We start from the raw sequence: 549512 nt of genomic DNA on the forward strand, positions 1-549512 counted from the left end.
GTGTCAGTTTATGTACTTTTAGAAACATAGGTAAGTGTTTTGTTACCCCAGATGAGGTTATTTGGTGACTTGAGTAATCATCATTGTTGTAAACAACTAATCAAGCTTTTCTCCAATGTGGTTGTGTTTAATAGTTTAGGAGTGACACCCCCCCTTTTTTTGTGGGGCAGGATTCTTCGTGGATTTATATGCTGTCAGTGCGTGGGACCAAAGCATAGGATTTGTTAGATATTTTAGAATTTAGCTTCATCTCTTTCTCTATATCTGCTGCCGGCGTCAACTTCCCTCCGCCCTGTGCGTTCCCACAGAGAGGGCCTCCTCAGGGTGCCTCCGATCAGAGAATGTCGGCTGGTGGCCCCCAGGGGGAGGGCCTTCTCTGTGGGCGCCCTGGCCTTATGGAATCAGCTGCCGGTTGAGCTCCGGACGGCGCCTGACCTTCGCTCCTTCCGACGCGGTCTGAAGACCTATCTATTTGAACAAGCCGGCCTGGCCTGATGGGGAATGTGTTGGGGTTTTTATTGCGGATTTTTTATATTATTATCTATTGTTTTAGCTCGGGCTCCTATTTAATTCTCTTTTAATTTTTGTACTCTGTATTTTTATATGTGCCCTGTTCACCGCCCTGAGTCCTTCGGGAGAAGGGCGGTATACAAATATAATAAACTTAAACTTAAACTTATATCATTTCCTCCTTTCTGTACTGCTGGCCCTTCAATCTTTTTTAACTTTTGTATTTACATTTTGATATTTATTGCCCTGTACACCGCCCTGAGTCCTTCGGGAGAAGGGCGGTATAAAAATTTAATAAATAATAATAATTATTTCTTGCCAACTGGTGGCCAAAAAGAGTTAGATAGTTCCTGTCCAAAAAGAAAAAAGAAAAAGAAAAAGAAAAACCACACCACTTTTAACCAGTTGGTTATAGAGAGTTTTTGAAATTAGGCAGAGGTTTGAGCATTATACTAACTTTGGGTTAAGATTAAGAGAGTTTGAAATATCATTGGCAAATAAGACTTGGAAAGATGGTAGATGAGATATTTTTTGTGGCTTCAAGAATGCAGAAGTAGACACTCAAGACCTTATTTCCTCCTCTTGACTCACTTATCATTAACAGTTAACAGTTCTTCAAATCCAGCTGTGTGACCTTGGGCTAGCTAGTCATTTTCTCTCATCACTAGGAAGGAGGCCATGGCAAGCTCTTCTGGGGAAAAAAACCCCAACCCTGCTTGTCCACGTGGTCTCTGAGAATTGGACATGACTGACCGGAAGATGGATGGATGGACGGATGGACGGACAGACAGACAGACAGACAGATAGATAGATAGATGGCAGGCAGGCAGGCAGACATCCGCCCTCTCAACTATGTGACTCAGGGTAGCTAACAAAAATTGAAAACAGGAAATAGACCACAAATTTAAAACACATTGCACTGAAGACAGTGCATAAGTTGGATCTTCAGAGTGTAATACATACTAGCTTGTTGTGGGAGATTTTAAACTGAAACCCTCCGTATTATCCTAGAAGGCAGATTTGTTATTACCCAGAATACTTTGGGGGGATTTTTAAAGTCTGTAAAATAACATTACAGCAGCTGTTGTGACTTCAACAAATGTTGAAAGTTCTGAGCCAATTCTGCAGTTGCACCACAAAGGCACAAGTTGTTGTTTTTCAGTCCCTAAGTTATGTCCAGCTCTTAGCGACCCCATGGACCATATTACGCCAGGCCCCTGTATCCTCCACTGTCTCCCAGAGTTTGCCCAAATTCATGATCATTGCATTGATGACACTATCAGAAGCACAAGATTTGGTATTAAATTAGATTCAACTTTTTTAAAAAAAGTATATTTAAAATTTAAAATATTTAAAAAATTTAAAATATTTCTTGCATCTGGGTAAATGCTCATATTTTCCAACTATTCTTACCAGGGACAGTCCCTAATTTGAAGAAATCATTACTAGTAAATCACTGTTCTTATTTTGGCTTTCCCAGAGACTGGGGGCTGCCTTCTTAAAATAAGCCCAGGATGTAACCCCCAATGGGCATAATAAAAATAACTTGCCTGAGCGGAAGTTATTACAGCACAAAAAGTGTACAGCAATGGTACATAAAAGGTAGACTGCACTCCATCTCATTATGCTTGCTAGTCTTTATGATTGTTGTAAGGAGTGCCAGATGAAATAAGCTATTGTTTCATCCTTTTAAATTCTTAAGATCAATATTTAGATAGATTATACCTTTAGTGGTAAAAGATTCAATGTTGCTATTGTTGCTTTGTAAACTGAAGTATCTAAATTCACCTTGCAGATTCAACGACTGGATTCACACATTGTGCCAAGCCATTTTTAAACCATGGTTTGCTGAGTAAACAATAATTGGTTGGATTCACATAACAGACTAAGCTATAGTTTTAAATCTAGGGGATAAGTCCACATAGTGCACCAAGTTGAAATAAAACAAACAGCATCCTGGTTGGTCTCTAATGCCTACTAATAAGTTCACCTTGAACGGAAATAATCATTTCTAGGATCATCATCATCTCCATGTTTGCAAATTTGCCTTAAACTTATATTCTTATCCTGTATTTATTACCCAATTATATCCTTTGTGTTGGAAGAGATGGGCAATCTTTGGCAATTAACACATCACCTTTTTTGGATAGCATAACTCCATTTGATTGGACCATGTTATCTGCAAGGGCAGAGCCAATAGATGTAAATTTTCTGGCTTGTGGGGGTGGATATCTTTTTATTTCTTTGCTTTGCTTTTCAGTGTGATTAATGTGGCCTCTCTCTTTGAACCATCTTTAGCCAAGACGTTTGCAGGTTTAGTGAAGACGTGGTGCAGCACAGTAACTAAGAAAATGGACAGCCATAGTCTAATCTAGAAAAAAAAAAGGAATGAGTGCCTGCCTGATTAAAATGGTCTTCCAAAATTATTTCGCAGCAGATGAAGAAAGTACGATTAGAACCTCTGTGTAAAACAGATCCACAGTTTTGATATCCGACCTTGAAGAATGCCTTGTCTGTCCCAGCACTACTGTAATGCCATCAAAGGAATAAAATGCTGAGCACTATAACACTTTTATAGTATAGTTTTCAGATGGTTGTTTCCTTAATAGAAACTAAGGTCAGTAATCTGGCATAGGCTAAAGGCAGACTTTATGCATCAGATTTACCACCAGAGGTTGGGGGCTCTTATTTGTAAACTGAAAAATATGCAAATGAAGAAACAAGTAAGTTTCTTGATACGGAAATGTAGTCAGCAGGAAGCAGTGAAGTTTCGGTGGCTGTGGGCTCAGAAACTCTGCAAAGTATGCAGTGTCCATGGGGCTGCCTACCAGTGTTAGTGGCTCCTGAAGTATCCAGGGATTTGTGCTGGGGTCCAAAGCTGGGGGTCCAGCTGAGGATTTCATCATGGCAGAGCCTAAAACTTCTGGTAGGTAAAGCATCCTTCTTATATTTTTATGCAGGGACTTTGAAGCCTTTTTTTCAGCATGCAGCAAGTCATTGCAGATGGTTAAACCTTGAAGTTTTTAGGTTGGGGCAAGAAATGATTGCTTTGAAGTGTCTGATCCCTGAAAATAAAACTTGGTTCAGTGCAACTACCTCAATAAACAAGGCTTAGAGAGGGAGATATAAATATATATATATATATTTCAGACAAGAGAACTTTCTATTGTATACGGTATATGGATATTCTCAGGATGAATAGACTTTTTCCTATTTTGTGTATTGAAATCTGTAAAATGTGTTTTGAATAAAGGTAGATGTGGGCTAAAATTTATCACTTTGTGACAACAACTAAATCATATCGAGGAGAACCTAATTCAAATCAGTATATGTTCCTTAATTAAATGATGAAATCTATCTTGGTATCTATCTCTGAGTTCTTTTCAGTTGAACTTAGAAGTGCATATGAATCACTTCAGGAATCGTTGTTGTATTTTAATTATGTGTTCTAAGTTAAGATGATGGTTAAAATGTACTTAAGATTAAAAAGGGAGCATATTTTCTTTAGCATCAATAACTATTTTTAAAAAGTACTCTCTCACACATTTGATTGTCTGATAGATATGTACACTAGTTGGAATCTATTTTAACCTTTGCAGTTATATTTTTATATATTTTCTGTTACAAATCCAGCAGTGTGACATGGAGATTTTTAAACACTTGTTTAAAAATCTCTATAAATTTGATTCAGCTATGGCCCTAGATGTTTTAAGAGAAAGCATTTAACAACCTGTGAAGTGTTATAGGGTGATCATTCTCTGTCAGCCATGTTCAAAATTGTAATTTGTGGAAGTAGTCATTTCCTGGCCTTTTTTAATTTTTTATTTACCTAACTGCATGATACAGCGCAGGGGTTCCCAACCCATGGGCTGCAGCCCACTACCAGGACGTGGCCTACTGGCCACCAGGCCTCAGAACAGGCTGGCTAGTGTGTGCACATGCACACACTTATCCCCACTCGTGCTAGCACCGCTACGCAAACAGGGCACTGCATGGTGAAAATGGGGCACCACATGGGGAAAAAGGGGTGAAAATGGGGCATGGCGTGAGGAAAATGGGGTGTTGGATGGGAAAAAGGGCCAGTATTAGCGAGTGTCATGTGGGCACTAGCACCACCCATTTGTGTCGCCCGTGCTCGTGGCCCCATTTGTGTGTACGGGTGCACGTAAAATGCTTCCCCCTCCCTTTCCCTCTGGTCTGCCAATGAAGAAAGGTTGGAGACCTCTGATATAGTGCACATGCCTCCATACTGGATGGGATGCTTGCTTTACAAATGTTGTTCCACATGCTAATCCTTCCACTGTGTTTTGTGCCACCAACAAATGTGTCTTCTGAAGAGGAGGTTGTAAGAAGCAAGAAATAATTTAGGAGGGGGGTGAGAAAGTCACACTCAGTTCTTTGCCAAGGATTGCTACCCTCCATCTGATTTGGGGAAAATTTAAATTCTTCTTTTGAAATCCTGAGAGGTTTCCCTTTGCCATGTGCACGTGAAAATAAGGTATCTACGAAAAGACTAGAAGCAAAAGAAAATGATATCATTTCAACTGGTCTATTTGTTGTAAGTATTTGTAGTATTTAAACTCTTAATTAACAAATGACAAATAGATCACTGTGATGACAATGTTTTCTGTGAAGGCCCTTTCACAGCAATTCTCAAAGACTAATGAAAAAGAATGACTGTTGGATGGAGCACAACATTTTTACAAATAAAATGGATTGTGAGAATGGAGATGCTGTATGTACACAAGAAGAAATCAAGAGATACTTCCACATAAGTCACCATTACCACTCTTTAAACTTATTAACTATTTTTCCAACAGGCTATGATTGTCTTCATCACAGCCACTGAGAAAATAAGCCAATCAGCACTTCCCAACTAATCAGTGGGAGAATGAAAAAACAGATATCACCTAGCAGCATATCTTTTTCTTTGGGAGAAGTAGAAAACATGCTCTTTTGCTTTATTTAGGAAGCTCAATCTGAGAATATTATGTCAATATAGCAACTTACCAGTTATGGCTGGGTGGGGTGGATAATTGAGGATTAGGAAGTGGGCTGAAGCAAGAGTTTCCCCAGTGAGAAACCACATATTGCTAAGCTTCAGAAGCAGTGTTTCTCAAACTTGGCAACTTTAAGATGTGTGGACTTCAATTCCCAGAATACCCCAGCCAACCATGAGCTATACCTGAGTCAGAAAGAAATATATTGTGCGATCATGGCAGAAAATGACACAGTGTGGTTCTAAGCTATGACAGACCAAAGACTCAAAGGATTTTCTTTTAAAATGGGTGGTTATCTCACATTCACTATGAATATGATATTGGTACACTATTTTTTCTATATATTTTTTTGTTTGGTAGAGATTGTTTCAATTTCAAAATCTTTCAGATAAATACAGTAATCTTTCAAATAGGTATCTTACTGTAGATTAGATTAGATATATGATTAGATATGATATATGAGCAAGTGCCCCTTCATGGATTACTGCCTTGTCGTGGCGAAGGGGCTTGCGTAATTCAATGAAGCTATGAGCTATGCCGTGCAGGGCCACCCAAGACGGACAGGTCATAGCAGAGAGTTCTGACAAAACGTGATCCACTGGAGAAGGAAATGGCAACCCACTCCAGTATCTTTGCCATGAAAACCCTATGGACAGTACCAAAAGGCAAAACAATATGACGCTGGAAGATGAGCCCCTCAGGTCGGAAGGCGTCCAATATGCTACTGGGGAAGAGCAGAGGGCTAGTACTAGTAGCGCCAGAAAGAATGAAGCGACTGGGCCAAAGCCGAAAGTACGCTCAGCTGTGGATATGTCTGGTGGTGAAAGGAAAGTCCGATGCTGTAAAGATTTTTTCTCCATAGGAACCTGGAATGTAAGATCCATGAATCAAGGCAAGCTGGACGTGGTCAAACAAGAGATGACAAGACTGAACATCAACATCTTAGGTATCAGCGAACTAAAATGGACAGGAATGGGTGAATTTAATTCAGATGACCATCAGGTATACTACTGCGGGCAAGAATCCCTCAGAAGAAATGGAGTAGCCTTCATAGTCAATAAAAGAGTAGGAAAAGCAATACTGGGATACAATCCTCAAAATGACAGAATGATCTCAGTTCGAATCCAAGGCAAACCATTCAATATCACAGTAGTCCAAGTCTATGCCCCAACCACCGGTGCTGAAGAGGATGAAATTGACCGGTTCTATGAAGCCCTACAGCACCTTATAGAACTAACACCAAAAAATGATGTCCTTATCATCATGGGGGATTGGAATGCTAAAGTAGGAAGCCAAAAGATAACCGGAATAACAGGCAAGTTTGGCCTTGGAGTACAAAATGAAGCAGGGCACAGGCTGATAGAATTTTGTCAAGAGAATATGATGGTCATAGCAAACACTCTTTTCCAACAACCCAAGAGACGGCTCTACACATGGACATCACCAGACGGTCAACACAGAAATCAGATTGACTATATGCTCTGCAGCCAAAGATGGAGAAGCTCTATACAGTCAGTAAAAACAAGACCAGGAGCTGACTGTGGCTCAGACCATGAGCTTCTTGTTGCAAAGTTTAGGCTTAAACTGAAGAAAGTAGGGAAAAGCACCAGGCCAGTCAGGTATGAATTAAATCATATCCCCGTTGAATATACAGTAGAGGTGACAAATAGATTTAAGGAATTAGATCTGATAGACAGGGTGCCTGAAGAACTATGGACAGAGGTTCGCAACATTGTACAAGAGGTAGCAACCAAAACCATCCCAAAGAAAAAGAAATGCAAGAAAGCAAAATGGCTGTCTGAGGAAGCTTTGCAAATAGCTGAGGAAAGGAGGGAAGCAAAAGGCAAGGGAGAAAAAGAAAGATACGCCCAATTGAATGCAGAATTCCAGAGAATAGCTAGAAGAGATAAGAATGCCTTCTTAAATGAACAGTGCAAAGAAATAGAAGAAAACAATAGAATAGGGAGGACCAGAGATCTTTTCAAGAAAATTGGAGAGATGAAGGGAACGTTTAATGCAAAAATGGGCATGATAAAGGACCAAAATGGCAGGGACCTAACAGAGGCAGAAGAGATTAAGAAGAGATGGCAAAATTACACAGAAGAACTATACAAGAATGAGCTTAACGTCCCTGATAATCACAATGAGGTGGTCACTGACCTCGAGCCAGACATCCTAGAATGTGAAGTGAAGTGGGCCTTAGAAAAGCTGAGCAACAACAAAGCTAGTGGAGGTGACAGTATTCCAGCTGAGCTATTCAAAATCTTAAAAGACGATGCAGTAAAAGTGCTACACTCAATTTGCCAGCAAATTTGGAAAACTCAACAGTGGCCACAGGATTGGAAAAGATCAGTTTACATTCCAATTCCAAAGAAAGGCAGTGCCAAAGAATGTTCAAACTATCGCACCATTGCACTCATTTCTCATGCTAGTAAAGTTATGCTTAAAATCCTACAAGCTAGACTCCAGCAGTATGTGGATCGAGAACTACCAGAAGTACAGGCAGGATTTCGAAGAGGCAGAGGAACTAGAGATCAAATAGCCAACATACGCTGGATCATGGAGAAAGCTAGAGAGTTCCAGAAAAACATCTACTTCTGCTTCATTGACTATGCTAAAGCCTTTGATTGTGTGGATCATAACAAACTGTGGCAAGTTCTTAAAGAGATGGGAGTACCAGAACATCTTATTTGTCTCTTGAGAAACCTATATGCGGGCCAAGAAGCAACAGTGAGAACTGGACACGGAACCACTGATTGGTTCCAAATTGGGAAAGGTGTCCGGCAAGGCTGTATACTGTCGCCTTGCCTATTTAACTTATATGCAGAGCACATCATGAGAAAGGCAGGGCTAGAGGAGTCAAAAGTTGGAATTAAGATTGCTGGAAGAAATATCAACAACCTAAGATATGCAGATGATACCACTCTAATGGCAGAAAGTGAAGAGGAACTGAAGAGTCTCTTGTTGCGAGTGAAGAAGGAGAGTGCAAAAGTTGGGTTGAAACTAAACATTAAGAAAACCAAGATCATGGCATCCGGCCCTCTCAATTCCTGGCAAATAGATGGGGAAGAAATGGAGGTAGTGACAGATTTTATTTTCCTGGGCTCCAAGATCACTGCAGATGGGGACTGTAGTCAAGAAATTAAAAGACGCTTGCTCCTCGGGAGGAAAGCCATGGCAAATCTAGACAGCACACTAAAAAGCAGAGACATCACCCTGTCAACAAAAGTGCGTATAGTCAAGGCTATGGTCTTCCCAGTTGCAATGTATGGCAGTGAAAGTTGGACCATAAGAAAGGCTGAGCGCAAAAGAATTGAGGCCTTTGAACTCTGGTGCTGGAGAAGACTCCTGCGAGTCCCTTGGACTGCAAGGCGATCAAACCGGTCAGTCCTAGAGGAGATCAACCCTGACTGCTTTTTAGAAGGCCAGATCCTGAAGCTAAAACTCAAATACTTTGGCCACCAATGAGGAGGAAGGACTCACTGGAGAAGAGCCTAATGCTGGGAAAGATTGAGGGCAATAGAAGAATGGGACGACAGAGAATGAGGTGGCTGGATGGAGTCACTGAAGCAGTAGGCGTGAGCTTAAATGGACTCCAGAAGATGGTAGAGGACAGGAAAGCCTGGAGGAACATTGTCCATAGGGTCGCGATGGGTCGGACACGACTTCGCAACTAACAACAACAACATGAGCAAGTGCAGAAAAGTAGCTTGTGGATGTAAGCCAGTATATTTTGCTTCTGTTTGGGTATTTTTGTTTTATACTTTGTTAAATTCAAGATAGATAGATAGATAACCTTTATTGTCATTTTTTGCTGTGGGCACAGTGGCACACATTAAAAATGAAATTTAGTTTTTTGCTCTCAAACATAACACACATTTAAACATACTATTTATAACATGTCTATAGACCTACACCCTTACATATAAGTAACATATAAATATAAATATATAACATATAAACACTGTCCACCTTGAATACATAATGGAAGGAGAAAGCTTTAGAGTTCACAAGGTTAATACTGTATGGAACAAAACTGTGTCTGAATCTGGATGTTCTGCTTTGGATACCACAAAGCCTCCTCCCAGAAGCTAACAAAGAACACAGGTCATGAAGAGGATGTGTAGTGTTCCAGACAATCTTGTGGACCCTGCTCGTTGTTGTTGTTAGCTGCGAAGTCGTGTCCGACCCATCGCGACCCAATGGACAACGTTCCTCCAGGCCTTCCTGTCCTCTACCATCTTCTGGAGTCCATTTAAGCTCACGCCTACTGCTTCAGTGACTCCATCCAGCCACCTCATTCTCTGTCGTTCCCTTCTTCTCTTGCCCTCAATCTTTCCCAGCATTAGGCTCTTCTCCAGTGAGTCCTTCCTTCTCATTAGGTGGCCAAATTATTTGAGTTTTAGCTTCAGGATCTGGCCTTCTAAAGAGCAGTCAGGGTTGATCTCCTCTAGGACTGACTGGTTTGATCGCCTTGCAGTCCAAGGGACTCGCAGGAGTCTTCTCCAGCACCATAGGACCCTGCTCAAGCAACACTTATATGCTATGTCCTGGATTGAAGGGAGGGAACTGCCAATGATCTTTTCTGCCAACCTCACCACTCTCTGCACTGCCTTCCTGTCTGAAGCAGTGATGCTTACAAACCAGACAATATGACAGGATGCTCTCGATTGTCCCTCTGTAGAAAGTGGTAAGGACAGGGGAAAGAATGTAATGCAGAAAATGCAGGCACTGCTATATCCACTTCACCAGTGTCTTGCTGTTGAGCGACCAAGCCAGCCTACTTGTTAACTGCACACCCAGGAATTTGATGCTGATAACCATCTCCAGAGGTGAATCATTGATGCACAGAGGACTGTGGCTATGCCTGCCTTTTCTGAAATTGACAATGACCTCTTTGGTTTTCCCAATGTTTAATACTAGGCTGTTTTCCTTACACCAGTCCACCAAGCCCTCAACCTCTTTGCAATAAGCACCCTCATTGTCATCTTGAATAAGGCCCACTACTGTTGTATCATCTGCAAACTTGACAATATGGTTGTGGCAAACATAGCACAACAGTCAGATCATCAAGGTGAACAGCAGTGGACTTAGGATGCAGCCCTGAGAAGAACCTGTGGTCAAGAAAATGGTGTTAGAAATATTTGTTCCAGCTTGCACATACTGGTGCCTGTTAGAAAATAAAGAATCCAGTTGCATAAAGAAGTATTTAAGCCTAAAGGGCCCAGTTTGTCTACTAGATGCTGTGGAATGATTGTGTTAAATCCTGAACTGAAGTCAACAAACAACAAACACACATGAGTATTTCTGCTCCAAGCTCAGATGGAGAAAAGAGGAAATAGCATCCTCTGTAAGCAAACTGAAGCGGGTCAAATGCTGGCAGAAGGCTAGATACAATAATGTCCTTTATCACCTTCTCAAAACATTTTGTAATGATGGATGTCAGTACAATCAGATGGTAATCATTGAGGCCTGTAAAAGACATTTCATATTTAGCATATCAAGTATTTGATGGATCAACGTGCCCAAATACTATATGAGGAACAATTGGTGTTTGTTTTCTAATTAGTAGTACAAATCAAGACTCATCTGAAGCATCTGGCCCATCTTTACAATATTTATTTATTTATTTATTTATTTATTTATTTATTTATTTATTTATTTATTTATTTATTTATTTAAAACATATAGTTTTGATGACCTATCCTCCCCCTATTTGAGGGGTCTCCAAACTTGGCAACTTTAAAACTTGTGGACTGCAATTCCCAGAATTGGGAGTTGAAGTCCACAAGTTTTAAAGTTTATTTATTTATTTATTTATTTTAATTCCATTTATATCCCGCCCTTCTCCGAAGACTCAGGGCGGCTTACAAACTTAGCAGTAGCCTTCATTCTATGTATATGCCAAGTTTGGAGACCCCTGCCCTATTCCAACAAACAGATGGGGGAACTGAGCTTCAGATTCAATTTCAGTTATATATTTGTTAAGTATACAAGGTATGTTGAAACAAACATGGTGTGGGAATGAATGGAAAAATAAGAAAAAGGTCATACATTGCTTTCTATGTTAGATGGGTTGGATCTTCAGATCATTCTAACATAAGCATATTTATAACTCCCACTGGCTTGATTTCATGAATACTGTTATTCAAGACCAAAGATGCCATATTATGGCTTTAGCAGTGGATCAGTGTAATTGGTAAATTACAGATTATAGTTTGATTGTATAATTCAAGTCAACTAATTTAACCATGTATATCTTGGTTATGCAAGCCATATTTTAGCACATTATGTGAACCAGATTGTAGATTCGCTCATACAGTGTTCAACTAACGTGTTATAGAATTCTTGATCTTAGTTCAGACCAGCATTGGACTAAATAAAGATAAATGCCTAAGTAAAACAGACCACAGCCTTTTCTGAATGTATGTTTTTGCATTTAATTTGTGCTTAGCAAGAAGGCAGAAGTTCTACTTCCTCTTCTTCTCCCTCTTACCTCATTTCACAGGAAATATCAGAGAGTTCTAAAAAAAATCAGCATATTTCCTTCATTAGAACATTACTTCCAGTTCAGTTCTGACACATTCAGAATCATGTTGACACTGGCAAACAAATGAATGCTCAGAGAATAGTACAGGTTCCATCCCTATTTATATCATTCTTATATGAGTGAAAATGACTGTAGATTTCTTGTATAGATCATGTTATACAAAACAGAATAACCATCAGACTAAGATGTTTAGGTATTAATTTCTATGCAGCAGTTAGAAGTATTTTTTAAAAATAAGACAATTCTTGATGATTCACTAATAGAAATTTGTCTAAGCATGGGATGGAAAGCAATAACAAATAACAGCTGAATTACTCTATTTCATGATACTCTATCAAGATTCTTTGTGATCCTAACTTCAAAAATGATGCTTAATATGGGGGTTTGGCAAAATTGAATCTTGGAATTCAGAGGATACACAATCAAGTTTAAAGAAGAATAACATGTAAATATGAATGCTGAGCTGGGTTAAATATGTACTAGTAGTATTGGCAGAGTGAAAGGAATGAGAGACTGGATATACTATGATTTGAGTTGCTTGAAAATGCATATAGGTAATCCTTGATTTATGACCAGTTGCTTCATGACTGTTCGCAGTTACCCTAAAGGTTTTTACAACTCAGTTCCAAAGTTTCAATGGACAGTCACTTGACCACATTTCAGGAATTCAGAACCTGGCCTGCATTTAGAGCTGTTTGACCATCCTGCGGTCATAATGAACACAATTTATGATCTTTTTGATCAAAAACTTTGTTTTTGACAAAGATGCCCCATAACAAACAAAGGGTTTGCTTAATGACCAGTGCAAATGGTCATTAATGACTTGCAACCATAACGGACAGGTTCTGTTATGATTATAAGTCAAGGATTACCTGTATAGCAGGGACAGATGAGAGTAAATCCTGTGTGTATGTGTTAACAGAAATTTACAAGAGATAAGGATGAGATTACAAGAGATTAAGACTAAGGAATAATTTCAGAATGCAGGCCCTTCCTCTCAAAGTATATACAAGGGGTATATAGAATTACATAAAGGAAACACTGAATTAAACATTAAGGACTCAACTTTTCTTGGTAAGAGAACCTGTCTTTCTTTGGAAATAAAATGCTGCCTGTGCTGTAAACTAACCTGACTGCTCATGTAATTTATATTTCTGCAACAATACTGTTCAAGTACAAAACTTGATAGAAAAAAACCACAGTATTTTGTATCATAGCATTTCAGCTTCCTTATTTTCCATTTAATATATCCTCATACTTTACAAGTAACAAGCCTGAGGATGTAATTTAGGAAAATCTTAAATAAATAAATGTCTATGCTGCCCAACTGTCAATGAGTCTGGGTGGCTCACCACAATCGAATAACAAATAGGATTTATAGTAATTTCATTATTTGCAAAGCTATTCATTTCCAGAAAAAAAGAAAAGAAAGCTGGTTGGAATCAATTTGGTCAAGCATTCCTGGTCACAAGAAAAGGCAAGCAAGCTTTCAGAGCTGTCCAAGATTTGGCAAGAAGAAACAGGTGGAAGATCATTAAAGAGAGAAGCAACCTAGAACTAAGGAGAAATTTCCTAATAGTGAGAACAATTCATCAGTGGAATGACAATGGGGAAAAAGTTGCGATACGTCGTGTGACGTCACGTGACGTCACGAGTTGAACATGCCTGGTTTAAAGTCTCCTGCTCAAGCAGGGGGTTGGACTAGAAGACCTCCAAGTTCTCTTCCAGCCCTGTGATTCTATGTTCTATTTTAAGAACCAATTATGTGGTGATATTAAATAGAAGCCTCTTTTTCTTCCAATTAACATTTATTCTGACAGTCCACACAGCTCTGTAAGAAGGCAAGGAAAGATAACATTTAGTTGGGTCAGAAGGTCTCAGAGAAGTGCTGCCTTTTCTTCTGTCCAATGAATAAGCTTCCCATTGCTGCTTGATGAAGCAACCCTTTTAAGACAACCACATCCTGTTTCTGGGGCAGAGGAAAGGAAAACATGAAGATTTTGCTCTGTTAATATCACAAGTGCATGACTGGTAACATTTTCTAAATTCTACAACTTTAAGCTTCCACTTTTGTTTGCTGCATAAATATAAATCAGAGCTCAGCTAGAGTCACACATCAAGATAGTTTGTTTGATATGGGGTTTATGGTTTAGTGTGAACTGTGTGATGATAGGTTGATCCACAAGCTACAGTTAAAACATGGCTATGTATACTTTAGAAGGGACACGGTGGCTCAGTGGGTTAGGATGCTGAGCTTGTCGATCAGAAGGTCGGCAGTTTGGCGGGTCGAATCCCAAGTGCCGTGTAACAGAGTGAGCGCCTGTTACTCGTCCCAGCTTCTGCCAACCTAGCAGTTCGAAAGCACGTAAAAATGCAAGTAGAAAAATAGGGACCACTCCGGTGGGAAGGTAACAGCGTTCCATGTGCCTTTGGCGTCTAGTCATGCCGGCCACATGACCACGGAGACATCCTCGAACAAGCGCTGGCTCTTCGGCTTTGAAACGGAGATGAACACCGGCCCCTAGAGTCGGAAACGACTAGCACGCATGTGCGGGGGAACCTTTACCTTTACCTTTTATATATACTTTAGAATAAGAATCTAAGGTATAAAAGCAAATAATAAATTATGAAGGATTATAGCCATACAACTTAATAACACTAACCATAGGAATTCTACCTATTGTTGATTTAAAACTATGAAGACTAAGATAAGGAGAATAAAACAGAGCAGCATAAATAAATGGAGTAAAATAAAGATAGACCAAGACATTTGACAGATCAAACAATCTAGGTAGGGTATGTTGTCATCTTCACGTTGATTGCATGATATTGATATCATAAGTGAGCCCATGAAATATTATGTCTGAACCATTGAGTGGCAGCTCAAGCTGCATTCTAAAAAGCAAATAAATTTGCTATGCTCCGTTGACAAACAATCCCAAGATATTTTAAAGGTGCCAGATTGAGAAAGACATTAGCCTTATGCTCCCCTTGGCCTTGCTTTTTAGTCCCTCCCGTCCTCCATTCAGCACACCCTTTAATCTTTCTCTCACTCATTTATTTTCTCATTCCTAATTGTCCTTCTCAGTAATTTCAGTCTCCACTGGGAATAATATATCCAATTTTCCCACCCTTTCCACGCCCATCTCTTCAGTGTCCCCCTAATCCTCCTCTCTGCTGATTAGCTTTTTATCCCTTGTTGGTACTCCAGCTCCAGTATCTGCATCTGTTTTGCTTGGAACTGTAGTTTTTCCATTCCTTTGGATGTAAGATAGGCTGCGTTCTAGAGAAGCAGGCCAGGGCTCTATTCTAAGCTTTGGACCTACTGATCGAAAGAGGAAAATGTGGGGTTTTGGCAGAGTGAAAGAACATTTTTTATCATCAAGGAAGGCCAACATAGGGTTTGCGTACGTAGACTTATTTTGGTCCTATATTTTCTGAATTAACACTACAGCTTGTTTGGGACATGTGCAACTGAATGTCACTACAGTACTTTGGCAGAATCAATACATTATGTTCTAGAACTTATTAGGGGAGGAAGAATTATTTCCTTCGAAAATAACTATCCTGGAGGAGGAGGGGTATAAGACATTTTCTGACATTACTATAAGTGTATTTATTGTTTGATCTTCTCTTGGTCCTCCTTCAGCTTTTGCTTTCATTCAGTTAGTATTTATTACTCCCTTTCTGTGTTGCTTATCCCAAAAGGGAGTAGCATGATAGTTATCTATATATAATTGTACACAAATTCTTTGTGAGTGTAGAGTTAACTTCAAGCTTTGGATGAATTGGGAGCTGGAAATGGTGCCATGTAGAAAAATTCTGATATGAAAAAGATCATTCATCATCATCATAAGAAGAAATGAATAGAAACAAAAGAAGCATGGCCCAAGCATCATTAAGGAGGCTTGGTAACGTGGATCTTTTCTCATTTATCCAATCTATTAAATCATTTATTTTTATTTATTTTTTATTTTATTAAATTTATATACCACCCTTTCCTGAAGGACTCAGGGCGGTTTACAGGGCATTAAAGCAACCAATACAAAAGTTAAAAACAAATTTAAAAAGATTAAATCATCCCTAGAATTAAAAACCCGTTAAAAATTCTCAGCCTGGGCCGGAGAGCTCAAAGAGCCAGGTTTTCAGGTCCCGGCGGAATGAACGAAGGTCAGGGGCAGTCCTAAGCTCCACGGGCAGCTGGTTCCAGAGGGCAGGCGCACCCACAGAGAAGGCCCTTCCCCTGGGTGTTATCCGCCGACAGTCTTTTATCGGCGGATAACACTATCATAAAACTATCATAAAACATAGTTCTGAAACCATGCTTTCTGTGTTTTTCACTCAGCCTGCCCCTCTTTTTATTTAATGGAATAGCCAGCTGGAAAAGCATTAGTGTTGCAAAATTGCATTTTTAGAAAATTTTACTAGGTCCCAGTAGTGGTATTACTACGTTAAAGTTTCTTTCTTTTTTTACTGTAATCATAGAGTAAGACAATAAGACCGAAAAGCTGCTAAAAATATAACAGTCTGTTTTAATTGTTGGCTACTTAGCTTGCTTGTGCTGCCATTTCATTGCAAAATATTTCATAGTCAAAATAGCCAGGTGGCTCAATCATTCTTGCCACACAGAATGTTTGCGATATAACGAGTGCTGGCTTGTGGAAACTTATTTCACTTTCTGCTATTTTCATTAGTGATACACAAAATTAGCTCTATGGACTCATAGCTGAAAATGAATAAACACATGAGATATTTACTCCTTAACAAATACAATAAATTACATCAGCAGCCCTAGTTCCCTGATTATGGTGCTTTGTTCCTCTCCAGCTAGCTTTTATGGAAGTCCTAGGGTCTTACCTCATTTGCATCTAACCTTAAAGTACTGCTGTAGAAACACACCCTGACTATTTATTTACTTTGTGTGTCCCAACAACAACAACACAGCCGAATCTTGTTTTTGGCTTTGATGGGAGCCTGGCTTAAGTTGTCCTCAGCCATTTACTGTGGGTTATAGTGTCCCCCACCCCCACCCCACCCCGAAGCTTGCAGTAAAGCTGTAGCAGTATCAAGGTGGGTAAAACTTGACACATTTTACCAACTATTCTGGCAGGGTTAAAGTCAGGTGATCTATAGGAAGCAGTGACAACTAAATGCCTATTGGCAACTTAAGCTAATGTAGCTACACCATCTCCCCTGGGTCCTTGGAAGTCTCTTCTGCACCATTCTTTCATTTTTTTTTCCTCCAGGGAAAAGAGCAGGACACACTAGTTCCTTGAAGTCTGCTGAAACAGACTGTTGGCAGCTGCTAAGGGAAAAAACTCAGCATTCTCAGAGCAGGAGATTTGAACTCTCCTACTACCATACTGAAAAACCTCTAGCCAGCTGATCAGGTATTTGGCAGACTTGCTTTGACTAGAGATTTAGGGTTTTGCAGTTGTGAAAGAGCACTAAATCTGCTGTCAAAATAAGCACCTTCTTTTCAGCTTCTCCCGCTTTATCAGGCAGTTTATTCACCCTGTGATCAAAGGCGACAGAGGTAGGCTAGAGATAAGGTCTAGGGATGATAAATGCACAGGTACAAGTGTATCTTACTTCCATTGAGCTCTTAATCTGGTCGTTCTGGAAAATGTCTGGTCCTGCAACCTCATCACTACTTCCACTTCCACTTCAACCCCTGAAGCAGTTCAAAACCCACCTGCTACCAACAGAGAAGAAATAGGGAGAGACTCAACAGATTCGGAATGGATATGAGAGCTACTTAAAAGTACTTCTGTAGAGACAAACATTAGATCTGGTTGAATATCAATATCTGTACGGTACTGCTCGATTCTGCCTACTCACATCCTGGCATTTGAGCCCTATTCTCCAAAGCACCTGAAGGCAGGACAACAAGCAATGTCTGGAAATTAATCAAAGAGAGAAGCAACCTATAACCTTAGAAATTTCCTGACAGAACAATTAATTCAGTGGAACAACCTGCCTCCAGAAGTTGTGAATGCCCCAACACTGGAAGTTTTTAAGAAGAGACTGGACAGCCATGTGTCTGAAATGGTATAGGATTTCCTGCCTGAGCAGGGGGTTGGACTAGAAGACCTCGAAGGTCCCTTCCAACTCTATTATTGTTGTTGTTATGTAAACTTGAATTAAAGCCCTAATATAATCTGTAAGGTTCTGACACATGGTATTTTTATACAGGGATTCTATGACAGTTTTAAAACAGTTCCAAGTCTTTGTGATGTCACAATATTATTTATGTTACAAAGCCAGGATGATTTAGATTTGTTTCAACTCTAGTAGAAACTCTAGTAGAAGTGTGTCTGCGCATACTCTCTCTCCACCCTCCTCTTGGCTTTGTGGAGTCTGTTTTCCCATTTGCAGAAACTCTTAACTCACCAGTCCTCCTGAGCGTCAAAGAAATAGACAACTTGACACATTTTCAACTCCACCTTATAGAAATCACAAATATCCTTTGGTGGGCAACCGCACAAATGCATGCAATGTGAAGTAAGGATGTGAATGATGTGTGTATGGAGAGGGGGTCCTCGGTGCTCTCTGTCAGGTTGCTTACCACTCAGGGAAGAATAAGCCTATCCCTTATTCATCTATAGCAGGGGTGTCAAACTCAATTTCATTGAGGGCCGCATCAGCATTGCAGTTGCCCTCAAGGGGCCGGGTGGGTATGGCCAGGGTGGGCGTGGCCTACTGGGTGGGCGTGGCTAGAGTGTGTATGGCCTACTGGCTGGGCGTGGCCAGCTCTACATCGTTTGCATCAAGGGTGCCTATGGGGGCCTGGGCAGGAGTGGGACAGATCTGAGGGTCTCTGGCAGAAGGAGGGTCTCTGGGCCAGGGCCAAGGCAGTGGGGGCCGTTCCCTCACTGTTTCCAGGATGGCTTCACGGGCCGCATGAAACCACTTTGCGGGCCGGATCCGGCCCCCGGGCCTTGTGTTTGACATGTCTGGTCTATAGAATAGATAGTGGAGGATGATATGTTTCTGAGTTTATACTTCTTCCACAGCAGAAGGGCAAAGCCTTGTGCTATTACTGGGCAAGGTTGCCCTCCAGTACAGAAGATGATAGTATGTGCCACCTTGTCAGTGTAAAAGCTTTTCTCTAGTTCAATGTTTCTGATTGGGAGAGGTATCCCATAAGGAGCCACTAAGTAATTGAGCCACTTTAGCCAAGGTTAAAACAACCAATACCTTCCCAGTAACTTTGTTTAATGGTTAGCTTAGCTCTGTCATGATCCACCTCAAGGACTTCCAGAGGGGAGAAGTCCAGGAGGCTTAATTTCAGTCTGACTGCTTCGATGCATAAAAAATTGATGGGGCTCCTGGAGGATAGAGGTGGGGGCAGTCATCGAGAGTTATGTGCTAATTTCAGCCACAAGCATACAGCTGATCTTCATTTTAGTCATGCCCACCTTCAGCCAAAAGATGGCATTTGGGGTGCATTCAGAGTTCATTGGAGTCAGGCGGCCAATAAATTTAAATACATAAATAAAATAGCAAGAAACGTAGACTGCAGCTTGTTCTAGAGGGGCAAAATAAACTAGGCCTTTATATTTTCTACTTAACTAGTTAGATTAGAAGGTCCTTTTGCTATGCATAATATGGTATCTCCTTCCCTCTAAAATCTGCTCCATGTGGGAAAATATGTTATTAGTGACAATATTTGTCTTCTGCTGTACCAACGTTTAAGAAAAATATCTATTTATAGTCTCCAGGGGAAGTTCCACTGTAATGATCGACATTATTTAAAGAGAAGCAACTATGGGCTTTTGACCTCTCGGTTTCTTTTTAACACCCAGGATATTTTCAGAGCAGTTGTTGAACCCCACCAGGCTATCCTGTCTGCCTTTGCCTTCTCACAAGTTATAAATGTATGGTTACTCTCTTAAATTTTATATTTCTAAAGTTCAGCATTCATGTTTACTCATTTGTAGTCCCTTCTTCATCTTGGCGTTGGACTTCAGCTTCCAGAATTCCTAGACATACAAGTATGTCCACTTCTTGCAAGTGAATTAGGTAGTTTATTAATATTATTAAGTGATGAAGTCTATTTCATAGGTTCATATTCAGGTTATTTTTCTTTTACGAAAACTTATTTTAGAGTTGCATAAGCATTCAGTTCAGAGAACTAAATTTGGTGACATTACAGGTTGTTCCTCGTGATTGAATTAAAAATTGGACAACCAGTCCTTCAGCAAACAGAATGCTATACAGCACTAATACAAAATATCCTGTCCTCAGTGGTGAGGTAGACACAATTACAGCAAATATTTCTGTTCTTATTTTATAAGGCTCATTAACGACAGAGACTGATGGATTTCTCCCAATTTTGTGCCTCTTTCCTTCCACCAAATGTCATTAAGATGTGGAAAACATCAACTGATCATTCTCCTTAAAGTGGGAGAGGCTGGGAGGCAAGCTTAGTTTTGATAGCTAGTTAAATTGGCAGGTTTAGTCATCTGTCAAAGCTTACTCTGGTCTGGTACAAATGTTGTGCACAAATGAATTCAAAAGCAGAGCTGATATTTTTGGATGATTATGATTGGTAATAATAATAATAATAATAATAATAATAATAATAATAATAATAATAATAATAATAATAATAATAATAATAATAATAATAATAATGACAGCCAGATGTTTAGCCTGGATTTGGCTTTTTTGTCACCTACTGAGTCCTTTACAATGCCTTGGGATAGGCAGATGTTGTAACAATAACATTAAAGGTAACACTGCAGGATATAAGCTGTTCCAATCAATGCTGCCTTTTGAGGGTGAAGGTTCGTTCTCCAAGCTTGAGGGTTGGTTTTTGAATGTTCTGTTACCAGTCTAGGTAACATCTTCAGCAGTGTTTAGTGGATGTGTGTATCCAGTGGTGGGATTCAGCCAGTTTGCATCAGTTCGGCAGAACTGGTAGCTAATTTTTTGTTGCCCAGACCCAGAATGGACTTCTGGAAGCGGCATTCACACAGAGAACCAGCTGTTCACATATTTGAATCTCACCACTGTCTGTATCAGTATTCTACTTATACAAGAGCTTCAGGTGTGGGAGTGTGAAGTGAGGGTCTTGTGATGGTCCAAGTGTGAGTAATCAGAGAGAGGCTTGTGATGGGTAGGTACTTCAGATAAGAGTCATTGGAGGATGTGATTTAGTGGGTCAGGAGTGAGTTATCAGTGGGAGGCTGATAATGGGTCTTGAAATACCTCCCCATCACAAGCCTTTCACTGATGACTCACACCTGGCCCATCACAAGACTCTAAGGCAGAAGCTTGTCTACCCTAAGGATAAAACACCCAGGCACAAACTGAAATCTTTCCATTCCCCACCATCCAGTCAGAGCTGAAGAAGTTTCTTGGATGAGAAGCGAAACATCTTCAAAGAAAAACAAGGAAGTCCAGTTGCCTCGTAAAAAAAACCACAACATCTTTGGGATAACAGTTCCATGATGTTTTATGTATGGTTAAGCCATCTTCTTGCATCCATCCACCTTAAGAATCTTTTTGCTTCCATCCCCTAGTGCAGGGGTAGGCAACCTCGGCTCTTTCATGACTCATGGACTTCAACTCCCAGAATTCCTGAGTCAGCATAGCTGACTCAGGAATTCTGGGAGTTGAAGTCCATGAGTCATAAAAGAGCCGAGGTTGCCTACCCCTGCCCTAGTGGAATAATGTTTGCCAGTAAATTGAATTTCCTCTCCTTCTTAACTGCATGCCTCATGCTCCACAGATCTGTTCTGGAGCTCCTGGGTGACATTTTGAAATTGGTTTAGGGTGTATGAAGGAATGCAGCAGGAAGGAGAGCTGAGCAACAGGAAGCTCCATTGCATCAGTGGAAATCCATATAACACCCTAAGTAACCTATTGCTTGAACTTGCTGAAATTTCTTTTTAATTTCTTATTTCTTTTTCAGATCTCAACAGCCAAGTGAAAGGAACTGAAAACAAAAAACGCTACAGTGAGATTTTCCGAAGCTTAGATGCCCTTGAAATTTCAATTGGAAATGCGTGCGTATTTTGTGTCATTGTTGCCCTCAGCAGGCACTAAAGACATTTCTTAATGCTGTTGTGAATGTGGTATGTGATTGTGGAGAGATAGGTTCTTGTAACCTGAAAGGTCCAGACCATGAGTCAATACTCACCTCTGTGGGTAATGGTTACTAGAAAACCAAGCAGTACAGATTGGGATTATGCTGTAGAATTGACACCACCATAATTTTACTGAAGCTATATACACAGAATACTATATTTTTTTTCAAGGATACAGGGCCAGAAGATGTTGGAATTGGAGGTGATGATAGAGGTAGTTGGTGTTATAGTGCATGTACAATGTTTAAGGAACAAAACATTTTATACTATTTAACTATTCTGCTGCCATTCTTCTGAAGTAAATCAAGTAAAATGTATATAACGAGCAAACTGTTAAGCATAATTTAAATGTCCTGCAATTCATGATTTAGTAGAGATAGGCTGAAGCAGTTTACTATAGTGATTTACTATCCGGACTGGCTTCTGCAAGGAAATGATACTTCTTTCCTTGACCTCAAGAAGTGTTTCAGTCTGAAGGCTGCATCAAGACTCACACACACTCTGAGTGTTAGCACATAACTCTTGGCAGAGGATAAGTCTGTAGCCTTCAGTTGAAAAAAGTCTGCTATTGGATCCTGAACATGACTCCCACTATACTTATAAATTAAAGTCATTTGAGTTGGTGGCATACTTTTTCTTGTTGTTACTATTATTATATTCTTCTTTGGGGCATGCATACACTTGCCTAGCATTTTCAATTCCTGTAGTTTTTGTTTTGGACAGAGGAACTAAAACTACTATTGTGGCACTTTAAGTACTACTGTAGTTTTCATAGGAATGAAAAGATGTACAATATGCTAAATCATAGTCCTTTTCAGCCCGATCTGCTCTCCGCTGGGACAGAGTTTGTGGTGGCTCACAAATATAAGAGTTACTTATAGTCTTTGTTTATTGGGGCACGTTGCCTACTATTCTACAGATGTCGCCCAAATCTGATGCATCCTTCCTTAAGCTATGATGTATAGATATTAGATTACAATTGCCATTATCATTATGCAGCCTGGATCAAGAGCCAGTTGGAAAAGACAGGTTTTATTTTGTAGACACCAATGAGTGGCGATTTCTTATTGAAAGGCCATGTATTTGTATGTAAGTTTATAGTTAGAACAAATGTTGTAAACCACTGTCATACAATTTCATTTGGAAAACTGGATGGCGATATAAGACATTTTCAATTTTATTAGTTTTAAAATAAACGAATGCATATTTGCCCATTCTGCAGGTTTGAAATAAATTGTATGTTTATTTAAAGCTGTGCAGGTGCACATTAGGCGCACACTAAAAATAAAAATGCATACATTAGGTGCACAGTAAAAAAAAATCCACTCCCCTCCAGAAATGTTGATCCACTACTTTTGTCATTAAAGGAATGATATATGATATAATCATGTAATTTCCCAACTTCAGATGCCTTTGCTTGCTCCAATCAAAGGGAGGGCAGTGAGAAAGTGCTGTAAACCTGTGTGTTCAGCTTTGAGCATATTGCATTCTTAAGATTTGTTATATTTTTTTCTACCGTTGAATTGTGTCCGATTCTTGGAGATTGCCTGGATAAGTCTCTGTAGTTTTCTTGGCAAGGTTTTTTCAGAAGTGATTCGCTATTGCCTCCTTCCTTGGCTTGAGACAAAGTGGCTGGCCCAAAGTCATCCAACTGGCTTTGTGCCTAAAGTGGGACTTGAACGCATAATCTTCCAGCTTCTAGCCTGATGTCTTAACCACTATACCAAACTATAGTGCCCAAAAGGTTGGGGACCTCTGTGTTAGATGATTATAGTTTTCCAATTGAAACTATGATTACGTGTGTCCATATGTTGTGAAATTAAGAAGTTTTCATTGGGTCTTCTGGCTGCTAGTTGGTGTTCATGGGTGCACTCTGCTAGTCTTCAGCCTGTCTGTCCTATGTGGTGACTGTTTCATTTCATTTCATTTCATTTCATTTATTATATTTGTATACCGCCCTTCTCCCGAAGGACTCAGGACGGTGAACAGGGCACATAAAAATACAGAATACAAAAATTAAAAAAGAATTAAATAAGAGCCCGAGCTAAAAACAGTAGAGTAATAAAAATCCCCAATAAAAACCCCAGCACATCCCCCATCAGGCCAGGCCAGCTTGCTCAAATAAGTAGGTCTTCAGGCCGCGTTGGAAGGAGCGAAGGTCGGGCGCCATCCGGAGCTCAACTGGCAGCTGATTCCATAAAGCCGGAGCGCCCACAGAGAAGGCCCTCCCCCTGGGGGCCACCAGCCGACATTCTCTGACCGGTGGCACCCTGAGGAGGCCCTCTCTGTGGGAACGCACAGGGCGGAGGGAAGTTGACGCCGGCAGCAGGTGATCCCCGAGGTACTCCGGACCCATGCCATGTAGGGCCTTGAAAACCATTACCAAAACCTTATACTTACAGCCCTTATACTGCATGTCGTAGATGCCTCCTGTTTTTCTTCTTCAGCTACTGGTCTTTTGTTTACTTAAGATGTTTTGGAGGCTTTTAGTTCCTTTGTATGCTGTGGGGATGCCATGTGGTTGTAATATTCTATTAATTGTTTCTGAGATCTTTTTGATGTATGGGCAGTGTTGTCTTTTTCATAGCTTGTGTTGATTGTACTGTAGGGGGTTGAGTAGTCAAGCACTTTTGATCAAGTTGTGTGGGTATCCATTTTGTTGGAAGATGGTGTATAAACAGTCGGTTTCCTTTTTCTAGTGTTTTGGGTTGTTGCGGTGGCTCAGTGGGTTAGGACGCTGAGCTTGTCGATCAGAAGGTCGGCAGTTTGGCGGGTCGAATCCCGAGTGCCGCGTAACAGAGTGAGCGCCTGTTACTCATCCCAGCTTCTGCCAACCTAGCAGTTCGAAAGCACCTAAAAATGCAAGTAGAAAAATAGGGACCACTACGGTGGGAAGGTAACAGCGTTCCATGCGCCTTTGGCCTCCAGTCATGCCGGCCACATGACCACGGAGATGTCCTCAGACAAGCGCTGGCTCTTCGGCTTTGAAACGGAGATGAGTCGGAAACGACTAGCACTCATGTGCGGGGGAACCTTTACCTTTTTTTAATGTGTTTGTGCTCATCTGAATAATGTTCTTACACAGATCCTCATGTGGGAGGTTGGGTTGTTATTTTTGTAATGTAGCACTTGGTTGGCGTGGGTAATTGTACAATAGACTTTTTTGCCGCCCTTTCCTCGGCTGATGAGAATACTTGGGAAGGGTACTATGTTGTTTTCTTCTTCCATTATGAATTTTATTCCTTTGAAGATGTTGATTTTTTTAATGTGTCTTCCCTAGTCATTCATGTATTTTTATTATAGCAAAGGTGTCATCCATATATCAAATTCATACTTTTGGTTGTATAATGTGTGAGAATTCTATAGTTTCTGGACACTTCATTACAGTTACTGTTGTATATCCTAAGACTAGTAATCACATTGATGTTCACTTGTTGGTATATTTGTCCATGAAACTGAAAATAGACAGTGAGTCAGAGGTGAACCAGGTCCATCATTTTGAGTAGTTGGATCTTAGTGTATTTGGTTAGGTTGTGTGTGTATAGGTGTGTAGTGCTGCTGCCATGATTTTTTCACTGGTTCTAGGTTTATGGATGTAACAAGTGCTCTGACGTTGAATAAAACCATGATCTCCTCTCTCTCCTCCTCTATTATTAGGTCTTTGATTTTCTGTTGGCAGAGTTGTGGAGACTTGATAGAATATTCACTCCCCTCTGTGAGATGTGCAAGCTTTTTTGTCAATTCTTTAGTGATGTTGTATCTTGGGGTCCCTGATAACGATACGATTGCATGAAGAGATATGTCGGGCTTGTTTTTGGCATCCATGAAAGCAGGGTGGAGGAGTCCACTGCTTTTCACCTGCCACTGTTCTTTTTTTGTGATTTGACCTTTCATGATTAGGTCATTAAGGGTTATCTTGGTCAAGTTGTCTAGTTTCTGTATTGGGTTGGTCCTTACTGGAATGTAAGTTTCTTTGTCCTCCAGTAATTCTTTGAGGGGTTTTTTTTGTATACATTGTGTTTTGTCCAGGATAACCGTAGTAAGGACTTTGTCTGTTGGGAATGATGGCTTGGTCTTTCTTTAGGTTATGTCCTCTGCTTTGAGTTGGTTCTGATTTTATGTTCTTGTGGTCTGTGGTATAATTGTATGCCTTATATTTTCTCGAGTCTCTATGGAAAGCTCTTAAAAATGCTGCTTCTAAGGCTGCAAAGAATTATAACTTATTAGAATCATCTATGTTACAACTGAGGCTTTTGATGATGAGGAGGAGGAGGAGGAGGAGGATAATGATCATGGATGCTCACCTCAGATTAAATAAATACCAGCACTGCCTAGATAACCTTAAGGAACAACTGGAACAAACTGTGTTCTGAAAACACACAAAAATTCTGACAACCACCATGAACACCACATCCCTAAGACAAGCTGGAAAAAGAAAATGAAGGTCCAAGTCAAACTGCTCAAGCTAAATTCCACAAAGAGGTACCTGAACTAGAATGAGTTGTCAATATGTCCAGTGGTTCACTATCCATTGCAAAACACAATACCCTACAGAAAAGCCTCAACTATAAAATGATGCTGTGGTTGAGGTGGATTGAAATGAAAAGAATCCTAGATGATAATAAATATACAGTAATAATAATTAGAGAAGGATTCACTTTCCTACATTAGGGCTCAATTCTGTCTCCCAGCTTTGCACAATGGTATGGGTACTGTTCAGTACTGTTTTGTACTAATGAAGAATAGTGCATTTTGCCTTTTAAGTAATTTCTCCTGTTGATTTTTTTCCAATTTCAGGGCAATTGAAATGTTTAATGATGATGCCGATGACAACAGGAATGAATCTTCAGACCCGCAGTCTGAAAAAGTACAGGTAGAAATAAGTTATCTTAATTCTGACTAAGAATAATAACAATGTGTGCTGTTTAAGTTTGTGCCATCTGAGAAAGAATAAATATATATTTTTCCTTTGCAAGATAAATTACAAGATCTGACCCAGTTATGGATCTGGCATGGATATATACAATTTTTTTTAGGAAAATATGCTTGCCACATCTAGTTGATGACATAACTTTTTGAAAAAGATATTTTTTCAGTTATACCTACTATTGCACAAGTATCTACTAATAGGACTGTGTCACATGTATTTATATACTGAGGTGATGAAATCTCTGGAAGTATTCAGCTGCTCTTGGGAGTCCTTAGTTGATAGAAGATTGAAAAGTTGGGCACTGGATAGTATTTTATCATCTTCCTTCCTTCCTTCCTTCCTTCCTTCCTTCCTTCCTTCCTTCCTTCCTTCCTTCCTTCCTTCCTTCCTTCCTTCCTTTTCTGCCAGTACCTAACAGGATGGAACAAATATGCAATCTTAGTAGCTTTCTTATTTACAAAATTAGAAATGGTCGGATACATCTATATCTTAAATATCCCCCACTAATCTGATATCACAGTACAAACTAGTGATTAATGCAGTGATTCTCAGCCATATTTAAAAGCTGTAGCCTGCACTGGATAAAGTTTTCTGCCAGGTATCCAAGAGAATACATCTGGAAATGCACACTATGCCTGCCTAAAAAAAATTATAATAAGTTTGCCAATAAGGAGTAAAACTAAGATGATAATAGTGATGAGGATATAGTGTCAAATAAGAGTGGAAATCTGAGTGAAAAAGAAAAAAAATACAAAATGTAAAACAAAGTTGGCTACAAAAACTGAGAAATATTGTTCCTTTTTAGATAGTAATGAGACTTACTTGTGTAATGATGAATTTAATCCTACTCCAGAATATGTCTTTTGCGCTGAAGAGACATTTCTTGATCAAACATAGTCCTCTTACTGGCACACCTCAATTTTACTTAGAGAGACTTTTACATTCTAGAAAACATCAGTTTGAAAATTGCTAAAACTCAGTGTCAAATAAACCAGCTTTTTAGTAGCTGACTTGATAGCTACGATTTTGAAACCTCATCCAAGCCCAGAGATGCTCATATTCCCAGTTCACCATGCTGAATTAAAGACAGGATATGATGTTAAAACAGTAGAATACAGATAGTCCTTATTTAGAGACTGTCTCATACAGCAACCAGAAAAATAGCTTTACAACCAGTCCTCAGAGTTATGACCTTTGTAGGTAAAAGAAAGCTGGAATAAGATCATAAGCATGGGTGGTTTCATTTAATGACTGCTTTGCTTAACAATCAAGTTGTGGTTCCAATTGTGGGTACTAAATGAGCACTACTTATTTCTGGGGTAGCGCTTATATTAGGCCCATCCCAAAAAACAAACTAGGGCTTATTTTCAGGTAGGCCTTACTTTCGGGGAAACACGGGTATGCTGAACTTTCCTTGGTTGGGACAATAAAATGATTTATGTGGTTGGGGAAAATGCATTATAATTACATGTTGGTTTCGGCTTTGTAAAGTAAGTCGAGGACTACCTATATCAGTTTTTCTATTAGAACCACTACCTGCTCTGTCCCAGATTCTAGATAGCATTTTAGTTTTTGAGGCTTATGCCCCCCAAAACTATGCATATACATATGAACAAATACATAGATGATGGACATGTATCTTACTCCAATATTTCTTTGCTTTGTCACATGTCCACCATAAGTGATAAAAAGTCCCTACTTTACATTTACATTTCCAACATTCATTTGAGATACCTTTATACATTCTAGATAACTTATCTGCTGTTAAATACCAATGATATATCATCTTATAAAAATTTTCTTTTAAATTATAATTTAGTGTGAATTTTAAGCCTTTCATACACATATTCTCCCATTGTTCAAGTAACACGTTATATCCAAAATTCCTTGCCCACTGAATCATACAGTGTTTTACATGTTCACTTTCCAAATTCAATTTCAATAACGTTTTATAAATCTTACCAATAGTATGTTCATCACTACTACATAGTAAAATTTCCAATTCATTTTTAACAAAATCAAACACATAAGTCTTTTTATCTAGTTTAAATCTTTCTTTCAGTTGTAAGTATGTAAACAGTGGCAGACATGACCTTCTGATTCTAACTCTTCTTTAGACTTGAGAGTGTGGTCACCAAATTTAAAATTATTTTACCATAGGTCTACCAGTCTGGCTTCACCACCATTTCTTTTCTAAAAAAAAAGGTTCTTGGGGGGGAACACCCAAAGAGGCAACTTTGTAAAGAACCTTGTTTTGTATTTATTACAAACTCTTATTATGGCACATCTAACAAAATGATTGTTGAAATCAACATTTACTTTAACTTTATCATACCCTAAATAACCGTGCCATCCAAACCGTGCCATCAAGTAACCTCTTTTTCTGGAGATTCACCCACTCTTTTAGCCAGACCAAACAACAAGCATCAAAATACAATTTCAAATCTGGTAAACCCAACCCCCCTCTTTCCTTAACATCTTGCAATAACATATCTAATTCTTGGTTTCTTCCCTTGCCATGTAAACTTGGAAATATTCCTCTGCCATTGTTTCATGGAATATTAATTCCACTGTTTCATGGAATATCAATTGCAAGTATTGGTAATATCTGAAACAGAAAGAACATTTCTGGTAAAACATTCATCTTAATTACAGAAATTCTATCCAGTAGTGATAAATGTAATGTGTCCCATCTTTGCAAATCTTTTTAAATACCATTCCAGAGGGGCACATAACTATTTTGAAAGAGTTTTGTATTTTTGTTTGTCAGCATGAACCCCAAATATTTCACTTTTTTCTTGACCTTAAAACCAGACTTTTTAGCCAATATATCACAATCCTGAGAAGACATATTCTTAATCAGCACTATTGTTTTCTGTTTGTTTATTTAAAAACCTGCTAAAGCCCCCAAATTTATTTAATTTCCTCATCAAATATTCTATATAATATTTTGGGCCTTGCAGGAATATAACCAAATCATCAGCAAATGCCCTCAATTTATAAACTTCTCCCATTTTACAACCTTTCTTGGCACAGTTAAGTGAATCTCTGCAGTTGTGACTTGTTAATTAACTGAATCTGGCTTCCCCATTAACTTTGCTTGTCAGAAGATTGCAAAAGGTGATCATATGGCCCTGGAACACTGCAACTGTCTTAAATATGAGTCAGTTGCCAAGCATCTGAATTTTGATCATGTGACCATGGGGATGTTGCAATGGTCGTGTGAAAAACGGTCATAAGTCACTTTTTTCAATGCTGTTGTAACTTTGAACTGTCACTAAATGAACTTTTGTAACTCAAGGACTACCTGCATTAAATCACTAAAGTCAAGTATGTCTCATCCTCCACCTAAGATATAACCATCTTCTCCCTGGAATTCTATCAGTGACTGATCGATTGGGTCAGATATTTTAAAAAATATCACCCAAGTTGCAGGGAAGGGGTAGCGGAATAGTTTATAAATTGCAGATTTGGAATTTTTGTTATTTCATTTTAGTGCATTTTATTTTAATGTTTTCATATTGATTGATATACTGAGTAGGCATTCGACGTGTAATAACGTGATTCATTCATATGTCAAACTTTGGGAATATGATTAATTAAGCAGGAAAATCTAGTTATTATCCAAATTCCATAAAATGCCTAAAATATAAAATGGGAGATTAATGTGACCAAACTGATTTGGTGTTGAATGGGAAGTATATCATTTCATTTATTTATGTAATTCTCATTCTCAGTCATTTCAGCTTTGATGTCTACTTTGTAATCCAGTACCAGTTTGGGGAAATATGTTTCATTTGGGATCTTTCTCACTAAAATAATATTTTTTTTAAAAAATAATCCACATATTTTTATTTTGCAGCCATGTGAACTTTTCTGTAAACATGAAAGAAATTTGGAAGCAGCAGATCCAGCGAATATGTCAGGTATCTACAGAAGAATTTAATTGAAATATTTGGCATGAATTTTGATTTCCATGATTATTTCATTTCAAAAATCATGTATTGGTTTTTGCTATTATTTTGCAATGAAGATGGTGGGATAGAAGAGTGACAGACCGTTGCCCCCAAATCCTACAGTATGTTTGGATTCCAGGTCACATATTGACTAACTATTTTGGAAAGCTGGAGAATGGAGTAGTTGAAGCTTTAGCCTGATAAACAGCAAGTTATGTTCTTAGTTTGATGACTGAAGATGTTGCCAAAGAAATTATAAAGTATCTTGATTACCATTTTAAAAAATCTGTATCATATTTTTACCAATAGCCTACTACTACCTGAACAAAATGGCAACCTGCTTGTACAGGGTACCCAATGTCCAGAGTTGTTATGAGACGGGCAGCTTTTGTGAATGTGATTTGTAAATAAACAATTTAAAAAGGTAAAGGTAAAGGTTCCCCCGCACATGCGTGCTAGTCGTTTCCAACTCTAGGGGCCGGTGCTCATCTCCGTTTCAAAGCCGAAGAGCCAGCGCTTGTCCGAGGACGTCTCCGTGGTCATGTGGCCGGCATGACTAGATGCCAAAGGCGCACGGAACGCTGTTACCTTCCCACCGGAGCGGTCCCTATTTTTCTACTTGCATTTTTACGTGCTTTCGAACTGCTAGGTTGGCAGAAGCTGGGACGAGTAACAGGCGCTCACTCTGCTACGCGGCACTCGGGATTCGACCCGCCAAACTGCCAACCTTCCGATCGACAAGCTCAGCGTCCTAACCCACTGAGCCACCGCATCCTTAAAAAAATAAACAATTTACATGATGATAATTCTGTTTTATCTATGATTACTAAAAGTGTAGTCTAATTAATTTATCTCTGGAAAGCACCAAATTGGGGACCAAATTAGAACTTCTGATCAGGGCCAAGAAGAGTTAGAGTGTTTGCAAAGGAGGCTTTTATTACGAACTATCTCTTTTTCAGTCACATATAAAGTTCAGACAAGATTTTTCAGCTAGAAAGCCAGACTGAAAGGCAGGAAGAAATTGTATTTCGGAGCTGTGAATTGAGGGCGGTTTCAAATAATTTATACAGATCAGGAGGCCTGTGCAGAAGATAGTAGGACTTCTAGAAATAAAAGGATTGATGGGGAGGAAAGCAAGATCAAGCAGTGGAAAAGCATGGAGGTGTATTGTCAAACTGACTGTTTAAAATAGAAGAAAGTACAAAGAGTGAAAGGGGAAGTAATGAGTCTCCAAGGAAAATGAGGACAGAGAAAGGTTGCTATCGAAAGCTTACAGTTAGCCCCAGAAGGCTTACAGTTTTCCATAAAAGCATTGCCTGGGTTTACACAGGGTATTAAGACATAAACCAGTTTACAAACCATAATGAATGTGTTGTTCACAGATGCTAAATCATGTAAACCATATGAAAGCTTGCTTCAGTGTGTGAATCTAGCAGTTCTGTGTTCAGGTCTAGGCTTTAAATACTGTATGTTTGTCCTGAATATCCCTGACACAAGAAACTTACTCAGATTGTGGGATCAGGTATTGCTGAACTGCAGTAAGTAGCTTCAGTCAATACAGGCATATGGTGAGAGATTTACATGTTATATTCAGTAACAGCTAGAGGGGAGCAGGTTTCCTGTTTGGCCAATAAGAAATTCCTGTACTGTTAACAGATGAGTCCTTTGTTAATGAAAATACTGATTTTGTTGGCTGTGTTCTAAAATCAACCTGTTAATTTTCTCAGTTGAAGAAGCTGATGAGATGCTGGTCAAATGTGAAGGTGGTGTAGAAGCAGCCTTAAGATATGCCAAAATGTGGTGCAAATACATCAAGGAGCTGTTGAATTGGATTGACAAACGTATTACTTATGGTAAGTATATATATATTTATTTTATTTATTTATTTTAATTCCATTTATATCCCGCCCTTCTCCGAAGACTCAGGGCGGCTTACAAGCTTAGCAGTAGCCTTCATTCTATGTATATGCCTGCTTATTAGGGCTTTCATACACCCCCCCAAGCGGCATTATTACAAAGTCAGCTTAATTGCCCCCAACAATCTGGGTCCTCATTTTACCTACCTCGGAAGGATGGAAGGCTGAGTCAACCTTGAGCCTGGTGGGATGCGAACCTGCACTAATTGCAGGCAGCTGGTGTTACTTAAGGAGGCATTAGCCCACTGCTCCACCAATATATATATATTGTCAACATCTATGCTTTATGGAAACTTGGTAGATGACTCTGACCCAGTCATTCTTTCCCTCATAGATTACCTATTCAGATAATATACTTCTAGATTTTCTCAGTAGTGGGACTATTCCTCCAGGCCATCTTGAGTTTAAGGAAACAGAATTTTGCATTAGAGTGGGTACACAACACTTCTTACAAACTTTGCCACAAAGACAGATTTCCAAAATGTTGAGGTTTTAATCCTGCTTAGCAGAAATAAACTTCCTGCTCTTATCATGGATTTCTGATGGGGATTCAATCCCTTCATGTGTTGGTTATTTGCAGAAATTGAATTTGCAAAGAACATTCTGAAGATAGCCGAAGCTGGAAGAAATATCATTTTTTCTCAGGTAATGGTTCCAGGTTTTGTCCTTTTTGTGTTCATTTTGCAATCCATATCAAATCGCTTTGGTGCAAGTGTTATAGAGAGTTTGTACACAAATGTAAGCATTTTCTTTTTAAATCATCCTTTATATCTGTGGGTAGGAATGCTGACATCTCATTTTTCAGGCCCCATTTTAATAACGATAAAAACATTTTAATAACAATCCTAATAATGAATTCATCCCTAACCACAGAAGCACGGGCAACAATTATTTATATAGAAATAGCACATGTTAAAAATGTCCCATTGTAGTTGTTGAGGTAAAATGGACTTTACCCTCATAAAAAGACAACATATGACCAAAACATTGGATTAAACATTTTAAATAAATGTTTGTGCTCCTGATAAATCAAAAGCCTGACACCAAGGATGTTTTAAGTATTATTTACATTTAACAATAAGAGCTGAACTTATGTAACTAAGAAAGCTAAGTAACATTCAGCCGAGTTCTATGGCAGAGTTTCCCAAAGAGATCAATAATCCTGGCCTTACAACTGTTTGATTAGTCAGCAGATTGGAAGTGGTCTAGGTTTCATAAAACTTCATACTGTCAGGTTTACTTCGTATTATGGCAGTTGCTGTCAACCATTTTTGTGTGGTTGGCAGTCTTAACAAAAGAAATTCTATCTCTTGGAAGCACCTGTGCTAGTGATGCACAGAAAGTTGTTGTATTACTTGGATAATTTACTCAAGATATCCCTGTGCCACATAGTAAGATGTCAGCATAATCTATGTCTTATGCATCAGGACTGAGCCTAGTGCAGGTATCCCCAACCCCTGGGCCACAGTTCTCTACCGGGCCATGAGCTGTTCAAAACCGGGCTGCCCGAAGCAGCAGGCAAGCATGTGCATGCACAGTCCATTTGCATGAGCAGTGGGTATGCCACTTATGCAGATGGAGCTGCACGCATGCATGTATTTGCCTGCCACTTGCGCGAAGCCATCCCCTCTACACCCCCCACTCCCAGTCAACAAAGCCAGAAAGGTTGGGGAACTCTAGCCTAGTGAGTTCCCCAGGCTAGAGATGACTACTATGGAAACATGCCTCAACTAACTAAAACTCATGCCAAGGATCAAAAGCCTGAAGTTTAAACCATTGAGAATATGTACATGTTCCTTTCATCTTTGCAAGGCAGTGAGAAGGAGCTGTTGTGTGTGTGGTTTTGTTCTTGTCTCCTATATGGATTCTAATCTATACTAATCCCAGGTGGGAATCCTGGCATTGTGGCAATGGCAGAGAGTGCAGAAGGAAAGCACGATGCTATTAAACTGAAAAGGGAGGTGTGCTATTACTTTTAATGCTGGATCTGACAGAGAGCCTGGGAATGGCTATCTCCTATTAGCTAGAACGTGACTATTCCACACCGAGCAATCTAACGGCTTGAGCATGTTGGTCAATATTTTTGTCTCCCCAGAGTGGTATGCCTCTCCAGACCCTCTACACCATGGTTATGGAGCATGATATAAAGGCAGGGAATGTAGCCATCGAAACAGCTGGAACTTTGCATCTGAGAGAATTTTATGAGGTACATCATTTTTCTGATTTAGATAAAGCATCCCTATGCCAGAGCAACAATTTAAAATGCCCCGTGAGTCTATGATGCTAGAATCTTTTTAACTTTTGTATCTTTGTATTTTTATATGTTTGCCCTGTTCACCGCCCTGAGTCCTTCGGGAGAAGGGCGGTATATAAATAAAATTATTATTATTATTATTATTATTATTATTATTATTATTATTATTATTATTATTATTATTATTATTATTATTATTATCATCATCATCATCATTATTATTATCATTATTATTATTATCTTGGCCCTAAAGAGATTGTGGCTGGAACAACTGCATTTGAAGAAGATGGGACTGGGAAATAGAAATCAAATATTAAAACGGGGGGAATTGGTTTGATCAATTTTCATCAAGCACCCATGTTAATTCAGCATTTGGGTTTTGTTTTGGTTTTTTCCTGAATGTCTACTTAATATTACTGTACATTCTCTCCTGCTATATACACCTAACAATCCTCTTTCTGTTTTAGCCTCTTTGGGCCAAAAGGAATGAAATTGAGAAATGGCGGAAGGAATTCAAAGATCAGTGGCAGAAAGAACAGAAAAGGATGGTAAGAACAGAGTAAGGGGTGAAGTTGCAATCAGGCTTGGTCTTTTGGCAGATATGTATGGGCCAAAGGGGTTAAGGTACTATAAATGCAGCTATACATTCAGGATTTTAAATAAATTTCTCGACAATTGAAGTTTAGGTTGGGAGATAGATTAGGAAAACCTTCTTTAGGGAGACTGGGAGTATTTATCCCATGCTTAGAAAATACCAGGACAGAGAGAGATGGGCAAAGGGTCACATCAATGGCTTCCATGCAAAATCATGTTTCTTATAACCCAAATAGTCCAGATCTTCACACTGAAAGAAAGCGCCCTATTATTTTTCCAGGGAGTCTGTTCTCAGGAACATTATTTCATAACTAAAATTTACCTTTCCTCCTACTTAAAGGTAAAGGTAAAGGTTCCCCCCACACATGCGTGCTAGTCGTTTCCAACTCTAGGGGCCGGTGCTCATCTCCGTTTCAAAGCCAAAGAGCCAGCATTTGTCCGAGGACGTCTCCGTGATCATGTGGCCGGCATGACTAGATGCCAAAGGCGCACGGAACGCTGTTACCTTCCCACCATAGTGGTCCCTATTTTTCTACTTGCATTTTTACGTGCTTTCGAACTGCTAGGTTGGCAGAAGCTGGGACGAGTAACAGGCGCTCATTCTGTTATGCAGCACTCGGGATTTGACCCGCCAAACTGCCGACCTTCAGATCGACAAGCTCAGCGTCCTAACCCACTGAGCCACCGCATTCCTCCTACTTATGAAGGTATAAATCAGGGGTAGGCAACCTCGGCTCTTTTATGACTCATGGACTTCAACTCCCAGAATTTCTGAGTCAGCTGACTCAGGAATTCTGGGAGTTGAAGTCCATGAGTCATAAAAGAGCCGAGGTTGCCTACCCCTGGTATAGATGAAAACATGTAGATGGCAAACTACCAAATTCTACTTAATCATCCATGGCAAGTGTTTGAGTATAATGGCCAATGCCAAAATGAACCTTTCAAATCTAGATTAGATAGAATATGGCTTTACATTAATGTTCATATCCAGGTTATGATAGTTAATGTAAAGAAACTTAGATGATTGACCCAAGTTGATTTAGGCACTTGCATTTAGGGTTTTTTTAAAAAAAAAATCATTGCTAAACTGCAATTCTCTTGCATGGATTAGTCAAGATCTGCAAATCTATCATTTCTAAAAAATATTAAACATGATTTTGAAAGTGAAAACGAATCAAGCATAGATTGACACTCTGAGGCTGAATCAGATATGACACCCCAAATGAGGAAACTGTGCTCTTTTTTCAACACACCCATTTGTATTTTGAAGTCCATTTAGAATACAGGTAGTCCTTGACTTACGACCACTATTGAGCCCCATATTTCTGTTGCTAAGTGAGACATTTGTTAAGTGAGTTTTGCCTCATTTTACGACCTTTCTTGCCACTGTTGTTAAGTGAATCACTGCAGTGGTTAAGTTAGCAACACTATTGTTAAGTCAATCTGACTTCTGACTTTGCTTATCAGAAGGTCTCAAAAGGGGATCATGTGACTCTGGGACACTGCAACCGTCATAAATATGAGTCAGTTGCCAAGCATCCGAATTTTGATCATGTGACCATGGGGAATTCAGCTATGGTCGTAAGTGTGAAAAACGGTCATAAGTAATTTTTTTCAGTGACATAACTTTGAACGGTCGCTAAGTGAACTGTTGTAACTACCTGTATTAATAATAATACAAATACCTTCAAAAAGGCATTCAGAAACAAAGCCTATGGTAGAGCTACTGCACAATAACAGTTTGCCTCCTCTAATTGCAGAATTATTCCTTGTCTTCAATGTGCAAAGCTCATCGGTCATGATTGTGAAAAATAATCATAAGTCACTTTTTTTCAGTGCCATTGTAACTTTGAACAATCACTAAATGAACAGTTGTTAAGTCAAGGATTATCTGCACTTTGCAAAGAAGTCGCTTCTGATTTCTAGGTGTCAAAATATTTCTAGGTGTCAAAATATTTCTAGGTGTCCTACCGTGCAAGCACATGTATTGTAGCCGGTTAAGATTTTGTAATGCTTTGAAAGTAAGCACAGAGATAAATAAACAACCTCCAACTCTGATAACTTAGCAAACTCTTTGCTCCACCATCATCTAAGAGCAATTCAGAGTTGTGATTATTTTTAAGCTGCATTTGGAAGGTTGGGCTATGTTCTGTACCAGCCTACTACCGGCCCTGCAGATAAGGCAGGGACAACCCCTTTACAAGAAGGCAAGAGGCTGGAACTAAGCCTGCCAAATTTATGGACACAAAAGCAAACAGAGCAAAAACAAGACACGAACCATGAAACAGGAGCTATTCAAACGGTTGCCTTCAGCAAACCAGCCCTCCCACGCATTCCCCTTTTAAACAGTTCAGGGCGTGGCTTCTCTCTGCCTCCTTCCGAGGTGCCCCATTGCCTTCCTCTGTTTACTCCTGATTGACTGCCTCCTGCATCGGGTGTCCTTGAACAGGGCCAGTTGTGGGTCATCTTCATCCACGCTGTCAGGCTCACACAGCTGGGTCTGCGTCATAACCAGGTGGGAGGGGCCTGGCTGAGGGCTCTCATCAGCAAGCTCTCCAACACCCTCAGCAACCTCTCCAACACCCCCCTCCTCCTCCTCTGAATCGTCCGACTCAACTGCCGAACCCACAGGCTGACCCTGAATCACAACAGGCTACAAGAATTACTCATGAAGGAAGGAAGGCATATGTGCCCCAGGATAATGTTGCGGGGTCCAATCTGGATCGGTCACCAGGATCACATTGGATCCTGCTACAAGAATCACTCTTTAACCCTTAAAAAAACACAATAACTTAGAGAGGGCATTTATTATTAACATTATTACTGACTACCCTTTGTTTGTTTTTTCTGAGAAATTCATGCCAGCTGCAGATGACCATGTGAAATAAAACTAGGTAGGACCCTGATGAAAGTTCTAGCTGGACAGGAAATATTAAAATCAGAACTAAGTAATATAAATAGATAAATGAACAAATAATGTTAAAAATAGTCAATTTTGAAAAAAAACCAACACTAGCATCTACTGAAAGTTGTTTATAAAAAACAAAAGAAGTTGTTGTTTAGGGACATTCTAAATATTTTTGTTCCCCTTGGCTTGTGAGAATCTCTAATGGTAAAGTCAAATTAATTATCATATTTAGTACTATATTAGGTATTTTCGTATTATGTTTTACATGGTTTTACCTGACGATATTCAATTGATAAAAATCTGCACAGTCTGTGCAGATGTACTCATGAAAAGGGATAGATAATTATTTGCATTGAATTGAATTGACTATTTGGCCAAGTGTGATTAGACGCACAAGGAATTTGTCTCCAATACAGAAACACTCAGTGTACATGCAAAGCAGCAGAATAATAATATTAATAAAAGAGGGGAGTAAAGAAGATAATAAGGATAAATAATACTATATAATAGGGACGCGGTGGCTCAGTGGGAGGCGGTGGCTCAGTGGGTTAGGACGCTGAGCTTGTCGATCAGAAGGTCGGCAGTTTAGCGGGTCGAATCCCGAGTGCCGCGTAACAGAGTGAGCGCCTGTTACTCGTCCCAGCTTCTGCCCACCTAGCAGTTCAAAAGCACATTAAAAAATGCAAGTAGAAAAATAGGGACCACTCCGGTGGGAAGGTAACGGCGTTCCGTGCGCCTTTGGCGTCTAGTCATGCCGGCCACATGACCACGGAGACGTCCTCGGACAAGCGCTGGCTCTTCGGCTTTGAAACGGAGATGAGCACCAGCCCCTAGAGTTGGAAACGACTAGCAAGCATGTGCGGGGGGAACCTTTACCTTTACCTTTACTAATACTATATAATATGTGGCTAAGTATACATAGACATTAGGCAGCACTTGAGAATTAGGTTTTCAGCAGAGTGATGGCACAAGGGGGGAAAACTGTTCCTGTGTCTAGTTGTTTCGGCATATAATGCCCTGTAGTGCCGTCCCTAGGGAAGGAGTGGAAACACTTTGTGTCCAGGATGTGAATGATTTGCAGATGTCTTCTCAGCCCTCCTTCTGACCCACACAATACACAAGTCTCCTACGGATGGCAGGCTGGTTGCAATTGTTTTTTTTCTGCAGTCCTATCGGTTGAAGTCTGTGTCTGTCCTATTTGGTTGCTGTACCAAACCAGACGGTTACCAGAAGTACGAATGACAGACTCAATATTTCCTCTGTAGAACTGTATCAACAGCTCCTGGGGCGATCTGAACTTCCTGAATTGATGCAGGAAGAACATTCTTTGTTATACCTTTTTAACAATGATTCTATTGCTATGTGTCCATTTCAAGTCCTTATATATTAAAATGTTATAAATTATATTTTATATAGACTATACTTTATAATCAGCATAGTAAGTACCAAAGCCACTTTGGAGTAGCGGTGAGGGCACCAAACTAAAAACCTGCAGACCATGAGCTACAGTCCCACCTTAGGCACAAAGACAGCCGGGTGCCCTTGAGCCAGTCACGTGCTGTCAGCCCTGCAAAGCAAGCAATGGGAAAATCACTTCTCAAATCTTGCCAGGAAAATTGTAGGGACTTCTCCAGGCAGTCGCCAGGAATCCATACTGACTTGAAGGCAGTAAAAAAGACAAGAGTAATTATAGTCAGTTTGATTTAGTAACTAAATGGTTGGCCACTACACTTTGCATAATTATTGTTGGCAAACATTAGAAGAGGAAGTGTTATATACTTCTGGGGTAAGGTAGCATATAATACAGGTAGTCCTCAACTTACAATCACAACTGAGCCCAAAATGTCTTATCATCATCATCATCATCATCATTGGTAGTACCAATAGTAATAGACACCTTGGGTGCAATCCCAAAACAACTGGAGCACCACTTGAACACCATTGGCATTGACAAATTTGCCATTAGTCAATTGCAAAAGGCAAGGAACTAGGAACTGCTTCCATCCTGCGACGATATCTGTAATACCATCAAACATCCACATCTGCCTATCCCAGGTCCCTGGTAAGGACTCGATAGGTAGACAAAAATGCCAAATCTAGTCTGAATATCTGGCTGACTGTGCGATGATCAATAATAATAATAATAAAGTTGGAAAGGACCTTGGAAGTCATCTAGTCCAACCCCCTGCTCAGGCAGGGAAACCCTATACCATTTCAGACAAATGGCTGTCCAGTCTCTTCTTAAAAACCTCCAGTGTTGGAGCATTCACCACCTCTGGAGGCAGGTTGTTCCACTGGTTAATTGTTCTCACTGTCAGGAAGTTTCTCCTTAGTTCTAGGTTGCTTCTCTCCTTGATCAGTTTCCATCCGTTGCTTATTGTCCTGCCTTCAGGTGCTTTGCTAAGTGAAATAGTTGTTAAGTGAATTTTGCCCCATTTTTGCCACAGTTGTTAAGTGAATCACTGCAGTTGTTAAATTAGTAACAGGGTTGTTAAGTGCACCTGGCTTCCCCACTGACTTTGCTTGTCAGAAGGTCACAAAAGGTGATCACAATGACCCTGGGACACTGCAACCATCATAAATATGAACTAGTTGCCCAGCATCCAAATTTTGAACACGTGACTGTGGGGAATTCTGCAATGGTCGTAAGTGTGAGAAATGGTCATAAGTAATTTTTTTCAGTGACGTAACTTTGAACGGTCGCTAAGTGAACTGTCGTAAGTCGAGGACTACCCGTATTAATAATAATAATACAAATACCTTCAAAAAGGCATTCATAAACAAAGCCTACGGTAGAGCTACTGCACAACAAAAGTTTGCCTCCTCTAATTGCAGAATGATTCCTTGTCTTCGATGCGCAAAGCTCGCCTCCATTACCTCCAGCGCTGCGAGGATTTGGAAAAAGCCAAAGTGCAAAGCGCCAAAGCAGAAGAAGAGTTCCAGGCTATCACAAGTAGTGGAAACAAGCAATTGGAAAAACGGCGACGTTATCGAGATGAGGTTCAGTTAAAGGTAATTGGTCTTGGGACTTAAAAGTTAAACGTTCTGCCTCTTCACTCTGGTTCCTGAAGCAGATGTTAAGTTTGAGGATTCAGGTCCTCATGGCAGCAGGGAAATAAGGTAGAAATGTATGGGGAAGACGCAGAAATGAATTGCAGCTTTTTGTAAGCTTGCTTATAAACTATTGTTTTTGCGCACCACATATTTATCTGGATGCCACTGATACAGCAATGGGAAGGTGATATGTAGTAAGAGTTATTATATCGTCAGCAGTGATTTTTGAGATGAAATAAAACAATGACAGCTCCTGAACATGAAGAGTCATACCATTAATTGTTCTGGTTCCTGACTTCTGCAGATTCTGCTCAAGTCATTTGACCTGCCATAATTCTGTCAGACCAGGAGTCTCAATGGTGCTTTTTTTCAAAAGGCAACTGGAGCATGTTTTTGCAATGTCGCGTGGTTGAACGGAGAGACGGACACTTGAGCTGGGTAGAATTCCTTTATTGAGTCAGGAATGAAGCTGGAGCAAAGGGGTTACCTGGCGTCTCTTTATACCTGCCCAGGTGAATCGTGACCAATAGATTCAACCCTGGGCTTCCCGCCAGTGCAGGTGGCCAATGGATTTAAACCCTGGCTTCCCGCCAGAGCTGACCATGCCCTGGGGCTGTCAACGACAAGCTCTATTCAGGCTTTCCCACCAAAAGTGGTTATAGCCTGGAGCTGTCCAGCCCCCTGCTGTGCTGACAATTCCGTGTATGCTTTTGTGAGCATACACTACAGTTTTTTCCTTGAGGAAGATGTTTTGCTTCTCCTCCAAGAAGCTTCGTCAGTTCTGAACTGATGAAGCTTCTTGGATGAGAAGCAAAACATCTTTGAGGAAAAAACATAGTCTAGTTTAATAATAATAATAATAATAATAATAATAATAATAATAATAATAATAATAATAATAATAATAATAATAATAATAATAATAATAATAATAATAATAAAGTTGGAAGGTACCTTGGAAGTCATCTAGTCCAACCCCCTGCTCAGGCAGGGAAACCCTATACCATTTCGGGCAAATGGCTGTCCAGTCTCTTCTTAAAAACTTCCAGTGTTGGAGCATTCACCGCTTCTAGAGGCAGGTTGTTCCACTGGTTAATTGTTCTCACTGTCAGGAAGTTTTTCCTTAGTTCTAGGTTGCTTCTCTCCTTGACTAGTTTCCATCCGTTGCTTCTTGTCCTGCTTTCAGGCACTTTGGATAATAGCTTGACTCCCTCTTCCTTGTGGCAGCCCCTGAGATATTGGAACACTGCTATCATGTCACCCCTAGTCCTTCTCTTCATTAAACATGACATACCCAATTCCAGCAACCTTTCCCTATATGTTTTAGCCTCCAGTCCTCTAATCATCTTTGTTGCTCTTCTCTGTACACTTTCTAGAGTCTCAACATCTTTTTTACATCGTGGTGACCAAAACTGGATGCAGTATTCCAAGTGTGGCCTTACCAAAGGATTGTAAAGTGGTATTAACACTTCACATGATCTTGATTCTATCCCTCTGTTGATACAGCCTAGCACTGTGTTCGCTTTTTTGGCAGCTGCAGCACACTGCTGGCTCATATCTAAGTGATTGTCCACTAGGACTCCAAGATCCCTCTCACAGTTGCTACTATTGAGCAAGGTACCACTATACTTTTGAAAAAGCATCTTTGAGACAACCATGACCGGGATGACTAAGAATCTGCATAGACACTGTCAGACCAGAACTTTGCCTCTTTTACTGAAGTCCCCTCCTCCCCACTTATGAACCTGTTAAAATTGATGTGAAAGAACTGGCTACTTAATCTGTACTAGCTGATTGAAAAACCAATGAAAAACCAATGACCCCCCAAGTGGATTTGGGGCCTCTGTAGAGCCCATTCTAATCCTTTGCTGGCAAGCATAGGTCAGTAAAGCTCCTTTTTAAGTCAGTTTTTATTAGTACTGGGTCTTCAAACCCTAGCTCAAGTTTTATTGACATACATTTTAGGATTGCTTTCCGATTACAGTTGTTCTTTGCAATGTCGCGTGGTCGCACAGAGAGACGGACACTTGAGCTGGGTATTACTTCTTTATTTGGATCGTGAATGAAGCTGGGGCAAAGGGGTTTACCTGGCGTCTCTTATACCTGCCCAGGTGAATGGTGACCAATAGATTTGAACCTGAGCTTCCCGCCAGTGCAGGTGGCCCATGGATTTAAACCCTGGCTTCCCGCCAGAGCTGACCATGCCCTGGGGCTGTCAACGACTCGCTCTATTCAGGCTTTCCCGCCAAAAGCGGTTATAGCCTGGAGCTGTCCAGCCCCCTGCTGTGCTGGCATTTCCGTGTGTGCTTAACAGCATACACTACACTCTTTTTAGCAACATTGATTTACTTTTTATTGTTGTTTTTGTAACGTGAATGTGTTGTAACTTGCTCAGAGTCTTTTTGAGTTGGGTGAGCTATTATAAGAGTTAAATCAATCAATCAATAAATGGTAGACAAAGCATTGAATTGCTCACAAGGTATACTTTCAAGAAAGGGAACATGCTGCTTGAAATCCAGTAGAAAAGAATGAACTCCACATTATGTGAGATCAAGCTGTTTGCTTGCAACATGCATTTACATTGGGTGAACATTTTCCTTGTTGATTTTTTTTTTGGTGGGGGGGGGATGCTGGGGAAATGTATGTGATCAAAGGGAAATAAATGGGAAGGAACCAAACTCTAGATTCTAGACTTTTCTATTGCTGGCTTAGAAACCAGCAATAGTTCCCTGAATGAGGTATAACGTGAAACAAATGAAGTTGTCATGGCCACCAAGAAAGCCGCTCTTGGCAAAATCATGAATGGTGATAAAGGAAGTGACTTGTTGTGATTCAGGGTCAGCCTGTGGGTTCGGCAGTTGGGTCGGATGACTCAGATGAGGGGGAGGAGGGGGGTGTTGAAGAACTTGCTGATGATGGCTTTGAGGCTCCACAGAGCCCCCAGCCAGGCCCTTCCCACCTGGTGGAGACCCAGCTGTGTGAGCCTGACAGCGTGGATGAAGATGACCCACAGCTGGCCCTGTTCAAGGACGCCCGACGCAGGAGGCAGTCAATTAGGAGTAAAGAGAGGAAGGCAATGGGGCTCCTCGGAAGGAGGCACAGAGAAGCCACGCCCTGAACTCTATATAAGGGGAATGTGTGGGAGGGCTGGTTTGCTGAAGGCAACCGCTTGGATAGTTCATGTTTCTTAAAGCTTCTGTTTCTTGGTTTGTCTTGTTCCGTTTGTTTTTGTAGTAATAAATTTGGCAGGCGTAATTCCAGCCTCTTGCCTTCTTGTAAAAGGGGTTGTCCCTGCTTTTGATGCAGGGCCGGTAGCAGGCTGGTACAGAACATGACTTAGGAGAAGAGAGAAAAACAAAGGAACTCTTGATTATGACATGATATAAGGAGATTAATCACGGAATTTTCCCCAAAGCATCTGAGAAGATTACTAACTCATAGAGAATACTTCCCTGTATTAGTAATGGAGCTGGCTCATTACATCACACCAAATGTTTTCTTCCCCTACTGTGCAAGTCTTGTATAGCACAGAATGAAAGTTGAGCAGATTTCATGCAAGTGAAAAAAAGTGTTGCTCTTGGGGGACGGGACGGACGGACGGGGGACTTACTAGAGCAGCTTACTAGACCTTCCTTCCCATCTACTCCATTGATTTGGCCTGGGAGAAGCTGGCAAAGAAGATTGCAAATGGTGATCATACGACCATGGAATGCCACAAGCACAAGTGTTGTAAATGTGATCTGGCTGCAAAGCACCCAAATTGCATTCTGTGATGGCTGGGCAACTGGATCTTCAAGGACCAGTTGTAAGTATGACTTGTTCAATGCTATTGCAACTTTGAATAGTTGCTAAACAAGTGGTCAATAAGAGGAGATTATCTGTAGTATTTGTGAGAAGGATCTGAGTGTTCTGGTAGATCACGGATTAAGCATCAATCAGCAGTGTTCTGCAGCTGCCAGGAGAGCCAACGTAACCTTGGACCGCACAGAGGTATGCTGTCACAATCATAAGAAGTGATATTTTCATTCTGTGCTGCACTGGTCAAACCCTCCTGGGAATACTGGGTCCAGTTCTAGTTGTTTTAAAATACAAGAAAGTATTGTAGGAGAGAAACTAGAAAGAATGTGGAAGAGAACAATGACAATGGTAAGGGGCTTGGAGGTTAAATCCAATGAAGAGTGGTTGAAGAAACAGGGTATGTTTTTTTAAAAGAAGAGAAGACATGGTTGCAGTTTCCAAAAACCTAAAGGTCTGTCTCAGGAAGTGGATGTGAATTTATTCTCCATAGCACCCATGGGTAGCAAAATTAGCAATGGGCGGAAGCTTTGTAGAGGCAGATCCACACTTGAAATGAAGAGGAATTTCTTGACTGAGAAAGCTATTAGTGGAACAGTCTGCTTCCTTGGAGTCATGAGTCCTTCATGATTGGAAGTTTTTAAAAAAAATGCTACATAGCCAGTTTTCTGTGAGGATTCCTGTCCCTGGCAAGTGGGTTGGACTAGACCTCCCAAGTTTCTTCCAGCCTTATAATTCTATAAGTGCCCTGTGAAGACTCAATTATAGTTGAATTGGAGGTGGATGTAGGAACATGTAAGTGTCTCTGTTGTCACCAATAAAGCTTTTGAAGCAGAATTTTCAGTATCTTGCATCTTGTCTTGGCCTGTTCACTCCAAAGCATATGGGACAGATTTATATTTATAACAGAAGGAGATGATGATTTGGCAACAATTGCAGACATTGGGGTTAATTGCACAAAGGACCACTGCCCAGCTGCCCCCAGTGTGAAGATTTGGACTCTGGCTCAATAGATGATGGTTTTGCTGCAGTGCCATAGTCCCAAGCTGGAGCAAAATGGTGAGGAATTGAACAGACTGAAAAGAGAAATATGATGGTTATGGAAATGACTTCATTGCAAGTGATTCCTAAACCCAAATTGGTTCCTGGAAGCTAAAGCTGTAGCCCATCAAGTAAGGAGCATAATGCTTGCATGCATTACTGAAGAATATGATTCTGCTGATCCTGGTCCTGTAATTTAGACTGAAGAAAAAAACACTATCATGATCATGAATAAGAACTATCAGAATATAACGATAATGGAGACTAGTAATCAGTCCTGGAAACAACAGAGGTGAATCATTAAGTCTTTGAAGAAAAGGAAGAAGGAGATGCTTAGTTCCAGAGTGGATTAGTCCTGCTGTAGTATTTTCTGTTCAGAAATAAAGCACAAAATGCCCAAAGGCAGGACAACTGCCACAGATCCAGCACATTTTATCTGATGTCAGAATGAACTGAACTGCACAAATCATTTCAGTTTATTCCTAAAATAAATTGTACAATGTGGATGCTTACTTATTTTGGGCGCAGAACTGGCATTCACATCAGTTCTTACTGGCACCCCCACAGTGAAATACTTCATCCACTGGCATATCCAAGTCAGCTTTCCCATTCCTTTCATCAGTTTTTATTTCATGCACATAGGTTCAGGAATCAGAAGTCGCATATAGAAGTTGTGTTTCCGAAGCCAACAATCGTCGTTTGGAGTTGAAAAAAGTCCGGGAGAGAATTATCTCTCACATTCGCAAGCTAATGTATCAAGGAGATGAAATGCTGATGAGGGTAAGTTGTGATTTATGGCTAGATGTTTCTCTTGACTTCCTCCTTCACTTCCCAACTGCGTTTTCCAAGGACAGGGTGAGACGTGGGTGCGTGTGTGGGGTGTATGTGCTCACTTCTCTCACTTAAGCAGTTATTAAATAGGGGTGAACAGAATAGTTTATTTAAGTCAATTTAATGCACGTAACTGAGTGAATTTCCAAACTTTTACTATTGAAAGATAAGTGGGGAGATACTGTGGTAGATTCTCCAAATTTCAAAATTAATTCTAAGTTCTAAAAGTCAAGGAAATATATTCATTTTCTTTGTGTATATCTTCAGGTCTCCTTGAGGATGTTCAAGCTACAGCATGCTCAAGCAGAACGAATCCCTGTAGGATACCAGAACTTGACTGAATTCTGCAAGCCCTACAAGATTGGTGAAAAATATCTGGAATTTATTCAAAAACTGCCAAAAAAAGAGCTTCCCATTGAGGTGTACAGATTTGAAGAATTTGCAAATTCTTCAATGCAGAGGTAAGGAAGCATAACCCTTTTTCTTCTGTCCTCTGACTATCCGTCCATGTCGGGGGTAGGCAACCTTGGCTCTTTTATGACTCGTGGACTTCAACTCCCAGGAATTTTGGGAGTTGAAGCCCACGAATCATAAAAGAGCCAAGGTTGCCTACCTGTCTTATACCCATCAGTCCTGATTAAAAAAAAATTACATGGCCCTGAAGATTTATGGCAATGGGGAAACATGTGCCCTTCCAGATGTTGACAAATTATACTGTAGCTCTCAGCAGTTCTAACCACCATAGCCAGTTGTGAAGAATGCTAGAAATTACAGGTTCCGCAACAGCCTGAGAGCTACAGGCTTCCCATCCCAAACGCCAACAGTTTTTAACATGTGAAGCATGCATATTGCAGGATTCCCTTGATGGTAAATGTCTATCAGTGATTGGCATACTGAAAACTCAGATTAAGTGTTTTCAGCAGACAAGAGACAAGACTTCCAAGATCTTTTAGTAATAGCGCCAATTATTTCTTGTACTTAACTTTTTTAGACCCAGTCCATTGATCAACTTAAGCATTTCAGAAGAAGCTTCTTATAATCTTTTAACATATTTTCACATTCATGGGGTGCTAATGTCTAAATAAATAAATAAATAAATAAATAAATAAATAAATAAATAAATAATGGCATGCCACTCCCTCACACCCTTACACTATGCTGGATCCTACTGATGAGCTCAACTGTCCAACTGAAAACTGAGGCACTAAAGCTTCCGTATAAATAAGAACTACACCAGACATGTCAAACACAAGGCCCAGGGGCCAGGTCCGGCCCGCAAAGTGGTTTCATGCGGCCCGCGAAGCCATCCTGGAAACAGTGAGGGAATGGCCCCCATTGCCTTGGCCCTGGCCCAGAGACCCTCCTTCTGCCAGAGACCCCCAGATCTGTCCCACTCCTGCCCAGGCCCCCATAGGCACCCTTGATGCGAACAATGTAGACCTGGCCACGCCCACCCAGTAGGCCATACGCACTCTAGCCACACCCACCCAGTAGGCCACGCCCACCCTGGCCATACCCACCCGGCTCCCTGAGGGCAACCGCAATGCTGATGCGGCCCTCAGTGAAATTGAGTTTGACACCCCTGAACTACACTCTTAAAAATAGCTAGACCATCAAGATGTGTCACTATTTCCAGCAGGGGGCAGTAAAGACTTTTTAAATAATACCTAGAGACAGGAATTGTGAACAGGATGTCGTGGAAGGAGGGAGAAAGAAAGAGAGAAGGTCCTGAAGTCTCCTCCAACCATCGCAAAACGGGAAGTAAGGGAGTAGCTAGCATTGAAGACAGAACAAGAAGGGATGGATAACGAATCAAGGAGAGAGAACCAACTTAGAATTAAGGAGAACTTTCCTGACAGTGAGAACAATTAATCAGTGGAAGACTAGCCTCTGGAAGTTGTGGGTGCTCCAATACTAGAGTTTTTAAAGAAGAGATTGAACAACCATTTGTCTGAAGTGGTATAAGGTTTCCTTGCTTGGACAGGGGGTTGGACTAGATAGAAGACCTCCAAAGTCCCTCCCAACTCTGTTATTATTTTTTTTCTTCACAAGGAAGTCTCCAAAAAGATCTATTGTAAGTCAGAAGAGTCCAAATCTGTCCCATTTGTTTCTGATGAGTGCTGGCTGGGACCAGGAAAGTTCTCCTTATTTCTAAGTTGGTTCTCTCCTTGATTCGTTATCCATTCCTTCTTGTCCATTGTGCCAGATTTTTTTTCCCTTAACTGTGATTTTTTTGAAAGAACCACAGCACTATGGAGTACATGTTTGATTTTTTTTTTCTGAGCAAGTGTCCTATTTGAAGGACTAAACATCTCTCTGTAGCATTATCACAGGGTTATTCTAAAGTTAAACCTGAATGATAGGTGTTTGATTTAAGCTCTCTGCGCTGCATTGTACAATTTCAACTTCAGATATTTTTCTAGAGAGAAAATTACATTTATAGTAAAACAAATTATCTGGGCAAAGGAAGTAAATTGCTCCAATATGAAGTAGCTATTGTCCTTTCAAAGAATCTGTGGGCAGAAGTGGGTGTTTGAAGGAAAGTTTGGTAGATGGAAATGCCACGGTTTTGTGTGTGTGTGTGTGTGTGTGTGTGTGTGTGTGTGTGTGTGTGTGTTAGAGAGAGAGATTGTATAGTTGGGCTCTGAAAAATGAGGTAAAGAGGCTCAGTAGATGAAATTCAAACCATTCAATATCACAGTAGTCCAAGTCTATGCCCCAACCACCAGTGCTGAAGAGGATGAAATTGACCGGTTCTATGAAGCCCTACAGCACCTTATAGAACTAACACCAAAAAATGATGTCCTTATCATCATGGGGGATTGGAATGCTAAAGTAGGAAGCCAAAAGATAACCGGAATAACAGGCAAGTTTGGCCTTGGAGTACAAAATGAAGCAGGGCACAGGCTGATAGAATTTTGTCAAGAGAATACGATGGTCATAGCAAACACTCTTTTCCAACAACCCAAGAGACGGCTCTACACATGGACATCACCAGACGGTCATCACAGAAATCAGATTGACTATTTGCTCTGCAGCCAAAGATGGAGAAGCTCTATACAGTCAGTAAAAACAAGACCAGGAGCTGACTGTGGCTCAGACCATGAGCTTCTCCTTGCAAAGTTTAAGCTTAAACTGAAGAAAGTAGGGAAAAGCACTAGGCCACTCAGGTATGAATTAAATCATATCCCTGTTGAATATACAGTAGAGGTGACAAATAGATTTAAGGAATTAGATCTGATAGACAGAGTGCCTGAAGAACTATGGACAGAGGTTCGCGACATTGTACAACAGGTAGCAACCAAAACCATCCCAAAGAAAAAGTAATGCAAGAAAGCAAAATGGCTGTCTGAGGAAGCTTTGCAAATAGCTAAGGAAAGGAGGGAAGCGAAAGGCAAGGGAGAAAAACATAGATATGCCCAATTGAATGCAGAATTCCAGAGAATAGCTAGAAGAGATAAGAATGCCTTCTTAAATGAACAGTGCAAAGAAATAGAAGAAAACAATAGAATAGGGAGGACCAGAGATCTTTTCAAGAAAATTGGAGAGATGAAGGGAACGTTTAATGCAAAAATGGGCATGATAAAGGACCAAAATGGCAGGGACCTAACAGAGGCAGAAGAGATTAAGAAGAGGTGGCAAAATTACACAGAAGAACTATACAAGAATGAGCTTAATGTCCCTGATAATCACAATGAGGTGGTCACTGACCTCGAGCCAGACATCCTAGAATGTGAAGTGAAGTGGGCCTTAGAAAAGCTGAGCAACAACAAAGCTAGTGGAGGTGACAGTATTCCAGCTGAGCTATTCAAAATCTTAAAAGACAGTGCAGTAAAAGTGCTACACTCAATTTGCCAGCAAATTTGGAAAACTCAACAGTGGCCACAGGATTGGAAAAGATCAGTTTACATTCCAATTCCAAAGAAAGGCAGTGCCAAAGAATGTTCAAACTATCGCACCATTGCACTCATTTCTCATGCTAGTAAAGTCATGCTTAAAATCCTACAAGCTAGACTTCAGCAGTATGTGGATCGAGAACTACCAGAAGTACAGGCAGGATTTCGAAGAGGCAGAGGAACTAGAGATCAAATTGCCAACATACGCTGGATCATGGAGAAAGCTAGGGAGTTCCAGAAAAACATCTACTTCTGCTTCATTGACTATGCTAAAGCCTTTGATTGTGTGGATCATAACAAACTGTGGCAAGTTCTTAAAGAGATGGGAGTACCAGACCATCTTATTTGTCTCTTGAGAAACCTATATGCGGGTCAAGAAGCAACAGTGAGAACTGGACATGGAACCACAAATTGGTTCAAAATTGGGAAAGGTGTCCGGCAAGGCTGTATACTGTCGCCCTGCCTATTTAACTTATATGCAGAGCACATCATGAGAAAGGCAGGGCTAGATGAATCAAAAGTTGGAATTAAGATTGCCAGAAGAAATATCAACAACCTAAGATACGCAGATGATACCACTCTAATGGCAGAAAGTGAAGAAGAACTAAAGAGCCTCTTGTTGCGGGTGAAGAAGGAGAGTGCAAAACTTGGGTTGAAACTTAACATTAAGAAAACCAAGATCATGGCATCTGGCCCTCTCAATTCCTGGCAAATAGATGGGGAAGAAATGGAGGTAGTGACAGATTTTATTTTCCTGGGCTCCAAGATCACTGCAGATGGGGACTGTAGCCAAGAAATTAAAAGACGCTTGCTCCTGGGGAGGAAAGCCATGACAAATCTAGACAGCACACTAAAAAGCAGAGACATCACCCTGTCAACAAAAGTGTGTATAGTCAAGGCTATGGTCTTCCCAGTTGCAATGTATGGCAGTGAAAATTGGACCATAAGAAAGGCTGAGCGCCAAAGAATTGAGGCCTTTGAACTATGGTGCTGGAGAAGACTCCTGCGAGTCCCTTGGACTGCAAGGCGATCAAACCGGTCAGTCCTAGAGGACATCAATCCTGACTGCTCTTTAGAAGGCCAGATCCTGAAGCTAAAACTCAAATACTTTGGCCACCTAATGAGAAGGAAGGACTCACTGGAGAAAAGCCTAATGCTGGGAAAGATCGAGGGCAATAGAAGAAGGGGACGACAGAGAATGAGGTGGCTGGATGGAGTCACTGAAGCAGTAGGCGTGAGCTTAAATGGACTCCAGAAGATGGTAGACGACAGAAAGGCCTGGAGGAATGTTGTCCATAGGGTCGCGATGGGTCGGACACGACTTCGCAGCTAACAACAAGATGAAATTATGGAAAAAGGGTGCAACTGCAGAGGAAAAAGCAATTGGGAAGAAATATCCACCTGTCTTGTTTCTACCGTCCACCGCAAATGGCAGTGGAAGAACTGCACTTGAGCATTTCCTCACCAGCATCCCTGGCTTTGACAAGGGAAAATACTGCTGGAATAATGATGAATTGTTCTGACTTTCTTCACTGTCCTCTGTGTTTTACAGTAGCAGAATCAGCAGGATAAAGTTCCATAAATCACCCTTGGGATGAGAGAAGGCCAGCCAGCATTGTGGGAAAAGGGGATGACACTGGAGCTGCCAGGTTATTCAAGGGGCTTCGTAAATAACTTACAAGGAAAGTTCTTAATTAGTGCCAGCCTCAGTAAGAGGAAGGCTCTCCCAGTAATAAATGCTGTCCCAGGAATAAAACCTAGAAGGAAAAAAAAGCCAGCATTCTTCCCAGATTACCTGTCTCTGAAGCAAATATGATTTCATATTTGAAGGATCAAAACCATGTAATACTGAAAATGGCTATAAATTCTTGATATAACCATATACACTATATATTACTGATTCTCAAGTTTTCGGGAAGCTATAACACCTTCAAATGATGCAGTGAATTTGTATAACACCTGTAGATAAAAGAATTTATTTATGTGAGGCAAAAATAGATTTGCCACTTAATTTGAAGCATCGCATTTTAATTTACATATCAAATGAAATAATGGCAGACATTTAAACTATTTTATATGGAAATAAACAAACCAACAACTCCTCACACACACATCCCAATAAAATTTACAACCATCCTTTTAATAAAAAGGTTGAGCTTATTTACTTTTACATAATTCCTGACATCTGGGTTAATTTAAAGATAGGCACATTCGTTCTGTCAGAAACGAAAGAAGGAAAGGAATCTTTTTGCCTTAAATTAACTTCTCTTGAAATGCTGCAGTATGCAAATCTCTGGCAGGCTGTAAGTTACTTTCAGGGCTCTCTTCCAGTACAGCCCCATTGAGATAACTATCATAGGACCATCTTCTTTCTCAACCCACTACTCCTTTCCCCTCCATATAATTTCCCCTGCAGAGTGAGCATTAAATTACATAGTCAAAGCTGTGCATAGAAGCTTCTTGTGCTCTGGGCATGATTATTCCTCCTTTATAAATATATTCCATTAAAAAAAGGCACAAATAACATTCAGGCCTCATCTGGGGCTCTGAATGCCATTTTGTATCAAACTAGTAAGGCTGCTGAGGGAGGAGGCTTCCTTCCTCTCAAGAAAGTTGCACTATACTCACAATTGATTATTGATTTATTATGAGCCATCAAGACAATGTTGACTACTAGCAACCACATAGATTTTCTCCAGGGTACCAATAGAAAGAAACAAAGCAACGTGATGAAAAAAATTCACTTTTTACTCTGCATCTGCATTCTGTGTTATATAAAATTCCAATTTTGTTGAATTGTTGTAAACAAAATGATTATGTAACACCATATACTGAAGTATAGAAAAGAAAAATATATATTAAGTTTTAATATTCAGTGTTAAAGCAAAGATTGGTGTTCTTAAAGAAGGTGTGAGGTAAATACTGGGTCCAAACTAGGAATTCAACATAGAATTTCTGTATCTTGTTCATTGCACTTAGAATGTTCAGTTACCTCTTGAAATATGCACTTAGAATATTTCCAGCTTTTTGTAGAGTTCTTAATCTTGTCACATAAGATTAATTCAGGTAGCATTAACTATTACTATTAACACAAGTGTATACTAGGGTGTGGGAATGTTCTTTAAGACAACAATCATTTGTGAAACTTTTTTGGAACCAAATGTCTGGTAATAAGCAATTACCTGTAACTGGGAATATTTTCTGGGAAAACTATAGTAGTTGATGGGCCTTTGCTTTTTCAGGTCACCCTCTTCTGGTAGAAGAAAAAATATTACACCTTGTACTCGAATGTATTCATCAGCTGCTGACCTCAGCAGTTCATCAGAAGAAACTCATGGAAAGCCATCTTCCTCAAGCAGTGAGCAAAGTACAGTCAATTCCATTACAATATACTTCTACCTTCTTCTTTGGGATTTTATAATCCTTGCCACAGCCTGGCTAGATCAGGATATGGCATCCAGATCTGGTTACCAAAAATTTCATTACTACAGGTAGTGCTCGACTTACGATAGTTCATTCAGTGACCATTCAGAGTTGCAAAGGCACTCAAAAAAGTGACATCATTACGACCATTGTGGCATTCCCATGGTCACGTGATCAACGTTCAGATGCTTGGCAACTGGTTCATATTTAAGACAGTTGCAGGGTCCCAGGGTCACGTCGTCGCCTTTTGCAACCTTCTGACAAGCAAAGTCAATGGGGAAACTCAATTCACTTAACAACCGTGTTACTAACTTAACAACTGCAGTGATTCACTTAACAACTGTGACAAGAAAGGTTGTAAAATGGGGCTAAACTCACTTAACAAATGTCTCACTTCGCAACAGAACTTTTGGGCTTAATTGTGGTCGTAAGTCAAAGACTACCTGTATTGAATGTTGTGCCATCAAGTCATTGTCGACTCCTGACGACCACATATATTGGTCTGTCCCTAACTTGCTTTATCTGGTCTTCTAATGGTGCACCCATCACCACTGCAACCTATTCTATCCACCTTGTTGGTGGACATTCTCTTCTTCACTTTTCTTCCATCATTGCCAGCACTGAGCCTGTTCTAGAGAACTTGGCCTTTGCATAATCTCTCCAAAGTAGATTAATTTGAGCCTGGCTATTTGAGCCTGGAGTGAGAACTCTAGTGATCACTACTTGATGGCAAGATTAAATAATTTTTAAAAATGGGGAGTATCTTCGCTGCCGTTTTGCAGTTTAGGACTGTGAGTTTAATGCAGAATTCTTGAGTGAAGAGGAAAAAAGCAAGCATAGCTACAGTAAGGCATCTGAACAAAAGAAAACCCCACACAACTCCTTCAGTGACTGAGGCAAAAGTTAATTTCTGCATTATCAAAGGCCTCTCCGTTTTCCATTTTGCCTCTCAACTCACATCTCATATTTTACAAGAAAGCTTTAGTTATATACAAGACTATCTTTCTTCCATTGCCAGGCACCAACCAATCTTTCTACAGTGACACAGAGAGCTTGGGAGGGAGCACTGAATGCCAATGCTTGGATTCCCCCACATCTAGCCCAGGTAAGAAGAAATTCCCTTTTTGCCTGAAAATGAAGAAAGTTCATAAGGAGGAGATGGGAGATGGAAGCTTTATTAAAGCATTAGCTGAAATCTTTATGAGAAAAATTAGTTACGTTGCAAACAGACTGTGGCATTCTTTCCTAACCTATAGCCTTATTCTCCCCAGATACTGCTTTTTAATAGATTTTTTTTTAATAAAAAAATCCCTTCTCCATAATATCAGGGCACTTTGACCTTTTGAAGACAGAAACTGTTTGTCTTTTAAATGAATCCTGTATATATATATATATATATATATATATATATATATATATATATATATATATATATATATATATATATATATATATACGTTTTAAATTGCAACTTGCTTTCTGTATTAAAGCTGACAAAAATCTCTTTAGGCATCTTGATTCCTACAAAAGATTTTTTTAAAAATTAAAGTGGCAGTATCATTTTAAATGTCCTGAGATCATGAAATGTATCAGAGAAAATATATCAGTTCTGTATTGGAAGCCCTGTGAATGATCTGGGAACACATGACACATTTCTTGTTGCAGTTAGACCAGGGGTGTCAAACTCAATTTCACTGAGGGCCGCATCAGCATTGCGGTTGCCCTCAGGGGGCTGGGTGGGTATGGCCTGGGTGGGCGTGGCCTACTGGGTGGGCATGGCCTACTGGGTGGGCGTGGCCTACTGGGTGGGCGTGGCTAGAGTGCGTATGGCCTACTGGGTGGGCATGGCCAGCTCTACATCGTTTGCATCAAGGGTGCCTATAGGGGCCTGGGCAGCAGTGGGATAGATCTGAGGGTCTCTGGCAGAAGGATGGTCTCTGGGCCAGGGCCAAGGCAGTGGGGGCCGTTCCTTCACTGTTTGCAGGATGGCTTCGTGGGCCGCATGAAACCACTTCGCGGGCTGGATCTGGCCCCCGGGCCTTGTGTTTGACATGTCTGAGTTAGACGAATGCTTACCTAATCAGAAAACTAGATTGGGGGGGGGGAGATTTCCTAAAGTGAAAGAGAGAAGAAAAAAACAGAAACTATACCTAAACTCTGATTTCACTTCTGCAATACTAATGGCTGAATTCATGCATTATACTAAGTCAGAGATCAGAATTATGAACTTTAGCGGGAAGGTTGCTGCACCAATGGCTGGATGGCGTCCTACAAAGTCACAAGAAGAGTTTATGATGTCACAGAAAGTGGCAAAGCTGAATCTTTTTTTCCAATCTGCTTGTGAGGATTTTAAACCACTGGAATTGAAACCCTGCTCCACTTTAGTGGGTCCCAGTAGTGGGATTCAGATAGGTGAACAACTGGTTTTCTGTGTGGATGCTGCTTCCAGAAGTCCATTCTGGGCCTGGGCAACCAAAAATTAGCTACCGGTTCTGCCAAAGTGGTGCGAATGGGTTGAATCCCACTACTGGTGAGTCCTCTTATCTTCCCAGATGGTCTGAGATGCTGCTACCGAATTTTGGAACTGTACTGGCAAGAGTCCTGGAGAAGGGCTGCAAATGAGTTATTAGGTAGCTGTGTTCATGCAGCCTTAATGTGGTTTGTTTAACTTGAACTTTATGAAATTGTGTGTTAGGTATCATTATATATCATGATTATTATAATGGTAATCATAATTATTATGATTATGCTTGTCTGATGTGTGAACCCAGCCATAGCCTATATCTAATCAAATCACAGGTGTAAGTCTTGTTATCAGGTGCTAAAACAAAATATGTAGATTGCAGCAAATTAAATTACAATAAATGTGGCATTCCTGATGTGGGCATTAGGGTGCCTATGGAAAAGTGCTGACTTTTTATGTTTATGTTTTATTTAAAAAAAGAAAAATTATAAACTGACCAACTGCAAAACAAAGGGGCAGCCTTTGCATCATCTTTATTATCAGAGTTTTATTGAGGTTCCTCATAGACCCTGTAAACACTTGCAAAAAATTAAAATGGTCAGGTGACTACCTCTCGTAGTTGCTTGAAAATGTGCCTATCTTTCTATATAAAACAAGTATAGCTTCAGGGGTATAGAAAATTGGGGTGGGGCAGGAAGCTTCCAACTCCCTTTGCTCTTAAGTGATATTTTTTTTAAAATGGCTGCTCCTAGCCCAGGGGTAGGCAACCTCGGCTCTTTTATGACTCGTGGACTTCAACTCCCAGAATTCCTGAGTCAACAATTTTGGGAGTTGAAGTCCACGAGTCATAAAAGAACTGAGGTTGCCTACCCCTGTGTACCTAGCCACTGTGATAGCCACTGTGGTGCTGCAGAATCCCCACTCCCATGAGAAGCCATCTACAATAAGTGTCTTAAAATTTCAGACCCGCCTATCAATCCCGGAAGGCTGTGGCTCAGAGAATAGCTGGTCCTTATTCTTTTCAAACTTATGTTTTAAAATGGCAGTCAGTTTAAACAGTTGAACATGTCTGCACAGATTGATAGTTAAAATAGCATGTCTCCCCAGTGTGGAAATTGTCGAGTTGTGTTATATGGATAATGCAAACAAGTCTTTCATGAATGCTAGCTCTAGAAAAGTACATTTTTTTTCACACAACAAATTAATTTTGCAGAATTCAGTGTGCGGTAAAATGTAACTGTTTGAGGTTATTTTAAGCAGCTTCCCTGGTTGTTTAAAAGGTTATTTATTTCATATTCAGGCCACAAGAAGTTGCTGAAAGCTTCATCCACTGGAACTGTATCCTCTTCAGAAGACTGTGAAGACAAAGATTTGATACAAGCCTATGACAATGGTGAGAAGCAAAAGAATCCTATGGTTTAACAGAATAAGAAGGAAATCAGAACTCTTCGTAGCCTGGGAAAGGAAACAGAGAAGAGAACAGGGCTATAGTTAGAGAGCTCCACAACTTATAAAAGCCTACTCTGTATTTTCCTGGTTTTGAATGAAAACATGCCAAGGATTCTTCATATTGGGGTTCCCACTTTTACACAACTCTACCACATGTAAATGTTTTTAATTACCCGTAACACTACTTTGAGTTTTCCATTGTCCCTCCTTTTAAAGACTTACAGGTTTTTGAAATCAACTGCCTCAAACTTTCCTGTGAAATTACCTCAGGAATTTTATTCCCCTAGAAGACCTTCGCTTTTTTATCACCCTTCTGGCCTGTGACCAGGCTATGCTAGATGCCATTCTGTTGTCCACTCTGACCTTTCAACTTTTAGATCATCTTCTTTTCCTTTTTCCTCTCGGCACTAGCTATTATTGACTTCATACTCTGATATCAAATTCACAGTGTAGTGTGCTTGACCTTTCATTTCCTCCAGCCAGAATTCCTAATCAATCATAATATATCATTAACTCAGAATCAGTGAGGAAAGATTTCCTCTTGCATCTATCACTGCCTATCCTTTTTTTTTCCTGGGGTTCCCCAATCCACTATGAAAGTAATTGACATAATTGTAAATCTTTCACTAAACAAATTAATTAATACTGTTGCTTGACAGGTTTTCAATTGTGGGATTTTTCACACTGCATTTGGTGATTACCCTTGTGAACACTGTAGGATGTAACACTTCACTGCCATATATGGTATTTTATTTTATCCACTGGGAGATTCAGCCATCCTCTTTGGGGAATGCTGCATTATTGAAGAGAAGAAAAAAATAACCTTTGTGTAATTTTTTACTGTGAGCACATTGGCACGCATTAAAAATGAAATTCTGTTGCTTGCTCTCAAAAGTGTACACATACATAACTCATTTAAAACATACTATATACAACATATGTGTAGACCTACACCCTTACATATAAGTAACATATAAATATTACTCACTGTCCATCTTGAATACATAATGGAAGGAGGAAGCTTTAAAGTTCACAAGGTTAATACTGTATGGAACAAAGCTGTGACTGAATCTGGATGTTCTGCTTCGGATACCACGGAGCCTCCTCCCAGAAGGTAACAAGTAAAACAGGTTGTGAAGACGATGTATAGTGTGCCAGACAATCAAGAAGGAGGAATATCTTTCTTTGGAGTATGCTACGCTTTTAGATTACAAAACAGGAAATTTGTAATGATCAGGGTTTGCACTTTAACATTTCACCTAGTAAGTACAAAATGGGAGGAATCACATCACATACTTGAGCATGGGCAGGATTTCTCCTATTTAGTAGTGGGGGTGAGTTAATTTATTTTAATTTAATCTGTGTTAATGTTACGTTGAACCTATTTGCAATTTACCTTACTCTTTGGTGTGCTACCTCATTCAAAATTAGTCTCGTGTTTTTGGAACTCCTCCGACTTTGAATTTAGGGCATACCTTAAATATCTCCATATTCATTTTTCACCAGGGTTGTTGTGTTGTTGTTGTTTTTTTGTATCTGTATTCAGCAAATATTCATTGTTCTTTAGAGAAAGAAATGATCACATCTAATAGCGAGTAATGGGCCTCATCCTCTTTTCAGATCTAAATGATGTTGCATCTGAAAATGGTTTGTCCAATTACCAGTTTAAAAAAATTATCCTGTCAAGTGCTGCTCAGACTCATCGGCTGAGAAAACTGAGGGGCCCTTCAAAATGCAGAGAGTGTGAGAACTTCATGGTCAATGGTATCGAATGTGAAGAAGTAAGTGAACATAAAGGAGCCACTTTGCTGCAAAATGGCCAGACAGCCTCCCACTGTCAGTGCAACGTGAGACAAAAACATTGGTAGTCAAAAAAAGATGTGAAAGTAATTATTATTTAGGCTTCCATGGCATACTTACTTATATGGAGCTAAGCACAAGAAAGGTAACTTTTAAATAAATAGGTATACATCTAAATCTATTAAATCAATTCAATACCCTATCGTAAGATGAGATCCACTGAGCATTAAATCATATCCTCAACCCATACTAACCCTCTAGTCTAGTGGTTAAGTATCTTTCAGTGGGACTTGACTGCTGATTTGGAAATGTAAGAATAACAGGAATAGGAAAGATTTAGTATGTCTTCTGACTTGTAATGTGCCAAGTGGGTGCAGGAATAAAGGATGCCAATCCCATTCCAATTGGGATCAGGTCTGGATCATGGTTTGTTGTTTGTACGTTTCAGGCTTTATGACAAGCATTTCTACAGATCCAGTGTTTAATCTGTGGTCATTCAAAACGATTGCAGAGAGAGAGTGTGTGTACTCGTCAAGAGTAGAAAGTAATCTGGGAGAATTTTCATTCCTGTAAGATACAATACATTTTTGAAACAGTATATTTATATTATTGAAGAATAGTAAGAGCTGAAAGAACTTGAAGCTTTAGTTTCAGTCAGTATGTTCCTGAATGACATAATCTGAGTTAGCTAACATATCTTTGGTCCATTATGAAAACTACTCCACTAAGCCAGAATTTTGAAAAGGTCCAACTTTTGTTCTTTCCTTCTGTGTTCATTGAATCTAATAAAAACTCAGCAGACATTAAGCATCGATTTGAATTTTTGATCCACCCCTTCAGATATCTAAGATCAGTACAGGCAGGAATAGACTTCATGTTTGTATATAGTAAAGCAAGAAAATGTTTTATATAAGTGCACAAAATGGCCTGTTACAAAAGCTTTGTAACAAAAATACTGTGGTTTAAAAAACAGCTATTTGTTAAGACTGATCCAATACTTTGCATTTTTTTCACAGTGCCTGTTGGCCTGCCATAAAAAGTGTCTGGAGACCCTTCTCATCAATTGTGGTCATCAAAAACTGCCAGCCCGGGCATCGCTATTTGGAATTGACTTCAGCGATGTGCCAAGGGATTTCCCAGAGGAGGTGCCATTTATTGTGATGAAATGTACATCGGAGATAGAAACTCGTGCCTTGGGAGTGCAGGTAACTCATTCTTCTATGCATTCAACAGTTGCATCCCAAGCTTTATTCCTGTTTCAAGGTAAGAGCAGGAACAAATTTTTGATTCCCACTCCTAATACAAAAACTGAATTAACAGTCACCCTTGCATGCTTTATATTTGTCCATTTCTGCGGAAACTTAAAATTCTCCAAAAATGAGAATTTAACAGTTGGAGCAAACTGTTAATTTAACAGCTGGAGCAAACAAGTCTGCCTGCACTTTTGTCTGCATATAGATCAGAATCTTACATATATTGTAAAATTGCAATGTATTGTTATTGTCACATGCTGGTTTTTCATTAGGCTGTTAGCTCTGAATTTCAGATTGAACAAAATATATCTCCAGGTTTCTGGGGTGGCAGAAATATATTTTCTATACTAAATTAACCAGAGTTTGGTGTTCTAGCATTTCAGACTCTCCTCCACTTGCACCTCTGTATTTCTGTATCAGATCGATATTCCGGTTGTCATTTGGGCACCTATGTATATGTGTTGTTCATCAAACTGGCTTCCCCTGATTTGGTCTCCCTTTGCCTCTCCTCTATGCAGGGAATATACCGCATTAGTGGGGCCAAAGCACGCATGGAGAGATTGTGCCAAGCCTTTGAGAATGGCCGAAGGTTGGTGGAGCTGTCAGAACACTCACCCCATGACATCACTGGAGTCCTTAAACATTTCCTTAAGGAGGTAAGAAATAAAAATGGAGAGTACCCCTAGCATCACATTTCCCCACAGCTGAAAGTGATTTTCTGAGATGTGCATCTTTAGCTGTGGGAGTTCACAAAGATACATTTTTTCAGAACTTTCTAAAGCAGAAGCAGACTGATATTAACAGACAGCTCACAGTTAGTCTTTCCCTTATAATGAACTTATAATGCCCCCAACTTTCACAATCTGAGTGACTCGTACGCTGTTCTATGACTCATAGATACCATACAAATTGCAGTTTGCCTACTATTTTTCAGATGTACTCTTATAGTTTTGCATCTACTCTTCATTGCCCTCAGTTTTTTAAAATCACAATCTCTTCTGTGGTATGCCTCAGAGAAGGACCTTGGCAACTATTTGCTTCTTTTTGCTTCCATTCCCACTTTACAGAATGGAATGGAATGGAATGGAATGGAATGGAATGGAATGGAATGGAATGGAATGGAATGGAATAGAATAGAATAGAATAGAATAGAATAGAATAGAATAGAATAGAATAGAATAGAATAGAATAGAATAGAATAGAATAGAATAGAATAGAATAGAATAGAATAGAATAGAATAGAATAGAATATTGTGCTCCAACACTGAAAGTTTTTAAAAAGAGATTGGAATAGACCTTGGAGGTCATCTAGTCCAATGCCCTGCTCAGGCAGGAAACCCTATACCATTTCAAATAAATGGTTGTCCAATCTCTTTTTAAAAACTTCCAGTGTTGGAGAATTCACAACTTTGGGAGACATGTTGTTCCACTGATTAATTGTTCTAACTGTCAGGAAATTTCTCCTTAGCTCTAGACTGCTTCTCTCTTTGGTTAGTTTTCATCCATTGCTTCTTGTCCTGCCTCCAGATGCTTTGGAGAATAGCTTGACTCCCTCCTTTTTGTGGCAGCCCCTGAGATATTGGAACACTGCTATCATGTCACCGCTCACCCTTCTCTTCGTTAAACTACACATACCCAATTCCAGGAACCGTTTCTTATATGTTTTAGCCTCCAGACCCCTAAGCATCTTTGTTGCTCTTCTCTGTACTCTTTCTAGAGTCTCAACATCTTTTTTATGTTTTTTATGTTTTTTATTTTTTTTATTTCATTTCATTTATTTTATTTTATTATTATTTTATTTTTTTTATTCAGAAATAAGGTTCTGATCTTCACCTCCCAGAGAACAAAGTCCATTCACTGCTCTTTGCTGCAGACTTAACATACTCTGTTCCTTTAACCATTTTGGGTAGGACTTCGTTTCTTACAGTTTTGGCAGCCATTCTCTGAACTCATTCCATGTGGACCTGGCTAAAGCTGAGTAAAGAGGAACTATAACGTCTTGTGATCTGGACTTGTTAGCATATTTATCTATATAACTGTCTATCTCAGGGCACAAATCTGGGCAGCTCACAAAAATATATCCTCAAACTGGATTCAGCTGTTTAGCAGCTGCATCTTATTGTTGTTTCCTGTTCTACTGGTGAATTACTAGAACATTCAATTTCTTTTGAAATGTGGATAGTCCTTGACTTACAACAGTTTATTTAGTGACCATTCAAAGTTACAACGGCACTGGAAAATGTGACTTATGACCGTTTTTCACAGTTACAACCTTTGCAGCATCCCCAAGGTCACATGATCAAAATTCAGATGTTTGGCAACTGATTCATATTTATGACAGTTGCAGTGTCCTGGGATCATGTGATCCCCTTTTGTGACCTTCTGACAAGCAAAGTCAATGGGGAAGCCAGATTCATTTAACAACCAGGTTACTAACTTATCAACTGCAATGATTCACTTAACAACTGTGTCAAGAAAAGACGTAAAATGGGGCAAACCTCAATTAACAAATTTCTCACTTAGCAACGTAAATTTTGGGCTCAACTGTGGTCTTAAGTCAAGGACTACTTGCAATACTGTCAAATTAGGTCTCCCCTTTTTATTCTTGTATGTTTTACTTCATCTGCCCACATGCAGACTTTACATTTCTCCCTCTTAATTTTCATTATATTTATTGCAGCCCACCGTTAAATTTCATCCTGTTCATTTCAGCTTAGTTATGCTGTAACCTGTCTAGGTTTTTTTATTATTATTATTTTCTTTCTAAAAGTTAGCTGTTCCTTCTCATTTTGAACGTGTGCATAAAAGGGGCTCTGAGTTCATAAAAGAAAGGTGTAAAATTCTAATTTTTTTGAAATGCACATAATCCTATTGCTGCATAGAAGGTAGCTCATGGTATGGGCACATCTTCCTTAAGGGGGATCCTTAAAGTTCAACAGCTCATATTTTCTGATATTCTCAAAATGTGAACTCTTGTTTTGAAATATATGAGAACATGTGAGAACACTGAGAATTAGAGAAATGCAAGACAGTAAACTAACATGGAAATCTTCGATAGAACTAGTCCATGAAACTTGGTTAACATGGCAGGATCCAGTAATATTTGTGATCAAATTTAAACCCAAGGAGTCTGTACCGGTAAAGTATTATGAGGCATATTTTGCATTTTTGCTACAGCTTTCCAGCCCTGTGCTTCCATATAAACTTTATGAAGATTTCATGACTTTCTCAAGAAATTTGCAGAAAACTGAAAACAGAACTGGGGATAATTCTGAGACAGATCCCATCAAGACAACCAAGGATTTGATGAGCAAATTACCACCATCAAATTATAATACTATAAGGCACCTTATTGCTCATCTGTACAGGTAATGAAAGAAATAGCATTGAATATCCAGCTTTTGTCTTGTAGGACAAATTAGCTCTATTAAATTTATCTCATCTGGATATCATTTTTATTGCCAACAAATCGACGGTAACTATTACCAGTGAATTCTGATCGTATCCTTTTTAAAGTAGATGTCAGTTAAGAGAATATGACAATGACTTGGAACAGAGGAAAAAAAACCTTATTTTAAGTGGCGCAGAAGTGTATGGAATTACACTAATGGAAAGTATGAAAAAGGACATTCGGTGGAATACTGAGGTGAAAGAGATTATGGGTGAAAAAAAATGCATATATGAGCAAAATTGCTGCAGAACATAAGAATAAGAGGAAGACATCCTCTAGAAAGCATTTAAACTCTTTCGCTAGTATTGGAATGCATGATCTCACTCTCAACCTGTATTTGGCCCAGTACAAAGGCAATTTCCACCTCATCGTTTATTGTTAGTGGTATTGCCACCTCCTCTTTAGTCAGTCCTTGCACCCAGCCCTTTGTTCTCGGCTCCTGGGCCGTCTGCCTCCTTTTGAAGGGACCTTGCTATCAATAATTGGGTGAAACACTGCTTTTTCGTCCTGCCAGTTTCCCTTTTAGTTGGAGTCATAGGAAGAATGATAAAAATATGATATTTTCCTTTTTCTTCCCCCCCCCCCCCACACTGGATGTGCTAAATGAGAAGATTCTGACTACAAAGGGTCATCAACTAAGGGGCTGGTACAAATGTCTATCAGTGAAAATCCATATCCTCAGACCCACTGAAAGAGAGAAAATGACTGGTGCTTGCTTTCCTAGCATGGGTGAGAAGAGTAAAGAACTAGGGAAGTCTACCAATCAGGGCTATGGTATACACCAGGGCTTTTCAACCTTTTCACCCATTGTACCACTTTTGGGATATGGCAACATCCGAGTACCACCAGTCACCTAGCAAGGTGTCAAAAACTTGGATGACACCCCCTCCCAAAAAGGAAAAAAGTGATGACTTACAACAGTTCGCTTAGTGACTGTTCAGAGGTACAGTGGCACTGGAAAAAGTGGCCCCCAAGCCACAGCTGAGCAAGACACCTGCCTGCCTGCCTGGTGGCGCTCTTCCTCCTGTCCGAGGTTTTCATTGTTGTGAGCATTTCTGTTGAGGATTGGCAGCGGGGGTGGGGTGGAGTGTGTTTGGTTTTTATTCCCCCCCATCTGCTGGGTGGTTGCAGAGGGTTTTGGTCACTTCACATGACCTTGGGACACTCTGACCATCATAAATATGAATCAGTTGCCAAGCATCTGAATGTAAATCACAAGACCCTGGAGATGCTGCAACATTCCAGCTGATCGGCGCTTCTTCTGGGCTCAGCAGAAGCACCGGGATCAGCACCGAGATCCAGCTGGAGCCTGGTGCTGATCCTGGCGCTTCCTCTGATCCCTGACAGCCCTGCAGCTCCAGCCATCTCTCACTCAGGCTTGTGCGGTGTTGCCACCGGTTCAGCTCATTCCCCTCCCCTGCTACCACTTTTCTAGGATGGTCATGTACCACCTGCCAGGTGCCAGTGTACCACAGGTGGTACCCGTACCACTGGTTGAAAAGCCATGGTATACACCATTTGGACAGGACACCTGGCAGGATCGTCTCCAAAACTGAAGAAATGGAAAAAATAATTTCTTAAGCCAGTTTCATGTTTAGCTGGTTTCTGCACAGAAGACAAGTAGCTTAAAACAAACAGAGCAAGGAATGGTTAAAATTAAAAGAGGAACACAAAATGCAATGCAAGTTTGATGGAAACATAAAGTTGTTTTGGAAGTGGATAAAAACAGCTTAAGAAGAAACCTCTAGCATGGCAAATGGCATTAAGAATAAAAACAATGGAAATTATTTTTAATGAAACTGAAACCAGAATCTTTTAGAGATTTAATAATACATTGATGCAAAGAATTATAATGATACATTATAGGGTCCGACTTCAATAAATATTATGTTAAGTGTCCAGGGGGGAAAATTAGAAAGGGAAGTCGGAAAAATATTTATATTTTGAGAATAATGAAAATAGTAAAGCAGCAGGTATTTTTTTCTTTAGATATTTTTATCCCACATTTTATAAGTAACTCAAGGGAATGGACATAACTAATAGTCCTTCCTCCTCCTATTTTCCACAGCAACCCAGTGAGGTGAGGTAACTGAGAGACAGGGATTGGTCCAGGCCTAAGGTGGAACTAGAACTCACAGTCTCCTGGTTTCTAGCCTGGTACCTTAACTACTAGACTAAACTGGTTATCTAGGTTTAGATAGTATATTTGAGAAATATTAAAATATTAATATAATTTGTTTACACTGTGCAACTTCTATGAAGGCTGTATCTGTGCTTAACAACTGAGAGAATACTACAGTAATTCCCTTGTAAAAAAAGGTAAAGGTAGCAAATGAGCATTTACTTGCATAAATGGAATGCTTTCTTTGAGGAGAAAGCCTTCGGAAATAGGATTGCAGATGTTAAGGAAGAGAGTCTCCATGGAGGTTGATATTTCCCTGTGTATGAGTTTCCAACTCAGGCTGGCAATAGATTTGCAATTCACAAAGAAAGAAAAAAATGCTGATTACTTGGGTATAGTATTTTTATCTATGTATCCCTCCCTCTTTTTGTGAGGAGAATGTCCTGAACTTCTCTCTGAGATTTTCCACCTCCTGGGCCAATTTGGCTGCCAGTGGGGCCAATGCAGAAGAGAATGTATGAAGTGTCATTGGTGATGTTATGTATCCAGGTGAAGAGAACACATACACGCTTACATAGCAGTCACCACCAGGGGGCGTTGAACTGTAACTGTTTTGGCGGGAACCCAGTTTCGGCGGGAAACAGAGGTTCAAACCGATTGGCTGGCTGCTCACCTGGCCAAGTATAAAAGGAGGGCAGGTAACCCCTATTCCCCAGTACAGTCACTTCCACCTAATAAAGATCTGCCATGCTGTACTCATCGTCTCGGCGTCCTTCCTGCTCTCCAGAACCCACTACACAATAGGTGACAACAGAGATGGCAGCAGGCTCGTCTTTGGGAAAGAAGGCTTTGAAACTGGGAAGCCCCAACCCATGGTGGGTCCCTGGCAGCCTTTTGTAAGGCAATTTTTGTGGAAGGAGCAGAAGTGAGAAAGCAGAGGGAAAAGTTAGGAGGCATTTTCCTTTCCTGCTGCACATGCTGTTTCTATCCAGCCCAAAACAACCAATAGCTCCAAGAAGATAATGTGCATTATATTTTGTGCAGCCAGCAATTTGCCAATCTCGCTGCAGAGGTGCAATCAGTTTTCAGGGTTGGGCAGAAATCTCAGGAGTGAGAGGAAAACACAGTGATGTTTCTGTGCAGGTTAGAGCTTTGAATTACAGGGCCATTCACACATCTTGTGAGTCTTCAGAAAACTAAATTAGCATGAATTTTGCTGTCCCTTTTGCCAGCCCATATCCTGCCTCTCTCAGCTCTGCTCCCAGTTACTGTCAGCCGCCTAATTTTCCTCCAAAGTGACAAAAACCTAACAGATTTTTGACATCTTGAGACATCCCTTGCACAGAGTTGGAATACGGGGGAAGGTGTTCCAGGACAGCTAAAAATGACATGATCATTCATGAGCTTGGGACAAGATGAAGGCCACATCAAAACATGAGCTTTTCTGAGGATGAGTTTCTGGCATGGTTAGGTGCAAGAGAGGACCCAGTCATAACTGAAAACACACACACAAAAATATTTTTTTCTTATTCTGTATATATTACAGCAGAGGTAAAAATTAATGGATTTAATTGCCCAATGCAGATAATAACATGGGAGCACAGAATTGATTCTGAAGCCGCACAAAAGTCATGGGGAAAGTTCTCATAGTTTGGTATGAAGAAGAAGTTGGTAGAGGAGGGGATTACTGAAATACGTAGCAAGAACCGGTAGGAAAGAAGAGATTCACAAACTGCATGTTAGCGCAATTGTTTTCGCACTGATAGGATGAAGTGAGTTGTTCCTTATTTATTATATGAGGGAAACATTCTTCCTTCAAGATGACAATTTGCACAGATACTGCATTGGTTGATGTTTATGTTGCTACAGTTTCTTTCTGATCATTTCTGCCCCTGCACAATTATTGATGTAAGGTTGAAAAATGGGGTATTAGTTAATGTGTATCTAAGGGTGGGTGTGTGTGTGTGTGTGTGTGTGTGTGTGTGTGTGTGTAAATGTGTGTAGTATACATACAGACACACACTTTGGTGTAGGATCTCTGATAATTGACTAGCGTAGCAACTGCAATACCAGCTGGAAACACAGTTTGGAATCTACACACCATTCTTTTCTCTATTCATGAAAAACGATTGTGCCCAAACTTTCTAACCCTGTATTTTTCTTTTCAAGGGTGGCTGAAAGATATCAGGAGAACAAAATGTCCCCCAATAACCTGGGCATCATCTTTGGCCCTACTCTAATCCGCCCTCCCTGTAACAATGATGTGTCCTTGTCATGCCTGGTGGATTCAGGATACCAGTCCCAGCTGGTTGAATTTCTTATCCTGAACTATGAAAAGATATTTGGGATGGATGACCTGCCTTCAGCTGGACTTTTTGACTGTGAAAACTCTTTGAAACGGGCAAATACTAATGACGTTCTTTCAAGCAACCAAAGACATTCCAGTGCATCTTTTGAGGTAACCATGACACCAAATACCCCATAACTGTGACACCTAATACAGATTCTCAATGTTAGCAAAACTAAAGTGTTGAGTGGGTATTCTGCCATTTTTGTTTTCTCAAAATAAATCTTTATTTTGATATTTCAAAGTACCGTAAAAATTATTATCAAAAATGGAAAGAAAAATTAGAAATACAATGGACGTTTTTCTTCAGGAACCTGTAACACTAAAAATTGTGAAAATATTTTACTTTAGAAAATTACAGTGTCTAATATCACCCTACCAATCTCTCACACAGCTTTCTTGCTGCAATTAGATAAAATTGGTGGAGGAACGCAAGTCAACAGATTCATAGCAATATTTTTTTTTCCCCAAACAGAGCCCTGCTTCCAAGCTATGTTTGGGTGAAGATGACTGTAGAAGTGAGGACAGCTCCTTCACTGAGGTCAAATGGAAAGACAGCATGGAGCAAACCGTCAACCCCGTAGGTAATTTTTCTTCTATAGCAAACCATTTCTTTAAAGAATATAAAGTCTATGCTGTTGAGAAATCTGCATTCTATCCCAAATGATTAATTATCTACCATAACATCTTCTTCAGAATGAGAAACGGCAGCATAAGGCAGGCTCTGAAATTCCAAGTAATTATGCTGTCTAAACTGAGTTAATTAGGATGACTTTTGTCTTCCCCAGTGCAAGAGAGTTTTGAAAAATGACAGCATTCTCCTAAAGGAGGCACAGCACGAAATATCTTAATGCTGGAATGTATAAAGGTTTAAACTATGTTATATGAAAATCATGCATAGGTATAAAATTAAAAATGATCATATTTGCACACCTGACTGCAAAGCTGACTTAGTTTAATTTAAAACAATTCTGCTTAGGTAAGGATAAGGATCTTCATGTTTCCACCAACTGCAGCTCCCCAAATTCTTTGTAGGAGAAGAGCAGATGGAGCTATGGGGGCAGAGTTAAATGCATCATCAGTTTAGAGTCCTTGTGTTCCCCACAGGAGATTGAAGTCCAATCTCTCCTGAATTTTGTTGATCTTTATCTGGCGACAATTTAGTGTTGAACTTTAGTTGACCAGATTCTTGTGTATCAGCTTGAATAAATTCTCTATGCTGCAACTTTACTAATAGTCCTGATTCTTTGCATCTGATATTCCTTGAAGTAAAACCATGGCGTGTTTCCCAGAATTATCTGGTTAGCTATTATGCAAAAGAGGATGTTGAGGATGAAACTTTTGGGCAGGTTCAGCTGGTCTAGCCTGGCTTAGGATAGTAAGCGGCATTAAATGATATGAGTCTGAAATGCAGATACACCAATAAAATAAAAAGGCTGTCAAACGTAGACGGTTGATGGATTTGGTGCTTTTATGAAATATCTATAACAGAGTTTGTGGCATATGCAAAAAAAAAAACCCCAAACCCCCTAATGCCGCCCTGCTTGTAAGAGATCTGTGTTATCTCTTATCAGTCAAAATATGTGGTGAGTGGACAACAAACTGCTTCCTCAAGGAATCCAGCTAATCTTTCATTGCTTTTAGAACAGCGTCATGTGCCTCTGAACACATGGGTCTGCTGGGTGATACATGGAACAGATTGCCTTTCCTCATTCTTTATCAGATTCTTTTCTCTTCTCACTCAGAGCTGAACAGCACAAATGACCCAGAACTGCAAGACTTTATACTTGATCCAGAAGTTGCTCTCAATCCACAATCCAGGGGACGCTTCAGCCGGATGCCAGTGAAACATCCTCGTACCATCATCCCCAAAGTTTCCAGCCTGCCCCTGCTGGCTGCTGTTCTGTCTAATTCAGAGGCAGCCAGTAGCTGGCTGGAGACACGCCCCAGTAGTCGCAGTGCCTCACCTGACACCTCTGGAAAGCGTAAACATTTTGAAATCACGCCAGAAACTGCTAGGATAGTCTCCAAGCTGCAGCCTGCACATGGAACACAAGATTATTATCAAGCTCAGCTCGGGGCAGCTCTCCAGGAAAAGCCTCCGGACGCACTGGTGGAAAATAAGTCTGAATCCCAAGCTAAAATATTGCTTGGGGAAATGAACTGGACAAAGGACTAGAATCCCAGTTCTTGGAGATATTCTGAAATGCACACATCACAAAACACCGGGGCTCTCAAGTGTATTTGGAGAACAAACCAACCAGCCCTGGCTAAGTCTAGGAGGAATGAGGTATTTATATAACTGTTTCTGAAGAAAGGGGTGAACTAGAACTGACCTGCTGAGATACTAGAAACTGTAAACCCTGTGAAGCCGGCTTTCAGACAGGAACTATTACCACCAAGGCACAGTGGAGAAGCAAAACATTTCTAGGGAAAGTGGTAAGAATTTTGCAGAAATGGACGGAGCCTTGGAAATAATTGGTACACCTGCTCCCAGGGGCCTTATTTGTGCAGTATGTTAATATAGGATGTGAGCATTCAAGATGGTTCAGGGTTATGTTTGACAAGAATAATGTGTGTTGAAACCACGTGATGGAAGATTCGATCAGATTGCTACCAGAAAAATGGCATACCGGTATTTCTTGAAAGTTTGAAAGTATCAAAATGATCACTAAAGAAAGATTAAATTCTATGTAAAATTGTGCAACCCCCCCCCTTGAAATCTTTTAATGCCATTTTTCTAGGTTCAGAACATGTTTAGACATACAGTATGAACCCTGGAAATGTACTACTTTTAAAAATGAAATTTATTTTTGGGAAACTGAGTTCTGTATTAATTGTATATATCTGTGCTTTTTATTATCAGTTTGTACAGAATAGTCTAAAAAGAGTATTGGCTAAACAGTGTAGTGGTTCTATTCTGAGAGCTGCTAGTATGATATAGTGTTTATAAGAAGGCAATGTATGTTTCTTGTAGAGAATGCCTGGATAAGGAGATGGGGCAGGGCAGGTAGATGGATGAGAGGGTGTTGCTGGAATACTTTCTTATAAACATGTTAACACATACAGTATGTGGTTCTCTTTGTGCAGAGTTGCCAGCTGGACATTAGGCAGGAATTTTTACAGGCATCTTCCATATATATATACTGCTTAAAAAAAATAAAGGGAACACAAGATAAGACATCCTACTATTAAATACAGTACATTGTGTTGTTTAAGTGTACCCTTTATTTTTTTGAGCAGTATATATATATATATATATATAGGGCCTAGCAAGGTAATCTAAATAGTTAACAAGCATTTAACACACACACACACACACACACAGATATATATATATATATATATATATATATATATATATATATATATATATATATATATATATATACATGTATACATGTATACATGTATACATATATACATATATACATATATACATATATACATATATATATATATATATATATATATATATATATATATATATATATATATATATACACACAGTATACAGTTGCAAGAAAACGTATGTGAACCCTTTGGGATTACGTGGAGTTTTGTATGAATTGGCCATAAAATGCGCTCTAAGCGTCATGTAAGTCACAACAATTCACACTGTGAATGTTTCCATCTTATGTTCAATTAAAACATGACAACAGCTAATGTTTGTGTAGTATTATTTTATGCAGCCTGTGTTTTTCTATTGTTGTGACTTACATGACGTTTAGAGTGCATTTTATGGCCAATTCATGCAAAACTCCACGTAATCCCAAAGGGTTCACATACTTTTTCTTGCAACTGTGTGTGTATGTGTATGTGTGTGTATATATCAACCATCTCTCCTTCTCTCCTCCCTTTTTGAATAGCGTAATTGGTTGAGTGTAATTGGTTGAGTTCACACAGTGCATTAAAGCATGGTGCGTTATAATCTTGATTTGATTAAGAAGCTGTAATGCTTGGTTTACATATAATGTTAAGCCCTAAATCATAGTTTACAAACCACAAAGTGTGTTTATAGTTAAACATAATGTGTTTACAAGACTGTATGAAAATTGTAAAAGACTTGGGAAGAGGACAGATTGGAGAAGCCATGGCTGCCTCAGCTGCCATATCAATAACAGATGTGTGCCTGACCATTATGTGGAATCTGCCACTAGTTGAAACTTTTGATTCTATGTGTATGCACTGAAATATGTGTGTGCCTATGTAGTTTTGCTGGCAAACATCTCTCATAGAGATGCTCAAATGCTGCATTCATAGAATTTGCCTTGCAGCAGTGATGTCTGATGAACTGGTGGGTTTTGAAGCTTCTCAACAAGCCACATAATAGTTCCAAGAATCAATTTTCTCTTGTGATTACCCTGTAACAACCTATTCTAAATTACCTTTTGCAAATCGCTCGACAAATGTATATAAATACATGCCAATTAACACATGTTCAGAATGTGTGTGAGTTGTTGGGAAACCATCACAAATGTATTTGTTACTCTGTTTGCAAATGAAGGGGAACCACCTTATTATCAATTCAGAGAGGACTGGAAACTCTGCAAGCAGAACAGGTAATCCTCAGCTTACACCATAATGGAGGCTCTCCATTACAGTTGCAAGTGCTGATAGTCATTAAGCAAGATGGCCTTGCTTAACAACCCCCGCCCACTGCTCTCCCTGATGCGGTTGTTTTTAATATGTGCGTCATTAAGCGGAGCATAGGGTGCCTCGGGTGGGGGACGCCCTGGAGCACAAACCCAGGCCCAATTGTCCTGGATTCCCAAGCCCCCCCACCTGCAAAGATATCCTGGTCTCCACCTCCTGCCCCTTGGGGTCCCCACAGCCCTTGGGCCTGCTTTCCCCCCACCAAGTCCCCTCAGGCCTCTCCACCCTCCTATTGGGCCCCCACAGGGCTTGGGCCTCGTCCACCCTGTCCTCGGTTATGCATGTACCTATTGAAGATCTCTGCAGCTCTGCTGGTTCCTCAGTGGTGCGCAGACTGCATTGGGGAAGGAGAGCAGAGCAGTCCGTCCCTTCTTCCATAAGCAGATGCCATTTTGGGGGTAAGGGCAAGGAATAGTGGCCATTCTGAAAATAGCCGTCACTTTTGCTGCCTTAAACTGGTTTACACAGCACTGAAGAAAGCTCTGGAGCTTTCCAGTCCTGTGGAGATTGTGTTAGGGAAGCAGAATGCAGCAGTTCATTCTGGGGCCGCCTGGCTGTCTCCTGGAAGTGGCTGCTATTTCAGGATGACCACAAGGATTTGGGGGGGTGTTGTGTGCTGAAAATGGCAGCCACTTTCAGGAGGCAGCCACATAACCCAGGGATGTATGGCTTGCCCTCCTTGCCCAACATGAGGTTCAGAGATCTTTAAAAGGCAAATGGGTGATGGGTGACAGGTGAGTAGGACACAGGCCTATGGGCCACCAGTAGGGAGGGATGGGGGGGATGGAGGTGGAGAGGCTGCTACAACATCCCTGCAGTCAATTGTAAGGGCCAATGCCTGCAGGGCTGCTGTAGCAGCCATAATTTCAAAAAGGGGTCATAAGTACCTGGGAGGCAGGTCTGTCATGACTTTCAAAAATCGCTAAGTGACCGGTCATTAAGTAAGGATGATCAAGAGTCATTGTAAAGTTTGTTTACCTGGTGTGAAGACCAATCAATCACACAGTAAATTCAGAATACCAATACAAGGTTTGTTTACAAATTTCGTATCATCATTAAAGTAGCACGCGTACAAGTAATTGCTGTTCAGGTTGGAATAGCACATGTACAGGTGCTGCTGTTCAGCTATTTTTAGCATGACCTATACTACCAGACCCCTGCCTGCTTCCCAGCTTAAGCTAAATATCGCATTGCCTTACTTTTCCCTCAAAGGGTCTTCTTGCAACAAGCTTCTAGCTACTGAACTAACCACATCCTGCAAAGCAAAATATAATTTCGTGCTTTGGTTTAGCAAAGCGTTTTGCAGTTTTCTGTTTTATGCTTCTGTGCAGACAGGGTAAAGTGAAGTGAGAGCATTGTGGAAAGAAAATCAGAGGCTTCTGTAAAATGGGTACTTTTAAAGCTGAAGTTTGAAAAGATGAGGTTTGGGGTCCCAAAGGTGAAATTTGGGGTCCCAGGCCTACACTCCCCCCTTTTTGACACCTTTAAGATACTTCAATAAATATCAAACCTCATTAATGTGTCACTTGGGAAATTTCATCCTCTCAGTCTTGTAACCTACATCTCTGCAGGAGAAAGGACAGAAGATTGCCTTCTTTATTCTGATTTTTCACTCCACTTCCACTTTGTCTTGGCCCCAAATGGGGCACCTCTCGGCAAAGCTGTGGCACTGCAGGAGCTTACCATGGGTTGGCATAACAGACATAAATGTCATGCTTATGAAGAAGAAAATAAAACTTAACATTTTCAAGTATTCAGGATTGGAAGCCAAGAGTAAGATTTTCTCATAAGCAATGGAAGGGGTATGGAATAGAAAGACTTGGACCAGTTCAATGTTTGAGGCTTGATCATTAGCTGGACATTCCAATTAATCCTAGGTTATGGTTGATCTGAGTCAAGCTTTGGTTGGTTATAGCAGGAAAAACAGGTACCACAATTTTGGTTTGAGATGGACCTGAGTAGCCTGCTCCAGGTAATTGTGTCATTTTGGGGGGGGGCACTTGGATAACTTCTTAGGAGAAAAGTTCCTGTTTAACAAGCAATTGTTTATGAATGTGACTGTGGAGAAAACTTCCTAGGTGATGGTGGTGGCTTGCTTTCTGGACTCATGAGTACCAAGAATTTTTCTTCTTCTAAAAAGTAGTCTTTCAAGTGGTTCTGCCTTTCATGTGGATGACTAGAATTTCTCTGGGGGTGGAAATCTTTTTTTTTTTTCCATAAGTGTGATGCACTTAGGACTTGACTCTAAAGAACTTGAGAGAGATAAAGGTCAGCAAAAGCTGGGAGGGTCTTTTCTACCTTAGTTGAAGGGATTCATCATTCCAGGATTTTAGCAGAACTCAGTTCTGTATGGATGAACAGGCTGGTTCAATCCTACTAGTTGGTGTTATTGGATATCTCTGGAAAGAGAAAGTAAAGCAGCAGACAAAGGCAGCAGGTATTGCTCCTTCTAGTTGAGGACAATAGGCATTTGCACTATAAGGTATGGTTTTTTCACATAGAATCTCAAAGGACTCACTCCCAATCTTTTGCCTGAAGTGGCTTTGCATGCAGCTGAGCAATTGGCTGTGTCTGCTAGTAAGTTAAGTAGGGTTCTTGAGCTATTTTAGTTAAGTGATGTTTTTAATGGGATCTTTAGCCCTTTCTGCTTGACTACAAAAAAAAGGTAAAGAGAAATTCAATTTTGACTTGGTTCTTAAAACTTACACAATTTTGTCTACAGAATGTGGGTTGTTATTGGATCTGATTTTAGTTTACAAAATTCCGTATTTCCTTAAGTAGGACTTTTATTACTTATTTCGTTGTGTCTCTTAGGATACCTTACTTTTAAACGAACAAAACTGCTTCTTTGTTCATTCTTACTCGAACATGTTCATTCCACCGTCATTCAGTTGCTTTTCTTTTTTTTTTTTATTGAAAAGTTTTAACATACAATTTTTCTTTAAAAAACCCCCTCCCCCTCCCTTCACCCTCCCCCCCTACCTCTCCCCCCTCCCCCCCTCCCCCCCCCCGACTTCCCAGAGCTAAATACAAGGTATATATAAAAAAACCAATCATAAACAATCATATACTAACAACTATAAGCTCTAAGATCCATCACTCTCTAGCTTATATAGGATAAAACAAACCTTAGTAATATTAAATATATATATAAAAAAAAACTAAAAGAAAAAAAAAGAAGAAAAAAGAAAGAAGACTTATTCAAATGCTACATAAAACTTCTTAACCCTATACTTATTCTGGATAAACTCAATCCATTTTCTCCATTCCATAATATAGCGTTCTTGCGAGTGATCTTTCAGTTGCTTTTCTATTCAACACATTCAACATATCACTGGCCGAGCTGGGGAGAGATCGTAAAAGGACTGGGCAGAAGCAACTCAATTTACAGGCATCCTGTCCGCTCACAGACTAGGGTTGGTTCTGACAGGAAAAGCTTTTACTTATCTTTTTTTTATTGAAAAGTTTTACAATACATTTTTAAAACATAAACTCCCTCCCTCCCCCTCCCCTCCCCCTTACCCTCCCTTACCCTCCCCCCTCCCCCCCCCCCGACTTCCCAGAGCTGAATACAGGGTATAAACTTTACAAACTTAAAGTAAAATATGCTAACTAACTAAAAAGACACATTAAATTCTATCACACTTTAACTCCCCTTAAACATGACTAAATTGCTAACAAGTAATGAATAACTAATAATACATCATATAAAACTAATACTTATTCAAATGCTAAATGAAACTTTTTAGTCCCATATTTATTCTGAATATACTCGATCCATCTTCTCCATTCCACAATATATCTCACAGACTAGGGTTGGTTCTGACAGGAAAAGCTTTTACTTATCTTGAACAGGTATTAAGTAGAAGCAACAAATATTTAACTTTTTGTTATCTATTTGTTTTCTTGACAGTTTCATAAAGTCATTTTGTCAAAAATCTTTAGATTCCTTCTCCCCCACCCCGTTGGCTGGGCTTTGAGTAGAGACTTTTTATTGACTTTAGGGTTCTGCCAGGCAACATGGTGTTTTTCTCTCATAATTCTCACTGACTATCTTATGACTTGGTGCCTTCCTATTATTCAGTTCCCTTTTTACTTCTTTTTGCCGTTGATAAATCTTCTTGTGGGATGTTTTACAATAACTCACAGCAACTGGCTGGTTTATGCGGCCCGGGAGGAGAGGCTGGTTCCAGGCAGTAATAACTGCTTCTTTGAAGGAGGGTGTCTTCCCCGCCGCCTTGAAGGAGGCGGTGGTGAGACCCCTCCTCAAAAAGCCTGTCCTGGACCCGGCTGTTTTAAATAACTATCGTCCAGTCTCCAACCTTCGCTTTTTGTCGAAGGTTGTTGAGAGTGTGGTGGCGCATCAGCTTCCTCTGTTCCTGGATGAAACTGATTATCTGGACCCGTACCAATCGGGTTTCAGGCCCGGACACAGCACGGAGACGGCATTGGTTGCGCTGGTGAATGATCTCTGGCGGGCTCGGGACAGGGGTTGTTCCTCTGTCCTAGTCCTCTTAGATCTCTCAGCGGCTTTTGATACCATCGACCATGGTATCCTACTGCAGCGTCTCAGGGGGTTGGGAGTGGGAGGCACCGTTTTACGGTGGTTCTCCTCCTATCTCCTGGGCCGCTCGCAGTCGGTGTTGACGGGAGGGCAGAGATCCACTCTGAGGCCTCTCGTTTGTGGAGTTCCTCAGGGTTCAGTTCTCTCGCCCCTCCTGTTCAACATCTATATGAAGCCGTTGGGTGAGATCATTCGTGGTTTCGGGGTGGGGTATCATCAGTACGCTGATGATACCCAACCTTTTCTCTCCACCCCGAACCAACCCAGCGATGCCCTCGCCATGATGTCCCGCTGCCTGGAGGTGGTCCAGGTCTGGATGGGGAGAAACAGGCTTCATCTCAATCCTGCCAAGACTGAGTGGCTGTGCATATCGGCATCTCAGGTTAACCAGACTATTCCACCTTTAACAAGGGGGGGTGAGGTGTTACCCCCCGTTGATAGGGCTCGCAACTTGGGCATCCTCCTGGATTCACAGCTCAATTTTGAAGACCATATAGGAGCCGTGACCAGGGGGGCTTTTGCCCAGGTTCGCCTGGTGCGCCAGTTGCGACCCTACCTGGACCGAGATGCCCTACGCACAGTCACTCATGCGCTCGTGACCTCCCATTTAGACTACTGCAACGCTCTCTACATGGGGCTGCCCTTGAGGACCACTCGGAGGCTTCAGCTGGTGCAAAATGCGGCCGCGCGAGTTGTGATGGGGTTTCCCGATACTCCCATGTAACACCTCTGCTCCGCAAGCTGCATTGGCTCCCAGTTGCCCTCCGGGTGAGATTCAAGGTGCTGGTGATGACCTATAAAGCCCTAAATGGCTTGGGTCCGGGATATCTGAGGGAACACCTGCTGCCAGCATCAAGTTCCCTTCGTCCAGTGCGCTCCCACAGGGAGGGTCTTCTCAGGGTGCTGCCGGTAAAAGATTGCCGGCGGATAACACCCAGGGGAAGGGCCTTCTCAGTGGGTGCACCTGCCCTCTGGAACCAGCTGCCTGTGCAACTTAGGACTGCCCCCGATCTCCGTTCATTTCGCCGGGACCTGAAGACCTGGCTCTTCGAGCTCTCTGGCCCAGGCTGAGAATTTTAATTTTAATTTGGGTTTTTTATTTTTTCAGGGATTGATTTAATCTTTTAAAATTGTTTTTAACTTTTGTATTGATCTTTGTTTTAATACCCTGTAAACCGCCCTGAGTCCTTCGGGAAAGGGCGGTATATAAATCCAATAAAATAAATAAATAAACTTCTTTAGGAAGGAGTACAACTTTAAAAAGACTAGAAATTTATTGTATGTGTTCTATCTCTGTGGGTTTGAGCTATAATCAGTTTTTATTTGATGTCTGTGTAAATGTCAGGGTTTTTTTTTCTGCTGTCAATTTAAGAGCACTTTGGTCTTTTACAGTCACCACATTGATTTTCTCTTGGATTTTTTCATTCTTGTTGTAAATTTTAATTTTATTTTCTTAAAACTACATCTAAAAACTCTTCCCCATTTCTTCAGTGACACTCTCTTACTCCCTCTGTACTTTTTTTTTTGCATAATTTACATTGGAAACACTTTTTTTGGTATTTATTTATACATCTTTCATAAACTATTCTTATTAGCTGTGAGCTGGTATCCCAGCTGCTTCTACATTTTCTTTTAATCTCATTGTTATTTGGACCTATAAACAGTGGACTCAATGTGTGCGTGTTCGCTGATTTCTCTAGATCTAGATCTGTATATATTCTAAAAAACTATTTAACAAGGTTTGTGTATTCACCCAAGTTGGATTATGGCTATGGAAAATAAATACAAGCCACTTGATGGACAATGAGATATAAACAAAATACCATTTTTATCTAGTTTACATTTTTTAACCCTAGCCTTCTAGATAAGTGATTTTTTCCTCTCTTTTTAAATCTACATATGGATTAAGATTTTATAGAATTATTTTATTAGGATCTCCTCAATATGAGGGGGCACTGTTCTTCCATTATACAATCTGAAGTAGAGAAAGCAGTATATACCAGAATTATTTGAGGTTGTTCCCCTTGGGAATTTGCTACCAGAGTATGTCTCAGAAACAAGAGTTTGGCTGGTTTCTTGGATCTTAACTCATAGGGTTTCTGAGTAGCCTCACCCACAGGGTCACTGTATGTAAGAGGATTTGGACTATTCAGTAAGTCATCAAATTCAGCCAGTTGAATCAAATTCTCTCCTCCAGAGATGCTCCCCTTTCCAGGATACTATAATACAGGCAGAAACACCCTAACCCACCTTTAAGGGCCACCATTGAAGGGTGATAGGCAGGGGACCAATCCTCTCCATCAGCCTCAAGAACAGCCTGACTTCCTTTTGGGTCTGCATGATCAAAATCTTAAAGCATTTTTACAAATCTGGAAAACTAGACAAAACCATGAATAACTCAACAGACATATGTTCTAATTACGGTACTTCTTAGTTCTTTTACAAAACAACAATTGCAACATTACCTTATAATTTAAACTGTCTTCTGGTGACCACCTTACTTGAATGTCTATGGGTGTCAAACTTGTTTGCGTCACGTGATTTATCGTGACGTATCGCAATGTTTTTTCCCTTTGCTGAGCTGGGGTGGGCATGGCCTGCACGTGATGCATCCAGCCCGTGGGCCACCAGTTTGACACCTCTGCTCTAGGGGATATTGAGGCCAATCATCCTGGTAAAAGCAAATCAATTTCCTGTGCCTAATTCCCTGAAATGCTGCAAAACACAGTTCAAAGAGATTATTCTCCAAGGTTTTGTTTGGCCAGAACCCATGGCCACCATCTACAGTCATGACCTATCCCCACTGGAGCCAGGCCTGTTTACCGGCAAAGCCTCAGGGGTGGGGAGCAGAAGGCTTTCCAAAGAATCAGAAGATTGATTGCCCTCCCCCGGGGCCATTAGGGCTTTGTGTAACCCCCTCATGAGACTCCAAAATCAATAGGTGAAGCTGGCTTTGTTTAACAATCACATGATATGGTTAACAACTGTGACAAAAAAAGGCCATAAATCCGGTGTGACTGACTTAACCACTGCTTTGCTTGGCAACAGAAATTGTGGTAGTAAGTTGAGAACTACCTTCATATTTAAACCCTTCCATGCCAAATGGAAGAATAGCATGGGAATATCTTGCACCAAAGTCATAAAGATTCCAAAACGTATCTACCTTATCCTCCCAGGGTGTCTTCAGTCTCTGTCAACGTATGCCCGCAAAACTAAATGTGCATAAATGCACCTCTGAATGAGCACATATTCTTTTGTCTGTTGGTAGATACAGCAGTGAAATATATAAATTAAGAAATACCAGAACTTCGAGGAATCTGTTAACATTTGGTTGACCATAAGTTTGAACATAACACATTCATTTGGTTCAAGACTGGTTGAAAAAAAACCGCAGCATCCTAGGACTAAAATCACTATGGCCAGGTTCACATAGCACATTAACACAAAAGGCACAACTGGAGGCCAGTAAATCAGTTAATATCTGGAAGTGATCCACCAATACTCTAAAACCTTTAAAGCAGGGGTGCCAAATTTGCAATGTCACGTGACGTGTCACAACTTTTTTGCCATTGCTGGCAATGGGGTGGGCGCGATTTCACTATGATGCATCCAGCCCGCGGGCCAGCAGTTTGACACCCCTGCTCTACAGCCAGAGGATAGGATTAAAATGGAGATTTCTGTAATTTGTACATGGCTATCTGGAAAGAAACAAGAGATGAAAGGTCATGTGATTGCTCCTTTTTCCCCCCCATTTCCTACCACTCCAATAAATTAATATTCAGGGCTGCTCATTTGCCATCACCCCACACTTCTGATTTCCTGTTGTGCAATTTTGAATATGTCATCACCTTCCTTGTGCACAGAACCAGTTCTCCATTCCTGGCATACGAGCCCCCAAGTAATATTTACCCCAAATAGCATATGCTTTTCCTTCCTCTGCCGAAAGAGAAGTGTATGACTATGAAGCTTAGGCAAATTGTGTTGTCATTAGCATTATGTATATTTAAACAATACTAAGATTCCCCTTTGGTATGTGTGCATGTTATACAGAAATAATTCTGATTCAGTCTTCTCAGCTAACCTCCCAGCAGGGGGAGTTTTGCTGCTGGGAATTTCAAACACCACTGGTGTTAGGTTTCTTAAGCTCCATCCTGTTTTGGTTTGTTGTTGTTGTTGTTGTTTGAAGAAATAGCAGAATCTCAGATAAGTAAACTAACATATTTATTATGTTAGGGCCATGAACTGCAACCCAGCTTTTCTAACTTGTATAGGATGGGGAAGAATAGACTCGTATTTGCTTCCTCCCACTGACTATTAGGCAAAACAAAGACCATCAGCCCTTAGCTTGCAGCCTGGGGTCTAGTGTTGGAAAGAAACAGGCATGGACCAGAACCCATGCAGTTCTACAGATATGTGTTTTATTTCAAGCATTTAAATGGAAGATATTTAGACTACTTCCAGCTGGGGCTGCAGATCCAGATCCAGAGTAAGTGTATGCTCTTTTCCCCCAGATGATCATAGATTACTACTGCTGGGCCCTTATTGCACATGGTCTTAGCTTTCTCCTGCTACAGTTTTGTTTGCAGAAGTAGCATTCAGGCATCTCATGCTTAATGGTGTGGTCTAAGCTAAGCTTTGTGGAACCCCACTGGAAGCTGTTCTCCAAGATGATGTGGAGACACATTCTTGGTATGCAATTGTACGCGATCAACACATTCTTTGTATGGAATTACTGCGATTAACCAGCCAGTTTGTGGACCTACCTTATTGTATGCCTACTGTATTTTTGAAGTTTGACAGGGAGAATAGTGACATGTGGAACCTTGTCAAAAGCTTTGCTGAAATCAAAGTAGATTGTTTCCACAGCATTCCCCTTGTACATCATAGTAGTTACCTGTCAAAGAAGGAGATAAAATTTGCCTTACATGATTTATTTTTTGACAGACTGCCTCTTAGCAATCTTAGAATTGTCTTCCAAAGTTCTAACATGTAGCCAACTTTATTACATGTTCTAACATCTTTCCAGGATGCTGTGTTCAACTCAGTGGTTGATAATTACTGGGCCCTCTTTTTTTTCTTTCCTGAAGAATTACATTTGCTCTTTTCTACTCATCTGATATCTCTCAGTTTTCCCTGAGTCTTCAAAGATAATTGACAGGGGTCCTGACAGTTTTCTGAAAATTCTATCAGAATTCTAGGATGTATTTCATCAGGACTTGTAGGCTTGAAATCATTTAAAATAGCTAAAGGTTCCTTTATTACATCTTTACTGACCTGCACCCTCTTCCATTGTATTCATTTCTAGTTTCAAATCACCCTGCAAAGATAGAGAGGCAAATAATTCTTCTGCTTTTTCTTGTTGTTGTTGTTAGTTGCGAAGTCGTGTCCGACCCATCGTGACCCCATGGACAACGTTCCTCCAGGCCTTCCTGTCCACTACCATCTTCTGGAGTCCATTTAAACTCACGCCTACTGCTTCAGTGACTCCATCCAGCCACCTCATTCTCTGTTGTCCCCTTCTTCTCCTGCCCTCAATCTTTCCCAGCATTAGGCTCTTCTCCAGTGAGTCCTTCCTTCTCATTAGGTGGCCAAAGTATTTGAGTTTCAACTTCAGGATCTGGCCTTCTAAAGAGCAGTCAGGGTTGATCTCCTCTAGGACTGACCGGTTTGATCTCCTTGCAGTCCAAGGGACTCACAGGAGTCTTCTCCAGCACCATAGTTCAAAGGCCTCAATTCTTTGGCGCTCAGCCTTTCTTATGGTCCAACTTTCACAGCCATACATTGCAACTGGGAAGACCATAGCCTTGACTATACGCACTTTTGTTGGCAGGGTGACGTCTCTCCTTTTTAGTATGCTGTCTAGATTTGTCATAGCTTTCCTCCCCAGGAGCAAGCATCTTTTAATTTCTTGGCTGCAGTCCCCATCTGTGGTGATCTTAGAGCCCAGGAAAATAAAATCTGTCACTACCTCTATTTCTTCCCCATCTATTTGCCAGGAATTGAGAGGGCTGGATGCCATGATCTTGGTTTTCTTAATGTTAAGTTTCAGGCCAACTTTTGCACTCTCCTTCTTCACCCACAACAAGAGGCTCTTTAGTTCTTCTTCACTTTCTGCCATTACAGTGGTATCATCTGCATATCTTAGGTTGTTGATATTTCTCCCGGCAATCTTAATTCCAATTTTTGATTCATCTAGCCCTGCTTTTTCTTAGCCACTTGTTAATTTTTCTTCATTCATTGTTATCTTCTTGCTAATGGCAACTTCCTTACTATTTCTATTAGTTTATTAAAATTGGCCTAACTCTTCCCTGGTTTTACTTGAAACATTTTTCTTTCTCTAACTAGAGTTTTGTCTTCAATCAAAAGTAGTAATGAAATCACTACCTGTGCCTCAAGATCCTTTACCCTCCCTACCTAGGCCATTAAGTCATTTGTGCTACACTGGAGACTATGCCTTAAACTACAGTATCATTTGTGCCCACCTGGATGAGTAAGAATGGTTTATTATTAGCAGGTCCAATGACTAGCAGATACATGGCAAGTTCTGATTGGCTGTTGGTCCCTCTATTACTCACAAAGAATTAGTGCCTGTTTCCATAGCATCCGGTCCTGCTAAAATAACCTGAATAGCCTTTCACCTGGATCCATTTCACCTTTGAACCGAGGAGTTGTGTGGTGGAATGGCTGATGCTACTGTAAATGAGAACCAAAATGCTCTTTGGGCTCTTACATTAGCCACTCCCATTGCCAGTTGAAGAAGTGAGTACTTTGTATATTTTCCTCTGGTCAGTCTCTCCAAGTTGTGTTGTGTGAATTGCAGGGAAGACTGGAAGAGTTAAACCAGGCCCTCACAAAGCTGGGCAGCTTGTTGCTTGCTGATTTGTTTTGAAAGAAGAAAGTGAAGTTAACAGATCCAGTCTTATACATCAAGCTTAAATTGGCCTAGGGCAGGGGTAGGCAACCTCGGCTCTTTTATGACTCATGGACTTCAACTCCCAGAATTCCTGAGTCAGCTGACTCAGGAATTCTGGGAGTTGAAGTCCATGAGTCATAAAAGAGCCGAGGTTGCCTACACCTGGCCTAGGGGTTTAGTCCCCAAATGGAAGGCTAAAGGTTCTGTTTCCATTCTTTTCCCCCTAGAAGTGACCTTCTTTGGTTTTCTTTGATTTTGTTTAATAACATATATATTTAAACTGTTGTTTTATGGGTATGCACCTTTCTATGTGCTACAGGCGACTTTGCTTTAAATTTCAAAATATGTTCTTCTGAGCACTAAAGCAAAATTAGAACTTTCCCAGTTGTTCATTTGAATGAGACACATCTTTGGGCAGTAATAGAGATGAGAAAGTGGATGTCTATCTGTGTAACACTATCTACCAGAAGACCTTATTTGCGAAGGATTGATGCTCTACGAGAATAGTCTGGTGGCACTTTTAAAATCTGCTTCTATTGCCTTCCCCAGTTCCTCTGGTTAAGAGAACAAGTTTTGACTACTCATCTCCCTGTTTCAAGGACAAACGTGGATTATACAGCCCCAGCTCCAGCACTGTTGGTCTCATAGATACGAAAGGAGATTCAGTATTTGGATTCAGAGTTTGAGCAGTCTGCCTCCTTTACAGCTTTGCTGTCTACTTTAATTTCCAATAAATATCCACTCCTGAGTTCTTTCTCATTCAAACTTAGCTGGAAGGGAAGAATGACATCTATAGTACTGTAGTTTGTTCGCTTACTGCAGTGTACAATCTGCCAATTTCATCTATCTTTTAAAAAGATTAGACTCACCGTATACTTTAAAGAAACTTACAGAAGCCGTTGTATAGCCCTGGAAAGCTTTCCTTTCCTAATCAGTGTAATTGGAGCCTGCATAATATGCAGTATGTTGGAAAGCATCTAAAAAAAATGGAGCAGAAGACATGTTAGTGTATTCTTAAAGTATAATCAGCACTTGGCTTTTCTCTCAAGGTAAGAAGCACTTTGTTGCTTTTAGAAGTAATTCCTCCATTTTGGTTTATATTTCTCCATCTCTCTAGTGCTTAATTTCTGAAAGGCTTAAGCTCCCTTTGTAGTCATTTTCTCTGCCCTGGTAGGTCTCCCTATTATACAGAGATTGGATACACACTGGAAAAAGTATGTTAAAGATACTCCAGGGACCTCTTCTGTTTGTGATTATTCATTCTTTCTGGCAGTGAAGCAGCCTTTCTGCAATGAGCAAAACATTAGTATTTAGCTTTGCGAAAATAATACAACTTAGGGGGAAATATGTATTTTGTAGTTTTCCAACTTTCTATCACATGTTTTAACAATAGCGTTTGAACACATTTGTTGAAGAACTGGGCATCATCAGATTTGATTTCAGATACTTAGGGGAAACAAACTGAATTCTTCCCTACCCCCAAGGTGATTCCTGCCAACCAGTTGGCAGCATCCTTGCCATCACAACAGAAGGAAGCTGGGAACCAGTACAATTAAAAGACTCAGCAGCACCATCAAGTGATTGGAAGTGGAAGCACCATTCAGTTACTTGTGGATTGGAAGTCATATCTGGTGCAGCCCACTGTGTCTTTATGTCAATGTTTAAAGCAACAGATGGAATTTCTTTCATTAATAAAGACGTTGTACACAACAGCACAGTCATCTTTCTGTTTAAGGCTAACCATCATTGCAGCCATTGGTTGTTATAGAATAACTGAGGCAAAGCTTTTAATAAACATGCAGAAGACAAGATGTTAGCAGGTAAACAATCTTTGTCCTGTTTCGTAAGAAAAGGTCACCAAGCTCATTTGTATATCTGGCTGGACAGAAGATACAGCATTCATTTATTATATTCCAAGAATTAGTTTTGCCAGTAGCTACAGCTGCCATCATATCTAATCTGAAATAACTTGTAGTCTCTGAATACTTAAAACCTCAAATTTAGCTATATAGGAATCCTCCCAATGTGGTTATATCCAAAACTTTAATGTACCTGCTCAGTCATGAGCAGATGGGTTTTCCAAAAATCTGAAGTTGGTGCCGTATTACCACCCATTTCTAGCTTTCCAGGGTACTTTAGAAACAGAAGATGTACAAAGCAAATTGGACAATACCTTTGCTAAACCCGATCAAAATACCAGGAAAGTGTGTGTGTATTTTTCAAGATGAAGTGAAACAAACAAAAATGCAGCAGGCTAAGAATCAGGAGACTGAGCTCTAGTCTCGCCTTAGGCACAAAAGACAGCTGGATGTGTTTGGGCCGGCCCCTCTCTCTCAGCCCATCTCACAAAGTGGTTGTTGCGGGGAAAATAGGAAGCGGAAGGAGTATTCGGTGTTTTCTGCTTTGAGTTATTTATAAAAATAATAAAAGTGGAATAAAAATAAACTCATTGCCTAAGCCAGGGGTGTCAAACTCAATTTCATTGAGGGCCGCATCAGCATTGCGGTTGCCCTCAGGGGGCCGGGGTGGGTGTGGCCGCTAAAGTGCGTATGGCCTACTGGGTGGGCATGGCCAGCTCTACATTGTTTGCATCAAGGGTGCCTATGGGACCCTGGGCAGGAGTGGGACAGATCTGAGGGTCTCTGGCAGAAGGAGGGTCTCTGGGCCAGGGCCAAGGCAGTGGGGGCCGTTCCCTCACTGTTTCCAGGATGGCTTCGCGGGCCACATGAAACCACTTCGCGGGCCGGATCCGGCCCCCGGGCCTTGTGTTTGACATGTCTGGCCTAAGCAAAGAGAGGCAGAGTCTGAATAAAATTGATAGGTGTATCTGTCAAAAAACCTGCTGTTTAGATGTGACCTGGCAATGGAAATGGGGGGGGCGCCTTTCAGAAAAGATCACTCCATCCTAAGAAAGAGGACAGCATTAGAAACTCGAAATAATCTCACCTTGGCTTTCAAGGTTTTATTATTCTATTCAGTAACAATGAAGAGCATTTCTGGAACCTCTTCTGCCAAGCTTTTTTTTTTGGTATCAGGTTTTTTTTATTCATTTTTTCCATACATACAATAATTTTTCAACCAGTGTGCTGTCTGAGTTTACAGGCTAATATAATTTATTTATTTATTTAATTAGTTCTCTATACCGCCCTATTCCCGAAGGACTCAGGGCGGTTTACAGGGCAGCATATAAAAGACAATATAAAAAGATAATATAAAGTTAAAATGAATTAAATTAATTAAAGCCCAACAATTAAAACAATATTAAAAAGCTAAAACCCCTTCAGTCCAGGCCTGATAGATCGAAAAGCCAGGTTTTCAGGTCCTGGCGAAATGAACGCAGATCGGGGGCGGTCCGGAGTTCCACAGGTAAATCTTTCCAAAGGGCAGGCGCGCCCACAGAAAATGCCCTCCTTTCTTCTTTCCTCCAGCCAATGGTAAAATAAATCCCAAGTTTGATAATAGTGCAACTCTTCTCTTTCTTTCAGTCTCATAGTCAATCTGTCCATCTCTGCACATTCTAGTATTTTTTTTAATTATTTCTTCATCTGATGGAATTCCTTTGTTTTTTCAGTGTTGCACAAATATAATTCTTGCCGCTGTTGTGACATGCAAAGTCAAGTATAAGCTTTGTTTATTAGTCTTTTTTGGCATTATACCTAATAAAAAAGTTCAGTTTTAAAATCAACATTTTTCTCCTAACATCTTTTCTAGCCAAGTATGCATCTTTTTCCAATAATACTTTACATTATCACATGTCCATCAAACATGATAATACGTGCCTGACTTGTGTTTACATTTCCAACATCTATCTGACATATTTTTAAACATTTTTGCTAATCTTGCTGGTGGCAGGTGCCATCTATAAAACATTTTATGTAAGTTTTCTTTATAGGAGGTTGACATTGTCAATTTATAGTTTCTTTCCCATAAATTTTTCTAATTCTATATTATAACCAAAAATTTTAGCCTGTCTTATCATTGTTTCTTTGACTTGTTCACTTTCCATTTCTAAAGTTAATAAAAAATATACATTTTCTTAATTAATTTTTCATCTGAAGTCAACAATATCAAACAAAGTTTGTTCCTTATAAAATCCATACATTTTAACATCTCTATCATATTTAGTTTGCACTTGTAAATGAGTCCACCATGTTAGTTTGATATCCTGATTTTCCATTTCTTGTTTAGATTTTAAATTTCCTTCAGAGTTTAGACTATATGCCCAGATTTTTTCAAAGTCCACTAAATTTGGGTGTACAACTGCTTCCATTGTTGACAACCACCCTGGAATTTTTATATATATTTTACTTTTTATTTTTCCCCATGTTGTTCACAATGCATTTCTTATATAATGATTTTGGAAATATTTATGAACTCTACTTTTCCCATACCATAAGAAAGCATGCCACCCCAATTGTAAGTCATGCCCCTCCAGATATAACAACCTTTTGTTTTTAAGAATTATTTATTATTATTTATTTATTTTATCCTTTACCCATGTTAACACAGATGCTTCATAATATAGAACCCACTCCGGTAGCCCAAATCCTCCATTTTCCTTGGCATCTTGTAGCAATTTCTGCTTAATTCTAGCTTTCTTCCCTTGCCAAATAAATTTCAAAATTAATGAGTTCAAATCTTCAAAAAAAATTTCTCCAATTTTATAGGTATTGTTTGAAATAGAAATAAAATTTTCTGTAGTAAATTCATTTTCACTGTGGCAATTCTTCCTAATATTGACAATTGCAAATTTTTTCATTTTTCCAAATCCAGTTTTATTTGAGTCAATAATTTTATGTAGTTATCTTCTTTTATCGTTGAACATCTTGCCGTTAACTGTATCCCCAGATATTTAACCTTTTTAACTATCTGTAATTCTATCTTTTCCAATATTTGGGGTTTTTTTTTGCTTATCTGTAAGGTTTTTAACTATTACTTTAGTTTTTTCTCTATTTATTTTCAGTCCTGCCATCTCTCCATACTGTTCTATCTTTCCCAACAGTTGAAGAATCACCTCCAAGGGTTCTTCTAAAATAAATACCAAATCATCCGCAAATGCTTGTAATTTGTATGTTTCACCTTTTATTTCTAGTCCTTTAATTTCTATATCTTGTCTAATATTTCTATTTAAAACTTCCAAAGTAAAAATAAACAACAGTGGAGATAATGGGCATCCTTGCCTTGTGCCTTTCCTTATCTCAAAATTCTCTGTATAGTCTCCATTCACAATCACTTTCGTAGTTTGTTTATTGTATATTGTTTTTATCATATTTATAAAATTCTGTCCAAAGTCCATTATTTATAATTGTTGAATTATAAATTGCCAGGAAACATTATCAAATGCCTTTTGGGATCCAGAAATACTAGCGCCGTTTGTTTTCCTGGATGCAATTCATAGTATTCTAATACATCCATTATCACTCTTAAATGGTTTTTAATTTGTCTCTTTGGTAAAAAAAAAACACCCATTTTGATCTGAATGTATAAATTCAGTTAAGTATTGTTTCAGTCTCTCGGCTATTATTGAAGTAAAGATTTTATAATCCACATTCAGTAACGATAGTCTATAATTTTTTATTTGTGTCAAATCTGCATCTTCTTTTGGTATTAAGGTGATATTTGCTTCTGTCCACATTTGGAGATTTAGCTTCCAACAAGAGTTCATTACAAACGTTTTTCAAGGGTTCACTTAGTGTATCTTGTAGGGTTTTATATAACTCCGCTGGTAGTCCATCTGGCCCCGGTATTTTTTCATTTTTTTGTCTTCTTATGGCCTCTGTTATTTCCATCATTGTTATTTTTCCTCTAACATACTCTTATAAGTTTCTGGAATTTTTGGAGGGTTATTTCCTTCCAAATATTGAATCATTCTCTCTTTTGAGATTTCTTCTATGTCATAAAGTTTCTTGTAGTATTCTTTAATTATCTTTTTTATTTCTTCGTTTTTAAATTGTAGACTACCTTTTTCGTCTACTAATTTGTTTATCATTTTCTTCTTCTGTTTTTTAAGCTTATAAGCTAACCATCTTCCTGGTTTATTTGTATTTTCAAAAAGATTTGTTTTGCTTTTTTTATTTGCTGTGCTAGTTTTTCTGAGTCCAACAAGTTTAGTTTATGTTTTATTATTTCCATTTCTCTTTTCAAGGTCTTCTTTTGCGGATTCATTTGCAGTTCTGATTCTAATTTTCCAAATTTCTCTCTTACCAGTACATACTGCTGTCTTTTCTGTTTATTTTTCTTTGCCAAGCTTTCTTCATCTCTTTGCCTACCTTGAAGGGTTGATAACAGAGAATGTTAAAGCATTACATAATCAATAGAGGTACCAAAGGTTCACAGATTTTATGCAATATCCTCAGAGAACTGACGTGAAATTTTCTAAGGCTTGTTAAAACCCTGTGATTTGTAGATGCAAACTTAGCTACCTTCCTTCCTTCTTATATTTCAAGGAGTGCTCTCTTCTGGCCTTGATATATTCTACAAAATGGCTTCTGGTTTGTACACACGGTGCTAGCGAACGTGTGGGAAGAGCCCTCTCCCCGCTGTCTGATCTTTCTTCCTTGGAGGACCCTGAAAAGGGTCAAAAGTCACCCTCAAGGGGTGATCACCGTGAGGAGGCCCTTCTTGTGATCACAGAAGGGCAGCAGCCTTCCGTTTGATCCGGAGCAGCTCCTCTGGCCCACAGAAGAAGAGATCGGCCATTAAGATGGCTGATCATTAAGCCATTCCCTGCCAAAAGCCAAAAGCACCATCAAGCACAACAAAGCAACCTGGAGGATTTGGATGAGACCTTACCTTTCTTATGCCCCTAACTACTTTCCTGTGGGACCTTTTTGAAAATTTCCTCTCCCTCTTTTGAAAGATTGGCGACTGCTTACAAAAATTTTAAAGCCTTAAAAGAAACCAAATGACTAAGCTAAAAAATTAAGCAACCTTATTTGTACTTTTGGAATTCCTGGGCTATTAAAAAGCTTTTATTTCTGCGGGGACCTACTACCCTATTTTTTGCTTAAGCTGTGAAAGAAGAGGAAAAGAAAAAAATCGATTAATTGGATAAAAGCCTCATATCAGTCTGGAAAAAGATTTTACATCTTATATTATATGCTATTGATGACATCTTATGGCGAAACCTGGCATAGCAAGTAAACCTTTTCTATAGTGTGAGAGCTGGCTGAAACAGATTTGTCCTTGACACTATCTTTAAAGATAAGAATTGGGAACACCTGGCACTGAAAACAGTCTCTAGGAATAGTGGAGGTGGACACTCACTGACTCTTATTAAAATAGCCTCCACGAAAGACCTACCTGTAAACATCAAAGAAATGGAGGATTATATTCCACCACTTAACTATAAACTGATACTTGAAACAGTTCTGGCACTGACTGAGCAGATATATTCTACAAAATAATACTTCCCTTATGACCACATGCAAACAAATATTTCTGACAATAAGGGTTCTGTTACTTTTCAAGGTCCAGATCTTGTCGTTACACACTATAAGTATCTGTCCTGATTTAGTTCTCAGCTTTTGTTTCTTTCATTTGCATTTCTTCCATCTGAATTTGGAGCCACTCAAAAACATCTGATAAAAACCTTCCTTATCCCATGCTCAAAAGAATTGTCACTGAATGTAGGGCATTGGTTGATTAATGAGGGTGTGGATTTTTTTGTAGGGATAACTAGCAGATCAAACAGAAAATTCAGAATAGACTTCTCTAATTTATTTTATTTGGCAAGAAAGTTTTGTTTTGCTTTCAAAACACAATCACCATCACCCCTATCATTTTTGGAAATAGCATCCTCAAACCCTATCATGTTTGATAATAGAGGGATGCTGGGAATTGTATTTCAACAGATCTTTTGGCTTCATTCAAACCAATTTAGAGAATGTTGATCTAGGCAGTTTCTCACTTCAAATAGAACAAACATGGATCTGTCTCCCTAAATCATCATATCACCTTGCATCACTGCTGAGATGGATTGTCAGAAAACTATACAAGCATGATATTTGCTGTCCCTATTACAGATCTGTACTTGCTTCCATTGTCTCCATTTATCCATTTTAAAATCACCACAGGCAATGGCTTTTCTCCAAGATAATGTGCAATGAAAACTAATAGCTTTTAAATACTTCGAAGTGGCTTTGAGACACCATTGGAAAAAAAGAAAATACAACTTTAACACTGGTATACCACAATTTAAGCCTCTCATTGGTTGAGGATGAGGTAAGCATTAGATCATTAGGACACCAAAGAACAATGCTGCCAAAAGATGTTTGTGCTGTGGTTAGAAGATGCCAAAGCCCAGAGATCTTTGAAGTAATATTTCTTTTTCCCTGGCCAATCCCTCTTTTTGGATACGTTGATTTTGTTGTTGGGGACACAGCAGGGGAGGAAGGAGTTAAAGCCAATGCATCAGAGTGCCAAGTCCCAATCTGTTATCCTTGACAGATTTGCAGTTCAGAGATTTTTGTTTTAATTCACAAAATCTGAAGCAACATTTTTAGCATTCCGTTACTAATACTCTTTTTATCCTTAAGAAGTTGCATCTGAGTTAGACCAAAATTGCTTCAACAGTTTGTTAGCCACCCAGTTGTGTATATGACATGGGGCAGCCATATACATGTGTTAAATATATCAGTTTCAGAATGAATAGATGAGAGGGAACAGAATCAGTACTGGAGTGTACAGTTTCATAGAAAGACTGCTAGTATTCTGCTAGTATCTTTGTAAATATTGCCTCCTCTCTGCTGCTTCCTCGTTGAAGGTTAGCAAGTGTAGCTGGAGACTGCTATGATAAGAGCCAATAATATCTTCTAAGACAGAGGTTTCTACTCCCTGTGTATATGCTGAAGTATGATTTAACATATTCATTGCATTTTTGTTAATCTAGAGGTGGGCAAATTGAGAGAAGATCTGATTCTGGATAATACATCAGAGATAGAAGTCATCTTGAGGTAAAGTTTGCAAAAGCCTAGATCTTTTCTACCAATATGTCTGGCACCATTTCCTATAGTCAGTAAAAAAAAAAAAGACAGAAATTGCCTTCCCCAAATTTATGCAGACCCAAAATGTTCCAAATCACTTAGGATTTGGCTGAGGCCCAGTGAGTTGGAGAGTTCTTATTTCATGAGGCAAGAAAAGAAACAATTGGAGGAACAAGACTCCACATGCTTCCCCCCCCCCCACTTTTGGCAAGAATTCTGGCTTGAAAAGGCAGCTTTCCCTCCACTTCTCCATCAGGTTTAATGTCAGATGCCTGCAGTGTCCGAAAAAGTCATTTAAGAGGCCTTTCTGCTTAATGTCTGGAAAGAAAAAAGCGTGCAGGGACCTTCTGCTGAACAGCAAAAGCAAAATACTGTTCTACTCCTGACAAAACACACAAGGATGTCCAGGTGTTCCTGGTTCCACTCAACTAGGACACCCACTCTAGCTTCAAAGTTATCTTCTAAAGAACCAGTTTTTAGAAGCAATGGCCCATGTGATAGAGATCCCCCGGGCTCTTTTTAGCATAGGCCTGTAGCCAGAAATAGTGGGAAGCCTAAGGGCTGTGTGGAACAGAGGTAGGGATGGACAAAAATGTTGGTGGAATATATCTGGCTTTAAAAAGTAAGTTGGCAAGCAGTAGTTCTCAATTCACAATCATGGACATTTTTTTTTCCCTAAGACTGGAAAGTTCTGCAGTTGAGGCAACTGGTACGGCTGAGAATTCTCACCAGACAAAAAAGTTATTGCTGCTGGATAAATAATGCATAATGAAAGATTGCTGCTTCCATGGCCTTCCCTTTATTCTAATGACCCACAGTGCCTCCAATACAATTTTAATTTTCTATCCTGTCTTGGGAGAAGTTATTTTATGGATAATGCAGATGATGGGGGAATCATAATCACCCAACAACATGCAGTGCAGCTACAAGAAAATGTGGAGGAAATGTTGAGGCAACCACCTCTTTTCCACCCTCTGCTTTGCACCATTTTGGAAGAAATCATTTAGGAATGAACCATTTGAAGATCCGATGATGTTACAAGCCACTATCATCAATATGTAGTGCATGTTTGTTGAATGCATTCTGTAATATGAATAACTAGTCAAACACTTTTCAGTTACCCAGTATTGGTCAATTAGATGTGGCATGCGTATAGTTTGTGGAGTGAAAAGAAACAGACTAGCTTTGATGGTCTTCTGCTAGCCAGATGTGTGAATGTAAGATTAATATTTAGCAGTCCAGCCTTCACTTCATATTTCATCCAGAATACTAGCAACCACTTCTGATTTGGAAGGTTAATATGCAGGAAATTGCTGGATCCCACAAAAACAGAACACTTTGGCATTCTGAGTAGTAGTTATTTTTGTAGAGATCTATTTGTTTGGCTTTTCAAATTAAAAATAAAATTCTCTAGGTGTCAGGCTTAATTGTCATAACCAAGCCTGAAATATTCCTTGGGAAATGAAATATACAGGTGAAACTTGAAAAATTAGAATATCGTGCAAAAGTTCATTTATTTCAGTAATGCAACTTAAAAGGGGAAACTAATATATTAGATAGACTCATTACATACAAAGCAAGATAGTTCAAGACGTGAATGATACCTATATTGAAAAAGGATGCCAACCTTGATCAATGGCAGAAGGGTATTAATAAATTTATTTGGACGGGGAAAAAACCAAGAGTTAAATTTAAGATTTTACAAGATACTAGGGAAAGAGGGGGACTTAAGGCGCCGAATTTGAAATTGTATTATGATGCGGTTGCCTTGACGTGGGTTAGTGATTGGCTTAATTTAACTAATGAGAGAATACTTCATCTTGAGGGTTGGGATTTGGTATATGGATGGCATGCATATTTGCTTTACGATAAGAAGGTGGACAGGGCTTTTAAATCCCATATTCTTAGAAGTGCTTTATTGCGTGTCTGGAAAAAGTATTATTATAAGTTAAATTATAAAATACCGATTTGGGGAATTCCTGGACACGTGATAGAGGGCGTATCTATGGGAGTGAGTTTGGATATGGTTTCTTATAAGGAATTACTTAGATTGGAAGGGAATGATTGGCAATGATTAGATGAGTTAAGACAAGAAAACATAAGTCACTCTTGGTTTCAATATACCCAATTGAAAGCTAGGTGGAAGTTAGATCAAAAGGTTGGCATCACAATTATAGATCAAAATTTAGTAAAACAAATTAGAGACTTAAATTGTGCACATATAAAGAGGATATATAATGCTTTAATCGAATTGGATTCGAAAACGGAATTAGTTAAAGATTGTATGATAAAGTGGGCACAAAGTATTCAGGAACCAATTTCGCTGGACACTTGGGAGATAATTTGGGTCAGAAATGTTAAATTTACTCAGGCTCAAAACTTAAGAGAAATTTTTTATAAAATGTTTTATAGATGGCATCTGGATCCCAAGAAGTTGTCTAACATGTATCCTAACTTACAGTCTAGATGTTGGAGATGTGGTAGTTTAGAAGCCACCTATTTTCATATGTGGTGGACTTGTAGAAATATAAAAGCTTTTTGGATTAAAATTTGGTGGAACATTCAAAAGATTTTTAAGAGAAAGATAAAGTTTTCTCCGCAATTGTTTTTATTGGGTATTGTTGTAGATTGTGATGTTAAAGAAACCAATTTGATGTTGAATATGATAACAGCAGCACGGTTACTGGTGGGACAATATTGGAAGAAGGATACTTTGCCTACTATAGAAGAATGGGTGTTTAAAGTTTCGAATCTTGCAGAAATGTCTAAGATTTCTGCTTACTTGAAAGATCATTCACAGGAAAGATATATTTCAGTTTGAAGGAAATGGATAGATTATATTCAGAATAAATATGGGACTAAAAAGATCCATTTAGCTTATGAGTAGATTTTAGAGGGATATTGTTATTGATCTTAGTGTTGGTACTTTGTATGTATTTATGTTAAAGGGGAGTTAAAGCACATTATGAATTTGGTTAATTGTATAATGCATAATTTTTATTTAGAATATGATTATTATAACTATAATCCTGTATTTAGCTCTGGGAAGTGGGGGGGAAGTGGGCGGGTTTGGGGTGGGGGGATTTGGGGATATATTGTATAATCTTGTTTTTGTAAAAAACTTTAATAAAAAAAGACGTGATTTGTCATAATTGTGATGATTATGGCGTACAGCTCATGAAAACCCCAAATCCACAATCTCAGAAAATTAGAATATTACATGCAATCAATAAAACAAGGAGTGTACATAGAACAATATCGGACCTCTGAAAAGTATAAGCATGCATATGTACTCAGTACTTGGTTTGGGCCCCTTTTGCAGCAATTACTGCCTCAATGCGGCGTGGCATGGAAGCTATCAGCCTGTGGCACTGCTGAGGTGTTATGGAAGACCCAGATGCTTCAATAGCGGCCTTCAGCTCTTCTGCATTGTTCGGTGTCATGTCTCTCATCTTTCTCTTGGCAATGCCCCATAGATTCTCTATGGGGTTTAGGTCAGGCGAGTTTGCTGGCCAATCAAGCACAGTAATCCCACGGTCATTGAACCAGGTTTTGGTGCTTTTGGCAGTGTGAGCAGGTGCCAAGTCCTGCTGGAAAATGAAGTCAGCATCCCCATAAAGCTCGTCTGCGGAAGGAAACATGAAGTGCTCCAAAATCTCCTGGTAGACAGCTGCGTTGACCCTGGACTTAATGAAGCACAGTGGACCAACACCAGCAGATGACATGGCTCCCCAAATCAACACAGACTATGGAAACTTCACAGTGGACTTCAAGCATCTTGCAGTGTGTGCCTCTCCATTCTTCCTCCAGACTCTGGGTCCTTGGTTTCCAAATGAGATGCAAAAGTTGCTCTCATCAGAAAAGAGGACTTTGGACCACTGAGCAACAGACCAGGTCTGTTTTTCTTTAGCCCAGGTAAGACGCTTCTGATGTTGTTTGTTGTTCAGGAGCAGCTTGACAAGAGGAATACGATATTTGAAGCCCATGTCCAGGATCCATCTGTGTGTGGTGGCTCTTGATGCACTGACTCCAGCCTCAGTCCATTCCTTGTGAAAGTCTCCAACACTTTTGAACGGCCTTTTCCTGACAATCCTCTCCAGGCTGCGGTCATCCCTGCTGCTTGTGCACCTTTTTCTTCCACACTTTTCCCTTCCACATAACTTTCTATTAATGTGCTTTGATACAGCACTTTGGGAACATCCACCGTCTTTTGCAATTACCTTTTGAGGCTTTCCCTCCTTATGGAGGGTGTCAATGATGGTTTTCTGCACAACTGTCAGGTCAGCAGTCTTCCCCATGATTGTGATTCCTACTGAACCAGACTGAGACACCATTTAAAGGCTCAGGAACCCTTTGCAGGTGTTATGGCTTAATTAGCTGATTAGAATGGGACACTTTGAACCTAGAATATTGCACCTTTCCACAATATTCTAATTTACTTACATATTGGACTTGGGGTTTTCATGAGCTGTAAGCCATAATCATCACAATTATGACAAATCACATCTTGAACTATCTTGCTTTGCGTGTAATGAGTCTATCTCATATATTAGTTTCCCCTTTTAAGTTGCATTACTGAAATAAATGAACTTTTGCACGATATTCTAATTTTTCGAGTCTCACCTGTATATCCAGAAAGATTTTGGATTTTCCTAAGCACAGCACTGCCTGAAAATCTTGTAGAAGAGTTTGCACACTAGACCATGATTTTGTTCACAGAATTACTTCAAAATAATCACTTAACAGTTGTAGTAATAGTTTAATGCTGACTGTGCTGCCACGCATAGAATGAAACATGCTGGTTTTAGGAGTTTGCACTGAACTTGTGTTGTCTCAAATTAAAATGTGAAGTTTTGAACCTGAAAAAGAGAAATGATGTTTTGATAAACCTTATTAAAGCTACCAGAGAATGGAGTGGAGTGGAGTGGAGTGGAGTGGAGTGGAGTGGAGTGGAGTGGAGTGGAGTGGAGTGGAGTGGAGTACAGCAGACTAGAGTAGAGTAGAGTAGTTCTTTATTTGGCCAAGTGTGATCAGTCACACAGGGAATTTGCTCTGGTGCAAAAGCTCTCAGTGTACATGCAAAATAACAGAGTAATAATAATATAATAATGATACCAATAAGGGGGAAGTAAAGAAGATGAGAAGGATAATAATAATAATAATAATAATAATAATAATAATAATAATAATAATAATAATAATAATAATAATAATAATAATAATACAGCCATACAACATGGTAAATATACTTAGACATAAGACTGCACTGTGAGAATTGCTGTCATCTCCACTGAGGTGGTTTTTTCCCCCCTTGTTTTATTGTGTACCAGTTCTCATCTCCTCCTACAAATGTGTAAGACTATAATTACAGTTGTTAGATGCCACCCTTCAATTAAATACAAACTCTCCAAGGGTGAATTACATAATAAGATATTAAACAATTACAGTGAAGCTCAATTTGGAAAAAAGGAACTCTGTGGTACACAGGGCTGTAACATGCAGAAGGAGTCCTGTACAGGTAATCCTTGATTTAATGACCATTTCTTTAAAAATGGTTTATGATCCAATCTTAAAGTAACGATCATTATACCACTCCTCTGATCACATAATCACAATTCAGGTGTATAATAACTGGCTCACATTTACAATTATAGCATCTTGCAGTCACATGATCACAATTTGTGACCTTGCCAATCAGCTTTCCACAAGAAAAGTAAATTGGGGAAGTGGATTTCTTAATGACCACATAATTCATTTATTCATTCATTTATTTAATAGCCACAATGATTTGCTTAATGACTGTAATAAAAATGGTCGTAAAATTACTTCACCCAAATTGTGGTCCCAACTGTGGTTGTAAGTCAAGGATAACCTGTATATAGATTATTTATTCGTTACATTTATCACAGGTAATAAGTAACAGGAGCTCAAAACAATGCTTCTGCTTCTTCATTTTCCCCATAACAGTTCCATGAGATAGATTGGCCAAAGAGAATCACTGGCCCAAAGGATGGACTACATATCATCCAAAACTTGATCCACTATAGCAGGCTGGTTCTCAATCGGTGTCTTTAAAAACCATTAGCTTCTTATTGTTCTCAGAGAAGCAGTAACAGCAAATATGCATGTTTGCCTTCTAGCCTGGCTCCTGATATCAGCTTGTTCTTTTTTTATCTCCCTTTATAACTGTTCTGTTCCCATTCTTTCTCTTCCATCCTTCAAACTGTTTATTTCATTTCATTTTAGTCTTTATTCAATGAAATGGACATGGAAAGGAAAAAAAACCAATAGAAAAAGCAAAGCATAAACACACACACACATAAACACACATGCAGGCTTCTCATTCATGTATATATGCATCTAAAGTTTCAGTCAACAGTTTGTTTCAATAAAGAATTACCATACTTCATCATAAACTTCAATATAAAAAGTAAGTCTGTAAGCAATTTGCTCATATGTCTTAAGTAACATCAGGTCTTTAATCCACTGAGTAACTGGGGTCGTAAATTTATTTTTCCAATGTGAAAGGATAAATCTTTTAAAAATAAGAATGGCATAGAGAATCTACTTCTATTCACCAGTCATCAATTTCCATGAATAGGTGCGTAGTTTTTCTTCAATGGATGTCAGGCATATTACACCGTTTCAAAGCCAGATTAATATATCTAATGATTTCTTCTTTGAGTATAACATTTAACATTGCAAAAAGTAGTTTTAATGAAGTGCTGTTTCATTGCTGCTTTAAGACTATGATGATTTACTTGTTGCTTTCCCTAATTCAATTGCCCAATAAGTGTGATGTTTTCTTGTTACATAAGGTAAGGTAAAGGTTCCCCCGCACATGCGTGCTAGTCGTTTCCGACTCTAGGGGGCGGTGCTCATCTCCGTTTCAAAGCCGAAGAGCCAGCGCTTGTCCGAGGACGTCTCCGTGGTCATGTGGCCGGCATGACTAGATGCCAAAGGCACACGGAACGCTGTTACCTTCCCACCGTAGTGGTCCCTATTTTTCTACTTGCATTTTTACGTGCTTTCGAACTGCTAGGTTGGCAGAAGCTGGGACGAGTAACAGGCGCTCACTCTGCTACGCGGCGGCACTCGGGATTCGACCCGCCAAACTGCCGACCTTCCGTTCGACAAGTTCAGCGTCCTAACCCACTGAGCCACCGCGTCCCTTTGAGCCACCGCGTCCCTTTGTTACATAAGCATGGTCTAAATTGAATGTTTTGAAAGATATTGATGGCTTCCCACTTTTTGAGGCAAAATGGTGATTTCCAATTCCTTATTCCATTCAGTGTTTAAAATTTACATATGAAACTGAATTGTCACTAACAAGATTAATTGTGGGCTTTTTTGTTTTCAAAAGTATTTGTAATCATTTCCAATAATTTTAAGTATATCTGAAGCTGAAAATGTTGATCTAAATCAAGATATCAGTAGATGTTGTACATACTACAAATTTGTGGCAACTGACAAATGATATTTATCCAACATAGGAAATAATAAAAATTCATTATTATCACCCAACAATTGATCCATAAAAATTACAGCTTTTGTATAACTGTGGTTTTTAAAATTAATTTCAATGTGTGGAACAGTGCCCCAAATTGTAAATCCAGTAATTCTGCATTGTTGTTATAGTTCGTATCTGGAAGAAATTCTGAACACACTCAAAGGCCTACAAATGACTTGATTCACCAGTCAACCTACTCAAAACTTTTCATTCAATGCTGGCCCTACAATCTGTGATTTACGCCTACGGAGATCATGCTTTTTAGCTATCTATAACCAAATTCAGAAACCTCTTTAGTGACATTTATTGGATTCTTACAATCCCAACCCACACATAATGAATTTGCAAAATGTCCCATCCATCAAACTGAATTTGTCGCCTCTTTGTAGATAGCCTTTCCCCCCCCCCTCCATCTCCCCTTTGGAGGGAACACTGAAATTAATGTTAAAAAAGAATAGATTGGCTCTTTTGAGAAAACTTTAATTCTAACTTGCGAATCATCTGCTCTATTTTTCTTTTCTCTTTTTCTGAACAGCTCTACCTTTCTCTGTGACAAACAACATTCTCTATTGCTTGGTAGTAAGAAACAAATGAACAACAACCTGCATTCATTAATCAGCCTTGCACAGAGAAAGGTACATTCATCTGAATGTGTAGTCAATGAAACTAGCCCATCTCCAGGGCTCTTGTTGCTAACAATCTAAAACCTGCTGCCTAAGCAAAGCCAGAATTGCAGCTTTGCAAGTTCTTTTTTTAAAATAAATGATAGAGCAAGGGGTGACCACAAACAGCTGGTTGAAAATGATGTTGAGTTTGATCTGTTCCAAATCTGCTCCTTGGCATGTTCTCTGCTTGTTTTCACTAAAGCAAGAGTCATCCCAGGGCGTTTTCTGAATCTGGGGCAGAAATGACAGAAAAATTGCCAACAATGCCTTTCAGGTAGTTTGTTCTGTGTTTGATTTGTTGATCTGGTTTAACATTGGATGTCATTTGTCTGGTTTGTCACGTAAATTTGCCCTGAGAAAAAAGTGGCCTGCTTTGCAAGAGACATTGTTGCCATCTTTTCAGAAACGTTTGATAAATGTTGGCATCATCCACAAGAATGCCACAGATTTTCCTACTCAATACCAGAGCATCGCATAAGTTGTGCCTCCTATTTTCTGGGATCAATGACTTCTGTGTTGTTGTGGTGGTGGTGGTTGTTACTTTAGGAGGAGTTGTAGTTGTTAGCTGAATTCTTCCAGTAATTTGGGTCACCTGAAGAATAAGCATTTTGTTTAATATAATCCTTTTCTGTTTTCTATAAACTTACACTGAATTAAAACTTCATTCCTAAGAATACTTCTAACCGGCTCCTGCTGTTATCAAAGCTTCAGCTGTCTTAGTAAGACACACATCTGAGCTAATTCACAATTTTCATTACTGTTTGAGCATTCAGTACGTTCAGCCAGCCACTTCTCTGATGTGGAATTAATACTGATTACCCAACTAACCAATGATGGGAGTCTCCCGATACTCCCATGTTACACCTCTGCTCCGTGAGCTGCATTGGCTCCCAGTTGTCTTCCGGGTAAGATTCAAGGTTCTGGTAATGGTTTTCAAGGCCCTACATGGCATGGGTCCGGAGTACCTCAGGGATCACCTGCTGCCGGCGTCAACTTCCCTCCGCCCTGTGCGCTCCCACAGAGAGGGCCTCCTCAGGGTGCCACCGGTCAGAGAATGTCGTCTGGTGGCCCCCAGGGGGAGGTCCTTCTCTGTGGGCGCCCCGGATTTATGGAATCGTTTGCCAGTTGAGCTCCGGATGGCGCCCGACCTTCGCTCCTTCCGATGCGATCTGAAGACTTATTTGTTCGAACAAGCCGGCCTGGCCTGATGGGGGATGGGTTTGGATTTTATTGTTGTTTTAAATGTATTTTAACCTATTGTTATAACTTGGGCATCTCGTTTAATTCTTTCTTAACTTTTGTATTTTTGTACTTTTATATGTTTGCCCTGTTCACCGCCCTGAGTCCTTCGGGAGAAGGGCGGTATACAAATAAAATTATTATTATTATTATTATTATTATTATTATTATTATTATTATTATTATTATTATTATTATTATTATTATTATTATTATTATTATTATTATTATTATTATTATGCTCCTTGCTAAACTCCAGCTTTCCTAGAGCTGGTCTGAAGGGCGACGTTCTGGTTAGAAGAACTAGGAACTCCCCTGCTGAGTAGCCAAGGAGGGGGGAGGTCTCAGACACTGTGGTCAAACTGATGGTAAGATATGATTATTATCTTTTGCTAGATAACCCGTGCCCCATTGGGTCATTGTTTCAAAAATATTCCCTTACTTAAACAGAGAAACAGAATTAACATGGGTGGGCAAAAAAAGCAGTGGGGGTAGGAGTGACTTCTGACTTCCTACCAACTTCCCTGTTGAGTTTTCTTATGGGAAAGCTGGCAAGCATCACCAGAAAACCTTCCCTTCCTCCCTGACTCCCTCCCTCTCTGATCTCCTGACTAGCCTCTTGTCAGCCTTACAAGACAGCCCAGACAGGAAGCAGACCAAGATGAACTAATTCTAATTTATTGTAAGGTTACATTAACAAAATCTTGCAAGTCTGAAGGAACATTTCTACTCCATTGCCTTTACAGTCCAAAGAAATAGGGAGGGTTCCCTTCTGATATGTTTGCTATGCCCCGTTCCCTTTGTGGGTTAAGCTGTCTTCATCCCACCATGCCCCTGGCTGTGGTTCTTCCCTTTCTCTTCCAAGATCATTCCTACATAACATGACACTTCCAGCCTATCAAACTTGTCAGAGGTTTGGACAGAGGTTAACCCATTTTCCAGAAGACTGGTAGGGAGTTTCCGTTGCCACTTGAGTTGGAAAGGGGATCTGACAGAACTCTGGTTAATTTCAACACAATTCCCAAATGTCCCACATAAATAAGTGCTGTCGTGGGACAGCAATGTTGGAGTGGCCACAGTTGCCCACACCTAGAAGTATACCACAGGGTATACACAATTGTGTTAGAATAGTCAAAATGGAACTGTCTCCTTTAACAGCTCAACCAACTATGAGGAACTCAGCCAATGCCAGTCTATCACCAAGACCTTGAACGGGTATTCATAATAGCAATAGCAATAGCACTTAGATTTATGTATCACCTCACAGTGTTTTACAGCATTCTCTGGGCAGTTTGCAACATCAGCATATTGCCCCCAACAATCTGAGTCCTCATTTTTACTGACTTCGGAAAGATGAAAGGCTGAGTCAACCTTGAACCAGTCAGAATTGAACTTCTGGCTGCAATAGAGCATTCTGATCACTGGGCGACCACAGCTCCATTCCTATGTTCCAATAAATTGTTTCTATACTAAGATTTATATTGGAAGAAGGAAAATGCAACCTTAAAACTGGAACACATAGGGGTGGATTTAAGTTGCCTCCATGGGCTGGGTATGAAGGAAAGGTTGCGAGATGAGGACATGTTCTGTAAAAATGGTAAAAGGAGCATCTTTGTACCCCAGTTATTAGGGATATACAGATGAACTTTGACTTCAAGCTCATTTGCATATCCCACTATTGTATGGCAATGTCCTACTAACCAACTGGTAGGATACAAGACAGAAACAAAACAATCCAGCAACTGCTAGCAGCAAGTCAATCACTTTTAAATCCCACATATCAACCACAAATGTTCTTCAAAAATATTTACAGACAGTCTTCTCTGTTTATTCCAAAATCATCCCTCCCCTGAGTATGAAACGCACACATATATTCACATATAGAGAACAATTAACAATTCAGTAAAAGTTGACTGAACCCAAGGGAAGACATCACAGAGAGAATTTCAGTTTAAATCAGTAGAGTCAGCTTTGCTAACTAGCTATATATTAGGTTTTTGAATACAGGTTTTATAACATGATCATTGCAGAGAATATGTTCTGGAGAGAGATCCAGAGTTCTTATTTGGCTGTCTAAAGACAGTTCTTTCTTTCCCCCTTTTCGCTTCATTTCCTCTTCTGAACATTGGACCTTGGCTTTATAAAATGCAGCTGATACCATGTTTCCCCGAAAGTAAGACTACTCCAAAAATAAGCCCTAGCTTGATTTTTAGGAGTGGGCTTAATATAAGCCCTACCCCAAAAATAAGCCCTAGTTTTGGGGTGAGGCACACACCTAAAAATTAAGCTAGGGCGGGGGTGGGGGTGGGGTGGAGCTGCCCCACATGCCCCGCACCCAGTTACCTTGCAGCCAGGCCTTTTCTCACTGGCCCACTTCTTCTCCGGCATCCACAGGTCTGCATTTCAGTCAGGCCTTTCCAGAAGCCCTCTGCAGCCGAGAACCGAGCTATGGATTGAATCCATTGCTCGGTTATTGGCTGCAGAGGCCTTCGGGAAAGGCCTGACTGCAAAATGCAGGCCCAAGCTCTTTTCTGAGCTGCAGAATGAAGCTGCTCCTTCAGCCACAGAAGAAGTGGACCGGCAGAGCAGGGCTGTTGGTGCCGGAGGTGAGTAGAAAAGACACACATGCACACCCAAAAAAATAAGACCTGGTGTCTCTTTTGGAGGCAAAATAATAATAATAATAATAATATAAGAGCGGGTCTTATTTTCGGGGAAACACGGTAAGTGAAAGCAAGCCTCTTTCAAGAGACTGGTTGGTTGTTTCCCAATCGAGGGCAATCCTCCACCTTGAGTGTCTTGGCTTGAGCCAGAAAACCAAATTCTCCAAAGCTGAACCCAACATCCTCCGATTATAGCATGAAATTGTAAAGGTACAGTCTGGTATCTGCCAGATCTATCTACGTAAATGGCCTTACAAGGGAGAGCCTTGGGGAGGGAAACAAAAGCCATGCATTCAATTTACCAGATTACTAGAAACTAGGGAAGTGTCACAATGGATTTGCCCTCTCCCTGAAGAAAGATGTATGTAGACCGCAGGTTTTCCTGGATCCAACCATATCACTGATGGAAAAGCCTACTTTCAAGCTTGTCCACCTGCCCCATCCTGCACAGCTTTCCAAGTACAGTATTCCCCAGCCTGAGCATTAAGATAATTGAAAAACTCCTTGCTCATGGCCTATTATTCTATAAGGAAGAAATTTTGTATGTTCTTGTTGTTTTCCTTGGTTGCTGAATGTAAAACATCCAGGGTATTTCTTTTCTGGTTTCAGGCAGCAATTCAGGATTTTGGCTTTTCACTTTTTTGATTCCTTGTTATCCAATGCATTATAAATTAGATGAGATTTGCTTTCATCTTGATCCTGCAGAATCCAGTGTGATTGTCCAAAAAACATGCGCTAAGCTCCATGCTTTTTGTACATGTGTGCAATGTCTGGTTGCATGTACAAAAATGGCAGTTGCTTTGACTTGTTTCTTGTTTGCATTTCTGTATAGCTGGTGATGACATACAAAGCCCTACATGGCATGGGTCCGGATTACCTACGGGAGCACCTACTGCCGGCGTCAACTTCCCTCCGTCCTGTACGCTCCCACAGAGAGGGCCTCCTCAGGGTACCACCGGTCAGAGAATGTCACCTGGTGACCCCCAGGGGGAGAGCATTCTCGGTGGGTGCACCAATCCTTTGGAACCGCTTACCGGCTGAACTCCAGATGGCCCCCGACCTTCGCTCCTTCCGGCGTGATCTAAAAACTTATCTATTCGAACAAGCCGGCCTGGCCTGATGGGTTTGGGGTTTTAACATTATTTTAACTAACTTACTACATTGGGCACAATCATTTAACTTTAAATCTTGTATCCTGTATTCTTATTTTTATTGCCCTGTACACCGCCCTGAGTCCTTCGGGAGAAGGGCGGTATATAAATCAAATAAATAAATAAATAAATAAAGGTTTCCTTCTCTGTCATGGCTTGAACGTTTTCAGTACTACTAACATACTGGAGATGCTTCCTCCTCTTTTGTGCCTCTGCAATCAATTTATAAGCATAACAAGAGTAACTGGAACTGAGCGTGTCGGCTGTAACTTTCTCTGAAGCAGGATACCTGTGGGGGTATGTGTGGGGAGGATGCTGTCTGGAAGCCTAGATTAAAAAAAAAAGAATTTAGACGACATATCAAACCACCTGATTATCAGAAGCCAAGCCAGAAAAATAGTCTCCGCTTGAATTTTCAGCCTTGTAAACTGAGGCAATTTGCATTTTTAAAATCAACATTAAATATTAAAAACGCACCCTGCAAAAACATCACACGCAGTTTGTCCCTAACGTGATACATTCAAGAAATCGGTGGGTCATGTTGTTTCCTACTGTTTGTAAGAATTATGCCAGTTGCTATTTGGTGAAGAGCAGGTCAAAATAGGACAAAGGGCACACAACCACAGACGTGAGGCCATATTTCCCCTGCCTCCCTGCAGATCGGAGGCGCCTGCTTTTGTGTTACACATTTACTGATAAGCTCAGCTGGTCACTAAAGCAGCACTGGACTCAGTGGGGCTGAACTGAGTTCTAATTCCACCAGAGGTCAGCACATTTAAACCCAGTTGGAGCTTCAATCAAGATCTCTCCAGCTGCAAGGCCTTCAGGAGGCTTTTTATTGTCTTGATGATAAGACAAGTTCCTGATTATTTCTCAACCTCTTTTATTGAGGTTGATTATGGACGTTTTGTGTCAGGAATTACTATTGACTCCTACAAACTATACAACGTTTAACTAATTCCAAACAAATTTTTGCAAATGATTGCTCCCTGTGCCAGATACCCACAAGGCAGAGATGATGGAGGTAATTTGGAATTGAAAAACAATCTATTATAGGGAAACAGTTGAAAACCTCTACATTTCTACTATTCAGCCATTCAAAATTAATTTCCCTGGACTGTTGTTCATTTTTAAAGAAGTCAGTTTTATTTGCCACTTTTGCACATGATGTGCAATGTACTTCTAAGAGCATAATGCACCTCGGAATTCTTAGCCCAATGACTAGTTCACAAAAATATCCTAAATCAAAATCTGACTAATATCACCTATATACACCAAGGAATAATTTAGTTCTTTTCCAGTACAGTATACCACAATGGAGAAATCCCTACAAGTTAGGTGCAACTAACAAAAGAAGTTTTCCCCCCCACAAAAAAAGTTGACAAAACAGAACCATATAATTTTCCCAGATAATTGATATCAGATTTGGCTCACTGAAGAAAGGTGATGTTGCCATGCCTGTAATAACTTGGGGCCAAAACACAATAATCTTCTTTGAAATGGAAAGTGTTTTAACAGCTGACAAAAAGATAAAACATTCCATTCAGAATGTCAAAAAGCCTCTAGAAATATAGATAACAAAAAGAGAAAAAAGAGCCTCTGGAGATGTAAATCTTAGTGCAAAGAATTTATATGTTCTCAATGGATTGAGATGGTGTGGCTCATGCCACCCCAGAATAGACATAAACGTAGACATTTCACAAATGCACTCTCAATGCCAATCAATGCTCATTATATGGAGTTCCATAGATATGGTCAAGTTCCACGTCTCATCTCCAATAGGATGTTCAAAAATTTATAAAATAAAGAATAGGTAAAGGTAAAGGTTCCCCCGCACATGTGTGCTAGTCGTTTCCGACTCTAGGGGCCGGTGCTCATCTCCGTTTCAAAGCCAAAGAGCCAGCGCTTGTCCGAGGACGTCTCCGTGGTCATGTGGCCGGCATGACTAGACGCCAAAGGCGCACGGAACGCTGTTACCTTCCCACCGTAGTGGTCCCTATTTTTCTACTTGCATTTTTACATGCTTTCGAACTGCTAGGTTGGCAGAAGCTGGGACGAGTAACAGGCGCTCACTCTGTTACGTGGCACTCGGGATTCGACCCGCCAAACTGCCGACCTTCTGATCGACAAGCTCAGCGTCCTAACCCACTGAGCCACCACGTCCCATAAAATAAAGAATAGTACTACCTAATAGAAGACTTTATGAATAAGGATTAGTTCACTATAACTGGACAGTGACTGGCCAAAAGGTGGTTTTGGTTGAAAATATCTGATTTTAGCTAGAGACAACAGATCTGGATAGCCAGAGTTATAATGAGAATAATTCTGAAACATTTTTAACAGTTGATTGAAAAACTGTGTTGCCAAAATCTATGTAACAAAATATTTTGGTGTGTTTAAATTTTTTTCAGAAAAGGCTCTTGCCAGATAATTATACAAAGCAATGAATTAATACGTATTCTGTATTCCAGAAAGGGTTGCTAGAACCTTGGCAGAATGGCTTCTATGATGTATCTGGGCATTGACAGTTGGATAATATCACGCATGGCTAGGTTAAAATGTGATTAATAAATAAGACATCCGAAAAGTGAGAAAATTGCTAAAGGAAATATTGAATGATGGAAACACCATCAAAGCCATCAATACCTGGGACATATCTGCTATACGATGCATTGCTGGAATTATTAATCTGGATGTAAGATGAACTGGACTAAAAAAAAAGAAAAAAGAAAATTGATAACTATTCATTATGCACTACATCCTTATAGTGCTATTGATAGATTATACCTGCCCTGCAGAACTGGAGACAGAGGTGTACTTCAAGTCAAACAATCTGTCAAAGAAATAAAACATGGATTGGCCAATTGTGTAAAAGTCAAGAACAAGTACCGATGCACTTTAAAAATTGGAACTTACTCAATGTACAAGAAACAAAACATGAATATCAAAAAAATGCAATAAAAAAATGAAAAGAATATTAGCAAGAAAAAAAACAGATGGTCAGTTTCTACAAAAGATTGAGAGAAAAAGTGGAGAAAAACAAAACTTGGCAATGACTTATCAGTGAAACATTGAAAGAAAAAGAATCTGAAAGATTGATTTTGGCTGCCCAACAGTAGTTTACATGAACTAATGCAATCAAGATCAAAACTGAAAAATCATCAAATGATTCAAAATGCATATTGTGCAAAGAAGAGAAAAAATGGCAGCCCATAAACTAAGTTTGTGCAAGGAGACTGCACCAACTGATTACAAACAAAACAATTCACTGGAGTATCAGCTAAAAATTATCATGTGTCTATAATGAAAAACTGGCAGGAACATATAGTTGAAAAAGTAGTCCAAAATGAGCAGGTTAAAATATTGTAGTATTTACGAATACCACACATCATGAGAGCACATCATGAGAAAAGCAGGGCTAGATGAATCAAAAGTTGGAATTAAGATTGCCGGAAGAAATATGAACAACCTAAGATATGCAGATGATATCACTTTAATGGCAGAAAGTGAAGAGGAACTAAAGAGCCTCTTGTTGCGGGTGAAGAAGGAGAGTGCAAAGGTTGGGTTGAAACTAAACATTAAGAAAACCAAGATCATGGCATCTGGCCCTCTCAATTCCTGGCAAATAGATGGGGAAGAAATGGAGGTAGGGACAGATTTTAATTTCCTGGGCTCCAAGATCACCGCAGATGGGGACTGCAGCCAAGAAATTAAAAGCCACTTGCTCCTGGGGAGGAAAGCCATGGCAAAACTAGACAGCACACTAAAAAGCAGATACATCACCCTGCCAACAAAAGTGTGTATAGTCAAGGCTATGGTCTTCCCAGTTGCAATGTATGGCTGTGAAAGTTGGACCATAAGAAAGGCTGAGCGCCAAAGAATTGAAGCCTTTGAACTATGGTGCTGGAGAAGACTCCTGCGAGTCCCTTGGACTGCAAGGCGATCAAACCGGTCAGTCCTAGAGATCAACCCTGACTGCTCTTTAGAAGGCCAGATCCTGAAGTTGAAACTCAAATACTTTGGCCACCTAATGAGAAGGAAGGACTCACTGGAGAAGAGCCTAATGCTGGGAAAGGTTGAGGGCAAGAGAAGAAGGGGATGACAGAGAATGAGGTGGCTGGATGGAGCCACTGAAGCAGTAGGGGTGAGCCTAAATGGACTCCAGAAGATGGTAGAGGACAGGAAGGCCTGGAGGAACGTCCATGGGGTCGCGATGAGTCGGACATGACTTCGCAACTAACAACAACATTTCCAAGTACAAACTGATAAAAGTCTTGATGCATAACACATCAGATTTAACTGTGATTGAAAAAAACAAAGTGTGGATAGGTGATCTGGCAATACTACAGGATAGTAGAATAGAAGATGAAGAATTGCAGAAGATCACAAAGTATCAAGCTGTGAAAATCTGGGTTCCATACCAAAAAGACTTGGACAGTGCTTAGAAAATCTCTGTCATGGTTCCGACAGATGGAACTCTTTAAAGAACTTTGAGGCATTGTTTACCTTAAAGAATCTTTATTCGAGTAGCATAACATTGGCACTAACATAATCGAAGCCAAAAACTGAATTCCCCTCCCCTGAGCATATAGTATCAGAGCACAATTCCCTCCTCCAATTAATGGTCATAAATCACATTCCCCAATTAGCTTGAATACGGGCTTCCCCTCCAGCTCTTCAGCCCACCAATTCTTTATCATCTCTTATTTCAACAACCTTGGTACTCATGCTAGGTTCAGTGTTATTATGTTTAGCTGGACTCTCATGCACATTCCCCCCCTCCCCAGCATCATCTAACTCTAAAAGAAAAAAGAAAAAAAGGCTACATCTCCATCTGTTGTCAATGCAAAAACATCCAATGTTAGCAGCATTGACATCCTCATTGACAAAAATTTCATATCAATTGCAAAAAGCCATATCACAATGCTTGGATCTGCACATATACACCCCAATACTTTATGACACCCTAGGTTCTTGGGAAAAACTTGATATGAATGAATGCCAACACTAGCTAAAGAACTGGAAGCTGTGATTTCACAGTGTTGTGTATATAATAATTTAAAGAACTGGAGAAAATCACAAAATACAAAAATCTGCAAATAGAAGTGGAACAACTGTGGCAAAAGAAAACGAAGATAGTATCGATAGTAAAAGACATGTTGGGTGCAATCTCAAAATATTTGGAGCACCACTTGAATACCACTGGCATTGACAAAATCAAATTGCAAAAGGCAGTTTTATTGGAACAACTTGCATCCTGCGACAATGTCTTTAACACCATTAAACAACAACCTCTTCCTATCCCAGACCCTTGGAAAGGACTCATTAGGTAGATAAAAAAGCCAGTTCCAATACAACCCTCTGACTGATTGTGAGACATCACAATAACCCACTGCAGCTTACAAAACCTTTTTTCACTGAACTTGTGACTTGCCTATATGATAAACTGTGACCCTTGTCATTATTCTCTGACTGGCAGTTATAGTCCAACATATTGGACGTGCACAAAGCTTGGGAAGGCAACTTGAAAGTATATTAGCTCTGTCTGCATCTGCTTATCATTGCTTATACTGAAGTTATTCATGTTAAACCATATTATACCATGGCTTACAAACTGCAGAGTTCACACAACATATTAAAGCTAAAACTGAACAAACCATCTTCTTAAATGCCCAAAGGCAGTAGGAAATCGACTTGACCCAACAGGGCAATTTTTCATGTTCTTATAAACCTGTCACAAAAACTTCAAGAGTGTATCCTGTAGACTGAGAACTACAGGAATTATTCAAGAGATGAAAGCAAGCTGTGCAGTATGAATTTGAATGAGTTCTGGAGAAGGAGGTAAACATGGCCCTTAAGCAGAAGGAAAACAAAACAGCTTTTCAAAATGCACTTCAAGTTCCACTGCAACAAAGATTAACTTGTAGAAAGATGTGCATACATTCAGCAACCCAGACTGGAGAACAGGGTCTATTCAAACAAATCCCAATTACTATAGCAAGAATTCGTGGTTGCTTTTTAAAGTTTACAGTATGCTTACAGTATTGCATTTTGATGCAATCTAACCTTACTTTTTAACTGCAAGTTGGGTTTACATACATGATCGCCCAGAATGACAATCTTCAAACTAAATCAGTGTGGAGTGCAATGTGTTTACTCCAATCAATTATTTGCAGAATGTCCCAAAATCTTCATAGTTAATTGCAAGTAGTAGTAAAACTCTGAAAAGTCCAAGACCATCAAGTGCTGTTTTTCGGCAGAGAGAAAGCTAAAATTACAAGGGGCAAAGTTTCCATTTTTTTATTTTATTCTATGAGCCATTGTGGCGCAGTGGTTAGAATGCAGTATTGCAGGCTGACTCTGCCCACTGCCAGGAGTTTAATCCTGACAGGGCTCAAGGTTGACTCAACCTTTCATTCTTCCAAGGTCAGTAAAATGAGGGCCCAGCTTGTTGGGGGCAATAGGCTGTGTGAACTACTTAGAGAGGGCTGCAAAGCACTACGAAACACTATATAAGTCTAAGTGCTATTGCTATTTTCATTTTTCAGAAAATGTAAATATTGTGTAGTGGGTCCGACGCAAGGAAGAGACGCCAGCCGGAGTACGTGTTCAGCTCTTTATTGGAAGGGGGTAGCGTACTGAGGAGTGAGGGTTACCTGGCCTCCTTAAATACCTAGCCAGGTAAGCGGACAACCAATGGGGTTGGCCCTAGGTTTCCCGCCAAAACCGTTCAGGCCAACGCCCCCTGGTGGCTGTTGCTATGCAGGTGCCTGCATACATAACAGTAAACTCTCCCCTAAGTCTCCCAATTTTAGTTAAATACGGGTATAGCTATCCAAATACTGTATGTAGCTAGTTAAGATCATAACTATCTCCTCCTCGGCAATGTAAACACTGAAGGGGAGGGGGAATCTGTTAAATAGTTTGATAATAGAATACAGTGCTTCTGAATAAAATTTATCAGTTGGGAAAGCTGCTACCAGGACCTTGAGGTTTTTGCAGAGCTCTCCTCTTACAAAGTTTACAGCCTTCAAGAGAGAACCTATCAGTGGCGTCATATTCTGCAAATTGTCAATGCTGAAACATGAAAACAAACATGATGGATGATCAATGTGCAATTGATCCAATTGGAAAGCCAGTTGGGCCAATCTGACCTCCCTAGGACAACATTTTTAAGTAGTCAAGCAACCTTTATCAGACTGCCCAAAACATTTAAATCAAATGACTGTTCTCAAACGCAGCAATAAAGTCACATGAGCAGGTTTTAATGCCCCGTAACAGCTGTTCTGGAGAGCAGTTTTTTTAAAAAATAAAATAAAATAAAATCATACAAGCTAAGATCTTGTCATTGTGATGATTGAGTCAACAGCCTGTGTTTGTTATGTTGTACTTTCCACATGGCCAAAAGTGCCTATTTGATACCTTCACATCTGTTGAAGTACCCAGATAATTCTGACTTATTTTATATACTCTGGTCAAATCAATACTGTACAGTTTAGTTTCATTCAATACGGCAAAAAATAGTTGCATCATCTGTAAAACTCCACATGCTTTGTTTGCTCAACGATTGCCTGTTTTATCAAAGTAGGTGAGGTCAAGAAACAGAATCAGCAGACACTTTTGGGTGTTCTTTGTTGTTGTAGTGTATTCTAGCAGAATAAAGTTTGTCAAGAGTTTTTTTTCTACTATCTTATGCCAAACAAAATTAAGGTGGGGTTATTTTGAAATTCTTTCCCCTTCTTTTTTTTCTTTCCCAGTACTAAGAAATCTTTGCTCAGACTCCACCTTAAGAATTCATTCATCCCATCTCCATTTTTAAGGTCAGATCTACATTGCATTACAAGGTAGTCATAATTTATGTTTGTGAAACATACTCACTTGAAATAGAAATCATTTGTTAATCTGCAGAGTCCTCATCTATAGAACTATACCATACAAAACGAAACAAAGCAAAAACCAAGCTCTTCTAGTATTGTCCTATCCTGTCAGGAACACCCTGCCCTGCCTTTTGCCAAATGAAAATCTCTGCACCACATCTTCTTATAGTGGTGGTTGAAAAACATCTTTGTGCTTATGCCGTCCAATAAAATGGGTGAGTCTGTTTGTCAATATATACTGTATGGATGACGTTGTTGTGATAGTTATTCATCCTAATGGCTTTATTATGTGTTACTACAGTATGTTATTTTTAGAAGGGACGCGGTGGCTCAGTGGGTTAGGACGCTGAACTTGTCGATCGGAAGGTCGGCAGTTTGGCGGGTCGAATCCCGAGTGCCGCGTAGCAGAGTGAGCGCCTGTTACTCGTCCCAGCTTCTGCCCACCTAGCAGTTCGAAAGAACGTAAAAATGCAAGTAGAAAAATAGGGACCACTATGGTGGGAAGGTAACAGCGTTCCGTGCTAGTCATGCCGGCCACATGACCACGGAGACGTCCTCGGACAAGCGCTGGCTCTTCGGCTATGAAACGGAGATGAGCACCGGTCCCTAGAGTCGGAAACGACTAGCACGCATGTGCGGGGGAACCTTTACCTTTACCTTTTTTTATGTTATTTTTGCTGAAGATTTAGCTCTTCGTTCATGCTTTCCCTTTGTTATATGATTTTGTAGGCAGTTATTGGTATAGTTTACAGCTTGCTTTTTCCCCCCCCATTACTAAACTAGTAAGATAGGTTGCTCAATATATAATACATAAATAAACAAAAATAAATAAATAAGGAGGGTCATGATCTATGCTGTTTTAAAATAGTAGCAAGTATGGGCAAAATAATAGCCTGCTAAGCTCTGGAGACTGAATATTGTTATGGAGGTTTGCCTTTCCCCTTGGTCGCAGCAGGAAGGCACCGAGGTCAACACTTGTTGAGGTAAACTAACCAAGATCTTAGGTGCCAAATAAGTCAAAGATAAAAAGAAATAAGGGGAATGAAAAGGAACATCAACACGGTACCTGTGACCTAAATTACATAAGTCTTACTAGGTGACAGGCAGATCTTTTTTCATTTCACCCAGCCCTTAACTCATAACCCCTTGCTTCAATGAATGCATAAATATAAGATGCCCAGGTGACACAAATCTCCCCAGACTAGTCTAGTTTCTCCTGGAAGCTCTGGTGCCTATTTATTACAATCAAATCCTTCATGTTTTCTAGGAGCTTAAGACAATGTCCATCGGTCTCTCTGTTCCATCTATTATCCTCAGAACCAGCTTGTGAGATAGATAAGGGCTAAAGGCCGTTACAGAGGGATCAAAAATTTGAACTTAAATTTCCTATATCTCTGTAAAAAGTACAGGTAATCCTCAACCTACAACTGTTTGTTTAGTGACTGTTTAAAGTTACGACACTGAAAAAAGCAACTTCACACACAAAACCATTGCAGTATCCTTGTGATCACATGATCAAAATTCAAACGCTTAGTAACTGACTCATATTTAGGATGGTTGCAGTATCCTGGGGTGATATGATCACCTGCCACTTTCTGACAAGCAAAGTCAACGGGGAAGCCAGATCCACTTAACAGCTGTGTTATCAATTTAACAACTGCAGTGATTTATTTAACAATTGTGGCAAGAAAGATAGTAAAATGGGGCAAAAACTCACTTAATAATTGTCTTGCTTAGCAAGAGAAATTTGGGGTCCAATTGTGGTCACAAGTCAAAAATTACCTATGCAGTAAAACTATCCTTAAACCTTTTGGCTAGGCAGGAATTTGGGGACCATGTTAGGCCATTTACAAAAGGGCTACCGGGGACTTGCCCATTTACCAAAGGTGTCATATATAAGGTTACCAGACATCCCGCAAAAGGAGGACATGTCCTCTGTCCTGCAAACATAGAATTAAAATCAAATATTGTCCAGCTTTTTTGAATGTCATTTTAAATTTTATTTTATTTTGGACTGTTTTCACAACTGGCCATTCATATTTTCCTGTACTGTGACCCTGTAAATTGTCTGCTTCACCAACTGACAGATTCAGCAAACTAGATTTACCTTATTTCCTGATTCCATCGATCAGCTTCGATCACACGCCTCATCGTAGGTTTCTATGGTGAAATTTGAAAATTATGTCATTGTTGACTCTCTATTATTGCTAGCATAGGCTCTCGAAAATAAAGATTAGGTGTAAAAATACCACCATTGAAAAATTAATCTTACCGATGCTGGAAAAAGTAACTTCATATAAATGTAAGCCTATGTACGTGGTTTTGGCTGTAATTTTTTTTCCAGATATACTAAGAAAGTTAAGCAATTAGTGTGTCGTCCTCCCCTCTCCTCCTTTCCAATAGTCAACATCTTGTTTTGCTTATTCAAATGTCTGGTCACTCTAGTTTTGAGAGACCTAGCCAACTACAAGGCACACAATTTACTGAAAGATTATGCACCGACTCCTTATTCATCCTTCCCACCAGGAGACATTCTGATGCCTGCTTATTGTTTTTCCTTCCCTAGGCAGAGCACTGGGATTCTTGGAAACAGAAATAATGTTGTAGACTACAAACTTGCTTTGCAAAATATCAGTGTTTTTTTTACTTTTGAAAAAATTGGCAGTTGGGGTAGGAAGCCTGGTAGATATTTTAAGGAGGCATTGTGGGGGGAGGGGAATCCTGGTACCAGTATTTTGCATTAGCTATTAAAGGGAGTGAGTCAAAAGCAGAACAGACAATGGGTGGCATGGAAGGGATTCACATGTGGATGGTACTAAAGGAAGACAATGTTATAGCTTAACCCTCCTCCTCTTCCTCCATGCACTTCTCGTAAGCCTTGATGAATGGTGCATGCAGTGGAAAAAAATGCTGGGTAAAAATGCAAATGGCATCCCCAATTTATAGATTAGGTATAGTCTATTATAATTGATGAGACATGGTGGCTCAGTGGGTTAGGACGCTGAGCTTGTCGATAAGATGGTCGGCAGTTTGGCGGGTCAAATCCCGAGTGCCGCATAACAGACTGAGCGCCTGTTACTTGTCCCAGCTTCTGCCAACCTAGCAGTTCGGAAACACGTAAAAATGCAAGTAGAAAAATAGGGACCACTACGGTGGTAAGGTAACAGCGTTCTGTGCGCCTTTGGTGTCTAGTCATGCCGGCCACGTGACCACGGAGACGTTCTTGGACAAGCGCTGGCTCTTCGGCTTTGAAACAAAGATGAGCACCGGCCCCTAGAGTTGGAAACGACTAGCACGCATGTGCAGGGGAACCTTTACCTTTACATTATAATTGAATTTATAAATTGGAGATCCTGTTTGTACTGTTTTTGATACATTTTCCACTGATTAGGAATAAGGACCATGTGTAGCAACCTTCCCATATGTATTATTCTCTGGATGGATTAGATTATATTTATTTCGAAGAGATCTGATTAGGAAAGGCGGTGGCTTTTGTTGTTGATGCTTTTAGTAGTTTTCCCCCCCAGATGCTCTTATGGATTTTTAATTGTAAGCCATGCTGAGCGCCATCTGGTGGAGAAGTAGTCACAGACTGTCTATCTATCAATTAATCAGTCGAACACTACTGACTGGAGGGCCTTCTATGGAATTAGTCATAGCAGGCTAAATATTTGTACCATAAAGTACAGTAGAGGATATGTATGACCAAGGAAGCTAGAAAATTCTCTTGCAGAAATATCACAATGAATTGCAGTGATTTTGGACTGCAGTTTTAACTTTGCTTCTTCTATAAGACAATTATTAAGTGAGCAACTGTATGTCATACTGCTAACTGCAAAATTTACATGTAACACAAACTGATCTAACTTGCTGGGTTTGGGCTTAGCTCCAAAACCCAAGGAAAAAGACTTGATTTTTTTTTTTAAAAAAATCACAACTTCTTATACTGACCATGTCTGAACCTAGAATACTGGCTTATTCCTGCTCTAAGAAACACCAAAGGACTAAAGAAAGCACAAATTAAGAGCTAGCTATTGATTCTCCCAACATTTAGCTACGAACCGCTGTTTTCTAAATCTTCAAGTCTGACGCTGACATGCCTAGGAATTTGATTTCCCCCCCCCCTAATCCATCGAGATAATGTTCCACCCTCCTTCAGTCAGGTTACATTTGCCATCCTTCTTAAGAGAAAATCCTGGCTATTTACTATTATTTTCAGAAAATCTTTATTTTTGTGTCATCTTTAGCCTGGAATTGGATGACTCACACCCTGAGAAAGGGGAGATGAATGGAGAAACCTCAGGCATATGGCAGCTATTATAGCAAGTTGGTTTTAAATTACTCTACGCTACGGCTGGCTGTAAGGGGGAGGGGGTGGGGGCGGATGAGGCTGAGGGTGAGTTCTAACATCCCTATGGCCCCCTTCCAAAGAAAAAGGGAAAGGGGAAAAAAAACTATTCTACTTCCTGCATGCCCTGCAGAAATATTTGGACAGGAGTGCTATAATTCACTAACTTGTTCAAGAATGGGGGATGGGGCCCCAGCAGGAACTCCAGAAGAGGAGAAGAAAATTAATGGCAGAGCTTCTACCAAAAGCAAAACAGCAGCACTGGAAGGATGCTGGGAGTGGGGGGGGGGGCTTGAGGGGAACATGGCTGATTTAGTGTCCTTTGCAAATAAGGGGCTGCTAAAGAAAAGCAGAATTGAAACCAATTCTGAGGGCAAAATCAGTGATCATAATTTTAAAGGCAGTAATGAGACACATAAGGAGAGAGCCCTCGGGGCTTTTAATCAGCACAACAACTTTGTCTGTTGAAAACTCCCAAGATTCCCCCAAATCTCTCTAATTAGAGCCTTCTTGATAGATTGGGATGATAATTCCCAGAAATTCCAGTCAGACTTTAACATACTGGGAGGGCGCTCTCTCTCTCTCTCTCTCTCTCTCTCTCTCTCTCTCTCTCTCTCTCTCTCTCTCTCTCTCTCTCTCTCTCTCTCTCAAATATGGGAGATGCTATCAGATGGAATAATACACAAAGGATGAAAAATCCTCAGATCTGCTAAAATGAGTCATTCTCAGTATCTGCTTCAAGTGTCAGCATTCCCTAAGCCTCGTTTCTGCATCACCTCATCGCATCATGGTGTATTCTTTATTAAATATACCGTAAGAGGTTGATGACTGCACAACATGCTAAGCCAAAAACCAACAAAAACCATATAATGGTTTAGTGCAATGTGTGATCTATGTCACAATCACCTTATTACTTGGAAACCAGGTTCAGTAACTGAGTCAGGGCAGGAGGTCCCACCATGATTCTAGGAGAGGGGGAGGAGGAGGAGGAAGAGGATAATTTATTTTTTTTCTTTCTATCCAGTCTTTTCTCTTGAGAAATTGAGATTACAAAATGTAGGAATTTCCCTCCATTTTATCCTGGCCACAAACCTATAGTAGCATATTGGGCTTCAAGGGATTGATGGAACCAAACTCAAACAGCCCTGTTGTATATGCCTGTACTGAATTTCTGCGTTATTGTTGCTTTTAATTAGGTGCCATAAAGCTGATGCTGACTCTTAGCAATGACAAGGATTCATATTCTCCAGGACGCTCTGTCCCTAACCTGGTCCTTCAGGTCTTGCAACAGTGTTGTAATGTTACCAGAATAAACTCTGTCATCTCTCTGGTTTGTATTTATATAACCATATGGGACAGAAATAACAAAATTTTGACATGATGAACTTGTGTTTTTTTTTTAAAATCTAACTTTCATTATTAAAGAAAAATATTTGAAATGTGCAGAGACTGTTTTAAGTGTAGTCTATTCACTCTGCCAATGCTTTCTAACTAAAATCCCTGTGTATAAAGGACCATCATTTCCCCTTCCTCAGCCTACTATACTCATGTATGATTAACAGGTAAGGGAATCAACCCATAAATATAACTGCTTCTTTTATTCTCCTTGCTTCGAAAGTCTGGACTTAAATTGCAATTGCATCAGATCAGGCTGCCTTGCTTCAAACTAGCAACCCATTATCCACCATTAGACTGCAGCCTTAATTTTGCTAGTTTGGCTACTTCAACCCAATGACCTTATCTATTTATCCGGAAGCAAGGCTCACTTACTTCGGAGCTTGCTTTTCTTCAAGTTAGTGTGCTTAGACATTAGTTCCACTGAGAACAGCAGGATAGCTTTCTGAATAAATACACACGGGCTTTGCTTGCCCATTCCACCGAAACTTCAAACAAACATGGAAAAGAGCTGGGGTTCCTAGCTGATCTTAAAAACTGTACCTCGCATTAACTTTCCCCCCACAGAAATTCAGTGGGGCTTATTCCCAAATAAGGGTCAAAGCATTGCATAAGGCTTAAGATGTGGGATTTCCCACAATCACATGACTGATCTTCTCAGAAATCTTCTTTGCAGCAGCCACACCAATTTCTAATCACAGATATCACCATTTTAATCCCTTCCTTCCTTCCACTTCTCTCTCCAGCATAGCCTTCCTACAATAGCCTTCCTAGCAGCTGAACTATAACCTAGAAATTGCTCATCCGCAGAAGCACCCTAGAGTAGCAAAGCCAGTTTATTTATTTATTTATTTTTTATTATTTAAATTTATATACCGCCCTATTCCCGTAGGACTCAGGGCGGTTTACAGGGAAGAATTAAAATACATAACATACAAAATTAAAATCGATTAAAACTAAGATTAAATTAAGTCCCTGAATTTAAACTAAAACCCCATTAATTAAATAATTAAAGTTTGATGTAGTGTGTTAAGGCATCAGGGATATGTTCTAGTCCCACCTTGAACATGAAGCCAGTGGGGCACTTGGCACTCTCTAAGGAAGGAGGAAAAGCCACTTTTAAAAACATTTTCCCTAGAAAACTGCAGACTAATACAGTTGCCAGGGATCAAAAACTAACTTGAAGGCATACACACACAAAAAAAAATTGGGAAGAGGTCACATATTACTTATGTATGTATTAATATTTTGTGCCATCCCAATCAAGCAATTCTGGTCAGTGGGCACACTAATATTAAAGTAAAAAGTGATGATCTACTCCAGTACAAAAACAATCAGACCAGCATAAAATATAATAGTCACCTAACTTTGATCAGATTAGGCATCCAGTATGTTGAAGGCCTACTTAAAAAGTACTAATATTAAAAAAATATTCAGGTTTTTCCCTGAATATTACGTTATGTGACAATCTACAATGTTGGCGTTACCACACAGGTGGCCAGTTTTCTGTCCCACATTCTTTTGGGGACAAAATCTTGAGCAGGCTGTCTAGATAACCTCACAGAAGGAACATAATCATTTGGGACAAGCTCGTCCCTAGATCATTCTAGATAATCTAGATCACAGTATTTTTACATACAATATAACTTGTTCAATCAGCCACCATGCCTCGTGCTAAGTTACAAACTATAGTTTGGAGCCTAAGGGCAAAGTCCATACAATCACTCTACACAAAACCAGATTGCATCATGGTTTTGCTTTATGTGCTACCCCAGATACGTATCAACTTAACTATAATCTTTTTAAAAATAAATTTAAGAAGATATAAAGGGACGCGGTGGCTCAGTGGGTTAGGACGCTGAGCTTGTCGATCAGAAGGTCAGCAGTTTAGCGGGTCGAATCCCAAGTGCCGCGTAACAGAGTGAGCGCCTGTTACTCGTCCCAGCTTCTGCCAACCTAGCAGTTCGAAAGGACGTAAAAATGCAAGTAGAAAAATAGGGACCACTACGGTGGGAAGGTAACGGCGTTCCATGCGCCTTTGGCGTCCAGTCATGCCGGCCACATGACCACGGAAGACGTCCTCGGACAAGCGCTGGCTCTTCGGCTTTGAAACGGAGATGAGCACCGGCCCCTAGAGTTGGAAACGACTAGCACGCAGGTGCAGGGGAACCTTTACCTTAAGAAGATATAAACCTAACAAGAAGAATAAACTACTTTGCAGGCTGATACATAGTACTAATTTTGTTTTAATGATGATTTGTTGAATAAGCTACAATGACTGATTCATATATTACAATGAACTAATATGGCTTGCTTGAATCTGGCTTATTTGAATTCAGCCACAGGTTTAATAGCCCTATGGTTTGTTCTGTGTTAACATAAACATTGTGTTTACCCAACACACTGAACCACAACTAGGCAATGATATTTTAGCACAGTGTGCAGTGCAAAACAAATCTTTATGATTAGTTTATGTCTTAGACTTAAGAGACTCTGAATACTGATGAATTAAACTAAGTTAATCAGGGGAAAATGTGTCATGCAGTCACATAAGAGTTTAGAACATCCTTTTCCAACAGGGCACATACAGATGTGTTGGGAGTGAACCCCATCATTCCCAGCCAACATGGTCATAGGCCCTACTGGCTGGAGATGATGAGCTCTGTAGTCCATCACATCTTAAAGGACCAGTTACAAATCTCAGGTGAGATCTTTCGCTTTCGAAACCTGGGAGCAGAATCAAAATCCCTGCCTCGCGTGTAGGTCTCCACTCCTTCTCTGCCCACCAAAACCTCCCTGCTGAGTACAAAGAGGAATAATAAGAATAAGAATAAGAATAAGAATAAGAATAAGAAGAAGAAGAAGGAGAAGGAGGAGGAGGAGGAGGAGGAGGAGGAGGAAGGGACCTTGGAGGTCATCTAGTCCAACCCCCTGCTAAGGCAGGAAACCCTATACCATTTCAGACAAATGGCTGTCCAGTCTCTTCTTAAAAACTTCCAGTGTTGGAGCATTCACCACTTCTGGAGGCAGGTTGTTCCACTGGTTAGTTGTTCTAACTGTCAGGAAGTTTCTCCTTAGTTCTAGGTTGCTTCTCTCCTTGACTAGTTTCCATCCGTTGCTTCTTGTCCTGCCTTCAGGCGCTTTGGAAAATAGCTTGACTCCCTCTTCTTTGTGGTAGCCCCTGAGATATTGGAAGACTGCTATCATGTCACCCCTCACCCTTCTCTTCGTTAAACTACCCATACCCAATTCCAGCAACCGTTCCCTATATGTTTTAGCCTCCAGTCCCCCAATCATCTTTGTTGCTCTTCTCTGTACCCTTTCTAGACCCCCTTCCTACACCCCCCTCCTCCATCTCCCTCCACACACTCATTTCGTCGAAGCCCTGTTTCTCTCTTCCTCCGGGCTTGTTAGGGTTTCCCCACTGAGCCCCCTTCCCTCTTCTTCCCGAGCCAGCCAGGCTACCGAACCCTCCGTGTTCCTTTGCAGAGCCCTTTCCCGCTCTCCAGGCAGAACTGGACGATCTTCGAGACCACAGAGGGCTCAGCTACCTCGGAACCACAGGAAGGCCGTTCACTAGACTCAGGTTACAATTCCTGGGTGGCTCAGGTCTCCTGCTAGGGCGAAGAGAGGAAGGCGGGCCTCGGGGAGGCCACCGAGAGGGATGGGCCGAGGGAAGGAGGCAAAGCTTGCAACATTGCCTCCCAAGGATCACTCTTCCCAAAAGGCTTCCGCGGTGGCAAGAGGCTACTCGGCGTGGTCGCGGGGTTTTTCCCCTTCCAGTTTTCTGGACAAGCCAGGAAAGGAGAATAAAGGAGAGGCCGAAGCTGCCCCACCCCTACGGCTCGGGGCTGCCGCCCCAGCAAGCCCCCTCGCTGCCAGGGGTGGGGAGATCAGCGGTAAAAACCGAAACAAAAAGGCCGAATCGGCGTGTGGGAGGTGTGCTCCTGTGCTCAGGTAAGGAAGGGCTTTCCGCCTCGGTGCAAAGGAAAAGGGAGGGTTTGCACTGGGCGCGGAAAGTTTGCAACGGCAAGAGCCCGCCCGCCCGCCCGCCCGCCGCTTGCTTTGAAAACAAATGCAAAAGTAAGGTCGGTCCGCTGGAATTCGTTTTAGCCTCTCTGCCTGTTGCGGGGCGAAGGAAGGCTTTTCTTCGTTTCTCTCGGGGAAAGGACTCCTCCTCCCCAACGACTCCTTGTAAGTCTGGAGGGATGCTGGCTGGGTCTTCCTCCGCAGAACCTGCTCTCTCGGCTCCAGGTCGGGAAGGAGGAAGGGCAGGGAAATTCATGTTCGTTTTGAAAGGTTAGCCTTGAAATACGAGTCTTAACTTGCTTAGGGAAAATACAGGGTTTTTTTTTTAAAAAAAAGGGTCCAGGAAGAAGGAAGGCGCATTGGTCTCATCAGGCATGGGGCAAGAAATGGCTTCTTCTTCCCAGCTGGTTGGAATTTTAAGAATCTCAGGGTTGATTTTTAAAAAAAAATGTTTCTGGTCCTCATGGTTAGTAGAGATGGGCTAAGATTTTCGTTGCTCCGGTGAGGAGGGTACCGTTCTGATGAAAAAGATCATATCAGCATCCATGGTTCCCTCAAACACTGAAGTTCCATGCTAACAATCCTAGTTAATCATCATTCCCACACAGTACATAAGGGTTAGTTTGCCTGTTGTTGTTTTTTTTTTCCAACAAGAATTGCAGAACTATGTACGGTAATAAGATGACATGAAAGACAATAATGGATTCCATACTTAGAGCAGAATGTGATTTGTTTGTTCATTGAAGAAAGTTGCCAGCTAGGCAGGATTTTTAGGTTTCGCTGGAGATTAAAATGGTGCCAGGAATCACAGGTGCTAATTCAAAGGATTAGGGGTGTGTTCACACAAAGTTTAAAGGTAATATGCTACTAACCGTGGGGAAGGTATTTATGTGGTATATTTAGGCTGCCTGAGTGGTAGCACTTAAGATCTTGGGCTGTTATGAGGGAGTCCCTCAGCCATGGAATCCCACACAGTGACTTTGAGCAAGTTGCTGTCTCTGAGCCCAGCTTGTGTCACAAGATTGTTGTTGTGGGATAAAGTAGAGGTCCTGTTCTTAGAGAAGTGGGATGTAAATGAAATCTATCAATAAAAAATATGCCCACTGGTCTGGCACCAAAGGATCAGTGTCTTGTGTAATCAGGAGCACAACAATATTTGCATTGGCTAATTACTGCCAAATCTTGGGTTAATTCTTTTTCAGAGTAAAAAAAAATTACTGTTTGGGGGGGGTGTCTCTAGTCACCATGCCCGTAAAAGAAAGGTCTCAATGAACAAAGGGAAGGGAAGCAGAAGAGATGCTGTACCTAAAGTAAACCTATTTAAGAGTTGTAGTTTCTTGCTTCTACTATCCAAGAATTAGTCTTGGATAAAACCCTCCTCCTGGATCTGAAGGACATAAAAGGAAGGCAGGCCAAAAGAAAGACTGGTAAAAGCAATTGTGACTTTATGCCTTACTCTTAGTTTTACCTCTACCAGATTTACAGTTTTACAGCTGAGTTTTATTGTCTGAACATAGGTTTTCTCTTATTTCCTACTGCTCTTCCTTCTTCCACACAACCAATCTGTCCTTTCACATAGCTGAATACGCTCAATATGAAGAAGACCTTAGCTGGATAATGGAGTAGAATACTCAAACACTTGATACCAATTAGGATAGTTGTTGCTGTGGAGTGATTAAATCAATTTTATTTTTATTTTTTTTACAAACTATTTGCTCATTCTAATGAGAGGTGAAATGGTGTGAGGTAAAATAAGATAGTCGTGGATTGTGCTTGGGATTTTCTCCAGAAAGAGCAAAATATCGTGAGCTGGCCTTTATATTTCTATTCATATATGCTGCATGTTTTTATTTGGCATCAGTCTTCTTCAGCCAGCACTCCCCAGATGTGTTGGAGAACTCCCATCATCCCCCTATGTCAGGGGTAGGCAACCTCGGCTCTTTTATGACTCATGGACTTCAACTCCCAGAATTCCTGAGCCAGCTTGGCTGGCTCAGGAATTCTGGGAGTTGAAGTCCATGAGTCATAAAAGAGCCGAGGTTGCCTACCCCTGCCCTATGTCATATGGTCAGAATTCTAGTCCAACACATTTGAAAGATGGTAGGTTGGAAAAGGCCTATGTCCTTTTCCAGAAAATCATCAGAGGCCATTATTTCTCTTGAGAGCCAACTAATGCATTCCTGACCCCATGCAATGAACATTCTGTTCTCATTTGGCAGTAGTGAATGTTATCTGGATCATAGCACATACTCCATGGTCCTTCATCATCTGTCAGGTTCAGACTGAGGCCTTGAAGGAATTTACTCCATTTAGTAATGCTTCTGCTGCAACTCCTCAAACAACCATAAATTAATTATTTAATCATTAATTGATTAAAGACAGAGATATGTCATCCTCGGAGCTAGATTGGAAGGAGAGGAATTCCAAGATATTGGAAACATTTTTAGTTCAGGGTTTCTTGAAGGACTGTCAATAACTGGAAAAACTCATGCACACACACTACCTAAATTCTTATTTTTAAGATAAACTAGCAGTTTTGTCATCAGCTTTGTTTTTGGTTAACTTATAAGCATCTGTCATGAAATAATGCATGCAGTAAGGAGATCGGGAAAAACGTCAGTGGCATCATCTCAGTTCACCACCAGTGCTGGCCAGGTATTTTAAACCTCAGGTAAACTGGATTGATTTTTTAACATGTTACAGGGATTGGTTGGTGGAAAACCTTATGCATTAATGTCCATCTTCTTAAGAAAACCCTCATAAGTTCATAAGACAGGGCTTTTCAACCAGTGGTACGGGTACCACCTGTGGTACATTGGCACCTGGCAGGTGGTACGCGACCATGCTAGGAAAGTGGTAGCAGTGGAGGGGAATGAGCTGAACCGGTGGCAGCACCGCACAAGCCTGGGTGAGAGATGGCTGGAGCTGCAGGGCTGCCAGGGCTCAGTGGAAGCGCCAGGATCAGCGCCAGGTTCCAGCTGGAGCTCAGCGCTGATCCTGGCATTTCTGCTGAGCCCAGAAGAAGCGCCGATCAGGTGGAATGTTGCAGCATCTCCAGGGTCTTGTGATTTACATTCAGATGCTTGGCAACTGATTCATATTTATGACGGTCACAGTGTCCCAGGATCATGTGACCAAAAGCTGCTGCAACCATCCAGCAGACGGGGGGGGGAATAAAAACCAAACACCCCACCCCACCCCTCCCCCACTGCCAATCCTCAACAGAAATGCTCACAACAATGAAAACCTCAGACAGGAGGAAGAGCGCTGCCGGGTGGGCAGGCAGGTGTCTTGCTCGGATGTGGCTTGGGGGACACTTTTTTCAGTGCCATTGTAACTTTGAACGTCACTAAGTGAACTGTTGTAAGTTGAGGACTACCTGTACTTCATCATTTTTTTCCTTTTTTTTTGTCATCAAGTTTTTGACACCTTGCTAGGTGACTGGTGGTACTTGGATGTTGCCATATCCTAAAAGTGGTACAATGGGTGAAAAGGTTGAAAAGCCCTGGTATAAGAAACCTCCAATATACATTATTAAACGTTTCTGTAAGAAAATTCCTCTTCATTTACGTTTTTCAGTGTAAATTAACAACCATAAAATTACATGCAGTTCACAGTCCTCCAGATCTTGCTTTCCTTTCTTTCTTTTTGACATTTTCTTTTTTTATGTTTTATTTTAATCAACTGTACATTTTGATTGGCATTTTACCAGTTTAGCATCAACATTTTCTAATTTCCTTACAAATCATACTATAATTTCCACATATCCGGCTGACAGAAGATTTATTATCAATTATTCTCCCACTAGAGACAAATGACAAATGAGTGTTTGTCATCCAGGTTTTTTTCAAGTTAGGAATTTTCTGATATTTTTTCAAGTAGAACTATTGACCAAATTTTATTTTCAATTTTTTAAATTGATAAATTATCCAACTATTTTCAATGTTGAACAATTAATAATTTAGCTAGCAAAGCTCCTGGTGACTGCCTGGACAGGTCCCTGCAGTTTTTTTGGAAAGATTTCAGAAGTGGTTTGGCCCAAGGTCACATGGGACTAGAACTCACAGTCTCCTGGTTTCTAGCCTGCTACCTTAACCACAAATATATTTTACCCCATATCCTTTCCATCAAATATATGTAAATATATTGGTGTGAATATTTTTTTTTTGTTTCATTATAACATTCAGTTTATCAAAAACTTTTTTCCAAAAATTGGACATTTGTTTTGGGGTAGTTTTGGGATATATGGGGAATTCTTTATGAAGGTTAAATGCCACTGATGCAAACTCTTCAAATACTGTATAGTCCCTGAGAAAAACCAACAAATCCCCCAGTCACTGTAATGCTTGCCATATATCAAACTGTTTTCCAGATCAATCTCCCTTGCATTTTTCAGACCTAGAGAAGAGTTTTCTTACAGTTATCTATTTCCAACAATAACACATATTTTGGAGATAGTGTTTTACATTGAGAAAGGTAATTTAATATTAATTTCTCAACAATTGTTGATGGGTGATTTGTAAATTATTTTAACTTTCTTACACAAAAATAGTTTATATGAATCCACAAAGCCACAATATTTTATATTCTAATTGCTGCTCTGTCTCTTCTTTACTATGAGTTTATGAATTCTTATAACAATCTAATTCTACATACAAGTAGTCCTTGACTTGTGACCACAGTTGAGCCCAAAATTTCTGTTGCTAAGCAACCAAGTTGTTAAGTGAGTTTTGCTCCTTTTTGCAACCTTTTTTGCCCCAGTTGTTAAGTGAATCATGCAGTCATTTAGTGAATTCAGTTTCCCCCCATTGACTTTGTGTTGGAAGCTGGCTTCCAAATCATGTTGCAAATAGTGATGACATCACCCTAAGATATTGAAACTATCCTAAATACATGCAAATTGCCAAGTGCCTGAATTTTGATCATGTGACCATGGGGATGCAGCAATGGTCGTAAGTGTAAAAACAGTCGTAAGTCACTTTTTCAGCGCATTGTAACTTTGAACAGTTGGTAAATGAATGGTAATAAGTTGAAGACTTATCTGAATTGATTTTCATTTGGCCAGTTCTGTATCGATTATAAAATTCACATAGATCATTTGGGATGTTAAAGTAGAAATATGCTATAGAATTGCTAGGTCCCTATCCTTCTTTGTAATATTGTTATTTTAGATGTTTTTTTTAAAGAATAAATAGCTTAAGTATTTACTCAAATCATATTTTCAACATCTGTCACTCTTCTCACTGATCTTATTGTGGATCTTATATTTTGGCATATAAATAAATAAACCTTTCAAAATGGATGGGCTGGGATGACCTAGTCCTAGCTTGAGAATATAATTTAGAGGTAGATTCCCCTGTCTTTTTTTGAGAACTACAGATTATCTTTCTATTGATCGTTGGATTGTTTTGAATTGAAATAGAATGCTTCATCCTTCTTTTACCATTCCGTGAAAAACTTTTTCTAGGATCTTCATAGACGTTTAATTTTGAAAAGGCCATTGTTTTACTTACAGCAATTCTGTAGTTAAATATTGACACAGATCTTTCTTTCGGTGCTTAGGGTTTAAATCTTATATTAATCAAGCAGCAGAACAAAGAAAATTATGCAAAGCTAACAACTTTAAAAATATGAAAGGCTATGAAAGAACTACTACTACAAGGAGGATACATAAACCAGAGAATAATAATTAAAAAGAAACCCTCACAATTAGCAGTCAATGAAATATTGATTGGAAAACAGCACTTTATTGACAAAATAAATGACAGGCTTCCAAAACATACATGAACAGTTAAAAAAAGGAGAAAGATTGGATATTTTAGAAATTAATATCTCCCCAAAACGTTTATTTCTAAAACATTTTTAAAGTAAAAGGATGCTCGTTGACCCCATTTTTTACTATTTGCAGAAGTACTGTATATAGTTTAAAAACAGTGTAAAATTATAGAAACTTTATACATGAATAATAAAATCAGACAATTATATATAGGGAGACGTTATTAACTTATAACGTCTGTAGATGCATTTAATATTAACTTTCTCTTTTTTATTGAAAAAGTTTTACAATACATTTTTTTAAAAAAAAAGACAAAACCCCTCCCAACCCCCTCCCCTCTCCCCAACCCTCCCCAACACCTCCCTCCCTTCCCCCCCCTCCCCGACTTCCCAGAGCTCAATACAGGGTATAAAAATACAAGCAATCATAGTCTACCTTATGCAAACAACAATAAAATATTAAATCTATCGCACTTTAACTCTTATAAAATAACTACAAGCAATTTAAATATCACATCAATACTTATTCAAATTCTAGATGAAACTTTTTAGTCCCATATTTATTCTGGATATAATCAATCCATCTTCTCCACTCCACAATATATCTCTGTTGCGACTGGTCTTTCAATATTAACTTTCTCAAACATGGCACACTCACGAAAAAAGAAGTTGCAATATTTTGCAGAAGTATCAGGTTTAACAATTAATCTAAAAAAAAAAAAGGCCCAAACCGTCAATTACTGTGCATTTGTACCCTCCAGGAATACAAAAAAGTATCCAGTATCTTAGAAATACCTTAAATACATAAGCCTTTGAAATACTTCAGTACAGAGTTAACAACAACAAAAAAAGAATGTTAAACCATCATTTAATAACTGTGCCTCCAGCATGACAAAAAATAAACTCCAGAATTTTCTTTTCTTTTTTCTTTACTCCTCTCTGCCACATTGGGATTCAAGACCTGCTGTAAATCCATAAACTGCTTCTTCTTTTCAACTTCATCTTAGAAGCTAGAACAGAGCTGTCTCTTTTTGAATAGCAGCTCCGGCTTCTTTGTTTGTCATATCATCCCAGTTAGATCCTTTTATTGTTGAGTCTTGGCTTGTTTGCGGCCACCCCCACCCTATGTTCTGTCCCAAGGTCAGCTTCTGCTAATGGCAAAGCAAGGACAGGCACCCCTGCAAATCAGGGAAGGATTTACCTGGTCAACAAACCCCGGCTCCACTCCAACTTTTATCTCTCCTTCCCTGCATTTCAAAGGGACTTCTGAACTGCTTCTCCCTTTATTCTGCCTCTTTTGCAGCTGAGGTTTTGGGTCCCTCAAGCAGACAACTTGGCTTTCCAGCCATTGGTTACAAACTAGTAATGTCCTTTTTTAGTATGGAAGGCGGAGTAGCGCCATTATCTTGTACAATACATCTTGTTCTGTGGCTACCTCTGCTTAAACGTGTTAGGCAGGTTTGGGGAAAATGATGTCAATATTAACAACCGCCACCATCACCCCAGTAAAACCTGTTCAGAGGAAAATGTGGGATGTGTAGGAATATGGCAGGGAAACCTCTTTGAAAATACCTTCAGTGCTTCTCCATAAATCACAACAGAAACAAACCCATTCACCAGCCACAAGCTTCTTGAGGATTCGTAACATACAGCCAGTCAAAAAAAGGGGGGGGGATGGGTGGGTGCTCCAATATTCATATAAATTAATTATATATTAATTGTCTCATGCCTTTCTGGAAATGACTCGCTGCTGGAAAAGTTGTTAAGTTGAGAAATACAGGTTTGTGTTTCCAGCTTCTGACCTCACCTTTACTATTACACATGATTTTGGACTTACTGCATATTTGTTTTAGCCTACACGATCTAACCTTCTGTGAAATGAAAGCTCATCGCCCTTCTTGGTCTTAGATTTAAATTCTTCAGCAAATTCTTCACATTTTAGTATTTTTGCTTTGTTTCTCTATGACAGGGACGCATGGGCCGGATGCGAAACCGCGCCTACCTCATTGCCGGCAATGGCAAAAAAGTCGTGATACATTGCGACACGTCACGTGACGTTGCAAGTTTGACACCCCTGCTCTATGACGTACATTGGTTGGGGTTCGTTGTGTTCACTGGGATTGGCATTTTGCTTTCCCATCCTAAAAGGATGGCTAGAGACCCCCTACAAAGCAAAAGACATGAGTAGGATAAAAAAAGATTTTGATTTTTATCCTGGAGGTTTGTCATTTCTTCACCACTACATTAATGGAAAAGGTAGTAAGGAAGGAAAGAAAATTTCTGGGAAGAATCTTAGTCACTCATCTCTCCTTTCTTTCACTTTGAATTGGTGGCATTGGCCCATCAGAAGGACCCTTTGGATTAAAAAGAAAGTCATTAGATGACTGGTTTAAGAAAAAAAAATCCCTTGTCCGTTCAATATTAAGTTAAAAGTAAATCTGTCTACCTCACCAAACCCAAGCTTTACTTGCATCCCTTTGACAACTGCAGTCATTATGACATCACTGAAAAACTAACCAATTATAATTTCTCTTTTGCCAAGAAAAGCCAGTTTTATGATTTGCGTCTAGCATTGCCATTGGGAAGATCTACCTTTCCTCCATTGGTATCTTCCAGAAGTGCTGGGACTGCTGGAGGGTGCCAATAATAACCCATCTGGTCGTTTCTAGTTATTTTCATCATAACTCACTCAGCACTTTAAAAACAAAACAATCAGTTGCTGTAAAGCAGGGGTGTCAAACTGCTGGCCCACGAGCCGGTTGCATCATGCAGAGGCCGCACCCAACCCAGCTCTGGCAATGCAAAAAAAGTCGTGACACGTCACGTGATGCAGCGAGTTTGACACACGTGCTGTAAAGTAATCGTTGCTGCTCTTCTGAAAGGGTGTTGTAGTACATTGCAGAGCCTGCCAAAGAAAAAGCCCAAATAAAGAAGATGTCTAAAGAAAATTCAGTGCTATCTAGCCAGTGGCCATTAGGTAATTTCAGATTCCAGACTTAATTATGTTTCAGTGCATCTTTAGAGGGCAATGAGCATTGCTTCAAAGGTGTGTAATGTCCTAATGCTTGGCACATGCCGCACACCTCTATACAAGAAGTGAATAAGATGCATTATAGGAGCTTTTTTTCCCTTTAATTAGAGTGAGATGCCTGCTGAGATGTTGACTCTTAAGGGACACGAAAAGGCAGCAGATTTTAGTTAAGCGCCCTGATCTGGATTGTCAGGGAGCTTGTTCTCCAGGTTATGGCAAGCATGCTTTTATAATAGGCCTTCCTTTGTGTTTTGGGTGAGATGGCATGCATCATTGAGATCTGGGTGGGTGTGGTGTACCATTTTGGAAACATGCCTACTTGGGTTTCAGGTTTGGCATCAGCTGAAACTCCAGGACACGGCTGGGGAGAAAGAGCAGCTAATGCCATTTGGCCAGCAGTGAGGGCTTCTACAGGCACTGCGCTGCATTATTACGTGAAATTATTATCTCTGAATTAAAGTTAAATTTGGGGGACATATACAAATGACACCACCCGTGGCATACCGATTTTGTGCACTGGTGGGGTGGAATTGTCAACTTAAGAGTATGTCCTTGTAAATTTTAACAGCTTTATTCACCAGAATTTAACTCTGAAAATGTTCTTTTGTATAGAGATAAAGTGAGGAAAAAAGGTTTCCTGGGGAAAATTGTGGCAGTGATCCAAAAAATTAGGAATCATCTGATCAATACAATTTGTAAATGGCTATGGAAACACTCTGAGCAGTTTGATGTCACCGATACCATTTAGATCAGACATGTCAAACACAAGGCCCGGGGGCCGGATTCGGCCCGCGAAGTGGTTTCATGTGGCCCGCGAAGCCATCCTGGAAACAGTGAGGGAATGGCCCCCACTGCCTTGGCCCTGGCCCAGAGACCCTCCTCCTGCCAGAGACCCTCAGATCTGTCCCACTCCTGCCCAGGCCCCCATAGGCACCCTTGATGCGAATGATGTAGAGCTGGCCATGCCCACCCAGTAGGCCATACGCACTCTAGCCATGCCCACCCAGTAGGCCACGCCCACCCAGTAGGCCACGCCCACCCTGGCCATACCCACCCGGCCCCCTGAGGGCAACCGCAATGTTGATGCGGCCCTCAATGAAATTGATTTTGACACCCCTGATTTAGATGCAATCATTGTGAGAATCCTGTTGCACTTTTCACATTATAGCATATTCTCTTCACTTTCTGTAGGGCAGTGGTTCTCAGCCTGTGGCCCATGGACCCCTGGGGGTTCCGCGTTGTCATCATAGGGGATCCACGAAGGCTTGAAGAAATGCTATGATTTAAATCTTGAGTTAAGTCTTGGTGGCCCGTGGCCAATGGTCCGTGGCCACAAAAGGTATTTAAAAGGGGTCTGTGGTGAAGAAAAGCTTGAAAACCATTGCTCTGGGGCAGGGGTGTCAAACTCAATTTCATTGAGGGCCGCATCAGCATTGCGGTTGCCCTCAGGGGGCCGGGTGGGTGTGGCCAGGGTGGGCATGGCCTACTGGGTGGGCGTGGCTAAAGTGTGTATGGCCTACTGGGTGGGCGTGGCCAGCTCTACATCGTTCACATCAAGGGTGCCTATGGGGGCCTGGGCAGGAGTGGGACAGATCTGAGGGACTCTGGCAGAAGGAGGGTCTCTGGGCCAGGGCCAAGGCAGCAGGGGCCGTTCCCTCACTGTTTCCAGGATGGCTTCGCGGGCCACATGAAAGCACTTCGCGGGCCGGATCCGGCCCCCGGGCCTTGTGTTTGACATGTCTGCTCTAGGGGAAACTGTGAACTTGCTTGAGCCCTGCCCTTTCAGTCTTGCATTTATAATAATCTGTATATTTCTGGACAGTCAAAACAGTTATGCAATGTTCTCCAACGATACCTTTGCAAAAAAATAAAAAATAAAAGATCTAATCTAGTTGCACAGAAGAATTCCTGAGGTTAAGCATCTTGTTTTCGTCTTCCATTTGTTTATGTGCTATGTTATTTCACAATTACCAAATATACTTTCATAGCCTAATTAGTTCATCCAGAGCTCAGGCAACTCAGCAGGGCCAACCAGATGCCAAGGGAGAATTTGAATAAACAGATTCCGGGATGACTTTGGGGATGACTCCTATTACCCAATACGAATGTATCATCCTCCTGGGCAAAGGAAAGAAATTGCAATTACAGGTAGTCCTCAACTTATAACCATTCATTTAGTGACCGTTCAAAGTTACAACACCACTGGAAAAAGTGACTCCTGATCATTTTTCATACTTCCTACCATTGCAGCATCCTCATGGTCACAAGATCAAAATTTGGACGCTTGACAACTGGCATGTATCTATGATGGTTGCAATGTCTCGAGGTCACGTGATCATCTTTTGCGATCTTTTGACAAGCAAAGTCAATGGGGAAGCCAGATTCCCTTTACATCCGTGTTACTAACATAACAACTGCACTGATTCACTTAACAACTGTGGTAAGACAGATTGTAAAATGGGGCAAAACTCACTTAACCGTCTTGCTTAGCAATGGAAATTTTGGAGTTAATGGTCGTAAGTCGAGGACAAGCTGTATAGCAGGGATAATGGAAAATACATATGTATCTTTCAAATATTCTCTTAAAGATGTCATGTTCGAACTGGAACCATCCAGATGTTCTGGATTTGAAATGCAATGTATCCTGAAACATATCGATTAGGAAGAACTGCTTTAAAGAAGATGGGAAAAGGTGCCTCTTTTGATTGCCCTCCATTTTATAATCACAACAAACTTGCGTGGTAGGACACACTGAAAAACAATAGCCTCAGGTTGTTTGGGATGAATTTAGTGCAGAGTTACTGAACTCCTATTGACGCCAGAAGTTGGGTTCTCGCATTCTGCTAAGCCAAAATTATGCTTTTCAAGCTACATTTGCTAAGTTCATGCAACATCAGATCCAAAGAAACGCATTGTGGTTTAATGTAATGTGTGAACCAAGCAAGTGGGTGTTTCAGTTAAATCACAGTTTAAACCCAGGAATCTGAAACTTCAATCAATACAGTACACCATTTAGCCTTGGAAGCATTTAAAATATATATCAGTATCCCGGAACTCCCAAGATTTTTTTAATAAAAATTTTTGTTGTTAGCTTTTGGCTTCCTACTTTAGCATTCCAATCCCCCATGATGATAAGGACATCATTTTTTGGTGTTAGTTCTATAAGGTGCTGTAGGGCTTCATAGAACCGGTCAATTTCATCCTCTTCAGCATTGGTGGTTGGGGCATAGACTTGGACTACTGTGATATTGAATGGTTTCCCTTGGATTCGAACTGAGATCATTCTGTCATTTTGAGGATTGTATCCCACTATTGCTTTTCCTACTCTTTTATTGACTACGAAGGCTACTCCATTTCTTCTGAGGGATTCTTGCCCGCAGTAGTATACCTGATGGTCATCTGAATTAAATTCACCCATTCCTGTCCATTTTAGTTCACTGATACCTAAGATGTCGATGTTCAGTCTTGTCATCTCTTTTTTGACCACGTCCAGCTTTCCTTGATTCATGGATCTTACATTCCAGGTTCCTATGGAGAAAAAATCTTTACAGCATCGGACTTTCCTTTCACCACCAGACACATCCACAGCTGAGCGTCCTTTCGGCTTTGGCCCAGTCGCTTCATTCTTTCTGGCGCTACTAGTACTAGCCCTCTGCTCTTCCCCAGTAGCATATTGGACGCCTTCCGACCTGAGGGGCTCATCTTCCAGCGTCATACCGTTTTGCCTTTTGGTACTGTCCATAGGGTTTTCATGGCAAAGATACTGGAGTGGGTTGCCATTTCCTTCTCCAGTGGATCATGTTTTGTCAGAACTGTCTGCTATGACTTTTCTGTCTTGGGTGGCCCTGCACGGCATAGCTTCATTGAATTATGCAAGCCCCTTCGCCACAAAAAGGCAGTAATCCATGAAGGGGAATGAAAAATACCTCCCCCATATTAACATTTTAAACTCTTCTACCAGTATCTGCTTATTATCACTTTGAAATTATTTTTAGTTTGCCTTTGTCTTATCTGTACTTGATAGCAAATACTCAGCAAATTTTTGAATCTCTATTATAAAGCAAACAATAAATTTTACCTGAGTTTCTGGTGATGTGTCACTCTTTATATTTCTTGCAACTAGGCTATACACATGGAGTCAGGACTGATGGATGCCTAAAAGGATTAAATGGAGAGCTATGACTAAGTATGGGAGAAGGACGCCATCTGAATTTCTTTTGTGTTACAGAGGAACCTCTGAGGACCTCTGAGTTTTCAGAAATGGGTTTGGGTTATAATGATTTGTAGAACCATTTGTTATGGGTAGAGGTGATATTCAGTCTATAGATGGGGTACAATCCAGGGGTGTTTCATTCTGTGTTTCAGAACATTTAATTTGTAAATGATATAAATTATTTCTCCAGAGAAAAAAGAGCTGGTAGAGGTTTTGCTCTCAGACATTTGGGGGATTCTCGAGTGTCATCCTTGTTCTGAGCAATTGTGCAGAGTACAAATAGTCCTCGATTTACAACAGTTCATTTAGTGACCAGAGTTCAAACATCCCTGAAAAAAGTGACTTACGACCCATTTTTCCCATGGTCACGTGATCAAAATCCAGAGGCTTGCAACTGGTTCATATTTATGCCTCTTGCAGTGTCCTGGGATCATGTGATCGTGTTTAGTGATCTTCTGACAAGCAAAGTCAATGGGTAAACCAGACTCACTTAACAAATGTCTTATTGACAATTGCAGTGATTCACTTAACAACTGTGGCAAGAAAGGTCGTAAAATGGGCCCAAACCTCACTTAACAAATATCTTGGCAACATAAATTTTGGGCTCAATTGTGGTCATAAGTTGAGGACTACCGGTAGTTGCTTTTACTTGGTTCCTCCAGCTAACTAGTGTGACTAAATTATGGACTTTACATCCTGAGATCCTTGACTTTCCTAGTCATCTAGACTGATACAAGATTATCAAATTCGATGCTAATAATTCAGTACTTCGACAAAGTCTGGAACTGGAATATTCAGGGTCATAGATCTGGATCATAATCATGGGCTTTGTCTGGTCCTACTTTAGTTCCAGAAAACTAATTTATTCAATAAATCATGGTTACAAAAATGTTGGCTTAGCAAGGAGCATGAATTCAGTTGTAGATTTCTCATATCCATATAGAAATCACACTTAGCTAAGTGTTCTCCAGTCTGAAATTAGACTACAGTTGTCGACATTCTTAGCCAAGGAGAACTCTGGCCAAAACCTTATACCTAGTTTTTGCAATAGCAGCATTCCATTTGCATGTTTTGCACCCTTTGAGACTTTTAACAGGCATCTGTCTTAGAGTTACTAACTTGTAGTGAGTGCCAGTAAAAGGGTAGGGGGGGTTGCAGCTGGAAATACATGAAAATGAATTGGAATCGCCGTTTCGTTACAGTGTGATAAACAAAACTTGCAGCATTATTGTTTTTTTTAAATATATTTTCTGAGTAAGAGCAGCTGTGGTTACAGAAAATCTTTTAACATCTCCATCTCCTACATATCCAGTTTAGGGAGGAAATATTTCTGAGAAAGGGTTTCTTATCAGATATGGGCAATTTTCCCCCAGCTTGGCTTCTGTCTTATCCCAAGGGTTCTGCATCTTCAGCAAAACTTAGTGGGTGAAGTGAAGGATATTGTGATACTCCCGGTTATTCCTCATCTCCTATCAGCTTCTCATTTCTGCAAACCATATCCTTCTGTTCATGTGCTTCCCTAGTATTACTTCAAATCTGAAGATTTTGGCCTAAAGTGGAAAACATTTTGTCTAGTTGATTCCTTCTCAACACAGATTAGATATTTATGCAAATTTGCAGATTGGTTTACAGTTTTGATTATGAGACAGAATATTGTAGAAAGAAAAGAGTTATGTTGCAACCATTGAGTAAGACATAAATTTATAATTTGGACTTATAATTGCTGTACAGAAGATAGAAGCTCTATCTTCCCCCCCCCCCTTTCTTGCACTTTTAGCTTTCTCTTTGGGTTTTTTTTTCTTTTCTTACTTTATGTTAGTTTGTATTAGTTTTTCTCTTTTTAAAAGAAATAGCTATGGGTTTTGAGTTGTTTGTATGTCTATCATGTACTAGGAAATAAAGCTGTACAGCACTTTGCATTATGCTAAAAACTGCTTTGGAGAATATGGGTGAGTGCATATATAGGACTTCACTGCAACAGTTTAAATGTGTTTTTTTCCCCAGGATCTTGCTGTAGCTGCAGAGAACAACCATGCATCTCATAAAAGTTGTAGCTGTTTTAAGGAAATTTAAATAATACTATGAGTACTTTCGTGCGTTTCAAAATACCTTTTGATCTTCAAGTCTGAAATGCTGCATACTCGGAATATTTAAAGCATGGTTCTAATGGATTTAATTTCTGCATTAAAATATGAGTTTTATAATTATATCAGTAAGGTCCTTCCTTCCTTCCTTCCTTCCTTCCTTCCTTCCTTCCTTCCTTCCTTCCTTCCTCCATAATTTTACAGGACCTGCTAAATCACAGGCAGAAGGGTGTTGAGAGAGGCCATCTGGTCTGTTTACAGTTCAAATGTTTCTCTGGTCTCTACCCTTTTAGCCCATGTACTTTTAGATATTCCTTTTTAGGTGTAAATGGATATATTTTGGGCATTTACATCCTGCAATTTTATTATATTCCCGAAGTAGAAACCGCTCGTTGTTTTTTCTTTTTCTTCGTAATGAAAGCTGAGATTCTTAGAAGCTGACATTATAAGAGGACCACGTTAGAAGGAGTCTGGTAGCGCCTTTTGGGACTGACCAACCCCCCCCCCAAACAAACAACCCTTTACCTGACTTTAAAACACCATAAAGCTTATTTTTGCTTTAATTGCTTAATTCCCCCCAAAATCAAAGGGTTTCAGGCAATCTCAGAAGGCCTTAACAAATACAGTGGGCTTTTAACCCATTGTAATTGCTAATTGATCAGATGCTGGCAATCCTTCTTGGAAAAATGCATGTAAACTGCATCTACATAACCAAACTACTTCCATCCCTGTTCCCATCTCAATTCTAATTTAAATCTTACCTTAGTCTAGCCCAGACATGTCAAACACAAGGCCCGGGGGCCAGATCCGGCCCGCGAAGCCACCCTGGAAACAGTGAGGGAACGGCCCCCACTGCCTTGGCCCTGGCCCAGAGACCCTCCTTCTGCCAGAGACCCCCAGATCTGTCCCACTCCTGCCCAGGCCCCCATAGGCACCCTTCATGCGGACGATGTAGAGCTGGCCACGCCCACCCAGTAGGCCATACGCACTCTAGCCATGCCCACCCAGTAGGCCACGCCCACCCTGGCCACACCCACCCGGCCCCCTGAGGGCAACTGCAATGCTGATGCGGCCCTCAATGAAATTGAGTTTGACACCCCTGGTCTAGCCACTCTATGCATTTGATGATGAGCTATAGCTCTTGGCAGTTTATAACCTTTAATAAAAACAGTTAACTGAAAAAGGTGCCAACTGACTCCTTATCATATTTCAGATAAGTAGTTTTCTACTACTTTCCTGGTTCAAGCGGCTTTCTTTATAGCCTACAGTAGTCAATTTTTAAATTTGCAGGTATAGTGCAAATGTATGCAGTGGAGTTTGCTCACATCAATGCCTATCCACAATAGCCTACACCACGGGTTACCAACCAGGGGTGCTCGCACCCCCTGGGGGTGCAAGACAATATTCCAGGGGTTACGAAAACCTGGGTTTTCAAAGTTATAGTGTATGTGCATAATTCGTTGCCATTATTTGGAACTTTTGTAAGGGGTGCAAGAATATATCAGAAGCATTCTAGGGGTGCAGGATTGGGAACCTCTGGGTTACACTATGTTGTTGACATAAATGCTGTTATTTCTCCAGTCTTTTAATGTGCGCAAAGTATTGTTGAGGATCTAGCATCAGACTTGGAAAAAATTGAGAAAGAAAGAGAAATCTTACTCAGAGCTGTTGCAAAATGCTTGATAGCTAAGAAAGCATAGAAAACAAATTGGTGTTAAAATGTGTGTGTGCAAAGAAGGCAGCACTATGCCTAGCTTTGCTCCTCTTAGCTTTACTGTGCATCTCTGCCAAAGCATAGTAACATACCCAATTTCTAACTGCAATTAACTAAATCTGCATTACTTATTCTGAACAAAAATGTGTGTGTGTGTGTTTACATATTATATTCCATTGCATTCCTGCTTGTAACTCCTTGAGCTAATACTAAATGGAATGTAATAAGCATGATATGCATATACCCCATACTCCATTAGGCATTTGTCCATAAAAACTAATTCTATTACTTTCATTATTAAATAAGTAACAGAATAAGATATAGTACATCATTCAAACATTACTAGGAGAGACAGGATAGAACCAAATCCAACTACAAAATGAAGTAGGAAATGTACTGGCTAATTTATGCATGGTTGTAATAATTAATCATCGTAGTATCTTTCTCAGGGTCTAATTTGTTTTTCCTAAATTCCTCTCCTAACAAGATTACTTTTTCTTAGGAAACAACATGAAACCCACTACCATCCTCTTTTTCTTTTTACCTAATTTACTCCATTGCCTCTTCCAAAGATCAAATTGTTTCCAGGCCTTAAAAATAACTGAATTTTGGTGCAAGACGTGTGTAGACTTAATAACCTGGTTATATCCGTGGAGAAGATTTAAATGGGAAGATGGAAAGCAAAGACATGAAACTATATTTAACGATTCTTCTACACAACTATGGTAAAACCATGACTAGTAAACTTCTTGAGCTAATGATACATTTCTGTATAAACAGATTTTTAAAACTTGGTCTTGTACAATGTATTAGAATATAGAAGAGACTGAATTTTAACTGTCACATTTCCTTGTACCATTTTATAGGAGGGGTTGAGTTTTACACCTCTGGCAAAAAGCTGTGCAAGTTAATTCAGGTTTTATGACTGATCACTGAGCACTTATGCTGGGTCAGAACAATGTTACTACCACCATCTTAATTTCATTTTAGTTGCTTTTCTGAAAACCAGAAAGTAAGAGGAAGAGAAAACAGTGGGTTCTAGGTTTTCTAGAACATGTGTCCCAGATCTAAGAAGGTGGAAGACCTCTAACCGATTAGATTTGTGGGTTTCTACCAATATTGTTAACATCAACCTAATGAGAGAAATTTCTTGTTTATTTTCTCTTTTGCTCTCTGTAGGTCACCGGCAATGTTGCTGTTTTTATCCTGACAAATAAGAAGCTTTTGTAAACAACAACAACAAGCCTTGGACAGAGCAGAGGTATGTAACTTGGCACTTTCCAGAATCTTTAGGCTACAGCACCCACCATTCCTTACTACTAGCCTTGCTAATTGGAGATACATAATAGGAGAGTATTGGATTTCCTTTCTCTAATTACATACAAGGAAGATGTCTACTATTTGTGAAGTGGGTGTTCTTTAAGATCATTCTCAACTGTTGGTAGAAGAGAATGTCTTTAGTTGTTTATCTTCAGTGAATTGGGACACGTGGTAATAATTGTATCAGAGGAATGCTTAATGGTTGGGACTTTCTTAAGTTGAAGTTTGGCGAGTGAATTAAGTCCAAGGTGGGCAGAGAGCTTGACATTAGCTAGACATGTCTCTTATTCTCTCTTTAAAGGTTGTGTAAACAAAAGACTTCATTTCTTTCTTTTCTCCCTATCTTCTGTTCTCTCTTTAAAGGCTCAGATTGTGTCATTTGGTTTCTCCCTCTCTCCCAATCAGGACTTGACTGCTTGAAAAGATGACTGTGTGCTATTATAATATGACAGTAGAGTTCTTCTATAACAACAGTGGAAAAGAGCTATTCCATGAATGGAGGCCCAAGGATATCTTGGTGGTTGCCCTTGGCTTGACAGTCAGCATCATTGTACTGCTGACCAATTTGTTGGTCATCACAGCCATTGTTATCAACAAGCGATTCCACTATCCTATCTATTACCTCTTGGGGAATCTGGCTGCAGCTGATCTTTTTGCTGGGATTGCATACATGTTCCTGATGTTCCACACTGGGCCAAGGACAGCTAAACTCTCTCTAAAGACTTGGTTTATCAGGCAGAGCCTCTTGGACACCAGCCTGACTGCCTCGGTTGTCAACCTTTTGGCCATTGCAGTGGAGCGTCACCAGACAATTTTCACCATGCAGCTCCATAGCAAGATGTCCAACCAGAGGGTAATTATTCTCATTGGCTGCATCTGGATAACAGCCCTGCTACTGGGTCTTATCCCTTCATACGGCTGGCATTGCTTGTGTCAGCTGAATGATTGCTCTACGATGGCTCCTCTCTACAGTCGCAGATATTTGACCTTCTGGGCACTTTCCAATCTCTTTATTTTCCTCATTATGGTGGTTGTCTATACTCACATTTTCATCTACGTCAAGCGGAAGATGGCTCAGATGTCTAAGCATACTACATTTCACCCACGCTACAAGGAAACTATGATCAACCTCATCAAGACGGTCATCATTATCCTCAGTAAGTAAAAGTACCAAGTCCCTACCCTACTTTATATATCGCCTCACTTCTCACCTCTTAGGAATTTCATCAACATCATCTAACTGTGATTTTTTTCAGTTGTCTCCTTCCTCCCAATTTGTTCCTTTATGTATTAGTTTTGCAATTCAGTCCTCATTCATTCTCTCTAAATCAGGGGTGTCAAACTCAATTTCATTGAGGGCCGCATCAGCATTGCAGTTGCCCTTAGGGGGCCAGGTGGGTATGGCCTGGGTGGGCGTGGCCTACTGGGTGGGCGTGGCTAGAGTGTGTATGGCCTACTGGGTGGGCATGGCCAGCTCTACATTGTTTGCATCAAGGGTGCCTATGGGGGCCTGGGCAGGAGTGGGACAGGTCTGAGGGTCTCTGGCAGAAGGAGGGTCTCTGGGCCAGGGCCAAGGCAGTGGGGGCCGTTCCCTCACTGTTTCCAGGATGGCTTTGCGGGCCGTATGAAACCACTTCACGGGCCGGATCTGGCCCCCGGGCCTTGTGTTTGACATGTCTGCTCTAAATGATCACTCACTCTTGTATTCAATTCCATAGATGTCATTCTTGACCTTGTATGTTCTTGTTTACCACACTGTTCTTAAATAACTCCTTCCAAACCCAGGCCTTCCATATAACACAGTGTTCTTATATTCAGCCAGTTAGCTTCTTTTGTTTTAGAAGGCACATACCAGTAGATAAAGGAGTATTCCTCCTTCAGGGTTGGTTTTTACGAGAACAGGATGTTTGGAACAACATCAATAGGAGCAGAGCTAGCATTTTCTCTTCACATGTCATCCTAGACGTGATGATGGTTTTGAGAATGCCAGAAGACAGCTACATAAGAACATAACTGTCTTGTTTTGTGTGTTTTTTTAATGGAAATACTGGGGACTGAAACAAGAACTTCCATATTTAAAAGATGTAATCCCATCAAGGCATTTTGAAAAAATGGTTGATGTTTGGAATCTTTTGAACAAATAACTTGAGATTCAAAGCCAAGCTAGAAGTAATCAGAACAACCGGCTTTTATAGTTCAGTAAATCTGCTTTATTTTTTCCCCCCTTTCATTTTGTTATTTGAATGGATTGTTCTGCTGTGCACAAGAAAAGCAGCAGGAGGCTGTTTTGCCTTAGCTGAAGTTATAGGGAACTGAGCCATATTCTAGCTGATAATTGCTCAAGCTGTATCATTCCCTGAGGACTAAGAGACAGCCAGAAGAATGCAGGGGGTTGTTCCCTCTGTTTTGATGAGCTGTCTTGGCTTTGTGTAGACGTATGTGAAGGTGTGACAAGGTTCCTGCTGGGAGAGAGGATGAAGGAGGAATGCATAACTAGACCAGAGGGCAAATTAACATCGTTTCTCAAATGGAAACCTGAACTGTTCTTTCTTTTGCTGTGGATGGATGGATGGATGAATGAAGGAATGTGCTTTTCTTAGCGATCTGCATGTGAACAAGAAAAAAAAAAGGTCTGTATTGTTTTTTGAGTATGGCAGCTTTGGGGCTTGCTTGGGCTGATTAGTCTTTTTAACATTGGAGAGTTTCAGTCCTAGCTCCAGTTTCATTTTAGGGTTATTAAGTAAACTGTTCCTCAATGGCAAACTCTCCAGCTATGACAGTTTGTGTGGCAGTCTGACCGCCACATTACTGCTGCCAGCTTCAAAGACATTCAAATAGGTATTTCAAAGAGGAACTGGTATTTTTAAGGTGAGGCCAGCCAGTATGTGCTAGTTGTGTGGCTCCAGATTGTCCCTTGACATCAAGCCCATTTATCCAAGTAGCAGTAGCTGTGATAGCTACTACAGTTGTAGGGTCTATTATCTGCCCCATCATGCAAGACGTTGCTTTCAGATCTAAAGGTCTGTGGTTTTGCTTTATTGCTGTTCTTACTTAGTGCTGTCTACAGTGTGTTTAGGCCCTGATAGTGTTGCCTTATTAGGCCATACTATCTCCAGTAAGTAAAATCAAGAAGTAAAAGCAAATTTCCCCTAGAATTTATGATTCACAGTGTTTACTGTTGTTCAAAAAAATACCTGAATAATAAACTAGACAATTAAGGAAGAATTGACATTTAGTAGAATACAAGAAGCTGGGTTTACATGTACAGATGCTGGGAAGTGATATGATTTTTTTTTGGGGGGGGTTATATAAGCTCAGCCGTTTTTATTTAACCGTGGCTTCTGAATTGGTGTGCTGTGTGAACTGAGCTACCCTGGTTCAGTGCGATACATGAATTCAGTCAGGGTATGGTGCTGTTCAAAAAGTACTGCGCTTTGTTTAAGAACAGGCAGAATTATGTGGCTTCTTCATCCATTCATAGAAATTAATAGCAGTTGTGGTAGATGGAAGCCTCCACTCTGCGTGATATACAGCAGAATGGACCATAGATGCCGCACGGCAGAATTTATGTTATTTTGAAAGTACTCTTTCCATAAACTTTTACAATAATTGCATGTCTTTTGATCCCTAAATGGTGACCACTTAACTATGGTTTATTGTTAAATTCATTTTATAAACTGTAATTTCAGGTTGGATTTCTATAAACCATCATTAAAATTAACCATATTTTTTTCATTTTGTACACAATACTAAATTGTGGCTGGTTAAAAGCAGGAGCATTTCTGAAGTCATTGCAGCTGCATCAGCAGAGTAGAGAGTTGATGAACAACAGAAGATCAGCAGAGTAGAGATCTGATGAACTTTTAGAAGAGGGGACTCTTCTAAAACACGAACACCAAAATATAGTTTAGCGTTGCATGAAAATAGAGGGTGCCTTGAAATAAAGACAAAAGTCAGCAGCATGAAATATCTAGAAAGGTTACTGAGATGTCAGCAAGAGGTGGTCATTTTTGTGTATGCTTGGATTCCTTTGTGTAAATGCACATACTGTATATTGATACTGCAGCTTTTACCAGATGCAGTGTTTTATATCTTCAATAAAAGCTTGATCTACCGTATTTTCCGGCGTATAAGATGACTTTTTAACCCATGAAAATCACCTCAAAAGTTGGGGGGTCATCTTATACGCCCAGTCGTCTTATACGCCGGAAAATCAGCGTCTGGCGGGAGCCGGCAGGGCAGTCCTGCACATGCGCGCACTCCCCGGCTGCTAAGGAGCAGCCGGGGAGTGCGTGCGTGCGCAGGACTGCTCTGCGGGCTCCCGCCAGACGTCAGCCTGCCCTGCTTCCTCCACAGTGAGAGGGGAAGGCGTGCCTTCCCAGGCTCGCTGATTTTCCGGCGTATAAGACGAAAAATCTTGAAAATCATCTCAAAAGTTGGGGGGTCGTCTTATACGCCCAGTCGTCTTCTACGCCGGAAAATACGGTACTTTTTATACAGGGAAGGGTATCCCAATATGAACAGGCAGAATCACTGTATGACACGAGCAACTATGCAGAGGTGTTTAAATAAACAAACGGGTCCTCTTCATAATAAGCATTTTTTTTCTTTTGAAAATGCCCATCCTGCTCACAAATATACTTTGGTTTATTTATTTTGCAATAGATAAGATTAAGAGTGCATCGTAGTTTCATGGGCCATTACATTTATGAAGCATTTTTGCAAGTGTGTTGTTTAGCCTTGATGCGGTGGCGATTAAATACCAAATTGAATTTTGTTTCTTCCAAAGTTAACACCTGTAAAGAGGTAGATAGAAACGGTGAGAAAAGGAGTTGATAGTCTGGGTTTTCCTTTTGTTTTTGTTTTGTTTTTTTCAGTTTTGGAGCAGCTTGTACAGAAATTGGCAGGTGAAACGTTCCACTGTTTGGAAAATTTTAACTCTTTATGAGGTTACTGTGTAAAAGTCTTGGACTAAAAGTAGATCATAGGCTCTGACTCTGACAGGGGGGGGGGGTTCAGCAGTGACTTCCTCTGATCTTCCAGAGCAAGTCCCTTCCTGGTGCCTACAGTGCTACAGAATGGATTGATAGATGTCCATCTAACCTTCTAAAGCAGACATGTCAAACACAAGGCCCGGGGGCCAGATCAGGCCTGCGAAGTGGTTTCATGTGGCCCGCGAAGCCATCCTGGAAACAGTGAGAGAACGGCCCCCACTGCCTTGGCCCTGGCCCAGAGACCCTCCTTCTGCCAGAGACCCTCAGATCTGTCCCACTCCTGCCCAGGCCCCCATAGGCACTCTTGATGCAAATGATGTAGAGCTGGCCATGCCCACCCAGTAGGCCATACGCACTCTAGCCACGCCCACCCAGTAGGCCACGCCCACCCGGCCCCTTGAGGGCAACCGCAATGCTGATGCGGCCCTCAATAAAATTGAGTTTGACACCCCTGTTCTAAAGGTTGCATGGCTATCAGTATGATTTGTTCCACAAGTGTTTGATCAAGGCTATAGTATTTCATAAACGACAAGGATGTATGAGGGGAAAGAAAAACCTTTATCTTGATGGGAATGGGGGGGGGGGTGGGAGGACTACTAGCACTGCAAAAGTCCCGGCACTTTTCTTGGCAAAGTATTTTTCAGAAGTGGTTTGTCATTGCTTCCTTCCTAGGGCTGAGAGAAAGTGAGTGGCCCAGCTGACTTTCTGCCCAAGGCACGACTAGAACATGTGGTCTCCCAGTTTCCAGCCTGGTGCCTTAACCAGTACACCAGACTTAACTTATTCCATATATATATCAGATCCTTTTTTATTATTATTTCTGCAAATGTAGGTTCTATTCAGACTTCCTGACACTTTTGTTTGGAACGTGGCTCAAGATCCCAAAGCAAACAAACTCACTTGGCATTCCAGTAACAAAGTTTTATTTATTTATTTATTTTTAAAAAAAAGCATTTGGGAAGGCTTGGTGAGCTGAAACACATGTAGGAGTCCAGCCACACCTTAAACAGCTGTTTGACACATTTTTATATCCTACCCCCGACACAGATTCCCCCCTCCCCTATCGCACTCAACACCCCTTCCCCAGTCATCCAATAACTACTCCGGACCGCCTAAAACCACTATGTTCCAGGAAGCCCCTTCATGCACATCCTATCTATCACCATCTAATTTTCTATTAACAAAGCTCAATTCTTATAATTATCACTACATTTGTTTGCGGTTATACCTTTGCTACCTTAAGCTCTAAACTTTATCCTTAGTTTTTGTGTTTCCTCTACTTGCGGTCTCGGTTAGCTAGCAACTTCTGCTTTTCTTACTTGTATGTAATTTACTTGTCTGAATTTATGACTTTCAGGTGGCTTCTTCTATCGACCTTTAGACTCATTAAAAATTTCTGATTAATAATATAGTCCTTTCACTTTCTTTTTGGACGTAGAATCTTTATAATAGGAAATACTCAAAAATAAACTCCTCCCAAAAAGGGTTAACTCTACCTTATTGTAACAAGGGCAATTTTACTTAAAAAAATAGTATACAGCATTTTTAAAGAGTAAAGAACAGTGAAAGAACCACATAGTTCATAGTAAGACTAGTTGAGATAAGCTCATTGGATCTAATTCCTGCAGGCTGTAATGCTATTTGGGGGGGGGGGGCGATACAGCAGGGGTGTCAAACTCTCCACGTCTGGTGACATATCACGACTTTTTCCCCAATTGCTAGAGCTGGGGTGGTCACGGTTTCGGCATGACGCATCCAGCTCGCGGGCCGGCAGTTTGACACCCCTGCTATACAGGGATCATTCAGTTTCTCGGTTTTTCATATTTTCCCCTGCAAGGCTGGAAAAAGAATACTCCTACTTGGAGAGAAGAGTGCATCCCACCTTGGACTCAGGAGCCTTCAAGACCTGACCAACGATGGAAAATCATTGACCCCATTGGCTAAGAACTCTAGTATATTTGTCTTCATCCTAATTTCTTGAGAAATTTATGGCGGCCTTGAATCTGGCTTAAAAGGTTTCTCAACCTTCAATAAACTAGTATAGGGGGGGGGAAATCCTTTTCTTGCTTTGCTAGGATCGAGTTGCATGGCTACGGAAGGTTTAAAATATCCAGCACTGGAGTTCTCCATGATTATTTTTTGCCTAAGTGAATTGGCAGTTCATATCTGCCAGTAATCTTCCTGAACTCAATAAGATTGCTTTCAGCTGTACTATCTTATTAATAAAGTAGTAAATGAATTGTATATGGATTTTAATAATTAAAAACGTGAACAGGATATAATGCTATAACACATTGAATGATAGGTACTGAAGTGTTTCCAGAACAAACTGAATCTTAAGAGTTTTTCAGCAAGAGAGTCTCTCTTCTCCACTAATGAGCTTCCTTTGGGACTTCCCGGTCTTCTTGAAGGTTCTCGAGTCCCAGGTCTTCCACGAACTTCTGGTAGATAAAAACTTTCTAGGGCGCATCCCATAATTCAGTCAGAGCATCTCTTTTACAGATTGTCACCGACTTGCAACCAGAATATCTGTTGCTAGGCAAAGGGGTTGTGTAAAGTGAGTCACATCCAATTTTGCAAACTTTCTTGCCAGGATTGTTAAGTGAATCGCTGCAGTTGTTAAGTGAATCGCATAGTCGTTAAATGAATCCGGCTGCTCGGTTGATTTTGCTTGGTGAAAGCCACCTGGGAAGGTCGCGAATAGCAGTCACGTGACCCTGGAACCCTGCCACCATCATAAATATATACTGGTTGCCAAATTTCCAAATGTTGATCATGTGATTGTGGGGATGCTGCACTGGTTATAAGTCACTTTTTAAATTCCCACTGTAACTTCAAACGGTCACCGATTGTAAGTCAAGGACAACCTGTAATCGTTTAAAGCCCTCCATAAGTTTTTATGATGCTGGTACCAATAAAGAGTTTATAGGAATTTGTTCAGTGGAAGGAAATCCCCTCCAGTCTGTGGGTGCTGATTAATGTTTGGGGTCTTGCTCCTTTAGGGGGAGCTTAAAAGCATTTTCCATTGATGGAGCAGAGCCTCTGGAATATCTTCTCGTTAGAGGTCAGCCTATAGATATTGTCTGCCTTCCGGGGGAAAAATTGAAAGCTTTTCTAGAGGGCTTTTGGGGTCTCGCTTACATTTTTGCTGGATTATTCTGTTTTATTCTTGTAAGCTGTCTTGTGATTGGGCCTGGATATAAATCTAACTAATAAAGTAAATATGTTTCCACAACCGCTTTAGGAAAACCAGAATTCCTCAAAAGCCAAAGGCCAGATCACTCCAATCTGTGTCTTATAGAGATACGCCCAACTGTCTTTTAGAACTGCTTGATAGCTCTGGAAAGGTGACTCCTGAGTGGTCTCCCTTTGGGAAGCAGATGAAATAGAAGCAGCCCAGGGTGGCTTTGTGAAATGAGCGATTGTAGCTTATACTAGCATTAGGGGCAAGGCCACTGTAGGTGTGTAGGGTTGAATCGCATAATGAATTTGAAGCTTAAGCACAACGGGGACAGTAAGAATAGAGGAATGAACAGCCACGTGTAGCTGTATTACTCAACTTCGTATGGTGTTTGGTTCAATATGCTTTTCTAAAAGAAGGAGTTAAGAGCAAGTGAAGATAAAAGATGGAAAATTGAATGCTTTCTTTAAAAAAAAAGAAAGAAACCTCTACAGGTAGTCCTTGGCATACAACTGTAATGGAGCCTGTCCGTGTGACTGACCCAATTTTGCAACCTTTTTTGTTGTTGTTGAGAAAATGTGCATTTTAGCAATCAGCACTGAAATAATATACCAGCAGTAAAACATCTTGCGCCTGCCATTTCTAATATTTCATATAAATCTAGTATTTTTCTTCTGCTAAAATTCTTATTGCTGCATATCCATTATTGTGTCTAAATTGTGCGTGATATGGCCTGTTTCTGAGTCATAGCTCACCAAAAGATTATAAAGAAAGCCCAGCAAAGACTCTGAACTAGCTGCTCAAATCCTTATTGCTCATCCTATCCAAGGTCCAGGAGGAAGAAGCTAAAGGGTCCACGGTCACGTTTGGCCCATAAAATTCTGGTTCTCCTCTCATAGCTCAGAAGAACGTTTAAAGCTGGAGCCAATTGGCTTTTGTGGTAGCTAGAGTGCTGCCAAGTGTTCAACTGTTCCTCTAGATACAACTCTATTTTTAAAATATATCTCTTCATAGATTTTGTTAGCGTTCAGGAATCAAAACGTGCACATGGAAAGGAACGGGGAATGCACACTGACACACTCATGAAATGTGTCCTTGTGTGCCACCCAGAGAGACTGAGAGTGAGTTTGGTGGCCATATAAATTTTCTTAATAAAATAGGTTTCTCTCCTTATAGGAAAATAAGGAGAAGATGTGATTAATGAAAATAGTTTTGATTTGCATTATGGGAACATACCAAGAGCCCTGATGGATCATGCTACATGCCTGTGTAATCCAGCATCCTCTCTTATACTTTTTTATACATTGTGGAAAAATAATACTCAATTTTAGCTATTGCTCCCTAGAGGTGGATATTTAAGGCTGTCCTGCCTTAATTTTGGAAATAGCATATGATAGCTACTAGCTCTCGATAGTCTAACATAAATTTTGACTGATTCATTCATTAGGTAAAGGTAAAGGTAAAGGTTCCCCCGCACATGTGTGCTAGTCGTTTCCGACTCTAGGGGCCGGTGCTCATCTCCGTTTCATAGCCGAAGAGCCAGCGTTTGTCCGAGGACGTCTCCGTGGTCATGTGGCCGGCATGACTAGACACCAAAGGTGCACGGAACGCTGTTACCTTCCCACCATAGTGGTCCCTATTTTTCTACTTGCATTTTTACGTGCTTTCGAACTGCTAGGTGGGCAGAAGCTGGGACGAGTAACAGGCGCTCACTCTGTTATGCGGCACTCGGGATTCGACCCGCCAAACTGCCGACCTTCTGATCGACAAGCTCAGCGTCCTAACCCACTGAGCCACCGCGTCCCTTGCGATTCATTCATTATGTGCCATCAATTCATTGGTGACACTAAGCAACCACATAGTTTTCTCCATACAGATCTATCCCTAACCTGTTTTTTTTTTCAGGTTTTCAACGGTGCATTTATCATCACTGCAGTCCCCTTTTAGAACTTTCTAAATTGATGGCTATAGCGCTGAATTTCATGGTTTCATCAGAAGCTGGGGGAACAAGAGCTTTTTTGTATTGATTCTGAATTTTCTCAAGAAGGAAGTGGTTTCACATTCTACTAGTATCAGCAAAAAAGTTTCTCGCCCACGTTTTCCCTGGAACTCATATTGCATCACTTTCTTACATTGTCCACCTCCATGTTAGTAACACGGTTGTTAAATGTATCTGGCTTTCCCAATGACTTTGCTTGTCAGAAGGTCACAGATGGTAATCAAATATGACTCCAGGATATTGCAACCGTCACTAGTATGAGTCAGTTGCCAAAAACCTCTGAATTTTGAGCATGTGACGGTGGGAATGCTGCAACCGTCATAAGTGTGCAAAATGGTCATAAATCACTTTTTTCAATCCTGTTGTAACTTTGAATGGTTACTAAATGAACTGTTGTAAGTCGAGGACTATCTGTATTGTTGTGGGGCAAATAGGAGGAGAAAGGAGTATTAATTAGGTAGGTTTGTTGCCTTAAGCTAATTATATATTTTTAAAAAATCCAGAAATAATTAAAAAACCATGTGTGATAGTCTTTTAAACTGTTTTGGTTGTCTGTTTTGGAAGAATAATAGGTGGAAGTGCCAGAATATATATTCTTCCTTCCTTTGAAGAGGGACTCTGCCTCCTTGGATCCAGGCCTAAATCTTTGCCTCCAGTTAATCTCTCCTCCTTTTTTGGAAACAAAGTCTAACCTAGTACTGTATTTCCTAATAGGCTGTGACTAGAGCTTCCAGAATCCCCATCCAGCACTGAAGCTGTAATATCTATATTATCTGAAGGGGTTAGGCTGTGGAAGCCATGAATCAGGTAATGTAGTTAGCAATGAATCTTCAGCATTCAGAACAGGTTGGCAGCAGCTGCGTCTTCCACTTCACATCCCTCTCCTTGGTGAATGTGCAGCTGCTTAAAGCCTTGAATTGCCGTGGATTTATTTTATTTTTTTCATAGGTTCCTCTCTCTTGTCTTAGGTGCCTTCGTGATTTGCTGGACGCCAGGGCAGGTGGTTCTTCTGCTGGACGGCCTTGGCTGCAAGAGCTGCAACGTGTTGGCAGTGGAGAAATACTTCCTGTTGCTGGCAGAGATCAATTCACTCATCAATGCCATCATCTACTCCTATCGGGACAATGAGATGCGAAGCACCTTCCGGAAGATCCTTTGCTTTGCTTGCTACAGGATGCCGAAGTACTCCCCTGCTTCAATGAAATCTAGCACCATGGAGCATCGGATCCTGTCTCAGAACGGGCATCCAGTGATGGACTCCACGCTTTAACCTTGCAGTTTCAGGTTCCTCTCTGCCGATTGTCTGAAGCTGCTGGTTTGGATCTGCAGGTGACCCTTTTGTACGAAACTAGTAACCAAGGCCTACAGTGGCTACAGCAGGACTGGACAGTTTTATTATCTGTGGACTGCTTGGGGATAGAGGGCTGCATTCTTGATCTATAGCTCCATGCTGCAACGGTGTGGGTGAGACCTAGCAGAAGCTGTTGTACTGAAATTCTTGTTGACTGATATCTGGAATACAGTGACTGTCGGTCAGCTGAACTATGGAATTAGTGCATTTGGCCTGCTACAGGCTTGAGAAACACTTTAAACACTCTGCTGCGTTGAGAACCAGTTCAGAATTGGTTTCCATCACAGCTTCTTAAAGGCTTTCTTTTTCTCCTTCCGCAGGCTAACAAGTAGAGCTTGCTCTTATCTGCCACAAAACCGTGGGGTGGCCCCTTAAGATAATCTTTATTTGCTTCTTAAACACAAATATTTGGCCAAACTTTACAAACTGGTGGGACAAAAATACTGAGGCCCGTGTGTGTATGCATTCTCGTGAACTGCGTTTTTTTTTAACCGCTGTGCTGTTTTAGTTGAGGGATTTATCTTCCGCCGTATTAAAGCACATCCCTGAAACACTTCTGTGAAGGATGAAGAATCTTTCTCCTGGCTTTTTCAGTTGCTACTTGCTTTTATGTTAGCATGGCTTCTCTTTGAAAATGCAAAACCTATACTGTGTTTTCTGTACTGAACCCTTAAGAATTTGTTGCAAACTGAATGAGCTATTCTGCTAAACTTTTATTTCCCCCCCCCATCTGTATAACTCAGGGAGATTTGAAATCAAGATTAACAAAGTACCAGATTTACCGAACTCCAAGGTAAATTTTAGGCAGTGAGAAGAATTATACTAACTCGGATCTGATAGCACAACAGATGTATGAAATAATTCAATGCATAAAGACCACTTTTTAACTTACCGTTTGATGCTCAAAGGTGTTGTGATACAGTTTAGAGGTAACCACTAAAGCACAATTTAATCTTTCAGGTAACCTTTCCAGCCATGGTTGATTATGTTCACATTTCCTTCTCTGTGGAAAAAAAATTATGTCTGTATTTTTGATATTCGGGTGCAGTGTCCATACGGATTGTATCTGCTCACTGGGTTGTCATTTCACAGAGATTAGCTGTGGCAGCATGTGCTGTTTAGGAAATCGTTAAACAACATCTTCTGGGGCCTTGAAATGTTCCATGGCAGATGTTCCATATTATATTCCTCTATGGTCACAGGATGGGGGCTTCTTCTCTCAGGCATTGATTGAGCTCTAGGGCTTAATGTTAGGGGTCCCAAATCTGGGCTAAAAAAATCCAGTTAATCATTAAGATGACAGCGAAGAATTTTTTGTATGTCTTTGTTGCCATCTAGCGATGGTCTAGATTTTTGCCATCTAAATTGGCTATTTGAGGTAGGTCTCCCAAACTGACATTCCTGAAAGAAAGTACCTCAGAGATTCTGACAAGACCCAGACATCTGAAACAAGAAATCTGTATATCTCAGTGACCGAAATATTAACATCTCTGTATTTATAACCATGTACTGACTCTCAAAAAGCACCCAGTGCCACCATACAGTGGCTGACTTTAGACTATGCTATGTTATACTTTTACCATGGTTTAATGAATAAACAGTTAGCTGGGCTTTCAGCCTTAAACCTTGTTTTAGAAATAAGACTGGCTTAACGAGTTTTTTTTGGGGGGGGACTGGTTTGGGCTTAGAAAAAAACCGCTCTTACAGTGGCAAACATGGCCTTAGTCCCAGCTACTGATGTCATTCGTTGGACCTCCGTGACTGGGATAGGGGTAAATAACGGCGCTTAACTATGTTCCTGTTCCGAATTCTGACAGAACAATGGGAGAGTTTTCCTGACCTTCCATGTTCATTCCTTTCCTTTAAGTGCAAGTTGAAGCTCACTCCTCTTCAGCATTTTGCTGTTTGGTCATTGTTGTTTATCTTTTTCTATACTGCTTAATGTGATAATCTGACTCAAAACCCAGCTATCTTCCCCCGCTCTATTTGTCCATAGAATTATTCAAACTCTTAAAATAACCAAGAAGAATTTCATCCCTCCATTGATAACAGTTAGCCTATATTTGTGCATAATGTGGTCTTTTGTTAAGTACAGGCAGAAGCTTATTTTTGTTAAAAATCTCTTCCCCCCCCCCCCCAGTGTGGCTTTTGAGTGACTAGTGAAGAAGGTTATCAGCTAACCAGGAAAAAAAAAACCCTGAGCTGTTCATGTATCTTTGTGTGCCAGCAATTGCAAGATGTTTCATGGCCTTAAACAGTTTTTCCCAGTGCTTTTTTTGTAAAAGAAAAAGGTGCCGGAACTCACACATGTCATACAACCCGCCTTGCCTACCCTACAAGGTTCCATCCAAAAAAGGTGCCGGAACTCCATTCTGAGCGTTCTATGAGAAAAAAAGCCCTGGTTTTTCCTAACCCGGTTCTTTCTGGATATAGTCAGACTACACCAGTGTTGCTGGCTGGAGATGTTGGGAATGACAACTGTTACACACTTGGACAACACACCTTAAGGAAAGCTAGCCGAGAACCAGTTATGCTCATCTGCCTTGTTCCTTTCTTTCCTCTGTTGCCTCTTCCTTCATATCTCTTGCATTTCCCCATAGTATGAGGTCCCTTGTTGTTGGACTGCTTGGAGACAGAAAGTTATATGCAATATATCACGTGTGAAAAAAAGGCAGCTGGGCAGTTTTAACATGCTGCATCTGAACTCTCAAGACAGGGCTTTTCAACCTTTTCACCCATTGTGCCACTTTTAGGATATGGCAACATCCGAGTACCACCAGTCGCCTAGCAAGGTGTCAAAAACTTGATGATAAAAAAAAGGAGAAAAGTGATGAAGTACAGGTAATCCTCGACTTACAACAGTTCGCTTAGTGACTGTTCAAAGTTACAGTGGCACTGAAAAAAGTGCCCCCCATGCCACAGCTGAGCAGGACACCTGCCTGCCTGCCTGGTGGCATTCTTCCTCCTGTCCGAGGTTTTCATTGTGGTGAGCATTTCTGTTGAGGATTGGCAGCGGGGGTGGGGTGGGGGGGTGTTTGGTTTTTATTCCCCCCGTCTGCTGGGTGGTTGCAGCAGGTTTTGGTCACTTCACATGATCCTGGGACACTGTGACCGTCATAAATATGAATCAGTTGCCAAGCATCTGAATGTAAATCACAAGACCCTGGAGATGCTGCAACATTCCAGATGATCTGCGCTTCTTCTGGGCTCAGCAGAAGCGCCAGGATCAGTGCTGCTTTCCAGCTGATTGGTGCTTCTTCTGGGCTCAGCAGAAGCACCAGGATCAGTGCTGAGCTTCAGCTGGAACCTGGTGCTGATCCTGGCATTTCCACTGAGCCCTGACAGCCCTGAAGAAGCGCTGATCCTGGCGCTTCCACTGAGCCCTGACAGCCCTGCAGCTCCAGCCGTCTCTCGCTCAGGCTTGTGCGGTGCTGCCACCAGTTCAGTTCATTCCCCTCCCCCAGTACCACTTTTCTAGGATGGTCGCATACCACCTGCCAGGTGCCAATGTACCACAGGTGGTACCCGTACCACTGGTTGAAAAGCCCTGCTCTAAGACTCCGTCTATGCTCTCAGCTCTGCTTAGTGCAAAAAAAAAACATTTGTAGATAAAAAGGAAGTGGAGGGGTAAGATCCCATCCCCAAATAATAAATTTTCTGGCACTCAGTCAAAAGGCATTGCACACCCATGCTATTGTTCCTATTTTAGGGAATATGGGAGGATTACTCATAGAGGACTACCTTGTTCAGAAATTCTGTGAGGGAGGCATTTGTACAATTAAAGGTATTTGTGCAATGAAAGTCACTTCAGGAAGCATCCTAGAAATGAACAAAGTTGGAACAGAGATAGAGCAAGAAGTAGTTGGTGATCTATAAGGTGAGACCTCTTTTTTGGCCTTGAGGTAGGAGCATTCATTCATATATTCTCTGACATGGCTCACAAGATTTGCCTTATACCCCAAGCAGCTTTTTTTAACTACCTTACATTTAGTCTTCTATAATACTTTATTAGTGTAATAAGTTTTACTAGCTCTTCATAAAAATAAATCATGCTTCCTTCAAGTAATTTCCTTTTGCTTGTAAACAGTCCTTGGGGAGATGGCTTTCTGCCAGATTCCAAAACCATTGCCCTGGTTCTCTTTATGTATGAATCTGGAAAGCTGCCAAAAAGTTCAGGATTAATGCTATAGGGGTTTGGAGAGGCAGACATCTTTCGCATTGCCCTGCTTTGTGATGCCTTTAATGGGAAAAGCTGGAGAGAGAACTTAAAAGTCTTCTGGCCACACAGTATATGTCATCTGTTGTTGCGCTAGGGTCCTGCTTCAAGTTTGAAGCATTATGTCTCACGCATTAGGCTTTCCCATGCAAGTCCTACTGAAATGAGTGGGAGTTATATATGAACATAGGTACAGCTCTCAGGGTGGCTCAGCGGTTAAGACGCTGGGCTTGTTGGTTGGAAAGCTGACAGCTAAGGTTTGAGGCCTGAGCGCCATGCAGCGGAGTGGATCCCCATCCTTGCCCCAACTCCTGTGAACCTAGCAGTTTGAAAGTATGCAAATGGGAGTAGATAAATAGGTACCCCTACGGTGGGAAGGTAACATCATGCTGGCCAGATGGCCATGGAAATGTCTTTGGACAGAGTTGCCCCAATGGCCTTGAAATAGAAATGAACACACACACCCCATATTGCTAAGCACATTGGTTTGTGCTTAAATTGTAAAGCCGCCCTGAGTCTTCGGAGAAGGGCAGGATATAAATGGGATTAAAATAAATAAATAAATAGTCTGCAATGACTAGCAGACTAAAAACTTTACCTTACAGCTCTCATACACTTTAGCAGGGATTGCAAAGACATAGTCTCAGATACATTGCTGACAACTGTGTCAACATCTTCCTCTGCATTTAATAGCTTATATTTAGGAGAAAGACATGGTGTAGGGGTTAAGATTCTGGGCTAGGAGAGGGAGACCCAGGTTCTAATCTTCCCTTAGACATTGAAGTCAGCTTGGTTTCTTTGGGCCAGCCACACACACACAGCCCTAAAGTGCAAAGTTGGGAAAAAAAAGTCTCCTGTACTTTCCAATCCATGTTGCACTAGTGCGGTAAATTATGGTCCATAACTTTCAGTCAAGAGACCTTAATCTTGCCCTGAACTGATATTGGCTAAGGTTTTAGCATCACACACGTAGAGGAAACTGACCTCCTTGGCCCTGTTGCCAATTACTGGTTCTCCCAAGATATATTGTTGCCTACGATATTACATTAAACAGTTCTAGGAGATCTGAAGAAGCCTAAGTGCATATATAGCCACAACTATACAGTAATGGTGCTTATATTGGAGACTAGAGGATCTTTATGCCTCCCTGGGGATGGAAAGGAAGAGTCTTTTTCATAACCGCCATCTTCATAACTGCAGTAATATGCTTTCTTCCCATAATTGAGGTAGGAAGAAAGTATGTCAGTATGAAAAGCATTGCGCCCAGCCTACCTCCCCAATAATGGAGCCAGTTATTGTTGTGGCCCACATGCACTGTTAATGCAGCAGAGTTTCAGAGCGTGGATTGGTGAAATACCAAGATCAACTTTTTAAAACTTTCAGCTTCTAAAAAAAATAATACGAGATTTCCAACCTCCAGAAGAGGAGAGATGTCTCAAGTCCTTGGGTATGGTGGGAAAAGGGTACTGCCACGTGGGTCCTGTGGAGCCTTTAATTTTGTAGCCCAATGTAACATTGACCCCCTGGAAAATTTACAATCAATCCCCCACAAAATTAATATTCTTCTGTCCAAGCAGCCACACACACAAAAAGGGAAGAATCAGGCTATGCCAGTGAAGTAAAGTATCTGCCCCCACATACAAAAAGGCCACGAGGATGCAAAGCTGTCCAGTCAGAAGGAAGGGGGTCGGTCCTGCAGCACTTGGAGCCCAGCAGATTCATGATTTCCAAAAATGGTTCTTCCAAGTGATCTAGATTGTCCACACAGGAGACCTGCTAGCATATGACTGACCACAGCAAAGGGAATTAAATGAATGTAGACTTGCTAGTTGGCTGCTTGTCTTCACGGCTATACAGAAGCTCCAGGTTCAAAAGGAATTTTCTCTGGTATCCACTGGCTGGACCACAAGAACGAGATTTGCGGTTCTTTTATGTGTTCCTTTTGAAATGTTGATAGGCTTCCGATTGGCTGCTGCAGGATACAAGATGTTAAAAGTGAATAATTTTTTTTCAGACTGCTGCTGTTAACATTTTTATCCACACAGATTCACAGATTAAAAATGAAGAATATGTGTAGAAAGTTATTTTTGTTCAGTCCCTCATTATTTCAATACATGTGCATACCACAGAAACACCACACACATATATACTTATACCACTTCTATACAGTGTTGGGATTCAGCCAGTTCGCACCAGTTTGGCAGAACCGGTAGCTTATTTTTTGTTGCCTAGGCCCAGAACAGATTTCTGGAAGCAGCATCCACAAAGAGAACCAGTTGCTCAGAGATTTGAATCCCACCACTGCCTGTATATTTACAGACACATTATCCTCAAATGGAGAACTGATTCCATTCGCCACAAGTTCTTCTAGAACAGACATGTCAAACTCGCAACGTCACGTGATGTCACAGGTTTCCTTGTGACCTGTCTGACCCACGGGCTGGCAGTTTGACACCCCTGGAACCTAGATGTAAAAATTGCATCATAGAGCTGCAAAACCTCATATGCCCACCAGATGGTGGTAAAGGGAATACTATCCCCTCATAAGTGCTCTATATTTCATAGCTGCCAGAGATTTTTGCAACCCAGATTTGATAGCCTTATTAAACCTTACAAACTGATATTTTTCTGACATTTTCTTACATTTTGTAATTTTCCTCGATTGGATCAATGACTCTCTAAAAGAATGCAAATGACCAACTGTTTGCAAGGAGGATAAATCCATTCCCCACCATCCAGTCAGAGCTGAAGAAGCTTCTTGGATGAGAAGCAAAACGTCTTCAAAAAAAAAACAAAACCAAGAAAGTCCAGTTGCCTCCTGAAAAAGCATCTTTGGGAGGGATAACTATGACTTGGATGACTGAGAATCTCTGTAGACAGATTAATGCACTTGCACTTATTTTAAGCCACTGAATCCAGAACTTATCTAACCAATCACTTACGAAATATCAAAAACTGCAATTCACATTAGATTGGGTACTTTAAATTGTTATAGCTATTGGATTTTTATTTTCCCCCAATCTATATTTTCCAGTGCTTCATTTTTTTAAAAAGTAAAGTTTGTGATACAATGCATTATCCCAAACTAGATTCCACTGCTCAGAATTTTCCACTTTGGTGGATAATAATTCAAGAATTCAAGAAATTCTGAACCCAAGACATTGTTTTGGATTCAAAAATTTAACACGAGTTCTCAATCCTTTCAGAAACATATCCATTTTTTAAGGTTTCTCCATTTCAGCAGCATTGTTTCAAGCAGTGGCAGGGATATACTTTGTTGCTTTTGTTTTTAAATACTAAGAGCTTGAAATCCTTCTGGACCTACTACAAATCACCAGAGACCCACCACTAGATCTTAATTTATCATTTGCATACAGAAGTATACTGGGAAATGAGGACATTTATCTATATGCAATTAGTGTTTTTTTTAATTTCTCTGTCAGCATTTCTTCATTTTTAATGCTTCAAATTGCACTTCAAGATATGATGAGTCATTGGCTGTGTTCACGTGACACATTCTGCATCAACTATTTTTTATTTAAATTTCTACAGTAGTTGCTATGTACACAATTCTGGGTAGCTGTAGAAACAGTTAGCAGCAAGAGTGTAAACAAGCACATTAAAACAGAAAATAGAAATGGTTATGCTTTGGGATGGGGAATCCTGCAACAATAATAGACAACTTAAACTCAGGGGTGGACTTGTATACAATAATATCATATAATTATAGTCTCATGTATTGTGCACACCAATTCAGTGTTGTGCAAATACAGAAAATTAAGTTGTGTAAATCATGGTTGAGTTAATTTTGAATAAGTTCGTTCCATCACAGCACTGGCACTTTGAAATGTAGATATTTTCACTGTATAGTTTACTGTAAAGTCAAGCAAACTAGGAGAATCTGTATGCCACCTCTCTTGTTGTGTAGCTAATTCCTGCTAGAAAGCACCTGCTAAACACTTCATTATCTCTGCAGTCTGGTTTTTACTCTGGTTTGATGCTCCAGCTGTTGTGACTTGCATCCATTTTGATCAGCTCTACAGTTGCTTCTTTGTAAGTGAGAGAAATATACTGTATTTAGCTTGGTGTATTCCAGGATTAAGCAGTCGCAGTGAAAGTAAGGCTGGTGGTTGTTGGAGAAATGCTCCAAGTAAAAGAAAAATGTGCTCCATGGCACCCTTAGCACAAATCAGAGAGGAAGTTATTATTTCTGCTTCTTCAATCAGTTTTCTCTCATTTTCTCTTTCCTCTTTTTCTTCCTCCTAATCCTAAAAGGATGCTGTGATTAGACAATTTATCTGGGCTAGGTGGGCACTCTAAAGCCAGGAATTCTTTTAGACGAACATGAAAACACTTTTACCATCTTGATACGTTTTATGGCATCCTGAATGACAATTCTGCTGGTGGCAAATGAAGAGATTTGTCGCTCAACCCATTTGGAGGTCACTGAGTTGGATGAGGCTGCTTTAAGGGAGCCATTTCTGCAGTGGCAACTTTGTCCACCTGAAGATGGTTGGGAGTACAACAATTATCGAATGAACCTATAAGACATATACGCAAGTAACATTTATCTACAAGGATTAATCTGTATAGGAAGACTACAGATCAGGAATAGAAGCTGGATAAGAATAATCCATTAATAATTATATTTTACAACACTTGAGATATGATTAAAATAAGGTAAGTCAAAGAAAATACTGCTTGTTTTGCTATTTGACACCTATAGATGCATTTAATTGGAGTTAGCAATGTTTCCTGAGCTGCAAATATTGCTTCCCCTGGAACCCAAAATCCTTTTCTTGAACACTATGAAAGGAAATTCCAAAGCTTTAAAAGTATGTTGTTCAATGAGCAAACTAATAACAGAATTAGAAATTTTCCCTTAACATTTTATCTGAAATAAGTAGTTAGAATTAACACTGTTAAGGCTGCCTTGTTTTAAATAGCATTTTGCTGATATTATTATTGTTGTTGCTGTTATCATTATTTTCATTATCATCATCATCTTTGGTGGTGCAGTGGTTAGAATGAAATACTGCAGGCTAATTCTGCCCACTGCCGGGAGTTTGATCCTGACAGGCTGAAAGTTGACTCAACCCTCCATCTTTCCAAGGTCTGTAAAATGAGGACCCAGATTGTTGGGGGAAATATACCGACTCCATAAACCTCTTAGAGAGGGCTGTAAAGCACTATGGAGTGGTATATAAATGCTATTGCCATTATTATTACTTACTAGTATCCCAATAAATGATTGTTAGGATGCTGTAATATAACTGAGTTTGTGATTTTGAGAAAGGGTCTTAGAAATTAATTCCATTTTCAAATGTTGCTGTGTTTGTCTTATATATTAGGGCTACTAGATATAGCCTACAAAAATCCCAATGGCCATTATATGGCAGCGAAGAGATACAGAAAACTCTGATTCTCCACTGCCATCAAGACTGGCATGACAAGCTCCTATACATAAACAGCCAGCAAATCCTATTCTCCCTTAGACTGATGATGTTACCTAGCCTAATAATGAAATAGTTGCAAGAAAGCAATTCAGCCCCAAGAACACAATTGTTCACTTCTTCAATTAAGTCCTGAAGTCATGAACAGTATTACAGTAGATCCATTTGTAATATCTGTCAAATCATGCAGAAAACCTGAGTGTTGAACATTAGCCTGAAGTGGCCATAATGCTTTTTCTTGGTGTGGAATAAATATAAGACTCAAAAACCAATAATCAAGGCTTACTGCAGTAATTATTTATTTAACAGTATGCACTGGAGGAATTTCCTCCAGAAAATAATGGGACAGACTCCTACAGAGAAGAAGATGCACTCATATTTATATATTTCAGGAAAGGAGGAGAAAATGATACAGTCATACATATAGATAGGTAATTGATGAAGTAAGCATAGATATTCATAATTAGCAAAACCTCAAGTTACTTCCCTGCCTTTCTACTGTTACTATCTATCCTCAAGGTCACATGTGTCAAAGTCGCTGCATCACGTGATGTGTCATGACGTATCATGACTTTTTTTGCATTGCCGGAACTGGGGTGGGCGCAGCCTCCATATGATGCAACCGGCCCATGGGCCAGCAATTTGACACCCCTGCTCAAGAAAGAATTATGAGAACTGAGCACTTCAAGGTTGCCTCTTTCTTTGTTTCTATCTTGGTAACACTCTCCTCTCTCGAAAGAACTTCTTTTCCGCACATTGTTTTTTGCTGCTGATTCCCAACTTGGTGGAGCAGTGGGCTAATGCCTCCTTAAGTAACACCAGCTGCCTGCAATTAGTGCAGGTTCGAGTCCCACCAGGCTCAAAGTTGACTCAGCCTTCCATCCTTCCGAGGTTGGTAAAATGAGGACCCAGATTGTTGGGGGCAATTAAGCTGACTTTGTAATAATGCCGCTTGGGGTGTGTGTGAAAGCCCTAATAAGCAGGCATATACATAGAATGAAGGCTACTGCTAAGCTTGTAAGCCGCCCTGAGTCTTCGGAGAAGGGCGGGATATAAATGGAATTAAAATAAAAAATAAATAAATAAACTTCAACTGATATATCCACCAGGACTCTGTCTGGAGTAGGATAATACAGTGTTAGTATTCTGCTCAGCCCTCTACTCACAAGTTGCCTGCAGGTTCACGCAGCTTCATGCCTGATTGCAAGGAACTGCCGCTTCCTAGATTACATGTAGTTGATCTCATGGCTTCTCCTTGTCCAGAGAGGTTTCATTAATGGGAGAAGCTTGCATCATCCCTACTGCTTCCCGGAAGTGTGTTAATCTGACAGGTTTCTACCTGGAAGTCAATAATCAGGGAGACTCACTATATATAATCTTGATGATAACTCTGGCTTGCAGAAGAGTAGCTACAGTTTCTCAGTAACACCTTAATTGGAATCTTTCATGCCTGGGGAAATATGATGAATACCAACTGTCATGTATTGCAGTATTATAATTGATCCTGGAATGTTTTGGGCTAATGTACTTTTAACTATACACTATTTTAAGTTGATGTTCTTTCATTGTTTTATATTTTGTGTTATTTGGGTGTTCATTTTTGTGGAAAATGGCTTTATCCTTTTTTGTACATTTTTCGAGAGTGCTTGGGAGGAAGATTATGGCCATCATGTCGCTGTTGTGGATTATAAACCACGATTTGTAGTCTAGTCGTTTGAAGCAGTTAACTGTGGTTTATTCAATAAACCATGGCAGCCCATGGTACGAATCAGGTCATTGAAGCTTAGCATGGGCAGCTTTCCTTATCTTTTTTTCCATTTATTCCCATGAAGGACAATGCTACTTGAGTTGTTTCTATCTGTCAGACACAACTAGCTTGGGTTTTGATACATTAATTTTCTGACCCTTGTTGCAGCACACAACCTATATAATATTTGCTGCTGGGTTCTCATCATCCATATCCAGATACATAGGTAAAAGGTAAAGGTTCCCCCGCACATGTGTGCTAGTCGTTTCCGACTCTAGGGGCCGGTGCTCATCTCCGTTTCATAGCCGAAGAGCTATGAATACATATATCCATATCCACATACACACACACACGCACATATATTCATGATGCAACATGCAGTATCTTTTGAGACTAAGTATCCATAAAGATATTAACCAAGGGGCTATTACATATCCAGGTTTTACTCTCTGCCTATTCACTTTATCATATGCTTTCTCTAAATCCACTGATATCTACATTTTCTTACGTTGTCTGTGCCCTGCCCCTTTTCCAAAATGCTGATGTACACAACTCCATGTTATTATGACAAGGATTTTTTTTTACTCCCTTCTCTTCTTCCCATCCATGCATTTGTTTTGACCTGCTGGAAGAAAATCTGGAGTGCCCAGCATAAAGTTAAACTATGTTATCATAATTTGCTCCTGTAGCTTTTTTATTACCATGCCAGCAAATGTTTTCAGCAGCACAAAGTGGACGTTAGAAAAAACAAATTCAACTAAAACTTTCTGTTAAACAAGCTGTTAGATTGTTACTTGTCACTCATTATAATTGGAAGAAAGTGGAAGAAAGTATATAGGTAGTCCTTGACTTACAATCATTTGTTCAATGACCGGTCAAAGTTAAGGCACTGAAAAAAGTAATTTCCAACCAGTCCTACACGGATGACCATTGCAGCATCCCCACAGTCACATGATCAAAATTTGTGCGCTTGGCCACTGACATGTATATACAACAGCTGCAGCCTCTTGGGGTCATGTGATTACCATTTGTGACATTCTCAGTTGTTTTTTGGCAAGCAAAAGCAATAGGGAAGCCAGATTCACTGAACAACTATGTAATTCACTGAACGGCTGCAATAATTTGCTTAACAACCTTGGCAAAAATTTTCAAAAACATTGGGCGCAATCCATTTAGCAACCATTTTGCTTAACAACAAATATTCTGGTCCCAATTGGGGTTGTAAGTCGAGGATGAAAGTGGCCACCAAAGGCATCCTCCAACCCACTGAGATATCTCATGCTTCCCCCTCCCCCCCTCCTGCCTGACTGGGTCACCTACCATACCTAGGTCTCAACGATCAAAGGATCTATCTCCTCTCCAGCCTCTCTGCCACGGTTTCGCCTTGAGCAAAGGCTTGCTGAGGCCTGCAGAGGCAAGAGATTGTGTTCCTATAAGCTCCGGTCACGTTTGCAAAAAGCCTTTGCTGCCAAGAATGGAGGCCGGGAGTGATGTGCACGTCCCTCCAAGCCTCCATTTAGGGCAGCAAAGGCCTTTATTCAATAAAATATTTCCTCAAAGTGAAGAGTTTTGCCACCCTAAACGGAGGCCTGGAGGGATACATGAGCCCCTCCCAGCTTCCATTCTCGGTGGTGTAGGCTTTTTGCAAAGATGGCAAAAGGCTTTTCAAACAGAAGGTAGGTTTTGGTGCTTCAGGCCTTTCCTCCATTTGCAAAGCCTTTTTACCATAGATCTCATCCAGGCCTCTGTTTCCAGAGAACAGAAGCCTAAAGTTCTGGGAGATCACACAAGATCAGTAGCACAAGATCTTGAGGTACTTTAGGCCTCCATTCTCTGTGACCGCACCGAAGGGCTGAAGCACCGAACCAGGCCAAGAAACCGAAGGCTTGCTAGAACTTTGCAAGGGGAGTATGCACAGGTCCAGTGCCTGTGGAGACCTGGCGGGGAGGGAGGGAAATGGCAGAGCGAATGTTGCAACATTCATAACTTTGGGACTGGTCGTAAGTACTGGGGGGGGGAGGTTTATGTCGTAACTTTGAACGGTCGCTTAGTGAACTGTTGTAACTGAAGGATTACCCGTATTGAAAGATCCTTATGAAAGTTCTACTGTTGGCGCATTAATTTTTAAAATTTTAATTATATACCACAGATGACCAAATAGAAAGAGGATTGTGCAACAAAAGACATTTTGTCTTTTTTACAGTCTGTTTCTATCAACTCCTTATACTTCCTTGAATGATTCATCCAAAATCATCTACTGTATATATACTGAAACCATTTTCCACTTTACTAGTTCAAGAAGCACCAAAGGCCCAAATCAAATGCATTGGAATCTAATGTCATCTGTTTCTGGAAGGCACAACTTATTCTTGTGGCCTATGAATTGAACTTACTGACATTTATTCATAGGAAGAAGAGCCCTGCTAGATCATACAAAAAGCCAGTTGAATTTTATTTGATTCTGATGTTAGGCGGTCATAAGCCTCTCTAGAAAGGCTACTAACAGTACACAAAGATAATAGCGCTCTCCTGCTCCTAAGTTAGAACAACGTATATTTAGCACTTTTGATCCTAGAAGTAATATACAGTCACTATGTCTGCTAGATCCTGGTAGCCTTAGTGTGTGAGTGTTATGCCTTTGAGTCAGTCTTGACTCCTGTGACTACCTGGACAAGTCCCTGCAGTTTTCCTTGTAAGATTTTTTTTTAATTTTTTAATCCCATTTATATCCCGCCTGTAGTGTATGCAGCTAAAGCATACACAGGCTGTCAGCACAGCAGGGGGCTGGACAGCTCCAGGCGATAACCGTATTTGGTGGGAAAGCCTGGTTTGAACGAGTTTGACAGCCCCGGGCTATGGCCAGCTCTGGCGGGAAGCCAGGGTTTAAATCTATTGGCCACCTGCACTGGCGGGAAGCCCAGGTTTGAATCCATTGGTTGGTATTCACCTGGGCAGGTATAAAGGTACGCCAGGTAACCCCCTTTTCTCAGCTTCGTTCCTGACCTCAATAAAGAAGTTACTACCCAGCTGCGTGTCTGTCTCTGTGTGTGCCCACGCTACTTTACACTGGCGACGAAGGTGGGATCCTGCCCTGGACATCGCTAACCACGGAAGAACCCCCATCGGCAGCACCGGATCTGGACGCAGGACGACCCGAGACAGCAAAATGGCACAGCTGGGTCAGTATCCTCTTTTTAACAGTAACCGTCCCAAAGAATGGGAAGCCTTCGTGGGACAGCTCGAGTGCTATCTCTGGGCGAACGGGGTTAAGGATGACCGCCAGAGAGCGGCGGCGCTGCTGTGCAGCTGCGGGATGGAGACCTACCAGCTGCCGGTCGGTCTCTGCTCACCGGACGACATCAACACCATCGGCTACAATGAACTGCTGGCCAAGCTGACTGAACATTTCCGACCAGACACGTCCGAGATCGCTTGGCGGTATTGTTTTGAGAAGCGGGACCAGCGTCCGGGTGAGTCCGCCAAACAGTACATGGCCGCCCTAAGGCAGGTAGCCCGTCTCTGTAATTTTGAAAACCTAGAAATTAGGCTGCGGGATCACATCGTTTGCGGCCTGAGGGATCGGAAACTGCGGCAGAAGATATTCGCCAAACAAAAGCTAACTCTGAGAGATGTCCAGGAGGAGTTCCTAGCCTGGGACGTGGCAGAGGAGTCCGACACGAGAGCAAGTGGAACCATCCAGCAGGGAAGAAGGGTCAGCATCCGAAGTGGACGCCATATACCGAACCCTTCAGCCCTTCGCCACTAACCGTGACAACCCGAGGGAAGCAAGGCCAGCCGCGATGGACCAGAAGTACCAGGAGTGCAGGTGCGGAGCGAACAACCCCCGGTCTACCCAGCTCCCTGGTTGCAGTGCGAACTGGCCCCGGTCTACCCAGCACTGTGGCTGTGGGTCCCGGTCTACCCAGAACGGCGGCTGCGGACATACCCGGGCTACCCAGTGTTCCGGCTGCAGTGCGAACGGCTCCCGGTCTACCCGCTGTGCAAGCTGCGGAGGACCGCATCCCCGGTCTACCTGCCGTTTCAAATCGGCAAAGTGTCGAGCGTGTGGGAAGACTGGGCACATCGCGTCGGTCTGCAGGAGCAAGCAACGGGACAGTCTGCACGAAGTGGAAGCGGAGTTCCAGTCTGCCACAGGTACCGGGGAGCGGTTGCAGAGACTGACGGTCAGCCACACGAAGGGACGGGCGGCTGTTTGCACAACAGGGGGTCCACAGACACTCACCCCGAAAATAAAATTAAGGGTGAAGCTGCAAGGGGTCCCCTGCACGATGGAACTGGACTCGGGGTTGGCCGTGTCAATCGTCTCCGCCAGAACTTTTATAGCAATTTGCGAGCGGAGCGGCCAGCGGGTCCCCTTGAGGTCATCCAGACTGACCCTCTCTGACTTCCAAAATTCACCGATAAACATTCGGGGGGGAGGCATCAGTGATGGTGCAGTACAAGAGGTTCTCGGGCAAATTGAACATGTTGGTTGTTGAAGAGCAGCGAACCAGTCTCGTGGGGTTGGGGTGGTTCAAAGCGCTGGGCATTGGAATCACCGGGATTCACCAGACGCGGAGCTGCCGTTCACTTGAAACTGTCTGCAAAGAGTTTGCAGATGTCTTTGATAAACAGTTAGGGAAATACACAGGTTCCCCAATTTCCTTTAAGTTAAACCCCCAGGTCCAGCCCATCAGAATGAAGGCTAGGAGAGTTCCGTTTGCTTTAAAGCACAAAATAGAGCGGGAGCTAGACAAGCTGGTAGACCAGGGGGTGTTAACTCCTGTCAATGGAGCAGAATGGGAAACTCCCATCGTGACACCCCTCAAAGCAAATGGCGAGGTCTGTATCTGCGCAGACTATAAGGGGACAATCAACCGAGCCCTGAGCGCCCACTCCTACCCGGTCCCCGCAGTCAGCAGCATCCTCGCGTCCCTGCAAGGCGGGTCAGTGTTTGCAAAGCTGGATCTTGCCCAAGCTTATCAACAGCTACCGGTCGACCCGGAGGCTGCTAAAGCACAAACTATAGTCACACACAAGGGGGCGTTCCGGGTAGACCGGCTGCAGTTCGGAGTAAGTGTGGCTACTGGAATTTTCCAGGAGGTCATGGAAAAAACTCTCAAGGGGATACCAGGAGTTTGCCCATACTTTGATGACATCCTAATTGCAGGTAGCTCTGAGGATGTTTTGGCAGACTGCCTGAAAGCTGTGTTGGAAAGGTTTAGGGCTGCAGGATTAAAACTCAAGAGGGACAAGTGCAGGATTGGGGTAACAGAAACAGAATTCCTAGGGTTCAGGATAGATGCTCAAGGCATCCATCCCTCAGCATCCAAGGTTAGGGCAACCAAAGAAGCCCCAATTCCACAAAATAAGGCAGAGCTACAGGCATTCCTGGGCCTGCTCAACTTCTATCACACTTTCCTGCCACACAAAGCAACGATAGCAGAGCCCTTACACAGGCTGCTAGACAAGCAATCACCCTGGAACTGGTCTGTCACACACACGGATGCATTCAATGCACTAAAAAAGCTGTTAGCAGGAAATGCCACAGTTACACACTTCAGGGAAAACAAGCCAATCTGCATTGCTTGCGATGCATCCCCTTATGGGATTGGGGCCGTGCTCAGCCATGTAGAGGAGGATGGAACTCAAGCCCCCATTGCATACTACTCCAGGACCCTGTCAGCTGCAGAGAGGAATTATGCCCAGATAGATAAGGAGGCACTGGCAGTGGTCGCAGGAGTAAAGAAGTTCCATGATTACCTGTATGGTAGGGACTTCCTAATATACACAGACCATAAACCACTATTAGGCTTGTTCACCACAGATAAACAGACACCACAAATTCTGTCACCTAGGATGCTACACTGGTCCATTTTTCTGTCAGCATACGCCTGCAAATTGGTACACAGGCCAGGCAAAGAGATGGGGCACGCAGATGGCCTCAGCAGACTCCCCTTAAGGGATGCTGAGCCAGACCCAGCACCCGCTGCCCAAATACTGGCTATCCGAGAACTGCCAGAATGCCCCCTCAATGCCAAAGACATGGCAACAGAGACCCCCAAGGACAAAATCCTGAGCCGGGTGCAATCATGGGTAAGCAGTGGGTGGCAGGACAAATCACCAGGGCAAGAGTTCATTGCTTATTTCACCAGGAGACATGAGCTTTCAACCCACAAGGGGTGCCTGTTATGGGGAAGTAGAGTCATAATCCCACAAGGCCTGAGAAGTAGAGTCCTTCAGTCACTGCACGAGGGCCACCCAGGGGTGGTAAGGATGAAGGCACTGGCAAGGAGCTACCTCTGATGTCCGGGGCTAGACAAGGAAATAGAGGGTTAGTAGCAGGGTGCTACACGTGCCAGAGGTCACGCCCCGAACAACCACATGCACCAGTACACAAATGGGAGGAAACACACACCCCATGGTCCAGAGTGCACATAGACTATGCGGGTCCATTCCAGGGCCACATATTCCTAGTAGTGGTAGAGAGCCATTCTAAATGGTTGGAGGTGGTGCCTGTGGGCAACATGACCTCAGCAGGAACCATTCAGGCACTAAGGGGGCTGTTCGCAACCCATGGACCTTCGGATGTAATTGTGTCAGATAATGGAACGCAATTTACCTCACGGATTTTCAGGTGTTCCTGAGGACCTTGGGGATTAGACACACCACCTCAGCCCCCTTCCACCCGGCCAGTAATGGGTTGGCAGAAAGATTTGTACGCACCACTAAAGATGCCCTCAAGCGCATAGTCCAAGGGGAATGGAAGCAACGACTGGCCACCTTCCTTCTTCACCAACACTCAACGCCCTGCTCCGCAACAGGCAAAAGCCCAGCAGAACTCAGATGGGGTAGATGCCTGATAACAACACTGGACAGGCTCCACCCAGACAGAGTAACAGCAGACGTCAGGACCCCAAATATCAAAAACGTTTTCAACACAGGCGATACCATCTGGGCAAGGAACTATAGCTCAGGTCACCCATGGGTGCCAGGGGAAATACTGGACCAAACAGGCCCCCTGTCATACAATGTAAGGGTGGAGGGGGGACTACTGTGGAAAAGGCATCTGGACCAGTTAAGGAAAAGGGCTCCTGAAAGGGTCTTGGGGGACACTTGTTTATTATTAATATTGGGTCTGATGAGGAAGATGAGGAGTCATTCACACAATCACCCAGGAGGGCTACCAGAGGGTCACAAGGACAGATCTGCTCCAGGCAGGAGACCGGCAGTGGGGACAGGCCAACATCTGACCCAGACGGAAGAAGGTCACTGCAATACCAACAAAACAGCCCCTCAAACCCCAGCCACACACAATCCCCTGGAACCACAGCACCCACACCTACGCACCACGGACCACCACCCCAACAACCAGGAAGGGCAGGAAACAACGAAAATGCAAACAGCAACACACCTCTGGGCGAACCAGTCCTAAGGAGATCAAGCAGGGCCCACAAGGCTCCAAGCTACCTCTCTGATTATGTATGGTCCTAAGGGGGGAGGAAGGTGGAAGTGTCAATAATATAATAAGATGTAAATAGTGTATATAGTTATGAGGGTAGGAATGGTAGGGGGGATAAAACCTCACCATGGGGGAAGGGGTGTAGTGTATGCAGCTAAAGCATACACAGGCTGTCAGCACAGCAGGGGGCTAGACAGCTCCAGGCGATAACCGCATTTGGCGGGAAAGCCTGGTTTGAATGAGTTTGACAGCCCCGGGCTATGGCCAGCTCTGGCGGGAAGCCAGGGTTTAAATCTATTAGCCACCTGCACTGGCGGGAAGCCCAGGTTTGAATCCATTGGTTGGTATTCACCTGGGCAGGTATAAAGGTACGCCAGGTAACCCCCTTTTCCCAGCTTCGTTCCTGACCTCAATAAAGAAGTTACTACCCAGCTGGATGTCCGTCTCTGTGTGCGCCCATGCTACTTTACACCGCCCTTCTCCGAAGACTCAGGGCGGCTTACAATCTAAGAAGCACAAATCAATGTGCTTAGCAATAGCCTTCATTCTATGTATATGCCTGCTTATTAGGGCTTTCAGCCCCCCCCCCCAAGTGGCATTTTTACAAAGTCAACTTATTGCCCCCAACAATCTGGGTCCTCATTTTACCTACCTCAGAAGGATGGAAGGCTGAGTCAACCTTGAGCCTGGTGGGACTCGAACCTGCACTAATTGCAGGCAGCTGGTGTTACTTAAGGAGGCATTAGCCCACTGCTCCACCAAGGCTCATTTTGGAAGTGGTCTCCCTTTGCCTGCTTCCTAGGATTGAGAAAGAGTTACCAGTTCAAGGTTACCCATCGCCTGCTAGCTTCTATCGCTAATCAACTTGCCATAGATAAGCGGGAAGGGGTAGAAAGCTAAGGGCGGGAATGGAATGCCAAGAAGCTGTTCATGGACCGTGAGAACCTGCAACACACCAAAGTCACTACTGCAGGTGCTCAATGGAGAAGTGAACTGTTCCCATAAAAAAAGAAATATTATGATTGAACAATGTGAACACTTGGTGGGTGGGGCCACAAGAATCTGTTTAACTAAGTGAGCTTTCACGTGGGAAAACTCAGAGCCAGTTTGGCTTCTTCAGTTCCAAGATAGTGTATCCAATAAAGTTTTACATTATGGGACTCAATTGCCTTGAGGAATTCTTTTGTTGGGTTCACTAGTCGGATTGTTGACGGTGGGACTATAATTCCCAGTCTCCCAGTCTCTAGCATGGTGCCTTAACTATTATATCAAATTGGTTGTCTATGGTAGCCTTAGATTTTATAAATTCAAACCAACAAAATTAATGACCATCATCCCATCTTCCCAGACAGCCAAGTAGTTTTATGATGTGTAAACAGTGCAGCCAAATATGCTGTATACTTTAAAAAATTGTGTAAGTAAACAGTAAGCATCTTTCAGTTGACCCAGTATGCTTGCATAGGACATTTGGGCCTAGAGAATGTATGCCAGAAGGCTTGTATTTCTCATAGCCAGTTCCTCGGCAAAGATCTCAGAGTACTTACTGTTTAAAATATTCTATATGTTTATTTGGGGAAGGGAACTTTGCAGAGATAAAGTTGATATGCTGATATGCTGGATCTGTATGTACATCATGCTAAGCTGTAATGAAGTTTATTTGGCTTGGTTTAGGATATGAAGTGAATCCAGCCTTTCTAGTTTGGAATCCATTGTTTGTGGCTGGGATGAGCAATATGTGGGCCACCAGCATTGAACCAACTTCAGTTATGAACTTTCTTCAGCTAGAACTTGAAGTTGGGAACTGGGGTATGAGATAATGTACTCTTTGATTCAAGTGCCCTTGAAAACTGATGTAGAAGGGAAAGAAAAGAATGCATCATGCTAAAGCATGGCTTATTTTAAACACTGTTTACTGAATTAGTCATAATAATTTCATTGACAAGATTAGGCCATAATGCTAGGACATCTTTTTTGGAACTGAAGACTCAACTAATAGATTTTTAAAATAGCAAATACATTTCAGCTCTTAATACTTTAGAAAAATATTTTAGCCAGCAACTGAGCTTTGAAAAGGTTTGTGATAATAAAATCCTATTGTCATTATAGACAAAGATTAACTTCATCATCCTAAAACTCTCCAGATGATGAAAATGGCATTACATCTGATTTCATAAAAGAAATGAAAAGAAATTAGTGAGAAATAATTCCAAGGAGAACCGTAAAGCTGATTAAAAGTTTTTTACATGTTTATATATGTTTTATGAATCCTGATTCTAGCAAGGTTTATTCTAAACTATGTCTAATTTTGTTCAATTCATTATATCACCTAGAAACCCTATTCCTAGGCTGCATACACAGGGTTTTTCATATGAGGAAAATCTAAACAATTGTGTATTTTAACAGAGAATCAAGAACATTAAAAAGAACATGGTGATGGTCCAAGAGTAAGATAAAGAGAGAAGGATTGTTCCCAATAGTCAGCTAGTACACAATATGAGGCATTAAGATTGAAGATGCAGGAAAGAAGATTTCAGTTACCGGTATGTATTAGAGGAAACTTCCCATGAGTGAGTATTGAATTACTTCATATTCTCACTTCCACAATTCCAGAGGCAGGTTTATGGTCCTTGTAGGCAAAGAATGGGTGTGAATTGAGGTACCTTTGGCAGTAAATTGTGTATAGAATTTACAATGTAGAAGTTGAAGGAATGGGAAACAGGGATAGGAGTGCTCAGCTCTAGGGCTGTATAAGGAATGCTCCATCTAACAAAAATCTTTCCCAGGCCCTTTTTTTCTGATTACTTATTGCAGTTTTCCCACTCTTGGGCCACCCAGTGTGTTGGAACACTAAATCCTCAAACTCTTAATACATTTAGAGATACCAGGTTTTGCTGTATTGCCTCCTGTTACAGGTAGTCCTTGACTTACAACCACTTGTTCAGTGACCGTTGAAATTACAATAGCACTGAAAAAAGTGACTTATAACCAATTTCACATTTACAACTGTTGCAGCTTCCCCTGTGGTCACCCGATCAAAACTGGGACGCTTGGCAACTGTAAGGTCACGTCATCATGTTTTGTGCCCGTCTAACAAGCAAAGTCAATGTGGAAGTCAGATTCATTTAACAACTGTGTTACTAACTTAACAACTGCAGTGATTCACTTAACAACTGTGGCAAGAAAGGACGTAACATGGGGCAAGACTCACTTAACAACTGTCTTGCTTAGCAATGGAAATTTTGGACACAGCTGTGGATTGTAAGTCGAGGTATTGTGTTTCTCAAATGCACTAAATATGTATGTGCCTGGCTAAGTAGCTGCAATTGGTTCCTAGCATTAGTTGTGTGTGTTGCAAAAGCATTGTGGATAATTGTGTTGATAGCTGTAGTGGATTCATCTAGCATTTTTCCTGTCATTAATTTATTAGACAAGATGCTCTTCTTCCATCTTCCATTAAGGTTCCATCCTGAACACGATTATATTTACCTGTCTTCTATTGTTGCAACGATAACAATAAAGCTTTATCTACTGTTGCCCCAAACACTCAGATACAATTCCTACAGTTTAGCTGTAAGAGTGTAACGACTTGCCTCCAGAGGTTGTGGGTGCTCCAACACTGGAGGTTTTTAAGAAGAGATTGAATAACCATTTGTCTGACATGGTATAGGGTTTTCCTGCCTGAGCAGGGGGTTGAACTAGAAGTCCCTTCCAACTCTGTTATTTTGTTATTATCCCCCTGAAAATGGCTGCTTTTAAAGTCAATAAAAATTAAATTTCACAATGAGCCAGTATCACCATCCCACCAACTCTATTTTCTGTTTACTGTTTAAAGTAAATTCCAAATAAATAATAAGCTTTTTCAAATTTCCCAAGGAGTTTTTTTTAATGTTAATATATATTCAGATATGTTGCAGTATTGTTATTTCATTTCATTTCATTTATTATATTTGTATACCGCCCTTCTCCCGAAGGACTCAGGGCGGTGAACAGGGCACATAAAAAATACAGAATACAAAAATTAAAAAAAGAATTAAATAAGAGCCCGAGCTAAAAACAGTAGAATAATAAAAATCCCCAATAAAAACCCCAGCACATCCCCCATCAGGCCAGGCCAGCTTGCTCAAATAAATGGGTCTTCAGACCGCGTCGGAAGGAGCGGAGGTCAGGTGCCATCCGGAGCTCGACCGGCAAACGATTCCATAAACCCGGGGCGCCCACAGAGAAGGCCCTGCCCCTGGGGGCCACCAGCCGACATTCTCTGACCAGTGGCATCCTGAGGAGGCCCTCTCTGTGGGAACGCACAGGGCGGAGGGAAGTTGACGCCGGCAGCAGGTGATCCCCGAGGTACTCCGGACCCATGCCATGTATTGTTCCCACTCAGAGGAGATTAGTTTTAACTGGATAAAAAGTGCATTTACTCTGTAACTGGGGTCATAGCTAAACAAATTAGATCTATTCACTGTACAGTACAGGCAGTGGGTTTCCTGCGTGAACAAGACTAGAAGATCTCCAAGGTCCCTTCCAACTCTGTTATTCTGGTATAATCCTTCGGCAAGCCTAGTCTTGAATTTTGTGCCATTGATCTTAAAAGTATGTGAATTTGGTTTTAGTTGGGACAATGCATACAAAATTTTAAAATGCTGTGTCTTTAGCTAGCATCTTTGGAAATGAATCCAAGTTTTTTTACTTTGATTAAAATTAGGAAGAGCTACCAGGGGCGGGATAATGTTGCTTTTTCTGGGCTGGCTCTAATCTGCAGCCAGCCAGTTTGCCATCCCCATGCTAGGGAAAGCATCTAAGCATGCATAGTAAACAGCTACTATAACATCAGTTGGGGGAACAATTACTTTTGGCAGCTGTTATCTTTCTATACTTTATGAGGAAGTAATGATACCCTGTTGGTAGATAAGATAGTCAAGTACTGTTGAACTATAAACCAGAGGCAGCTGCCTCTATTCTCTCAGGGTGGATAGATTAGAAACAATCGTTTAGGATTTGTTCTCCATGATTTTCTCCTATAATCATCTTTTCTTGCTCCATTGTCAGGTGGATAATGGTAGTGCCAAAAGGAAAACTCAGATACTGGAAATCTTTCAAATTTTTCATATTTGAATGGTTTGAACAACTATTTAAAGTTTCCATATGATTCTCAAGAAATACTCCTTTTATTTCCTTGTATTTGTTGGGATAAAGAATGCATACTGTTCAATAATCTTTCATTGCTTTAAGCCTTTCGTATTAACCCACTCATTGTAATAACCAACTCTGAAAAACACTAATGTTATATGTCTTACTATAATATACTGTAGTACAGGTAGTCTCGATTTACAACGATTCGTTTAGTGACTGTTTGAAGTTACAACAGCATGGAAAAAGTGACTTATGAACATTTTTCACACTTGTAACTATTGCAGCATCCCTATGGTCATATGATCAAAATTTGGGCCCTCGACAACTGGCATGTATTTAGAACAGTTGAACTGTCCTGTGATCACCATTTGTAACCTTACCAGCCAGCTTCTGACAAGCAAAGTCAGTGGGGGAAGCCAGGATGCTTAACTGCATGATTCATTTTACAACTGCAGCCATTTGCTTAACAGCTATGGCAAAAAGTCATACAGTGAGATACAACTCACTTCGCAATTGCCTCGCTTAACAACAGACATTTTGGGCTCAATTGTGATTGCAAGTACAGGACCATCTGTAATTATAAGTACAAATTTCTCTATCATGGATTTGGGGATAATCTGCTTCAACAGAACCATGCCATAAAAACCATGCTGTGGGAGCAAAGCGATGGCAAAGAACATTGTGAAGCAAGGATACTATATGAGAAATGACTTTGATATACAGTGACTAATGATGACAAGCAGATGAGAAAGTGGGTAATGCTTGGAAGGGACCATGGTATCCTGTGCTGTCCTGTTCTGTGTTATTATTTGTCTAAGGTTGTTTTTATCAGCTATTTGGAAGCTCTAAAATCCAAGCTATAAACCTGAGGTCAAAGAGGCCATCTAAAGAAGACGGAGTCAGGCTATTCTCCAAAGCACCTGAAGGCAGGACAAGAAGCAAAGGATGGAAATTAATCAAAGAGAGAAGCAACCTAGAACTAAAGAGAAATTTCTTGACAGTTATAATCAGGGCTTTTTTCCCCATAGAATGTTCAGAACGGCATTCCGGCACCTTTTTTTGCATGCGTGCACACACACACACACACACACACACACACACAAAGCTGAAGGAAACTGTTCCAGAGAGCCAAATTCTCCTCAGGCAGCCAGGTTGCAGAGCAGCAGAATGCATCGCAGTGACAGGCCTTCAGATGGCTCAAATCGAAGGAAATGCGATCTGTACAGGCTAATTTAACAGTGGGAGGGTAAGAAGGGCCGAGTGTGAACAGGTTGCTTAGCAACCTGCTTAAACAGTCGCTGTAACTTTCAGCTCCCAGTGCCTTGCCTTTTTTAAGCTGGGAAGTTGAAAAAGAGGCTAAAAAGAAGGCATCAAGGAAAATATATAGATATAGCCAGCAGACGTTTAGGGAACCTTTATTTTTCATACACTGTTCAAATTTTGTTTTAATGCCATGGTGATACACAATCAAATGTAGTCAGTCTTTTTTTTTTAATCCCAAAGCATCTGTTCGTTAAATACAGTATAACAAAGTTTTGGATGATGGAATTATTTTTTATCTAAGGATAACTAATAATAACAGCTCTTAAATCTGTTATTTTGTTTTATTTTTGCACAACAAAATTGTATAATTTGCATTTGCATTCATTTACAAATAGAATATGTTGTTAAAATGTATTGGTGTTGAAATAATGAGTGCACACATATACCTAAAACCAGTTTATTGCATTTGGCAATTGTACTAAAAAAAATCTCATTGTCAACCAATATAATTCATTTAATTTGAAATCAAGTGAAAAATTGATTTAAATTATTTTATTAAAACAAATTAATGGCAATTCTTTTATAAGAAGTTGCCTCAAACAAAATGAGTTTGACATGCCTGCTCTAGATAGTTGAATGCTCCAAAATAAATTCTAGACCAGGCCTGTACATGCAGCCTACCAAGCACCCTTGGACAGAGCACAGACTTTTTTTAAACAAAAAAGTAATAAAATCACCACCACTGCCCTGAAAGCCATGTTGCTTAGTGCCTCCATGGCTTACCATGACCACGAACTCCAACACTGTAGATGCTCCTCTAGTCACCAAATCATTGATTAGCCCACCAGCATTCCTTTGCAGACCACAAAGATTTTTAATTTATCAGTGTGGGCCTTTCCCTTCTACAAGTTGCACAGACCTCTTCTAGATTTTCCTCTTGCCTTTCCGAGTTAACTCCTTGGTCTGTCATTGAGCAAGAATTGGCTTTGTAGGGAAGCATATTATCATTTGATGTATATTTAACATATGTTCTACCTTTATTTAAAGGTAAAGGTAAAGGCTGCCCCGCACAGGCGTGCTAGTCGTTTCCGACTCTAGGGGCCGGTGCTCATCTCCGTTTCAAAGCCGAAGAGCCAGCGTTTGTCCGAGGACGTCTCCGTGGTCATGTGGCCGGCATGACTAGACGCCAAAGGCGCACGGAACGCTGTTACCTTCCCACCGTAGTGGTCCCTATTTTTCTACTCGCATTTTTTGCGTGCTTTCGAACTGCTAGGTTGGCAGAAGCTGGGACCAGTAACAGGCGCTCACTCTGCTACTCGGCACTCGGGATTCGACCCGCCAAACTGCCGACCTTCTGATCGACAAGCTCAGCGTCCTAACCCACTGCGCCACCGCGTCCCTCTACCTTTATTTACCGATTATATAATATTTGTATGCAATCCACATGGCGAGGTTTGGGGCAACTTACAATAGGAAAAAAAAATATTTTTAAAATCATAAGATTAAAACATAAAAGCAGGGCTTTTTGTCTCATAGAACGCTCAGAATGGCGTTCCGGCACCTTTTTTTTTGCACACACACACAAAAAAAGCTTTTGCACAAGCTATGCTACTCCCTCTATTGGCTTTCAAAAGCCAATAGGAATTGCTGCTGAGCGTGCCAAAAGACCTGGCTGGCAAACGTTGCACCAGCAAGTTGTCTGCAGCAAAGGTGAGTTGGCAGGAACTTTGCATCCTTCCCTGCTGCCCAACTACACCATCTTAACTAGGTAAGTAAGAGAGGACAAGGAGTGGGAGGTGGGTTCTGCGGAGTCCATGTGCACTCCTTCCTTGTGCTCACCCGTGTCAGCCAGGCTGGTGGCCTACCCAGTGCTGGACCTGCGCCACCGTTGCCTCGCCCTGCGTGCCTAAGTGGCCACCCTGCATTGCCTGGCCTGCACCACCTCTGCCACCCGCCCCGCCGTATAGAGCGGGCCCCACTGCTCCCACAGCACCAGCCGCGCCGGCTCCGGCCCCGGGGGGCAGCCCGCCACCAACACCCCTCGCGCCCGTGACCACAGCAGCGCCGCCCCCACACCTCCTGCGCCCGCCAAGAAGAGAGTTCCAGCACCTTTTTTTTAGGAAAAAAGCCCAGGTAATAATAATAATAATAATAATAATAATAATAATAATAATAATAATAATAATAATAATAATAAATAATAATAATAAATAATAATAATAATAATAATAATAATAATAATAATAATAATAATAATAATAATAATAATAATAATAATAATAATAATATATTTCCAAATTGAACAGCCTTCTCTCAACAGAGGGGGAGGGATACGACATCATCTATCTCCAGTCTACAACACAGTTCTTTCAGCAGTTCCAAGAAGACTCCACACCCATTTATACTACTCAGGTGACCCTGATGACACAAATAAACCTCCAGGTGGCCTCAACCACTCTCTAAAACAGGGGTGTCAAACTGCCAGCCTGTGGGCCGGATGCATCACATGGAAGCCGCACCCACCCCATTGCCAGCAATGGCAAAACTGTCCCGAGACGTTGCGGAACGTCGCAAGTTTGACATGTCTGCTCTAAAATAATGCAAATAACCAGCTGTCTGCAAGGAGTATAAATCCTTCCATTCCCACCATCCAGTCAGACCTGAAAAAGCTTCTTGGATTAGAAGCAAAATGTCTTCAAAGAAAAACAAGAAAGTCTAGTTGCCTTGTGAAAAAGCACCTTTGGGATTGATTTGCAGATGGAAACTTTTTTTTCTCCGTCAAGGATTGCAGTTGCAAAACATTAAACATAAAATATGTGAAAAAAAGGTGGGAAGGGGGATGTAAAAACCTGTAGAAAACAGAAAGCCTTCGGTGGAAAAGAGTATCTCTTATTTCAGCAGAAAGTTTGGAAGGAGTCCTTAGAACTTGCAAAATAGTTTGGGGAATGCTGTATGCTATCTGAAAGCCAGCAGTTCCACATCCTTAGACTTGAACATTCATGGTAAGGTAAGGGCTCACTCTTTCATGAACATCCTTCTTGGCTATTCTCCTTCTTCTGACAGAGTTCCTATCCTCACACAAAAGCAAGGGAAATGGTTTCAGAGGTTGCTGTTGAGGCGGCAAGGAGCAAGGAACAGGAAGCTTAGATGTGAATCCCTTGTCACCACTTCTCCCTGTGATGACCTTTACCATTATGGTGGTGATTACTGGTAGGGATACCAACCTGGTGGAATATTCCACTGGACCCAAAATAAGAAGGCTTTGGCTGCTGGTCATGGTTCTGTTCTCTCTGGCAGAGAAAGCAGAAATGACAATGAAGTCACAGGACCCTGTCTCTTTTGTCTCTGCCTCAACAAGATTCAAACTAGGTGAGAACAAGGCCCCTATGGTCCTGCCATGGACAAATGGAGCTCCCCAACTCACCAAACCTCCTCACTCTCTTCCTTCATGTCACGTGGTGTATTTATATAGAGGAGGGCTTGCTCTGTTTTAAACTGGAAATTATTATGTTCCTGCTGGATTCTTTGATGTAGCCTCAGCCTGTCTCAGTGGCTGGCTGTCCTCAAGATGGAGGCTCTGATGTGAGGACAGAACTAGGGCAAGAGAGCCGTAGGGATAACTCTGACCATGTCTAATTCAGTTCAACTTGTCTTTTGTTTTATGCAGATGTGGCCTTGAATGAGGAATTAAAACTCACATCAAATTTTAATTTCACATTCATTTAATTAAAGTTATATACTTCGCATGTCTGCATTAGAAGTTTCTGAGTCTTTTTCTAGGGCAGGAAAAAAATAATAATCCAAACACATTCCCAAACTGTACAAGCATGGAGTAAGATGTGTTTGTTGAAATAGTGTATCGCAGCATTTCTCATGATAGCAGTAATTATCCATAATGGAAATTCTAACAAATTGCATGGGTCAAATGCATCAAAATAATATACAATCATTTTGATGTCAGTGTCAAAGCCCCTAATCCTGTTATTCCAAAACTTATTCAAATGATAGAGACTCCTGGAGATAAGACCATAAGGAAAATATTGAATCTACAAGATAAAAATAGGGGTCTTTGTCCTTTGGTCAGTTGCAGGCTTCCAGCTTCCACCTGAAAATAAAATACCTCCCTTTATGCTGACCTGCAAGAATTCTCTTGTTAATTATGCCCTTGTCCATTTGCTATGAGCGCTGGTAATTTATCACAAGCTAGAAGATGATTCCCCTCTGCTCTCTCAGCACTATCAGTGTGAACTATTGCCCTACAAATTTAACTCTTCTTCATTTCATTATCCAGCTAATACATGCTTATCTATTAGGAAGGAAAAAGATGGTTTACGTATAGCCATTTCAATCCACTCTGTGGAAAGGGAATATAGTGTTCTAAAACACCTAGAGAATTACCTGAAAGGGGGAAAGTATATGAAAGCTATTCTTTAATTAAAAATCAGATTAGGTTTGGCAGCTATAATAGATGATAGATACTATGTCCCTTTGAAGACTGGGGTTTTTTTTGCCTACTTCTGGGTTCCACTGCACTTATTTCTTGGTTCTGTTCAAACTTGTCTTACTGTAACCTCCAAAGAGAGTGTGTGGGGGGGGGGAAATAGAAAAAAACTTCAAGTGCAGAAAGCCAGGGTTATGATTTCTAATAAAGAACAATGACTATATATCTTATTTCTAGTCTCATAAAGAAGTGAGAATTGCTACTTTAAAATAAACTTGTGAGGCAGCAATAAAAAAGATGGACAAATGTTTTTGGTTTTTTTTGCAGTTTCTGCTCACGTTTATTTTAAGCCCAGAAGTTTGGTCAGTAATCTTTAATATACATCCCATGTTTTTAGTTCCTCTGATCTCTAATTTATAGATGGCAAATTTAATGAAATATACCATAAGTATAGATTGCAGTCCCACAACATGTGTGGTATTCTGGCTTCTATTTCACAGCTGGAATGAAAAAGATGCTCTGAATTCAGCACAGACTTTGTATTTCAGTTCAGTTTATAAATCCTGTTTCTAACCCAACATCAGTTGCCTCATAATATTTAAAAACAGCAATAATCCAGCCAAGATTAATAGACAAAAACTCTCATTTTGGGAGAGGCAGTTGGTTGAGTAAACCCATATGGGCTCCGACTGCATCATTTCTATCAGTTAAAAAAATATATAAATAGATAGAAACAAACTTTTAACAGCATTTATCAATAGATTTTTTTGCTTTTAAAAAGGAAATAATTGTGCTAAGCAGAAGAAACTGGCAAATTATCTAAAACTGCAATACTTTCATATTATAAATAAACAAAAGGGGGAAAATAATTTAAAACATCTCTTGTTTATACTACAAGAATAATATTGACAAAATGTCTGTGAAAAATAAATGGAAAAGTCAGTTATCAAAGAATTTAATGATCAACATGTCAATGCTGCAAACATTGACATGTTTTTGCACTGACAAAATAAGAGGCAGCCTTTTGCTTTAACTGTTTGGCTTTGAATCACTAAAGTGCGGGAGGAATTAAACCTGGATGTTTTGAGAAGATAAGGGATAGCTGCTTCAGAAGGGAAGTGAAACTTCGTGTGTTAAACTAATTGGTGAATGTGATTCATGATGTGTAATTAAGCGAGGGAATTTCTGTATGATGTGTCAAGGGGAGGAGAATTCAGATTCTGGCATCCATCCATGAGTGCCGATGCTTCGTTCTCATTATTATAGACTTTTTTTAGAATAAACAATCATGCAGTGTTCTTTGATCTGTCTCATTAATCGGAACCACGACATAATGTAAGTGTTCTTACTCCCTTTGAATGCCAGATCAGCAAACATGACTGCAAGATTTAATTATTTAGGAGAGAGATGGTTCAACACATATTATCAAAACACACATGAACATGATTATTTTTTCCCTGCACTATTAACTAGAATTCTCTCCAAATGCATGAATAAAGATAAGGAAGGATGATGGAACACTGAAATAGAGTTGCTAATGTGTATTGTACTTCTATCATCCTATCAAGAAATTCTGTTTAGCAATCTGCTAGTTTGGGGTGCGAGTAGCTAGCTGGGACAGAATGGGGATTCTATTGTATAGTATCCATGCTGTTGGCTAAGTGTGGGCTAAGGAAGTAAAAAAAATGGGTTCCATGTTTTAAAAAATATTAATTCTCACTATTACTTGGAAATAACTTTATCCTTTTAATCTATAAAGGTAGTCCTCAATTGAGCCCAGAATTTATGTTGCTAAGTGAGAACTTGTTAAGTGAATTTTGTCCCATCTTACGACTTTTCTTGCCACATTTCTTAAGTGAATCACTGCAGCTGTTATATTAGTAACACGGTTGCTAAGTGAATCTGATCTTCCCACTGATTTTGCTTGTCAGAATGTCACAAGAGATGGTCACGATCATGGGGCACTGCAACCATTCATAAATATGAACCAGTTGTCAAGCATCCAAACGTAAATCACGTGACCGTGGGAATACTGCAATGGTCACAAGAGTGAAAAATGATCATAAGTTAATTTTTTCAGTGCTGTTGTAACGGTCACTAAACGAACTGTTGTAAGTCGAGGACTACCTTATTTAATTTTTATGGAAACTGCTTTGCTAGGTTTGCTAAAGATTTCTAGATCACTTTTCTTTTTACAAAATGTGACTGTCCTTTGTATATTAGATGGTACCTGGCTCAATAGTACGGTAATAACTGCGAGAGGGAGTCCTAGTGGACAATCACTTAAATAATATGACCCGGTAATGTGCAGCAGCAGCCAAAAAAGCCAATGCAGTCCTAGCTTACATTAACGAGGGGTAGAATCAAGATCATGTGTAGCATTAATACTTTATAATGCCTTAGTAAGACCACACTTGGCATACTGCATCCAGTTTTGGTCACCACAATATAAAAAAGATGTTGAGACCCTAGAAAGAGTACAGAGGAGAGCAACAAAGACGATTAGGGGGACTGGAGGCTAAAACATACGAAGAACAGTTGCAGGAATTGGTATGTCTAGTTCAGGGGTGTCAAACTCAATTTCATTGAAGGCCACATCAGCATTGTGGTTGCCCTCAGGGGGCTGGGTGGGTGTGGCCAGGGTGGGCGTGGCCTACTGGGTGGGCGTGGCTAGAGTGTGTATGGCCTACTGGGTGGGCATGGCCAGCTCTACATCGTTCGCATCAAGGGTGCCTTTGGGGGCCTGGGCAGGAGTGGGACAGATCTGAGGGTCTCTGGCAGAAGGAGGGTCTCTGGGCCAGGGCCAAGGCAGTGGGGGCCGTTCCCTCACTGTTTCCAGGATGGCTTCGCGGGCCACATGAAACCACTTCACGGGCCGGATCTGGCCCCCGGGCCTCGTGTTTGACATGTCTGGTCTAGTTTAATAAAAAGAAGGATTAGGAGTGACATGATAGCAGTGTTCCAATATCTCAGGGGCTGCTGCAAAAAAGAGGGAGTCAACCTATTCTCCAAAGCACCTGAACACTGGACAAGAAGCAATGGATGGAAACTAAACAAGGGGATAAGCAACCTAGAACTAAGGAGAAAGTTTCTGACAAAACAATTAATCAGTGGAACAATTTGCCTGCAGCTCCACACTGGAGGTTTTTAAGAAGACATTGGACAACTATTTGTCTGAAATGGTGTAGGGTTTCTTCCCTGAGCAGGGGGTTGAACTAGAAGACCTCCAAAGTCCCTTCCAACTCTGTTATGTTGTTATTATCCCCCTGCAAATGGCTGCTTTTAAAAAGTCAATAAAAATAAAATAAGACCTTCACAATGAGCCAGTATCACCCTCCCACCAAGTCTATTTTCTATTTATTATTTAAAGTAAATTCCATACAAATAATAAACTTTTTCAAATTTCCCTGTGAGTTTTTTAAAATAATAATATATATTCAGAGATGTTGCAGTATTGTTATTGTTCCCACGGAGAGGAGATTAGGTTTAACTAGATAAAAAGTGTGTTTGCTTTGTGATTGGGGTCATATCTAAACATATTAGATCTATTCACTGTACAGTATGTGCAAAGTAAAGTACAGTAAAGTAGATATAATTCCTTCACTCTGCAAAATGAATGATATCATTTACAAAAAATACATGCAATTCCATGGAACATAAACCAATGTTATTAGTTGCTGCTTAAAAATGCTATTAGCTGCTGGAGAGCAGCCCATATTGCCCTATTTTGATCCTTGTGCAGAACACAGTGAGGCCATAGGGCTTTGGCAGTGCTCCCAAATTGCTACCAAGTCCCTATGAGCTCATATCATCATTAAACTGGTTAGCTCAGTTGCTTTACTTGTAGCTCAATTATGTCTCAACACAACTTGATATTGCATCTCTGTGAATTTTCTCCACTGGTAGGAACTCCTGTCGATCTTGGCTTCTCAGCATTTTGCCTTTCTTATTAATTTAATTTAATTTAATTTAATTTAATTTAATTTAATTTAATTTAATTTAATTTAATTTAGTTTAGTTTAGTTTAGTTTAGTTTAGTTTAATTTAATTTAATTTAATTTAATTTAATTTAATTTATTTTTTAATTTAATTTAATTTCTATAGCAATAGTAATAGCACTTATATACCGCTTCACAATGATTTACAGCAGGCATGTCAAACTGCCGGCCCGTGGGCCAGATGTGTCACGACAAAACTGTACCCACCCCATTGCTGGCAATTGGGAAAAAGTCGTGATACATTGTGCAATGTCATGTGATGTCGCGAGTTTGACATGCCTGCTTTACAGCCCTTTCTAAGCGATTTACCCATGACTGTTGTGCTAGGTTTGGCACCAACTATATTGTGAAGTTTGCAGAAGATACAACAGTAGTGGGCCTTCTTCATTATGACAATCAGGGTGCTTACCGCAAGGAGGTTGAGGGGTTGGTGAACTGGTGTAAATACCAGAAAAACCAAAGAGATCATTGTCGATTTCAAAAAAGGCAGGTATAGCCACACTTCTCTGTGCATCAATGATTCACCTGTGGAAATGGTTACCAGAATCAAATTCCTGTTAACAAGTAGCTAGCTTGGTCGCTCAACAGCAAGACACTGGTGAAGCGGGCACAGCAGTGCATGCATTTTCTGCGTCGTACCACTTTATACAGGACAACGATCGAGAGCATCCTGTCATACAGCATCACAGTCTGGTTTGGAAGCATCACTGCTTCAGACAGGAAAGCAATGCAAAGAGTGGTAAGGATGGCTGAAAAGATCATTGGCAGTTCCTTCCCTCCCATCCAGGACATAGCACAGAAGCGTTGCTTGAGCAGAGTCCATAAAATTGTCTGGGACACTACACATCCTCTTCACAACCTGTTTTCCTTGTTACCTTCTGGGAGGAGACGCCATGGTATCCAAAGCAGAACATCCAGATTCAGCCATAAACCAGTTCACCAACTCTCAAGCTTCCTCCTTCTGTTATATATTCAAGATGGACAGTGTTTAATATTCATAGGTTATGTATATGTAGGGGTGTAGGTCTATACATATGTAGTATATAGTATGTATATGTTGTATACAGTATGATTAGGTGTGTGTCATGTATGTGTCCACTTTGAGAGCGGGCAACTAAATTTCATTTTTGATGTGTGTCATTGTGCCCACAGTAAAAAATGTCAATAAAGGTTATCTTATCTTATCTTGTCTTGCCCTGCCTTATCTTATCTTATTTCCTAAAACTGCTATTGAAATCTTTGTCTCACCATTAATCAATGAAATAGGATAATAATTAGTACACTGAGTATGATCTTTATTTGTTTTTGGTATAACTATAATATAAGCCTAATTAAATGCAGGTGATAACATCCATTTAAAGACTAGGCATGTGTATATAAGAAAGAACTCAGTTAGTAGCATGTTATAAAATATAGGGAAGTTTTTTCAGATATCGAATGATGGAGATCATCAAACAGCCTTTGAGGAAAAATGAACACTCTAAAAATGAATATTATTACCAGATTAATTTATAAATACAGTTTATATTTCTGGAAAATATTTTCAAAATATCAACAATTGGTGTTAATTTTCCAATTTGGGAATTTTTGAACAAACATATATAGCACCTTTGATTGGATGGACACTATTAGGATCCAAACATATAGTACTAAAACTCTAATATCTCTGGAAATAGTTATGAGTTAGAAAATTATGGAATTTAGTATCTAATAAAACACTTATTAAGTGAATTACTGCAGTTGTCAAGTTAGCAACACGGTTGTTAAGCAAATCTTGCTTCTCCATTGACTTTGTTTGTTCAAAGGACACAAAAGGTCATCACATGATGCAGGGATACTGCAACCATCATAAATATGAGTCAGTTGCCAAGTGTCTGAATTTTAATCACATGACCCTGGGGATGCTGCAATGGTGGTAAATGTAAAAAATGGTCATAAGCAGTGCTTTTTTTGTAAAAGAAAAAGGTGCCGGAACTCACACATGTCATACAACCCGCCTTGCCCTACCCTACAAGGTTCCATCCAAAAAAAGGTGCCAGAACTCCGTTCTGAGAGTTCTATGAGAAAAAAAGCCCTGGTCATAAGTCACATTATTCAGTGCTGTTGTAATTTTGAATGGTCACTAAACAAACTATTGCAAATGGAGGTCTACTTGTATAAAAAATCATGGGGAAAAAGTGATCTTCATCTGCTGTAAAATTAATTGTAACCATTCTACCTTTTAAGAAACATAACAGCTTGGGATAAAAAAGGACACAATACATAATCCTAGTCTAATGAAACACCATTGCATACACCCAAAAACAGCTTCTACCCACTTCTTGGCAACAAACCTGGCAGTTTAAAACATGCACATATGCTGGGAAGACAGAGTTTACATTCTGGCATGTCATCTATATTCCTGATTTTAAGATAGAAATTGGTGACTACTGCAGATGAACTGTTCTGAGTGTTAAGAAGCCCTCAGTATTACAAAATGAAATAAAAGGAGTGATAAAATTATTTTACATAAATAATGTATCCCACCTACCCAAAACTCTGGAAACAAAGTCCTATTTCTGTTGCACCATAAAGGAATGCTTTAATGGTAACTTCCTGACAGTGTGGACAATTAACTAATGGAACAGCTTGCCTCCAGAAATTGTGGGCGCTCCATCACTGGAGATTTTAAAGAGGCTAGACAGTCACTTGTCTGAGATGGTATTCAGGGGTGTCAAACTCACAATGTCACGTGACATGTTGTGACATATCGTGACTTTTTTTCCATTGCCGGCAATGGGGTGGGTGCAGTTTTGCCATGACCCTGGTATAGGTCCTCTTGCTTGAGCAGGGAGCTGGACTAGAAGACCTCCAAGGTCTATTCTATTCTATTCTATTCTATTCTATTCTATTCTATTCTATTCTATTCTATTCTATTCTATTCTATTCTATTCTATTCTATTCTATTCTATTCTATTCTATTCCTCTACGCTACTCTACTCTACTCTACTCTACTCTACTCTACTCTATTCTATTCTATTCTATTCTATTCTATTCTATTCTATTCTATTCTATTCTATTCTATTCTATTCTATTCCTCTACTCTACTCTACTCTACTCTACTCTACTCTACTCCTATTCTATTCTATTCTATTCTATTCTATTCTATTCTATTCTATTCTATTCTATTCTATTCTATTCCTCTACTCTGCTTCTATTCTATTCTATTCTATTCTATTCTATTCTATTCTATTCTATTCTATTCTATTCTATTCTATTCTATTCCTCTACACTACTCTACACTACTCTACTCTATTCTATTCCTATTCTATTCTATTCTATTCTATTCTATTCTATTCTATTCTATTCTATTCTATTCTATTCTATTCTATTCTATTCTATTCTATTCTATTCCTCTACACTATTCTATTCTATTCTATTCTATTCTATTCTATTCTATTCTATTCTATTCTATTCTATTATTCTATTCTATTCTATTCTATTCTATTCTATTCTATTCTATTCTATTCTATTCTATTCTATTCTATTCTATTCTATTCTATTCTATTCTATTCTATTCTACAGTCCCTGACTCATGATCAGATCTGCCTGTGCTGTAGAGCACTTTGGGCAATGATTGCTCTCCAACCATTTTGATCACCTGTACCAGTTTCCATATCTTCCCAGACAATTCTTGTGTTTTGCATTCTATAGTATTTTTTGCTGCTTTTTGGAAGGCCTGCCTCTCTTTCTTTTCCCTCTAGGTGGTACCCAGTACATAGGTGTCTTGGGACAGTAATTTGTCTGGCTAGTGCAGAATGTGGCCATTAAAGTATATCCTGCTGCCTATTAAAATATCCTGTAGCATGATTGTTTTTTTGCACAATCTCATTATTAAATTAAAGTAGCCCCAAGGACCTTTCATAAGCAGGGACAGAGGAAAACATTGAATTTTTTTTTGTGCTCTCCATGTTATTAGCTTCCAAATTTCACTGGGGTATATTGGTGTTGTTAGAACAATAGCACTGTAGTTTGATTTTTATTGCAGTCTCAATGAAATTGATGAAATTTGGCACATTTATTGGGATTTCTTATTAATAATATATTTTATTAATATTTTTGGATGCTTTTTCAATCCTATAGTTAGGAACTGCTGCATCTCCATCATTAGAAATTATAGGTAGGTTAACTGACAACCATCAATACATTTCCCTGAGCATTTTCAACTTGAATGGTTCAATTTTTCTGGCTACCAGTTTTGGATTAGCAGTCATGTTCTGTAGCTTGCCATAGTAGTTTGTCCACTGCACCCATCAATCACTCAGGTAGATGCAAAACACCTTATTAGGGACAGCTTCAACCAGTGCTATTGCTCTTCTTTGGTAATTGACAATCATTCCTTTTCTCCACTCACTTGAGGTGTGTTGTACTCACCATCATTCATCCATCAGTCGTGTTAGTTCTTCCCCTCTTCATTATACTTTGTTGTTTAGCCCTGTTCTTGCACTACACTGTTCTCATCTACCTTTAACAGTTCAACTGAACTGTACTAATATAACTTTATTCCATCAGAATTCTTTTGACAGCCTTATACTCACTTGTTTTTCAGCATGTTATCAAGCTAACTAAATGACTTTAACCATATGATCGAAAAGGTTTTGTAACCTCAGATTTCACAGAAAATCCACTCCACCTACTTTCATCCCAGTTAATCATTCTCATTCCTAAACCATGTGCCAAAGTCTAATCTAATTCACAGCTGCTTCATAAATATTATTGCTGTTGCTACTACCGTTGATTTAATATAAAGTGATGTACACGCAGAGAGTTGACAGTTCTGTTTAAAAGTGAATTCAACAACTGAACCTGTTTTAAGCCTGAAACCATAGTTGCTGTTCTCTCCTACCTTCATTTAAATGGTAACAATTCAAATGCTTTGTTTTTTTAAAGATACCCATACATTTTCCATATCTACATCTGGACTTGACAGACCTTGCAGCATATATTTTCCAATGTAATCTGCACCTACTTTAATTAATAATTGATGTTTTAATTTTAATTTATTTTAACAGAACTTTGGTAGCCTATGTGGAAAATTGCAGTTCCTGTTACCTTTTTGAGCTAAAGGTCTGTTAATATTCATTTGTAGAAAATTTCATGGAATCAGCAGAAGTAGTTGCTGAGTGAGTTCCCAGCACACTCCAGGCTTCCCTGCAGAGGATAATGTTTGGTTTCCAGGCAGAGTGCTGTACCTTCCTATTAATATTGGTGCATTTATTGATTGAACTGACTCAAGCTTCAAATCTATAGGGAAAACAATAACCACGAGTAATGTTCTCAATCAATCAAGCCTTCATGTTTATAGCAGTTAGCTTTCTCTGTTCTCACTGTAATAACTGGACCTGAGCTAATGTGAATGAATAGAACTGTGTTTCCTTATAATTCAGAAATATTGTTTATGTTAAAAATATGAATTTAGTGAACCTATTAGAAATATGCAACATTTAATTCTTATATATCTGTGCCAAGCAAATGGAAGTAATAGGTAAAATTTGAGACATAAGAAAAATGTGGATTAAATGAGAGATCTCCTAAATTTGGGGGGAATGTGGAAATGTAAGAAGCATGAGTTCTACCCTGAAATGGCCATTATGAGATTATGATCTGTTATAACATATGTACTGAATATACTGTAAGTGACAAAGGAGCAACGAAAGAGACTAAGCAAGAAAATACATTTTAATGGACTCAGTAAGTACTGGCACTTTCCTGTTAAAGAATGGAGAACACGAATAAATCATCTTTAACAATGTAATGGTTGTATTTGATAATCTTTGTGAATATCTTACTGCAGATTATTTGAGGATATGGTTTCTACCTTTTTTCTCCAAATATTTTATTGCATGTATATTATAATAGTATATGATAAGGAAATAAAGTAATAAAGGTAAAGGTAAAGGTTCCCCCGCACATGCGTGCTAGTCGTTTCCGACTCTAGGGGCCGGTGCTCATCTCCGTTTCATAGCCGAAGAGCCAGCGTTTGTCCGAGGACGTCTCCGTGGTCATGTGGCTGGCATGACTAGACGCCAAAGGCGCACGGAACGCTGTTACCTTCCCACCATAGTGGTCCCTATTTTTCTACTTGCATTTTTTACGTGCTTTCGAACTGCTAGGTGGGCAGAAGCTGGGACGAGTAACAGGCGCTCACTCTGTTACGCGGCACTCGGGATTCGACCCGCCAAACTGCCGACCTTCTGATCGACAAGCTCAGCGTCCTAACCCACTGAGCCACCGCGTCCCTGAAGTAATAAAGCATAATATTAAAATATTAGCATGCTCAAAGCATTATAGTACAAGCAATAAGATTTGTCCTCTATAATGGAATTATACTTTAATGTCATCCTCTTCAATTTTTAATGATTATATGTTGGTAAAATTATGTTTTTATTCTATTTGTAAGACAAACATATTTTCCAGTTTTATCTGAAACTTGCTATCCATTAATGGAAATAAAAGTAGACTGCAAAATATTTTTATCAAGTACCTTAAATTCTACCTCAACATAACATCAGCAGTTTGAAATTTTATTAATGTATGTAACAAATTTCACATTTTCCCAACAGTTTTTTCTGTTGGATTGGATTAATGTTTTCAGTCTTGTCTTGAAATATTAGTTACTAAAAATTAAATTATTTTTCTTTTTTGCATTGTAAAGTTTTTAAAAGTCTGGTTGCAATGAGAACCAAGAGAACTTGGAAAGTCACAATTAACATTGTATTTTCACCCTGGGTTTGAGTAGATTTGGACAAATGAACCTGTAGAAGCATTTAGAAAATGTGACATATAATTCAAAAAACAAAATAGGCCAGAAATACATTGTATTTTGTAAAAATAAAGTTTAAAGTAAACAAATTATAATGGGAAAAAGTGAATATTGTACAGAACAGGCAAAATCAGGAAACTTCAGTGAGTCTTTAAAAAGTTTCATTTCTTTATGAATACATATTTATATTTTTATATGTCACATCTGGAAACAGTTGCTACTAGAATGGAACAGAACAGAATAGAATCTGGAAGGGACTTTAGAGGTCTTCTAGTCCAGCCCCCCGCTCAAGCAGGACAACCATACCATTTCAGACAAATGACTGTCTAGCCTCTTCTTAGAAACTTCCCATGATGGAGCGCCCATGTGAGACTGCATAATACTGTAGAATGGAAGGCTGCCCTTCAGCGGCCCAAACTCATGTCATTTTCTAAAATAACTATTCAATTACCATATTAGGTCTCTTCTTTTACATTTGTAATCCCTGGGATTACTTCAAGTATGCTGATATCTCTTTCTTGGTCCCCAGGGGCCCTATATGGTTTACATAGATTTCTTAATACTTTATGCAGTAGTTTATAAAGAAACTTTGTATGCTTTTATTGTCTTCCTTCCAAACTGTTCTGTCAAGGCAGGACATATATTTAGTCTAATAAAATGATATCTTAACAAAGTACAAAGGAAAGTAGAGCAATTCCATGACTTTGCTGAAATATCAGCTATCTTTTACCATCTCTCAACTAGTGGCAATAATTCCATTAGATTCTTTGAACTGTTTCTCTCATCTGAATGAGCTATTTGTTAGCAATTTTTGTCTATGTTCATAAGCACATAATAGATTCTTGGTGCTAACCTCATGAGCCATAACAATATCACAATTAACATTAACATAAATCTAATATTAATCTAACAAACTACAATAAAAAGGCATCCACTCCATCATTGTCAAAAAGTTCTAACGAAACACTTTAATCTTAAAACAACTGTTAGTTTACCATCAGAATGTGCCAGCCTGGCTTTGGGACAAGCCTGTTCTATAGGACAGAGGCAATCACTTCACTGGACCAATAGCTTCTCCAATAAAAAACATATCAGGCAGATCAGGTTCACTTGACTTTATAACAGATTAAAACAAGTTTTTAACTGCATCCAGAAATTAATTGTGAGTCAGTATAAAGTGCATAGAACAGGTGCTATGTGCTTGTGATAACTTTAATCTGCTACATTTCGTACCATCTGAAGTTTCATATGATTTTCAAAGATAACTCACTGACTTGTGATTAATTTATGTAATTTTTTTAACATTCTCATACCACACTGAACCATAAACTAGTCACATGGGGTGGATTCATACAATCTGCTAAATATGGTTGACTACAGGTAGTCCTCAACTTACGACCACGAGTCCAAAATTTCAGTTAAGCAAGACAGTTGTTGAATTTTGCCCCATTTTACAACCTGTCTTGCAGCAGTTGTTAAGTGAGTCACTGCAGTTTAGTAACACTTTTAAGTGAATCTGGCTTCCCCATTGACTTTGCTTGTCAGAAGATCGCAAAAGGTGATCACATGATCCCATGACACTGCAAGCATCATAAATACATGCCAGTTGCCAAGCATCCAAATTTTGATCACATGACCATGGGGATGCTGCAATGGTTATAAGTGTGAAAAACAGTCATAAGTCATTTTTTTAAATGCTGTTGTAACTTTGACCGGTCACTAAAACAAATGATTGTAAGTTGAAGACTACTTGTAGTATGTAATCTAGTTTGTCATCTGTCTGTAATCTAAAATGGAGTGTCTTGGAATTTTCCCCCCTCCTGGATCCTTTCTTGTGTGTTATGTGTTTTTTTGTTTGTTAGCCTGACAGTATGCTCATAATGATAATACTATGGTATATAAGTAATTTTGGGAATCTTTTTTACTAAAAAGCTAGGTAAAAGAGCTTTAAGAAAACAACTATGGAACTTAGTATATAATTTGAATTTTATTGAATTTATATACCGCCCTTTCCCATAGGACTCAGGGCGGTTTACAGGATATATAAAACATCAATACAAAAATTAAGAACAATTTAAAAAGATTAAATTAAATCCCTGAAAAAATATAAAACCCCAATTAAAACCCCAATTAAAACTCAGCCTGGGCCGGAAAGCTCAAAGAACCAGGTCTTCAGGTCTCGGAGAAATGATCGAAGGTCAGGGGCAGTCCTAAGCTCCATGGGCAGCTGGTTCCAAAGGGCAGGCGCCCCCACAGAGAAGGCCCTCCCCCTGGGGGTTATCCGCCGGCATTCTTTTACCGCCGGCACCCTGAGAAGGCCCTCCCTGTGGGAGCGCACAGGACGAAGGGAACTTGATGCCGGCAGCAGGTGTTCCCTCAGATATCCTGGACCCAAGCCATTTAGGGCTTTATAGGTCATCACCAGCACCTTGAATCTCACCTGGAGGGCAACCGGAAGCCAATGCAGCTCGCGGAGCAGAGGTGTTACATGGGAGTAACGGGAAACCCCCATCACAACTCTCGCGGCTGCATTTTGCACCAGCTGAAGCCTCCGAGTGGTCCTCAAGGGCAGCCCCATGTAGAGAGCGTTGCAGTAGTCTAAACGGGAGGTCACGAGCGCATGAGTGACTGTGCGTAGGGAATCTCGGTCCATAATGTATTAATACTCACTATATTAATGGCTTTAAAAGAGGATTTTAGAAATTAAATAAATATCAAAATTAAGTACATAGTTTGATTATTCATGATTTATTGAATAAACCATTTTCCTGGATTTACAGTTTTCCAAGCTATGGACCAGATTTAATGATGATAACTTTATTGTCACTTTGAATGTACACCAATCGGCATACATCAAAATGAAATTTCGTTGCATACAGCTCTCAAAGGGTCACCACCTCCGATATATACTCCTTGTGGCCCGCTCAAATTTCACATTGTCCATTTTAGTCTCTAGGGAGTGAACAATGGCAAACAGGACAGATGGAAATGGGGCTCCATGTGGATTAGCCCTCAAATTTGCTTGTATTCTGACAACCTCGCTTTCTTTCCTTTTTCTGTTCCTGACTCTTCCACCTTTTCTTTAAAGAGGCCTTGCTTCTTTTCGCCCCTGGAACACGCTGCCACCAACTCCTCCAAAAGCCTCTCTCTCTTCCTCTGGGCCTGCCGACAGCCTCATCCAGTTCCTTCGCTCCATAAGCTCCAGGTTCTCTCCTCCTCTGCCTCCTCTGGAAACAGCCCTGATTTGCAATAGAATCCATCACTGGGCCAGCAGTCAGATCTTGCTGCTGGTAGAACAAATTCAAACAGCACCAACGACTTTTAACGGTCTCACCAACAGTTCTAAAACAACTAGAAACTCGCCAGGCCAGCAAAGATTGTCGGTCGTATGTCATATGTTACCTTAGTTCCACCATGTTGCTCAAACACATTAAAATCTTCTTGATCATGTGGCCTATAGCCCTTACTATCCCACCCAAAACTATTTGCCTTCAAGAGCCAATGCAGCCACAGCCATTCCAGGCGCCGCCATATTATAAGAACTAATAATAGCTGGATAACACACTGAAAAAGAATTACATAATGATTACTAACATGAACTCACCCAGCATTTGCTTGATCTGGTGGTTGTTTATTACTTCTAGAACTACAGATGAAAAATTAGAACACTAGTTATTGGTGATAATAATAGTAGTAACCAGCTCTCGCCTTCTTACTTTGCTTGGAGGCTTTAGAAACAAAATGCCTTTTGTTCAGAGTGCAGGACCCTTACCATTTTTTATTTATTCTGAGGCTCAGGCATAAATGCTAGTATGACTAGACAACAATGTAAAGGACGTATTAGCAAGCTGGTCTTAATTCAGTACAAAAATATGGTAGAAAAAAAAGAGGGAAGGATCCCAAAGTGGAATGTTGATTGTTGCAAGAAAAATCTAAAGTTAAATGAAGACAAATGGAATGAGGATATAATATTTTGACTGGATCACTAAGAAGATATCACATTTTATTTTACTAGTTCCACTTTGTAGGTAAACTATAAAACAAGTCAAATATTCAAATAAAACAAGAAATATAAACCTGGTAGTTAAAATGAATACATTGAGTGGTCTTTTCATGCATCAATTATGAAAAGATCAAGACACTAAGGGTCATCCATTCCTGTTTGTTTCCTGTATCTAATAAATAACTATTGGAAACCTGGAGATCCTAGTTATAATTGTTAGATTTAGATCATTTTATTTTCAGGAGTTTACTGACATGTATAATAATTTTTTCCTATGATAAAATAAAAAAATATATCTTGTGATATCCTCCAAGTACTCTGTGAGCGCACCTAAGGCCCTACTCTCTCCAATTTTCTTGTTCCTTTAAATGTGGTGCTGTCCAGAAGGATTCCTTTTCTTTAGCATGTCCTTCCTATTGTATTGACTACTATACCACATTAATAACTGTCATTAGCAGTAGTATAATATATAATAGAAGTACAATTAGAGAAGGAAGCAGCACAAGGCTGGCCTTAGCTAATCTTGAAAAAGTTAAGCAAAAGTTAGTACTTTGATGAAAGACCAGCAGGAAACCCAAGGATTTGGGCTACTGAGAAGCTGAACTTCATTCAACTTTAAATAAAAAAGCTAATTAGTTTTCTTACAATTTTAATGCTTGAAATATTGATATCCTAAATTGGAAATACTTTTGATAGAAATTTATTTATTTATTTATTTTAACAAAAAAAATCATATTAAAAGAATTTTAAAAATCCTGAAAGAAAATAACAACTCAATTCCACATAGATGTCAAGGAAAAAAACACTACATAGGCTCAAATGAATCTTTTCCACAAGAAACTTAAGATATTACTATATATAAATAAATAGTATATAAATAAATAAATATATATATAAATAATATAAATAAATAAATAAATAAATAAATATATAAATATATATACTATAAATAAATAAATATGCAAATAGCTACTATGGTGATGTGCCAGGTCTATTTTCTTTCTGTACATACGGTTTTTTTCTAATATTTGTTTAGGTGTGTAGGATGATAATAGTTAGGAAAGTGATGTCTATACAAATGTATCTAGTAACAGATTTTTCATGGACACATCGTTATGAACTGGCTAGTACAGTGTATCATTTACATACTGTACTCATAAAAGGTCTGTATTCATAATTACAAGAACATTTAGTTCGAAGCTTAAGCATAACATAACACAATGTCTCCACATTGTTTAGCTTAATTGGCACCATTTATTAACTTGTCCAATGCACCAAAACCTATTTTAGGGTAAAGCTGCTAGTTGGTTATGAACAATAACTCCATATTAAACTTTCTAAAACATTGCTTTCCCTGATGCCACTGTTTTTCAAGCTTGATCTTAATGGTAGCGTAGATTTATATGTTTAAAATACGTCTAGTTTGGGTGTTTGTTTATTTATTTATTTATTTATTTATTTATTTGTTTATTTGTTATATTAGCAAAACGCATGATGTCTGGTTTTGGAGTTCGTTCAGTTCTTTTTTGTCCCCTTTTTTTTGCCCTTCACCTCTCTCTCCAGATTTTAGTTACGTTAAGTTCATCCGTCGTTATTTTAACAAGGGGGAATGGCTGAACTGCCCGGGAAAAGCCTCCTTGTTTTCCGATGAAATCGGGTTGGAGGGAAAAGTCGAGTCGGCGGCTTGAGTGGAGTGTTATTAGGAGCAAGCTCCTTCGATTTGCCAAGCCGGAAAGCGACTCTTTCCTTGAGGCTTGAAGCCGTGTAAGTGAAGGGTCATCAGCCCTTGGGGTGTGTGTGTGTGTGTGTGTGTGTGTGTGTGTGTGTGTGTGTGTTTGTGTAACAATGGTGCTGACGCGAGAAACAACGGTTTGGAAAACCGCTTCATTTTCTCATAGGTGCTGAGGCACCAGGCTTTTGGTGTCCGGTAAAAGTCGTTAGGCTGGCCCTGGCAGAGAAGAAACTCTTCAAGCCAGACGTTGATTTTGAACGCGCGGGGGTGGACACGCTCAACTTTGGATCCCGGGGGGGGGAAAAAAGGATTGTGACGGTTGAGGCTGAGAGCGCGACACAACGGCGACTGCTCCCCCCCCTCCCCTCCCCCCACTTCTCGCTTTCAAAGCGGGACGCAAGCCTAGGAAAGCAGGCAGGCGGGACGGCGGGTGGGCACCCGCGCTGAGGAGGAGGAGGGGGGAGCGGTGTGGGGAGGCCGAACTCGGCTCGAGCAGGGAGTTAACCGCTCTTAAGCCCCGCCCCCTTTCCCCCGGAGGCGGCAATTGTGTCGAAGCCGCCGAGAGACTGGCTTTGTCCCGGAAGGGGGCGGGCAGCTCCAGGAGCTGGGCCGCTGCGCCAGGCGACAGTTGAGAAGGCGGAGCCCCGTCGCGCGGCGGGGGCCAGGGGCGGAGCGGGCGCGAGTGAGGAGCCGTGGGGCCTGTTCTGTGTCAGTCGTGTGTGTTTGTGTGTGTGTGTGTGTGTGTGTGTGTGTGTGTGTGTGTATACGTTGAGGGGGAAAAAGAAAAAGAGACGGAGGGGCTCGAGCGGCTCCCGGAATCCCCCTCCCGCCGCGCCCGAGGCGGCTCCCTCCCTTTACTGCCCTTTCCCCCCCCGCCCCCGCCGCCGCCGCCGCCTCTGACATGGAAGAGGCATCCCGGCTGCTGGCGGGTCTCCCTCCTCCTCCTCCTCCTCCTCCCGGGGCCGCCGGAGATCCCTCGCCCCACAGACTTCAAGCGCCTCCAGGCCCACCCCAGCCCCAGGCAGCCCCCGGACTTCAGGACACGGGGGACATCTTGCAGCAGATTATGGCCATCACCGATCAGAGCTTGGATGAAGCGCAGGCCAGGTGAGAAATACCTGGAGACGTTCTGGCGGCCCGCGGGCACGGGAGTGGGCGGGGTAGGGCGGGGGAAGAGAGAGATCCTGAAACGAGATTGCCTACGTGTGGGCGAGCGGTTTTCCCCCCCCCCCCGTGCCTTTTAGTTTGAAGTAACACGCTTTTGGCCTGTTCTCAAAAGCAGGGAATGTTGGATCTTGGAAGATCACGGTTGCTGTGATTTTATATATATATATATATATATATATATATATATATTTTATATATATATATGTATTAGAATATAGAGATTCGAGGCAGGAGGTTTATTTAGTAGGCCAGGGTGGGAGCAAATAGGAACTGGGCACATCTGAAACTTTAGGTTGGGTGAAAGGTACGGGGATGTAAAGCAAAGACAAAAGGCTTGAGAAGCATTGGAAATGTTAAACCAAAAGTACCTGGCTCTGAATATAGTCTTCTTGGGATGACACTGGCTAGGTTTGAGTCCTCACCGAGTCGGTTTTAGGCATCTTTGGACAAGTGGATCGTGTGCAGCACTCAAATTGTGTAATGTAAAAAGAGGCTCAGAGGGATTCAGTCCTGAGTCTTGGAATATTGCTTAGTCTGATTTGGTGACAGTCTTGATTTGGTGACTTCCTTGGTAAAAAGGCTCCTGTAATCGTTAATGGACTTCCATAATGTGAGACTCTTGTTTGTGAAATAAGTCTGCTAAAATCAAACTGCGTTGTGGCTTATTGTGGGAACTCTTTATTACAGTTTTGAACAGGATTTATGGCTTAGCGTAAGAAACCAATCAACTTCAGCCAACTGTGGTCATGCAAATTGTGAATTAGTATGGAGTTTGATCTCCGAACTCAAGAGAAAAAATAATCAGGGATGTAGACTATTTAGAAAGGAATTATGACCAAAATGAAAAGAGTATCTGTCTAATGTGCTTTTATGCAGAAACAATGTTAGGATAATGTGACCTTTGATGGTGAGAGAAAAAACTGAGGGGGGGGGATAACTTTGCTTTCTTGGCAGTATGTGGTCAATAGTGTCGAGGCAGTCACAATTATGCACTAAAACTGCAGTATAATGCATGAAATTCACAGAAACATATAAAATTTGTATCAAAATATGCAACACCAGAGCACTGCCGCATTTTGCTACACCATATGAAATAATAAGAACTACTAATAAATTAATGTAATAACCAAGAATAGATCTGCAAGAACTAGAGTACTAATGGAAATGCAAGTTAATCTGAAGACTGAGTTGAACATTTGGAGTACAATAGAAACAGCTTCTTATAAGATCACTTCTTATAAGGATAGTAAAGATTATTATTACACCTGTTTGCAGATTTGCCTCATTACTTTCTGCTATAGAACACAGCTTGAAGGGGAAATTCAGATTGGTTTTTGATGCCTTCAGGGAAATTGTGAGAGTAGGATGGCTCCACAATTACATATACTGTGACCAAACTGAAGACATGAGGAACATTGGTCAACTTGTTGAATGGTCATTTCTTGAAGAGACTGATTTTTTAGTTAGTGCTATGCATCATTAACAGTACAAAACAATTAAAATAGATTGTTATCTTTTTTATTTAAATATATTTAATTTGGTTTGACCTTAGAAGAATTTAGTCCAAATATTATTAGCTGCATCTACTTACTTTGGTAGAATTTATTTCCATGTATAGTGAGTTTAAATTAAATATATGATTTTATTCTTCAGTTAAGGTTACAAACATTTTCAGAGGTGAAAGGAAAGAATGAGCATCTAAGGCTTTTGCTTTGTTTTTTTTTAAATTTAAGTAACTGGCATTCTGCCTGAACTGCCTGACTGACCCAGAAAAGAGTGGCAGTGTGTTGTGATTAAAAAGCTATGTCATATATCGAAATGGATTCACTAATATTTTGTGGAACTAAATAGATTATAAAATTACTATCCCCAAATATTTTAATTATCTACATGTGCTAATTTTGGGGTTAAAAGCAAGATATTCTCTATCTGGTTGCTTGGCATTATTCTTAATTGTTATGTATGCAGAATTTCTTTAGTTCACCTAACATCTCCAAACACCTACATAGAATACCCTTGTGCAAATATTGCCTTTGACTATCAATAGTTTTAGGCTAGATAGATTAATGAACTGCTCTGTATTTCAGTGACTGGTAAAGTGGTTGTTTAGGACAGCTAGAAACTCAGCTACAGAGTTGCCTAAAGCACTTTGAATGATAGGATTGTAAATATGAGTTGTTTCAAGATGAGGGAACCATGTAATAAATGATTTAACATGTGCAGACTTTGGCAGTTTCCTTTAGCTGTGAAAATGGCTCACAGTTACTCAGGCCATCCTGTCCTCTCATCTGGATTACTGCAATATGTTCTCCATGGGGCTGCCATTGAAAAACATTTGGAAGCTTCAACTGATGCAAAATGCAGCTGCACAGGTAGTACAGTAAATGATTTCAGATATTCAACACATGTAACACCATTGCTGCAGGAGCTGCACTGGTTGCCAGTGTGTTTCTGGGTGCAATTCAAGATGCTGGTTGTCACCTTTAAAGCCCTTTATAGCTTGGGGCTGAGGGTACATTATCTACCAGTTGTTTCTATCCACCCAAATTTGTTTGGCAGGTTGAACATGTTATGGGTCTGGTCAGCCAAGGAATATCAGCTGGCAGAGACCAGAAAACATGCATCTTCTGTGGTAACCTTTGCTGTCGGCAAAATTCTCTCTCAGAGATTAGGATAACCCTGATCCTATTGGTCTTTCCTAAGCCCTTGAGACCTGGTTATGTGCACGGGCCTGGTGTCTTGAGTATTTGAAGTATTCTGTTTCCTAGCTATGTTGGCATCTAGGATGATAATTTTTCTTGGTTGCTATATATATTTATTTTTGTACTATACTATGATTGTTTTTATAATTGTTTATCGCCCACAGTCATTTGTCTGAGATGGACAGCCATACAAATTGAATAAATGAATGAATGAATGAATGAATAAATAAATAAATCATATTGGTGGTTTTTTCCTTCTCCCCCCAAAAAAAAAACAAGTCAAGAGTCAAGTAATTCTTTTTGCTACATCATTTGTCTACTTGCAGTTTGACAGAAGTATCAAGCTCATGCTTATTTCCCACAATAATTGGTGTTACTTGTTGAAAGCTAAAATGAGCATATTGTTAAACCATAGCAATGTTTTTTTATCTTGTAATGGCTCCTTTTAGTGGAATGTTTTCAGTGGACAGTTTTACCTTTTACAGTCCACTGTATAACTGTCTATATCTTGAATCCATCTTGCTGGCTGAGGATTTAATATATATAGTATAGAATGCAGGATCTACTCTGTTTTTGCCGCTAAATTTCTGACTGTTGTAGAGTGAAACAATTTAGATTGGATCAGATGTGTGAAATGCTTGCCTAGTAGCTTGCAGTAAACAATATTAATTTTTAAGATAACTAGGCAGGAGAATTTTTTATAGATAGGAAGAGAGGTGATTATTATTTCTTTGAAACTGTGCACTGCAGTTGACAAATGGCACTTTGAAATCTTAAAGATAGACTAAAGAAGAAAATAGGCTAATGCCATTCGATGTTTCTTAGGTTTCTATAGAGTCTGCGATTTTTTCTTCTTCATTGTATCTGCTTCTCCTTAGGGATGGGGGAGTGGTAAATACATAGAGGGTGGATATACAAAGAAAAGTAAAAGACTTGCTTCTCTATCATTCTTGCAGAATTACTTACATTTGTATGTTAAATTGGGAGATCTTTTTTTTTTAAAAAAAATAATTGGCTACAAATTACCTGTAAATCTGGATCAAATTAGTTAAATTCAATCCTGCTGAAACCCTCTTTGGAAGCCTGTTCCATGGACCACAGTGGGATATTCTTTTGACTAAAACTACACAAGATAGAGCTTTATGAATGCTTACATTTGCATTAGGTTGAGATGTAAGTAGCACATTGGTTCTAGTATTATGCTAGGGTAATATTACTCTGTTTTCAGTGTGATACATTCTTAGTTCTAGTAAAAAACTGTATACTTCACCCTAAATTAATCAAAATATTGAAAATATTAATAGGGAATGGTAAAAATTGCAGGAATTATCTATGTCAAATCTCTCTAGACATTAGTTTTATCTATGCCTCTCCCTCCCTCTGATATTTGTGCAGATGTATAATAAAAAAGCATGAACTAAATAGAATCTGGTTCTCAATTAAACTATTGTTGAAAACTCTAGGAAGAGTAAGGTGCTTTTTTAAAATTCCAGTTTGAGAAATACATTCTCTTTTAAGGGGACATGGTTATCTGTTTTGTATTTTTCATTTGATTGAAATTATGGGATGTAACATGCATGATGTAGAAACACCACAGCAATGTGAATTAGCACTCTTTTCTGTTGTTTGCCAGTGGTGAAGGATGTGATTTCATTTTTAATAAAGAGTAATATTTTATGAATATTAAACATTTTATTATTTTGTAGAATGGTTGACAATATTCTGAGATTAATATTCTGAATTGTAGCTTTGATACGGGTGTTATATCGGTACACAGACTGAAAGAATACTCCTGAAGTGTATACTACTAGCCTGTAATGATTATTTTGATAACAAAATTATTTAAAAAAAGGTTTCCATACTATTTCAGTGACTAAATTATCTTAAATTAGGTTTAGATTAAGCAAGGGAACACTAAGTAGATCCAGGTTTAGTTATGATTCTTGGGAATATATATTTCTTATATCAATTTCCAGCTCAAAGGTTTGCTATTTTTGCTGGGGGGAAAAAGCCCTACTAAACTCAGCACAGTGATCTGATAGTATCTATTAGTTGGATGGGATTTTCCCCCAGCATTCATATATTTAAAGTCTGTAGAAAGTTCAGGTAACATGGAGTTTGCAGCCCTTTCTACTTGCACAAATTGCTTCTGCTAAAAGGAACTTTTACTTTTTTTGCAAGTAATTAAAGATTACTGCCTTTATATAGATGCTTGCAAAAATACTGTTTTTTAATTATATATTATAATTTAATGTACCACTTCTATGGTACATTAAATTATAATATATTTGGTATTAATCTGTGACTGTGGCATCAAAAAGTAAAATAATACTCTGTCCTTTGCTCTACTGCAAATATGCAAATTACACTTTTAGTATACCTCCAGAAAGCTACCTTTCTTGTTCCTGAATTTAGTGCTTTCCCTTCTTTTCCTCTCTGTTCATTCATATGTCAGTTCCCACATTCCTGTGGTTTGCTGTGTGTGACATAATGCTGAAAGAATTGGCTGAAGGTGCAGCGTGAGTCAGGGTGGTATTTGTGCAGCAGAATATCAAGACATATTCCTTGAGTCCTGGAACTTGAGCTGTTACTTCACTTAGGAGAGAAGGCTCTTGTCCCCAAGAAAATCATCATGGGAATGTCATGAAATCTATTCTTAGTCACTTAATATTTTCATTTGATTTGTCCAAACATGCTCCTATTCGCCTTGAAATCCGCAGTACTGTATATAACTATATGAAACACCATACACACAATGTATGCAATATGGTCTGGCAACTTGCTACAACTCTCAATATTCTACTTTAGAATCTAGAGCAGTGTAGAATGATTCTGTATTATAATATTTCACAATATCTGTTGCTAATTTCTGAGGACTATTTAGTCCTAAAACCAGAAATCTGCTTGTTACTCTCCTCAATCAGAAATTTGATTTTTAACGCTATCCTGTAATACACACTTGCACAAGGTAGTTGGCAGCCCTGTTCTTCCGTTAATATGGCTGTTTTTGTCTGCTGACAATATGAGCCTTGGTGGATGTGTTGTTTAGCAGCTGCTGTTGTGCAAACTTATTATATTCCTTGTGGAAGTGATTCCCTTTTGAAATTGCACTTGGTTGGAATTAAACTTCTGTAGTCATGCCAAAGTTTTGCATCTGACTTTCTTTGAAATTAAGCAGTCACAAACTACTATCTTCCATATGCATTAGGATGCTATTCTGATGAACTGGGGCATTAATGTGAGCAGAGGTTTGCACATATTTTGTTGGTTTATTAAATATTTGAATCTAATGTTTTCTTAAAATGTTTCTGGTTAATCTTAAAAAGATAAGCAGCATCAGGCTGGATTAATACTTGAATAGGAGGAGATCATTAGGAAATCTCAGAACTGTAGGCTAGACTGCTGTAATTGAAAAAATATCCTAGAAGGTATGGACAAAACCACTTCTATTTTGTTTCCAAAAACCTTAATGATTGTGTCCATGTACTCCATAGGAAGTGAGCTTGCCTTGAAAAAAAAGCTTAATAAATACATATTTAAAAGCAGCATATGGAAATGGAATATTACAGACCTGTGTAAAACCACCTTTTTGGTGGTTTTCATAAAAATACTGTAGAGTCAAGCTATGGTATAATTCCCTTTAAAGAGTGAAGGCAAAGAATTTCAGTGAACATTGATTCTGGAAATGGAAGGATTTTGAATATGAAATTTTGTAATAGAGTCAATTGTATATAATGGCGTGACTCTGTATTTTTGATTATGAGTGTTCTGTCCAGTGAGGTGAGCTATTGAAACAATTAAGAAAAGGGAAAACTTGCAGGCTATGAAAAATCCAAATCTGGGAATGTTTTAATGGTTTATTTTTGTCACTGTGAACCAATACATGTGAAAAATGCACAGATCTTTCTAAAAATTAAACTTCATATTGTATATTTTTGAAAACTAACTAGTAAGGCTGTGAAGCAGTGTGGATTTAAAGGCAAAAGGGTTCTTCAGAATAACAACCTCATAGATCTTTTGTCAGGATCATTCAGCAGCTCTAAAGGAAGGTCATGTGAACTTAGAAAAAAAAAGAAATGCTTTAAGGCTGTGGTGGCGAACCTATGGCACGCGTGCCACAGGTGGCACGCAGAGCCCTCTCTGTGGGCACACGAGCCATTGTCCCAGTCCTAGCCCTTCAGCTGGGTTTTATAAAACCTTTTTGCTTTAGGCAAAAGGCTGCTGTGCGGGGAAAAAAAGGTTAATCAATCAATTTCAACTTCTCGCTGGAAAAAAAAATCGCGCAAAGTTGGAATTCATTGATTGAACATTTTAGTTCCACTCAGTCTGCCATTACCACCGCAGTCACGCCCACCCAATGGGCCACACCCACCCAATGGGCCATGCCCACCCAGCACCCGACGATACATAAGTGGGTTTTGAGTTGCAGTTTGGGCACTCGGTCTCTAAAAGGTTCGCCATCACTGCTTTAAGGAATTGCTGCAAACAGGTATTATATGAAAGCTTCTGTGCGCACCAGGACACCTTTTTCCTTTCAGATTCAAAATATGATTTCCCTTAGCATTCTGTTGGACTTTCAGAAAAGAGTTAAAGATGGCTCAATTGAAAGCAGAGGACCAGAATGAAGCTCTAACAAAGGCATTGGCTTTTTGGGATTCTTCCCTGGATAAGGAGTGGATTTGGACTCACCCACATGTGCTCCAGACAGTTGCTTCTCATGAGACTGCCAAACAGCAGTTTCCAGTGGGTTTAGACCTCAGGGAGACGAGATCATCACCATCTTTGCCCAAACAGTGGTCTCTGCCTTTTCAAATGACTTTGGGTTTGCATATTTCCTTTCTTAATCACTTTTGGAAATTGCTTGTTATCTGTTAACCAGAAGTGCAACTTTTACTAAGGTTTAATCACAAATTAAGACTGAGTTTCCTTCAATCCGTAGAGAAAATAGGTTTTAAAAAATGTATAAGAAATTAAATTTTTTTTGAATAAACAGCAAAAAGAACATTGATTTTAGGAAGTTACAAATGGACTAATGGCCCAGATGGGTTAGAAATAAGATTTTGAAACTAATTATAAGAATCCTTCCCATGGGAAAAAATGCTGCTGTTTTGAATACTTGAATATACAATAAAATTGGGGTTTTGAAGATTGGACACTTAAAAGAACCAAAGGAACTAAATGTTATAGTTAAAGGAGAAGAATGCTTAAATTTGTCCTATTAATGTAGAAGAATATTTGATTTGAAAGTGGATTTAAAAATGCTGGGCTATGGGGATGATGTAGAAGGAGATATACAAACAAAACTGTGAATGTCTTAACAAACCAAAAGAGTTACCTGGATAACTTTCTTATATTGGATTTACAAATGAGATTTATTAAATTGTTGAAGAATTTTGTGAAAAGGGACAAAGATAACATGAGAAGAAATCAAATAATCCAGGAGATTATTTGAGGGAATTAAGGATCAAGATTGTTAAAAGTAAAGGGAAGAAATGTAAAAAAGATCAAGATTGTTAAAAGTAAGAGGAAGGAATATAACCTTGGTTTATTTGATAAAGGTTAAAATAGATATGTTGTTAACTCTGGCAATTCTTAATGGACTTTTGCTGACCAGGATTGAATTATGTGGCTTTAAAAATTTGTACAGCTTTAAAAGCTGCAAAGATCAGAGACGAGATATGAGAAGAAGAGATCATTTGTTGTATTTTAAGAGAAGATGATAACTTATTAGCAACAGCACGTAGATTTATATACCGCTTCTCAGTGCTTTACAACCCCCTCTAAGTGGTTTACAGATTATATTGCCCCCAACAATTGGGTCCTCTTTTTACTGACCTCGGAAAGATGGAAGGCAAACTGCTGGAAGTCGGGAGTCAGCATAATTACCCTGCAGTACTGCATTCTAACCATTATGCCACCACCAATTAAAATTGTTTCTACAGGTTGTTCTTGAAGCACAACCTTTTGTTTAATGCAGGGGTGTCAAACTCAGTGTCATTGAGGGCCACATTAGCATTGTGGTGCCCTCACGGGGGCCAGGTGGGTGTGGCCCACTTGTTGGGCGTGGTTGCAGTGGTCACAGCTGACTGGGCAGGCGTGGCCAGGGTGGACGTGGCCACACCTCGCTGTTGCCCGATCGGGGGATGCCTGTGGGGGCCGGGCAGGGTTGGAGGAGATCCAGGAGGTCTCGGGTGGGGGGGTGGGCAGGAGGCTCGTCCTGCGGGGTGAGGCGAGACAGGGGGCAGGTGAGGGTACCATTGCCGCGGGGTAGGGCAAGGTGAGGCAGGGGCCGGGGCGGCTGCTGCCTGCCACCATCAGCCCCTGCACGAAGGGGCCAGCGAGTGCATGGGGGCCGATGGTGTCTATCAGCAGCCACAGTCTGCTGGCTCATCGACCAGCACACTGCAAATACTGGGCCAGTCCTCCAGCAGCAGGCGGAATAGGGGAGGTGGGAGGCGTGTGATGCAGACCGGCTGTCATGCCTCCATCTGAGCCTGAATCTGAGGAAGAAATGGAGCCAGAACAGGACCCTATTGAGGCCCAGGGAGAGGTGTTTGTGGCTTCAGAGGACGTGGGGAAGAGCAGACTGAGACAGGCCAGGGCCCTTCAGGTCTGGAACAGGGGAGACAGAGTTCAGGCGATGAGCAAGGCCCACCCCCACCTGATCCTAGAGCATGGAGAGTGGAGAGTAGGAGGGAACAACGCAGGCAGGCTCACTTACTCGGGAGGAGAGCGTCCCACCGCACTCCACAAGGCACACCTGGGGATTGAGATTTAAGGAGACGCTGTGGGGTGGGGACTTTGTCGGGAACAAACGTGGAATCTTGGGACAGTTGTGTATTGTTGCTCTTGTCTTTTGTTGGAAAACCTGGACACCTTGATTACCGGACCGACTGACCACGTGGATTTCCTGATTTATGATCTCAGACTGCATTTCAGAGTGTCTCCTTGCAGACTGCTCAGGCAAGCTGAGATTCAAATGGACTCATTAAGTTTATGTTTTGTTTTGTTTGTTATATGTCTGGCCTTGAGGACATTCGTATATTTCTCCAGCTGTATTGAAACTGCCTTCAGCCAGATGCAGCTGAAAGGAATGTATATGTGCTTTGGTTGAAGGCTTGCCAGCAAACGTGGGAGCTTTTGGGGGGGAATTTGCAGCTATTAAAGGACTGTTTACATTGCCAGCTGACTGCATTGCCTCTGTGTGGGGCCCTGGGTCATCACACCGCCGGATGCGCCTACTCTGTCCCATCTATTTTTGCTTGCGGTTGGAGGGCAGGTCGCTGCTGGTCATCTCGGCCCCCTTGCAGATCTTGCAATTGGCCAGTGCGTGTAGCCTGTTCCCCTCACACACCCGATGCACCTTGGCCCCACCTTGGGCCGGCGCCGCCAGTAGCTTGCGCAGGTCCATTAGGCCACCACTGCCTGGAGTGGCAGGCCTGCCCAGCACAAAGGAGGCGAAGCAGCCAGCTAGGAAGCTCAAGTAGAGGTGGTACAGCACACCCACACCCAGCAAGCAAAAGGCCATGCTGAGCAGGGAAAGCCAGATCCCCATCGGTACCATGGCCACCCAGTCCCAGGCAGGATTGTATGCCTCTCCCCACCTGTGCTGGGGCTGGGCGTCCATGGCACAATGGGGATCCGGCTTTCCCTGCTAGGGGTGGCCTTTTGCCTGCTAGTCCTGGGCATGCTCTACCACCTCCACTCGGGGCTTCCTAGCCGACCGCTTCTCCTCCTTTGTGGTGGGCGGGCCTGCAGCTCTGGGCAGTGGCCTAATGGACCTGCGCCAGTGGCTGGCAGCTGTGTCTGCGGTGGGTACCGAGATGCTTGAGGGGAGTGCGCTCCACCTGCGGGCCAAGGGCAAGACTCACGAAGGGGCTGAGGAGATGACCAGTGACGACCTGCTCTCCAACCAAAAAGAGATGGGACACAGTAGGTATGCTTGGTCCGCATCACATGCCCTGACTCCACGTGCTGCCAGTGCCACTGCAGCGCTGCTGCTGGAGGGCTGGCCCAGTATTCACAGTGGGCTACACATAGCCTGCTGTCAGACAACGTTGACCCCTTGCGCCCACCGCCTCCTGTGCGCGTGCCTTGGGGGGCGCTGGCCTGGGCGATGCCGGAGCCAGAGCGGCGGAGGGCAGTCCCTCACCGTCTCCGGGACATCTCCAGGGATCAAATATTGGCCAATCACGGGCCGGATGTGGCCCGCGGCCTTGTGTTTGACATGTCTGGTTTAATGATTGTTTAGTTACAATGACAAGAAGTAACTTACAACTGGACCATTGCAGCATACCCACAATCTTCTAATCAAAATTTGGGTACTTGGCAACTGGTATGTATTTATGAGAGTTGCCGCATCCCAGGGTGATGTGATCCTAATTTGTGACCACCTCAGCATCAATGGGGAGAGCAGGATTTGCTTAACAATCACATGATTCACTTAAAAACTGCAGTGATTTGCTTAACTATGGCAAAAAAGGTCATAGAATTGGGCACAACTCACTTAACAACTGTCTTGCTTAGGAATGGAAATTCTGGTACCAATTGTGGTCATAAGTTGAGGACTACCGATCATTATATAAAGTTACTGTTTATCAGGGGTGTCAAACTCAATTTCATTGAGGGCCGCATCAGCATTGCAGTTGCCCTCAAGGGGCCGGGTGGGTGTGGCCTGGGTGGGCGTGGCCTACTGGGTGGGTGTGGCTAGAGTCCATATGGCCTGCTGGGTGGGTGTGGCCAGCTCTACATCATTCGCATCAAGGGTGCCTATGGGGGCCTGGGCAGGAGTGGGACAGATCTGAGGGTCTCTGGCAGAAGGAGGGTCTCTGGGCCAGGGCCAAGTCAGTGGGGGCCGTTCCACACTGTTTCCAGGATGGCTTCGCGGGCCGCATGAAACCACTTCGTGGGCCGCATCCGGCCCCCGGGCCTTGTGTTTGACATGTCTGCTGTATATATTTCTTTTCTTAAAAGTATATTCTTATTTTTTTTCCTTTTTCTATTTTTCTTTAAGCTTTTTCTCTTTTCTGCACTTTCTACTTTTTTATTTTTTAGTTAGTATTCTTATCTTGCTAAGTATAATGTTCAATAAATTACCATAAAAAAGTTCCAAAGTAGCACAGCCTAAAATATCTGTAGTAAGATTACATCAAACACCATTAATTTAACTCTACTATAAAATGGCAAAAGAAAAGTCTGCACCATAAAACATTACAAAAACCTAAAACATTTGCATGTATACATAACAAAACATTTGCATGTATACGTACAAAACCAGTATAAATTGACACTTGAGTTAAAGCTGTTTTAAAAGCATTTGTAATTGTGATCTCATGGTTAAGAAACTCTGTTTATTTTCATATCCCACTGTTCAAATAAGCTTATAGACTAAAAAAAAACCACACTGTTAGAACTAGCAGGAAGAACTATTCATACCAGAAGCACTTAGGGAAAATGAAAAAGTTCTTTGGTCCATGCTAAATAAAATCAAGGCAGATACAATGCCAATCTCCCTGAAAACCTCTTAAGACTGAGCAGCATTACCAAGGCCGGAATCAAAATCTTGCTATAATGCTGAGGAACTACAGGCAACCCTCGACTTATGACCACAATTGAGCCCAAAATTTCTGCTGCTAAGTGAGATGTTTGTTACCTGTGTTTTGCCGCATTTTCAATCTTTTTTGCTATGGTTGTTAAGTGAATCCCTGCAATTGTTCGATTAGTAACTCGGTTATTAAGTGAGTCTGGCTTCTCCATTGGCTTTGCTGTCTCCAGGACACTGTAACCATCATAAATATGAGTCAGTTGCAAAGTATCTAAATTTTGATCACATGACCGTGGGAACGCCGCAAATGTAAAAAATGTTCATAAGTCACTTTTTTCAGTCACTTCGAATGAAAGTTTGTAAATCGAGGATTATCTGTTTAGGAACTGAAACAATGAGCACTAACTAAGGAGAAGAGTGCCACTAACCAATCACAGATGTGTGTCTATTTTTGGGGAGTATAATATAATAAGATATCTTTGGACTCAGGTACAATGGTGGTGTTCAAGGTTACGCATTATATTTTAGGAAAAAATAGACGAGGGTTTATTCATTTATTTATTTATTCGGTTTATATACCGCCCTACTCCCAAAGGACTCAGGGCGGTTTACAAGGCAAAATTTAAAAACAATGCAATATAAAATTAAAATTAAATTAAATTAAGTCTAGCCGCAAAAATTAAAATCACAATTTAAAAACATTAAACCCCTCAGTCCAGACCAGATAGCTCAAAAAGCCAGGTTTTTAGGTCCCGGCGAAACGAACGAAGGTCGGGGGCAGTCCGGAGTTCCGTTGGCAGTTGATTCCATAGGGCAGGCGCGCCCACAGAGAACACCCTCCCCCTGTGGATCGCCCGTTGGCAATCCTTGACCGGTGGTACCCTGAGGAGGCCCTCCCTGTGGGAGCGCACAGGATGATGGGAAATTGACGCTGGCAGCAGGTGCTCCCTTAGATAACCCGGACCCATGCCATTTAGGGCTTTATAGGTCATCACCAGCACCTTGAATCTCACCCGGAGGGCAACTGGAAGCCAATGCAGCTCGCGGAGAAGAGGTGTTACATGGGAGTATCGGGAGACTCCCATCACAACTCGCGCGGCCGCATTCTGCACCAGCTGAAGTCTCCGAGTGGTCCTCAGGGGCAGCCCCATATAGAGAGCATTGCATTAGTCTAGCCGGGAGGTCACGAGCGCATGGGTGACTGTGCGTAGGGCATCTCGGTCCAGATAGGGTTGCTGTCATATGTTTGCAAGAAAAAAAGTCACATTCACATGAAGCTTGACTCCCTGTAGAAAAGGTCTAGTGAGAGGTTGAGCCCAATAGAGGAACATTCTCAGATTCTTTTGAGTTTGTGAATACCTAGAACAGTGGTCCCCTTCATGGATTACTGCCTTGTCGTGGCGAAGGGGCTTGCGTAATTCAATGAAGCTATGAGCTATGCCGTGCAGGGCCACCCAAGACGGACAGGTCATAGCAGAGAGTTCTGACAAAACGTGATCCACTGGAGAAGGAAATGGCAACCCACTCCAGTATCTTTGCCATGAAAACCCTATGGACAGTACCAAAAGGCAAAACGATATGACGCTGGAAGATGAGCCCCTCAGGTCGGAAGGCGTCCAATATGCTACTGGGGAAGAGCAGAGGGCTAGTACTAGTAGCGCCAGAAAGAATGAAGCGACTGGGCCAAAGCCGAAAGGACGCTCAGCTGTGGATGTGTCTGGTGGTGAAAGGAAAGTCCGATGCTGTAAAGATTTTTTCTCCATAGGAACCTGGAATGTAAGATCCATGAATCAAGGAAAACTGGACGTGGTCAAACAAGAGATGAAAAGGCTGAACATCAACATCTTAGGTATCAGCGAACTAAAATGGACAGGAATGGGTGAATTTAATTCAGATGACCATCAGGTATACTACTGCGGGCAAGAATCCTTCAGAAGAAATGGAGTAGCCTTCATAGTCAATAAAAGAGTAGGAAAAGCAATACTGGGATACAATCCTCAAAATGACAGAATGATCTCAGTTCGAATCCAAGGGAAACCATTCAATATCACAGTAGTCCAAGTCTATGCCCCAACCACCAGTGCTGAAGAGGATGAAATTGACCAGTTCTATGAAGCACTACAGCACCTTATAGAACCTTGGTGGCGAACCTTTTAGAGACCGAGTGCCCAAACTGCAACCCAAAACCCACTTATTTATCGCTGGGTGCCAGGTGGGCGTGGCCCACTGGGTGGGTGTGGCTGTGGTGGTCATGGAAGATTGGGTGGGTGTGGCCAAGGTGGGTGTGGTCACATCAATGTTGCTCATGGGGAGGGACACCTGTGGGGGGTGGGCAGGGTTGGGGGTGCTCCAGGAGGTCTCTGGCAGGTGGGGCGGTAGGCAGGAGACTCATCCTGTGGGGTGAGGCGAGGCAAGGTGGGGGTGCTATTGCCATGGGGCAAGGCAAGGGCTAGGGCAGCTGCTGCCTGACACCATCGGCCCCCGCACACAGAGGCCAGCGAGCGCATGGGGGCCGACGGTGTCCGTCAGTAGCCACAGCCTTCTGGCCCCTCGACAGGCGCACTCTGGGGCTCCGCAGCCCATCGCCAGCAGTTCAAAGAAGCAGCCTCCAAGATGGATGGTTGGCCAACAGCTGAGGAGGTGATGCAGTGGGTTGTGCCTGGGAAAAGGAGAGCATGCGAGGCCAGGAGGGACAGGATGGGGGGGAGGGAAACCAGACATGCCAGGATGCATTCAGCCACGTGGGACCTCGGCAAATTAGCAGGCGGCTGGTTGAAGAGGGACAGTTGCCATTTCCAGGGCGTAGTGTGTGTGCCCACAGAGAGGGCTCTGAGTGCCGCCTCTGGCACCCGTGCCATAGGCTCGCCACCACTGACCTAGAATTTGAACAAGGGGCTTGTGTTATCTATAAACTTGATCCATGCTAAATGAAGCTTGTTTGTGCAGCTAGGAAAGTTGAACTGTATGTTGCTAGAACTGGGAGTGATTAATGCATCATTGAAAAAGGGAGTAGTACCTAAAAAGTGTAGTATTTGAAGATCCCATCTCTCAATCCAGCTACTCCGGGCATATGATGATCAAATAGTTGTTAGGGAATGTATTGGAGAAAGTAGTGGGGATTCAGCTACAGCAGAGGTGTCAAACTCAATTTCATTGAGGGACGCATCAGCATTGTGGTGTCCTCGGGGGGATGTGGGGGCGTGGCCCACTGGGTGGGCATGGCTGTGGTGGTCACGGCTCACTGGGTGGGGGTGGCTGGGGGCATGGCCACCTCGACGTTGCTTGTGGGGGGAATGCCTGTGGGAGCTGGGCAGGGTTGGGGGAAATCCAGGGGGTCTCTGGTGGGTGGGGTGGTGGGCAGGAGGCTCATCCTGTGGGGTGAGGCGAGGTGAGGCAGGGAGCAGGGCAGGGGTGCCGTTGCCTCAGGACAAGGCAAGGTGAGGCAGGGGCCAGGGCGGCTACTGCCTGACACCATCAGCCCCTGCACACAGAGGCCAGCGAGCGCATGGGGCCTGACGGTGTCCGTCAGCAGCCCCAGCCTACCGGCCCCTCGACCAGCACGTTCTGGGGCTCCACAGTCTGCTGCAAATACCGGGCCAGCCCTCCAACAGCAGGCAGAGTAGGGGAGGGAAGGGGGAGGCATGTGATGCAGACTGCCGGACATGCCTATTCCATCCCATCTGTTTTTACTTGCAGTTGGAGAGCCGCAGCTGGTCATCTCGGTCCCCTCGCAGATCTTGCCCTTGGTCCGCATGTGGAGCCTGTTCCTTTCATGCACCCGATGCACCTTGGCCTGCCTTGGACTAATGCTGCCAGCAGCTTGTGCAGGTCCATTAGGCTCCCACCACCACCTGGAGTGGCAGCCCCGCCCAGCACAAAGGAGGCAAAGTGGCCAGTTAGGAAGCTCCAGAAGATATGGTAGAGCACGTCCATGCCCAGCAAGCAAAAGGCCACCCCAAGCGGGGAAAGCCAGATCCCCATCTCTCTTGATTTTTTAATGCCACTGAATATTCCTCTGGATTGTCTGCAGGAATTGGGATAACTCCCTGTTACTCAGAGGTTCTTCTTCTTCCTAAGTGGGTGATTTGAGTTGATGTGTCGGGCCGAAAAGTAGTCAAACCTGTGAATGCTTCACTTGGAATAGTGCTTGTTTTTCACAGTTATATAGCTGCCTATTTCACAATAAAGTGACTCTTGGCGGCTTACAATAAAAACAATCATAAAATCCAAATGCAGTTAACTGCAATTAAAAACATCACCTATAATAATATTATTGACAATGGAGAGAATTGATGTTAAACAATGCAGCCGTCTCATCAATGCGCCATTGCCTTGAGGTCTCCGGGTCTGCTGACACAGCTGTTTTTTAAGGGACCTCTGGCAGGATGTCAAGGAGGGTCAGTCTCATTTTGGAAGTGGGGGTGTGTGTGGTGGATGTTCCACTAGACCAGGGGTAGGCAACCTCGGCTCTTTTATGACTCATGGACTTCAACTCCCAGAATTCCTGAGCCAGCCTGGCTGGCTCAGGAATTCTGGGAGTTGAAGTCCATGAGTCATAAAAGAGCCGAGGTTGCCTACCCCTGCACTAGACAGATGCCATAGCAGAAAAAGCTTAGCTCCCAGTTACCTGCAGGACTATCTATCCCAGGGCTTTTCAACCTTTTCACCCATTGTACCACTTTTAGGATATGGCAACATCCGAGTACCACCAGTCGCCTAGCAAGGTGTCAAAAACTTGGATGACCCCTCCCAAAAAGGAAAAAAGTGATGAAGTACATGTAGTCCTCGACTTACAACATTTCGCTTAGTGACTGTTCAGAGTTACAATGGCACTGAAAAAAGTGCCCCCCATGCCACAGCCGAGCAAGACACCTGCCTGCTTGCTTGGTGGCCCTCTTCCTCCTGTCCGAGGTTTTCATTGTGGTGAGCATTTCTGTTGAGGATTGGCAGCGGGGGTGGGGTGGGGGGTGTTTGGTTTTTATTCCCCTCCGTCTGCTGGGTGGTTGCAGCAGGTTTTGATCACTTCACATGACCCTGGGACACTGTGACCATCATAAATATGAATCAGTTGCCAAGCATCTGAATGTAAATCACAAGACCCTGGGGATGCTGCAACATTCCAGCTGATCGGCGCTTCTGGGCTCAGCAGAAGCACCGGGATCAGCGCCGAGGTCCAGCTGGAGCCTGGCGCTGATCCTGGCGCTTCCTCTGATCCCTGACAGCCCTGCAGCTCCAGCCGTCTCTCGCTCAGGCTTGTGCGGTGCTGCCACCGGTTCAGCTCATTCCCCTCCCCCGCTACCACTTTTCTAGGATGGTCGCGTACCACCTCCCAGGTGCCATTGTACCACAGGTGGTACCCGTACCACTGGTTGAAAAGCCCTGATCTATCCTACTCAACTAGGTCTGCTATATGGAATTTTTAAGGAGAACAACGCTCAAGATACTAAACTGCCCTAGCGAATTCGTCTGTCAGTGGTTATAATTCCTGCATTTTTATTGTATGGTACTGTAAACTACATTGAACCCTTTGGGAAATTGTGGGTCATAAATCATTGTTTAAATAAATGAACAAAAACCTTTATAAGTGTTCAGGTGCCCGTGTGTCCATCTCACTGAATAACTGCAATCTCAGCTACCCCGTTGCAGTTGTGCCTTGGGGTGAGGAAGGCCCTGGGAGGCTCTGTGCCTACTGGCATGCAGAAAACTGCCATGGGCCAGGAACCCCACTGGTGCATAGGTCTTTCCCCTGCCCTATCACTTTCCTGGAAGACTTGAGCCTTCTCCTTGCCCCGCCATTTTTCCAGAAGGTTTAGGTCTTCCTCCCTCCATATCACCCCCAGAATGCTTTGCCCTTCTCTCCACCCCCTCACTCTTGAAGCTCTGGGAGGCTGCAGAGTACAGGAGGGGAAAAGGCCATAGACTGGGGAGAGACAAGGAGGTGGGAGTAAGTGAAGCGCCACTGTGGTCGTAAATGCAAGCGGGCTGCCAAGAACCTGAATTTTGATGTGACTTCAGGAGCCCTGCAGTGGCTATAACTTCAAAAATTGGTCATAGGTTCCTGTGTTCAGCACCTCCGTGACCTTAATAGTCACTGAACGAATGATTTTTAAGTCGAGGACTTCCTGCAGTCTGTTTGATTATGTGTAAATAAAGTCTCAGTTCATGTGGGAGGTTGCTGTTCTGGGAAGATGCCCCTTCATACTGTTGTGATTCAGGGTCAGCCTGTGGGTTCGGCAGTTGGGTCGGACGACTCAGAGGAGGAGGGGGGTGTTGAAGACCTTGTTGATGATAGCCCTCAGCCAGGCCCCTCCCACTTGGTCACCACGGAGACCCAGCTGTGTGAGCCTGACAGTGTGGATGAAGATGACCCACAGCTGGCCCTGTTCAAGGACGCCCGATGCAGGAGGCAGTCAATTAGGAGTAAACAGAGGAAGGCAATGGGGCTTCTCGGAAGGAGGCAGAGAGAAGCCACGCCCTGAACTCTATATAAGGGGAATGTCTGGGAGGGCTGGTTTGCTGAAGGCAACCGCTTGGATGGTTCATGTCTTTAAGCTTCTGTTTCTTGGTTGTGTCTTGTTTGTTTTTGTTGCAATAAATTTGGCAAGCATATTCCAGCCTCTTGCCGTTTGTGGAGGGGTTGTCCCTGCCTTTTCTGCAGGGCCGGTAGCAGGCTGGTACAGAACACATACAAAGCTGAGAATTCTACCCTGGAGATAGAAATTTATAAAACCAGAAGCCTAGCTACAGTTATGACAAAAAGCTTTGACTTCTTTGTTTAGGAAAGATTAAAAAAATGTAAACAAACTGGTTACTTTAGAACAAAACCTCCTTGATTCGGCCAGAAATGTGTAAGAGAAAAATTGTCTGTTGTACAAGTGATTTATCAATTCTGATTTGGAGTCTGTGTTTGTGTCATGAGTCACCATGTAATTATATAAGTTTAACTTTTTGTGGTGTTTAGTTAATATATATATTACGGGCCTTGAATGAACTAGTAGTGAATATGGTTTTGAATGAAATGCATTGCCTCTTCTTTGTTTTCATTTTTTATTCTTTTTGTCATTCATTCTGTTTTTCCTTTCTCTCTTTCTTTAGGAAACATGCCTTGAATTGCCACCGAATGAAACCTGCTCTTTTCAGTGTGTTATGTGATATTAAAGAAAAAACAGGTTTGTTGGCATTTCCATTTTTTTTATCTGAAAACTAACAGTACCAGCTAATAAAATGGATGTACAACAATATCCTAGTTCTTAAACTGACTGCTGATATTTGAACCAATAATTAATTAGAAATTATTTAGGACTTTGGCGACCTAAAACTTTTAATAGGACTCTGTTCCTAAATTATTTGTAAACTGATTATTTTCAGGCTACAAAGTATTTTGTTCTGAACAAAATACTAACAGTTCAGAAGAGGTCTTTTGTTTCTCTTGCCTTTTTAAATAAAACAGGGACCAAGTATATTTTCATCATTCAAGAAATCAAACTGATATCAAGCTGCATTTACTGGCCCTCTCTCCATACTTATTGTGTTAATGACATTTATTTAATATCACCCACTGCTATCAGCTGTGCATTGACAAGTGATGTTCAATCACTTTTCTCAATGTTTTATTCTGCTATGTTAAACGTTTTGTGTTTTTTCTTTTGATTGAATTTGAATTCAGTATGATGATTATCATCTGTAAAATTAACCTTTTTACAGACAAACTTAATTTTATGGCGTAAACAACTTGTTGAACACCAAAGGCCACAATGGAAATGTCTTGCTCTAGAGAGCTGTATAACTAATTTGTATAATTTAATTTCTGTATAATGAATATAATTTGCATATCATTCATATTAACACAGTCACCATGATAATAGCAGGTGATGCCTTTTATGCTGTGTCTGGCATAAAATCATTTAGCAGTCTCAGGTGACACGACATAAAGATCTGCAAATAGCAGATAATGTTGGCTGTCATTTGGACTGAAGGGCTTCTAAAATTCGTATGAATGGCATATCTCACATGCTGCTTTTTCCCTTTTTAGTGAATAATTCATGTGCGCTTGCAAGTTACTTGAAGGGGTTTAGCCTGTCCTTCATACCAGAGAATGTTTTAAGTAAGGAATAGCTGCTTACCTGGAATGAATGCTTAGTTCACTGGAAGTTATTGTGGGTGGTTGGATTGTCTTCTGGCCATTTGAGATTAACATATGAATTTCTGATATTTGTGGACCAAATGTACAAGAGAACAGAGCTCCTCTATTTCTAATAATTACTCCGAAGAAGGAAAATTATCATGCAGAAATGAAAAAAGTTGTCTGTTCTTCAGGCCCCTTCTGAACGGTTGCTCCTATAAATCTTCTCTTCCTTTGTTTATTCTAGAATTAGCACTTGGGCATCTCTGCCATTTCTGAATCAATCCCATACCTTTATGATCTCACTGTCTCACTTTGACATCCGAACTAATTTATTTCTGGCTAAGTGGTAGTTCCACAGGAAACTATAGTTAATCCAAATTTCCAATAGATGTTCAAGATCTCATTGGAACTTGAAAGTAGGCCATTCTCCCATGAGTTGAAACGCTTGCCTAATTCTGTTTTCTGGATTTTGCTCCTTTCTCACAGAAATTAAGTTGCAGTAATTAGGAAGTTGTAGTGCCTTGTTTTGTAGGTCCCACTCCCAGTTTTGAATACAGATGTTTTGAATGTTAAACTGAAAACACCAGAAATAGAGAGAGGGCTTTGATTAAATGCCTTTTGTTTCCACCTGTTAATGGATGGAATTATTGGAAGGGCATTGATTGCTTTATGTACCATTCTCTGTTTCAGAATTACCACAGTTAATTTAAACCATTTCTAAGGGTTTGGTGAGCAAAAATAGTGTGAGGAGGATATTACTGTTAACAATAGATGAGCAAGAGTATTATTCCCTTTTCAGTAGAATTTGCACAGAACATTTTTTTTGTGATGGATTGTAACTTTTACACCACATTCATTTATCTCTCTAATGGTACTGCTCAGAATAAGTGGTCTGTAATTAATTGCCTTTTTGTCTTACATCCATAAACATTTCTTTTCATTATATTATTCTAAGCATCTTCTTAAAATGTCTTCTGTTACATTCCACATAAAATGCATATGACCTTTAATTATTCAAGGTGATACGGAAATTGCAGTAATCCTAATACTGAGTGTGTAAAATAATTACTGTTATATAAACTCTTGCCTGATAGCTGAGATAAGATTTTACATCAGATTTCTTCTTCTTCTTCTTCTTCTTCTTCTTCTTCTTCTTCTTCTTCTTCTTCTTCTTCTTCTTCTTCTTCTTCTTCTTCTTCTTCTTCTTCTTCTTCTTCTTCTTCTTCTTCTTCTTCTTCTTCTTCTTCTTCTTCTTCTTCTGTTTTATTGGTTTTTATAAGGGTGGGAAGGAAAAAGTGGGTGGGTAGGGATTGGGGTTAGTATACAGGGAAGGTTGGGATAGGGATTGGGGTTTCCCCCGATAACATTCAATATTTGACAAACAGCATATTGTCTGGGTACATATATATAAATGAGAATATTAGATGATTGATAACAATAATAAATATAGTAAATTATAATAAAAATATTAAGTTTTCAATCCATAATATTTTTCTTACTAAAATACATTCAAAAATACATATCACCTTCCTTTCTCTCTAATTCGGTTATCTAGCCATTGATAAAATTTAGTCCAAGTTCTATAGTAAACTGAATCCTCTTTCTCATTAATCTCTAGAGTTAATCTATCCATTTCTGCACAATCTATTATTTTCTTTATTAATACTTATTCAGTCGGTAAATTTTCATTTTTTCAGTATTGGGCATAGATAATTCTTGCTGCTGTTAATACATGTAATATTAAATAACTTATTCTTCTAAAGGAGAGAGAAAAGAACCAGGAACTGAGGGGTGATATAACAGTGGCTTTCTTTTAGTCATCTTTCAATCTGCTATTTCCTTTTTCAGATATTTAAAAAAAGATTTGCAAAACTTGGTAAACCAGGGATTGCCAGATTATCCTGCTGGACCATGTGCAACCCTATCAAAACTTGCTTTGGGTTTTGCTCCTTATTTAATCTGGGCTAAATTGCAATAGGCAGTTGTAGTGTTATTCATATAAAGAGAATTACACAAATTGTTATATCTTTGTAGGGGGTTCATATATTTTAAAGTTTCAGAACCCTGGTATTTTACCACTAAAATAAAGAAGAAACAAGAAATGGAGGAATACATAATGAAAAATAGCATGCCTCTTCCATTCTCTTCCATTTTGTCAATATTTATATCTAGTCTTAGATTTGTCATTTTAAATTTGTCTATTCATTCAGATCAGGTACATTTTACTGATTTCCCGAGACCAGAGTTCATGTAAGATGTTAGTGGCCAAATTTCAAATGATTTGCAAATTCTAATTTTGTGATAATATATTTTATAAATTATATATAATAATATATATTATGCATTATTATGTATACGTATCACTATTATGCATTGATATGTAGTACAGGCAGGTAGCTTTGCTTTTTCCAGATAACTTAGGTGAATACTAAGATGGGCCAGTGAAAGACAATTTTCTTGGTGGCATTTCCCTTTTGAAATGTCATGTGTTCCTTAGAAGAAAAGAGTCAGCATTGGCTATATTGATTTTCCTGAGTCTTTTTTAGACCATAGAAACACTGAACAAAAAGGAACCAGCATGTTGGTATTAAATGAGAACTTTACCAATAGCTTTCTTATAAAAGCAATTGCCTTTTTATGGCAGGATAGCTCTGCAAAATTAGGTATGTACATGTTTAAATTTCTCTCTTTTTCCACAGCTGAAAAGGCACCGATTTCAAACTTCTACTTTAATGAAATCTGTTTCCTGCTAGAACTTAAACTCTCTGGTTGGGCAATTTGTATTTTTTTAAAACCCTCAAGTTGCAATTCATTTTAATGTGAGCATATTTGGACTAAAGGATTGCAGCCCCATAGTTACAGAGGATTTGTTTAGGTCTCATAGGTTTTTGAATGTCTGATGGCCTGTCTGTTCCTTATTTAAATTATGGAGAGCAGATGTTATGGCTTTGAGCAAACAAAGGCCTGATCATACTGTAGTAATAGGGCTGATGCTCAGTTTTAACTATTTAGGTGCCCATGCTTGCTTTTAACTCGGAATCAATGTTAAGTATGTGGCTTTTTGTTTGTGTTCTTTTTGTCTTTCCCTTTGCTATCTTCTAGCTTCTGCATTCTTACCATTGACATTGTAAGAACAAAACAATGTGGTGGTTCTGTCAGAAAATACATTCTGTTATTTCTATTTATATATTCTGATTGTTTCTTTGCGTTTTGGCTTTGATGTTTAAATGTGTGAATTAATACAAGGTTGTTATATTAATTTTAATAATACATGTCCCTATTGTATTTTTGGGTGGGATGTCATCAGAATGCACTGTTCCCTGATTATCCGGGTCTACAGTATTCTCTATTTTCTTTCTTTGGTGAAGAAATAAAGCAAGTGAAATGTGTTAAAACAATTGCAGAAGGTTTTGCTAAGAAAAAAAAAGCTACTTCTTTGGCCTAGATATGTCTGTGAAGCAATTCCATGTGGACTGCTGTAACCATATCACAGTTTCAGCAAGCATGGTAAAATGTTGTGGCTATGTTTATTTTAAGAAGAATAGAAAAGTAAGAAAGAATTAATTTACATTTTAATGCTTGAATAAGCTGCCTGAGGATAAGAGAAAATAGTATTCAACAAAATATAATTTTTGGCTGCAACATGTCTAAAAAACAGAATCTCTGGAAATACAGATGTTATTTCTTTCTTTTTAATAAGCACTAATATAAATTAATACAGTATATGTGCTAGAGGAAGGGGTTCAAAATAAGGTAGTCTATTGTGGAATTATCCTCCCTTTTAGCTAGATTTTCAGATTTTGGCCAGGTAAATACAGTATTGAAATCTTATCTGATCCAACTGTAGGTACAACTAATAGTTCAGATTTTGTCAGAATTATCTGGGTCTGAAGTAATTTTAGCTATCTTTAATAAAGTTGGATGAAGAAAATTACTTGAAATTAAAAATCTTATTTCATTATTTGTTGAAACGGGATATAAAGAATTTTTTAAAATAAAATGATCCTTGACAGAAATCAGGGCACAGCAATAGAAGCATCTTTACCAGTACCATTGAAAGGTGTGAATAGTTATAGGAATATGATAAAAAGAGTATATGTTAAAATCGTTTTGGGATCTCTTCACAGTTGTCTCTTCACAGTTGTCACCATAATACATTAATTTAGAGTTGCTTATGGCCAATTAAATTATCTATTTTAATCACATAAAGAGATGCTTTGTTTTGGGGTGAGCTAGACATCTATGAAGGAGTAGAGATTGCATTGTGGTGAGATCAGTTACTGCAGGGGTGTCAAACTGCCGGCCTGTGGGCCGGACGCATCACGACAAAACCGTGCCTACCCCATTGCCGGCAATGGGGAAAAAGCTCCGATATGTTGCGGGTTGTCGCGAGTTTGACACCCCTGAGTTACTGGATGGGGTTTTTCTGGCCAGCCAACTCTCTCCAGATAAAGGGAACATCCTGAGATTGCCCATGTGCGCTCTGGACAGCTAAAATTGCAGGAACTGGTCCTTATTTCGTTATCATAATTTCAGTTTGCTTACTTGCTTTTCATCTGTTAAGAATCTTGCAATCCACAAGTCTTACAACACACCAGGTGAGTTTGTTTTAATCCTTAGCAAAATAATTTTTAAAGATTTGTTTTAAGGACAGCCCCCCCTTTTAATAAATAGCAAAAAGATGATTAGAATGTTGATTTTCAAACTTATGAGTGGAATAAAGGTCTAGATAGATTTGACATAAAAATTTAAAATTAATCTTGGGAGTCCTTCTGTGGAAGAATGCTATTGTTTTGAATTCCTAAGATGGAAATTCGATCACTGAATCCTAGAAGAAATCAGAGAGGACGTTTTCTTTTTTGTAGTTTATTTATTTGCATAATTGTAATTTTAATAAAAATTATAAAAGGATGCTTTGGACAGCATTAATGGAAGGTGGATACTGAATCCTTCCCTTTATTTTACCATCTGTAGGTTTATTGTTCCAACCACTTTGGGTCTTATTCAAGTAGTGAATAATTAAGAAAAGTGACTAGAATAATAGGCTTGGGGATAATGAACTGATGGGAACTAGAAAGGCTCTTTGCTTTTTACCAGGCTTCAGTTTACTGTCAAAAGATGATGAACTGTGTTTTATAATTTGCAGGTAAATAGGATAGAAATATGAAAATATTTATCTGTCACCTTTATCTCAGCATTTATCCCATTTATTGTTGTAACCTGTTCACTAGACTTGAGGAGAACTGCTTGATATGTATGAACTGAACCAATGGTAGTTTTGGTAATAAAACTCTTCCCCACGTTTTGTGATTGCCATTTAGATGCCTTTGTTTTCAATAGTTGGGGAAAAAAGCCCAGTTATAAAAGTCAAAGATGTAACTTTATATTCAATTGGATGCTAAAATTATCTTCCATCTTTATGAATGTATACCCCATTCATTTTGATAGTGGTAATACCATCTTAGGTATTAGGCTGATAGAATTTTGTCAAGAGAATACGATGGTCATAGCAAATACTCTTTTCCAACAACCCAAGAGATGGCTCTACACATGGACATCACCAGACGGTCAACACAGAAATCAGATTGACTATATGCTCTGGAGCCAAAGATGGAGAAACACTATACAGTCAGTAAAAACAAGACCAGGAGCTGACTGTGGCTCAGATCATGAGCTTCTCATTGCAAAGTTTAGGCTTAAACTGAAGAAAGTAGGGAAAAGCACTAGGCCACTCAGGTATGAATTAAATCATATCCCTGTTGAATATACAGTAGAGGTGACAAATAGATTTAAGGAATTAGATCTGATAGACAGAGTGCCTGAAGAACTATGGACAGAGGTTCGCAACATTGTACAAGAGGTAGCAACCAAAACCATCCCAAAGAAAAAGAAATGCAAGAAAGCAAAATGGCTGTCTGAGGAAGCTTTGCAAATAGCTGAGGAAAGGAGCGAAGCGAAAGGCAAGGGAGAAAAAGAAAGATATGCCCAATTGAATGCAGAATTCCAGAGAATAGCTAGAAGAGATAAGAATGCCTTCTTAAATGAACAGTGCAAACAAATAGAAGAAAACAATAGAATAGGGAGGACCAGAGATCTCTTCAAGAAAATTGGAGAGATGAAGGGAACGTTTAATGCAAAAATGGGCACGATAAAGGACCAAAATGGCAGGGACATAACAGAGGCAGAAAAGATTAAGAAGAGGTGGCAAAATTACACAGAAGAACTATACAAGAATGAGCTTAATGTCCCTGATAATCACAATGAGGTGGTCACTGACCTCGAGCCAGACATCCTAGAATGTGAAATGAAGTGGGCCTTAGAAAAGCTGAGCAACAACAAAGCTAGTGGAGGTGACAGTATTCCAGCTGAGCTATTCAAAATCTTAAAAGACGATGCAGTAAAAGTGCTACACTCAATTTGCCAGCAAATTTGGAAAACTCAACAGTGGCCACAGGATTGGAAAAGATCAGTTTACATTCCAATTCCAAAGAAAGGCAGTGCCAAAGAATGTTCAAACTATTGCACCATTGCACTCATTTCACATGCTAGTAAAGTTATGTTTAAAATCCTACAAGCTAGACTCCAGCAGTATGTGGATCAAGAACTACCAGAAGTACAGGCAGGATTTCGAAGAGGCAGAGGAACTAGAGATCAAATTGCCAACATACGCTGGATCATGGAGAAAGCTAGAGAGTTCCAGAAAAACATCTACTTCTGCTTCATTGACACTGGTAAAGCCTTTGATTGTGTGGATCATAACAAACTGTGGCAAGTTCTTAAAGAGATGGGCATACCAGACCATCTTATTTGTCTCTTGAGAAACCTATATGTGGGCCAAGAAGCAACAGTGAGAACTGTACATGGAACCACTGATTGGTTCAAAATTGGGAAAGGAGTCCGGCAAGGCTGTATACTGTCGCCCTGCCTATTTAGCTTATATGCAGAGCACATCATGAGAAAGGCAGGGCTAGAGGAATCAAAAGTTGGAATTAAGATTGCCAGAAGATATCAACAACCTATGCAAATGATACCATTCTAATGGCAGAAAGTGAAGAAGAACTAAAGAGCCGCTTGTTGCGGGTAAAAAAGTATAGTGCAAAACCTGGGTTGAAACTTAACATTAAGAAAACCAAGATCATGGCATCCGGCCCTCTCAATTTTTTTTTTAATTCCATTTATATCCCGCCCTTCTCCGAAGACTCAGGGCGGCTTACAAGCTTAGCAGTAGCCTTCATTCTATGTATTGCCTGCTTATTAGGGCTTTCCTGGCAAATAGATGGGGAAGAAATGGAGGTAGTTTAGAAGGCCAGATCCTGAAGCTAAAACTCAAATACTTTGGCCACCTAATGAGAAGGAAGGACTCACTGGAGAAGAGTCTAATGCTGGGAAAGATTGAGGGCAATAGAAGAAAGGGACGACAAAGAATGAGGTGGCTGGATGGAGTCACTGAAGCAGTAGGCGTGAGCTTAAATGGACTCCAGAAGATGGTAGAGGAGAGGAAGGCCTGGAAGAACGTTGTCCATAGGGTCGCGATGGGTCGGACACGACTTCGCAGCTAACAACAACAACAACAACACCATCTTAACAACATTAAATATGTAATGTATCTTGATCTTGTGTGCATTCACTCAGAAAGAAACAATTTTGCATCTCTTATTTTAACCTTTGAAACACAAATTAGAAATATTTATAAAATAAATAGGCTCCACTGAATCTTAAAGTGACATCCTCCAAAGTAAGAGTAACGTAAGACTTCATATTAGCTGTATGAAATTAGAACGTTCAGTGTTTTAGAAGGCAGCCCATTTTAACTGCAACTAAATATAATAATAATAATAATAATAATAATAATAATAATTATTATTATTATTATTATTATTATTATTATTATTATTATTATTATTATTATTATTATTATTATTATTTGGAAGGGACTTTGGACGTCATCTAGTACAACCCCCTGCTTGGGCAGGAAAACCCTATATCATTTCAAACATGGTTGTCCAATCTCTTCCAGTGTTGGAGCATTCACAGCTTCTGGGGGCAGGTTGTTCCACTGGTTAATTTTTCTAACTGTCAGGAAGTTTCTCCTTAGTTCTAGGTTGCTTCTCTCCTTGATTAGTTTCCATCCGTTGCTTCTTTTGTCCTGCCTTCGGGCGCTTTGGAGAATATCTTGACTCCCTCTTCTTTGTGGCAACCCCTGAGATATTGGAACACTGCTATCATGTCACCCCTCGTCCTTCTCTTTATTAAACTAGATATATCCAATTCCAGCAACCGTTCCTTATATGTTTTAGCCTCCAGTCCCCTAATCATCTTTCTTGCTCTTCTCTGTACTCTTTTTGAACTGAGCAAGGACAACATGCTCAGTGGCTAAGTCAGGTCATTCTACACAATGATTTATAGTATGGGTCATCCGGCCATTGTTTGTGCCAAAATAAGGAGTAATGCAGATTATTTGAACAATGGCTGATAATGATATGAAGATGCTGTACTTGAGGTTCACATGTTTATAGAATGTACAAGTTGCTGAAATCTATGCAAATTATTTAATTAAAGCTTTTTTACTTTACATGTATAGTAATAGCTGAGACATTACATTAATGGGAGACTCCAATCCGCACCTCTCTTGCTGTTCACAGAAGAGAAGGTGCTGGAGAGATTCTTCCTTCTTCCTTTTCATGGAAATACAGCTGAGGGTGGATAATAACAGTGAAGGCTCTTGGGGGAAGGGTTAAGATGAGAGGATCTTCAAGGCACCAAGTGGAAAGTTCTCCAATTTCTTATACCTCTTCTTCTACACTAAGATTTATAAAACATATTTTAGGCAGGTTTTGTAGTAGGATAATTCTTTATATACCCCTCAAACCTAAGCTAAAACCTTACCAATTCTTTGAGTGACATGTCCTTCATAGAACTTTATAATTTACCAGTACTTGGTTGAAGTGCGAACTACTACAGTATATCAGTTTTATTGGCATGAACATCCTGTATTTGCTGCTTGCATATTTCAGTTAATATATTTTTTTCTCTCTGTGAACAAAAAATGTTCTGTCATAAGCCAGGAATATGAGCCCTGCTGCTTTTATTGCCGTATGGAAGAGAAAAATCTGGATTGGAAAATGAGCCTCAACAAATTGCATATCATTCTTGTTTTGGCACCAGTGCTCTCATACAGTTCATTACAGCACTGCAGCATGTTAATTAATGATATGTAAATATATTGCAATGATTGCATTTGCATATTGATTGAGGTCTCAGTACCTTAGGTTGTGATGTGTTTTAATTAAGAGCTAATTAGAAATGATGGGAATTTCACTTGGCTCAGCCTAATTATTTTCCATTTTAATGAATATGTAGAGAGTGTTATGATTAGGAATCAGAACAATCCATGGCATATTAGTATATACGACTGCACAGGTTCTTAGGGTTTTATGGTGTTCACAATCGTCCATTAAAAACATCCATAAAAATTAAGGCTGCCAACCAATGGAAAGATTTCTTGAACTATTACTAATTTAATGGATTAATTAGATGATTGGGATAAATATTAAAGTAATTGGTTCAAGTAATATTTTGAGGTTATTTAATGAAGATAGCCGTTTCTCTCCACTAATTAACAGAGACAAATCTACTCTTTTGTTTGGAAAAAATGTTATCTAGTTCACTTACTAACTTGAGTTAACATGCAATAAAAAACCCACATTGTTGGCTGTAATGAACAATTTAATGCTTTAGGCCTTAATAAAAATTATTCATGAATTAGATGCCGTGGCTTTTTTTTTAAAAGGCTGACTAGAGGTTTGATGATCTGAATAGTCATAGGAACCCAAGTACAGATTCTCTCAATGCTCTGTCTGATACAACTGATGGTGTTGCAATGATGAATATAGCAGAAAACTCCAGTGGTGTTGCTATACTGGTAAGAGTATTTAGAACAGAACAGAACAGAACAGAATAGATGGAAGGGACCTTGGAGGTCTTCTAGTCCAGGGCTTTTAAACCTTTTCACCCATTGTACCACTTTTAGGATATGGCAACATCTGAGTACCACCAGCTGAATAGCAAGGTGTCAAAAACTTGATGACAAAAAAGAGGAAAAAGTACAGGTAGTCCTCGACTTACAACAGTTCGCTTAGTGACTGTTCAAAGTTACCATGGCACTGAAAAAAGTGCTCCCCAAGCCACAGCTGAGCAAGACACCTGCCTGCCTGCCCGGCGGCACTCTTCTTCCTGTCCGAGGTTTTCATTGTTGTGAGCATTTCTGTTGAGGATTGGAAGCGAGGGTGGGGTGGGTGTTTGGTTTTTATTTCCCCCGTCTGCTGGGTGGTTGCAGCAGGTTTTGATCACTTCACATGACCCTGGGACACTGACCGTCATAAATATGAATCAGTTGCCAAGCATCTGAATGTAAATCACAAGACCCTGGAGATGCTGCAACATTCCAGCTGATCGGCACTTCTTCTGGGCTCTGCCTGGTGCTGATCCTGGTGCTTCCTCTGAGCCCTGACAGCCCCGAAGAAGCGCTGATCCTGGCGCTTCCACTGATCCTGGCAGCCCTGCAGCTCCATCCATCTCTCGCTCAGGCTTGTGTGGTGCTGCCACCGGTTCAGCTCATTCCCCTCCCCCGTTACCACTTTTCCAGGATGGTCGTGTACCACCTGCCAGGTGCCAATGTACCACAGGTGGTACCCGTACCACTGGTTGAAAAGCCCTGTTCTAGTCCAACCCACTGCTTAGGCAGGAAACCCTATACCATTTCAGACAAATGATTGTCCAATCTCTTCTTAAAATTTATGTATTGGAGCATTTACAGCTTCTGGAGGCAAGTTGTTCCACTGATTAATTGTTCTAACTGTCAAGAAATTTCTTCTTAGTTTATTGGAAACAGTATCTTTAGCCTGGGAGTGCTTCTTCCAAACATGTAATTGGATTCTTTCTTTTAATATTAAATTTGTAAACCTGAAAAAGGGCCAGATTATGTTTAATAAATTCACCAAAGAAATGGTTTTTTTAATATCTGGAGAAAAAGTAGCCATAGTAGACCACTACATATACCTTGGCCAACGGATCTCAATGGAAGGTGATAAAAGAAATTGAACAGCGTGTTATATGTGATTGGCAGGCATTCGGCAAGCTAAGCATAATTTTCAAGAACAACCTCCCTCTGTGCCTGAAGAGAAAAGATTTTGATCAGTGTTTGTGCTAACTGCTCTAACATATTCTGGTGACACTAACCTCACAATGGATACAAAGAGCCACGGGAAGAAACATGCTCGGCATTACAAGACAAGATAGAAAGACTTGCACATGGATTAGAAAAGAAAAGTATATCACCAAGAGAGTAAAAGAATCAAAATGGAAACGGGCTGGTCACCTAGCAAGAAGAACTGATGGCAGATGGACCAAGGCATCATAGAATGGATCCCACTTGATAAAAAGCATCCACAAGAGACCTAAAACAAGATGGATCGACAACATCAGCAAGTATTGCGGGCCCAATTAGCAAAAGAAAACTCAGGACCATATTGGTTGGAAACGTGCAGAAGAGGCATTCATCCTGCAGTGGATAGACAATGGCTAAAACGATGGTGAATATTAATTTGGTACTTTCAAGTCGCTTTTGACTCTTAGCAAATGGCTGTATAGATCCCTGGATTTTTTGGAAGTGATTTGCCATTCCCTCCTTCCTTGGGGGACGAGGGAGTGACTGACCCAAAGCCATCCAAGTAGGTTTGAGAAAAGCATGCTTTTATACTATTAGTGCTGCTATGTATGTTCCATGTTCAGAGCTGTCATTGACCAGTCTATTGGTCTTCAGCTACCCCATTTCTGAATCTCAATTGGATATTGTCATTGCACAGCTGTTTCTATTTCTTGAACCCAGTTGGCTGGGAAAGAATAAACAGGAGGTTGAGATCCTAATCACTGTTGCTAGCCTACTTTATAATCCACATGCTAATCAGTTATGGAAAGTCTGCACTTTTCTTGCTTTTGCAAAGTCATTAATATCATACAGATCCAACAGGCTTATGGCATGGATGATGGACCTGAATTGCTTTTGTAATGTGTATATGTTCTATGTGGTTTTTTTTTGTTTCTTTGTAAAATGTTTTGAGCTGCTTAAAGTAGGGTGGTATTGAAATGTCTGTATAAACAAATTATGCTTGTTGAATTCTTGGTGTTTTTGAGCGTGGTTTTCTTCTTGCAGATGTTTGATTCCAGGTTAAGTAACATCCATCAGTGCTCAACTTTACGTGCCATTTTGAACTTCTTTGAAAATAATAGATAAGCAATACTTGCAATGGATATCCATTTGAACAATGACAGATGGGTATTTCTAAGTTTATATGGCAAAGGGGAAGAAACCAAGAATTAGATATAAACTTTTGCAAGATGCTAAGGAAAGAGGAGGTTTGGATTTACCAGATTTAAAATTGTATTTCGATGCTTGCTGTTTGGTCTAGCTCAGGGGTCGGCAACTTTGAACATTCAAAGAACCACTTGGACCCGTTCCCCAGGGAAAAAAAACCACTGGGAGCCACAAAACTCGCACACGAGGCAGGGAGCTTGATTGAAGAGTTTAATTAAAAAGAAATAGAGGTTGCTGTGTATGAGTTCCCCCCCCCTCTCTGTCTCTCTGTCCCTCCCTCCCTCCGATCTTCTGCTCACCTGGCAAGCTGTCTTCAAGCTGACACATTCTTATTAGGCTGGCTCTCCTGCCCTTGAGAGCTGCTGCTTTCTGCTGCTTCCTGCTTCCTGTGGAGACGCAGCAAAGGCAGGAGCCCTGCCCAATAAGCTTGTTAGCTTCTCTCTTTTTTACACACACACACACACGGAGAGAAAAAGAGAGAGAGGGGGGGAGGTGTGCAGGTGCCTTTTTCTGTCTGCAAATGGTGGAGGATGGGAGCCGCAGAAGACTGAAAGAGCCACATGCGGCTCCAGAGCCATGGTTTGCCAACCCGTGGTCTAGCTAAAAGAATGGATGAACCTCCAAAATAAGAGGCTATTTGATTTAGAGGGTCATGAATTAAGATTTGGTTAATTATAGTATGACAAGGTCAAAGTAAATGATGACTTTAATAACTATTTTGTTAAAATTGTCATCCTAAGAGTTTGGAATAAATATAAAACAAGGTTTCCTGTAAAGATGCCTCTCTGGGTGTTGCCCCAGGAAGCTTTTTTTAGAAAACAAATGGTGGTGAAGCCAGACTGGTGGACCTATGGTCAAATAATATCTTAATTTTGGTGATCCTATCCTTAAGTCTAAGGAGGAGTTAGAATCAGAAGGATGTGTCTGCCATTGGTTTACATATTTACAATTGAAAGAAAGATTTAAATCACACAAAAAGAGTTATGGATTTGATTTTGTGAAAAATGAATTAGAAATCCTACTGTGTGGTAATGTTGAACATATTATTAAGGTCTACAAATTGTTATCGAATTTCAGTTTGGAAAATGAATATGTAAAGCGCTGCATGATTAAGTGGGCAAGGAACTTTGCATATAATGTAATGCTTGGAACAGTGAGAATATGTAGACGAAAGGTTTAAAATTTATACTAAATTGTAATTTAAAAGAAAACTTCTACAAGACGATGTATCATTGGTATTTGGGGTGCTGGGGTTTTTATTGTGGATTTTTATATTATTCTACTGTTTTAGCTTGGGCTCTTATTTAATTCTTTTTTAATTTTTGTATTCTGTATTTTTATATGTGCCCTGTTCACCACCCTGAGTCCTTCGGGAGAAGGGCGGTATATAAATATAATAAATGAAATGAAATGAAATGAAATTTAACATCAGAGAAGTTGTCAAGAATGTATAAAATATTTAAAAAAAAATGTTTGAAATGCAAATGTAAAGAAGGGACCTTTTTCACTTACGGTGGACATGTGATAAAGCAAAGATATATTGGAATAGGATTCACATCCTAATACAGAAGATTCTCAGAGTGAACATAACTTTTCTTTTGGGTTTAATGGAAAAAACGTGGGGGAAAAATTTGAAACTTTGATGCCATATATTTTGACAACAGCAAGTCTTTATGCACAAAAATGGAAGGACACTGATTCCCACAGTCGATGAATGGCTGTAAAAGTTGATGGAATTAACAGAGATGGTTAAATTGACTGTTTAATTAAAGAAAAAAAAATACTTTTGTTTCTACTTGGAAAATGCTTTTGCACTTTGTGTTTGAGATACAAAAAAAATGAAACTGATTTTGGGTTTTACTGATTAGATAGATTTGTTGTTATAGAAACAGTTAGTTTATACTATTATGTAAAAGTAAAAAGCTGAGGTATAATGTTATCTTATTCTACTGCACCAAAGGGAGTTGGAAGTCAAGAACTTTTCTTTCTTTCTCCCCCTTTTCCTACACTTTCCCCTTTCCTTTTCCCTCCCCTATCTTTACTATTATTTTCTTTTGCATTTTGTTTTTATATTATAAATTAAGAAAATTGATATGAAAGAGAGATTTAGGAAAAAAAATGGTTTGCCAAGCCCATTTATTTAGGTGTTTTTGCTTTTTTGGTACTATTTGTACTACATAAATAATTCGTTTTGGATATCATACCTATAAAAAAATTCAGGTACCCAGTATATAGTTGGCAACAGAATACAGTATTAACTTTCACAGGAGTTAGTTTTCTGTTGACCCAACAGCTGGCTAATCATCTATTCTGTTCCATTCTGTTCCGTTCCATTCCAATTCTAATTCTAATTCTAATCCAAATCCATTCCATTGCATTCTATTCTGTTCTGGGCCTTTCCAGGTTCTATTCCATTCCAATATTCTGTTCAATTTCAATATTCTATTTTTATCCGTTTCCCATTCCATTTCATTTCATTCCACTCCACTCCATTCCATTCCATTCCATTCCAATATTCTATTCCTATTCTTATTCTGTTCTATTCCATTCCATTCCATTCCAATCATACATTCGAAACTTCCATTCCATTCCTATTCTACTTGCATCCTATTTCTCTTCTGTTCTGTTGCGTTCCATTCAGTTTCATTCCATTTCATTCCTTCTGTCCCGTCCTGTCTCACCCACTCCACCCAACTCCACTCCAATGTTCCAGTCCAGTCCAATATTCAATACCATTCCAATATTCTATTTTTATCCTTTTCACATTCGATTCTGTTCCCTTCCCTTCCATGCTATTCCAATTTTCTATTCCATTCCAATATTATATTCTTATCATATTCCCATTCTATTCCATTCCATTTCACTACACTACACTCTATTCCCTTCCAGTGTTCTATTCCATTCCAATATCCTATTCCTATTCTTATTCTATTCTATTCCATTCCATTCTATTCATACATTTGAATCTTCCATTCCATTCCAATAATCTATTTGTATCCTATTTCTCTTCTGTTCTGTTCTCTTCTGTTGTGTTCCATTCAATTTGATTCCATTCCTTCTGTCCTGTCCAATCCCACCCACCCCACTCAACTCCACTCCAGTGTTCCATTACAATGTTCCAGTCCAATATTCTATACCATTCTATTCCCTTCCCTTCAATTCCATGCCATTCCAATATTCTATTCCGTTCCAATATTCTATTCTTATCCTTTTCCCATTCTATTCTATTCTATTCCATTCCATTCCATTATGCCATTTTGATCCGTTCCAATATTCTATTCTTATTCTATTCACGTTCCATTCCATTCCATTCCATTCCAATCCTATCCAATCCAATATAATATTCTACTCCTATTCTTATTCTATTCTATTCCATTCCAAAATATTCCATTTCATTCCATTCTATTCTTATCATATAAACTATCCCATTCCAATCTGATCCATTCCATTCCAATCCAATCCAATATTCTACTATTCTTATTCCATTCCATTCCAATATTCCATTCTATTATTCCATTCCATTCCAATATTCCATCCCAGTCCAAAATATTCTATTCCAGTATTCTATTCTGTTTCATTCCATTTCATTCCATTCCATTTTTCTGTCCCACCCCACTCTGCTCCACTACACTACAGTCCAGTGTTCCATTCCAATGTTCCATTCCAATATCTGTTCTATTCCATTCCATTCCTTTCCTTTCCAGTACTTTATTCTTATCATATTAAAGTTCAATTCCATTCCAATCTGATCCGTTCCAATCCAATCTTCTACTCCTATTCTTATTCCATTCTTTTCCTTTCCATTCCATTCCATATTCCATTCCATACCAGTATTCTATTCCTATTCTATTCCTTTCCATTCCATTACAATTCCTTTCCAATATTGCATTCCATTCCAATATTCTACTCCTTTTCTATTTCTGTTTCTACTCTACTCCACTCCATTCCATTCCATTATTCCATTCCTTTCCAGCCCAATATTCTGTTCTATTCTATTCTATTCTATTCCATTCCGTTCTATTCTATTCTATTCTATTCTATTCTATTCTATTCTATTCTATTCTATTCTATTCTATTCTATTCTATTCTATTCTATTCTATTCTATTCTATTCCATTCCATTCCATTCCATTCCATTCCATTACATCCCATCCCATTATTCTATTCCATTCCAATGCATTCCATTCCATTAGATTCTGTTCCATTCTATCCCATCCCAGTATTCTATTCTGTTCCACTCAGTTCCGTTCCATTCCATCCCATTCCAGTATTACATTCCATTCCACTTGGTCCTGTTCCCTTCCATCCCATCCCAATATTCTATTTATTCCAATGCATTCCATTTCATTCTATTCCATTCCACTCCGTTCCATTCTATTCCATTCCAATATTCCATTCCATTCCAGTATTCTATTCCTATTCTTATTCTATTCCTTTCCATTCCATTACAATATTCCATTCCAATATTGCATTCCATTCTAATATTCTATTCTATTTCTATTTTACACTACTCTGCTCCACTCCACTCCATATTCCATTCCATTATTCCATTCCATTCCATCCCGTCCCGATATTCTATTCCATTCCATTTCATTAGATTCCATTCTACTCTGTTCCGTTCCCTTCCATCCCATCCCAATATTCTATCGATTCCTATGGATTCCATTTCATTCTATTCCATTTCGTTCCGTTCTATTCCATCCCCAATATTCTATTCCATTCCAATGCATTCCATTTCATTTCATTTGACTCCATTTCATTCCATTCCAATATCCATCTCAATATTCCATTCCATTCCAATATTCCATTCCATTATTCCAGTCCATTCCAATATTCTATTCTTTTCTATTCTATTAAATTCCGTTCCATTGTGTTCCATTCCAAATTCTATTCTTATCCTGTTTTACTTCTGTTCTGTTCTGTTGTGTTCCATTCCATTCCCTTCCATTCCTTCTGTCCCACCCCACTCCAGTGTTCCATTCCAATGTTCTGTTCTGTTCCAGTCCAGTCCATTATTCCATTCCATTCCAATATCCTATCCTATCCTATCCTATCCTATCCTATCCTATCCTATCCTATCCTATCCTATCCTATCCTATCCTATCCTATCCTATTTCTAATTCTAATTCACTCCAGTATTTCATCCCATCCCACTGGGTTCCATTCCCTTCCATCCCATCCCAATATTCTATCTAGTGCGATGCATTCCATTTTCATTCTATTCCATTCCGTTCCATTCCATTCCAATATTCCATTCCATTCGGTTCTGTTTGCTTCATCCCATACCAATATTCCATTCCATTCCATTCCTTTTGACTCAGTTCCGTTCCATTCCATTCCATCTCATACCAATATTCTATTCCATTCCAATGCATTTCATTTTTTTCCATTCCAATATTCCATCCCAATGTTCTATTCCACTCCAATGCATTCCATTCCATTCCAAAATTCTATTCCATTCCATTATTCCAGTCCATTACAATATTGTATTCTTTTCTGTTCAATTCCATTCCAAATTCTATTCTTATCCTGTTTTCCTTCTGTTCTGTTGTGTTCCATTCCCTTCCCTTCCCTTCCATTTCTTCTGTCCCACCCCACTCCAGTGTTCCATTCCAGTGTTCTGTTCCATAGTCTAGTCTAGTCCAGTCCAGTCCGGTCCAGTCCATTATTCCAGTCCATTCCAATATTCTGTTCTGTTCTGTTCTGTTCCGTTCCATTCCATTATTCTATTCCACTCCATTCTATTATTCCACTCCGTTCCGTTCCCTTCCATTCCATCATATCCCAATATTTTATTCCATTCCAATGTATTCCATTCCATTCCATTTCTTTCCATTCCATTCCAATATTCCCCTCCAATATTCCATTCCATTCCATTCCATTCCATTCCATTCCATTCCATTCCATTCCATTCCATTATTCTCTTCTCTTCCATTCCATTGTGTTCCATTCCAAATTCTATTCTTATCCTGCTTTCCTTCTGTTCTGTTCCATTCCCTTCCATTCCTTCTGTCCCACCCACTCCAGTGTTCCATTCCAATGTTCTGTTCTGTTCTGTTCCAGTCCATTCCATTATTCCAGTCCATTCCAATATTCTATTCTGTTCCATTCCATTCTATTCCATAGTGTTCCATTTCAAATTCTATTCTTATCCTGTTTTCCTTCTTCTGTTGTGTTCCATTCCCTTCCCTTCCCTTCCTTCTGTCTCACCCACTCCACTCCAGTCCACTCCAGTGTTCCATCGCAATGTTCCATTCCAATATCTATTCCATTCTATTCCATCCCATCCCATCATTCTATTCCATTCCATTCCAATGCATTCCATTCCATTTCATTCTATTCCATCCCGTCCCATTGCATTCCATTCTATTCTATTCCGTTCCGTTCCATCCCGTCCCGTCCCGTTCCAATATTCTTATCCTATTCACATTCCATTCCATTCCATTATTTTATCTATTCTATTTTATCTAGTCTATTCCATTACAATATTCCATTCCAAGAATGCATTCCAATATTCTATTCCTATTCTTCCATTCCATTCCATTCCAATAATCCATTTGAAATTGCCATTCCGTTCAATTCCATTCCATTGTAATATTCAGTTCCATTCCAGTATTCTATTCTTATTCTTTTCCCATTCTATTCCATTCAATTTTCTATTCTTGTCCTATTCCCATTCCATTTCATTCTAATATTCTATTCTATTCTATTCTATTCTATTCTATTCTATTCTATTCTATTCTATTCTATTCTATTCTATTCTATTCTATTCTATTCTATTCTTTCCATTCCAATATTCTCCTCTCCTCTCCTCTCCAGTCTTCTATTCTTATCCCATCCTCATCCTCTTCTCTTCTCTTCTCTTCTCTTCTCTTCTCTTCTCTTCTCTTCTCTTCTCTTCTCTTTTCTCTTCTCTTCTCTTCTCTTCTCTTCTCTTCTCTTCTCTTCTCTTCTCTTCTCTTCTCTTCTCTTCTCCTCTTCCCCTCCCCTCCCCTCTACTAGATTTGTTTTTTGCTAGATATGTTTGTAATGTATATCGCTGCATGAAAAATGGTATGACTTTAAAATACTTTGAAGAGGTTTTTGGTTATTATATGTAATTTTTCCAAGATGGCATTTACTGTAATTTTTCTAATGCTACTTTGTAGCTTCAACTTTTCATTTGGTTCTAAATTCTAGTTATGTATGTAACAAAATTAAAATTTCAATCTTTGGTCTTCTCTTCATGTGCTATGCGTCTGCCTCAGAAATCATGTTTTCTAATTTCTATGGAAAGAGAAAATGACTGAAATAATGCCTGATTAATTAATTGTCTGCTCCTTATTTATATTTATCCAGTGTTAAGTATACGTGGTATTCAGGAAGAAGATCCCCCTGATGCTCAGCTAATGAGACTAGATAACATGTTGCTGGCTGAGGGTGTCTCCGGGCCTGAGAAGCGGGGAAGAGGAGGACCAGCGGCAATAGCAGCAACATCAGGTGGCTGTCCAAATGACAATAGCATTGAACACTCTGACTACAGGGCCAAGCTGTCACAGATCCGACAGATATACCACTCTGAGCTAGAGAAATATGAACAGGTGATCTTTCTGCATGGAAGAGTTATCCTCTCTGTTTTATCCTCTCAGTTTAAAACAATTAATTGCTTTTCCTTTGTGATCACAGATCAGGGAGTATTCAGTTTTATGAAAATTATAATAACCCAACTATTGTGTGAAATAAACATAAGTTGTATAATTTAGGATTGTCTTTTTTTTTTAAAAAAAAAGTCCAAGACAGTGACCTTTGTTGGTTCTCAGTTACATTAAATGCACCTGCATCGATAGTTTTATGACTTTCGCTTCAGAAGTGCTCCAGTTTACCAGATTTTGCATGAATAGTAGCTTTTCTTATCCAGGAGCTCTGTGTTTCATAGGGAGATTTTATTTAAGTTGACTGTTAATATTTTCCCTTTCATTATATTGTACTACTACTACTATCACTACTGTTATACAGGCATTGTTTCATTACCATATATAGTATCTTGTTATAAATAAAAAAATATAGAAGTAAATATGTTTGACAACTTGAAAGTAGTGGGATATATGTGTGTTATTAAAAAAAAGTAATCCTAGGCAATTTTTAGTGAGACCTGTCTAATACACTCTGCAGCATATTATACAGTAATTATTAAAGTATCAAACCCAAAATCATAATATCAAATCCATGTTTACTGTTGAAACTTTAGTCTAGTTTTAAAAATTCTGGTTTAAATGGTACAGGTAGTCCTCTACTTACAACCCTTCTTTTAGTGGCCTTTTGAAGTTAAAATGGCTCTGAAAAAAGTGACATAACCAGTTTCCACATTTATGATGTTGCACCATCCCGATGGTCACGTGATCAAAATTTGGACACTTGGCAACTGGCATGTATTTATGACAGTTACACTCTCAGATCATGCGATCACCATTTGTAACTTTCCCACCCAGCTCCCAACATCCAAAGTCAGTGGGGGAAGTGATACTCGCTTAACAACTGTGACAAAAAAAGGTTGTAAAATGGGCAAAACTCACTGAACAACTGTCTTGCTTAGCAACAGAAATTTGGGGATCAATTGTGGTCAATGATAGAGGACTACCTATAGTCATGCAGTCAGATCTGACTCAAGGGACCTTTTGCTTCAGTTAAATGTGCTTATTTTATACTTGTTTTCAGGCCTGCAGTGAGTTCACCACTCATGTTATGAACCTCCTTCGGGAACAGAGTAGAACAAGGCCAATCTCGCCCAAAGAAATAGAGCGTATGGTGAATATAATTCATGGAAAATTCAGCACCATACAGATGCAGCTGAAACAAAGTACGTGCGAGGCAGTGATGATTTTGCGTTCAAGATTTCTTGATGCAAGGTAATACATGATCAAGATTATTTCCTGTGTCCAAGATACTGATAATATAAAACATTATAAGTGTTTTTACAGTAGGCACATAAGGTGAGTTAACACCAGGCCATATTGGTAATACAGAAAATAAACTATGTTCCTAATCATTGTTTAAGCTTATTTATGCTCTAAATTTCAGGTTCAACAGTAATGATACTCGAAGCTTGGGGGTGTGTGCAATTAACAGATTTCATGATTAAGCACACTAATGGTGAATACCTGAGATTATATGAACATTGGCAGTTGAATTATATTTGCCATGTTTGCACACAGCATTGAGTTAGAACAATGCTGTCAACTTTGAACTTTTCATAGTTTTCATAAGGTTTTTGAGAATCCTTTTTATCAGTTGCTACCAGTTGCTAATTACATGAGCACATTAAGATTTTATTTATTTTTATTTATTTAAAACAACAACAACAATAGAGTTGGAAGGGACCTTGAAGGTCTTCTAGTCCAACCCCCTGCTCAGGCAGGAAACCATATATCATTTCAGACAAATGGTTGTCCAGTCTCTTCTTAAAAGCTTCCAATGTTGGAGCATTCACAAGTTCTGGAGGCAGGTTGTTCCACTGGTTAATTGTTCTAACTATCAGGAAGTTTCTCCTTAGTTCTAGGTTGCTTCTCTCCTTCACTAGTTCCATCCGTTGCTTCTTGTCCTGCCTTCAGGTGTTTTGGAGAATAGCTTGACTCCCTCTTCATTGTGGCAACGCCTGAGATATTGGTACACGGCTATCTTGTCACCCCTTGTCCTTCTCTTCATTAAACTAGACAAACCCAATTCCAGCAATCGTTCCTTATGTTTTAGCTTCCAGTCCCCTAACCATCTTTGTTGCTCTTCTCTGTACTCTTTCTAGAGTCTCAACATCTTTTTTACATCATGGTGATCAAAACTGGATGCAGTTTCCAACTGTGGACTTACCAAGGCGTTATAAAGTGGTATTGACATTTCACGTGATTTTGAATCTATCCTTGGTTAATGCAGCCCAGCACTGTGTTGGCTTTTTTGGCAGCTGCAGCACACTGCTGGCTCATATTTAAATGATTGTCCACTGGGACTCTGATACCACCTATATTGTACCTGTGCATTTGATTTTTCTTGCCTAAATGTAGAACCTTACTTTTTTCACCATTGAATTTCATTTTGTTAGATAGTGTCCATTGTTCAAGTCTGTCAAGATCCTTCTGTATCTTAAACCTATCTTCTGGAGTGTTGGCTATTCCTGCCAGCTTGGTGTTGTCTGCAAATTTAATGAGTTCCCCATCTATCTCCTCATCCAAATCATTGACAAAGATATTGAAGAGCAGTGGGCCCAGGACTGAGCCCCTGGGGCACTCCACTACACACTTCCCTCCATGTAGATGCAGTTACATTGAGGACCGCATGCTGAGTATGGCCGGTCAGCCAGCTACAAATCCATCTGGTGCTAATGCTTTCTAACCCACATTCTTCTATCTTATGCCTTACTAAAGTCCAAGTAAATTATATCCACAACATTCTTCTGGTGCACTAATTTTGTCACCTGGTCAAAGAATGCAAAAATGCAAATGGTGTGATCTGTTTTTGACAAACCCATGTTGGCTTTTGGTACTGACTTTGTATGCCTCTAGGTGTTCATTGATTCGTTGCTTGATTATCTTTTCCAGAATCTTCTCAGGTATTGAGGTCAGGCTGATAGGTCTGTAGTTTCCTGAATCCATTGTTTTTCCTTTTTTAAAGAACGTTTCCCTAGTACTTCAGGATAGTTCAGTGGTTCTGAGATCACATCTGCCAGTTCTTTCAGAACCTTGGGATGTAATCCATCTGGTCCTGTTGATTTGAACTTGTCTAGGGTGGACAGGTGCTCACTTACCAGTTTCTAATCTGTTTTTTATGGTACTATTTTGATAGGTTAGAGTCAGACTGTTTTTTCCCTTTGTGTAAAGACGGATGCAAAAAACAAGTTAAATAGTTCTGCTTTCTCCCTGTTGCTTGTCACCTTCTTGCCACTTTCTTCCACTAATGGACCAATCATTTCCTTAACTTTTTTCTTGTTTTTTACATGTTGAAAGAAGCTTTTTTTGTTGTTATTTTTTACTTTCGTTGCAAGCCTTAGTTCATTTTGAGCCTTTGCTTTCCTTATTTCATCTTTGCAGGCTCGGGCTATTTGCTCATATTCTGCCTTAGTTATGTGCCCCTCTTTCCATTTTTTTATACTTAAACTTTTTGTTTTTCAATTGATCAGAGAGTTCTTTATGCAACAATATTGCATGATCACTCCCCCCACAAGGTTCCTGTAGCTTCAACACTTTCTATCATTTCAACTCTGGTAGTGAGAATTAAGTCCAGTATGGCTGATCTCCTAGTTCCCTTCTCTACTTTTTGGGAGAGAAAGTTGTCTGCTAGGTTTGTCAGGAGTCTGATCTTCCACTTGGTGCAGAGTTTGTCTCCCAGTTGATGTCAGGATAATTAAAGGTAAAGGTAAAGGTTCCCCCGCACAATGTGTGGTAGTCGTTTCCGAATCTAGGGGCCGGTGCTCATCTCTTGTTTCAAAGCCGAAGAGCTAGGGCTTGTCCGAGGACGTCTCCGTGGTCATGTGGCTGGCATGACTAGACGCCAAAGGCGCATGGAACGCTGTTACCTTCCCACCGTAGTGGTCCCTATTTTTCTACTTGCATTTTTACATGCTTTCAAACTGCTAGGTTGGCAGGAGCTGGGACGAGTAACAGGCGCTTACTCTGTTACGCAGCACTCGGGATTCGACCCGCCAAACTTGCCGACCTTCTGACCGACAAGCTCAGCGTCCTAACCCACTGAGCCACCGCGTCCCTTAATTAAAGTCCCCCATTACTATTGTGATGTGCTTCCTACCTACCTTAGTTAACTGACTAGCAAAAAGTTCATCTATATCATCTGTTTGCTTGGGTTGCTTATAGTATACAACTATGGCAATGTCATTTCCCCCCCTTTTATATTGACCCAAATGCATTCAAGACAGTTTTCATCATTGTTGTGCTCTATTTCTGTAGAGATGTAGTTATTTCTTACCTAGAGAGCAACTCTACCTCCTCTGTTATTTGCTCTGTTTCTTTTAAATAATTTAAATTCCTCTAGCTGTGTGTTCCATTTGTGGGTTTCATCTCACCAGGCAGGCAACAATATCACATCTGCCCTCATTTACCTGAATTTCTAATTCACCCTATTTATTGTTCATACTCTTTGTGTTGGTGTATAGACATTTGAGTCCTTTATGACCGGCCCTGTGTTTACTTTGTACATAACCCATCTTATAATCAACTATGGGCATCTCCCAGGCAAGTTAACTAAATTTAACAAAGGTAAAATAACATAAAAATCTTAAAAGATAACTGTAAACACATTAAAAACAACAAAAACCTAGTGCTAATCATATAGTCTCTTGTTCCAGGGCTTGGTCGAAAAGGCAGGTCTTCAAAGTTTTATGGAAGGTTAGAAGGGTGAAAGCTGCTGAACCTCAGGGGTAGAGTGTTTCGTATAGCAGAGGTATGCTTCTTAGCTCCCATCAGATGGCAGTATTTAGGATCAAGGAGCGTGCACACCCTATCTGACCTGGTATGATGGGAAGATGCCCTTAGGACACGGCAGTCCCACATGTAACCTGGCCCCGTGCCATATAGGGCTTTGAAGGTGATGACTAGCACCTTGAATTGCACATGGAAAGGTACTGGACACCTTTCACATGTTCCACATTGCATATGCAATGCCTCATGCAACAGAGGCATTATATATGCAAACTTAGGGGCACCCATTACCATGTGTGCTGCTGCATTCTGGACCAGTTGGAAGTTCCAGGTGATTGTTAGTGTAGAATGTATTGCAATAATCCAAATGGGAGATGATCAACGTATGGATGAGCCCGCTTGGTCCAGGAAAAGGTGCAATAGGCGAATCTGTGCAAAGCCTCCCCCCCAAAAGCCATGGCTGCAACTTGCTGCCAATTTGTTCTTTAGGATCCTGTTAAGGGTAGAACAGAGTTATAATGGATGGGATGGGAACTAGATATGAAACTCATGAACACTAGGTAGTCTGTGTGGCAGTTGTGGTATGAATCTTATTAATGTTTTTAATCTTGAATTATATATCTTAAAATTTGGAGAATTCTTAGGATTTAGTGATACTGTGTTTATACTCATAGATCATTTTGGGAGTACTGTTTAATGTGTGTATAACAGTAATTTTGACTGTACTTTTACTTTCAGCTTTTAATTATAGCATGCTCCCTTTTTATATTTCTATTCAGCTAAAGCCATGAAAGTTATATTGCTTATATTTTTGCATTTATATTTTAATTTTTGCTATAGTATAAATGATATTTTGGAAAGCTTAAGCAAGAGCAGTTACCCCGTGGTTTGATCAGGATGCTCAAGTTTTTCATAATTCTCCTATAATCTTGACTGACATTTCCTCCAGCTCCTGGGATAGCTTATATTTTATTTTAATTATAAGCCTCCTATCCTTCCACAAGAGCTTAAAGATCCGGCTGTGCCGAGTGGTTTGGGCTCCAAATGAGGGAGTTCCATGCTGGAGATGGCTGCTGGATTGACGGCAGATTCCATCTCCCACCCCCCACCTCCCATTCTCTGCTCTCTACTTATTCATCTTTCTTTTTTTGGTAATCATATAGTTGTATTTCTTGTGTTATTTTTCATTGTTTATTTTATTTCTCTCTTCTGTTCACACTCTTTTCACTTCTTCCTTTTTATCATTGTAAGCTGTGTAGAGTAGCCCATGGCAAGTTAACTAAATTTAACAAACAAATAAATATTTAGCTTAACTGACAGTAGCCCACTAGGCTTTATGAATAATTCCAATGTATTCTCAGGCGAAAGCGACGTAACTTCAGCAAGCAGGCAACAGAAGTATTGAATGAATATTTTTATTCTCATCTGAGTAATCCTTACCCCAGTGAAGAAGCCAAAGAAGAACTAGCAAAGAAAGGAGGCATTACGGTCTCACAGGTAGGCTGTGTAGATGAAAACAGATGGATTTCTGATTTCCAAAAATAAGGGACCAATAAGGTTTCCTCATCCCAGCAACCTTGGGGAAGCCCTGATACAATCTGATACCGTCTCTTCACCTGATAGTATGTAATTGGCATGTCATATTTTCATGCTACTCGCACATTTCTTTATAAGATATATATGACAGACAGTTCCTGAAAACTCACATGTTTTTTGTAATTTTGAATCAAACTAATAAAGGTCCTTTTTAATAGGGAGTTTCAAATTCCTTTTTTTTCCTTGGCCAGCATGGCTACTTCTACTTTTGTTGAATTGTATATTAATGGGTAAACTATTAGTATGGCTTTTGTTTGAATTTAAAAAATTATCTAAATTCCCTACTTGGATCTTTAATTCAGTATTTTTCTTGGTCATGATTTTATAACTTAATAATTTTAAATCAAATTTCACAGAATTAGAATTATGACGACAAAGGCAATAGAATTCTGTCCTAGATATTGTTATATTATTGCCAGACACAGGTCTCTGTTCGGTTCCTTCTTTTTAATCGTTCTACCTTGCCACATGATTGTGCATTCAGAATGGCTCTGTATGCCTTTTGAGCTCAATTCCAAAGGAAATTCATCTAGTTCCCTTGTTAATAACTTAAATGCACATGAAGTCATTTCTACTTAATCAAATATTTTAATGTACTTGAGATATCAGAGTATATTAATCAGATGTATTTTCTGTGTTTTTTTATCAGCTTTTTATATTCAGCTGGGTTTTTTTAAATTGTCATTTAATAAGTTTTCAATTGCTCTTACCTAATTGGATACCATTTTATTGTGTTACTTTTTTATATCATGGGAGATAATATATTTCTCATATGGATTTTATTGGTATACAGCACAGGCATTTTTTCTGAGCAGGTGGTATATAGCACAATAACAAAAATAAAAATTAAGCTCAAGATTTGTCATAGGAGTTTTTAATATCTTGTTTTAGAAAGATTTTATAAAACACAAATTCATGTTTCTGCTAAAGGATTTCTGATCCTTTAAATAAATGTGGAGGGGGGGTATTTATTTTTATCCTCTGTGTGTGTGTGTGTGTGTGTGTGTGAGAGAGAGAGAGAGAGAGAGAGAGAGAGAGAGAGAGAGAGAGAGAGAGAGAGAGAGAGAGAGAGAGAGAGAGAGAGAGACATATACACACACATACACAACTCAAAGCGGCCTCCCTACCAAATACTCCTTCCTCCTGTTTTTCTCATAACAATAATTCTGTGAGATGAATTGACTGAGAGTGACTGGCCCAAACCCACCAAACTAGTTTTTCCTGCCTAAGGTGGGACTATAATTCAGTTTTCCGGTTTGTAGGGCAGCACTTTAACCACTAAACCAAACTTCACCTGGCTTGATGCCGTAGAAATTTAAGGATTACTGTATTTTGTTCACCTTCATAGTAGCCTTCTTCCTACCCTTTAAAGATAATACTAGCTGATGAGATAGGGTGATTTGTTTACATTCTAATAGAGTTACTATTGTATTACAGGTCTCCAACTGGTTTGGTAACAAGAGAATCCGCTACAAGAAAAATATGGGAAAATTCCAGGAAGAGGCCAATATTTATGCAGCCAAAACAGCAGTGGATGCTACCAATGTGGTGGCTCAAGGGAACCAAACAAGCTCTCCCCCAACCCCAAATTCTGGTGAGTATAGAAAGGCTGCAGTTAAAGAAGGACATCTGCTGGGGAAACCAGCAATAAAAAACTTAACACTACTTCAGACACTGAAAACAAATGAGTGAATCAACCTGGTGTTTTTGCAAGTGGCCTAGAAACACACTATATGGTTACGTTCTTTTGTTGTTGTTTTCAGCCTTTCTAGTTGCTTTACGTTAGGATATAATAATGGAAAAAAAAATCAAGATCTCTAGTATAAGCACTCTTCTGAGTGAATTAAAATTGATTGAAGCAATTTCAGCTCCTAACATCTTTGAGTCAGTTGGTATTCAAGGTAAACACTAATAACAAGAACTAAACAAAAAACTAAATTAAAACTATATTAACTATATACCATTTCAGGCAAGTGACTGTCTAGTCTCTTCTTAAAAACCTCCAGTGATGGAGCGCCCACGATTTCTGAAGGTAAACTGTTCCACTGGTTAATTGTCCTCACTCTTAGGGAGTTTCTCCTTAATTCCAGGTTGCTTCTCTCTTTGGTCAGTTTCCAACCATTGTTTCTTGTCCTGCACTCTGGTTTTTTGGAGAATAGTTTGACGCCCTCTTCTTTGTGGCATCCCCTCAAATACTGGAATACTGCTATCATGTCTCCCCTATTTCTTCTTTAGACTACCCAAACCCAAGTCCCGCAGCCGTTCTTCATATGTTTTAGTCTCCAGGCCTCTGGTCATTTTAGTTATTCTTCTCTGAACTTTTCCCAAAGTTTCAACATGTTTTTTGTAGTATGGTGACCAAAATTGGTTGCAGTATTCCAGGTGTGGTCTTACTAGGGTTTTATAAAGCGGTACTAATACTTCACATGAACTTGATTCTATGCCTCTGTTTATACAACCCAGGATTGTATTAGCTTTTTTGGCTGCTGCAGCACACTGCTGGCCCATAGTCAAGTGATTGTCCACTAGGACTCCAAGGTCCCTCTCACAGTTACTGTTTTTGAGTCAGGTCTCGCCCAATCTGTACTTGTACCTTTGATTTTTCCTGCCTAAATGTCAAACTTTGCTTTTCTCCACATAAAAAAATCATTTTGTTGGATCAGGGCCCATGATTCAAGTTTGTCAAGATGTTTTTGGATCCTGAGCTTGTCTTCTGGGGTGTTGGCTGTTCCTGCCAGTTGAACCAGTTGAAGCTTCTGTATAGGCTTCAAGAGCAGCCACATGTAGAACACATCTCAGTAATCCATATGAGAGGTGACTAAAGCATAGTGACTGTGAGCAGGGCCTCCCTGTGCCAGGCAGAGCAACTGAAAGCTCCCTCAAAACTAGATCACACTGCCAATGCTCTTAACAGAAAAACCAGATTGGGCATGTGACTGTCATGTGTCAGGCCCTGGATTACCTGGTCCAAGCCCATTCCTGTCATAACGGTCATGAACTCCCAAGCCATATCAGAGCCCAACTTGAAGGCAGTTGGAAGGCTCAGGACCCTAAGTCTAGGAAACTCCACTGCCAATGGTTATACGGTCAAGGAGCTCGGGTAGGGAGGTTGCCATGTTCAGGGAGGCTGGTATGAAAGCAAGAATTCCAGCTGATCCATAGAGACCAATTTAATAAACAGATCTCATATCCAGTAATCAGTGGGGCAGCACCCATTAAAAACTTTGAGGGGGCGGTATGCTTAACTGAAGATGGCTCTGTAAAAGCAGAGCCAACAGAGGTGGCAAAGGCTAAGGAACCAGCAAGGAGACTGGTTCCTTTCAATTTTCTGCCTAAGGAGAGGATGGGAGATCACCTATACGTACTCCTATGGCTTCACCCTGCAAGGAGACTGCAGGATAGGGGTTTTCCCTTATCAGGAGATGATGGGATTAACCACCTTGCTTGCAACTGTGGCACAGACTTTTAAAGGATACTAAATTCTCAAACCTCAGTTTCTAATTATTTAGGACAACGGTTCCCAACCTTTTCTATACCCCATACCCCTGGAACACTTCTGATATATTCTCACACCCCTTACAAATATTCAAAATAACGGCAACAAATTATGCATATACACTATAATTTTGAAAACCCAAGTTTTCACATGCCCTGAAATATCGTCTCGCACCCCCCAAGGGGTACGAGCACCCCTGGTTGGGAACCCCTGATTTAGGATATTTCTCATTTACTATTAAGTTTTTTTAAAAATCCCATTTATATCCCGCCCTTCTCCGAAGACTCAGGGCGGCTTACAATCTAAAGCACAAATCAATGTGCTTAGCAATAGCCTTCATTCTATGTATATGTCTGCTTATTAGGGCTTTCGCCCCCCCCAGTGGCATTATTACAAAGTCAGCTTATTGCCTCCAACAATCTGGGTCATTATTAGAGACCTTCAGAAAAACAAGTTTTAAAACATATGTGAGTTTGACTTCAATCTTGAATGAAAAACTTTTATTCATAGCCTTAAGAATTTATTTATTTATTTATTTTATTTAAATAAATAAAATAAATAAATAAATAAGAATTTAAAGATTCTGAAATAAACAGCAAATAAGATTTTGTTCTTAGAAAGTTACGCATGTACTAAGGGTCCAGATAGAATTGGAATACTTAAACTTTTATAATAAGATTTTGGAATTAAATGTAAAATACAGCTTCTTTGGAAAATAGATGCTGTTTTGGTTTTTACAGATTAACAAACAATTTCATGATTTCAAAAACCAACCCTAGAGCAGTGGTCCCAACCCCCAATCCATGGACCAGTTCTGGGCCACAACATGCCAGCCACCAGTCCGCACAAGCAAACAAAGCCCCATCTGTGGGATACAGGCAGCACACAAAACCATGCACACTTGGTCTGTGAAAAAACCTTTCTCTACAGAACTGGTCCCTGGTGCCCCAGAGGTTGAGGACCTCTGCCTTAGAGGGGATTAAATATTTTAAGTAGAGGAAAGATATGCAGGCTGTAAGATAATGCAAGTTGTTATGACAATATAAATAATAATAGAGAATTTTGAAGAATGGAATCAGAAAATAGTACTGACAATATAAACAATGTCAGTAATGATTGATGTCTAGCTCTGTGGATAAATGATGTCCAAAAGATGTTATTGAAGAAGTGACATATAGAACAAATTTTATTTGACAAGATAGAAGTGCTGTCGAAAGTAGATTTTACAACTGACGGGCAAAGAGAATGATTTAGAAAAGGATGTTTTACTGGATCTACAATAGAAACTGGCTAAGGGTTTAAATTTTAAGAGGGAAATACGAATAATTGAATAATGTAGATAATTTTTTCTTATTGGATTTACAAAAGAAGAGTAAAGCATTGAAGAACTGTTAATGTGATGGGACACAGACAAAATGAAGATAAACCAAATCCTACGACAATATTTGAATGAACTATATATTAAAATTGTTAGAAATAAAAGGAAGCAATACAAAGTTAGCTTATTTGATCAAGGTTAAAGAAACCAGATATTTTGTTACTTTTGGCTGCCGTTTATGGACTTTCTGCTGGACTGAAAGGATGTTACATGGATTTATTTATAGATAGATGGAATATACAATAAAGAGACAAATGTTTGTACCTTTAGAGAGGGTAAAAAGTTACTAAATTTGTATAGTTATAATGAAAGTTGGAAACCATTTCTGTATATCTTTCCTCTTTATTCTTGATTTTTCCTCTCTATTTACTCCTATTTGCTTTTTGTTATTTATTTATATTAGATTTTACTATTATAGAAATTAACATGACAAGCATGGATGACAATTGGCACAGCCCTCTTCCTACTCTGAGAAGTCACCTGATGCCACACCTGAAACCTGGCTGGGCAAAGTTCTGAAACACTCTCCCTCCCTCGAGCCCAATCAGGCCTTAGGAATGTGCACCAGTCCTTGCATCGATTATACATATTACGCATTATTAGTAATATCTTATTATCAGTAGTAATATGTTATTACTTGGGTATCTGCTATTGCATAATATAGATCACTGATTTTTATGCTTTGAGAAAACTCCTCAGACTTGTATGCTGTAGTATTTGTTTTTTTTTTAAAGTGCATATTTTAAACTGGGTAGATTTATGTGTGAGTTTATTGACTCTCATAAGTCTTCCTAAAAGCCTCTCCTAAAAAATCACATCCCTCTCATCTAAAGCTACAGATTGCAGTGGTTTATCTGAGGTAATAATTTAATGTCATCATTTCTGAGTGAGATGGCACATCAAACTCACAAGGGCGCCATGGAATATTTTATTTTATTACTACCTAGATCATTTCTACCTAGTTATTGGATGGCAACTCGGTTGGTAAATGAGAAGGTATATTGGTGGATCAAAAAGTGAGAAGAACTTGAATTGGATTCATAAAATAACCTGAACTGTATTTGGTCGAGATCTGTTCACTAATCCCTAGAATTTGAGTACTCTGCATGATAGAAAGTGATAGATTGTGGAATCAGATTTCAAGCACAACAGCTGCATGGGCTATCATTTATGACAGAGTGCATGAAAATGAATGGTGGCACATATAACTTTAGGTAACTTATTTTTTGCTCTTCAGGTTCCTCTGGGTCATTTAAAATGACAAATTCTGGAGATTCCTTTATAAACCTGCAGTCACTCAGTTCTTACCAGAATTCACCAGTGGGAGCCAATGTGCAGTCTCAGGTAGGTGGAACTATGTCAGGTTAACAATCCTCTGCAGCCATAAATATTTTAATCCCCATAAATACTTGAATTCAGGTGCCCATTGTAAGATAAACATATTTTAAGATTTCCTGAAGACATTACAGTAAAATATCTAAAGATAGTCCTTGAATTATTACCAGTCATTTCATGACAATTCCCATTTATAACAGCCACAGAATAAGTGCCTGTAGAGCACGCCTGGCCACTGTAAATGGTCCCCTTCTCCTGGTCATATAATGGCATGTAGGGCACTTGGCAACCAGTCACAGGTTTACAATTGGTTGTGGCATTTCGGAATCATGCAACTGCCATTTGTGAAATTTTTGCCAGTTTCTGGCAAAAAAAGCCTTTGAATGAATGAATTTGCTTAATATCCACTGCATTTGCTTAATGACAATAGTGAGAAATTTCAGAAAAGCACTTCTAGTCATATAGGAGCCTCGACTTATAGGAGCCTCGATTATAATGACTTACGACTGGATTTCTGATCCCAATTGTGGCTGTAAGTTAAGGACTACCTGAATGTACAGCTACTAGAAGACAGGTTATCCCATAATTCAATGCTTCCTATGTCTCTGACCTGATCTAAATCTTCAAATGCTTCTTTGGACAAGGAAGGACTTGATTTTTTTCTGTACTGGGCTACAAACTGGCCTGCCATTTGCATTTTGGGCTAAATAAGTTTCTGCCTGATCTGAACTTTTATAAGTATATAGATCAGGGATGTCAAACTGCCGCCCCGCAGGCCGGATGCATCACGCGGAAGCTGCGCCCACCCCATTGCTGGCAACGGCAAGAGTCCCGATATGTTGCACGATGTCACGTGACGTCACAAGTTTGATATGTCTGATATAGATGGTCTTTGATCTATGATCGCAATTGGAACCAGAACTTCCAGCACCCAAATTCTGAGTGTGTGACTGCAGGGATGCTGTGAAGGGCCTAAAGGCAAGAACCCAATCATAAGTTACTTTTTTCAGTGACGATGTAACTTCAGTTCTTAGAAAAACGGTCATGAATGGTCATAAGTCAAGGACTACCTGAACGTGGCCTAAACGCCCATTACTGTAATGTTAATATTCTCTCCTGGATTTCAGAGGGAAAGGTAATACTCATGTATAGTCATGCAGAATAAATGTTGCTATACACTCCAGGGGATCTTGGTGGGTAATTTTTCTTTTTTAAAATTTCTTTTCCCAAAATCTGTGGGCCCAGAGAAAAACAAAGAAACACAACCTTATCGTGCTAATAGCAATCTCCTTTTGGTAACATGCAGAAAAGCAACATAAGTAGTTATAAATTGAGAATAAATGTGCAGCCCAGCTGGACACCAAAACACTAAAACATCACAGAAAGGAAGTTAATGGGGTTTGGGGCAGTAAATATAGCATTTACATAACTCTTTTGGCACTTTTTTTGTTTGCTTGACAAATTGGTCATACTGTTACAGATGGATTCCTTACACCATGTCATACACCAGGCAGGAAGATATGACAGCATTGTGGGAAACCCCCTATATTCGACACAGCGCATTGATGTAAGGAGCTTCTGATTTTCAAACTGAATGTCTTGAGCTGCGGAAGTCTGACATGGCAGTGTTGGTTAATGTGACCACATCTGCAGATGCAATTATAATAGAACTCTACTGCGGCATTAACTGTGGTGTTGCTAGCACCTTGCCATAAGACTGCTGCTTCAAAGAGTGGGGGAAATAGGCATCCTTGTTGCCAGTTTTTATTATTCAGGGGATTTTTTAAAAATCCCTCGTGTTTAAACTGTAAGAAAATCTGTCTCTGTACCATTCACGGTACTGCGAAGAACCATGAATGGTTAGGGATGATCAGAAAGAGAAGCTGGCTCACCTCCTCATCCATTTGGGCCCAGTGAATTAGAAGGAAGCATCTTTCTATCCCCTCCCACTGGAGGAGAGTGCTCCCAAGTTGAAAGAAGAGACTGCAGGAGAGAGTGAAAGAGAGACAGCAAAAGCAGGCACAGCAACTAGCCTCCAGTGAAATCCACACACTGGCCTTGGATTGGTTCCTGTCCCCAAGTCTGCATTTGGGAACAGACAAGTATGTGGGAGTGTATTCTTTCATCCTGTACCCTGAATTCTTTGAATTGTTTTGAGAATCAACAGGGAGCAAAGCTTGTAACTCTTTAGACAAATTAGCTGGAGAAATTGGGCAAGAGGAAAGGAGTCCCGTTTGGGAGAAAGAGAAGCCATGAAACAAAGGCAGCAGAAGCAGCATTCACTCAATACTTTACCTTCTGTGCCCCAGAAAGTGAATTCCGTGCGAAGATGTTTGCTATGAGGCTAATCATAATGGAACAAGGTCTGTGTCTTGCACATGGCATAATGGCTCTCCTATTGTGATTTGGGAAATCGTAATCAGAGTGATTTAAGAGGCAAGTAGTAGCATCTTGTGGACTTAACAACAAAATGCCTTTATTCCCTCTTCAGGCTAATGGCAGCTGGCAGGACGCTACTACCCCTTCATCAATCACTTCACCTACTGGAGATCCAGGAAGCATTAATTCAGATGCATCTAATTAAATGTTTTAGGACCTGTTGAGGAGAGGAAAGAGGTCATTAGTGTATCTTGTCAATGTTGCTCTTTTTTTGCCAATACTTTTGATTCTACAACTTGACACACACACACAGCTAATTACCTCAGACAAAATAAAAATAAAAAAGAAAACCAATGGAAGATTGTGATTATATATGGACACCTCTCTACCTCTCGGCATGATGTGCTTGAGTTCTTCTTACTTCTGCCCTTTGGGTTCTAAAGGAACTGGCTTCATTTACCAAAACAAATTGTTTTTTTTTAAAATGAATTACCACTTTTATGCTTAAGAAGTGACTCCATTTTTCCAGTTTTAAAAAATGCAACTGATTTTAATTTCTATGTGTTTTTACTATAAAAATTCTGTTTTAGATGCTAGTTACTAACAAATAGCCCCTCTTGTATTGTAATTGTATGCGTTATCTGTATTGTAATTTTCTAGAGGAAGACTCTATCTTTGAACTCATTAACCAGAACAGGCTATTGCTTTACCAAAATGATTATTGGACTTTGCTCTTTGAATAGAAACTTCATCTTCTATGTCACTCACATGTAGCTCTAATTTAATGTCTTAGAGTATACACAGACTTGTCTGTGAATAGATTTTTGTACATCTAGGAAAATGTTAGTAGCAAAGTCATCACTTTCAGTTTAAATTTATCAAAGAATAAACTTCCAAAGTCTTTTTTTTCCTTTCTGCCTTTTTCCAAGTTTTCCTTCATATTTGACAGATGGTATTTACCAGTAGATTGGGGTAAAAATAAGAGATTGGTTCACATTGCAGTCTTTTGTATGCCTAATCAAAGATATCCCATCTTTGTAATTGGGAACCCTTTGATCCTCCACCTCTTTGTAATAGGTAACTACTGGCTTCCCATAGCCATGTTAGCTGAGGCTCTTGAGAATGAATGTAACTTAAGTTGATGAAATTTCTTGCCATAGTTACTACTTCTATACATGAATGCATACTGTTCATCTGTTAAAGATCTGATTCAAATGTACTTGTTGCTTGGTATCCAACCATATATTTTGCTTTTTGGAGTTAAGCACTATGGGAAAGCTCTATCAGTGCCAATCAATAGATGGGCCAGAACTTAAAATGTATCTAAGAGTTTCCTCCTGCAATTGCATATCAATATTTTGCGCTTAAAACAATTTTGAGGAGTGTACTTATTAACATGATCCATTGCTAAACATCACTAAAAGGAAATAGACTGGTCTTCCTCAATCAGGTATTCAGAATGTTGGGAACCATATAATCTGAACCTTTTGGAGGCTGCTTAGTTGGGAATAGCTGCTATAAATAAAAAGTCTGCCTAACAGTTGTGTTTGAAGTAGAAGGGGGGCATTGACAATCATACCAGTGACTGGTTTGTTGACAGCTATTGACATTTGAAAGTTGAGAGCAGATGAAACACTTGTGAGTTTTCTTTTATATAATTTTTGGATTTCTTTTGATGTAAACAAACATTTATTTCAACTAAGAAACAGATGGTCATTTTAAAAATTTGAAACTGTGTATCAACTGCTGCAGAAAAGTCTGGGAGTGCAGTGTCCAAGCTAAACATTTTATTTCAGTGATGGACCCTGGATTTGGCTTGTGTACTCATTTAGACTTCATCACTTCCTTGACTTCAAAGGTATTGTGGCAGTTGGTAATACCAGCATACTTATTGTGTTCAACTTCTTTGCTTACAAATGATGTGCAGCTTCTGTTTTGGTTATGCTCTTAACTATGGATATTCATTAGCATGTTCTCAGATGAGTTGGGTAGGGGCTATTTTTGTTTGATTAAGTGGATAAACTTTCCTGGTCCTCAGGTGGCACGAGAGCTTTAAAACAGGCATTTGCACTTCGCTACAAAGCTGTTCCTGAATTAAAAAAAAAACAACAGAGAAAAATCCTTGTATTAATTTCCCATAGTCATCTCAATTTCTTTTTTCATATTCTGGCTATTCTGACATTTGCCAAATGAATGGAGGACATTTGCATACTAAGTAGGAGTTCAGGGAGACTACTTTATAAAGCACTATTAAAGTATCCTTTTTTAAATAAGTCAAAAAAGATGAAACATTTTATTTTAACAATGTGAAATGAATTTAAAGTTCCTTTCCTGTCGCCCTGCTTTTAAGGATTGTCTGGCATTGCAGATTCCATTTTTCCAGTGATACTGTTTTACCATTTAGTTTAGAGATCGTTGATAACTGGAATAACAGGCAAGTTTGGCCTAAAATGAAGCAGGGCACAGGCTGATAGAATTTTGTCAAGAGAATACGATGGTGATAGCAAACACTCTTTTCCAACAATCCAAGAGATGGCTCTACACATAGACATCAGACAGTCAACACAGAAATCAGATTGACTGTGCTCTGCAGCCAAAGATGGAGAAGCTCTATACAGTTGGTAAAAACAAGACCAGGAGCTGACTGTGGCTCAGACCATGTGCTTCTCATTGCAAAGTTTAGGCTTAAACTGAAGAAAGTAGAGAAAAGCACTAGGCCACTCAGGTATGAATTAAATCATATCCCTGTTGAATATACAGTAGAGGTGACAAATAGATTTAAGGAATTAGATCTGATAGAGTGCCTGAAGAACTATGGACAGAGGTTCACAACATTGTACAAGAGGTAGCAACCAAAACCATCCCAAAGAAAAAGAAATGGAAGAAAGCAAAATGGCTGTCTGAGGAAGCTTTGCAAATAGCTGAGGAAAGGAGGGAAGTGAAAGGCAAGGGAGAAAAAGAAAGATACGCCCAATTGAATGCAGAATTCCAGAGAATAGCTAGAAGAGATAAGAATGCCTTCTTAAATGAACAGTGCAAAGAAATAGAAGAAAACAATAGAATAGGGAGGACCAGAGATCTCTTCAAGAAAATTGGAGAGATGAAGGGAACGTTTCATGCAAAAATGAGCATGATAAAGGATCAAAATGGCAGGGACCTAACAGAGGCAGAAGAGATTAAGAAGAGGTGGCAAAATTACACAGAAGAACTATACAAGAATGAGCTTAACGTCTTTGATAATCACAATGAGGTGGTCACTGGCCTCAAGGCAGACATCCTAGAATGTGAAGTGAGGTGGGCCTTAGAAAAACTGAACGACAACAAAGCTAGTGGAGGTGACAGTATTCCAACTGAGGTATTCAAAATCTTAAAAGACGATGCAGTAAAAGTGCTACACTCAATCTGCCAGCAAATTTGCAAAGAAAGGCAGTGCCAAAGAATGTTCAAACTATCGCACCATTGCACTCATTTCACATGCTAGTAAAGTTATGCTTAAAATCCTACAAGCTAGACTTCAGCAGTATGTGGATCGAGAACTACCAGAAGTACAGGCAGGATTTCGAAGAGGCAGAGGAACTAGTGACAGATTTTATTTTCCTGGGCTCCAAGATCACTGCAGATGGGGACTGTAGCCAAGAAATTAAAAGACGCTTGCTCCTCGGGAGGAAAACCATGGCAAATCTAGACAGCACACTAAAAAGCAGACACATCACCCTGCCAACAAAAGTGCGTATAGTCAAGGCTGTGGTCTTCCCAGTTGCAATGTATGGCAGTGAAAGTTGGACCATAAGAAAGGCTGAGCGCCAAAGAATTGAGGCATTTGAACTATGGTGCTGGAGAAGACTCCTGCGAGTCCCTTGGACTGCAAGGCAATCAAACCTGTCAGTCCTAGAGGAGATCAACCCCGACTGCTCTTTAGAAGGCCAGATCATGAAGCTGAAGCTCAAATACTTTGGCCACCTAATGAGAAGGAAGGACTCACTGGAGAAGAGCCTAATGCTGGGAAAGATTAAGGGCAATAGAAGAAGGGGACGACAGAGAATGAGGTGGCTGGATGGAGTCACTGAAGCAGTAGGAGTGAGCTTAAATGGACTCCAGAAGATGGTTGAGGACAAGAAGGCCTGGAGGAACATTGTCCATGGGGTCGCGATGGGTCAGACACGACTTCGCAGCTAACAACAACAACATTAGAGATCGTCAGTTCCCGCCCCCTCTGCAGCAGCTTTAATAATCAAATGTTGGATGTTGACATTATATTTCCTGGATCTTTTAAGGTACTTATGATAAGGAAGACCCAACAAATTAAATGCAAATTTTAGAAATCCAGAGTTGAAATAAGTTATAGCTTAACAGTTTTTTCATTTTAAAATGAAAACGTAATATAACTGTAATACAGGTTAATACAATAAGTTTCAGAGATAATGTATGACAGACCACTTGGGTTATCTGTATAAAAACATACAAAGGGACAGATTTCCCGATTTGCTGGAATGACTATGAGTGTTGCTCAGAGAAAGCAATAGAGGAAAAATGGAATTTGGCATCGGGCCAGCAGTGGGAATATTTTCTGTGCGCAATGTCGAAAAATGGTTTCTACACAACTAAGTAACAGGCTTAGGCAGAGGCGGGGCGGGGGCAGGTAATTAAAGCGGACCTACGCTGCCAACTTTCAGCCTTTCCGATGTGTGTATACGAGAAAAACAATCCATCTTGTAACAGCAACCGAGAATGAGTTGCTTTTGCACCACAATGTTTCATATGACAAAAAAAATAACTTTTTCATATAAAATAAAACCTGTTTTTTTTAAAAAACAAACAAACCCAGCTGCTCCATTGTTCCAGGCGGAGAGACAGAACTTACGCTATCCAACTACAGAGATCCTGGATTTCTTCCGTTTTTCCTGTGCCAGTTTATCTCTTCTCGGGGGTGGCGTGGGAAGAGACAGAGAGAAAGTTATTTTTCTAATTCGAATTGTACGATTTCCAAATAAAAGCATTTTTCTTCTCTCGTTCTGCAAACCCTGCAAAATAAAACGATGGGATGAAAGAAGCAGAGATGTCGAGAGGTGAGTTGTCCAATCGGAGTTCTCCAACGCTTTGGATTATTTGGGCCATGGATAATGGGAAGTGTGTTGAGATGTCCCCCAAGTTGTCTTTAGTGTTTCCTCTCTTTTCCACTCTGCTCCTGCGCGTGATACAAATGCGCCCAACAAACTAATTAGAAGAAGCTAGTAAATTAAATTACATCCTCTCTTTCCAGCCAGTTCTGGCTCTACGGTCCATCAGCGAGCCGGTGAGAAAAAATACGCATGCGCCCAAGCAGTCTTGGTAGAGCAAAACCCCGCCTGTCCTAGAAACTATCGACGGAAGGACGGCCAAGTTGTAAGTACGCATGCGCCTTGGCGGGCTCGTTTGATTTCACTTGTCTTAGGGCGAAGGTGATAGGAGTCGCGGAGATGAAGAAAGGGGAGCTCCGTTCGGGCTGGTGAGTTGGAAGATGTCGTCCTGCTTTCCACGTTTCATTTCCATGTCTTTTTCTTCGGGCTCTCCTAGGCGCTTTGAAATCCTGGGGGAAACCGGTTGCTTCTTAACGGTTCGACTGCTTTCGAATGTCGGATTGTGTTGTCAGGCGGTGATGTCATGGCGTCTCCAAGACGTGGAGAAGTAAAGCTAAGGTTATTTAAACCGCGTGAAGCTAATTCAGGGGTCTTCAAACTCGGCCCTTTTATGATTCGTGGACTTCAACTCCCAGAATTCCTCAGCCAGGCACACTGGCTGAGGAATTCTGGGAGTTGAAGTCCACAAGTCATAAAAGGGCTGAGTTTGAAGACCCCTGAGCTAATTGGACGCTAGAGCATCCGGGGGCGGGGCTTGCAAATCTAAGGTGGTCATGCGGCAGACTCACTGCCACATCGCTTTACAGGTAGTCCTCGACCTACAACACGAGTTACGGCAGGACTGCAAAAAGTGATTTATTGCCATTTTTCACACTTAGGATTGTTGTGGCACACGCATGATCCCGTGACCGAAATTCAGATGCTTGGCAACTGGTTCACATTTATGACCTTTGCTGTGTCCCTGGAGTCAGAAGATCTGACCTGGAAAGTTAATACAACCCAGGTGGCCAGAAAGGCCCAACAGAGGCTTCACTTCCTCAGGGTCTTGCGGAAGAACAGGGTAGAACAATGGCTAATGGCCCTCTTTTACCGGTCTACTATAGAGAGCGTCCTCTTGTACGGTATTGTGGTTTGGTATGCTGGTCTGACAGCCGCGGATAGGAAAGCATTACAGAGGGTAGTGAGCAAGCACAAGACATTGTGGGCTGTTCCCTGACACCACTGGATGACATCGCCAGGGCTCGTTGCCTTGGAAGAGTGAGGAAAATTCTCAGGGATGACTCACACCCTGGACGGTATCTCTTTACTCTCCTACCATCCGGTAGGAGATATAGGAGTATAGCCATCCGTACCAACAGGCTGAAGACCAGCTTGTATCCATGGGCTGTTAGGCTTTTGAGCGGGAAATAATTTTAAAAACTTTATGCATCATTGACTTGCGAGGCCAGTGCGTTGTGCAATTAGCTCACATGGTGTAATAAGATGGAGGGTTTGTGTCACTGTGAGTTGGGGGTGGGGGCACGAAGGGAGGCTCAGCCAATCTCAATGTATACATGATTGTACTTTAACAATAAAGGTTCATTCATTCAAAGTGATCTCCTTTTGTGACCTTCTGACAAAGTCAATGGGGAAGCCAGATTCAACTTAACCATGTTGTTAACTTAACAACTATAGCAGGGGTGTCAAACTGCCGGCCCGTGGGCAGGACACACCATGATGAAACCGCGCCCACCCTATTGCTGGCAATGGGGAAAAAGCTCCAATACGTCACGTGATGTCATGTGACGTGAGTTTGACATGTCTGAACTACAGTGATTTGCTTAACTTTTTAAAGAAAGGGTGTAAATGGGGCAAAATTCATTTATGGTAACAAATGTCTAGCAGAAATGTTGGGCTCAATTGTGGTTGTAAGTTGAGGACTACCTGTATTTATATTTTTGGTACTGAAAGTGGAGGGTGGCAAAGAATGAAAAGGTATGCAAAAGTAGGCTGCGTTTAACTGCAATACTCATGGAGATACTTTGACTGAAGCGGGTTTTTGATGTTGCTGCATGGCGGGACTGTTAATGGCTTTAATATAAGGCTAATGTATCTATATTGTAATTATCCTCGCAAGCAGTACATGTCTAGCAGTCCTCTAGATATTTGCAGCCCAGATGTGGTAGCCCTTTTGACCTCCTTATAGTCAAATATTCAATGGATCAAAGGTTCTTGGCCATTCCTACCTTGTATTTATTTAATATTTGGTGGTTGTTTAAGGCCCAGTGGTAAATACAAAAAAACCTTTCTTTAGCTTGAACAGGATGTACTTGCTGACATTTTCTTTCTATGCAAATCAATAGCTTTGAATTTGGGTTATTTGAGTTTAGTTCCATATGCTGCATTGCAGTTGCTGGAGAAAATGATAACTGGACACACAATGATTGGATAGTGAACCAACATCTGTAAAATTCCTAAAAGCAATGTTTGACTGTACTTATTTAATTTTTTTTTAAATGACAGGAAACTTGGCTCAGTGATAATTTTTTGTTGTTAATCTTTTCAGCACAGAAGGTATTCTTCCAAAGGCGTTGGCTCAACAGGTAAATGAAACTACCTAAAAGCTTTAAAATGTGGCACGTTTAATGCTCTGGTTGATTCTTTTAGTATTCAGATTAATCCATACATTTTCCTGCAATTCTATAGTACCGGTAGTAGTCAATAATTCAACATGTAGTGGAAGGCCAAAATGTGTCAGTCATCTAAAAAACAGAACAGATTCTACATATTTAACAAAGGCAGTTCCTTGTTCTTTACAGTGCAGGAGTTGAAATGCAAAAATTAGGCCGATAGGTCCTGATAGCATCTGATAGGTCCGACTATGCATTCAATTTATTTATGTGGGGTTGGTTATTACCTAAGGGGAAAAAGAAATATCAGGTTAAGTTACAGAGCTCTTTAAACAGCTCTGGATGGAATATGTTATGCATTTCTTATTAAGCATAGAAATTTTTGCTTATTTTTATATTCGTTTCCCATTTGTATGTCTTTAATCAATCCAAAGCAGTAAATCATGTGAAAAATTTACTATACATTGTAGATCTTTTCCATATAAATATTTTATGGAATCAGACTAATTTGGGAAGCAATTATATTGTGTAAAGTTGAGCACAAAACCATGAATCTTCAAGGATGCCGAATCCTTTGAATAAGGAGAATGTTCTTGGAGAAATAAAATAATTGTGCTTTTCTATCACAGCAGAAACACCAAGATAATTGTTATTTTCTAATGTAATGCTTGTGGGGAAAAAAAGAATCTAATGTCATCTATAATGTTTTGTGACAAATACACATTTTTTGTTTCAGACCAGTTCTGAAGACATGCAGTCTGCTTCTGTATGTGGAAAAAAGGCTGAGACGTTGGGTAAAAGAATTAACACAAATATTTTTTGTTTGGTCTTCCATTACTGCTTCGTCAAACTATGTGTCACTGTAAACTACCTCTTGCTGCAATGTGTGAACCCACCACAACAAGCTATATACAGCAGGGGTCTCCAACCTTGACAATTTTAAGATTTGTGAACTTCCAATTCTCAGAATTCCTCAGCCAGCACAAGTCCACAAGCTTTAAAGTTGTCAAGGGTGGAGACCCCTGATATAAAGTAAACCACAGCTTAGCAGAATGTGTGGCCCATTCGTAATTTTGACTGACTTCTCTTAGTACTGTATTATCTTGTGAAAGTTGCCGTGGTGGCCTGTATTGAAATTCAGTGCAGAAGTACATAGGTACTCCTCTACTTGTGACAATTGAGACCAGAGTCTCTGTTAACAAGGTGGTTAAGTGAGTCATGCCCAGTTTTATGACCTTTTACCCATGGTTGTTAAGCAAATCAGTGCAGTTGTTAAATGAATCATGCAGTCATTAAACATATCTGGCTTTCCTCATTGACTTTGCTTGTCAGAAGCCGGCTAGGGAGGTTGCAAATGGCAATCGCGTGACCCTGGCACACTGTAACTGCAATACATGCCAGATACCAAGCTCTTGAATTTTGATCTTGTGACCATGGGGATTCTGCATCAGTTGTGTGAGGACTGTTTATAAGCCACTTTCTTCAGTGCCACTGTAACTTTGGTCAGTAAATGAATGGTTGTAAGTCGAGTACTACCTGTATCTTTATTACTATACAGAAAAGAAATGTAGCGGAAAACCATAAATTGGTTTGTGGATTAATTAGCCTTATCATTTCTAACCAATATTTAGAATTTGCGTAAAAATGCTAATAGTAACTGCTGGGCTGGTTGAGATGGGCTGGTTTAGAAACTAATCTATGAATTGGCCATCTCCGGATATTTTGGGTAGGTTCTCATAATTCTTAGTTAGCATGAGTAGGCCTTAGTAGGCCTTCTAAATCACCAGGCTAAGGAGCCTATATAGCTTTTCCTACCCCTTTGTTCATTTGTTTTGTAGCTTATATATTTCTTATTTCTGTTATACATTGCTTTAATAATCCTTAGGTGAAAAGGGGATCCAAAATATTCTAATGTAAAATAAATTGTACTGGCAGAGCATTCCTGTGTCAGATTCTTCTCCCCTCTGCTTACAACCTGTTTGCATGCATTTTAAAATTTTATAGTTCAAAAATTCAGTTATGTACTGAATTTCTTTCCATTTTGCTTTGAAATATTTTTTGGTTTTGACATGAAGTATGTTTTTGTGGGAAGTCAGCCCCCCAGAGAAGGAAATATTAAAGAGGCAGAAAAATATATTTCCTAAAAGGATCTTAAAGAGGCAGAAAAGCATGCCCAGTTTTCTTAATAGCCCCAAGTCTCCCTCCCCCAAGCAGAAACCAGCTCTATAGAAACGCAGGTGTAAACCATCAGGAAGGTTGAAGCTAGAAGATTAAGAAGACAAAGACACCTAAAATCTACATACCCCACCCAAACTCTAAGACAGGACGTAATAGGATTAACCCGCAGATGCCAGACTCAGGTCAGAATACATGACGCAGGAAATGCAAAGCCTCCAACAGGAACAGGAAACAACTCCAAACAAATGCCCCAGAGGGTATAAAAACCCACTCCCTACATGTGCTCACACTCTTTTTTCCAGAGCCATCCTTCTGTCTGGCTCTCCTCTTCAATAAACTGCAACCTTCTTTCTAAAGCAGTCGCCATGTTGTTTATCCCTGGCTTGGACTGAACCATGATGAAGACTTCTTTCAACATTTTGTCTACTTTCCTTCTTTGTAGAAAATGCGTACAACCAAGAGACAGTGACTGCTGAATGCTTTATCAAACCAGATAATATTGCTAGTTATAGCAATGCGATCCCAGTTGAAACGACAGCCAGCCATTCAGCGGTGTTGGCCAAGACTAGCAAACAAAAATGCCATCCAGTATATAGTCTGAAGAATGAGTATTCCGAGGGCCTTGAAAAAGTATCCTCACAGGCCATTGATCCTGAAACACAACGTGCTTCAACTTCATGTAATGTATCCTTTGGACATCTACCTAGCCCAAAAGTTGCACGTCGCTCCATGAATCGCTACAGTCTGAAACTAGGTGTTAATCGCCGGAAGTCACTGCCACCTCTTCATGTGGATATTTTGGGTATGTTTCCTTGACGCAAACAATGATTAAGGATGAACTTGGTAGGAGGAAGACAACATGAGTTGAGTTCTGGAAGAAATGTGAACAGATGGCACCCTAAAATTTGCCTCCAGCTGAACTATCCATCTAGTTGCTGTATAATATTGGGTTTAGTATTTTTTTAAATGGACTTTCTGCCTCCCCCAGGGCAACAACCCTCAATATTAGATTGGAAGAACTGAAAGATTTAGTCCACTAATTTTGTGTATTGAACGTTTGGGCTTTTTTTTAGCAGAATGGATGTCTTAGTCTAAGGACTATGCACCAAGACACTAAAAACATTTTCAAAAATCTTAGTTTTGCCCATTTTGAGTGGTTCTAGGGTACTGCAGAGAAGATATTCTGGTGCTATATTATAGGCCACTGATTGTCTGTTTCTGGTCTAAAACAATGTTCACCTGCCCCTAAATGATTGCACTATGATTTTTCAGAAAAATGCTCTTTACAAACTCCAAGTAAATGAAGTCATAATGAAGTTACTACTAACAAAGTTGTGAAAAAATTTGGGGCATAAAGTGCTCTAGTTTCATTTATCTATTTAATTTATTATTTTCCAACCTGGTCTTTTCTATAGATGGTGAACATCAAACTCATCCAGCACCAAGTTAGAGGAAGGCTCTGTTCTTGTAATAATGCTTATCTGTTCAGAAAATAAGTACCCCTGTGTTTAGTAAGGCTTGCTTCAAGGTTTGCTTATATGGTTGTGAAAATGTAATTGTCTAAAAATATTAGGCATTAATGTACAGTCACTAAAATATTTATAATAATATAATTTGAAAAACATGTTATTTCCCAAACTGAAATAATACCCCCAAATGGCAGTTGTTAAAGCACAACAATCCCAATTAACATACCACCCAATTCTGGAAAAAATTAAAATGTAGAATAAAATTGTCTGGGCTAATTCACTGTACTTTAAGTGACATTTTGCTGAACTTTCAGGATTGTGTAAGGCAATCAGCCTGGATTTGCCAGAGGCTGAGAGAATGGCAGCACTCCTTCTTTCTAGTTTCCAGGTAAAGTTCAAGTTAAAACTTAATGGGGTTGCCACTGTGGAAAAGTGGTGGCTACACAGGGTTTTTTCTTTGTTGAGTGTGGATACAGTAGTGATGGTAGCATGCTCAATGCACCAAGGGGGAGACTTTCAGGCTACCTATTGTAAGAATGCACAAGCCATTATCTAAACTAATGGCTCTTATCAGAATCAGTCCTGATCAGCAATGAAGCTGTTATTGTAGAAAGTGCTAATTTTATTGATCTGGTTAGTTGAGAACTAGTTGATTTATACCAGGGGTCTTCAACTTTGGCCCTTTTATGACTTGTGGACTTCAACTCCCAGAATTCCTCAACCAGGCACGCTGGCTGAGAAATTCTGGGAGTTGAAGTCCACAAGTCATAAAAGGGCCGGGTTTGAAAACCCCTGATTTATACAATAAGTGCAATAACTTCTGGTTACTGGGGCCATAATGGGGTTTTGATTACAGTATATGGTTAAAAAAATCTCTTATTTCTAATCGCACTGGTGAAAAATTAAATTTTAGCATGAATTCTGTGAACATTTAAAGATTAAATAACATTCAAATTTAAATCTTTTCTTTCCTGTTAGTACTCTGCTCAAAAGCTTGAGCAGTCTTTAGGGCACATGGAAGGCTTTAATATTGAAACCTTTCAGCAGAATGGTAAGTTTTACTTTTGATTTACTTCAAGAGAGTAAGGGCTGTGTCTCATCTGAAGAACACCTGGGAATCAATTTGGTCAAGTGTGTTTGAGCTTAAAATAAGTATTCTGTCAAGCTAGATCTTAGCAATGTAAAAACAGGTCAGAATTATTTCAGATAATTTTGAAGGAAATGTGACATATGTATTTCATTCTTAAATGTGCTGTGATGAGTCAAAAGAGGAATCCATCTAGAGCAGGGGTAGGCAACCTTGGCTCTTTTATGACTCGTGGACTTCAACTCCCAGATTCTGGGAGTTGAAGTCCACGAGTCATAAAAGAGCCATGGTTGCCTACCCCTGGTCTAGAGTCTCTACATGGCTACAAATGGACTAAGTCCAACCTCTCTTGAATTCTGTTGATCCTTATCTAACACCGTGTTAATGCTGACAATTAGATGAGTAGATTCCTGTACATAGACATGATTAACAATAAATCAATTTAATTGGAACTTCATATGTGGTCCTGATCTTTCACGCCTGACATGTACTTGCTAAACACTGATTCTTCTATGTTATAACACTACCTTTAGTATCCCATTACGTAGATTGAAATTTTATTTAAGAATACAGCCAATGTTTCCTTCTCTGTATGTATTACAAGGGAAAATCAATGGTGGTAGACAAATAGAAATTCAGAAAAACTTATCCTTCAACCTTAGTGGAAAACAGAAAGTTCATTTTTCCCCACTTGATGATTTCTCATACAGCATTTCATCCTATTCACTCTGGTTTTTCATTATCTTTTCTAGTGAGCTCGCTTTCAGAAGAGCTGAGGCTCCACACAAAGAAACTGATGCTAGATGGAACTCTGCAGAAATGCTTTGATGACCCCAAATTGTAAAATGACTAGGTTTTTTTTTATTTGTTACAACTAAAACATGTTCTTATAGTCAGGTGTAGATGTAGATCAGGGGTGTCAAACTCAATTTCATTGAGGGCCGCATCAGCATTGCGGTTGCCTTTAGGGGGCCGGGTGGGTATGGCCTGGGTGGGCGTGGCTAGAGTGCGTATGGCCTACTGGGTGGGCGTGGCCAGCTCTACATCGTTCGCATCAAGGGTGCCTATGGGGGCCTGGGCAGGAGTGGGACAGATCTGAGGGTCTCTGGCAGAAGGAGGGTCTCTGGGCCAGGGCCAAGGCAGTGGGGGCCATTCCCTCACTGTTTCCAGGATGCCTTCGCGGGCCAGATCTGGCCCCCGGGCCTTGTGTTTGACATGTCTGATGTAGATGTACCTGAAACGTGCAGATGTACCTGATGCATAGTTATTAAGAGTCAGCAGTAACTTGTGCCATATTTCTTGAATTCTTGGGTGATCTCTGAGCTTGGATATTTTCCTGCAGAAGTTTAATGACTATATAACAACAGTGCAAGGGAGACTGGAGTTTGCTGATTAACAATTTGCCCTATCAGTCTTGGTCGGGATGTGGCTTCCTCCTTGATGGTTTCTTGACTGGGTTATTGTTTCTTCCCTGATTGTTCATGTGGTGATATTTCCTGCTTATCTGGGAGTTAATTGTGGGAGTGGGTGTATTCTAGGCTACTTGTTTCCTTCCTAGGCTTTCGACTACCGTATATTGTAAACGGTATGTACACTGGGCGTTTATTTAATTTACATATTACCCATCTCATTATCTAAAGCAACACTTCAAAGCGGTACTGCTGCCTCAGGAAACAAAATCACTATTCTCTCAGGTGACAAAGCCAAACCACTGTTAATGACTAGAACATAATATGTACGGAAAGCCAAAGAACTACTGAGGATAAAGAATCCTACAATCCCATAAATAACAACTCAATATGGAACCTGGACAACCAAATCAAGAAAATCCTTAACTTTCTAAGCAAGAAAGAACAAATCATGAAATAAGAGTTGCAGATGAAAAGTGGTGGACCTGCCCTCCTATGGGCATCTCAAAATACAAGCTCCACATACCACCTCTATCACTATCAGAGACCTCAACCTACAATGCATCCAAAGAGCTCACCAGAAACCTTTTTGGAGATGGGAGGAAATGCTCTTATTAATTCACCACTACAGAGCTTCCAGAATATCAAGGACCTGAAAACAGAAGAGGATAGAACTATGACTTCACTTGATGTCATAGGACTCTTCATGTCCATAGATCCAGAAGTACCCAAAAAATCATTGCAGCATCACTACATAAACACGTATGCAACATAACAGAATATAATATTAACCCAGAATCATGACATTCATCATCCTTTGCCTTTCAGTTCAATGGACAAATATACTAAGAAATCATAGGAAGACCCATGAATTCAGTACTCTGGATTCTTAGCTAAGATTGTGATGTATGTCTAGAAACAGGAGCATTCTCACACAAACACTGAACCTTTAAATCTGCTTTCTAGATGACAAGAGTTATAATAACCCAATAGTTCACCCTCAAGCTACAGATATTCTCTTTGTTGTATGCTGATTGCATAAGAATTGCATATTAACATTATAGAAATAACAGCAGAATAAATTAGAAACCAATCTGTGGTTTCCTATAACTTAATAGTGTCTTAACTGCATCTTCTATCTATTTTAGTGGTTTGTCAGATCCTGTATTCGATGAATTGGTGACTACCTTAAAGGACACCATTGCAAGGTAAGATAAACTCAAAACCCAAATGCACTGTAATATGGGCGCTACAGCGATCAAATCAGCTTGGTGATTTCCATTGGAGAATAAATTTGATGGAAGTATCTAGGGAAGGGTTTTTCTTTTTAGTGTAGTAATATTTTACGACAGAAAGTTTGGCCATAAAAAGGAGCTTCTGTGTCCTCCAATTACGGTATATCTCTGCTTCACCATACTTTTGTAACCTTTGGAGGTCAAAGAACAAATTATTACTCCTAGCTAGGAAAAGACTGCCTTTGCCTGGACAGTAAAGTGGTAAAGTTTTGATTTATCTTCAGTCTAAAATGAAAGCGTTTTCCATTTGTCATTAAGTACTGCTTAGTTTGTTCTAAAGGGAAGCCCTCTGATTGTAGGCTAAAACATTCTTTCCCATCTGATTCAAATTCTTCCTTCTCTGTCATGGTTAAACATAATTCAGGATTATATCTGAACTAATCACCATGCAAATGAGAATGAACCTTAAGCATTATTTGTTCTCATTAGCATAACATGTTGATTAAAGGCTGTAAGTGAAGTGGCAGTGTAACCGTTTGCTCCAGGAATTAGTGCAAACAACCGTGGCCTCTTCCTCTTCTAAGATATCAGTAATATTCTGTCCAGATAAGAAAGAATAAAAATGTGTATTTATGTAAAACATTTGTAAGCTGCTTCCCATGAAAAGGAACCCCCAATTTACAGTTAAAGATTCTATTATCAGTTAAAACCGTAGGTTGAAGCAATTAATAGAAACAAATACGTTTTACAAAAATACAATGCAAAACAAAATCTGCAAAATAAGCATTAAAATATTAATGGAGAATACAAGCAGTAATAAAAGAATTAAAAATCACAGTAGGATTAAAACAACTTCTGGGAGAATAACAGTATTTACCTTGTGCCAAAAGAGATGATAAAGATGTCTCTGGGTTGAAGGATGTCCTGAACAGGCCTTCCAAATATGGCATTATGAGTAGGATATAATGGGAAGAGATGGGTTTTCCCCCCGAGATTTTAAACCGTAAATAGTTTTGTAATAAAAGCAACCTTCTTGAATTGAGATTTGAAGTAAACTGGAAGCCAGTGAAGACCATGAAGAACTTTCTATTGCCTCATTGCAGTCACACCTCTGCCACAGTAGGCTGAAGTAACTAAGGTATCTGAGTTGTATCCAAGGGCTGTCCAGAATATAATACACTCCAGTAATCTAGTGGAAATAGAGTATTCTAACTCCAGCAGAAAAGAGAAAGTCTTCTACATATCTATAGAAAACAGATGACTAAAGAGGATGTTAGGTTTTGGATCCAGTTAATCGTGAAAGTTATTCAGGTTATTCAGGCTTTTAATGAACAAAATGTACTTGAGTAATTGGAACCAAAATTTCACAGCAATTTCCTTGCTGTGCCTTTTTCTCTGGAATCTCATTGTTTATTAGCTCTTCTTTTTTCTTTTTTGTGAAGTGTCAAGTGATATTAGCCCATTGTTTTCTGTAATTTTCTCCCCCCTAAATCTGATATGATATGCTTTATAATGTACCGTATATACTTGAGTATAAGCCGACTCGAGTATAAGCCGAGACCCCCAATTTCACCCCCAAAAACTGGAAAAAGTTATTGACTCGAGTATAAGCCGATCCGCCGTTCTGCAAGCCTCTGCCGCCAGCAGAGGCTCGATCCGCCATTTTGCAAGCCTGAATACACAGGAATACCCTGTGTGGCCAAGGCTCGTCGGCAGGTCTCCGTTCCTCCTGCCGACCTTTGGGGAGGTTTGGGCGCCTCCCCAAACCTCCCCAAACCTCGGCAGGTCTCCGTTCCTCCTGCCGACCTTTGGGGAGGTTTGGGCGCCTCCCCAAACCTCCCCAAACCTCGGCAGGTCTCCGTTCCTCCTGCCGACCTTTGGGGAGGTTTGGGCGCCTCCCCAAACCTCGGCAGGTCTCCGTTCCTCCGCGCAGACCTGCCGACCTTTGGGGAGGTTTGGGCGCCTCCCCAAACCTCGGCAGGTCTCCGTTCCTCCTGCCGACCTTTGGGGAGGTTTGGGCGCCTCCCCAAACGTCCCCAAACCTCGGCAGGTCTCCGTTCCTCCTGCCGACCTTTGGGGAGGTTTGGGCGCCTCCCCAAACCTCCCCAAACCTCTGCAGGTCTCCGTTCCTCCGCGCAGACCTGCCGACCTTTGGGGAGGTTTGGGCGCCTCCCCAAACCTCCCCAAACCTCGGCAGGTCTCCGTTCCTCCTGCCGACCTTTGGGGAGGTTTGGGTGCCTCCCCAAACCTCCCCAAACCTCGGCAGGTCTCCGTTCCTCCTGCCGACCTTTGGGGAGGTTTGGGCGCCTCCCCAAACCTCGGCAGGTCTCCGTTCCTCCTGCCGACCTTTGGGGAGGTTTGGGCGCCTCCCCAAACCTCCCCAAACCTCGGCAGGTCTCCGTTCCTCCTGCCGACCTTTGGGGAGGTTTGGGCGCCTCCCCAAACCTCCCCAAACCTCGGCAGGTCTCCGTTCCTCCTGCCGACCTTTGGGGAGGTTTGGGCGCCTCCCCAAACCTCCCCAGGTCTCCGTTCCTGTTTGGGGAGGTTTGGGCGCCTCCCCAAACCTCCCCAAACCTCGGCAGGTCTCCGTTCCTCCTGCCGACCTTTGGGGAGGTTTGGGCGCCTCCCCAAACCTCCCCAAACCTCGGCAGGTCTCCGTTCCTCCTGCCGACCTTTGGGGAGGTTTGGGCGCCTCCCCAAACCTCGGCAGGTCTCCGTTCCTCCGCGCAGACCTGCCGACCTTTGGGGAGGTTTGGGCGCCTCCCCAAACCTCCCCAAACCTCGGCAGGTCTCCGTTCCTGTTTGGGGAGGTTTGGGCGCCTCCCCAAACCTCGGCAGGTCTCCGTTCCTCCGCGCAGACCTGCCGACGTTTGGGGAGGTTTGGGGAGGCGCCCAAACCTCCCCAAAGGTCGGCAGGAAGAACGGAGACCTGCCGAGGTTTGGGGAGGTTTGGGGAGGCGCCCAAACCTCCCCAAACGTCGGCAGGTCTGCGCGGAGGAACGGAGACCTGCCGAGGTTTGGGGAGGTTTGGGGAGGCGCCCAAACCTCCCCAAACAGGAACGGAGACCTGCCGAGGTTTGGGGACGTTTGGGGAGGCGCCCAAACCTCCCCAAAGGTCGGCAGGTCTGCGCGGAGGAACGGAGACCTGCCGAGGTTTGGGGAGGTTTGGGGAGGCGCCCAAACCTCCCCAAACAGGAACGGAGACCTGCCGAGGTTTGGGGAGGTTTGGGGAGGCGCCCAAACCTCCCCAAACGTCGGCAGGTCTGCGCGGAGGAACGGAGACCTGCCGAGGTTTGGGGAGGTTTGGGGAGGCGCCCAAACCTCCCCAAACAGGAACGGAGACCTGCCGAGGTTTGGGGACGTTTGGGGAGGCGCCCAAACCTCCCCAAAGGTCGGCAGGTCTGCGCGGAGGAACGGAGACCTGCCGAGGTTTGGGGAGGTTTGGGGAGGCGCCCAAACCTCCCCAAACAGGAACGGAGACCTGCCGAGGTTTGGGGACGTTTGGGGAGGCGCCCAAACCTCCCCAAAGGTCGGCAGGTCTGCGCGGAGGAACGGAGACCTGCCGAGGTTTGGGGACGTTTGGGGAGGCGCCCAAACCTCCCCAAAGGTCGGCAGGTCTGCGCGGAGGAACGGAGACCTGCCGAGGTTTGGGGAGGTTTGGGGAGGCGCCCAAACCTCCCCAAACAGGAACGGAGACCTGCCGAGGTTTGGGGACGTTTGGGGAGGCGCCCAAACCTCCCCAAAGGTCGGCAGGTCTGCGCGGAGGAACGGAGACCTGCCGAGGTTTGGGGAGGTTTGGGGAGGCGCCCAAACCTCCCCAAACAGGAACGGAGACCTGCCGAGGTTTGGGGACGTTTGGGGAGGCGCCCAAACCTCCCCAAAGGTCGGCAGGTCTGCGCGGAGGAACGGAGACCTGCCGAGGTTTGGGGACGTTTGGGGAGGCGCCCAAACCTCCCCAAAGGTCGGCAGGTCTGCGCGGAGGAACGGAGACCTGCCGAGGTTTGGGGAGGTTTGGGGAGGCGCCCAAACCTCCCCAAACAGGAACGGAGACCTGCCGAGGTTTGGGGACGTTTGGGGAGGCGCCCAAACCTCCCCAAAGGTCGGCAGGTCTGCGCGGAGGAACGGAGACCTGCCGAGGTTTGGGGAGGTTTGGGGAGGCGCCCAAACCTCCCCAAACAGGAACGGAGACCTGCCGAGGTTTGGGGAGGTTTGGGGAGGCGCCCAAACCTCCCCAAACGTCGGCAGGTCTGCGCGGAGGAACGGAGACCTGCCGAGGTTTGGGGAGGTTTGGGGAGGCGCCCAAACCTCCCCAAAGGTCGGCAGGAGGAACGGAGACCTGCCGAGGTTTGGGGAGGTTTGGGGAGGCGCCCAAACCTCCCCAAACAGGAACGGAGACCTGCCGAGGTTTGGGGAGGTTTGGGGAGGCGCCCAAACCTCCCCAAAGGTCGGCAGGAAGAACGGAGACCTGCCGAGGTTTGGGGAGGTTTGGGGAGGCGCCCAAACCTCCCCAAACAGGAACGGAGACCTGGGGAGGTTTGGGGAGGCACCCAAACCTTCCCAAACGTCGGCAGGTCTGCGCGGAGGAACGGAGACCTGCCGAGGTTTGGGGAGGCGCCCAAACCTCCCCAAAGGTCGGCAGGAGGAACGGAGACCTGCCGAGGTTTGGGGAGGTTTGGGGAGGCGCCCAAACCTCCCCAAAGGTCGGCAGGAGGAACGGAGACCTGCCGAGGTTTGGGGAGGTTTGGGGAGGCGCCCAAACCTCCCCAAAGGTCGGCAGGAGGAACGGAGACCTGCCGAGGTTTGGGGAGGTTTGGGGAGGCGCCCAAACCTCCCCAAAGGTCGGCAGGTCTGCGCGGAGGAACGGAGACCTGCCGAGGTTTGGGGAGGTTTGGGGAGGCGCCCAAACCTCCCCAAACAGGAACGGAGACCTGCCGAGGTTTGGGGACGTTTGGGGAGGCGCCCAAACCTCCCCAAAGGTCGGCAGGTCTGCGCGGAGGAACGGAGACCTGCCGAGGTTTGGGGACGTTTGGGGAGGCGCCCAAACCTCCCCAAAGGTCGGCAGGTCTGCGCGGAGGAACGGAGACCTGCCGAGGTTTGGGGACGTTTGGGGAGGCGCCCAAACCTCCCCAAACAGGAACGGAGACCTGCCGAGGTTTGGGGACGTTTGGGGAGGCGCCCAAACCTCCCCAAAGGTCGGCAGGTCTGCGCGGAGGAACGGAGACCTGCCGAGGTTTGGGGAGGTTTGGGGAGGCGCCCAAACCTCCCCAAACAGGAACGGAGACCTGCCGAGGTTTGGGGACGTTTGGGGAGGCGCCCAAACCTCCCCAAAGGTCGGCAGGTCTGCGCGGAGGAACGGAGACCTGCCGAGGTTTGGGGACGTTTGGGGAGGCGCCCAAACCTCCCCAAAGGTCGGCAGGTCTGCGCGGAGGAACGGAGACCTGCCGAGGTTTGGGGAGGTTTGGGGAGGCGCCCAAACCTCCCCAAACAGGAACGGAGACCTGCCGAGGTTTGGGGACGTTTGGGGAGGCGCCCAAACCTCCCCAAAGGTCGGCAGGTCTGCGCGGAGGAACGGAGACCTGCCGAGGTTTGGGGAGGTTTGGGGAGGCGCCCAAACCTCCCCAAACAGGAACGGAGACCTGCCGAGGTTTGGGGAGGTTTGGGGAGGCGCCCAAACCTCCCCAAACGTCGGCAGGTCTGCGCGGAGGAACGGAGACCTGCCGAGGTTTGGGGAGGTTTGGGGAGGCGCCCAAACCTCCCCAAAGGTCGGCAGGAGGAACGGAGAGCTGCCGAGGTTTGGGGAGGTTTGGGGAGGCGCCCAAACCTCCCCAAACAGGAACGGAGACCTGCCGAGGTTTGGGGAGGTTTGGGGAGGCGCCCAAACCTCCCCAAAGGTCGGCAGGAAGAACGGAGACCTGCCGAGGTTTGGGGAGGTTTGGGGAGGCGCCCAAACCTCCCCAAACAGGAACGGAGACCTGGGGAGGTTTGGGGAGGCACCCAAACCTTCCCAAACGTCGGCAGGTCTGCGCGGAGGAACGGAGACCTGCCGAGGTTTGGGGAGGCGCCCAAACCTCCCCAAAGGTCGGCAGGAGGAACGGAGACCTGCCGAGGTTTGGGGAGGTTTGGGGAGGCGCCCAAACCTCCCCAAAGGTCGGCAGGAGGAACGGAGACCTGCCGAGGTTTGGGGAGGTTTGGGGAGGCGCCCAAACCTCCCCAAAGGTCGGCAGGAGGAACGGAGACCTGCCGAGGTTTGGGGAGGTTTGGGGAGGCGCCCAAACCTCCCCAAAGGTCGGCAGGAGGAACGGAGACCTGCCGAGGTTTGGGGAGGTTTGGGGAGGCGCCCAAACCTCCCCAAACGTCGGCAGGTCTGCGCGGAGGAACGGAGACCTGCCGAGGTTTGGGGAGGCGCCCAAACCTCCCCAAACGTCGGCAAGTCTCCGTTCCTCCGCGCCCTGCCTGCCTGCTTCTTTCCACTGCGGAAAGAAGCAGGCAGGCAAGGCGCGGAGTTTGGGGAGGTGCGCGCGCACCTCCCCAAACCTCCCCAAACTTCGGCAGGTCTCGGACGGCGGTGGCTTGGGAGAGGTGCGGGCGATCCCGGAAGCACCAAAGCCTCGGCCGCGCACAAGTCCTCGGTAAGTTTTTTTGTTGACTGGAGTATAAGCCGAAGTGGAATTTTTCAGCCCAAAAAGTGGGCTGAAAAATTCGGCTTATACTCAAGTATATACGGTAATTGCAATACTTGTCTCGTATGGACTAATAAAAGCTTTTAAGGATCTTTGTGCTTTATAAGCATTCTCTATTTAAAAATTTAGCCTATTCAATCATTCCTTGAGTCTTTTAATGCCTTGATGTCATTTTCGGTTCCTGCAAGGGAAAGAAGCTTTCAAGAATACTTTCCTGTTAGTATTTATTTATTAATTTACTAACATTTTACTTAAAAAAAATCCCCATTGGTTAAAATCTGTTGTCTCTCTATTAAAACAGAATGACATGGGAAGCAAGAAGAGCTTATTCAGTTTATAAGCTATTTATCATGCATCCCTGAACCGTGTTCATTAAGAAACTATAAAACTGACTGAACTTTTAAAGATGGAAGAAAATTCCATTTTGATTATTATAACCCCTCCAGTATCTCAGAGTAGTTATGTGTTATATGCAAGATTGTTATAAGATCTTTAGATACGTTTTCTGTATTAAAGTAGGCAATAATTCTCCAAACCTCATGAGCATTGCATAATGTGTCACCCAAGTACTTGCATAAATCTGACTCCCAAACTTGTTTAAAACTATGGATTACCTCTATCTGTTTCCCTCACATGAAAATTAAGTTAATTTTAATAGCTTTAGCTGAATGGAGGTGATTTATGAACATCCCGAGAGAATATGGAAGACAAAGAGTGTAGAGTATTGATGGACCATGTAGTGCCATATACAATTCTCAAGTGGCCTTTCTTTTAAGGCTACTTCAAGTTAATGACAGCAAATGGCAGCACTAATGCTTCTGTTGTTGAAGCTAATTATAATCTCTACTTTTAACAGGTTTTCAGCAGAGAATCAAGCTTGGGATGAGCTACTTCAGTCCTACCAGGAAAAATTGAAAGAAATATCCAGGTTAGAATATTGTCTATTTTTCTTTATCTTTAGGTTATTCTGAAAGCAGGGTTACAAAACCAAAGGCTATAAAATTTATATAATGAAATGTAATGGACAAGAACAGAAAAAAGTGAGTATGGATAGAGCCCGCACATTTTAATTGCCATTACTAGGTAAGCTCAAATACTGAAACTGGTGTTTTTTAATATTTCCAAATAATCTAGATTTAGCAACATGAGTGAGGGAGCAGTAAAATGAACTGACCAAATTTGTTGATACTACTGAATTTTTCAGAGTGGTTGAGCTGAAATGGGAAGCAATAGTTGATATTGCCCTTACTGATTAAGAAATAGTTAACTTTCATCTCGCCAGGAAAGGGAAGCTGAAAACTTCCAGAAGGGGAAGACAGGAGGTTGGGGGCTACTGAAAATAAGGACGGCAGATCCAATTTTGAGGGTCGGGAAAGAGTTTTAACTAAGGGGTTTAGACAGATATATAATCCAGTTAATGCTTGCTCAGAATTTTTCCCTATTTTATTAATCCTATTATAACTGTTCATTGAGGACTGATGTCTCTAAGAGCTACATCAGGTTTGCTAACATACAACAAATATAATAATACCGTACCAATAAAAAAGATTTGGGTTTTTTTGTCCTGTAGAGAAGGATTCCCCTTCTCATCACCCAAAAGGTGAAAGATTGCCCAGTATTTTTGGGAACTGATGGTTGGCATCTAGCTGAGAAAAAAGGGGGAGGAATGGAAACCCAAAAGAATGAATTGAGGGTTGGGCTAGTGTCAAACTCAATTTCATTGAGGGCCGCATCAGCATTGCGGTTGCCCTCAAGGGGCCGGGTGGGTGTGGCCAAGGTAGATGTGGCCTACTGGGTGGGCGTGGCTAGAGTGTGTATGGCCTACTGGGTGGGCGTGGCCAGCTCTACATCGTTTGCATCAAGGGTGCCTATGGGGGCCCGGGCAGGAGTGGGACAGATCTGAGGGTCTCTGGCAGAAGGAGGGTCTCTGGGCCAGGGCCAAGGCAGTGGGGGCTGTTCCCTCACTGTTTCCAGGATGGCTTCGTGGGCCGCATGAAACCACTTCGTGGGCCGGATCCGGGCCCCGGGCCTTGTGTTTGACATGTCTGGGCTAGAATCAACCACATACCCTGTAATAGTGAATTTATTGGCCATTAAGTACTTATTATGGTGATCTGTTTTTTTTTAATCTTTTAAGGCAGCTAGAGTCACGCGAGCTGAAACGAGCACCAGAGGAACCTTGCAGCTACCTTGGGACATCCCAAGCCCATGTACTTCAAGCCAAGCCAGACTATCAGAAAATATTGGATTGCCAAGCAGAAGTCTTTTATTGCCTAGAGGGAGTGGTGAGTGATGACATTAATTATTGTACCATTGTTTTGACATTCCTTACTGCCTTTTTAAAATGAATGCTATTTGCTAGCATTCATTTAAAAAAAAAGGCAGTAAAGGATGTTAAAACCAAAGAAACTGATGGATCAAATTATGCCCAGAAAGTATCCATGTGGATAACTGGGCATTCTACATGCTTCTGAAAAACTTAGAAACTGAAAATGTTATAACAGAGGTAAAATGATAATCAAACATGGGTTATTGAGGCAAAAAGGCAGTTGAACAGTACACTTGCCAGGGAAGGAGGCAATATTTTTCCTGAGCAGGAGGAACAGAGTGAGGATGTAGGTAAAGCCATGTAAGTAATCGCCTGGCTCGGAGATTTATATAACGATTAGGAATTTCTCAATGTGCAAGAATCGCAAAACAAATAATGTACTAGAATTAGAAATTATGTCAGGATTGACTAGGACAGGCAGGGCAGGGCCAAATAATAAACTTGGGAAGCTCCAATTATAAGGTAAATCCAACATCATCTTTCTAAGGAATAAAAATCCCAAAGCAAGTAAATAGATGTGCAAGAATAGTTAATTATATTTGCTTATTATATGACCTTTCAGTGTTGGCTACATAAAACAGAATAAGTCCTATTTCATATTTTATATTTCCATTGATTGAATCTGGAATGCTGATTGATACATCCCAGTAATATTTAGTTTAGAATAAGAGAGAATTGGTCATTTAAAGTAGGGGTCCCCAACCCCCGATCCGTGGGCCGGTACCGGGCTGCAGAATGCCAGCCACCGGTCCACACAAACAAGGAAAGCCCCATCCATGGGATGCAGGCAGTACACAAAACCATGTACTTTCCGGTCTGCGGAAAAACCTCTCTCCACGGAACCAGTCCCTGGTGCCCAAAAGGTTGGGGACCTCTGATTTAAAGGGTCAGAACAGATTATCTCTACTGGATTGTCACCTTTTAAATGATGCTTCTTTTCAGTTTGATGAAATCAGTCAGATGGTGAAATTTTGTCAGACCTATGTGGAAGATACTACATTATATCTCCAGAAGCTATCAGCACAACTTGGTAAGTCATGGAGTGGCTACTATTTTTGTATAACTGAAACAAATTCCTAGTGTTCTTTTTTCTTCATATCAAAGGTTTATTTTGCATTAAGTACTGTGTATTTATTAAATTTCTACACCGCATGATTCCCAGTGACTCTGCCTAGTACTACCCAATGCACAAAACAAAAAGTAATAGTTCATGCATATAAAAGTTATTAAAGGGGTTAATTTGTTGTATGTATGTAGTATACACATTTTGTCTACCTGAAGTCTTAATTTCAGGTACTCCAAACGTTGAAAGTGAGTTTCTGTTCTCCCACTCTACTAATTTATTTCAATCTGATTTTCAGGGCTATTGTTTAAAGGTTTTAGATTTTTAAATGTTACACAACTCCACATCACCAAGCATTGGACGTTAAATTCTATTTTTTATTGTAATAGTAAGGAAAATATTAAACTCATAGGATGTAATTGTATTAACTTTATTAATATTGAGGGTTTTGTCATGATTTATAGGATATTCATTTCCCAGAAATTGCCAGAACAGAAACTGGCAACACATAAACACTTACTGTTTTACCCTGAAAAATTGTTCTGGGCAATTGGGGAACTTTACAGAGTAGTACTATATAAGGCAGAGGTGTCAAACTGGTGGCCTGTGGACCAGATGCGTCACACGCAGGCCACGCCCACCCCAGCTCCGCAAAAGCAAAAAACATTGCAATACATCATGATACATCACGTGACGCGATCGAGGTTGACACCCATGGTATATGGCATTGTCACAGTGGTTTGGGCATTAGGAAAAATCTCCTTTTCCTACATTTTATTTCTGTTTTCTGTAAACAGAATTAGCTTTTTTGGTTTGTGGCAAGATTACTCTGGATCCAACTTGTAAATATCAGTATTGCTGACATTAATGCAATTCAGAAGTCATTGATTTTACTCTCCATTAAGAGAAACTGCTGCATTGCACATTGCAAAGATATGTTACATTAACAGATTTGGATTATAAAAATATAATCTTGGAAAGGTATGTTAACATTAACAGATTTAGTTATAAAATGCAGCCTCAGGAATAGAAAACAAATTGTATGAGAAAGGTTAAATATACTTCGGGCTGATTTTATATCAGATATATCATGAGGAGTTTTGTTGGGAAGATATGTCTCGATTTATAGAGATTGTTTAGCAATTCATGCAACACCAACACAATGTGTTGCTTACTTTTTTGCCTAAATACATCTCAGAAAACAAAATCACAATATGAAACTTGCTTGTAGTTTTTTAATATAGTATATTATGTCAATTCATATTTAACAGGCTACAAAAATGGCATTTATCTTTCTATAAGTGTGAAGGCTTTACTAAATATTTTTATTATTTAACATTATTAATAATTAAAACAATCTTTAAACTTAAAAAAGAAACCAAAATAAAAAATAAACAATGTCTAAAAAGAATAACTACGTTATAGTTTATACTTATCAATAGTCACAGGTTTATTAATACATTCATCACTATAATATAATCAGTACATATTATTGTAAAATTTCAGAAAATCTCTCCCATAATAGTAAATATCAATGAATTCTTTGATTAGTAAAAAATGTTGCTTTCTCCAAAACAAATAGGTCATATTTCCAACAACCATTCTTAACATCTGCAAAGATAGCACCCTTCTCATTTCTCGATTACATGACCATAAAACTTAGCAGATCTATTTTAAGACTTTTAGTGTCCTATTAGGTTTCCACACGATGATTTTGCTATTCTCCATCATTCATTAATATCTGGCATTAATACAATATTCTTTTTATTTCAGCATCAAGAACTTTCCTGGGATTAGAGAAATCACCAGCCCGGAAGCTTCTCAAACTTATCCAGAAAAAATCATCTGTACTGCCACCTCCATAGGATTAAAGTTTCAGTTTCATTTTGCTAACAGACATTTCTTCAAGACTGTCTCGTTCTTCATCTGACTTTCTAAAATTGACTTTGCAAATATCTAGGTAGGCCCATAGCTTGTTAGCAACTTAAATATTGGCTTGGGCATTGTCACTGAAAAGAGCAAGAAGCTGATCTCTCCACCGGTGTATGTTAGTGAAAAAAAAAGTCAAGAGAACAAAAGACAGATCTAGCAACTTTTCTTTCTGTGTTTGAGTGTATTTTTCTCCATGCTATGACGAATATTTGGTGAATAGTAGACAAGTGTGTAATGCTTACAGTATTTTTAGCTGCTTTTGTCTTGTGCACCATCTTCAATATTCTGATGCTACTCAAAATAAATTTTATTCTCTTTTAAGATGTGAAAAATCAATTTCCACATAGATGGCAAATATTGGTAAAAGAAAGTTTTGATTTCCAAGTAGAATGATGTAAGTTTTCTGGAATCCCATGCTAGGGTATATTCTCTGTCAACCCAGGAACAGGAATTTCCTGGGGGGTGGGGGGGGTGGAGCAGAGTTTCAAGAGAGTAAGTACTTATCTATCAATGTTTTGCACATTTAATATGCAATAAACACTAGCGAAGGGTGCTGCATTACCATGGTTTACGATCAGTGCTTTGTTTTTTGTAAAAGAAAAAGGTGCCGGAACTCACACATGTCATACAAACCACCTTGCCTACCCTACAAGGTTCCATCCAAAAAAGGTGCCGGAACTCCGTTCTGAGCATTCTATGAGAATGGGTTTGGGGTTTTAACATTATTTTTAACTAACTTACTACATTGGGCACAATCATTTAACTTTAAATCTTGTATCTTGTATTCTTATTTTTATTGCCCTGAGTCCTTCGTGAGAAGGGCGGTATATAAATCAAACAAACAAACAAACAAACAAACAAATAAATAAATAAATAAATAAAGCCCTGTTTACAATACTCTGTTTTAAAGCTCCCCAATTCCTGTGGATTTTCTGTGTGATAAATAATCAAATAAATAAATAAATAAATAAATAAATAAATAAATAAAAGCCCTGTTTACAATACTCTGTTTTAAAGCTCCCCAATTCCTGTGGATTTTCTGTGTGGATATGATATCCTTCATTCGGACTGAGCATAATCTTCATGGGGCTTTTCTCCTTTTTTAGTCACCATAATCATCTAGGGCAGGGGTAGGCAACCTCGGCTCTTTTATGACTCGTGGACTTCAACTCCCAGAATTCCTGAGCCAGCCAAGCTGGCTCAGGAATTCTGGGAGTTGAAGTCCACGAGTCATAAAAGAGCCGAGGTTGCCTACCCCTGATCTAGGATTTGCCTGTAAAACCTGAAGTGGAAATCAAACGTCTAAGCTTCACAGCGTCCCCTTGAACACGCTGGTGCTCTAGCATGCGATAGCTCAGTAACGTTACAGATCTCAGCTCCCGAATTTCTGCTTTAACGAGCCCTTCCTAGATCCAAAGGGAGACTAAAGGGTAAAAGGGGGAGGGCGGGGGAGGGGAAAGGCAAGGCAGAAAAGATCGCCCAAGGCGCGTGCGCGCCACGTTAGCCCGGTTTTCGTGACGAAGAGAAACCAAACAAGCGCAAACTTTTTAATTGGAGGGTACCTTGCAGAAACGGCCCGCCAATCAGGGCAGGCTCCGTTCTTAAACGCGTCTGTTGTAAGAGGCGGGTCGAGAAACTCCCGAGGGCTTTCGTTCTCTTCGCTTCCCGTAACCTTGGACGTTTCTGTCGGCGGACGGTTTTGGGGTTTTTGTTTTTTTTCCGTTCTTTTTCTTCGTATTTTAACGGCTTCCTGTGTTCGAAAACGGTTGAACCGCCCCTAGAGCTGGCATGAACGCTCCGCTTACCGGGCTGGGCTGGACTTCGTCCAATGTGCCGGTTGCTGGCTGGATTCCGGTGAGAAAAGCAGTCTCGTCTCCTCCCCGTCTCCGAGGGAAAGAAACCTCCCGGCGGGAGCTCGAGGGTTGAAGCTCGCGGTCTTTCTTTCCTGTCAAGAGAGGCTAGGACAGGGGTAGGCAACCTCGGCTCTTTTAATGACTCGTGGACTCCAACTCCCAGAATTCCTGAGTCAGCTAGGCTGACTCAGGAATTCTGGGAGTTGAAGTCCACGAGTCAATAAAAGAGCCGAGGTTGCCTACCCCTGGGCTAGGAAGAGAGGAAAAGCTTTATCCCAGGGGTCTTCAAACTTGGCCCTTTTATGACTTGTAGACTTCAACTCCCAGAATTCCTCAGCCAGGCACGCTGGCTGAAGAATTCTGGGAGTTGAAATCCACAAGTCATAAAAGGGCCAAGTTTGAAGACCCCTGTTCTAGGCCATGGGTGGGGAACCTTGGTGCTTTTATGACTTGTGGACTTCAACTCCCAGAATTCCCAGCTGGGCATGCTGGCTCAGGAATTCTGGGAGTTGAAGTCCACAAGTCATAAAAGGGCCAAGTTTGAAGACCTCTGCTTTATCCCTACTGACTAACTTACCTTGCTGGCCCTTCCCACTGCTCCGGCTTCCCGTTTTCCCCGTCCTGCCTGCCTCTCTTTAAAAATAAATTGCCGGGGCGGGAAGACGGAAGAGCTAATTTAAGAAGTCGGAAGCTTGAGTGGAGATTTCCCTACATCCCGGAAACGCGTTTTTTGTTACTGCTGGCTTCAGTACAGGTAGTCCTCGACTTACAACAGCTCGTTTAGTGACCATTCGAAGTTACAACGGCACTGAAACCTGTGACTGATGACCGTTTTTCCACAGTGGTGATCTTGATAGCGTTCCCCGTCATCATGTGACGACGAGACGGAAAAATGTGACTGATGACCGTTTTTCCACAGTTGTTGATCTTGGTAGCGTTCCCCGTGACCGTGTGATCAAAATTCAGATGCCTGGCAACTGACTCGTACTTCTGACCATTGCTGGGTCCCAAAGTCATGGGATCACCTTTTGCAACCTTCTGATGAGCAAAGTCAATGGGGAAGCCAGATTCACTTAACAACCAGGTTACTACCGTATTTTCCGGCGTATAAGACGACTTTTGAACCCCTGAAAATCTCAAAAGTTGGGGGGTTGTCTTATACGCCGGGTCGTCTTATACGCCGGAAAAAAAACTCCGGCGCGGCTCCGGGACACGGCTGGGCGGGAGCGTTGGGCGGCTCTCCCCACGCGAAGGCGGCGCTGCCTGTTGGCTCTTGGCCCGAGGGGAGGGCCTCGTGCCCGCCGGACTCGCCTGTCACCAGCACCGCTCTCCCCCCTGCGGGGATGCGCTTCCGCCGGGCGGTGCTGTCGGAGACGAGCCAGCCTGGTGGCCGGGATTGGAGCTGCGCGCCGGACTAAGGCCGTTTCGTGAGGCGAGAGGGCGGCGGGAGGGGGGGGAAGGAGGCGCCGTGAGCAGCTGCTACTGCCCGCCCTGCTTTTTGCAAGCAGGCTTCCAGCAGCGGGAGGCTCTGGAATGAGCTTTGGCACGTCTTCCCTGTGCTGTGCTCTGTCGGTGGCTCAAATCCGGAGTCTCAGCCTCCCAGCTGATCAGCGGAGCAACGAGCGGCTGGCAGGCCAGGTAGCCGGGTTGCTGCACGGATTCCCCCCCCCCACTTCGGTTGATTGTCGAGCCCGGGGCTTGACAGCCGCTCCTGCTCAAAAGGCAGGGTTCAGCAGCCGGCGAGGCGCTCGTGCGGAGCTCTCCCAGAGCTGGCGGGCCAAACGGGAACTGGCCTCGCCTGCTCTGCGCCAGAGTGGTACCCGCGGAGGCGGCCAAGGGCAAGCAGGGCAAGGCCGCTCCTGCTCAAAAGGCAGGGTTCGGTGGCCAGCGAGGCACTCACGCGGGGCAATGGGGGAGAAGCAGGCTGATCGCCTTACAGGTACCTGGGACTCTGACGCACTTTCCCGGCCATGTGTGCCCCGAAGAAGCGCTGATCAGAAGTCAATCTGGTTGCTGCACTACAAGTCCCTGGGGAGGGCGGGGCCTCGCTCTGCGCCTGCGCGCGCCCTCTGTAGGGTTCCTGCAGGCCGCTGCCAAGCAGCATGCTTTCCGGCAGCAAGTGAGCTGGGAAGGAGCGGAGCGCGGGGGGAGGAGAAGGTGCCCAGGAAAAGCAGCCACACCGAGAGGCTGCACGCCCAGTCCAGCTCCATGAGGGGCAGGGTGGGAAGCCGGCCGGGAAGAGGGACCGGGAGCCCGGGCCGAGCGCGCCTCGGCCGACAGTGAGAGGGAAGCGCACGAGTTCTAAAAAAGAGGCTTCGGGCGGAGCTGCCCCGCCCTGCGCCCAATGGGAGAAGTTCCAGGCCTGGGGGGGGAAGCAGGAGGGGCGCCGGCCGTGGCGGGGTGGCGGCTGCCCTCCGGCGCTGCCTGCCGCCTGGGAAACACTACGCCTCGGGGGCCGGCAGAAGCGCGGGAGCAGCGGGAGGGCCGGTGGGGCCAGTCGGGCCTTCGCCTCCTCTGCGACGGGCAGGGCATGTAAGTATTTTCCGGCGTATAAGACAAAACCTTGAAAAACTTCTTAAAAGTAGGGGGTCGTCTTATACGCCGGGTCGTCTTATACGCCGAAAAATACGGTAACTTATTAACTGCAGTGATTCGCTTAAATATCTGTGGCAAGAAGGGTTGTGAAATGGGGCAAGTCTCACTTAACAAATGTCTCACTTAACAACAGAAATTTTGTGCTCAATTGTGGACACAAGTCATTGGCCCCTGAGCCAGTGCTGGCTGTCCGCCTGCCCGTTTTTTAAACCAATAACATTTGTTATATGTTGAACATTAGTTTTACAGCAGGGCCTCTCAAATTCTGCGATAGGGTGACTCCCTGAAACGATAGATTTGTTTGCATGGACCCTCTTCCCGATCAATGAAGCAAATTAGTAAACCAGCTACCTGTGATTGGTAATAGCTGTATTCCTATTAGTCAAGATTCAGACCAGTTTCTGGGACAGAAATAGCCTTGGATACTTTAGTCAGTTATCTTTGCCCATTTTTACGTACCCCCTTGGTTTTTGATAACATTCTGGACCATCCACAAGACCTGGGTATTATCTGAGGATTGCTTCAGTCCTCATAGAGAATGCAGCCCTTGGATCCTTCAGGATGGGGTGCCACATGGTTAGTGCTCGCCCCAAAATTATATAGATCACTGGGCAAAATCTTTTAACAGGAATGAAATGTCAGTACACCAACAACATTCAGCTGTATGCCATGTCACAAGGCTGAGCCAGGGATGCTATACAAACCCTTAATCGTGCATCGAAGCTGCTAGGATTTGAATGCGACATGTCAGACTAATCTTGCAGAGAATGAGTTGCTATACTCTAATAACTGTCTGATAATATTGGATTTAGTAGTTAGATTCAATTATGTCTGCTGTAATGCTCTCTATATGAGGCAATTTATGGAGGCATTCTGGAAGCTGCAACTGGTCTAGAATGTGATGACAGTATTGTGGATGGATCAATCCAGTCATTGCAGGAGAATTCTTTTGAAGTCATTGCACTACCTACTAGTATGCTTTCAGTCTCAAAATACTGTTAATCATGTACAAATTCTTGTATAGTGTGGCTTTGGGATACATTAGGTATCTCTTATTAAAGTTTAATTTGCCCATCCAGTAGTATCATTTCATAATGATGACTACTGATGGGAGTCACTGTCCCAGCTCTTTTGTATACCGGTGGTTGTTCAAGCATACAGTTAATAGTCATACTATATAATCATCTGACAGGTCCCACTGTACCACAGGATCACTAAGCTCATTAAACAAAACCATGTTTGGAGGGCCTTTTGGAAGAGTTGGGGCCAACCTCCCTTCAGAGAAAGAGTTGGGGCCAACCTCCCCTCAGAGAAAGGATGTTCCACAGGGTGGGGGCCATGGCAAAAAAAGGCTTTCCTCATAAGTCCTGTCAGATTTTATTTTATTTATTTGTTAAATTTATTTGCTGCCTATCTCGCCATGGGGTTGGAATTCCCTAGCTGACAAGACCCGCAACATGCCTCTCAAACCAAACTCAGTGGGACAGATAGATGTCAGTAGGGAGAGGCGGTCCTTCAAATAAGTTCGGGAGTTGGGGTAAGTTGGGAAGTGGCAGTGAGAAGAAACTGGGCAAAAATGGTGGTAAAAACAAAATCAAGGGTTTGGAAAATTAAGGACTAATTTTAGAAAAAAAATGAACGGGGGATAATGAAGAGGTTAAGATCTTCACCAAAGAGGTCTGAATAATAAGCAAATTAAGGAGGAAAATTAAAGTCTCCTTGCAGGTTTTAAAACATTTTCAAAAACCGTATGCTTTTAGGCATTAGAATATTGTTTTGAGTGGGATAAATCAGTGTTATCCCAAGTAATTGTTGTCTCTGTTCAGTAAAAGCCATTTATCGCTGGAAATGTATCTGTTGGAGTTTTAGTTAAGTCTACTTCTGAGCATCCTGTTATTAGAAAAGGAAGCTGTGACTGATAAGGTAGCTAGATAGGTAGGACTTTGCAATGTCGCTGAAAGCGGCAGTGAGGAACAGATTCTAGAAGAAGGAGAGATCTGATCTCAGAGGGTGATTACTTGATAGCATTGGTGATGATAAATTGGTGAGGAATCATATCTGTTGTTTTTATTAGTTATCAGTCTCCATAGGAATGAGAACACACTACCCCTATAAGCACCAAACTGGTTTGGTTGTATTTAATCCTGACTAAGTCCTTGGGTTCTTCTCTACTTCACTGCCTAATGTCCTCCGTTTGTTCCACATTTTTTATTAGCTACCTGCCCGGCCCTGTTTTCTCTTTTCATATTTTGCATCCACTTGCGATCTGATCTTATCAGTGGGTGAATTTCTGGATATTTCTTTAAGCAATGAATGACACAGATCCTAATATTTCATTGCAGAATTTGTTTCATCTCTTCATATGTGCACGTACTTTTTATCAAGCAAACCAAGCCTTTCCAATGTCATCCAACATTAAAAATATTTTCAGAGGAAATCTGTATGAGATTAATCTTTTCTGATAAACCTAAACTGTAACACCTGTTGCTGTATTCTGAACATGAGAAGAGAATTGTTTGTTCAGAATGCTTCCATATGTGAAGTTGGGGACCTGTCAACATTAGACAAATCACCAGTAAATGTCATACTTTGTGTGCATGAAGATTCAGGTTTAGTTTTATGAATCTCCAGGAAATATTGGGAGAATTCTGGCTCGTGCTTTTTTTCCTTGTTTGATAAAAATCTCTCTTCCCCCTCCACCTCATTTTTCTTAGATCACAACAACTGTGGAAGGAGCACCTGCTAACTTTGGGAAAGGATTTGCACAAAAATATGGATATTACCTCTGTTTTACTGTATCTGTAGACGCTTTGGTAAGAAGGATGCTTCGGTAAGAAGGTTGAAATTGAAGCTAGGTGCAGATAGTGTGGCTGGTGACTATTTTGGAATCTGCTTCTTTCCAGAATCCAACTGGAGATGTATTATATGATGTTGTGATCCTGAGTGAGAAATCGCCATTACCTTCTGGATATACATATGCTAAAGAAATTGTGGATTTAAGTGAGTCTCCCTGGCTATTTAGCTCATTTTATTCTGGTTTGTTCTAAAGCTGCTATAGCAGTCTAATATGTCCTCTTAAACATTGGCACGTAGTTTAGGGAAAAGCTATGTGCAAACGTAACAGCTAACCTGTAGCACTAACTACTGAATATTGCAAGTTATAATTATTATAAACATGGAAAATCATGATTGAAGTCTCCAAAAAATAAAATGAATATGACATAGAATAGAATTTCTAATAGGATTTATTTCCATTTTCTAATGAAAGATGCTGTAATGACTGTGACTGTTACAATGCTTCTGTTCCCTAAAGTGAGAGGTGCCCATCTGTTTGTACATATTTGTGTTTCATTCCATTACAGGTAGTCCTTGATTTACTACCGATCATTTTATGAGTGTTAAAAGTTATAGCAGCCACCGAATGAGTGCTTTATGGCTCAAAATGCACTCCCAGAGGGTACTTTACAGCCCATAAAGCACTCCCAGGAGTTGAAAATGGTTGTGCTGTCCCCAGCAGTCATTTGATTGCATTTTGGACAGGTCAGCTTTATGATCGGTTGTGGCACTCTGCAGTCATATGACCATGATTTACAATATTTTTTGCCAGTTTCTGGCAAAAAACACCCATTCAAATGAATGAGTTCACTTAATGACAGTCCTAAAAGAGGCCACAAAATTACTTCGTCATGTGGATGCCTTGATTTACGACTGCAGCAGCTTACAACCAGATTTCCAGTCTCAATTACCATCGTAAGTTGAGAACTACCTATATGAGTGGTCATGAATTCAATTTTCTTTTTCTACCATTCCCAGTTGCTGTGATAAAGCAACATTTGTGATGCATTTGGATTTTTTCTTCTTCTTACAGAGGTGAATTATGCAAATGAACATAATGTCCAAATCTATTTCCAACGTAACTTTGTGATTGGGACAAACTATCAGGTGTTATTGTTGTGGCAAACGTTCATTAATCTTATCTATTCTTTTTTAGGAGTTAGATTTTGTATGCAAAAAGAGAAAAAAATACAAAACCTTATATTTTATATGCTAATTGAATATTTATTAACACACATAGATATGTGTATTGTTGTTTTAATTTAAATTTATAGGAAAAAATAGGAAATTATATATACTTAATTAAATATACAAGCTTACCATGTGCTTATTATATAGTTGAAATTTCTCCATAGGGACTCCTAGCAAAAATTCTTATCCAGAAAATCAAAATATAATTGATGGAGAACTATTATTACAGGACTATTATTTTATAATGCACGTGTTAAATTCTATAGTATTTGAAAGTCTAGTTTGCTAGTCCATATCTAGATACATTTTGTTCTGTTCCTGAATCATTTCCATAAAGTCAGTTAAAAGAGCCCTTGAATCTTCAAAGATAGGGTGTGTGTGCATGCTGGCATGTATGCATGTGTGCATCTTCCATATGTGCAGCATTTTATAATAGGTTTGGCTTGTCTTTGTCATTAAAGAAACTTACGTGCATCATGTGAAAACAATTTGTGGTTTAAGCATTCTGCGTTGGCACTTTGCATTAGTACATTTTCAAATTGTTTGCTATTTTTATTAAGAGTAGGCTTGCAGGCCCTTCTTAGGTGGCCATTAGAACACCACAAACATACTTTTGACAAAAAAGACCATATGCACACATTCAGCTACAAAAGACCAGTATCTGATAGAATGATTTTTCAAGTTTCTCTTTATAAGCACTCCTCAATATACGACCCCATCTGAGACTGGAAGATCTGTTGTTAGTGTTAGTGAGGCATCAGGTGTCCGCACCCAATTTTATAATTGTTTTCATAGTCATTAAGCAAATCATCATGGTAATTAAGCAAACTATCACATGACCATTATTTTTGACCTTCCCTACCAGCTTCCTCCCCATTAACCTTACTCGTCAGAAGCTGACTGGGAAGGTTGCAAAAGGTGATCACATGAACTCTGGATTGTTGCAACTGTTATAAATGCGAGCCAGTTGCCAAGCGCCCATATTGTGATCATGTGACCACAGGGTGCTGCAACGATCATGTGAGGAGCACTCATAAGGAGCACCATCATAACTTTGGTAGCTAAACAAATTATTGTTAAGTCAAGGACTATCCCTGAGTAAGAAACATCTAGATTGAAGGCATTTATTTTACTGAATCCATCAGAAAATAAGCCAGAATATCTTCCTACTATGCTGCTATGATCATTGCAGAATATTATTAATTTTTAAAATGCATTCCTCCAGTGCAAAAAGTTTTTCCCCCCAACTTAATTTAGAGAATGTTATGTATTTATATATACATTTGGAAATAACATAGAAGTGGACGTAAAACTAGCCTTCATAGAATAACGTACAGATTTTCTGCAATAAATGGAGTTATGTTCAGGCATTATCAATCAAAAGATGACATTTTGCTTGTACCTGGGCCTTTCTTGGATGCATACAGTAATTTTCCTGCTTCTGAAGGCAGAATGTCTGTTGTTCCAATGTTTTTTGATTGTAGCCTTATTTTTCTGTCTCTTATTATAGAAACCTCTGTCTCTAAGAAGAAGAGGCTGTGCGTCAAGCTGATTCCAATGGGTGTGGCAGAAACAGCTGTGTGTGCCATCATGCTAAGCAGCAAGAGCAAAGTGATCCCCAATTACATACGCGTTGGGTGAGGTGCCGCTATCCATGTCCTCTGCCGTCACACATTGTCTCCGTTTTAAAAGACTTACAGATTTTATTTATCTTCCTCTCACCTAGGGAAATAAGTGGTTTTGCCCTTTGGTGTAAAAAAGAATACATAAACAAACCTAAACCCCTTCCCAAACCAAGGAGTATCAGTCTAGAAATGAACCAGCTGTCATTAGAAACATCAAAGTAAGTTTTGATCATTTTTTCATTATATAATAGAACCCGTACATGCGAAAACATATCATGTAACAGTATTGTTGGCTGCTTCCATTCGTTTATCCATCTCTCGGACTACATATGAACCAAGCTAACTGTCATCAGGCAAAAAGCAGCTTGAGTGGGTTTGTAGGACTAAAGAAAAAGGCCTATAAAAAGATTGATGATAGCAGAACCAGAAAGATGGGGTCTTAAGCAATGTTGGAAGAGATTTCTTAACATTAAGACTCTTCTGAGGATGGTTACAATTGCGCCTCAGAATGCTAGATGAAATAAATAAGCAGTATTTAATTGTCTACTTCTGGAAGCATCCAAGTTAGAATTTTTTTTTTAGATAAAATAAGGATAATGCAGAACAATACAGAGAAATTAGATATTCTTGCTTGCCTTCAGAAATCGTGGGTGCTCCATCACTGGAGGTTTTTAAGAAAAAACTAGACGATCACTTGTCTGAGATGGTATAGGTTCTCCTGTTTGAGCAGGGGGCTGGACTAGAAGACCTCCAAGGTCCCTTCCAGCTCCTATTTTATTCCTATTTCTATTCTATTTACAGAAGTGAGGATAATTTTAGGTTAAAAGTTAGTGAAGCTTTCATTCATGAGGTAAATTAATTAAAACCTCATGCATACGTCTGATGAAGACAAGGACAAGCTCAGATATACTGGTTGTGTAAAAGTGGTAGCAGTTAATTGAGCTATAAAAATACATTCAGTAAAACAAAGTTAACTCTTGACATCAATAACTGTTGGTAACCATTTGTGGGCAAAGTTTCTACATAGTGTAGCAGCATTTTGCTACTTATAGGGGTAGACTAATCCTGGTTGTCTAACAAATATTGCAAATAAAATTTTTTGGAGTGCCCTGGTAATTTAGATAAAAAGGGCAATCAATTAGTGGCAATGTCTTGTAGAACTAAAAGTACAAGAGAACATGGGCTGTGATTTCTATAGCAAAAAAGATAACAAGTAATGAATGAATTAATAACTACTGCAAAAATTAATTGTCCAAAATAGAATGTTGGATTTGTAAAGTTAATTGATCCCTGTGTGCATACACATAAAAACTATTCTGTATCCAAATCAGATCAATAAGAGTTTTTTTGTGCTGGGTTACAAGAAAAACAAGCTAATCCATGCTTACAGGTAGTTCTCATTTAACAACTACAATTAGGACTGTAATCTTAGATGCTGATTGAAGTGGTCATTAAGCAAGATATCACGAGACTGCTCAATGATGGCAATCTAAGGACTCTTGGTCGTTAAAGCATTCTCATGGGTTGTTATGCAAACTTAATCCTAGGCAAGGATTGCAGGGGGCCTCAGGACAATGGGGAGACACTTACATGTGGCCTGCACTGGGCCTCCATTACTTTCTTGAGGCATCCTGTGCTCCTTACCTTACTCTGCTGCTTTTCCACTCGGGCTGAAAATCCTGCTTGGATTTCAGCTTCCCTTTGTCTAGGAGCTGGCTGAAAGAGCTCCCTGCCAAACCATTTCAGCTTCGTGCAAGCAGGCATGAAGGATTTTACTGTAGCTCCAGGGAAGCAGGCCCAAAGGATTTCAGTTCCATGCAAGCATGCCTGGAGCCAAAATCCTTTGGCAGTGCCCATAGGAGTGCCTATGATTGCGGGGACTTGGTAGTCAGTTGGTAGTCAGTTATACGTGCAAGCAGGTTGCCAAACACCTGGCTTGCAATCACATGACTGGAGTGTGTGTGTGTGTGTGTGTGTGTGTGTACGCGCGCACACGCATATGACGTTTCTAATTGTTGGAACTGCTTTACAAACTGTAAAGCACTCTTTCTGAGGCCTTTGTTAATTCACACTGTTGCTAAGCAAAATCCCATTGTGTTCAGTGTCTCTTACTGCCAATATGATTAGGTCTTGTTTCTGTTGAGTCATTATCTTAGTTTCACCATATACTCATCGGCCCCGCATGGAATAAGCAAGTTTCTCCAGTAAACTTGCTCATGTACTGTTTTAACAATGATTTTTACAACCCTAACTCACACGAATAACCTACATGGCAGAAGAGTCTATCTGTTGCAAAGAGCAACTTGCACCTGAAGAGCGACAAAAGAAGGGGAAGGTTTGCAAGTAGTTCTGATTTAAGGTTGTTAATTTAACAATGGTCTGGAATTATGGCCTTCAAAAAGCGCTTTATTGTCTGTAAAGCCCTTCTGGCCATTACTAAATGTTGCACCACCACTCCTATGGTCACATGATTGCAATCCGGCTGCTTATGACAGGTTGCCAAGTGCTCCACAATCACGTGATCACCATTTAGCAACTTCTCTGCCGGCTTCCCAGAAAATTGGTGGGGAAGCTGGCAGGGAATGTTGTAAGCTGCTGCCACTTGCTGAAAGGACTCACTCTTGCTTCTGGCAGATAAATGGTTCTAATTGTGATTGTAATTGAAGACTATCTGTAATATACTTACAATATTTTAGATCCTCTACATAAGAAAGTTTCTCCACTTTTAATACTTTCACATTCTCGGTGCTTGCAAGGTCATCTCCAGTATCAAAGAGAGCACTTTGTGGACAAAACAGATCTTCTTTTCTGATGAATACAGGGATCAGTAATCTTTCTGGCTCTGCCATGATTGTCCAAGTGTCAACAAGTGCATTATTCTGTTGATATATGTGTTGTTTTTCTATGATACATTTCACTCACTTAATTTATTAAGTTTTTAATTTTTAAAATTAATTTTTGTACTGTGCAATTCTTCCCTTTCTCAGGAAGAAGAATTAAACATTTACAATTATTGCTAGGGCAAAGATTTGTTTTTGAGGTGCTGCAAGCACCTATGAAAGCTAATAGATTCTGGGGAATGATTGAAACAATACAGTTCATAACCTACTAACAGACCGCATGTGTTTCTTCGTTTTAATCCTTTCAGTGTAGACCCTCTTTCTATTGGTTCCAAAAGACAAACTACCATTAAGAAAAATGAATCTATATATGATACATCAAATGCCTGTGGTATTTCAGGTAAGTACCTTCTATTCAAGGAGGTAAAGCATATTTTGCTTCTATGGAAGAAAGAAGCATAGAACTGAACTTCCAAGAAATGTTCCAGTAGGTATATTTGTTCTTTCTTGAAATTTGGCATGGTTCGTCCCGTAGGTCTTTTTTATAACTAAGGTGGAATGTGAACTTTTGTTATATATAGCCTAGTAATATGACGACTACTTTGTTTACATTTGTTATGATAGAACCAATGCCATGGTTAAAGATTAATATCTCTCCATAGGAAGATGTTGTTTTTTGCTTAAAGGAGGAAAGAAGTTCTGAAATTGGGAGTCCTTTTAACTTTAGATTTATCTGGATTATACCATGTTTAAGACACACCTAGAAAATAAACCATAGCCTGGTTTTTTTGGCATGTGCCTAATACAAGCCCTACCTCCCAAAATAAGCCCTAGTTAATCGCCTGCCCACACCGTCCCGTTGCTCGCTGCCGCAATGGGGCAGAAGAGCACACATTGCACCAGTGCCACTGTCATGAGGTGAGGCGGCGGGTGGTGGTGGGTGGAGCTGCCCTTATGCCCCACACCTAATCGCTCCGTTTCCAAGCGCCCCATAGGCATCCAAACACTTCACACAGAGGGTGTTCTGTACCAGCCTGCTACCGGCCCTGCAGAAAAGGCAGGGACAACCCCTTTTACAAGAAGGCAAGAGGCTGGAATTACGCCTGCCAAATTTATAGCTACAAAAACAAGACACGAACCAAGAAACAGGAGCTTTAAGAAACAGGAACTATCCAAGCGGTTGCCTTCAGCAAACCAGCCCTCCCACACATTCCCCTTATATAGAGTTCAGGGCGTGGCTTCTCTCTGCCTCCTTCCAAGGAGCCCCATTGCCTTCCTCTGTTTACTCCTAATTGACTGCCTCCTGCGTCGGGCGTCCTTGAACAGGGCCAGCTGTGGGTCATCTTCATCCACGCTGTCAGGCTCACACAGCTGGGTCTCCATGGTGACCAAGTGGGAGGGGCCTGGCTGAGGGCTCTCATCAGCAAGATCTTCAACCCCCTCAGCAAGGTCTTCAATACCCCCCTCCTCCTCTGAGTCGTCCGACCCAACTGCCGAACCCACAGGCTGACCCTGAATCACAACAGAGGGAGACTGGAAGCTTTGTCTGCTTGTAAATGGGGCGCAAATGGGAAACTGAGTGGTGTCTTTAGTCATATTACATTATTTGTTCCTATTTAATACGGTACTAGATTAAAGTGAACAAGGTAAAATTAAATCCAGATCAGAATGATCATTGACGTGGGATCTGGGATGTAATGTGTTCTGGAAGGAATTGCATCCTTTGAAAGATCAAGTTTGAAACTTTACAGAGCTTTTTAATTTTGCATTAATCCTGATTTTTCTCAGAGCAATTCTGATACCAGCCTCAGCCCTTCTTGAGGCAGTCTAGCTTATCATAGAAGAGGTCAGTTTTAAGGGTGACAGCTTGATTAGTGGAACATGATATAGTAACTGAACACTGAACAAACCTACACTAATTTGTCAGTTGTTTTCTTGACATACAGTCCTTGACTTATGATCAAAATTTCTGTTGCTAAGTGAGAAAGTTCTTAAGTATTAAGAATTTTGCCCCATTTTACCTTTCTTGCCACAGTTGTTAAGTGAATCACCGCAGTTGTTAAATTAGTAACACGGTTGTTAAGTGAATCTGGTTTTCCCATTCACTTCGCTTGTTAGAAGGTCACAAAAGGGGATCATATGACCGCAGGATATGGCAACCGCCATAAATGTGAGTTAGTTGCCAAGCATCCAGATTTTGATCAACTGACCATGGGGATGCCGTAATGGTCATAAATGTGAAAAACAGTCATAAGTCACTTTTTTCAGTGCCATTGTAACATTGGCTGTAATATGAGGGTTACCTGTATTCCTGAAGCTGCCTGTTTTGCAACTTTCTGGAATTCTGTTGAAATGAGGCTGTAGTGATGCAGCTTCCTACATTTTGTGCATCAAAATGTGAATTATGTTACATTTTCCTGTGAATTATGTTACATTTTCCTGTGAATTATGTTACATTTTCTAAGTATTGATGGAGTGGCCTCTTGAAAACATTACTTTTGCAGTGATTTCTTGTACAGCACAGAGAAAGAGCCTTCTGTGTTGCTTTTTCTTGGGTTTAGAAAATCTATGAGGGTATTTCTGTAAACTCGAATCGTTAACCTTTTATTATTGTAACAAGTTTTGAACCTTTCACTACAGTATTATGATTTGTTGTGTGCCACCTCGCTGATCTGTAAATAATCACTCATTTTAAAATCTGGTTACTTTTCTGGCAATCTGAACCTATTTGTTTCCTTCTTAGCCATAGATGGGGTCCCCTTTACTTTGCATCCTAAGTTTGAGAACAATGTCACTCATGGTACCACTGTAAGTATTTTCGGTTGGAGTCAGTAACAGTGTAAAGAAAAAAATAGATGAAAACCATAGTTTTTCTAGGAACAACTATCCCTTCCTTATGCAAATATCCCTTCCTTATTCTGGAAATGAAACTTTGCAAAAATATTGCTGCCGTGCCCCCCCTCCCCCCCCCCCAGGCCATGTCATTCCAGAAGGGTCAGCTTCTAGAAATGGATCTCTAAACTGGAAGTAGCTTGAAGATGTTCCAGATATGTATGGAAATAACTCCTCATCCCAATGGTATAGACTGAGTTCCATTCCCAGAGTGATAAATGTCTGGCTTTCTCCAACTGACTTGAAACAATGTTCCCAGCCAACATGGTAGGAGTGGTCTTCACACAGATGATATATGAAAAAATCCAATAAATATAATTTAAAAGAATTGAGGGAATGCAGATAATATAATGGGGAAAATGCAGTGTAACCTATGTCAGGTGGAGTGGCGGAGTGCCGACAGCTGTCACAGTTACTTTTAAAAAGCTTACTAGAAGACTTTAGTGAGCTTTCGCTCACCTAATTCAATTAAATTGAATGTTGCTAATGAGAAAGCATGTTTTCCTGTAGCTGTTTTGGAGTAAGTAATGATTGTAAGAATAGAAGAACCATGGAATCTACTTAGTGCAGGAATTAGTTTAAATTCTAGCAATATTGATAGGAATAATTTCCGTAAATTGCAATGTAGATTAATTGGCAAATGACTGAATTTGTTTTTATTTTCTAGGCTCTTTCTATATTTAAAAACTTTCACATCAAGTCTCTTGCTGACATTGAGAAAGAGGTGAGCAAAAATTAAGATTAATTCAGACCTGGATCCCTGTTCCATTCAGATCTGGGCTACACAGTTTTGTTTAGCAAAGTCAAGTGTGTCATTCCCTTACACACGTACGTATTATTAGATGAGCTGCAGGTCCTTCTGGTTTTGAATATGGGGGATCGTGCTTTTTTGTAATCCTATTTTTTGTTTTGCTTTTCTATAGTATGACTACAGTTTTGTAATTGAAAGAACTGCAGCTGCGAGACTCCCACCCACCATTTCATAGCATCAATCATTTCGAGAGTTCTTGCCACTAGGGGCTTAAGGGTGGTCAAGCAGACTCAACTAAGCTGATGGAATACCTGCCTCAAAGGGATTGTGCTGTTGGGGGCACTGCTTTACTAGCTGAAACTAGTATAATTGTAATCCTGCTGATATTATATTTTGCTACAGGTACGAGTTGAACTACTTTTGTATACACTTTTTCCAAGCATATCTATTTTCTTTGCAAAGAAAAATGTATTAAAAGTAAGAGGCTTATTCTACCAGCAAAGTTATCTCTGTACTTATTTCTGGCTATTTCAAACATTCTGAAATGTGTATTACTGCCAATAATGACGTTTATGAAAAATGAAAGATATTGCTCCATTCTTTAGACAGACCTCACATCAAATCAAGATTCGATATGGGGAGGGGGGAACTAAGGATATATTAACTCAAAGAAAAAAAAATCCCCCCTGTACCAAAATGCACTGATTGCCATTTTATTATCAAATCTCATGACCAACCTTTCTAGGAGTGGTGAAGAGGCAGTACAAAGGTTAACAACTGCTGCTCTGTTTGGCAGACTTGTGAAGATTAATGTAGGCCCTTGCACAACTTTTGTTGTGCTTTCCAGACTTAACACAATAAAAATTGGCTTGCCAGTCCCAAACTGGAATAAAACAGCTATCAAAGAATAAATATTCCTTTCGTAGTGCTGTATTTCGGTGGTATCTTTTTCTGGCTGTCCTTCACTTCACTTCTGAGAAGGGAGAAGAATGAGTCTCAAGAAGGCACTTTGAGCTTTGTGCCGCCTAGTAGGAACTGCAGGATCCTGTCTATGAGCAGAGCAATGAAGAAGTTGGCCACCAGTACTTTAGTGATCACTAGTTTAAACTGAAATAGAAAAAAAACAACAACAAGATGTACCAAGTCCCAGAAAGAACATTTTCCGTATTGCATTCAAATCTAGTAAGTATCAAGCCTGGAATGAAAATTGTTCTATAGCAGGGGTGTCAAACTCACAACATGACGTGATGTGTCATGACGTATCGCGACTATTTTGCCATTGCCGGCAATGGGGTGGGCGCGGTTTCGCCATGATGCATCTGGCCTGCGGGCCGGCAGTTTGACACCCCTGTTCTATAGTCTTGAAATAAAGATGGGAGTTGATCTGGTAAATCAGTAAGCAAGGAAGTTATTATTAAAAGTTGGTCATCTGTCCCATTCATATTTTTAGTAGGCAGAAATCTATTATTGGTAACTATAAGCAGCATATAGCTACAACATTCTTTTGGTTATATTTTTAATTCATTATTAGTTATAGGGAAAATTAAGTCTCTGAAGAAGTTTTAGAAACCTACTGTCGCCCCATTGCTAGGCCTGCCAACTCCTATTCCAAAACACCTGGAGTACACAAGACTGCCTCCACTTAGTCTTACTATATGTGTCTGAGTAATCTTCAATTCTTCCTCCAAACACACTATAAAGGTAAAGGTTCCCCCACACATGCGTGCTAGTCGCTTCCGACTCTAGGGGCCGGTGCTCATCTCCGTTTTAAAGCCGAAGAGCCAGCGCTTGTCCGAGGACGTCTTCCGTGGTCATGTGGCCAGCATGACTAGACGCCAAAGGCACACGGAACGCTGTTACCTTCCCACCGGAGTGGTCCCTATTTTTCTACTTGCATTTTTACGTGCTTTCGAACTGCTAGGTTGGCAGAAGCTGGGACGAGTAACAGGAGCTCACTCTGTTATGCGGCACTCGGGATTTGACCTGCCAAACTGCCAACCATCTGATTGACAGGCTCAGTGTCCTAACCCTCTGAGCCACCGCGTCCCTTAAAAACACACTATACCTTGCCTCAATTATCATTTGTCCTGAACAAAAACAAACCTGTTTTGTTTTGTTTTTTGTTCTCTAAGTCCCTGCATTAAGTATACATTTTTCTAAGATCAATATAACCAATCAACAGGTGCAGGAGTTTACTGAGTGGACCTCCTAGTCTTCAGACTACTGTGCTTTTGCCGGAAGTAAAGTACTCCTCAAAACACCTCCAATTCAAAAAAGAGGTTTGAACTACTGAAACCCAGAACATTTTTATCTTAACAATATTGCAGTTTTTTCCCCCTCTTTAATTTCTACAGCTAGTTGGAAAAGGGATATCAGAGGATAGGCCTAGCAAAGGTCTTCCTTACTCACCTCTGTTGGGATTTCCACAAGTCCAAATTGTTCATTAAACTCTGGGGAGGAGCCAGTCAAAAGGGCGACAATTGCTAATCCTGAAATAATGATGCTCCATAGCAGAGGTTTGTTTTCCCTTAGACTTTCCATGAATGGGTGGCCCTAGATAAATAAAACCAAGGTGTGGAAAGATGGCCAAACTATATCAGTAATTTAGGAGTAGAACTGAAACCTAAACTGCAGATGTCATACAACATACTAATAAAAGGTTGTCAAGGTATAATTTGTTTGGCAAGACTTTTCTTACAAAACAGAGAGTATTTTCATGTCAATGCTGTGGCTACACGTGACAACAGCCTCACCTTCACTGTGAGGCTTTATTATGACAGCACATTTTTCACTTATTAGGTGAAAGTGCAAGTTTGTATCCAACCTATCTTAGTCAAATAGGACTGAAGAATTGTTAAAAGGGCCTGGCACCTTTGATCTTCTTTCATGTTTAACTGGAGTTCTGTCAAAGATTCTCGGAAATTCATTATGTATGCAACTGCCATCAGGATTAATCTACTTGTAATGAATTCTTTATTCTAGAATCATTACCCTTGAGATAGGACAATACACCTCAAAATTCTGAAATCTGGGACTGATCCCAGTTTCCATAAATACATATTTAATTTATATGGCTACCCATCTTGTAGACATGACTTTGGATGGCTAACAATTAAAATGCCCTAACAACAACAAAAAGCACCCCAATTAAAAGCAGCATCCAAAACCATTTATAACACTCAAACTACAAAATGGGCTCCATCCATATGATCTATACTCTGCCATGCAGAACAAGGAGAAATAAGACAATAATTTGAAGTTTTCCTGTTTAAATTTGGTTTCATCATGACACCTACTGCTTTGCATATTGCTTGCAATGCAAGGTCCTAGCACTATATGAAACAGGAGATAAAAGTATTGGCTATCACAAAATTATAAAAAATAAGCAAATGTTACCTTATAGTTAATGGCAAATGTAGCCATCTGCATGGCCATGGACATGATGTAAACAGTGCTATTCACAAGACTGGGTTCAAACTCCTTATAGAGATCAACAAAGTCTTCTTTCCTTAAAGAAACAGAAAGATCCTTAAATGTTTTTCTCAGCCCTTCCAGGCTTGAGTATCCTCCAGATGACCTGACTTCCCACTCACACTTCTCCTAGAAGCGTGGACATCGCTGAAAATTCTGGGATCTGAAGGCCACACATCTGGAGAACACCTGTATTTCCTTACAACTCAGGCATTTTTACTTCCGATTCTGTACCCTCATATTTAAATCCAAGCAGCACTCACTTGGTCTCACTGCGGGCTTGTGCACCTCGATACAGATACACCAGACTGACAAAATGGACCATAAATTGTAGCAGCACTGTAAGAACTGTGTACAGATTGAAGATATTAGGGAGCGGACGCTCTTGGGAGAGGGTTTTCAGAGGCTGGAAATGAGAAGAAATAGGTCAGGGTTAGAATTCTATAGGAAGTTTGGAGCCTGACTCTTATTCACTTGGGAAGCAGCCTGCAGGATGGTTACCGTATATACTTGAGTATAAGCCGACTCGAGTATAAGCCGAGACCCCCAATTTCACCCCCAAAAACTGGGAAAAGTTGTTGACTCGAGTATAAGCCGATCCGCCGTTCTGCAAGCCTCCGCCGCCGGCGGAGGCTGGATCCGCGCTCTGCAAGCCTCCGCCGCCAGCAGAGGCTCGATCCGCCATTTTGCAAGCCTGAATACACAGGAATACCCTGTGTGGCCGCGGCTCTCGGGGAAGCCCTGGCTGTCCGCTTCCTCGCTCCACGCTGCCATTCGGGGCCCGCGCGTTCCCCGGGCAAATCGCGGCGCCCAGCAGGCGAGGAAACACGCCCGCTCCAGTCGCCCCCCCTTCCCTCAGGAGACGCGAAGCAAGTGACCGCCCGGAGCTTACCGAGGACTTGCGCGCGGCCGAGGCTTCGGTGCTTCCAGGATCACGCGCACCTCTCCCAAGCCGCCGCCGTCCGGAGACCTGCCGAAGTTTGGGGAGGTGCGCGCGCACCTCCCCAAACCTCCCCAAACGTCGGCAGGTCTCCGTTCCTCCTGCCGACGTTTGGGGAGGTTTGGGCGCCTCCCCAAACCTCCCCAGGTCTCCGTTCCTCCGCGCAGACCTGCCGACGTTTGGGGAGGTTTGGGCGCCTCCCCAAACCTCCCCAAACGTCGGCAGGTCTCCGTTCCTCCTGCCGACGTTTGGGGAGGCGCCCAAACCTCCCCAAACGTCGGCAGGTCTGCGCGGAGGAACGGAGACCTGGGGAGGTTTGGGGAGGCGCCCAAACCTCCCCAAACGTCGGCAGGTCTGCGCGGAGGAACGGAGACCTGGGGAGGTTTGGGAAGGCGCCCAAACCTCCCCAAACGTTGGCAGGAGGAACGGAGACCTGCCGACATTTGGGGAGGTTTGGGGAGGCACCCAAACCTCCCCAAACGTCGGCAGGTCTCCGCGGAGGAACGGAGACCTGGGGAGGTTTGGGGAGGTGCCCAAACCTCCCCAAACGTCGTCAGGAGGAACGGAGACCTGCCGACGTTTGGGGAGGTTTGGGGAGGCACCCAAACCTCCCCAAACGTCGGCAGGTCTCCGTTCCTCCGCGCCCTGCCTGCCTGCTTCTTTCCGCTGCAGAAAGAAGCAGGCAGGCAGGGCGCGGAGGAACGGAGACCTGCCGACGTTTGGGGAGGTTTGGGGAGGTGCGCGCGCACCTCCCCAAACCTCCCCAAACTTCGGCAGGTCTCGGACGGCGGTGGCTTGGGAGAGGTGCATGCGATCCCGGAAGCACCAAAGCCTCGGCCGCGTACAAGTCCTGGGTAAGTTTTTTTGTTGACTGGAGTATAAGCCGAAGTGGAATTTTTCAGCCCAAAAAGTGGGCTGAAAAATTCGGCTTATACTCAAGTATATACGGTACTTTGAAAATGACCCCCTAGAAGAAAAGGCCTGTCAACCTGTTGGAAGAATTTAAGACACAGAAATCAAAAGAAAGCCTATCTTTACCAGTTCAAATCCATTTTGAAAATTGCTTCGCGTGCACACAAGTGCTGTAAGCTAAGTAGTTCTCATCAGTTTTCAAAGACAGTTTTGACTCCTGGCGACAGGCTAGACAAGTCCACGTAGTTTTCTTAGTAAGGTTTTTGCAAGATTTTGGTTTGCCCTTGCTTTTTTCCTAGAGCTGAGAGAGGGAGACTGGCCCAAGGTTCCTTCGTTGCGTGGAAAATGTCTGACCTTGAAACAGTCACCCTTGGATTACATGTCTCGGGTGCTCTCAGCATGAAGCAAAATATGTGTTTTGAAAGGTTTCAAGATCAGAGCAAAACTTGCAGTTTTGTTGAGTGTGAAACAAATTGTGTCAGTTTTAAATATGGTGTACTGAACAGAGGTGCTTTATCCTCCACCTTTATACAACTAAGTCACTGCAGTAGCCTTCTGCTTACTTTTGCAACTCAATTAGTGCCAGCAGTCTCTTGTTTTAGAGCAATGTGCAAGCAAAAATATAAGCAATGAACAACACTTAATTTTGATGAGGGCATGCCAGAGACAGACAACACCCCGCACAAAAAACAAAGAAAAATATTACATTTATTCCCTGATCTAGGGGGTTCAAGTGCCCATAAAAATCAGATGAAACCCTTTTTTTAAAAAAATCAAAACATTAAAAAATCTAAGAGAAAATGTTCTATTTCTCTGTTGAGAAGGGCAGCAGGCATTTTTGATACCGAATTCTAATCCAAAAATTTTTCAGTGGATGAGATATGTGTCTACAATGTTTCCTACTGGGGAGCTAGTTTAATATTTTCAAAATACTTTAAAAGAATTTCCTTGACCAAATTTTCTGTAATTTGGTTCGGCATAGGTGCCTACCCAATTTTACCCCAGGGTAAAAATTTTGTTCCACTGAAACTAAACTTCAGTCATTAAAATATGGTTTGGGGTTATTGATTCTTAGCTGGAAAAACAAAATCTAAGTAGTTCTCACTTATCAACCGCAAAGGGAACTGGCAACTCTGTCTCTAAGCAGCACAGTATTAAATGTGATATCACTTGACCAGGACAACGTATTGTCATTTTTGGGTGCAGTCCTTAAACATGACATTACATGACTGCAATTTCCTGCTGACTTTCCCATTGACTTTTCTTGGCAGAAGCCAGCTATTAAGGTTGCAAATGGCAACCATGTGACCATGGGGAGGGGCCTTCAACCATTGTAATTATGCACTGGTTGCCAAACACCCAAATTGCAATCGCATGACCATGGGGACTCTGCGATGGCCGCAACTTCAATGACTGATCACTGAATGAGTGATTGGTATAAGTGAGAACAATTCCTTGCATTTTCTTTTGGTTTTGTGCACATCCTTACATGCCACAGAACCAAACTTTATGGCCAGCTTACTGCCTTTCGAAGGTTCTAGTCCCGTGGTGGCAAACCTATGGCACGTCTGCCACAGGTGGCACGCAAAGCCCTCTCTATGGGTACGCACGCCGTCGCCCCAGTCCTAGGCCTTCAGCTGGGTTTAATAAAACCTTTTCGCTTTAGGCCTCCACCGCCATGTGCAAAAAAAAAAGTTCAATCAATTTCAACTTCTCGCAAAAAAAAGATCTCACAAAGTTGGAATTGATTGAACTTTTTAGTCCCACCCAGTCTGCCGTTACCACCACAGCTACGCCCACCCAATGGGCCATGCCCACCCAATTGGCCACACCCACCCAATTGGCCACGCCCACCCGGCACCTGACAATACATAAGTGGGTTTTGGGTTACAGTTTGGACACTCGGTCTCTAAAAGGTTCGCCATCGAAGTCTAATGCAAAGGTCCCCAACCTTTTTGGCGCCAGGAACCGGTTTCATGGAAGACAATTTTTCCATGAACTGGGGGGGGGGGGGCAGGTTTCAGGATGATTCATTATATTTATTCTAAATTTTCTAAATAAACAAATAATGCACTTTATTTCTATTATTATTACATTGTATTAGATAAGACCAGTGACTTTCTGCTTTCAAGAGAGTGGGAAGGAAAAGAGACAATCCTAAACTCAGCCTTCCAGCAAAACAAATCAAAGATCCAGCACGTTGAGGAAGTGCAGCAGCCTTGGAAAAGGTGCAGATGAGAGAGGGATTCCCTTGGAGACACAGTGCTTAAGGAGAAAAATGTAGCTTTTCCCTTCCCCCTCCCCAGGCGGGTAGTACCGCGCTTGGCTTGCAAACTTGAGAGCTGCAGGAAGAAAGTGGCATGAAAACACACACACACACACCCCAAATTAAACCACGAAAAGCAGGCAGGAAATTGCCAAAACATGAGGCATCTGGAGCACCATCAAAACAAGCAAAAGACTCAGCGGTCTTAGAAAAGGTGCAGACGAGAGAGAAATTCCCTCGAAGAAGAAGACGCAGTGTTCAAAGTGAAAGCTAGCTTCTCCTTGCCCCTTTTTGCACCCTGAGAAAGCACCCTCACAAACACATACCTGGGGGGGGGGAGAAACTCCCCCTCCCCATTGCAAGCTTGTGCTTGCCTTGCAAACTTGGGAGACTTGCACGAAGGGAACATGAGCCCAGCTGGGAGGGGGAGAGGAGGAAAGTGAGAAAGAAGAGGAGGAGGAAGAAAAAGTAGCAGGAGGGAGAGGAAGCAGGAGGAGGAGGAGGCAGAAGAAGACAGAGCACAAGGAGGAGGAGGAGGAGGAGGAAGGATGCTGAGCTCAGATGTTGCAAGCCAGCTGTAAGCGTAGCTGCCGGAGAACCTTTGCACTGAGTATGCTGGCTTCTGTCCTGCCACTCTCCCGCCCCTGCAGACTCGGCGCATGCCCCCAGCTGTTCCTAACTGGCCGCGGACTGGTTACCGGTCCACGGACCGGGGGGGGGTTGGGGACCCCTGGTCTAATGAACTCAACGGAATGTGGACTCTTCTTATCCACTGACCGCATTTCCTATCTTCCCCTCCGCCTCCAATAAGGCATCTTTCTTCCGTCGTCATACCTTGGATCGGGAGATGAAAAGAAAGCAGCCAGCCAGGAGCAAGCCTTGCAGTGTAGCCTGGAAATCACTGAATTTCACACCTTCCAAATAAAGGACGCTCTGGCTGTAGGCCAAGATGAGGGCATTCAGGGCCAAGATCTTGAACATCTGGAGGGTGGTGACCAGTGTACAACGGCCCTGCTTGATCACATGGCAGACTGCAGAAAAGGAGAGAAGATTTCTGCTTAAGATTGTTACCTTGTGGATTTTTTTCCCCATTTCCTTTCAGCCTAGAAAGGCCTCTGGAATTCCAGAGAAGGTTGTGGGAACAGCCAGTTTTTGGCCTCCCAACCTTCAGCTTTCCCAAACGTTTCTTATCGGCCTCTATGTGAATTACAGTGATGAGCACACTCTCCTGGTTTGCACAGGATGGCATGTGGGAGGTTTGGGAAACGCTATGATAGAGCTTTCACATATATCTTTTAGTATCTTGTTTTTGTAATGATCTCATAGGCACCTGAGGAGTTCTCACTACGTATCCAATTATCACTATGTATCCTATTTATTTTTTTTTGAGATTGATGGGGTTTATGTAATGTTGTATTTGGTATTCAGAAAAAGGAGGTGAATAAAAGTTCAGGGGGCAGTTGCTCAGGTTTTTGTGTTTTTTAGAGAGACGGGGCTGCCTGGCTGGTTCAGAGCATCTCTATCGACCCGGGTCTGAATTTTTTTCCCTACAAAGGTGACAACACTTTTTCTCCAGCTCTGCTCTATTCCCTTATTCACCGAACTTTCTCTAAGGGGCTCCAGTCTAGATTTTCTAAGTTCTGATGCACAAATTAGAGATATACGTCCCCTTCAACATACAGGATTCTACTGATTATGGCATGAAAATAAAAATCACACTGATTACTATCTACACTCACTGAGAAACTTCCAGATGGATATATGTCACTGCTGTAGAAGGGCAGGGCGGGCCTTAAGTGCAAAACATTCCTCCCTAAGCACAGACTTCCTTCCTCCCATACTTACTGCACTGTATAGAGGAAAGCTTAGAAGTGAATGGAGCTGCAATACTGGCATCACCCAACTTCACAATGGGTACTTGATCCTCCTCCAAATCTTTTAGCACCTGGCTGATCCTCTCCTGCTAGAAACAAGGGGAGGGAAAACATCCTTGTTCAATGTACAGCAAGCTCCCAATCAAGCTATCCACACCAAAAGGAGTAGTCCTCAACTTACAACCGTAATTTGGATCGGAATCTTAATACAGTTGAGTGAAACATTAAGCGAGGCGCTCAGATGCCTGCTTTACTCAATGACCGCAATCCTGGCACTCCCAGTTGTGGTTGTTAAGCTATCTTACTTCATTAAGCCAAGTCCCAAGAAAGGAGTGTGGGGTGCCTCAGGAGGCTGTTTGGGAGCTGAAATTTACCCCCTGCCAAAATCCAAGCAGGGTTTTCAATCCCTGAGCAGAGAGACACTCACACATGGCCTGTGCCGGGCCTCCCGGTCCCCAAGGCATCCCAGGCACCTTACCCTACTGCCCTGCCTTTACATTCTCTGCTTGGATTTTGACTTCCTCTCATCTCTGGCAGCTGGCTGAAAAAGCTGCCTGCCAAAAGAGTTCAGCTCCCCTCTGTGTGCAGAAAGAACTTCTCCAGCAGGGTGCAAGACCTTCAGCATTTGAGTTCTGTTTCTCCACCCCAAGACAGGAATTCAGCTCCCCTAGACAGACAGCTCTTTCAGCTAGCCCTCAGAGACGAGGGGGAGTCCTCTCAGCAAGGGGCAGCAGTTTGCAAACTTCCCCGCTGGCTTCCCCATTAATTTTCTGGGAAGCCGACAGAAAGCGCATATGGCAATCACACAATCGCGGGGCGCCTAGCAGTCGGTCATAAAGGCAAAAGCCCAGACTGCGACCGTGTGACTGTGGCACTGGTGGTCCAATGTTCTGCGATAGCCAAAAGCAACCCTTTCTGAGGCTGTTTTAATTCCAGACCATCATTAAACCAACAGCCGTACGTCGAGGACATATCTGTCTCTAAAATAAACCCCCATACAGAAAAGCTGCGGTTCTCTAGGAACAGGAAAGACAAGAGGACAACCCCCGTTCAATCCAAAGTGTCGGGAATTTAAGAAATTCCAGGTGTGCTGAGCTTACAATTCTTACAATCCCCATTCATTTGAGCGTTGTTTCTACGTGCTCCGAGTTAAGGATTTGTAGACGGGAGTTCTGCCTTTCCCTTCATTCTCCTCCACCCCGGTTCAGAAAGGAAAAGAAACTCCAGAAGCATAACTGAGGCCGGCGGCAAGAGAAGCAGAATAGATTTGACAACCTACTCGTTGTACGGCAAGCTGCTCCTCCCTGAGAGACATGAGCCTGTGTTTGGCAGCTCGGGAGGTGGGCCTCAGGTTGCTCCCAACAAGAGAAGAGGAAGCAGCAGGTCTCCCATCAGCTACTGCATCGCGAGGCTTTTTTCTGCGCTCGGGGATTCGCTCCGGGGCATTGGCTAGGAGAGCCACACCTGCAAGAGTGAATCACATCCCTGATGACACAAGCAAGCTGTTTTCAGGGCAGGTGAAAACAGGGCTAATGAGTCAAAAAACCCGACGATCATGAAACATGGATATTAATAATGCTTGACACGCTCCATCTGCTATCGTTTACAGAATGTGGGATTAAAAAAGCCACACAAAAGGCAGAAACATGGAAGCCGACCTTTTTAGCGGAGGTTTTGAAGCGTAAATGCAACTTTGGTCGTGTAGATACAATGTAAATATATACATATAATACAAATATAGAAATTCATTAGACAAATAAATGATTTAAATAAAACAGGATGGCCTGTTTGACTTTGCACTGATAGGGCTTTTAATCAAACCAATTGATCCCCCTTGCAGAAATATCGATATAATTAGTTGTGAAGAAAGATTAAGTGTTTAATCAAGTAATCCAATCAGTCAAAAGACAGTAACAGTTAAATAGTTTAGAGTCTAATTGGTCAGCAGATACCTACAATTTACAGTAACACAGTTTGTAACAAGGCATCTCCTCCTGGGTGAGGATAGAATGCTTCTCAGATGCTTGTTCCAACGAGTGCATGAATCACTTCAAAATAAAGTATCCCCCCCTTCTTTTTTTAGAATCACAATTCATGGAAAGTTAATTAAAAAAAAACAATTAAAACGCACAATAAACAGGCTCGGTTTCCATCCAAATGACAATCTTTAAATGAATTACCACTCACCCACATCAGCATGCTTCAAAGCCCCCACGTCATTAGTGCCATCCCCACACATCAGAGTCACATAGCCAAGTCCTTTCAATGTTGTGATCACAAATTCCTATAATGGGAAAATAAAGAATCAACAAAGAAAATTTGCATAAAATTGCCCAGGGCACAGGTTCTCGACATTTGCAATTCTGTACAGGAAGTCCTCAACTTACGACTGTAATTAAGTCCAGAATTATGGTCACAAGAAATTACAGTTGTAAGTCAATGTATCAAGTCGCTACATCTGAGTTTTTGATATTTTTTTGTAGCAGTCATTAAGCAAGGCCATCCCCCCCCCCCGCTGGAAACCTGTAAAAAAGTCACAGATTGAGGTCCTGTAACCATGGGATGCTGCTAACAGTCATAAAGATGACAAAAAAGATGACTGCTAAGCTTGTAAGCCGCCCTGAGTCTTCGGAGAAGGGCGGGATATAAATGGAATTAAAATAAATAAATAAATAAATAAATAAATAAATAAATAAATAAAATGCAATCATATGACTGTAGAATGTATGTGTGGCCATCCTAACTTCAAAAACAGGTTATAGATAGTTCTGGGAAAGTCCGTTCTAACTTCAAACAGTCAGTAAATTTGCCACATCAGAAGCAGCTTTCCCTTAGAATTAAGTTGCAAGTCGAGGACTACCTGTAATCTCCTAAAATGAAAAAAAATGGAAGTCTGACACTCATGAATAAAATAATGGCTTCACTAGGTTAGGATTGGGCAAGGGAAACACACACACAGAGACACAGACACACAAACACGCGTGCATACTAGTGACCCCACTGAATCATCATTTCCAAGATGCGCACATGAGTCTTGATTCCAATCTTAAGGCACCTCCCCCTAAAGGCTCTCCCAAACTTAAAAATCTGTGGCTGCCTCATGGCAGGTAACAAATTTATATATATGGAAGAGATGTTTCTATTCTCAGGTAAGATTTAGCAAACTATCCTTAAAAAGAAAGAAAGAAAGAAAGAAAGAAAACCTCACAATCTGTTAAATCAGCCAAGGGGGCAGTATGGGCTGGGTATTAAAAGATAACAGGCCACCTGCCTTCTGCTTGGGTGCAACACGTGCAAAGACCTGGATGTGTGGAATGAGTTTCAGCAGCAGCCGGGAGTCTGTAGCCTGCAGATGAGCAAGACCCTCCCCTGTGATGCACAGGTTGTGGTCGCTGGTCAGTTCCTGCAGTGAGTCTGGGACAACTGGGAGGACAGTAGCGCCGCTGATGGATTGCCACCTCCAATCGGAGCCTAGAGCAGAGAAGGGAATTAAGCACAGGGAGGTAGGTGGCTGTCTGTCTGGTAGCACTCATCCAGGAAAAGTACTCATGGAGAACAGGGGAATAATTCTCCTCGACACCACAGACTAAAAACCAATCACCCAGTGGAAAGCCATTGTAAACAACAAGCTGCAGCAACGACCAAAACAGCACCGGGTGATTTTACTGGCTCCCAGGAAAAAAAGGGCTAGGCTGTGACTTACATGTCCTAGAGAGCAAATGCTGCAAAAAGTGACAACATGCTCTGTGCAAAGTTGCAGCACCATCTGTCTTCTCTCCCTCCCTCCTCTCAGACGGTTGTTGTTGTTGTTGTTTTTACCTTTACCTTTACTAGCAGATGGCTGCAAAATGAGAGTCTGCTCCTTTTGGGTGAAGTGCAGCTCCTGGGCCACGTGGCAAGCAGTCAGTGGGCTGTCACCTGTTATCATCACTACCTGTAGAGTGGGGGGGGGGGTAAAGGGCAGGTTTGTGCCACATGACTATATGCAACATGCAGTGAAGCCGCTCTGCGGAAATGGCCCATCTGCTCCAGAACTACTGCTTGAAAAAAGCATTCTGGAAAACGTGCGTACAAAAGCAGCATACTGGCCTGTGGTAATTAAAAAAAAAATACAGCCTTGCTGAAGGGTGCGTTTCCTCTCCCCCTCCCCAAGCAATTTTGGAAACGCAGCTTTGATCCTTTTGTCTCTCAAATAAGAACATCCCATCTTGTGTAATACCCATGCTGCAAAGAGGAAACATTGTGCTTGCCTATGTCCTCCACTCCAAACAAGAGAAATATATCCTATCCAAAAGAAGAACTGTTCAACTCCCATAGCAATATGCCTACAGATGCTGAGAACAGAACAGCATGGCAGGGCTGCTGCAAGCAAGCCTGGGAGCTCTCCAAGGCTTTATCAGGTCCTGAGGAAAAATTGGATGCTTGACTGGGTGGTTGTTTTTTTCATCTGCTCCTGCAGGATTTTTTCTGTTTGCTTAGCTGTTCTTCAAAGACTTATTCTGCTGCCCTAGCCGATTTAATCTAAGAACGCGTAGACAAAAAGATACCGTAATAAATTTCATCCCTTTGGATTGGAGGTGACAAAAGAGCAGTGCAGATCCGACAAACAGGAAGAGGGGATGAAGAATTAGGAGGGCTGGTGAAATTATGCAAACTGGCTCAAACATTTGCCTAGGCCCCTCTTCTTGGTTCCTTCCACAGTTTCTCAGCCACAACTCACACGGTGGGAAGCGTTCAGGATCTCCCGGATAACTGGCTTCGAGTCGACTTTAAGAGGGCAGGAAACTACAATGAAGCCTGTGAACCTCAGGTCACATTCCAGGGCCTCCCGCTTTATTTCTCGTGCCTTTGAATAGGAAATACATAAAATGATTATAGCAAAGACTTTTTTACATTAATGTAACATCCCTCACCTCCCCCCCCCACCAATGAATGATAACTTGGAAATCATTGCGTGCCCTTCTAAAAGTCACATAATTAAGTATATTTAAGATGTGGATCCAGATTACATTTAAATATTTTTTTTTTCCTCCCTACTCCAACATCTTTATGACTTCCATGTTTTATGATTCTACTTTCATTCCACGTTGGTCCCGAGTTAGGTAATATGCTTCTTAAGTGGGATTTGATTTCAAATTGATTATTGATTTGGGCCTATTGTTGTTGTTAGCTGTGAAGTCGTGTCCGACCCATCGCGACCCTATGGACAATGTTCCTCCAGGCCTTCCTGTCCTCTACCATCTTCTGGAGTCCATTTAAGCTCACGCCTACTGCTTCAATGACTCCATCCAGCCACCTCATTCTCTGTTGTCCCCTTCTTCTCTTGCCCTCAATCTTTCCTAGCATTAGGCTCTTCTCCAGTGAGTCCTTCCTTCTCGTTAGGTGGCCAAAGTATTTGAGTTTCAGCTTCAGGATCTGGCCTTCTAAAGAGCAGTCAGGGTTGATCTCCTCTAGGACTGACCGGTTTTATCACCTTGCAGTCCAAGGGACTCGTAGGAGTCTTCTCCAGCACCATAGCTCAAAGGCCTCAATTCTTTGGCGCTCAGCCTTTCTTATGGTCCAACTTTCACAGCCATACATTGCAACTGGGAAGACCATAGCCTTGACTATACACACTTTTGTTGACAGGGTGATGTCTCTGCTTTTTAGTGTGCTGTCTAGATTTGCCATGGCTTTCCTCCCCAGGAGCAAGCGTCTTTTAATTTCTTGTTGGGCCTATTGCGTTCCATGAAATAACCAGTGTGCTTTTTTTATTCAACAAAACAAACCATGCCACAGCACAAGGCATGAATCCAACCGCTGCCAGTAGGTTCCCTTCCTGGAACAACCCATTCTTACACATCTCGCCAACCCGCTTTTCTCCAGTCTGTCTTCTTCTCTTTAAATTCATTGGAAACAGTATGTCTTCAAGTTCATTCTCAGTCTAACGTTTGCAGCATATTGCAATTCAGGAGGGTTTATGTCGCCTGGGTCCGGGGTATTTGAGGGAACACCTGCTGCCGGCATCAAACGCCCTTCGCCCAGTGCGCTCCCACAGGGAGGGTCTGCTCAGGGTCCCGCCGGTAAGAGATTGCCGGCGGGTGACACCCAGGGATAGGGCCTTCTCAGTGGGGGCGCCTGCCCTCTGGAACCAGCTGCCGGTGGAGCTGAGGACTGCTCCTGACCTCCGATCATTCCGCCGGGGCCTGAAGACCTGGCTCTTTGAGCTCTCGGGCCCAGGCTGAGGAGACATTCATTTTAACTGGGGTTTTTAATAGTACAGGGTTGATTTAATATTTTTTAAATTGGGTTTTAACTTTTGTATGGTTGATTTTTAACTCCCTGTAAACCGCCCTGAGTCCTCAGGGAAAGGGCGGTATATAAATGCAATAAAATAAATAAATAAATTATTTTGCCCCCTTCGTCTCTTTCTTACTCCCTCACCCCTCCATTGCCCTGGGCGTCTCTTACAGAGCAGCTTTCCAAGCAGCAACTGTGCCATTTGCGTTTCAAGTACAGCATCGCTATACTGCCTAAGCTACAACAAACACACACACACACACACATACCCCACAAAAAGCAGGCTTCATTGTAAATTTGGTACATGAGAAGCAGCCTTCCTTCTGCTTATTTAGAATTTGGTAGTTCTTTCCCCGGCAGGAGGAGAGAGGGCTTCACATTAAGAAAGAAGGCATTAAGAGGCTTTAGTCTTCTGCAAGTCTTCAATGAGACCTTCAGAATATACAGAGGATGGTTTGCTACCAAGAAGAAACTGGAATAATTCAATTAAGATGGTTGCTGCCATTGCTCTCTCTCCCACCCACCCCTGCAAGTGTGAAGTAAACAGAAGGAATACCCCATTTTAAAAGGGAGCATGTAAGCCACTGCCTATAAATCTAACGGGATTACTGAGTTATCATAGACGGATTGCATCTCCCAGAGCACCAAAGTAGCTTACGGCACATATGAGCTTGCATAGAAGATTTGAAACTTACTTGCTGATGAGTGAGGTGCCCCAATTCTTTGTAGCCAAGGGCCAAAACTCTGGCTCCCTCACGTGATATCTCTGTGTGAATAGCATCATAGGTACTTGGGCACTGAGAGAACTGCACAAAAAGACAGCAACCGTTACAAGAAATACTGCTAAAAGAAAAATCTCTAACCAAACCGACAGTTACGTTCAGATAAAAAAGGGTGTCAAGACAGGAAGGACACACACGTCACCGTGAGATACCGAAGAGACTTCCAGCATAGGCAGAGAAGTTCAGGATCCTTCAGCCAATGTTATGTTGCTCCAAACGGGCATCCTTCCAGGTATATTGGCATTATGGCTGCCAAATTTGCAGCCAATGATTATGGTTGAGGATACTGGAGCAATAGCCCTAATATACAGTGTTTCTCTGAAAATAAGATCGGGTCTTACTTTATTTTTTTTTAACCTCCAAAAGAGGCACCAGGTCTTATTTTGGGGGGATGTCTTACTCACCTTCGGCACTGACAGCTCTGCCCAGCAGGTCCACTTCGTCTGGGGCCAAAGGAGCATTTTCATTCTGCAGCTGCATTCCGGCCTGCATTTCACAGTCAGTCCTTTCCAGAAGGCCTCTGCAGCCAAGGACTGAGCTATGGATTCAATCCATAGCTCGGTCCTCAGCTGCAGAGGTCTTGCAGAACCGAGCTATGAATTGAATCCATAGCTCGGTTCTTTGCTGCAGTGGCCTTCCAGAAAGGCCTCTGACTGAGAAATGCAGGCCTGGCTGCAGAAGACACCACAGAAGAAGTGGGCTAGCGAGGAGAGGCCTGGCTGCAAGGAGAGTGGGTGTGTGGCATGTGGGGCAGCTCCACACTGCCACCCCCACCCTAGCTTGATTTTTAAGCATGTGCCTCGCCCCCAAACTAGGGCTTATATTGGTGGTAGGCCTTATATTAGGCCCACCCCCCAAAAAATCATGCTAGGGCTTATTTTGGGGGTAGGCCTTACTTCAGGGAAACAGGGTAGCTGGAGGGCAGCAGGAGTGTTGGAGGTATCTGCTCTTTGTTCTTCTCTGCTTTACCATACAAAAATAGAAGTTAAGTGATCAAATGGAGAATTACAGATAGTACTGTACTCGACTTACAATCACAGTTGGGACCAGACTTTCTGCTGCTAAGCAAAGCAATTGAGTTGCACCTAATTTTACAACTTTTTTGCCATGGTTGTTATTTTATTTATTTTTATTTTTATTCCATTTATATCCCGCCCTTCTCCGAAGACTCAGGGCGGCTTACAAGCTTAGCAGTAGCCTTCATTCTATGTATATGCCTGCTTATTAGGGCTTTCACACCCCCCCCCCAAGCGGCATTATTACAAAGTCAGCTTAATTGCCCCCAACAATCTGGGTCCTCATTTTACCTACCTCGGAAGGATGGAAGGCTGAGTCAACCTTGAGCCTGGTGGGATGCGAACCTGCACTAATTGCAGGCAGCTGGTGTTACTTAAGGAGGCATTAGCCCACTGCTCCACCAAGGCTCTTAAGTGAATCACTGCAGCTGTTAAGCAAATCTGGCTTCCCTCATTGACTTTGCTTGTCGGAAGCTGACTGGGAAGATCGCAAGTAGTGAACACATGATCCCGGGACACTGCAACCATCATAAATCTTTGCTGGTTGACAAGGGACGGAATTTTGATCGTATGACCATGGGGATGCTGTGAGGGTTGTAAACGGAAATATATAAATCGAGGACTATCTGTATCAGCCTGTGGACCATAGGAGCGTTCAATGGAATGCCAATCTACATATAGCTAACCCAGAAAAGCAAGTCTTGTGACAAACGGATCACCATTTATCCACTATTCTTCCGTTCTGAAAAAAAATTCTGTTCCTAAAGAGCAACTACACATTTTAATAAATATTACAGAATACAACATTATCATTATGTCTTCTTTTTTTTTTAAAAAAAAAAGCACACTTGCAACAGATACCAGTTTAGTTGGTTTTATGAAAAGGCTGGACAACTTTATGAAGGAGTAGTCTCTCAGTAGCCAAGGAAGTTTTATCTAACTCAGGTAGAAAGGGAGAGTATAAAGCAGATGAATAAATCAAGTTAAGAGTCAGCATGGCAGATCAGACACTGGACTAACCAGTAACAGAACACCACCTCCATCTTAATTCTCCTTTCCAGGATATTGCACAGCTGATCACTGAGTGCAACTCTCACTTACTTGCATCACATTCCAATCCAAACAGCCAAGACTCTGTTCTCAATCTGTTCCAGCTTCACATTACACCATAGTATTGTGAAAATTATTTTCCAAGACTTGGAAAAGCATTCTTACAACTAAACTGATGATAATTCATATGGAAATGTGGGTGTAGGTGAAAAGTATACCCTATGATTTTCTGTAATAATTACACAGATTTCTCCACTTAATTACAACGGTACAGTTGGGAGTTCTCTTCCCAACCCTATCTGCTTTGACCAACTAAAATAAAATCAGCGATTAGGCACATGCAATAAATGCAAGCTTCTTTGTGCAGCTAACCAAAAGCCATTAAGAATCTCCCATGCCAAAGCAACTCAGATTTGCATACATTCAAGGCATCAATCTCATGGGAGTGTAATTAATTAATCCCATTAATTGTTCCGCTAGTTAACAATTAACCAGCGGAACAGCTTGCCTTCAGTAATTGTGGATGCTTCATCACTGGAGGTTTTTAAGAAGAGATTGGACAGCTACTTATCTGAAATGGTATAGGGTCTCCTGCTTGTGCAGGGGGTTGGAGAAGACCTCCAAAGTCCTGCCCTGTCTGATCCGATTCTCAACTTGAAAAAATGTTTATTAAACAAATGTATATACTGCTTCATGTAAAATATTTTGAAATCCCTTACAATCACATTAAAAAACAGTAACACGTGCACACGGGGAAGGAATTTGCAGACAACAGCTCACCATTTTATGCAGCATCTCCGGGGCCCCTTTCACAGTTGCAATGTAACACAGATCAGTGGAACCGACTTTCTCATAGGAAGCCAAGACCGACATTCTTTTCAGGGCACTGGCAAAATGAAAGCGCTGGTGAATTTTCAGTCCCTGAGTTTTAATACTTCGGGGGAAAACTTTCTCATCTGGAAACAAAGAGATCGGGAAATCCTGAAAGGGTTCAACATTGCAAGCGGTAATCTTCCCTTTGGATTGTGGGGGGGGGGGGGGGGGGTTGGAGACCAAAAAAAAAAAAAAGCCCTTGTTTGTACCGTTTAGCCAAATGGCAGGAGCACACCTTCTCCCCTTCTTCAACCATGGGACCTACCACGTAATCCCTTTTCAAGAGCAGAGGCACTTCCAGAGACTGGAAGTCCCAGTGTACTGCAAAGTCTCCAAAATCAGAGTGGTAGGAATTCAGGCAGCGATCCATAGAATATTTGCAGTTCAGTGCAGTGGTTAAGACATCAGTTTAGAAACCACAAGACCATGAGTTCTAGTCCTGCCTTGGGCACTAAGCCAGCTGAGTAACTTTAAGCTAGTCACACTCTCTCAGCCCTAGGAAGGGAATAAGGGCAAACCAATCCCGAAAAACATTGCTAAAATTGGTCCAGGGAGTCACTAGGATTCAAAAACTGACTTAAAGGCACAAAACCGAAACAATAGGTAAATGTAGAGGCATTTAGGGACACACACATGGCAAAAGGGCATGATCAGCAGGAAATAGTAGGTTTTGCTAGAGTGATATTGCTAACTCCATTATAATAGAGAATGGTATGAAGCTGGTGATTTGAATACTCCCTAAGGTGAATTGGTTGTGAAAGAGACAATTTTTGCAATGTACACACTAATATTGGGAAACCATATAGTTCCACGTGTTGGTTCACTTACATTGCAAAAAAGGTTTTTAAAAAAGGAAAGAGACAGAGAAAAGGGTGGGTTTTTTGGCTTGGTATTGTTCATCAAACTGATAATAAATTGTGAAATGTGTCTAAATCTACTAGGATCAGAATTCCACATCTGATTTGGTTCTCAGCAATAATATATTCTCGGGGAAAGGATCTTGTGACATAAAAGTTAAGGAGGAGATGCTTTAAATATTTTTCTTCGTTAAAACTTGTAAAGGAAAACTAGGAAATATATAATGTTGAGCTCAAAAAGCTATTACAATAACAGATCTTTGAACAGGCAAAGTGAAAACTGATATTCTCAATATATCAGTTGTACTTATGTGGGAATCTCTTAAATCTCGAAAAGTTGCTATTGCTTTTAACATGACCCATCAATACACCATTTGGATAGCAACCGTTGCTCCTGCTTGTTTTTCTTGCCAGGTAAAGCTCACAGAGGATGACTCAACAGGACATTATTCAAAGGAAGAGTTTAAGGTCCACTTACTCTGAGTTTCCCAGTTACCATTTAAATGGCCACCGAGTTTACAAATTATAACTCTGGGCAGATAACGTAGGATTGAAACCAACAAATTCCAACAACAAAAATGAAGATAACCCTTTAAAGAAAAAAGTTATTCTGTGTGTTTAAGACATGTTCTCTGTACATGGCCCAAATAAAGTCTGCTATGATAGAACAGATATGGGCATTTGCTTTCTTAGTTCCTTGCAACTCAGAAAATCTTCTGCACGTTTCTGTAAAATGCCTGCGATCTTATAAGAAAGACAGAGGACAGGAAAAGCTGCTTTAGGGCTCAGGAGCTCATCCAGCCTACCTTTTGTCAGAGTCCATTCCACAGCAGTAAGCATGGCTTTCTCCAGTGGGTCACCCACCAGTGTCCCATCATCCAGCTGCATCAAGGAATGACATGTGGCAATGACCCGATGAGTCTCAACTGGAATGTCTGACACGGGGGTCACTTCTTTCCCCTCTCTACAATAAGATCAAAAGGCCATGCTCACACAATTGGCTCCCAACTTAACAAAACTAATTCCTCTTATGATCAGGAAACTCAAGACAAGGAAACTCTGGGTAGGTCAAGGGACCCCAAACAATTCTAAACAACTCTGCTTCCCTCAGCTTCAGGATTTACCTAAGTCCAGCCACACCTCTCACCACAAGGTTGTCACTGGTGAGTGTGCCAGTTTTATCAAAGCAGCAAATCTGGACCTTGCCCGCAAAGGGGATGCGGAATGGCTCTGTGCAGTAAACATCTGCAAGAGACAAAAGACATATATGGGTGAGCATGCAGTAATGAAAGCGTTTTTTCTTTACTTCTTTTTATAAATACCCTCTATCCACTCCCTTCGCTCACACTGTATTTACTCATTTAAAGATATTTCCATCCTCTATATCTCAAATCCCAGAGATAATAAAACAATTTAAGCAGGAACAGGCCAAGAACATCTGTCAAGTATCTTTATGGTGATCCTATCCAACTTCAGCATTGAAAGTTTGTTAATCCTTTGGAAGTATCCAAAATCCTAGAATTTGCAACCTGCAATGTGATCCGTTTCATTTAAGGCTTGACAGGATTTTCACTTAAACAAATTACAAGACAATATAATGTGCCATTTCTTTTTACTGAAGGTGCTGAGCCAATATTGTATTTGTTGACAAACCTGAAACTTTTAGGTAACGCCCCATTTAGCAACTTTTCAGCCAATCTTTTCCTCTATATTTTGATCAATCTTGCATATTAACTTATCACCATTGTGGCCCATTCCTCTTTACAAAACTATTTCAGCTCAATAGTTTTGCACTGTCTTGCATAACAGATCACTCTATATCTTTGCAGTTGGGTTAAGGCAAAGCCTTTTATTATATTACTTCTTTTCCAGCCTTTTTGTTGTAAACGTATCAGTAGGTTATGCTGCATAACCCACATTCATCAGCTGACGCACAGAAATTTGGTCATTCTCTTGTAGAATTTGCTAATGAATTTTGCTGGAGTGCAGTTTTTCATTTTCTTCAAGCGTAACAGTTCTCAGTAATGCCAAAAAGCTCCACTTTCAACTCATCTGTCCAGACGTTTGACAAACATGACAGTAATGGAAAGGTGCTTCAAGGGCAGCAGGAATTTCCTCCCTTATGTCCCTGCATTTTTGTTCAGAGTTTTCCTTATGGTGGATTCCTGAATACTGGCATCGGCAATTCAAAACTGGTCTGATATTTTGAGATTCTTTGTGACTCTCAGAGAAGTTTGTCTGCCTCCTGGGATGATTTTTATTGGCTGATTACTCTTTGAAAAAGTAACAGTGGCTTGGCATAATCTTCTCCCCCCCCATCCCAAATAATTGCATTAAAAGTTTAAATAAAACAGTAAAAAATAATAGAAATAAGACGGGGAAAATAGCAAGAAAAATATATGAAAAGAACCCAATGCCAAGAAAATGACTCCTCACGCTCTTTGTGACAAGAATAAACAATTCCCTAATTGTTTTACCTCCTCTTAGCTACCAAATATAAAATGCTTAATTCCATAACCCATCTCTTAAGAATAGGCAAATCACATAAGTAACTGTCTTCAGTCCACTTAACACTAATTAGCATATATAAAACTCAACAGTCCACATTTCACCTCTTAACTGTAACAAAATCCCATTTAAAAGTCATGAAATGTTCCCAACATTTGGATATAAACAAAATAAAAAACCCAAGATTAATGAAACAAAAAGGGGACCATTTCCTCTTTATAAAAAAAATCAAGTGCAATACACAATATTCTACATAATGTCTTATCTTCAAATGCAGATCCCATATCACCCTATAGGCATATCCACATTTCACAAGTATAAAATAATCCCACTATTCTAGCAGAGAGAGAGAGAAAAAAAACCTAAAGTTAAACATAGCAAAAAGAAACAATATCTCCTTCTTTAAAAATAAATTCTAAACTTCCTTATTTTAGTTAAAGAAAAACAAGTGTAAAAACCATTTTAAGTTTCATAAAAGTAGAATTACGTAAAATAACTTATTTACTGGGGGGGAAAAATTTAGATCGTATCATTTTAGGCAAATGCAGTATGTATAATTAAAGCAAAAAAGAATCCACCAGAATTACCACGTATCAATTTTTATCCAATCAATAAAGTCAACTTTTTAGGGGTTTTTTAAAAATACAAAACTTTTTCTATAACTGTTCCATTGTTGATCCTTATTACAAATTTCTTTAGTGCCTTAAACAGGTTCTTTCATAAGGAGAAACTGCCTATGCAACCTCAGAGATCCAGAGATCAAAGGGAACTGATCTGCTTTGGCTCCCTTGTAGAAAGAAGGTCGCAAATTGCAAGTTCTGTATGTCTTCAGTTGGCCATCTTTCCTTGGATGTCCTGGCTTGGCATATTCTCCATTGGCATGCTATCTGCCTGCATGTGGATTCATAGAGGCCAACATCTTTGGCAATCGTTTTGTAGCCCTTGCAGTGTCATAAGCATCAAGAGAGATCTTGGGGATCTCTTTTCTAATTGAGGTGTCATCCAGAAATGTGTGCAGCAAAGAGCATATTCCAATGGCAGCAACCAACACTATGTGATATATTTTTAATAGGGGAAGGCCACTCAAGAGTCATTGACTAGAAATCACAATTAAATTATCCCCTAACCAAACTCATATATTTTTTGTCAACGGCTCAGTGTGTCTGTAAAACACATGGCACAGTTCTCTTTGTTCTCTATTCGACTAGAATCTCTTTCTCTGTTAATACAACTTAGCACGTTGTCAGTTACATAGGTCAAAAAGGTTTCACAAACCTTTACCACTGTTGAGTGTTAAATTACTGTTCCTAGAACTGTTATCCATGCTTTGTGAGAATTCTGGGAGTGTCAGATCAATATTTTGGAGAGGCTGCATTAGTAAATGTGCAAAGTGAAAACTCATGTCATCTTAAATTCATGGGAGATTACAAGGGAAGATTTCAACTGCTTCGTTGATCCAGTGAAGGAAATACTTGAAAGCTCTTTGCAGTTGCCAATAGTTTTACAAACCACATTTTTTTATATTTAAGGCCACAGTATTGCAAATCACAATGATTCAGGCAATGAAGTCAATAAGCAAAACAATTTGTAGTGTAAAAGATGGGTCTTTCCCAGAAACATAAATGCCGTTGCCTTTGACCTTTACATTTTCAAAGTTTGTAATCTCATTCTCCCCTGAGTCTTGGAACTTACATAATTTGGCAAGAGCAATGAGTGAGGTGTTGACGGCTAAGGAAAGCTCAATGGGAAGTTCAGGGGGAACCACCGAGGTTAGTATTAAAGTACATTCCAGAAAGAGCTTGTAACGGTTCCTGCTGGGGTCTTTAGTGCCTTGGAAAGAGGAAAAGAGAGACACAGTTGGATTACATATCCTTGCTGCACAATTCACTAAGATGACTGTTAAGTCCCAGAACACATGCTAGGGCACAATGAAACCATAAGCACACCATGGGAAATTAAATGTCTTCTGACTTCAACGTTTTAATTTACAGACAACTTACTGATTACAGGTAGTCCTCAAGTTATGACAGTTCACTTAACAATGGTACAAAGTTATGACACCACCCTCAAAAGTACGTATGACATACTGCCAATGTTATGAATGTTACACCATTACAGTAGGTCATCCTGATGACCAACTGCAGAGACATGCAACATCCCCCCTATTTCCCCACCCCACCACCCCCCAAAAAAACCAACAGGGACCTAACCAACACTAGCCCTGCTATGCTAGCCCACCGGCTCCTCCCCATCCCATCACCGGTCACTCACCTTTGAAAGATCTGCAGTCAGGGCCATTTGGCAGAAAAGCGCCCATCTTTTTACACATCCCCCTGTCCCCTTTGCAAAAGGCTTTTTGGTGTGGAGAATGGAAACCTGCAGGGATCGTTTCCCTGAAGGCTTTTGTTTTCTGTGCCAAAAGCTTTGGCAACAGGGGTGGAGGCCTGAAGGAGCACAAGATCGCGCCCCCAAAGGCTTCCATTCTCCGTGCCAAAAGGTTTTGCAGAGAGGACGGGGGCCTGAAGCAGCGTGAGATCACGCTCTTTTTAGGCTTCTGTTCTCTGTGCCCAAAGCTTTTGCAAAGGGGACAGAGGCTGAGGGAGCTCAAGGTCGCATCTCAAAGGCTTCCGTCCTTTTTCCAATAGGCTTTTGGCATGGAGTACGGAGGCCTGCAGGGGTGTGAAGTCATGCCCCCAATCTTGAAATGTATCAAGGATATCGTTTCTTTTTTAAAATTCCTCCTTGCTCCTGGGTACGGGGATGCGCTACAATGCTGCAGAATCCAGCAAAGAACATCCAATCTCTTAATTAAAGCAATCGAATCAGTAAGACCTCTGTCCCTTTAATAAGGCAGCCATTCTAATAAGAGTATCCCCTTTCTGCAGATCATCAAGATCCTTGCCATTCCTTCTGATGCTATATTCTCTTCTTGATTAGACACGCCCAAATTTACCTTCGATCCATACATAGGCTGCAGCAGCAATGGCAAAGACAAGGAGGAAAAGAATGAAGATGAAAGTTTCCAAGTTGTTGGCTGTTACCCGTTTCACCCCGAAGAGGATTGTACGTAGGAGCTTCCCCTGAGAGGAAGAGTAATCAGTGCACTACTTCAGAGAAATTACTGACAGAGTGCAACACACAAAAAAATGTGACTAATATCTAAATCCCCAGAGACGTGCTGCCCAGTTTAGAGTACTCTAGACATATTGAACTGCAACTCGTGGAACTGTGGAATTTCCTTCCCTGGAATTAAATTTAAATTTAATTATGCGCAAAAAAAAAAGCCACATATGCTTTGGCTATCAAAACCCTGTCAGCAAATCAAACTACTCCCTTAAAAGCTAGCCCTAATGTTTAAGAACCATTTTATTAAGGTTCTTAAACCATGTTAAGGTTTAGGAACTAAAAAAGCATTAAATTAAACATAAGTAACGCAAAATAATAAAAGCAAGATGGAAGACTTGAAAACTGTTCCACCCTATTTACTCAGACGATTGGCTTTCTTTAAAATAAGCAGCAATAATTTAGTTGCAATTTTATCTTTGCTTCAAGTTCTAGTTACAAAAGACTTTGGGTACTGGAGATACACACACACACACACACACATTTATGTATATACGTGTGTGTGTATATATATATATATATACATATACATATACATATATACATATATATATATATATATATATATATATATATATATATATATACACATATATATATATACACACACACACATATATACATACACACACACACACACACACACACACATATATATTCGATTTGTAAGTTAAATCATACAGAATTATGAGCTCTGAATTACAAGTTCTGCTTCTTGAGCTGGGAAAATGAACTCATGATTTGTTTTCACATAAAAGCACAGAGGTTTTATGCCTACTTACCTGAGAAGTATTAAAGCCTGTCCTCAGAACATAGGCCACACACCCATTATCAACAGCTGCAGAGGGGAGAAAGATTATTATTCTGTAATATATTTCTATAAAACAGCTCTATAAATGGGGAATCTGGATAAGCCCTCCAGCAAATGTGAACATTACAACAGCTATGCAAAAATGTAAAAACTTATCACATATCAAATGGAAAAGTTATCAGCTGAAGAAAAGGGCCTGCTTGGACTAGCTATATTTATCAGTAAATTCAATCAATATATTGCACTACCCTTTCTCAGAATCAGGTAACAAGTGATCTGAGAAGCAGTATCTGATTACAATATTCTAGGAAATGTTTTTCTGGTTCTTTTCTTTTCTAAGGGAAATTATATTTTACTGATTTCCCCCCACACCCCCACAAATCTCTTCCCTTGCCCCTGCTCCCAATTCTGCCCATGCTAATTCAGTCGCTACATACGTTTCAGGCCAGTACTGGCTTTTTGTGGTGGAATATGCTGCACAACTTTTGTTCCCCCAAAAATGACATGCAACCTGGAATCCGCTTGTATATCCAGGACATGATCAGGATCCAAATCCTCAATGGGCTCCTACAGGAGAAAACAGAACTTGAGCATTAACAACAAGCGAATAACAGCTACTTCACAAGATTGGCTTAGATAGGCAGAGATGTAAGCAACCAATCTTTGCTGAATTCTCTTTATCTACATTTTTGCTTACTTAAATTACATACTCTCTGAAAGATTCAAGATGGGGAGACTAAGCCTTTGATACAGGCAGATGAGGTGTTCTCGTATTTCATAATAATGTTTAATATAACAGCATTTTTACTAATATATCAGTTTCGTGTATTTTGTGCATTTTTCCTCAATGTTTGCCATCCTTTATAAATATTTAAAAGTACGAGAAGTAACTGTTTTAGTCTTATTTCAATTGCAATGAGAAATGAGCCACAAAATGATAACATATTTTCTCCTATTTATTACAACTGTGTATTACAACCACCCCATTTACCATCCAACATTCTCAATTATTTCTATTAAATTTAGCTAACTAAATGTAATTATGTTTAGCAGTTATCCTTGTTTTAATACTTCCTCTCTTTGCATGAAAGAATACCACCCTATCATTTTCCCCCATCAACCAATTGGCAAAGTTGGTTCTTCCAATATCAGAAGATACCCCATAATCTTCCTTTAATTTAGTTTACACTCATGAGAAATCATCGTTTAGTCTCTCTCCTTCTCTTGCTTCACTTTTATAATGATTCTTGCAGTCTGCCCAACTTCATCCTTTCCTCTTCATCCTGTCTCCATTACTAGGTCAAGGAAACAGCTTGTACAATATTGCAGTCTGACATCAGTACTTGACCAAATTATAGTCATTGACTGGCAAACCTTCATCTGAGGGACCGACTCTCCAGTCAACATGGCTTCGTCTACAATACACCTTCCTCGCAGCAGCAACATGTCACATGGTACAAGATTCTCATGGGGGGAACGGCCTGAAAAAAAACGTTGAATGCTCAGAAAGGAGTTGGGAGAAAATATAGACTAAGTCCGGACTAAGTCAGGATCTAGATTACTTTAAGAACTGTGAAGGACTTGCAAGCTGTTCATCTTTCCTCAGCTTAGCTGAGCACAGCCTGACTAGACAGCACAAATGAAGGATGATTTTCCCACTTAACAGAAAAAAAAAGGTTGCTGCCATATCAATCCTGTTTTGCTAGTATGTCATGCCTTTTTCCCGAGTCTCTCCAGTGAGGCCCAAATGCATTCTGCCTCTTCTAGGCTGCCTTCTGCAAGTCCACAAGGAAAATTACGCAACGAATGGCCAGGGGGAAGACAAAAAAACCCTTCGCTATCGTTTTTGTCATAAAAGTAACCATTTTTACTAGCAAGTTTTTCCTCGTAATAACAATTTTAACCTAAATTCAGGTTATGTCAGAAAATGTAGCCTCACAGATCGGGACAGACTTCTTTCTGTTCCAATCCTCAATCAATACCTGGCAGTTTTACTGACATACAGGAGTATCTGAATACAGACAAAAACCAAAAACACTTTGACATAGAAAAAGGTAGGTAGTTTCTTCATTTGCAACAAGTAAGGGACCTCTATTACCAACTGAAACAATGTCCCCTGGAATGATCTCATCACTGGAAATTGGCCGCCACTTCCTGTTTCTGTAAACCTGAAAAATAAAACAATAGCAAAATAGTACTTTGGAGCCTTGGACAGGGCTGAAGTAGCTTTGGAGAACCAATACCCACCAATGTTAACTTTCCTGGTACTTTTAACCAAAAGTACTTGTTAATAAAAAATAACATAAGAGTAGAAAATGGATGGAGTGAATATACACTTTCTCCATAAATGTAGCCTGTTACTAGATTTATCCAAAATTTAATTACTGCTTTCCTGGAAGAAACCAACAAATTTACAAAGCAAATGAAAATGGAAAGAGGTATCTTAGAAGCCAGGGAATACTGGAAGGGGAGAAAAATTTACATACTTGGACGACAAATGAAAAAGATTTTGATAATTAAGCACCTTTCTATCTTAGCTTCTAAAGCTCAGGCAACCCTTCCTGTCCTACTGAAATCACCACATAAGCACTCAGCTTTTCCTGACAGCTCCTCTTTCTTAGCAAGCCCACTTAACAAGTACAGCAACTAACTGTTATTCGCATCACCTTGAGCAATAAGACCTCCAATATTCTGGAAGCTAACAGTTGATTAGAATCTCTGAGGTTGGGGGGAGGGGGAGGAGGAGGAGGAGTTGGCGGCACTGGAGCCCTGAGGTTTTACTTGAATCTCATCATCTTTTGCCTTTGCTTACCTGGATCATGTAGGGTTTGTTACCCATTTTTCGGATCTCAGACATGTTCCTCATTTGTTGCTGGACAAGGGATGCTTCAAAAGCTACCAGCATGGAAAGAGTGAAGACACTATAGTACCAATATTCATCCAGGCACCACAGGCCCACACAGAATACCTGTGAAAAGCAGAAACAAAGGATCACACAGTTTGGCAACTTTATGGAAGCTAGGAGCCACAATGAAATATTTTTCAGCAAGAGCAATAATAAAAAATAGACAGGCTCCTAGCCACTAGCCATATTTTTTTAAAAGAGAGAGAGAGAGAGAGAGAGAGAGAGAGAGAGAGAGAGAGAGAGAGAGAGAATGGAAAATCTATTGCCTTTGTTAGTTTCCTGTTTTAAAAGGGCTGGAAATGCCCCACTGCATTTTTTCCCCCTGCAAAGCTGGTTGAAGTACATCACCCAAAATATTTTTGGGGTTGAGTGTGCACTGATGCCTGTTTCCCATCTTTGCAATAGTGTCTATAATAAAGACCAGGTTATCACAATAATGAACAACAGAATCAAGAAATCATTAATTTGAATATTAGTCATAATTTATTATATAAGGGTAAGGAAGGAGTTCTCCAGCTTCCTCCGTCTCTCTGGAGTAGGAGATAAAATGGTTCTTCCAGCATTCTCAGCCAATACAGCTGAGACTTTCTTACTTACTGCTGCAAGTCTAAGAGTACTTGGAGACTCTGAAAAAAAAATCCCACGTAACTACTATATATTATTCATAATTTTATTGCATGTACGAGGAATAATTGACTTACATTTCTATTTGCATTTATGGGAATCTACTGTTTTGTAGGATTTAGCTTATATGCATCTTGATCAATAAAAGAATATTCAGTTTTTATGTCAATTATAATCCATTTTTCATCAGATAAGCTATAAGTAGCAAGAAAGTAAATCAAGATGGTCTGTCTCAATGTGGAAGTAAATTGGGTTAAAGAAGAGTTGATTTTCCAGTTTCTTCACTGAGGATGTCCGAACAAGTCCATACTAGCCAGCCAATTGCATAAATAAAAAGTTGACAACTTTGGGAATCAACAGTTTTGGGGACAGCAGCATTTGCTTATGGCTTTGTCAATTTAAGAAACAAACCAGCAACAAAATACACTTGATGTTGTACACTGACCTACAGCTTTTGTTACCTGAAAGACGAAGAAAGGAGCTGTGGCTCTCTCTTTGAAGAGTTCCAGGAATTCTGGCACAACCATTTCTGCCCTGTATGAAAAGCAGAATCCTTACTTCATTTTAGCACTCACCAACTCTTGAGCCGCTCAATTTGCAAAACTTCCGGTTTTGCTGCGTATAACTTTTCAGTATTCACAGCTAGCACGGTCAATGTTCAGGGATGCTGGGAGATATGACAACATTATCAGGAGAGTCACAGATTCTCCACCTCTGCTTTGGATTCTGAAGATTTCATTTTCCTTTACCCGCTTCTGTCTCTTTCTTCTATTTTTTACTCCTGGCCTCATCAAACCTCCTTCGAAGCACAGAACTTTAAAGCTACTTTAACTGGGACTCCTCCTCAGTTATCACTGTCAGACCCACAATTTTCACCATTAGTGGATAATTAAGAATACTTAATAATTAATAGCTAATTAAATTAATAACTACACTAGACTAATTAAGGAAATAAGAACTGCCGTTTTAGTTTTCATGACAGGTTCTGAGTTCTTCCTATTGGATGATATGACTGCATTACTGATTTGTTCCTGCAGCCCTTTCTAATCTGATACCTTCATATACATTTGGCTGAAAATCCTACCACTTCCCTCAGTCCGTATCAACATTCTGCACGCTGGCTAAGAACAAAAAGTTGTAATTCAGGACACCTGGAAAGTGCCACGTTTAGGAAAGCTGTGGATTATAGCTGTGGAAACTGAAGTTTTTTTTGCTTTAGCCTTTAAGACAAGAAAGTTATAAAGAGGGAATAAAGGGAGAAATTGTGTTTAGTTGGCTAAGGAAAGCAGATCTCTGAGAGAGCTAATAGTTTTTGTTTTTCTTTAATTACAAAGGCATGCCTGAACACAGTGGGCCTTTACGTAGGAGTAGGTGGCTAGTTATAACGGGATGGAAGAACGAGGTAAAGAACTTTCTTCCATGAATTCTTGCAGATATACAGGATGGAAAGATGGGCTATTGCGAATGTAAAAAGGCAGGAAAACAAGTAAAAACGGACTCAGGATTCATACAACTGCATGCAATGGAGTAAGATGGGAATAAAATTGATCTTGGCAAGATAGAGAGCAATTAATATCTGCCACGTGTCTGTATTCAGCTTAGTTAAGTTTCAAATGACAGGAGTGTAAATCGATGTTCGAGACATATACTTTAATGTAGATAGATGGAATTGTGGAAAGGGTTAATAAATAGGTGCAGTAAGAAACAATATTTTATTTCTTTGCTATTAATTATTAACTAGACACTTCCCTTGCATATCCGTCTGGCAATCAGTGCATCACCAACACGCTGTCAATATCTATAGGCTAATTAAGCTATATATTCAGTAATCAAGAGCAGATATTCCTATCTTAAGAAGTTTATGATAAATATTACAGATGAATAGTGTAGCCCACCTTTGTCCTACTTACTTGTTGGTGCCATATTTTTTTTCTGCTGCTTTGATTTCTTTATCTTCCTGGTAACCACGAGCATTCTGATAATACTGCAGGGGGTGCTCCACAGGAAATGCCACAGGAAGGAATTTTTTGCTTTCATTTAGCTCACAAGAGTATTTGATTTTTTGAAATTCAAAGGAAAGAACCTCCTGTCCATCTTCTCCCTAGGAGGGACACCCCAAATTAATTAATACATAGAGCCAGTTTGGAGATTTCTACCATTAAGTGGGACATAACATGAGGAACGCAGTGGCTCAGTGGGTTAGGACGCTGAGCTTGTCGATCAGAAGGTCGGCAGTTTGGCGGGTCGAATCCCGAGTGCCACGTAACAGAGTGAGCGCCTGTTACTTCTCCCAGCTTCTGCCAACCTAGCAGTTCGCAAGCACGTAAAAATGCAAGTAGAAAAATAGGGACCACTACGGTGGGAAGGTAACAGCGTTCCGTGCGCCTTTGGCGTCTAGTCATGCCGGCCACATGACCACGGAGATGTCCTTGGACAAGCGCTGGCTCTTCGGCTTTGAAACGGAGATGAGCACCGGCCCCTAGAGTCGGAAACGACTAGCACTCGTGTGCGGGGGAACCTTTACCTTTACCTTTTAACATGAGGAAGCTGGCCCACCGGTCTCCCTGCTGCAATAGGCCAAGGCAAAAATAAACACTACAGCAAGGGATACAACCCAGCTGTCTTTTTGCAGTTTTAAAAAGAATAAAACTGCTAGAAACCAATGGATTTAATTTTCCTAAAGGCAAATGTTTTTATCTGTTGGCAAGAGAATATTGCTGGTAAAGCGGGGAGATACATTTTCTGTCAAATTTCACATCCTTTCCATTTATAAGTCATGGTACCACCAGAACATTGTTCCAGTTGTTTGGTATTGTTCCAGTTGTATGGTATGCATTTGTAATTTGTTGAGACAAGTGCTGCAGATGGGAAGGAATGTAAATAAGGTATTCCTTTTCTTAAACTAAGCTCTTTTCTTTGGAAAGAGAATTCAGGATCCAAGCCATTAATTACACATACCTATCTTGTTTGAGATCAGAACCACATTTCTGTGACACATTTTTTTTCAACACGAAGTACTAAGTCAAAATGAGCTGTCAAGCTTAAGTGAGCTATAACAAATTGATGAGAAAGGGGAACTGTCCTCAATTTAACACCGTTATTTAATTTCTTACCTGATCTCGGTGGAGTGGTACCAGTTCTGCAGAGCCGTTATTTGGAGTTGGCACAACCTTAGCCAAAGTAGCTTTCCTTGGACTGCGCACCTGAAAGACAAATAATTTGAACAATTAGTTTTTAGAATTTGGATCAAATCAAGCAATATATAGAATTTCCTTCATAAAAGAGAGGAAACAGATGCACTTGGGAGTTAAGCTACATTTCCATTGAATGTACTGGTTTTATCTAAACTTGAAACAGGTAGGTTGCAATTAGTGTGTCTGAATAATGTAATATTCAATTTAATGTGAATTGTAAATTGATATCAGATTGTGTCTAACACAATTCAGTTACTACGAGGCTAGCACACATGCAGTTGCACCTGAGGTTTTAGACATTGCAAATCTTTGTGTATGCAACGTACAGAAAAGATGCTGTCAGAAGAAAACAGTACACGTTTTTTTAAAAAAGAGGCTCATTACAATAGAGCAAAAATTTATTTTTTTTTTACAATTTTTGCTTTCTATAACTACCTTGCAATTTTGTTAATCATAAAGTATATTTTTAACTGTATTATTTCATTAATATACATATACAAATTTGTTCAGAATTTTTCACTATTTCTGTCAAGCTGTAACCAATTACCATACCAATTACCCTACAAATATCACTTTGAATAGTAGAAATTAAATAATGCAACCATTTCATGGGACTCATTAACCACACCACTTGCAACCTACCTGCACTGGCAAACAAGTCCTCTAATTCAAGGCTTTTCAACCAGTGGTATGGGTACCACCTCTGGTACATTGGCACCTGGCAGGTGGTATGCGACCATCCTAGAAAAGCAGTAGCAGGGGAGGGGAATGGCAGCACCACACAAGCCTGAGCAAGAGATGGCTGGAGCTGCAGAGCTGTCAGGGCTCAGCGGAAGTGCTAGGATCAGCACCAGGCTCCAGCTGGAGCTCGGCGTTGATCCTGGCGTTTCTGCTGAGCCCAGAAGCAGCGCCAATCAGCTGGAATGCTGCAGCATCTCCAGGGTCTTGTGATTTACATTCAGATACTTGGCAACTGATTCATATTTATGACGGTCACACTGTCCCAGGGTCATGTGAAGTGACCAAAACCTACTGCAACCACCCAGCAGACAGGGGGGGGGATAAAAACCAAACACCTCCCACCCCACCTCTGCTGCCAACCCTCAACAGAAATGCTCACAACAATGAAACAATGAAAACCTCAGACAGGAAGAAGAGCGCCGCTGGGTGGGCAAGCAGGTGTCTTCCTCGGCTGTGGCTTGGGGGGCACTTTTTTCAGTGCCATTGTAACTTCAAACAGTCACTAAGCCAACTGTTGTAAGTCGAGGACTACCTGTACTTCATCACTTTTTTCCTTTTTTTTTTTTGGTCATCAAGTTTTTGACACCTTCCTAGGCGTCTGGTGGTACTCGGGCTGTTGCCATATCCTAAAAGTGGCACAATGGGTGAAAAGGTTGAAAAGCCCTGCTCTAATTTTTCTCCTTTGTTCATCAAAGACAGCATCCCCTGGGCTAAGTGAGTAACATCAGGGAGAAAACTGTTTCTACAATTCTGTTTCATTTCTGAAATACTCATCAAAAGATATCCACCAGGCATTAAACAAATGAGCTTCAAGTATTAGTCTATGACTTTATCACATGCACTCTTTGATCAAAAAGAAAGAAAAGAAAGTTTTAATTCTTGCTTTGTGTTTTAAAGAACTTCTTGGTTTAATATATTGTATTAAACTTAATGGAAGAATGTAATTCACCTTTGACATTTCTGGAATAATCAGACACAGAACACTGATTAGTACTTGAAATGAATGAACTATGGCATTGTATCAATTCTAGAAAGCAATTGTGCAAAGCAACATATCTAGATGTTACAGTTTCATCCTCCCCCTTCCAAGCTCATCATCATTCAAGAATTAGTGAAGGTTTCTTCCATTAGGCCTGCATATAATAAGAACTGTACTATCTGGAAGGCCTAAAAGCCTTCTAAACAATGCAGGTGGCTATGGGTGAGAAAATAATTGAGGAAACCACTAAATGACAATAAGAGGCAGAAAGCTATTGTTTCATAATCTTTCTTTGAATCAACCTATCCTAAGATCAAAGTCATTGTTAGCTACATTCTATTCATACTTTGTTAAAGGCAAATGCCCTTAATACCAACAGTTACTTTTTGGTAAATTCAGATTATGATTCCAGTTGGTCTGTTGTCCTACTGCTGAAATCTACCAATTCATTTTAACCAATATTGTCCATTCCAATTGGAAATGGGTAGTCTGGGTAGATTTTGCTATATGATTTTGAATCTGGGACTTTTTTTTTAAAACAAACTGAATATGTACCCATGAATTACAGACTTTTCATTTTCTCTTTCAAAGACAGCAAATGAATGAAAACCATACAAGAAAGTACAGTAATATCATATGACTCCTGTTAGAGGCAGATATACAGTGGAACAAAAAAGTATTTAGTCAGCCACCAATTGTGCAAGTTCTCCCACTTAAAAAGATGAGAGGCCTGTAATTTTCATCATAGGTATACCTCAACTATGAGAGACAAAATGGGGGGAAAGAATCCAGGAAATCACATTGTAGGATTTCTAACGAATTTATTTGCAAATTATGGTGGAAAATAAATATTTGGTCAATAACAAAAATTCATCTCAATACTTTGTTATATACCCTTTGTTGGCAATGACAGAGGTCAAACGTTTTCTGTAAGTCTTCACAAGGTTTGCACACACTGTTGCTAGTATTTTGGCCCATTCCTCCATGCAGATCTCCTCTAGAGCAGTGATGTTTTGGGGCTGTCGCTGGGCAACATGGACATTCAACTCCCTCCAAAGGTCTTCTATGGGGTTGAGATCTGGAGACTGGCTAGGCCACTCCAGGACCTTGAAATGCTTCTTACGAAGCCACTCCTTCGTTGCCCGGGCAGTGTGTTTGGGATCATTGTCATGCTGAAAGACCCAGCCACGTTTCATCTTCAATGCCCTTGCTGATGGAAGGAGGTTTTCACTCAAAATCTCATGATAATTCATTCTTTCCTTTACACGGATCAGTCGTCCTGGTCCCTTTAAAGAAAAACAGCCCCAAAGCATGATGTTTCCACCCCCATGCTTCACAGTAGGTATGGTGTTCTTTGGATGCAACTGAGCATTCTTTCTCCTCCAAACACAACGAGCTGAGTTTTTACCAAAAAGTTCTACTTTGGTTTCATCTGACCATATGACATTCTCCCAATCCTGTTCTGGATCATCCAAATGCTCTCTAGCAAACTTCAGACGGGCCCGGACATGTACTGACTTAAGCAGGGGGACACGTCTGGCACTGCAGGATTTGAGTCCCCGGTGGCATAGTGTGTTACTGATGGTAGCCTTTGTTACTTTGGTCCCAGCTCTCTGCAGGTCATTCACTAGGTCCCCCCCGTGTGGTTCTGGGATTTTTGCTCACCGTTCTTGTGATCATTTTGACCCCACAGGGTGAGATCTTGTGTGGAGCCCCAGAACGAGGGAGATTATCAGTGGTCTTGTATGTCTTCCATTTTCTAATAATTGCTCCCACAGTTGATTTCTTCACACCAAGCTGCTTGCCTATTGCAAATTCAGCCTTCCCAGCATGGTACAGGTCTACAATTTTGTTTCTGGTGTCCTTCAACAGCTCTTTGGTCTTGGCCATAGTGGAGTTTGGAGTGTGACTGTTTGAGGTTGTGGACTGGTGTCTTTTACACTGATAACCAGTTCAACCAGGTGCCATTCATACAGGTAACGAGTGGAGGACAGAGGAGCCTCTTAAAGAAGAAGTTACTGGTCTGTGAGAGCCAGAAATCTTGCTTGTTTGTAGGTGACCAAATACTTATTTTACCAAGGAATGTACGAATTAATTCATTAGAAATCCTACAATGTGATTTCCTGGATTCTTTCCCCCCATTTTGTCTCTCATAGTTGAGGTATACCTATGATGAAAATTACAGGCCTCTCTCATCTTTTTAAGTGGGAGAACTTGCACAATTGGTGGCTGACTAAATACTTTTTTGTCCCACTGTAATCAAATTATTTCTGTTCTGACCACCACTGCAACAAACCTTTAGCATAGCAAAATCCAAGCAGCAATTATGTTTATATTAACTTAAAAGAAAAGCTACAGAAAAACATCTACTTTTAAGTCTCTTTGATTAGTTATTCTGTAATTTCCAAACTGGGCACTGAAATATATTAATGTATATGTGTTCCAAGAATGGAAATTTGGGAAATATTCAACATCCATGAAAGATAAATAAAATATTGAAGATAATTTTAAAAAGGAAAACAGATGAGAAATTTTCATTCAGGTGATCAAGTTCAAACAAAAAATGACTTATGTGCTCAGAGATATATTTTCTTTTGTTTTCCTTACAGGTGCAAAACCTTAATAGGATCACCACTTATTTCCTCTGGTAAGTAAGTACCCACATTTAGAAATAAGAAACCATCACAACTTTCCAAAATAACTAGCACTGTTGGGAGGGGGGGAGAATCTCAAGCGTTTTTTTCTCTGGAGAAAGCCACACTAGTTTACAAAAACATGAAAAATGTCAAAACTATCATGACTAAAAGTAACACCTCTTTCAAAAAATACAACCATTAAAAAAGCTTCATTTTTTTAAAAAAAGAATACAGGCAATCTAAAATATCCCATCCATATCAGTAAGTTAAAAGAATAATTAGATTTACTTCCCATTCAATGAAAGCCACGTTACATTAAAATTCAAATGACCACTTCCTACCTATAACATTCTGTTCACCTCCCTAGATTCCAAAATAAACAATTGATGCATGCAGAATAAGCTGCCTTTAAATTAAAAACAAACAAACAAACCTATTCACTTTAACTTGAACACATCAAAACTACAGTCAGGACATTAACAATGATTAAACAAGAGTCAGAAAAGCAAAGGCCTCAGCAAAGTGCTGCGCCTGTTTTGTTTTCCCAACACAGCCTTGTCAAGTAAGCAACAAAATTTCATTTTAACCTATGCCGATTAGTATACATTCAAAGTGACAACAAAGTTATTATTCTATCCTTATTCTATACAGAAGCAAAATCCCAGTGATTGCACCAGGCTTTGCAGATGTTTTCTGTTTCAAAGTATTTTATTTTAATTTTTTTATTTTAATTCCATTTATATCCCGCCCTTCTCCGAAGACTCAGGGCGGCTTTTACAAACTTAGCAGCAGCCTTCATTCTATGTATATGCCTGCTTGTTAGGGCTTTCACACACACACACACACACACCCCAAGCGGCATTATTACAAAGTCAGCTTAATTGCCCCCAACAATCTGGGTCCTCGTTTTACCTACCTCGGAAGGATGGAAGGCTGAGTCAACTATTTGGATTGAAGACTCAGTTTCACTCCTGATACTCACTGTTAAGAGGGGAGTGCAAAGTCTGGCCACCTTATCAGTTAATTCCAGAGCCCCCCCCGTGCAAGGAACCCGAGACACACCTGAGCACCCACACCTTCTTCAAGAAAGTAAAGCGTGCACAGGAGGCTTTCGGGGGTGGGGGGCCCCCCAGATATGGCAGAAGGCTTCTCCCCACTTTCCCTGATCTGATCTTAGAAGCCCCAGGCAGAGAAAGCTATGCCAGCCCATGCAAAAGTAAGACGCTCACTCACCCACCCACCCACCCACCCACCGCCATTCCGCCCCTCTCCCGCGTGGCCTTTGGGTCCCCCGCTCCCCTCCCCGGCCAGCGACTGACCCAACAGCAGTAGAGCAAGCAGTGGACGTTGACGCTCCACAGGCCGGCTAAGGCCGTGAGAAGGTGGACGACCCCAATGGCGGCGAGGAAAAGCAGCGCAGCTTCAGGGCTCTCGGTGCCGGCGGCTGACCCCCAAGCCCAGGCGCTGGCCCCCCAAACCCACAGCCACAGCGGGTAGAGTACGCAAAAGGGCAACACCGTCCCCCATAACAGGCGCGACCGTCTCCGATATGGAATCACGTCTTGCACCAAGTCGTCCCCCGGCCCCGGCCCGGGACTGGCCCCCCATGTTGTCACCATCCTTCTTCCGGGAGCCGCCGCCTCCGCCGGCTCGCTTCTGTCTCGCTTCTTCCACTTCCGGGGTAGGCGCCAATGAAGCGCGTTGAGCGAGCATGCTCCCGGCCTGGGCCGTCAAGGTGCGCATGCGTCTTTCCCCCCCCCTCGCAACGCCCGCTGGAGCCAACGCTTTTCAACCTCACACCCCTTTACGAATGAGCTACGCACGTGGCTCTCCGCGTAGCGACGGCGTCGTTCCAACTACGCGTGCGCGAAAGCCGAAGGCGTTTCTTCCCCGGTCCCGATGACTGCATTTTTAAAGCTCCACCCCCACCTCGCCCCACCCGCGCCCCGATCAAACATGCGCAGAAGAGAGCCGGTGCTGGGGAGGGAGCATGCGTGTTGGGGACGAGGAAGAAACAAGTGTGGCTTTCCGGAGCCGAATGTGCCATGTGAGTGTGATATCTTTAAAGCTCTGCTCCAAAGCCCTTTAGGTAATCTAAGAGAAAACTCCATTTTTCTTCCTTCCTCGGTGTTTAACTTGCATCTGCAGAGGTTTCAATCTATAATACTTACCGTCGGGATCAGATTAATTATTTCATATACGTATTACCCGTGACCTGTTGCCTGCAGGTGCCAACCTGATCGGTTTGGGAAGCCAAGAGAGGGGCAGACGGCGACAGTTTAGTTGCGGATGTCCAATAGTTGCTACTTTATACGTGATGATGGAGTGTCATCACAAGTAGCGGCTTTGTTGGATCTCCTTTTAAAGCTGTCTCAGTTGGTGACCTTGACAACCCGTGGTAGTAAAGGGTGGGCGGTGATGTAGGAAAACCTACGCAATAATACATCTGTTAACTTTGAAACTCTTCAAGTTACAAGGCTGTGTAATAGCCTCTGTCTGTGTGTGATTGTGAGAGAGAGGGGGGGGGGCGAGAATCAAGCTTTGAAGTCCCAAGGGAGGGGAAACCAGTTGTATTCTCGCAGGTTTTTGGTGGGTAAATTGGGCTAGCTACTGAACAGTGTTTAAATCGGTTAGAAATAGCCACTTCCGTGCGTTTTTCATAATGCTGTAAAGGTACATTAAACATTTTTGCATTTCTTAGTGGATTTATTTATTTTTTAACTTGTCTCCCTCTCAACAGGCAGGCAGCTCTGGAAATAACCTTGCGGTACTGCCACAAAGAAACTGAGCAATATGGCCGGTGTGTTGCTGCTAACCCTTCTTCCTGGCAGCAGGACTGTCACCAACTCAAACTTGATATGGCCAAATGTACATCATCCCAGTAAGTTCTCTTGGGTCGGAGTGCTGTTTTGCTTTTGCGGGGGTGTCAGCTTTGATTAACTGAGGAGGGTTTGCTTCATTGTCTGCCTGTAGATTTCATAGCATTTCTGTGTGTAGCTTTTACTAAGTTCCTGCATTTGTTCTTTGTCCATTTTTTTAAATTTATAAATCTGTGGGACTTTTTTATAGCCCAATTGTTCAGAAGATTCGCCAAGATTGTGCTGAGCCATTTACTGCATTCGAGGAGTGCCTGAAGATAAATCAGAGTTCTTCAATTAAATGTTCTGAACACCTCCAAAAGTTTCTCCTCTGTGCTGACCAGGTGAAATTGAATACATAAGGTTGGTGCCCGTAAATGTTTGGATTAGGCATTGGTATATGTGTGTACGCGTAAATAAAATAATATAAAGCTGGAATTCATTTATTGCATGTCTTGCCCACATTGTAGCAGCCATTTGACATAATGTGGTAAGAAAAAGCTGAAATAACTGAGATATATGTCACACACGCAGTAACAATATCTTATTCCTTTACAAGGGACACAGGAGTCAAAAATATTATTGAACAATTATTGCTCTCTTGCCCCAAGACCAAATTGTATCACTGTGAAACTTGAGAGGTGGTGGTTGAGCCAAAAAGACAGAGTCATTCATTCTTGCAAATAAAATGTCTCCTGCATCTATTTGTCTAAACTTCCATCAACTGAAGTTTATTGTCACCTTATTCTCAATTCTGCACATAACATGGAAATTTTTGCTACAGTGAATTTCTTACAATGGGTGGGAAGTAGTAGCTGATGAACTTCATTGCATTCACTAACTGGGCAAATTCATAAGAGATTGATAAAATCTACATTGCACTCTATATTGATTGATAATTATGTGCCATCAAGATGTTTTTCACTCCTAGTGATCAAAATGATAGACTTTTCCCCCCATGATGAAGTATCCCTAACCTATTCTTTCAAATCTCCCAATGATGCAGTCATTGCTACTGTAATTGAGTCCATCCACCCTGCTGGGGGTCATCCTCTTCTCTTTCATCCCACCTTTCCCAGCTTTTCAGATCACGTAAGGTGTCTGAAGTAAGATACTCTCTAGAGCAGAGATGTCAAACTGCCAGCCTGTGGGCTGGATGCATCCGGAAGCCACGCCCACCCCATTGCCGGCAATGGTAAAACTGTCCCGATGTGTTGCGTGACATCATGTGATGTCGTGAGTTTGACATGTCTGCTCTAGAAGATAATTAGTGAGCTGGCTTAAGTTCCCTAATTGAACTGTGAAGCTGAGTTGGTGGACTCTTAATTTAGAAAATAATATTGTATTCAAGAGTAGACAAGCAGCTGTTGACAAGCCAGTTTGCAAAATGAGTGAAATGCTATGACAATTGTTTGCATCTTTATCTTGCATTTGGAAATATGCTCATTTTGGATCCTGGATGATATAAATTACTAATGAATTTTGGAAGGGCAATATTTCATTTTGGGCGTATTTTCATCTCTCTGCCTTTTTTTTCACAATCCAGCCTTTTGACTTCTTCAGCAGAAACCTTGCTATTTCTTGAAGGGGCATTACGGTTAAAGATTTGACCAACAATGGCAGCAGCTTCTTACCTATCATGAAGATATCCTTCCCAGACTTCAGCCTCATTCATTTTATCTGCAGTGATCCAAGATACCGCAGCTTGGCACATTGAAATTTAGCTGTGTTGACATGACAATGGAATCTCAGCTTTACTTACACACCCAGGTATCTGGTGTAGATATTCCATTATGATTGGAACTTTTGCAGGCACTATACAGTAAACTGCAAAGATCCCAAGAAATCTTTTCTGATCCAGTTTTGCAGACAGAATTGCAATGTTCCATGGTTCAAAGCAGAGTGATCCAGGTAGATTAAGGAACAGAAGAAAAAAGGAATCTAAATTGCCGTGGAACTTCTCTGAAAATATTTTGATGTTCTCTCATAGACTGTGAGACTTGCCTCAGGGTATCCTGTCTATGCCCAGCACCTCGCCAACTTTGATCTGAGAAATCTGAACGAGGTCACACTTAATTTCTTAATTGGAGAGTCACTATATATGACCGTAGCTGTATACCAGATTGGGAAGAAAAAGGAAGTCCACAGAAAAGACCCACATAAATTAATTTTGTATTGTTACCAAGCAAACTACATGTTCAAGACCACTTGGTCACTAGGATACAAACTTGATTCAGAGGAGACATGAATATAGTACTTTTTATTCCATTTCTGGTCAGTAGAGGGCACTCGGCAAACATCAGAATGTTCTTGATTCTTTATGACTATATTGTAAAAGATGACAAGAAAAATGACACTAATGAAGTTCAGCAGTTGTCAATCTTAAGTATCCAGTGCTTCTGACTGGATTTGTATTCATAACTTTGAATACTATTGGAGTGATGTTTGTAGTATCTTACATGTATCAATGCATTGTTTATATCACTTAGCCAATGGGATACGAGTTTTGGGGGAAATGATCCAATATTCTGAATTGTCATGATAGGGCAGGGGAAATTATTTGTAAGGAGGCATGAATAAATGTGCAAGAATGAGAAAAGAGTCAAATGTAGACCTAATATTGAATGGCCATGGTGACTATTTGATGAGTGCTCTCTTAAGTCTGTCAATCCATATGCAGGCATGGAAAAGTAGAGACTGTAAAGCTAAAAGCCTGACTGATTCGGTTGTTTATGATGGCAGATTGAAATAATTAGTGAACGATATAGAGTACTGAGAGATTCTGAATATGAGATAGACCATTATCTGATAGAATCAAGAATAGATCTTAGAAAATGGATAAGGAAGAAAAAAAAATAAGAGAAGCAAGAGTGAAAGTGGAACAACTGAGGAAAGAGATGTTACAGAGTTGCAGAGAAGTGTATGGTGCTACATTAATAAAGAATACAGAAATAAATGTATGATGGAATGAAGTTTTAGAAGAACAACTGGAAGAAAAAAACGCAAGAGGGAGAATAATTGCTGCAAAAGTTGAGGATGAAGGGAAGATGTTCCTGCAAAGATACTACATTCTTTACAAAGAATCTGTCTTGTCTGTCTGACTATCTATCTATTGTAGGAGAGGGAGGGAAAATTCAGATTTTGATAATAATTGGAAGTAGATAGAACAAAACGAGCAAAGTGAATGCAATTTAGAATGAAGTGCTGAAATAATTTGGAATGAAACTGAAGTTAGGATATGCAAGACGTATTTTAGACATTTGTAAAAGAATGATGGTGATTTGTTGAAGAGTAAAATTGAAATGAATGCTATATTGGTATCCGAAGCTTGATGAAAGAAGATGACAAACACTGCAAAATGTTGAAAAATAAAAAGGCCGCAGTATTGATAGCATAAGTGCAGAAATATTAAATTGTGAATGTGATTTGATTTGATATTGGAGTGACTGTGCAGCTTGTTTAATGTGTATGAAGTCTGTATCCATGCCTGTTAATTGGAAGAATGCTATTTTTTTTCTCCTGTAAAAGGGAAAAGGTACCAAGAGTGAATGTAAAAGTCCTATGAGATTAATTTGTTAAGGCTTCCTGGAAGATGCCGAGCAGAATTCAGATCAAAAAGAATATAACAGGTAGTAATCAAAATCGGAAAAGTGCTTTATATGGGCAGTGTACTAATATGAAATTGACATGGTTTATTGTGCATTTGTTGATTTAGAGAAAGCATAAGAGGAAGGGGATGGGCTTGGACATTCTTTTCTGCTTATCGAGTTGGGTTGCTGAATGCCTAAGATCAGTAGATGGTGGAAGAAAAGCATGCATGAAAATAGAATGCTTGGTGAATGGTTTAACAGAGAATATGACAAATATGGATGTTCCTTTATTTACCTGATCTGTTCATGGATAATTGTATGAAAAGTGTGGTGACTTTAGAGCTATGCTGGTTGGGGGAGTGAGCATACATGCAGGTTTGTAAGTAGCTGATGCCATGTTATTGGCCAAGGGTAGAATGATTTGCAGCAGATTGTAGGATGCAGTAGAGACTATGGATCCGAACGTTAATTATTAATGTCAACCTCATTAAGCTGATCAGTCCCAAAAATTAATTTCACAGGAAGGCTAAAATTATCTTCATCCAGCTTGGCTGACTAACAGAGTCTTGAAAACCTGAGTATGTTGTACTTCCTCCACCTTCTTTTCTTATACTTCTTCATATGCTATGAATTTGGGATGCACCTGGTTGAGCTGCTTCCAAATATAATCTCATTTCTGAGGATTTAAAAGATGTTTCAGCCCCTTTTGCCTAGGTAAGGCTTCTTGCATGTTTCCATCAAGGTCATCTCACTTACCTGGAATGAATGAGCATCAAATTGCAAAAGAAATACATCCGAGGTAAGAATACATAGGTGAAGAGAAAGGGGAAAATCCCAAGACATTTGTGGTTGGGTTGAATTAATGAATTCCCCCAAAAGAGTGAAATTTTAAGAACGTATTATTTATTTATTTTATTTATTTATTTTAATTCCATTTATATCCCGCCCTTCTCCAAAGACTCAGGGCGGCTTACAAGCTTAGCAGTAGCCTTCATTCTATGTATATGCCTGCTTATTAGGGCTTTCACACACACACACCCCCAAGCGGCATTATTACAAAGTCAGCTTAATTGCCCCCAACAATCTGGGTCCTCATTTTACCTACCTCGGAAGGATGGAAGGCTGAGTCAACCTTGAGCTTTATGTGAAGCTTTATGGACGCAAGGATGATTTGCAAGGGTTGAAAGATGTGAAGAAGTACCATTGGTGTTAAATGTAAACTAAACATAGATAATTTCATTTTTTTCTTATCTCATGCTTTTGGCTAATATTTCCTATTTCTTTTCTAGCTTCTACCGTGTTTCCCTGAAAATAAGACCGGGCCTTATATTAATTTTTTGCTCCAAAAGGCGCATTAGGGTTTTTTTCCGGTTAGCTTTTATTTTCAGGGAAATATTGTATTAAGTGGATGCGTCTGGCTGGCGATCTTTGTTGGGACCTATTTTGGGGGTGGGGCTTATATTAAGAGCATTGTAAAAAAATCGTACTAGGGCTTATTTCCATGGAAACACGGTATATAGTGCAGCTTATCCTGGAAGGAAATATAGGTAGTTCTTGCTAACTGATTGCCTTTTTCAGTTGTAACTTTAAACAGTCACTAAACAGGGCAATCATTAATTGACTCTTGTCTGTTAACACAACTACCTCCAAGCTGGAGTCCTTCAGATTTGTGGAGAATGCAGTATTTGCCAGCAAAGTAAGAACTGGCTAACTGGGAGTTTTGGCATTTAGGGGTGGGATGGGTCCTTCAAAGTAGGAACCCATTTGTTCTGTTCCCTTGGTTTCAAAGGCATGTCATCCCCATTTTACCATTACCAGCCTCTGGGAAGTAGCCTCCAATACATAGAAAACTTTTGGGGAAAAAAAATCATACTGAAGGTGCAGGTTTCTTAAGCTCTTACTTCACCTCCATTTCCTCCCTGGAGGAACATAAATCACGTGAAAACTAATTAATGAATTTTTCTAAACGGGCGGTGGTGTTAATAGGCATTAGTGCAGAAGAGTAAACTTGTTTTATGTCCTCCCTCTTCCTCTGGGTCAACTCCCCACCCCCATACCACAGCATCAGACCAGGATGGGAATATTGCCTTGAACCACTGCACTCTTGAATTGCCATCTCCTGCCAAGCAACTTGTCAGCTTTGCCTTAATTCCTCATGCAGAAAAATGTCCTCATTTTACACACCGTTTCTTGTTTGCCATTAAGAATATCCATCAATCGTCACAAGGCCCTTTGGTGTCAAAGTCCTCTTTGCTGGTGAGGGAAGGCTTTTTTAAAAAAAAAAATCCACAGAGAGGCTGGTGTAGGGAACTGCATTCCATTTGTGTTCGCACATGCACACACAGGTGCACACACACCAACACACAATGGCTTGCCTCCAAGAAAAGTCATATATAGCCAAATAGCTATGAGAGAGTGAGCGGAGGACGTGGATGGTGCAAAGAGTCCCATTTAAAAGGTTTGCAGCAAATTTAAAATGGCTTCTGTGTACATTAGCTAACGAATGAACTCATAGTAAAGGAGCAAATGCACACACCCGTTCATGTAACTGGTTGTGAGGTATGTGAACATACATATACTGAACATATATTCTTGATGAGAATTCAGATCCCTGCATGCCCTGATTCCATAGGTGTGTATAAAGGTGTGTGTGTGTGGCAGGGGAATCAATCGAAAAAGGCTTGACGAAATGCCCATGGGTTTCTTTATGTTTATGGGCCCTAATTTTGTGAGCAACAATAAGCACAATCAGCACCAGATTCTATTTAGATATTCTACACTGGACCCTTCCAGAGTCTCAAACTTGAGTAAGTTATCAGAAGATACCATGTCCTAACAGCAGTCAGTGGTGGACCTCAGATTTTCTCTTCCGTGTAGGTCTGCAGATTTCCTTCTCCTCAGTAGTAGACATAAGCTAGCCACGCTAAACACATTTAATTCAATTTCTTTTTCAGTCTTTGTTAAAAATAAAATGAGCATTTTTGGTGTTGAGGATGATATTCTGGAGTGCTTCTCTCTGGCTATGAGCCATGGTGGCGCAGCGGTTAGAATGCAGTACTGCATGCTACTTCTGCTGACTACCAGCTGCCTGCAGTTTGGCAGTTCGATTCTTACCCAGATTGTTGGGATAATATGCCAACTCTGTAAACCGCTTAGGACTGTAAAGCACTTTGAAGCGGTATATAAGTCTAAGTGCTATTGTTATATCTTATTCCCTAGCTATATCTTATTTTACATTGGAAGCCCTCTGGTCTCACATAGGTGAAAATTAGGCTTCTCTGGCTGCTGTGTTGCTTTGCATGGTATGTCTCTCCCCACTCCCTTTGCTCCTCTAAAATGAGGTCATGTCCAATTCCTACATGAGGAATGGAATATCCCCAGGTGGATAATAATTTGCTTAGGTGGCTACTGCTTTTCAAGCGAAGTAATAGGTGTATTTCTGCCACCCAGTACATGATCAAGAAGGTTTACAGATTCCAAAGGATTAAATCATGCAAAACAAAATAGAATCCACATGACAGGTTATTGCCTTTGCTGGTCTGCTACATAGTTACATTTTTAAAGAAAAGCTGCCAAATGAATGGAAGTATTCGTAGATACGCTGTGTCCCTGCATAACAGATACAATGCCCTTGCTGACTTTAATAGGGACACTAAGGAGACAGATTCCATGGATGAGAATCCTCAAGGGGAAAACAACTCAAGGAGCTTGGGAAATTTTGAAAAGTGAGATTATAAAAGCTCAGTCTAGCACAACACCAGTGAAGAAGAAAAATAACAGCTCTCAAAAGAAACCAGCATGGCTGCATAAAGAACTCTGATAAATTGAAAGACAAAAAAGACAAGTATAAAAAGTGGGAAGAGGGGCACATAACTAAGTCAGAATATCAGCAAATAGCTCGAGCCTGCAAAGATGAAGTGAGAAAAGCTAAGGTTGAAAATAAACTAAGGCTTGTGACAAAAGTCAAAAATAAGGGGGGGGAAAGCTTATTTCTACATGTAAAAAACAAGAAAAAAAGTGAAGGAAATGATTGGTCCATTAGTGAGGGAAAGTGGCAAGAAGGTGACAAGCAACAGGGAGAAAGCAGAACTATTTAACTCATTTTTTTGCATCCATCCTTACACAAAGGGAAAAAACAGTCCAACTTGTCAAAAACAGTACCATAAAAAACAGAAACACAAGATAGGCAAGAAAATGGTAAATGAGCACCTGTCCACCCTAGATGAGTTCAAATCACCAGGACCAGATGGATTATACCCCAAGATTAGGAAAGAACTGGCAGATGTGATCTCAGAACCACTGAACTTGATCTTTCAAAGATCTTGGACCACTGGGGAACTACCAGAGGACTGGAAGATGTAGTTCCCATCTTCAAAAAAGGGGGAAAATGGATCCAGGAAACTACAGACCTATCAGCCTGACTTCAATACCTGGCAAGATTCTGGAAAAGATAATCAAGTAATGAATCAGCAAACACCTAGACACAAACAAAGTCATTACCAAAAGCCAATATGGGTTTGTCAAAAACAGATCATGCCAGATAAATCTTACTGCATTCTTTGACCAGGTGACAAAATTAGTGGTCCAGAGGAATGCTGTGGATATAATTTACTTGGACTTCAGTAAGGCATTTGATAAAGTAGACCACAACCTACTACTTGATAAGATAGAAAAATGTGGGTTAGACAGCATCACCACCAGATGGATTCGTAGCTGGCTGACCGGCCGTACTCAGCGTGTGGTCCACAATGGAACTGCATCTACATGGAGGGAAGTGTATAGTGGGGTGCCCTAGGGGCTCTGTTCTGGGCCCAGTGCTCTTCAATATCTTCATCAATGATTTGGATGAGGGGGTAGATGGGAACTAATCCAATTTGCAGATGACACCAAACTTGACAGGAATAGCCAACACTCCAGAAGATAGGCTTAAGATACAGAAGGATCTTGACAGACTTGAACATTGGCCGCTATCTAACAAAATGAAATTAAATGGTGAAAAAAGTAAGGTTCTACATTTAGGCAAGAAAAACCAAATGTACAGGTATAGTATAGGTGGTACCTTGCTCAATAGTAGCAACTGTGAGAGGAATCTCGGAGTCCTAGTGGACAATCGCTTAGATATGACCCAGCAATGTGCTGCAGCAGCCAAAAAAGCCAACACAGTACTAGGCTGCATCAACAGAGGGATAGAATCAAGATCACGGGAAATGTTAATGCCACAGAATGGAAGTAAATTCTGGTTTTTGACAAAACCAGCCCACGGCGAACCATTGGTTCACTTAATGACCACAAAAAGATAGTAAAATTGGATCAATTGCACGGGTGACTCATTTTACAATCATCACAACTTATGACCATGATGGGCAGGCTCCATTACAGTCATAACTCAAGGATTCCCTGTATAGGCTATTTAAAGTACTGAAAGTTGTAAGATGGTTAGTAGTTTGTGGTCCTCTATGCCCTCCCATTTTCCAAGACAGTAGTCATGGAAACAGCAGGATGGTCAAAACAGAATTCACCCCCCCCCCTGCTCAACTGGTACTAAGTGACTTCCTCACACTGGCCTGTTCCCAAACATTACTCAGAAATATAGCTGCCATGGTATAGGTGATACGGGAATAATTATTGATGTGAAATGACCAGCTTTGGTTTTCTGAAAATTCTGCTTTCAGCTATTGGCTTCTGGACAGGGAAGGCTCCATGTTTTTTAGCTTTACCCCAGAAATCTCAGGCCTGCACAACTGCTGCTTTCTCTGGCCAAATGCCTCTGCGTTGCTAAGGATCACTCTTCCAGCCTTGTTCCCTAACTCACACCTTGTACAACGTTATACAGGTTACTTCTTTTGTAAATGCTTTGGGTGCGGATATTGTCGTATTTTCAAAGGTTTCGTATGAAGAAATTCCAAAGGTCAAAACGCAACTGCTGAATTAGTAGTAGCAGCAGTGGCCACTCTCAAGCATATTTAACACACACATACACCATACACACACATGTACCCCTTTTGCGTGACATGGATATTCTGCTCCAACGTGAAGCTACAGATTTGCCGAAGTATTTTTCTAGGCCAATCTTTAGAACCTAGAGGCACCCTGGGATCAGGAAATCGAGAGGATATCCAGGATTGTTTTTTCATGTCACAGCAGGAAAATTGCTCTGCAAAATTTTGGGGTGATGATCCTGGCCCCGGGGGTGGTGTAGGAAAATTGTTTTGAAAAGGGGACAGATCCCTGTAGGCTGCCACAGAAGGTTGGGAGACTTGAGATGAGCTTTAAGTTGTTCAGTTGTCTTTTTGTATAACCAGTGCCAAGAATAATTGGTACACCGTTCCGTAAAGCAACCAACTCACGTGAAAGTACTGCTAATGTCCAGCTGTGTACAAGGAACTCTTTTTAGAACTTCACCCATGCTCGACAGGAATGTCAAAGATCTGAAAATGCAAACAGTGTACTGTAGGCAGGCAAGGCATTAGTTTTTCGCTGTTTTAATTTCCAAATGCACATGCAAAAGACATCAGCACAACACGACAGAGGATCACAACAGGCATGGAAAGGTGAGATTCTTCTTTTCAGCAGGCATGACATCTGGAGAGCACTGATTACTGTGTGCTTGCTTCACAGAAATCCTTTTCAAAACTCACTGTACCCAAACCTAGTGCAAATATTTCTGGAGGAAGCTACAGCTGTATAAACATACACAGAGGGCACGATTCATCTGGCTGTTCCATGCACGCCACAATAGTTTCATGCTTTCAGTTCTGTGTCTTGGGAAGGATTTATTTCTGGTTACGTGTACAGCAGTGCCTTCGTGGCAGTGTTAACTCCTGGTAACTGCCTGGACAGGCCCCTGCAATGTTCCTGGTAAAGTTTTCTGGAAATGGTTTGCCCTTGTCTCCTTCCTAGGACTAACGAACTGGTCCAAGATCTCCTAACTAATTTCATGCCCAAGTTTCTAGCCTGTTGCCTTAACCACTGTGCTGATACGACCTTTCAACTTTACTAAATATTGTAATCCTGTATCTGTGTGTGGGAATGTGTCCTGTTTCAACCAGTTCCAGCAGGATGCAGATCGCAAGCATTTTGATCCTCAACCAGAAATAGTGGCCTGTGTAATGTGGGGCAGAGATGTTGCCAAGCAGGCAGTCAAGTCCTGTGTAGTTCTTCCGCAGCAGCTTGTTGCAGCCAAACCTCTGAAGATACAGTTCTAAGCTCCACACATTAAAAAAAATAGCGTGTGAACCGAAAGAAAAAGGAAGGGGCTTAAAATAGCTATCCTACCGTGAGGAGTATCTTTGATTAAAACAAAATGACACCCTTATGCTGGTACCCTTTTTATAATCAGTTATTCTGAGATCTTAAAAAGGAATTTGCAGCTTCAAGCAGAAACTGGGTCTGCTCAGTAGCAATCGGGCTGTCTCTCCTGTAATTCAGGTAGTCCTCAACTTACGACTGTTTGGTGACTGTTCAAAGTTACAACAGCACTGAAAAAAGTGACTTCTGGTGATTTTTCACACTTCTGACCATTGCCCCATCCCCATGGTCGCATGATTTACATTCAGATGCTTGGCCACTGGTTCATATTTATGACAGTTGCAGTGTCCCGGGATTGTGTGATCCTCTTTTGCAACCTTCTGACAAAGTCAGTGGGGAAGCCAGATTCACTTAACAACCATGTTACTCATTAAACAACTGCAGTGATTCACTTAATTTCAAATTTCTTACCTAGCAACATAACTTCTGGGCTCAATTGTGGTTGTAAATCAAGGACTACCTGTATCCTGTATTTGCCAGGCACAGGCTCAGGATAGCTTTGAGATTTTAAAGGAATAAGGACTGAGAGGCTGTAGAGGTGCGATTTCATATAGAAAAATAATTTTTTTTTTTAAAAAAAGTAAAGGACAGATAATTGGAAGTGCTGGGTTAAGGGCACAATGATAGCTAAGTTTGGGATTTCTGTGATTAAGTGCCCCGTTTTAATCCAAAGCCAGGCTCTGTGGTTATGGAGAGGTGCACTGTGGGCTTTTATTTTTTTATAATACAGTTACTATTGCTTAGTGACTGCCCTGTTTAGCAGTCCTTTGAGGTTATGATGGTGCCGAAGCAGTAATTTTACAAATGTTCCTTGCACTTAAGACAGTTGCAGTGTCCCTAGGGTCACGTGACTGAGATTAGGATGCTCACAACTGGCAGGTATTTACAACCGTTGCAGTATCCCATGGTCATGTAATTGCCATCTGCACAGTTCCTAGGTGGTTCCCAACAAGCGGTTCACTTAACAGCCACATCACTTAGTGGTGGAGTTGCCTGACCCATTCATCATTAAGTGTGGATTACCTATATGTCTCTCTTCTTCCCCTTAGATGTAACTGTCCCTGTGTACATAGCAGATGCTGGCACATACTGAATGACTATGAAGGGACAACAGTCAGTTTGCTTTGTTCAGCTGTCCAGTAAGATCAACTACAGTAGAAGAAATAGTGAACAATTGTGCCTGGGCCCGCCACCCTGTTAAATATTTTAAGACATGAATTAGCAGTATGATGCCTTTCCAGACAGTTTTTTTTTTACTGTCATGGCTGCAGCCTCTTGTTGTTTGCCAAACTGGTTGAAAGTGACTTGAGTTAAAAGTTCAAAACAGGGCAAAGGATTTGCATTTAAAAGAGCTCAGCCTTTTACCGCAAATGTATACAGCAGTTTTTCCCCACCCCAGCCCTTCTTACATAGTTGTAGCCTTAGGATCTATTTCTGAATGAGCTGCTGGTTAATTAACATTGCTAATGTTAACATTGCTGGTTAACACGTGCGCCGTTGATTTTTAGGCTAGCTACCCCTGAATTCGGTGGTCAGCCTAAAAGAGAAGTCTGCTTTTAGAAAAATCATTTTAGCCAGACACATTTGCTCCATATCAGATTACCTCCTGGTAATCTGTTGTAGAGCAAATGTGTCTGGCTAAAATGATACACCTCCTGGTGTATTACAGATGGTTTTTTTATGTCGTCTGGACATGTGGTTACTCATCAGCAATAAAAATGCTTCCATCCTCTTCATAGATCTGCAGAATGTAAAAGCGGCTCAGAGATCCAGGAGACAAGTGTGCCCTTTAGGGAGGGTCCCTTATTGGTAATGAGGATCCAGGTTGCATGCTGTAGTGGCAAAAGAAAGCATTGCTATGATGTCTTCTGAGCTGCTTTGACCAACGAAAGAGCACCACTGAGGCCATCTTGCATGAAGTCTTCAGCTGGGGTCAGATAATTAATGGAAAGTGTCTGTGGCTCAGAAGCAGCCAAGAGGTCAGGGAGTTTCAGTCATATTCTTAGGAAGAACATCCTTAGAATCTGTCTAAGGAGCCCATTCTGAAGAGTTGAGCTACTCTGCATAGCTTTCAAAAATATCTTTAACTGGGTGCCATGTTATTAAAATTCTTTCGGATCGAGGAGACACAGCACTGGCTGGGGAGTCTTAGGACCACAGCAGATTTGAACGAGAAAGACTGGTGAGGAGGTATAGTTCTTCAGTGTTGCAGAAAGTATATCAAAGTGATAAATGAGAGAAGGCAACAGTCCAATGCTTGCTGAGGGATGAAGCATTGCTGAGTTGCAGCAAGAGATATTTATGGAGGGTCCTAAAATATTCAAAGGTAGATTGGGCAGAAACCTGCGCAGTGCACATTGAGTACCATGAAGGTAAGTTTTCCATCTATCTCGGGAGGGGAAATCTGTGGCCTTCCAGATGTTGTTAAACTTTATCATGTTCATCATAGCAAATCATTGACCATGGAGAGGATTAGAGTCAAACAACATCCCCTGTTCCCCATGCTGTCTGTCCTCAATCTAGATCATTTCTCAGTAGTACATAGAATCTCTCAGTTATCTGGAGGAGGTATAATATATAGCAATGATAAACTCTTTCATTTTCCAAGAAGAACCTTCTAAATTGCAGTTCTGTGAGCAGGCGGGGATTCTGAGTTCAGAACTTCCCTCTCTTTAACAAATTAGAAATCCCAGAATCTTTATAGGTTGCAAGCCCTAGCAGTTAATATGACCTAATCGACATTTTTAATGTCAAAGTACTCTTATGGGATACTTTACTTTAGGGGATTTGTTTTCTTCCTGGCTAATCTGTATATTAGCACATTCAAGAGAAGGGAATTTTCCATGTCGATAAAAAAGTTGAGAAAAAGCACCCCCAAAGCATGGAAACCTTACCTCCTGCTTTTGTGCTTGATGTATCAACTAGGTGTAATGCCCTGCAGTTTAAACACAAAGAACACGATGCTAGACGTACAGCTACACAATATGAAACTGCCCATCGAGAGGACATTGGGTGAGGGGACGGGAAAGGCAGTGCAGCAAGGTCCTCCATGGTTCAATTCTCAGTGCCCAGGAAGAATCACGCACAGGCCTGACAGCCTCACATGCCTTATTAGTGTTACAGGGTCCAAAGAGTTCTGCCCGATGGATCGGTCTTGCCCCTCCATGCCATTTACCCCCTTCTACACCCAGAGTGGCTAGTATCAGGTGGAAGAACCAAGGGTCAGGAGGTGAAGTAGGAGTTTTGCATGGAGTACAGCCTGTCGATTGGATTGCCCACTCGAGTCTGCAGGAGGTTGGCCTCAGCCGCAGACAGCAGGCAGTCGCCCAAATGGCCGATCGTGTCGCTGTCCATGTCATGGAAAACACCTTCCGAATCTAAATGGAAAAGGAAAGAGATGGTAAACATTGCTTGGGAAGACGAAGGTTCTCAGGCTAGAGTAAATCATGCTCCTCTCTGAGAGAGAAACATGATTGGTCAGAAAATGCAGCCACCCCCAGATTCTTGTAGGTCTTCAATTAGTATGTCATCACGGATTCTGTAATTCTTTGCTCCAACTAGTGATGGCTTAAGGCAGGGGTCGGCAACCTAAAAAAGGAAAAGAGCCACTGGGAACCGGTTCCATCACAAATTAAAAAAAGTGGGAGCCACGTGCATGTGTCCATGCACGCGCATGCGAAAAAAAAGTTTTGCGCATGCGCAAAACGGTTTTTTGTGCATGCGCAGACGCACGCGGTTGCCATTTTTTTTAAAGTGAGATGGAACCGGTTCCCGGTTGCCCGATGGCGACGGCCCGTCTGCAAAGCTGCTGCTTTCGGCAGCTTTGCAGACGGGCCGCGGCAGCTTCCTCAAAGAGCGGCGCCGCTGCCCGTTCGTGCGGAGGTACGCGCGCACCTCTCCAAAGGTTTGGGGAGGTGCACGCGCACCTCCGTTCGTTCGGAGAGGTGCGCGCGCACCTCTTGGAATGGGCAGGGGCGCCGCTCTTTGAGAAAGCTGCCGCGGCCCGTCTGCAAAGCTGCCGCTTTCGGCAGCTTTGCAGACGGGCCGCGGCAGCTTCCTCAAAGAGCGGGGCCGCTGCCCGTTCGCGCGGAGGTATGCACGCACCTCTCCAAAGGTTTGGGGAGGGGCGTGCGCACCTCCGCCCATTCGGGGAGGTGCGCGCACACCTCTCCAAACGGGCGGTGCCACTCTCCATTTGGAGAGGTGCGCGTGCACCACTGCCCGTTTGAAGAGGTGCGCGCGCACCGGGCGGCTGGGAGCCGCAGGAGACGGCTCAAAGAGCCGCATGCGGCTCCGGAGCCGCGGGTTGCCGACCCGTGGCTTAAGGTAAGGAACCAGCTCTCCCATTTCACTCAGAAGGCTGGTAGCTGCTACTATATCTCACTGTTGATGTAGCTCGCTCCATACAGGTGAACTAGTCAGGGCAAAAGAGGTCTATGACCATTTGCCATGGCCAACTCACTATGGCCAACTTGCCATGGCCATCTCACCATGACCAACTCGCCGCAGTCAACGTGTTGTGGTCAACTTGCTGCAGGACAACTCGCCACAGCCAATTCGCTGCACGACAACTCAGTGCAGGACAAGCGTTACACAGTACAATATCAAAGAAATAGTGGAATAGAATCATTGGAAGAAAGGATGCAAAAGGAGGGACAGAATGAAATGTGAATGGCAAAAATTAAAATATTTTTTAATTTATTTTAAATAATTACATAGAATTGTTAAATTGTCCCGTAGCGAGTTGTCCCCACAGCGAGTTGTCCCACATCGAGTTGTCCTGCAGCGAGTTGGTTGTGGTGAGTTGGCTGTGGCAATTTGTCCCATTCTGGAGCAAAAGATTGCCTAGAACAGCCAACGCCTCCTCCCTCTGCTCCTCGGCCTCTGGTTTTCAAGGCCAATACAAAAGCACCACTTTCAATGTCAGGTAAATGCATGCACACGGTCAAGTATGACATATGCATTATACAATTGACCGCATGATAGATGTTCATCGATAGCCTTTGAAGGGAGGTGGGGAAAAAAAAAAACAGAAAACAGTAAAAGGGACTGATGGCTCTAAGGGAGCCAAAGGCTGCCTTCCTTTGTGTGGGGAGACGTAATCATTATGCAACCCCGTTAGAAGAGCGCTGGCAAGAAATAAAAGCACGCTGCAGATATAGCAGAACAAGGTGATACAGTGGTTGGACAGCTGAAAGGGAGAAACTGAAAGGGATTTGAGGAAGGTGAGTGAGCTCACCGTATGGATGAAGATGGTCTCCTGGCAACTGGGGCGGGGTGAGTCCTTGCCGGTACAAGTCTGTGCTGTAGCTGTTCTGATCCAAGGGAAGCAGCTGTTGCTGGGCAATCCTGGAGTAAGGTACCATGAGCGCATCTATGCCATGCACACTGGCGCTATCTATTGAGCAATGGGCGAAGCAATGGGAAAGAAGGTGCAAACCATCATTAGGAAACATTAACAACAATAACACTTTTCATATATTTCAGTTTGGAGGAGATGGATAAATTATATTCAGAACAAATATGGGACTAAAAAGTTCCATTTAGCTTATGAGTAGATTTTAGTGGGATATATTGTTATTGGTACTTTGTTTGTAGTTATGTTAAAGGGGAGTTAAAGCACATTATGAATTTGGTTAATTGTATATTATGCATAATTTTTATTTAGAATATGATTATTGTAACTATAATCCTGTATTTAGCTCTGGGAAGGGGGGGGAAGTGGGCGGGTTTGGGGTGGGAGGGATTTGGGGATATATTGTAAAATTTGGTTTTTGTAAAACTCTTTAATAAAAAAAAACAATAACACTTTTTATAAAGAACAATGAACAAGAATTGAAGCTACTTTGTCCAAGATCAGGTGAGACTTATTGGGTGGGTGTGTCATGCTTGGTATTTTTTTTTTTAAAAAAACTAGCAAATAGAGGAAAACTAATCGAAGAAAATATAGACGTAGCGGAATATAGGTTGTAATGACCAAAAGGATGGGCCAATACTTCTTACCCAAGGTACCTGGTTGAAATTGAAAATGGTCAGGTATTGCTTTTATAGTGCTCTCTTGATTGCAGGGATTTCATTTTTTATTTATTCTTAAGTGTGTTTCTGGCTTTCATGTTTCAGATAAAAATTTGGCGTTCACAAGCGGACATTCCTAAGTGCTTAGAAGCCAACTGTAGCTTTGGACAGGGCTTTGGTAAAACCTGTCTGGCTTTAATGTTGCTGTACTGTAACTGTCATGGCATTTGCCAGGGAATTGGGGGGATGATAGGCTTCTTCCTAACAAGAGCACCAATACAAAATAAAATAAAATAAAATAAAACCTGTGTAATTCCCAAGCTGCAGGATGGTTGGAAACCATGATAATTAAACTGGACACATAAGCCTAAAAACGTCGTCTTCTACAGTGTTCAGTCATTGCAAACACTGTTTAATTAAAATAAAAAGGTTTTACACAATCACTACTGGCTATCAAATCTATGTACATGTTGGTACCCATTGTTTTCTTATTTAATGTATGTTATACCTTACTCTCCTTTTAAGCACAAGAATTACTGAGCCAGTTTTGTTCCCTGTTATTTGCTGCCTGCTCTGCATTGGAAACTGTAACGTAACTGAACTATGAAGACGTTTTTTTGAATATTAAATTTGTTTGCCTGAAAAGGGGTTGTTAGATCTTATCACAGCAAGGAGATGTTGGACTAGAACTTTTCTCTTTACTTGACTTACAACCATTCATTTCCTGACCGTTACAGTGGCATTGAAAAAAAGTGAAAAAAGATCTTCATACTTACAACCATCACAACATCTTCATAGTCACGGTGATCAAAATTTGGGCACTTGGCAACTGGCATGTATCTGTGACGGTTTCAGGGTCACAGAGCCACATGATCCCCATTTGCCATCTTCCCAGTTGGCTTCCAATAAGCATAGAGCTAGTTCCCCACCCCCACATGCACCTTTCAGGATATTTTGCATCTCCCCAATATGAAATGTTATCATGTAATTCTTTATCGGTGTGGGAAAATTAGATTAAAATAATGCTTCTGGGGCCTAAAATCGATCTTACCCAATTTCATTTCTCACTTATGTACCCCGCCTTCAACAGGCAGGATTTTAACAGGTGACAAACTCCCAGTGGGAAAGTCTTATCCAAACTATAACCCGTCAGAAAAAGATCCTTACCAATCCATATGTACCAGATACCTTGATCCCAAACAGGATTGTGCAAGGATTTTAATCACAGCTACATATTTGAGTTAGGAAGTTAACATAGCTGTTCTGGTGAGCATGTTTTATGTTCTTAGATGGACTGTGTGAAATTAGGGTTGGGAGCAGTAGCATTCTTCTAAGTAGATTCTGGAAGCTGGGGGTTTGTACGTGTATATCCAAATGCTAAGTGGGGCAGAATCCCAGCAGATGTCGAGGGATGGTTTGCAGGAATATTTGGGCTCCAGAACATCACACGCTAGATTGGGACCACCTCTCTCTTGGATTTCTATCTTCTCCAAATGATATGATGAAATTTGCAATTCAAAACCTCTTCCCCCCCCCTGCTCCCCCACTTACAAAACATCTATTTCAGGAGCAAAAGTTTTAGCCCTTTGAAATGGTCCATACAAGAAACATGACCAGGAGCCATCAGCACTATCTTTATTGTAAGATTACGTTAAACACAATCTTGCAAAACTGAAAATATTTCTCCCTCTCTTTGTACTGTCCAGAAAACTAGGGGAGGCTCCTTCTGAAATGCTTCCCATGTTTTTCTCTACCTGTGGATTCATGTTGTGATTCAGGGTCAGCCTGTGGGTTCGGCAGTTGGGTCGGACAATTCAGAGGAGGAGGAGGGGGGTGTTAGAGAGCTTGATGAGGATAGCCTTGAGGCTCCGCAGAGCCCTCAGCCAGGCCCCTCCCATCTGGTTATGACGCAGACCCAGCTGTGTGAGCCTTGACAGCGTGGATGAAGATGACCCACAGCTGGCCCTGTTCAAGGACACCCGACGCAGGAGGCAGTCAATCAGGAGTAAACAGAGGAAGGCAATGGGGCACCTCGGAAGGAGGCAGAGAGAAGCCACGCCCTGAACTGTTTAAAAGGGGAATGTGTGGGAGGGCTGGTTTGCTGAAGGCAACCGTTTGAATAGCTCCTGTTTCATGGTTTGTGTTTGCTCTGTTTGCTCTGTTTGATGTTAATAAATTTGGCAGGCTTAGTTCCAGCCTCTTGCCTTCTTGTAAAGGGGTTGTCCCTGTCTTTTCTGCAGGGCCGGTAGTAGGCTGGTACAGAACAATTCAGTTGTCTTTGATCACACCCATGTCTAAAGGGCAGGTCTGTCTCCCATCTCCCATCACAAAGTATGTTTTAAAAGGCAGGGTTTTTTTAAAATAAATAAATAAATTCATTGAAAAACGCATATTTTGAAACAAATGGATACAAAACTGAGACGGTCCCAGTTTCTGACTGAACACGTGGGAAACCAACATGGCCCAGAAGAAGACCAAGCTATCTCTAGGAATTCTGTTATTCTTGAGATGTTCTTACCTTCGCTGTCCTCATTGCTCTGTCTGCTGCTGCGTCCATTTCCCCTCCCTGCCCCTAGACGGGGATTTCCCAGCTGCTCTTGCTCCTGTTGCTGCTGTTGTTGTTGCTGCTGCTGCCGGCGGGCTATCTTTTTCATCTGCAAAGAGGTGTTTGGATGCATCTGAGTGGGTGTACAACAAAGGGGGGAAAGAAGGACAGAATGCCCTCTGAAACTGAACAAAGGGGGACTTTGAGGAGAAAAGGTGGACTTTGACTTACCCCTACTTTGTAGATCCATTACCTCCCAGGACATAAAATCAGAGGATTGGAAAGGATCTTGGAGAACTTTTAGCGCAGGACAGGAATCCTCAGATCATCCAGATGATCTAGCCCAGGGGTAGGCAACCTCACTCTTTCATGACTTATGGACTTCAACTCCCAGAATTCCTGAGTCAGCATAGCTGACTCAGGAATTCTGGGAGTTGAAGTCCATGACTCATAAAAGAGCCGAGGTTGCCCACCCCTGATCTAGCCTAAATGTTGTCTGAAAACCTTCAGGGATGAGATTCCTGTCAGTCCAGCTCTCATGATCAGGATTTTTTTTTCCTGATTACCATTACCACACACCATTACCCTTTCAACGGGGGTGTCAAACTCAATTTCATTGAGGGCCGCATCAGCATTGCGGTTGCCCTCAGGGGGCTGGGTGGATGTGGCCTGGGTGGGCGTGGCCTACTGGGTGGGCGTGGCTAAAGTGCGTATGGCCTACTGGGTGGGCATGGCCAGCTCTACATCGTTCGCATCAAGGGTGCCTATGGGGGCCTGGGCAGGAGTGGGACAGATCTGAGGGTCTCTGGCAGAAGGAGATGGGACCGGGGCAAGTGCCAAGGCAGTGGGGGCCGTTCCCTCACTGTTTTCAGGATGGCTTCACGGGCTGCATGAAACCACTTCACAGGCCAGATCTGGCCCCCGGGCCTTGTATTTGACATGTCTGGGCTATCTGAACAGCAAAAGAGGGCCCTTACATACTCTTGTGCCTGTCACAACAATTCAAACTGCGGAAGCTGGCAACTGTTTTAGTGGTCTGTTATTTTCATTTTGGGAGATGCAGTGAGAGCCTTTGCTGATGAACAACTAAAAATGCCTTCAGTACTAATGGAAGTAGAAAGTATTTACAACAGGAAATAAAATGTTATCCCCTAGTGATTCCTCCCCAGATGAAATTGCTGTTAAACAAATAGCTGCAGGGTTGTTTATAAAGTTGGTACCCACAATAATAAATTCTCATTTTGTACGTGGCTAAACCAGGGCTTCCCGAAATTCTAGGAGTCAGATATCCCTTGTACTGTCAGGGAATTTCTAGGTTTGGGAAATGAGTTAGCTCAAAGTTAGGGATGATGCCCTGGTTTGGCTGGAGACAAACTGTCATTTAATGCAAAACTCAAAAATGATCACTCACCTTGGCTCTTTGATTCTGGAACCAGACCTGCACTACACGGACAGTCAAACCAGTTTCAGCCGCTAATGTCTCCCTTACCTGCCCATTATAGAAAATGGAAAAGGAGTCATTAAAAAGTTAAATTCATGTCACAATAAGGAGGCCTTCTGTACAAATGGTGACTTTGGGTGCATTGTGCTCCATGACTCCTCACTTATGGGGTGATGCAGGGTTCAACTCATTTTCTTATTTTGCTTACCATCTGCATGAAACTGCTGGAGGAGGTCATCCATTGGTTTAGGGCAGTGGTGGAGAACCTATGGCATGAGTGCCAGAGGCGGCACTCAGAGCCCTCTCTGTGGGCACACGTGCCATCACCCCAACCCCACCTCCCCCCATGGTCCACTCCTCACCAGCAGCCCACCAGAAGAGAGTCGCCACCGAGCGCGGCCTGCACAAAGCAGTGCAGCCAAGGATATGGCAGCCGGGCAGCGGTGACAAGACTCCGCCCTCGCGCCCTGTCGTGCACAGTTGATGCTGTGGGGCATGGGCAGAGGGTGTGGTTGCCATGGCACTGCTGGGCTGCCTGGGCGATCTGCGGTGGGCCGTGGAGGTGGTTGGTGGCCCTGGGGGTGGGCGTGGTGGGGGTGGGCTGGGGCGGGGCAGGGGCAGGGGCAGAGCGGGGTTGGGTGGGTGGACCATTTTTTGGGGTACTCGGTCTCTAAAAGTTTCACCATCACTGGTTTAGGGTCATGATAGCAAATTATACATTTCAACTTGCACTGACCAAGTGATTCTGTTTCAGTCCTGAACCAACGCCTGGAAGCTATGCAGACTTGGATAGGGAAGAACAGACTTGAACTCAAGCACCAGAAGACTTAAGTTGCTTGGTTTTTTTTTTTACCTCTCTGGCTCCAGGCATGCCCCCATCATCTGTGGGGGGGGGGTCACCATTCAATGGGGTAACAATTCTCCATGCGAGGCATACCCTGGCACCGCTCTTGAACTGTAGGTGACAGATGTAGCCAAGAGGGCCTTAAAACAGGTTCACCTTGTGTGCCAGTTGCACCCATTACCAGATTGGGACAATTCAATTAAGAGGTGACTGATTGTAATGTGCTTTCATTGGGAAGCCTTTGAAGACCAACAAGATATTATCAGAAGGCAGCTGCATGGATGTGCACATGTTCCTGCTGCTTTGCAAGCACCCCTAGTTGCCAATGGCTTCCTGGTACAATTCAAGGTGCTGATAATCACTTAGAAAGCCCTGCATGGCATATGGTCTGGTTACTTGAAAAACCGGCTACTTCCATATGTTTTTACCTATTCAGTGAGATCAGCTAGAGGTGACATTCTCCACATCCTGCTGATTAAGCATTGTCATCTTATAGGCTTTAGGAAGTGGCCTTCTTGGTGATGGCTCCTGTACTGTGAAATGATAACTCCCAGAAAGCCATACTGTTTCTTCTCTTCTTCTCTCTTTTTGCAAATTGCTTGAGAAATTGGTTGTTTCCCCTAGGATAGGGGTCAAGCCCCTTTTCTTGGTTATTAGCTGTTTGGCTTTAGGGGATATGGGGTTCCTGGTCATCTGTCTTCTTTTCCTCTTGATAAATTTTGATTTCTTCTATTTATATATATATATATCTCCAGCCACCCAATCAGGTGGCTTCAATATTGAAATAATAAGCAAAATAAATGTGGTATCTTTCAGTGTATTATCAGAAACCTAGCAAATGTATGGCCGAAGCAGAGTTTCTTCAAAGGAAATAAAGGCTCAGAGCTTAGGTGATATTTAAGACAGGAACAGACAGAGGGGTTTTTTTTGTTTGTTTTTTTTTTTGCATCCAGCAGCTAAAATACCAGCAGCTGAGTGTGATAAAGGAAATATTGGACTATCCCACAACATTGCTGGAGATGGAAGAAGTAAATCTCATCACCCCTTTTTGGCAGTTGGACATTGGGTTAAGTGAAATAGATGCCCTAAGATAAGTGGGGGAAAGGAAAACAGAATCTTATGTCTGATTGGGCTGTGCAGGGGAGTTATGGGAAGATGGATGAAGTGGTAGATTGCTTGCATTCTAGTAAAGCAAGTAAAGGGTAAAGGTTGAACTGCCCACTCTTAAAATAGCAGCAACTGAAAGAATTTAGGAAGGAAGGGAGCAATAAGTCCACAGGATTAAAAAAAAAAGAGGGAAAGAAATTGATAGGAGACACGGTAAGTCAGTGTACAAAACAGAAAATAGACACAGTGGTGGATCTGAGGAGGTGCTCCTGATGTCGTCTTTTAGAGAGAAACCTGTTATGGTGGAAAATCTTTTTTTTTCCTATTGAGAACCACCCTCCCTCTGGTCTATGTGAGGGACTGAATGGTGGGAAGGTAGGGTTGATGCAAGAGTAGGTGACACCAGAGAACAGGGCAACTATATCTGGGCTAGGGGACCACTGGATGGCAACAATATACTAATATTTCCTGTTTCTCTTCACTGGCCATCTGCACTTTGTGACTGAAGCCTAACGTATGTGAGAATTACTCTCCCTGACATCCTGTTCTCTCTTTCTCCCAAGTGTTTATGGAGATTCTCAGTCATCCAGGTCATGGTTGTCCCCAAGGTGCTTTTTCAAGAGGCAGGTGGACTTTCTTGTTTTTCTTTGAAGGAAAGCAAGGAAGCCCACTTGCCTCCTGAAAAAGCACCTTTGGGTCTTTCTCCCAAACAACACGCTACAGCAAAGGCTCTGCTAACTATCATTGAAAACTGTGGCTTCAGAATTAGAGTGCTTATGTTCTTAGGACCGCAGGTCACCCATCGCTCCACTCACGGTTGGGGTGGCATCCCTTTAAAGAAAGAAAGAAACTCCACCTTCCGGCAGGGCTTGGAGGAGACTTCAAAGGAGGCCTTGAATGCCCGTCGCTGCTGCGTGGTGAGGATGGTACGTGGGCGTTTGGAGCGCTTGTGATCCTTGCTTTCCTCTCCTCCTTTGCCATGTGGGTGGCTCCCATCCTCATCTTCGCTCTTCACTATGAAAGAAAATATGGATTATGGAGGATTCCCTGGCTGGTGATGATAACTTTATTGTCACTTTGAATGTACACCAATCGGCATACATCAAAATGAAATTTCGTTGCATACAGCTCTCAAAGGGTCACCACCTCCGATATATACTCCTTGTTTGGGGCCCGCTCAAATTTCACATTGTCCATTTTAGTCTCTAGGGAGTGAACGATGGCAAACAGGACAGATGGAAATGGGGCTCCATGTGGATTAGCCCTCAAATTCGCTTGTATTCTGACAACCTCGCCTTCTTTCCTTTTTCTGATCCTGACTCTTCCATCCTTTCCTTAAAGAGGCCTTGCTTCTTTTCGCCCCTGGAGCACGCTGCTGCCGCCGCCACCAACTCCTCCAAAAGCCTCTCTCTCTTCCTCTGGGCCTGCTGACAGCCTCATCCAGTTCCTTTGCTCCATAAGCTCCAGGTCCTCTCCTCCTCTGCCTCCTCTGGAAACAGCCCTGATTTGCAGTAGAATCCATCACTGGGCCAGCAGTCAGATCTTGCTGCTGGTAGAACAAATTCAAACAGCGCCAACGACTTTTAACGGTCTCACCAACAGTTTCAAAACAACTAGAAACTCGCCAGGCCAGCAAAGATTGTCGGTCGTATATCGTATGTTACCTTAGTTCCACCATGTTGCTCAAACACATTAAATCTTCCTGATCATGTGGCCTATAGCCCTTACTATCCCTCCCAAAACTATTCACCTTCAAGAGCCAATGCAGCCGCAGCCATTCCAGGCGCTGCCATCTTAGAACAACAACAAGGGAAATTTCCCTAGAAACATAAGGTACCCAAGTATGGTTAGCCATCATTTCATTCACTAAATCACTTGCCTTTCCTGAATGGATGTTACCAAACTACACCTCTTGAAGCAGATTCTGTTAGGTACAGTATACAGATAGATTCTAACCCTAGCCCTGGTCCTGCCACAAAATTGATAATCTTGAATGCAAAAATTGAGAGAATGACTTTCGTTGATTGAAATTTTTTAAAATGTAAAAAGATACCAGGACAAAAGCTGTGCATCCCAGCATCAGGACCTGGCATGGTTTGGCATGTGCACCCCAAAAGAGGCTAAGGGTCAATTTTAGGATCTTCTGTTGCCGCTGCTTTTCCTCCTCCTCACTGTCCTTGCTGGCATAAACATGTGAACATGTAAACAAAAGTTATGAGAGTGGAATGCCCCTTTAACTTACCTTGTTCTTTTACTTTAATACTTACATGAATTAGACCTAAAAAGGCAAGAAAGAGACAGGCCTATTCCAGAAACAGATGCCAGAAACATAGAAAACCTCTTGGCCAACCACTCCAAACTCCCCTTCCTCCCACCCGCCATTGTTAAAGGAAGAAAGACAAAGCCAGGAAAGGAGGTAAATATTCTTCACATGCATTCTGCATGGAATGGAAGAACAGAATCTCCTCTTATATTGGAATGAAGATTTGTATGTTTGCTAATAATGTATACGCCTAAAGGATTTTTAACATACATGCTTCAGGTTGTTTAACTCCATTTAGTGATTACGATGCAGTTTATAATTAGATGGGTTTTTTTTTGCAAGACCTCACACATGGATTCCATATGTGCTCCCTCCCACCAACCCCAGACCATTATAGCCACTTTCTATTCTCTCCTCTAATTGGGGTTTTGGATTGGAGGGAAGCAGAGCTGGTTCACTGATTCTAGGCCAGTGGAGGTGAACCTATGGCACGCGTGCCAGAGGCAGCACTCAGAGCCCTCTCTGTTGGTACGCACGCTGCCACCAGCAGCAGCAGGTCCATCAGGCCTCCACCGCTGCCCGGAGCAGGAGCCCCGCCCAGCACAAAGGAGGCGAAGCGGCCGACTGGCAAGCTCGAGTAGAGATGGTAGAGCAGAGGTCAGCAACCATTGTCAATTGGTGGACTGGAAAAAAAGGGAGGGGGAAGCATTTTACATGCGTGCGCGCACGCACGAGGCCGTGAACATGCACGAGCTGCAAATGGGGCGGGGCTAGCGCCTGCGTGATACTAGCTCTGCCCCGTTCTTGCGTGGTGCAGCGCCTTGTGGCACAGTGGCCCATTTTTGCACCCCTGGTTTTTGCGTGCCAGAGGCAGCTCTGCCCCTCCTCCGAGGGCACCATAATGCTGATGCACCCCTGGCACTTTGCAATAAATAAGTGTGATTTGGGTTGCGGTTTGGGCACTCGGTCTCTAAAAGGTTCGCCATCACTGTTCTAGGCACTTTCCCTACCCCAAAAAATGAGAAATTGGCCTGGGTCAATAGTGGGTTCTTTGAAAAGGTGTAGGTTTTAGTAGGTGCCTAACTACAACAACTTTGATGCTTGGCCCAGAACCAGGTGTTCTAAAGCATGATGGTCTTTAGATCCTTTGGATCTTAACATCCCGAGAATATGGACGATGACAGTTATATCCATGGTGATCAGAGAAAGGTGTATGGGGAAAGGAGGTACAGATCTGTCCTTTTCATGACTGTGTAGCAACTTTGACATCTGTCGCCTTTTTCACTTCTTACAGCCTTCCAGCATGTCCTACTACTCGCTTTCCATCCCTGGAGGGTACAGGAGTTCTATCCAGCTATATTTTAATCTCTTTTAGCATTAACTACTAGGGAGATAGAACTCAAGGAAAGAAAGTGGAAAATCTCAGTCTGGGCATAACACTGAACTAGGAATTCAATACAGTGAACCTTCGCATTTTGCCTCTTTGACATCAATGGGGACTTTCTCCTGCAACACCGTGTATTCAGGATTGTACAAGTTTTCTTGATTGGAAAGAAGAAACCGGCTCACAGGATGGGATATTCATTTGTCCACACAGGGTTGTGTTTCAGTGGCCTTGAATACCTGGGAGGTGGCTATGGGACACAGGATGGTGAGAAGGGCCTCTCTGCGCATTTTCAGGATCATTCTTTTAACCCTACTGAGCAGATCCCCCATGGTCACTCCTCTCTCACCTGACTCAGTGGGTGCAGGGCTGATGGCACTTAGCATTTCTCTCTCCTTCTCATAGTCACTCCGGCAAAGCAGCTGCCCTTCCTTCAGCACAAACTCGTCTCCCCGCTGCAACCGCCGCTCACACTCACAGCAGGAGAAGCAGTGGACGTGGTAGACGTTCTCCAGCACCCGCATGATGAATTCAGAAGGAGCCACAGCTTTGAGGCAGCCGCTGCATTTGGTCTGGAAGAGCCTGACCAAAAGGAAGAGGGTGGGGAGAGAGAATTGGGGCATAGCTTGGGGGGGCTGTGAAAGCCCTAATAAGCAGGCATATACATAGAATGAAGGCTACTGCTAAGCTTGTAAGCCGCCCTGAGTCTTCGGAGAAGGGCGGGATATAAATGGAATTAAAATAAAAAATAAAATAAAAATAAAAGATGATAAGGCATGAAGCTGATGAAGAAACCCAAGTCGCTACAATCCATCCCGTCCCCCTCTGTGGATTTTTAGATTTCTTGTCTACATGCCTTGTCTACGTCGGCTGCACTAAAGTTAAAGCTCATTTTTCTTCCCCCCAATTTACACGAGCTTTTTCATCTGATTGCCAATGGGCCCTACTTCACAGGTAGACAAATTGCGGTCTATAGGAAGCACACGAGGGCAAAATGTTGAAACGTGTCACAAAAAAGTAGGACATGTTGCACGTTCTCCTTTAGCTGTGAGATCGAGAGAGGATTCTCCCTTGTGCTCCACCGTTTCACTTCAATTCATCCCACCGTTAAGTTCAATCAGTTCATCCCACTGTTCAGCTCTATTAATTCAGCGCAAATGTCAACTTCTACGAGCTTCAATTAGTTTCAAAGATCCAGATCATAGCGTAATATAAAGAGCATAGGGATCATTGTTAGTAGGTACGTAAAATATTGAGGCCCAAGGAAGTAGACTTAATATTTCAGCCTGAAGCCAGATAATTGAGCAAATTTAGAAGTGAGAATGGTCTTAAGCAGTGCTTTTTTTGTAAAAGAAAAAGGTGCCGGAACTCACACATGTCATACAACCCGCCTTGCCTACCCTACAATGTTCCATCCAAAAAAGGTGCCGGAACTCCGTTCTGAGCGTTCTATGAGAAAAAAAAAGCCCTGGTCTTAAGGAACCATCCCCCAATGTACTGTAATTCCTTCCCTTTTAAAAATTGAACAGATGTCCAGCTAGGTGGCAGCATCTAGTCTACTAGGGCTGATCTTGAAAAGCATAGGAAGATTGGACCAGGTTACTAGAGCTTGGGTGAGAGACCACTAAGAAGCAAGAAGACTATAGACTACACTGGGAAGATGGAAGAAAGCAATAGAAATTACCTTCAACCCTATCATGCTGAAAGGTGTCTGGGACATTTGCTTGCAGTCACTTGGAGTTAAGGCTTACTATAAAATTATTTAAAATCCGTTCCCTTCTTTTGCAGCCAGAAAAGAATGCCACCTGAAGATTTAGGTTTGAACTCGAAACGGCAACAGAGAGCAAAAACAAATGACGCGGAAACTAGCTGTCTGAATAATCAAGACGTACATTTTTACTAAACTAAAAACGGACTTAAACCATTATTGTAACCAGTTGAAGAAGCACTGCATTGTTATTCATTAGTTCTGTATCAGACGGGATGTACATTTACTTTTATTTTATTTTTTTAAAAAAAGTAAAATTAAACCAATATTGAACAGGAAGAAGTACTGCATGCCCCTTTGGAAAAATAAAGCGGGTAACCCATAAGGATAAAATGTGCTTTTCCAAAGTCCCCCCCCCTTGTGTTTTATTTCTTCTTCCTGCCACTTTAAAGACCTTCCTTCCTTCCTTCCTTCCTTCCTTCCTTCCTTCCTTCCTTCCTTCCTTCCTTCCTTCCTTCCTTCCTCCCTCCCTCCCTCCCTCCCTCCCTCCCTCCTTCCTTCCTTCCTTCCTTCCTTCCTTCCTTCCTTCCTTCCTTCCTTCCCCCCCCTCTCTCTCTTTCTCTTTCTTTCTTTCTTTCTGAATTCCTGAAGAAGAACCCTTTTGGCTTGCCTGGTACTCTAATTCCAAACGGTTTGCAAACCGGTTCTGTCCGTAACTTCACCTGTCAGTTTGAGAGGCATTCCTTCCCTGTCATAAATAACAAACAGCACTACCCTGGCTCCATGACCCTAAAATTTCCTTCAAAGTCTTCGCCTCCTGGCATAGCGAGGCATTTGAATAGAGAAATCAATAACCCTAGCCAAGACGTTTGCAGCAGATGGTTCTGATGAAGTAATTTGGGAGCTAAACAAACGCGAGTGGGGCGGCTCACCGAGCTGACAGCTTCTCTTTAGCCACTTGACAAGAGAAAGTAATAAAATGAGGATTAATTAGCCTGTTGTTTAAACACACCGGATCCTCCCAGCCAGCGGGGAAACTCATAAACTGGGATTGAGAACAAGACGCGGGTTAATCCTCCTAGCAAACTCTTGCTGAGCGCGGAATGGGGAGGATTTACCAGAGACGGCTCATCCCTTGCCTAATACTCTCCGCTTGGATTTACACTTCTGCTTGAATAGGCTGGGGCCGTTCCGACGGCCAGAGAGAGAGAGAGAGGGAGGGAGGGAGGGAGGGAGGGAGGGGGAGAGAGAGGGGGGGACAGGGAGAGGGAAAAAAAATGCCTGCTCGTTTTCTTTCTTGGATTTATTGTGGCTGAGAAAGGAGGAAGCACATAGGTGTGACGCGGGCAGACGGGCAAACAGAAACAGCCAGAGCAAACTAAAAAGCACTTTTGGAAAAAGAGCGTCGGCCAAGGTGATCAGGGTTCAAATTCCCACACCAGCCAGAAAACTCGCTAGAGATGGCCACAGATCACCTCTCCACCTAACTTGCTTTGCAGGAGTTATTCTGGGAATGAAGTGGGGACGGGGAGAGAATGCCACCCATCCTCCCTTGAACATCTGGGAGAAAAAACAGAATAGTGGTATAGTGAAATGCATGTGGAAGTGGAGTTAAAATAAACTTTTGATGGGAAAGGGGGTGAGTTTTCAGGTTTGATCTCCGTATTCTATTTCAAAATCTGACTTCAGCCTCCTACTGTTTTCACAGGGGGGGGGGAAAGGCTGCAGTAACATTTAAAACTTTTTTTTAAAAAAAACTGCTGTGTTATTATTTTTACTAATTTTGTTTTGTATGTTTTACACAACATCTTAATGTAATATGCGTTTATCAATATTTAATTGTTTTGAATTTAATTATAAACTGTTTTATGGATTTTTTTTAAAAAAAAACAGTGCTATGCAGACGTTTTAATGATAAAGCTGGGTATAAAGTGGGTGAAGCTCTTTGAATTACGTTAAATTTGTTTCTCAGAATGTCACTCCTTTGCATGTCAGTTGTCAGATATTGGCAAATATCTGTTTGCAAGTAGAGGTGGCAGATAAATGCTACCTGTGATTGTATGTTGGTCCTGGTGAATTCCTAGAGGTCATATGTACAGATTCAGAGTAGAAAAGTTGATTCAGAACATGAATGGGATTTAAGAATGTGCCAACAACTGTAATATCCACGTCCACCCATATTCTAAATCATCCTTTTCTCTTTGCAGTTGAAGTCCTGCAGAAGTCTAGCAAAGACAAACGATCAGAAGTTTGTAAAAGGGTTTGGGGGACAACATGGAGAATTATGTAGAAATATCTTTCAGCTCTGAAGGATGGGCAGCTATATAAATGCTGTAGGAAAGAAGCACACACATGTAAGCATTCCTTTGCACTGAACTTTGGATGTAACAGTGATGATAAATGTTGTCCAAAAATATATTGTCCAGACAATAATCTCAGAGTTTTAGTGGCAGAGAAGTTCTTTGAAGTTAGTACCAACTTCCAAGCTCAACTTCAGTGATTTATTTCTGTGTCTAAGCTAATCTCTTGTTTTTCCATCCATATCTCCTGGGCATCTGCCAACTGCCTTCTCCATCAAGTTTTGCTAGTGAAGATGAAAACATTAAACTGATGGGTGGAACATGTGGTCCTTCAGATGTGGCTGAACTAGAACTAACAGCTGCATCGGCCAATATAAAAAGAATGCTGGGAAATGTAGTTCGGCAACATTTGGAGTGTCATGGATTCACCCATATCTGAACAAAACATAATTGATAGCTGGACCTGTGAGGAATGATTGGGAAAATATGTGTGGGTTGTGCCCCTTAGAGATACTATTGAATGAAATTCTACCCTGCCATGATTCAGATAAAGTAATTCTGATTCCCAATAGCTCAGAAACTCTTTCAGGAAAAAACAAAACAAAAATAAATCACCATCTCTTATATTTCATCCAATACCCACAAGCCAGAATCACATGATTTTTTTTTCTTTTCTCTCCAGCTATATCCAGCGATTTAAATACAGGATATTTTACTTTGGTAGGCAAATTTAACCTATATATCTATCTGTGAAGTCTACCGTTTTTGACTTGCGAACTAGTTGGCATCCAGCTCTTCATCAATTGACTTGAGTTAATTGCTTCAAAATGAAACCTTTTTTTAAAAATGAGATTTTTAAAAAATATTTTTGATATCCACTTAGTACTCAAGCTGCACCTGGTTTAGCCTTTTTAAACTGAAACCAAAAATGTGTAAGACACCTGAACCTTTGTTGGTGGATGTAAAAGAGATAAGTTCATTATAATATGCCTTTTGATGAATGAATGGGAAATAATTATTAGTGTCTTTTTCTACATTAAATGTTCATGATGTACAGAAGGTTTATTATGAAGCATGCTATTGCAAGAAATCAGGAATATACTGTATAGCAGATTCTTTCCAGCAAGACATTGTTTTTCTCACCCACGGAGACTTGTTTGGTCAACCTTTTCTTATTAAGCTCACATCCATAACTAGTTATTTCTTCCAATTAAGATGAGAAAATACCCCAGGTCAGAAGAACCTTGACCACAGCAGACTGTAAGTAAGGAGTGAATATCCATTTTTGGAACATAAACATTTTGTATAGGAAGGAATTAGTTGAAACAGAATATTTTTTTTCTGCTGTGTTGTGCTGTGGTTTTTTTTTTTAATTTTCAAAGAATTGTTGGTGCAAAGTAGCATTTCATAAGAGAACTCCCTGTGCATTATTTGAAAAGGTAGTGATTGTTTACTATCATATTATCTTCTCATCACATCCATAGATTACACCTGTTTTCTGCTATTTCTCAGTTGATACCTTACAGAGGCAGTGAACTAAAATTAGTAGAAGTTGCAACCGGCATCCATATTGGCTAAGAAATTTTGGGAACTGTAGTCCAACGTGCATGGAACAGGCTGGAGAACAATACTTGAAATGCTTAACTCAGAGCTAGGTATGTTCTTCAAATCAGAAAGTTTAATATTATGGTATCAAAGCTACAAGTAAAGAGTATACAATTCTCTGACCACCTCTCAAGTTGGGCTTGCTTCCTGTATTTAAGCATAATTAAGTCTACCAGATCTGGATGTAGAACTTTCTTCAGTTCTTTGTGATCATGTGTAGACCATGCAACTATCTGTCTGGAGTTCAGCAGTTCAAATCTGGCATCCCTAGCATAAGTGGGGTAGGGGCAGGGAGGACAAATGTTAACGCAGGAATGAAGCCAAAGGAAGAATATGCCAAGTGTTACTCAGACGTAAATATTGTTCTTACTTATTTATTGATTTCTTTGTTTCAATTTCTATAGCTGCCCCTCTCCCATATGTGACTCTCAGTGGCTCACAAGTCAAAAATAACAAGAAACAAAGCCTGTATAAATAAATAACTAAATTAAAAAAAACTATGTAAAAAGTTAAAACAGCGAAAACAAATTAAGCCAAAACATAAAACTGATAAGGTTGAAATACAGTTATGACAACCAACTTGGAGTAGTGGTTGAGACACAAGGCTAGAAACCAGGTGACCATGAGTTCTAGTTCCCCTTTAAGTACAAAGCCAGGTGAGTGGTTTGGGATCAATCATTCACTCTCAGCCCTAGGAAGGAGGCAATGGCAAACCAGTTTTGAAATCTTGGCAAGAAAATAGCAGGGGCTTGTCTCTCTCTCTCTCTCTCTCTCTCTCTCTCTCTCTCTCTCTCTCTCTCTCTCTCTCTCTCTCTCTCTCTCTCTCTCTCTCTCTCTCTGTGTGTGTGTGTGTGTGTGTGAGAGAGAGAGAGAGAGAGAGAGAGAGAGAGAGAGAGAGAGAGAGAGAGAGAGAGAGAGAGAGAGAGAGAGAGAGAGAGAGAGTGAGTAATAAAATTTTATGCTACATACGTCTATGGCACCTGAAATGCAAAATCCAAGTGAACACTAGATGGCGGTAATAAGATGTATTAAAAACTCTTTACTGCCACTTTGTAATCCATATTTTTGCAGGCATGATTTCATGGCACTGCCTATTATAGAAAGACCTTGGCCCAACTCCCCCTCAGCTATTGACTATGGAAATGTTCCCCACATAAAACCGAGAAGAAATCAAATGATTTGTTGTTTAGCTTTGTGGTACATTATCCAGAGTCTTCTTTGGTGAGATACATGGCTATATAAATTAAGATAACTAATTAATTAAATACTTTATGTAAATTAATATGTAGGTTGTGTTTTTTTTAAAAATCTGTCTCCAATTTAGAAAGCTGCCACCAGAGAACTAGAAGATTCTAGAAAAGCTCTAATAAGAATTGGGAAGAATTGGAAAGAAAAAGAGAGGAAGGAAGGAAAAGGATTAATTACATTGCCACTCGGCTATTACTCTAGCTGCTTCAAAATCAGTGCAATATCTTCTTGACTGTACAGATAATCCTCAACTTACAACCATTGTTTAGTGTCCGCCTGAAGTTCCAAAAGTACTGAAAAAGTGACTTATGACTTTTTCACACTTATCACCATTATAGCATCCTATGGTCACATGACAAAATTTGGGCGCTTGGTAACTGGCATGTATTTACAATGGTTGAGGCATCAGAGAGTCATGTAATCACTATTTATTACCTTTGCAGCCCGCTTTAGAAAAGCAAAGTCCATGGGGGGGCGGGGGGGCGGGAAGCTAGATTTGCTTAATGACTGCATGATTCACTAAACAACTGCAGCGATTCTCTTAGCAACTATGGTAACAAGATTGTGAAATGGGGCACAACTGACTCAACCAGTGCCTTGCTTAGCAACATAAATTTTGGGCTCAGTTGTAATCTGAGAACTACCTGTATATGTTTTGAGAAGCTTTACAAAGTCAGAGGTTACAAAGAGAGCTTGTTAGTTTGTCACCCATTCCTTTGCCTACTTTCTGGGCATGCAGCATGCATAGGCACACACAAACGCCGACACAGCCTACTAGACTAGGATAGAAACAGGAGAGATTCAATAGCAATAGCACTTAGACTTACATACTCTCTCTAAATGGTTTATAGCCCTCTCTAAGCAGTTTACAGAGTCTGGGTCTTCATTTTACCAACCTTGCAAGGATGGAAGGCTGAGTCAACCTTGAGCCGGTGAGACTCAAACTGCCAAACTGCTGGCAGCCAGGAGTCAGCAGAAGTAGCCTGCAGTACTGCATGCTAACCACTGCGCCACCAGGGCTCTTAAAGGCCGCCTTGCTTTGCAGAACTTTGAAAGTGATGCATTTGGACTTCAGATGCATGGCCTGCATCTCTTCAATTCGACTACATGCTGCAGTCCCACTAGTCTGCCAGTTTTATTTCAACCACCCAATAAGGAAGCTTACCATACATGGGCTGCAAATAGCCAGGCGATTCCCCCAGCAGACAGAAAAAGAAAATGTCAATGCTTTGTTGCCACCTGCTTAGTAGACCACCTACTATTGTCTCCTTACCCTTGCCAGACGCTTTTTACTTTGTGAAAGTCGGAACCGTTTACTGCCATCCCTGAATGGGGAATGGGTGGAAGGCATGGGCACGTCATTTCCTTGAGTGTTGAATGAAGCTTACTGGCTTTGGGGTTTGCGGGTGGACACTTAGGTACATCTTACCCCCTTAAGAGCCCAGCCCCATCTTTTTGGAAGTTGTCTAATAAAGGAGAACATTTGTGGCACAGGGGTCCTCGGTGCTCCCTGAACTCGGTTGTTTTCAGGCAGACGTTTCATTACCCATCATCAGTGCTTCTGATGATGTTACCTAGTTGTGATATTACATACATAGCACTGATGATGGTTGGGTAATGAAATGTCTGCAGAAAAACAACCAAGCTCAGCAAACACCAGGGAAGTTATCTCACTTCACAGTTGAAGTTTGCCCAGAAATCAGCCTGCTCAAGGCTTATTCATCCCCTTGTGCGAATGAGGTACTGTAGTTATCTTTGTGGGCCTAAAAAACCTCAGCATTCACTAGAAATCTCCCCTGAATTTACATCTTACGGGATTGATGGCACTGACAGGGTGACCTGCATCTATCCATAACTTAATAATGCTTTCCCCCTTAAGCCTCGAAAACAAATCCGCTCCTCTTTGCACTAATTGAAGAAAACAGCCAGCGAGTGTCTCATAAACACAGTGTCAGCTCGCATTACGCAAAATTAAAATTCTCAGCTCCAGGAATTCCTAAAGAGGCTGCTTTTTTAATATCGTCCGAATCCGTTTAAGCCTGGGTAATATTGTTTAGGTTGCTATGGGAACCGGCGGCTGCTCTGTTAGCCACCAGTGGATTGAAAACTGGTATATTATTGGGGTCGGATTGACAGACATGATAACTTAGGGAGTCTGTGTATTACCTGTGAGATGGAACAACTGCCATTTTAGGCTATCCACAGCTAAGACTTTGTGGGCTGTTAAAACATTGCTTTTTTATGATTACTGGAAGTGACATCACAACCTGGGATCCACACAAGTTTCTATTGGATTATCCAGCAACGGTTGTTCTATGTGCCCCAAATCCTCTGATTTAGTCCCAGGTCAATCCCATTGAAGAATTCATAATCACCTGATTCATAGTTCTCTTTCTGTGACTGCTGCTTATATTATTGCTTGCTGTTTTATTTGGACAAAGGGTGTTAACTGTTCCTGAGGAACTTCCATACAGCTACTTTTGCCACAGGAGAGAAAGAATTTGATTTGATTTCTAATATTCTATAATATATTTAGAACAGTGAAGTGAAATAGTGGTATCTTCTGAAAGAAAGAAAGAAAGAAAGAGAGAAAGAAAGAAAGAAAGAGAGAGAGAAAGAAAGAGAGGAAGAAAGAAAGAGAAAGAAAGAGAGAAAGAAAGAAAGAAAGAAAGAAAGAAAGAAAGAAAGAAAGAAAGAAAGAAAGAAAGAAAGAAAGAGAAAGAAAGAAAGAAAGAAAGAAAAAAAGAAAGAAGTGCTGAAATGGTGAAATCCCTAGGAAAGCTAGTCATATCAATTAAAGCACATAATACACTTTAGGCCAATTATCATAACTCAGCTTTTCCTTCCTCAAAGGATTCTTTCTAGGATAAAATGAAATGGGAAACTACTATCATAATCTCCCGGAAAAAAGACCCAACCGGAAAATAAGCCCTAACATGATATGACACTCGTAATAGAAGCCCCACCCCCAAAATAAGCCCAGTTAAAATCATCAGCCAGACGGACGCATTTAGTACCCTATTTCCCCCCCAAATAAGACCTAACTGGAAATAAGCTCTAATGCGTCTTTTGGAGCAAAAATTAATATAAGACCCAGTCTTATTTTCAGGGAAACACGAGTATGTATTAGGGCTGTAGGATTTTTTTTTTAAAAAAGGGTGCTTCAGAATGGAAACAGATCTTTCCCGATCTGTTTGGCAGCTCCTTAAAGCAGCTGTATCTTTTCACCACCAGCATCCGAAGAACAAAAGCAGGGTATGGTCAACTCTCCAAGTTGTGCTTGACTTCTGGTGACTTCCTGGAAAGAGCCACATAATTTTCTTGGCAATGCAATTTGCTGGTACTTCTCCAAGATATTTTTCAACTGCCCAGTCCAGCCAGGGATAGAATGAATAGTTAGTTATAAGAGGTAGATTACAGTTAACAATGATGACACTAGGAAATTATGAGAGGTTATTGCTGCTGCTGCTATTATTATTTAAATGATTTATATCGCCACTCAAGTTGTACACAGTAGTGCTAGGTGACTTACGTAGGCTAAAAACACAACAGCAAGAGAACCAACAACAAAATACACAAAACCTACCCCAATGCAGTATAATCAAGACCAACTTATATCAATTCTAAAACCATCCCATGCTCTAAACATTTATATGGAACCTTTTATGAGAAATGAATTGACAGTTCTGTTTGAAATGCTTCCCAGCTTCCCAGCATTTATATGGTTTTTATCCTGTGTGGATTCCTTTATGTAAAGTAATCTCCCCACCCAATCTGAAATGCTTTCCACATTCCATACATTTATACCATTTTTATCCTTGGTGGAGCCTTTGATAAGAGCCTTGGTGGAGCAGTGGGCTGATGCCTCCTTAAGTAACACCAGCTGCCTGCAATTAGTGCAGGTTCGCATCCCACCAGGCTCAAGGTTGACTCAGCCTTCCATCCTTCCGAGGTAGGTAAAATGAGGACCCAGATTGTTGGGGGCAATTAAGTTGACTTTGTAATAATGCCGCTTGGGGTGTGTGTGTGTGTGAAAGCCCTAATAAGCAGGCATATACATAGAATGAAGGCTACTGCTAAGCTTGTAAGCCGCCCTGAGTCTTCGGAGAAGGGCGGGATATAAATGTAATAAAAAAATAAAAATAAAAAGATAGGAGGCAATGAAAACATATTGTTAATCTGCTTTCCATGCTGCTCTGAAACAACCACAATTATAAACAGAATATTTCCAATGAAAAGCACAGATGCCCTTACAACTTCATTTGCACTTTCCTTGTCCACAGCTTGGTGCATAAATGACAGAACAACATGACAGACACAGGTCATCACTGACACTGGTGACGTTGTGGTCAGAAAATGGTATAAGAAAATAAAGAAACAAAGTTGCTGTCATGGAAGACTTAATTGGAATTCACTGGATTTTAAAAGAATTATTTTATCCTGAGTTGAAGTTTCATGCTAATGAATATAGATTCCCAAATATTGATTTGTGGAAAGATCTAACACTTTTGCCAATATTAAGCATTTTCATATATTTCTCACATTAGCATAATCCATTTCTCCATAGATAAATTGACCATGATTTACACAATGAGCTTTCTAAATTGGCAGGAAATTAACTATAGGAGCTGGATTTGCAGAGCAATCTAGACTGAAATATAGTTTAGTTGGTTCATAACAGTTTAGTTTAACTATCTATCATACTCTTTATCATGAGCATAAAAAAGTCAAATTCATTGGAAAAATTCAGATTCGAAGATATAGTATGTTAAATAAGAAGGTGGCTTTTGGGGAGCTTAAATTTTGTGTGAACAAATCATCATGGCTTATGAAGCTGGTCAATTCAGCTTATTGAATAACCTTTTGAGCTACTGTGCTCCCTTTAAGACATACTGTGGCAGAAGAAACCATTTCCTCATCTGTGCTGATATACAATTCACCCTCCAACTGTGGAATGAGGGAGAGGGAGAATCCTGGTCTCTGGATGTGAATGGGCAGCAATATTATTTTAAATATCCAATTTATGAGTCACTCTACATGGGGGATGCCTTTCCTTTAAATAATTAAGGAGTCCAACACAAGAGAAGAGGGTAGCCAATGTCTTCCTCAATGGATGTTTGTCCCTCTTCTCCCTCACTGCTTATGCTGGTGTCCACAAAGAACAGCCTAATACCTTCATCCAGTTAAGTGCTGGACTACTATTTTAACAGCCCGAATTTTTGTGTGCGTCAGAAAAGCAGATGTGATGACTGCTTTCCCCTTCCATACAAAAAAAAATCAACCGTACAAGCTTTGTTTTAGGCTCTTGGGCTTTCCCCTCCTTTTTCTTTCAATTTATCTGTGCTGGTCCTCACCAACTCTTATAATAGCTGGCCCAGTCAGGAGAAAGAGTCCCCTTTCCTCATACCCAAATAGGAAAAACTTTCTCAAGTGCCTGGGAGGAGCAAGTCACTCCTGTGGAGTCCTTTGCCTTGTTGCAACAGCATGGGGGAGCCCACGTCTGAGCCTGGGAAGGATAATTTAGAGAATACAAAATTGGCCAGTGGGATTAAAAGGTGTTAATGAAGCTGGACCTGAGGCCACCTCAAAGGCTGTTGAGTCTCTGCTTCATGAAGCCGCCTTGTTTAGTTAGGGTTTAGTCAAAATGAAGCAGTCCTGGCTTAACAGAGGGTTTGTTTACTCAGTGCTGAGCTCCAAAAGCCGCCCTCAGCTGCCTGAAATATTGAAGTGGAAGGTTTAAAGCTGCTTTCCAGATTGCTGGCCAGGCCAGGAGCAAGGAATGAAGGGACCCTGGAAGTACAACAATAAAGCCTTTTCATTTCCAAGAGTCTTCCTAACAATGGCAGTATGAGGAGTAGGATTTAAAATGGAAAATCTCCACCCCTCAGCCCTCGAACTTGTCTTGTTAATGTCACAGTGAAGTAACACAGATGAAGCCCCATAACAACATTTCCCAACCAGTTTTCCTCAGATCTACTAGGGGGCTCAATCCCAGGATTCCAGCTGTTATAGCCAATGGCTGTGCTGGCTGGATATTCTAAATATTATCAGCCTGACAGATCAGCAGGGTACCTGGTTAAAACAATTGTTTTGGCTAGCGATGGAGTTAACTAACTTTTGTTTTGGTACAGGACAATCTAGCCTTCACTGCATCATGCAGTGTTTTTGATGGATTGCAGTGATAACCAAACTAACATTCTGGGGCAGAATTAGAATTAATTGTTGGTTATTTCAGGAAGTTATTTTAGGAAGCCATAATCACCCTAGTATTTTTCTTCTAGGAAACTCAATTATAACACTGTCTTTTTTTCTGTCTCTGCCAGAAGGTAGACATTGGAAGGTAAAAGAATGTTTTATTGAATAATAAGAGTTTGTTAAAGAAAGCAGGTTAGATTTTAAAGCTACAGGACCTGGGATAGCTCCTGTGAGGATGAAGAGTTGATCCAATTATAGTAGTGGCTATACACTTTGGCATGTGTTCAAAACACCAGGGGACGAATATTCTGCCTCTCAAGGTTTTCCCCCAGAAAACTTTCTTTGCAAACCTTGACATTCCCCTCATCCCCACCTGTTGATATCTCCTTCTTGTGAGGGGTGGTATTGGGCAACAAAATAACTGGGATTTGGAAAACTGAGATTGCGTGTAGCAGTAGAACTCTTAAAGAAATATGATTGACTCCCTTGTATTGCCGTAGACAAAATATCATTAACATTTCCTTTGAATTTCATAACAGTTCTATCAGACGGCTGTGTTGATCTGACTCTATCTTAGATATTTTAAGAAGGATTCAGTTCAATTAGAATAGGTTCAGAAATAATTAGATTTATAGAAAATAAGCCTTATGAAGAGAGATTGAAAGGAAAGTTCAGCCTTAAAAAAAGAGAAAATTGGCCGAACGTCCTACAGAAAAAAAGATCAAAACGTCTCCCTCATTTCCTAAATCAAGGTATAAAATAAAAAGTTGAAGGAAGGTAGCTTTTGATTTAATGATGATAGGAAAAACAATAGGAGCAGCTTGGCAGCGGAACCCATTATCTAGAAAGATGGTGGGTTCCCCTTTAACAGATGAATTTCAAAAAAAAAAGATTAGATAGCCATCTAGCAAGGATGATTTATTTATTTATTTAAACTTCTGCTTTAAGCAGTAGGTTGGATTGGACTCTCTAAATGACCATTTTTAATGACATGATTCTGTATAAGCTATCTGCTGGGAAAGATTGAGGGCAATAGAAGAAGGGGACGACAGAGAATGAGGTGGCTGGATGGAGTCACTGAAGCAGTAGGCGTGAGCCTAAATGGACTCCAGAAGATGGTAGAGGACAGGAAGGCCTGGAGGAACGTTGTCCATAGGGTCGCGATGGGTCAGACACGACTTCGCAGCTAACAACAAAAATATAAGCTATCTATTCTAGAAGACTACGGGCGATGAAGTCCAATAACTGTGCTGGGCCACCCAATTGGGAAAGACTATTTGCGAACACTCTTTATAATTGAAATATCTGTATTCCATTTCCCATTGGTTTTGTTATACATCATTTTGAATCTTCACATGCATAAGAATTATTAAAAGAATGTAAAATATATTGAATAAATAAAATGAAAGTAAACGTCCCTCACCTTGGACTCAGCTCCTGGCTAATGGAAAAGAAATGGGTTGCTATTGTGTTTCTATTTTTTAAAAAAAAACAAAAACCTTTCATTTTAGCCTATACTCATGGGATTTCCTGATTATCAGACATCCAAGGACTAAACAAGTGTAACATTGCTTAGCTATTTATTTATTTATTATTTATTTGGTTGATTGATTGATTGATTGATTTCTATAGCCCCCCCCCCCCATCTTAGTAAATGACTCTGGACAGCTTACAATTCAAAACATGTATTACAGTTAAAATTAAAAAAAAACATTTTATAACAACAAAAACAGTAAAAAAATTAGAGAACAGTAAAACATCTCATTCTAAGTAAACACAAAAGCAAAATATCTGGCCCTTTAACGATAGAGTCAGGAGGTGGGGCCCTTGGTCCATGTGGTGCCCCAGGCTTAGGAGCATAGCATTATTTGTTTCAAAATCAACCAAGGCGGGTAAAGAAAATACGGCACTATTATTAAAGTGGTAAATTGCTGTTGTGTCAAAAGATTAACAGGCAAATCTCCCATCCAGGTTATGTCTACTTCCATTCCCCTGCGTCCCAAATTATATCTCCTTGCTATGGTCTTTGTGAATCCCAAGACTTGCCTAAATCCCAACTTCATTTTGTGGCAGATTATTTTCACTGTCATTGAGCAGCCAGGTCTCAAACTCTGCGGAAAGAGAGAGGCATCCTTCATAGTGGTTCTTGATTGTTGGATTCTAGTTATCAGTTGTCATTCAGGTATGCATTAGCATTTCTCTCAAATGAATCCAATGTGGCTGAATAGGAAACCATTAAGGCAGACAATATGTAATTCCAAAATAAATGGGTAAATCTGATGTATGATAATCCGCATTTATTGAGGCAAATTTAGAAAGAATTACTGGATTGAGCTAGAAATGCAAAGAAAAGCAGGGGACCAGGATCTCCGGGATCGGTCGCGTTACCGCACTGGACGCCTCGCGGCGCCCGTCTCCGCCACTCCGGATTCGGGGATCTGAACCCGACTCCCTTTCGATCGGCCGAGGGCGACGGAGGCCATCGCCCATCCCTTCGGAACGGCGCTCGCCTATCTCTCAGGACCGACTGACCCATGTTCAACTGGGTCACCTGGTCACCTGTATGTGCTTGGTATAGATAAGCTGTTCTGAAGCCCCTGAATTTCCTTCTTGTGGTCTTCTTTCAAACAGCTTGGACTGAACAACCCTTTAATGAGAGAACGTATTCAAAAATGGGTTTGAATTCTGACTTTCTATTATAGAATCTTCTCTGAAGTTTCAAGATTTCCCCAGTCCTCTCTTCTTATAATTTTATAATCTTTAAGCTAAGTTTTAATATGGAATTGTCCTCTCCAATTCTCCTCCCCCAAATTTTAATAGGCCATTTTGTGAGAAATCTGAGCCCCTAGGTAACACATTTCTGGGTCTAACACCTTCTACTTCTTTCTTCCAGTCCCATTGTCCATGTTTCAGTTGTCTTCTCTAGCCATTTATTCCCAACCTGGTGCTGTTGGTTATGATGTAGGTGTTCTGGGAGTTGCACTCTAATAAATCTAGATAGCAACAGATTGAGAAATGCTACTTTAGGCTATGTTGTGTGATTTTAGACCAGAGGTCTTCAAACTCGGCCCTTTTATGACTCATGGACTTCAACTCCCAGAATTTCTCAGCCAGGCATGCTGGCTGAGGAATTCTGGGAGTTGAAGTCCATGAGTCATAAAAGGGCCGAGTTTGAAGACCCCTGTTTTAGACCCACTGACAGTGGTCGAAATTATCAGACAAGAAACTCTTGGGGGGAAAAAGAAAGAGATGAGCTTGAGAACAGTCAACGCAAATCCTGCTGGATCAGTCCAGATTAGATACCCATGAGAAACCAACAGTTCACTAAGATTGTTGATCTCTGCAATCTATTCTCAAATGCAAGCCTTATGGCTAGTACAGTAGTATCTTGGTACTTGTTAATTCATTCCAGGAGGCACAACATGTACGAAAAATGATCAGTACCAAACAAATTTTTCCCATAAGGAATAATGTAAATAAATTTAATGCACAAAAATACACCAAATGACCACAGAAGCTAAGATAAGACTGCAAGGGAATGACTAATGCATGACCCTTTGTTTTGGCCGGAAAGGGTAGTGAGTCACGAGGCAACTGACACTGAAAGGTTCTAGCTTGCACATCAAATACCAAACAAATGACGAGTACTGGGACAAAATTTTCACATCTAAATGCGTTGAGTACCAAATTCAATGAGTTTAAAAGCAGTCATGCAGTTATTGCTAGTATATTCTTCATAACTCTATTGATCCTCTTTTTCTGTATCCTATTTCCTATTTCTTTACCCTAAGTAGTAATTATTACTCTATCATGTGGGGGGGGGAAAGGCCAGTCATTTAATTTGTGCCCATTTTCTTTTTATTTTCCCATTATGAAAGTTGGAGAAAAAAAACACATTTTCCCTAAATATTTTCTCTACAATTTAATGGTTGTATTTTCCGTTCCTTCTAATGAATCAACTATTTGTTTTTTTATTGAGTCTGATTTTTGTGGCAGCTGATTTTTACTGGGATTCCTTCAGGAAGCTGCAGATTTTATTTTCTCTCCTATCCCAAACACTTACTTCTCTGCCAACCTGTTCTAATGAATCTGAACTACAGTAACTGCGATGACGCTCTCACTTAGACCAAAGTAAGGAGCCCATGACTCTCTATTGTTGTTGTTCAGTTGCTAGGTCGTGTCTGACTCTTTGTGACTCCCTGGACCATAGCATGCTAGGAAACCCCCCCCCCCGGTCCTCCACTGTCTCCTGTAGTTTTTGACGTGAGGAGCTTGTCCTCCGCCGTCATATCTTTTAGCCTTTTGGTACTGTCCAGGGAGTTTTCTTGGCCAGCATACATGAATGGATTGCCATTTCCTTCTCCAGTATCAGAACTCTCCACTATGACCTGTCTGTCTTGGGTGGCCCTGCATGGCTTAGTTCAAGGGTTCCCAACCAGGGGTGCTTGCTGCCCATGGGGGTGCAAGATGATATTCCAGGGGGTGTGAAAACTTGGGTTTTCAAAATTATAGTGTATGTGCATAATTTGTTGCTGTATTTGGAAGTTTTGTAAGGGGTGGAAGAATATATCAGAAGCATTCTAGGGTTGTGAGGTACAGAAAAGGTTAGGAGCCACTGGCTTAGTTCCTAGGTTCTTTGAGCTGTGCAAGTCCCTTCATCATGACAAGGCATGATCCATAAAGAGCTGACTCTCTAGATCAGGCATGTCAAACTGCCGGCCCACGGGCCGAATGCATCATACTAAAGCCACGCCCACCCCATTGCTGGCATCACATGACATCGCAAGTTTGACATGCCTGCTCTAGATCATGCTAAACTATACCTCCAAGCCAACATGGCCTAGGATAAAGGAAGCGTGGAGTTATAATTCAGCAATATATAGAAGCACACAGATTCCTCTTAGGCAGAGATAGAGAATCTGTTGTCCTCTAGATGTTGTTCCCTTTCAGTGCCATCAAGTTTATACAACTGATCAGTGAGAGTTGTTACACTACTTTTTCCCCCCAAAGCAGTTTTACCTAATTTCTGAATATCTATCTATCCTTCACATCTTATCTTGTTTGGGTAGTTTGTGAGTCTGAACATGATACAGTATCATCGTAGAGACTTGACTTAGAGACTTAGAGATACTTAGAGGTATGGAACACTCTTCATTACATACATATGAGGAATTGTGTGTGTGTGTGTGTGTGTGTGTGTGTGATGGTATACCAAAAGTCAGACCCTATGGGCCAAAGACAGTCTAAAGGAAACTGTCATGTCAGAATTAGTTCACATCAGAGAAACAATTAAAGTCCTTAGGAATGTTCAAAGATTGGGTGTCAAAAAAGGAAGTGTTTGGAAGAAAATTGCCACCAATGTTAGCATTTAATGCAATTTATTCAACAAATTGTCTATGAGTCTTTCTTTTGGTACACCCTCAGCAGTTGTCACACACACTGCCCCCCCCCAAAAAAAAATAACATCTTTTAAATACTTGGGACTGCTACTGCTGGGTTTTCAAGTTTTTGGAGAGCAAATTTCTTCTGCTGGAATCATCTGCCTTTCTCCAAAGAAGCTGGGTAAATTGAGGAAAGATTCTCTGACCTCTTAGAAGTTTATAATAATTGCATTTTTCCATTTTTAGCAGTTAAAGATTTCCAGCAAACAATTAAAAGGTACTTTTTGCTTCCCACTAATTCACTATCACCCTCTAGCCACCACTAGGCACCTCAGATATCGGGTATGAGAAAAGTCAAGACCTCCAAGGCAGGAAATGTCTTCCTTCAGACAAATCTCAGTCCAGCATTACTGAAACTCTAACAAAAGTAAAACAGAGCTTTCAAATGCCATAAGTGAGCATTTGAGTCCATCTTGTCAGCGATAAAATAGGCACTTCAAAGGTGGGGGGAAACTACCTCCCCACTCCCTCATGTACACAAACTGCCGGTCTTGTGTTCCCAAAGCTGCTAAGATTCATAAATATTAAAGCACTGTGAGCTCGGTGCAGGAGAAAGATTTAATACAGTCCTGCCCCTCAAGGGGTTAACCCCCCTCCCCCCCCCGCTGCGTGGATATTATTGCTGGTGCGGTGGCATGGAGCCACTGCTGTATAATCTGATGAACTCTTTTATTAAATTTCACAGGCCTGTCTTCTTTATTAAAATCTCCCAGAATGCATAGAGTTTCTGTCATATCAAACACAGAAAATGTGTGTGTGTGTGTGTGTGTGTATGAGTGTATGAGAGGAGAAGAGTGTGGGCATTCCTCCCCCCGCCCCACACTCACTTTTGGAATATTGCCAGAAACGTGATCTGTGTCAAAAAAAAAAAGTTGGGCAGAGTGTGGAGCAGTCAACCAACAGGCAAAATTTTGAGGAGGACGGTCCTCCGAATTTGAGTAATATTCTTCCAGGGTTGTAGTGTGTTTTCTTAAAAAAGAAAAAAGAAAAAAGGGGGTTAAACTCTTAACATACCAGACAGCTTCCTCCTCCTTACATTTCACAATTTATCCTGCTTGGCATTCCAAAAATCTGGCTGCTGAACATGTTCTGTCCCAAATGGTGTGAACAGAGTAAATTATTTTCCAGCTAAGGACAGAGATGCTGTTGTCCACTACAGCCTTCAACAGCTTGGGTTATGGAGAATCACACTAACCTTGGATATTGGGTTGTGGATTTTGTGGCTCTTGAGAGATTTCCAGCCGTTCCAGCCAGGATGGCAAATGGTAAGGGAAGATTGGTTGAACCTCCAGTTCTGCATCCCTTTTGATGGGAAAATTCAGAAAGAGGCTGTATTGTTCCCAACTGACCCTCTTTTTTAAAAAAAAAATGGCCCTGGAAAATGGCACTTTCTTATGCTAGTTAACTGCTAAAAACATTTATAGGTAGTTCTTGACTTACAACTGTTTGTTTAGTGACCTTTTGAAGTTACAGCCGCACTGAAAAAAATGACTTAGGACCATTTTTCACACTTACAATCGTTGCAGCATCCCAGGTCATGTGATCGAAATTCAAGCACTTGGCAACTGACTCATATTTATGACTGTTGCAGTGTCCCGGGGTCATTGTGATCCCCCTTTGCGACATTCTGACAAGCAAAGTCAATGGGGAAGCCAGATTCACTTAACAACAGTGTTACTAACTTAACAACAGCAGTGATTCACTTAACAAATGTGGCAAGAAAAATCGTAAAATGGACAAAACTCACTTAACAAATTTCTCACTTAGCAACATAAATTTTGGGCTCAGTTGTGGTTGTAAGTCAAGGACTACCTGTACTGATGTTTTGTTAAAGGACCCGAGAAGCAAGGTGGAATATAATCTTCACATCAAGGAATCCCCAGACAGTTACAATTTGGTAATCCTATCCCCAATTTTGTAATGCCTTATTTTTTTTCTCATGTGGATCAATTGGAGATTTCTTTGGTCTGAATACCTGGCCAGGAAGGGTTACGCTGACTGAGATTTCTGAAAGTCAGTAGTAACATAGGAAAGACTGTTTTAGGAAGAAAACAGTACAATGGTTGGAAGATCTAAAAGAGCAGGTTAGGGACATATCATCAGGGAGAAAATCTATCTATATGTGCACTAAAACTTGACATTGACTTGATGGCACGTAATCAATTAATCAATAATGGCAATCTAGTGAAAGTAGCAATATGATTCTTAAACCCAGAACACACCTTTAATTCTAACCTATCCACTTAAAAAAACAAACAAACCCCAGAAACAAAAACTGTATATATCTGTTTTCAGCATATACTCCTTTTCAAATGAATGGCTGGAGATACAAATCTTAGAGCCTTGGTGGAGCAGAGGGCTAATGCCTCCTTAAGTAACACCAGCTGCCTGCAATTAATGCAGGTTTGAGTCCCACCAGGCTCAAGGTTGACTCAGCCTTCCATCCTTCCGAGGTAGGTAAAATGAGGACCCAGATTGTTGGGGGCAATTAAGCTGACTTTGTAATAATGCCGCTTGGGGGTATGTATGAAAGCCCTAATAAGCAGGCATATACATAGAATGAAGGCTACTGCTAAGCTTGTAAGCCGCCCTGAGTCTTCGGAGAAGGGCGGGATATAAATGGAATTTTAAAAAAAAATCTTTCCATTGGAGCCCCCCCTCCCCCTCCCCAAACCTTCATCTGCAAAAGTAAATTTAATGCATGTAATGAATGCATGAGTCAAAACTAGGCTCCTTCTTGGCCTCCAGCAGCCTTCAAAATGCACATGTCTCTTAGTTCCTACACAGGTTTCAGTTTAAGCCATCGTCTGAATTAAGAGATCATATACAGAAGAAGAATTCTGTTAAAGCAGACCAAAGATCTCTTTTTCCACTGCATTTTCAACTGGCCAAGCAGACAATCCAGAAAGGAAGTAAACAGCATGCTGCCGGGTGTGTTCTATGGCAGCTAGAATTTAAGGCCTTACTAGCCAGAGCGCTTAGGTTCGTGCCGCAATTTGGATTTGATTCGTTAAAAAGGTCTTTCTAGGATAGCATCTCTCTTGAATACAGGTGGTCCTCAAATTATGACCACAGTTGGGACCAGAATTTTTGGTGAGTCACAACCAATTTTATGACCTTTTTTTTTACTACAGTTAAATGAGTCACAGTGGTTGTTAAGTGAATCAGGCGGTCGTTAAGCAAATCCAGCTCCCCCCCACACCCCCACACCATTGACTTTGTTGTTAGAATCCTGCTGGGAAAGTTGTGAATGGCAACCACACCATTGCAGTGGGGACACTGCAATCATTGTGTGCCAAGCACACAATTTTGATTGCTTGACTACGACAGTCATAAGTATGAGAACCGGTTGTAAGTCAATTTTTTTTTGCAATGCCATTGTAATTTCAAACAGTTGTTAAGTGAATGGTTCTGAGTTGAGGACTACCTTTGCCTTAAAGCACTTGTGCCTTTTCATGCCTCTGGGGGCCCTCTGAAATTACCATGGAAATCCAGAGATTGATGCAATCGCTTTCGGGGGGGGGGAGGTAACAGACAGGTGCAAGGTTTGCACTCCCAGTGGGTATCAAGCCCCTTTTGGAGACCAAATTGCTGCACAGTAATTAGTAGGCATAATGATCAGTAGCTATTAGGAATGGGGAAATAATTTCACTTGCTGTGCCCCTATTGATGTTTTCCTGAATTTTCTGACACAGTTCACAAATCAATGCATGTAAAAATGTCGGGCTCAAGAAATCAGGATGCAAAGAGGTTCAAATGACTACAGGGTGTTTATTTTTTGTACACTAACAGGCTCTCTACAAGAGTCTGAACTACTAATAGTCCAGGCAAATTGATGGTAGATAATAGTCAAGGGAATTCAAGGTGGACTGGACTTAGGTCTCTTGTGGGCACAAAGGAACTCAAGACTGATGATGCTTTTGACACCACCACCCGTCCCTCAGGCTGAGCCCAGTCATCTCCTACAAAAATGTGAGATTATGGAAAAATGTGCACCAAGCCAAATGATATTTCAGAAATTGTTGGGAGAAAATGCAGCTCTTAGGAAATATTCTTATAAATGTGCATATATCACAATATGCATATGATGCAAAAATGGGGTAGAACAAATTAAAGCAGAAAAAAAAGCAAATCGGGAGGGAAAGAAACCCCTGACAATGTTACTGTTTCCCACAGGCATTAATAGGCTTTGTTATAGATTCCTTCAGTCTTCTTCTAAGATGTCCAAGCTGGTCTATTATCTTAAGATAATAGATTTTGGAGGCTTTGAACTCTATCCTATGTAATGAAACTGTGCTTCGTGATATCTGACTGAATTAATGACCACATGGTTGCAATTCAGAACTCTTAGTATGTACAGAATGATTGTTTGAAAATAAGCTATTTTCTCCACTTCTGTCTTCTTTCTCTTATTTTCTTAGTGCAAATAAGCTACAGGTCCCTCAAACACCTTACTGTTTAGGTAGAGGTGCCTTCTGCCAGTGGATTTGATCTTATGAGTTAAATATCAAAGTTAGAGGGGGGGTGGGATTTTGATATTTTGCAACAATTTACTTTTAATTATAATAATAATAATAATAATAATAATAATAATAATAATAATAATAATAATAATAATAATAATAATAATAATGTTGGAAGGGACCTTGGAGGTCATCTAGTCCAACCCCCTGCTCAGGCAGGAAACCTTATACCATTTCAGGCAAATGGCTGTCCAGTCTCTTCTTAAAAACATCCAGTGTTGGGAGCATTCACCACCTCTGGAGGCAGGTTGTTCCACTGGTTAATTGTTCTAACTGTCAGGAAGTTTCTCCTTAGTTCTAGGTTGCTTCTCTCCTTGACTAGTTTCCATCCGTTGCTTCTTGTCCTGCTTTCAGGTGCTTTGGAGAATAGCTTGACTCCCTCTTCTTTGTGGTAGCCCCTGAGATATTGGAACACTGCTATCATGTCCCCCCTCACCCTTCTCTTCATTAAACTACACATACCCAATTCCAGCAACCGTTCCCTATATGTTTTAGCCTCCAGCCCCCTAATCATCTTTGTTGCTCTTCTCTGTACCCTTTCTAGAGTCTCGACATCTTTTTTACATCGTGGTGACCAAAACTGGATGCAGTATTCCAGGTGTGGCCTTACCAAAGCATTGTAAAGTGGTATTAGTACTTCAAAAGTTGCTTTGTTGTACAGTACTTTTATAAAATTAAATATTTGCCTCATGAATACTAAAGTATATGGCCCGGATGCCACCAGCAAAGGTTAAAATGCTTTCTTTTATCTCTTTTGAAATGTGCAAATTATTGAACAATAATTATGCAATTATTATTTTGCAACAGTTATACCCAAGAGAGTTTCAGCATATAGGAAGACCTGCACAAAAGACCCTTTGCCTTGGCTTGGAAGACCTGCGTATTTACAGGGCACTCTTCATTTCTATATGAATAATTGGTGATGGTGGCCTTGCAGTCGCTGACACAACTGCATGATTGTGATTTTTTTTCGGTTCCTTTCAATCAGGTGATGGCTTCATTTCAAGCAGAGGTTTAGTTCTGAAATTGTTTTGGTGGATGTTCCACACCAGATCCTGCATAGCCTCAATACAGGTAGTCCTGGTTGAGTGACACATTTGGGACCAGCAGCTCAGTTGTTAAGCGAAGTGGTTGCTAAATGAAACCATGACTGTGTTTGTGAACATATTTCAGCCTTCCTTTCTTATGTAGACCCGTGAAGGTTCTAAATGTGAGAATTAGTCACAAAGTTACTTTTTCATTATTCTTGTAACTACAATTCATTGTTAAATGAGGCAGTCATTAAACAAGGGTTATCTGTACAGCCCTGATAATTTTCCTGGATCTCTCCATACCTTTTGATAATATTGACATTCTAGGCTGCCTGGACTAGCCAGGCCTTGGGCCTACTTTTGACAGACCCGGGCCTTCGGAACATTCCAAACAGTGGTGAGATTCAGCCAGTTCACACCACTTCGGCAGAACCGGTAGCTAATTTTTTGTTGCCCAGGCCCAGAATGGACTTCCAGAAGTGGCATCCACCCAGAGATCTGGTTGTTCACATATTTGAATCCCACAACTGACTCCAAAGATGATACTGGAGGACTATACTTAGTTACTTAGGATGTTAAGTTATGGTGCTTCTCAAAATACATCTTATACCTTGTGGTGTTCGACATTTTCATGAAATTACTGGTGGGAGTGACCCAGAGTTTTGAAGTGTGGTATGCAGTTCGAAACACACAAGTGCAAATAAACAGGCACCACTTTGGTGGGAAGGTAACAGAATTCTGTGCACTTCAGCTTATAGTCATGCTGGCCACATGATCAGGTGGTGTCTTCAGACCACCCTGGCTCCCTTGGCTAGGAAATGGAGATGAGCACTACCCCCCAGAGCCGGACACAACTGGACAGGGGAAACTTTTACCTTTACCTTTTGTGTTGATGATGCTCAACTCTACTGCTTCTGATCATTCAATCAATATTCTTGAACACATGTGAATTTATTGAGGCCTGGTATTCCACCAAAAAAGCAATTAACAAGCATATTGATCTAGATCAGGGGTGTCAAACTCGCAACATCATATGATGTTTGTGACGTATCACGACTTTTTTGCCATTGCTGGCAATGGGGTGGGTGTGGTTTCACTATGATGCAGCTGGTCCCTGGGCTGGCAGTTTGACACCCCTGATCTAGATCCAGTATATGAATATGCAAGAAACCAGATCATTTGAAGTGCCAATCAACAAGAAAGCCAATCAGCTGCACAGAATTCAAATATAGCTCCAAACAAACAACCAATCACACGACCAACTGACCACAATGGCACACAAGACGTTTATAAGCTAAGGAGAATAGGACAAGAAAATCCTGCTGCTGCTAGCTAGTTTGGTAATGAAACGTTCAGAAATTATATTGAAACAAACTTGGAGAACAAACCACAGCCAAAATTCTTGAACATTCCCTAAATTCAATAATGAAAGGAAGAATAAGGAGAAATTAAATCCAGACAAAACTGAGGTGCAGTCGAAACATACAGAATCAGATGAGGTGCTCAGATTCAGCCTATTTTGAATCAAGTTGTACTTCCTCCAAAAAAAAGCACACAGTATTTGCAATCTTTCACTCTCACTAAATTCTTAAGATTGCAGCTGGAGCAAGGAGTGCCTTCATACCATCACTTTTAGTGTGCCAGCTGCATCTCTGTCTGAGCCAATTAGTTTTGGTGATAATTAGCTTCCATATGGATTATTTCCCAGCTTGGTTGCAATGTGGGTCTCCTCTTGAAAAAGTATTCAGAAGTTGCCCTTGGTGTAAAGTGTGGCTACCTGGTGCAAGATATTGGAATCATACGATGCCTGAACTGGAAGACCTGTGTGATTGCCAGCTTACTGGCTACACTACAGTGTAACACTTCAACTACTGGTTCAAGTAACCTTTAAAGGCCTCTATGGCTGAAGGCCTAACTATAGGGAACCATCTCTTTCCTCATGAATCTGAGCAGTTGCTAAGTGTGCCAAATACTTTTGCTATTAGGTGTTTCCTTTTCTGGCTGGTCAGCTGAGGATCTTCTCTTTACAGCTTCTAAGACTTTAAAATGAATTTCCTTGGGAGTTGCATTGGGCTCCCACTCTTCTAGTGTTTCAGAAATCTGCAAAGATATGTCTTTTCAAAGACTCTTAACCAATAAACATGCTTAGTGTGTATTTTGTAGTTAGTTTTAGCATCTTTTCAACTTGCTATATTCTGTTTTTATTCTAAACTTTTGAAAACCACCTTGACTGCTTGTTTGGAAAAAGAGTCAAATTCTGTTGACTCTTAAAAGAATGCAAATGACCAGCTGTCTGCAAGGAGTATAAATCCTTCCATTCCCCACCATCCAGTCAGAGCTGAAGAAGCTTCTTGGATGAGAAGCGAAACTACTTCAAAGGAAAACGAGAAAGTCCAGTTGCCTCCTGAAAAAGCACCTTTGGGACGTTGACTCTTATCTACCATATGTATAAATAAATACTACAAAGAAATGAAAGTGTGGGTAATTGATGTGACAATACCAGGGGATGGTAGAATAGAAAACAAAGAATTAGAGAAGATAACAAAGTATCAAAATCTGAAAATCAAAGTTGAAAGGTTATGGCATAAACTGGTGGCAGTGGTCCCAATGGTTACTTGCATACTGGGTACCACACCGAAAAGCCTTGGTTGGCCCTTGGAAAATCTGTGCATTGACAAGATGTCCATCTGCCAATGACAAAGATCAGACTATTTGGATCTGTATGCTTATAGTTAGTCCTCGACTTACAACAATTCATTTAGTGTCCATTCAAACTTACAATGGCACTGAAAAAAGGGACTTATAATGATTTTTTTCTCATTTATGACCGTTCCAGCATCCCTATGGTCATGTGATTTACATTCGGATGCTTGACAACTGGTTCATGTTTATGATGGTTACAGTGTCCTGGGATCATGTGACCATCTTTTGTGGCCTTCTGACAAGCAAAGTCAATGAGGAAGCCAGATTCACTTAACAACTATGTTACTAATTTAACTACAATGATTCACTTAACAAATGTGGCAAGAAAAGTCATAAAATGGCGCCAAAGCTCAATGAACAAATTTCTCACTTAGCAAAATAAATTCTGGGCTTAACTGTGGTCATAAGTCAAGGACTACCTGTATTACCCCAAACATTACAACATCCTAGGTTCTTGGGAAGAACCTGGCTTTTTTTTGAAATTCTTACTACACAATTTTCTCTTTCTCTCTATCTCTACCCCCCCACACACACACACCCAACATATGCATGCATAACTATAACATTTGCAGCTAATACCTGGAGAAGTGTCCAAAAAAAAATTAAGAAGGTACCATATTTCCCTGAAAATAAGACCGGGTCTTATATTAATTTTTGCTCCAAAAGACACATTAGGGCATATTTTCCAGTTAGGTCTTATTTTCAGGGAAATACGGTACTAAATGCGTCCATTTGGCTGGCAATTTTAACTGGGCCTTATTTTGGGAATGGGGCTTATATTACGAGCATCCTGAAAAATCATGCTAGGGCTTATTTTCTGGTTGGGTCTTATTTGGGGGGAAACACAGTACCTGTGACTGAGCAATGGAAATCCTTTGTCTCTTTTTTTATTATGTTGTGTATAAAAATAATGTGAATGAGGCTAGGCTGACCACTAGAGATGGGTGGGAGCAGTCATGACTGACTGCAGCGCCTTTCCCTGCTGCCTAGGACCAAGAGAGTGATTGTCCTTCTGGAGGAGTTAGTCAACTGCTTGAAAGCAACGTTCTCTCCCAGCAGATGGCCTCCAGCCCAGAGAAAGATTGTCATCCTCCTGCTGATGTCAGAGAGTTGGGAGAACTACAGGAGGCCAATTGGAGGTCACGAGTCAAGGACAGAGGGAGGTTATGCCACTCTCTCTTCAACCAGGGGGCCCAGATTTGAACTTTTGGTGTGGATCCTGGGCAGGATAGTGTAGTTAGCATGAGAAAATTGACATTGTTTGGTTAGAGAAACCCCAGAATATATTTTTGTGTAAGGATCATTTGAAAATAGATTCACTGAAAGCAGAATATTCAGTAAAATTCAGTAATGCTTGAAGCAGAAATATTGGTTGTGGCCCTCTGTAAGAGTTTTTTTTTTTAAAAAAACTAACAAATATTGAAAGTTTTGGGAGAATGTCAAAGGATATTTACAACTAAATTACAGTGTCTTTAGTAACTGGGTGTTTTCGACTATGTGTCTAATGGGTTCAGGTGCTTAAGCGAGACTGTTCTATTGTTACCATTTACTTTCTCTGTCCCCTTTCCCCATTGAAGAAGGTCACTGGTTTGTATTTTAGAGACATAGATGAATAGATAGAAACAGACTAAACCTATTTGTCTGTTTCACACATTTCCACCAATTCTATCCAAGACAAATTGTCAATGAATTAGCCAGTCCTAATGCCTGCTCCATAGCATCACTCCCTTATCTTTTTAGACATAGTTCTGAACATATAATGAAATTGGGCTGGAATTTAGATCAGACTCTGAGGCTATTAGGATTTTTCGTAGAACAAGCTAGAAACTGGGCAGCTCTGAGTACCACTGGAGTTTGATCTAAATTCCAGTCCAATTTCATTACATGTTCAGAAGTATGTCTAAAAATATAAAGGGAGTGATGTGAACACTTGACATATTACAATAATCGACCTTCGGAGAAACAATGATGATGACTCCCAGGTACCAATCAACTCTTCCTCATTTCTACGGGGCAATCAAAAACAAGCCAACTTGTTTTAAAATAAACTTTTTTTTTTTACAGACGGTGCTTTAAAACCCTGTTTCTTTTCAGTCATTATTGTTCCACTGATTTCCCTTTTTAGTCACCGAGAGGAAAAAATTGATCTCACTCATTCTCTGGGGTGATTTACTACCTATTTTCTTTAACCAAAAGACACACATTGCAAGCTCTCGGCTATGGGAGTCATCCAAGCTAGCCTAGAATATCTTCCAAGTTATGAACATTTCTGTTTTAGCTAATCAATTCCTATTGATTTCTTAGCTGTGTTGTGCCAAGCTGCGGTGGGCTATATTAATATTCTCGGCATGAGGAAAGGCTCCTTTCCCTTAGTAGCTAGGGGTGATATTACTGATCCAGATAGTATTCAAACTCAATATCCTGTTTCTCCTTTTCTCATTTCCTGTTTGCGGTCCTGAATGCCATCCGTTGTCAGAGAGAGGATAGTGAGAGAGGGGAAGATTAGACGAAGAAAGGGGTGGCGAGACTCTGGCTTCTTCTTTTCTATATTACAGATTTAATAATGACAAAAGAACATCATTAAACATTCATTAGAATTATTTAATTAAATTTTCCTTCCGAGGGGGAGTCGAAGGGGGAGAAGAGAGATTAGATATGATGCGCAAAAAAGAAAGCAATATTGACTAAAAAAAAGAAGAAGCAGGGAGGGTTTAGATTAAAGTCTGCACTGTTTTTGGTTTTAATTTCTTATTATTATGATTTTTTTAAAAAAAAGACTCCCAAAAAGATAGCTGGAGGAAAAGAATGGCTTGCTAAAACAATGGACTGTTTATATGTGTAGGTTAATGTGTGTATATGTGCTTGTGGGTGCACACAAACATATGTCACTGTTTGCTGATGAAATGAGTCAGGTGCCGTGGTTGAAAGAACTTGGTTTTAGCTGCAGAAAAGAAGGATACAGCATGGCAAAAAGGCAATCATCCTAAGAGTAATGTTATTGCTTTGCTTCTAGTCTCCTCATCAGTGCAAAAGTTCAGCTATTTTTGTTTTGGAAAATTCGTGTACGAGGATGAGGAAAAAGATAGAATCAGAGTACATCTCAGAATTTCAGGTGTGTGTGTGTGGGGGGGAATTTGGCAACTATATCAAGTTACATGACAACAAATACAGCTTGATTTAGTGGGACTTAGTTCTGTACAGATGAAGAAGATCACTGGGTTTGTATCTTAGAGACATGGATGAATGATAGGAACATACTAAACTAGATTGGATCCTACACCCACTGATGAAAACTCCCTGCCTAAGTGCAATATTGGTCTTAATGATTTCATAACCAACATTATCCATTTGCACGTTCATTTCAATTTATTTTTACCATGAACACTTTAGATTGATTTTACTATCAGCATGAACATTTCTAAAATTCTTTATACAAAGGCTTCACCCAGTACAGCTACAAACAGTTGGAAAAAAAAGCAACATAGTGATTATTAATCACTGAGAAAGTTTGCCTAGTAACTGCTTTCCCCCCTGCTTTTTTCTGTGCTAATTGCAGTTTTTACTTTACTTTTCCTTTATGGTTTTACTTTAGTGATTGCAAGTTTTGTTTTCTGCTTCCCCCCCCCCCCCAGTTATGCATTATTCATACAAGTGAAATGATTATTAAGTGAAATGAAATACAATAACATAAAAGGAATTGTTCTTTGAAACAATAGCGAGCAGATGTTCTTAGTGCTCTGATTGGAGGATGCTGAGATGAGGCAGGAGCATAAGCCAAATGGGAGGCCATTTGCAGTTCGTCCGATGTTTCTGGAACCTTCCTTGCCTATCTTTACTTCTGGGTCATGATGGGCAGTGAATCCCGCAGGACCCATCATCCATAAGGTTGGCAGATCTGAACAAGGGCTACTGTTCAGGGGTAGATCACATACATTGCATGCAAAATGTTCTGGGTTGAAACCATGGCAAACCTATTTTTTTAAAGTTTTTTTTTAAAAAGTAGCTAACAAATTACAGGTTGTCCTCAAATTAAGACCACAATTGGTCCTAAAATTTATGCTGTTAAATGGGACATTTGTTAAGTGAGTTTTACGATGTTTCTTGCCACAGCTGTTAAGTGAATTGCTGCAGTTGTTAAGTCAGAAACACGGTTGTTAAGTGAATCTGGCTTCCCCATTGACATTGCTTGTCAGGAGGTCACAAAAGGGGATCACACGATCCCAGGACACTGCAATGGTCACAAATATGAGGCGGTTGTGAAGCATCTGAATTTTGATCAAGTGACCCTGGAAGTGCCGCAATGGTCCTAAGTCGCTTTTTTCAATGCCTTTGTAACTTTGAATGGTCACTAAATGAACTGTTATAAGTCAAGGACTACCTACATAGGGGAACCTCTGTCTGAAAGAACCATGTCAAGCAGGGGCCATTCAATATGGATTGTACCTGACTAGATACAGACTGTGTATCTGAGTTTGTGTGAAGCAGCTTCGTACCATCATCAAAAGCATTACAATACCACCCTGGCTTTGTCACTAATCAAAGGGATCAGACTTTAGATGTTCAGCAACTGCCCTGCTTTTACAGTTATTTGCAATGTCCCACATGTCCATGTTTTTACTAAAACCCGGGGTTTTCTTTAGGTTTTTGACAAAAACACCCATTATAAACAATGGATCCAGTGTACCAGAAAAAAGATCATAAAATTGGGACAATCAGGTGATCACCTGCTTTACGACTGATATGACTTACAGCCATAATGGGCAGACTGATTGTAAGTTGATTGTAAGTTGACGACTATGTGCATATGGAACTATTATATTGCAAATTCCTGAACAATACAGTAAGCACAAGAGCATATTGAACTATAAGGCTGGAGAAGTGCAAGAACACGAGTAGGAGAGGATGCTTCTCCCAAGGATGAAACCTAACAACCAGATTACCATTTCTTTTCTTGCTCCTTTCTTGTCAGTATTAAGTGGTATTTTAACACAATATTTGTGTATCCAGTCTCAATAGATATGACTTTTGCCGAGTGATGGCACACAGGGCACAGAACCACACAGGGCACAGAAATGTGCATTTTTTAAGTTGTAGCATAAATCATTATATGGAGGCAACAAAATCCAGAGGATGTTTGGATAACGTTTAATAAAGCTAGTTTATGGTACATCGCAGCTACTTGATGTATTAGGAGCTACTATCCTAAATACATAAAAGAGGCATGATGTCCAATAAACATTAACACTGTTTATTTGTACATTAATCCTTGCCAAAGGTGGGAGGGTAGTAATGTAGATATTGTTTGCATATGTTACGTTTCTGCTAGTTTCTTTAGCTGTAAAGAATGAAAGTAATAATTAATTACACATTATTTGGGTTTAAAGGCTCAAACCATTCCCTTATCCTTTTGTATTTTCTTTCCATGCAGCACCTGTGACAGGATATTTTGCTTTTCTTAGCCACTATTAAGGAAGTTCAAATTGGCAAGAAGACTGACAGAGTTTTGCAAGCCTTGCCTCTTTTGAGTGTGTGTGGGTGTTGCACACAGGTTCACAGCAGCCAGGCCTTGCATTATGATGCACCATCCACCATTTTGCTGATTGTGACCCCTCCCCCCAAAAAAACCCTCTCACCCCTAATTAGCATTAGAACAGGCCATAGGCCAGTATGAATATGCAGAAGGTAGAAGTTTTAATTCACAACAGTTACATACTGTACTCATTTCTATGACTTCTGGTTGGTGGCTAATCTTATCAGTTTGTTTTTAATCTGGATGAGAGAAAGCTTTGGAGCACAAGCATAGCTACATTCCAGAAGACCCTCCTTCCCTCTTTCCAGTAGCGACACATATCTGCAAGTCATAGCATGCCACTTCGACCACTGGATGAGGGGCAGATGTGGAGACTGGATTTTGTTCCTCTAGAAAAACCATTGGGAAACTGAGCCAAGCCATTAAATGGCGAGGGCCAAAGTTTGAATCTGTACAGTGATGATGAAAGTGGAAAAGTTTCCCATTTTCCCTGTGAACTTTGTATTTGAAGTCTCTTGTTTGGCACCTCTATTCAGAATACAGGAAAAGATGGATAGAAAAAGTGTCTGCAGGCAAGAGAGATGAATTTGCAAGGTTGTTTTTTTTTAGAATAGCATTGTTTTATCTCTTTTGGGTTGTGATGAGCCAACTTGTGAAACCCAATGAATTAGCGGTACCAGACTATACTGAGCAATATCTTGTCAGAACTGATCAGCAGTGCAGGACCATTTTTCTAGGACATTGGAGAGCTCCGAGAGATGGCAGCCTTTGCTTCAGTTTGTACTCATAATAAGAACTCTTTTTTTTACAGAGATATCAAATAGGTTCTCCAAATTATGTTTGAGGGTTTTGAGTTGGGCTTAAAGGATTATTTCGTTCTTGATTATTCAAATCATTATTGTATCTTTATTCAAATATTTATTCATTTATTTTAGAATTTTTCATTTAGTTTTCATTGCACTTTTATTTTATATTCTTACTCCCTTGAATGCCTGAGAGGCAGAGGAGGTGAGAACATGATTAATAAATAATGCTCAAAACTTATTGAATGTTTAAATAGCATCTACCCTATCTATTTTGAGAGTTTGCACCACTTTTATAGGATAGTGTTCTCATCTGGAACTTTGTTGTCCAACTTCTAACACTATATATCCTCTCTTGAATGAAATCCTGTCTTGAGTGACAGGTTTTCAGGAATGAAGAGTTAACGTTCCTCATCTGAGAACTGTACAGCCCTGAGCATAGGATCAATGTTAAGTGTAAAGTTATTTCTTTTATTATCACAATTTCCTGAGAGGGACTTCTGGCAGGTTTTAGGAACTGAGATTCTTTTAAGTATCTACAGCTCCATCTTCAGTTTCCTCAAGTAACTTTTCTAGCAGCTTTGAATGTTAAGGGATACACACAGAGAGAAAGGCATATGTACACACACATAACATCATTCTGAATTTTCTTTTTAGGTAATGAAATCCCCATCAGTCCAACTCTGAACCCGGAATTGTTTTGAAATTCTGATTGCAACTGAAACAACTGAATAAGAGCAGAAGTAAATATTTTAATCTATCATTATATAAATGATGGTGATGATAGATAGATAGATAGATAGATAGATAGATAGATAGATAGATGATAGATAGATAGATAGATAGATAGATAGATAGATAGATAGATAGACAGACAGATAGACAGATACAGAGGTAGGTAGGTAGGTAGGTAGATAGATAGACAGACAGACAGAGAGAGAGACAGATAGACAGATAGACAGATAGACAGATAGACAAATAGACAGACAGACAGATAGACAGACAGATAGACAGACAGATAGATAGACAGATAGACAGACAGACAGATAGACAGACAGACAGATAGATAGATAGATAGATAGATAGATAGATAGATGATAGATAGATAGATAGATAGATAGATAGATAGATAGATAGATAGATAGATAGATAGATAGATAGACAGACAGACAGATACAGAGGTAGGTAGGTAGGTAGGTAGATAGACAGACAGACAGACAGAGAGAGAGACAGATAGACAGATAGACAGATGATAGATGATAGATAGATAGATAGATAGATAGATAGATAGATAGATAGATAGATAGATAGATAGACAGATACAGAGGTAGGTAGGTAGGTAGGTAGATAGATAGATAGACAGACAGACAGAGACAGAGAAACAGATAGACAGACAGACAGACAGACAGACAGACAGATAGATAGATAGATAAATAGTGTTCTTGGAATAGTAGTTTAATTTAGGATAAAAGAATGAAAGAAGTTATCTACTTTTTTCCATTTTAGATGTATTGGAGTTCTGCTCTTTCTCCTATATCCACTTTCTAAATGATCTTCATCTCCCAAACCAAATTTTTCTCTCTACAGAAACCGGCTTCTTGACCTGCGCACATGAAGAAATCCCACCCTATCCTCCTGATTACATCAGGGGGATTAAATCTTTGGGAGAGGGAGACAGGTCTCATGCTTCACCAACTCTATGGACAGGTAAAAGTAATTAAGATAATTTTGAAGCAAGCAGAGAATCTCCCCTCCCATAGGATCATTATGTCCAGTGCTAACAATTGCCTAAATGCATTACTGCCTACCTTGAATTTTGGCAAACAGGCTAATGCAAAGTGACTGCACAGCAAAGAGCACAAGAGACAAATACGATTAAAAAGAAGCTTCAACAAGGCAGTGATGGATAGGAGGTGCCACTCATTTCCCCTAAAGCACAACAGTACAATCAGTAGTACGGCAGGCAGCAGAAAGAAGAAACTGCATTTGAGGCAGGGTGGTAGGGTTGGGTGGGTGGGGGGGACCCTGAGTTTAAGCCCAGTGAACAAAGTGAGTGTCAACTCTGAAAAGCATTCACAGCAAAAATCTTATCTATGTGGTTATAGCCATGACAATTACCTTGTATTTCTTCATTGTTCAATGCATGTATCTACTCTGAAGTAAATCCGCTGACCTGATTAGGCAACAGAGGTAGGATTGCCGTGTTATTGCCTCAGATGCAGAAACAATTAGTTTTCTCTCTTCCTTGCAAATGTAGTGTTAACTTCCCTGTGGCTTGCTGGAATGGCGGTAAGAGGGACCAAATTTGGCCACCCTGCTAAAGTCTGATCTGCAAATATTTGGAACTTTCCAGATTATTTCCAAAGTTCTCCACTGAACCTAAATTTTAGATAAGATTTAATCTAGCTGCTCTTAGGTGATAATGTGACTAGCAGCCATAAAAAGAATACTGTTATCCAAACAGGCTTCTCCCATTGTCCTCCTACTGACCTGCTGGGGTACATTTAATGGAAGAACCTGAGCGACTTAAGGTTACCCAGAAAAATGAATGGTGATCTGAATCCAATCCATTTCCTGTCAGGTTTGCATTTTAACACAACCAAATAATCAGTTGCAAGCTTATGGTAAACTTCTGCGTGAACATTCATACTGTTCAACTGCACAGAAAACATGGCAGTGTTTAATAAGTGTAACAATACAAGCCTAATATACCATGCCTTCTGAATCTAATCACCCAATCAAGTGTGGTGTATCAAAGTGTTGGGTTTCTTTTTCTTTTCCAAGTCTTTGCTAAAAAAGTAAAATAAAACCTTGCTTGCATGTAGAAGTTCTGGTTCTTCTCTCGCTAAAAGTAGCATTACAAGTTAACAAAGTTTGCCATAAAAGGAATTGCATTTGGAGCGTGCTGGATTAATCAATTTGGGATCAATATATCAATTAGTCACATTGTCTTTTATGCCACTGAATGCTAATTAACTCACAACAGCTTACAGCAGGGTAAAAAGCACAATAAAACCATTACAATCTCAATAAAACAGATAGAAAAACTACAATAAACAAAACCAATAAAACAAATTAATAAAGCTTAGTTTCAGAAGAGAAGGCACATAATCATTCCCCAAGGCCATTTGGAAGAATTCAGTTTTTACTGTACTGTGTTCTGGAAGACCATCTCCAAGGAGAGCAGCCTTAGTATCTGGAGGAAAAAGTAGCATTTTCTGGCTTTAGCCCCCAACATTTCAAAAAAATGAAATGTGAGTGTATCCATTGCAATCTTCCCTCAGGGAGTTGGCTGGGAACCCTCTTTCCCTGGGCTGATTCTTCCTGGAGCCACCTGAGGATAAGTTCAATTTTGAAAATTGGGAACCATGGCTAAAAGATCGAGGGGTGTTGGGGCCTTCCCACTCGCCCATCACTTGAATGGGGAATTGTTTGTAAGCCCCTCCTTTCCATAGAGTTGCCCCTCGCAGTGGAAAAGTCGACTCAAAGTCCATTAAAGGAAGGGACTGAATATTATTTAGTAAGTCCAAGAAAAGGTTGGCTGGATTCCACACACCCATCCCAGCCTAAGTTTACATATAAAGAGCCAGTTTGGTGTTATGGGGAAGGTGCTGGCTTAGCAAGGGGTCTCCAGGCTTGGGAACTTGGGACTAATGGACTTCAAGTCCCAGCTGGGGAGTTCTGGGAATTGGGGGTCCACGGGTCTTGAAGTTCCCAAGTTTGGAGACCCCCTGGCTTAGAAGAAGACTTTGAGTCCTGCCGTAGAAGTTACTGAGTTCTAAGATAAGCTCCCCTTCATGGATTACTGCCTTGTCGTGGCGAAGGGGCTTGCGTAATTCAATGAAGCTATGAGCTATGCCATGCAGGGCCACCCAAGACGGACAGGTCATAGCCGAGAGTTCTGACAAAACGTGATCCACTGGAGAAGGAAATGGCAACCCACTCCAGTATCTTTGCCATGAAAACCCTATGGACAGTACCAAAAGGCAAAACGATATGACGCTGGAAGATGAGCCCCTCAGGTCGGAAGGCGTCCAATATGCTACTGGGGAAGAGCAGAGGGCTAGTACTAGTAGCGCCAGAAAGAATGAAGCGACTGGGCCAAAGCTGAAAGGACGCTCAGCTGTGGATGTGTCTGGTGGTGAAAGGAAAGTCCGATGCTGTAAAGATTTTTTCTCCATAGGAACCTGGAATGTAAGATCCATGAATCAAGGAAAGCTGGACGTGGTCAAACAAGAGATGACAAGACTGAACATCGACATCTTAGGTATCAGCGAACTAAAATGGACAGGAATGGGTGAATTTAATTCAGATGACCATCAGGTATACTATTGCGGACAAGAATCCCTCAGAAGAAATGGAGTAGCCTTCATAGTCAATAAAAGAGTAGGAAAAGCAATACTGGGATACAATCCTCAAAATGACAGAATGATCTCAGTTCGAATCCAAGGCAAACCATTCAATATCACAGTAGTCCAAGTCTATGCCCCAACCACCAGTGCTGAAGAGGATGAAATTGACCGGTTCTACGAAGCCCTACAGCACCTTATAGAACTAACACCAAAAAACGATGTCCTTATCATCATGGGGGATTGGAATGCTAAAGTAGGAAGCCAAAAGATAACTGGAATAACAGGCAAGTTTGGCCTTGGAGTACAAAATGAAGCAGGGCACAGGCTGATAGAATTTTGTCAAGAGAATACGATGGTCATAGCAAACACTCTTTTCCAACAACCCAAGAGACAGCTCTACACATGGACATCACCAGACGGTCAACACAGAAATCAGATTGACTATATGCTCTGCAGCCAAAGATGGAGAAGCTCTATACAGTCGGTAAAAACAAGACCAGGAGCTGACTGTGGCTCAGACCATGAGCTTCTCCTTGCAAAGTTTAGGCTTAAACTGAAGAAAGTAGGGAAAAGCACTAGGCCACTCAGGTATGAATTAAATCATATCCCTGTTGAATATACAGTAGAGGTGACAAATAGATTTAAGGAATTAGATCTGATAGACAGAGTGCCTGAAGAACTATGGACAGAGGTTCGCGACATTGTACAAGAGGTAGCAACCAAAACCATCCCAAAGAAAAAGAAATGCAAGAAAGCAAAATGGCTGTCTGAGGAAGCTTTGCAAATAGCTGAGGAAAGGAGGGAAGCGAAAGGCAAGGGAGAAAAACATAGATACGCCCAATTGAATGCAGAATTCCAGAGAATAGCTAGAAGAGATAAGAATGCCTTCTTAAATGAACAGTGCAAAGAAATAGAAGAAAACAATAGAATAGGGAGGACCAGAGATCTTTTCAAGAAAATTGGAGAGATGAAGGGAACGTTTAATGCAAAAATGGGCATGATAAAGGACCAAAATGGCAGGGACCTAACAGAGGCAGAAGAGATTAAGAAGAGGTGGCAAAATTACACAGAAGAACTATACAAGAATGAGCTTAACGTCCCTGATAATCACAATGAGGTGGTCACTGACCTCGAGCCAGACATCCTAGAATGTGAAGTGAAGTGGGCCTTAGAAAAGCTGAGCAACAACAAAGCTAGTGGAGGTGACAGTATTCCAGCTGAGCTATTCAAAATCTTAAAAGACAGTGCAGTAAAAGTGCTACACTCAATTTGCCAGCAAATTTGGAAAACTCAACAGTGGCCACAGGATTGGAAAAGATCAGTTTACATTCCAATTCCAAAGAAAGGCAGTGCCAAAGAATGTTCAAACTATCGCACCATTGCACTCATTTCTCATGCTAGTAAAGTCATGCTTAAAATCCTACAAGCTAGACTTCAGCAGTATGTGGATCGAGAACTATCAGAAGTACAGGCAGGATTTCGAAGAGGCAGAGGAACTAGAGATCAAATTGCCAACATACGCTGGATCATGGAGAAAGCTAGGGAGTTCCAGAAAAACATCTACTTCTGCTTCATTGACTATGCTAAAGCCTTTGATTGTGTGGATCATAACAAACTGTGGCAAGTTCTTAAAGAGATGGGAGTACCAGACCATCTTATTTGTCTCTTGAGAAACCTATATGCGGGTCAAGAAGCAACAGTGAGAACTGGACACGGAACCACTGATTGGTTCAAAATTGGGAAAGGAGTCCGGCAAGGCTGTATACTGTCGCCCTGCCTATTTAACTTATATGCAGAGCACATCATGAGAAAGGCAGGGCTAGATGAATCAAAAGTTGGAATTAAGATTGCCAGAAGAAACATCAACAACCTAAGATACGCAGATGATACCACTCAATTGGCAGAAAGTGAAGAAGAACTAAAGAGCCTCTTGTTGCGGGTGAAGAAGGAGAGTGCAAAACTTGGGTTGAAACTTAACATTAAGAAAACCAAGATCATGGCATCTGGCCCTCTCAATTCCTGGCAAATAGATGGGGAAGAAATGGAAGTAGTGACAGATTTTATTTTCCTGGGCTCCAAGATCACTGCAGATGGGGACTGTAGCCAAGAAATTAAAAGACGCTTGCTCCTGGGGAGGAAAGCCATGGCAAATCTAGACAGCACACTAAAAAGCAGAGACATCACCCTGTCAGCAAAAGTGCGTATAGTCAAGGCTATGGTCTTCCCAGTTGCAATGTATGGCAGTGAAAGTTGGACCATAAGAAAGGCTGAGCGCCAAAGAATTGAGGCCTTTGAACTATGGTGCTGGAGAAGACTCCTGCGAGTCCCTTGGACTGCAAGGCGATCAAACCGGTCAGTCCTAGAGGAGATCAATCCTGACTGCTCTTTAGAAGGCCAGATCCTGAAGCTAAAACTCAAATACTTTGGCCACCTAATGGGAAGGAAGGACTCACTGGAGAAGAGCCTAATGCTGGGAAAGATCGAGGGCAATAGAAGAAGGGGACGACAGAGAATGAGGTGGCTGGATGGAGTCACTGAAGCAGTAGGCGTGAGCTTAAATGGACTCCAGAAGATGGTAGAGGACAGGAAGGCCTGGAGGAATGTTGTCCATAGGGTCGCGATGGGTCGGACACGACTTCACAGCTAACAACAACAACAAGATAAGCTCTGAGAATGGGCAGTATGTGAGGGGGGATAGGATCTCTTGCTTGAACAAAGGGTTGGACCTTGGACCTCCAAGGTCCCTTCCAACTCTTTCTGTATTCTGAATATTCTATTTTGAAAGTGGGTACCACAAGCAGCTTGAGTGAGTTCAATGTCAAGTGTAGGAAATAGGTAAACTAAATGTAGCCCTTTGGACAGAAGGCCATCCCTTAATGATCAGTTCTGTTTCTAGAACCCCATGTGTCTCCTTCTGAGCCCCAAAGAGGTTCTAAGGTTGTTTGCTGATATGCAGCATTATAGATTAAGATTCACTTGTGTTTGTCTGGCAATGGAATCAACCTCCTCAGCTGAACAGAATCACATTCTCCCTGCAGCAGCTGAGAATGGGAGACCCACTGGAATAGATTTTAAAGTACTGTCATGGCATAGTGGCAACAGCGACTGCAGGAGGAAGGAGATAAGTAGTATTATTCATGTGGAATTCCATTTACTCACTGTTGGATCTCATCTACAATCTGCTTCTAGACAAGGAAGTTACTGCGCTCCTTGAATTGATAAAAAAGTATTTTCTTAGCAAACTCATCCTTATTATCTTCAGACTGATTCCGATTTACTTGGTAATGAAATGTTATGGCTTGATGAAATGTTTGGTGGAAATGTTTGAATATGTTTTGAAATGTGCGTACAGTATCTTCATGGTGTATTTCTTGGGCATGGACACATTGACCTGAACAAGCGATATACATTTGTAATCATCATCATCATCATCATCATCATCATCTTGCAGAGTTAGATGGGTGGCACATAAATTAAATAAATAAATCATGGCCAAATGACTCCCCCCCTTCCCCCGCTTTATACATTCAGGAAAACATGAAGGCTGCAGAGAAGTAGCCCACTAAACAAGAATATCCATTTCTACTGCCAGTTCCTTTATCTAATCACAACAATTCAGGTTGTTCTTCATGTCTCAGGAACTTTTACTATCACACTATTCAAGGGGAGGGGAAAAAATCTCCCCCTCCCTCTACCAAGCTTATGATTAATGACGCTAATTAGACATCCTTTTATCCCTCTCTTTGTTCACCCTGTTTGGCAGACTGACAGAGCCCAGAACATTAAAAGGCAAACTTCATAATCAAGGCAAATATACAAATGACACATTCAGATGGGCCCAGAGTACAATTAAGAAGTCGGCTGTTGCTATGAAATGTTCCCCTTCACTCTCATCTTGGCTGAGCCAAGAGACAAACAACAGCCTTGCTCTTCCTCGTAAAATGCTTTATTTCCTGCTCTCTCCTGCTAAGCAAGATTAGGTCCAGAGGCAGTTTCCTGCAGAAGCAATGGAGTAAGGAAGGGAATGTCCGTGCATATAATCTGGCTCTCTGTATGGGGATATTTCTTGAGAGGAAATTAGAATACAGTGATCAGATGGGGGTTTAACTAATGTTATAAGAAGCATGCCATGTAGGGGTGACATGATAGCAGTGTTCCAATATCTAAGGGGCTGCCACAAAGAAGTGGGGATCAACCAATTCTCCAAAACAGGACAAGAAGCAATGGATGGAAACTAATGAAGGAGAGAAGCCAACCTAGAAGTAATGAGAAATTTCCTGGCAGTTGGAACAATTAATCAGTGGAATGACTTGCCTCCAGAAGTTGTGGGTGCTCCAACGTTGGAGGTTTTTAAGAAGAGATTGGATAACACATTTGTCTGAAATTGTATAGGGTTTCATGCCTGAGCAGGGGGTTGGACTGGAAGACCTCCAAGATTCCTTCCAACTATGGTATTCTATCTAGAAGCTAGTAATGTTTCTTGATAGCGAATTAATATAAATGTATTTTTAAAAGTTATTTAAAGAACCCTACTCTTTTTTGCCCTTTTGCAGACTTATACCCAACTACTCATCCATACCTTTTCACATGCACACATTTATTTGGGAGCAGGAAAACCCTCAGCTGGAAAGTACCTCAGTTGAAGTTGACAACCCAAAACTATTAAGGTGGGGAGGTGGGCCATCCAGCAGGCATGTTTATAATCATTTTCTATTTCCTTACTAAGGGCAACCACTTTAAACGTGGGATGCCTTCTTTATTTTTATATTTAATTTTAATTCCATTTATATCCCTTGCTATGGTAGAGTCCTTGAAGTATTGGATTCACCTTTTAATTCCCATTGGTCTTTAAAGCTCATTAAGTAAAAGTGATCATGAGTGTCCCTCTCTCCCAACGTTTGCAATCTCTTCAGGGAGCTATTGCACGTCTAGTATGAGCAAAGAGGTAGACTGCGCCTTGGAAGAAGGATGCAATAATTAATACTAAGCATTAACCATGCCACAATTGTCTGCTCTTTTAACATTAAAAGCTGCTCTTCATTGATCCCAAATTCTTCTTTTGCCTTTCTCAATAAGAAAATTGCATATGGGAAGTTATTTTATAGGGTGTTGTCCACACTTACTTCCAAAGCTTTGGGCCCTTCCTGTTCAATTTGTTAAATCTACCCATATGATAAATGTGCTCGAGTGGATTAAGTGGAGAAAATTAACAAGCATTTGAACAATGCTGGGGACTCAAGAGAGAAAAAAGGAAGGTTTGTCTTACCCTAACCTTCCTTGTCTCAAATGCCTAACCCAGAAATGGGGGAGGGGGCTAGGTATATGGTTCTTTTTAAAAAAACACTTGTGGTCTATTTTTTTTCCTGGCTGTGCTTTTAGTGTGGGATTAGACAAGTGTGTATAGTCAAGACTATGGTCTTCCCAGTTGCAATGTATGGCAGTGAAAGCTGGACTATAAAAAAGGCTGAGCGCCAAAGAATTGAGGCCTTTGAACTGTGGTGAGGCCTTTGAACTGTGGTGCTCCGAGTCCCTTGGACTGCAATGCGATCAAACCGGTCAGTCCTAGAGGAGATCAATCCTGACTGCTCTTTAGAAGACCAGATCCTGAAGTTGAAACTCAAATACTTTGGCCACCTAATGAGAAGGAAGGACTCACCGGAGAAGAGCCTAATGCTGGGAAAGATTGAGGGCAAGAGAAGAAGGGGACGACAGAGAATGAGGTGGCTGGATGGAGTCACTGAAGCAGTAGGCGTGAGCTTCAATGGACTCCAGAAGATGGTAGAGGACAGGAAGGCCTGGAGGAACGTTGTCCATAGGGTCGCGATGGGTGGGACACGACTTCGCAGCTAACAACAACAAAGACAATTGAAGCCTCCTTCACTTCTTGTTGCAACATTCCTGTTATAAAGATTAAGATGCTTCCAGCTAGACAGGACAACCTGGTTGATCAAACAGAAGATCATAACTGGGCATTAAAATGAAGACAAAGGTGAAGAAAGGATGCTGGCACTCTCTAACTGCAAATGTCACTATGCATCAAGTCTTCCTTTGAAAAGGAGGGGCAGCAAAGTTAAGGATTCCTAGATCATCAGAGACAAAGCTAAGGGTGAAGAAGAACAACAAAAAAATAGGTGGGGTATGGCCTTTGCAAGGAGAAAAGACAGACTGGTAACCCTTGAGGTTTCAAAGCAGGAATAGGCAATGTGCTATATTTATCTCATAAATTTAATTAATATGGATAAAAATAATCAGAATTACAATCCTTTATAGCTATATAATTTATCCATGAATATTAAAGTCCATCAGATTAAATAGGTATAAACCTTGATCAGCACAGAATTTTTTTAAAAAGTTTTTTTTGTCTGCATTTGTACATGCAATTTTTATTACCTTCCTTTGATTCGATTTAAAAAAAGAGGGGGAAAAAAGAATAAGTAGAATTCTCACAGGTAACATGTGAGATTCTTCCATTTCTCTAAAGATTGTGTGTGAATGTGCTATCATGTTTCCAAATCCACCTTAGATCAATAATGTCGTTGGTTTGGGTTTGTCTAGTGTATTGTGAATCTTGGCACTAGTCAATCAGCCACGTTTCCTGATTTAGAGTGTGTGCAAATTAGGCTACCATCCTGAAAACCAAATCTGCCTTAATGTAATACATGAACTCATCTTCATATGCCTTCATCTCTTCAGCAGTGTACAGCTTCCTTCCATTCAACACCTCAATTAAATTGCAAGTGGAGGCATCAGAAAGACTGTCTTTTTTGAGCCTTTTTCAGATCAGCAATCATGGGAAGGTAGGCCCAATTATGTGTGTAAGAAAAAAAATCAACATTACTGCTACCCAACGACAATAGAATACACCAGAAGAAAATTAAAGAATTTTTAAGCATTTTGAGAATAAAGCAGAGATTGAAGTAGAAAGCCTGTTTTGCAGTGGAAAAATTGGTAGAATATATATACTACTGCATCTACACCCAGAGTGCATAGAATAAATGTAAAGATGCACACTGGGAATAGCAAAGCATCCTGTTACAATTTACATGCACAATGAGCATTCGCAATGGTAGTAATTAGTTAGTGTCAGACAAGAGGCTATTGTTTTCATTCAAGTCCAAACTAACAGAGGCAAATTTAATTATTAACTCTAATTGAGCTATTATAGTCTTGGAGTCTCTTTCTGAAACTCCTTTGTTGGAGAAAATTGCCATAATAAATGGATTAATTCTGAAGGTGCTACAAGTTCTATCCAGTGGAAAAGAGGATTTGGACTGATGCAGCTTTTGCACTGGTGTAAAAATGATGCTGGTGATGAAATTATACTATTCTGCAGAAATTTAAAGAACATAAAAAGCTTTATTCCTCCCCCCCCCTCTTGTTAGCTTAGTTCAGGGCATAGAATACTGATCTGTAAGTGCTTCCGATCGTTAAATTGAATTGGATACCTTATTTGGCCAAGTTGATTAGACACACAAGGAATTTTGTCTCTGGTGCATGCAAAATATCATCATCACCATCCCAATAAAAGGGGCAAAAGGGGGAGTAAAGAAGATAATAAGAAGGATAAATAATAATACTACAGTCACACTACAAGGGTTAATAGGCATTAGGCAGTACTAAGAGAATTAGGTGTTCAGCAGAGTGATGGAACAAGGAAAAAAAACTGTCCCTGCATCTAGTGGTTTTGACGTACAATGCCTAGAAGAGTGATGGAAAACCTTTTAGAGACCGAGTGCCCAAACTGCAACACAAAACCCACTTATATATCATCGGGTGCCAGGTGGGCGTGGCCCATTGGGTGGGCGTGGCTGCGGTGGTAATGGCATACTGGGTGGGACTAAAAAGTTCAATCAATCAATTCCAACTTTGCGAGATCTTTTTTTTCCCGCAAGAAGCTGAAATTGATTGCTTGATTGAACCTTTTTTTTTGCACACAGTGGTGGAGGCCTAAAGCAAAAAGGTTTTATAAAGCCCAGCTGAAGGCCTAGGACTGGGGTGAAGATGCGCGTACCCACAGAAGGCTCTGCATGCCAACTGTGGCACGGGTGCCATAGGTTCGCCACCACAGCCCTAGAACCCTGAGGGAAGGAATTGAAGCAGTTTATGTCCATGATGTGAGGGATCTGTAGATATTTTTCCCCTCCTGACCCATACAATATACAGGTCTGCTATGGAAGGTAAGCTATGGTAGTTGCAATTATTCTTTCTGCAGCCTTAACTATCTGTTGGAGTCTGTATCTGTCCTGTTTGGTTGCTATACCAAATCAGACAGTTATAGAAATACAAACAGCAGAGAATAGAATAGAATAGAATAGAATAGAATAGAATAGAATAGAATAGAATAGAATAGAATAGAATAGAATAGAATAGAATAGAACAGAACAGAACAGAACAGAACAGAATAGAATAGAATAGAATAGAATAGAATAGAATAGAATAATTGATTTGACAAACAAGGAATTCGTCTCGGGTACAAAAGTTCTCAGTGTACATGCAAAGCAACAAAACAACAATTCCTGTGTATCAACAGCTATTGAGGGCAGTTTGAACTTCCTGAGCTGATGCAGGAAGGACATCCTTTGTGGTGTCTTTTTAATGTTGGTTCTAATGTTGAGCATCCATTTCAAATCCGGAGAGATTATAAATCATAGTTAGGATAGTATACGAGATTATAGTTCAGAATTATCTGGACCAGCTTCCCTAACCTGATGACCTCCAGATGTCTTCCAACTAGATCTCTCAGCCTTCCTGGCTTGCTATTGGGTTTAAGAGTACTTTAGTCCAATGCATCTGAGAAGATTGACCAGAAATTGCTGTATATTGACCAGCAGAGGTTCTCCAGTGCTTTCTGAAAGGTCTTCTTTTTTTTTAACTCAAGTTGAAGAAATCAGCGGAAGAATTGAATGTCGGTTTCCCCCCCTCCCAAAAAAAAAAACACCTTTGCTTTCTTACTGACCACTTCCTTAACCAATAAACCTCACTCCTTGAATAAACCCCTCCAAAACCAGTACCTTTTTGCTAAAAGCCTTCTTTACCAGTTGAAGGAAATGGGGGTTATTTTGTGGGGGGGGGGAGATAGATAAGTTGACAGCTGCAGCTGGCTGCGGGGGAAGGAAAAGCCTGTTGCTGCAAAGATGAAATGTTAAGAAGAAGATGGATGTTTTGCTCCAGTCCTGCAGTTCCAAGGTTTTTTTTGGTGGGTTCCCCCCCCAAGCATTCCCACTCCCCCAATCCTTGGCCTGCTCTGCTCTCCTCTTCCCCCCCCCAACAGCAAACCTGGCCACTGACTTCGGGCACCTGCCCTGTAAATCCTCATTCATAAAGGGAGGAAACGTGCCTGCCAGGCCCTATGATAAAGCCCCTACGGCTCCTCCATCCTGGACACCCTTGTTTGGCTTTGAAGTCTGGTTTTATGGAAGAGCAGGCAAAGGCGGGGGATGGCGAGGAGCTGTCACGAAGGACCTGAACGGCGGCCCTCTGCTGCCAAGGAGCCTCCTTCCCTCCTGCCTGTCCCATGTGGAGATGATTTGCTTGTCCGGGGTGAACTTGGCTCGAACCTGATTCATCCTGGCTGACACATGAGCGAGCGGTGCCGAGAAGCGTCTATAGGAGCTCCGTAGGAGCTTTTTAAAAGGAATGCAGACCCATTTGTTTGCAACCCCCACCCAAATTGGTAGAATCAAGGGCCAGAAGGGAATCAGGTCAAGCAGAGAACGGCAAGATTTGTAGACAAAAAAATAAAAATAAAGGCCCAGGTGGCCTTTCCATTTTGAAGGAGCAGGGAAAAGGTGACGAGGAAGATCTCTTGTAATATTATTATTATTTTTATTATTATTATTAATTTTATTTGTATACCGCCCTTCTCCCGGAGGACTCAGGACTATCCTAGAGAGCTGGTGCTGACCAGAATATGTCAGAGTGGGCTAGGTGGACAAACAGTCCAATCTTTGGGGAGTTTCATACATTTAACTGACTGCATTTATAATACCAGTTCCCTTCTAACGGAAGGGAAACTGATTCTTTAAATTAATTGGAGAATATGATTAATGACAAAATTGGAAAGGTGGAGAATTGTGTTTTAATATATTGTGCAAGGGGCGGAGATTTCAGATTCCAGCTTCTTTCGAGCAAGCATTTACCGGTGTATTAGGCTAATAAAGGACTTTTAAGGTAAACAATGCCTCAGAGTCACCTGAAAAGCCCATACCTCGGAAACGTGACACCAGTGTTGTATACAGCAAGGAGCTACTGAGGAGAAACTGAGACCCTGCATTTCTATGGAATAACTGCTGCTTGATTTTTCTTGGGGTGAGTTAGATCACTAAAATGATCCAACAGGAAAAAAAAGATAAGTGTCTCTCTTTGTAAACTCTAGCTCTAGACTACAGCTTCCTCCAGCTGCGTTAGGTTTTTGTTTTAATCTCAGGAAAAATATCTATGTGATTGAGTATCATATATTTATTACCATGATATCCTGCCTTTCCTCCAAGGAGGAAACAAGCTTATATGCAGTTCTCCTGTTAACATTTTATCTTCAACAAAACTCACAGAGGTAGGCTAGAGAATGAAAATGAAAAAAAAATGGTGGGGGGAGGAACGAAGAAATCTAGTAAACTTTGTGAATTGGGTAGATTAAAACCTAGATCATGAAAGTAGAACATTCTAACCACTATACCACATTACCTCCCATAGGTAATTTGATTCTAAGAGTACAGCAAGGAAAAAAAATGCTCAAGCCCTCTTTTGTTCCTTAAAAGTCACTTAATTTCACATACTGTTAAGCTATAGGCTGGCAAAATTGTGATTTAGTATATTGCATGAATCCAGCCACTGAAATCTGCAAACCATAGTTTATGACTTAGCATTAGAAATGGAGGCTTTTAAAATAAATCATGTCTGAAACCAACCTTAGCTCATTATGATGCGTATAGACAGCCAACTCATGATTGAGAGTGAAAATCGTTATGATATATATAGTACTGTTAGACTAAAGGAGACAAACATTTGCACTACTGATTTGCCCATGGATGGATGGAAGGAAGGAAGAAAAGCCTTGGTGGAACAGTGGGCTTGTTGTTGTTGTTAGTTGCGAAGTCATGTCCGACCCATCGCGACCCTATGGACAACGTTCCTCCAGGCTTTCCTGTCCTCTACCATCTTCTGGAGTCCATTTAAGCTCACGCCTACTGCTTCAGTGACTCCATCCAGCCACCTCATTCTCTGTTGTCCCCTTCTTCTCTTGCCCTCAATCTTTCCCAGCATTAGGCTCTTCTCCAGTGAGTCCTTCCTTCTCATTAGGTGGCCAAAGTATTTGAGTTTTAGCTTCAGGATCTGGCCTTCTAAAGAGCAGTCAGGGTTGATCTCCTCTAGGACTGACCGGTTTGATCGCCTTGCAGTCCAAGGGACTCGCAGGAGTCTTCTCCAGCACCATAGTTCAAAGGCCTCAATTCTTTGGCGCTCAGCCTTTTTTATGGTCCAGCTTTCACTGCCATACATTGCAACTGGGAAGACCATAGCCTTGACTATACGCACTTTTGTTGACAGGGTGATGTCTCTGCTTTTTAGTGTGCTGTCTAGATTTGCCATGGCTTTCCTCCCCAGGAGCAAGTGGGCTAATGCCTCCTTAAGTAACACCAGCTGCCTGCAATTAGTGCAGGTTCGCATCCCACCAGGCTCAAGGTTGACTCAGCCTTCCATCCTTCCGAGGTAGGTAAAATGAGGACCCAGATTGTTGGGGGCAATAAGCTGACTTTGTAATAATGCCGCTTGCCCCCCCCCCAAAAAGCCCTAATAAGCAGGCATATACATAGAATGAAGGCTATTGCTAAGCACATTTGATTTGTGCTTAGATTGTAAGCCGCCCTGAGTCTTCGGAGAAGGGCGGCATATAAATGGGATTAAAATAAAAAATAAAAAATAAAAAAGAAAGAAAGAAGGAAAATAGCTAGATTTTGAAAAGTTTGCATTAGCCTGAAATATATTATAATATTTAAGGAGATCTCAATAGTTCTCTAACCTGCAAATTTAGAAACTCATAAATTCTAACATTTAATGTCCTACTGATGCTAGAGCATCTTGGAGAGCCATCAATCCCAAATAAATGGACCACACCACCTTCCAAAAAGATTCCTGCTCTGCAAATAGATCACAAAGGTCATTTCTGCATTGCTGACTTACAGCATCGTCTGACATCATCCAGGCACCATTGTGATGATATAATGCCTGTCCTCAATACTGTTAGGCTGAAAGGCAGATGGATTACTTTACAGTTGTCATACAAATCACTAGTCAGGATTCTGCCATGCTCAGAGAGTATTTCCCAACATTTATGTCAAACCTTTGACTTAACATTTGAACTCACTACTTTTATGACTTGCGGGATGAAGTATATTTGTCAGAGGATTACTGTGAAAGATGCTGAGGTTAGGGTGAAAGATTCTTAAAGGGATCAGAATATTAGGTTACATTCCTTAAAAATCAGGAGCATGTTCATCCTTGTCACATCTTCAGCAATTATGAAGAACCCGCTCAGAATGATCATAAACATAGTCCATGGAAAATTAGCATTTTCAAACTATCTGCATGCAAAATGAAAGAAGAAAAAAAAAAGAGTTGGGCATGGACAAGAGAGAAATTGAACCAGGATTTTAACAATGAAATTGTCTGGCGGTAGAGGGTATCTCTTTGGAGATCAGATGCAAAGCAATGAATCAGTTGGTTTATCAAGGTGCGGAACTGTGGAGTCAAGTTGTATAATTGTAAATATATCCAAACATTGGAAGTGGAACGGGAGGCGGCCGGGGGGGGGGGAGAGAGTCTCTAGAGATTTCTCCTTACAAAGGAAGCACTACCCTTGGAACTTCTCACTGCTTGGGGAACTGGGGCACTCAAAGCAATATTCTTGCTTAAATAGATACAGTTGACTGCTGGGCTTCAATATTAGGGATCGACTCAGCATACACCAGCATTATGTACACTGCAGATGTAGTTAGAAGGCATGAAAAATCATAATTATCTCCATGATTTAATGCTGCCATGCCCAACATGATGCCACATAATTCACAGCAGCTGGGAGGGAGAGCCCTGCTGCTACAAAAGCCATTTCTTGCCGAATGTTTTCTATAGACCATCTCGTGCCAACGGGATTGCCCCCTCCCCCCCCCCGCATGCCTACAGAGGAGGCATGTTATGGCCCTGTTAACCAGGGAATTCCACCTAAAGAGGAGGCATGTTATGGCCCTGTTAACCAGGGAATTCCACCTAAGCGGGGTCCAGGAGAAGAGTCTTCTCTGTTGTTGCTCCTGCCCTTTGGAATGTCCTGCATCCCCCTTGCCGCTCCCCCCCCAGTGAGGTCAGCTCCCACTGTCCTGACCTTCTACAAGGGCTTGAAGACCTGGCTTTGCCAGTTGACCTAAGGCTCCAATGGATGGGGGGTCTCGCTGGAGATGATTGATGGGTTAAAAGAGTTCTCACTGTCCCCCCCCCCGCTCATCCTACTCCCTCCCTCCCCATCTTTTAGTTATAGTTGATCATTTATATTTTTATAGTGTGTTATTTTTCTTATAGACATGTATTTTGTATTGGTTGTTTTTTTTTAGCATGGCAAGCCACCCATCTCGTGATGGAATGGATGGCAAACAATTTTAATAATAAATAAATAAACAAGCCCGCAATTTGATTTTTGAACCTGTTTCCTTAGTCTGCTGGGTTTGCCTTGTGTTTATTTGATGGAGGTATGTCATGCATGTTCAAGGTGGTGTAAAGGTGAAGTATTGGCTTAGGAGTGGGGATTTAAGTCTTATTTTCAGGCCTTAGACTTAATTACTCTCAGCCCAACCTAACTCACAGAATGGTTGTGAAAGATATTAGGGAGAGGGAGTCTTGAGTTCCTGAATGAAAGCCAAGAAATAAATCTAACCTAGTGAATTAATTAATTCAGTGGGAAGGGCTCAGAAAGTAGAGAGACTTCATCCTTCGATAATTCACTTGGTTAAGTTACTGGTTTTCAGTGCAAACCTCTGCATGTTAATTGAAAGCTCACTTAACTCAGTGGGGCGTATTGTTTAATAAAATTGAATATCTCGGAGTTTGTCAAGTCTTCTCATCCCTAGCCTCACATCTTCCCCATTGGAATAAAAAAAGGACCTGCTTTCTTGAATGCAGTTTCTTGGGACAATGATCTGTATTTTTATACTTTAAAACAGATGTTCTCCAATCTATATCTTTCTCAAGACTGGGAATCTTAGGAACAGAAGTTCAATTTATTTGAAGAGGGATGTATGATGCTGTTAAACAAATATGTATAAAAATGAGTGTCCACATACATAAAAAGTTTTTTTCCCCAAACAATGGCAATCAAGGAATGAATTGCACACTTGCTATTATTTGTTCCACCCACAGTAAACAGGCACAATATGATTCTCCTTTCGAGTTTTGATTTTCTATTGGGAAGAGCAGGCTGTTGGGTTAGCATTTTGTATCCCCATCCTGAGCAGTTCCACTCATTTTTTTTTCATTCCTGCAGCTCATGAAACACAAATTTTAGAAGGGATGAGACTTTGACTGCTTGGTTACACTTGCTACCTTGATATTTTTTTGCACCATCATTATCACCACTACCCTTCTGTGGATACTCATGCTTAAAGTACAAACTTTTCTTCACCTTCATGGAGGATTATTTAAATATCCAGAAGGAAACTGTTCCCAGTGGAAAAAAGTGAGGAAATAGAGCAAATATAAAAAGATAATAAGGAAGAAAACTGGTGACTGAGGTTTATAAACTTAGGCACAGATGTCCTTTTTATACTGTATAGGTAAGTGCCAGTTTAATAGCCCTTTAAGCTATTGTTGAGAAAATTCATTTCTCTTGGCTGATATGGATTCTGAAATATCCAGAAAGGTAGCCACGTTTTGTGTAATTGCTGTTTCTATTAGTCCAGAACAGGGGTCTTCAAGCTTGGCTTTTTTATGACTTGTGGACTTCAACTCCCAGAATTCCTCAGCCAGTGTGTCTGGCTGAGGAATTCTGGGAGTTGAAGTCCACAAGTCATAAAAGGGCCAAGCTTGAAGACCCCTGGTCTAGAACAATTTAGAACCTTTGTTGCAACCTTTTATGTTTCTCACATCATATTTGAAGACTGAGCAGATATCTCCCCAGGTTTTTACCAAACGTGTATGTCCAGCTCAACCACATAATAAGAGGCAGGGTGTTATTTGATCTTACACAGTCCAGCAACACTTTGTGTTCTTTCATACTGGTGAAACCAACAATTATTATTATTATTATTATTATTATTATTATTATTATTATTATTATTATTATTATTATTATTATTATTATTATTATTATTGTTATTATTATTTTAATTAGCCATATTCTTTTCCTGTTATCAATGGTTCTCGATGCTGCATCACCGTGCTATATTTCTTCCTCCATTTTAACTTGTTTTACTTCATTCCTTTTCCTTTGCTTACTATTTCTTGGAACTTGTATTGTTTTTGTTCTTTAATCTCTAATCATAAACCCAGTTCTGTATAATATATAATGTGGAAAAAAGTAAGAGAGAGAGAGAGAGAGAGAGAGAGAGAGAGAGAGAGAGAGAGATGGAGATGTGTGTGTGTGTGTGTGTGTGTGTGTGTGTGTGTATTTCCCCCCCTGCCCCTGCTTTCATAGTATAACAATACAGGCTCTTCCAGTGAAGGTGGATGTAGGAGACAGGACATAAAAAAAAACTACCCTTAATTATACTTTCAGTGCTTCATTAATCTGTGGAATTTGCTTCTGTGTCTCATAGTGATGTCCACCAATTTGGATGGCTTTTAAGGAAGAATACCGAACACTCTAGTCATGGAGGCTATCTGCTCTCTCATTCTCATGATCATTTTTGGGGGCAGTGTTTTAGTATACTTTCAGGTCTCTGGTAACAGTTATTGTATATTTGTCACCTGGAGTGCTATTCTTATATTCTTTTTTTCAAACCCAGATTTTAGGCTATACTGTGATTTTATGGCCGCTAGGAGAGCATCCTAGGAAGCAGGCGATTCCGCAGATTGTTCCCTTGGAAATCAGAAGAAGTAATGCCAACTTCAGAAGAGGATTTTCCTGTCCTGTTACTCTTCTAACGGCTGAGGCTGCTTTTATTTTTATTTTTTTACACCGTCCCAAAAAGCTGATGTGGGGAAGACCCAGAGGCAGAAATTGGGAAAGGGGGAATGCTAATAGAGCTGTAGATCAGGGGTCTTTAAACTTAGCCCTTTTATGATTTGTGGACTTCAACTCCCAGAATTCCTCAGCCAGGCAAGCTGGCTGAGGAATTCTGGGAATTGAAGTCCACAAGTCATAAAAGGACCAAGTTTGAAGACCCCTGCTGTAGATCTTCAAAACCACTTCAAAAACTGATATACGTTATTTCCACATTTACAAGAGGAAGGTGACCAAAATGGCGGTAATAATAATCATAGAGGTTCTGCTCCTCTGCTCCCTTCAGCTCTGTGAAGATAAGCCCAGCATCGCACTGAGTGTGATGAAAACTGATAAACTGCAATCTTCTGCTCACTTCTTAGAGACCAAGTCAGGTTTTTTTGTTTGAATAGGCATACCTAGTACGTTTCATTCATTTATTTGAATCTAGCGGGATGAGACATCTTCTGTTTTATTTACTTAAATGATATGGTTCCCTTGGGAGAGCACTAAGAAATTTATCTTTTCAGGCAGAGTTCACAAGGGCACAGATCAAACTATGCACTGCTTGCCTCCCTGGAATATAACTGGGGAGATTTCCATCCTTTAGGAAATGAACATCTAAGCATTAGACTCACCACATGGAGGACCATCATCAAGAAGCCCTTTGAGGGCCAGCAGAGATTGCTGCCGTGTCTAATACGAATAGATGAATTTGCATCTGAGGAAGTCCCCAGAAAATATAACAAAAGGTATCTGTTAATTAATACAAAGTGACAACCACACCAACCCATTTTAGTGAAGTCTTGAATTCAGATATAGCTCATGTTTACATGGGTGGTGGTGGTGGTGTAAAATGGCTTCTGCAGTAGAATTCAGCCTGCAGTACGGACAACCTGCCTTGGCTAATGTATCCCTTCTATCTTTCAAGTTCACTAAAACCTTGATATATTTGCCTAGAGATTTCCCAGGAAATAATGGCATTTGCCTCATACAACATGATCAGTCGTGTAGTCCAAACAATCTAAGCCAGACATGTCAAACTCGCGCTGTCACGTGACATCGCGCAACGTATCGGGACAGTTTTGCCATTGTCAGCAATGGGGTGGGCGCAGCTTCCGCATGACTCCTCTGGCCCACGGGCTGGCAGTTTGACACCCCTGGTCTAAGCAAACCAATTTTGATTCATCTGAATACATTAAAGATGGTTCCTGTGAGGAAGGGATCAACTTGTTTTCCAAAGCACCAGAAAGCAAGACAAAAAACAATGGATATTAACTAGTCAAGGGGAGAAGCAACCTGGAATTAAGGAGAAACTTCCTAACAGTGGAACAGTAGAACAGCTTGCCTTCAGAAGTTGTGGGTGCTCCATCACTGGAGGTCTTTAAGAAGAGACTGGATAGCCTCTTGTCTGGAATGGTATACGGTCTACTGCTTGAGCAGGGGGCTGGACTAGAAGACCTCCAAGGTCCCTTGCAGCTCTATTCTGATTGAATCAGCATGTAAATGTGGGGAAAGAAAGAATCACGTTGCATATCTGGGATCTACTATTGGGTATCCATGGAGTCTAAACGGATTGACTGTGGCCAATCTGTGACAGGGCCCAACCAAAGTGCAGCCCTTGATGCCTTCAGAATCCTCTCTAGCAGCCTCCCCATCCAGTATATCTTGATCTTTCTTTAAATCTACAGTCCAAACATCAGCCCAGGATCTGAATCTGTCCCATGACACCCTCAGCCTTTTCTTTCATCACCATCACTGACCTGTCTTCAATTTATGACGTATTAAAATGCCCAGGTTCTTTTCTGTAAAGCTATTTTAAATGTTTAGGCAACGAAAGCCCTGTCTGTGCATTCTTACATCTCTCTTTCTCTCTTGTGACCTCTGGCAATCCATCAGTAGGAAGTGGGCAAATGCTGGTATTTTTATTACCCCAGTCCGGATCTGCTGCCAAAGCTTTGCATCATTCCTTGGGAGGAGGCTGTGCTCTCTCTTCTGAAAAGGAAGATAAGCCTGGACAGTTAAAAGAGAACTGTTCAAGGAGCCTGCCAAGAGTCAGAGAACTCTCCTGAGTAATGTGCAATGTTTTCCCCAAAACATCTCAGAAGACCGGTGTGCTGTCTCTGCATTTCCTTTCTCATCAGGCCTTTTGCCAATGGAGGGCCTTGCATCTCTCCTTTCAAAACAACATATCGTACTTTGGAGATGGATGGTAGAAGCACACATTATTCTGCTTTAGGGGTTCACGGAATAGATTTAACCCCAGTCCAACTTCAGTACTAATTCCATTTACCATTAAGTGGACTGAAAATGAAAAGGACCTATGCACCTTTTCAAGTACGTAACTATTGCTGAAAGTCAGTAAAATGGACAGACCAACAGAGAGATTTCTCCGTATTGGCCTCTAACCTATGGATTCCTTTCTGAGAGATAAAAGGACTAATTTCTCTTGTGGCTGCTTCTTAACAGGTTTTAAAAATCCTTCCAAGTTCCCTCTCTCCTTGTTGCTTAATGGCATCGTGAAATTTTTATTGTCTCTTAATTTATTTTTTATTTAAAATAGCTTATATGTAATCTGATTTTAATTAATGTTTTGTGTTTAAGATCATGGGAAGATTATGCCTTCAAAGAATAAGAAATGGATTATAAAGAAACCCAATAAATAGCCAAGAGTTCTGAACTCCTGCCATGCCCATTCATAGTTGGTATGCAGGGCTTGTATTATATATTAAATACATGCACATCCCACCCTTTGTCCCAAAAGCTCAAAACAGCAAAAAATGTAATGTTTTTCTCAAAGTAAGCTTGGAAATAAAATTAGGCAGACATAGGCTACCTGTAGTCAGATGTTCTAGACAATAGATTCAACCACCATCAGCCATGACTGATTATATATTATAATAATAATATATTATAATAATAATATTATATATTATTATATTATTTTTTCAAAATATCTGGAGCGGACCACTTTGCTCAACCCTGGGGTCAAGGTGAGGATAAGTGGATCCCGCCCCAAAAAACTACTAGCTGAACAGGGTCTTATATCTCCAGTAAGACACTATATACCTTAGTTCAGTATTCTAATTATTAGAGGACAAACTAGTAATCCTCGACTTACAACTGTTCATTTAGTGACCGTTCAAAATTTCAACAGCATTGAAAAAAATGACTTATGACCATTTTTCATTACTCACTTTGATCGTGTGACCATGGAGATGTTGCAGCATCCCCATGGTCATGTGGTCAAAATTCAGATGCTTGGCAACTGACTCATATTTATGACATTTGCAGTGACCTGGGGTCACATGATCACATTTATGACCTTCTGACAAGCAAAGTCAACCGGGAAACCAGATTCACTTAACAACCGTATTACTAATTGAACAACTGCAGTGATTCAACTCAACAGCTGTGTCAAGAAAGGTTGTGAAATGGAGCCAAACTCACTTAACAAATATCTCACTTAACAACCGAAATTTTGGGCTCAATTTTGAGGACTACCTGTATTGCTAACTAACACTGTCACAGCTCTGAGCTCTACATGAATGTAGATGAAGAGCTCCATAAATCCAGAATTTCACTTGTAGTCGCCTTATAATATTCATTCTGATGGGAAAAGCCAAGATCAGTGAAACATCTTTTCAAGATAACTTTTGTTTTTAGAGTGATCATGTTTCTTTTTATCCACGTTCTCCCTTCAGTCATAACCATGTAAAGCTCTATCATTAAGTTGACCAGTAAAAAGAAAGATAATAATAATAAACTATTCAGAACCACATTAAGAGAATAAGGAACTTTAAAGTTGCCCATCATCAGTCATCAAGCTAGGTAACGGATGGAGCAGGGAGTCTTTGTCTTCACTAGGACGAAATATCTTTATCTCCATTTAAAGCATGCGATATCAACATTTTTAAAATTTGTATGCATTTCTACATTATTTAATTAACATTTTGAAGATTTGGAATATGTTCTGTATACCCTTCTTGAGAGTGAAGCTAACATTAGCTATGCTGCCTGGGGATGGTGCAATCTGTAGTTCAATTTATCTGAAATACGGCAGGCTGGAGAAAAGGTTGTTTCAGGATTACCTCATCATTCCTAACTTTTTGCTATCCAATTCAGAGTTGAATGAGGCTAAACTAAAGTCTCTTCTAAGGCTACCAGCCTTTGATATAGTCAGAAATCTGGGTTATACTATACATCATCCCTCTCCCAGTCAGGTTTATAGTCCTGTGTGTGCTTACCTGGGGGAAAGTCCAGTGGAAAAGACTGGATTTATTTCTGTGTGGACAGTCTTAAGACTGATGCAGCATTTGCAGGCATTTCCTACCTTCAGATAGACCGTTGCTTCTGCTCTATCGACCCCAATTTTTATTTCCTCATTTTTGTCATTTTGCTAAAGGATACATAGGACTCTGGAACACAGTATTACTATTTAGCATCAAGTCACCCCTGCTCCACTTCACCCCTCTACAACTTCAAAGCAATAGTGGCAGACTGAGACAAACTGTATTGCTTTGCATTTGAAAGGATTTGGGTTAGAGTCCTCACAGAGAGGGGCAATTCATAAGAGCTCAGTGCTCTAACATGTTCATAAATAGCCTAGATAGAAGGAATGCTCATCAAATGTGCTGAGGTGCACTTCAGTGATAAGAATGTAAGTTTCTGCATTTAGGTAAGAAAAATCAAGAGACATAGGCAGTTTCTGCGTTGGGAGCAATACTTGTAAAAAGAATCTGGATGTCCATAGAATATAGATTAAATATAAATGTGCTACAACCTGCAAAAAAGGCAGTGCAATCTTGGGTTGCATCAACAGAGGTATGATGTTGTGTTGCCTTGGTGGAGCAGTGGGCTAATGCCTCCTTAAGTAACACCAGCTGCCTGCAATTAGTGCAGGTTCGCATCCCACCAGGCTCAAGGTTGACTCAGCCTTCCATCCTTCCCAGGTAGGTAAAATGAGGACCCAGATTGTTGGGGGCAATTAAGCTGACTTTGTAATAATGCCGCTTGGGGGTGTGTGTGAAAGCCCTAATAAGCAGGCATATACATAGAATGAAGGCTACTGCTAAGCTTGTAAGCCGCCCTGAGTCTTCGGAGAAGGGCGGGATATAAATGGAATTAAAAATAAATAAATAAATAAAAAAATTTTTTGGCATGTGATAGTTCTACTCTGCGCTGCATTTGGTCAGACTGAAATACTTTATCTAGTTCTGATTGTCACCATATAAAAAGGATGCAGAAGGACTGGAAGGAATGCAAAGAAGAGTGACAAAGATGGTGAGAATATTGGAGAGAAAATTGTAGACTTCTTCCTAAGAAGAATAGTTAAAGGAAACTATGTATGTTAAGCCTAAAGAAAAGGAGGCTAAGGGGAGACATGAAAGCAGCCTTCCAGTACTTGAAAAGCTATCCCAAGGAAGAAGGTGCAGATTTTTTTCCACCACAGTGCTTGAAAGCAGGATAAGAATTAATAGGTGGAAAATTTACAAAAAGACATTTAAACCTGAAATTAGGGGAAATTTCCTGTCATGGGCGCTCCCTCGTTACAAGTTTTCAAGCAAATGTTGGACAACCATTTATCTGGGATGGTGTGAAAACATGTGTTTATATGTGGTTGAACTAGAAGGCCTTTTCAGCTTTACGATTCTTTAACGATTCTATGATTGATTTCTTGTCTTCTCCTGGGAGCATTAGAAGATAGCCCAACATTAAATTTTGAAGATCATCTATGCCAGTTGGTGAAGATTCTCAATCATCCAGGTAGAGTTATCTGAAGCTTGAGTCATGGCAACTAGACTTTTTTCTTTTTGGTTTGAAACATTTTGTTGCTTATCCAAGTAGCTTCTTCAATCTGAGCAAGTGGGTTACGGGGACCCCATATGTCACTCAGTGACGTACTGAGCAAGATGGGTCAGTGGCATGATTGATAAAAGGCAACAACTTCTAAGCTAATTTCAATGAGAACTAAAGATGCGCCTTGTTCAATTCAATCTTTTATTATGGTCATGGACTAGAATTAAAAATTAAAACATTCAAATAAAACAGAACAAGGCATGACAGTGTATTACAATTAAGGGGGGGATCATTGATGGGTGACCAACATCTGCCTAATTTTACAGACAGTATAGCAGAATTTAGCTATGTTCAAAGAAACTGTGTCATACTGATCTGATAGTTACAGTTGTACCCAAAGGAGCTATAAAACAAGTCCATGAATCCTTACAGAAGGTACAATATAGCTGTACATGAGCTGTGGTCTCAATGGCCCCTTGTCTACAGAGGTACAATCTCAGATCATGTGGGACTTTTTTTTTTTGCATCGGCCCTCCAGAACTGCTTTGGGGAGAGCATTACAATGTGCTAGAGTTAGCGCCCTCTGAAATTTAGAGACAGTTATCTAAGTCTCTTTGTGAACAGGGCCTGGCTGCTCTAGAAAAGGTTCTTGGAAGAGCAGACAGATAACATACATACCTCGCGGAACATATTCTGAAGCTAGTGTTGAAGCCCCAAAGTACAGTGCTGGATGTATGTAACCCCTGTAGTCAAAGTTACTCCCACTGAACATGAAGCTCGATGAGTTTTTTTCCCTTGCTTGTTGATCAAAGCTCTTGATGTTTGGAGACAGCAACCTCCCACCTCCTCTCCTCCAGCCTTGTACTTTCAGGCTCAGCAACAGAATGTAATGGATCCGGAGTGTTGGTTAATCATTTCAAAACATGTTCAGGGTGAGCAATTACCGCAGGCTCTTTTCCAGCTTATCACTGGAAAGTGTTGAAGGAAATACATTCAGGGTGGTGGATGCTCCCTGCAGCCCCTTCGTTTTTTGAAGTTGCAACCTAAATGGCCTCTATTAAGAACCCATAATAATATATTTGAGAAAGCGGAGGAATGTTTGCAAAACATCTACGATATGGCTTGATCCTTCTCACTAGCTGGCAAAGGACAGTGCAAAGACTGAGGGAGGATTTTTTTTTATTTAATCATTCCCAACCAGCACAGTTTTTCTAGACAATAAACAAAGAAGGAAGGTCCTTGCCCTTAGGAGCATGCAGCACAAGCTTAGTCTCAACAGTGTTGCTAGGAAGACAGGAAAGGGAGGGGAGTGAAGGGATAGGCAAGAAGAAGAAGAAGAAACGTACACATGCTTACTGGCATTCTTTGGGTTCAAGGAGGGTGCACCAAATGTTCAGGGCAAATGTCCAGGGCTGTCCTCATCTGGAAAGCCTCCAAAGGCAGCTGGCTGGATGAGCATAATTTTAAAGTACACAAATGAAACAAGGCACATTGTCACCTGAAGAGGGAAATTCCAGGTTGACAGGCTAAGTTGAAGGGGACTCCCTGAAAGACCATAAAACACAGACACTAATAATGCTTAATGGCACAACTGTTTCTGTGAATATGTAGAAGGACTTAATGAAAAAGTGGGTTTGTTTCCTAGAGGACCAAGAGAGTAAAGCCAATAGGTAACAACAGAAGCTAGCAAATCCATGCAGGGATGGATAAGATAAAAAGGGCTCTCCCAATGATATTGGCTTTCTGTATTCAGAAAAACAAGTCTCCTTTTATGTCCTTGAAAGTTATTTCACTGAGTACTCATACAAATTTCTGAAAAATACACCAAGAAAATAATTATCTGACCCACTTTAGAAATTTGTTTATATTAGATTTTTAGAACTTAGAAAGCTAGATCTTGCAATCGTCACATATTAATGTCAATTGACATAGAAGTACCCAATAATAGGCACTTATTCTGCATTTTTTATTTTTATTTTAATCTGGTTTTGCAGCTAGAACACCAACACTTTGCATCTAGTCAATAGAAACCTTAATACAACTGACCTTTAAAATGTTTAATTTCAAGCATACATATTTAATATTATTTTCAAAACCTTTTCTGCACTCTTCTCCAAACTGTGCTGCTCCCATGAATTTCTTTTTATCCACTGCACAGATAAACTGATACATTTATTTATAGATAAAGCAACTCAATTAGCAATATCACTGAATAAACTGCTAGCACTGTTACTGAAAACCAAAATGGAACAGTAGAAAATGGTAGAAAAAGAATTTAGATACGGGACATGTAAATTTCCCATATCTAACAATAAAGATCTGTGAATCAAAACTAAAATGAATATTTGCAAATATTTGATACGCATGGAAACGCCTGACTTCCACACACAACTTTTGAATAAGAATATTTTTTAGTAAAAAAGAAAAACACAGTGTGCATATAGAAAGTACAGCTTCATCAGAAAATAGACAGTTAATAATCTTTAGTTCTGATGATGTCCATCTTGGTATGGCTGACATCAATCAAGAAATAAGTCTTCACAGGGCTTTTTTTGTCATAGAACGCTCAGAACGGAGTTCCGGCACCTCTTTTGGATGGAACCTTGTAGGGTAGGCAAGGCGGGTTGTATGACATGTGTGAGTTCTGGCACCTTTTTCTTTTACAAAAAAAGCACTGATTATTTATTTATTTATTTATTTTATTACATTTATATACCGCCCTTTCCCGAAGGACTCAGGGCGGTTTACAGGGTGATTAAAAAACCAAGATACAAAAGTTAAAAACAAATTTAGAAAATTATGATGATGATGATGATGATGATGATGATGGAAGGCATGGCCATGACAGGATGTAGCTCCATTTGAGCGCGGGGTGGACACGGGTGTACGGCTCCCTTTGCGTGGGTGGTGCAGGTCCAAGAAGGCCCCGCCCCCCCTCTTTGCACCGCTCGGGGGACCCTTTTTTGGATGGAACCTTGTAGAGTAGGCAAGGCAGGTTGTATGACATGTGTGAGTTCCGGCACCTTTTTCTTTTACAAAAAAAGCACTGAGTCTTCAAAAGTTAATATTATTGCATGTTTCCTATGAAATCCTGTTAAACATTAGTTGCCATTACATGTCATTGTTACATGTGATTTCATGCCAACTAATAAGTACATTCAGCTGCTAATCACCACTATTATGTCAGGTGCAAAGAACCAGGAACGCTCACTGAGTTCAAAACACTAGAGAGTTTATTATTGCTACCAGAACAAAAAAAAACACCCTGGTTAACTAATGGTCAAAGCTAAACTGGTGCTAGATAAGGGTTAATGAAATTCACAGGGGGTTGGACATAGACCTTTTATTGGGAGCACAAAGATTCCAAATTGATAACATGTTTAACTCTTCCTTAGAGCTCAGCCTGCTCATCTTTTATATATTACTTATTAAAGAATCCAACACTACCATATTAACTATCATGAAATGTCAAATACTGTGATCAGTTAATTACAATATACTAAACACAACAGCTAAGCAACATTTAACTGGAATATATATTCTAAGAATAACCAGAATTAGATTTTACAAAAAATTCTGACAATCAGATCATTTTTATTCCAAATAGAGTAATCTTGGATTACTCTAGACCCGTGGTGGTGAACCTATGGCACGGGTGCCACAGGTGGCACGCAGAGCCCTCTCTGTGGACACGCATGCCGTTGCCCCAGTCCTAGGCCTTCAGCTGGGTTTTATAAAACCTTTTCGCTTTAGGTCTCTGCCGCCATGTACCCCCCCAAAAAAGGTTCAATTAATCAATTTCAACTTCTTGTGGGGAAAAAAACGTTCTCGCAAAGTTGGAATTGATTGATTTAACTTTTTAGTCCCACCCAGTCTGCAGCTACCATTGCAGCCACGCCCACCCAATAGGCCATGCCCACCCAATTAGCCACACCCACCCAAAGGGCCAATGATAAATAAGTGGGTTTTGGGTTGCAGTTTGGGCACTCAGTCTCTAAAAGGTTCCCCATCACTGCTCTAGAGACTCATTTATTCTACTTCACACTTTCATAAGTTAATACCACTGTAAGCTTTTTAGGGTAGGCTACTACAAATGATGCCACATCGTCTTTGTACTCTCTCTCTTTCTTTTGATCTTAGAAGAGAAACTTGACATTTAACATCACCAAAGAACAGAGAGCGTATGAAAAATTATAAAAGTACTCATATCTACCATATACACTGCTATATCAGGAGTATAGTATAGTCCTGTATAGTTCTCTGCAATTGGCTGTAATAAAGCAGCTAGAGTTTTTTCCTATCTGGGAGTTGGGCAGCACATACATACAATTAATATTTTGTTTTCTTCCTGCCTATTTATTGCTTTCAGAAGGAAAAGATTTGCATAGGCATAAAAGGAACTTCAAAGGCGTCCACCCAATTCTTGTTTCCTTTATGGGGTTCAGGTATTTAGAGTCATGTCTGCAAGGTAGACCTAATGTAAGTCCAGTGGTGGGATTCAGCCCGTTCGCACCACTTCGGCAGAACCGGTAGCTAATTTTTTTTGTTGCCCAGGCCCAGAATGGACTTCCAAAGTGGCATCCACACAGAGAATCAGTTGTTCACATATTTGAATCCCACCACTGCCTAAGTCTGAGACATTGGCAAAACTAAAAGCAGGAGGAAAGCGTGATTTGTGGAAAATGGGAAGCTACTGGTAGGCAAAAGGTTAAACCCTCTCTCCTCATCTTCACTTTTGTAATGCAAATCACGGAGTAAATGTAATGTGGGCACACACAGACATCACGGGACATTTTTTTTTCTGGAAAGGAGACAAAAGCCCCAGGAATTCATGACAGAAGTGTAGTAAGTTGTTTTAGTCGAGTGAAAAGAAAGTTGAATTTTCAAATAATTGTAAAGCTGTGGGGAATCTGAGGCAAAGAACCTAGTCAAATTAGCATAAGGAAAACATAATAAAATGTGAAACAGTTTTTTCCCATTCACAAAAGTGGTCGGTTGTGATTCAAAAGTAAGTCAACCAGGTAATATTTCTATTATTATTATTAGATCAAACAGGTTGTCTCACACAAGTTTTAAAAGCTTTTCAGTTATGTAGACATATTTTCTCTTATCAACACAATTGTCATTGGGGGAAAAAAGTCCTCTAAACCGGTGCTTCCCAAACCTGGACATATTACTCCAAATTGGATAAAAGCAGTTTTTCTTTCGGTAATGACACACAGACCTATTACCCAATCAGAACAGGGGTATTTAAATTGACTTAAAGAGTTGTATATATTGGGTAAAAAGGACTTTCTGATAAGCAGCTTTGGGTAATGAAGGAAAAAAATTGGGAACCACTGATCTAATCCTAATCCGTAAACCTAATCCATATAATTAGTAGTCAGCAAAGAATTGCAGAGCCAGTTTGGTGTAGCAGTTAAGGTATCAGGCTAGAAACTGGAAGACTGTGAGTTCTAGTTCAGCTCTAGGCATGAATCCAGCCGAGTGACCTTAGGCCAGTCCCTCTCTGCAACCCTAAGAAGGAGGCAATGGCAAAGCACTTCTGGAATCTTGCTGACAACACTGCAGGGATTTGTTTGGCAGGCAGGCAGGCAGGCAGGCAGGCAGAGAGGCAGGCAGGCAGGCAGGCAGGCAGGCAGGAAGGAAGGAAGGAAGGAAGGAAGGAAGGAAGGAAGGAAGGAAGGAAGGAAGGAAGGAAGGAAGGAAGGAAAACAAAAAAACAGTTCTTTGGTTTTGGGCAACCCCCAGAATGGTTCCCACTTATCCAGGAGAGTATTTTACAGAAGAGGACCTAATACTTCCTTTATGGAAAAGATGTTTCTCAAGCATCATGATTTCAAGCCAGTAACAATCAATGAAATTAATAAGCTATAGGGAACTCATTGCTTGTCTTGAAAGGGAGCAGCATGAGGAGTATGTACTGTATGCATGTAGGTCTATTTTTGCAACTTCTTTATAATTTCTAATTTCAGATATTTTTATCTCCCAGAAAAAAAACACCTTAATTTCTTGTCTGATTTTTGCTCCCAATTCTAGCCTCTAGCTGCTCAGACACCAAATGTGTTATTTTAACAACTACTGCCTTTATACTAACTGTAGTGGCATTGCATTACTGAGTGGTGATCCCCACATTACATTCTATCAATCACTGTCTAAGCAGTGCTGTTCACTTGCCAAACAGTTCCTTGAAATCCAACTTCAACACAGAAGAATAAATTAGCACAAAATAAACTAACGCTTGCAGTGTCCCTTATTACTCATAATATATCCTTGCCTCAGAACTGGGCTTTAACACATTAACAATCTGTTCTCAAAGCAGCAAACTCATTCATCAGAAGTCTTCTTCCCTTAGAGAACTACGGTCCCTAGATAAGAAAAGATTGTAATAAAAACGTACACTACATCATACATAACAGGTCAAAGCGATTCCAGAATTACTCAGATTCCACAACAGTATGTCACTGTACAAACATTCAAATTTGACCAAAGGGACTAAGTGGTTTCCGCATCTCCAATTTTTAGTTGTGCCCGGCAATAAGCTACTCTGTTTCTCTTTGACATTACAACTGCATGCATGACAGCTAATGACACCACAACCTCTGCAAGTATCTATTGTGACATCAAATAGCATTAGCTATTTACTGCTATGTGTAGATTGAAAATTGTTCATATGATATTGGTGACAACCGAAGCCAACTTGCAAATCTGTCAACTCACCTCTAAGTAAGTGTGTGCGTGTAGAGATAGATAGATGGATACATACCCACATGCGTTCATATATAAATACATTCCCTTCACAATCATTTTTGAAAACAGCCTGCCTTTTTCTCTCAGTTGGTGAATTACTTACAAAGACAAATATACAAGTTAATCAGACAGTCAAACTTTGGGCACTTACTTTTCATAGTCATGCTTACAGTAGAGCTGCCTGTTGCGACAATAGCACGTTCCCGAGAGAGGCTGGAGGCAAGCAGCACACTTCACACAGCCTTCGTGCCAGGAGCGCTCATTCACCCGCAGCAGGAAGCGATCTGAGATTGGGGTGTTGCAACCGGCACAAACCTCCCGCATTTTCGATTCTGAGCCTAACGGGAGAAAAGAAGGATAATTGTTGACAATCTCAGCAGACTTATATATGAGCAAATACATTCCACAATGTTCAATGTTCAATGTTCAAGAGGAAATGCAAAGATAAAGTTGTATACATGGGTTAAAAAAACACCATCCAGCATTGAAGATTTATTTTAGGAGGGAGCTAAATAAGGCATAAAACCTTTGTCAAATGGATTTTATTCCTCCTTTCAGGGCTGAGTTTGGTGGATTCTATTAGCACATGTCATTTGCTTTTGGTCTTCCCTGCTTTTATTTGTTTATTTTTTAATTTCATTTTGCAGGCTCTATTTATTATGTACACCTCTGCCCAGCAGCTTAGACTGAAGCTCTGGCCATGTTGGCTATTATGCTTTGCAAGGTTTAAACAGAAAGGTGATGCAGGCACATCAGTCTATTTGCCTTCCTGCTGCTGGTTTTTAGCACATAAAAAGAAAAGTGGTGCATGTCTTTTCCAGGGCAATCGTTTCTGATTGCTGGTGAAGATTTGAGGCAAATGCTGGTTGGTGTTGCATGAATAAAATAAAAAAAACTAGGTTAATTGCTTGAATGGTCAGTTGGTTCATTGGTCACCAGATGCTGATTCGTCTACTGGTTTTCCACAGTCAATTGAACTTATTAACAGAGTACAAAGGAAAGGTGTATTGAAAATTAGAGGCAAGTAACAAAGAGATCACAAAACACAAGAGTTACAGCAGGGCCATTAAATGAACGTTGAATTTAAGATAGTCACTGCTAATTCATTCTTTGAATAAAACAAAAGAAAATTAGTATACCAGTTAAGCAGAAAGCATATTTATCCACATTTATCAAAATTCAGAAAAAATTCTTGGCAAAACAGACTTTTAAAAAAAGATGGGTATAATTGTTCCAAGTACAAAAAGCAGGCTGATTTTAAGAAAGGGCACTGAACGAGACTAGGCATCGTCTTAGGAAAGGAATTTTTCACTATGAGACAGAAAGCTGGGAGTGCCTCTTAAGATGGGACTTGCCGCATGGAGTTTTGATAGCAGGCATATGTTAAACAGAATAGACTGAAGAGATTAAAATGTATTCTAAAATTCTGTAGCTGAATCTCATTAGGCACCTGTAGATCTTTTCCTATGGATTTTCAGTACTCCCACGGCATACAGAACAAAATGTTAGATCAAATTCAAACAATAAATCAGACTTCAGGCTTATTTTTAAAAAAGGAAAGAGCAGAACTAAACCTTTAGATTCTACAACCTTTGGATATCTTTCCTGCCCACTGAAACAAAGAAACTCTGGTCTGGGAATTCTCACAAGGAGACAAACATAAGAGAAGCCCCCTTTCCCATTTGCACATTGATGATTTGTCTCATTGTGTGATGAGACCCACAAGTAAGTCCAAAAAGAATTCATGGACAGCACCTTTTGCAAGAAAACTTTGCACTTTGTACCCATACGGACGTTTGTTCTGTTTGATCACCCCGTATTTAAATTATTTATTTCAGAACTATTTCATCGTTTTGTAAAATGTTTTGGGAGTGTTCAACAGGATGACAAGTACGGAAATATTTCTCATAACTAAATAACAGACTTCAAAGCTTTTATTTCAGCTTCAATTTGTCTAGAAACAAATGAGAGGCTGCTGCTGATGGAATTCTGCTGATAAATTACAGCCGAAGCATGGCTCTTGTTTTTTATGCAAGTGACCGCTTACAGAATTGACTGTTGCCTCTTATTTCTCCTGCCTGAACTCAGCTTTAGCTAGATGTAGAGCAGCACCTGGTGTTATATATGAGCAGCAAATTATTTCTTATATTGTTATCTTTACACCACTACATCCAGAGACAGGTGCTTCGGGATGTTTCTGCCTTGGGGACAGAAATAATTTGTCCTACATGCTATTTTTTTAATATAAAGCTCTAACTCAGGCAACACAATTCTCTCTGAATGTGCCTGAAAATCCATTGAGAAGAGAGAATTCTAGATTTGTAGTAAAGATTTGGCTGCACTGTTTGGCTGCACCTTTTCAGGGCTGTGTGGGGCCTGAAATATCAAGCAGCCCTGGATCATTTCTTCCACATCCACTCCTATAAAGCGTTGCTGACTCCTCACTGGTGCAAATGTGTACCACAATATATTAGGGTGTGGTGAAAAATAAACCCCAGCAAAATTGAGCAGTTCTGGGTTTTTTTGTTTTGTGTTCTCTGGTTTACGTGAGATACCGTCTTTGATTCTTGCCTAGTTTGCACTTCTCAGGACAGAGCTAATGATTCATCTTGGGCTCCAACTGGACCATTCCTGGACTGAGAAACCATGCTCACCGTTACTCAGGCCTTGGTCATTTCCCAGTTGGGTAAACCATAATGCACTGCATGTAGGAGTGCCCTCAAAGACCATCCAGAAATTGGTGACACACAGTTTTGGGTACCCTATGTTTCACCCATATTATAGCACTGCTGGATACATTGTACAGGTTCCCAGTTTCTTTCCAGGTGTGATCGAAGGTGTTGGTTATTAGCTTTAAAGCCCTTAATGGCACAGGATCAGGTTTTTTGTGGGACTCTTTCCCTGAGGGTATCTGCCAGCTCCACTAATTCTGGAAGCTGCACTAGCTCCCAGGGGGATTCCAAATACAATTCAAAGTGCTGCTCATGTCCTATAAAGCTCTCTTTGGCTGGGGACCAAGTTACTTGTAGGAGTATCTATCTCTGATTGCCTTGCTTGTCCCACCAAAGCCATTCCAGGTCCTGACTATGAGGCGCATGCTGTCTTGTGGGATATAGAAACCATGCCTTACCTTTCATTATGCTTGCCGTGTGGATCACCATGTCCCCAGAGATTTGGATGACCTTGACCAGGGGTCTTCAAACTTGGCCCTTTTATGACTTGTGGACTTCAACTCCCAGAATTCCTCAGCCAGGCATGCCTAGCTGAGGAATTCTGGGAGTTGAAGTCCACAAGTCATAAAAGGGCCAAGTTTGAAGACCTCTGACCTTGACCCTATTGGCTTTTTGTAAGGCATTAAGGAGCTACAAATTCCATGGTATTTTGGGTAGGAGATTACACAAGCCCTGCTGTCTGGATTGTTTAGTAACAATTCTACTGACTAGAAATGGAATTATTTTTCAACTCCAGACATGTGCTATATTATTGGATATTTATTTTTTATAAACGCAGCTATTTTGGCGATGGAGTTTTATCCTGTGTGTGTGTGTGTGTGTGTGTGTGTGTGTACTGTGTATATATATATATATATATATATATATATATATATATATATATATATATATATATATATATATATATATAAATTCAATTTTTATTCAGCTTTTATTACTTTATAGGTAACTCAAGGCAGTTAACATACCTAATGCTTCTTCCTTCTCCCATTTTCCCCACAACAGCAAACCTGTGAGGTGGGTTGGGCTGAGAGAGTGGGACTGGCCCAAAGTCAACCAGCTGGCTGCCACGCCTAAAGTGGAACTAGAACTCACAGTCTCTGGTTTCTGGGCCAGCACCATAACCACTACACCAAACTGGCACTCTTGGCTGTAGGCTTCCTATAGTCATTCCAGTGAGTTGGGCTGCTATTAACCGTAATATATAGGTATGTGTGCAGTGCTTTTTTTGTAAAAGAAAAAGGTGCCGGAACTCACACATCATACAACCTGCCTTGCCTACCCTACAAGGTTCCATCCAAAAAAGGTGCCGGAACTCCGTTCTGAGCGTTCTATGAGAAAAAAAATCCCTGTATGTATGTATATACTGTATATAAGTAAATATATAGAAAAGGTTTCAAGCACCTCCATACTCAGAGCAGGAATAAAAGTGATTTTTCCCACTGAGATAGTCCCTTGCATGTCCCATCTCCAAAAGAGAGGAAATGCATCACAGACAGAGAAGAGAACATTTGCATAATGTAAATGGTAATTCATAGGTAGGAAAATATCTAGACTGATATCAAAGGACTACTATATCAGTTTACCTAAGAAAAAAATTGCCTTAGTACAAATTGAATAATTTTAAGAGAAGTACAATATAGCTTAGCATGGAAAGGGAAATTAATCAGATGATTAGTTTGCCTCCCTTCCCTTTTGCTCATGTGCTAATTCTTGATGGTCAGTTTCAACCTTCAGCTTTACACAATTACAGTAGTTTATTCATTCAAGTCATTCAAGTCTAATCAAAACAAACCAAGGCTTAGTACAATGTGCATACCAATACTAATTTTAATATATTGAAAATACTTTAGTAGTAGGAGTACTCATTGTATATGCAGAGTTGTCTTAGGGAAAAAATACTTTGCAGCCAGGACTTATATGGGAAAAATCTATCAGCCTAACTTTTCCTTGCTGAAAAAAGTTCTAAATTAAAACTGAATGGGTTGCCAACCTGGCTGACAAGACTTACATCAACAGTGCACAGTATAGGTCTTTATTCAGCCTTAGCTATACCAAGTTAGACATGAATTATTGGGTTACAAGTCACACCTCGAGCATTACTGGGTGACAGGTATGATTGTCTTGAAAGAGCTTACTTTTTATTTTTAAAGAAAGGTAAGGATAAAAGAACCAGGAGGTGTGTTTCACTTAATATTTAATTTGTCTTAATCCAAAAAGGAAGCAGATAGGGGGATATAAGGGTATTTAGTAAAGAGGAAAGAGTTCAATTTTTAGCTCCATGACCACAAAAACAAGTACAAATTACTTATTTAATTGCTTATTACTACTGATCAGAACTCCAATCAAATAAAAAAGAGGTGGGAACCCATCAAAGAGGGAAATACTTTACTGTGCAAATATCTGGTTTAAGCATATTAAGCATATATGTTAATCTAAGGGAGACATTCAGCAGGCACATTATCAATGATTAGCCCCAGTGAAAAAAGAATTAGAGACATCTTCTCCATCCATTAGCATTTGGATTACTGGCATGAGAAGGCATCTGAAAAAATTTGATAGGCTTTTAATATATTCTTTAATTCTAAATGTGAAGGTATTTTAGTTGAATATTTCATTGGATTGCCTTTCACTGCAACATAAGAAACAACTTCCGGAATTCTAAATATACACCTTCAACCTTAAAGGTGCAATTTCTGATCTATTTTATATGTCTATATCTTTTTAGAAATAAGATTTGCTGACTTTGGTGGAATTCACTCTGTTACATATATATGGGACAGCAATCATACCCCCCCCCGAATCTTTTATTTCAACATTTGTGTATATTATCATCAACATAATGGTAATGAAAAGGGCATTATTAGAAGAAGAGGAATGGGCAAGTTTAGAGGAAAGCAACATTTAATAGAGTATTCATAGGGGGAAAGTATTAGGGGAAGGGAACCATAAGAAAGAAATTCTTCCTATCAGTCTTATGAAGACTAAGGGTGTTCAATGGGTAAGAATTATGATTATGGGGAGGCAAGGAAGCAATAAAGGGGATACAAAATGGGATTGAGCATTCTGAAGAAAAAATATGTCTGAATCTGACTTGGAACATTTTCCTTGCCACACATCATTGCAACTCTCATTTGTTTTTGATTGTGTTTGTACTACACGAATAAGCATATTCTGCTGTTAGCTTCTGTATGGGCTGCTTGAATAAATGAAACCTTTTGTTGTCTTTGATGGTAATTACTGGCAAGGGAAACGTGCAGCAAGAATGCTCCAATCTTTCCCCCCCCCCTGCACAGTGAAAAATTAGACTTAAAGCCAAGTTTGTTTATGTTGCGGTACTGTCCCTTTGGCTGCCAATTGCTAGCTTTAGTTCAAACCTCCAAGCGTGTCTGAACATTTCCATTGTTATTGCTTAGCAAGGATTGTGTAATCTTAGACATTTCAGAAATTTGGGACCACGATACATACTTGAGGGAGATGGATTACATAAGATTGTGGTAGGTGAGCCAGAGCAAGTCTTGCCTGATCTGATGTGTTGATGGTTACAGCTCCCAGAATTCCTAGCCAGCATATCATGACATCAGAAGGCCAAGATTTCGTCTCCCAAAGCATTTGAAGGATAGCACATTGAGGAAAGCTTGGTTAATCTACCCCCACAAAATAAAAGCAATACATTGTGTACCCTGTAGGCTTTATCCAAAGAATAGCAAATCTCGTTATTGCCATGTGCTTTCCTGAAACAAGAGAGGCAAGTCCCCAGTTGCTACGTTCATCATAAAAGCCTTTTCTTTGAAAGGGAGAGGCATCAAGAGTGGCCGGGACATCGTGGCAGAGTTATTGCTATGGATAAGGTATAATTCTCAGGAGAAACAGCACCTTTCAAACTTTCCTTCTCTACCTGGTTATTAAAGGTAGGAGACCCCTGTCCTCTTTGGCATGACAATCATGCTCTCTGATTTCTTCATATACGCAAAAACCTATTTTTTTTCATCTGAACTAATTCAGAGTAAGTGAACCAAGCAGTAGCGAGCATAACTAAATAACAAAGGTTTTATCAGAATCAGCCTTGCAATTCCTTGGAGCTTCACTTTCACCGATATTGTAACTGCTACATATTTCTCTTGCAGAGTTTGGCAGATTTAATACACACAGAGACACACAATGAGGGCAAAGGGAGATGGTAATGGCTGGGAGCAAGGCTTTTTCTTCTAACTAAGTTCTGTTTTTTCTCCCCACATCCACAGCCTGATCATGCCTACACTCAGACTGAAATTAAAAGTCATAAAGAAATGGAGATGGTTTGGGCTTTGTGAAAATAATCCTCTCTTGTGCGGTGTTATTCCTGTTTATTTAACAGCAAAATGCCGAGGTTTGCTGCGTAAGTGGAAACTCTCTGGCATAATTGTCCCAGAGATACCATTTCAATGGTCTCTGTACTCCCTTCTACATATTATTTGCTTCCAGATTGTTTATTTGAGAGTTACTGAGTGGGATATATTTTTCCCCAGACCTCCTCAGTGCTTACAGAGGCAAGCCAGGAGTGTTGTGCAGACTGTGATCCTATACAGATTTATCTGGGGGTAAACCCCATTGAATAAAGCACAGACTCAGCCTGACCAGATCTACTTACTCTAAAATACAATTTGCTGTGCAAAGGCGCTATATGTCAAAAAGGAAAGAGTTCCTTATCCTTTAAGGATCAGGAATGATTGGAGAACAAAAGATATTTTTACACAGTTCTTAAAACAAGCAACAATGCTACCTTCTTTCTCGCCTACTGTAGGAGCCTACTGTAGATGGAGGCTAATTTGGAGCCTACTGTAGATGGAGGCTAATTTACAGAAAATAATTTATTATAGCTGTTTTCTTTGAGCAGGGAAACTTCAGAAATATTTCTCCGGTAATTTCCACGTAGTTGAAAGCCATGCCTGATCTCCATTGTAATAACACAGTTTAGTTCTTGACCAAATTGGCTCACTTTGGCAAGGACAATGCATTTGCATGATCTTCCGTGCAACGTAAAAATAATCCTTTGGTGCACCTCACCTGCCATCTATTCTGTCTCTTCTTGATAGCTGCTGTCTTCCAACTGTATCCTACACAGTACACTAATATACTATAGATATAACATAGTATGGGGCAAGATTCCTTCCCTGGATTCATAAAAGTCCATGTGTATATTCACATATGAATGAGATGGAGGATGCTCATCAATAACAGGCTCCAAAATTCAATTAATATTTTGCTTAAAGACTCTAGTCCTCTTATTTCCTAACAATATGAGTATTTATACAAAAGCCTAAAAATAGAGCTACGTAAATCAATCAGAATATTTGTGTACGGCTTTGGAAACCCCTATCTAACATAAATTGGATATTAATAATATTAATAACTTAATAATTTACATAATTGTTTCAATGATTTACTGTTACTATTATCTTTGTGCCTTTTAATTGAAAAAACCCCCCTACAAACAACATAACAAACCAGCAGTGTGGTATTTTTTGATTTTCAATTATAGAGGTCTCTTCTTCTCTGTATTTTGCTTTTTCAACATAGGTAGTCCTCGACTTACAACAATTCATTTAGTGACCGCTCAAAGGTACAACGGCACTATAAAAAGTGTCTTATGACCCTTTTTCACAAATGCAACCTTTACAGCATCCCCATAATCACATGATCAAAATTCAGATGCTTGGCCACTGATTCATACTTGCTGTGTCCCAAGGTCATGTGATCACCTTTTGCAACCTTCTGACAAGCAAAGTCAATGAGGAAGCCAGATTCACTTAACAACCGTGTTACTAACTTATCAGCTGCAGTGATTCACTTAACAGCTGTGGCAAGAAATGTTGTAAAATGGGGCAAAACTCACTTAACAAATTCTCTCTTAACAATATAAATTTTGGGTTCAATTGTGGTCGTAAGTCGAGGATAAAGCTTATTTATGCATAATTTTAGGACTTTAGATGCCTTACTATTTATTTGGTGCAATAATTTGGGTTTTCCCTCTGGTTAAAATGGAGTAACATTGAAGTGGTTAATAATAAACTCAAGTTCAAAAGGATAATAATATATGCTATTACAGTGTATAAATATATATGAAGCAAACAGTGAGAAAGTAGGAGGGACTGGAAAGTTGGGGGGGGGGATCTGGAAAAAGACAATGATAAACCACTTCACATGGATGCATACATGAAGTCTCCCAGAGGTAAGCACAATTAGAAGAAGAATTTTATTTTTTGAAGGTAGGAAGAGAATTCCAGAATGGAAGGCTTGAACGAGAAAAAATATTCTCCCTTTCATACTTGAAATGTAGTTGTTAGTAGAAAAATGGGAAGAGCTTATGAGATCTCTGTAAGATACACTCACCCTTACATAGAATTGCATGCTGGCTAGGCAGCTCCAATTGTCATGACAGAGTCATTATCTTGTGATGTCATCTAGATTGGTTTGAGCCTGTGGATTCCTGAGAAAGAGGGCACTTTGGCTCCACCATCATTGTATTGGATCCCTCCACCATCATTGCATTGGATTCATTAACTAGATACCAAACTGGTTAGTGAAAGCTTCCAGGAAAGTGATAGGAGAATGGATGTGGATGGCTATCACTGCGTTCTTTGGTATGGAGGTTATGCTACCTATTTTGAAAGAGAAAGTGGTATGTCCTCTCCTCCAAAAGCCATCACTTGACCTAATTATTCTGATCAGCTGTTGCCCGGTAGTTTTAGGGAAGGTTATTGAGAAAGTAGCAGGACTGCAACGGCAGAATATTCTTGATGAAGTTATTATTTTCTACCTGGGTTCAAGCCTTGATAACTCTAGTTGATGACTATGGAGTACTTGGTGGCATTAACTTGTATAAGCAAGATATTTGGGTGGCTTGTAAGATTTGAAGGTGGTGGACAATGCATTGCAGTCCATTGGAGGGAGAAACAAGACTTTATCACTGGCAAAAATGAGTGGCTCTGGAAATAATTTTGGATATAATCTATGCTTAACTTTTGAAAGGGTTCTGCTACCCTGCATAGAACCATAGTGCTATCCTCCTCCTTACACGTACAGTCTGAGGGTCATTCATAGCCTTGTCACCTCATGTATGGACTGCTGCAATTTGTTCTGCATGGGATCGTCATTGAAGATCAACAAGAAGCTTCAGCTGGTCTGGAGTACAGCAGCCCCAGTACAAATTGCCAATTAGCTTCCAGGGGCTTAGGATCAAGGTATTTGCAAAATTGGCTATTCTATGTAGAATCTACCCACCTAGTGAGATCCAGGATAAAGGGCAGTGTTGAGATCCAGCCAACTCACACCAGTTCGGCAGAACCGGTAGCTAATTTTTTGTTGCCCAGGCCCAGAATGGACTTCCGGAAGTGGCATCCACACAGAGAACCGGTTGTTCACATATTTGAATCCCACCTTATTCCAGCTTGCCATGCTGAAGGAATGTCAACATCAGGGACCCCAGGGTGAATCTTCTTGATGATTTTGACACTTGTCTCTGGAGCAGCTTATCTCCAGAGATAAAGATGGCCTCATCTCTGTTACTGTTCTGAAGGGCAGTGAAAACATGGCTTTTGAGGAGGAGTTATTGAGAAGGATGAAATATCGTTTTTCTAAAGAAGTGATGACATGGGGGTGAATGATTGAGATTGTTATTTTTTTTGCTAGCTTATTAGTATCTTCTATACTTTTATCCTTAATTGAACCATAATTACTTAGATTTGGTAAGCAACTCAATGTCAAAACACTGGACAGTATGGAACTTTGTGTAAATAAGCAATTAACGAACAAATAATACTCTTCGTTTAAACCAAAATCTATCTTTTTGTCCAGCAAAGAGCTTTTGGGATTTAAAAGTGTTTGACTTATTCATTATTTTTGGGTCTTTATATCCAGCTTTCTGTCTACTTTATTAATAGTTCCTTGACTAATGTGAAAATGTTAAACTTCTCACCGACATGAAAAGTTATTTTTATGGAGATTAGCCTCTGGCTTAAATTTCTCTGCTTTTTCATATTTGTTGTTGTGGGAAAGATGAAGTCACAGTTTGTTCTCTGGTTTGACTAACCTGGCATCGACTCATGTCGGGATGCAGAGAAAGAACAGATCAGCTGTAGATATTTTGCCCCTTGAAGTGAAATACAAGTTATAGGTTCCCTTCACTCCATTCCTAAAGCAAAAGACTTGGAGCTGGGACACCAAAAGCCAGTTGGTATGAATTTCAGCCTTGGAGATGGGATCTCCTCTATTTCATTTGAGGACAGCAAAGCTATTCCACTCTAAGAAGGTGATATGGCATACGTAAGAGTTATAAGTCTTTCATATAATATTGCTCTGTTAAGCCACATTGGTAGCATTCACACAACTTAGGTACTGAATTTACCTATTCTGGGCAGTTGTACCAGATATTAAACCATAAACAGTTGAATTAATCATCATTTCAAACTAACAAATAACCATGGTTAAAGTTAACCAGGCTTAATGTGTTATACAAATTGTAATTCTTTATCTCATTAATTCCTTAGCCCAGGGGTCTCCAACCTTGGCAACTTTAAGACTTGTGGACTTCAGCTCCCAGAATTCCTCAGCCAGCTTGCCAGCTTGGCTGGCTGAGGAATTCTGGGAGCTGAAGTCCACAAGTCTTAAAGTTGCCAAGGTTGGGGACCTCTGCCATAGCCTATTCAATGTGTTACACAAAAAATAGAAAATATAGAGTTCCATTCTCAACTATCACTGGGAGCAGTGTAAACTGGATTGACATAATTTGAGTAGAATATAGAGATATATAGAAAATAAGGAGCTAAATCCGAGTTCCCCCAAATCATGCTAAAGTTGGACACATTAGCATGTAATCAACAGGGGCTTGGGGACTGTACAGAGTGTATGCCAGGAGTCTTCAAACTTGGCCTTTTTATGACTTGTGGACTTCAACTCCCAGAATTCCTCAGCCAGGCATGCTGGCTGAGGAATTCTGGGAGTTGAAGTTCACAAGTCACAAAAGAGCCAAGTTTGAAGACCCCTGGCATACACTCTGTACAATCTTACTCTCAAGTAACACTCTTTTCTTTGGAGCTTTACACATTTTCCCCAAACTAGGAACTTACCATAGCCCAGAACTGGCATGGCTTGCTGCAGACAAGAGGGGGCCTCTTCAGTCTTCATCCTCCAGGCCTGGCAGCAGAAGATGGGCCTGTCAAAGAGAAGCTACTCATCAACATAGGAGCGATAAGGAGAGACAGAATAGCTTATGCTGTACTCAGATAGGAGAAAGAGGGGAAAGTGTTTATTTTCCATAAATCCATCTTCGACCTGCCAGCTAGGAAACTCCAAATGGGGTAAACAATCTAGTTAGTGAGAGACTGTTTTGGATTTTGGAACTGGACTGTCATCATTTCTTTTCTAGCCTCATAACTTGTATGTGTCTCTAGCAATTACATCAGGGATAGACAATCTGCAGGCAACGTATCGTCCTTTACTGCAAAAAGCTCAGCTCTTGAAATGCTTGAAACGTCTATGGCAAATCTGTGGACTCTATTGCAATGCAAGGTTGCCAGTGATTTATTATTATTTTTTTTTTGCACCACTGCTCCAGGTAAAGCCTAAATAGGTTTTTCCAACCGTAAAAGCATCTTAGCAGTGGAACAAATTTCTGAAGAAAGCAACGGGTTGCTTTTTGCTGGATGATTTCAAGCAGAAGCTGGACAATTGACATGCTGGAGTGAGATGGGCAGCAAACAACTCAAATAAATAAATAAAATGACTGTGCTCAATTTCCTGCATAAAGCTAGAAATTGCGCTAACTAATCTTGATTGTCTTTTTCATCTCCACGACTGTATGAGTCTGCTATTTGTAGATGGAGGCTTTGGCATGTTCTTACTCATATTAGAGGAATCAGATGCTATACTTAAAGGCATAGGAGCAATGCTACACTTTTTCTGATCAGTTGGCAATGCTCTCCCAGTAGTTCTCCAAAGTTGTCACTGAACAATATTCTTTATCACCATATAATAAAGAGAAACTTAATGTATTGTATAAATTGTAAAGTGATCTTGTTTTTTAGGTTTTCTAAAGTTAGGGTTTTATGTCAATCTAGACAATGATAGTTATGAAACAAATATTAGTCTGTAGTTTAGAGCGATGAGTGAATTCAGTTAATAAGCTCATGGTCAAGGTAAAATCCACATAATTCTTATTTCACAATCATTTATGGTCCCTCAATTCTATAATAAACAAATATCCTCACTTTTAATAACATGTCTTGAAGAGATAGCATGAAAGATACGTTACATGGTTACCTGGAAGACCTGAGTTCCTCATTAGTTTTTTAGAGTCAAATGGGAAATTTCTATCTGTAAAAAATTGTTTCTAATGTCAAATGAATTCTGATCACGATTATTCAGAAGGCATGCCCTTCTTTTTACTTGTCTGTAATATTTTAGGGCTGAGCCTAAGATTACTGTAAATCAAAATTATAATTGCTGTAACACAGATTGCAGTTGTTAAAGAATTCAACTTTATTTAGCAAGTTTTTGCCATTGTAGAATTAAGGTTTTTTTTTGTTTCTTTGCAAATATCAACATCTTTCCTTCACTTATCCCTATTTTTCTGCAGTTTCTCCCCCTTAAGAGCCATAGTATTACAGTAATAGAAAGTGTAATAACAAATGCAATAAGTCTACTTTTCTATGAATTAATATCTCCCCAGATATGTAGTACTACAATGCCCATTGTCCCTAACCCCAAGACAAGAAACAACCATAGTGTCTAAGAATTATGCCAGGGTTGACAGTTCTGAACTGCAACTCTCTGAACCACCACTAAGTGACAGTGAAAGCTCTACCACTTTACTGCCATCTAGTGGTTTCCTGAATTTGTGCAGGCCAGATTGTCATTGTTAACATTGATGTTGTCTTAAGTAGCTAGCTGGTGAGAAAAAGAGGGCAGAGCCTTCAGAGACCATATTCACCACAAAAATGTGACTTTCATCCCCCTTTTGTACTGTTGTGAAGGAGCTGGTATATGTTCACACACACTGCTCTGAGGCTATTGACTTTTTGTAATGTTTTAGGACAAAACGTTGATGCTGATAGTGGGTCTTGATTAGGGCAAGTTCTGGGCATCTTCTTAAAATTTAAATGCACTTTGCAGTTCCAGTCTTTGGCTTGTATAGTAAGGTAGTAATAGTAGATAGAATAAAATAATATAGTAATTATTCTTTGTTCCTTGTTTTAAATGTGTCTCTTTGTGGGAAAATGGCAAAACCAGTGGAGTAACTCATGCAAGAATGCTTCATTTTGTGGAGGTAAGCAATTTGGAGGGAATTCTTGAACGTACCAGCATCAGACTCCATTCAGACACACACACTACACAAATTAAGCAAAGGAAGGGGGCAGAACCAAATAGTAAATCATTCGGAGAGACAGTGAGACAACCTCTTCTGTGAGGCTTTGAACTCATAGAAGCAATTTCATTATTTGAAGTTATTCCCCTGGGCAATAACTAATCAGCCTGAAATTGATCTCAAACCCAAACCAAGGACCCAAACCCAATATAACATTTGAATCTGAGAGTGAAATATTAAATTAAAACACAGTGAACTTATTTGTGGCTTATAGGTGCGTGGACCCATTTAACGTGGCTTATTCAGTAAACATGGTTAAGCCAACCTTGGCTTAGTATGTTATGGTAACTCTGCTCCAGAATCCTACTGCAGTTCCAATAACCAGGAAAGAAACTGTGCAACTGTATTACGTTAACTACAATCTTATTCTCACTTATTTGAAAAAAAAAGTCTATTTAACTCAATGAAGTCTACTTCTATGAAATGCATGCTTTTCTGAGAAACTGTATAGGATAATTCCAGTGGAATATCCTACTTATACTTTCCTGAGTTTACCTCTGAGAAAACCTGAATAAGTCAGTTGCGTTTGCCCAGCCAGACAAACAAACGTCTATGGAGATTCTCAGTCATCCAGATCATGGTTGTCCCAAAGGTGTTTTTTCCCCCAAAAGGCAACTGGACTTTCTTTCTTTGTTTTTTTCCCCCTTGAAAGGCTTTTCGATGAAAAGCGAAAAGTCATCAACGGAGAAAACAACAACAACAGAAGTCCAGTTGCTTTTTTTGAAAAAAAGCGTTTTTGGAACTCCCAGCCAGACAGGCTTTTAAGGACATCTAAAAAAATTATTTTAAATCCTGGTGATTCGATGAGGCCGTTGAACAATTGATTGGAGAGGCCAAGAGGAAACAGAAAAGGGCACGGGGTAGATAAACTTGAGGAGGAAGGATATTACACGAATGCTTCGGGGAAGGCCCCAATGCCTGCTGTGTCCATCTGACGACGAGCCCATTGCGCAGATGCACCTCTCTACGATCACTTGTCCCGTTCATGGTTCTTTTATCAGAGCGATGGCTACAGTGTTTTTTTTAAATAAATAAATAAATAAATAAATAAATAAATAAATAAATAAATAAATAAATAAATAAATAAATAAATAAATAAACAAGGGAAAAACCAAGACTGGCTGGTCCCTTCAAAGTCCGCTGCGATCGCTAATGCTCTGCGCCTAAGTGATTGCTCAGGTCCGGCTATCCGGGGGGGAAATAAGAAATAAGAACGGAAGTTTTCTCTTCAAAGGCGGAGAATTTCACTTGTGCCGCGAGGGTTCGAATGCGCCGAAGCTCGAAACGGACGAAGCTTTTTGGCTGTTGGGAAGGCTCTGCGCTCGGTGGACAATCAAATCCGTTCCTCTGAGCTTCTTCTTCTTCTTCTTTTTTTTAAAGCACTTGTCAAAAGTTTTGGACTAAATACTTAATACCCTTCCTAACAATAACAACAACAACAACAAACTAAACTCTCTAGAATGCCGTGTAAAAGACGGTTTCTGGTAATAAAAACTTAGCCTATAGATAAGGAATGTTAGGTTTCCCTCCCCACCCCACTCAAGGGTAAATTTCAACGAATGGCTAAAGTGAGGCGTTTGCTTTTAAGAAGAAATTCGGTGATATTTTAACATTATTACAAAATCCGCGGGCAGAGCTAAATTTTGTGTCTTTGCGTCTTCCCGTTTCGAACTTTGGAACCCATTTGCTAAATGCGAGTTTGTTTTTGAAGTAGCTATTCCTTGTTCTGACCTGGGTGACTTTTTATAGTAAATTCAAGAATGCTCTTGTCATTAAATATTTATATTTCAAAACTCCCCTGAAGATGCCAAGAAAGAAAGAAAGAAAGAAAGAGAAAGAAGAGAGAGAGAGAGAGAGAGAGAGAGAGAGAGAGAGAGAGAGAGAGAGAGAGAGAGAGAGAGAGAGAAAGAAAGAAAGAAAGAAAGAAAGAAAGAAAGAAAGAAAGAAAGAGAAAGAAAGAAAGAAAGAGAAAATTAGGCATTATATAAAATAATGCCAGTCTGATATGAATGTTCCTGTAAATTTTAAACAGCAAATAAATAGATATATGCAAAAGCATTTTAACTTAAGGTAAATAATTGGATTTATTTATAGACCTAAACTTATTTTCACCCATATGACGTGCTTTGTAGGAGAGGCAGAGCAAATGACGTAAAATAAAGAGCTGATGAGATTGTTGGGGTAGTTTGATATTCTTTGATAGTTCAGATAGGGAATGCTCTAACCGGCTTTAGCAAGCTGAGTGGATAAAATAGTTTGAGCTATTTGAAGGAAAACTAGACATAAATGTGCCCAAATAACATTTTAAAATTAATTAGAAGTCATTTATCCAAATGAAAAAATATCCCTGGGAAAAAAGATCAAATAATAAGAGACATGATATAGCCTGCTTTCTTTCCCAGTTCATACTAAATATATATTTTCTGTCCAAATCCCATTTCCCTTCAGCCTCGCTGATGCTTATATTACCCAAACCTTGTCTATTTAAATATGGTTTGATGACTAGGCCACAATTGGGTGGGATCATACATGTGGCACTAAGCCAAAAAACAAAAAAGTGCTTTACCAATCACAGTAATTGGGTTTATAATCTAAACCAAAATCCCGTTCCATTTTAGCAAAATTTATGAAGAAAGTTTCTGTTGCTTGTGAGCTTTGATGGGATTGTAAATATGGACATATGGATATGGATATATGTATGTATGTATGTACATATATGTATGTGTATATGTATATAAAATTAAAATGTGAAAGGAAAACAAAATTTTTTGGAAGCATTGGAAGTTTCTGATGCAAACATGAATATAATTCATAATAATTCATTCTTCTTCTTCATCATCATCATCGAGTAGCCCCTTGAAATGTTCAAACATGTGTAGGAAGATCTGTGCTGTCTCTGAGGAACATTTCCCACAGTTTTTCATCCCCCCCCCCTTGAGGAAGGGAACATTTCGTGATCTTTGCATGTAAGCTACTCTTGGCAAGACCCACTCCCTCCCCTCCACCCTAATTCACTGGCTATCAAATCTGGGTGCATACTTTGTTTTTTTAAAGAAAGGAATAATAATAATAATAATAATAATAATAATAATAATAATAATAATAATAATAATAATAATAATAATAATAATAATAATAATAATAATAATAATAATAATAATAATAATAATAATACCCAGCCCAGTCGTTTTGCTCTTATTTCCAGAGAGAATCTTTACTCAATTTGCCAGATGGGTGGTTAGGGTCTAATTGACCTGCCTTGGAAAATTGTGCCTACCCAGTACAGGGGATTTTAAATCCCAGTTAAAAGTGCACAGCGAAGACCAAAGGCAGGATCTGTGCACAGCCTGGTGGGAATAGGGATCTGTTCGGGCCTTAGCCGTCCCTACAAAAGATGTGGGAAGGGAGACACAGTGGCTGGAACACGGAAGTTTTCAGGATTGTGGAAAGCGTTCTGACGGCCTTATCGCAATACGCAACCACAGGGAGAAACCCACACGAAACCGACTACCTATGCAAAGTCAAAAATAGGCGCTCTGATTTATAAGTTGAGATCTTATCTAGGCCCTTGAAGGAAATACCGACCATCTAGTTAAGCGGCCATCAATTATTTCCCATTAAAACTGCTGCCATCTTACAAATGTGAGAAGCAAGAATAAAGCTCGGGAACTTACTCGAAATTGTTGTGAGACTAAGTGAGACCACCTAGAATCCACCACCCTCCGTAAAGCAGTGGAATTAAGCACTGCCCGATATAGCGTAGATAGCCTCGATATAGATAGAGATGCATACACTTGCGTGCAAAGCTATAGATCAATCGTCCCACACTTTAGGAAGCGCGCGCGCGCGTGTGTGTGTGTCTGTAGGCGACATTGAACTGCAATCTTTATGGGTTAATATCCCCATTGCACTCGATAGGACTTTCTGCCGAGCAGACTCCTATTGAGTTGCACGATTCCTTTTCCACTTGTGCCCGGGAATAAACGGGTTAGTTCCAGATGCTTTTTGCCGTATGAAACAACACTCGGATATCCACAAAGAGAAAAAAAATGATACTAGCAGTTTGATCAAGTTCCTTTGAGTGTTTCATTTTTTTGCCTCTCCCCCCTCCCGAGTTAGAAATAAGGGATTTGAAGGGCAAGAAAAGTCTTTCTCTCTTCTAACTCAAATGGGGTTAGACTTTCCTGCTTTCCCTTCATTAACAACCAACCTTCCCAATCCACTACTACCCCCACCCCCCCACCCCCCCACACGCCTTAGGGTTAAAGGTCCCTATACGATTTTCCTTTCGCTCCTCTTTCCCCCTTCGCTCCACCTTTTCCCTAAGTCCACCTTACACAACTGGAAGGCTTTCTAGATCTCTTTTAATTTCAACAGAGGAGGTGGTTGTTGAAATTGTTGGAGGTCTCGAAGCGGCTTTTGGAGGTAACTCAGCTCCAGCCCAGGTCCTTGGAAATATGCTCATTGCTTGCGCTCATGTACTTAATTGAAGTATTTCAATTCCAACCCCCTCCCCCTTCATTAAAAAAAAGAAGAAAAGAAAAGAATTGGGAGCATTTTAAAGGTGCGCAGATTTTAAACAAATGATTTCCAGAAATAGACTCGTCGGATGATGGGGATGGGGGGGACGTGGTGTGTGTGTGTGTGAGAGAGAGAGTGTGTGTGTGTGTGTGTGTGTGAGAAAGAGTGGACGACAAAACCCTAAGACCAATAACCAGGTGTTCTAACATGGGTGGGCAACTTGGCTTACAGTGTTTTAAATATGTGCGTGATTTATTTGGTAGCGATCCTCTCCATAAGCAGTGCGGCTTATTCCGAGGAAGCCTGGAATTTACCATGGATTGTGTGCCCACGGCAGCGCACGGCTAGAGAGCACAAGATCCCTGTGGATCCATCCCAAAGGGTCCTGTTCTCCACAGGGGTCGAATGACCCCCCCCCTTTTTTCTGGAATGACGCCTCTCTTCTCTTATTCCCCAGCAGTTAGGATTGCTCCCTTTGCAACGGGGCGTTCCGCGGAGCCCGAAAGCAGAAAAGCTGTTGGTACCTTGAACTGTTTACGATCGGGCCCCCCCCCCGCCCCCTTTTAATAGCCGCTCAAGTTAGTGACCGACCGATCCCTGCCTTGTGAAAATAAATTCCGTGATTTATCCTGCACCTTCTCCCGTTTACCCTCCCGCTGGCTGGCGCCTTTGGAGCACCCCGGCCGAGGAGGAGAGGAGACGCGCAATTTCTCCATTCAGTTTACTCACAGGGCGCCCGCTGTAGTTCTCTCCCCGGGCAGGCTAAAATCCACCGACCCTCTCTCTCTCTCTCTCTCTTTCTCTCTCTCAGTCTTCCCCCTCCGCCCACACCCCTTATAATTAAGAAAACTTTCTAACGGTAATTAACTCCCTTCCGGGGAGGGAATCTCTCGAGCCCATAAGTCATTTTTCTGCGTGTTTGTGTGTGTGTGTGCGTGCGCGCGCGCGCAGGTTAGTCGCATCCGAATTGTAACGTACAAACTAGACTGATTCTCTCCGCTCTCGCTCTCCCACCGACCCCCACCCCACCCCAGCCTTCCTTCCCAGTAGTTCGAAACCCGGGAAGAGAGAAGGGAGCTTTCGGAACAAGCGCTCGCCCCTCAGCTCGCCAACCTTCCCCACTTGCGGGGTTCTTAGTCCCAGCCTTGAACTAACCGCCAAGGTGGAAGCGGGTGGAGAAACCGAGAGGAGAAAACTGGAGGGACTCCTTCCCCCCCCCCCCCCACACACACACACCTCCGCACCTCCCGCTTCGCCTCGCCGGTCCACCATTCCGCCTTCCGAGGCTGCCGCTGGAGCCTCTCTAGACCCCTCTTCCCACCCGGCCGTCCGACTCGCAACCTACCGAGCTCTGGCGCTGTTTTTCCCCCTCAGCCTTCAGCTTCTGCCTTCAGCGGCGGCGGAGAAATGGGGAGAGGAGGAGGCGAAGGAGGAGAAGGAGGCGGGGGAGGGGGAAGACGAGGGGGGTGGGGGCTTCCCCCCACTATTGTCTAAAGCTTGCATTCGGGGAGGGGGGAGATTGAACGTGAATTCTCCAGACATAACAAGTGGCGCGCCAGCAGGGATGTCTAGGAGTCCCTGAAGGCGCTGATAACCCCCATCCCATCCCATCCCATCCCATCCCATCCCATCCCATCCCATCCCGCTACCTGTCATTCTGGAAGCCCGCGAAAAGAAGGCAGGCAGCGCTGCCGGCCGCGTTGGGTTGCAAAGCCCTGTCTTGTTGTCACTTCAATGGGACGAGAATCAGAGTAATCAGGTGTTGGAGGACCCGGGCTTGCCACGGTCTTGGGAATAAATTGACTCAGAGTTCAGAGTTCCTAAAGTGGAATTCCACCCAGAAAGCAAACTCATGGAAGTATAGCATTAGAAGCTACGATGGGGGTGGGTGGGTGGGGGAGTTTCTTCCCAATTACTATTGCAACAATTTGTTTACATAAACAATAACAAGCCCAAGAATCTGATAAGAGAGAGGGAGGGGGGGAGAGAAAAGAAGAAGGAGGAGGAGGAGGAGGAGAGTGGAGGGAGAGGAAGGGAGAGAAAGGAGAGAACAATCATTTTTTATAAATAGTTCGAGGGACTCTTGAGCTTTTCAGGAAAGCAATCTAGAGTCTAATCCTATGTTCCAGAATAGACTGTGGAAGTGGACTGCTGCCTGGAGTAGGTTTTCACACACTACATAAGTTAGAACCATAGCCTTGAGAACAATTAGAGGCAAAATGAGGAATCAGTCTGTGTTCTATCAGAAAAGGGCAGGGCAGCCTTTGGCCACTGAGGATCTACTTCGGTGTCCTTCACCACCACCACCAAACATCAGATTCAGTTCCCTTCAACATCGTGGTTTTGAAATACTGATGGTATGGTGGAGAAGCAGCCTCATGACATAAAGAGAAGAACCTTTTTACCATCAACTGCATAGTTTATGCAATTCACGGGAACAACATGGGTGTACAAATATTAGTTATCCAGGCTTCTTACAAATCAGGGACTGCTCTGACATATTGTTCCAAAGGTATCCCAGCACTTCTGTGTAAAGAGTAGACGAAGGCCACCATCATCTCATAATCCTGGGGAATGAAATCAGGTGGGCCAGAGATATTTTTAAACTTACGGTTTTGCTTGATATTGCTCAGCCCACAAATTCTTGTAAGTCTACAGTAAATCATCCACAAAGCTAACCACTGATGTTAATATTCTTCTAAACCAAAACACAGCCTCCTCCTGAGATGATTTGGCTGGCCTCCTGATAGGCTGTGATGGCTCTTCCTCCAGGCACTGGGGCCAGGATGTTAATATTGGTCTGCTTGTTAGTTTGTTAATGCGGGTGTTCATTATGCTCTAGTTAAGATATTTTAGGGGCTGTGGCCTGGTGTTGTGTTGTTTTTTTTAATGTGGTGAAATTGATTTTGTTTTTATCTTGTTCATAGCCGGGAGTGCCTTTGATAGATGGGCATCCATATAAATATGCTTAAATAAAAATAAATAAATAAATAAATAAATAAATAAATAAATAAATAAATAAATAAATAATTTTTTGCCCAGATTCCTCCCAAACATCCTATTTCTGCTTCCCCAGGATCTGAACCATGTCTGCTTTCTCAGGATTTCATAACTGTTATGGTCTAATTAGTTTGTCTTAACTGATTCTGAGTGGGCATTCTTACTTGGATCATATTTTTCAAAAATTCCATATGGGACCAAGTGGTTCAGAAATTTGCTGTGGACCCACTGATGGGCTAATCTTCTCTTTTAGATCTCTGAAAATATAGCCTCTCTCGTGATACCTCAGTGTTCAGATATGTGCTAAGCATACTGCATATACCTACATATGGACACACACTAGTAGGAACCACAGTTTGTTTACACAGTAGTCTCGCAATCCTTCAGTTCTATTAACTCCCTTTTAATGACCCTGTATTCCCTTAATTATTCAGGATAGAACAGAACAGAACAGAACAGAATAGAATAGAATATCTTTATTGTCATTGTGTAACTCACAATGAAATTAAGTGCTATCCACAGCGCATACCACACACAAGTAAAAGCCACAAATAAGAACATGCATAATATACAAACATCCTTCACATTCTATTTACCATTGCGCTGCCTTTAATAGAGTTGGGTGGGTGGGTGGATGGAGCTGAGCATTTACTGACCGGATGCCCTTCCTGATGCCACATGGAGTTCATAGCAGATATTTTTTTTCTTTGCACACTAGGAGAGAAATATCTGCCACTAACCACCAGTAGGAGTGAACTCTCAACCTTCCAAGTGCGAGGCGAATGTCTTTACCACTATGCCACTGTGCTGCTTTCTTCAGTTCTATTAACTGATTCAGTAGAAACCTTTCTGATTGGGCCAGTGAAATTCTTCCTGGGTGGGATACTTCATATCTCAGGTAGACAGATGAGTGTCCTTTACAACTCTGTTCAACAGGCTTTACTGGCTTAAATATGTGTCTATGTGGAGGGACAGATGTCCATACAAACATTTCCATCTACTTCATGGAGCTGTCAGGGAAGATGCTGTTTATGACACAAAAATAGAGTAATATTGTTTTTTTTCGTTTTTTTTACTGGCAGAAGGATTTTCCATTTTGCATTTGCTGGGTTGTTATCAAACCTATATTGCCCAACCCTGAACAAGGGATATTTGTTGGGAGAGGCTGATGTGTAGAGGTCTCTTCTGATTCTTTCCTGAAGGGGCTCCCATTTCCTGAATTTTGAAACTCCCAACCTCCTAACCAGATGCCCTAACTGAAAACAAACTAAGGCTGAGATTAGAAAAAGGGGAGCAGCTGGAGGATGTTTATAGAAGAGCAGCAGTGGGTGCCAGCCCTCTTGCACTCCCTCTCCAATTCTCTCCTTCAAATGCCTGTTCTTGCATCTCTGTTTATATTCCAAGAGGGTATAGTTTTGTAGACACATCTTTAGTGAGATGCTGTTCCTAAACAAGAAGTGCACCTGTGCACCCACGCGCACACACTAGACAGGGATAAACTTCACAGTTGTGACATCTACAGAATTTTTTATTACCAAAATCCCAAGGTCCTCCTGCCATAAGCAAATACGGCACATAACCATGGTGTCAGGACCCACCTCAATCCACATCTTAGGAAATAAGAACTCTTGGATGCAAGTTAGTCCAAAAGGAAAATGTTTACTAGGATGGAATCGATTGTGGGAATACAAGACGGAATCTGAGAAAAGTTACATTTCAATCCTATATAAACCATTCCCATTCCAGCCCCTCCCCTCATCCATTTGGTCAGGCTGTCGTCAGTTGCTAGGTGTCAGGTCCTTCCATGGGAAAGGGAACTCTCCTTGGTTTTATGGTTATTGCTTTCCTTTTCAGTTGTAAATGAAGATACAATCCAGACCTGTCTGTCCCCCCTCCCTTCCCCAGTAAAACATCCCCTGTTGTTTGAAAATCGCTTTAGTAACCATCCTCTCCCCCCCCCTCGGAGCGATGGCAGAATCCCCAGAAATAGCACGTTGTTCTACCTATACAATTATGAAATGTGATATAAATGGATTCTGACATTCGGCTCTCCTTTCAGAAAAAAGATGAGTCCATCTGTGGGGAAAGAAAACATATAAATGTTAGCCTGGTTTGTTTGGATATTCTGTATGAAACCTCTTAAGCAACTTAGGTGCTTTAACATGGAGTTTGTTAACCCACTCATTTTCTGAGGAGGGGAGGTGTTTCCATGCCACTAAATATTGTATCGTTCCATGGTGTTTTCTGGAATCTAAGATTTCTTTCACTTCAAAATGTTGTTCTCCTTCCACCATGATGGGGGGTGGTGGTGGTGGGATTTTTTCTCGTAGTGGTGATTGTTGTTCTCTCTTTAATAGACTGCAGTGGAAGGTTGGGTGTATTCGTCTAAGATTTTTGGGTAGTTCTAATTCAACTGTTACTGGGTTTATGATTCTTTTAATTGGAAAAGGTCCAATATATTTTGGTCCTAGTTTTTTACAGGGTTGGAGTGATTTCAGGTATTTTGTGGATAAATATACCATCTCTCCTACCCTAAATGGTGTGGGATCGGTTCTTTTTTTGTCTGCCTGTGTCTTGTATGCTTTTCTGGCATCTTCCAACGCTTTCCTAACGATTGGCCATGTATTTTGTAATTGAGCAATCCATTCCTTCAGATCAGGGATAACCGGTTCTTTTGGGGTTAGTTCTGGTATTGGGTTGAAACTCTGGCCTGTAGCTACTTGAAAAGGAGTGTAACCTGTGCTTGAGTGGACTGCATTATTATATGCTACTTCTGCAAAAGGCAGTAGGTCCGTCCAGTCGGACTGCTGAAAATTAATATAGCATCTCAGATATTGTTCAAGTATATTATTAAGTCTTTCAGAAGCTCCGTCTGTCTGAGGATGGTGACTAGATGACAGTCCTTGGGTGGTTCCTAAGAGGGATAAAAATTCTTTCCAAAATGCCGACGTAAATTGCACCCCTCTGTCAGATATGATGCATTGTGGTACCCCTTGCAATCTGTAAATATGCTGTACAAAAAGTTTTGCTAATGCTTTTGCAGTCGGGATTTTTTGGCAAGGTATGAAATGTACTTGCTTAGAGAACAGATCTGTGACAGTCCAGACTACGGTGTTTCCATTACTTTCTGGCAGTTCTACGATAAAATCCATGGCTATTTCTTTCCATGGGGCTGAGGGGTTTGCCACCGGTTGTAACAGACCTGGCGGTTTCCCTTGCAGTCTTTTGGCCATCGTGCAAATTTGACAGCTACCCACATAGCTTTCTATGTCCTTTTTCATAGATGGCCACCAAAATTGCCTTTTAGTTAAGTGTAAGGTTTTTACAAAGCCAAAGTGTCCTGCTGATTTTGTATCATGGCACAGTTGCATGAAATTGATTCTCTGTGTGGCAGGTATATATAGCTTCTCCCCCACCCACGGCAGTCCATCTTTAATTGTGCACACATGTTTATTTTTCTGGAACCATTCATCACTTTCCAAAGATTTCCTGAATTCTATTCCAGTTTGGCTATCTACCTTCGGCTTCATTTTTTCTTGTGCCCTGGTGGTGACTGGTGCTGCCAGTTGTTGTTCCGGTACAAGTGGTTTAAAGTCAGTAACTCTTGTGCTGTTATATTGGGGCATGCGGGATAATGCATCTGCCAGGAAGTTCTTTCCCCCCGGTAAGTGTTTGAGAGTGAAATTGAATCGGTGAAAATGTTGGGACCAGCGGGCTTGCTTAGGAGTGAGCTTCCTGGGCGTTTTTAGTGCTTCCAACTTTTTGTGGTCTGTCCAGACCTGGAAAGGTATTTTATTTCCTTCTAAAAATTGGCGCCATGTTAGTAATGCCCACCTCAACGAGAATGCCTTTTTTTCCCATATTGGCCAGCGTTGTTCTGTTTCTGTGAGTTTTCTGGATGTGTATGCGCATGGTTGCAATGTCCCCCCATCATTTTCTTGTAATAGTACGGCTCCTACCGCTACATCACTCGCATCTGCCTGTATTACAAAAGGTTTGTCGGTGTTCTGAACCAGCCTGCTACCGGCCTTGCAATAAGGCAAACCCCTGTTCAAACAGTAGAGACTGGAGAGCGTCTGAGGCTGCAAAGCGTCTGCCAAGATTTATTACACAAACAAGAAACAAAAACACTGGAACTTGAATCCTCAAACGGAAGGGTTGCTTTCACTCCTTTTATTTAGAGTTCAGGGCGTGGCCTCCCTGTGCCTCCTCCCGAGGAGTCCCACAGCCTTTCTCTGTTTGTTCCTGCTCGACTGCCTCCTGCGTCGGGCGTCCTTGAACAGGGCCAGCTGTGGGTCATCATCCTCCGCACTATCGGGCTCACGCAGCTGAGAAGAGGGCCCCGGCTGGGGGCTCTGCGAAGCCTCCAAGCCATCATCAACCAGTTCGTCTTCCACATTCTCCTCCTCCCCCTCATCTGAGTCATCCGAGACATCTGAGCCGGCTGCCGGACCCACAGGCTGGCCCTGAGTCACAACAGTCGGGATCTGGGTGTTTTAGGACAGGTTCAGCAGAAAAAAGTCTCTTTAGCCTCTCAAATGCTGCTTGACATTCCATTGACCATTTCAGAGGCTGGCTGGGTTTCACGGGTGACCCCCCCTTCGTTTTCAACAAATTTGTGAGGGGCATGGCTATTTGGCCAAATGCGGGGATGAATTGGCGGTAGAAGTTTGCAAACCCCAGGAAACTTTGCAATTGCTTCCGTGTGCGGGGGGGTGCCCACTCTAGTACTGCCCTGACCTTCTCAGGGTCCATTTCGATGCCCTCTGGAGATATGCGATATCCCAGGTAGTCGATTTTTTCCTGATGGAATTCACACTTCGATAATTTAGCATATAAGTGGGCAGCTCGCAACTTCTTCAGGACTGCTCTGACTAGTTTGATATGTTCCTCTTTGGTTTCTGTGAAGATAAGGATGTCATCGAGGTAAACCAGGACCCCCTTATATAGGTGCTCTCTCAGCACGTCATTAATTAATTGCATAAAGACTGCGGGGGCCCCTTGCAGTCTGAATGGCAATACTTTGAATTGATAGCACCCCATTGGGCAGTTGAATGCAGTCTTCCATTCGTCTCCTTCCTTAATCCTAATACGGTAGTATGCTTCCCTCAGGTCTAGTTTGGTAAAAATCTTTCCTTTCGATAGGTGGGATAACATATCCTTCATTAGGGGAAGGGGGTAGATTACATTCACTAATTGTGTTCAAATTTCTATAGTCCACAACCAAACGAAAGGACCCATCCTTCTTCTCCCTGAACAGAACCGGGGAGGCCACTTTGGGTTTGGCAGGCTCAATAAATCCTCTTTCTAAGTTTTTCTTTATGAATCTCTCCATTTCTGCCATTTCCCTTGGGCTCATGGCATACATCCTGGGTTTTGGGAGTTTTGCCCCAGGTTTGAATTCTATGGTGCAGTCTGTGGGGCGGTGGGGGGGAAGCTCATCTGCTCTTTCCTCACTGAAAACCTCAGTCAGGTCCCTGTATTCCTCCGGTATCTCTGGTAATCCCTTCTCTTTCCCCACTGCTGCTGTCTCCTCCCTCTGGGTTGGGGGGGTGCTTTTGGAGTCTAAGTTCTTCTGCCCCCCCCCCTTTGGGAAATTGAGTTCTGCTGTCCTCCATTTTATCCCAGGGTTCCATTTCTTCAGCCATTCCAGTCCTAGGATCATTGGGCATTCCATGCCTGGGGCCACTATAAACGTTATGTCCTCCTCATGGGGCCCCAGTGATAGGTGGATTGGTAAAGTGGCTAGGGTGGCTGGTCCTCCCCCTGCTATTGTCCCATCTAATTGACTAAAAGAGATTGGTTGTTTTAGCCTCCTCACTGGGATGCTCAATCTCTCCACCAGCGTTGGGCTGATAAGGCAGCGGATGCACCCAGAGTCTATCAGAGCTTTTATTTTGGCTGCTTCAGGCATAGGGGAAGCTAATATAGTCACTGTCTTAAGTATGGGTGGAAGGGGTCCACTTACCAATGGTTCTCCCTCTGAGCTGTCTTCCGAGTTGTCCACCGTCCCTGCGGTGCAGGCCGGAGTCCAGTCCCAGTTCCTGGCAGGAATTGTGGACTCTACAGCCTCTGTCCCCTTCATGGAAGATTCTTTGGTGTTGCCTTGGGGCTTCCCCGGCTTCTTGGAGGATGATGCCTCTGGTTTTCGTGGGGGGGCTTTTGAACGACATTCTGCAGCACGGTGGCCCTCTCTCCCGCAGTTGAAGCAACTTGTTGATTTTTTGGCTGTGGCTGGTGGTTTTTCCCCCTCGCGTGTTTGCTCGGGTGGCAGGCGGCCCCATGGTTTTCCTCTGCGGTATCTCTTCAGTAGGTCTATTTCCACTTCCTCCGCAAGGATGTACCAGTCGTCGAGGTGGGGTGGGTCTCCTCGAGGCAGGCAAGCATCATACAGGTCGTAGTTCAGACCGTCTTTGAAGTGGCTAAGGAGGATGTCTTCTGGCCAGTTCAGCTTGCTGGCAATGGCTCGGAATTCTTGGGTATAATCAGCCACTGCTCGCCTGCCCTGCCTCACCGTTTTGATTCTCTCCCGGGCCTTACGGTCAGCCAAAGGATCCTCGAACCGTCGCCTCAAAGATGACATGAATCGGTTGAAGTCGTTGAGTTCTGGGGCGTTGGAGTCATGCAAGTTCACCACCCAGTCTGCAGCCGTCCCGTCCAGGGCAGATTGCACAATTCGGATGCGTGTTTTGTCACTGGGGATGTCCCGTCCGTACTCTTCCATGTAGCTGAGGACTTGGGTTAGGAAAAATCCCAGTCGTGATGGCTCCCCCTTGAATTTGACTTCCAGGGGCGGGAGTCTTTGGCTGGAGCGTTGTCTGCACCGTGGCCGGTATCGCTCCTCATCCTGGTCCCCATCTGTGGTTCTGGGGGGGGGGTACTGCTGAGGCAGCAATTCCTGTTCCATTGGATGGCCCCGGGGTTTCAGGTGTTGGATCCCCTCCGTTACCTTTCCAGTTGCGTCCCCAGGCGCTGCCTCGGTTGCGATTTTCAGCTCTCTCCTCCCTCAGTGAACTCAGGGTTGCTTTCATCAGATCAATGGCCTTTTCCAGGATCCGCTCCTCCTCACTGGCGTGCAGGGAACTCTCCATCTCTTGCCTCCATTCCGGTTGGTGGTTACTACGCCTCAGGGTCGTTTCTCCCAAAGCCTTTTCCCACTCACTTTTCCTTCCAACGCCTATCGACCACCGGGGTTTTCGGTCGTACTGCTCCACCGCTTCTTCCCCGGGGGAATATGCTGCTTCAGCTTCCCATTGTCTCTGGGATTCCATTTGGGGGGAAGACTCCCCCTCCATGGGGCTTCCCTCCTCTCTTGCTTCGTCGCCAGACATTTTATTTGTTGCAAAGTCCCCCGGTAAGGTTTTCCCTTCCAGGTTGACTCTTAAAGCTGATTCCGTCTACTGTCAGGACCCACCTCAATCCACATCTTAGGAAATAAGAACTCTTGGATGCAAGTTAGTCCAAAAGGAAAATGTTTACTAGGATGGAATCGATTGTGGGAATACAAGACAGAATCTGAGAAAAGTTACATTTCAATCCTATATAAACCATTCCCATTCCAGCCCCTCCCCTCATCCATTTGGTCAGGCTGTCGTCAGTTGCTAGGTGTCAGGTCCTTCCATGGGAAAGGGAACTCTCCTTGGTTTTATGGTTATTGCTTTCCTTTTCAGTTGTAAATGAAGATACAATCCAGACCTGTCTGTCCCCCCTCCCTTCCCCAGTAAAACATCCCCTGTTGTTTGAAAATCGCTTTAGTAACCATCCTCTCCCCCCCCTCGGAGAGATGGCAGAATCCCCAGAAATAGCACGTTGTTCTACCTATACAATTATGAAATGTGATATAAATGGATTCTGACACATGGCTTCAACATGATACCAGTTCCTTGATTCATGTCATGGGTTGTGCATTGGGACGAGTTACATATCGGCCTTGGTGGAGCAGTGGGCTAATGCCTCCTTAAGTAACACCAGCTGCCTGCAATTAGTGCAGGTTCGCATCCCACCAGGCTCAAGGTTGACTCAGCCTTCCATCCTTCCGAGGTAGGTAAAATGAGGACCCAGATTGTTGGGGGCAATTAAGCTGACTTTGTAATAATGCCGCTTGGGGCCCCCCGAAAGCTGTAATAAGCAGGCATATACATAGAATGAAGGCTATTGCTAAGCACATTGATTTGTGATTTAGATTGTAAGCCGCCCTGAGTCTTCGGAGAAGGGCGGGATATAAATGGGATTAAAATAAAAAATAAAAATAAAAATAAAAATACATATAGAAGTAGAACAGTGGACTGGGATTCCCTGTAACGATCAAGGAATTATTATTCACTGGGGATAATCTTTGGTGGGGTGGATATTTTTTGTTCTCTTATGACTACCACCACCCCAGCCCTTCACTACTGAAATGATTGTGGATCAGAATTCTAGGGGTGATAAGTACCAATACATCTGGAGGGCATAAGGTTGGGGATGACCGTGTTGAAAAAGTACAAGTCTCACCTTCTTACTAGTCTGCTGCAAAACACTGTTATTTTGCATCAGCAGGGAACTCTGAGTGTTGCAATTCTACAACATCTGGCTCTGACAAGTGCTGGGACAACATCTCCATTGCCTTATCTCCTGGAGTTTTTCTGGGCCAGGGTGGCCCATATAATCCACTTTCACAGATGGTCTTCATGATGCCTTTGCCAGCTTGTGAGAATGCCAAAATGTGTGTGCATGTGCCTATGTTTTTTTCTTTGCTGTGAAAAATCTGGCATTTTGGCATCTGATATATTATACTATCGGATGCCATATTGGGACTTTGAAAGATAGCTCTTTCATAGTCCCGATATGTAAGGCAGTCTTCTCTTGCCATTATAGATATAATTGCCATTCCTATTCTTCCTTGGTTTATTCACATTTGTTTACATGTTGCACAAAAGTGTGCTGCATTTCTAGAATTTAGGCCTACTCCAGTCTGACATTCACAATGTAGCTGAGGCTCACATTTCATGTCTTCTTCTGGTTTAATGGCCACCACTGAAATGTAAGATGAAAAAAAGGTAAACCTCTTACCAAACTTGACCAATCAATTTCACTTAAAAATAGAACTGTTCTCTAGTTCAATAACTCTTAGTCTATAATTCATGTTTTCCACTGAATTCAGTGGAACTTCCCGCTGAGGAAAAGACTGCATTGCTGTTGATTCAAATCAGTTAAATCCTAACTTTATTCTGAAATAAAAAATGGTGCTTGGATATGCCAATGTAAGGTAAAAGTTTCCTTGACTACTGGTAGCTTCGTGCACACTTCCACGTAGTTGGTAACAATACAGAAATGGTTTGCCATTTGGGTATATATATACACAATCTCAGGAGCACCAAGAAATGACTTTTAAGTATTTATAGGGAGCATAAGGTTAATTAATTTAATCCATGCATCATTGCCCGAACAATCTCATTCATAAACTGATTAGCATCACATCAGCATCTTTTAAAATTCCAAGGTCTGTGTGCATAGCCTCACACTGAGCTTTTTTTTAACAAATAATCTAGAAAGGTCAATCCCACACCAATCCCAAAACGACTATGACTAACAGTTCCAACTTGCTGTAATTTAGCATTTGCATCACTTATGATACGTATATTAGAACAGGATTGTACCATTACAGGTTCTTAGATTTTCGTTTGCTTCCCAGCATCTTTCTTTAAAAGAATAAGCAAGAATGGCTTTGCCAGTTAGCATGTGTGTGTGTGTGTGTGTGTGTGTGTGTGTGTGTGTGTGTGTGTGTGTGTGTCTAAGAGTGTTATGGCAATACCTTGTTAACCTTTTAGCCTACTGAATTTTTTTAATGCTGATTTTCACTTTTCACTTGTAATTTTTAACCTTGCTCTTTTGTTTTTGACTGTAATTTTAGTCATGTGTTTATATTGTTCATCATGTTGCGGTAGGCCAAGTAGGTGAGACAGGTGGTGTAGAAATTTAATGAATAAATGGAAAAGAAGAAAACAAAACAAGAGGGCACAAAAAAAGCTTAGGCATTAAAAAAAAAAAAGAAAAACAGTCTAATCATGTGCACACTCTGCCTTTTGGAAAGTCATACTGTTACAAAAATGTAAATTCTGAGATACTGACATTTTTGTTTTTAAATGTTGCAGTTAGAAGAACAAACATCTGAAACATTCCTACTAGCATATATTCATATTTCTTTAAATTGCAACTCAATCCTCACTTATCTGGGAATAAATTCCAGTGAATAACAGGAATTTATGAGTGAAGATGGATAGGTTTGCACTGGGTGAGAAAGAGAGTATAACCACTGAAGCGATTCCTCCTCAAAGTCAAGACCTCTTTGTTAACTGTAGGGTAACTGCTGCTTCTTAACTCATAAAGTGAAATCTTTCAATAAAAGGAAATGAATAAATTAGAATAGACTAGAATAAAAATAATAAAAGCAAGAATAGGGGCTCCATTTATCAAAGCTGTTGAGATTTTATATATATTATCCTTCCTTTCTTCATATCTGGTCCAACCGGACAGAGATGCTATTTTATAATCATTGTTATATAAAAGTATGTATTATTCTTTTTGCAACAGGTCTTTATTCCCAAATAAAAAATCATGGATACCAATGTTAATTTCTTTTAGAAAGTCACATTAAATTAGAAACTATTCCTTTAACTTGAATGACTTGGGATAGCAGTCTGTGAAGAATTTGGATATAAAGGAGATAGCCTGAGTTTTCCATGGTCTATAACTAGTCTTTGTCCAGATATGAATTTTATTCTTATCTCAAGCCTGGAATTTTAGAAGAGTCAAGGAGATGCCACCTTCCACTTATCATCTTCCTATATCCCCCACCCCCTGCCTATTTCTTTTTTTTAACCATTAAAGATGATTGCCTTAGGAAGCAAAGATGGGGGGGGGAGGAAATAGCATTAACTCTTTGGAATAATAGGTTATTTCCTAGCTATGAGAGCCAATTTTTGTTTTCTTTTAAGGAATATTTTCAACAGCCACAGGCCACAGAAGGCTGGGCAGCAACGTGTGATGTCACAGAAGGTAGGGCCATTTTTCAGGGTTTTGTGGGCTTTTTTTAGGTATAGCAAGCCTATCTCAGAATGCCTTGCTTTCCTTAAAAGAGAAACTTGAACTTTTGTGGGGGGGAAAAAAAACGCCCGGAATTTTCCTATAAGAAAATCCAAAATGGGTGGGAAGATTTTGGCAGTATGATCCTGTGGTGCTTGAAGTTTATAATAAGGAAGGCTGGGAGCACCATGTGGCCTGTGAACAACCCATTTAATAAACATTTGGCATTTAGTTTTGTCTTTCCTCTTCTTAGGGGTCTCTCACCCACCTTGTCGCCATTTCTGCACTCCTAATTGTTTCTCTGAGCCAGCTCAGATCTTTCTCTTTTATACGAATAATGTTGTTTCCTCTGTTCGCCCTTAAATATCACCAATATAAGGAATAGTGTGGTACTTTTCACTGCAAATACCTGCTGCATTTCCTAAAAGCTCCATAGGTACTGTATGCAGGATGATATTTTTTAAACCTTTAATTTGATTTTGCTTAGTTTCGTAAATACTTCGTCGGTACTATAGATAAACTCTTCTGTCTTTTTAAACGTGTTTTGTCAAGTTTTGGAAGACACAAGAGTCTCTTTTTGTTCCACTAGCATGCTAGTGCTAAGTCACTGGTGCAGCTCCAGGGCCTTTGCAAGTTGTTCAAACTTCACATTCAGTGTTGCCAAGTATCTTTTACATTTTTAAAAGCATACAGCTATCACACACCTCCATTTTATCCTCCTTTACCAGACAGTGGCATAATATCTCTCCCCCCCTTTTCAAACTGGATACTGTCATAGTTGGCATCCTGATTTCTAAGAGAGTTCTTGGAGAAACAAAGGTGTGGATATTCAAATAATCATCCGTTTTGGAGAGATGGAGGAAAGGTAAACTAGAATATAAAACTTAGAAAATGAGATAACGGAAGGGGCGCTGAGTCTTCACAACAAGAGGATATTTCAAGCTGATTGATAGCCCAGGACCAACCATTCAGGCAGTCCCCTTAAACTAGCTTCCCGCCTCTCTGCCTCGCTGCAGTTGTCAGCACAGAAGTGAAATTCAACTACCAATCTGGTTAGTTTGACAGAAAGTGACCAAATGTCTTCTTCTGATTATCTGCTTCTCAACCTTTTCAAGAAGACATAAAAACATGCACTTATCTGAATTGAGGTCTGCAACACATTGCTTTTCCAGCCTCATTCAAATATTGCCTAGAAGGGCATGGACACTATTGCTTAGAAATTAAGCCTATTCCACTATGGATGTCAAATGGCAGTATACTTAACGTAATCTTATGCCAAAGTTCTGGTTAGGAACCAAGGCAGAATACATAAGATTGTGGCATGGTTTCCCCATCCATAACATGTACTACTGCTAAGCTTGTAAGCCGCCCTGAGTCTTCGGAGAAGGGCGCGATATAAATGGAATTAAAATAAATAAAATAAAAATAATGTGTGTGTATGGGAGGGGGAAGAATATTATTACTGGACTCTATGGTGAACAAATAATGAAGTACTTGGAAGAGTGATTCTCAAATTTATTTTAGCACTGAGAGATTCCACTGCTGATATTTGTTAAAAATGTAGCTCACCCATACAAAATCTTAGATAGAAACAGAATCATTTTTTTTCTAACTTGGTGCAAAATATATTCTCACTTTTAGATAATAACAACACATTCTTCACATACCAAGGAGAAGACAAAAACAACTTTCTGCTCAGCATTAATATTGCTCCCCCCCCAGAAATGAAGAACATTTAGATCACTATGAACCTTTGATTTCCAAGATCAGCCAAGGTGCTCTCATTTTGGCCTTTGAATTTTTGATTTTCAATCAAAGGAACGGCAAGTATTATTGTTGTGGGTAACTTTTATGAAAATAACCTATAACGCACGGAGGTTGCCTTAGGTAAGATATTGTCTCAATTTCAGAAGGATAGTTGCAGAGTTTTTGTGAAAATGGAATCTACAGATTAGAAGGGAAGGGAATCTCTCTGGTGGTTACCTTACCACCTAGTAAGGAATTGTATTGTTATATTTTTGTATACAATTTCAGAAGAATAGTTGCCAAACCTAGGCAGTTATTCATGACGAACAGAAAACAATCAAAGCTACTTCTCATCAGCTGTACCACATTCAAAGAAAGTGTAAAAGGGCATGCTGGATTAAACATGTAGGCTGGACAATAGCAGGTGTAGTTTCAGATCCAGAACTTTGTATGCAAGCACTCAGCATTCTACCCTTTTAGGCTCTATCAAATTCCACCAAACTCTTTTACTCACTGCTTTTTTTCTAAAAAAAAAAAAGGTGCCGGAACTCTCATCTTGGCAGGCGCAGGAGGCGGGGGTGGGTGGGGGGGCGGTGCTGCTGCAGTCACAGGTGCGAAGGGTGTTGGCGGCGGGCTCCCCTCCCTGGGGCCGGAGCCAGTGCGGCTGGTGCTGTGGGAACAGCAGAGCTCACTCTATATGGCGGGGCTGCGCAATGCGGGCAGCGGAGGCGGTGCGGGCCAGGCGATGTTTTAATCTTATGATTTTAAAAATATATTTTTTCTATGGTAAGTTTCCCCAAACCTCGCCATGTGGATTGCATACAAATATTATATAATTGGTAAATAAAGGTAGAACATATGTTAAATATACATCAAATGATAATATGCTTCCCTACAAAGTCAATTCTTGCTCAATGACAGACCAAGGAGTTAACTCGGAAAGGCAAGAGGAAAATCTAGAAGAGGCCTGTGCAGCTCTTCAACATCTTCATCAACGATTTGGTTGAGGGGATAGATGGGGAACTCATCAAATTTGCAGACAACACCAAGCTGGCAGGAATAGCCAATACTCCAGAAGATAGGCTTAAGATACAGGAGGATCTGGACAGACTTGAACACTGGGCACTATCTAACAAAATGAAATTCAATGGTGAAAAAAGTAAGGTTCTACATTTAGGCAGGAAAAATCAAATGCACAGGTATAGTATAGGTACCTTGCTCAATAGTAGTAACTGTGAGAGAGATCTCGAAGTCTTAGTGGACAATCACTTAAATATGAGCCAGCAGTGTGCTGCAGCTGCCAAAAAAGCCAACACAGTGCTAGGCTGCATTAACAGAGGGATAGAATCAAGATCACGTGAAGTACTAATACCACTTTACAATGCCTTGGTAAGGCCACACCTGGAATATTGCATCCAGTTTTGGTCACCACGATGTAAAAAAGATGTCGAGACTCTAGAAAGAGTACAGAGAAGAGCAACAAAGATGATTGGGTGACTGGAGGCAAAAACATATAGGGAACGGTTGCTGGAATTGGGTATGTGTAGTTTAATGAAGAGAAGGACGAGGGGGGACATGATAGCAGTGTTCCAATATCTCAGGGGCTGCCACAAAGAAGAGGAAGTCAAGCTATTCTCCAAAGGACCTGAAAGCAGGACAAGAAGCAACGGATGGAAACTAATCAAGGAGAGAAGCAACCTAGAACTAAGGAGAAACTTCCTGACAGTGAGGACAATTAACTAGTGGAACAACCTGCCTCCAGAAGTGGTGAATGCTCCCAACACTGGAAGTTTTTAAGAAGAGACTGGTCAGCCATTTGTCTGAAATGGTATAGGGTTTCCTGCCTGAGTAGGGGGTTGGACTAGATGACCTCCAAGGTCCCTTCCAACAACAACTTCTTCTTCTTCTTCTTCTTCTTCTTCTTCTTCTTCTTCTTCTTCTTCTTCTTCTTCTTCTTCTTCTTCTTCTTCTTCTTCTTCTTCTTCTTCTTCTTCTTCTTCTCTTCTTCTTCTTCTTCTTATTCCTATTATTATTATTATTATTATTATTATTATTATTATTATTATTATTATTATTATCTTGTAGAAAGGAAAGGCCCACACTGATAAATTAAAAATCTTTGTGGTCTGCAAAGGAATGCTGGTGGGCTAATCAATGATTTGGTGACTAGAGGAGCATCTACAGTGTTGGAGCTTGTGGTCATGGTAAGCCATGGAGGCACTAGGCAACATGACTTTCAGGGCAGTGGTGGTGATTTTATTACTTTAAAAAAAAAAGTCTGTGCTCTGTCCAAGGGTGCTTGGTAGGCTGCATGTACAGGCCTGGTCTAGAATTTATTTTGGAGCATTCAACTATCTAGAGCAGGCATGTCAAACTCATTTTGTTTGAGGCAACTTTTTATAAAAGAATTGCCATTAATTTGTTTTAATAAAATAATTTAAATCAATTTTTCACTTGATTTCAAATTAAATGAATGAGATATTTTTTTAGTACAATTGCCAAATGCAATAAACTGGTTTTAGGTATATGTTACTGGAAGGAAAAAGCAATCCCTGTTGAGTTACTGATCCCAGAGAAACATTTGCATGTATGCAGGTATCCTTAGAGTGTCATAGTTATGGATGAGAAATATTGGTTGCAAAGTTGGCATTTCTGGATATAATACAGATATTTTGGACTTATTTTTGTTTCTTTGCATGTTTGATATTTTTAAAAAGGCATATGCTACTGACTACGCTTATGTACATATGTAACATGATCACTGCTTGTCCAAAATTTTACTATACAGATAACACCCCCAGAAATTATTTTAGCCTTTTTAATAAATGTTGTTATTGATGTTAAGCTCACCAGGGAAAACATCAAATATTGTTATGTATATACTAGGTTAATTATTTAAAGACTAAAGTGCAACATAACTAGATTCTAAATAATCAATTTTTCAAAACACACAACAGTCCAAACAGTAAAAGTAAAGTCCAAATTAAGAATATTTCATTCTTAAGAATTGTTTAGATTCAAAATAGTTTTCAAGAGTGTACAAAAATACTATTTTTTTTTCTAGAATCAGCTAAATTAGACATATTACATTGAGAAAAATGTTTCTCATTTCTTTCCTGTTATCTTTGATTTCATTGCAGAGATGTTAACATAAGACATAGATTATTTTGTTATCTAATTTTACCTTCCAAAAGACAGAAGCAGCTGAAAAATGTGAGGTTCTTTCCTGTTGGCTTTTCTGAATTAGCTGTTTTAGATTCTAAAAGTTTAGTTCCTAAAGAAGTAATCCTGTAAATAATTTTAATGTCCTCCTCTAGTGCAGGCTCTTTTATGACTCAAGGACTTCAACTCCCAGAATTCCTGAGCCAGCATGGCTCAGCTTGGAAACCTCTCCCTTTCCCCTCAGCATGGCTGGCTCAGGATTTCTGGAAGTCCACGAGTCATAAAAAAGAGCCAAGATTGCTAGCCCTGCAATAGGGAGCTGGGTTGTTTGTTTGTTTGTTTGTTTGTTTTTTGCAAAAAAAAAAAGGTTCCGGAACGCCGTTCTGAGCGTTTTATGAGAAAAAAAGCCCTGCTTTTACTTCATTTTTCCACATGTATCCTTTTCCATACTTTCCACTAGCACAATTCCAAACATTTCTATAGCATTCCATAACTATATATTTTTTTAAAAAAATATTCTGTTGCAGGTACCTTCCATATTATTTTCTCTTATATCTATTTTCCACTAATTCTGTCTGTAAAATAATCTTATATACAATACCTTGTTCTAGAATATTAATATTTTCTCTTTCTCCAGTTATTTTACTTCCAGTTTACTTACTTCCATGTCTTTCCTCTTCTTCCATATTAATTTTCTTCATGAACCACACTTGCCTCTATCAAATAATAATCTGTCCCACATTCAAAACCTCTCATTTCCCTTGTCACCAATTATTGACAAAGTTTGCACTGGGATACCCAGGTGAACCATGAAAACAAATTAAATACTCACCTAGAAACATCCATCTTGACTGCTGTAGCCCTGGATAAATTGCTGCTCTGGATATCGACTTCCATTGTGAGCTGATAATTCAATCACTTCTTCAGATGAAAGGTAAAGGGAATGATGGGATATCTAGACTTTTCCTATGTGCATCCTCAGATCAAGATGTCTGCATGATTGAATTCTTCCATGGTCACTTCTTTCCCCTATGATGTTTCCTCTTCACTCTTCACACCAGTATCCTGGGATTATATTTTTATATCCCAGAAGAAATACTTTCTGTATGAGGAGGAACATGACAGGTGATGTATTTCTTAGTCATTTTGTAATTTTGCACCTTGCTGGGAGCCAGGGATGAGGTCAAATGACATTTGGGAAACAGAAACACTGACTGTGGGCAGAATTGCATGTTGTTTTATGCAGCAAAATGCATAAAATCTTGGGGTTACTACTTTTAACTGAATTCAACTCTGCTTTTTACCTCAACTTTTCCCTCTTCTTTTTCCCCCCTTACTTTTTAAATTAGTTTTTTATAATCACAAGTACTTAAAATATTATCAGCAACATATTCTCTGGGTTTCAATATCTAGTTTACTAATACGTATTAGGTTCCTTTCTCTGTACCTCGTTTTTCTAGCCAGAAAACCCTAACCCTTACTTTCTCTCTCTTTCTCTCTCTCCTTTCTCTCCCTTAAAAATTATATTGTCTTCATATAAACAAGCATACACACTACTTACAGTTCAGGTTATACCAATGTTCATAAGGAAGTAAGAAAAAAAAGATTATTCTGTGCAATAAAACTATGAAGAAAAAGAAAGAAGAATAAAAGTGTGGTAAGGCCACACTTGGAATACTGCTTCCAGTTTTGGTCACCACGATGTAAAAAAGATGTCGAGACTCTAGAAAGAGTACAGAGAAGAGCAACAAAAATGATTAGGGGACTAGAGGCTAAAACATATAGGGAACGGCTGCTGGAATTGGGTATGTGTAGATTAATGAAGAGAAGAGTGAGGGGGGGGGGACATGATAGCAGTGTTCCAATATCTCAGGGGTTGCCACAAAGAAGAGGGAGTCAAGCTATTCTCCAAAGCGCCCGAAGGCAGGACAAGAAGCAAGGGATGGAAACTAGTCAAGGAGAGAAGCAACCTAGAACTAAGGAGAAACTTCCTGACAGTTAGAACAATTAACCCGTGGAACAACCTGCCTCCAGAAGTGGTGAATGCTCCAACATTGAAATTTTTAAAGAAGAGACTGGACAGCCATTTGTCTGAAATGGTATAGGGTTTCCTGCCTGAGTAGGGGGTTGGACTAGATGACCTCCAAGGTCCCTTCCAACTTTATTATTATTATAACAAAATTGAAAGGGACTTTGAAGATCTTCTGGTCCAACCCTTGCTCAGGCAGGTAGATAATCCACAGGGTGAGCTTAAAGGAATTTTCCAGAACCTCACAACCACAACCACAACCACCAACTATACATATTAACAACATACTCTTGGTATGTTATGATTAACCCTTCCTTGCACATGTAGAATTGCTTAGTGTAACAAGCAACACCGGAAGTATTATATGCTACTATTAGGAGAAGCTAATTTTCTGATGCTGTTCACAGGAAAAGGGCCCTGTAAGACTCATTGCTTGCTCTTTGGCCTTGTTTAAATGCAAATGATATTTATGTTTTATTATAGCTTCCCCAAAAGAATCCCAGGTGATGCAGTTCGGAGAAAGAAGGGGATTGTATTCTCTTTTTATTGTATTCTATAAACATACAAAATATCTTTGCCCCCCCCCCAAATGCCAACTGGATGGATTGTAAAGGGAGAGAACAATCTGTTGGCCATGTAGCTCAAAGTAGCTGGGACTGCAACCTAACAACATGTGAAGGGCCACAGGCTTCCTTCCCTTAGATTAGGGAGGAAAACTCAAGTCATTCAAAACTGGAGAAATTTTATACACATACTTGTATAATTATTCTTCAGAATCTCTCCTCCTTGAAGGCAGATTCAGAAGGGAGTAGGAAGTAGGCAGGGGACCTTATTCACTTGCTAGAGTTTCTTAGTAGTCTTCCTATTCATCCTATGTGTTATGCTCCTCGTTCGTCACTGTCATTTTGAACTGTGATACCCCACACTAGATACAATCTTCCAAGTGGTGTGTGACCAGAGCAGAATAGAGAGAACAGAGTTTCTTCTCATTGATATGGATTTAAGCTCTTATTGACTCACCTCAAGATAGCCGTGTCTTTTTAGCGTCTGCTTCGCATTGTGGGATCGAGTTAAACACAGTTTCATTTCTTTCCTTCCTTTCTCTTTTGGTTGCTTTTTTCAGTGGCAGAAAGTTGAGGTAAAAGTAAGAATAATTCCTGGGAATGAGAAAAAAAAGCAAACTCTTGATATTATATCAAAATATATATGTTTTATATATTTGATTTGTTATATCAAAATATATGTTTACTTTTATGATAAAACCCTTTTTATTATATATCAGCCTACTGCTTACTTTCCACCCCCCCCCCGAAACCCAGATTCCTTTCACAGGTGCAACTGCCAAGGCAATTGTCCCTCATGTTAGAGTTGTGCTTTTGGTTTTACCTACCCAGACATAAAACTTTACAATTTCATAACTAAATTCCACCGTACTCATTTCAGCCCATTGTTAGCCACACCATTTTGCTCTATGTCATCTGCAAACTTGTAAACCGTCCCCTCAATTCTTTATCCTTAAAGGTAAAGGTAAAGCTTCCCCCGCACACGCGTGCTAGTCGTTTCTGACTCTAGGGGCCGGTGCTCATCTCCGTTTCAAAGCCGAAGAGCCAGCGCTTGTCCGAGGACGTCTCCGTGGTCATGTGGCCGGCATGACTAGACGCCAAAGGCGCACGGAACGCTGTTACCTTCCCACCGGAGTGGTCCCTATTTTTCTACTTGCATTTTTACGTGCTTTCGAACTGCTAGGTTGGCAGAAGCTGGGATGAGTAACAGGCGTTCACTCTGCTATGCGGCACTCGGGATTCAACCCGCCAAACTGCCGACCTTCTGATCGACAAGCTCAAGTGTCCCAACCCTTAGTCACTGATAAAAAGTCCTTAGGTGCAGGACCCACCTGAAATTTCATCCAAGCCAAAAGCAAAGCCATGAACAAGTGCTCTCAGTCAATTGTGTCAGGGCGAAAACCAAGAACGATATTTGGTGATTTGCCCAAGCTGAGTTGTTTATTGTTTTATACCTATAAACAAAAACGTGTCAGACTGAGCACACTACCATCTGCGTCTACCATATACAGACAGTCCTTGACTTACAACCATCCATTTAGTGACCGTTTGAAGTTACCACCGTACTGAATAAAGTAGCTTATGACTAACATGACTGTGGCGGTATCCCTGAGGTCACATGATAAAAATTCAGCCACTTAGCAACTGCCATGTGTTTTTGACGGTTGCACTGTCCTGGGGTCATGTGATCAACTATGAGATCTCCTCCAAAGCAAAGTCAATGGGGAAGCTAGATTCATTTAGTAACTATGTTACATTTAACTGCAGTGATTCACTTAACAACTGCGGCAAGAAAAGTCACAAAATGGAGCAACTCGCTTAAAAGCTGTCTTGCTTAACAATGGAAATTTTTGTCTTAATTGTGGTTGTAAGTTGAGAATTTACCTATACTCTGTGAACTGTTAGAGAGGGGCTGGCTTCATTCTCTTCCTCTCATATATATATAACATCTGGACTGAGTTGCCTTTTACTCCTATTGGGAGGCACCCCCTCCCTCCTGGGAATCCACCTGCTTATTACATTCCCTCACAACTGTGAGATCATCTAATCTGATCTCACCCAAGTTTAACCATTTTATTAAGGCTATTATTAAGAAAGATATTATAGGAGGTTTTGCTGAATTCAAATTACATTATGCTTAGGCTATTTCCCTTTTCTACTAAACCAGTAATTCTTCAAAAAAAAGGATATAAAATTATTCTATCATAATTTATTTGCGGCACATCCATGCTGGTTCCAGTTAATTGTAGCATGCCTACCTAACTACTCCGAAACATGCTGTTTAATATAACCTGATTGAAGATCTTGCCAGGTGTAGACATCAAGCGGACACATCTGTAGTTTCCTGGGTCCTCATCCTTCTCCTTTAGAAGATGGGGATGACATTTGCTTTCCACGAGTCCTCAAGTCTTTTGGGATCTCACCAGCAGGAAGATCTTCTGGAGTTTATCAGAGTCGATCAAGACTGCTTTCGTTGGGATCATCTACACTAGATGATTCTAGGATAGAATCTACTTGGACACATCAGCATTCTAGGATAGAATCTACTTGGACCTGGAGACTTGAATTCATTTGAATTTGTTCAGTTCTTTCTTACCCTCTCTTTGTCTTTCTAAGGTGTAGTTCACCTCTTCCTCCCGTGGTGTTCTGTACCAGCCTGCTACCGGCCCTGCAGAAAAGGCAGGGACAACCCCTTTTACAAGAAGGCAAGAGGCTGGAATTACGCCTGCCAAATTTATTACCACAAAAACAAACGGAACAAGACAAACCAAGAAACAGGAGCTTTAAGAAACATGAACTATCCAAGCGGTTGCCTTCAGCAAACCAGCCCTCCCACACATTCCCCTTAGATAGAGTTCAGGGCGTGGCTTCTCTGTGCCTCCTTCCGAGGAGCCCCATTGCCTTCCTCTGTTTACTCCTAATTGACTGCCTCCTTGAACAGGACCAGCTGTGGGTCATCTTCATCCACACTGTCAGGCTCACACAGCTGGGTCTCCGTGGTGACCAAGTGGGAGGGGCCTGGCTGAGGGCTCTCATCAGCAAGATCTTCAACCCCCTCAGCAAGGTCTTCAACACCCCCCTCCTCCTCTGAGTCGTCCGACCCAACTGCCGAACGCACAGGCTGACCCTGAATCACAACACGTGGCATGATGATGATGACCAGTTATGGCATCCATTTTCCTAGTCAAAAGCAATAGTTCAGAAAATTCTGCCTTCTCATCATGATCCAGGCTAAGTCGTAGTAACTCTTTCTTTGAAATAGACCTATATCCTTTTGGTTTTCTTTTTGTTTCTGGCATGTCCAAAGAACCCTTTTTGTTGTTGTTTTTATACTTCTCCACGGGCCTCAGGTCCTTCTGAACATTAGCCTGCATGACCCAATTTCTACAGTTTGTGAGGATAATGAGTCTGCGTTGTTTAGTTGTTGTGTTGTTATTTGTATCTGCTTCCATCTTGTTTTTCCTCTTCAGATTTTAGAGAGCTCTACATATATATTCACAGTCACCTCTATAAATATCCCCCTTTTTTCTTAGTAAAAGCTCTATTCATTTCAGTATCTCATTTCATAGAATTTCCTATTCTTCCCTGGATACTTTTCTTTTTCAGGATTTCTAAAATTTGAAATCTTGAGATTTTAATGAACTCCTTCTATTAGAATTCATCACAAGCTGCCTTTCTGAAGTCCCGTGTGCTGGTGTGATTCTTTTTAAATCCCTCCTCTTTTGGATATTTAGAATTCATGGATATAGGGAATCATAACATAAAGATGAAGAAGATAGCAAAGGGTACAGGGTCAACTGATGAAAGTGTTTAAATCACAGTTTGAGATAATTTACAAAAGATCCTTCCAAGTCTTAATTTTACTTGGTTCCTGGTTAAATGTCTGCCTGTAGCATTTGCTTCTCCAGTTGTATAATTTCCAGCCATCCAGAAATCACTCACTGAAACAAAATTCCACTTATTTACTGCAGTGTATGCCTCCCAGCATACACAAAGGACAGCACAGCAGGAGGCTGATGGTGCAGATCAGCAGAGGGGTTGGACAGCTCCAGGCGATAACTGCTCACTCAGGATAAGCCTAATGACTTAAGCTGTTGACAGCCCCAGGCATGGTCAGCCTGGTGGGAAGCCAGGATCTACACCCATTGTCACCTGCACTGGCAGGAAGCCCAGGTTTGAACTGATTGGATGCCATCCACCTGGGCAGGTACAAATAGACGCCAGGCTTCCCTGTTTCCCCAGTTCGTTCTGTTCAGAATAAACTCATCGTTACCCCAGCTCTGTGTCCGTCTCTATGTGAAGCACGCGACTTTACATTTACCCTTTCATCTTTTATTATGCAAGGAACCTTCTTGGTGGACATTTGTGTGTTACTTCATATCCGATTTTTAAAGCCACACTTTCTAAAATATCTTTGCTGATATGTTATTCCCAGTAGGAAAATAATATATTTCCCTATCTTCTTTTTTAACTTTCATAATGTTTTTTTCATCTTTATGGTCTTCTTTTCTATGCAAGTTAACTTCAAATGCATTGTTCATAAAGAAGGTTTTATTTAACATCTTGATATAATCAGTTGCCCTTCTCCTACTTTACAATATTCTTTGGAAATCTTGCGACTGATTCTGGCATGGAAGATCCCAACTAAGGCTACAATATTCCTCTGTATAAAGGCATTAAGAAACTGTCAGATTTATTTCTGGCAATAACCTTTCCTAATAACCCCCAAACCACCACATCTCCACTGAGGCACCCAAGATCTTTTTCTTGACCAAGCATCACCAGCACAGTTCTCAAATTAAATATCTGTGAATTTTTCATTAAGTACTTACTATGAGTAGTTTTTCATTTGTTTAGACTGAACTTTATTTCCCACTTTAATACCCTTTCTGCAAGAATGGGGAGATCTTTCATTAGCATTTTTTATTTTATTTTAACCACTCTAAATATTTTTTTATCAATCACAAGAAGAATGTCATATTAATTAAGGTGTCACAAAAGTACATTAGTCCATTAATAAATAAAGGAAATAACCATATATTCAAGCTGGCTGTTTGAATGAGCTTCAGCTCAATCATCAAGTTGTTTAACTCCAAAAGCAGCTTTGATACTATGATATTTTTAGGAGGTAATTTCTTCACTAGGTAATTATAACATTTTATAGCATCACCTAGCCAGCACTGCAGCAATTTAATTAAAGCCTGTCCTCCTTATGGTTATTTTGGTGCCATAACAGCGGGATGAGACAATAAAATGCCACAGGTCATTGGTGGGGAAATGGCCAAACACAGAATTGCAAATTCGTAAGCAATCCAAGAGGCCTGGTAATTAGAGAAATAATATGAGCATCCAGGGCTTGGATCAGCCCTCTTCTGTCCTGTCCTAGCTTCATGGGCCACGGCAGGCATTATAAACTCAATTTTCAGGGCTGACATGTATGACAAAATGGGATAGATCCCTAACTGTTTTTGCCTCCGGGAAGGCCATGAAGCATTGGGCTCAAATGGAAGTTGCTTCTCTTCTGTTAAGCTTTTAACTGATTTTAATTTTGATTTTCATTGCACAGACTTGTTTCATTGCACTGTCATGTTTTATGTTTTTGTGCTTTGTATTTTTGAGGTTATGAATTTGTAACAGAAAGGCAGGACATAAACCAACAAATAAATACATGTTTTTTTAAAAAAAATCATGGGAAAAATATATGTCACCAAGGCAGGCCTGTAAGTGTAATATTTTCCTCCTATGCCTTCCAAGGACAGCTGCAATAAGAGTCAACTCCAAGATAAAACTTCTAACACAGTTATATCCACAGTCTGATGCAATTTCCCCCCATATTAATGAAGAGACCTCTGATTGGTCTCTGACAGAAAAAAAAGCCATACATTTTATCCTAACATATGTGGTGATATATTTGTTCTAACTGAAAATAGTCAAGTTGCTGGAATTTAATGCACTTCCATTCCTTTCTTCTGAAATAATCTTCTTAAAGGGAATACAATGGGAATCTTGCTTAAAAAGAATTAGTTTTAGGCAGGCATATAAAATATCTTATACTTTACCATTCCCTTCACTTGAAGACAATGTTAGATGATTAATAGCAGGAAGGAATCACAGTGTGGATAGAAGAAAGCAGTTTGGATAGAAGAAAGTGGTGCAAAAATTAAACGATACTACGCATCCATGCATCTAACTTTTGCCTCACAGATGGTTTATATCTCCCATATGAATCCAGCAATTTGATAGTTGCTGATTTTCTTATTTAACAGTTTTCCAAGGAAAGCAGTGTAGAACCTTGGGGCTGGTCGAATTTTTGTTTGTTTGTTCTGATGTTTTCCAGCAGCTTTGGCTTACATCTTCAGAGGCAGAGTGATCTGCTTTGTGACATTTCCTTTAGCTAGCAGCTCACAGGCAACTGAAACAGGCTGCCTGGGTTCTTGTATTTGAACCTGGCCAGCTTATCATTCATCGGTCTGTGTCATGGGAGTTCAAGAAAACTGGCTCCGATTGGTTCCTTGTCTGATTGGTGCACTTTGAAGAAACACAAAGAGTACTGGTTCTAAGAGAACCAGTTCTGGAAAAAAGCCAGAACAAAAGAAAACTAGAGCATGGCCATTTCAACCCAAAGTTCATCATTAATGCCAGCTAGGAAAGTCTACAACAGGGGTAGGCAACCTTGGCTCTTTTATGACTCGTGGACTTCAACTCCCAGAATTCCTGAGCCAGCTGGTTCAGGAATTCTGGGAGTTGAAGTCCACGAGTCATAAAAGAGTCAAGGTTGCCTACCCCTGGTCTACACTAATAGTACTTGCAATACAGCACTTACCTAAAAATTATGTTCCTGAATTACCAACTATGATGTTTATAATTCCAATATTGGCCAAGGGAAGCCTGAATGGAGAAGATCAATCTCCACTTTTTTGTTTGGAGAGGAAGAAGAGATGTATATTAATACATTAAATTTATATACGAAGTCCAAAAGGTGCTTTTTCACAAGGCAACTGGACTTCCTTGTTTTTCTTGGAAGACATTTTGCTTCCCATGAGAAGCTAAATGTCTTCAAAGAAAAATAAGGAAGTCCAGTTGCCTTGTGAAAAAGCTTCTTTGGGATAACTATGACCTGGACAGCTGAGAATCTCCATAGACATTTATATATGAAGTATTTATGAATTTGTAAACCACTTCAGTTAAAGTGGCTCTAGACAGTATACAAATGGAAAAGTCACAGCTAATGCAACAACAATAATAGTAATGAATAATAAAACCAAAAGATATCAGCAGCACTATGCTTTCAAAATCATTATTTATTTAATAATGATGATTTTGGAAGCATAGTGTTGCTGATATGTTTTGTTTTATTGTACCTGTAAATTACAACCTGTTTCACAAATGTTGAGATGTATGTCATTCCGAACCATGTGCAACTACAGCAGCTCTCAGCCCAGTGAAATAAATAACAGGAAAGATGGAGTATATTTGTGGTTATTTGGAAAGGCATGTATCAATATCAATAATTTCACTCCTATCGGTCAGCTTCAGTTCTCCTCATCTATAGGACCATGATTGGTCAATCATGGTTGGTCAGTCATGGCAGGGTTTGCCTGCTTCTTCTCTGGCCTATTTCTGTTTGGATGCTTTCCCTTTATTTTATCTAATTATAATTTGAAAGATATCCAAATTGGGTCAGGGCAGGGACAGACAAACCAGCTTTGAAGAGATAGACAGACTCCCCCCAAAAGATTCACCTTTTGCCTGCATGTGAAACCCTGACTTGCAGATTTTGTGTTTGTGCGTGCTGCCCAGCAACTTGCTTGAAGGAGGGTGCCAGAAAAGCCAATGGAATAAACCAATTGCCTTGCCCAACACAGCCGGCACCCAGGCCAATCAGGGCAACCCAAGGGAGGGACTCAGACAGACAACAGCACTTCCATTCCATACAGTAGTAGAAGAAGCTTTTCCAGTCCATCCAATTGTTTCCTTGAATCTGATCAAGCTATTTCTACAGTTACAAAGTATATTTTTAATTTTTTTTATTATTTTAATTCCATTTATATCCCGCCCTTCTCTGAAGACTCAGGGCGGCTTACAATCTAAAATCTTACTAAAGGTAGACAACTACTTTCAAGTTCCTGCTCCTGACCCTGAACCTGGTAGTAAAACCAGCATACAGTTTGCGGCTCAGATTGCTGAACCCTAATCCGCCATGATAATAAAATCAGAGACTGGGGCTGCCCTTATTTTACAAACAAGGTGATTGGTGGATTTCACTTGGTTTGTTTCCTCCCATACCAAGAGTTGCTTGCCAGCAGCAAACAAAGAATCCCAGGATCACCTGGTGGCCACCTCTCCAAATCAGATCCAACCTGGCTTAGCTTTTTTTTTAGATCAGCCACCTTTACAGTAGCTGGTGCTGCCCTCTGCCATGCTTGCATTATTTGACCCTCTGTAATTTGCCCTGGCAATACCAGATTGTAGGGTAGTATATGAAGGAGAATAAATGAACGTTGCTTGTTCTCAGAAATTCAGTGTCTGTAATCTGGCTTGAGCCATCTCGTTCAAAATTCCTATCAGTAGGCAAGGGTTACAAGAGTTAAGGTTGGGATTATTGTCATATGCATGGATGGAAATGGAATGCTAAGGATTGGAATGTCCTCTTTGTAGCTAAGCAACAGTGTTTTCCCTTCTCATAACTCCGGAGCAGTTACTGGTCGGTAGCTCTGCTGTGGCTTTCTTTTCATTTGGTTGCAAATCTCTTTTATACTTTTCTCACCTATTTGGGCACCGCTTCGTTATGTCCAGTAGGTTCATACAAGTGTATGTTCTCCATATATGAAAGAGCTGCTACAAAACGCATTGCAAAAATGGCCAGAGGGATCAGAACCAACTTCCAGTCAACGTATTGTCTGAAGGACCTCAAGAGTGCTGATTCAAAAGGTGGGAGAACAAGGACAGGAAGATTCAACCCAGAAGCGTAAGCTTGTCACTTATGCTCTATATAGGATCACTCATTTGAGTCTGGTACATCTCTTTGTGTAATGTGCTTAATCTACTGCTAAAATATGTGGAGAGAGATAGGATGCCACTAATACAGAAGACACAAGAAAGCCACAAAGATGTTCAGTTATAGCATAAGCCTGAGGTCCCTGTCAGTTTAAACAAACCCAGAATGAAGGATTTTCTTGTCTGTCCAGCCACCAATGTACCATTTGAGCTCTCCACAGAGATAAAGTCCTATAAATAACCCCACCAATGAAAATTAAGCATCTTGTTTTACCATTATGACAAATAAGGCTAAGGGAGATGAGGTCTGTGGGTTACAGTGCATTGTCAGCCTAGTGTCTGCCAGGTAATCCAGTGGTTACTGAAATCTTGAGAGTGGCTTAATTTCTTGCTGTCAGTCCGAGTGACTGATATACTTTCCAGCTATTAACTGCAGAATCTCATAAAGGCAGTGTTAATGTCGGGAAAGAGTGAATTTTAGTCCTGCCTGAGGTATAAAGGTGATCTTGGGCCAGTTACTCCCTCAGTCCTAGGAAGAAGGCAAGGAAAAACTATTTCTGAAATCTTGTCAAGAAATCTGCCGGCATATATCCAAGCAATCTCCAGGATTCAAGACTGAAGGAGAGGGAGGGAGGGAGGGAGAGAGAGAGGGAAAGAGGGGGGGGTCAAGGACGGAGGGAGGGAGGGAGAGAGAGAGAGATCCAGCAGCATAGATTTTATGATGTGCATTTTAATGATTCAAGAACATCTTCCCAGGAAGGGATTAACTCTGAAAGGCGAGCACTCTGTTCAGAAAAGATGCTGAAGAAACATTTTTTTGGCTCGAACTTCCAGATACTGAGTGAGCTTTTACTGCCCTCTGCTGGAATTAAAAAAAAACACCTATGTTAATATTAATATTGCAAGAAACAGTACATGTCGCCCTGCTGCAGTCTTTTTCAAAGTGACTTTAGAATGAGTCAGAGTACCAATCCGTTTAGCTTACAGTTTTGTGCACTAATTGACAACCACTTTTCAGGATTTCAAAAACTGTTTATTTATAGCTGTTATGTATCCAGGTGAAGAGAACACATACACACTTACATAGCAGTCACCACCAGGGGGCGTTGAACTGTAACTGTTTTGGCGGGAACCCAGTTTCGGCGGGAAACAGAGGTTCAAACCCATTGGCCGGCTGCTCACCTGGCCAGGTATAAAAGGAGGGCAGGTAACCCCTATTCCCCAGTACAGTCACTTCCACCTAATAAAGATCTGCCATGCTGTACTCATCGTCTCGGCGTCCTTCCTGCTCTCCAGAACCCACAACACAATAACAGCCTTGCCCAAAAACATCAGGAAGTTTCTTGTGTGGAGCAGCCATGTTTCCAGATCCTGAAAGTGCTTATCATTTTGACAGAACAGAAACGGTAGCATTTTGATCATACATGGGGTGGCTATCAGGTCTGGAATGCAGAAGTCTGGGCAACCATTAGTTGGCAGAAAAAAATGCAGAAACCTCTAGCTCAGGAACCTCATCCCCAGAAATTGTCACAAGCCACTAACTCAACAGTCTGAAGCTGCAACATGGCTACATCAGGATAAGAGATTCTGGTGAGTAAAAAAATTAAGAATATTACAACTTGCCATTAAACTTGCACTGATTGAATTAGAATTATTATTTTGAAACAGCTGTGGAACATGGTTATTTCACATAGCTACTTAGCTTGTGATAACTAGATATCAATATTTGGTTTTATGAATGATAGATATATCTAAACTAATAAAATCTAGACAGCCCTCTGAGCAAGATCTGCCCAAATCTTTCAATCCCTCCTCCCCGACTCCTCCTCCTCCCCGATCTACCCTGGTCAAGTCTCACTTGTCAGCTGCTCCTGGCTCCCCCTCGGAAGCAAAGTCTGCAAAAACAGTTTTAGATCCTTGCTCTGACTCTGTAGTAGTTCTCTCTTCCTTTATTTCAACCATCTGGTAATTTTTGCAGCTTCAGTCTAAAAGCAGCAGGGCATATGGTGACAAAAAGAAGTAGATTGCGCAGCATCCCATCTTCAGTTAATAATAGGTATATGTGTGTGTAATGCTGGGAAGGGTTGAGGGCAAAAGAAGAAGGGGACGACAGAGAATGAGGTGGCTGGATGGAGTCACTGAAGCAGTAGGCGTGAGCTTAAATGGACTCCAGAAGATGGTAGAAGACAGGAAGGCCTGGAGGAACATTGTCCATAGGGTTGCGATGGGTCAGACACGACTTCACAACTAACAACAACAACAATCAAGTTGCAAAAAACTTTAGAGAATGTCTCCTGGTTCCTGCCAGAGCGGACACTGCTGAGCATCATGGTCCGTTATTTGCTGCAGTCAAAAGCTAGGCTTGCCCCCAAGTTATGCTTTCAGATGTGTAGGGGCAACATCCAGAACGCTAAACCAGTTGACCAAAGGCAACCTTAATGGGTGGGAATCAATATGTTTAAAAAACTGCCTTTCATAATATAGTTTTAGGCTATAACAAAGCTGATAGTACAGCTCTTCTCGTTCCCAAACACAGGGTGGCATCAGCTGATGTACGTATTTTTAGCTACAGTATAGCACGTCAAACATCAAAGGCAATTGATATATTGATATATTAGATTTCTGTGTTGCCCATCTCATCCGGAGTCATTCTGGGTGGCCTACAAACATTAAAAACTGGTACACATTGAAACAATAAAACAATAAACAGCAACAGGAACAATAATTACAGTTATTAATTGATGGGCAACAGAGGAGCATGAACTACACAGGGAGAGGTGTGGTCTTCTCTTAATTTGATAGTCACCATCGCAATGGCACACCATTGTTGGGACCCCAGATCAACTGGCAGAGTCGGGTCTTTGTATCTCCTGGTTCCTGCCAATGGGGACATGTCTAAACCTTCATGGTCCATTATTTGCTGCAGATCAGCAGCACGGAAGGTCACCAAGGTGGGTGTTGATCTCAGCTTTAGGGGGTTATAATGTTCCAAAGGGACATTCTTTGCTCTGCCAAAGAAGGCTCTTCTGGATTACCTCCAAGAAAGGGACGTTTAAACAATATGGTGCTCAGTATGTGTAACATGCCAGCAACAAATGAACCAGAAACCTGGATATTAGTGCATTTTTATTTTCCAAAAAAGGGATACTTGGAATGCCTGTCATTTCCATTTTTGTTCTATTTATGCACTTTATTTTGGGAAAATGAAGATTTTTACCGTAATAGTATTTTTTAAAAGTTTCATTATAAGGTAACAATAAAGAAGAAACAAAATATGTAAACAGTTCTATGCACACTTTGCTATAAAATTTCCCAGCCTCGTTTATACAGTTAAATTAAATCAAGTAATTTAATGGCGCCACCAGATATGCATACATCTACCACCCATGGTGTTTCCACTGGTAATAAACACAAATCAAGATGTTCTTGGGCTTTTACAGATACTAAACTAGCAACCCAATAATATCAACCATATAAAAAGTTTGCCAAACTAAATTTGAATAATGTACAAGGGACTTGGAACTGAGACCAGGAATATTCTACATTGAAAAACCATGCTTGCAGGTTTGTTTGTTTGTTTCCTCATTCGAGATTTTTAAAAGGTTGATTATTGCCTTAATCTGAAGAACCGCTAGTGTCTTTTCTGCTGTGGTTCCTGCCCTGTGAAACATCGTGCCCCCTTCCCCTGAGGTGACATCTGCTCCAACTCTTTCAGCCTTCGAAAGTCCTTTGAAGACATGGAGAGGGCTTTGGCATTTGGCTAATGGTGTAGTAGATGACATCTCACCTCTTCCCTGGATTTTGCTCCCTCCCTCTTTATCCTGCTTAAGTTTCATTTTAATTGAAAATTTAAATTTAAGACCCTTATTTATTGTTTTAATGTTTTATAATGCATTTTAATTGAATATCTATAAGGTTCCTAGAGTCGCCCGTGGGATGATGGATGGCATTCAAGATTGATAATAAATATACTTTGATCTGCTGCGCTAGTAGTTCCTTTGGGATTAGATTCTATTACTAAAGATGATCTAGTCCTGGGGAGGAAATTCAGGTTAAAATGTGTTACTGTCTGGTTCCTCAAATTGGATACATCACACTTGGACTATTACAAAAAACATGACAATGTCTCCTTGGAAAGATCTAAAGACTGACTTTAAAAAGTTTTTGAACTGGCTGCTTTTTGGTGGAGAGACAGACTGATAATAAGATTTCATATAATTAGCTCATTTTGTTGCTTAAAAATGGGTTTATAGAGATTTACACAATTATAATAGTATTATTTTCACTACTAAAAGCACAGGTAGAGCCAACATAAGCAATGTTCTCTCTCTCTCTCCCCCTCTCTGTACACACACACACACAGAGAAACATATCTTTCCATAAAGATTTTCACATATTTATTCTTGTTCACAAACGTATTGATATTTCCATCCTTCTTTTACTATCCTCTTTTATTTAAGTAATGTAATTTCAAGTATTAATATCAGCTAAACAATGAATTTTCCTTGACTAATTATTCTCAGGTATTTGATAAAATGATATTTTAGGGTTTTTCCACTCTTCCGTGATTAGCATTATATTCAGCATGTTCCAATTTATACACACCGAGAGTACATATCATATTGCACTACCATCTCTGCAAACTGAGACAAATAATAATCAAAAAGAGCTCAAATACCTTACACATATAACAATTTATTTTCATTTTATGCTTGAAGCACAGCCTGCATATCCCTAGACTGTCTTATTAAACACCAACAATCATTAAAGAATGAAAGGCGTATCCTTGATTCATATCTCACACTGATTATAGGAAAAATAATCCTGTTAATATTATCCAATCAGAAGGACTGGAAAAGTACTGTTTTTTATTCAAAAAATAAATTTGAATAGAAAGTATCTTTTTTTGGGTAACTTCAGAAACCTAATTTGTACTGAATCATGTCTAATTTGCACTTCTCCACATCTAATGAAGCGGTAGCTTTATTGTTATGCTTTTAATATGAATATCAAGAAATAATCGCTGATTCCATTATCAGTATAATTCCCACAAATAGTTGCACTTCTGCCATTGTCTGAAACCTTTAAAATATAGATTATTATGCTGAGAATGCAAACATGGTTGATCCCCAATGGAAGAGTCATATATTATGCCCTTCAGTATCTTGTTTTAAGCTCACCTCAAAGAACTATTTTAACTCAATTTTAGTTTTATCCACAATCTCCTGATTTTGCAGCAGACTTTCATTTAAACACCACCTAAATTGCCCTGTCCCTTTTTAAAATTCATTATTACTGATTATAATCTGAAAAATATCTTAGACAAAAAAACACCCTTCCTTCAGTGAGCTAGTTCATTTTTTAAAAATTAAAGCAGATTAATCTTTGAAAAAGAACCATGTATCTCGGAGGAATAGGTATTTTGTCCATTTAGAAATCTCCATCTACCCTTTATAGATTTTTTGCTGAACATGAATAAAAATGAACTGCTGATTTTGAGATTTATTAATTAAAAAGGATAATTTCTGGGCAGAAGAGGACCATGATATGCAATATGGTAGGGTGGAGATAAAAATTGCTATATTTGTAACTGCTGAAAAAAAAAAGATAGGAAGTTATTTCTTTAGATATCTTTCTTTTCCTTGTGTTTTTGTTGTTCAATTTTTCTTTCACCTTTCTATTCTTTTACTTTTTCTGTTTCTTAAAATCTCTGTAAAATTTCTTTTAGTAAGAATTTTTCATAGAAATATCCATGGATATTTCTAACAAAGCACAGATTTCCGTCACCCCAAAAAATATAGATCATTTTCCTGAGAATGCAAACATGGTCGATCCCCAATGGAAGACTCCATTCTTGGAGACATCAACAGGATTCAACACTTGAATCAAAATGAGGAAAGCATTATTCTGCTGTTGTAATGCAGGTTCCACCTCTTTCATATGTGCTGTTACTATGTGATGCCTGTAGAAACGAAACAGGTTGCTTTCCATTAGCGTGATGCTGCTTTAGTTACTTGCTTCACCTCCCTGCTTCACCTTGTTTGCAGCTGCCTCTGTCCATCCTTGCCATAACTTCTTGACTCAGTGGAACAACTTGCCTCCAGACGTTGTGAGTGCTCCCACACCGGAGGTTTTTAAGAAGAGACTGGACAATCATTTGTCTGAAATGGTATAGGACCGTGGTGGCGAACCTATAGCACGCATGCCACAGGTGGCACACAGAGCCCTCTCTGTGGGCACGCACCCCATCGGCCCAGTCCTAGCCCTTCAGCTGGGTTTTATAAAAACTTTTCACTTTAGGTCTCCGCCGCCATGTCCAAAAAAAAAAAAGTTTCAATCAATCAATCAATTTCAACTTCTTGTGGGAAAAAAAAAGATCTCGCAAAGTTGGAATTGATTGATTGAACTTTTTAGTCCCACCCAGTCTGCCATTACCACCGTGGCCACGCCCACCCAATAGGCCACACCTACCCAATGGGCCATGCCTACCCAGCACCCGTCAATACATAAGTGGCTTTTGGGTCAGAGTTTGGGCACTCGGTCTCTAAAAGGTTCGCCATCACTGGTATAGGATTTCCTGCTTGAGCAGGGGTTTGGACTAGAAGAGCTCTAAGGTCCCTTCCAATTCTATTATTCTGTTATTCAGGCTTCAGAAGACTCACCTCAAGGTTACTAGGTATTAGAGTAAGGATGAGGAACATCTGACTGCATTATAATTCTCAACATCCTTTGACATTGGCCACACTGAATGTGGAAAATCCATCGGCTGTTTAGCTTACTATTGAACATGCACTTTCTTTTTTAAAATCTAAAACAGCTGCTGGTGAAAAAGAGGCACCACGACCACATCTAGTCCACGTGCAGCAGGTTGTTATCCCTTCTTCACACAGTCTATAGAATAATCTACTTTCTTGAGCTCACAGTAAAGCAATAGACACATAAATGGGAAATCTACAAATTGCCATGTACATGATTTCCAGCTTCTATCCAGAACACACCACCAACTTTATCATCTATAGTCACACTTCGTATGTCAACTGCATTTGTTCTGATCCACTTGATTGTAAAATTAAAACTGTAAAATTTGACTGTAAAACTAAAATGGGCAATTAGGTGATGTAATTTTACCTAAGTTCAGTCAATAAATGGATACAGGTTAGACGGGATTTATGAAAATACAGAGCACAAAAAATAGAATAATAGTACACCCCTAGTTGTATTATTAACAAACCATAACGTATACTGCACAATGACACTGTATAGTTTCAGACACCGGGTGGCAGACTCCTACCTACTGTATATGCAGACAACCACCCAACCTGAAACAGAGTCCCACAAGCAAGAAGAAACATTAGAACATTTATGTTAATATGGGAACCAGACCCAACAACAGGAGTCTATTTTGCTTCTACATTTACTCATACTGCAGGCCCCAACAATTTCTCATACAAAATTGGAGAGCCCTTGACATGTTCTTCCTCTAATGTGATATATGCCATTATCTGCCAGCAATGCCCTCTTGCATTCTAAAATGCAGGCTAGCCCACCAAAACAATGGAGACAAGTTTAATATCAGGACTCAAAATAAGAATGAAGTAGTATCATAATATTTCAACTTCCCAGGGCACTCTATAAAGGTAAAGGTTCCCCCGCACATGCGTGCTAGTCGTTTCCGACTCTAGGGGCCGGTGCTCATCTCCGTTTCAAAGCCAAAGAGCCAGCGCTTGTCCGAGCACGTCTCCATGGTCATGTGGCCGGCATGACTAGACGCCAAAGGCGCACAGAACGCAACCTCAAATTGACTGTTTTGGAAAAAATGGGACTTTTAACTTCACTACGTAAGAGATTGCTGAATTCACATACACAAATGGATTCAGGCAACCTCAAAAGAGAGCAGAGATTTTTTAATATTGTTAATTGATACTGGAAATCTGCCTTGCATATACCTTGTATTTACATAACCAATCTGTCTTCCCTTCCATTCTCTCTGCACACTTCATCACAGTTTAAACCCCACATTAGTTTAGCCAGAAAATGGCTAAATGATTGAAAGTTTGTGCCCTTTGATAAAAGTTGTTATCTGAAAAGGCACTACCGTATAAATCCTGATTTTTTGGTTACCATAGACCAGGGGCAGGCAACCTTGGCTCTTTCATGACCCATGGACTACAACTTCCAGAATTCCTGAGCCAGCATGGCTCAGCTTGGAAACCTCTCCCTTTCCCCTCAGCATAGCTGGCTCAGGAATTCTGGGAGTTGAAGTCCACAGCTCATGAAAGAGCCAAGGTTGCCTACCCCTGCCATAGACCAACTTGCCTATCTTCCTACAGTGTCTAATCCAGGTTCAAAGAAACCTGTTCCTTGGTTGTTTGTTCCCAACCCTGATTATTGCTATAACCAACTGAACTAGAGATCAAATCCAGTTAAAAGTGATCAGAAAGACAAAATACGTAAAATTCTTTATTCTTCTTGTTATAAGAATAAAAAGGAACTGAAAACTGTAGAAATAAGGCTGGGTTGAATATTCTTCCTATTTCAATTTGAGAGTCAACAAGTACATACAAAGGAAGGGTGAAAACATATTTCTTGGAAAAAAAGATGTGACTAGAGCTATTATTAGCTATTATTTCTTGGGGAAAAAGATGTAACTAGAGCTATTATTTAGAGCTATTATTTTACTCAGTCTCTTTTTTTAATAATAATAATTTTATTGGTTTGTCAAAATATAAAATACAAAGAGAAATTCAAAAAAGTGATAGAAAACTAGAAAAAAGGGGGATAGAAAAGAAAAAAGATAGCGTAAAGAAGAAAGAGGAAAAGAAAAAGGCACCAACTTCTAACTCTCTTTAGCACAGCAGAAGATGATAACATTACAATCACAACTTTTTCCTTTTATGCAACAGTATGTACAACCCTAATGGCAGAAAGTGAAGAGGAACTAAAGAGCCTCTTGTTGCGAGTGAAGAAGGAGAGTGCAAATCTTGGGTTGAAACTTAACATTAAGAAAACCAAGACCATGGCATCCGGCCCTCTCAATTCCTGGCAAATAGATGGGGAAGAAATGGAGGTAGTGACAGATTTTATTTTCCTGGGCTCCAAGATCACTGCAGATGGGGACTGTAGCCAAGAATTTAAAAGACGCGTGCTCCTGGGGAGGAAAGCCATGTCAAATCTAGACAGTACACTAAAAAGCAGAGACATCACCCTGTCAACAAAAGTGCGTATAGTCAAGGCTATGGTCTTCCCAGTTGCAATGTATGGCAGTGAAAGCTGGACCATAAGAAAGGCTGAGCGCCAAAGAATTGAGGCCTTTGAACTATGGTGCTGGAGAAGACTCCTGCGAGTCCCTTGGACTGCGAGGCGATCAAACCGGTCAGTCCTAGAGGAGATCAACCCTGACTGCTCTTTAGAAGGCCAGATCCTGAAGCTAAAACTCAAATACTTTGGCCACCTGATGAGAAGGAAGGACTCACTGGAGAAGAGCCTAATGCTGGGAAAGATTGAGGGCAATAGAAGAAGTGGACGACAGAGAATGAGGTGGCTGGATGGAGTCACTGAAGCAGTAGGCGTGAGCTTAAATGGACTCCAGAAGATGGTAGAGGACAGGAAGGCCTGGAGGAACATTGTCCATAGGGTCGCGATGGGTCGGACATGACTTTGCAACTAACAACAACAACAAAATGTACAACCCATTCCTATAACAATCAACCTATCTAATTTACTAAAACAAAATCAAGACTTCATTTTTCTTTTTCATTTGCAAGCACAAAATCTGGAAGCAATTTCAAAATCAAAGCAAGTTTAAATGTATTCTCTTCTTTGGATAAAAGAATCAGTTTGACCATTTCTACTACTCATTGTTGTGGGGAATAATATATGCCTCTATTGACTCATTAATCTTTATCCTAATTCACATTAAGGGAATCCTCTATATAAACACTTTCCGTAGTTTACATAGTTTACTAACTTTAAGCAATACTCAAATATTATGTATAAGAGGGAAAAACGAAACAAAACAACAAGAAAAACATCTTCATTTTAAACACGAAACACAAAACTACCTTAGGGCTTTCACAATATTGCAAAAAGAGCAAACAAACAACAAAACAAAAACATACATTTATGAACTCATTCTATACATATAAAGCTACCTAAGTGTTTTTTTCAATACATATGTCAAAGCTTATAAAAATCCATCCTAACTAATTAGATTATTATATTTAAGTCCCTCTCTCCAGCTTGTTTTCATAGAGCAGGGGTGTCAAACTCAATTTCATTGAGGGCCGCATCAGCATTGTGGTTGCCCTCAGGGGGCCGGGTGGGTGTGGCCAGGGTGGGCGTGGCCTACTGGGTGGGCATGGCTAGAGTGCGTATGGCCTACTGGGTGGGCGTGGCCAGCTCTACATCGTTCGCATCAAGGGTGCCTATGGGGGCCTGGGCAGGAGTGGGACAGATCTGAGGGTCTCTGGCAGAAGGAGGGTCTCTGGGCCAGGGCCAAGGCAGTGGGGGCCGTTCCCTCACTGTTTCCAGGATGGCTTCGTGGGCCGCATGAAACCACTTCGCGGGCCGGATCTGGCCCCCGGGCCTTGTGTTTGACATGTCTGTCATAGAATGATTTTTTCTACTTCTCAAGGGTGTCTCTTTTCTTCAAGGAGTCATCAGCCTTATTTATATCCATAAAAAAATGTCCCAAGATTGTTCTGGTAAACATTATAGATTAACCTGGAGCAGGTCCGTGTAGAATAAGTTTTCTTTTCTAAGATTTCAATGATATCTTTTTTTTCTCAAAGAATTCTTGACCTTATTGATATCCGTGAGGAAAAAATCCCAAACATGACCTCTTAAGACTTGTGAATTTACTTGACACTCTTGATTCAATTGCACTGAGAGGCTTATATTCAAACCATCATCATAATAGAAATGTCAGCTCTACAAATGAGCATGGCTGCAGCCATTTTTCTTCTCATTCTAAGTTGCCACACAGAAGGGAGGGAGGGGGTTTATCCAGGTGCTTAGTTAGTCAAAATAACCTTCTGTCCCATGGGAACCAAGGTCATCAACTGCTCCTGAGACTAGAGACTGTTGCATAAAAAGCCTGCCAAATAATTGTATTGGGAAATGAGGTTGATTGCATTGTTTTATGGGTGGGATGTTTAACTTTGTATTGGGAAATTGCTACGTGTATTCAGACTTGGTTTCACTCTTGACTATGCTGATTCTTTCTAACTAATAAACATGTTATTTGAGGAATTTGCAAGCCTTGGAGTTCTGCTTTATTTGTCTCTGTCAGAACCATGACAAGAAACCGATGTCAGATTTATATTCCAAAGGTGCAGTTAAGTTATTTGTGTTATCCAGCATTTGTAGAGTTGCCACAGTGGGTTGATAGTTTTCTACAGCGGATTGATAATCTTTTTTAATCTCCTCTGTATCATTAGCATCTAGGCAATTTATTATATAAATAATTTTCTCTATGGACTTTTGGAATATTTCTTTGATGACAGACTCCAGTTCAAAGTTAAAAGTCTTCATGTTTAACTTCAGTTCCCCCTAATAGTCAAAATGATCAAAAGATGTTATTTATTTCTTTATTTTTTCCCCCCTTTCCTTTTTCTGGCCAGTTAGAGTTCATGAAAAATCGGAAAATTTCAACCACCACCACACCACAATACAGGGCTACAGATTATTTTAAAAGTAGTAAATTAAAAGCCACCAGTTTTATCCTTACAATTAAAAAGAAAAAAAATACTCCATGCTTCCTTCTTTTGGCTGCCTTCAGCAACCCTCTTCCTTGTCATTTAACAATAAAGGAGTCTCAACGATGACATATAACTAAAGAGAGCCTCTTTTAGCTCATAAAGATAATACGTAGTCTCATAAACTGATTATGAAGGACATGGCTTATTGTCCATTTGAAAAGTAAATTCTGAAACAGCTGTTTTATCCAACAACAATGTGATTTCTCCCCCCCCCCCAGCTTCAGTTCACCCACTGTTTTGAAGCACAGCTTCTAAAATGGCTTGCAGACTGATGCAGTTATCAGAGGATCCTGAGGGATGATTCTGGGACCCTCCCTAATCCAGGAGGGTCAAATAAACAAGAGGAAGCCTGTTCCTTCTGTTGGTAAGTTGAAAAAAATGGCAGTCCTGAGAGAGGAAATTTTCTGGGTATATCGGCTGGCCATGTTCTTCACCAGAATTTATTATCTGAGAAGGCACTACCAGATGACTTCTGATTTTTTGGTTACCGTAGACTAACTTGCCTGTCTTCCTACAGCGTCTAATCCAGGTTCAAAGAAACCTGCTCCTTGGTTGTTTGTTTCTGTGAGCAACAAATAAATTTTAAAATAAAGGTTTTCAATTGCTTAACAATTAAGGGATTAGTCAAGCCGAAACTGCATGTAGGCACTAAATTCCAGGAGGCTTGGCTATAGGATGCACGTAAGCTCAATGAACAATTGGTCCTTAAAGGGTAATAGTAAACAGGATAAAAAGGGTGGGGAGAAGTTTGAATTGATGTAATCAAACAAAGGTAAAGATAATGTATTTTTACTAGGCGTCTCGGACAGGCTGTACAACCGGAGGGCCTATCAAATGGGACCGAAGGGGAGGGAACGGGGCGTCGCGATAGAACTCTATATAATATCATGAATTTGAAAACCTTGTGTTTGGTCTCTGGTTTAGAACTTCCTGTTGGAGTCTCTCACCAGGGTCCACCGCACTTTGCAAACCGCTTTTCTATTTTCTGCAGAATAAAACTCTTTTCTTACCAATCTAATTTTGTTGGTGTTTTAATTCCATTTGCAACATTCCCAATCCTGACTGCTGCTATAACCCACTGAACTAGAGATCAAATCCAGTTTAAAATGATCAGAAAGACAAAATACATAAAATTCTTTATTCCTCTTGTTATAGGAAAGAGTAAAAAGGAAATGAAAGCTGTAGAAATAAGGCTGGGTTGAATATTCTTCCTATTTCAGTTTGAGGGTCAACAAGGGCATACAAAGGAAGGGTGCAAACATATTTCTTGGAAAAAAGTATTTAACTATTTTAGAGCTATTATTTTACTCAGCCTCATCGTGCTGCATCAACATTCTGCTTATGTTTTCTGCTTTCTATTTTTTCCTGTGAATTAACCTTTTATCCGCAGTCCTCATAGATTATGTTAAAAACCAGTCCAAAAATGCCAGTCATTTTTGACTAGGTGATTCTCTCTGTTAGAATGATGTTGACTTTAATTAAGAATTAATTTCTTGATTCAACAGAACAACATTTATTGCTACTATTTTATTGTTACAATATATATGGTGGACACAAATACTTCAATTATTTTTAAAAGGCAACTTTCCCGTTTTAGGCAAAAGCAGAGGCAGAGGGGGAAAAACAGTGTTTACCTTTAAATTGTGTTAAAACAATGCTCGAAAAGGCAACTTTTTTAAAAAAAGAACATATTTTTGTGTGTTTGCTACATTTCTGGGAATGTCACAGTATAAGTGTTAATGCTAGGTAAGCCATTATCAAAAGGAAGATCAGCAATTTAATGCAGGTCTCCTACTTTAAATTGAGAGACTCATGTGAGTTTCACATTGCTAGGTGTCTTGGCTTCCATCTGCTGTGGATTTTAAATGCCAAGCTCTATGAAATCAAACGGTGCCCATTTATAATATGCTGATGGCAAGTATTTGGACCTGGTATGTATTAGAGTCATTATCAGGAACTGACAGGACTTTAGCCTTATGGCATTGTCCCCTCTGGTGTTTCAATAGCTTTCTCAGTTGTGATGCCATAATCCAGGAGGTGGCAAGGCTGTGTTGATTCCTCAGACTCCATAGTTGCAAGGGACACTGCCTCAGAAACGGTTGGTTGGAAATGCCATTGTGTGGGACAAGTTGGGGCTCCTGTCAGAGTATCATTTATCTCTCTAGGTACTAGTAGAAGCTGTTCCATTTCTCCTGAATGTCTTTTCAGGGCTGAATCTTCTAGTCTTGGGTGAGTTTCATTTCATGTTCTGCATGGGAGAATTTAGCTTATGAATCCACTGCCTCTGTGATGATCATGGGTTTTCTAACACACCTCAGTGAGTGGCTGCTGGATCTCATTTGCTTGAGAATAAATGAGACATGATCTAGATGGGACATTATCATCTGTCCTTTTCTATGGCCAGTGTCATGGTTCCGATTAAAGAGACACATCAAAGAGCACTGCATGATTATTCTAAAAATGTCTATAATGAGCAGAACGGAGCATCGGCACTCATGGATGGGTCCTCAAATCTTTCCCTCAGCCCCAGGAGGAAAAGCTGGGGGTCCTCCAATTCAGGGTCTTGCTCGTTATATAAATTGTTAAACCATTTGGATGCTTCTCTCCCTAGGCTGGACACAATCACATCGAACATAGCACTTGGGTCTGGGTAGAGATGGGCCCAGCGATTCAAGTGAGAGTGTACTTGGTTGAGGAAGAAAACCAGTTTCTCTGGGTCCCCATCGAAGGTTGCTCTGAAGGGTGGGCTCATCATTGGTTGCTGGGGCCCCCATTGCTGCTGGCCCCAGCCTAGTTTTTGGTTCAATGGTTGCTGGGTCCCCACTGCTGTTGTTGTGTCTCCAGTTGCTGCTGGCCCCATCCTGGTTGTTGATTCAACGGCTGCCAGGGCCCCCACTGCTGCTGGCCCCACTGGTCATGCTGTATGTTCAGGGGTTGCACATTCAGGCCATGCTGCTGTCACCCTTGCTGTTGCCCTTCCACCAGCTTCTGATCTCCAGGTTTCTGCACCACCCCAGCTGTTGCAAGGCCTTTATTAGCTGTGGCAAGCTCAGAGGTTGTTGGCCTTTCACTTGTGGGGGTTCCTCAACCTCCCATTGCTGCAGAGGCCCCAGGCTGGGGTCCTCTGTCTCTATGGGTCTGGAGGGCCTGGCAGGGGACTCCTGGGGCTGGCAGGCTGTCTGGTCTGCAGACAGGATTTTCCACTCACCCAAATTCTCAGTGACAGATGGTCTGGTAGCTCTCCACCATTCTGCTTTTATTTATTTATTTATTTAATTTCTATACCGCCCTTCTCCCGGAGGACTCAGGGCAGTGTACAGGGCAATAAAAATACAATAAAAATACAATATACAAAAGTTAAAAATTAAATTAAATTAAATTAAATTTTGAAGACTCTGGGGGTGCAGTATAAAAGCATTTGTAGTCTCCGCTGAAGTGGTTCCAACCTGATGACCAGATAGGCTCACTTAGCTGCTGAGGGTTGGAAATCTGCCCTAACTCATCTTCCTATAGCAAGCCGTCCATTAGTCCCTCCTCTGAGGTTTCGTCAGCTGCCAGGCTTCCTCTTCCCATGATGAAGATTCTTCCCTGAATCTTTGCCAGCTTCTGTACCTTGCTAGAGACAGTGGCGGGGGCTCAGGACTCCCCAGAATGCTTGAAAGAAAATAGATTCTGGCATGACAGTCAGATCACTTCCTTACTAAGCTGTGCATCACAGATACCCAGGCTTCTATTTGGTTGGGTTCTTAAGTTGGTCCTAAGGCATTTCATGAATCTGGATGGACTTTTGGAGGGATTCCTTACTGGCAACTAGCCAGACATTTCCCTCTTGTGCCTGCTTGACAGCTGGAATACAGAAGCAGTCAGAATACTAGATGAGATTGTGTCTGTGAGACCTCTGCCCTATTACAATTAGTTCTCTGAAGGAGCTAAGATGCCTGAAGTGACAGTGATGAGAAATCTGAAGTGAATGTCATGGAACACTGTTTCAAGCTCACACCTGAGCTTGTACAGAGGTGATAAGAACATTAAAGGATTAATTTTGGGTGCCTGTTTCATCTGCAGATTCTTGACAGCTCTATCTAAGGTTATATGGCAGTTATTGGAGAAATATGGATAGGATACAGTGTCTGCAGCATACCAGATGAACTGGCAGGGTTTCCTTGCACATAAAGTTGCCCATGTCGGCTCTGGGTTGAATGACAATTTAACAGAGTACACTGTGATAAACAAGGCAAGGTCTTCTGAAATCTTCTTGGATTCTTTTGAATTTGTGGAACCTAAGAAACTGGATAGAATCTTCTGTGATTTGAACACTCCTTCTCATATGCTTGACCTGTGGTATAATCAACATCTCTTTGTAGAAAGGGAAGCTGCAGCTTGTCTTGAGGAAGGTGATATTGGAGAGGTCTAGCCTGGACCCAGGTACCTCCACCTTTCCTTTGGAGGGAAGGTTTTAAAGCAGGTGGTGGTGCTCGATTAGAGAAGTTCATAAAGGAAAGAGATTTATCAAGATTCATATCAATCTAATTTCAGGCCAAGTCATAGAATTGAAATGCCATTTCTTTCTCTGGTCAATGACCTTCACAGGGACCTTCATGGAGAATATGCCCCTTGGTCTTCTTGGTTCTTTCAGTGAAATTTGATACCATCAGCCAGAGTGTTTTGTTGGATTGTCTACAAGGCTTGAGTGTCTCTGTTTTACAGTAGTTCTCCTCTTCCTGAAATGGGCAAATCCCATCATTAATCATAAAGGCGTAGTGTCTGAGTCTATAATTAATTTCATAGGGTTGCTGCAGGCCTTGGGACTCTCTGCTATGCTATTTAATCTCTACTTGAAGCCACTGGGCAACATCATCATCAGTTTGAAATTAAATGTGATTAATATGCTGATACTCAACTTGATATTGCCATTCCAGACTGATGCTGGAAGCTGTGAAGGTCAGGATAGGGCAAAACATACTTAGATTAAATCATTCCAAAATCAAGTTGGCAATCCAGTTGTCATGGTTCCGACAGATAGAGACAAATAAAGCAGAACTCGGAGGCTTGAAAATTCCTCAAAGAATATGCTTATTAGTTACAAAGTATTAGCATGATCAAAAGTGAAACTGAGTCTTAAATTCCTACTAAAATTTTCCCAGTTACAAAGTATAATGCCCCACCCACAAAACTATACCATCACTACATTCCCCAATACATTCATTTGGCAGGCTTTCTTATAGATGACCTTGGTTCCCACGGAAAAGAAGATTATTTTGATAAGTGAAGCACCTGGACAAGCCCTCCTCCCTCCGTTCTGTGGCAACCTAGAATGAAGAGAAACATGGCTGCAGCCAGGCTCATTGTAGAGCTGACACCAGTAACAATGGTCCTTATAGTATCACTGGGTGGTGTTATCTTCCCCAGTATGGAGTTGGCCCACAACTTTGGGAATTGTTATGGATTTACTATATGTCGCCTGCTTAAACAGTGTGTAGAATTGATAGCAAAGGGAACTTTTGCCCAGCTTCAACTACAGGCCTAGTTTGTTTTAGATGCTTCTCTATCTGTAACTTTTACCCTGATAACAAAGTGCTTGACTACTGCAACATGGCCTAGGTCTTTGCAGATTTCCTGGAAGCTGCACATTGCAGTGACAAGATAACCCTACCAATTCAGAGTAGCATTAATTTAGCATTAAATTTTAAGACTGCTGTTATGAACTCCAAATATGCAAGGCTATAATTAGTAGACATTGAAGGTTTAAAAACAAAAACTCACATAAATCAACTATTCTAAGGGCTGAATGGTTTCACAATACACCAGAAATAAAACTTGGAGGGGTATTCTGAAGACATTTTTGCTATTGAAGTTTTAGGCAAAAATATCAGTAACATGCCAAAAGATATGCTTATCTAATTGTTTTGCTTCTAAGTAATGACTTTCTGTAAATAGGGAGGTGGAAAGAACTTGAATTAAAACAACAGACCATTACAGTTTTACTATAATCAGCTTGTTTCTTTGATTTTTTGTTGTTTTTTTTACAAAATCACCATTATCAAAGTTGGTGAACTTTGTGAGTTCCTTTTTTAAGGTTGCCTTCCACTCCCAGTTGACCAACTATAATTCACTGAAACTACCATCCTGTGTTTCTAGCATCGTTCTCATTTCCTCTTTGAGGGTAAATGTCAAGTAAATGGGAAGATAGTTCACTCCAGGTTGCTCCCTTCCATCCCCCCAAACTTCTATATTTTAAAACAGGAAAGGATGGCTCCATATTCTTCCAGTCTTTCGGAAGAGTGAGGTTTTTCTCTTCCCCCCCCCCTCGAGTTTTACTGTCCTGTTGAACTGAGACCTGTTGAGACATTCAACAAGACAGGGATGGGAGTGGAGGATGGAATGGCAGAGGCATTTAGACCTCCTAGCCCTTCTCCCCTTGACCTCTAAAGACAAACTTTGCCTGGATCCTTGGAACATTTATGCGTCTGGGTGCATAATTAGCAAAAAGTTCTGCATGCTGGAATAACCCTGTAATGTAATAAATACTTCAGCGTTTCCTGGCAAAGTACTCCAAGAACTCATATACTATGTTTACAGGTAGTCCTCAAATTAAGACCAGAATTTACGTTGCTGAGCAAAACACTTGTTAAGAGAGCTGCACCTGATTTTTATAGCCTTTTTGCAATAGTTATTATTATTATTATATTGATCATATTATTATTACAGCAATAACAAGAACAATTAGATAGCTAGATAATCTTTATTGTCATTTTTTTTTATTGTGGGCCCACTGGGACAATTAGACTTACATACCGCTCTTTACTGCTTTACAGTACTTTCTGAGCAGTTTACAATGTCAGCATATTGCCCCCAACAATTTGCGTCATTTTACCTCAAGCCCAACGGGATCGAACATTAGACTGTAGGCAGAGTTAGTCTGCAATACTGTATTCTAAATACTGCGTCACCAGGGCTCCTCATTACTATTATTATGGTTCGTCACGTAGTCAGCCAGATGTTCAGACTGGATTTGGCATTTTTATCCACCTAAGTCCTTCCCAAGGATATGGGATAGGCAGATATGATTGTGATTGTGATCATCATCTTCATCATCATTATCATCATCATCATCATCATCATATTTATATGCTCCCATCCCGTGGTGGTTCAAGGCAACTCAAGACAGTTTAGAGTTGTTAATGAATTACTCCAGTTGTTAAGTGAATTGTGCCATTGTTAAGTGAATCTGGCTTTCCCCATTGAACTTGCTTTTTGGAAGCCAGCTGGGAAGCTCACAAATAGCAATTGAATAACTCCGGGATGCTACAACCCTTATAATATATACCAGTTGCCAAGCACCCAAATTTTGATCATGTGCCAGCGGGGATGCTGCAGTGGTTGTGAGTGCAAGGACCAATCATAATTTACTTTTTTCACTGTCATTGTAACTTCAAAGAGTTACTAAATACATGGATGTAACTTGAAGGCTACCTGTATATAAGCAGCCTGTCACAATTTCTACTCTGTCACTTCTTTTCACATTTCTAGTGTTTGTCTGGTACAAGCTGGGAAGGGGTTGAGATTTAGTTTTTGCAGACACTCTCTTCAATTCCATAACCCTCTGAATCACAAAATAAAGCTTTGAGGCTGATTAGCCTCCCATTCAGCCTGCTTCAGGGGGAACTGCTTCCATCTGGATGTCTCCGAAATCTAGTTTGGGATTCAGAGATCTCCCTGAAATCAGTGCAGCAAACGCAATTATGTGGCTTCTGAGACATGGGGCCACGTTATTACTCTTTGTACCCTGAAATACTGTCAACGATTCTGGTGGAAAAGAAGTTGATTGATAGGCTTCATTTGCTCCGGGTTTCAGCACTGTGTGCACTTGATTTCAGAGAGGAGGGAAATATTTAAGCAGCCCTCAAAACAGGAATAAGGCATAGGCTACAATTTGTCTCTGCTAGTACCGAGAATGCATTGTTCTTCTTACTAAACCCTATGCGGGAACATCGGGGTTTCACTCCCTTTCCTGTCACTGCATCCATATAGATCTAAGCAGCAACACATTTTGTGAAACCTAAGCACTTTTGACTTAACCTTTCACGCTTCCTTGGAAAAGCAGCTTGATCTGTATTTATTTCAACTGGTAGAAGGCTTCATGCTTACCCAGGCATTTTCTGGGTATTACAAAATAAAAATAAAAATAGGACTAACATTTTCTGATATTGTCTATGGAGATGCTAAGTTGTACAGGTCACGTTTGTCCCAAAGGTGCTTTCTTTCGAAAGGCAACTGGACTTTCTTGTTTTGCTAGAAGACGTTTCGCTTCTCATCCAAGAAGCTTCTTCGGTTCTAGCTTCTTGGATGAGAAGCGAAACGTCTTCTAGCAAAACAAGAAAGTCCAGTTGCCTTTTGAAAGAAAGCACCTCTGGGACATTTTCTAATATTGTTTAGACTCAGAATGACTATTTTTTTTTTTGAAATTCTGGAAAGCAGCCCTGAGAGTTTTATAATCTAAAACTGGATGTTGAAAGCACCCAGTTCCTAGACTTCTGGGCTTTTGCAAACTGGGAAGGCAATGTTTTCTCACATGTTTGAGCTGAAATTCAATCATCCATCTGTTTTAGTCTAGAGCGATTGATTCCTCTGGGCATCTGTTAATCCAAGATTTACAGCAGAATTTTTCAAACTTGGCAACTTTTAAGATTTATAATCTTCAGCTCCCAGAATCCCCTGATCAGCATGCTGGCTAGGGAATTCTGGGAGTTGAAGCTTAAACATCTTAAAGCTGCCACATTTGAAAAACATTGATTTAGAGGGAAAGCAAAAGTAAAGATAACATGGATGCTAAGTATCTTTTCTCAGATAAAGGTTGCTGTGTCTCTCTGTATTTCTAAACAAGTCAAAGAAAGTTTGTTTTCTTTCAACTATGTATATTTAAATACTAACACACCCAGAAGTACTGCAGGTGTGCAAGAAAGTTTGATGGTGCTCTCTGAAGGTAAGAGAGCTGATGAAGTGCACTGATCATGTTGTCTAGTGTGGCAATGAAATGCCTGCAAGAAAACAGCCAAGCTCACAAAGGCCTAAGAGATGAAATGTGTCTATCACCAAGGGGTGAAACTCACAGGAGAAACAGTGTTAAACTCTGCTGCCTTGTTTTCTTTTTTTTTTTTTTTTTTATTGAAAAGTTTTAAAAATACAGTTTTCCTTTAAAAAACCCCCTTCCCCCTCCCTACCTCCCCTCCCTACCTCCCCCCTTCCCCCCCCTCCCCCCTCCCTCCTCCCCCCCCACCTCCCCCTAACCCCCCTCCCCCCCCCGGACTTCCCAGAGCTAAATACAAGGTATATATATATAAAAAGGCAATCATAAACAACCATATACTAACAACTATAAATTCTAAAATCCATCACTCTCTAACTTATATAGGATCAAACAAAACTTAGCATTATTAAATATATATAGAAGACAAAATAAAAAAAGAAAAAAGAAAACGAAAGAAGACTTATTCAAATGCTAGATAAAACTTCTTGACCCTATACTTATTTCTGCTGCCTTGTTTTCTAATTCTTGGCTGAGGATTTTGAATAATTTTAGGGCACTGTTAGATATATTATCCACCATAAACCTGATGGTATTTCCTAAATTCATTTATCTTTTTTTTAATATTACTATTTCAGGTAACTGAGATACATGGAGCTCTGTGTGTGTGTGTGGGGGGGGGTTGTAGTAGAAAACAACAACAACAAAAGGTTTATCTTCCAGGAAAAATACCTCTAATTAATAAAAGTTCTTTATTCCTATGTTAGTGATTCTTAAACAGGAAATAATTCTCCCCAAAGGGTTTAATTGGGCATATCCTAGAGGTAATGGAGCAATATGTAGTTGCTTGTTTGTGACTGCTGTTAAGATGTTTGTGTAAAACAACATATTCTTGTTGTTTTGTGAGGATAATGAAATTATACAAGACTGGGAAAAGGGTAATTGGGTCAGACAATTTAAAAACCACCACCATATGTTGAAAGTGGATGCCAAATGCAAATTTTTAGTGTGAAGAATATCAGTTACAACAGTTCATCTCATTAAATAAAGAAATGCTTATAGTAAGTCCCTCAGGGCTCAATATTTTCCATTGGAAAATAGCTATACAAGTCCAGTATGATTTCCAGACGACTTTTTTCCATTGCCAGCAATGGGGTAGGCATGGTTTCATCATGACGTATCCGGCCCGCAGGCTGGCAGTTTGACACTGATATAGGTTTCCTGCCTGAGCAGGGGGTTGGACTAGAAGACCTCCAAGGTCCCTTCCAACTCTGTTGTTCTGTTATCAAACTGTTAATGCAAAGGATTGTTTGTACTTTATTGAAGTAGGAACATTAGACACAATCTAATGAAAATCTGAGCATACTTCATCACATTCAGGTCAGTAATCTGTTGTAGTAAGGAAGCAATCCTAGCTATGTTTATTTGGAGGTAAACTGTTCTCAGGTAGGATTTGTGTTTAGGAGTTTTAATATGAAAGAACTAAATAAAATTTCCTAGGACTACTTACACTGAACTAATTTAAGCGGGCATGTAAGAAAGCTAAGAAATATTGGGACCAGAATTCAGAGAAATCTTAAAATAAATGTACAATCAAAACCAGAGGTTTTTATTCTAGGTTTGATGGACAAAGAGATTGAAAAAACAAACTGGGACTTTACTTTTATACACAATAACAGCAGCAAGACTTTTATATCAAATAGATGGAAGATTTTTTTTGGGGGGGGGGAGATCAGTCTTTGGGTATCGTCTTCTGTATTCAAGGCAGTTCTCTATTCAGAGCTTGACCATGTCCCCCTGGAGGTGGGCATTCTATTAATCAAACAGGGCTGTTCGTTGAAACAGTTTTTATTATGGAGGGTTGGCTCCCTGTCCTTTTGTTAACTATTTTCAAGCTGGGTAAAAATGCTAAAAAAAATCTCATGACACATGGTTTCTGTTCCTCTGTGGCCCACAAGGGATGTTAAATATCTACGCCTAAGAGAAGCATACAGTTGGCAGTCAAGAAAACATGAGTAATATATTTGATAGCGGAGGCACCACGTATACATGTGTTTTCACGATATGGTAGGTGATGGAAGCACCTATAGGAATCCAACAACTCAATTCTTGATCTAGAATAGGCCTTTCTTAAGAATTGAAACAAATGCATTGACAAATATTTTTCAAACTGGAAAATAATTTTGTTTTTTTGCCAACCAATTTAAAGATCTTTTTTTTTTACCAATAAGAGGGTATTGATTGGGCTGGCTTTTTTTTGGTGTTAATATATAGTTTCATTCCAGCAATCCAGAATAATTGGGATTCCAAAGTAGGTGATTTTCTTCTCCTTCAATTTTTTTCGCTCCAGGGAGGCAAGGGTTTTTTGCACACATAAAATTTTTTCGTATTACAGGATACATCATTCCATTTTCCAGCCTCACCGAGCTCGCCACAGTCTTCATTACTGCTGTGGTCATTGGGTTCGCCTTCTAACCAATTCCTAAAGAAGGAAGATAGTCAAATTAGTTTGAGAGAAATTCAGAAAGAGATGCCATTCCTCTCCACCCATATCATCTTCTGCCTGCCAAGTATAACGCAGAAAGTCTGTACTCTTCCAGTGATGGTTTTGGGTCAGTCATGTTCATGTATATCCCACTGTTTTCCAGTATGAAACTTCAGGAAGCATATGTAGGCCTTCTAAGGGTATATGCCAGATTGGGACTGGTTTAATATTAACACAATATCTATCTGTGCAGCATGCCCTGCATCTTATGTCATTCTCTTCTCATCTATAGAGAAGGCTGTTTCCTCACCTGACTCTTCATATCCATGCAAGGACATGGAATTAGCGCTCTTCTGGATTTACAAATGCCAACTGTACTAGCCATCATAATCAATACTGAGGTATATTAGGAATTATAATTCAGCAACATCTGAATTACAATTCAGCAACATCTGGAGGCTATTACCTAAAGTCTTTTTCACATGTAATCCCATCCTTAGCTGCTTCTTGGGGATTACAGTAAACGCAAATTATCTCATTAAAATCATTTGGGGTGGCCACTGTCCACCACATTTGCTTTCTTCATAACTTTCTTCATACTATTTCTTACTCATGAATAAGCATATCCCTAATGGTTGACATTAGTGACTTCTTGTCAATAGCCAAGGATCAGTAGAAGCCCACTGCCAGCTACCTGAGTCTTGATAACACTGTTTGTTCATCTTAGGTGAGCTAGCAGTGAAAGGGAAGGTGGTTGACAAAATAGGTACAATGAATGAGCAACAAGGATATTAGTGATGAATGAGAGGGTGAATTCCAGGTTTTGTTTGCTTTTTAGAATGTGCTTATTGCGTTCTATCCTAAAAAAGTCTCAGCAATTCTTCCTCACTGTTACTTATGCATCTGCATTCGCTCTGACCTCAAACTGAACATCTTCTTGAAAGAGGAGGGCAAGTGGAAGAAACTTCATTATGTTCTTACTCTAATTAGAAAGAATAAGTGAAAACTTGGAGGAGAGACAGCAGTTACAGTTGATTCTAGTGATCAGCTGGGTCAACTAATCCTCTTCACCAGTGAGGCCATCTTATAAGAGAGACATTTGCTGTTTAAAGACATTGTTAAATGACCAGCTTTTTCATCTCATCATCTTTCCAAGCCCAATGCATCGGAGCTGCTTTGGCTATTTTCAAACATTAGGAATCTTATAAGCATGGGCAGATTTATATACTTGCAAGTGTCTAGAATGTATGTAGAACTTCCAGCCAATCAGTACTTGCTCTTCCTCACTACTCTCCATTGCCTACTAAATGCTTACTGGTAGCATGCTGGCAATTCTGTACATGATCTCCTTTATCTTATGCCAAGCACTGCTCTGATACAGTCTCAGGAAATAAACAAGATAGCCAAGAGCACTGGCTGAGGTAGCTATAATGCTTAAATTACTCATAACTGCAAGTATTCAGTTTTGAAGTCATGTGACCAACAGGGTCATCTTGGATGTTGCCCTCATTTGGAAGATCTCACTGAAAAGTCACTTCAAGTAGATCAACTATATATTGTTTTAAAGGATGATTATATTTTTTCCCAGAGGTTCCCTAATGTATTTTCAGGATGGAAAATTCAGGAAATTTGTTAAAGACACCTGACCAATGGTAGGATATGAAAACTGCACTGCTTAGAATTGTCTTACTTGAAGCTGGTTCTGTAGTCTGTGCTATCAACCCATCTCCATTCCCCTTCAGTATTGTGATCACTGAGTCCAATCCAGAAGCCCTGACCCCTGGTTTCAGCCTGGAGGAAATTCTGGGGTGCCAAAAATTGGAGAAGTAAGAAGGAATCAAAGTTATAACAGCAGAAGCAGCAACAACAACAGTGTGCCAAAATAATTAAGTTGAATTGATCTGGAAGAACTCTTATACCTATATTCATAATAATTAACTATAGTCATATGTTTCTAGGCCTTTCCAAAGTGCTTATTCCAAAAATATGTTTTGGTTAAATTCAATGACCATGACTCTGATTTGTATGTGTAAGAGACCATACTGTTAAAGCTTTGATTATGAAATTGATTTGCCTCATTTGTAGCATTTAATAAGGTCCTGTGACAAACATCATCTTCTAACTACAATTTTCTTGACTTTTTCCACCATCAGTTCTATGTTTCTTTGCTATGTAAAAAGAACACGGAAGAATCCCCCCCTTTCCTTTTTTATTTTCTTAGGGAGGAGCCATTTCTCTGGAATATTCTAGTATTGTTTTTGTTGTTGTTGTTAGTTGCGAAGTCATGTCCAACCCATCGTGACCCCATGGACAATGTTCCTCCAGGCCTTCCTGTCCTCTACCATCTTCTGGAGTCCATTTAAGCTCACGCCTACAGCTTCAGTGACTCCATCCAGCCACCTCATTCTCTGTCGTCCCCTTCTTCTCTTGCCCTCAACCTTTCCCAGCATTAGGCTCTTCTCCAGTGAGTCCTTCCTTCTCATTAGGTAGCCAAAGTATTTGACTTTCAACTTCAGGATCTGGCCTTCTAAAGAGCAGTCAGGGTTGATCTCCATCTAGGACTGACCAGTTTGATCGCCTTGCAGTCCAAGGGACTCGCAGAGTCTTCTCCAGCACCATAGTTCAAAGGCCTCAGTTCTTTGGTGCTCAGCCTTTCTTATGGTCCAGCTTTCACAGCCAAACATTGCAACTAGGAAGACTATAGCCTTGACTATGCACACTTTTGTTGGCAGGGTGATGTCTGCTATTTAGTGTGCTGTCTAGATTTGCCATGGCTTTCCTCCCCAGGAGCAAGCGTCTTTTAATTTCTTGGTTGCAGTCCCCATCTGTGGTGATCTTGGAGCCCAGGAAAATAAAATCTGTCACTACCTCCATTTCTTCCCCATCTGTTTGCCAGATTCTAGTATAGCAGCCTTAATTATAGATGGTGCACTGAAATATATTAGTATGCCTTATGAAACAAAATATAAGGATCTACATCAACCAATAATTTCTTCCATGGAGTTCGGTCACATTTTTTTACATAATGTATCATTTACAAGTGGGAATTTGTGGGTGTCCATATGTTGTGAATATAATTAATAATAATAATAATAATAATAATAATAATAATAATAATAATAATAATAATAATAATAATAATAATAATGAAGTTGGAAGGGACCTTGGAGGTCATCTAGTCCAACCCCCTCCCTGCTCAGGCAGGAAACCTTATACCATTTCAGGCAAATGGCTGTCCAGTCTCTTCTTAAAAACCTCCAGTGTTGGAGCATTCACCACCTCTGGAGGCAGGTTGTTCACAGCATCCTTCACCATGGGCCACATTGGCTGGCTTGTTGAGAGTGGTGGTTCAGTCAGATCTGGAGGAATATGTTCCTATTCTTGCTACTGTGCTAGCTGCCCATTGCACCTTTACATGAATCACAGCTTGAGGATTACTTCTGTAGGCATGCTGGATTGCAAACCAGAGCCAGTATTGTCATTAAATGGACATCTCTATACCACTTCTCTTTTTACTCCACAAGCCATCAAAAGCAGTGGAAGGCAATCTGTGATTGTCTTTATTTCCATCAACTCAGAAATAATATGAGCAAGGAACTTGCTGCTCCTTCTGAAAATCTCACCCTCACATCACTCAGAGAAAAAGAAAACATCCCACCCCTTGAAAATCTTAAGCCTTTTTAGTTACGTAGTTTGTTTGTTTGGATTGTCTTGAGCGATTATTTTTACTGTATGCTACCCAGTCCTTACAGAGCTGGGTGACCTTGTACAATTTTGAAATACATGAAAATAAATAAATTAAACTGCTTGTTACTTCCCAAGCCAATATGATTGTATAGGGAAGTGAGAAACAGAAAATTCAGTTTCACCCTGGCTTGTTTCTCTAAGCTAGTGGCAGCCACAAAGCTTTCAAGTTAGCCTTTCTCTTACACAATATGAAAGGCAGGATCAGAATGCAGGGATAAAGCAAGAGTTCCTTTCAAAGGGGAAATTGGCCCACAGCGAATTAAAAGTAACAACACACATCCTAGAATTCTTAGTGGTTTTCTCTGCTATGAAGTTGAGCTTAAAACCGAGGTCTAGTGTGGTTTTCCATACATACGCTGGAAGCATTGCTCAGCTCTGCAGACCCCTACTGAAACTGCAACTTTGTAGGAGCTTTGGATCTCATTTCCCTGCCTTCCTCAAAGAATCTTGGGAAATGTAGTTTGCAATATCAGAGAGAACTTTCTGTCCCATGTTTAGATCAAGGCAGCAGGTCAAAATAGCTTTCTCTTGAGAAGACAGCTGCCCCATGTAGATATACTTCATTTCTTCCTTGGGACTAAAAGGCAAATTCTAAATGAGGAAAAGGTGGCCCACTTCTATCTTATATGATTTCATGCTTCTTTTAAAGTTAAGATTACCAGGCATTTTCATTTTGTCTCAAATTATCCCCATGTCACCTAGCTTAGCTTTTGATGATTCTTAGTTCTGTTAGACTTGCAATGCCGCTTTGTATCAGTATGGTGTGCCATGAGCGTAAATCTTTGTGTAGATAGGCAATAGGAACATATAAAAGGTATGGCCTCTCTTGTGATAGAAATAAATCATAATGAGCTGATTTGTCATGTCCCATGACTATACCCCTGACTAGAATCCACAGTGACATTTCTTCATGGATAACCTAATATTATAGGTAAAGGTAAAGGTTCCCCCGCACATGCGTGCTAGTCGTTTCTGACTCTAGGGGCCGGTGCTCATCTCCGTTTCAAAGCCGAAGAGCCAGCGCTTGTCCGAGGACGTCTCCGTGGTCATGTGGCCGGCATGACTAGACACCAAAGGCGCACGGAACGCTGTTACCTTCCCACCGGAGTGGTCCCTATTTTTCTACTTGCATTTTTACGTGCTTTCGAACTGCTAGGTTGGCAGAAGCTGGGACAAGTAACAGGCGCTCACTCTGTTACGCAGCACTTGGGATTCAACCCGCCAAACTGCTGACCTTCCGATCGACAAGCTCAGCGTCCTAACCCACTGAGCCACCGCGTCCCTTGTAACCTAATATTATAGCATCCACTTAATAATTGATCATTATGATTGCTGTTTATCATTGGTTGTACTTGTTAGATTATTTCTTTGTTTGTGGTTACACCAGGATCATGGTGGGCAAAGTGGTGGTTTCATGCTATCACTGCAAGGGGCAGAATTTCAAGAGGTGTACATCTTTGAGGGGAAACGTTTTGTTTGAACAGTTTTTTTTTTATACAGAAGGGCCGATGAGCCTTCCAAATGATGCAGGTTGATGTTGCTTTTTTGGTGACATGGCAAAATTTAGTAGTGCAATATTTAGATCCTGCAATCTGCTCTCCAAAAAGAAAAAAATATATCCAGCTTTAATGAATATGCTGATGTACCAAAATAATGAGAAGTACTTTGCACAGATCATCTTGCTTTGTTCAAAAATGCACCAGAGGACATATCTAAGCATATTTTACCTGCATAATGTGTTCAATGTCAATCGACTCCTAGTTGCTTTTTTACCCTAGAGTAAATTGTCTTTCAAAAATCAGGAAGGAAAAAAAGGCACTAGATTGTCTTTCAAAAACCAAGGGGTTACTGCCTTTTTTGACAGTAACTTGTAACAGAGAAACAGTGGGTAGGGAAATGTTCCTTCTCAAATAGTTATGGGTATCTTCTCCGAAACAAATACTAGGATTCTTACCTGTTCATACTGATTGGTAATGACTACCAATTCTGAATTCTTTTCTTCACACTTATTCTTTGCTGTGTGCCAAATAGCTTGTGTGAAGGAGAACAAGTAACATGCACCATCAAAATATTTCCATTCTCTGCTTTTGTCTCCACATGGGTACACTGCCAAAGAATAAAATAAAATAAAATAAAATAAAAGAACTTTTTCAGCTTTGGTTGCCAGAAGTTTTGGTCTAGATGTCTGCTACCCTGCACTGGAATTTTGGAAGCATGTAGTTTTTCTGCAGTAGAAAAGCAGAAAACTAAGAAGGATATGATCAGCTGGGAACTGGGAGGGTACTACAGCTAAGCACAGTGGAACACAGTGTGTGGATTGAGTTTTCCCCTCTGGAAAAACTCATGGGAATAAACTTAATCTCAGTGAATTCTTTAGTGTATTGAAAAAAGGAAGAGGCCATGTTAGAATTTAGAAGAGGGAAACACAATTGCCTTAGAGATATCTGAGCCACAATTGTAGTGGAAAGAAATTATTGCCCTGGGCAAGCAGTTGGATTAGAGGACTTCCAAGATCCCTTCCACACCTAACAACAACTTACTGTGAAAAGCAGATTTTATGGTGGAATTTGATTTTCAAGGCGGTAACTATATTTCCTCAATGGATTTTTGTACAGAGGCTTAGAAGGCTTACCCTGTTTGCCACGTTTTCTGGGATCACATGGTATGCAAAGAAATTACTTGCTTAAAACTGAAGTGCTAGAGTATAATCCTGCATGGAAAATACAGCCTATTGATATTTATTGTCTGAAAGAGCTCCATTGTGGGCTCTCTTGGGATCAATCAGTACCCCCCTCACCCAACAATTAGGTCCTGGAGCTCGTACATTTCTTGAAGATGACTTACGGTTTTCTAGATGTTGCTGCCACTTGCTCCTTCCTATAAGAATAGAATTGTACACAATAATATCACAAGTTGAGAAGCAATAAAAATACCATATTCAGAGGGATCTTAAGCACTCTGAAAAAAATCTAGACCTGGAGTTAGCTTTGTAAGAACTTTAGAATTCTGCATCACACATTTCAATTTCTCTCTGTCGTCTCTCTGTCTCTCTGTCTCTCTCTGTCTCTCTCTGTCTCTGTCTCTGTCTCTGTCTCTGTCTCTGTCTCTGTCTCTCTCTCTCTCTGTCTCTGTCTCTGTCTCTCTCTCTCTCTCTCTCCTTCATTAATATATTTGTGCTTTGATAAACACATGCCTTTTCAGGGCACATGGAGAGCTGATGTCTTGCTGGCTTCTGCTGGCTAGCAGATTTTGTGAGGTGAATTGTGACCAGATGCTGAATCTGACTTGGTGTTAATTTCTCCAAAACAAAGGAGAGATTGTTGAGATCATCTACAACTCTGGGCTCATAAATAAACCATGGAAACTCATTCTCAGGGCTTTTTTTCTCATAGAACGCTCAGAATGGAGTTCCGGCACCTTTTTTGGATGGAACCTTGTAGGTTAGGCAAGGCAGGTTGTATGACATGTGAGTTCTGGCACCTTTTTCTTTTACTAAAAAAGCACTGGTCATTCTTATGATTGGCGTATGAATGGAATGGCTGAAGTTGGGATTACATCAAGCATATTTGCAAAGTAGCCCATATGGACATTAAGCTTGACTGATCCCTACATATATTTAATCACTTTTTGGGATTTTTAAAGATGTTTTGCATATTGGAGAGATTAAGACCCTTCAGTTTGCAAGTATTATATTCGTTAGGTGAGTTTTCACCTCCTTAAAAGGCAATGGTGTGCATATGATATTTTTTTTAGACTATGCAGCAAAAGGATGCTTAGTACAAGGATTTTTGGAAGTTAACGATGGATTAAGGGACCAGAGGGATTTTAAATTATAGTTTAGAATGATTTGGAAGATATTTTCTCATTTGAGAAAATGGAGATATTTTTTTTGCGGGGGGGGGGAGGATTAATGGTAAGGACACCTTGAGGGCTGGACACTAATGGAGCAGAAATTCTTAGTGCAAATTTTTGAATACCATTCAGTCAAGCTTTTGGACAGAACGGACCAAATGCTTGATAAAACTGATGGAGCACAGTCTAATAAAGTGGTAACACAAGAAGGAGCTGCAATGGATATCTATTAAATTAATTTGAAGGATAATTAAATGTAATTCAAATGGATCCGATGGATGAGTTATTCCCTAAATGACACAAGCAGGTATTAAATCAGGAAACTGATTTAGATTTTTTTTCCTTTTGGAATTACAAAAGATCTCTGCTAAAATTTGGAAAGACCTTTCTTTAGAAGTGTCTAACAAAAGCATAGATTTTACTTATTAATACAAAAGAAATCTATTATGCTTCTGAAGGATTTTTACTTAGAAACACAGATGATGAGCAACTTCCACTGGGACCTTTTTATGAAAGGATAAAAGAATAATTACAAACTCAGGGAAGGTTTATAAGATTGGCTTGTTTGCCCAGAATTAAAAGAAGAAAATAGTTATATCTGGTTACTCTGCCTGGACTTTTGCTGACAAAGATTGATTGACATGACATTTGAACTTTGATTTCTTTACTTAAGGGATGAGTCACAGGAACGAAAGAGATTATGCTTTATTTAGAGAGGGTGATAAAACTTCTAAAATTGATTTTAATCTGGTGGGATGAAGAGGGAAGTTACTTCTTTTTTCTTACTTTTTCTCTTTTTTCACCCTTTTTTCACCCATCTGCAGACTAATTCTTTGCATTGCATTTTATTCTGGCCAAGAAATAAAATGTCTAAAACAATTGATTTATAAGTCCCTTGTCTGAACATAGAATTTTGGCTTAATTCTGGCTTTTTTTTGCCCCATTTGGAGAGAGGAAAAAATGAAGAAATGAAAGCAAAACTGTAAAAACCTAAATCAACCTGATTATTTTACTTACCTGCATGACTTTCTCTGCTTGTTCAGCAAACCGTGATTTATAACTTAATCTTAAAGACAGTGCTGGATTGTAAAGTACGGCAATTAGCTATAAAACTGATACTTATATTTTGTCTCCTGATGCACATGGCGCTATATTGTACCAAGTCAGCTGGAAATTAATGTATGTTTTGTGGGTTCAGTAACTTGCTTTTTCTAGAATACTAAGATTTTGAGAAAATTTTAAAGCCACTTTCTACAACATTGTGTCCTGAACCCATACAATATGTCAGAAGTCAAAATAGCTGACTTACCCTGGGATGCCACAAGCCCGAACAATATGATGATCAGCAGGTAAGAAATGGCTAGAAGCACATAAATTATAGTAGATGTCCATTTCCATTGTGGGATAAATCTGTCTTGAGAGAGAGAAGAAAAAGTGAGAGAGGGAGAGAGAGGGAGAGAGAACAAATTAAAATCTTGTATGAAAATTCTTTGCAGTATTTGTGCTTTGAAAACTCCTTATGTAATAAAAACCATTGGATATAGACAGTGCTCTGTAGTGTTCTAGTAATATTTCTAATTTCTAATGTTAGGAATGTGTGCACATCTGGCTATGTAGTCTTGTTGCATTTTCCATAGTAATAGGACTCAATAATGTATTTTGTATATAGCAGATGTTGTTGTTGTTAGCTGCGAAGTCATGTCCGACCCATCGTGACCCCATGGACAATGTTCTCCCAGGCCTTCCTGTCCTCTACCATCTTCTGGAGTCCATTTAAGCTCACACCTACTGCTTCAGTGACTCCATCCAGCCACCTCATTCTCTGTCGTCCCTTTCTTCTCTTGCCCTCAATCTTTCCCAGCATTAGGCTCTTCTCTAGTGAGTTCTTCCTTCTCATTAGGTGGCCAAAGTATTTGAGTTTCAACTTCAGGATCTGGCCTTCTAAAGAGCAGTCAAGGTTGATCTCCTCTAGGACTGACCGGTTTGATTGCCTTGCAGTCCAAGGGATTCGCAGGAGTCTTCTCCAGCACCATAGTTCAAAGGCCTCAATTCTTTGGCGCTCAGTCTTTCTTATGGTCCAACTTTCACAGCCATACATTGCAACTGGGAAGACCATAGCCTTGACTATACGCACTTTTGTTGACAGCAGATACATGTAGCGAAACATAAATAACCCGGCAAAATAATGAAAGAATACATCAGTATGTATTCAGAGCTTCTTTTTTTTAAAGATCAGACGTAGCTCTCTATGCTGAGCAGTGATGCCACCAAAGTAATATTTTCTGGCTGAAAAGTTTGACTCATGGAGAATTATGTTACTAATCTTAAATACAGGGCATATGTAAGAATCATAATTTTTCTCTCCCAAAATTAGTCAAAATTAGTCAGGTTTATGCTCCTTTCTACAAATTAATAAAATAAAGAGGGAACATGTCAAAAATATCACGAATGCCACATTTTAATCACCTATTCCCTGTATAAAAAAGTATTGAAATTATAGGAATAGAATGATGTAATATAGAGAGAATAATTTGTTTATCCTTTAAATTTAAATTCACTATTTGTTAAGGTTTTATGGATATTAGAGACTTTCAAAGCAGTGAGCTTAATCTGGTAGCTGATGAGTTTTACCTTCTTCAGGTTTAAGAAATTTTAAATTTAAAATATTAAAAAGAATTTAAAATAATTTGCAGTTGGAAAAAGGGAGAAAAAGAGGATGTTGATGTAAGAATGTTTTAAATGGATTGGGAGATTTGAAATATTGATTATATTTTCGCTGTAAGATTTGAAAAAAACAAGTATATAATTAAATAATATACCGATGGGAAATGACTGAAAGGAAACCAAACCCATATTAGGAACTGAGGCTTGATTAAGGCTGCAACTGGACAATACAGCTAACTAAAGGACCAGGCAAAAAAGAGATCAAATAACTAAGCTGGCTATAACTTTTTCTTATCTTAAAGAAAAGAGCCTTGGTGGAGCAGTGGGCTAATGCCTCCTTAAGTAACACCAGCTGCCTGCAATTAGTGCAGGTTCGCATCCCACCAGGCTCAAGGTTGACTCAGCCTTCCATCCTTCCGAGGTAGGTAAAATGAGGACCCAGATTGTTGGGGGCAATAAGCTGACTTTGTAATAATGCCACTTGGGGGGGTGGCGAAAGCCCTAATAAGCAGGCATATACATAGAATGAAGGCTACTGCTAAGCTTGTAAGCCGCCCTGAGTCTTCGGAGAAGGGCGGGATATAAATGGAATTAAAATAAAAAAAAAATAAAGAGATTTTTTAAAAAATATGAGCTGACATATTAATAGCTAATATCTCAGACACACATTTCAATGGAGAAACTTTAGAAGTTGATGAGAAAAACTTTAAGAAACTTTTACCTGATGGAGGACAACAAAATTGAGATTACTAAAATGGGAATGCAAAAGACAAATCAAGAAAAGGATCTGGACGTGTAACAGCTGCGACAAGAAATCCTGGATGATGCCCCTTTATGGGATTTACAAAGAAGCCTGGTAAAAACTTTGAAGATTTCTTTTTAAATGCCAACAAGTGATAAAAGACCAGATCCTGTGATGCCATAAGAATGATTTAAAGGTTAAGATTGTGCAGAGCAAAAAAAGAATATAAAGGTGGACTGTTTGATAAGGGATAAAATATTTCTGGTAACTCCTAAAAGACTTTTTGATGAACTAGGATTGAAAAGATGATTTTTGGATTGCATATAGATAAAGGTTAGGCTATGGGAAGAAGAGTTTTTTTTGTTTAATTCATAACTTTGAAAGAGGGTGGAAAGTTAGTATAACAGCTTATCCATGGCGTGATGAGGGTTGGAAGCTGCTTCTTTAATATTGTCTTTTCTGAGGGGTCCCTGGTGCTCTCCCAACTTGCTTTCTTGCAGACGTTTCATTACCAAACTAGGTAACATCATCAGTCTGCAAGAAAACAAGCCAGCTCAGAGAGCACCAAGGACCTCTTATTTCAACCCTGAGCTACAAATATTCTCCTTCATTGTCTTTTCTACTTCTACTTTTCTTTTCTTTTTCTGTACCTTTTGAACTTTTTTCCCCCCTAGCTTAGTTTGCATTAGCTATTGCTATGTTTATTGAAAGCTTCAATGCAGTTATCAACAAAAAAATAATGTAACTTCACAGTTAATGAACCTATAAAGAAAAGAAGGAGAAGAACACCCTTTTTCAGAGCTCCTTACTCTGGGACAGAAAGATACTTTGAGATTAAAAGACTGTGCACTCACATCCCAACTGACAGTAGACACCCCTGTGAGCTGAAAGCAGACAACCAGGAATGCTTTGATCCAAACAGGAGAAGCTAGTTTTTCAGAATGTCCTGCTATTCTGAAAAATCATCCAAAAATAAATTGAGGATAGACTCTACAGAATTGTGGGAGGCTAACTCTAACATTTAGTTCACCCCAAATGATCCTGGAACTGTTTCAATTAAAGCAAGCCCTCTCTAACGCTAGTGTTAACTGAGTTTTATGATAAATATGACATCGTATCTCCTCTTAACCCAGGCAGACACAGCTAAAAGGGAGCAAATCTGTTATGCTAAACAAATTCTTAGTCTTTCCCCTACCATTAAGCTGAATCAATAATAAGTATTTACCAATTGTTCTTGCTGGCATATTTGTTCCGGTTTCTGTTAAATATTCTTGATCTTTCATTTGCTGTTCGCAGTCATTGATGGAAATCATTTTGCACTGAGATTATGCTTGCGATGGATTTTTATAGCTTGAATTGAGGAACTTAAATATAATACATATGCTCGCCCTCTTTCGTTGCTGCTTCTTAGAAATGTCATAGGAAATTTGCTTGGAAATTACTGGGCAGGTCCTGTCAAGAAGCCTGAAGCAAGATCTTGAGATGTTAGCTGGGATAAATATGGGTTTCTAACTCATAAGGAAGAGGAAAATGTTCTTTGGACTGTAAACCTGGCCACCTCTTTATTAAAACTGTGCCTCTCCTGGCTTAGTAGGACACTTGGGAGATGACTTAGATTAAGTCCATGATCGATGTTAAGTTTCTAGAGGGAAGGGCTGATTCTACTGGCCTTAAAGGAGACAGTGTTATGGCCCTCCTCAAGAGGCCATCACCAGATCCTACAGTCCTGGACAATTTCCATCTAATTTCCAACTTTCCCTTAAATAATTTTATATTAATTTGAATGTATCTCTTGTGAACATACAGGTTGTTATATCTCCAGTTCTTTCAGCATTAAGCGAGATGAAGTGTTGAAACAGCAAACAAGTTTATTAACTCAGAACAGAAGCAGCCCTAATAGCTGCTGCACAGCTATTTATACCGTTAGCCACTAAGGTGACAACCAATGGGTTTAAAGTAACAGTTTCCTGTCCAAGCCTCATTATCAGCTTGGAGACAGCCAGTCTGGTTTTCAGCAACCATTACATAACACAGAATCTAGTCAAACATTAAGCAAGTGATCAGACATTAAGCAAGTGGAACAATACAAGATATAGACTGGACTCAATTTGGAAAGCAGAAGATTTTGAAGTGAGGAACAGGTTAATCTTAGATGAAGGAGTGAAACTAAGCCAAGGGAAGAGTAAGGAGCAGAAACAAACAGAAGAGAGGACCCAAGGAGCAACTGCAAAACAGAAGGACAGAAAGAGGAAGACGACCAAAAGGGCGAGGATGAAGGATTTGCCAGAGAACAAAGGACTACTAGATCTACTAGACCGAAATATAAATAAATGGAAATGGAGAAAAAAATGGAATCTTCTCAGTAAACATAAATGGACTGAATTCCCCAATTAAAAGAAATAAGATTTTTAGGAACTTGAATTTGGATATAATCTGTTTTCAAGCAACTCATATAAAAGAACAACATCGTAAATTATTGGAATATTCAAAAATTGAGAACTTTATTATGCATCAGCGCAACAGAAAAAAAGAGGAGTCGCTATATACATTAAAGAGACAATAGATTCTAAAATGGTATACTTAGATGAAGAAGGAAGAATTTTAATGGTAGAAATTTATCTGCATCAAAAGCAAATATTATTAGTGACAATTTATACACCAAATAATAATCAAGAAAAATTTTACAAAAACTTACATAGAAAAATAATAGAAATGGAGTATCAAAATATTTGCCTACTAGGAGATTTCAATGCAATAATAGATGGAAAAATTGACTATAAAAGTAACAAAACAGGGAAAAGTGGAAGAGGAAGATTACCTAAGACATTTTTTGATATGGTGGAGGAAATTGGAATTCAAGATGTTTGGAGGGAAGTTAATCCACAAAAATTGCAATATACTTTTTATTCAAATAGCCAAAAATCCTGGTCAAGGATTGATATGATTTGGATGACAGCTGACGTGAGAATGAACGTTCAGGACATTGAAATAGAAACAGGCATATGGGCAGATCATAATCCTTTGAAAATGACCTGGAAAGGAATACAAAAAGGGCCAAGATGGACTTTAAATCATTCCATATTAAAAGAAAAAGAATTTATAGAGTTAACAAAAAAAAAAAGAAATGGAATTCTTCTTCAAAGAAAATAAAAAAGAAGATACAACAGCACAAAATGTATGGGATACAGCTAAAGCATACTTTAGAGGTGTAGCTATAATGTATATGGCAAGGAAAAATAAACAGAGAAAACAGCAATATGTATTATTAAAAGAAGAATTTGGAAAGTTAGAATTAGAACTGCAAAAATATCCACAAAAAAAGACTTTAAAAAGAGAAATGGACATAATAAAACATAAATTAAATCTGTTAGACTCAGAAAAAATGTCAGAACAGATAAAAAGAGCAAAACAAAATTTTTTTGAAAATGCCAACAAGCCAGGAAGATGGTTAGCTTATAAACTTAAAAAACAGGAAAAAAATGATACATAATTTACTCGATGGGAAAGGTTATTTACAATATAAAAATGAAGAAATAAAAAGATAGTTAAAGAATTCTATAAGGAACTGTATGATAAGGAGACTTCAAGAGAGAAAACTGTAAAATATCTGGAAGAAAGTAATCTTCCAAAGATTTCAGAGACATTTAAAAATATGTTAGATGGAGGGGTTACAATGATGGAAATAACAGAGGCCATAAAGAGACAAAAAAATGGGAAGACACCAGGTCCAGATGGACTTCCGGCAGAGTTATATAACAACTTACAAGAGATATTAAGCGAACCATTGAAAGACGTTTGTAATGGACTTTTATTAGAAGCTAAAATGCCAATGACATGGATTGAAGCAAATCTTTCTTTAATACCAAAAGATTTGGATTTGACCCAGATTAAGAACTATAGACCGATCTCATTGCTCAATGTGGATTATAAAATTTTTACTTCAATAATGGTGGAGAGATTGAAAAAATATTTAGTTGAATTTATACACCCAGATCAAAATGGCTTTTTACCAAAGAGACAAATTAAAAATAACTTAAGAGTGATAATAGATGTATTAGAATACTATGAGCTACATCCAGGGAAACAAATGGCATTAATATTCTTAGATGCTCAAAAGGCATTTGATAATCTTTCATGGCAATTTATGATTCATCAATTACAAATAATGGACTTTGGACAGAATTTTATAAACATGGTAAAAACAATATATAACAAACAAACAGCCAAAGTGATTGTGAATGGGGATTGTACTGAGAGCTTTGATATAAGGAAAGGCACAAGGCAAGGATGCCCTTTATACCCTCTGTTATTCATTTTCACTTTGGAAGTTTTAAATCAAAATATAAGACAAGATACAGAAATTAGAGGGTTGGGGATAAAGGGTGAAACATATGAGTTACAAGCATTTGCTGATGATTTAGTATTTATTTTGGAAGAACCCTTGGAGATGATCCCAAAATTGTGGGGGAAGATAGAACAATATGGAGAAATAGCGGGACTAAAAATAAATAAAGAAAAAACTAAGATAATAGTTAAGAATCTTACGGATAAGCAAAAAAGCTTATCTTCTTCTTCTTCTTCTTCTTCTTCTTCTTCTTCTTATTATTATTATTATTATTATTATTATTATTATTATTATTATTATTATTATTATTATAGTTTAATCCACTTGCACTGTTTTATGTTTACATGTTTGATGACAAACAGCCTTATGTTTATAAGTGACAGTTTTCCTACTAAGCACCTGCATGTCATAAGCATTTGAATTAAAATTACCATATTAAAATCAAATCTGATGTTTTTTAATTTTTATTTGGTGTGCGTTGGAAGAGGGGTAGTCTTATACGGCGAGTATAGCCCAAACCCTATAATTTAACAGGAAATGTAGGGGGTCGTCTTATACGCCCAGTCGTCTTATACACCGGAAAATACGGTAAGTATTTTCAAAATCACTGTATTAGAAATGTTTTGATAACAGTATGGGAAAAAATTAAAATTAAAATATATGTAAAAATTCCAGGGTGGTTATCAATGACGGAAGCTTTCTCACACCCAAATTTGTTAGATTTTGAAAAAACTTGGGCATATAAAAATATTTTGAATACTAATGGGACATTAAAATCGAAACAAGAGCTGGAAAATCAGGGCATCAACATGTCATGGTGGGCATTGTTACAAATACAAAATAGACATGAAAAAGACGTGAAACTGTACGGATTTTATAAAGAGCAAACTGTATTTGATAAGATATTGTTAACTTCTGATGAGAAATTAATTAAGAAAATGTATAATTTTTTGTTAATTTTAAAGATGGAAAGTGAACAAACTAAAGAGACAATGACAAGGTGAGTGAAAAACTTTGGTTATAATATAGAATTAGAAAAATGGCAAAAACTATGGGAGAGAAATTATAAATTGACAATGTCAACTGCGTATAAATTTTTTTTATATAAAATGTTTTATAGATGGCACTTGCCACCAGCAAGATTAGCAAAAATGTTTAAAAATGTGTCAGATAAATGTTGGAAATGTAAACATAATTCAGGTACGTACTAACATATGTGGTGGACATGTGACAAAGTAAAGGCCTATTGGAAAAAAATACATGCTTGGTTAGAAAAAATATTAGGAGAACATGTAGTATTTAATCCTGAATTTTTTTAATTAGGTATAATACCAGAAAAGATTAATAAGCAAACTTTATATTTGGTTCTACATATTATAACAGCAGCAAGAATAATCTATGCGCAATGTTGGAAGAATGAACGAATACCATCAGAGGAAGAAGTAATTAAAAAAATACTGGAATGCGCTGAGATGGTCAGACTAACAATGAGGCTGAAAGACAAAGAAGAAACAGAATATTACCAAAGCTGGAATTTATTCTACAAATGGTTAGAGGAGAGAACCAAAGAGTAGGACTTGATTATGTATTAGCGTTTTATGAACCCAGATCACACGCTGATTGAAAAATGAACATATGTATGTAGAGAAAAAATAAAAATAAAAAGCTTACTGTAAAAAAAAACAGTTATGGCCAATACATTACACCCCTTCCCCCTAGATAGCTCAAACCCTCAATGGCTTTACATAGTCTTGCAGATATTTAGGTGGCCTTCTTGACCGTTCAGAACATCTAAGGGTTGTCGGAGTCTCCCAGTCTACCTGCTTGCCTGCCAGGCTAGGTAGACCAGAACTCTGAGGTTCAGTGGAGTCGGGTTGGCTCGAGTCCCTTTGGCTGGCCAGTCCTGGTCGCCCAAACCAAAGTCCAATCATGCAGCAAGGTCTCTCGGGTTGTCTCTCAACTCCATTTGCCTGTCCTGTTCATCGGATGCAGTCTGTGAGTCCAGAGGAGACTCTTCTATGGCCAGTCCCCCGTCTCCTTGAAGAAAAGCTGTTAGAGCGTGCAAGCTCCTCTGTTTATTTATTTTTTTAATTTTAATTCCATTTATATCCCGCCCTTCTCCGAAGACTCAGGGCGGCTTACAAGCTTAGCAGTTTGAACACTGTTGTGCTGGTCCTATGTGTGACCCTCTCTGGAGCCCTGAGCCGCCGACTGATCTGCCAGCAGCCGACACAGCTGGTCAATGTGCTGACAAATGACTCACCCATCTTCCAGGGCCACCTTGTAGGAGAGTGGCCCTGACACCTTAACAACCACTGCTGCCACCCACAAAGCCCCTTGCCTGTAATTCTGGGTCTAGACCCAGCCCCCAACTTGCAGACTTCTGGGTTCCTTTGGCTGTGCAGAGTGCACTGCGACTTGGTCAGGGTGTAGTCTGTCCAGTTTGGTGATCAAGCGTCGGCCCCATTGTAGCTTGGCTGAGCTTCTGCCTGTGGCTGTGCAGGGTGCCCTGTGCTGGCAGAGTAGGAAATCTGCCACCCTGTGTTGTCAATCACCTGTGACAATCCATTTGAAGGATTCCTTGGTTGTTGCAGACCATGCATTCCACTTGTCCATTGGAGGCCAGGTGAAAGGTAGCTGATGTGGCGTGCCTTATTAGGTTGGTCCTGAGGAAGGACTGGAATTCAGAGGCAGTAAACTGAGCCCCATTGTCTGAGACCAACACATCTGGAAGGCTGTGTGTTGCAAAAATCCTGTGCAGTTCCTGTATGGTCCTGGCAGTCATCATAGTGGGAACTGGTGCAACCTCTAACCATTTAGAGTGGCTATCAACCACTATTAAAAACAGCTGTCCCTGAAAGGGGCCGGCAAAATTGATGTGGATTCTTGACCACGGTTTATGAGTGTCCTCCCATCGGTGGACAGGGGCTTGCGGCATCTCCGGTCTGGATTGTTGGCACGTGATGCAGCCATGTACTTGGGCCTCAATAGCTTTATCTAGCCCTGGCCACCACAGGTAACTCCTTGCAAGTGCCTTCATCTGGACTATTTCTGGGTGGCCCTTGTGCAGAGACTCAACCACTCTGGGTCTTAAAGAGCTGGGGACTATGACCCTACTCCCTCAAAGGATGCACTCCTTATGAAGTGAGAGCTCATCTCTTCTCATGAAGAAACTTTGAAATTCTGGCCCTGGACATTTGTCCAGCCATCCTGTGTGCACACAATTCAACACACGACTCAACGTTTTGTCAGCTGCTGTCTCAGCAGCTATGTCCCCGGCATGAATTTTCGAGTTACAAATGAAATGGGCAGGCTCCATTACATTTGTAACTCAAAGACTACCTATATAATGTTCTTCCTTATTTTCTAGTTCTAATTTTAATGTCACTCAAAGAATGGGGAATGTTGAACAGCCTTCTAAATTTGATAAATAAATAAATAAATTCACATCATATCCTAAAGAGCTTTTAGGACGTACAGTAAATTTCATCAAAATAAACCCTTTAATCTTTTTTTTTTCATGACTTGCATTTGATCATGACATAATCATGCCCTACTAATACATTTTTTTCTGCCTTAGTCCTACGATACTGCCCTTATCTTGTCCCTAGGACATGATTGATTGACTGATTATGTTCCATCAAGTTGGGGTCAATTTATAGCTGAAAATAAACTAGTGGATCATCGAACAAATCAAAACCCAAAGTTCTCACATGACGCACAAAGGATCAGACTCAAATTATCCTGCTTTGATAAAGGTTTTAATGCTGGGAAAGGAGGAAGGAGGAGAAGAAGACAACCAGCAACAACATGGATGGATTCCGTTTCAGTGGCAATGAATGCATTGTTGGGAGACTTGAAAGAATAGATTAGTGATGATTGCTGGGAGTAAAAAATGACTTGATGGTACATAACCAATCAAATCGGTCAAATCTCCCCCAAATCACAGGTAATTACTTTTTTTTTAAATTCCATTTATATCCCGCCCTTCTCCGAAGACTCAGGGCGGCTTACAAGCTTAGCAGTAGCCTTCATTCTATGTATATGCCTGCTTATTAGGGCTTTCATACACCCCCCAAAAGGGACGCGGTGGTTCAGTGGGTTAGGACGCTGAGCTTGTCGATCAGAAGGTCGGCAGTTTGGCGGGTCGAATCCCAAGTGCCGCGTAACAGAGTGAGTGCCTGTTACTCGTCCCAGCTTCTGCCAACCTAGCAGTTCGAAAGCACATAAAAATGCAAGTAGAAAAATAGGGACCACTACGGTGGGAAGGTAACAGCGTTCTGTGTGCCTTTGGCGTCTAGTCATGCCGGCCACATGACCACGGAGACGTCCTCGGACAAGCGCTGGCTCTTCGGCTTTGAAACGGAGATGAGCACCGGCCCCTAGAGTCGGAAACGACTAGCACGCACGTGCGGGGAAAACTTTACCTTTACCTTTACACCCCCCAAGCGGCATTTAGTTGTACATGTTATACATTCCATATAGCCTGTCAGGAACACAAAAAGCAACATAGGGAATCCCAGGTAGAAGGGCAGGACCTGGTGTCTGAACTCTCATAGTATTGGGAGGTGATATAAAACTTTGCATAAGGGCTTTGTATGAGAGGTTTGTCTTGAGGTCTAGCCCTCTGAAGGAAAAAAAACCATGTTATTAAAATACTTTATATTTACTTTCCTGCCTTTGGGATAACAAACACAATATTGTAAGAACAGCAATTATACTAGATGTTGTTTTTTCAGGAATCATACATTTGAAGGGACCAGCACTAAGAAATGTAATAGGGCTTAGAATTATAAGAAAAAGGTAGGAAATTCAGGCTAACTGGTAGTTTTAACCACAAGAGCTTGAACATAATCTAGAAATAAACTGCTTGTTTTGGTTTACGCTTATGCATCTAAATTCCAAGAAAGCAGGAACTGTGGGTTAAACAAAACTGCATGCATTGCTAATAGAAAAATTAGCTTAATGGGCAATGTCAAAAAGGGGTGTAGGAAGTCAGCAACCCCCCCCCCCCGAGAAATAAATATTCTGGGGGATATTAAAAAAGGAGAATATTATATTTCCCCAAGGGAATAATAGAAAAATCTTAGGCAGAAACCATCCACCCTCCCACAAGTCTGTTTGCCCCAAGCAGAAATCAGCTTTTAGAAATGAAGATTTGGTGATTCATTCAGGAAGATTGGAGCTGATGGGATTAGAAAGACAAAGACCCCTAAAATCATCATCCCCCACCCAAAATCCAAAGACATGACCTTTAGGACACAATAGGATTAACTTACCACCATTAGAATACCAAAAGAGCCTTGGTGGAGCAGTGGGCTAATGCCTCCTTAAGTAACACCAGCTGCCTGCAATTAGTGCAGGTTCGCATCCCACCAGGCTCAAGGTTGACTCAGCCTCCCATCCTTCTGAGGTAGGTAAAATGAGGACCCAGATTGTTGGGGGCAATTAAGCTGACTTTGTAATAATGCCGCTTGGGGTGTGTGTGAAAGCCCTAATAAGCAGGTATATACATAGAATGAAGGCTATTGCTAAGCACATTGTGCTTTAGATTGTAAGCTGTCCTGAGTCTTCGGAGAAGGGCGGGATATAAATGGGATTAAAAAAAAAAGGGCACACTCAAGTACAGGTCAAGGTACATGACACAGGAACAGGAAGAACCTCAAATAGAAAGGCCAAAGAAAGTATAAAGCCCACCTATCCCAACTCCATTTTGTCAGCTGTCCCAGAACCACATGCTGTTGGTTTTGTTCTTCTTTTCAAACAGTCTCCATTTTATTTATTCCTGGCTTGGACTGGATCTGATGATTTTTCTTTCAACAGGGGGAAATAGGTATGGGGTAAAAGTAAAGATAGGGAAATTCCAAAAAGGGGGGAACTAGGCATTCTGGAAAGATTCTGAATTGTGTGGTTCTTGTCAAATAGGAGGACATGGGAGGGACTTGCACTTTGGGTCGAGGGAATAAAATACTGTTGAAATTTATTTTGGAGTATGCCTACTTACTAGTCACCCGCTCTTACAAGAATGTATTTTTTAATAAACTGCTTGCTGCTTCACTTAATGACTGTCAAATTCTTGGAAGCTGATGTTCTGAACCAGCCCTCTTCTAGCAAACCCCTATTCAAAAAGAAGAGACTGGAGAGCGTCCAAGGCTAAAAGGCTTCTGCCAAGATTTAATTACGCAGTTAACAAAAACACTAGAGCTTGTCTTCTCAAGCGGAAAAGTTGCTTTCAGCAACCAGCCCCTCCCCAAACACTCCTTTTATAGAGAGCTCAGGGCGTGGTCTCCCTGTGCCTCCTCCCGAGGAGACCCGCAGCCTTTTTCTGCTTAGTCCTGCTCGACTGCCTCCTGCGTCGGGAGTCCTTGAACAGGGCCAGCTGTGGGTCATCATCCTCCGCACTATCGGGCTCACGCAGCTGAGAGGAGGTCCCCGGCTGGGAGCTCTGCCAAGCCTGCAAGCCATCATCAGCCGGTTCGTCACCCACACACACCTCCTCCCCCTCATCTGAGTCATCCGATACCTCTGAGCCGGGTGCCGAACCCACAGGCTGACCCTGAGTCACAACACTATCCCGCACCGCAGGGCCCTTCCCCCGGGGCTGCCGATCCGGATGCGGTCGGGATGGGAACTGTTCGTGAAAAGCAGTCACCAACGCAGGGGCATGAACGGCGGTCGCGTCTTCCCATGTGAAGTCCTCCGGCCCGTACCCTTTCCACTCGATCAGGTACTGGAAGCGACCTTTCAACCAACGGGAATCCCGGATGCTGGCGACCTCGTACTCGGGGGTGCTGCCGCCATCGCGAGGTCCTGATGGGGGAGGTTCCGCTTGGTGAAGTGGACAAGCCGGTTGTTCGGGGACCAACAAGGACCGATGGAAGACGGGGTGCACGCGCAGGGAACGTGGCAGAGTTAAACGATAGGCGACCGGGTTAATGACGGCCTCGACTGGGAACGGTCCAAGGTAACGGTGGTCCAGCTTCCTCGCCGGCCGAGTGGATGGTAGGTTCCTGGTAGACAGCCAGACCCGATCCCCCACCGACAGTGGAGGCGTATCCCTTCTCGACCGATCGGCGAACCTCTTATAGTCGGCCTTGGCCTTCTCCAGCTGCCGTCGCACCAACCGATGGATCGCCTGTAACTCCGCCATGAATTCGTTCGCTGCCGGCTCCGGTGAGTCCACGGGCGAAAGGGGGAAAAATCGGGGGTGATAACCCACGTTGGCCAAGAACGGTGTCATCTGCGTGGAGGTGTGCTGCGAGTTGTTAAAGGCAAACTCGGCTATGGCCAAATAGTCCACCCAATTGTCCTGCTGCAGGTTAACGTAGCAGCGCAGATACTGCTCTAAGATGCCGATGACCTTCTCGGTACCCCCGTCGGTCTGAGGATGATGCGCGGACGAGAGGCAAACCTTAATGTCCAACGCCCGCATCAACTCCTGCCAGAAGCGGGCTGTAAACTGGGCCCCCCTATCGGAGACGACTCTATCGGGGAGGCCGTGCAGCCGGAACACCTGTTGGATGAACATGCGACTAGTGGCGCGAGCTGACGGTAAGCCGCGACAGGGGATGAAGTGCGCCATCTTGGTCAGCATGTCCACCACCACAAACACTGTCGTGAAGCCGGAGGATGGGGGTAGATCCGTCAGAAAGTCCATGGACACAGCCCCCCAGGGTCTCTTGGGTGTTGGCAAAGGCTGCAGTAAACCAGGCGGGGCCCCTGTAGCTGACTTGGCCTGCCTGCATGGGACGCAGGAGGTGACATAAGACTGGACGTCGTGTCGGACTCGGGGCCACCAGAAGGTACGGGAGACCAGGTTCAGAGTCTTGAACAGGCCAAAATGCCCCGCAGCCGGGTTATCATGACACTGGCTGAGGACGAGTCCCCTGAGTGGCCCTCCCGGAACATAGAGCCGGTCACGATAATACAGGAGTCCATCCGTGACCGACCAAGGCGAATCTGGCCCCACCTCTTCCTTCCGCTGAGCCACCCACGCCTCCTGCTGCTGCGCCTCCCTGATCCGAGCCCGTATATCCACCGGCTCCCGCACCGCAGCAAAAGACTCGACGGGGATCACTGTCCTGGGCGGAAGCTTGTCCTCCACTCGGGTGTACTCGGGCTTCCTGGACAGAGCATCCGCTCTCTGGTTGTGCCCGCTGGGTATGTACCGCACCCGGAAGTCAAACCTCGCAAAGAAGAGGGACCACCGGATCTGGCGTTGGTTCAGATTCCGAGCGGTCTGCAGGCTTTCCAGATTCTTGTGGTCCGTCCGGACCTCGATTTGATGCCGCGCCCCCTCCAGATGATGCCTCCAAGCCTCGAACGCCGCCTTGATGGCCAGCAGCTCCTCCTCCCAGATGGTATAGTTGCGCTCCGAGGGATTCAATTTCCGGGAGTGATACGCGCAAGGAAAAAGGGTACCGCTGGGCGTCGCTGCCTGGAGTAACACGGCCCCAATGGCAATGTCGGAGGCGTCCGCCTCCACGACAAACGGCCGTTGCGGGTCAGGATGCTTCAAGATGGGCTCCTTCATGAAGGCGTCCTTCAAAGCTTGGAACGCCTGTTGTTCGGGGGCGTTCCACTGGAACCGAGTCTTCTTCTGCAGGAGCCGGGTGAGGGGGGCTGTCAAGGCAGCAAAGCCAGGGATGAATGTCCGATAGTAGTTGGCAAATCCAAGAAGTCGCTGAACATCCTTCACGCGACGCGGGGGTTGCCAACTCTGCAACGACTCAACTTTACTCGGTTCCATGGCGATGCCCTCAGGAGAAATGCGGTGACCCAGGAAATCGATGGTCACCTGGTAGAACTGGCACTTCTCCAACTTGGCAAACAGCCGATGTTTCCGGAGGCGCTGCAGGACCTGACGGAGATGCTGATGATGCGCTTCACGCGACGGGGAGTAAATCAGGATGTCGTCCAGGTAAATCACGACAAACTGGTCCAACAGATCTCGAAAGATGTCGTTCATAAAATGCTGAAACACAGCGGGGGCGTTGGTCAGGCCAAACGGCATCACCGTGTACTCGAAATGTCCATAGCGAGTACCAAACGCCGTCTTCCACTCATCACCCGGCCGAACCCTGACGAGGTTGTAAGCTCCACGCAGGTCCAGTTTCGTGAAGATCTTAGCCTCCCGGAGTCGGTCCAAGAGCTCGGGGATGAGGGGCAGCGGGTAGCGGTTACGCACCGTGATGGCATTGAGTTTCCGGTAGTCACAGCAAAGCCGTAACTCGCCCGACTTCTTTTTGACGAAGAGCACGGGCGCAGACACAGGCGAGGACGAGGGCCGGATGAAACCACGAGCCAAATTCTTTGTCAGGAAGTCCCGCAATGCAGCCAACTCGGGCTCCGACATGGAGTACAAACGCCCCACTGGGAGAGGCGCATCAGGGACTAGATCAATGGAACAGTCATAGGGCCTGTGCGGGGGCAATTGGTCCGCCTCTGACTCGCTGAACACATCAGCAAAGTCGGACAGTTCGGGAGGCAAAGAAACCCCCGAGGAACCCTCCACCTGGCCGGCACAGATATGGCGGGTGTGGTCCACGCACTGCAAACTTGGGAAGGTGACCAAGTTCTGAGACCAATAGATCTGTGGATCATGCGCCCGGAGCCACGCCAGTCCCAAGACCACGGGGAAGTGCAGATCCGACGTGACGTAAAACTGAATGGCCTCCACATGGGTACTGATGGCCATACACACGGGTTGCGTGGCGGCCGTAATAGGCCCGGACAGGAGCACTCGACCATCGATGGTCTCCACAAGCATGGGCGGATCCACCGGACACTGGGGAACAGCCCATTTGGCCACGAAGGCCGAATCCATAAAGTTAGTGGTAGCCCCAGAGTCAATTAAGGCATGGACCGGAATCCCCTCTGGCTTGCCAGGAAGGATCAGTCGTGCCTCCAGAATCAAATGCCGTGGAGGTTCACAGGCACCGTCGGAACGGCGTCGCTCGGCGTGGTCGTTGTGGGTCGCCCGATCTTTCACACCGTCTAGATCGGGCTCGGGCCGTTTCCCGATAGCAAAGCAGGGGACTTTCTCGGGGCAGGCTTGGTCACTGACGCCCGCTGACGCTTCTTCGGGCAAGAAGCAGCCAAATGTCCAGGGTCCCCACAGTAAAAACACAACCCCTCCGATCGTCGTCTGTCCATTTCCGTCACCGATAGACGGGACCTGGCGGCACCCAGCTCCATTGGCTCCTCTCTCTGGACTGGGGGCTCACGCACAACAGGGGCAGCAGGGGTCTGTGGGGTGGCACGGCGACTCTTACGCTGCTGCAGCCGGGCATCGATCCGCAGACAAAGATGGATCAGCCCATTCAGGTCTGAGGGAATGTCCACACGGGCCAGCTCATCCAACATCTCCTCTGACAAGCCATCCTGAAAGGCATCCACGAGCGCAGCCTCATTCCAGGCGGAATCCTGGCTAAGCAGCCGGAAATCGCTGATATAGGCCTGTAGAGGGCGCTGACCCTGCCTCAAAGCTTTCAGGCGTCGGGTGGCAGTCTGCGCCTTAATCGGGTCCTCGTACATGAGGCGCATATGGTCACAAAACCCCCCAAAGTTATCCAACAAAGGGCTAGGCTGTGCCAACAGAGGCGTGCCCCAACGAGCTGCATCTCCCGACAGAAGGCTCAACACGAATCCCACCTTATCTCGGTCAGTGGGGAAATCAGCTGCTCTCACGCTGATATAAAGCTGGCATTGTCCCAGGAAGGCAGGAAACAGTTCTGGTTTACCAGCAAATTTATCCGGCATAGCTATCTGACATTTCCTCCTGGGTGGGGGTGCAGCATGTACCTGAGCTTGCAGTTGTGCCACCTGAGCTGCCAGCAAAGTGAGTTGCTGGGTGAGCTGGGCATTCTCGGCAAGAAGCTGCTCCATCGTAGTAATAAGGGGTGGGTGGCTGAAAGCAAACTGTTCTGAACCAGCCCTCTTCTAGCAAACCCCTATTCAAAAAGAAGAGACTGGAGAGCGTCCAAGGCTAAAAGGCTTCTGCCAAGATTTAATTACGCAGTTAACAAAAACACTAGAGCTTGTCTTCTCAAGCGGAAAAGTTGCTTTCAGCAACCAGCCCCTCCCCAAACACTCCTTTTATAGAGAGCTCAGGGCGTGGTCTCCCTGTGCCTCCTCCCGAGGAGACCCGCAGCCTTTTTCTGCTTAGTCCTGCTCGACTGCCTCCTGCGTCGGGCGTCCTTGAACAGGGCCAGCTGTGGGTCATCATCCTCCGCACTATCGGGCTCACGCAGCTGAGAGGAGGTCCCCGGCTGGGAGCTCTGCCAAGCCTGCAAGCCATCATCAGCCGGTTCGTCACCCACACACACCTCCTCCCCCTCATCTGAGTCATCCGATACCTCTGAGCCGGGTGCCGAACCCACAGGCTGACCCTGAGTCACAACAGCTGAGTATGTTTCTCACAATATTATGCTCCTTTGCAAATAGCTAGCCCATGAAAAAAGAATCTTATTTACAAGCTTTGTATGGCTGCTCAACATAATCAAAGTGATTTTTGTTGATTTCACCGAACTTCAACATAAGTTAAAAATACAAAATCAGCACATTAAACTGATAAAAAATAGTAAAATAATTAAATGGCAATCCAAACAGAAATAATACTCTCATCCAATCAAGGCACCAACGCATCATGGCCTGGGAAAAGATCAAGCTCCTGGCAGCTTTTCCAAAGGCAAAAGGTAGGATATTAACCCCATTTTTTACATGGACCTATTCTGGCATCTCCCTTCCTCCTTCAATCCTCTTGAAAGAAAGAACAACCATGCACATCCCAAGCACTACAGAGATATCATATCAAGTTTGGTGTTTGCATTCCTAACGATTGTAAATATTGCCCTAAAGCAGGGGTAGGCAACCTTGGCTCTTTTATGACTCGTGGCTGGCTCAGGAATTCTGGGAGTTGAAGTCTACAAGTCATAAAAGAGCCAAGGTTGCCTATCCCTACCCTAAAGGTATCCAATATTTATGCTTATTTCCTTAAAATTGTTGTGCAACAAATTTGTTTTCAGTGCAAATGAAAAACAGATTACTCATCTGTGTTTTTAGGAAATGTGGTGCTATTCCATCAGCAGTTTTTCTAACTTGTGATTCTCCAAATACTTAAATGTGAAACTCCTATCAACCCAGCCAGCAACATTAGCAGCTACAGTCTAACTCAAATGGAGGTTGAGGAGGCCTATATTAAGCCAACAGCATTTCCATCCATGTTGCAAGATGATGGTCAAGAGACAAGAAACAAAAACAGTGTCTTGAAAGTAAAAAACTGTCTAAGGCACCGGTGTCAAACCCGCCATGTCACGTGATGTGTCGCGACGTATCACAACTCTTTTTGCATTGCCGGCAATGGGGTGAGCATGGCTTCGGTATGATGAAACTTGCCCACAGGCCAGCAGTTTGACACCCCTGGTTGAAAGTGATGTTTATGGAAATTCTCAATCATCTAGGTCATGGTTGTCCCAAAGGTGATTTTTTTTCAAAAGGCAATTGAACTTTTTTAGTTTTTTCTTTGAAAACATTTTGCTTCTCATCTGTTCTGAAGAAGCTTCTTGGATGAGAAGCAAAATGTTTTCAAAGAAAAAACCCAAAAAAGTCCAGTTGCCCTTTGGGGAAAAAAAACCACCTTTGGGCCTAATAAGATATTATTCATGAGGTTTGGATTCCTTAATCTTGACCTACAACACTGTTTTAATGGACTTCTTGGCTAAGATGGAATGAAATTCACCAGAAGAAACATATACTTTGAAAGGGAAATCCTAAGCTTTCCAAGACAGTTTTAAACTGAATTTGGGAGAAGAGAGAGAGGCACAGACTTTACTATTGATGGGCTTTGATCAGACTAAGTTGGTGTGAAGAGAGACTGTAGATATGGAATGGCAATTAGACCAACTCTGACTTCCAAGAGATATTTTGAGGAAGGCAACTTTATAGTACAGGTAGTCCTTGACTTACAACCATTTGTTGAATGACCATTTAAAGTTACAGTGGCACTGGAAAAAGTGAGTTTAAAAAGTCCTTGCACTTACAACTGTTGCAGCATCCCCAGATCCAGGACCATCCCAGCCCGCTTCCAACAAAGTCAATGGGGGAATCTGGATTCTCTCAAAGCATGGTTCACTTAACAGCTGCAGTGACTGGTTTCACAACAGTAGCAAAAGAAGGTGACAAAATCTCATAATCACCTCGCTTAGGTCCCAAGTTGTCACTGTAAGTCAAGGACTACCTGTCTCATGACAATTAGATGCTTAAAATCAACTTATACCACGATGCAAAATCTATAACAGTATTGTCATCCCATCCTTTGACTTGACCTCCCCCACCCTCGTCAACGCTTGATTTGAACCATCTCCAAAGAAAAGAGAAATACCTGACCTCCCTACCCACCCATCCACCCCCATCTCTCTCACACACACAGCTTTACTTTGATAAAGGTATACATCAGCTGCAAGCAGAGTGTGTATGCAGTTACATGCACACAATTTCAAGTGGTCCAAATCCCTTGAGAAACTGACAGATTCACCATTATCTCACACATCTTAATATTCCCAGTCAGAGAAGGGACTTTCCCTTAGCCCAATGTAATACACTAACTTCAGCACGCCTAGAAGATACAAAAAGATACCAGGCCCTTGTGATTCGGGACATGTAGAAACAACTGAACATGTTCTTTTGCACTGCAAGTTTTACACAGTATCCCAAAATGCTCTAACTGCCTCCACTCCTAGCTAGTAGAACAGGATATATACTGGTAATGATCAGCAATATAAGCAATTCTTACTTTCTGATATTAATCTTGAAATAACCTATAAGATTGCCAGATTCTGTGCAGTGGCATACAAAATTAGACAATAGTTAAGAGCAATTGAACTTGTTCGAGTCTTTGCATTACTCACTGATCTTTTTTTTTTAATGTCAGCTATTAAATTGTACCTTCTTCAGATTTGTCAGGGCTCTATAATTTTAGATTTTAGGTTAGTTTTAACTAATAAGAATGATGTTTTTAAGCATATGTTTAAGATAAACAGTCAAAACATTATCTGGGTCTCCAGAATTGGGAAAGGAAGAATACAAGCTATAAAAACAGCTGTAAGAGGAAATGGCTAGCCAGGGAAACTTAACTAAATTAAAAAACAGGCAAGAATATATTGTTCTTAAAAAAAGGCCACAAATTTGATAGATTATTAATTAGTTATTAATCATATTCAATTAAGAAAAAATTGGAAATATTAAACAGGCAGGAAGAGTGAAAAGAGGCAGAAAGCCTAGTTCAGAAACCAGCTAGTACAAATATAGAAAACTCTTCCAGAAGAAATAACCATTTCCCTTCTCTTAGAAAAGTCAAGCCGGATAATAAAAGTACTAGAAAAGAGGGGGGGGCTTTCTCTCTCCTCTCCCTTCCTCCCAGTCCTGGCTCCAGTTAAAAACTTCGGCTTCCGGTGGCGACGCGACGCCGAAGACAGCCGTTTTCAGGCTGCCCGCTCCGCAACTGTGTTTTTCCATCGTAAACAGCGCCGATCAGCTGTTTAGATGGATTGGAAGCCCCCTCCTCGGGAGAAGAGGAGGGGGTGAGGCCCCAGGTAGGGGTTAAGCTCTCCGGGGCCGCCTGAGCTAAGAGTTTGGGCGGCTGAAGGATTGAGCCCCCCCGAAGCCTGGGTTGCTCCGAGCTGCGCAGCGCCCCTGCTCCGGGATTTATGGAGCAGAGCCAGGCGTTAGCAACCACCCCTGCCAAAAGGAAATACTTTTGATTATCAAGATGCAGGCAGAGCGGTACAGGAGGTCAAGGTGATGTGGACTCTTATCTTTACTCTCTAGCTCAATGGATTTTATAGCTTTAAAGTGAAAGTGCGCAATAAGTGAAAGTGGGGAAGATGGCGGCTAAAACTTCTAAAGCTCTTCGGAGTGCGGGGTCTTCCCTGGTGCAACAGACCTCATTGCAAGCTTTGCTTCCTCCTGCACCTCCCCCGGCATTGACGCTTAAGGATTTACAAGATGCTCTTGGAAAGCATTCACAATTGATGTCTGACATGATGGATGAAAAGCTGAAAAAGTTGGAGGAGAAACTGGAGAAGAAGATGGAAGAGAAGTTTAGAGCAATGAGGGTGGACATGTTGTCTATGATTGAATCTGTAGCTGAATGTGTGCAACAGCTGGATGTAAAAGTGAAGGATCTCAGTCAAAAGAACTCTATATTAGAAGCAAAGGTATCAGAAAATGAAAATATAAGGGATAAAATGGACGGAGAATTGAGCCTTGCTCAGTATCATCAGATGCAGTATGCTATTAGAATCAGGGGTTTAAAGGAGAACTGTAAAGAAGATTTAAAGCAGCTGATTTCTGAGGCTCTGGAAGGGGTATTGGGCCAGCCAGCATCTGAAATTGAGGGAAATATGGACAAAATTTTTCGTGTAAATTCATGGATTGCAAGACAAAGGAAGTTACCCAGAGATGTGGTGGTCTATTTTACAAAGAGAGTAATTAGAGATGAAGTTATTCAAGCTGCCTATGATACTAAACTGGTAGAGGCTGAGCAAGAAGTCTTGGTTTTAAAAGAGATTCCTCCGAAGATTTTAAGGAGAAGGAAAGATTTTGCATTTTTAGTACAGGAACTTAAGAAATGTGATATTAAGTTTAGATGGGAGATTCCAGTTGGACTGGTGGTGACGCATGAAGGTAAAAGACATCGTCTGGTTACTGTGGCCCAGGCACGTGATTTTTATAGCAATGTGTTAAAAGCAACCCCCCTATCATTTTTGGAAGCTGTTAAGGGATACGGCGAGGGAAAGCTTCAAGATGTTGCAGACAGACAGATAGAGGACAATGGTGTTGGAGGGGATCAAGATACAGTTTCATTGGATGTTGCAGGAGGCCAGAGGAAGACGCGTGCCGCCCTAAGAAGAGCGAGACGAGAGCAAGAGCAAGACCAGCAGATAGTTATGGAATCTCCAAAGTGTATTTACAGTGAAGATGTGGGAGGGGCGCGGTCCAAAGAAGTTTTGGGGGTCATGACAGACGTGCTCCAAAAGTTTTGGGGCGTTAAGATTGCTGATTAAATTTTTAAATTAGTATCTTAATGGATTAAATTTATCATAGAGGAGAAAGAAAGTTTTTTTTTAATATTTAACACAATTTAAGATGGATGTTATTTGCTTGTTAGAAAAGTATATTAGGGTTATGGACTAAAAGTGTGTGTTGAACTAAGAATGGGTATGCAAGCTCCTAATTAACAACAAGTTGTCTTACAGACTGCTTAACCCTTTTTTTTTTACTCTTTTTATTTGAACTCAAGGATGACTTGGAACTGCGAGACATTTGGTGTGATACATGCAAGAATTATTTTTGATTATGGTTTAGTTTGGTTGGAGATTATTAAGGTTAATAGATAGGCGCTTTTGGCGCGTAACTGAGAATTTGTTTTTTTTTTTTCTTTGAAATTAATATGAATAAGGACTGGGATTAAGAAAATCTATTCTGAGTAAAGCTCTTTTCTGTTTTTCTCTTTTTCTCTTTTACTTTATTTGTAATATTAATATTGTTTGTATTCATTTTACATGAGCTAGAGGGAGATAGAACTAATAGTTTATTGCTGATAACATAGGGGTGCTTATGTTTGTTATTTGATTTTATACCCTGTATTTAGCTCTGGGAAGTCGGGGGGGGGGAGGAGGGAATGGGGGGAAGGGATAGGGAGGGTTGGGTGGGGGAGGGGGAGGGGGGATTAAAGTTAAAATGTATTGTAAAACTTTTTTTTTTATTGAAAAGTTTTAAAATACAGTTTTCCTTTAAGAATCCCCCCTTCCCCCTCCCTCCTCCCCCCTCCCTACCTCCCCCCCTCCCCCCTCCCCCCCCGACTTCCCAGAGCTAAATACAAGGTATATGTATAAAAAGCAATCATAAACAATCATATACTAACAACTATAAACTCTAAAATCCATCACTCTCTAGCTTATATAGGATAAAACAAATAATAATAATATTAAATATATATAAAAAGAAACTAAGATAAGAAAAGAAAAAAAAAACAAAAACAAAAAACGAAAGAAGACTTATTCAAATGCTACATAAAACTTCTTAACCCTATACTTGTTCTGGATAAAATCAATCCATTTTCTCCATTCCATAATATAGCGTTCTTGCGAATGATCTTTCAAATAGGCCGAAATCTTCGCCATCTCTGCCAGGTCGGAAACCTTTAAAGTCCACTCCTCTATGGTCGGCAATTCCTCTTTCTTCCAATATTGGCCTATCAAAAGTCTTGCCGCCGTAATTAAATTCAACATCAACTTGGTGTCCACAACTGTGGCATCTGTAATTATTCCCAACAAAAAAAATTGCGGACAAAACTTTAACCTCTGTTTAAAAATCTTCTGCATGTTCCACCAGACTTTTATCCAAAAAGCCTTAACCTTTTTACAAGTCCACCATATGTGAAAATATGTTGCGTCTTCATCACCGCACCTCCAACATTTAGGCTGATAATTCGGATACATACTTGCAAGCTTTTTAGGATCTAAATGCCATCTATAAAACATTTTGTAAAAATTCTCTCTTAAATTTTGAGCTTGTGTAAATTTTACGTTCCTCACCCAAATCTTTTCCCATGTGTCCATTGTGATGACTTCCTGGATATTTTGGGCCCATTTTATCATACAATCCTTAACAAGCTCTGTTTCTGAGTCAATCTCTATCAATGCAAGATATATCCGTTTGATATGTGCTGGTCCCTGATTCCTAATTTGCTTTATCAAATTTTCATCAGTCATTGCAAATCCATTTTTCTGGTCTTCTTTCCACCTGGCCCGTAACTGAGTATATTGAAACCAATTTTGAACAACCTTCTCTTCTCGCAAGAGGCTATATGATTTCAAACACCAAACATTTCTTTCCAAACTGAGAATCTCCTTATACGTAGTCAAATCATGTTTGAAGCCAGCATGTATATTTTCTATTGCGTGTTTTGGAATTGCCCACAATGGTATCTTGCAACTTAACTTATGTCTGTACTTCTTCCAAACTCTCAGCAATGCCTGTCTTAAAATATGCACCCTAAACACGTTGTCTACCTTCTTATCATACAGCAAATATGCATGCCAGCCAAACAACAAATCGTGGCCCTCAAGATTTAATAACCTCCCTTGCGTCAAATTAATCCAGTCACTTATTCCTACTAATGCAGCAGCTTCATAATATAATTTAAAATTAGGCAATTTAAGGCCACCTCTCTCACGAGTATCCTGCATAATCTTAAGTTTAACTCGTGGTTTTTTCCCTGCCCACACAAATTTATTGATACCTCGCTGCCATTCCTCCAAATTAGAATCTTTCTTAAGAATCGGTATCATTTGAAATAAAAATAAAAATTTAGGCAGGACATTCATTTTTACTGCTGCAATCCGTCCCAACAAAGACAATTGCAATTTTTTCCAACTCTCCAATTCTTTTTGAATTTTTCCCCATAATTTTTCATAATTATTTTTATATAACTTTGTATTAGAGGGCGACAAAATCACCCCCAAATATTTAACCCTTTTAACAATCTCAAATCCAGTTAATCCTTCTAAAAGGGCCTTTTGCGGTGTTGTCATGTTTTTGGCCATAATTTTTGTTTTTTGTACATTAACCTTAAATCCAGAAACCTTCCCATATTGTGTTATTATCTCCATCAGGTCCACAACAGAGTTCTCTGGCTGGGTCACTGTAACAACCAGATCGTCTGCGAATGCTCTCAATCTGTAGTCCTGATCTCCAATTTGAATCCCCTTAATTTTTTCCGAATTCCGAATTTTAACCAATAATATCTCTAATGTTAACACAAATAGCAAGGGCGATAACGGACACCCTTGCCTTGTGCCCTTCTCAATATTACATGTTTCTGTCAAACTATTATTAACTATAATTCGGGCAGTTTGTTTTTGATATAATGCCCTGATCGGTTGTAAAAAATTTTCCCCAAAATCCATTTTATCTAAAACTTTCAACAAAAATTTCCAATTCAGTTGATCAAAAGCTTTTTCAGCATCTAAAAAAATTAGCACCGCAGCAATCTGGTTGTTCCTTTCCAAAAACTCTAACACATCAACTATATGCCTCACATTATTTTTCATTTGCCTACCACTAATAAACCCTGTTTGATCCCCATGAATCACCTGTTGCAGAACCCTCATCAGTCTATTAGCCAAAACCTTAGCAAATATTTTGTAATCTGTGTTTAAAAGCGATATTGGTCTATAATTTTTAACTTGAGTAACATCTTGGTCTTCCTTCGGAATCAAAGAGATAAAAGCTGTTCTCCAAGACGGTGGCACCTTTCCCCCCCTCTGGATTGTCTGGAACAGTTCCTTTAACGGTTTTATCATTTCTAATTGTAAATTTTTATAATAGGCCGCAGTCAAGCCATCCGTACCTGGTGCTTTATCCACCTTCAATTCCTTAATTGCTATAAAAATTTCTTCTTCTGTGATCAGTTGATTAATCCCTTCTTTTTGTAATTGCGTAAGAACCGGGATGCTAGCATTTTCCAAATATATATCAATGTCCTTTTCATTAATTTTCTCCTTAGCATATAATTTAGAATAAAAATCCACAAAAGCGTCCTTGATGAGATCCTGTTGAAACACAACCCTTCCTTTATGCTCAATCTTGTCTATATTAGAAGCCCTTTGTTTTTTCCTCAATCTATAAGCTAACCATCTGCCTGGTTTGTTAGTGTTACAAAAAGTGTTATGCCTGGCAAACCGCAGATTGGTTGCCACTTGGTCAGCCATTAATTTATCAAATTGTCCTCTTAACAATTTAATAGCCTCCTTAGTCTTCACATCCTCTGAATTCAAAATCAAAGCCTTTTCTTTTTCCTTTATTTCATTCTCCAATTCTTTCCTCCTAGCTTCCACAGCACGTCTATGTTTGTTGTTCATATATATCAACACCCCTCTCATGTATGCCTTGCTAGCATCCCACACCATGTCCATAGAAGTACCTTTGTTCATATTAGTTTCAAAAAAATCCTTCATCCGCTGTTTACATTCTTCCACATTTCTCTGATTTCTAAACAAATTCTCATTTACGCGCCATGAGCGCCTGTCTCTTTTCTCCTTATCAATCTCTAACCACACTGGACTATGATCAGAAATAGTTCTTGCACAAATCTTCACCTTTTTAGTCCTCAAAAAAAAGTCATTAGTCACCAAAATAAAATCAATCCTCGAAAAAGATTTATGTCTATCAGAATAAAAAGTATAATCCTTTTCCTGCAGGTGTCTCTCACGCCAGATATCTCGCAATTCCAGGTCATCCTTCATTTCAAAAAAGGATTTAGGCAGTCTAGCATGACTTGGAATGCGCTTAAAAGCTCCAGCCTTATCCATCTGTACATCCATAACACCATTCCAGTCCCCCATAAAAATAAAAGATTTATAATCCAACTGGGTAAGCTTTGTATGAAGTAAACTAAAAAAGTCAGCCTGTTGTTGTTGTTGATTAGGGGCATACAGTCCAACTAGAAGCGTCTTTTTGCCTTCTAACAACAAGTCTATCAGTACGTATCTTCCATGCTTATCTGCTTCAATTAAATCCGCTGTTATGGCACTTTTAATATAAACAACCACTCCATTTTTCTTATTCATTGCAGAAGCAGCAAAATGCGTACCCAGTCTTAAGTTCAATAAAAACTTTTGGTCCATAGCCCTAATATGCGTTTCTTGCAAACATATAACATCTATCTTAAATTGTTTTAAATATTGAAAAACCTTCTTTCTCTTCTGTGGTGAATTTAGTCCATTAACGTTCCAAGTCAAAAATTTAGTTGCCATACATATCCTCCCAAAGCTCTTGAAGCACTGCTTTGATAGGACTATCTTCTTTAGGCCGTGCTCCTCCCACTGCTTGGCTATGTGTACGTTGTGAAGATTCTGAAGACTTTTGCTGATCTTGTTCTTTTATTTTCTTTGCTCTTTTTAAAGCAGCACGCGTTACCCTTTGCTCTCTAGGATCATCCAAAGAGGTTGTAGCTTGATCTCCTCCAGCACCATTTTCCTCAGTTTCATCCTCTTGATGTTCTCCTTCTCCTTCTCCCAATCCCTTTGCAGCTTCCAGAAGTGTTAATGGGGTTGCTTTTAAAACAGTATTGTAGAAATCACGCGCTTGCTTCACAGTAATCAACCGGTACCTTTTGCCTTCATACATCACTATCAGCCCGTCTGGAATCTCCCATCTGAACCTTATATCTCGTTGCTTGAGCTCTTGCACAAGAAATGTAAAATCCTTCCTTCTCCTCAAAATCTTTGGAGGGATCTCTTTTAAAACCAGAACTTCTTGATCAGCAATCACAACTTTAGCATCATAAGCAGCTTGTATAACTTCATCTCTGATTTCTCTTTTTGTGAAGTAAACCACCACATCTCTAGGCAACTTTCTCTGTCTGGCAATCCATGAATTTACACGGAACACTTTATCCATAGCTGCTCTTATTTCAGATGCTGGCTGATTCAATACCACTTCAAAAGCCTCAGAGACCAGCTGCTTTAAATCTTCCTTAATGTTCTCTTTTAAACCTCTGATTCTAACAGCAAACTGCATCTGGTAATATTGAGTAAGGCTTAACTCCCTTTCCATTTTGTCTCTTAAACTTTCATTCTCCCGTACTTTAACTTCTAATATTTCATTCTTTTGAGTCAAATCATCCAGTTTTTCATCTAAATCTTCCACACATTCCGCCACTTTATGCACTGAAGACAAAATGTCTACCTTCATCACACTGAGCTTCTGTTCCATCCTCTCTTCCATTCTCTCCTCCAGTTTCTCCAATTTCTCCTCCATCTGTGCAAATTTATCAGCCATTGATTGATTAATTGATTCCAAAAGTTTATCCAAAGCATCTCGTAAGTCCTTCGCTGTCAATACATCAGGAGGATGCAACGCCTGTAATGATGAATGTTGCACCGGAGGAGATCCACCACTCCGTAGAGTTTTAGGGGGAGGTTTAGCCGCCATCTTTTACTTTTCAATTATGATGCACTTTCACTAAAAGTTTAAAAAGTCCATCAAGCTCGAGAGTATAATAAAATAATCCTCTTCACCTTTTCCTCTTGCACCGCTCTGCCTGCTCCTTTAATCCATAGTCCTTTCTTCAGGCAGGGGTGGTCGCAGACGCCTGGCTCTGCTCCAAGAAGTCCGGAGCAGAGACGCCAGCCAGCTGGGAGCAACCCAGGCTTCGGGGGAGTTCAATCCTTCAGCCGCCCAAGCTCCAAGCTCAGGCGGCCCCGGAGAACTCTACCCCTACCTGGGGCCTCACCCCCTCCTCTTCTCCCGAGGAGGGGGCTTCAAATTCGCCCGAACAGCTGATCGGCGCTGTTTCGGGCGAAAAAAACAACAGCTGAGCCGCGGGCAGCCCGGGAAGGCTGTCTCCGTCGCCGCGGAGCCACCGGAAGTCGAACATTGTAAAACTTTTTAAATAAAAAAAAAAAAAAACTTCGGGCAGACAGCCAAGCAACACTTAGCAAAAGTTACAATGTAGCAACAAGCACTAGCCTTGAATGGACAATAAAGAACTGACAGGATCGCCCTATAGACACATAGAAACCAACGACAAGATTACGCCCAGGGCTTTTTTTCTCATAGAACGCTCAGAACGGAGTTCCGGCACCTTTTTTGGATGGAACCTTCTAGGGTAGGCAAGGTGGGTTGTATGACATGTGTGAGTTCCGGCACCTTTTTCTTTTACAAAAAAAAGCACTGATTACGACAGAAACATACAGGAACCAGTGGTGGGATTCAGCCAATTCGCACCACTTTGGCAGAACCGGTAGCTAATTTTTTGTTGCCCAGTCTCAGAATAGACTTCCAGAAGCAGCATCCACACAGAGAACTGGTTGTTCACATATTGAATCCCATCACTGACCAGAACCCATAACAGATTTAACCTAAAACACACACACAAAAAAAAAACCTATCGGCAAGCTATCTCATCCCCTTAGTCATTGGATTAAAACTTTCTGACAGGAAAAAGAGCAGGCTAGGAAATTAAGCAAAATAAACTTCTTAGAAATCTCATCAAGACTTCAATAGGAAGAAAGAGCATAAAACTGTACCATGTACTTAGTTGGCTTTTGCTAGCTAGCCCAGAATCCAGTGCAGAATCACTATTCTGTCTGGCTTCTGAATTAAAATCCACTTTTTTGCAGCTTGCTTCATTTGGTGTCTGTTTTTGTGCACGCTGAAGGCTTGTCCCCAGCTGGAGAAACGAACCGGAGAGAATTTATTCCCACAAATATCAGAGCTCAAAATAACTAATTGAATGTCTAATATTTTATATTATTAATGTACATATGATGTATGATTTAGTATGTAGCAGGAAATAGGTAGAAGACAGTTGTTAATAATAATAATAATAATAATAATAATAATAATAATAATAATAATAATAATAATAATAATAATAATAATAATAAGAAGAAGAAGAAGAAGAAGAAGAAGAAGAAGAAGAAGAAGAAGAAGAAGAAGAAGAAGAAGAAGAAGAACTTGGAAGGGACCTTGAAGGTCATCTAGTCCAACCCCCTGCTCAGGCAGGAAACCCTATACCATTTCAGACAAGTGGCTGGCCAGTCTCTTCTTAAAAACTTCCAGTGTTGGAGCATTCACCACTTCTGGAGGCAGGTTGTTCCACTGGTTAGTTGTTCTAACTGTCAGGAAATTTCTCCTTAGTTCTAGGTTGCTTCTCTCCTTGACTAGTTTCCATCCGTTGCTTCTTGTCCTGCTTTCAGGTGCTTTGGAGAATAGCTTGTCTCCCTCTTCTTTGTGGCAGCCCCTGAGATATTGGAACACTGCTATCATGTCACCCCTCACCCTTCTCTTCATTAAACTACACATACCCAATTCCAGCAACCGTTCCCTATATGTTTTAGCCTCCAGTCCCCCAATCATCTTTGTTGCTCTTCTCTGTACTCTTTCTAGAGTCTCGACATCTTTTTTACATCGTGGTGACCAAAACTGGATGCAGTATTCCAGGTGTGGCCTTACCAAGGCATTGTAAAGTGGTATTAGTACTTCACTTGATCTTGATTCTATCCCTCTGTTAATGCAGCCTAGCACTGTGTTGGCTTTTTTGGCAGCTGCAGCACACTGCTGGCTCATATTTAAGTGATTGTCCACTAGGACTCCGAGATCTCTCTCACAGTTGCTACTATTGAGCAAGGTACCACCTATACTATACCTGTGCATTTGATTTTTCCTGCCTAAATGTAGAACCTTACTGTTTTCACAATTGAATTTCATTTTGTTAGATAGTGCCCAGTGTTTGAGTCTGTCCAGATCCTCCTGTATCTTAAGCCTATCTTCTGGAGTATTGGCTATTCCTGCCAGCTTGGTGTCGTCTGCAAATTTGATGAGTTCCCCATCTATCCCCTCATCCAAATCGTTGATGAAGATGTTGAAGAGCACTGGGCCCAGAACAGAGCCCTGGGGCACCCCACTACACACTTCCTTCCATGTAGATGCAGTTCCATTGAGGACCACATGCTGAGTACGGCCTGTCAGCCAGCTACGAATCCATCTGGTGGTGATGCTATCTAACCCACATTTTTCTATCTTATCAAGTAGTAGGTTGTGATCTACTTTATCAAATGCCTTACTGAAGTCCAAGTAAATTATATCTACAGCATTCCTCTGGTCCACTAGTTTTGTCACTTGGTCAAAGAATGCAATAAGATTTGTCTGGCATGATCTGTTTTTGACAAACCCATGCTAGAAAGAGTTAGAAAGAGTGTAACCTAATAGAAAGAGTTAGAAAGAGTGTAACCTAATAATACCTCAGCCAATGGGGAAACAGGAGGGATGTGGCGGCCAGGACAGGGCTGTATAAAGAAGGGAATATTTTGGGTTGAAACTTTGGAGAGAACCAAGCTTTGATAGCTTCTCTCCCCACTTATTGCAATAAACAAAACAAAAGGCTTTCACTGTGTCTTGGCTGGTTATGGGTCAGGCAAGCTTGCCTCCGGTCATGAAGGAAAGTGGCCAGGAGCACATAACAGACTCTTTCTGAAGAAGGTACACAATTGCTTGTTTTGACTTGTGATTCTGCCCATTGCCCTTTGTTTTCCTCTTAAGAATGCACAATAAGAGGAACTCAATATTGCTGAACTAGCAATTGTGACTGAGCTCTATTTTCTTCCTCACACTGCTTACAATGCAATAACTTAAGCAGAAAAGGAAAAGTCAACAGAGTTCATTTTCTTTTTCTTTGGAATTGTTTCTGCCTTTCAGTCTTTTCTTCATTTTATATTTTAACCGGAGAGATCTCAAAATGGGCTGGTAGGCAGACAGAAGTTAAAATGGAATTTATATTTAAATTTTGCTTTTCATATCCCTGCCTGAATCATTGTCCGTGGCTTGACTACAGCAGCATGTAAAAATTGAGTGTGGTCGGTCATTTTTTAAAATACATTTTAAAAGTAAATTTGTTTGGGTTTCTACTTTTAATTTAGAAAATAAGCAAAATGTCAATGTCTAGAAATTTAAAAAGATACTTTTTAAAAATTGAAAGGCAACCTTTATCTAGATTGAGATTCAGAAACATTGCCATGCAATATAAAAAACAGTTGAAAATGTGTGGATTGTGAGGGTATTTTGTTTGTGAACATATAGATTATATACAGTAGTTATTGGTGTTCCCTAAGCTTGGCTGTTTGTTTACAGATGTTTTAATACCCATCTAGGTAATATCAATGTGGAATTTGTTCCCTTTTTATATACAATAGCTTGCCCTACCATTTTTGGAGGTGTATGCTTTTTCTTTGATAGTTCTTTAATTAGGGCATTGTTTTCTGTTTGTCTGGTGTTAATCTCTGCTTATCTGAGTGTTGATTGCTGGAGAGCATGTTTTTTGTTTCTTAATTTTTTTAATCTCTTTTGAAAGGTGTGTAAATGTGGTTTATCTCTATGTGTCTGTTGAAAGCTGATTTAGCTGAATGTCAAGCTTTCAGAAATTCCCTAACAGTTTTGGATTAAATAAGATGTTAATAGTTTTCCAGATGAAAGGGTGGTTGATTCTGCCCATGTGCTGTAAGATTAAGCAGTTTTCATCATGTATTCTGACTATTAATTGGTGTTTATATATGTGCTCTGTCAGTTTTCTGCCTATTTATCCTATATATATTTGTCCCAGATGTGAGGCAGGCCCACATTCTCCTGGCCTTCAATAAATGGGGCAAAGCCTTAGATGGGGGGCACAGAAGACCATGCAACCATGGGGCTGGCCGGCCCCAGAGAACCCACACCTTCCTGTATAAACTATTGCTAAATGCCCATTTAGCAATTTTTCACCTTTTGAAACTTTATATTGTTATATTTTATAATTTTTTATATTTTATTAATTTTATATCTTGTTTAGATGTTGATTACATTGTACACCACCCAGAGCCTCTCTCTGAGGGAGATGGGTGGTTAAGAAATAGGAAATATAACTAACTATAACTAACTAACTAAATACTATTACACTTCTTCCAATGTATGTTGTAGATTACTCTTTTCTTCTTCTAGGGTCTTTTGATTTCCTTAAGATATTTTGAGAGCTTTGGTTGGTT

At 41.0% G+C, this 549512-nt stretch overlaps 9 protein-coding genes across 18 annotated transcripts; 6 read left to right on the top strand and 3 right to left on the bottom strand.

Annotated features, from left to right (window-relative positions):
* Positions 1-3378: 3378 nt before the first annotated feature.
* Positions 3379-72794, top strand: GMIP (GEM interacting protein). 3 transcript variants are annotated; one of them, XM_081320384.1, is made up of 21 exons: positions 3379-3436; positions 21983-22076; positions 26955-27030; positions 30950-31013; positions 32771-32896; positions 33540-33604; positions 35055-35165; positions 35681-35761; positions 41551-41727; positions 47248-47385; positions 47704-47897; positions 54575-54699; positions 55774-55860; positions 58520-58612; positions 60289-60449; positions 61485-61673; positions 62240-62377; positions 64899-65089; positions 69464-69752; positions 70117-70225; positions 71387-72794. In XM_081320384.1, exons 1-21 carry the CDS (start codon positions 3415-3417, stop codon positions 71818-71820), a joined length of 2964 nt encoding a protein of 987 aa, XP_081176510.1. In that variant the 5' UTR covers positions 3379-3414; the 3' UTR covers positions 71821-72794. The 3 variants fall into 3 exon arrangements, with proteins under 3 accessions (XP_081176510.1, XP_081176511.1, XP_081176512.1); XM_081320385.1 differs by having other exon boundaries at positions 54575-54690; XM_081320386.1 differs by having other exon boundaries at positions 70117-70221; positions 71387-71587.
* A 52491-nt stretch (positions 72795-125285) lies between these two features.
* LPAR2 (lysophosphatidic acid receptor 2) lies at positions 125286-156907 on the top strand. Of its 2 annotated transcripts, none has more exons than XM_081319901.1 (4): positions 125286-125563; positions 143632-143713; positions 144178-144929; positions 154915-156907. In XM_081319901.1, exons 3-4 carry the CDS (start codon positions 144197-144199, stop codon positions 155214-155216), a joined length of 1035 nt encoding a protein of 344 aa, XP_081176027.1. In that variant the 5' UTR covers positions 125286-125563; positions 143632-143713; positions 144178-144196; the 3' UTR covers positions 155217-156907. The 2 variants fall into 2 exon arrangements, with proteins under 2 accessions (XP_081176027.1, XP_081176028.1); XM_081319902.1 differs by lacking the exon at positions 125286-125563 and adding an exon at positions 125684-125800.
* A 45297-nt stretch (positions 156908-202204) lies between these two features.
* On the top strand, positions 202205-260093 carry PBX4 (PBX homeobox 4). 4 transcript variants are annotated; one of them, XM_081319903.1, is made up of 9 exons: positions 202212-202651; positions 222053-222126; positions 242793-243034; positions 244149-244339; positions 249214-249349; positions 250886-251042; positions 255560-255666; positions 257138-257224; positions 258149-260093. In XM_081319903.1, exons 1-9 carry the CDS (start codon positions 202446-202448, stop codon positions 258239-258241), a joined length of 1293 nt encoding a protein of 430 aa, XP_081176029.1. In that variant the 5' UTR covers positions 202212-202445; the 3' UTR covers positions 258242-260093. The 4 variants fall into 4 exon arrangements, with proteins under 4 accessions (XP_081176031.1, XP_081176032.1, XP_081176030.1 ...); XM_081319904.1 differs by lacking the exon at positions 257138-257224 and having other exon boundaries at positions 202209-202651; XM_081319905.1 differs by lacking the exons at positions 255560-255666; positions 257138-257224; positions 258149-260093 and adding an exon at positions 254726-255545 and having other exon boundaries at positions 202205-202651.
* Positions 260094-262735: 2642 nt separating this feature from the next.
* DSN1 (DSN1 component of MIS12 kinetochore complex) lies at positions 262736-285706 on the top strand. Of its 3 annotated transcripts, XM_081321234.1 has the most exons (13): positions 262736-263102; positions 263297-263418; positions 265699-265735; positions 266499-266556; positions 268383-268742; positions 269724-269797; positions 270388-270460; positions 271249-271336; positions 273054-273113; positions 280677-280748; positions 281958-282105; positions 283092-283179; positions 284986-285706. In XM_081321234.1, exons 4-13 carry the CDS (start codon positions 266514-266516, stop codon positions 285075-285077), a joined length of 1098 nt encoding a protein of 365 aa, XP_081177360.1. In that variant the 5' UTR covers positions 262736-263102; positions 263297-263418; positions 265699-265735; positions 266499-266513; the 3' UTR covers positions 285078-285706. The 3 variants fall into 3 exon arrangements, with proteins under 3 accessions (XP_081177360.1, XP_081177359.1, XP_081177358.1); XM_081321233.1 differs by having other exon boundaries at positions 262736-263418; XM_081321232.1 differs by lacking the exon at positions 262736-263102 and having other exon boundaries at positions 263408-263521.
* A 1043-nt stretch (positions 285707-286749) lies between these two features.
* MVB12A (multivesicular body subunit 12A) lies at positions 286750-302220 on the top strand. The gene is made up of 9 exons (XM_081316583.1): positions 286750-286998; positions 292307-292405; positions 292496-292592; positions 295129-295255; positions 295345-295461; positions 298392-298483; positions 300827-300891; positions 301643-301699; positions 301899-302220. Exons 1-9 carry the CDS (start codon positions 286933-286935, stop codon positions 301959-301961), a joined length of 783 nt encoding a protein of 260 aa, XP_081172709.1. The 5' UTR covers positions 286750-286932; the 3' UTR covers positions 301962-302220.
* Positions 302221-302353: 133 nt separating this feature from the next.
* ATP13A1 (ATPase 13A1) lies at positions 302354-341290 on the bottom strand. 2 transcript variants are annotated; one of them, XM_081316578.1, is made up of 26 exons: positions 340887-341290; positions 335131-335220; positions 333928-334118; positions 332479-332551; positions 331301-331456; positions 330587-330656; positions 329863-329969; positions 328926-329055; positions 328460-328515; positions 327508-327634; positions 326247-326384; positions 323171-323291; positions 322853-323010; positions 321097-321272; positions 318164-318274; positions 315910-316035; positions 315015-315123; positions 314461-314660; positions 313377-313473; positions 312469-312653; positions 311161-311278; positions 310150-310346; positions 305461-305603; positions 305123-305234; positions 304136-304279; positions 302354-302833 (listed from the first exon to the last, which is right to left on the bottom strand). In XM_081316578.1, the coding sequence occupies exons 1-26, from the start codon at positions 341184-341186 to the stop codon at positions 302723-302725; spliced, it is 3546 nt and encodes a 1181-aa protein (XP_081172704.1). In that variant the 5' UTR covers positions 341187-341290; the 3' UTR covers positions 302354-302722. The 2 variants fall into 2 exon arrangements, with proteins under 2 accessions (XP_081172704.1, XP_081172705.1); XM_081316579.1 differs by having other exon boundaries at positions 311161-311275; positions 340887-341271.
* Positions 341291-341535: 245 nt separating this feature from the next.
* On the top strand, positions 341536-345799 carry CHCHD5 (coiled-coil-helix-coiled-coil-helix domain containing 5). Its single transcript, XM_081318138.1, has 4 exons — positions 341536-341614; positions 342308-342448; positions 342637-342788; positions 343972-345799. Coding segments are annotated over exons 1-3 (294 nt in total). The 5' UTR covers positions 341536-341612; the 3' UTR covers position 342788; positions 343972-345799.
* Positions 345800-356541: 10742 nt separating this feature from the next.
* LOC308661503 (LIM homeobox transcription factor 1-alpha-like) lies at positions 356542-446987 on the bottom strand (the record flags this gene model as incomplete). The annotated part of the gene is made up of 8 exons (XM_081316450.1): positions 356542-356700; positions 358563-358721; positions 361857-362016; positions 363295-363372; positions 366132-366289; positions 369272-369504; positions 435242-435428; positions 446930-446987. 8 exons carry the CDS (start codon positions 446985-446987, stop codon positions 356546-356548), a joined length of 1188 nt encoding a protein of 395 aa, XP_081172576.1. The 3' UTR covers positions 356542-356545.
* A 60142-nt stretch (positions 446988-507129) lies between these two features.
* LOC308661370 (hepatic lectin-like) lies at positions 507130-519903 on the bottom strand. The gene is made up of 6 exons (XM_081316291.1): positions 519808-519903; positions 516486-516590; positions 514169-514201; positions 513279-513430; positions 509268-509380; positions 507130-507574 (listed from the first exon to the last, which is right to left on the bottom strand). Exons 1-6 carry the CDS (start codon positions 519893-519895, stop codon positions 507424-507426), a joined length of 642 nt encoding a protein of 213 aa, XP_081172417.1. The 5' UTR covers positions 519896-519903; the 3' UTR covers positions 507130-507423.
* Positions 519904-549512: the final 29609 nt, after the last annotated feature.

This window comes from Vipera berus (genome assembly GCF_964194415.1).
Source record: "Vipera berus genome assembly, chromosome: 2".
Taxonomy (NCBI): Eukaryota; Metazoa; Chordata; class Lepidosauria; order Squamata; family Viperidae; genus Vipera; species Vipera berus.

Excerpts from the sequence above, each read along its gene's own strand:
- CHCHD5 (XM_081318138.1), top strand. Across the intron at positions 342,449-342,636 it reads GCCAAATGTACATCATCCCA|CCCAATTGTTCAGAAGATTC; the intron begins GTAAGTTCTCTT and ends ACTTTTTTATAG.
- ATP13A1 (XM_081316578.1), bottom strand. The coding sequence starts at position 341,186 with ATGGTGACAACATGGGGGGCCAGTCCCGGGCCGGGGCCGGGGGACGAC. Across the intron at positions 310,347-311,160 it reads GCTTTCCTCTATACAGTGCA|TCTGCCATGTGATCAAGCAG; the intron begins GTAAGTATGGGA and ends CCTTTTCTGCAG. Across the intron at positions 305,235-305,460 it reads CAAGCCCGCAGTGAGACCAA|GAAAGAAGACTTTGTTGATC; the intron begins GTGAGTGCTGCT and ends TGTTTCTTTAAG.
- LOC308661370 (XM_081316291.1), bottom strand. The coding sequence starts at position 519,895 with ATGATTTCCATCAATGACTGCGAACAGCAAATGAAAGATCAAGAATAT. Across the intron at positions 513,431-514,168 it reads GCAGCAACATCTAGAAAACC|TGTACCCATGTGGAGACAAA; the intron begins GTAAGTCATCTT and ends ATTCTTTGGCAG. Across the intron at positions 507,575-509,267 it reads GACTACAGAACCAGCTTCAA|GAATTGGTTAGAAGGCGAAC; the intron begins GTAAGACAATTC and ends TTCCTTCTTTAG.
- LPAR2 (XM_081319901.1), top strand. The coding sequence starts at position 144,197 with ATGACTGTGTGCTATTATAATATGACAGTAGAGTTCTTCTATAACAAC. Across the intron at positions 144,930-154,914 it reads GACGGTCATCATTATCCTCA|GTGCCTTCGTGATTTGCTGG; the intron begins GTAAGTAAAAGT and ends CTCTTGTCTTAG.
- MVB12A (XM_081316583.1), top strand. The coding sequence starts at position 286,933 with ATGAACGCTCCGCTTACCGGGCTGGGCTGGACTTCGTCCAATGTGCCG. Across the intron at positions 286,999-292,306 it reads CGGTTGCTGGCTGGATTCCG|ATCACAACAACTGTGGAAGG; the intron begins GTGAGAAAAGCA and ends CATTTTTCTTAG. Across the intron at positions 300,892-301,642 it reads ATGTCACTCATGGTACCACT|GCTCTTTCTATATTTAAAAA; the intron begins GTAAGTATTTTC and ends TTTATTTTCTAG.
- DSN1 (XM_081321232.1), top strand. The coding sequence starts at position 263,493 with ATGAAGAAAGGGGAGCTCCGTTCGGGCTG. Across the intron at positions 269,798-270,387 it reads TCCTTCTTTCTAGTTTCCAG|TACTCTGCTCAAAAGCTTGA; the intron begins GTAAAGTTCAAG and ends CTTTCCTGTTAG. Across the intron at positions 270,461-271,248 it reads TGAAACCTTTCAGCAGAATG|TGAGCTCGCTTTCAGAAGAG; the intron begins GTAAGTTTTACT and ends TATCTTTTCTAG.
- GMIP (XM_081320384.1), top strand. The coding sequence starts at position 3,415 with ATGGCAGAGCCTAAAACTTCTG. Across the intron at positions 22,077-26,954 it reads GAAATTTCAATTGGAAATGC|GGCAATTGAAATGTTTAATG; the intron begins GTGCGTATTTTG and ends TTCCAATTTCAG. Across the intron at positions 62,378-64,898 it reads TTAAACATTTCCTTAAGGAG|CTTTCCAGCCCTGTGCTTCC; the intron begins GTAAGAAATAAA and ends TTTTTGCTACAG.
- PBX4 (XM_081319903.1), top strand. The coding sequence starts at position 202,446 with ATGGAAGAGGCATCCCGGCTGCTGGCGGGTCTCCCTCCTCCTCCTCCT. Across the intron at positions 202,652-222,052 it reads TTGGATGAAGCGCAGGCCAG|GAAACATGCCTTGAATTGCC; the intron begins GTGAGAAATACC and ends CTCTTTCTTTAG. Across the intron at positions 244,340-249,213 it reads TCAAGATTTCTTGATGCAAG|GCGAAAGCGACGTAACTTCA; the intron begins GTAATACATGAT and ends ATGTATTCTCAG.